The sequence below is a fragment of the Eubalaena glacialis genome, chromosome 14 (assembly GCF_028564815.1).
Source record: "Eubalaena glacialis isolate mEubGla1 chromosome 14, mEubGla1.1.hap2.+ XY, whole genome shotgun sequence".
Classification (NCBI taxonomy): Eukaryota; Metazoa; Chordata; class Mammalia; order Artiodactyla; family Balaenidae; genus Eubalaena; species Eubalaena glacialis.
The window spans coordinates 6,420,568-6,997,283 of NC_083729.1; the positions used below are offsets into that span (position 1 = coordinate 6,420,568).

At 46.0% G+C, this 576,716-nt stretch overlaps 6 protein-coding genes, 1 non-coding gene and 1 pseudogene across 15 annotated transcripts; 3 read left to right on the plus strand and 5 right to left on the minus strand.

The window, feature by feature from the left end:
• The first annotated feature begins 127,148 nt into the window (after positions 1-127,148).
• On the plus strand, positions 127,149-286,207 carry ASAP2 (ArfGAP with SH3 domain, ankyrin repeat and PH domain 2). Of its 6 annotated transcripts, none has more exons than XM_061210425.1 (28): positions 127,149-127,362; positions 181,126-181,198; positions 200,850-200,995; positions 216,113-216,187; positions 217,926-217,975; positions 220,253-220,382; positions 224,174-224,259; positions 230,313-230,388; positions 230,664-230,750; positions 239,111-239,214; positions 239,312-239,381; positions 244,525-244,612; positions 250,395-250,443; positions 250,521-250,687; positions 252,827-252,960; positions 260,596-260,690; positions 265,833-266,022; positions 268,271-268,356; positions 270,256-270,371; positions 271,378-271,445; positions 272,624-272,737; positions 274,953-275,205; positions 277,633-277,767; positions 279,229-279,397; positions 280,965-281,014; positions 281,489-281,580; positions 282,027-282,149; positions 283,834-286,207. In XM_061210425.1, exons 1-28 carry the CDS (start codon positions 127,237-127,239, stop codon positions 283,906-283,908), a joined length of 3,027 nt encoding a protein of 1,008 aa, XP_061066408.1. In that variant the 5' UTR covers positions 127,149-127,236; the 3' UTR covers positions 283,909-286,207. The 6 variants fall into 6 exon arrangements, with proteins under 6 accessions (XP_061066408.1, XP_061066409.1, XP_061066410.1 ...); XM_061210426.1 differs by having other exon boundaries at positions 281,510-281,580; XM_061210427.1 differs by lacking the exon at positions 277,633-277,767.
• A 565-nt stretch (positions 286,208-286,772) lies between these two features.
• ITGB1BP1 (integrin subunit beta 1 binding protein 1) lies at positions 286,773-299,129 on the minus strand. Of its 2 annotated transcripts, XM_061210585.1 has the most exons (7): positions 299,012-299,129; positions 294,254-294,358; positions 291,748-291,826; positions 290,268-290,404; positions 288,268-288,360; positions 287,558-287,707; positions 286,773-287,050 (listed from the first exon to the last, which is right to left on the minus strand). In XM_061210585.1, the coding sequence occupies exons 2-7, from the start codon at positions 294,323-294,325 to the stop codon at positions 286,979-286,981; spliced, it is 603 nt and encodes a 200-aa protein (XP_061066568.1). In that variant the 5' UTR covers positions 294,326-294,358; positions 299,012-299,129; the 3' UTR covers positions 286,773-286,978. The 2 variants fall into 2 exon arrangements, with proteins under 2 accessions (XP_061066568.1, XP_061066569.1); XM_061210586.1 differs by lacking the exon at positions 288,268-288,360.
• Positions 299,130-299,264: 135 nt separating this feature from the next.
• On the plus strand, positions 299,265-342,014 carry CPSF3 (cleavage and polyadenylation specific factor 3). 2 transcript variants are annotated; one of them, XM_061210444.1, is made up of 18 exons: positions 299,265-299,407; positions 304,118-304,181; positions 305,323-305,420; positions 306,038-306,166; positions 307,440-307,617; positions 310,667-310,756; positions 312,791-312,941; positions 317,146-317,321; positions 318,347-318,505; positions 319,454-319,600; positions 322,135-322,287; positions 328,253-328,361; positions 329,526-329,624; positions 330,956-331,050; positions 332,635-332,722; positions 337,829-337,898; positions 339,918-340,014; positions 341,776-342,014. In XM_061210444.1, the coding sequence occupies exons 1-18, from the start codon at positions 299,358-299,360 to the stop codon at positions 341,875-341,877; spliced, it is 2,055 nt and encodes a 684-aa protein (XP_061066427.1). In that variant the 5' UTR covers positions 299,265-299,357; the 3' UTR covers positions 341,878-342,014. The 2 variants fall into 2 exon arrangements, with proteins under 2 accessions (XP_061066427.1, XP_061066428.1); XM_061210445.1 differs by lacking the exons at positions 299,265-299,407; positions 304,118-304,181; positions 305,323-305,420 and having other exon boundaries at positions 306,115-306,166; positions 307,568-307,617.
• A 2,694-nt stretch (positions 342,015-344,708) lies between these two features.
• IAH1 (isoamyl acetate hydrolyzing esterase 1 (putative)) lies at positions 344,709-352,814 on the plus strand. Its single transcript, XM_061210855.1, is given in 11 exon segments — positions 344,709-344,791; positions 346,708-346,760; positions 348,113-348,258; positions 348,729-348,752; positions 348,755-348,841; positions 348,844-348,888; positions 350,829-350,898; positions 350,900-350,948; positions 352,344-352,395; positions 352,398-352,459; positions 352,461-352,814. Coding segments are annotated over 11 exon segments (735 nt in total). The 5' UTR covers positions 344,709-344,710; the 3' UTR covers positions 352,527-352,814.
• On the minus strand, positions 352,720-410,668 carry ADAM17 (ADAM metallopeptidase domain 17). 2 transcript variants are annotated; one of them, XM_061168464.1, is made up of 19 exons: positions 410,381-410,668; positions 399,258-399,390; positions 390,974-391,104; positions 390,089-390,177; positions 387,596-387,764; positions 386,417-386,550; positions 384,476-384,565; positions 382,413-382,526; positions 379,051-379,195; positions 378,854-378,942; positions 376,431-376,583; positions 371,757-371,956; positions 370,635-370,738; positions 360,106-360,240; positions 358,602-358,732; positions 357,764-357,842; positions 356,920-357,008; positions 355,109-355,159; positions 352,720-354,601 (listed from the first exon to the last, which is right to left on the minus strand). In XM_061168464.1, the coding sequence occupies exons 1-19, from the start codon at positions 410,475-410,477 to the stop codon at positions 354,242-354,244; spliced, it is 2,493 nt and encodes an 830-aa protein (XP_061024447.1). In that variant the 5' UTR covers positions 410,478-410,668; the 3' UTR covers positions 352,720-354,241. The 2 variants fall into 2 exon arrangements, with proteins under 2 accessions (XP_061024447.1, XP_061024448.1); XM_061168465.1 differs by lacking the exons at positions 399,258-399,390; positions 410,381-410,668 and adding an exon at positions 394,822-394,910.
• Positions 395,001-395,821, minus strand: LOC133074564 (ubiquitin-conjugating enzyme E2 Q1-like; annotated as a pseudogene).
• A 9,479-nt stretch (positions 410,669-420,147) lies between the features above and the next one.
• On the minus strand, positions 420,148-420,254 carry LOC133074848 (U6 spliceosomal RNA). Its single transcript, XR_009697255.1, has one exon. It is a non-coding gene; the product is annotated as a U6 spliceosomal RNA (small nuclear RNA).
• Positions 420,255-429,317: 9,063 nt separating this feature from the next.
• YWHAQ (tyrosine 3-monooxygenase/tryptophan 5-monooxygenase activation protein theta) lies at positions 429,318-459,633 on the minus strand. The gene is made up of 6 exons (XM_061211017.1): positions 459,529-459,633; positions 458,725-459,082; positions 433,996-434,119; positions 431,839-432,002; positions 431,099-431,194; positions 429,318-429,461 (listed from the first exon to the last, which is right to left on the minus strand). Exons 2-6 carry the CDS (start codon positions 459,016-459,018, stop codon positions 429,402-429,404), a joined length of 738 nt encoding a protein of 245 aa, XP_061067000.1. The 5' UTR covers positions 459,019-459,082; positions 459,529-459,633; the 3' UTR covers positions 429,318-429,401.
• Between the last annotated feature and the right edge of the window lie 117,083 nt (positions 459,634-576,716).

Here is a 576,716-nt window from a genome sequence, read left to right on the forward strand (position 1 = left end):
CTCCACGTCTCATTCCTTGGGATACCTTGACCATTCCCAAAAGGCACGTTTATGACAGAGAAAACTGAATATTTCTGGCTGTTTTCTCTCTTCCTTTTCTGCAACCAGAGACGGTAAGTTTCCCATCAAAGGAAAACATTTTCATCAGAGGAGGTTTTTCCTTTCCTCTCCGCTTTGTATTATCATCAGGCACACAAACTACTTTAATCATGTCTCATTCTGCACAGAGCAGGACAAAGTCAGGTAATGCTATTTCTTTTTAAAAACAGGGGAGGGTGTCCTTGGTGGTGCAGTGGTTAAGAATCAACCTGCCAATGCAGGGGACATGGGTTCGAGCCCTGGTCCGGGAAGATCCCACATTCTGTAGAGCAACTAAGCCCGTGCGCCACAACTACTGAACCTGAGCTCTAGAGCCCGTGAGCCACAACTACTGAGCCCATGTGCCACAACTACTGAAGCCCACACACCTAGAGCCCGTGCTCCGTGACAAGAGAAGCCACCTTAATGAGAGGCCTGTGCACTGCAACGAAGAGTAGCCCCCGCTCGCCTCAACTAAAAAGAAAGCCCGTGTGCAGCAAAGAAAACCCAACACAGCCAAAAATAAATAAATAAATAATAAATAAATTTATAAAACAAAAAAAAAAGAGGGGAAAGAACAATTCATTGTATGTTGGAGAGTCCTTGTTTTTATAGTTCATTTTTCTTCATTATACATCTCAATCTTACTTTATTTTGAGAATTAATTCAGAGGGCAAACTTCACTCAGCCTGTTAATATTAGAATAAGCAGCTGTGAAAGCAAGATTTGTTTTAAAAGCTGAGTATAGGTCAGACAAAATCAATATTACTTCATTTGTTCAAAGAAGATTTTTAAAAAAACAAATTAAAAGGAACATTAAGATCAGAGAGGAAGGCAGTCTGAGAAATGTAAACGAGCAAATATTCCCGTATCTTTTTTTTTCTTTTAAGAAACAATTATGGGGCTTCCCTGGTGGCGCAGTTGTTAAGAATCTGCCTGCCAATGCAGAGGACACGGGTTCGAGCCCTGGTCCAGGAAGATCCCACATGCTGTGGAGCAACTAAGCCCGTGCGCCACAACTACTGAGCCTGTGCTCTAGAGCCCGTGAGCCACAACTACTGAGCCCGTGTGCCTGGAGCCCGTGCTCCGCAACAAGAGAAGCCACCGCAATGAGAAGCCCGCGCACTGCAACAAAGAGTAGCCCTCGCTCGCCACAACTAGAGAAAGCCCGCGCACAGCAACGAAGACCCAATGCAGCCAAAAATAAATAAATAAAATAAATAAATTTATGGGAAAAAAAGTTATTTAAAACGAAAGAAACTGTTATGAACTTGTGTGACTTTATAGGAAGAAAACCTTAATGTAGCATTAAACTGCAATTGCTATTATTCCAACTTTATTTAAATTATTCCAATTTTAGGGCTTCCCTGGTGGCGCAGTGGTTAAGAATCCCCCTTCAATGCAGGGGACACGGGTTCGAGCCCTGGTCCAGGGAGATCCCACATGCCGCAGAGCAACTAAGCCCGTGTGCCACAACTACTGAGCCTGTGCTCTAGAGCCCACAAGCCACAACTACTGAAGCCCTCACGCTTAGGGCCCGTGCTCCGCAACAAGGGAAGCCACCACGAGAAGCCCGCACACCGCAATGAAGGGTAGCCCCCGCTCACCACAACTGGAGAAAGCCCGCGTGCAGCAACGAGGACCCAAAGCAGCCAAAAATAAACAAAATAAAAATAAATAAATTTATAAATAATAAATAAATAATTCCAATTTTATTTCAAATCCTTTTATGTACACTTACAAACTTTACATTGTAATAAGTAAGATACACCTAATATGTTCTGTTTTGGGTTTTTCCATCTTTTTATTTTATATAAACATGTCCATGTACTGACATTAGTTAGCACACTTGTCATTTTAATATCCTTATAGCATCCTATCATGTTGACATAACCCCTAAGTATTTGGGAAACAGCCAAGTGGAGCAGTATAAACGCAGATCAAGGAAAGTCTTTACGTGAAGGATGTTATTATGGTTGTTATTTTCAGGAGTATGGTCTCCTTAGTAACTTCTGTCTGTGAGTTTTTCTTTACCAAAAAACCCAACTGGGGCAAGGTAATAATTCACTTCAGCGTGCTGGAGGAACAGACTGAAGAGACCTGTGCCAGTTACTGAGTTATTGTCTGTGAGCGCGAAAATCACCCTTTCATACTCTGTGATGTTGGAGCTAGGACTCTGAAAACCACATTTCCACTTTGCCAGCAACTCCATGCCTGGCTCTGTCAATAGGAGCACTAGGGGAAGTCTATCTTTCAGTCTCCTATCGTACCTCCTATTGATAACACCTAACATGGAGCCATGTGGCAAAGGAGAGATGTTACATCTCACAGAGCAGTACAAAGAAAAGTCGATTTAGGGCTGAGAGACAATGGCTTACTAACGGGCACAGGCGCTATATTAAGTAGGAGTGGTGATAGGCCATATCTTGGCTTTGTTCCTATATTTTAAAAGAGGAGTGATGTTAGTACCTTCCATCAAGTATAATGCTGAATCCATTTTAAATATGTACTCTTTATCATGTAAAGAAATGAATATTCCATTCCTATTGTTTTTAGATATTTATGTTTTGTCAAGAAGACATTGCTTCTTGACATGTATCAAAATAGCTACGTTTTTTATTATTTTTGTGTTACTATTATGGGTAATATAGTTGACTTGACGAGTGTTATCTTAGTTAAATGTAAGTGGACTGTCGTGGCCATCCGGCAGGAACAGGATGGAACCCCACTCCACGTGAAACTTGGTTTGGATGTTGAGACTGATGACACCACACATACACCAAAAAGTATTTAAAGATTTATTACTCATGTAATGAAACTTTTGGGGAAGAGCAGAGCAGGTTCCCAAGTTGGTACAAAAGTGGCTTGAGACCGCAGAGCACAGGGAGATCAGCTCGGTGCTTTGTGACCACCTAGAGGGGTGGGATAGGGAGGGTGGGAGGGAGGGAGACGCAAGACGGAGGAGATATGGGGATATATGTATATGTATAGCTGATTTACTTTGTGATACAGCAGAAACTAACACACCATTGTAAAGTAATTATACTCCAATAAAGATGTTAATAAATAAATAAATAAATAAACTTAAACTAAAAAAAAACAGTGGCTTGAGAGAGAGGAAATGGAGACTGGTTTGCCTTTTATTATGGTTAAAGGCTGGGCCTGTGGTTTGAACTTGTGTGGTCTGGGACTTGAACTTCCTTCTGGAGCCAAAGGAGGGAGCACCCAGGCTTTCTTATTAGCTTGTCCAAATGTGGGGCTGAATGGGAAGAGAGAGGGGTGGAATTTGAAATCTACCAGCAGTCAAACTTCAAAAATGGAGTCATATCAACGGATGGAACAGAATAGAGAGCCCAGAAACAAACCCACACATTTACAGTCAACTGATCTTTGAAGGGGGGGGGGGCAAGTCTACACAATGGGGAAAGGATAATCTCTTCAGTGAGTGGTGTTGGGAAAATTGGATATCCACATGCAAAAGAATGAAATGGACCTTTATCTCACACCACATACAGAAATCAACTCAAAATAGACTAAAAACTTAAACATAAGACCTGAAACTATAAAACTTCCAGAAGAAAACATAGGGGGAAAACTTCTTAGCATTGACCTTAGCAATTATTTCTTGGATATGACACCAAAAGCATAGGCAACAAAAGCAAAAATAGACAAATGCGACTGCATCAAACTAAAAAGCATCTTCACAGCAAAGGAAACAATAAGCAAAGTGAAAAGACAAACTACAGACTGGAAGAAAATAATTGCAAACCATATATTTGATAAAGGGTTAATATACAAAATATATAAGGAACTCCTACGATTCAATAGCAAAAAAAACCCCACCAACAACAACAAAAACCTAACCCAAAACAAACAAACAAAAAACAACCAAACAACCTGATTAAAAAATAGACAAAAGATTTGAACAGACATTTCCCCAAAGACAAATGGCCAATGGGTATATGAAATGGTACGGGACATCATTAACCATCAGGGAAATGCAAATCAAAACCACAATGAGATAGCATCTTACACCTGTTAGGATGGCTATTAATAAAAAAACAAAATATAACAAGTGTTGACGAGGATGTGATAAAAAGGAAACTCTTGTACATTGTTAGTGGGAAGGTAAATTGGTATAGCCACTATGGAAAACAGTATGGAATTGCCTCAAAAAGTTAAAAATCGATCTACTATATGCTCCAGCAATCCCACTTTTGGGTATGCACCCAAAAGAATTAACATCAGGATCTCAAATATCTGCACTCCCATGTTCATTGCAGCGTTATTTACGATAGCAAAGATATGTCCATTGACAGATGAATGGATAAAGAAAATGTGGTGTATACATACAATGGAAGATTAATCAGCCATTAAAAAAAAATCAGGAAATCATGCCATTTGCTACAAAATGGATGAATTTGGAAGACATTATGCTAAGTGAAATAAGCCAGATACAAAAAAACAAATACTACACAATACCATATATACCAGGAATCTGAAATAGTCAAACTCACAGAAGCAGAGAATAGAATGGTGGTTACCAGAGGCTGGCAGGAGGGAGGTGTTGGTCAAAGGATACATAGTTTCACTCAAAAAAAATTGAGTCAGACTGTTATATAAATCTCACTTTGTGTATAGGCTGAATTGTGTCCCTCCAAAAATATGTCGAAGTCCTAACTCCTAATACCTCAGGATATGACCTTATTTGGAGATATAGTCTTTAAAGAGATAATTAGTTTAAATGTGGTCATTAGGGTGGGTGGGCCCTAATCCAATATGACTAGTGTTCTTATAAAAAGAGGAGATTAGGACACAGACATGAAAGAGGGAAGACCAAGTGAAGACACAGGGAGAAGACGGCCGTCTACAAACTAAGGAGAGAGGCCTCCTAGAAGAAACCAATCCTGCCGACACCTTGATCTTGGACTTCTGGCCTCCAGAACTGTGAGGGAATATGTTTCTGTTGTTTAAGCCACCCAGTCTGTGGTCCTTATTTATGGCACCCCTAGCAAACTAATATAATTGGTTGTAATAACTATATTTTGATACATCATTAAATTTGATGAAGATCCATTAAACTAGATGAAGTTGAACATCCTAAATTATGTTCTGAATATGAGTGTATTCAATTTCTGACTTCTCCTGGGGTACAGCATAGAAGAAAAACAAGATAGCACAATAAAAGAGAAGAGAAGAGAGGAGAATAAAAGAGAAGAGGGTGACCATCTAGAGAAGAGAGGGTGATCACGGAGGAAAGAATCTTTAGCAGCACTGTGCGTTGGCCTTTGGTTTAGGCCTGAAAAATCCCCTGAGGGTCAGTTTGTTGAGCTTCTCTTCCCTGGCAGCGGAGTGGATTTCTTGATCAGGTTTTGACCACTGGGAATATTTGCTTTTTCTGATTTGCTTAAGTAGCACATCTGAGAGGAGCGTTATAAATAGAGAACTACCTCTGGCTGGGAAAGTGAGTGAGTGATTGTGTGTGTGTGTGTGTGTGTGTGTCTGTGTGTGTAAGCACATGCCATATCCCTAACAGACCTCTTCCACTTATTGTCCCATTCTTTGCAGCTGGGTCTGGGAATAGCTCCAGCGGCTGAGATTCTCTGTTAAGACAAGCATGGATCTCTTATCACCAGGACTGGATTGTCTTTTCTGGAAAGAACTTCTTTTCTGGAAAGAACTCCTGGAGAACCAGTGTGAAATGTCTGTCAGTTTCATCTGGGGGAGACTCTGTTATAAGCAATGTCAGTGGTTTAATCTCACTGATCTCAACTCCTCCACGCCTACAAGGCTGTGGGCCGTATCGTGGGATGGATAAGAGTGTAAGCTCTGAAGTCAGATTGACCTGTGTTGGAATCTTGGCTTTTCCCAATGATGTGCTTTTGCACAAGTTTTAACTGAATCTGTTTCCAAGTCTATAAATGGGAATAATGAGAGTGCTCACATCTAGTCATTTGTGATAGGAGCATATAAAACACTTAGGCATGGAAAGTATAAAAGATGGAACAAATATTATTTATGATGGTTATTGTGATGTTCATTAGGCTTCTTAGAAATTGAAGTAAGAGTATTCAGCCATATTTTCATGGCTCCTCTTGTTTAACAATCTTGGCCTGAGATCAGTTAGCAACACCCTCTCCTCTTAACAGTTAGTGTGGGCCTCAACACAGATGGGGAACCGCAGGTTACGACGGCTGAGGACTTTGCCTTTGTGTACAGACTCAGGCTGCATCCCAACTCCAGCTGGAAAAAACTATGGAGGGTTTGGGGGATCCGAGCGCCGTATTTCATCCCACGTGCAGGGAGCGCTCCATCCATCTGCCAGGACGCCCAGTCTTTTCTAATCAGGGCATTAACTTTAGACACAGGAAATGAGCTGACACAATTCTGAAAGGTAAATTAATTTCTCAATCTAGCCCTCCACCCTCTGAGAACAATGTGTCTGCTTCCTCTGTCCCTTGTCGAAAGGCTCCTCTCAAGAGCCACTAATAAACTGGCTTTCATGTCAGGAATACCTTCTTTAATTACTTCTTAATTGCAGTGTCTGGTTTCTTTGGTACCAATATTATTGCTATGTTGGATCTTATTTAATTAGCTAGGGTGGTTCATTTAACTGGCATCCTTATCATCTGTTCATATAATTCAGCTGTAACTTGGGTTCTCCCTGCTGGTGTATTATCAGCCCCACTGTGTCTTTGCTGCCGTAGTTCTGCTCGTGACAACTACCCGGATGTCTTGGGTTTCTCTGAAAACATTAGTATATTAATGTGCATAGGGACAGAGCATGCTTTTGTATGTCTTTCTTTTTTCTCCTTTATAAAAGTGGTTGGTACCAATTCATTCAAGGTTCCTTTGAACAGTTCTGTTGCTTCTGCAATTGTAGGTGTGTTGTACTTTGATCTTTCTGGCAAATATTCTATCATTTATTATAGTTAAAGGAGTATATTTATATAACATATCTGTCTCATTATGCTATGCTATGGCTGTTCAGGATTTTCTCTAGTTAGGTCTGTTTAAACAAGACATATCCGGTTTCCTTATCCAGGCGGCAAAGCACTAATTTTATCATAAGTAGATTTTGTCTAATTTAATCTTGACCTTGGCAACATTTCCTAATAGTTCACTTGCTCAATTTTCTACTGATATTAGAAAAAGAATTTAAAGAATGTTACAACATTGACAACATTAGCTGGAGACAGTAATTGTTACCATAATTTGGAATTCTTTGCCAGAAAGAAATCTGGAAGCAAAGCGTAGGTGACAAAAAGGATGCGGTGTTGAAAAGGGAATCCAGGTTTTAGGTGGGCGCCATGCCTGGATGGTTCTTGGGGTGTCCCCAACACGAAGATTCCGTGTTCTCTAAGGTACCCAGAATTGCTCAACTCCTCTGCAATGTTCGAGTGTATTCCTTTTCGCCCTATTCCTTCTCCATCACCATTACGGTGTTATTTCTAAGCAAATACTTGCAAGGCAGCAGGACCAAATAAGGAAACACCAGTTGTTAATTTATGGTATCTTAGGATCAAAGCTAAACCTACTCTAATATTTTTACTACTTAAAAAAAAAAAAAAAAGGCCTACGTGTGCTGCCACCCTTCTCGCTCCACTCCAGCCACTGCTGCTACACTGGCTTTGCTCCAGCTCTGGCCAGCTTCACGCAGGTGCAGCGGACCGACCTCGCCTGAGACCCACACACGGCACCTCTCCCTGCCCGGCACCTCCCCGAGGGGGAAACCGTGGTCCTCTCTGCACTCAGGCACTCACCATCCACCAGTACGGGGGCTAAACAGGCCCCTAGACCGGACGGGTGTGGGAGCCGATGACTAAATGCTCCTCCTTCTGAACCCTGCGCGGAGTTCTGAGATGCGCCTACTCCAGGCTCCAGTGGTCCTCACGTGCCCTGATCCCCTGTGACGGAGTGGCTGCCTCCAGTGGGAGAATTAGAACCAAGATCTTCTCCCAACCCAGAAATCCTCTCCACCATGGTGGTAGAAAAAGAAAACATTTTTATTACTGAATAAGCATTAAACCAGAATGTGATGTGCATCACACAGGCAATCAATCTGCTAAGAGAAGGCAGAGACACAAGGAATCTTACGGCCTCACACAGCCAAGTAGATACAGCCCATTCCAGGCGTGTTCTCAAGGTAAATAATAACTAGTCCTGCAATGCAGTGACCTGACGGTACCATTGGTCACACAGAGTTCATCTCAACTTTACCTGTAGTTGGGGTTATCCAGTGGAAAAACAAACCTCTATCTTTTTTTCTTTTTTTTTAAATAACTTTATTTTATTTATTTATTTTTGGCTGCATTGGGTCTTCATTGCTGTGCACGGGCTTTCTCTAGTTGCAGCGAGCGGGGGCTGCTCTTCATTGCAGTGTGCAGGCTTCTCATTGCGGTGGCTTCTCTTGTTGCACAGCACGGGCTCTAGGCACGCAGGCTTCAGTAGTTGTGGCACGAGGGCTCAGTAGTTGTGGCGCATGGGCTTAGTTGCTCCGCGGCATGTGGGATCTTCCCGGACCAAGGCTCGAACCCGTGTTCCCTGCATTGGCAGGTGGATTCTTAACCACTGCGCCACCAGGGAAGCCCCCAAACCTCTATCTTATGACAGGAGGTCATTTCGCAAATTGGGGCAAAGCATCCACCAAAGTGAGGCTCCTCCCTTTCCACAGGAATTGGAAAGTAGGGGAACTACCTCTTTTTTCCCCACAGATTCTGCCGTTTATTTGTTTGTTTGATTGATTTTTTTTTAATTTACAAGTGATTTTTACCTACCTCTTTTTAAAAAATTTTATTTCTTGAGGTATAGTTGACTTACAATAGGGAACTACTTCTTTTGATGCTTGAATTTCAAAAAGATGGTTCTCAAAATGTTTGCCTTTTAAGAGATGTCTCCCAGGTTCTTGAGAAAGACATTCCTGGGTCATAAAGCTTAAAAAAACAACAACAACAACAAAAAGCCAGCTGACAAAAGACTTATGTATTCAAAGGAACACATTTTAAAGAGATGAGAAAGTACATACAGGTTTTCTAAAGTAAATGCTCTGAGAAAAGGGAGAGGAGATAAATCTCTTTCCCTGTTTCAGCAGGGAGAATTAAGACTCTTATTTTAGTTTGTATTTGTCCTTACATAGCCAATGCAATAATGCATCCATACTGGCTTTCCTTCTTTCCCTGCCCACTGTTCCCTGGGATCACTTAAAAATCCACCCCCCGGTAAGCCTGCTTAGCGGGGACCCCCAAGTAGGGTACTCGTAACAAAGGCACTCTATAACAAAAAGTGCTCTATAACAAAGCATCATAATTAAAATTAAAAGGCAAAAAAATTGGGGGAAATATTTATTACAAACGAAAGACAAATAATATTCTAATATACTAAAAAATGTGCAAATTAATAAAAATACTAAACCCTCCCCCAAATTGCAAATTTAAATTAGAAACCTTTCCCCCCATCGGTTATTAAACACTTTTAAAAGATAATATTGTGTTTAATCAAATCTAAGATGCATTAATTACATGATGTACCATCATGTTATGAGCCATTGAGAAAGGAAGAACGCTACCTATTCAACCATAACCCATTTTTTTCACTTTGATGTATAATCTTATTTAATGTAAAATAAAATGAAAGCATCAAGCCTTGAACATGGGCTTCTGAAATGTGAATTTCTGATGTTTTTGAGTCAGATTTGGAATTCAAATTTAGAGTCTCTCCTCTAGAACTTTAATTATTGCAAGCTTTGCCCTATCCTGAATGACAATTTACATTATATAATAATTATCACCTAAATGGGCACAGAATCAAGAAAACAGAAAACCAGATATAAACACTGACTACTATTAACACAACCCTTTAATGGGTTGAGTGCCAGCAACAGACAAGTTTTGTTTTTGTTTTTGTTACTTATACTTATTTTAGAAGAGGCTTATATTTATGGGAAAATTGCGAAGATAGTACAGAGTTTTCATATACCTAATACCCAGTTTCCCCCATTATTAACATTGTTCATTAGTAACATCCATTTGTCACAATTGATGAGCCAATATTAATATTCTCTTATTAACCAAAGTCCCAAATTGTATTCAGATTTTCTTATCTTTTACCTAACATCCCATTTCTGTTCAAGGATCTCATCCAGGGCACCACATTATATTTAGTTACAATATCATGTCTTCTCAGGCTCCTTTTTTCTGTGAAAGTTTCTCAGACTTCCCTTGTGTTTGAAGACCTTGACAACTTTAAAGACTGGTCAGGCATTTTTACAATGTCTCTTGAGTGGGATTTGTCTAGTATTTTTCTCATTATAATACTGGGGCTTTAGGTTTGGGGGAGGACGAACATAAAAGTAAAGTGCCATTTTCATCACATCATATCAAGGGTATGGACCATAAATATGACCAATCATGGCTGATGTTGACCTTGATCACCCGGCTGAAGTAACATTTGTCAGGTTTCTCGCTGTAAAGTTATTCTTTTCCCCCTTGTCCATACTGTCTTCTTTGGGAGGAAGTCACTATGCACAGCCCACACTTAAGGAGGGGGAGGTCACTCTCCACTTCTGAAAGGGCAGGGTATCCACGTGGAACATTTGGGATTCTTATGCATGAAAGATTTGTCTTTTCTCCCTCATGAATTTATTTATTCAATCATTTTTATATCAGTATGCGCTCATGGATATTTATTTTATACTTTGGGTTGTAATCCAGAACTATTTTATTTATTTTGTTGCTCAAATTGTTTCAGCTTTGGATTTTGGGTGCTCTTTCAGTTGGCTCCTTTGTCCCTTTGACATACTGCAATCAATGTGGGTTTTTGGTTTTGGTTTGGAGTTTTTTTAACACTTCCTTATTTTCTGCCACTGCAAGATGCTCCAGAATCATCCCATATATTTCCTGCCCAGTCCTAGAATCAGCCATTTCTCTAAGGAGCCCTGGTTACTTTTTTGAAGAACGATTTTTAACACCAAGACCTGGGCATTAGGTATGCTCATTACCACCGGGGTATCATTTCTTCTTGTCCTTTGCAGCTGACAGAGTGAGGAAATACATGTGTGTATACTAAACCATGTATATACAATACATGTATCTATAAATAATTCTAAATTTAACCATCTGTACTGATATTAAGCTAAACATGAGCTCGCACTGATGTCTCCAGCTCTAATCCATTACCGCAGGGATCATTCTGGCCTCCTCCCCTTCCTTTTCTGTAAACTCCTACTTCACTGTAGAAAAACTGGCTCACTATAGAAAAAATTTTTTCTATTTCTTTAATTTTGTATCTGTACGAGATGCTGGATGTTCACTAAATTTATTTCACGATGTATGTAGGTCAAATCATTATGCTGTACACCTTAAACGTATACAGTGCTGCATGTCAATTATATCTCAATAAAACTGGAGGGTAGAAAAACATGATGTGTTCCTTATAAGTTTATCAGCATAACATGTTCTCCATCTGCCAAAAAAGATATTCATACTCTAGTCCAAAAGAAAGTACTATGGCTCATCAAAATGTAATCTACTTAAAGGTTTTCATAGGTCTAAAAATAAAATCAGTTGTAACTGCTTTTTAAGGAGGAAGCAGTTTCAGCGTGCTTGATCAGCATATGTAATTGATTTAAGTTTCTCCACAACATAAAGTTTGTCTTAAGCTCTCACTTGCTAGATCTACGATATGAGTATAGGCCAAGCTGCTGTAACAAAAAGATTCTGAAACACCATGGCTTTAAAAAGTTAAAAGTTAATTTCTTTTTCAAGAAATAGTCTAGAGGTGAGCAGTCCAGGATTAGTGAGATGGCTCTGGCCTGTGGGATCCTTCAGTGATCTGGGTCCCATCCTTCAGTGATCTGGGTCCCATTCCTCTGGGTCCCTTTCGGCATCTGCTGTCTGTGCCCCCTCCCAGGGCTCCGTCCTCATTGTGTGGTTGGAGCTGACTCACCTCCATCCATGGCCCATGGGAAGGAGGGAAGAGAAACTCAAGGTCACACAGCTTTGTTTCCTATTCACACCCAGCTGTAAGGAGGCTGGGAACTACAGTAGCTACTTAGGTGGCTATGTGCCCTGCTAACACTCTTAGAGGAGCCATTAGCCATCCCAGCTACGCTGCTGTGGTCCCGAGATCTAATATCAGTCTCTATAGTTGACTTCCACAGTCACTGCTGTTAGTGTTCACTTCTGTCTGGCATATATGCAACTCTCCCCATCCAAGTTTCCCTTTAACATGTATGTCCCTACTTCTCACCTGCCCTTGCCAGTCTCAGAGTATCTGACTCACTAGCAGAGACCACTCCTTTCTCAAATCTTTAAATCCCTGAACTCTGAGTTCTTGGACAATACAGCTAATTCCCTTTAGGGCACAGACCTTCCAAATACAAAAGTCTGAAATGAATGGTCTCCAGGGTATCCTCCTCAAGCCTGGAATCTTCCATCCCTTCAACCATCAAAAACAAACAAGTGGCTCTTCCTCTGAGGGAAAGGAGAGCTCAGGCTTCCAGAGGACGGGAGAAATATTTTACTTTAATTCCTTCCAGGTGGGTTTACAGCAATGAAAACAAATTGTAGGGCAAATATCAATAGATCTCCATCCTACATTAAATTATAAATAAATCTCTATGCTACACATGTATTAGGGGGCTGAATTATATCCCCCTAAAACTCATATGTTATAGTCGTAACTCCCAGGACCTCAATGATGTGACCTTACTTGGACATAGGGTCTTTAAAGAGATAATTAAGTTAAAATGAGGTCATGAGGATGGGCCCTAATCCAATATGACTGGTGTCTTTATAAGAAGAGGAAATTTAAGACACAGAGACGTACAGAGGACGAGCATGTGAAGACACAGGGAGAAGACAAAAATCTGCAGGCCAAGGAGAGAGGCCTCCTGCCGACACCTTGATCTCGGACTTTCAACCTCCAGAGCTGTGAGAAAATAAATTTCTGTTATTTAAGCCACGCAGTCTGTGGTACATTGTTATGGCAGCCCGAGCGAACTAGCTAACTAATAAACATGATTTCTGAGCAAAATGCAGGTATTGTAGCAGGAGATTTAGAAACATTTGCTGATTTGTAATTATATATTAATAACAGTAGGATTTAGCTTAAGGAGTAGGGACCCAAGTCTGGGCTTCTGAATTTTAACTTTTTTACTTTTAATTTCTTTACTGTCCACCTGGCCTGGTACCTGCCATGTAACTTCTCTAGACCTTGGATTCCTTATTTATTATACAATGAAAGGCTTTGACTAGATCCTCTTTAAGCAATCAGTTTCTGGGTCCACGCTTGATAAAATTGTTAGAAACCCCCAACTGAGTAACTCTATTCCAGCTTTTACAAAGTGTGCTTTGTGCAATGCTAGAACTTAAAGATAACGGACACCTCCACAAAAAGAGGTCAAATAAATCTGGGAAACACTGTATTTTATATCCCACTTTTGGAAAGATGTAAGGCACATTAGCATCTTAAAGGATCTTTAAAAAAGTCCTATAGGAAAGAAAACTGTTGGTTTAACCGAAGCTTATGGGAGCCCAGGACAGTCTTCCCAAGCTTGCAACCTTTATAAACATCCTGACGGGCTGATATTCCACAGCTCTTGCTTGGACAATGCTGAAGTGTCATGTTCCAATATGAAAAGAAAATTATCCTGACACTTGTTAAATGGTAGCGAGACTTTTCAGGAGTATTGCAATAGGGGTTTAATTTATTACAACAGGGGAGAGAGATGGGGCTCAACTCCGAATACAGCAAAGATAAGTTTTATGATAGGCAAGGAACAGAACGAGAGGGTCAGTGGATGCAAAATTACTAACAGGGGACATCAAGAGTTGGGAGAGGGGGCCTTTGATAAACAGACCTAACAGGACTCTTGCTGAAGGCTGGCCAGAGTGATCAGATTATAAGAGTGGGGGTAGGAGGGAGGAATTTGGTCAAATATCAAAGATGGGAGGATACTTGCTAAAATAACTTGGGAGGATACTTGCTAAAATAACTTAGCAGGATTGTTGCTAAAACTGGGCTCGGCAGGCTAAAGACAAGGCCTAAGGACGAGGTCTGGTCAAAAAGAAGGCTCAGTGGAGGCTGATTCAAGTTTGGTTTGTCACCAGGTCCATCTGTGACAATCACAAGAAGAAGCTGCTGTGAAATCTTTATCACTCAATCTTCTTGTTTCTCAGTAAATAATTTCAAGATAGCCTCATTTTCCAAGAGGAAAAAAAGATGGGAATCCAATAATAGGACTTGGACTCTTGATTTCCGTCTAATTACTGTACACCATCTACTGTGAGCACAGTCCGTGCCTGAAGTCAGCTGGCAGAGAGGCTCATCTTGATGGTACTGACCCAGCGGCACTGGTTTTGGATCTGACAGTGCCAGGCACTTGTCCCCGTTCAGAAATTCGTCAGGCAGTTTCCAACGACCCGGAGGAGTTAAACAACACGGGAGCCCCAGGGCCAACGGTGGCCAAGAAAAGTCCGAAGACTATTTCAATCCACGGTGTTACCCCATCCGTTCCCTTCTCTGTCTGTCACCTCCCTTTATTCACAGCAGCTGTAGGACATTTCTATGGTAAGGTGGCAGCATCCTGTTTCACTGGAACAGCGATTTGTGTGAAGTGAGAAGGCTGTGCTCACGACAAATGTGGCGAAAACAGTGATGGTGTTTTTCCCCCATTAAACTTCACTGTTTATCAGGAAGCTGTTTAGGATGAAGGCTTAAAACCCAATCAGAATGGGATGGGGTTATATAAACACTTCCTTTGCACCTACACACATCCTTGGGACTAAAACTAAACCCTAAGACAATTAAATAATGATAAAAGTGGAATGGATGTAAGAACTGCCTGGCTCAGGGATTCCACATCCTACTGGATTAGGGTCAGCTGGGGAGCTTGCCAGGGTCCCGCTCCCTGAGATTCTTGTTCAGTTGATCTATGGAGGGAGAGGGAGGGTTACTCTGAGCTTTTAAAAGAAAACACATGTTAATAATCTGCCCAGGTGACTTTAATGTCTAACCAGGTTTGAGACCATTGATCTATTTCAGCCTCCTTACTTTATGCGTGAGGCCCAGAAAAGGGGAGTAACTTGTGAAAGGTCACACAGCTAATTAGTGACAAAGCCAAAAAAATAAAACTGGCATTAAGCAGCACTGCAGGTTTTAAGAGGTTTACTTAACTTCACCTGGTAACCCCAGTTGGCACAAATGTTCATTTTTGGTCTTAGAAAACAAGGTAGAAAATCTACAGGCTTCTGACTAGTGTTCATCTGCATTCACTCATGATTTGGATAGGCTGATTACAAGAATGTGAAGTTGATCAAGAGTAATTGGAAAAAAGAAATTATATTTCAATCCTTGTGTTTAAATGTTTCTAATTATTTACCATTATAAGTGTCATGTATTATGTGCATCACATCAAATATATATCATTGCAATATCATTATCTGAAGATAATTGATACTGGGAAGAATCACGAAAGAATAAAATAGGGACTAAATTTTTACAGAAAATAGTGAAAAAAGGTTGACTGGGACTTTATCTTGAAAAATGAAAGTGTACCTGATATTTACAATTGCCATGACAAACTACGTCTTAGAATGAACAAAGAAAGAACTAAATGTTGATGGCTTTTATTGGCATTATTTTGCCATAATAACAAACCACATCCTTCACTTCCCATTTGACTTTCAAAAAATGGTCTTAAAGAGAGGCACTTTGGCAAAAACATTTCAGAGCTTCATAGATTTTCCCAGGGGTTTCTCTTAATCCTTTGTTATTCAAATCCTCCTTTCAAGCAGTGTTCTTGTGTTTTTAGTCGTTCCCTGTTCTTTGTTGGGTACCAGCCTTTCTCCAGCCTCACTTCACCAACTTCATCAAAATCCTACATCTTTAGAAAACTTTACAACATCACTTCACAAGCGATTTGCATGTATTTGCATTATATTTCCATATGCAATTACAATTTGTGAGAGAGTGATGAAGATGTAGCTAGCGGGATCGGGGATAGTTATGCTCATATCAAGTAGGAGTGACATATGAATGGAGACTGATTTTACAAGTGGTCAGTTGTTTAGTGATTACTTCCCGATAGCACAAGTCTTCTGTACATGGTCATTTAAAACTATGGAGACTTGGATAATAATTGCTCAGCTAAGTTGCACACCCGGCACTGGTTGGCAATCCCAGTGGATCAACACGGCCTCTGTGGAGATGGAACCTGCCATCTCTGCAGGCAGGAAAAGCAGGCTTTGCAACACATCCATGTGGTAGCTATTCTCTGCCTAGAACACCTCTCTTACCTTTTTGTGGAAACAGATCCCACCCCCTGATTACCGTGGGTGGACATGACCGCGCTGGTCAATTATTGTACCGCATGCTTGGAGGTTGGTAAGGGGATCTTCCTTCCTCCATAAGTGAAATTCCCATTCTAGACCAGGAGTTTCTCAGCTGGCCCCGTGTCCAGCAGTGTGGTCCATACAGACCAGGTGCAGCCTTAGCTGCCTGGAACCTGAGTTTGGTGATCACAGCTCTGAAGACAGGAAGATGATGTTAGCGGTATCTCCTCTGCCTTAAAGACTTGATATCCACGGGTGTTGTCTCATTCAGATTTGTTGACTTGTTGGCATACGCAGCAGCGGCAGCTGTCTGGCGCCCGGATGGCTCTCCTTGTCCTGCACTGTTACTACAGGAGGTCGAGCAGCATCTTCCCCAGGAAAAGGAGATGGGAGGGCATCTTCATGAGGACCGAAAAGAGAGGCTCAGATACTCAAGCTTTCTGGCTGTATGTTAAAGCAGTTGTCCCCAACCTTTTTGGCACCAGGGACCGGTTTCATGGAAGACGATTTTTCCATGGATGAGGGGTGGGGGGGACAGTTTAGGCAGTAATGCCAGCGATGGGGAACGGCAGATGAAGTTTCAGCTGGCCCACCACTCACCTCCTGCTGTGCGGCCCGGTTCCTAACAGGCTGTGGACCAGTACTTGTCAGGGGCCGGGGGTTGGGGACCCTGTGTTAAAGGAACAAAGCAAAGACATTGTGGCCCCTGGCCCCACTTCAGAATGAACCGAGGCTGCAGTTGCTCTGTTGCCCAAAAGGGGTTTTACAGGAAAGTAATTTCTACTGAAGTACAGAAATGGACCTCAGGCAGGCCCACCTCCTGGATCTGCTTAGTGACATGATGCGTAGGAAACTATCTTTTGATTAATCCGCAGTCATAGTAAACATTCTGTGTGCGATGGGCGGGGGCTGGGTAGGCATAGGCACGTAGACAGTCTCCAAAGTGAGGTCCAGTAGTGCAGGGGATGCAAACTTAAGCCACGCCCTCCCCATGAGAATGGCAAAGGCAAGCTCCTTTTCCCTGGTGCGTCCTGGCACCAGGCAGCGATAGTATCAGCGGGTTGGCCCTTGGGGTTCCGGGAGACCCGCATTTGTGTCTGTGGTCTTCTGCCTTACATCACGATATCCATACAATTTTTATCCTTCGCCATTAAATTAACTTTATCACCTCTTCTAACTATGTATCTTTCCAGCTGTCACATTGCCGGCGCTTTGTGACACCCATGCAGTGAGGCTTAGGCCACAGTTAGGAAGACTTCCCTGTTTCAGGGTGTCGGATCTGAGCTCAGGGATCCTTGCAGGAGAAGCCCTTCATCTGGCTCTGTTAGGCCACGGTGCTGTACATGACTGCCTCTAGGCAGCCCATTAGAGACTCAAGGTTAAGACAAGCACACAAGGAACGGACCCTTTCACCTCTTTCCTTTCAGAAAGGCATATACTTACTGAACCAGCCAGCGGGTTCTACCAGCCTGTACTCCATTAACCTCAGTGGCATCACAAAATGAAATTCACAGTTTAAGCTAGTTCATGTGACCAGCAAGTTCAGGAGACAGCTGGAAGTGTCTGAAATTCAATGTTGTAATACAATTACCTCATACCAGCACTGCTTTCAAAAGTTCTCAGCTTGGAGACTTTTCAAAGGCTGTGAGTCCCATTTTCCACTGTGACATGTTAAAAATCATCATGGGTAAATTGTTCCACAGATAGTGTTGGGTCTTATGCCAATGCAATTTCCTGTGAATTGAACAAAATTGCTCATTGCTCTTATAGCATTGAAAGGCCTATATTTTATCTGTGAGGGAAAAAAAGACCTAGAAATTATTCCTTGCAACCTGGGTTGAATGGAGGTTGTACTACTGGCAATGTGACCCCAGTTATCTTGATCCGTAAAAACAGCATCCAATTTGTTTCTACCACCGTATTTCAGAAAACAATTCTGTGGAACAGTTTGCCCCACACATGGAGACTTCAAAGCCCTGAGAGAAATTCAAAAGCTATTCCTTTCCCTTGAAGCCGCATTAGCTAACTCCCTACCAGATGGGCTCAGAAGACTCTAATATTGAAGTTGCACCTATAAACTGTGAAATGTTAACAGCATAAATGGCCACCTTGAGAGGGTATATGCCCTAATAGGCTAGGAATGTTGTGTAAGGGTCCCAGGTAATTCAGTCATTATTAATTAGGACATAAAAAGATTGAAGATGAAATAGCCAGCCTTCTAAAGAGTCACACCCTGAGAGAGACTTCCTTGGGTGCTCCAACTGACCGCTGGCATTTGAGAAGCACGTGGAAATGGGTGGTGCTTAGTTATGACTATGGTCGAATGTTGCTGGAACTTCACCTCCTTCTCCCATCCTCTTAAAAAACAAAAGATTTGCCTTGCTGAGAATTAAGACAGGATATACTCATATATATGGAAAGAGAATTCAAAAGTGAGCTAAAGAAAAGGAAATGATGAAACTCCCACAGGTTCAAAGATGGAAATGTGTGGAGTCAGAAACATTGCTCAGCACTGGATGACCAGTGGGCCCACTCGAAGCAGGCTACTGCCACTGAAAATGAATTCTTGGAAGAGCCAAATAATAACAAAAAAGCACTTAACAGAGATTGGGTTAGATCATAAGATAGACTTTTGAGAATTACAATGAAATATTTTTCAAATTTAGAAATTCAAATCTGAAGAAAATGAAAGCACTAATTTGAAAAGATACATGCACCCCAATGTTCATTGCAGGATTATTTATAATAGCCAAGATATGGAAGCGACCTATGTGCCCACTGATAGATGAATGGATAAAGAAGCTGAGGTATATATATATATATATATATATATATATATATATAGAGAGAGAGAGAGAGAGAGAGAGAGAGTGGAATGTGACTTAGCCATAAAAAAAGAATGAAATCTTGCCATTTTTGACAGCATGGATGGACCTAGAGGGTATTAAGTGAAATAAGTCAGACAGAGAAAGATAAATATTGAATGATTTCACTTATATGTAGAATCTAAAGAACAAAACAAATGAACAAACACAACAAAACAGAAACAGAGTCATAGATACAGAGAACAAACAGGTAGTTGCCAGAGGGGAGGGGGATAGGGGGAAGAGAGAAATAGGTGAGGGAGGCTAAGAAGTACAAACTTCCAGTTACAAAATAAATGAGTCACAGGTATGAAATGTACAGTGTGGGGAATATAGTCAAGAATTGTGTAATATCTTTATATGGTGACAGATGGTAACTAGACTTATCATGATGATCATTTTGAAATGTATAGAAATATTGAATCACTAGGTCTTGTACCAGGAAATAACATGGTGTTGCAGGTCAATTATACTTTGAAAAAACACCAAACATATAGAAAAAGAGATCAAATTTGTGGCTACCAGAGGTAGGGGGTGTTGGGAGGGGAAACTGGACGAAGATAGTCAAAAGGTACAGACCTCCAGTTATCATATCAATAAGTACTAGGGATGTAATGTACAACATGATAAAGATCACTAATACTGCTGTATGTTATAGATGAAAGTTCTTAGAGAGTACATCTTAACAGTTCTCATCACAAGGAAAACAAATTTTTCCTATTTCTTTAATGTTGTACCTATATGAGATGCCGGATGTTCACTAAACCTGTTGTAGTCATCATTTTATGATGTATGTAGGTCAAATCATTAGGCTGTACACCTTAAACGTATACAGTGCTGCATGTCAATTATATCTCAATAAAACTGGGGGGAAAAATTCAATAGTCAAACTGAGAAAGAGCGTCCACTGTGGCCTGGATCATGGTCTTGGTTTGGTTGATAAGGAAGAAGACAGGATTCTCTAAACACTGAGCAAAAATAGAGTTGAAAATCATGATGGAAAAAAGGTGTTTGGAGGAGAGATTTAGGAGACTTAACAGGGAAAAATATGAAGCGTGGAATGTGAAAAATATAAGAGATGAAGAAGAATGATAATAAAATAATAGAAAAAAAAATGTTCTCAATGAGAGATAAAGCTAAAAATTTTTAAAGTCCCCCAAATCAAGCAAGATTGAAGAGAAGAACATCTGAGCATATTCTCATAAAATTTCAATTTCCCAAAGAGCAGGAATTCTTCCAAGAGATGGTTTAAACTAAGGAATGCCTGGAGACTTGGGTTTTATATTCAAACAGTCACATGCTGAACACTCAGAAACATGCTGCTGTTGCTTGCCCCTGTCATTTGCCCTTGGAGCACATGGGCAGATTTCCAGAAGAATCCAGAGGGACCAAGAAGGTGCTTTGAAAATCTAAGAAAGACCGAAGTGGGCTTCTCGTGCCTGGTGGGCTGACACTCCGTGAGGGGACTGACAAGCAATGGGCACGTCCATGGAGATTCAGGGGGTCTGGGATGTTGTGTGTCCACCTGTGACACTGCTGCCCCTGTAGAGCCATCATCTGTTCCTTGAGGAGTCACCTCTGCAGAAAAGATTTCACATCCTTTGCAATTAAAGAAACCTCATATCCCTTAATGGTGTTTGTTGGAATTTTCCAAACATCGATCATTATCATAAAATGACAGACCCACTTAAAGATAAAGCCTTCCAAGCTTCCAACCGGAAAGAACAAGATACTTACAAAGGAAATAGAATCAGACTGGCATCAGATTTTTATCTGTAACTCTGGAAGCTAAACAACGGAGGAGAATCTATAAACCACTGAGGAAAAAATAACATGACTCCAAGAATCCCATAGGCAGCCAAGACGAACAAAAAAGATACTGTGGATATTTGAGAATTAGTATAATCGCAGCATTGGTTAGGATCTTAGCAGCAGAAAGCAGAATCTGCTCCAGCTAGTTTTAGCAGAAAGGGATAGAGATCATTGAAAGAATCACTGGGAGAGCTGAAGAAACAGATTATAGGATTAGCTCCTGAGAATAATTCTCAGATCCATACTGCAAAATAGGCCTGCTAAGGAGGTGGACATTTTGGGAGGCCATTATTCAGCTGATCACAGCAAGCATAGTTATTTTATAGTCCGTGTCCAATAATTTCAAGATCTAAAAGTATTGGAAAGTCTGTTTCTGTGGTCCATTCTTGCAGATGGTTCTCTCACATGTTGCGTGCTTCGTTATATGCTTGGTATGATTGACCATGTGCTGTGCCTTAGACCCGAAATGTATTATTAAGAAAAAATTGATGACTGTAATGAATGTGCTTCATCTAGAGAGGATTTGTGTTTGCCTTTTTCCCAACATCTGTAAGCATGACCAATATGGGACCATTTTAAACCAAGGCTGTGGCTTGGGGGTTTTCTTGATGAACCAGGCAATGTCAATCCAGCTGCCTAAACTTGTTCGGGCTGGTTGACTTTTATCTCAGTCTTACCATGAAGGGGAATCTCAGTGGGGCCCCAGCTCATGCTGGGAAGATCTCTTAGAATCTCCACCTTGTGCAGACCTGGGTCTTGATTTCTATTACTCCATGAAGCCAAGAAAAAAAAAATTCACGTTTCCCAGTCTGTTTCTGGATTTCCATTTTTCCTTAAATTTTGGCCTGACTATTCTTTAATATATTTTCAGATCTCTGATGGCTTTAAAATAATTTATTTAGAATTTTTAGTTGTTTTTAATTTGGGAGTTTTGGGGCCTGAGAAATAGTCCACCGTAACCAAAAATTGGAAGTCAAGTCTCCCCACCACAGTAATAAATAATACATTAATGCATGCTTACAGTATGCCAATCACTGTCCTAATTGTGTTCTATCCATTGCCTATTTGGTGGAACAATGGAAGGGCTGGGCCCTGAAGTATGCAAGTCCTCAATCCCAGGGCAACTCAAGTAGAGATAATGAGAGCTGAAAAGTACTTCATGTTTATGGTGGAAGAGACATTTCAAACTAGAGGTTTTAAAATGACAGTGAGTCAATGAAAATATCCTCGTAATTATTTCTGAAGAAAGAGTGTCATGTCCTTCACACATTACTTTAATCACTTATTATTCAGTTGATACTTTATTGAACACAAATTATCTACCAGTTACTCTGCGGGGGATTAAAAATACAAAGATGAAAACAGATTCTGAAACACAGTATTATTATACCACACAGTGAGTGTCGTGATAAAGATAAGCCCACAGGAGGGGGTGCCTTCCCCAGGCTAAGGGATTAGTAAAGCCTTCTTGAAGAAAGTGGTCCCTGAAGTGAATCTTAAATCATGGTAAGAGTTGTCCAGGTAAAGGTGGGATGAAGGGAAGGGCTACCAGGCAGAGGGAACATCATAAGCAAAGGCCCAGAGTTGAGTAACAGTGTGATGTGTAGGTCAGGAGCCCAGTTAGGTGGCAGCTGCAGCCACTACTGCCCTTAGATCTGGCCAAACAGGGTTCCTAGCTCAGTCCCTTAGCCTCTGGGTGCCTCATATTTTGGAGGGCCTTCCTCCAAGTTTTCTAAGTCCCCCTCCAGTGCCTGGGACTGGCTGGGATCTGCAGAGCCATCTGAGAAGGGTGCACTAAGCTGGACCAAGAACTGTGCGGACCCCGTCCCCATTTCTTCTCTTTGAGGTGCTTGCTCTCCAACTCTCTAGCATGCATGTGGGGTTGACCAGAGGTCCCGTGGAGCCCCAAGATTCATGTCAATGGTGTTGTCTCCCAGGGACCAGGTACTAGGACAATGGCTTGGCCAACACATTGCTCCAGCTGGCCAGCCCAGTATTTCTTTCATGGGATCCTGAGATTGGGCCACCAGAATGGTGTTGACATGCTGATTCAGGATGATTCTCACTCGCATTGTACACAAGACAAGTTCAGGGCTCTGGGCTACTGAGAGTCCATGGTTGATCCTTGGGCTTGATCCACATGTGTCCCCATGGATTGGCTCTTGCCCTTCCAGGTTCCAACTGTGGTGCTGCCTCTGGTCTACAGCATCGAGGATGGCAGGGAGGTGGCGGCATCATTTACCTGTGCACCCTCTGCTGCTGGCCACACAGGGTGGCCACCCCACCTTCTGCAGGATCTGTGCCACATGTAGGGCAGTCCTCTAGGGGTGACAGCACCTCTTTCCTCCAAGGGCTTTGAGACCCTTGCTCCACAATGTCAGCAGCAACACATCCGTGTCCTCTTTTGCCCCCAGTCTCAGTGATGTCCTCTCTTGCCTCCGACCATGTGGTGACATTTTGTGTTCACAGGTCAGTCTTGAACCATGCCAGATGAGGGATAGACATTCTTCGGGTCAATGCCCCTTGTCTATCCTCCCCGCTAGTGGCGGTTTGTGGAAGGCAGGAGTGAAGTCAGCATTGAAAAGATATCACATCCTAGGAATGCAGCAATTATGGACCAAGGAGACGAAGAGAAGACATGGCTAAAGGCATGACTATAGAACAGATGTATTGTTCTACATTTATACTCTAACATTTCAACTGTAAATTTAAGACGACCAGAAAACATTCTCCCGCACACTCTAAGACTTGCATTCATGGGCATCATAAACCACGCACAGTAACAGCTTTTGAGGGAGTCACTAGAAGCCCATATTCACCGGGGCCATAAGGGAGGTTGTAGCATCATGAGTAATGATGCAACCAGCACTAAACAAATGATATCAGGGAATTTCAGGGAAAAGTTTACTTTTAATACCAACAGGACCAGAAAGCCATGGCACTGCAAGCAAGAGCAGTGTGGCCACTTTTTCTTTATGGTGGGAAGTGTGAAACTAGCAGCAAAGGCTCATTTGACAGAAAAGAGCATGAAGACGTGGCTCCTGGGGCTGTGCAGGAAGAGATGGTACCCGGACAGGCACTAACTGGGTCATTAACAAAACCACAAGCACCTCTTTTCTACCAATAATTCTAAATCTTTGTTGATAAACCACTAAAAGTTGTTATGGTCTATAAATTTTGTAATACATATTTAATCAATTTGTGTATATAATAACAGGGCCCTGCCAAAACATATTTGCCCAGGTCCCTGTAAACCCTGGAGCAGCCCCGGCCGCAGCAGGGTGGGCAGAAGAGGGGGGAAGCTGACCTGAGAACTGACAGTGGGGATGGAGAAGAGGGACCTGAGCTGGACTATGAAGGGTGTCAAACCAGGTGGACTTGGTGGCCATCCTGCTGTGTCTCATAGGCAGGCGATGCTGGAGATGGGGAGGGGAAGGTGGATGGACACATGAACACAGAAAAAGAACAAGTTTGATATCTAGATGGGTCTGGTGCCATACGAATGAAGCTTAAAGTGTCCATGGGACTTCTGGGAGATGTCCAGCGAAGAAATCTGGCTGTGCGATGTGAAGCCTGAGTATGGGGGAAGCAGTGGGCCGTCCGTGTACCGGGGGTGGTGGAAAACTAGAGGGAATATGGGAGTCTTCCAGGAGAGAGTGCAGAGCAAAGCCAGCAGTGGCTGAGACAAAATACACTGAAATTTACTGACCGCAGCTCTAACTAGGTTCTCTTCCTCCTCCTGACAAGCACGAGATCCCAGTCTAAAAGTGGGTAATGATTATGAAACAATAGCCATTGCATTATGTAATCTAGGTCCCTGGGATTTGTTTGCTAAGGGACTGAATGTACTTCTCATAAGTAAGAGCTAATAATGGTAACAGGACTTTACATATTTCATTAAATAATGTTAAGGGTGAAAACTCAGAAATAAATCAAACTCAGATATGAGAAGACAAACAAAATTCATCTCAATATTGGGTTATTGTGTTCCAGTGCTTTGTCCCCTAGGATGTCAGGTGGTGTTAAAAGCTCCTTCCTCTGGATAGTGATGCTTTTTTTTAGAAGGAGGTATGCACACCCCCTCCCCACTTCTTATTTTTCTTAACAATTGGGTTGTCTAGCAAGGGAATTTCACTTTAGTTCTATTTTTAGCTATGTTACAGTATAGCCATGTTAAAAGCCTCAAGTACTTGAGGTAAAAATAACAATCCAATGTTAAATAAAACTGACTTCACAACTGTAGACAGACTTACAGTCAGAAGCACACAGTTAGTTAGTTATTACTGAGAGAATTAACTATCCATATTAGTAAGTTCCACAGCCTTTAACTCCTGGTAGGATGGGGGCAGAGTAAAAATAAATGTAAATTAAAATGTGAACAATCTACCCAGAAGATTTTCTTTTCAACTCACTGACCTTAGATTTTAGCCACAAAGTCTATATAAATGTTAGCTACGTTATCTAATCAGCTAATCATACTGGGTGGAAGAAATATTTCTTTAGTGACTTTTACTATTATTATAAGACAGTAACATATACATCAAAGAAAGATGAACAGAAAATCAGAGCTCTCAAGACTGTTCTCTTTTAAAAACAACATAAGTAAATTTTTGAGGTAATACTTATAATCTCACCATCCTAATACAAAAATTATTTTCATTTTTACATGTCTACCATTCTTTGGCTATATATGAACATTTCCATGCTGTTGCAATCACACCATATACATACTTTTGCAGTCTGCTTTAAAATTTTTGTAAGGTAAAATATTGTGATGTTTATACATACTCTTTAAAATGATCATTTTTTCAAAGTCTTCATGTTGATAAACTATAATTTTTCAGATATTCTCTTGTGGTTGGATATTGTAGTTACATATAGCTTTTGATGTACTAGAGAATATGGCAGTAAGCAAACATCAGTATTTTTCTTTCTAATTAGGTTGCACAACAGTACTAGCTAAAACTTCCAGTTTCATTATATCTTTACCAGCAGAGAGCATTATTACTTTTTAGATGATTTGATAATTTAGTGCAAAAGTTCCCTGGAGTTTACTTTAATTGCATTCCTTTGGTTATTAGGGAGAAAACATTTTTGTATGGATTTACTTACCATTATTAGAGTGCTAAAAATAAAACAAAAAGGAATGAAATAAATAACTGAGTAATTCTAGTAAACTAACCAGAGTCCACCTACTGACTGAAGAAGTTTTGATTTTGTCCCCCTATGTCAACTTCATCACTAATTGAACAATTAGAAATCTCTGTGTCACGATGGGTTTTCTCCCCTTCTCTACTCTTATTCCGCTGAAAGAGAGGGCTTATCTTCTGTTGCTATGTTCAGTGCAGTCCATAAGGTAGAAGACAAATGGCCTCCATAAAGTCCAACCCCTTTATGTGTTTTGTAGTGCTATCCCATAGAAAAGGAAATTGAGGCTAAGAAGACAAATTACTTACTCAGGATCATACAGGTCATGATTTGGCTAAGCCAGGCTTTGAATCCAGGTATGTCCCTCCAAAGTTCATGCTTTCTCCAATGTGCTGACTACCCTAGATGATCACAAAATTAACCTACCCCAGATCATTCTAATGAACAGCTCATTAATCAACCCTCTTTGCAAACAGAAAGTTGCATCCAGATTCTTGGTAGCATTAATGTATTTTCTGATAATGAGTTTAGTAGGACACAAGGCCTTCCTCATGTCTGTCTCAGACAGTGTGATTCCATAAAAAGTGAGATTATGTAAGAGAGCCCTGTCTTCACTGCTGCTCAGGAACCATATGTAATTATCTCTTGGTGACTGATTTAATTAAGATTCAAGAACTGATTCACATCCAAAACCACATTCACTGTGATAAAATCTACTGGACAGAAGTCCATTGATGTCCTAGTTAATAAGACATACGATTCTCCTTTTAGTTGCTTCATCTTTGAGTACTTTTCCAAACATTCCCTTTAACAGCTAATGTGGTTTAAATTTTTTTTTCTTTATTCCATTTAGTGAGATCTTGGTTGCTACAGGATTCAAGGGAGCTATGCTAAACAATGCTGTTGTATTTAACACAGGTCCAGTCATTTGATAGCTCTTGGTGGCTGTGTAAACCTGGCCAAATGTACACGTTCAGCAGGATGTCCTTCTATTTTGGGTGCTGGATGGAGCCAACAACTCCGGACAATTTTCTAACTTGGTAATTGGAATACTAGGGGCTTACTTCCATTTTTAGTGAGGGGTAAGTACAGTAAGATACATGAGATTCCAAAGCATACTCATAGGAACTTTGACAGGGTGGGCGGGGGAGTGGAATTAAGATGCTTGATCTCTTGCAAAAAATAAAGTTGAACATGCAGACTATCTATGATAACTCCCAGCAAATGCCATTTAAATCCAATAATCCTTTAAAGTCCAGCTAATAAACAGTCATGTGATACAGGATATGTGATAAGAAAAGTATCTTGTTTGGACTAATCCCAGTTCTGCTACTAACTAAGTGACCTTAGCACCTAATAATTTTGAATATTTAAGAAGCATCCAGTATGGGCCAGTCACTGAACAAAATGCTTATTTATGAAACACGTCTTATTTAATTCTTACATCCTGTAAGATAGAAACAAAAAGGAGTCCTAGAGAGATTATGTAATTTACCCAAGATTATGAAGTTATAAAGTGGCAAAGCCAAAATATTTAAACTTTAGATTGAAATGCAACATGTATACAGAAATGTGTGCATATCTTAAGGGTACAGTTTGATGAATTATTAAAAAGTGAATACACTCATGTAACCGCCAATCAGGACAAGAAATGGAACCTGAAAAGCACCCCAGAAGCTATTCTTCTGGCCCTTCCCAATGACTAACCTGTTCTTCCTTCCAACACCATATGTTAGTGTTCCCTACTTTTGAACTTTCAAATAAATGGACTTATACAATATGTGACCTTTTGTGTCTGGCTTCTTTCACTTACAAAATTGATTTTTATGTCTGGTGTAAGGTAGTGGCCAAATTTCATCACCATTTGCTGAAAAGACATTCCCAGCCCTGCTGCTCTGCAGAGGTACTTTTGTCATAAATCAAGTGTTGCTATATGTGTGATCTTCTGAGCTTTTTGCTTTGTTTCAGTCATCTGTTTGTCTTTTCTTGTGTCAATACCATACTGAAGTATTTCTGAAGTCTTGGTATCCAGTTGAGAAATTCCTCCAATTTTGTTCTTCTTCTTCAAAATTGCTTGGTTATTCTAGTCCTTTCCTATTATCATATAACTTTTAGAATCAGACTATTAACTTTCCCAAAATACCTGTTGGAATTTTATAGGGATTGCATTGAACCTATAGATCAAGTTGAGAAGAACTGACATCTTTAGATTGTTGAATTTTCAACCTGTGAACATCTCTCCATTTATTTAGGTCTTCTTTTACATTTTTTTTTTATTATTAATGTTCTATAGTTTCCAGCACAGAAGTCTTGAATGTGTTTTTGTTAGATTTATTTCTGGTTATTAGATTTTAAAATGCTATCTTTTAAATACAACTTACAATTGTATTTTATACAACTGACTTTTATAAATTGACTGTGCTTCCAACAATTTTGCTAAATTGACTTATTAAATCTAATAGCTTACCTGTAGATTCTTTGGGATTTTTAAAATATAAAATTATGTAACATGCAAGTAATCTAGTTCTATGTCTACCTTTTCAATCCCTATGCCTTTTATTTCTTTTTCTTGCCTTCTTTTTTTTTTTTTTTTTTTTTTTTTCTTGCCTTCTTGCATTGGCTATGATCTTAAGTAAAATGTTGAATAGCAGGGGGCTATTCAAGGGAGTATCCTCAATTTCTTTCTGTTCTTAGAAGGAAAACATAAAAAATTCACCTTTATATGTTTGCTATGGATGTTTAAGATAGATATATTTTTATCAGATTAAGGAAGTTCCCTTCTTTCTTCAGTGTGCTAAGAATTTTTTATGAATGCATGTTGAATTTAATCAAATGTTGTTTCTACACTTATTGAGAGAATTACATGATTTTTCTCCTTTATTCTATTAATATGGTAAAAAATACGGATCAATTTTTCAATGATAAACCAGCTTTGCTTTCCTGGACTCAATCCAATTTACCTGTGATGCATTCTCTTTTTTTACATAATGCTGTATTTGTTTTGCTAATATTTTGTTTAGGATTTTTGCATTTATCTCCTTGAATGAAATGGGCCTATAATTTTCTTTTTTGTAATATTCTTACCAAATTTTGGAATAAAGATTTTTCTGTCCCCATAAAAGTCTTAAGAAATCTTTTCTCTCTTTCTGTTTTCTGGAAGAGATACGTAAAATTGATACTTCTTCCCTAAATGTTTGATAGCATTCACTTGAGAAGCCATCTGGGTATGAGGTATATTTTGCAGAAAGTTTTTAAACACAGTGTTCAATTACTTAAATTTTCTCTTTATTCTTATGTCAGTTTTGGTAAATTGTGTATTACTAGGAAATTATGCATTTCATTGAAACTTCCAAATTTATTGGCATAATGTTGTTATAATGTACTCATTTTTTCAGTCTATTTGTGCCACGTTAGTATAGCTGAATTAGGTTTCTTCTGTTTTATTTTTGTTTTGTTTGCATTGAATTATTTCTTTCAAACTTACTTTTCAGTTTCAATAGCCTTACATTTAAAATTTATCTCCTGTAAGCAGCATATAGTTGGGTTTTTTAAAACCCATTTTATTGATTTTTAAATCTTAATTGTGTACAGTTCATTCACATTTAATGTAATTATTGTTATATTTCCATTTAAATCCACCATCTCATCATCACCTCTTCCTATTTGTCCCACATCTTTTATATTCCCTTTCTCCTTTCTTGCCTTCTTTTGTATTAGTTAACTAACTATTTGTGGTTATATTTTCCATACTCTTTTAGCTTGTTGGTTAGAGGTATATGTAGGTTTTCTGGAGACCTAAAGCTTATACAATTTCAAGTGCCTTTATTAAGAAAAATAATAGGGACTTCCCTGGTGGCGCAGTGGTTAAGTATCCGCCTGCTGGTGCAGGGGACACGGGTTCGATCTCTGTTCCCACATGCTGCGTAGCAACTAAGCCCGTGCACCACAACTACTGAGCCTGCACTCTAGAGCCTGCGAGCCACAACTACTGAAGCCCACGCACCTAGGGCCTGTACTCCGCAACAAAGAGAAGCCACCGCAGTGAGAAGTCCACACACCGCAACGAAGAGTAGCCCCCGCTCGCCGCAACTAGAGAAAGCCCACGCGCAGCAACGAAGACCCAACGCAGCCAAAAATAAATAAATAATTGTTTTAAAAAAAGAAAAGTAATAAAACATTATAGATATAAAATTAGGAATAAGAAGGTTATATATATAGAGAGAGAGAATCACAACAAATTTCAACTTTTAAAAAGCTGACCAATATCACAAACATCACCAAACCCAGAAAAAAAAATAACATAATATTTCTGACTGCCTAACATACTTCTATAGTATTTCCCTACTTTTTTGTGCTGCTTTTCTATATGGCAATAATCTTGTAATATCATTTACTATAGAGAGAACAGAAAAACAATTCAGCCTTCCTTCTAATATGGCTGATTGAAATTTTTTTAATTATTGTTCTTTATTCCTGTTCATTGGAATACATAAAACATATGACTTGACACACAAATGTATTCACAGGAATTCTGATAAGTTCATTAAAAAGAAAAAAAAAAGATTTTGATGTGTCTGTAATTGAATATACTTCATGACCAAGTATGTTCCTTTAGGGACTTCCCAGCAGTCCAGGGGTTAGAACTCGGTGCTTTCACTTCGGGGGGTCTGGGTTCGATCCCTGGTCAGGGAACTAAGATCCCACAAGGACACAGTGTGGCCAAAAGATTAATTAATTAATTAATTAGTTAAATTTTTTTAATTAAAAAAGATTTTTTAAGTACATTCATTTAACAAAATAAGAGAACTTTTATTTTTAAAAAAAAAATTTTTTTTTTTGGCCGTCGTAAGTGGCATGTGGCATCTCAGTTCCCCAACCAGGGTTGAACCTGTGCCCCCTGCAGTGGAAGCTTGGAGTCCTAACCACTGGACCGCCAGGGAATTCCCAATAACTTTTGCTTTGATTAGGCATCAATAGAAAACAAATTTTCTGCTCATGAATACACATCTGATAATTGGAAACATGTTCCAAAGACAAGCTGACCTTGTATATTTCAAACCTTATCTCATCAATGGCTACACATGTACTTCCAATGCTGTTCACAGAGGGACACGTTCTTATTAGAAAACAATCTGGGTCATGATGCCGTGTAGGTGGATGATACAATTATTCCTGGAAGTCATTCTTATACTGAAACAGCTGGAACTACCTTAAATATTCACAAACATGACAGCAAGTCCCCAAACACATTTCGACAAAAGGAACTAAATATAATGTCAGCTCGAATTAGCCAGGTCCCACATGAACATAGCCGGTGTTTTGTTATTTTCAGCATACAGATCCTGCACAAATTTTGTTAGACTTATACCTAAATATTTTATATTTTAGGGTGCTATTTTAAATGGTACTATTTTTTTTCAATTCCAGATTGCTCATTACTAAAATATAGAAATATGATTGATTGGCTATTATATGTTGATACTGTATTCTGTGACCTTGAAAAACTCACTTTTTCTAGTAATTTTAGGTAGATTCTTTGGGAATTTCTACAATCTTGTCATCTGCAAATAGGAACAGCGTTGTCTCTGCTTTTCCAACCTGCCATTTTTTTCCTATCTGTGCCTGTCCTATCTGTCCTACCTATCTCTGGCCAGGACCTCCAGGGTGATACTCGACAGAAGTGGTGATAGCAGACAGCCTTCTTTTTTCTTGATCGTAGGGGGAAAGCACTGAGTCTTTTACCATTAAGTGCATTGTTAGCTGTGCGTTTTTGCACAGGGCTGTTTATCAGGTTGAGAAAGTTCCCTTCAATTTCTCGTTTGCTGAGTTTTTTTGTCATAAACGGATGCTGAATTTTGTCATGTGCTTTTCCCGAACTCACTGAGATGATCGTGGGGTTTCTCTTCTTTCGGATGTGGATATGGTGAATTACACTGATTGATTTTCAAGGTATAAAACATGCTATTCATGGATTCATTTGACAAATATCTGCGGGCAGTTACTTTGCCCAGGCATTGGGCTGGGTGCTGGAGCCACATTTCTGACCCTGGCTGGGGCAGGCCCTGCCCTCAGGGAACTCAAGTATCCCTGTACCCCTAGGGCTCACCAGCTTTGGAGCCTGCACCCCACATCACCTCTGCTTTGAGGAGCGTGTCGCCAGTGTCCCCCTCAGCTAGAATGGCCTGGTTTTCCTGCCCTTCTGGGGCAGTGTGGTAAGGCACAGCCGCCCCGGGACGAGGGGAGTCAGGAGATCTTGGCTGGGGGAATGCAGGGCTGGCCCTGCAGCCACTACTGCTAAGAGTCCATTGGGCACCTGGACCCTGACGCTACCCCCGAGGGACGCAGCCCTGGCATTCCTGGCTTTCCCTCCACCTGAGAGTGAGGGCAGCTATCACCCCCTGAAGGATTTTAAAAATTCAAAATAACAACCCCCACCATAGGAAGAGTCTCATCGGGTTTGAGAAAGAATACGAAACAGTATCAGAGTGACACCCCTGTGTGGCAGCAATCAAGGTCACATCTCAGCAGTCCTGGAGCTGTTGCCCACAGTCCCCATTCGGAAGCCTTTTTCCTTGTAAAAGACAAAAAGCTCTGACCGCGCTGGAGCTCCCATCATCTCTCACCTGGCTGTTGCTCTTACCTGCTTGTTGCTGCAACTGGCTTCAGAGCTGGGCTCCCAACCTCGGTCTGCCTTCCCTCTAATCCACTGTCTCCATGCTGAGCCAGAAGGATCTTCCTGAACTAGAAAGCCAGGCATGAAAATGAGACAGGAGGGAAGGGGGCACAACCTTTCAAAGAAGAACACAGCCCTTGAGGACGCAACAAAAACTGGTTAGAACTGATTAGGCGCAAGATGGCGGAAGACTTGACTTCCCTGGACCTTGGGCCTCATTGTACGCTCATTGTACGCTCATTGTAACACATCAGCATATGCTAAGTGACACGCCCGCAGGCGCCATGACAGTTCTGAGGCCGACCATAAAAGGCCAAAAAGTGGACGGTGGCCCAGATCCTGGAAATCCCTGCCCCTTCCCCGAAATAGTCAGAATAATCCACTCATTAGCCTAGGAAATTACCCAGCCCATAAAAACTAACCACCCCACATTTTGGGGCCACTCTCGCCTTTTGAGACTGACCGCAGTCTGCCTATGGAATGTGTATCTCTGAATAAATCCACTTCTTACCTATTACTTTGTCTCTCACTGAATTCTTTCTGTACTGAGACATAAAGAACCTGAGCTGCATTAAGTCCCGAGTTTTGGCTGGGTTCGAATCCCATCTGAGGTGCGATTGGGTTCGAACCCCAATCTGAGTTGTGCAGTTCCAAAACTTCTCCACTTAAAATGTTCCATTGGCTTCTCAGAACCTTCAGGATGAGAATCAAGCTCCAAGCATGACCAACACGAGGTCCCCCCCACCTGGATCCTGCCCACTGTCTTGTCTCCTCGCCACCACTCCCACCTGGCCTTCTGCCCCCAACCACCTGAGCCAACTCGCCTGTGCCTCGTGCCTCTGCGTCCCCACATGCTGTGTTGTGGCCGCCATCCCCACCTCTGTCTGATTCTCCAGCAGCCACAGCCAGGATGGCAGTTCAAAGAAACCAGCCCTTCCTCACACCTAGCTGCCTAGGAGGATCACTTGACCACTGGATTCAGATTCAGGTTTACGAAACATTTATCAAGCCCTCTAACGTTACCGGAGAACTGGGTTTGCCTCTTGGTGGGTGTTGAGCCAATAGACACAACCAAGCCAAAGATTGGGAGAAGGAAGGATTTGTTATTACTTGCAGCAAGGAAGGGAACACTGGGGATCTTTACAGCAAAATTGCGGAAGTTTTAAGCTAAGGGTACATGCATATTCATGAAGGGGCTTGAGCAGAGGAGAGTTCAGCATAGAATTGGGGCAAAGGTCGACAGAGTCCAGGCTCTAGTGACTGACGTCAGGATGGTCAACCTCATCATTCCATCCTCCACCTGGGTGGGGGACTTAGCTCCTGCAGAACTCAGAGATATATTATTATGTCTATCCCTTGAGGAGGAACTCTGCTTCATCACTGCACTATTGTTCGACTGCCTCCTCTCTGTTCCTGCATTCCTTTGTTCCCTTAAGATCATTAGTTACTGAGACCTGTTCAAGAGCAAACATTGTGGCCAGGCTTAGATCACAAAATGCCTAGGGCCAAAATGACTTCTCTCGTGTCAAGAAAACCATTCCCGGTTCTCTTTCTCCGGGGACCCCCCTAACGTATCTGCTTACACTAAGACCCACACTACGACTCTCCATACACACCATGTTCACTGGAGTTGGGCTGCACCCTGCAGGCCTACAAGGCCTGTACTTGCCCAGCTTTGGGACCAAAGAAAGAGCCCGGAGTTGGCGACAGAGACATCAGTGGTTTAATGGATAGGGGATCTTACACGTCTGAAGCAAGGTCCTGGAGAGACACCCCACCGTGTGTGGTGGACAGCGGGCAGGACACGACAGCAGTGTTCACTCCCGGGGTCAGGGGGAGGTTAGCAGTTATAGGGGGAATTGCCGTCAGGTTAGTTCATGAGTTACCAGGGAAACTAGCAGAAGGGCACGCCCCTCACCGCCCTTTTGATAAGCTGTCATGGTGGAGATGCTCTGATCTAAAGTTAGAGTAGGAACTTGCCTGATGGTCCAGCGGTTAAGAATCCATCTAGCAATGCAGGGGACGCCAGTTGGATCCCTGGCCGGGAAATTAAGATCCCTCACGCTGTGGGGCAGCTAAGCCGGCGCGCCACAAATAGAAGCCCGCGCACCGCAGTGAAGAACCTGCGCTCCGCAGCTAAGACCCGACGCAGCCAAAAACTAAATAAATAAATATTTAAAATAAAGTTAGAGTGATGATTAGCTGGGGTGGGGCAAGTACGAAGGAAGGTCAGTCATGGGAGTAGGTGTAGGCGAAGCAGGCACTGGCCTGGAGGGGGATGCCCAGAGAGCAAGAGAACAGCCATCTTGGTTGGCCTGACCAGACGCGTCCTAAGCTGCAGAGTGGCACAGCAGAGTTCTCAGAAACAGAGCAGCTCAAGCAGCCCGAACCTGGCTGAGTTCTAGTACGTGCGAAGCTCCGGTCTTCTGGTGTGGAGCCACAAGGCCAGCACGTGGTTACCCAGCTGGCCTGGGCTCCAGTCCCCCCAGCCCTTTTGTTAATTGTTCTGAGATTCTAAAATGGAGGAACCTTTGAAGGGCTTCTAGCCAAGCCCCTTAAACCATCTCCTTAAAAATCTCTCGTTCCCGCTCTGGTGCATCTAGAGCCAGTATTTGCTGAAAGCGGACCCCTTTGGGGAGAATTTACCTGCAACACTTGCTGAGCTCTGAACCTTCAACTTTAAATGTGAAAACGAAAAGGAAAGTGTCAGCAGCAGGATGTGGGGAGGGGGAGGCGGAGCTTGAGTCCCAATGTGCAGAACACCTGCGGTGAGTGGGTGGCTTAATGACACCCAGTGAAGTCGGTGGAACGAGGTGATTACTGAGCCTTCTAGAGGAAATAACATGTTCTTTCCTGGCTTCTCAAACTGAGGTCCTTGTGGGGCAGACCAGAGAGTGGTGTGGTGCGTCTTCCTGCTGTGTTAAATTTACTCAAAGATTTTGAGTGAAATCAGTAAATTAAGTGGTCAATCAGTGATTGAAAATATTCCTTGTATGTAAAAGCAAGCAGAGATATATTAAGGAGTAGGATAAAACTAAGATGGGAGACTTCATGGAAATATGATCACTTTGGGAGCTTGGATGCTCTTCTGTAGTCAACACTCACTCTTCTCTGAAGTTAGGGAAGCTCAGGAGAAAGGGTTCAAGTGTCACTGCTCGCAGCATCCTTCCTGGGAGACGGACGGGCATGTAGGTATGACTGCCCACTTCCCCTGAACGAATATTCTGTCACGATTATTCTTGTCATTCATGCCATTTTGAGCTCTAGAGGCTGAAACCATGCAAGTGGACGAAACCCAAATCCATTCCTGTGGCCCTAACTCTACCCTAAGATGGTCTAGGTTTGGGAAGAGCCGATGCACCCGGCCCCCAGCAGAGGTGGCAGCTGAGGGGACAGGAGGCGCTGACCACAGCCCCCCAAGCCTACTTGATATTCCGGGGATGAAAGCAGCAGCGGGCAGAATCCTTAGCTGAACCTGCCTGGCCGTCCGGAGGCAGGAGGGTGCTTGGCGGGAAGGCCAGGAAGTGAAATAACAAACAGCCTCCAAAAAGCCCACCCCGCGAGGAGCCCGGGAAATGCAGTGGCCCTTCGCCGCGTCCACCCTGTGGAGAAGTCCCTAGGCTCGGGGCTCGGCCTGCAGCTGGGCGGGTGTGGACGGCTGTGAAGGATTCAGCAAGCCCCACTCCTGCCCGACAGCGGCCTCCGACCTGTTTGTCTCTCACTCTTTGGCTTAAGCCTTGCCTCCCCTCCGGGTGCAAATGACTGTGCCATGATGGCAGTTGTGGTGGCCCAGTCCCCTCCAGACCCCTGGAGAGTCATCTCAGGGAGCCCTGAGATGAGGGGAGGGCACAGGAAGGGGGAGCAAGGCAGAGAGGCCGGGGCCGCTGTGCCAGACACACCGCTGCCTTCACGCGTGTCCTGGGAGTCTAACTTCTAGGAACACTCTAAATCGTGTGAAAGGCAAAATGCAAAAAGGGATCTGAGTGATGTAGAGTCCACCGCCTCCCGACACCGAGGAATAAACCGGGGTCCGGTGAGATGCAAGTGTCTCCCTGCTGACAGAGGAGGGCCCACACGCAGCCCCTGGCAGTCTCCTCCTCCACGCGTCTCCTCCTCCACGCGTCTCCTCCTTCCCTCCTGGGCTTACTCCTCACAGCCTCCAGCTCAGCGACCTGCCCCGGAGGGGCTGGCACAGCCGGCGGGGCCTTAGGGAGGACAGTCGGGCCCCGTCCCCAGCGGCCGGCTCCTGTCCGTTTCTGCTGGTCCACAGGAGCGCTCGCAGATGTTACTGGAGGGGCCGGGAAACTCCACAGGCCCTGCGGCTGAGCTGGAGACTTGCAAACACCCGTGACTCAGTCCCGGGAGCGGAGATGGCTCTGGCCTGCACAGAAAGTGCCGGAATGGGTAAACAGCAGGGGCAGGGGCCAGGAGGGGCCCCTGCGCTGCCTCCTGAGGGGGTGAGCCCTCCCCTCTGGGTGGGGGAAGGAGGGTGTGGGCAGAACCAAAGAGCTGGGCATCCGAAGGCAGGGAAGCCAGAAGAGAGGACAGTAAACCAGGGGCCAGAGCGGGCCCTGGGGCCAGCGAGGGGACAGGCCTGGGAGCAGGCTGGGTGTGGGAGGTTCAGCAGAGTCTAGGTGCCAGGGTGAGTGCCACATGCACCCTCTTCACTTCGGGCAGGAGGGACAGTGAGAGTAGATTAGATTGATGCGCATCTCATTCTCCATTATCCCAAACAAGAGCGGGTCCTTTTTGAAATTCTACCTATGCAGCTGAGACGCAGACATGGAAAATGACCATGTGGTGGTCGGGCTGTGCCGGGGAGCAGGAGGGGAAAGTGGGCCAGGGTGTGGGTGCTGGGGTCTTGGGAGCGCGGGGTCGGTGGGGGGGCCTGGAAGCCCCCAGGGAGGCTCTGGGAGCTGTAGGGACCCCTCTCCGGCCCTCAGGCTCTTCCTGCAACAAGACTTCAGCTGGCTGGCGCCCCAGGGACAGTTCTGGGACAGCGGTCACCATGGCTGGTGGACACTGAAATGTCAGGAATGTCAAAGTCGATGCTTCCTGCTCCACAGGCATCTCCCCAGGGCCGGGGGTGGGGAGCGGGGAGGGCGGGGGTCTATAAAGGATGTGCCATGACTGTCACTATTTATAGTACATTGTCCTGCACTCAGGCCTGGGACCCTTTCCATCCCCCCCAGTTATCGTGTGCGTGCAGGTGTGCGTGAGTGTGTCCACCCCCAAGACTTTTGAATAAGGGTTAGAGTGACAAGTGCCAGGATCTGGGTTCCATCCGGCTCTGCCCAGACATGCCACGTGGCCTCCAGCAAGTGGACCCATTAACACTCTCTGGGCCTTTCCTCTCTCAAGTTTAAAAAGGGGTCTAATCCTTCAGAGGTTGTTCAAGAATCAAGGAATGTAACAGACGTGAAAGGAAACTGCCTAAATTTACTTTTTAGAATGACGCTATGTGCATATTCATTTATTTGCTTTTGTTCATTCATTCGTTCAGCGAACACGCCTCATGCTAGGTGCTGAGAAAGTTGGCAGGAGGAAAAAGAACCAGCGTGGCCCTTGTTCTCAGGAAGGCGACAATTTAGTTGGGAAGACAAACATGAGTAATAAAAACAAATGCGCAGATCGTGTCCGATGTCGTGAAGGGCAAGAACAGCGAGCTCTGGGCAGGAGTAAAGCACAGACACTGGAGTAGGGGATGCGCCTGAAACTCGAGCCTAGGATGGACCCAGAGGCGGGTGCAGGAGGCTCTGAAGCCCAGAACTCTGTCCATAGGGCACAGGACACAAGGCTTATCAGCCAAGACAAGACCAAAAGCCTGGGAATTTGCCCAAACAGGGAGGGGGCAGACGGCAGCAGACAGGGTCCCAGGCGTGCAGACCAGCGTCAGAACCGGAGGCTTAGAGGCAGGATGTGTAGCCCTTTGGGGGAGGAGGACCATCAGAACCCAGTTCCTGGCGGAGTAGGGTGCCCAGGTCTAGGAGGACCCCCAGTGGGAGTGGGGGCCTCGACCCTCAGCATCTGAGCCAGCCTGGGATGTTCTGTCAGGGGCTCTGCTCGCCACGGCCGCCCTCCTCTCCTCACGCGCCCGGCTCTACATCCTTTGGCTTTGTCCCTCATCTCCGGCCCCAGGAGAGGCCCGAGGATTCTGAGACTGGTTCTGGCTTCTCTACTTTTCTCCTCCATGCTGTTCAAGGCCAGAATTCATATATAGTCGCCTTGTAACTGCCCAGGGCAGTGCTGGCCTCCTGGACCAACGCATCAGCCAAACCTTGTCTGACCCACCTAGAAGACTTTGAGCATCAAGCCACTGCCGGCCTGGGGCCTCCTGACGCACCACTTGTCAGGAACTGGGTGGTTTCAGAGCCTAAAACAGGGACCATCTTCTTCTTCTTCTTCTCCTTTTTTTTTTTTTTTTTTTTTGGCCGTGCTGCACAGCTTGCGGGATCTCATTTCCCTGACCAGGGATTGAACCTGGGCCATGGCAGTGAAAGCCCAAAATCCTGACCACTAGGCTACCAGGGAACTCCCAGGGACTGTTTTCTTGATGGAGGCTCAGTGGTCCCAGGCCAGTCTGCAGATGTGTGCTGAGTGAGTGAATGAATGAATGAGAAAAAAGCCGGAGGGTTAAAAATGTTTGGAACCAAGATGCTCTTTTGTATATAAATGAAACAGTTGAAGAAGGCCAGAATTTCCAGTGCAGATGGAAATGGCTACACCCCTTCCCAAATATCTTTTTCTAGAGGGATTTCTAAAAGATTCACACACACACACACACACCCCTAAACAGGTTTTACTTTTGAGCCCTACAATAATAGAAATCAAATATGGTGTAGCTCTCAATATTCATATTATATCCTTAAATAGTTCTAGACACAAAGTGCTTTCCTCACTCAATCCTTTACAGAATAACACCACAAGGTAAATGTTATTTGTGTCCATTGTGAAGGAGAGGACACTGAGCCCCAAGAAGGCAGGCACACAGCCAGCGACTAGCAGGACACAGACAACTACACGTGCAGCAAGCTGCGCTCATGACCTTGGAGTCCGGCTTAGATAGTTTGGTGTTGGTTAATTCCATTTATGCAACTAAGGCTATTAAATGATTTGACTCCTTCTTGGTGTTTGTTTTCAAACTTTACAGGATTCACTAAAGGCTGATCCAGACCTCTGGTTGCTCCCACATTCTTCTCCTGCCACGTGCTCAGCCCCCCTGAGAGTGACATCAACAAAATCACATGTTAAAGAAGGGGCGGGCGGTGGGAGAAGGTCTGCAGCTGGAAACCTTCCCAGGCGTTGTGGTGGGCAACCAGCAGGCATCCTTCATCATCAGACCTCCATCAGGGAGATGAGCTCAGCAGCAATTCCTGGGAGAGGAAAAGAAAGGATGCTTCTGAAAAGGAAACCAATTTTCCAAGTTGCCTCCATGAATCATGAAAGGCTAGGGAGGTAATATGCACTATCCCGCTGCCCACAGCGCTAGGCTTCAGCAAGTATTACAAATAAATACCCAAATAATGTCGTTACCAAGGTACTTAGATGACAAGCATACTTAATGGAAACACCTCTTTTTAAACTCTGAAAATCCTTGTGTAGCAGTTCAAGCGTCTGCTGTAAGTGAATTAAACCGTGTTCTGCTCTGAGAGCACTTTGGGGACCCTGCAGAGACCCTCCTTGTATATCACAGATCTGAAGCTATAGCTAAGAAAACCTAGTGAAGTGGTATGACTCTCAGAAATCAAATATGCAAAAACCATAACTTTATTTTTCTATTTTACTAGCCCTCCCTCTTCTGGGATAGTAACAACTAACTTCAGTCATGCTGGAGTTCCCTTACCCTCTTCCCTCTGGGGTTCCCGTACGTTCTGGGGGCAGAGTGATGGTGGTGGGAATTCCATAGCACTGAGGGCTTGGGAAGGGGGACGTCTCATCTTCAATGTCATCATCTCACGCTGTCATCAGCTGACACTGTCCCACCTGCCCCTTGGTTGAAGGTCCTCACCATGTGTCCACAGGCCATCTCCTGGTCTTTGCCCCTCAGGTCCTCCTGGTGTTATTCACAGACTTATGGACACGATTCAGCAGCTCCTGTGCTGCGTTAGTCACAGAAAACTCTGGAAAGTGGACAAAGGCCCTGTCCACCGGACACACGGTGCCATTTCCTCTCCCAGAAGCCTTTCTTCTAAGTTCGGGAACTTACACGCTTATTGGGGATTTCAGTGCCAGCCTCAGGCTCACAGCCTGGGAAATGGGTCTCTCAGCCTCTTGTTTCTGACACCTGTCAATCTAAGCACTTACTTGCCTTCTGACCTTCCAACCCAGAGTCTGGGGAGGAGGGAAGGAAACCTTGCCCTCACCGTATTTTCTTTTCCCATATTTTCTGTCAAATATGTTGTCTACACCCAAGTCCATTCTACTCCTCCAAGGACCTAAGTTTGTTTTGCTTCAATGTGAGTTTTTCAGTGTCATTTATATATTGATACAATAAAATGCACAGATTTTAAGTATTCAGTTTGAACAAAAAAATACAACATTTCCATCATCCCAGAAGATTCCCTCATGAAAGGGCCTAAACTTTTGAAGATGAAGCCCAAAAGATTTCCCTTTCTTTTCCTCTCTTCTATTTTGCTGCTTCCCTTTGCCAAGGTAATGAGCCTCACCGTCTACCTGCTGCTGCCTGAAAGGGCCAAGGTATATAAAGAAATCCCAGGGGCGGGGAGGGCAGGGGGACCCCAGAGGTAAAATTTTAGAATATTAACCTCCATATGAATCACCCAATAACAAAGAATTCTCCTCATTACCTTTCCGCAATACATTATAGTTTACCATGTGCTTTCACAATATTCATCTCATTTACCCTTACAATGACCCGTTTTATATATGTACAAATTATCATGCCCATTTTGCAGATGGGAAAACTGAGGTACTGAGAGTGGAGAAATGATTTTCTAATGCCACAGCTCGTGGGTGTCAGAGATGAGAAAGGACCCAGGTTCACAGCACTACATTCTGTGCCCAGCCCTCAGAACAGAGAATAGACAAGGCAGTCATTGCTGTAGAAGAATCTGAAGGTCTCCCAACCCCTTCCCCTTACCTAGACCCCCCTCAAGTCCCCAAGGACAGGTTTCCCTCCTTTTACTCTCCATCAGTTCTTCCTGAAGGTTAAGGCATTAAAGTCTTAGTAGGATTGTCCCTGTGGAGTATGCCATGAAGACGGGGTGGGGCAAATTGACTCCAATGAGGATGTGAGTACTACAAGTGATGACATGTAAGACGCTGGTCCATCACGGCTGGAGCTGAATTCCCTGGGCCAAATCTGGTCTTTCTCACTTACAAGCTGTGATTCTGGACAACTTACAAAAAACTTAAAAATTAAAAAACAACAAAAACTCTATGCCTCAGTTTCCCCATATGTAAAGGGAAGGTAATAGTAAGAATCTCATACAAAAGGGTTATCATGAGAATCAAACGAGATAAAGTAGGTAAAATATGTGACTCGTGCCTGATGCATCAATAGATGCTCGCTGGTATCATTGAAAGCAGGCTGTAAAAACACGCTGATGCTAATATTTCACCATGTCATTCACGCCACAGAAAGACAAACTGACTGTTTTAAGTCCCCTTTGATGCAGTGTTCATCTGGGGAAGCTCCTGGGAATAACCCAACGTGGCTGGTTCCAAATGGGTGCAGAATTCAGCGGGTACAGGTAGAAGCCACCCTCCACTTTCCAGGGAGAGCAGACCAAAGACAAACACTCGTAAAGGAAAGTGAGGTCATCCCTGAGAAGCAGGCTGGAGTAGAGCAGAAAACTGAGAAAACCAGGCGGGTTTGGGCATGTCCGTTCTGGGACTATGTGCCAGCCAGGGAGACGCCAGGCGACGTGTGGCGGAATGAGGGCTCGGCTGTGCGGGGAGTTCACCCAGGGCAGCTCCAAGTAGCCTCTGGGCCAGATGTTGACAGGGATTGTGACACAGAAGGGCTTGAAGGTCAAAGCCAGCGCAGTGCTGGGCATGGGGTTGGGGAGCTGCCCTTTGGAGCAGGGCAGAGAGTGAGCCTTGAGGAGAGTCGGGGAGAGTCAGGGTGAGTCATGCAGGAACCGAGGGGACCACGTTTATGTGGGTGTCGCGAGGGCTCAGGGCACAGGGCTCCACGTCTGCACTGGATCCGGGTTCTGGAAGGAGACGGGCCTCCCCCGTGGCCCTTCGGGGGAGTGAGGAAAACTGTGTTTTGAGGTTTTAGGAATTGTTTTGCCCTTTTTCTCCCTAAGAAATTGGAATCTGAACAAGCCTCTTAGCTTATTGTTGAAAATCATCAGGACTAGAAAGATGAGAAGTTGAGACTGAGATTTCAGCAAATTTAAACTCACTGGAGCGAGGCGGAAGGAATTATTGTAGGCAGATCAGCTCCTTTAGGAAACAGGGAAAGTGAAGACAAGGCTCGTTGGAGAGATCCTTTCCCTGTGGTCACACTCATCCGGGAACCCCTGTCCTCTTCACCCCCAAAAGGTCGGGACAGAGAGGCCTGTGGCCCCTCGGAATGCTGAACCTGTTAAAGGAATGAACCCACGACCCGTCAGGAAAGCTTAAATACATGAATGTCACAGGAACTTTCCCCGGGAACCTGGGCCTTTAGCAGCACAAGAATAGCAATTTTCTAATATGTTTTCATTTCAACACCGGAGTTTCATTTTTTTTCTTCTTTCTCTCACTTTACTGTTTTTTAGTGTCCTAAGGCGTCATGCAATTCCATGGAGATGCAGCCCAAAAATTGAGAAGCAATTCCGCCAATAAGCAGGAGAGTGATAGAACTAAGATCCGTGTGCCACTTTACAGTTTACAAAGCACTGTGGTGGCCATTTCAGGGTTTTCAGCTTTGAAGGAGCTGAGGGACGCGACGTGGAAAAGAAGGTCGTTGTCTCGGAGACACAGAAATGGCCTTGAGAAATGCAGTTAGAAGTGAAACCCTAGTGCTACGTACGAGTCTGTCTTTGACAAACCCTCAGTCTGAGGTTTCCCAGGTCAGCAGATGACTCAAATTCTCCACCATCGGCTGCAGAAGGGAAAAAAACAAACAAACGGAAAAGAGTAGGGAGAAGTTCAGCCCTACATGCTTGTCTCCAGAGGAGGGGCGCTGGGACTAGGATCTCTCCGGAGTGCGGAGGGCTCAGACCAGCGTGGCTGCAGCCGGGCGCCACTCAAAGCCTTGGCGATGTGGTCCAGACGCTGGTCCCCTCTCGGCAGGTAACTCTGGGGGAGGGGGGGCCAGGAAGCCATCACCTGAGCCCCTGGGCCTTCAGCTGATGCATTTGGAAAACACTCTCTCTCTCTTCAAAGGGTGGGGAGGATTCATTCATATTTGCAAAGACCTTTCTGATCCTTGTTGGGAGGGGCTGGGCCAGCTCTGATTATCCAGGGCGTCAGCTGACACTCACTTTTCTCTGGCACAACTCTGCCCTGGAAGGTGTCAAAGGAGACTGATGCTTTGTTACCGTCAGGATGGGCCATTGCCCTTCCTGCTGGTGTGGTTGCTTGTCTGCGTCGCCAATTTACTGCCCAGATTCCCAACCTCAGCAGGGAGATGGAATCTCATTTGGGGAGATTGTGACACTAGCCTTGTGCCCCACCCGGCCCCCTCCCACCCCAGGAGGAGGCAGCGGTGCATGGGGTATAATTTGACAAACTCCTAAAAGGATACACGCAGCCAAAAACAAACCCCATGACTTTCACAGGGGCTGGATATCCCTTCATTAAAAATTCACTCCTGGGACTTCCCTGGCGCTCCAGTGGCTAAGACGCCGAGCTTCCACTGCAGGGGGCACAGGTTCGATCCCTGGTTGGGGAACTAAGATCCTGCATGCTGCATGGTGCGGCCAAAAAATAAATGAAATGAAATGAAATATAAAATTAAATTAAATTAAATTCACTCCTTTGGGTCTTGGATGTTTTTCCTGAGTCCGGGATGTTATAGTAGAAAGAGGACACAGAACACCTGGCCCTCGGTTCCCGCCCCTTGGTTTGGTGCTGGCTCGGCTTTTTCTAGCCTGATGACCTGGGATAAACCCACTCTCTTCCTTCCTTTCTTTTTTTTTTTTTTTTTTTCATCTGAAATGGCACCACTAATGCCCATCTCTCGGGGCTGCTGTGAGGATCAGGCGGGATAATGGATGTGAAAGCCGAGTGTTGCAGAAACGTACGAAGGACAATTACTACTAAAATGCTCACTGGCCGGGCTGGCTAATCCCTAGTGGGGATTAGTGGATGGCTCCCCAGGCCCAGGCAGGCACCCAGGGTGGGCAGAGCAGCAGAGACAGGGGACCACAATGGGGAGGAAGGCTCCGGAAGAGGAAGGGGGAGGGCCCCTCTCCTGCTGGCATGACTGTGAAAGTCTTGGGGTGAGGAGGGGCCCAAGACCTTTCCCTGCTTCCCCAGAGGACTGGGAGCACGGTGGGCGTCCCGGTGCTGCCTGCCCACCCCCGTCCCCAGCCTCTGAGCCCTGCTCTCCTGTGGCCAAGGATGTGAAGACTCAGGGAGACTCGCTCGGAACCATTAGGAAAAACAACCAGCTGTGTCTAGGTCTATATAGACCCATCAAGCAGGTAATTCAGGCGAAAGGCTTGGTTTTGGCACGAGAAGCCCACATGCGTCAGAACAGAGTAATTGCTTTCTTTGTCAGAATTTCCTGGATAATCTCCTCCCCATTGTCTGGCTGAAAGAACCATCCTCGCATCTGGGAGCCTGCTTGCCAAACATGATTGGGTCCTTAGAGATGAAAGGCACAGTGTAAGCGATTTTCCATAAACACGTTGGCACACGTATTAATTATTACAAGGGGGAAATGTGCCCGTGTGTTCCATCTGAGAGGATGATGCCGGGATGAGATGTGTGGAGAGGAGGTGGCTGGTGAGGGGACCACAAGAGCTCCTCCTTATCAGGAGCCTGCTGGCACCCAGGCTCTGTCCCGGGTATTTTGCATTAAAAATCTCATTGAATCCTCACAACAGCCCTGGGAGGCAGCCACCAAGAATGGAAAGAACTTGCGTTTAGAAGCCAAAAATTAGTGGATTTGATTCCTGACTCTGCCATTTGCTGTGGGAACGGAGCGAGAGCTCCAGTCTCCTCACCTGTTAATGGGAGTGACATGGGTGGCCTCAGAGGGTGTTGGGAGAACTGAGTGCAGTTATGGGTGTGAAGCACCTGCCAGGCACACAGCAGGGGTGTGACAGATGTCCCCCTTCACAGGTGAGCATGACGGTCGGCAGCAGATGCAGAGCCATCTCCCTCCAGTGGGCAGGCGTTGGGCTCGGAGGTGATTTGATTCACACCCTTCGTGGCATCCACTGCACCCCTGGATGTCTCACCTCCAGGGTTTGCAAGCAGGTCGAGGGCAGGGTTGTGCATCTCTCTCTGTATCCTCAGCGTTTCTCACACAGCACCTCGCACGCACCCCCAATTCCTCCAAAATGTGTGTTAAGTGAATGGAAGAATGAAGGAGAGCCTGGACTGGACTGACCCCGCTGAGTCAAGGTGATCCTGTGACAGGGATCCCCGTGTGCCTGACAAGTCGGGGTTGGGATGTGAGCTCCCCTCTGACTGCAGGGAAGGTAGCTTGAAGGCTTTCTGATGCCCACCTTCCATATAGGCAGAGGGACGGCCCCACGTGGAGAAGTGTCGGAGGTGGCAGAAATGGCCTCAAAAAGAAATGGCACAGGGGCTTCCCTGGTGGCGCAGTGGTTGAGAATCTGCCTGCCGATGCAGGGGACACGGGTTCAAGCCCTGGTCTGGGAAGATCCCACATGCCGCGGAGCAACTAGACCCGTGAGCCACAATTACTGAGCCTGCGCATCTGGAGCCTGTGCTCCGCAACAAGAGAGGCCACGATGGTGAGAGGCCTGCGCACCGCGATGAAGAGTGGCCCCCGCTCGCCGCAACTGGAGAAAGCCCTCGCACAGAAACGAAGACCCAACACAGCCAAAAATAAATAAATAAATGATAATTTAAAAAAAAAAAAAAAAGAATCCTGGTGGATATAGAACTAACATCATTTGGGAAAGGGTAGAGACTGGGAATAAAACTGTATATAAAAAAAAAAAAAAAAAAAGAAATGGCACAAGCTGGGAAGCCATAAGGGAACTTGTGTTGAGCAAGCATTGGGAAGGTCAAACGGGAGAATGGCTAGAACACACTCTGAAAATGCTACAGCCTAGGAGAACGAGAGGGATGGCCGTTTCTACAAATAGCAGCACCCTGGAACAAGAGTTAGTGGGGGGTCTTCTTCGGGCTTCCCTGGGTTGTAGCGAGAAGACAGCAAAAGCAAAGGCCCGGACGGAACCCCAGTAATGATATACGCATAAGATTCTGGGTTTAGAAGAAGAAAACCGGGAACAGTGCCCCCCCTGCCCCCGGCTGTTGTGCCGAGGCCACAGGGAAGCGGCTCCCTTGGCCCCCAGAGGAAGGAAGCGGCACTTGACCGAAGACCCGCCAGCGCGCTCCAGAGGGGCAGGCGTGATGGGGTTTCTGGCCTCCAGGCCGAGGCCGTGCTCACCGCGAGCCGCCGGCTTTCTTCTGCAGGACGAAGCCCTCAGCAGCAGGCGACCCCCAACCCTGCCCAGCCCTCACCCGCAGTCCACCTCCGCCCAGCCTGTGGTGCCTGGCACATGGGGTGGCACAGACCCTGTGCCTGGAACTACAGATGAAAGCAGATGCTCCGCCCACGCTCTTGGCGCAGTTTCCCAGGGGCACGGGCTCCCCTCCGGAAAGAGGGTGAAGTCAGCGCCTCCGAGCCAAACATCAGCTCCTGCCTCGTGATGTGACGTGCCCAGCCCTCAGGGCCTCGGCCCAGCCGCTGGGAGAAGTCACACGGCTCCCGTCCCTGCTGCCAGGCCTGGGAGGGTGGCTAATTAAGGTCTCCCTTGGCGGACTGCAGCCTGCCATCAGGAGCCCAGGCGGCTTCCTAGTCCCCGTCCCTCCGGACACTGCCACCTCCCTCGTAGATGGCATCTGACTTCCTTGATCTGTATAAGCAAGAATTCTGCTTTATTCAAACAGCAATAACGAATTGGAGGATGTGACCTCTGCAGTGATGGGGGAATTAGAAAGACACATATGTCCCGTGCTGTCAAGGAGTCAAGAACCTGGAGGGGAGGTGGCAGGGGACAGTTAAGTGGCAGCCAGAACCGCTGTCCGGACACACGTGCTGGTGGAGGAGGGCTTCTGGGTGGAGTCATTCATGAGCTGGGCCTGGAAGGGGAGGCGAACAGGAAGTGGAACAGGATGCAGTGAGGTGTGTTTTACCTGCCACGTCAACCTGACAGAGCTGAGGGGTGCCCCAGTAACTGGTAAAGCATTATTTCTGGATGTGTCTGGGAGTCTGTTTCTGGAAAAGATTAGCATTTGAATCAGTAGACTGAGTAAAGAAGATCGCCCTCCCCGAAGGTGGCAGCAGCATCCAGCCTGCTGAGGGCCTAAATAGAACAAAAAGTTGGAGGAAGGGCGAATTCACTCTCTCTGCTTGAGCTGGGACATCCATCTCTCCTGCCCTCGGATGTTGGTGCTCCTGGGCCTTCAGACTTGAGCTGGGACTCCCACGACCAAAGGACCCAGGTTCTTGGGCCTTTGGGCTGAGACTTATGTCTTCAGCTCTCATGGTTCTCAGGCCTTCAGACTTGGACTGAATTACACCACTGGTTTCCTGGTTCTTCATCTTACAGAGAGCAGATGTCAGGACTTAATTCTCAGCCTCCATACTCACGTGAGCCACTTCCTATAAAAAATGTCTTCTTATATCTATCTATCTATTCATCCTGTGGGTTCTGTTTCTTTGGAGACCCCTAATACGCTCCTATTCAGGCACAAATTATGGCACTGCCAAGTGCTGGAGAAGATGTGGATCCACAGATCCTTGGAAAACAGTTGAGCAACCCCCAGTGGAACAGTTACATACACTGTGACCCAGCAATTCCACATCCGGGTTTATTTCCAAGAAAATGCATAAACAAAAATGTTCATAGCAGGACTGCTCAAACGCTCATCAAAGAAGACTGGATAAACGGACTGTGATATACTCACGCCATCCACTGAATAACAGACAGCAGTCAAAATAAATAGACCACAGTGACACATAACAATGGATGACGCTTATCAACTTAATATTAAGTGAGAAAAATAAGTCCTAAAATATTACATACAGCATGACTTTCTTAAAGAAGGTAAAGACAATTAAAATTTTAAAGACACATTTTAGCAATATGTATGGAAGAGATAAATACCTATTGATGACATGAGAGGGTATAAGAAGGAAAATAAGAAAAGAAGGCACCTAGGATTCAGGATGGTGGTTACTTAGGAGAAGGGAAGGAAAGGGGGGGTGTGACGGGATGAATCACACAGCTGGGTGTTCACCATCGTTAGGGCTCTGGGTTTCAGGTTGGGCAGTGGTTTCACAGGTGTTTATTACTTTTAAATGTGATATGTAACATAGGTAGGCAGATAGGTAGGTAGGTAGTAGGGCCATGCATGGACCAATAATAAAAATATTATCATGCACCAAGGATTACAATTTAGGCAATTTTGTGTGCCTGAGATCCATGAGAATTTTTTTTACGTGGCAGAGAATCCAAGGAAGGGGTAGTGGCATGAGCAAAAGGAAGGAGTCTGGTGTACAGTGTGGACAATATAGGAACCCGACTTGCTGATGCAGAGGGTGACCGAAGGGTGATCTGAACGCAGGGGGTTTCCAGCTCTCTCCAGGCCTCAGGTGGGCAGTCAGGTGTCAGGCCTCGCCCAGAGCCTCGAGGCCCCGACCTTGCCCTTGGGTTCCGGAACCAGAGCACTGGACAGCTGTGGCCCCCAGAGGAGAAGGAAGGCTGGTGTGAGCAGGAGAGGCTGGTGGCTTCGTCCAGCACTCGTCACCCGGGGCGTGAAAATGCGGATTCACCTTCTGTCGCAGCAATTTGCTCCTTTCTAATTGGGACCTCTGCCTTGACGGACCTTTCACTAGAACAGCGTGCATATTCTAGGACTGGAGCAGACCACCAGGTCTTAGGCTCCACCCAGGCTCTAGAACGCTGGCCTGGTGGAAGAAGGTGGGGCCTTGGGCTCCCAGTGACTGGCCGTTGTTCTGCCGGAGTCCTCCAGGGCCCGCCCTGCCCTCCCAGCTCAGGCCACACTCCCGGGCGGGGAGGTCTCACTGTAACTCCCCCCAGGGCCCCGCCCCAGACCTCCACCCACCCCCCCAACCCCCAGGCCTCTGGCAAGTTCTGCAGCCTGAGTGGCCTTCCGCAGACGACGCCGCCTTCCAGCGAGCGGCAAGACCCCCCCGACGCTCTGCACCCCTCCGCCCCGACCAGCCCCACCTCCTCGCTGCCCTGCAGTCGGGGTGGGCCCAGCTCAGCTCCAAGGCCAGCCCTCCTCTGCCCTTGACCACGCCCTCTCCCTGGTCCTCCTCCACCGGCCTGGCCTGTCCCTCCACCTTCTACCCTGGACCTTCCTTGTTTCTGATGGAATCCTTCCCCTCCTCAGCCTTCACGCGTACTCAGGTCTCCACCAACCTGAGAAAGAGAATTTCCCTTAACCGTCAGTCACCATCCAATCTCTCCTCCCTTTTTCCTCTTAAAAGAAAAGCCTGCACTCCCGCTCTCCACCTCGGGTCCCTCCCTCATTACCCGAGAACTTGCAATCTGGATTTTACTCCACCACCCTCTCCCAACTCCCTGAAACAGGCCTACGTTCTCCAGGGCCTTTAATTGCCAAACAGAATAGAACATCACTTTCATTCCTTATCCTTCTGGCCATCTCTACCTTGGAGCTCTCTTGTAACTCTCTTCTTGAAACTCACTGGTCCACTGGTTTCCATGGTCTGTCTTGGCTTCCCTCTTACCTCTTGGACTGTTTCTTCTTGGACTCCTTCTTTTATTTGCCCCTAAATGTTGCAGAGTCTGTCTGTGGCCCACTCTTCTTCCCCTCTACTCACTCTCCTTGGATAATTCAACAGTGAGTTGATTCAGGCACCAAACATTTGCTCAGGCCTCTCCGATCTATGTCTATAGGTGAGATGCACCTTGTAACATCAACTTCCTGTTAGTTGTCACCACCTGAGCTACCTGCAGTCACCTCGAGCTCACACTAGGCTTCTCCCCACAAAAGTTGTGCCTCCTATTTCCTCACTCAGTGGGCACTGCCATCATCCCATCCAAACTGGGATTCACTCTTGATTCCTGCCTCCCCCTAACTTCCCCCCGTGACTGAGTCAGTCACTGAGTCCTGCTGATTTTCCTTCCCACCTATTTCTTCTCTCCAGTCCTACCACTAGCCATCTCTAGCTCTTCTGTGGAATTGACCTCCTCATCTCTGTATCCTCCCAAATTCATCCTCCTGTGTAGCCAGAGTGTTGTTTCCAAAGCCCAGGCTCTGGCCACACCACTCTCATGCCCACTCCCCTCAAGGAGAAACTTTGAGCTTCTGCACGACACATAGAGGTCCCCAGGGGCCTTCCCACTCTCCCTGCTCCCTTCTTCCTCCAAAGCGGAGCTCCTCGTCCTAACTGCCCACTCCCTCTCCTTGCCGGTTCTGGGCTGTGCCCCTCCTGGGGCTCTTTCCTACACACCTACTCCTCATCCTCCAGGCCCCAGTTCAGGCTCTGCTGCCTCCGGGGCACACTTCCTGGCTCCCCAGGTGCAGTGGTCACCAGCCCTAAACCCTGGATGAATGTCCATCACCATACTTTTCACATTACATCTTATTTGCTTGTCTATATGTCTATTTCCCACGATAGATTTGGTCAAGGTGGCAGAACTCATCTTTCTCTACTGAAGCCCCAGCACCAGACCTAGTTCAGCACACATTTTTGGATGGAAGAATGAGTCACATTGTGAGGCCCCTTCCAGCTCTGAGGTTTTGGTGTTTCCCTGTTAACTTTAGAAATTGCTAGACTTTGAACTTCAAAGGAAGCAGGAGAGAATTCAAGAAGGTGGAAGAAAGAAGCGTAAACCGAATACATGCTCTGCAGTTTCTCAGCACTGCTCCTGAAGAGCCTCCATTCTAAGGAGCATGTGCTGTATGACGTGCCCCTTCCTTCAGAGATGAAACAGTGCATGAAAACCGAGCTCAGCTACTGGCTCTCCCATACAACATTAGGAAACAAATCTTAATTCTTTTGGCTTCCATTTCTCACGTATACAATGGAATTTCCATTTTGGATTTATTTATTGAGCAGGCATTTCTCATACTCGTATCTCCTGCCACATACAGCAATACGCTCCCACTATGTCAGAAGGTTAAATACAAAAAGCATAAAAAGAAGAAAACAGAACTACACATTTATTCCAACAGTGGAGCAAAGATAAATTTCCAGTTCTCGAAAAATTGAGTCTGTCATCAGACAAGATAGATGGGTTTGAATAAATAAATCTTTGTACAACAAAATTCTACAAAATATATATTAAAAGGAAAGCAACAGAATGGGAAAATCATGTCACCAATATTACTGTGACATTTCAGGGAGTTTCTCAGTTTTCCTGGATATCTACCATGTCTACAGGAGCTGTGTGGCTGACAGGGTCTTGGTGGTCCGGCCAGGTGTCAGGCCTGTGACTCTGAGGTGGGAGAGCCGAGTTCAGGACATTGGTCCACCAGAGACCTCCCAGCTCCACGTAATATCAAACGGCAAAAGCTCTCCTAGAGATCTCCATCTCAATGCTAAGACCCAACTACACTCAACGACCAGCAAGCTACAGTGCTGGACACCCATGCCAAACAACTAGCAAGACAGGAACACAACCCCACCCATTAGCACAGAGGCTGCCTAAAATCATAATAAGGTCACAGACACCCCAAAACACACCACCGGATGTGGTCCTGCCCACCAGAAAGACAATATCCAGCCTCATCCACCAGAACACAAGCACCAGTCCCCTCCACCATGAAGCCTACACAATCAACTGAACCAACCTCACCCACTGGGGGCAGACACCAGAAACAATGGGAACTACGAACCTGCAGCCTGTGAAAAGGAGACCCCAAACACAGTAAGTTAAGCAAAATGAGAAGACAGAGAAACATACAGCAGATGAAGGAGCAAGGTAAAAACCCACCAGACCAAACAAATGAAGAGGAAATAGGCAGTCTACCTGAAAAAGTGTTCAGAGTAATGATAGTAAAGATGATCCAAAATCTTGGAAATAGAATGGAGAAAATACAAGAAACGTTTAACAAGGACCTAGAAGAACAAAAGAGCAAACAAACAATGATGAACAACACAATAAATGTAATTAAAAATTCTCTAGAAAGAATCAGTAGCAGAATAACTGAGGCAGAAGAACGGATAAGTGACCTGGAAGATAAAATGGTAGAAATAACTATTGCAGAGCAGAATAAAGAAAAAAGAATAAAAAGAATTGAGGACAGTCTTAGAGACCTCTGGGTCAACATTAAACTCACCAACATTCGAATTATAGGGGTCCCAGAAGAAGAAGAGGAAAAGAAAGGGACTGAGAAAATATTTGAAGAGACTATAGTTGAAAACTTCCCTAATATGGGAAAGGAAATAGTCAATCAAGTCCAGGAAGTGCAGAGAGTCCCATACAGGATAAATCCAAGAATAAACACGCCCAGACACATAGTAATCAAACTATCAAAAATTAAATACAAAGAAAAAATATTAAAAGCAGCAAGGGAAAAACAACAAATACTATACAAGGGAATCCCCATAAGGTTAACAGCTGATCTTTCAGCAGAAACTCTGCAAGCCAGAAGGGAGTGGCAGGACATATTTAAAGTGATGAAAGGGAAGAACCTGCAACCAAGGTTCTATCCAGCAAGAATCTCATTCAGATTCGATGGAGAAATTAAAACCTTTACAGACAAGCAAAAGCTAAGACAATACAGCACCACCAAACCAGCTTTACAACAAATGCTAAAGGAACCTCTCTAGGCAGGAAACACAAGAGAAGGAAAAGACCTACAATAACAAACCCAAAACAATTAAGAAAATGGTAATAGGAACATACATATCGATAATTACCTTAAATGTAAATGGATTAAATGCTCCAACCAAAAGACATAGACTGGCTGAATGGATACCAAAACAAGACCCGTATATATGCTGTCTACAAGAGACCCACTTCAGACCTAGGGACACATACAGACTGAAAGTGAGGGGATGGAAGAAGGTATTCCATGCAAATGGAAATCAAAAGAAAGCTGGAGTAGCAATTCTCATATCAGACAAAATAGACTTTAAAATAAAGACTATTACAAGAGACAAAGAAGGACACTACATACTGATCAAGGGATCAATCCAAGAAGAAGATATAACAATTGTAAATATTTATGCACACAACACAGGAGCACCTCAATACATAAGGCAAATGCTAACAGCCATAAAAGGGGAAATCGACAGTAACACAATCATAGTAGGGAACTTTAACACCCCACTTTCACCAATGGACAGATCATCCACAATGAAAACAAACAAGGAAACACAAGCTTTAAATGATACATTAAACAAGATGGACTTAATTGATATTTATAGGACATTCCATCCAAAAACAACAGAATACACTTTCTCCTCAAGTGCTCATGGAACATTTTCCAAGATAGATCATATCTTGTGTCACAAATCAAGCCTTGGTAAATTTAAGAAAATTGAAATTTTATCAAGTATCTTTTCTGACCACAATGCTATGAGAATAGATATCAATTATAGGAAAAAATCTGTAAAAAATACAAACACGTGGAGGCTAAACAATACACTACTTAATAACCAAGAGATCACTGAAGAAATCAAAGAGGAAATCAAAAAATACCTAGAAACAAATGACAATGAAAATATGATGACCCAAAACCTATGGGATGAAGCAAAAGCAGTTCTAAGAGGGAAGTTTATAGCAATACAATCCTACCTCAAGAAACATCTCAAATAAACAACCTAATTTTACACCTAAAGCAATTAGAGAAAGAAGAACAAAAAAACCCCAAAGTTAGCCTAAGGAAAGAAATCATAAAGATCAGATCAGAAATAAATGAAAAAGAAACGGAGGAAACAATAGCAAAGATCAATAAAACCAAAAGCTGGTTCTTTGAGAAGATAAACAAAATTGATAAACCATTAGCCAGACTCATCAAGAAAAAAAGGGAGAAGACTCAAATCAATAGAATTAGAAATGAAAAAGGAGAAGTAACAACTGACACTGCAGAAATATAAAGGATCATGAGAGATTACTACAAGTAACTATATGCCAATAAAATGGACCTGGAAGAAATGGACAAATTCTTAGAAAAGCACAACCTTCTGAGACTGAACCAGGAAGAAATAGAAAATATAAACAGACCAATCACAAGCACTGAAATTGAGACTGTCATTACAAACCTTCAAACAAACAAAAGCCCAGGACCAGATGGCTTCACAGGCAAATTCTATCAAACATCTAGAGAAGAGATAACAGCTATCCTTTTCAAACTCTTCCAAAATATAGCAGAGGGAGGAACACTCCCATACTCTTTCTACGAGGCTACCATCACCCTGATACCAAAACCAGACAAAGATGTCACAAAGAAAGAAAACTACAGGCCAATATCACTGATGAACATAGATGCAAAAATCCTCAATGAAATACTAGCAAACAGAATCCAGCAACACATTAAAAGGATCATACGCCATGATCAAGTGGGGTTCATCCCAGAAATGCAAGGATTCTTCAATATATGCAAATCAATCAATGTGATAAGTCATATTAACAAACTGAAGGAGAAAAACCATATGGTCATCTCAATAGATGCAGAAAAAGCTTTCAGCGAAACTCAACACCAATATATGATAAAAATCCTCCAGAAAGTAGGCATAGAGGGAACTTAACTCAACATAATAAAGGCCATGTATGACAAACCCACAGCCAACATCATTCTCAATGGTGAAAACGTGAAACCATTTCCTCTAAGATCAGGAACAAGACAAGGTTGTCCACCCTCGCCACTATTATTCAACATAGTTTTGGAAGTTTTAGCCACAGCAGTCAGAGAAGAAAAAGAAATAAAAGGAATCCAAATCGGAAAAGAAGAAGTAAAGCTGTCACTGTTTGCAGATGACGTGATACTATACATAGAGAATCCTAAAGATGCTACCAGAAAACTACTAGAGCTAATCCATGAATCTGGTAAAGTAGCAGGATACAAAATTAATGCACAGAAATCTCTTGCATTCCTATACACTAATGATGAAAAATCTGAACGAGAAATTAAGGAAACACTCCCATTTACCATTGCAACAAAAAGAATAAAATACCTAGGAATAAACTTACCTAAGGAGACAAAAGACCTGTATGCAGAAAACTATAAGACACTGATGAAAGAAATTAAACATGATACAAACAGATGGAGACATATACCATGTTCTTTGATTGGAAGAATCAACATTGTGAAAATGACTATACTACCCAAAGCAATCTGCAGATTCAGTGCAATCCCTATCAAACTACCAATGGCATTTTTTCACAGAACTAGAACAAAAAATTTCACAATTTGTATGGAAACACAAAAGACCCCAAATAGCCAATGCAATCTTGAGAAAGAAAAATGGTGCTGGAGGAATCAGGTTCCTGGACTTCAGACTATACTACAAAGCTACAGTAATCAAGACAGTATGGTACTGGCACAAAAACAGAAATATAGATCAATGGAACAGGATAGACAGCCCAGAGATAAACCCACACACATTTGGTCAGCTTATTTTTGATAAAGGAGAATATACAATGGAGGAAAGACAGCCTCTTCAATAAGCGGTGCTGGGAAAACTGGATAGCTACATGTAAGAGAATGAAATTAGAACACTCCCTAACACCATACACAAAAATAAACTCAAAATGGATTAAAGACCTAAATATAAGGCCAGACACTATAAAACTCTTAGAGGAAAACATAGGCAGAACATTCTATGACATAAATCACAGCAAGATCCTTTTTGACCCACCTCTTAGAGAAATGGAAATAAAAACAAAAATAAACAAATGGGACCTAATGAAACTTAAAAGCTTTTGCACAGCAAAGGAAACCATAAACAAGACGAAAAGATAACCCTCAGAATGGGAGAAAATATTAGCAAATGAAGCAACTGACAAAGGATTAATCTCCAAAATATAAAAGCAGCTCATGCAGCTCAATATCAAAAAAACAAACAACCCAATCCAAAAATGGGCAGAAGACCTAAATAGACATTTCTCCAAAGAAGATATACAGATTGCCAACCAACACATGAAAGGATGCTCAATATCTCTAATCATTAGAGAAATGCAAATCAAAACTACAATGAGGGCTTCCCTGGTGGCGCAGTGGTTAAGAATCTGCCTGCCAATGCAGGGGACACGGGTTCGAGCCCTGGTCTGGGAAGATCCCACATGCCGCAGAGCAACTAAGCCCGTGAGCCACAACTACTGAGCCTGCGCGTCTGGAGCCTGTGCTCCGCAACAGGAGAGGCCGCGACAGTGAGAGGCCCGCGCACCGCGATGAAGAGTGGCCCCCGCTCGCCGCAACTGGAGAAAGCCCTCGCACAGAAACGAAGACCCAACACAGCCAAAAATCAATGAATAAATAAATAAATAAATTAAAAAAAAAAAAAAAAAAAAACTACAATGAGGTACCACCTCACACCAGTCAGAATGGCCATCATCAAAAAAGCTACAAACAAGAAATGCTGGAGAGGGTGTGGTGAAAAGGGAACCCTCTTGCACTGTTGGTAATGTAAATTGATACAGCCACTATGGAGAACAGTATGGAGGTTCCTTATAAAGCTAAAAATAGAGCTACCATACGACCCAGCAATCCCACTACTGGGCATATACCCTGAGAAAACCATAATTCAAATATAGTCATGTACCACAATGTTCATTGCAGCTCTATTTACAATAGCCAGGACATGGAAGAAACCTAAGTGTCCATCGACAGATGACTGGATAAAGAAGATGTGGTACATATATACAATGGAATATTACTCAGCCATAAAAAGAAATGAAATTGAGTTATTTGTAGTGAGGTGGATGGACCTAGAGTCTGTCATACAGAGTGAAGTAAGTCAGAAAGAGAAAAACAAATACCATATGCTAACACATATATATGGAATCTAAAAAAGAAAAAGTTTCTGAAGAACCTAGGGGCAGGGCAGGAATAAAGACGCAGACATAGAGGATGGACTTGAGGACACGGGGAGGAGGAAAGGTAAGCTGGGAGGAAGTGAGAGAGTGGCATGGACTTATATATACTACCAAATGTAAAATAGATAGCTAGTGGGAAGCAGCCGCATAGCACAGGGAGATCAGCTCGGTGCTTTGTGACCACCTAGAGGCATGGGATAGGGAGGGTGGGAGGGAGACGCAAGAGGGAGGGGATATGGGGATATATGTATACGTATAGCTGATTCACTTTGTTATAAAGCAGAAACTAACACACCATTGTAAAGCAATTATACTCCAATAAAGATGTTAAAAAATAAATTAGTTACAGAAAATAAATAAATAAAAATAAAAATCTGGTCCTGTAAAAAAAAAAAAAAAATTACTGTGAAGAGCTTGTTTTTATTTATTTATTTTTTATTTATTTATTTTTGGCTGTGTTGGGTCTTCGTTGCTGTGCGCAGACTTCTCATGGCGGTGGCTTCTCTTGTTGCGGAGCACGGGCTCTAGGCACGCGAGCTTCAGTAGTTGTGGCACGCAGGCTCAGTAGTTGTGGCTCACAGACTCTAGAGCGCAGGCTCAGTAGTTGTGGCGCACGGGCTTTGTTGCTCCGCAGCATTTGGGATCTTCCCGGACCAGGGCTCGAACCCATGTCCCCTGCATTGGCAGGCGGATTCTTAACCACTGTGCCACCACGGAAGTCCCTGTGAGGAGATTATTAACAAAATTATTAAAACTGGTAGAACTGCATAATGAACAGGTCTAGATGCTCCTCCCAGAAGTGAGCAAAGGCGTGTCCAGCCGGTACTCAGGGCCGCCAGGAGCCATGGTCTGGCCTGGAGAGAGCCTCGGACCCGTAATGAGTCAGCGTCCACACATTCCAACTACCTAATGAGCCCACATCTGTCCCTTCACATGTAAAATGGACATAATTATACCTACTTTGCAGCATACTTACAAGGATAAATTAGAGGGCCTGTCACTATTGTGAGCATTCAAGAAATGGGATTATTATTATCATCAGAGGGTAAAAATGCACACCATTACTGGCAATTAAAGAAATGGAAATTATGACAATTTAAAGGTAACAGGACATATCTATTGAAGTAGCAAAAAGATGTCCAAATTCACAAAAGGACTTGAACAAGAATATTCATAGCAGCTTTATCCCTAATTTCCAAATCCTGGAAAGGGCCCAGGTGTCCATCAGTGGATAAACAAATTGTGATATATTCATGCAATGGAATACTTTCCAGCAATAAAAAGAATGACACACTGATACATGCAAGAATATGGATGAATAGCAAAATCATCATGCAGAGTGAAAGAAGCCTTACACAAATGACTTCCTACTGGATGATTCCATTTTTATGGAATTCTGGAACTCTAGAAAAAACTGATCTGTGTTAGAAAAAATCAAAATAGTGGTTGCTTTTGGAGGAGAGGGTCAGGGACTGACTAGGAGGGGGCATGGGGAAATTTTCTGGACTCTGGGAATGTTCTATATCATGATATGGATTTATATATGCATTTGTCAAAACTCAGCAAAGGTACCTTAAGATCTATGCATTTCATTATATATATATATCATTTATTTACCTCAAAAGGGAAAACTATAAACAAATATTGAATTCTAGTTAGTGATGAGCACGCTGAAATATGTGAGAGGAAGTGAACTGGTGTCTGCAATTTACTTTGAAATATATAAAAAGTGAGATAAATTATTGGATGGCTAGATTAGTGGATATGTGATAAAGCAACTACAGTGAAATATCAAGGGTAGAATTTAGGTGGTGAGTACTCACTGTAAAATTATTTTGGCTTCTCTGCATGTTTGAAACTTTTCATAATAAAATATTAGGACAAAAAAAAAGAATTAGGACATTGGTAGAAGCTGAACTCATTCTACATGGTGGCCCTGAAAATATTGTATTGATCTTTCTGTGGAATGTTCCTGCCATTTGTACGTATTTTGACTGGATAACTCCACATAGGGTAATATATCCCCAAGAAATAACTATAAAGTGGGGGAAAGAAACATGCAAGAAGAGAATAAGAAGGGGGGGAGGGGAGGGGGAGGAGAAGAAAGTTCACTTTAGAACTATGTACAATAGCAAAAAACTGGGAATACCACAAATGCTCAGTAGGAGAGGAATGGAAAGACATATGATGGCACATTTATCTGGAACATAATAAATTATTAAAATGACAATTATCAGTCAAATGCACTATTTCCACATCTGAACTGTATATGTGAAAAATTGACAAGAAAAACTAGTAGAATTCAAATTAATATGTTCACACGGATTAATACTGAACACGGGTACTCATTCATTTTCAACAAACATTTATTAAGCTCTTTTCTGCACCAAACCCTGGGGAACCAGCAATGAAAAAGATTCAGGGCCAGCCCCTGGATCCCACTGTCTTGTGAATGGGACATGGACCTGTAAGCCGACAACGACAAAACAGTGAGAACGTTATTATAATAGAGGCACGAAGAGGGCATTGACCATATTCTTGATGAAATTTTTGGAAAACACTTGAATGGTATGAATTGGTTTCAATTTTCTTTTCCTTTTCTGTGTTGCTCAAGTTCATAGCTTTGCTCTGTTTTAAGAGGGGGTTCACCTTTTACCTCCCTCCTCGAAAGATTGGTGAGGCTTAATAAACAAGAACTTGCTTCTGAATCCCTGCTGGGTGACCAGGACACTTAACACTGGCATCACATAGCAGCCGTGGCCATGTTACTCCTGCCTGGAAAAGGGCAAAAAATTCCATAATTCTTAGAGTTTCCATAATTCTTAGAGACACCTGGGTGGCATTCTTTTCCGGGTTATTGCAGCTTGGCATTTACCCAGAACCCACAACACACACCTTATCACACCATGCCTCTGGAAGGTGTCCACTTTCAAACACCTATGCAATACTAACTCCTCATATTTTTCACATATTTGCTCTGATCAAAGTGCTTTCACATGCGTTTTCTCATTCCATCCCTGCAGTGACGGATGAAGCAGATTAACTAAATTGATTTTATATTTGAAAAAGATAAGGATCACGTTAAAGGACAGCAAGAGCCTGAAATCTAGGAATTCCAATTCCAGATTCAGACTGTACCTGTTACATAAGGGTATGTGTACACACATATATCTATATACACTTTCCATACGTCCCTCTTAAAGCCTGTCTGTAGAACACACCCCATCCTTTTTGGTTATAACTTTGCAGCTCTGTTTTGTGTGACTACATCAAAACCTTAATTTCTTCTTCCACCTTCAACAGGCCTTTTTGGACCTTCATATATCACCTTACCCTAAAGAAGGGAGGGAATATTTCTTTAGATTTTACCAAATCCCAGCCACTGGATCAGGTGCTCAGCGTGTGTCATCGCATTTTACCTTCAAAATAGCCCTGTGAGGGCAGCGTTATTCTTCTCATTTTACAAACGTGGAAACAGAGCCTCAGATTCCTAAGGTAACTTGACCAGTGTGACACAGGTAATAAGAGATGGTTTTTCTTGGAGAATAAACAGCATTCTTTTAGGCTTTATCTTTTAGAATAAAACCACTGGGATCAATCCTATTTCAAATGAAAACTTTTCATTGTAGTAAAAACGGCAAACTCATTTTATAACAGAAGAATCAGTCACCTATTTGTACTAGGTTCTGGGGAAGCAAAATGCTTGCAGTCTGGATAAAGGGTTAATTTTAATTCATTGATTTTTTTTTCCCCCTGTTTTAATCCCACAGCTTATAAATAACATTAGCAGTGGCTTGGATTTATTTTTGCAGCCTCCAGGAGAGCTTGGGCTCAGGGTGACCTCCCAGGGGCCAAACCTGTTCATCAGCGTGGCTGAGTGATGAGACCAGGCTGCTAAGGATGGGTGGGCATCCTGGGATGCTCCCCTTGGCACCTCTGAGCTGGCACAGGTGCAAGCCTGCAGCCAACCTTCCTCAGCCTGTCCTCTTTGCCCCAGGCAGCTGCTGTCCTGCCCTGGAAGAAGATACACCAGGGAAGAAAAGGGGGCAAGAGGGTCAGAGAGTGGGCGGGGTGTCACAGGGGCACCCCAGATAGGGCACTTCCGCTGTAAACCCAGCTTCATGTTCAGGGTTTGTAAATACAGCTCCAAACTAATGACTCAGCGACCTGAGCTCTGCCGTCTCGTCTCCAGGGTGTTGCACCTGCACGGCCATGGAAGGACATGGACAGCCACTCGGGGGTTATGACCTACTGTCCTCTGTTGGCCAGAAGGCAGTCCAATTGCCCTGATCTACTGCAAAAAAGGCCGAGGAACGTGGCCTTCGTGTGTGTGCAAAGGAAGGAAAAGGGAGCTGTAGGCATCCGGCCAGTTTCCTGTTTCCTGTTTTACATGGCAACCCATCCCAAGCCCACACACCTAATCCCCTTTACCTCATTTTCACTGTTTTTCTTTCCCACAGCTCTTCTTTTTAACACATTGCATATATTTATTTATATATTTATTTCTTAGGTTCCTGTCAGTCCTCCCCCACAAATAACATAGGCTCCGCTAGGTTAGAGATTTTTGTCTGTTTAGTTCACGGGCCCAGAAGAGTAGCTGGTACGTATGTTGGTTAAAGAGAGGTTGCCCGGTGCTTCCGAAGTGCCGCATGTTCCCCACACCTTCTCCTTCTGGCTCCATTGTTTCTCCGTCACCTGCCTGCCAGCAGCCTGTTCATCCTTAAAAATTCAGCCATGATTCTCCCCACCCCTCCCTTTTCTTTGGGCCATGCAGCTCAGCTTGTGGGGATCTCAGTTCCCCAACCAAGGATTGAACCCTGGCCACGGCAGTGAAAGCCCAGAATCCTAACCACTAGGCCACCAGGGAACTCCTGACCCTCCCCCCTTATGAAGCCCTCCATGTCCCTCCTGTCCTCCTGCAGATTGTGCCTCTCTTGGGGACACAGTCACACCTTGTGCCAGTTTCTACTATGATTTATCCCACTATTTCACAGTTGTGAAGTTGGATGTCTTCCCGATGAAACAACGAGCTCCATCAAGACCCGGCAGGCTAAAGACCTCATCCTGTCAGCTGAATGAATGGAGGAACACTTGGAGAGTCCAACCCACCCTTCACAATGTGGACAGTCTCTAAAATGCATGAAATTTGAATGTAGACTGGGCAGTAGATGCTATAGTTAAATTTGTTAGGTGCAATAATGGCATTAGAGTTACGTGATGTACAGTTATGTGTGTCAGTTAGAAATACATCCTGAATTACTTACAGGTGAACTAAGAAGATGCCTGAGATTTGCCTTAAAATAAAAATTAAAAAGTGTGTTAGGAAAAAGTGTGTTTGGGCTTCCCTGGTGGCGCAGTGGTTAAGAATCCGCCTGCCAATGCAGGGGACACGGGTTCAAGCCCTGGTCCGGGAAGATCCCACATGCCAGAGAGCAACTAAGCCCACGCGCCACAACTACTTAGCCTGCGCTCTAGAGCCTGTGAGCCACAACTACTGAGCCCACGAGCCACAACTACTGAAGCCTGTGCACCTAGAGCCGGTGCTCCTGTTCGCAATGAGAAGCCCACACGCTGCAACTAGAGAAAAAGCTCACTCGCAGCAACGAACGCCCAACGCAGCCAAAAAAAAAAAAAAGAGTGTTTACCGAATGGGAGAAAATATTTGCAAATGATATATCCGATAAGGGGTTAATATCCAAAATATATAAAGAACTCATACAACTCAGCAACAAAAAAAGTCTGATTTAAAAATGGGTAGAGGAGCTGAATAGACATTTTTCCAAAGACATATAGATGGCCAGCAGGCACATGGAAAGATGTGCAACATCACTAATTACTAAGAAAATGCAAATCAAAACCACAGTGAGATATCACCTCATGCCTGTTAGAATGGCTGTTATCAAAAAGACAAGAAATTACAAGTATTAGTGAAGATGTGGAGAAGAGGGAACCCTTGTGCACTCTTGGTGAAAATGTAAATTGGTGCAGCCACTATGGAGAACAGCATGGAGGTTCCTCAAAAAATTAAGAACAGAACTATCATCTGATCCAGCCATCCCACTTCTGGGTATTTATCCAAAGCAAACAGAAACACTAATTCGAAAAGATACATGCACCCCTATGTTCATAGCAGCATTATTTACAGCAGCCAAGATATGGAAACAACTTAAGTGCCCTTTGATGGATGACTGAATAAAGAATATGTGATACACACATGCGTGTGCACACATACACACACACTCGCATATACGCAATGGAATATTACTCAGCCATAAAAAAGATGAAGTCTTGCCATTTGCAACATGAATGGGCCTTGAGGGTGTTATGCAAAATAAAATTAGAGAAAGACAAATACCGTATGATTTCACTCATATGTGGAATATGGAAAACAAAGAAATAAACACACACACACACACACACACACACACACAAAACAAAATAAATGAACAAAGCAAATGAAAAGAAACATATTGATACAGAGAACAGAGTGGTGGTCACCAGAGGGGAAGCAGGAGGGGGGAAATGGGTGGAGAGAATCAACTGTGTGGTGACGGATGGAAACTACAGTTTCAGTGGTGAAAATTACATCTATAGGGTAAATAGAAGTGGAAATACAGTGTTGTGCACATGAAACTTATATAATGCTGTAAACCAATGTTACCTCAATAAAAAAATTACATTGGAAAAGGAGGATAAATGAAACAAGGTGGGAAAATATTACTATACTACCTGGTGAACTGGGGTGATGAGAGGTCCATTACACTGTTCTCCCTACCTTTGCGTATGTTGGAAATTTCCGTAATAAAAACTAAAAGCAAACGAGGTGGTGAAGCCACCTGTGCCCTGCCCAGTTCCGTGATGCTGCCCCACCCTCAGCCCAGGTCCCGCTGTAACACATCTCACCATTCTGGTTCCAAAAGAAAGTCATCCACACTAGGAAAGTGTAGATGTGTGGTGATTAAGACTGAAACCAGGAAGGCCAGACTACACTACTGTCCCGTTTCCCAGGCCACGTCCCCACCCACTAAGGAATGTGGGCACATGGGAGGATTCTTCTAGAGAGTCAGGCCTGGCGAGGGGTCCTAAAAACCACTTAATTCAACTCCCTTGTGAAAGGAATCCACCAATCAAAGGTTGAGTGACTTTCCTAAGGTCACACAGTGAGGCAGCAGCAACACCAGAAGTAAAACCCACGTCTGGGGTCCCCTGAGCCAGCTTCCCTCCATCCCCGAGTCTGTGATCTATCTGTAAAGAGTATCCATGTCTTGTACATCTTTCAAATACTTTCCCTAATCTACACCCATCAGAGAGGTAAGCCTAGAAGATAGACTGGTATGCACTGGTTAGGTGGGTAAATATTTGTAAAATACTGAATGTAACTCAGACATGGAGTAAAGCTCGCTAAAGTTCACCAAGGAAAAATTCAGAGTCCCTTGGAAATCCGTGAGTTTATGGAGATGTAGTAGAAGGGTCATCTGTGGGGAAAAATGCATCCCACCGAGAAGCAGATGAAAGCTCCCTGCCCTCCGCCTTCTGCCCCCAGGTCACATGAGACCTACCAGTGTCAGGTGTGTTTTTGTTTTGTTTTGTTTTGTTTATTTTTTTAACTTTTTATTTTATATTGGAGTATAGTTGATTAACAATGCTGTGTTAATTTCAGGTGTACAGCAAAGTGATTCAGTTATATGTATACGTATCTATTCTTTTTCAAATTCTTTTCCCATTTAGGTTGTTACACAATAGTGAGCCGAGTTCCCCGTGCTCTACAGCAGGTCCTTGTTGGTTACCCATCTTAAATAGAGCAGTGTTTTAACAGAGCAGCCAGCATTGTTCTACCACAAGCTGTTGGCTTGACTGTTTATTATCTCCAGACACTTAGTGTTCATCATCTGATGCTCTCAGTGACCCTACAGAGTAAGAATCCTCCTCCTCGTCTTCACATAAAGAGAATGAGGCCCAGAGAGGGTGAGAGACCTGCCGAAGGCTGTGCACCTGGTGTGTGACCGACGCAGAGCGGGAATCAAGTTTGTCCAATCACAGCTTATCCTCTTTTCACTCTGCCAAGCTGTGTGTGAAGAATCTGAATGACTTTGGCCAGATTAGGATCACACCTAAAGGAACCAGAGCCGTCTGTCATCCTGAAACAAGACGGTGGGCAGAGAAAGATGAAGCAGTGCATCCTCTCAGCCCCCTGGCAAGAGCTCTGATAGAAGCTCTGCATTTTATAGACTCAGGGGCCCTGCCAAGATCCTGAGGGAAAGGGGCAGTGGGTGACAGGAAGGTACCCCTTGCGGATGACTCACTGAAGGCCTGATTCCACATTCTCTCTCCAAGTCAAACTGTGCCGATCCGATGTCAGAGCTCAAAGTGCCTTAAACCCTTCTCACCTGCAGCTTCTTCCAGCTCAGCAGAGGGGCGCTGAGAGAGGAGAGAGGATGGGATCGTTGAGCGATCCCTCTCTCCTCCACCAAGAATGTCTTCCTGTTCTGAGTGTCTCACCAGCCACCCTCTGGCCTGTTTCCTGATTAGCACCCCTCCTCACCCTCGCTCCAGCCCACACAGAGAAAGACATATACATGTGCGCTCACACACACACACAGATCTGCTGTTCTTCCCAGATCTGTTTTATAGACGAGAAACCTGAGCCCAAGCAGACACAGTTTACTCAGTGTCATCCACGAGGGTCTCCAGAACATTTGGCTCCTAGAAAAGAATCACATGAAAATAAAGGATAAATGAAAACACATGGCCACACAAAAATCTATGCAAGAGTGCTCAGATAGCATTAACCATAATAGTCAAACAGTGGAAACAACCCAACATCCATCGGAGGATGAATGGATAAACAAAATGTGGTCTCTCCATACAATGGAATGTTTTTCTGCCTTAAAGAGGAATGAAGTACTGACATGTGCTACAAACATGGATGGACCTGGAAAACATGATGCTCAGTGAACGAAGCCAGACATAAAGGCCACATATTGTAGGGTTCCATTTATATGAAATGTCCAGAATCGGCAAATCCGTAGGGACAGAATGTAGATTAGTGGTTGCCTAGTGAGGGGACGGGGGAGGAGGGGTTACTACAAAAGCGTGTGGGGTTTCTTTTGGGGGTGATGAAAATGTCCTAAAATTAACTGTGGCAATGGTTGTGCAAATTATTTCAATACAGTGAAAATTATTATATTGTACACTTTAAATGGGTTGACTGTATAGTATTGGAATTATATCACAATAAAGCTGTTACCCAAATTAAAAATAAATGCTAAAGTTTCATAAACTTCTAAGGAGACTGCACAGTTCACTTTCAGAAGCCTCAAGAAACATGTGAAGCTAAAATACATGAAACTGGCTATCTTTAGACAATCTCGCGGAGTGACCCATACTAAAAACCCCAGAGGACCCAGCTCAGGGAACACACTGAATACGGGCGTGCAGCCCGGCTGACAGGACCCAAGACAGGGGTACCAGAGAGACTTGGGCCCCAGGCTGACTCTGTCCCCTCCAAGTCGCAAAACACCGCGGGCAGGCCCCTTAAGTTAGAGTGTCATCTGTAAAATGGAGAGAGATGGAATTGGGGTTGGTGTGAATTAAATTAACCCCATGCGCACCGTGTGCATTCAAAGAGGTGGCTGCTGCTGAGATAATTACTGCACCATCCAAAGGGCAGACCTGGATGGTCAAAACTTGGCTGAGAGGAGGAAGGCATCACGTATTCATTTCAGTGTTCCAAGCATCCTCGGGGTAGATTTTCAAGGGTCTGTCCCCAAAGTGAGCAGCATCTGTCATCCTCTTGAATGGGACCGAGAGCAGCAGAGTCCAATGGGCACATTTGCACAAGACACCAGACAGCGTATTATGACAACACATCACACCCAACCCATCATTCGCGTGGCTTTGCCTAAGACCTTTCCCTGCATTATCTCCTGCTTTTATCAAGTATGTACTGAATCTGTACTAAATGCAAGGTGCTGGGCTGGATTTGCCCAAGGTGCAAAAGGGAGAAGTTGAGTCCCTACACTCAAGGAGCTCATAGCAATTCCAGGGGATAGGCAGGGCTGTTATTTGCATGCTCATCTTACAGATGAAGAAACTGAGGCCAAGAGAGGCTAGATGACCTGCCCGATGTCTCATCGTGATTTCAGGTGCTAGCCATGTTGAGGGTAAAGTGCTAAGCGCCGGCCTCAGGTTTTCTTCCACTGGCTCTGGGTTCTCTCTTTCAGACACCTGAGCGTGGGTTTAAGACTGTCAGTGGGGACTTCCCTGGTGGCGCAGTGGTTAAGAATCTGCCTGCCAGTGCAGGGGACACGGGTTCGAGCCCTGGTTCAGGAAGATCCCACAGGCTGCAGAGCAACTAAGCCCGTGTGCCACAACTACTGAGCCTGCGCTCTAGAGCCCATGAGCCACAACTGCTCAGTCCATGCGCCACAACTACTGAACCCTGTGTGCCTCGAGCCCGTGCTCCACAGCAGGAGAGGCCACGGCAGTGAGAAGCCCGTGCGTCGCAAGGAAGAGTAGCCCCCGCTCACCGCAACTAGAGAAAGCCCGTGAACAGCAACGAAGACCCAACGCAGCCAAAAATTAATTAATTAATTAATTAATTAAAAAAAAAAAAACTGTCAGTGGCACCACTTGCCTCACAAACCACCAGGGACCAAGGACACCCATCAGGACCGCTATGTAATTTGCAGGGACCAGTGCAACATGAAAATGCAGGACCTCTTGTTCAAAAATCATTAAGGATTTCAAATGGCCAGACTAGAGTGTAAACTGAGCTCAGGCTCTTCTAAGTGCAGGTCACACACCCCTGAAGCCACCCTGCCCCTGTCCCTGTCTCACAAATGCCCAGATATATGGAGCAGACAGATCTCTAGGCAGCTCCACTCTCCGGCTCCAACAGGAAGGGAATTCTCCTGGGCTGGGCTGTGAGCGCACTCTGACCCCAACATCCAGCCACCTGCCCTGTGGACGTGTATCTCTTGGGCCAGCTGACACAGCATTCCAGCTTTGCAGTTTTGCAATCTCTTGGCTGACACTGCAGCCACTGTCTTTGCGTGAGAAATCTAGTCTCCCAGCCAAGGTTCAACGGCAGTGGTACACGGATCCATTAACAACCCTCCAACCTCAGGCACGGGGAAGAGGAAATATCTACTCAAAGCTCAAGAGCTCTTTGGCAGGGGTGTCAGAGCTTCATTTGTCTTATGCAACTGTTTTCTCCCCCAGTTTGCAGTGCCTGTAGGTGTCTTGCAGAAAACAAGACAGTGCACCAAAAACTAGCTAATCTTTCTTTCCATCCACCATACAAGTCTTCTTTTTCCTGAATAACAGGTACATAGGAATTGCAGACAAGCCAGAAGCTACTAGCATTTCAAGAATTAGAAAGATAATTCGCTATTAACTGGGCATCAGAGGCAGAACGAAGTGAATTAATCAATGAATTAGCTGTGAGATTTAATCAGCTCATAGCCCCTCTGTTATGGGTGAATTGTGTTCCCTAAAAACGGTGTGTTGAAATCCCAACCCCCAGTACCTCAGTATGTGATCTTATTCAGAAATAGAGTTGTTGCTATCGTAATAAGATGAGGTCATGCTGAAGTAGGGTGGACCTTAGTCCAATATGGCTACATGGATTTTTATTATTTTATTTTTTTATATGTCCCTATGAAAAGAGGAGAGGAGACACAGACACACACACAGGGAGAACGCCCTTGAAGACTTCAAAGGCAGAGATTGGAGTGATGTGTCTAAAAACCAAGGAGTGCCAAGGATCACCAGAAAACCAGCGGAAGCTGGGAGAGAGCCTAGAACAGATGCTCCCTCGCAGCCTCAGGAGGAACCAACCCTGTCGACACCTTGTTTTCAGACTTCCAGCCCCCAGAGCTGTGAGAGGATAAATTTCTGATGTTTTCAGCCACCCAGTTTGTGGTACTTTGTTACAGAAGCCAAGCAAACCAACACACCCTCTTTATCTGAACCATAACATGGGTCTTATCCTTGGTGGTCTCTGAGGTCCCTTCCATCTCGACATTCTTGTTACACCAGACTTGATGACATCCCCGCCATAATCCCAGAAATAAAGTCTCTCACTCTAGTCAAACCCAGCTGTTTCTTCATTCAGGGAGGTTTCTAGACCCTGGAAATCTGGGTCAACATTCTCTGAAAGTTCTCTTTTTTTTTGTCACTAGCCCTCTTAATATCTCTTCAGTTACTCAGCAATGCTTGAGGACATGGAGGTTGAGGGTGACAGCTTGTGAGCTGTGAAGGGGAGGAAGGAGGGAGATGGGGATGGGAGGGGAAGAAGTGACACCAGACGTGGTGGATTGAGGTGCCGGGAGATGTGAGAGGGGGGGGTGTGTGTGTGTGTGTGTGTTCCAAGGCTCGGATCAGCGGGGTGTAGTTGTCTGCAGTCACCTAGTGTCCCTCAACACAAAATCACGCAGAAGCAAATGTGAAATTGAAATCCGTGCCATGCTCAACTTGTTCCCTGATCTATTAGTCATGCTGGGACAAATTCACATTTCACAACGGGCAGTACAGCAGAACTGAATTTTGCACATCCCTTAGGACTCCCAGACATATTTGGGGAAGGGGAACTTTCTAGGAGGCGGTGTCGGCCAGCAGGACTTGGAGCATCAGTGGCTGGTGGTGAACGTCTCCTCGGAACCGGGTGGGGCCGCTGTGGGCCGAGTAGCAGCAGCTCCAGCCAGCGGGCCCAGCACAGGTAGCTAGCGCTCTCCCCGGCTGTGTACTTAGCTCCCTGGGCAGCGTGAATCACATCAGGTGTTCCGTCTGCTGTTTGCCAGGCCCTTCCACATACCTGGCACCTCCCAACAGCCTCACTGGAGCAAAAGGCAGGCATTCCTCATTCCCACTCAACAGGGACGGAAAAGGGGACTCAGGGAAACTGACACAGAGCCCGCGAATGGAAGGGATGCTTCCTTGTCACGAAGCCCTGGGGGAAGCTCCAGGATGCTGGGCGCAGGCCCAGTGTCCAGGGCAAAGGCTGCAGTGGGCCCCCAGCCACAGGAGGACAGGTACAGGACACCCAGGAGCTGGGAAAGGCACCTGCACCAGCTGAGCTCACCTCCAGGTCTGATACCTGCTTATTCTTTCACCAGAAACTGCAAGCGTCCGTCAGCACTGCATCTTTAAACATTGCACCCAACAAAGCTGAGGAATGTTCTAGCACACCCAGGACATTAGCTTTTTTTTTTTTTTTTTTTGCCTCACCTCGTGGCATGAGGGATCTTAGTTCCCCTACCAGAGATCAAACCCACACCCCCTGCAGTGGAAGCCCAGAGTCTTAACCACTGGACCGCCAGGGAAGTCCCGACTTTACCCTCTTTTTAGCAGGATTTCAGGATTTCCTTTTAATCACAAGTCAGAAGCCCCATAAAAAAGACAGCAAGCAGTTTGCAACATGTTTTAGTAACTTGACATTGGTTCTGTGGCCGGTAGTCATTTATATTATTGAAATATGCAGTTCCCCATACCCTCCTGCCCTCAACTCTCAGGCCATAAACTGGTTCCGGGCTGGGTGTGGCAGGGCCTCCATGTGAACGGAGAGGAAGCAGCACTCACAGTGTGGAGTCATGGTGACACTGAAGTGACGTGCGAGAGCTGCTCACCTTTGCCGGATAGCCACCCCAGCCTGACAAACGAGGCCAGCCTGCGGAAAGCTGGCCCGAGATGCGATCCTCCATGGCCGTTTCTCCTTCGGTGCCATAAAGGCTACATGGGACCAATCGGTCAGCAGACCACCCCCCCAGCCTTCAGGGGGCAAGCCTGTTCTTCTAGAATATGCTTCAGAGACCTGAGCGTTTAACCCTCACCTGGGCCAGTGGACATTAACCCTTTGCAGTTTATACCTGCCCCCAATTCTCTCTCTCTCTCTCTCTCACACACACACACACACACACACACACACACACACTTTAGCAAGGAGCCTGGAAGCAAAGCCTGTTCTGTCAGAGAAAGAGGCATGGACACATTTATAACCAGATTCCAGCTTCACCTACTTGGGGTATAAAATGCGGTCACGTGACTCTTGCTTTTCAGATGAGCTCATCTCTCTCAAAGATATCTTGGGGTCCTCCTCCACGAATACCCCCAAGACCCCCCAACCCCAGTGAATGCTTTCTCAGATGGTATCCAGGGGCCTGTTGTTGTGGTCACTGCCACAGGGTGTCACTGTTGAGCAAAAGTGGCCCTGCCAGCCTGGCCTGTCCTAAGTTCAGAACTGCCCCCAACCTCCCAGCCAGCCGGGGCCAGGGACTGCAAGCCTCCCTCTCACCCGCATCCCCAGTTTCCTGTGCAGGGATAGATGATGTTTCAGGGAAAATCCACTGCTATCTTATATTAATTTTTGAGGACATAAAAATGACAGCTGTGTGTTTGAAGGCATATTTTAGGGTCAATCTTTGTAATTGCCGTGAGAATCTTGCACCCCCCCAGCTGGACTTTCGTCTGGTACCTGTTAGGGGGTGTGCTAACTTCTTGTCCATATGCAATCAAAAATCTGAGAGGAGAAAGGAGATCTGGACACAGGCTGCTTGATTTGCAGAGAAGCTGCTGCCTTTCCAGAGCCTCAGAGGTCAGGAGCCAGAGCCACAAACTGGCTGTGCCTACTCGCTGGTATCTCCATAGACATCATGTACACACACGTGCATACCAGTGTGCGTGCATACGTGTACACATGTACATACATATCCATGTGTGCATACACACACACCTACTAGTGTATATTTACACACACACAGGCATACATACCAGTATACACACACACACACGTGCATGCCTGAGTGTGTGTGTTTGTACTGGTATATATGTGTGTCTATATATACATTTTATATATATTTTAGATATATATACTGGTTTTTATCTGTGTGTGTGTTTACACATATGTGTATATGCTTGTATATATGTATGTATACACAATATATATATACACATACTGGTATATGTGTGTATGTGTGTGTATACTGGTATGCATGTGTGTGTGTATATATACCTATTGGTGTATATATTGATATGCACTTATGTGTGTGTGTATATATTTACTAGTATGTATGATGTGCGTGTATGTATTAGCTGGTATGTATTTATGTACGTGTTTACTGGTGTACACACACACACACACACACACACACACACAGAATGCTCTTAGGTGGATTATACATTCTCTACTTCCCAGTCCCCACCCCTCCCGTTTGCCCTACACGTGGTCCTTTCACTGAACTTAATTTGCATGTAAGGGTGCAGCGCTCTGGCCCAGCAGCGCCACCTCCTGGTCACCTTGGTATTTCTGGCAGAACCTGATCGGCCGCAGGCACTCCAGGGGAGGAGGAATCTGAGGGGAGACCCCAGGGGGACAGGCACTCTGAGGGAAGCCCCCAGAATCACAGAGTTCTCAGATGACCCCAAAAGCCCATTTGTAACTGTAGACATGGATTCAAAAGGGCTGGAACCTTCAAGAAGTCAGGGAGTCCAGGCGAGTGGGGAAGGCTGAACCCCAAAGGCGTGTGACCCCGGGAAGCGTGGGAGAATCTACACCCAAGAAGGCAGGACGAGGGCTTGCTGGGCGCCGGCCCTGCACTTCTGCCCCGATCTCAGGCTCAGCCCACGCCGGACCCCGTGGCCCAGGTGAGGGAGAGTTTCGCTTACAGAGCGGAGGGGTGATGGGAGTGTAATCCAGGGCAAGGGGAGGTTCCAGGGGGTCCAGGGAGAGGGTGCTCAGGGCTCAGGGGATGAGCTGGCCCCTGGGGGAACCTGGAGGGAAGAAAGTTTTTAGAAAAATCAAGCCAGGGAACCAGCCCATCAGAATGTGGAAAAGCCCTCCCAAGCCTGCTGACCAGAGCAGGTGGGCGGATCAAGGTGGGGGGGGCAGGGCTGCAGAGGAGCCAGAGTGCCCCAGTTCCACCACCCTCCCGGCTGGAGCCCCTGGCAGCACCCATGGGGGGCCAGTCAGCGAGCTTGCCACCTCCCGGAGTCCTCACTCCCATCGTGGCCGGCTCTGACCGTCCCAAAGTCCTTCCTTACCTCAAGAGGCACCCGCTTCCTTCCCGTGCTCTCATTCTGCCTTTGGGATGGCCCCAGGTGAGTCCTCTCCTCCCCCAGAAGACGAGCCCCTGTCTAGTGGATCACAGCCTGCAGCTCCTTGAAGGCGAGGTCAGCCTGGCGTTCCTCCCGCCTCTTCCCAGCCCCCCATCTATTTTATTTTTATCTAAAATAAAGAGGTTAGACTAGATCGTTTCGAAAAGACTTAACGTTCCATTGTTCTCCGAAAGCTCAAAAGCCATCTAGCTAAGAGACTGGGAACATAAAAAGAGGTTGATAAGTAAGTAAACATGTGATCTAAATAGATAAATGTATAGATAGGTACAGAAAATAGATGTAAATGTGTATGTACACACACACCTATATTCCACTGAGAGGGTCTGGGAGCCGTGACCCCCCAGTAGCAACAAGCACACCTGGCACCCGGATACTGACTGTAAATTCTATTCCCCACTAGGTGTACTGGGGCTCCTTGGAGAACCGGCTGGCCCCAGGGCTGGGGCAGAGAAAGAACGTAACAAGCTTGGATTATCTTATTGCACCAGCAAACAGGGAGTGCTCAGAACGCGGGGACGTGCCAAAAGGACACAGAAGCCAGATTCAAGGGCTCCTCATTAGCCAAATCTGAGACAATTTGCTCATCAGATAAATAACGATATAATGGATTATAACCCACTGAGAAAACAGGACAGAGATGAATACACGGAAAGTCTGATGAGGAACGGGATATTCACAGAGTTTCAACATATTACCCCACAGAGTATTAATTGCAAAGGTAACTTGACAGGGAGAAGCCTGGTGGTCACCGCTGTAACCAAATGATACCATGAGTGTCATCATTAATGGGACTAATTGAAATCATGTGCCACGTAAGTAGCACTTCTAGGATTTACCTGTCAAAGATTTTTAACCTGAATCCAATCACAAGGGAACAGCAGACACACCCAAACGGAGGGACAGTCTACAGACAAACCGGCCCTTAACCGTCCAAGTGTCAAAGTCGTGAAAATCAGGTAAAGACTGAGGAAGTGCTCCAGACTGTAGGAGACCAAGGAGGCCCAAGGTCAGATGCCAATGCAGACCAGAACTGGATCCGTTTATGACAAAGGAATCATGGGGACAGTTGGTGAGACTTGAATGGCAGTGACACATCGTGTTTACTACCCGGTTGGGAGTGATGACTGTTTTATGACCGAATAGGAGAAAATCCTTATTGCAGGAAATACAATGAAGTATTCAGGGGCAATGGAGCATCATGTCAACGTACCCTCAAATGGTTCCAGAAAAAAACATATAATTTGTGCTGAAGCTTTTCTGTAAGTTTGAGACTGTTTTGCATTTAAAAAAAAAAATTCCATGCGCACCCACAAAACTACCTCTGGCAAAATTCCTGAGAAGGAAAAGCAGTGCTCTCTTCCTTCCAATAAGGAATTCCAACCAGAAAAACCTAACTGCGGGCACCCAGCATAACAATCTGGCCCACAGAGTGGGCTTCCCTGGCCCTGAACCTGTCTTCCCTCAAATCCTGACAGCACAGACGTCAGGAAAACAGGACACCAGCACCTCTGTAGCCCAGGCCTTAAGAGCATTGGGACTAGGGTAATGTCTGCTTCTATCGAGCACTCACTGCGTGTATGGGATTTGAAGTCAAAATAACCAGGGATTGAATCTCAGCTCACGTTAACTGCGTGATCTTGGGCAAGTCATTTAACCTCTCTGAGCCTCAGCTCTCTGCTGTGTATAATGTTTACTTTGCCAGGTTACGGATTAGAGAGAATTATGCAGAATGCTTGGTAGAGTGATGGCATTCAGACATTGGACCTTTAGCAGGCTGCCTCAGAATCCCCTGGGCATCTTTTATGAAACAGATTTTCACAACCCACTCCTAGAGATTCTGATGGAGCTCACCTGCCCAGCTTCAGTTCTACCTGCTCCACCTCGCTGCCCCCCTACTTCGGCTTAGGTGAGACCAAACTGTATGCCATTTCCCAAATGCACCGTGGAACTTCTTACCACTGCGCCTTTGTACACGCCGCCGTTCACCCATACAGAATGCCCTTCCCCTTTGTCGGATTGGAAAACGCCTTCTCATCTTTCAAAAGCCAGCTGAAATGTATCCTCACTTGGGAAGCCTTTCCTGACCGCCCCTCCCCAGCACTCCCTTCTTTGTCTGACCAGTTGTTATTACATCACCAAGAATATAATTACCGCCCTTTTAGTGAATCTCTATTAAGTTCTTTACATTTCACGTTGTGTGTCTTTTTAAAGCAACCACACCAGGGACTAATTATTAGCCTCGTTTTCCTGTTTAAATACAAAAAAAGCTGAGCCTCAAGGAGCTTAAGTAGCTTGCTCCAGGTCCCACGGCTGGTAGGGGCGGAGCCAGAACTGCACCCCCAGGCGCTCCAGCTCTTCCCATCATTGTCTTGGCTCTGGGATGTCGGGGACCATGTCCCGTTCATCCCTGGTCCCCATCAGCCAGCGTAACTCCTGACACACAACCAGTAGGGATCCATAAACGGTGATCCCTGTCTCCCAGGTCCACACCTCCTTCCGTCACACCGGTCTTTCCCAGAGCTGGGAGCAGCTGAGGCTGAGTGAACCGGGTTCCTGCGGGAGGTGACGGAGAACAAGCATTAGCCGTCCTCAGGCTGCAGCTCTCAGATGCACCAGCAGATGGCGCTGCTGCACCATTCGGGCCCCGCCGCAGCCCGGGAGGCGCCATCGCGGGGTTCCCATTGGGCGTGTGTGTCCGAAGCTGTGATGGGCAGAGTCTGCAAAACTGAGACTTCGTGGATGAAAGAATTAACGGGCAGATGACAGAATAAAACTATAGAGAGCATGAAATTGATACTAAGTCACCTCCATCCTCTTTGGGGAAAAATATCCTCCTTACTTAAGTAGGAGTTGACTTGCTAAAGGCTTTCAGGAGATGCAGCCTGCTTGTGCTCTCCTAGGAAAAAAGGTGCCAAACGGTAACAATGAACCACAAACAGCTGAGCTGCACACGAGTGTGCCCTCTACGGCAGCCCTGTGCTGGGGTGAATGAGATCCCGGTGTCCAGCCTCAGGGTCCCCTCAGCCTTAGTTATAGTATTAAGTGTTGTTGACATATTATTCAAATACATTTACATTTTCCCAAGCCCAGTTCTGGTACACACGGCCCAACAAAGCACTCCAGATACAGACTGCTTTCTGGGGAGCGTAGCAGAGGGACCACTATGATGGCATTTGGGGCAGATGATTTGGGGACCTATGAGTAGGTCTGGAAAACCCGGGGCCAGGGGCTGGGACAGGGGTGGGGTGGGTGGGCCGCAGGCAACACGGTGCCCTGGAGGGGAGCCCGGACCTCTTCCTTTCACAGAAGCTTTTCTTTCAGGAAGGCTCTCGCAGGACCCAGGGCAGAGCCCTCCACCTCCTCCGTCTGGTATTCCACCCCAAGCCTCCTCCTTCACGCCCTCTGAAAATCTCATCCAGGTCTACAGCCTTAAGTGTCTATCAAAGATGCCCCCAAGACACTATTACTGAACAGAGACATTCAAGAAATAAATAAACACACGAAGAATCGATGTCGCGGTGGTTACCCAAATCTACACGCATCATCAAATTGCACAGAACTGTACACACACACACACACACACACACACACACACACACGGCATGTTAAACTGCTGGAATCTGAATAAGCTCCGTGGATCATACCAATGTCAGCTTCCTGGCTTTGATACTATACTTATGCAAGATATTACCATTGAGCGAAACTGGATGAAGGCCTAATGGTACTTTTTTTTTACTACTTCCTGTGAATCTGTAATTATTTGAAATTTTAAAAGTTTTTTTAAAAAGTGTCCAGCCCACACTTCTGTCCTGGGCTCCAGGCTTAAGCGTTCAACCACCCTCCCCCAATGCAAATTCCTGCAGCTTCCTCAAACTAGCATGGCCAAGGGACCCCATCACACCCACTTGCTCTCCTGGGTTCTAGTCTCCCCGGGAACCCCAGGCCAAAGTCCAGACTCCCTGCCCCAGGCCTGTCTTCAGCCCCAGTGAGTTTTTTTTTAAACACAAAAGCCATCCTATCATTTCGGCTTCCGAGTGCAGTACATGCTCAGGTGTTGCTTTAAAGTCTGATAATATGGTAGACAGGGAGAATTCATTTAGATAGTGACCAGTCTCTCTCCTTGACCTCACTCAATCAGGCTCCCCTAACCGTCTAGGCCTCGACATTGGTTGTCCTTGTTGGGCCTGCACGGTCCAGTTGTAGCAAGAATCCTGTTAAGTCAGTTGAGAAAGAACCCCCAGCCTTTAATCACCCTCAATATCTGATCAAATTCCACACCCCACCACCCTCCAGGGAAGTCTGATCCCCCAGGCCTGCCTCCAGAAAGAATCCTGCTAGGTCAGTTCAACCAGAATCCCCCCTTACCCCTGATGCTTCCTCTTAGTAATTTTCTACCCACTTACCCACACCTCGTTCCTGGGCTGTAAATGCCCACGTGTCCACGCTGCTTTCAGAATTGAGCCCAGTTCTGTCCTGGGGTCCGTTTTCCCCCATTGCAATAGCTTCTGATTAAATCTCTTTTTTTTTATTTTATTTTATTTATTTATTTATTTATTTATTTATGGCTGTGTTGGGTCTTCGTTTCTGTGCAAGGGCTTTCTCTAGTTGCGGCAAGTGGGGGCCACTCTTCATTGCGGTGCACGGGCCTCTCACTATCGTGGCCTCTCCCGTTGCGGAGCACAGGCTCCAGACGCGCAGGCTCAGTCGTTGTGGCTCACGGGCCCAGTTGCTCCGCGGCATGTGGGATCTTCCCAGACCAGGGCTCGAACCCATGTTCCCTGCATTGGCAGGCAGATTCTCAACCACTGCGCCACCAGGGAAGCCCTGATTAAATCTCGTTTTACTGCTTTAGCTACTGTCCAGCTCCGGTTCTCTTCGACAGTAGCTGAAGTAAAATCCACTTCTTTCATTGGAACTTTATAGCAACAAGGCTTCAGGAGCAAAGGGCAGACACAAAGGGCTACTGAGAGTCGAGCCGTTTGATCTGAGGCTGACAGGCAGGCTGGGCTAGGAAGGGTCTAGTCAGTCACACCAAGTAGCAAAACCTGAACGTCTGGTTTCCAGAACCGGATGGAGCTTCAGAAAGAACTTCACCTCCCCTGCTGCACCACCTGCTGGACGTGGGACCTTGAACAAGTTACTTCATGCCTCCGAGCTTGTTTTCTCTTCCATGAAATGGGGACAATAGCGCCTGGAAATCAGGCTTCATGGGTTAAACGAGACAACGTCCACTTCATTTAACACTCGGCGCGTTCTCCGTCCACGGCTAGTCTGGGTCCTGGACCATCACCCGCTGTGTCGGGAGCTTCCAGCCTCCTCTTCCTGCTGGCCGCCCCCAGCAGCAGTTCTCCCCCACTTGGCTCTGTTTTCTGCAATCTGGAACTTTTATTAGCTTGTCTCTTAAGCTGCTCAGAGGTCAGATGGTGGGACACGGGTGTTTGGACTTCGGAGACAGACGGTTTGAATCCCAGCTCCACCACCCCTGGGATCCATGTGCTGCCGCCTGAGAAGTCATTTAAGCTCCCCAAGCCTCCACGTCTTCCTATGTAAAATGGGGCTAACCACACCTGCTCACGAAATTTTTGGTGAGAAAGTGAGGAGCGCCACCTGGACGGAGCAGGTTTAGGGTGTGTACTACAAGAGTCCTGGGCGTGAACCCTGGCTCTGCCACTGTGTGACCTTGGGCAGGTTATATAGCCTCTTGTGCCTCGGTTTTCTAATCCGTAAAGTGGGTGCAATTATAGCACTTAACTCTGCTACGTAACAACTGTGGATCGAGTTCATCTTTGCAAGGCACTTAGCCCACTGCCTAGCATGTAGTGAGCACTAAATATAAACGTTTTGATAATAACACAAGCAGTCGTCATGGTCGTTTCAGGAAGGGTCTGGTAAGCTTCATTCTCACCCTACACCACGACCACGCCTCTCATGTATGCGCAATGACCACGCAAACCAGCTTGAACAGTAAGGAAGCTTCGCCTCACAGCCAGGGGCAGGATGGACTCGAGGATGTGCTTACCCAAGGGTTCTGGCTCCCTTCTCTAGGGGTCCCTCCACGCTCCCCTCTTTCCCCTTTTCAACTCCCCCTGGAGCTCCTGTCTTGGTTGCTGGCACCACCAACCATCTAGTTCCCCAAACCTGGGAATCATCCCCCCCATCTCCCAAGTCTGGTCAATTCTATCCTCCCAACAGCATCCATATCTGGCCCTGTCTCTCCTCTTCCAGCTGTCACGGGCCTGACCCAAATCATAATACTCTGCACTTAGACCCACAAGCCACAGCCTGTGGACCAAATAGTTACTACCTGCCCCTTTACAGAGAAAGTTTGCCAACCCCTGCCCTAGATCGTGGCAACGTTATGCTAACTGGTCTCTCCTATCCAGTCCATCCTCCCCATCTCTGTAGCACATTCATCTAATCACATCATTCAGCTACTCAAGATATTTCAGTGGCCCCTCAAGACCTACATTCCTATGATTATCACCCACAGCCTTCATGATCGAACCCTGCCCGCTTCACCCCTACGCCTTTCCCACACACACTCTGAGCTCTGACACTCAACTCCACCGGAGGTTCCCCAAGCACACCCTGCTTTTACATTTTCTCTTTACACTTCGGGTACAAGAGGTTGAGTTAATCATATTCTTCAATATCATCATTATTCCATGCAAGACTCTTCTTTTTTTTTTTTTAAGACCCTTCCTTTTAATTATCTATTGATTCTCTGTCATTTCCATAGACCACTCCCATTTCCTTCTCCCCAGAGGCAATAATTTTAATATGTGTAATATGTATCTTTCGTTTATATGTGTCTTGCAAAATATATACTGCTGCTTTGGGTGTGTGTTTTAATGCCTATAAATAGTCTTATTATATTCTATTTCCTACCATTTTCTTTGCCTTATATACTTCGCATCTAATTTAATCGCTGCGTAGTTCCCCATGGTATGGATAAAAACCAGATTACCTACCCATTCTCCCTGGTTGCTTTCAAATTGTCACCAGCACAACTAAAGCTGCAGGGAATATCTTTGCATTTGCCCCTTATGGGTCCAGGTGGGAATTTTTTGAGATTTATTCCCAGGAGCAGAACCACAGGGTCACAGGATAAACGCATTCTTGATTTGGCAGCCGCCCTCCGGAAGGGCCATGTATATCCGGGGGTTCCTTTTCCTCCATCCTCCACAACATTTAGCTGTAGGCAGGTTTCTATTTCTTTTCAATCTAATAGTTTTTCAATGATCTCTCATTATTGTTTTAATGTGTATTTCCCTAATCACTAATGGATTCGGTCATCTCTTTATAGTCTTGTTGGATTTGGGGGAGTCATCTTCTGTCAATTGCCTGTCCATATCCTTTGCCCGTTTTTCCCGTCACGGCTGCAGATTTGCAGGAGTTCCTTTGCACCTCTTCCTTGGCTGTCCGGCCTCACCCTCAGTGCGTTAAATGTGGCTGCTTGCCTACAGCCATGCTGGGGAGCACTTGCTTCAGGTAGCGATGTGGGACCGCGGCTGTGTTCCCTTCCCACCTTTGGCTCTTCCATCCCTGGCGCTCCTGTTCTGGCTTCACGCTCCTGTGCAGTTACTCTTCCGTGACCCCCTGACAAACAGCCCCCTCGATTTTGTATCCTTCACTGTTTCGAATGAGAAGTCTTCCTTTCCCAGCTTCCAGCCCGAAGGAGATGCATCAGCTCTACTCTGTTCAGCTCTACTCTGCTCCCTGTGCCCTTCTCTCCCCTTGCCAAGGCCAGGGGTAAGCCTGGGGGCAAAGCTCTTCCTCTGGTGGGGAGTTCCAATCTCCAGGTCCCTCCTGACCTGGTCCACCAGGTGGGCAATTTCATGTTCACCCACCGAGTCTTGGGTCCGCTGTCACCTTGGCCGAGGGCCTTCTGACCTTTCCAAGCAGCTGCTTGCTCTCTCCCCTGAGGTCTCTTACTTTGCTAAAATGAGTGGGCTCCATGTCAGTCTCCACGATCACTCAGGAACAACACGGAAGGCAGGGATCCTATCTCTCTCCTTTCTGTTTCCCCAGCACACAGAGGCAGTCAGCAAGTATTCAATAATAATACAACTTTCTGAAGCACTTAACTGCACACCAGGCATTGTGCTGGGCACCACACAAGCACGATTGCAGTCTCACAGCCCTACATGGTTAGTACTTTAATATCTTCCTTTTGCAGGTGAAGAAACTTGAGATTTAAAGAAATCAGTTGAGGTGTCCAAGACCACACAGCTAGTGAGCAGCGTTCAATGAATAGACCAAAGCATGAAGGAACGCTTCCAACAATGAAGTTCATGACAAACAGAGCTACTGCCCAGAGCACTCTTCCCTGGCACAAAATGAGTGTGAAATTACTAACTATTCTCCATGGACACTAAACCAGCAATCGGTGGGAGTTTCAGGAGGCTGGGAGTTGAGGTGGTATCAAGGACATCCCCGAATTTCTGCCATGGACTCCCCAGACCGGACTGGCTCTTAAGGATCTAAATGTGCAGAGACACTGTGCCCACTGGGAATGGCAGCCCCACTCTGTCCTTACAGCCAAGGAGCTGCCAGGGGTCGGGGCTGACAGGGCTTCAGCACCAGCCGGGAGGGGATCCTGGGGACCCCTGGTCCACCTTGTTTGCCGCTCCTGCAGCTCTGCTGATGGCTCACCTCGGATATGAGAGGGGTTCCTCAGTCATCTGTGCTGTGACTATCTGAGAACCCATCAAGCTAAGCCGCTCCTTGGGAAGAGCAGCCTGGGATGGGTTCTGCCTGTAAAGAACGGGTGTTGTCACTGAGGCACAGCTCTGGGGACCACTTGCCCATCTCTGGGGCAGTCCCCACCCCGGACACTGAGGTCCAGCTCAGCAACTCTGGGTTCTATGAGGGCCTGGACAGGGCCAACCGCCTCTCCCAGTAGTACCACCCCATCGGTGGGCAACCCACGGCAGGAGGAGGAGGAGGATTTGACTTGGATTGACTAGTGATTTGGGGGTGGTGAACTTGACCTCTCTCAAGTCAAATAGATAAAAATCCCAAGGGGCAGTGATAATTCTAATCCTGGTTTCCAACTTACAGGTTGTGGGATTTAGGGCAACGTAATTAAACTCCCCGTGCCTCAATTCTCTCACCTGTGTAATGGGAACAGTAGCGTCTACTTTACAGCAGTTGGCTGTGGGATTAAACGGATAATATTCGTTAAGAGCCTGGACCAACAGGTGGGAAATACGCAGTGAATATAAACTGTGATTATTCTGACAGCAGTTCGGGTGGGAAAGGGCCAAGTCAGCCAAAGGAAGGGAACTAACATTTGTCTCTTCAGCGGATACTTATCAAGCGCCCAGAGGTCAGGCCATGTTCAAAGTCATGCCCAAAATGGAGCTTGTACTCCAGAGAGGGAATTAGGTATGGGCTCTGGGGGCGATGCGCGCTCTGAAGGAGAGGGCTGCGGCCCTAGGATACGACCTGACTCAGGCTCCGTGAAGAGTGGGTTGGGCCGCGCTCACCTCTCATTTCCCAGACACCACGCCAGGCACGTCCACATTCATTACGTCCCGGAATCATCTCAGCAATCCTCTGAGGTGGGTCTCCTTGAAACCTATTTTACAGCTAAAGAAATGGTGGCTCAGGGGGTTCCCTGGTGGCGCAGTGGTTGAGAGTCTGCCTGCCAATGCAGGGGACACGGGTTCGAGCCCTGGTCTGGGAGGATCCCACATGCCGCGGAGCGACTGGGCCCGTGAGCCACAATTACTGAGCCTGCGCCTCTGGAGCCTGTGCCCCGCAACCAGAGGCCGCGATAGTGAGAGGCCCGCGCACCGCGATGAAGAGTGGCCCCCGCTTGCCGCAACTGGAGAAAGCCCTCGCACAGAAACGAAGACCCAGCGCAGCCATAAATAAATAAATAAATAAATAAAATTGAAAAAAAAAGAAGAAATGGTGGCTCAGAGATGTCGAGCGACTTGCTCAGGATCACACAGCCGGCTGGGGACAGGGTTCGGAGGGTCAGTCCCAAGACCGTCAGAATGGAACTCAGTCCACGCCTTCCCATTGCTCCTCCCTGTGCTGACCTTGAGACTGTGGGCCCTGCGAAGGCCACCGTCAGTCTCTTCCTCCAGAGGGGACAGACTCCAGTGGCCACTGGGGCAAACTGCTTTTCTGTGCCCCAGCAGCTGACCCTGGGTGTGGCCCTGGCAGCCCTGGGAGGGGCCATGAGGAGGGCCATGTGGTTCAGGCCCAGAGAAGAGCCAGCGATGGGCTCTGTCATTCAGCCTAGGTCCTCGGGCTGAGAGGGGAGCTGCTACAGGGCCTCGAGAAGGAAGACAAGTCAGTGCTCACAGTGGACCTCCTCTGCCCCAATGCTGTCTGAAAAAAGATGTCAAAACTAAGAGAGGACAGAGATAAAATTTACACTTCACAGCAGGCTTGAGGGCATGATGTTTAGAATGAATTGTTCCTTTTTTTGGTCCCAAATCATGAGAGAAAATTCTACCATAAATGGCTAGCTTTGGAGTGTGTTTCATCCATTATTCAAGCATTGAGTCTCAGAGTGCAGGGACCAGGTACAGCCCTGTTCAAGGAGGCCCTAGAGGACGTCTCTATGGGGTCCCCCCATCCAGAGGCCAGTGCCCCAAGGCTGGCGAGAGGAAGACAGAAGAAGGAAAGTCTCTTCTCAAATCACCTCATTGTCCTGGAGGCCTGACCAGAACAGGGAGGGTTCTAACGACAAATAGCTCAACGGCTTTCACTCACTTTAGTAAACAAGAACAGCCTTTAGCCAAGTTTTACTGACCAGGATAGGGTGTCTTTTCCTGGCATGACTGAACCCCCAAAAAGTCAGTGTGATTCTGGCTTCTCCTTTACAAGGGAGGGTGAGTTAGTGACAGTCTCTCTGGAGGGCCTCTCACAAATGGCCTGGCCCCGACTTTTCTCAAGCCCCAAATGCCGCGATTAAACGCAGAGCTTTAATGAATCCTGCAGCAGCGCTTATACACGTGATGTAACTGGATCCCGTGAGGTGGTTCCTATGTCTGCTTATAGAAAAGGAGCCTCAGAGATGGTGGACACATTCATCTACGTCACCTGGGGGTCAGAGCGAGGGTCTCTCTGACCCTGAAGCCCAGGCTCTTTCCCCTGCACAAGGTCTTCAGCAAGGTGGCCCAGGCCCGGTTCCGCCAGGCACTGTAAGAGCCGCCCAGGGGCAGTGGCTCCATCCCCTCCTGCTGGGGCTTTTGCAGTTTCACGACTCCATCAGTGGTAAAAGTGTGTTTTAATGAAGGGGCTTTCAACAGCAATTCATCAGTTAGTTAAAAATTGCATTTGATCTATTTTCCCATGAGGTTTGGCTCCAAGCACTTCTTGGAATGAGCGGCCAGAGAGCCAGCTGTGTTCTCCAAGCCTCATTCGTCTCTATCTCACTGGCTTTTGTCATGTCTGCGGCTGGAGTGGAATAAATTTAAGGCTAGGAAGAAGAGGTAACTTTTACTTCCTTAAATCATGCTCTTTTGTAGGTCATTTTTTAAATCAACAAATCAAATGTTTTAAAATTTTAAAATAAAACAAGTTCATTTGAATAGCCTCCAACTGTGCAATGCCTTGTTATAAAGAGTTAGGAGTTCTACACATGATCAATCACACGTGGGGCAAGAATGGCAGGATAGAAATAAGTCAGCAGCACATGCAGTGTCAGCTGGAACCCAGGGGCTGGTGAAGAGCCAGGAGCTTCTCCCAGATGCTAGACTAAGTAAAGTGGTCCTGGGGCACACAGGTTTCTGCTGGGAAGTTAACTAAGTTCTGGGCATTGAGTCCTTTCCTCCTCCTGGACTACTGTTAAAAATTGTCTTCTCTTCTGGGCTAGTATCTTGTGACAGGGCTTGAGAAAGGCCCACCCAAGAACCATTCTTCCTTATTTAATTAAACCCACATTCAATTCAAGGAAGCAACACGTCTTGCTAAAAAGCTACATTTCCTAGTCATTCTGAACTGATGTATGGTCCTGTGACACAGTTCTGTCAAAGGAGAGTCAATGGAAGGTGTTGGATGAAGCTTCTATGCCCCTCCTGCCTTCTAACCTTCCCCTCTGTCTTTCTGGAATACAGATATGATGGCTGGAGCTCCAGCAGTCAGCCTGGGACCACAGGGCCACAAACCCCTGCCAAGGATTGCTGTAAGGAAGGATAGAGGGAACCCTGGTCTCTGAGGAACTGCCATAACAGTTTTGGACTGCCCTCCACTGGACTTCTTTTGCATAAGAGAAACATACATTCCCTGTCTTCTGTAAGCTACTGTTATTTGTATAATCTGTTAATTGCAGCCAAATTCAGTCTCAAGAAGTGAGAAGGGAGTAGTCATAGTACTTTAAGGAGGCATCAAGATAATCATAGCATGTAAAATGGTTGTCAAGAAATAACCCATACAGAACCCAGCGTGCAATAAAATCTATGGAACTATTCGTTCCTTGAGGCCCACTGAGGCTGGGCTCCTATTCCACCCTCATCGCTGTGAGGGTGGAGTGATGAGGGGCTGACAGCTCCTCCTTCTTGGGGAGAATTCCCCATAGCAGGAATGAAGCTTTGTCTTGGAGTTTGCAGAACCATCACAAAGGGGACCACCCCAAGCCCCGATGCCGTACCTGCCCACTGGACCACCCTCCGTGATGGGCTGTTGTTCCTTTGACAATGGAACAGGGGACTTGGAAGGTTATCAAAGTTATAAATTCTTAGGAATTGTAGGTATTGCTCAAAAATAACCATGAAATCCGCATGTGAGTAAGGGACACCAGTTAACAGCATTTTTAGGACACTGTTAGCAAATCAGTTTTAATCAGGGAGTTAATATAGTCTTATAGTAAATATGATTTATTTAGGGCTAGCTTATAGAGATTATCTTAAAAATCTGGTATGTCAAGAATTGTTTTTTACATGCTCAAGCAACCCCACATAATATTATGTTGCTATGGCCCATTCAACCAGGGAACAGTTAGCCAACAACATGAGACAGTCCATGATTGAAGGTTGAATGAATGGCATTGCTCCCAACATTATATGGACTGGGCAGGGACAGAAAACAGTGCATATCAGGAACCCAAAACGAGCAGGTACCACCTGCCAAGCTAAGGAGCTGCTAAGGAGCTGCCCCATGTAATGCCATTAATCCTCAAAAACCCACAAGAGAGGTGTTATAACTGTACGTATTTCACAGTGGAAGAAACTGAGGCTCAGGGAGATTGAATAACATGCCCATGGTGATGTAACTGGTAAGTAGGAGTTGTATATTTAAACTCAGGTTTGTGTGACTACAGAACCCAAATTGTTCACTGGTGTATCCTGCCTCACTTGGGAAAGATTGACAGATAAAGTCTATTATTCAAGAGATGGAAAGTTAAAGCCCACTGGACAAAAAGTGAAATCTGTGTCCGTATGGTGGGACTTGAGAGGAAGATTATTAGGATTCGATCAAATAAAAGCTCTGTTTCCTCTGTGCAGTCAGTGTGAGTGGATGCTGGTGCCCTTGCTGGACCCTGGATGCTCTGGCCTTGCCCCAGATCAGGCGGCAGAGAGCTGAGCGCTTGTCTGAGCATCCCTCGGGTACCGCAGGCTTGACCCTCTTCCTTGTCTCGCAGACACTGCTCAGCCCCGGGCAGGACAAAATGCTCCTGGGAATTCACAGGAGGGAACAATGTGGCAGACGTGGTGGGTCTGTACGAAATGTACTGTTCTGTGGGCAGTGAGGGGCCTGGCCTGGCCAAGGTGCAGAGCTTGATCCGAGAACAGGGGAGAATGAGGTCATTTGGGGCTAGACCGGCACAGGGCGGGCAGGGAGGCATATGGACCGGACGGAAAAACAAGAGCACGAACTCAGCCAATGAAAAAATCCAATAATCTGAAAGCTTTCAGGGAATGTGAGATCAGAAGAATAAAGATAAGCAACGACTTCTCACCAGTGAAACACAACCCACCTGTGGGCTTTGGTGCTGGCTCTGTCACTTGGAAGCCAGCTGGCATTACCCCAGGTGGAGGTATGGGCATTTAATCCCAGGGAGTCCTCACTGGCATTTGAAATCTCTGCCTTGTCGTTTTTCTTTCTCTTTCTTTCTTTCTTTCTTTTTCTTTCTTTCTTTCTTTCTTTCTCTCTCTCTCTTTTTTTCTTTAATAAACTTAGTAACTTAGTAAACTTAGTAATTTCACTGCAAGTAGAAAACAGTTTACTTACTTTTAAGTAAAAGAAAAATAAGTCACACTTGTAAAAATTAAAGTAAAAAGTGTTGAAAATTAAGAATTCCCCTTCAATCCTATATCTCAGAAGAAACCACTAACTCTGATTTTCAACCTTTCGAACAGTTAGCTATACTCATGTCAACATATGCTACAGTTAATAGAATTTCTAATTAAAAAATTTACTGAGATACGTGTAGATTTACAAGTAGTTGTAAGAAATGATACGGAGAGATCACTTTTACACTTTACCCAGTTTCCCTCAATGGTAACATTTTGCAAAACTAGAGTAGAATTTCACAAAGCTACTGCCGTTGATACAATCCACTGATCTTATTCAGATGTTTCCCAGTTTTACTTGTACTCTTTTGTGTGTATGTGCGTGTATTGTGTTTGTGTGTATTAAACACTATACAATCTTACCACCTGTGTAGGTCTATGGATCGACCACTACAGTCAAGATACTGGACAGTTCCAACACCACAGGGATCCCCCTGTTTTCCTTTTATAACCACACCCAGCTCTCTCCCCAGCCCCTCCCCCATCCTTTATGGGCCTGGCCTTTTTCCTTAGGGACTCATCCATGTTGTTGGGTGTGTTCCTTTTGATTGCTGTGAGTTCGGTTTATCCACATTTAAAGTAAGTGTGAGTTTCCCTGGTGGCGCAGTGGTTAAGAATCTGCCTGCCAATGCAGGGGACACGGGTTAGAGCCCTGGTCTGGGAAGATCCCACATGCCGCGGAGCAGCTGGGCCCGTGAGCCACAACTACTGAGCCTGCGCGTCTGAAGCTTGTGCTCCGCAACAAGAGAGACCGCGATAGTGAGAGGCCCGCGCACCACGATGAAGAGCGGCCCCCACTTGCCACAACTAGAGAAAGCCCTCGCACAGAAACGAAGACCCAACACAGCCATAAATAAATAAATTAAAAAAAAAAAAAAAAGACTTACTGCCTGTTAAAAAAAAATAATAAAATAAAAATTGTTAAAGTAAGTGTACTTTCTTATGAGGTAGAATTTACATCTGCCTTCTTGCTGTTTGTTATCTATATATCTTACACATTTTGTGTTTCTCTATTTCTCCATCACTGCTTCTTTTCTGTTATATAGACATTTTCTAACATACCATTTTAATTTCCTTGTTGTTTCTTTAATTATGTTTTTGTTATTTTATTAGTATTTGTCCTGGGGATACAATTAACATCTTAACTTAAAACATTGTAGCTCAGATTAGTAGCAATTTAATTTCAATAGTACTCAAAAAGTTTGCTGTAATGTAGCTTTATTTTTCCCTCTTTTGAGCTTATTGTCATACAAATCATATCTTTTTACATTATAAGCTCATCAAGCACAGTTTTATAATTATTTCTTTATGCAATTATCTTTTAAATGGATTGCAGGAGAAAGATTACAAATAAAAAATGTCTTTTATACATACCTATGTAGTTATCTTTACTGGTGTTCATTCTTTCTTCCTGTGGAATTGAGTTCCTATCTTATGTCCTTTCATTTAGGACTCCCTCTTGTATTTTTTGCAGAGGAGTTTTTCTGGGACAAATCCACTCAGTTTTTGTTTATTTGGGGAAATCTTAATTTTTCCTCTGTTTTTTGAAGGATAGTTTTGCTGGATATAGAATTCTTGGTTGACAGTCTTTTTTTCATGCATAATAGGAGTCACAGAAATAAAGGAAAGAGAAAGGGAGCAAAAGAATATTTGAAGAAATAAGGGCTGAAAACGTCCCAAATTTGATGAAAAACATCAATCTGCACATCCAAGAACCTCAATGAACTCCCAGTAGCAGAAACTAAAGAAATAGATACCTAGACACATCATAATTAAACTGTTGAAAGACAAAGACAAGGAAAGAATCTTATAACTATCAAGAGAAAAGAGACACATCAAAGAGAGCCTCAATAAAATGAGAAGCTGACTTTTCATTAGAAACCATGGGACTTCCCTGGTGTTGCAGTGGTTAAGAATCCACCTGCCAATGCAGGGGACACGGTTTCGAGCCCTGGTCTGGGAAGATCCCACATGCTGCAGAGCAACTAAGCCCTTGCACCACAACTACTGAGCCTGCGCTCTAGAGCCCATGCGCCACAACTACTGAGCCTGCGCTCTAGAGCCCATGAGCCACAACTACTGAGCCCGTGAGCCTAGAGCCCGTTCTCCACAACCAGAGAAGCCACTGCAATAAGAAGCCTGTGCACCGCAACGAAGAGTAGCCCCCACTCAACCGCAACTAGAGAAAGCCCGTGAGCAGCAATGAAGACCCAATGCAGCCAAAAATAAATAAATTAATTAAATTAAAAAAAAAAAGAATCCGCCTGCCAGTGTAGGGGACACAGGTTCGATCCCTGGTCCAGGAAGATCCCACATGCCACGGAGCAACTAAGCCCATGAGCCACAACTACTGAGCCTGCACTCTAGATCCTGCGAGCCACAACTACTGAGCTCGCATGCTGCAACTACTGAAGCCTGCGCACCTAGAGCCTGTGCTCTGCAACAACAGAAGCCACCGCAATGAGAAGCCCGCGCACCACAACGAAGAGTAGCCCCCGCTTGCTGCAGCTAGAGAAAGCCCGCGCACAGCAACAAGGACTCAATGCAGCTAAAATAAATAAATAAAATTTTACAAAAAAGAAAAGAAAGAAACCATGGAGGCCAGAAGGCAGAGGCAGGACGTAATCAAAGTGCTAGAAAGAATTCCAGGCTTTCAAGTAGGAGCCTATGTAAAACAGAATGCTTACCTCCTAATGAAAATGGAACCACAGTATAATCAGTGATATATTTGTCTGTGGTGACCAAAGAAAGTTTCCTATAAGTTTGTAGCTTCAAAGGAAATGTCGAAAATGCAAATATTTAAGCTGTGGACTCAGGTACACAAAATGTATCTTTCTTTAGTTAATTAGGACCTAGACTCTGTTTCTATCAGTAGTCCCCATTCCTCTTAGTAGCAGAAAATAATATCTTGCCAGTTCAACAGTTTCTCAGTGGACTCATGAGAAAATTACACAATTTATGTTTCTCTGCTCTCCACTTTCTCCTTAGAGTTGCAGCTAAACTCCCCGGGGAATTCTTAGCATTAGAGGATGAGGGTGGGCATGTGGTCCTTGGTCAGAAAATATCTCTGAGCTGGCGTACACACAGATGTCCACATGCCCATTTATGCATTTATGTCAGGACCGTCTACAGTGCTAACTGGTCGTCTGCTGTACACAGCTATTGGTGCTCACAGATACCAACAAACATAATCCTCACAGCAGCCCTACCAGGTGGGTCACAGTCCCATTTTACAGAGGAGGAGACTGAGGCACAGGGAGGTTACGTAACTTGCCCAAGGTCACAGACTTAAAAGTGGTGGATTTGGGATTCAAGCTCATGCATTTTGGCTCCAGAGTCTGTGCTTTTAAATGCCAAGTCCTGCTGCCCCTCACGTGGCCTTCAGTCCTGAGGTCCATGACACCTTCCTTCTTCCAGGCCATAAGGATCCTCCAGGGCTGCTGATTTTAGCATCCTCACACCAGGAAAAATCTTCAGCTTCTCTCCATGCCCCAGTGGCACGGTGAGGACCATAAGCCTGCTGTCAGTGCCTCTTTCCAGAGGCTCCAAGCAGCCTTATCTGTGGCTCCAGACCCCTCTGCCCTTGGGTCACAAACATATCTGGAACGTTCCCCTAACCTGGGGCCCTGCCTGAGGAGGGCAGTGTGCAGGCCCACACCGGTGCCCCTCCTGCCCCTTCCTCCCTGACTCTCCCCTCTACCAGCTCAGGCCCTCTCTCTCGTCTCCCAAGGGGTTGGGAAGTACCACCTCTGCTGAATCACTTACTTTTCTAAACGCTTCTGCCTGTCTTACACCTCGATCATAGCTTTTCAAACTTTAAAGCAGTGATTCTCAGCCCTGATGCGTGTTAGAATCACCTGGGGAGACTTTGAAAAATACTGGTGCCCCGTCCCCACCTCCGGAGAATGAGTCAATTGGTTTGCAGTGGGCCAGAGGTGTGACCTTTCATAGCCTCACCGGACACAGCTGGCACTCAGGTGCTAATCAATGGTCAGAGCTGAGCCCTGGACCGTGAGTCAGAAGGCCCAGTTCTCACCATGGTTCTGCGGCTCCCTGGACTCTGGACTCGGTGACCTTTAAGGTCCCTTCCGGCTCCAGGATTAATGAAATCTGTCAGCCACTCGCTGTTCTGCCTGTGTCATTTGATCAACAATGTCTGTGTGCATAACAGGAGCCTTTCATCTCAGGACTGTGCATTTGGCTTCATCCACTTGACCCTTCTGTCAATACTCAGTACAGCGATAAGGCAGAGCCTTCCAGTCTGGGTCTCCAAACACATGATTAACTGGGAAGACAATGGAAGCACTGCGTTCTCCAGGCTGTGCTGTCAACTTCGACTTCAAGCATACAAGGACATGTGACACTTAAGAATACTCCCCTGTGAGTTGACCAACATTTGAAAAATCTAAAGAGATTGTTCTGATGACCCTTGCAACACCGGGTGAAGTATGCTTTTCATATTTAATCTAAGGCTATTGATGTTCTGATGGCCCTTGCAACACCGGGTGAAGTATGCTTTTCATATTTAATCTAAGGCTATTGACTTTCCCATGAGACAGGCAGGTAAATAGACATCTGAACATTCTCCTTATTACAATACGGCATTTTTCTTGAGCTGCTTTTGTCTAGGAATGCCAAGGTACTTTATATCCCAAGACCATCATCTAAACGTCTAGATAGAACTCATGGGTTTGGTATTAATTTTACCCCAAAGTTTGCCCTTTAGCTCCATATCCCCATTATAAAGCCAAGAGTCAGCACATAGATCATGAAAAATAAGTGATCTGTCAGTGCACACGAAGTATTTTGAAAATAGAATAACTGCATATGTGCTTTTATCAGCATCCTGGTCAATAGTAGCAAAATGTTAGTCATTCAAACAGCCAAGTTCTGCATTGTGAAGCTTCTATCCAGTCCAAGGCAGAAATCCCCACTCAGCAAACAAGTTATTTGCATCTAGGCCCTAAGGTAGTTGTTGAAATATTTTTTTTGATCTTCTCCTTACCGATGATGTAACCTACTGGTGGTGGGCATTACATGATTAAAAGTGAAAATGTGAAGCGTGCGTTTTCCTGGTCTCTGATAGGGTTTGGCCCTGCCTCTTTAGAACAGAAGGAACAGGACACACCATGGAAATGGGTTTGTATTGCTTCCAGGGGGAAATCCACTTCCTGCTGGTATCAGAAGTTCCTTTCCTACAACTCAACAGGGTTTCCTAGGGGCTAGATAAATAGATGGGACTACAGAGTTAGTGGCTGAGAAAACCTATGATGACAACCGTGATGATACAGCCCAGATGCCCAAGGCAGCAGCTGGGGAGGGGGCCGGCAGGGAGCCAGAGGAAGAGGAGAGCAGGTGCCGAGTGACCCAAGGACAGGTGCGGGACTGAGGAGCTACGGGGACGCCACGAGTGTGAGCCACAGACAGGCAGCAGACCCAGGTCACAGGAGCTGGGCATGGGTTCCTGGGACAGCTCTTGACAATCTTTCTGGGTGGGTGCACACACCCTGGGCAGCCCCTCTCAACTGGGGTTCCAATGAATTAAACCCTAATGCCTTATGTATCCATTGTATGTAAACACTGTATGCACGCATAAATTGTATGTACTATGTACACATGGCATCCATTGTAAATAACACATTCAGAGGTGCATAGAGAGATTCTCGTGGAGCGGGATTACTGCAGGACACCCTGAGGATCAACACCTTATAAGGGAGTGAAGGAAGCTGGATTGGGCAGAGGGAAGAGTACAGCTGAGATGTAGGATGGAGTCACAACAAAGGTTTCAGCCAATCCATGACCCCACGGGGAGCCCTAGCACTGGGATGACCCTCCAGAATTGTCTGGCCTTGAGAAAAGAAGACCAAGCGTGTGTATCCCATTCATTAACTAATCGCTGGATGTGAGCTACCCCTGGGGAGGGCAAACCCTTGGGTGAGAGGGTTTTCTTTGCCCTATGGCTAAGGGCAATGTCTGAAGGATTCAGCTGAGAGTGGTCAGCACCAATGCTCCCAGCAGCAAGGGAATGAACGTCTCAGCCCTGAAGTGGTGTCTTGGGCAACTGGAGCTTCTTTTTTTTTTTTTTTAGAAATATGTGCCGTGCTAGTTTTTTTTTAAACTTTTGGGTTCATTTATTTATTTATTTATTTATTTATGGCTGTGTTGGGTCTTCGTTTCTGTGCGAGGGCTTTCTCTAGTTGCGGCAAGCGGGGGCCACTCTTCATCGTGGTGCGCGGGCCTCTCACTATCGCGGCCTCTCTTGTTGCGGAGCACAGGCTCCAGACGCGCAGGCTCAGTAAATTGTGGCTCATGGGCCTAGTTGCTCCGCGGTATGTGGGATCTTCCCAGACCAGGGCTCGAACACATGTCCCCTGCATTAGCAGGCAGATTCTCAACCACTGCGCCACCAGGGAAGCCCCTGGAGCTTCTTGAGATCCAGAGAGATTGGTCCACAGCCTGAGGACATTCAAAGCCTCCCTAAGACTTTAGTGAAGTCCTGGGAGGGCTTATGTTCTTTTGGCCTCCTTTGCCTCCTATGATCCTGCTTTTTGGAGCCAGAAATAAAATTCAGCCTTATTTTTTAAGTGACACAAAACTCCCATTCATACAATCGTTTTGGGTTCAGTAGACTTTATTGAAGATCTCAGGGAGAGCTTTCAGGGGATCTACATCTCACCAAGTTACAGCCTCTCTCCCTTCTGGATTCCTCCCATGTTAATTCCCTTGTTGCTCTTTCTTCTCAACTTTCTCCCACCTTTCAGAAGCTAAGCAATACTTGTAGAGACTTCCACTCTCAATCAAGATGGAATCAGATTACCCTTCAAACTGAAACAACTTTTTAAAAAAAGCAGAATAATAAAACAATGACCCTCAATACATTGGACATCAGACAATGAAGGACAGTGATCCCTGAGAGACTGGAAACAACTGAGGTGAGCCCTGGAGTTGCTCCAGTTTACTCAGTAGAGAAATCCTCCTGGCTGTGGCAATAGGAGGGGAACCCAGGCAGAGCCCAGCCATCTCTGTGACTTGAGGACACAGAGGTGGAAGTTCAGGGAAGCCAAGGGAGCCAGAGTCGCAGGCAGAGTACCAGAGAGAATAGAGCTGGAGAGAGAGGCGGACAGGCAGAGAGCTCTGGAGATCTGCAGAGGGTGGCCTCCCCGCCCCGACCCGAGTATTCAGCAAGTACTGATCAGCACATGTGTATGAGAAAAATACCCAAGTATTCAGCAAGTACTGATCAGCCCGTGTGTATGAGAAAAATACCCGAGTATTCAGCAAGTACTGATCAGCACATGTGTATGAGAAAAATACCCGAGGTTAAGCAAAGGATCAATCAAAAGGATAGGAGGGGACAGTGCTGGATCTTACACACATCCAGGAATCGTGTCATCCCAACAGCCAGAGTGGAAAACCTCATAATTCAGGAGTCCTCAGAAGCTTGCATTAGTACTGGGAAAATTAACCCTAGATTAAACGCAGCTCTGGTCCCACCTAACAAATCTCAAAAGCAAAACCTGAAAGGATTAAACTATTTCTAAATGTCTTGACCATGTTCCAGAACAATGCTCAAGAATATTTGTAAGAATACAAAAATATCCAGTGTCATACAAGGTGTAATTATAACATCCAGCTTTCTATCAAAAATTACTGGTCAAGTAAAGAAGCATGAAAATATAACCCACAATGAGGAGAAAAACCATTCAATTGAAACTAATGCAGAAATGACACACTTGATAGAATTATAATAGACAAGAACATTTAAAAAGTTATTATGACCATATTCTATATACATGTTCAAGAAGCTATAGGAATATTAAACACAAACATGAGAGATAGTAAAAAAAGATTCAAATTGAAATTCTACAGATGAAGGTCTCAAGTCAGTGACTTCAGTTTTCACCATAAGAAAACAGAAAAAGGAGAGCACATTAAACTGAAGGAAGAAGAAAGGAAATCATTAAGAACTATGTAGAACTCAAATCAATGAAAGGGAGTGAGAGAGAGAGGGGTAAAGGGGAGAGAGAGAGAGAGAAAGGTGATCAATGAAACCAAAAGCTAGTTCTTTGAGAACATCAATAAAATTGATAAACTTCTAACCAGACTGATGTCAACTTAAAAAAAAAAGCACAACGTAAAAGCTGTGAGTCGAGTTTAGTGTCTTACTGAGACACTAACCCGGGAGACAGCCTCTAAGGTAGCTCTGAGAAACTGTTCCAAAGAGGTAGGCAGGGAGGTCAGTATGTATGAGATTTTGTTGAAGGGGGTACATGCAATCCAGCACGCATCTCAGTGGAAAGTCGCTGCTAGTCACAAGGAGATGTCTCCGTTAATGATTTTAGTGCTTTTCTAGGTATGAGAAGATGAAAGAAATTGGGTTCATAAAACTTTCCCCTGAAAATATCTAACTATCTGAAGGCCTGTTCTGCCAGCTTTTCCCAGGGCACAGAGTGCCTCATTCCTTATCTCCATCCTGAATTCCTTTCAGGATGTGTTGGAGGTCAGTTACTCCAGTGGCTAATGACCTAAACTTTGCAGAGCTGGATGGCAAGTGATGTTCTTTATTTGACACTGATCAAGAAAATCAAAGACACAAATTACCAATATCAGGAATGAGAGATCACCACAGATCCTACAGATATTAAAAGGACAATATGGAATTTCAATAAATAACTTTATACCAATAAATTGGACAATTTAGATGAAAAGACAAATTTCTTGAAATACGTAAACTACCAAAGCTATAGAGAATTCAAGAAGAATAGCCCTATACTTATTTTAAAAATTAAATTTGTAGTTAAAACCCTACCCACAGAGAAACCTCCAGATGCATATACCCTCACTGGGAAATTCTACCAAACATTTAAGTTAGAAATAATAGCAATTCTATACAAACTCCTCCAAAAAGTTGAAGAGGAGAAAATACTGCTCATCTCATTTTATGAGACCAGTATTACTCTGATACCAAAGCCAGAAAAAATCATTACAAGCAAACTACAGACCAATATCCTCCATAAACAAAGACATAAAATTTTACAAAATTTTAACAAATCGAATCCAACAACATATAAAAGGGATAATACATCATGATCAACTGAAGTTTATCTCAGGAATGCAAGGTTGGTTTCACATTTAAAAATCTATTAATGTAATTCACCTTATCAACAAACTAAAATAAAAATAATCTAATCACGCCAATAGATTCAAAAAGGCATATGAAAAATCCGTTTTGAAAGAGAAAGGGCAACTATCAACAAACTAGAAATGGGGGGAGGGATAATTTAGGAGGTTGGGATTAAAAGAAACACACAGCTATATATAAAATAGATAATCAACAAGGACCTGCTGGGAATTCCCTGGCAGTCCGATAGTTAGGACTCCACGCTTTCACTGCCGAGGGCCTGGGTTCAATCTCTGGTTGGGGAACTAAGATCCCACAAGCTGCGCAGCATGGCCAAAAAAACCCAAAAAACAAAACAAAACAAAACAAAACATGGACTTACTATATAACACAGGGAACTCTACTCAATACTCTGTAATAACCTATATGGGAAAAGAATCTGAAAAAGAATAGATATATGTATATGTATAACTGATTTACTTTGCTTTACACCTGAAATTAATGCAACATTGTAAATCAACTATACGCCAATAAAAAATAAAAACAAAACTAGAAACAGAAGAGAACTTCTTCACCATGATCAAGGGAATCTACAAAAACAAACCAAAAAAACCCCAAAACCTACAGACGATATCATGTTTAGTGTTTAAGGTCTGCTTTCCCTCTAAGACAAGAACAAGGCAAGAATGCTTACTGTACCACTTCAGTTCTGCATTGTACTGGAGATGCTAACTAATGCAATAGACAAGACACAAAAACAAGGTAAAGAAGTAAAATTGTCTCTGTTCACAGACAACATGATCATCTCCATAGAAAATCTTTTGGAATCTACAAAAACGCTACTAGAACGAATAAGCTGAGGAGCAAAGATTCAGGATATATTAATATAAAAAATCTACTGTACTGCTATGTACTATTGATGAGAAATCAGAAACTGAAAAAATTTTTAAACCTCATTAATAATAATGCCCCCAAATATGAAATATTAAGGATTAATGTGACAAAATGTTTTCGAGACCTGCACTTTTACAACTACAAAATACTGCTGAGAGTGGCCATCATCAAAAAATCTACAAACAGGGGCTTCCCTGGGGGCGCAGTGGTTGAGAATCTGCCTGCCAATGGAGGAGACACGGGTTCGAGCCCTGGTCTGGGAGGATCCCACATGCCGCAGAGCAACTGGGCCCGTGAGCCACAATGACTGAGCCTGCGCGTCTGGAGCCTGTGCTCCGCAACAAGAGAGGCCGCGATGGTGAGAGGCCCGCGCACTGCAATGAAGAGTGGCCCCCGCTTGCCGCAACTAGAAAGAAAGCCCTTGCACAGAAACGAAGACCCAACACAGCCAAAAATAAATAAATAAATAAAAGGAATTCCTTAAAAAAAAAAATCTACAAATAATAAATGCTGGAGAGGGTGTGGAGAAAAGGGAACCCTCTTGCACTGTTGGTGGGAATGTAAATTGATACAGCCACTATGAAGAACAGTATGGAGGTTCCTCAAAAAACTAAAAATAGAACTACCATACGACCCAGCAATCCCACTACTGGGCATATACCCTGAGAAAACCATAATTCAGAAAGAGTCATGTACCACAATGTTCATTGCAGCACTATTTACAATAGCCAGGACATGGAAGCAACCTAAGTGTCCATCAACAGATAAATGGATAAAGAAGATGTGGCACATATATACAATGGAACATTATTCAGCCATAAAAAGAAACGAAATCGAGTTATATGTAGTGAGGTGGATGGACATAGAGACTGTCATAGAGAGTGAAGTAAGTCAGAAAGAGAAAAACAAATACCATATGCTAACACACATATATGGAATCTAAAAAAAAAAAAAAGGTTCTGAAGAACCTAGGGGCAGGAGAGGAATGAAGACGCAGACATAGAGAATGGACTTGAGGACACAGGGAGGGGGAAGGGTAAGCTGGGACGAAGTGAGAGAGTGGCATGGATACATATACACTACCAAATGTAAAATAGATAGCTAGGGGGAAGCAGCCACATAGCACAGGGAGATCAGCTCGGTGCTTTGTAACCAACTAGAGGGGTGGGATAGGGAGGGTGGGAGGGAGATGCAAGAGGGAGGGGATATGGGGATGTATGTATATGTATAGCTGATTCACTTTGTTATACAGCAGAAACTAACACACCATTGTAAAGCAATTATACTCCAATAAAGATGTTAAAAAAAAAACAAACTTTGGCAAGAAGCGGCAAAAAAAAATAAATTAAAAAAAATAAATTGATCAGGGAAGCTGGTAGACTTATGAGTAATTTATAATTGGTTTTACTTGAATGATCTGTTAGAAATGGCATGAAACTCCCATTACTTTCAGAATGTAAAGACTAGTGGTAGAAGTGTAGCGTGGAGAGGATCTGAAGATATTGAAAGTAAAATGGAACTCAGTAATTGTCCTTTTAGATATTAATGGAGTATAAAGTCTTTTGACCAATAAAAAAAAAATACTGCTGAGAGAAATTAACGAAGACCCAAATAAATAGGTCTCTGAATTGGATGATCTCTACCTTCCTGTTCAGTGGATTGAAGCTACTCAAGAAGTACTTAGCAATTGCTTTTAAAAGATACCAGTTTGGGACTTCCCTGGTGGTCCAGTGGTAAAGAATCTGCCTTACAATGCAGGGGAAGCGGGTTCGATCTCTGGTCAGGGAACTAAGATACCACATGCCACGGGGCAACTAAGCCAGCACCACAACTACAGAGCTCGCGCTCCTCAACTAGGGCCCGCGTGCCACAAACTACAGAGCCCACAGGCTCTGGAACCCATGCGCCACAACTAGAGAGAGAAAACCCGCACACCACAACCAGAGAGAGGCCCTCGCACCACAACGAAGAGCCCGCACACTGCAATGAAGATCCCGCATGCCTCAACGAGGGTCCTGCGTGCTGCAACTAAGACCCGACACAGCCAAAAATAAATTAAATAAATAAATAAATAATAAATATATCTTAAAAAAAAAAAAAAAGATACCAGTTTAAGGGACTTCCCTCCATGGTCCAGTGGTTAAGAATCTGCCTTCCAATGCAGGGGACGTGGTTCAATCCCTGGTCAGGGGACTAAGATCCCACATGCCACGGGGCAACTAAGCCCGTGCCACACCGCAACTACTGAGCCCACGGGCCACAACTAGAGAGAAGCCCGCACATTGCAACTAGGAGCCCACGCGCTGCAACGAAGATCCCAGTGAAGATCCCGCATGCCGCAGCTAAGACCTAATGCAGCCAAAAATAAAATAAATATTTTTTTAAAAAGATATCAGTTTAAGCCTTATTATCAAATAATGAACGTCAACTGAACATCCACTGAGTAAACTTTTGCAGGATCACTTTTTCCTGTAGCGAAAGGTGGAGACATTAAGAACAAGGAGAGGGGCTTCCCTGGTGGCGCAGTGGTTGAGAATCTGCCTGCCAATGCAGGGGACACGGGTTCGAGCCCTGGCCTGGGAAGATCCCACATGCCGCGGAGCAACTAGGCCTGTGAGCCACAACTACTGAGCCTGCGCGTCTGGAGCCTGTGCTCCGCAACAAGAGAGGCCGCGACAGTGAGAGACCCGTGCACCGCAATGAAGAGTGGCCCCCGCTTGCCACAACTAGAGAAAGCCCTCGCACAGAAACGAAGACCCAACACAGCTAAAAATAAATAAATAATAAAAATTAAAAAAAAGAACAAGGAGAGGATGCATAGCCCAAGGTTCTCACTGGGACGTCTACACAAAACGGAAGATGCCACATTATGTAAGCTCCATCAGTTCAAATAGTCCAGATCAGGGTATCTCTACCTTGGTGTTACTGACATTATTTGTCATGGGGGTCTGTCCTGCACATTGCAGCATCCTTGGCCTCTCCCCCACTAGATGCCAGCAGCACCCCTCCTAGTGTGACACCCCAAAATATCTCCAGACATTGCCAGAGTGCCCCAGCTGTGAACCACTGATTCAGACCCCACAGGGCAATCCCACTTATCGATGATGTTCTACCTCAATCAAGACTTTCCTCTGACCATTCTATCTTCCTGTAACAAGAAACTGCATTGAAGAATCGTGTCACAGTAATGACCAAAGCTGCTATGGCTATTTTTCAAAAATGGAAACCAGTTAAACACCTGCCAAGGACAAATACCACCAGGAGTCGTCTCAGAGCTCTTAAATGAGAGCTGAAGGGGGCAGACTTCAGAATCTTAAATGTACAGGATTCCTAAGAGACATGGGACGCAGAACAGTGGTTAAGTGCTGCCGTAGCATGCACTCAACGGCAGGAAAATGTTTTCACCCTGTCAGACGTTTCAGCTGATCTGCGTTTGAATCTCAGCTCTGCCACTTACTAGCTGTGTGATCTTTCCTCTCTCGGCCTGTTTCCTCACTGTGACATGGGGATAAAAACAGATGAGAAAGGCGGCTAATTGCTTTCTGTTATCTATTTTCACCTTTCTCTTTATTAACAGAACCCTGAATTTTGGTGGCCATATTGCCACCAGGAAGAAAAGACTACAGTTCCCAGCTTTACAAGGATAGAGGAATGGCCTTCCCTACTACCACCCCTTTCCTTTCTTCTTCCTGTTGCTTGAAACAAGGATATGATAACTGGAGCTAAGGATGTGATAACTGGAGTTCTGGCAGCCATCCTGGACCCAAGAGGAAACCTTGAGAACAGGAGCCATGTGTTGAGGAAGCAAAATAGTAAAAAGATAGGGGCCTGGCTCCTTTATGACATCTCATAGAGAGTTCCCGACTTCTAGAATTCCTCTACATGAAAAAGAAATAAACTGTCTTGGTTAAATTCATTTTATTTTAAGTTTTTTGGTCATACACAGTTCAACTTAAATCTTAGCTTGGGGTGAGGATGACGAGATATACACATAAAGCCTCTAATAAAGTACCTGCATTTCTGATGGGACCAGGACCAGGGGTTAGTCAGTCTAACAAAAGGGTGGGATAAACTAGAGAGTCATAAAAAATATTTACGTATTCTTTAAATTTATTTATTTATTTATTTATTTTTGGCTGTGTTGGGTCTTCGTTTCTGTGCGAGGGCTTTCTTTTAGTTGCGGCAAGTGGGGGCCACTCTTCATCGTGGTGCGCGGGCCTCTCACTGTCGCGGCCTCTCCCGTTGCGGAGCGCAGTCTCCAGACGCGCAGGCTCAGTAGCTGTGGTTGACGGGCCTAGTCGCTCCGCGGCATGTGGGATCTTCCCAGACCAGGGCTCGAACCCGTGTCCCCTGCATTGGCAGGCGGATTCTTAACCACTGCACCACCAGGGAAGCCAAAAATGTTTACGTATTCTTAAACATCTTGTTTTAACTAAAAAGTACACTTACTCACTCATATTTTGAGTAGTTATACCTGATTAGACTTCCACATGTAGTAATGCACCCTTATTAAGTCTTTTCTCTAAAAGAAAGTTGCTGTTTCTATATGACTCTATTTACGCCCGCATATTTTATTGGTTGCATTACATATAATTAAACGACGTAATTAAAATAGCAGGCATTACTGGTATAAACAGGTTTAAGAACAAGCAGCTGCCTCTTGGCAAGCATGTAGCCCTGCTGTCAGGATCAATGACAGTGGTATGAGCAGTCTCGGGGGTAGCCTGCTGACCAAGAGCTTTCAGCCTGCAGTGGATGGGGTCCATATGGTTTTTAGAGTGAGAGAGTGTCAATTAATCTGTCAAGTAAACGAGTTCTACTTACCATAAGAGAAAGAGGAAACGAATATTATTTGATGCCTATTACATGCCAAGCACTGTACATATATTTTCTGATCTAAAATTCACAGCTGCTTGGTTAGATATAACTTATTACCTCTGTTTAACAGAAAAGGAACTGAGGGTCAAGGATCTTAAATACGTTGCCCCAGTGGCAGAGATTTCAACGCTCATTTGTCTGGTTCCAAAACTTCAGCTCTCTTGACACAGGAAAGAAAGAAGTTTCATCCCACAGAGTTGATTCAGCGTCTGGTCAATGATAAAAGATTCTTGGTGCTTTGTCTTATAATAGCTGGCAACCAAAGTTAACAGAGTGTGTGAGAAGATACAGAAAATTCCATACTGAAAGCACAAGATCTTCCTAAAACCGCCAATTCATAGGCACCCACAACTGGGCACCTGGCATCATTCTTCATCAAAAACAGCCTGTTTGTCAGGCGCGGTCGTGCAGGGCAACCCGACTGACCAGTGCCTGGGCCTCACCAGCAGTTAAATATTTTGAATATCACTGCTGGCCACCCCTAACACCAACCCCCAACAAACCACACTCCCCAAGTGGGCTCCAGAGAGATTAATAGAAGTCAAAGAAGCTGAGTCCAAGGCTGAACTCAACTGCCCTTGGAGAGTGTTTTTGGGAGACCCATATCAAGCAAGCATGAGCCACGCAGGCCATTCGCTTCTTCAGCCGGTGCTCACCCAGCACAGAATAAGCCTCTCGCTGGCTGCCCTGGGGCTGTCCGCTGAGGCAGGCCCTGCCGCCAAGGACTTCACAGTCTGGGGAGACAGACAGGTGGGCAGCGAAAATAGAGGGCAGGAAGCAGTCAGGCAGAGGAGAGCCCAAGGGGCTGGCAGAGCACCAAGTAAGGACAGCATCCCACTGTCTGGGTGAAGGGACGAGGGTGCCCAGCTGAGAGCCTGGAGGGACCAGAAGGGGTCAGCTGGAAGGCGAGGGTGAAGGGAATGGGGCTCTGACAGAGAGAGCAGACTGGAGCTGGTGCAGAGGAGCTGGGTGCGAGACGGTGCCTCGGGACGTGGGACAGACAGAGGGTGGAGGGGACGAGGGAGGGTGGGAGAAGGGGGGTCAGGTCTGCACATCTGCCCGATGCTCTCGAGCAGGTCCTGGAGGGTAACACAGCTGGCAGTGCTCCGTGCCCTCCCTGCCCCCCCCCCAGCCCATTAATTCCGGTGCATCCTCAGATTTCAGCTCAGAGGTCACTTCCTCGAGGTCTTTCCTCCTGGCTCCCCTGCTCCACAGGGGCAGAAGCTGGGCTGTGTGTTCACTACCCTGCTGCCTGGGGCTGGCATGGAGGCTGGGAGATACTAGGCTTAGGGGGTGTGTGTGTTGAGTGAGTGAGTGAGAACACAGATCATCGAGGGTGTCGTGAGCCACGCGTGGAGCTGGTGTGTGTACCCTGAAGCCCTGGGAAACCACGAATGGTCTCAAGGAGAGTGAGAGACTTAGGGAGCTGACTCTTACAACTGCGTGGAGGATGGGTCGGAATGGGGTGAGGACGGGAACGAGGATATTCCTTGGAGGTTATATGTGATAACCCAGAAGAGCCGCGGGGACTTGTGGGCTGACTGAACCACCGGGCGACACGGGCGAGCACGTAGCATGATCCAGGCTCTGGGCTGGCACTTTACATGCATGACATCATCTAACCCTCGCTACAGCCCGAGGACGTGGAATTACTATCATCGTCCCCTGTAAAAACGGCTGATGAAACAGGCACAGAGACGCTAAATAACTTGCCAGGTCACTCGATGAGGAGAGGCAAGTGCCTAAATCAGAGACGGCCACGGTCTACCTGCCCACGTGTGCCTGGGTGTGCACAGATGGGCCCAGGTACGCAGGGGGCTGAGGGGGCATCTGCCTCCAGACAGGCCAGGTCTGGGTGCCGTGGGGTGAAGTTTCCAGGCGCCGGATGGTTGCATCTCAGGCTGGGGGGTTTAAGGGACATCAATCCCCCTTCCTCTCACTCCCTTTGCCTTCTGGTGTCTTTGCTGCACATTGAAGACTTGGGATGGAGCTCGAATGTTGGAGAGTTGCCCCTAAGAAGAGAAATGGTGTTGGCCTGACGCTCAAGCTCCTTATGCAACATGGCAATGAAATCTAGGAACACCCTGGGCTCTACCAGGCAGAGCCAGCAGGAAGTATGTTAGAGCTGCTTCCCAGCACGCCTGTCACAGAGCCGTCTACCTCTGTGTGCAAGTGATTCTACACGTTCCGGCAAATATTATTTGCATTTGGAATCCAGCTGTCAAGTGAGAACAGCTGCGAGCAGGTGCTTTAGGGCACCTCTAAGACATGTTTTCAGATTTCAAAAATCCATGTGAGCCACACTGTTTAAACTGTTTCCCCATGGAAGTTCCAGACTGAAGCTTCTTTGTTCCTGCTGAATGACTCATGAATGCCCTTTAAAAGAGGATGAAACAGACGTGTTTTGGTGGGGAAAATACATAAAGAATGCAGTGCATTTTTCCAAACAGCCGTCAGAGCATCTAATTTAGGCCAATAAGGGCAAACTCACTGAAGCTCTCAGGCTGACCTTCCCCGTAAGGGCCTCGTCCTGGCCTGGGCCCACAGATGAAGGACAGACTGGCCTGGGTGGGAAAGGGAAGGCAGTCTTCCCCAGGGATATGAGTGTTCCCGGGGTTCCATTTGAAAGGAGGCTCCCTGTTTTCTAGAATGTTGTTTTTCTGGGTGCAAATCATGTTCGGTAGCAAGGTGATGTAATAACTGTAAGAAACTCAGAGGGCATTTATATGGCACTTCCTGTGTGATGAGCATGGCCTACATGCAGTCATTCCTTTAATTCGCACAGCCTTCCAGATGAAGAACTAAGGCTCAGAGATAGTAAGTCACTTGCCCAAGGTCACAGAGCTAGTAAGTGGCACAGCTGGGCCACAAACAGGTATTCTGACCCCTCCCAACATCTCTGCTGCTTCAGCCTCAGTGCTCACCTCCCAGCTCTTGTCTCAGGCACCCTGGGCTGCAACAGCCCCTCTGAACCCACTGGCTTAATTGATCCCATTCTCGATCTTTAGACTTTCTAGTTGTACAGGCTGATGAATTCTCTTTTTTAGGCTTAAGTTCTTTAGAATTGGATTTTTAATCTCTCAAACAGAAAGAGCCCTAATGCAGATATGTCCTATAAGGTGTGTAGAATGTCAGACTAAGCAGCTTGAACACTGCCTTGTTGGGAGGGAGCCTCCGAAGATTTGCGAGTCTACAAGGGCATCCTCTGGTTTACACTAACACTCAAGAAACATTTGAGCGCTACCAGGTACCCTGTGCTGGCTCCTCCACTGGTAAATACACGTAATCCCCGCCCCGAGGAACACACTCTTAATTTCATCCAGGAAATGATGTTTGACCGGGAATGATACGTGCTCGTTGACCTAACACACTTGGTTCACAATGGTGGCAAACTGGTGCTGATGGAAGGATGAATGGCTGGTACCAGTGGGCAGGTGTCTGGCTGGACTGGACTCGGTGGGGATGCCATCGGGGGCTGCTTCGAGTGCCCAGCTGTGAGGTGGGGGGGTCCTGAGCAGGGACGAGAGGACGGGAAAGCAGGGGCAGCCTTGAAACCATCTGATCGGGAAGGAAGATCGAGGACAAGCTGAGTAACTGGATGTGGAAGCAGAGAAAAGGAAAAGGAGAAGACGGGCGTGAGGAGGACTAAGCGGGATGCCGCGACCAGCAGGGCGTTGAGAGCAGGAGCTGGCTTCAGGGGGTGGCGAGAAGATGTGAGTTCAGTTAGACGGGTGGACTTTGAACATTTGTTCAGCAGCAGTGGGAAAGGCCACTGTGTGTCCACAAGTTGCAGGCTGAGGAGTAGCGAAGTTTGGGGCAGCACCTCAGACCTGGAAGACCCGGATTCGAGCCTCAGCTCTGCTCTCCCTTTGCTCTGTGGCAGGGCACTGAGCCCCTCACTCAACCTGTCTGAATTTCAGAGGGGATAATGGTACCCTCCTTACTTTGCCTGTCGCATAAGAAGACCAAGTGAAATGATGTCAACCGTATCACATCATATACAGCTTGGTTATTAGTGTTATTATAAAAATTGATAAGGGAATTCCCTGGTGGTCCAGTGGTTAGGACTCTGCGTTTCCACTGCCGTGGGCCCAGGTTCAATCCCTGCGCGGGGAACTAAGATCCTGCAAGCCTTGTGGCGTGGGAAAAAAAGAAAAAAGAATGAAAATGGATAAAGTGTGAAAAAGCATTAAAAAACTGTGTACAAATGTAAGTAACATTAACTCTTTGGATTAGAATGTTGGGATCATCAGATATTCCCGGATAACTGTAAAGACAGAAACAGCAGGGATTTGGGGCCTAAATGGTGGAAATAATGACTTCGGGTCTCAGTCTGACCCCCGCACTGGAATGAAAGCTTGAATACAGACTTTCCCTCAGCCACTGAACTGCCCTCCAAGGCAGAGCCTGTCACCAATGAAAGAGACAGGCATGGACTCAGGCGTTTCAAAACATCATCTGTCACAACGAACAGAAGTCAATTATATAGCACCAGAAATTGCTTCCTGGGATGATAGATGGAGCTATTAGCAGGTCCTTGGCAGGCTCTGATGCTGCCTCTGGGCCATGTGGTCCTACAGCAGTGGCCTGACCCTTCCCGGGGGCCCAGGTCTGAGACCAGCCTGCCCCTCTGCATGGAGTTTGCCAAGGTCTCGCGTGCCCAGGATGGCTCTGTCACAAGTCTATGAGCCACCTCTGTGCCCTGTAGGAGGCTATGTTCTCTAGTCTGTGACTTGCTAAGTAATCTGGGCTCAGCACAGAAGAGTTAAAACAAAAACTTTCACAGCAGGGGAAGCAAAACGGGGTCCAATATCTGTCCCTGATACCAGCTAAGAGCAGCTTCTCTGCTGGTCCCGTCTCTGCCCAGCCCCTGGGAACAGATGTGGCATCTAAGGGCCGGAACAGGCATGCCAGGCCCACTGTAGGTCATGCAGCTTTTCAGACAGTTCAGAAAAGCAGACATTTGATATTTATTTATTTTTTGAAATATTTATTTTTTATTTATTGTGACTGCACCGGGTCTTAGCTGTGGCACGCGGGCTTCTTAGTTGCAGCATGCATGCGGGACCTAGTTCCCCGACCAGGGATCGAACCCGGGCCCCCTGCATTGGGAGCGTGGAGTCTCACCCTCTGGACCACCAGGGAGGTCCCAGACACTCAGACTCTGTTTGACTAACCTTCGACCTTCCACAAAGATGCATCGTGGGACCAGACACTGGTGAGGAGAGGGAGGAAGGCGTCTGCCAAGCGCTGCCCTGCCCCCAACCTCGCGGGCTCCTTTCCCGGGAGACGCAGCTCCAGGGGCCAATGCCCGTCCCGGCGGGGGCCTTGGTGGGTGACTCGGAAGGTGGGGAGGACTCAGAAGTGCCTTCCTCCAGGGTAAGCTCCCTGCGCGCATCCTGGCATGTTCCTTCCGTGGATAAATGGAAGACACTGGCTGCTCTCTCTTCTGATTTGCAGGGTTTTGTTTTTTTCCTTTTGTGGCAGGGAAGGTGTGATTTGGAGTTGGCTTAGTTTTAACGATATGCCTCCTATTCCTAGAAACGTAAAGGGACAATTTCTTTAGCAGCAGTCGGCGTGGAAGGTGGAAGGTTGACGGTGGCCCCGGGTGGCCAGAGTCTGACAGAGAAGACTGTTCACAAAAAGGCACCCGCTGTGCTAGGAGAGCACGGGTGTTGGAGCCGGGCAAACCCAAGTTCATTGTCCCCGCTGTGCCCCTCGCTAGTTGGGGACGTTGGAAATAACTTTATTTCACTGAGCCAGTTTCCTCATCTCTCACACAGGAATAAAAACCCTGCCTCACAGATTGTAGACTCACTAAATAAAAAAAGAACACATATCCAACATCCTAATGAGTATGAAGTTATTACTTTTTAGAAGAACTATCAATTGTATGAGGTTATTTACCAGGAAGGGATAATCATCACGATCCATATGACTCACATGTTAAACCCGACTCGCTAGATGGCTATGAAATAAAACTTAAAGGGATCCTGTGTGAGAAGTATTTTTGAAAGCATAATAAATGTGAATTGCAGGGAACTAGACTCAGGCACATAAATACACTGGACAGTAAAATAGCACTCATAACAATATCGTCTCCGCGTTAGAAACATGACCATAATTGGTTTCATGTAAAACAGATACCTAAAGATGAGCGATCGTTTCCCACGAGAGCCCTGGAATATATGCCAGGCGGGCTTTTTAATTGAACACTTCTTGGAAGAGGTAGAACAGCTTGACCGCCAAGCGCTGTGTCACAAACTCTAATGCTCCAGCCGCAGTTCATTTTGCCCACTCCCCTGGCCCCAACGCAAGGTCTCTGCTGCAAGCACTGCTGTGATAACTGACATGCTATAAAACTCCGAAGAATTACGAAAAGCCAGCAATCTGCCTTTCCGGTTGCTGCCAAAGAATGCGCTTCACATTTCATTGCCTCTGAAGATAAAATCAAACATCACTTCGGCTCCTGCGTGTTCCTCTGCTAATCCGATGCCCCCCTACTTGTATGGTCTGTGGCCATTTGTCTGCCTCTTAAATTGCTAGCCACTGGGGCAGGGACCATGACTTTTTAAAAAATATTTATTTTATTTATTTATTTTGGCTGCGCCAGGTCTTAGTTGCAGCACACGGGATCTTCCTTGCGGCACGCAGACTCTTAGTTGCGGCATGCATGTGGGATCTAGTTCCTCGGCCAAGGATCAAACCCAGACCCCCTGCGCTGGGAGCGTGGAGTCTTACCCACTGGACCACCAGGGATGTCCCGGGGCCATGACTTTTTGTGCGCTTCTTCATGGGCCTGTACCAAGAGAGATGCTCGATAATTAAATCTTGGGCTTATCCCTTCATCTTTACCACCTCCTGATGTTTGCATCCTTTTAAGTCTTAAAGCTCCAGAGCAGCTTTTAGGACCGTCATCTCAGGATGGTAGAGAGAAGGGGTCTCATCCCCTTTCTGCGTATCCAAATCCTACCGAGTCTATTTCCAAGGCCACCTCCTCCGGAAAGCCATCTCACATCTTGGTGACCAAAAAGGGTCTCTCCCACCTCTAACCTCCCAGAAACATCGTAGGCACCCCTTTGGAGACCAAGTGTTACATTCTCTCGCAGATCATGGGTATTTCTCTATATGTTCTGTCTCCCCTGGGAGAGTTTAAGTCCCTGGAGGGAGAGGGCCCGGGCTGGAATCCCAGTTCCATAGTGTCCTAAACGTGTGGCTCTATCTAAGTGCATGTCATGACCTTTCCCATTTTTTTTTTCTTTTTTTCTTTTTTTTGGCTGCACTGCGCAGCTTGCGGGATCTTAGTTCGCCGACCAGGGATCAAACCTGGGCCCTTGGCAGTGAAAGTGCAGAGTCCCAACCACTGGACAGCCAGGGAATTCTCATGACCTTTCCCGTTTAGAGTATAAGCTGGGCAAGGGGAATGGCGATACCTGTATGACAAGGGCTTGGTGAGGACATAACACGTGTAATGGCAAAGGGCCAGGCCCCACAAAGATGCTCCATAATTATGTTGAGTGAATGAATAAAGAATTGAATACGTGACTGTATCTCAGTTTTCACCGTGAGGTTTCACTTGTAACCTCAGCAAAGGTGTTTACTGCTTGCAAAACTCCAGAGCCCCAGGCCCCATTGCGAGGCAGGTGATGTGAATCAAACACCTCTGCCCGACTCATGTTAAGACCCTTTCCAAACGAGCAAACTTTCTCCTTACATCAATCAATCCTGACTACAGACTGCTAGAAGCTACTTACAAATAATAAACAAATAATCAACCAAACCAAGTTTCTAGCCTCTTCACCAAAGACCTACTCCTAGTTTATGAAGCCCACACAGAGCCATTGTGTGGTTGGAAAAGGTACCCCTTCTGAAGATACTACTGCCCCCTGCCCCCGCCCCTCAAAAAGCCTAATAAATATGCAGCATGGTGGTGACTGACAGGAAGGGGTCCCCCTGAGTTACGGACTGCACAGCCTGCCCTGGGGCCCTTCAATGAAGCCAGTTTTAAGTTTGACTTCCTGACCAGGCCTTTGCCCAAACTTAGGTACAAAGTCAAGGGTTTCCACATCGCAGAAGACTGTGAGGAGACTGTAGAGCTCTCCTTCCCTTCAGGAGCCTGTTTGCTGAAATGTACACATGGGAAATAGAAAAACATCCAGGGATGGGCAAACCCTGTGAGATTTCTGGATTTGGGACAAATGGGACCTCCAGTGGGGAGAGAAGGAGGTAATATGGAGGGAGTCATGGAAGCCTTGAATCTCAACTTTTCTGTACTTTTTGCCCCTGGTGTAAATTCACCCATTCAAAGAATATTCAAAGAACATGTTTAAAGCAACTACTACGTGCTAGGCCTTAGGGATGTAAAGCTGAAAGGAAAACAGGAAAACAGACTGGATTCCCTTTATAAACACACAGCCTAGTAATGGGGACTGACATATGATGTGAAAAATACTATAATAGAATAATGAACAACACACCTTGGGAGCAAAGATGGAGATATGCCCAACTCCACCTAGGGAGAGGGTGAAGGCTGGTCTGTGAATTTTAAGGATTTTGAGTTGAGTTTTTAAATTTATTATTATTATTATTATTTGGCTGCACTACACGGCATGTGGGATCTTAGTTCCCCAACCAGGGATCAAACCCAGGCCCCCTGCACTGGAAGTGCAGAGTCTTAACCACTGGACTGCCAGGGAAGTCCCTTGAGCTGAGTTTTGAAAGATAGAAGGAACTCACTGAGTAGACAAGAGCCAACGGGCATCCTAGAGAAACGAAAAGACTCACACTAAGATGCAACTGTGCAGAAATGCACAGCACTTTGGGGCGCTATTGATGGTTGGACCCATTCTCCAAACTCAGCCAGAGAGACCTTTCAAAAAATAAAGTCTGCTTAAAATGGTTCTGTGGTTTTCCATTCCCCTAGGTAAAGTCACAAAGTCCTTACCATGGAATCTTCTGAGCTCTTCCATGACCAAGAACCCACTGGCCTCTCCGGCTTTCTCTCTCAGCACTTGTAGGCCACTCTTCCCTTCAGCTGCTTGAAAACACCCAGAGCTCTCACCTGTGACTCTTTGTACACACTGGCTCTCATCACCAACTTCCAACTTACATCCATTGTTTCTTACGCATCCCTTTGGATCAGGGGCCCGCCCTGCATCCGAGGCCAGGAGATGGCCGCCTGCTCTGCTCTAGCAAAGCATCCATCGAACTCGATTAGACGTTCTTGTTCAAAGTCTGTCCTCCGCCTTCGATTGTCTGCTCTAGGGGATCAGGGACTGTGGGTACCTCACCCTCACCACTGGATGATCAGAGCCCAGCACAGGATCTGATACACAACAGGAACTCGAATGAATGAATGAGTCAAGTGTGATTGCATCTCTGGATATATGTGAGGTTTGATGAGAAATTAGGTTGAACAGTTACACAGTCTAGACTGTGACTGACCTTATACAGCACACTAAGGAATTTGGATTTTATTCGCAGACTGTGGGAAGCCATTTCTGGATTTCTTTTTTATTCTTTTTTTTTTTTTTTTGGCCTTGCCACAAGGCTTGCAGGATCTTAGGATCTTAGTTCCCCTCCCAGGGATCGAACCCAGGCCCCCAGCAGTGAAAGCACCGAGTCCTAACCACTGGACCGCCAGGGATTTCCTGGATTTGCTTTTTTTTTAAATTAATTAATTAATTAATTTCTTTTTGGCTGCGTTGGGTCTTCGTTGCTACGTGCGGGCTTTCTCTAGTTGCGATGAATGGGGGCTACTCCTCGTTGCGGTGCGCGGGCTTCTCATTGCGGTGGTTTCTCTTGTTGCGGAGCACGGGCTCTAGACGCGAGGGCTCAGTAGTGTGGCTCATGGGCTTAGTTGCTCTGCAGCATGTGGGATCTTCTGGGACCAGGGCTCGAACCCATGTCCCCTGCATTGGCAGGCAGATTCCTAACCACTGCGCCACCAGGGAAGTCCTGGATTTGCATTTTGTAAAGGTCGTTTTTGGAAAGATAATCCTGGTACCCATGCAAACAGGAGGGGTTGGAGAGGTGTCTGGACTGGAAATGGGAGGATGTGTTATAAAGCCCGTTCTTCATGCACAAAAGGGCTGAGGGCCTGAATGAATGAGGGACGAGGAGTGAACTGAGGGGAAGGGGACAACTATGTGTGTATCAAACAGGTGGAATCATCAGGACCTGGTGACTGACTGGACGTGTGAGATGAGGAAGGGGAAGAATTTAGGATGGTGACACAGTTTCTGTTTCGACAGCTAGATGAAAAAGAAGAGCGAATTAGGTGAATAGAACCATGAAGTGAATTATCCTTTTATTTGGGTTGTCATTCCCTGGGGCCTTGATCAAAGAAAACCATCTTTTCTACGGCTTCGGATTAGCCTTTCTGAGCAAGGAAGTGAGGTGTCTTGTATTCTGTGAGGGACTCTTACACTCAAGAAGTGTAAGGACCACTTGTTCAGTCTGCAAGCCAGGTGGGCTCTGAGGCGCTACTCAACCCATCTGAGTCAGTCCTATCCCGTTCAGCATGCCCACCCTTCTATCCGATTCAAGGTCTATAAGACGTGCTCTTTGCTTCTAAGAGCTCCGGGCTGGATTGTGGTGTCATTTTATGGAGTGGGGCACAAAGGAGGCATTGATCAGCTGCCTTTGCTCCCATCAAATCCCTCAGTCTTTCCTCTGCTGGGTCCTGTCTCCGGTGTAATGACTCCAACTGACCCAGTGTACCTGACCCCGTTTCCAGAGGTCTGGCCCTGTGTGGGCCTTCTGACCACGTTCGGGGCGCTGCTCAGTTCAGGACAGGACTCTGGTGGAGCCTGGAAGCCCAGGCCCAGAGCTGCTGTGCTCAGAGCCTGATGGAAAATCTGAGCAGGGCCTGAGCAAACAGCACAGCCCACTTCTTGGCATCTGCAAGAGGGCCTCACCAAAACACGATGCAGAGTCGGTGAGGTCAGCTTTGGCTGCGAACCTCGAACAGAGGGGGAGCGTCCAGGGGAGGAAGGAAGGGACGCTGGTGAGCACGTTGCCAGGGTGTAGCCCTCGTTTAAAAACAACAACAGAGAAAGGAACTCTTGGAGGAAAGGTCCTTGACTCCAGACCCAGAGGCACTGGCCGTGGCTCATCTGATGTCTGACCAGGGCTGCCGCGAGCAGTTCGTTCAACGCTGTCTCCCGGTCAAGTTAAAAGGCTTTAGAAAACAACTCACAACCCCTTTCCAAAGAGAGTCATACACACAGCCTCGCAGACACTGGGAATTCCACAGAGCTGAGAAAATGAAGTCTCTGTTTAAAGCCATGGCTAGGCCTCTCATATGACTAAGGGTTATTGCTTCTGCTTAGAGGCAGGAAATATCCACAGCTCCAAATCCTACAGGCAAACCAAGCCCTCCCTGAGTGCCAGTTAAACGAGCACTTTCAGAATGTATACTGGGCATTTTCAGATCCCGTGGGAACGGTTTTGCTCTCAGATCAGAATCATGTCAGGGGTTGTCCAGAGGGCTGAAATTAATGGTCTGTGAAGGGGGCTTGCTGACTTAAAACCTCCCCTCTAGGATTTACCCTGACACATGCATGTGTTTGAAAAGAAGTCCAAAAGTCTTGGTTTGGGGTTTCTCCTCTAAAATGCTAGATAAAGCTTCCCAAACTTGCTTTATCTAAAATCTCCTGGAGCGCGTATTAAAAATCCAAATTTCCAGACCTCTCTCCTGAAGACTGATTCAGTGGGTCTAGAGTAGGGCCTTCTGGAATGTGGATTTTTTTTGAGAATGTTCTCCTTTTTATTTTTATTTATTATTATTATTATTATTATTATTTTGGAATCTGGATTTTTTTAAAGGGTCCCTGGAAATTCTTGTGATTAGGCAAATAACAGCAATGCTTTTGAGTCATGGGGCACTGGTAGGGGGGCAGGCCAGCCCATGGTCATTCCCACTGCACGCCTGACAGGTAAGCAGTGACCACAATGAGGAGGAGACCACACTGACCTGGGGGACCACAGGGTAACATGGAGACAACAGGCAGGAATGCTCTGGGGGAAGGAAGCAGCACCAGGATGGGGTGGAGAGGTGGGGGATTTTGTCAGCCATCCTCCATTTCCTCAAAGTTTATGAGAAGATCATCTCTGAATGAGATGTTCTAAATAAGGCTGCATCTGCTGGGATTATGAACCATAACCGTAGGATTGTTTAGATAGGACATGTTTGGAACGTAGTGACAGGATGGAATAGATTGACTGTCTAGAGAGTTGGGAGAAAATGTAATTATCGGGGAGGTTTCACTGGGACTTGACACCCAGATCACATGGCACCAAGTCATAGGTACTCTGGTGTGACCTTGAGCTCCTCTTCCACTGACTGAAGAACGCCTCTATGAAGGGCGTTTGTTTGCTTCTGTGCATGAAACCAGGTGCCTCTGCAGACACCATTTCACCATCATCTCTGTATTCCCAGGGTCCAGCACAGAGAGGGCCTGGGACACGGTACACCATCCATGAGTGCCATTCAATGGCTTTGAGTGGCATCTTTTATATTTTTTGACCTTAGGGCTCCGGGCATTGTGATGGAGACATCTGACTCATGGCCAGAGCAAGATTTGATTCTGATTTTCTCTATAAAGCCTCAGGAAATGCTTAAGACTGGTGGCATTTCAGAGACTTATTCTCAAGTCTTTCTGTATTCATTCCTCTCTTCAGACTCACGCTGACTCAGGTCCGTCCCTTCAAACGGATGCGCTAGGAAACCCTCCTGGACCCACAATTAATAACCCAACAGCCCGGATGCTCAAATCCCCCACTGCCTCGAGGGTGAGCTCCTTCCTGAGGAAGCTTCGCTCTCTTTCTTCAACTCAGCAACGTGTTCTTTAGTCCCAGCTGGAATGTGTCACTGAAACACTGAGCAGTGTAAGCCTTCTCTGACAGCTTCAATTATCAGCTCAAGGAATAAAAACAAAAGTCAGGAAAAGGTGTCAGAGGCAGAAAAGCAGCACAGAATTGGGTCTTCCTGTGGCATGAATAATGTGAAGGAATATGTTTTTCTCCTAAGTTGTAGTTCCATTTTGGGAGTTTGCTTCCTGAGGGGGCATTAAAAAGGCCTTGTCTGACAATTTAGAAAAATAAATGACCCAAAGAAAGATTTATCTGTGATAGAATCACACTATGTGTTCACGGGTGAAATGCATGACTAATAATAGCTTTTAGGGAGCAACTACTGTGTGCCAGGTGTTTTTACCTAGATAATCTCTAATTCTTGAACAGTCCTGCTAGACGAGTAGTAGTGACTCCTTTCACATATCCCCATCTTTCCAGTGGAGAACTTAAGGCTCCCAGAGCAATTTGCTCAAGGTTACAGAAGGTTGGAGGATTTGAATTTTGGACATGAACCTTAGAAGTCACACTTTTTTTTTTTAGTCTTTAACACTTTTTATGACACTAATTTGTGTTTTGTTTTGGTAACAGCTTTACTGACATATAATTCACATACCATACAATTCAATCATTTTAAGTGTACAATTCAATGACGTTTAGCATATTCACAGAGTTGTACAACCATCACCACAAGCAATTTTAGAACTTTTCCATCATCCAAAAAAGAAACATGTACCCTTTAACGATCACCCTCCTGTTCCCCCAGCCCCTCCACTGCCCCCAAGCAACCAGTAATCTATTTTCTGTCTTTACAGCTTTCTATATTCTGGATATTTCATATAAGTGGAATCATACAATATGTGGCCTTTTGTGTCTGGCATGTTTCACGTAGCATAATGTTTTCAAGGCTCACCCATGTAATAGACTGTGTCAGTCTATTTCCATTCCTTTTTATGGCTGAAGACTATTCCACTATTTTAGGGATTTGTGTTCCCCCCAAATTCCTATAGTGAAATTCTAACCCCTAATACCTTAAAATGTGACTTTATTTGGAAATATCAATAGAATCATAGCAGATATAATTAGTTAAGATGAGGTCATATGGAGTAGGTGGGTCCCTACTCCAGTATGATCAATGTCCTTATAAAAAGGGGACATTTGAACACAGAGACATGCACACAGAATGAATACCATGTGAACATGAAGAGAGAGATGAGAGTCCTGTTTCTACACCCCAGGGAACACTGAAGACTGACAGCAATCCACCAGAAGCTATGAGAGAGGGATGGGATAGATTCTCCCTCCCAGACCGCAGAAGGTATCAACTTTGCCACAACTTTGATCTTGGATTTCTAGCCTCCACAAGTATGAGATGATAGGTTTCTGTTTAAGCCACGCAGTTTGTGGTTCTTTGCTACAACAGCCCTAGCCGACTAGTACATGTTATATGAATTTACCACATTTTGTTTATCCATTCATCAGCTGTTGGACATTTGAGTTGTTTCTACTTTCTGGTTATTATGAATAATGCTGCAATAAACATTTGTGAACAAGTTTTTGTGTGAACATGTGCCCTCATTTCTCTCGGGTATATACCTAGACGTGGAATTGCTGGGTCATTTGGTAACTCTATGTCTAAACTTTTGAGGAACTGCCAGACTGTTTTCCTTAGTGGCTGCACCATTTTACATTCCCACCAGCAGTGTATGAGAGTTCTAGTTTCTCCATATCTTCAGATCACTTGTTATTATCTTTTTTTATTATAGCTATCCTAGTGGGTTTGAAGTAGTATCACGATGTGGTTTTGATTTGCATTTCTCTGATAACTATAATGCTGAGCATCTTTTCATGTGCTTCTTGGCCATTTGTAGATCTTTCTTGGAGAAATGTCTATTCAGACCCTTTGCTCATTTTTTTCATTGGGCTGTCTTTTCATTATTGGGTTTTAAGAGTTTTATGTTCTATATTCTAGATACAAGTCCCTTACCAGATATCTTACTTGCAAATACTTTCCCACAACCTGTGGATTTTTTTCACTTTCTTGATGTGCCTTTGAAGCACAGAAGTTTTTAATTTTGATGAAGTCCAATTTATCCATTGCTAAATAGTGTTTTAGCCACCTGCTTTGCCTCTACCCTTGCCTACAATCATTTTTCCAAAAGCAGTCAGTGATCTTTTTCATTTTTAAGTATAAAGCAAACTCTGCCCATCCTTCTTGTGCAGGAAGATCACGAAGATTCTGAGGCTCTATGTGATCTGTCCCCATCCACCTTCATCATCACCTTACTTCATCTCTCTCTCTCTCTCTTTTTTTTTTAATTAATTAATTTATTTATTTATGGCTGTGTTGGGTCTTCGTTTCTGTGCGAGGGCTTTCTCTAGTTGTGGCAAGCGGGGGCCACTCTTCATCGTGGTGCGCGGGCCTCTCACTATCGCGGCCTCTCTTGTTGCGGAGCACAGGCTCCAGGCGCGCAGGCTCAGTAGTTGTGGCTCACGGGCCCAGTTGCTCCGCGGCATGTGGGATCTTCCCAGACCAGGGCTCGAACCCGTGTCCCCTGCACCTGCAGGCAGAGTCTCAACCACTGTGCCACCAGGGAAGCCCTTTTTTTTTTTTTTTTTTTGATGTTGATGTTTCTCTCGCAACATCCCAGCCGCTCTGACCTTTTTTCTCTAAATGTCTACCCAGTTCCTGCTTTGGGACTTTGCACTCACTGTGCTTTTGTAATATGCTCACTTGCTCCTTCTTTTCATTCTGGGCTCAGCTCAAATGTTACTTTCTCCAAGGAGTCTTTCCTGCTTGCCCTCTCTAATGCTGCTACTCCTCACCCACCCCAGATACTCTTTACTACATCACCTGTTCCATGTCTGTCGGTGGGACGCACATGAAATTAATTTATTTATGTACTTACTTACTATCTGCTTTTCCCTGCTAGAATCTAAGTTTGATAACAGCAGTGACCTTTTCTGGCTTGTTCACAGCTACATCCTAGTTTGGGGGACAGTGTTTGACATACAGTAGGTAGTTAGTAAATGATGGTTGAATTACCGAGCAATGGAGTACAGCCGCAACTAGACAGAATGGATGATAGCATGGCACTTCAGAACCGAGAGCAGCCTTCATGAATCTCAGCATTAGAAAGAACCTTAACCCTTTAGGTTTTATCAAGTCCCATTAGTACCGTATAGTTGACATAGTTTGGGCTTCTGACAGGATGGGAAAGCTAAGTTCCTGCTTGTGGTGTATGTATCCTTCACGTACGCTAGAAAACTGCTTCTCAAATTTTAAAGTGCAAACAAACTACCCGGGAGTCTTGTGAAAGTTCAGACTCTGACTCAGTAGGTCTAGGCCTCCGCACTTCTACCAAGCTCCCAGGGGATGCTGATGGTCTAGGGACCACAGTTTGAGTAGCAAGGATTGAGGGGACAGAGTGCCTTATTTCACATGGGGCAAAGTCACTCCACCACCAGGTGGAAACTAGCCATGCAGTAAGGCTTCCAGTACTGATATCAAGGGAGGAAGGCTGAACATTTCAATCTCTGAAGAGGTCAGGTCATCAAGCAACCTGCCCCCTATCCCCAAGGCTTGACTTCCCTCTACAAGCACATCTTTACTCAAGCCGACAGAGAAGGAAAAGCCGAGTGTGCCACCCCTGCATCTCTCAAACCTACGGATTTTCCTTATATTGAATTGATATGTCTTCTCTCATTTTGTGTGTTGGAAGAGAAGCACCTCCAAGCAATTCAATCCACATTTATTGGGCACCTACTGTGTGTGTGCCCTGTGTTTTGGAGCTGGAGGTGCAAAGATAAATAAAACACGGGCCCCTCTCCCCCAGGAGCCTAGTCTATGATATCAGTGAGATGAGAAAACAAATGCTCTCGTCAGGATATAATGTGAAATTTTCTGTAACGGAAGCATCCAGTGCTTTGGGAGAGCTGAAGCATTTTCTTTCCAGAGTGAAGGTAAGGCTTATCAGTTCAGTGAAACGAGAGCTCCCATCTTGTCTGACTCATTGTTTGGCTAACGTGATCGCTCCACACCCCAATGAGAAAAGAGAGGGTGGTGCGGAGCACAGGACGGAGGAAGGGCAGGAGACCTTTTCCAGCATGTTAGGATGTGGAAACGGGCACTTCATTTCCTAGCAAAAGCCCTGGACATATGTCTAAAGCACTGTGGAAGCAGAGAGGAGGAGACGGCTGACTCTGCCTAGAATATTCAAAAGAGACTTCATGGAGGAGAGGTCTGGTTTTGACCCTGAAAGATGGCCAGAAGTCTGTTAGATTGACAAGAGGATGCGTGCTCCAGGCCAAGGGGCTTGCGGAGGAGGAAATACTTAGGGTTAAGAGAAGAGCGAGAGTTAGGCGTGGCCTGGCGTGGTTAGGGTTGCAGGGCGGTGGGTGCCTGGGGATGAGACTGGAGTGGTGGGAAAGCTTGGGAGGCCTTCGGTACTGAGTGAGGACTTGACCACTAGGAAGCAGATTAAAGGCAGAGAACCGTGTTAATGCCCAGCACAAAAGGGCTCTGTGAGCTGGGAAAAATGAGAAGCTTGGTGAGGTTAGAGCACAGTAAGCAAACCTTCTCTGTGAAGGGCCAGACAGTACTTAAACATTTTAGGTATGTGGGTTGCAACTACTCAACACCACCACCACTGCGGATAATATGTAAACGCATGGGTGTGGCTGGGTGCCAATAAAACTTTATGAACACTCAGATTTGAGTTCCATATCATTTTCATGTGTCACAAAGTATTGTTCTTCTCCTGATGTTTTTCAACCATTAAAAAATGTCAAAACCATTCTTTCCTCAGGGGCAGTACAAATGAGGCTGCAGGCCATCTTTGGTCCCTGGGCTATGGTTTGCCAAGCTGGCTGGGAGAAGGTAACAGTTAAGGGAGTTAGGAAGAAGCCTGGGACACATTGTGAGTTTAAACTTAATCCTGTGGCCAATAGGGAACCACTGGAGGTCTTCAGTGCAGGGACCATGCACAAGTGGCCTGCTGGGCCACCTAAGAGGGTGTCCTACAAAACCTAAGAATGGGTCTAAATGGAGGGGAAGAGAGTGATTTGACTCAATAAATTATTGCAAGCACTCTTTAAAAACTTTAGCAAAATTTATTTGCATATAGAGTGCTAATTAAACTTTTTTGCTTTTTCATTAAAACAGTCCACACCCTCTGTTGGCCCTGGTTTGTGTTGTTCTAAGTACTTGAAAACAACAAATGGCATTTTCTTAATTACTCTAAGAATTTTTATTAACACAAGTTGCCTTTGCCTGTACAGTCCAGTTTACTGAGGTTTTGTCCTATGTGGGCTTTATCCCATCAGCATGACTCAGAGTGGGACGGTCTAATGTTCTGCCTCTTGGCAGGGAAGGTGCAATTATACTCAGCAGTGGGCTGGTAAATGTTTAACAACCTGCTCTGCAAAAAATGTCTGTGTACATACCTACGTAAGTTTATTTTCATTTAATCCTATAAAAGATGTATAGCACCCAATTTGTAAGTAATAACAAATTATACAATACTGTTTATTATAAATTCCATAGAGCTCATTGATTTTCACAGAACACTTCTGTTGATTTTTGCCCAACTCTTGTATTCCTAGCCAATCAGTGTTTGCAATTCAACCATGACTTGACAAAATAAGACTACAAATAAATGCTTGATTATTATCCACTTCGGCAGAGAAGTTCCTCATGTCATTGACAAATGAGTGTAGTTCCAACATGAATGCTGGTTAACATTTTTATGTTAATGAGTAAGACAAAAGTGAAGCCATGAAGATGCCTGCTGTAACTTCACTCATCTGTCAATGACATGAGTGCCCTCTTTGCTGAATCATATGACAGTTTGCAAATACTGGAAGAATACTACCTCCAATATTTTCACTACTCACAATGTAAAGGCTACAGACATGACACACTTTTAAGTTTAATCTCCATTTTTTTTTTTTTTCTTTTTTGGGCAAGGTGATGCCACTGAAAGGTGTAAATAAAGGGAGTGACAATTGTGCTCATTCCTCTCTGCAGAACCCCCTATTTCTTTGTTTGTTTGTTTTGTTTTTTCCCCTGTGCTGTACAGTATGTTCTGATTTAGAACCCCCTATTTCTGAGCTTTGAAATCTGCATTTTTAACATTTTCTTGATCCCTTTATTAAGCTTAGACAATCAACAAAACAATAAAAAAAGTCTTGATTTTTTACATTTGCCAGTTGCGCTGGTGTAAATACTCCCACTGTGGACGATTTCAAGCTGCCAGACGTAGAGTTAGGAAAAGATGTGTAGCAGCACACCATTATAGTGGTATTTCTGCCCTACAGACACAATCTACAGTTTGCAAAACTCTGGAAATTTAGCAGTCAGCTCTCTGGAGTGAGCGTGAGCTGCCTCCAGTGCAGTAGATTATACCTCGTTCATCTAGAACTCACTTTTGCAGTTCAGTGATCAGAATATCTCTGATAGAAAGAGCTTTGTTCAAACAAACAAACAAACAAACAAAATGAACAGACCTCAAGTATTGGTATCTTACTATGAAGTTAGCTATGAATAAATCAGTTTGTCATCTAAATCTACCAGCTTAACAAAATGACAACATTCTCGGAAATTAGCCCTTAATGTCACCTAAAACATTCTTATTCTTGGGCTTCCCTGATGGCGCAGTGGTTAAGAATCCGCCTGCCAATGCAGGGGACACGAGTTCGAGCCCTGGTCCGGGAAGAGCCCACATGCCACAGAGCAACTAAGCCTGTGCACCACAACTACTGAGCCTGCACTCTAGAGCCCGCAAGCTACAACTACTGAGCCCATGAGCCACAACTACTGAAGCCCGCATGCCTAGAGCCCGTGCTCCGCAACAAGAGAAGCCACGGCAATGAGAAGCCCGTGCACCGCAACGAAGAGTAGCCCCCGCTCGCCGCAACTAGAGAAAGCCCACGCGCAGCAACGAAGACCCAATGCAGCCAAAAATAAATAAATTAAAAATAAATAAATAAATTCAAAAAAAATAAATAAATAAAAAATAAAACATGCTTACTCTCAAGTGTCTAGGACCAATGATTAGATTTTCCCAGTAGGAATATGGCCCTTGTAGCAATTCCCTCTTGTGACCAAACGAACATAAAACGTGAATCATGGAATGATGAGATGCCTGCACAGGGAAGGAGTCTTCAAAATTAGCTAGTCCAACTGCTTTCATTTTACAAATGAGCTGAGTCCAGGGAGGTTAATTAACTTATTCAAAGTCACAGAGAAGCAAAGGTGACATCAAAACCAAAGTTTTCATTGGTAAAATACTTCCTGCATGCTAATTTTTTTCTCCTAGGGTACTAAGGTGAGAACACTGTGCTAAGTGTATTTAAACTTCTCTCACTTTGGGGATAAATTGGTCCCTTCAGCAACACTGTCTGAGGGTGAATCTTGTTAAGCATGGAAATGAAACTTCTGATTATGCTTACATGTTCACATCACTGGCGTGTTTCTTCTTGTTGTTTTTCTATTTAATTACACTGTTTACCATAGTTCTTTTAAGACACAGATCTCTCCATTCCAAGTGTAATCATTTACAAATTAATAGCAAGTGAACTGGATAAGTCTTGTGTTAAGCCAGCCAGCCCTCAAGCAAATTTCAGAGTTAAGAACATATTTTAAAACTTGATTTGAGAGTGAAAAATCTCAGGTTCTTGAGAACTACTGGGGGCAGAAAATTCCTTTGGAAAATGGGCTTTTGGCCAATCTCAATGGGCTGCTGAATATCCCATTTTTGAGAAGAGGATTTCTTTCCTCTTTCCTAGAAATGACAAGTCTGCAACACGATGTTTCTCTCTTTTTCTTTTTTAAAAATAATACAAGTCTACAACCTCTTATCTGAAACCCCTGAGGCCAGATGTGTATAGAATTCAGAATTTTTCAGATTCTAGAGAGTTAATACAGCACATACACTAGGTATTTTGAGTCACCCCCAGTGGGGTCTGGGGCAATACTCCATAAGCAAGCACATTTATAGTTTGCACTAAAACATAAATATTCATATGAAGTGGGATAAACAAGACTGTAAATAGTCACATGTCAATTCATTTCAGATCATTTTACCACCAAAATAGTTTTTTTTTTAACTTTAGATTTTTCAGAGCTATTTAGATTTTAAAGTCCTAGGTAAGGGGGTATAGACCTATAATGGTTTTCCCATCATGTTCTTCTTTTCTTCATGAATCCAAAAAAAAAATAAAAAGTGTGTGTTTATAATGTTTTCTTGATCCACATTCAACTTTCATTTTATTATTATTTGTTGGAAACTACTCATTCTCATTATATTAATCTCAGAGACCCATTAGCTACGTTTTATTCTGATCTTGCTTTAATTCTAGGCTTTTGTGCTACGCAAGGTTTTTTGAGATTCTCAGTGATGGTTGGAGGAATAAATTGCTTTGGTGTTCTATCACAGACGTTCTTTTTGCAGTGGACTTGGTGATGACTTGCTTTCCACTAACCTTTGCATCTACTTGTATAACGCAATGCAGCTTTGCAATTTTATTTTTGTGGCTACTAAAGGTTTCTGTAAAAATACTATTAAACTACAAACAAAAAAAAAAGACAGTAACTGCACATAAAGAGAATAAAGAAGAACACGAAGCTTAACTTGGTCCTTGTAGAAGAAGAAGTCTGGATCAGTCTGGTTAATGCTGTACTAGATGTCAAGGAAAAACACTACTTTCTCTTCTTAAATCCTTAAATCCATAGCCTGATAGATACTAGTCCTCTAAAAATCAAGACTTGAAAACTTACCCAAGATAAGAAGAACAACAAAACTGTAGCTAGAAAACTACCTAGGAGGGAACAGAATCTGCCTGGTGTAGGAAAGGGTGCATTAATATAAGTATTATCTATAGGACTTGAATTGTAGAAAGTTGCAAATAGAGGAAACCACCAAAGACACCGAAAGGGTGAAAAAACATAAAGGGAAGATAGAAGCAGAGATGCTACAGTTTTAACAATGGTAACTTATTGCCTAGTGCAGTTATAAAAGCGATCCACTAATACAGTTATTTCAGAAAGCGAAATTTCATATGCAATGTTACTAAAATACCAAAGGCCATACATAATGTCTGACCCATGCTGCCACCTCATATAGCAAATTCTTACAAGGGAGCTTAAAAAAGATTGACTGGTCCACTGTCCTTCAGTGTCAGGAGACTGCTTTGTCTCACATGTTGAATTTCCAACGTCTCTCACACTTCCTCCTTTTCAGATGCACAAAAGGTTTTTGTAAAGTTTCTCTTGGTTTTATTGCTGGCAGCTACAGAAACCATGCCACATGCCTGGTGTAGAGTTATGGGGTGTGATTTTATTGGACCAGTGTCTTCAGAACTTCTGGATTTAAAAAAAAAATTTTATTAGAGTATAGTTGATTTACAATGTTGTGTTAGTTTCTGCTGTACAGCAAAGTGAATCAGTTATACATATACATATATCCAGTCTGTTTTAGAATATTTTCCCATAGGCCATAACAGAGTATTGAGAAGAGTTCCCTGTGCTCCACAGCAGGTCCTTGTTAGTTATCTATTTTCTATAGAGTAGTGTGTTTATGTTAACCCCAGTCTCCCAATTTATCCCTTCCCCCCTTCCCCCCTGGCAAGCTGGATTTTTAAAAATAATTATGAGAGTTTCCTTAAGAGCCGTTCAATGAAAATCTGTTTTAACTCAAACTCTTTACTGGACCAGTTATATATGAACTTTGCCCTCTCGTGTTGCACGTTCTCCTGGTTCTCTCACACACTCCCTGGGTCCCCTCCACTTCCTACAGGAGTACCATTTCAGCGTATTCTTATCTGCCCAGAGTGGATCCTGGCCTAGTACCCTGAAACTGTTTCCAACCAACCGAGAGCGACCGAGGATTTTAGGAAAAAAGCATAGGAAACACGGCTGGGACACTGACCAGGGGTCCTGTTAAGCCCTCGGAAGCGCTCCGACTTGGATATGAACCCCACTGGGCCACTCAGTTACTCTCGGGAAAATCGTTTGCCTTCCTTCTATGTAAAATACATCACCGTCTCTTTACTTGCCTCACGAGGTCGTGAGGATTGGATGGCACAAAAGCACTCACTCTATGGTCATTTCTTGTGGCTGTCACCGAATCCCAAGCTGCCGGGCGGGTGCTGCCGGGCGGGGCGCGGGAGGCATCTGCCAGGCGGCGCGCATGGTCCTGCAGGGGGCGAGCTCCTCACACCTTCTCCCGCGCCCGGACGGGCATTCCCGGCGGTTTATGGGGGACACCAAGAAGGGTTCCACGACCGGGGGTGGGGCGGGGACGAGACGGGGGGACGGTGGCTCGGCCCGGGAGGTGTAAGCGCACCCTGCGCGCGCGCTCGCGGACCCGGGGTGGGATGAGTGACGGGAAGCTCGGACGCGGCCCCGTCTGACCCGCCGGCCCGGCGGGGCGCACCCTGGAACCCCGGCGCGCGGCGGGGGCCCGAACGCCGAGACAATGCGGCGCGCGGCGACGGCGGCGGCGGGCGAGCGGTTCGGCGAGCCGGAGCGCGCGCCGCCTTCCTTCCTGCAGGCTCAGCTTCCCGGCGGCTGCGGCGGCGGCGAGCGCGCGGATTGGCGGCCCGGCCCTCCGCGCCGCCCCGCCCCGCGCCCGGCCGGCCACCGCCCCCGGCCCGGACCCGCCCCTCTCCGCGGGAGGCGCTCGGGGCCCGCGGCTGGGTGGCGGGTAGTTCCCGCCGGCTGTGCGCGTCCGCCTCGGGGCTCGCTCGGGAGGACAGGCGGCGGCGGAGCTCTCGGCGCGGCAGGCGGACGGGCCGGGCCCGAGCTGCGCGGGGCTGCGCGCGCGGCCCCTGCTCCCGCCGCCGGGCCCCGCGGGCGTCAGACCCGCGCCCTGCGGCGGCTCGTGCGGCGGCTCGTGCGGCTCCCGCGGCGGCGGCCCGCGCCGCGGCGATTCCCTTTGTCCGCCGGCCGGGCGAGCTGCGGGCGCGGCGAGGGCGGCAGCGTCGGCGTCGGCGTCCGAGCGGCCGGTCGGAGCCCTCGCGGCGGCTGAGGCGGCGGCTCCCCCGCGGCCGGCCGCCCGCGCTCTGAGGCGATGCCGGACCAGATCTCCGTGTCGGAATTCGTGGCCGAGACCCATGAGGACTACAAGGCGCCCACGGCCTCGAGCTTCACCACGCGCACGGCGCAGTGCCGGAACACGGTGGCGGCCATCGAGGAGGTGAGCGGCGCCGGCGGGCCTCGCCGGGCGGGCGGCTCCGGCCGCAGGTAGCGCCGCGCCCCGCTAGCCCGCCCCCGCCCCGGGCCCGGCTCCCGCATCCCGGGAAAAGTTTCTTTTCCTCGGGATCCGGACGCGGCTGGGCGAACCCTGCCCGAAACAAGCCCTTTGTTCCGTGGAGGTGGCTCGGAGGAGACGGCTGCCGGCTGCCTACCTTGGGCCTTTTTAAGACCCCCCCCCCTTCGCTCCTCATCCCCTTGCGGGGCCCCGGGCCGGGCGGTACCCCCCCCCCCGCCGTTCCCCCCCTCCCCGCGCCGCCAACTTTGGCCCGCGGCCCCCCAGCGTCCCCCTCTCAGCGCGTGGAGTGCCCCAGTCCCCAGCCTGCCCGGCGCGGTGCCCGTGTGCCCGGGACCCGCTCTGCACGACTCTTGGGTCGGTCCGGGGGACCCCGGCTGCCCAGGAAAGGGGTGCACACCTTAGCCAGGAAGGCCTGACCCGCGCCACGCCGCGCGGCGCCCGGGGAGGAGTGGGCGAGCCGGGCTTCCGATCCAAAGGCCTTTGCTGACCCCCGGGGACGTGTGTCTTACCTGCTCGCAGCCCTGGACGCCTCCCTTCCCCATCAGCCTGGAAAAGGCCTGCTTTTAGTCAAGGTGCAAAGTCATCGTCTAGTGCTAACTAGTAAGCCCTGCACATCCTGCGGAGAGAGCGCTTAGGACCGGCAAGCTTAGGTGACAGTCAGAGCCGCCTGGGACCGAAGGGCAGAGTTCGTGAGTCCAGGGCCACCGCCGCCTGGGGTTTGGGGCAGCTACTCACCTCTCTGCCCTCATTTTCCTTACCTATCGAACGAGACTAGCAATGCATCCTTTCCAGGTGGTTATGAGGGTCAGAGACACTGACCCTCATACACCATTAATTAATTGTAATACACCATTAATAATGTTTATGGAATGATTGCAGCCCAGGAGGTAGCTGAACTTGACACTGTCAAGTTCTTGGCTCATAATAGGGAACTGGTTTACCAGCCACACGTGTGCCAGTGTCGAATAGATGATTAAATTCCTCTTGGCCAGAAAGTCAATTTACGTTCTTAAAATGGGGTATGGTAGGTATTTTAGAAGGAGATGACTGGGCTAGAGTGAGTGAGGGGAGGTCACCAGAGAGCTTTAAATTAAGCGATGGCATTCAGGTTTTTGCCCACTTGAACAAAGCAGCTGCTGTTAGGAATTGCTCGGGGGGGGAAAAAAAATCCAGAATGTTTTCCCTTAATGGAAATTTTTTTCTTTGTAGACATAAACAGTCAATAATAGGCTAAATCAAAAGTAGCAGATTCAACATTCTGAGTGTTTTAAGTATAGTAGAGGGCTTTCTCCCCTCCTTCCTTCCTCCCACCCCCCCCCTTTTTATGCGTAGAGGAGAGCTGAATGTAAACCTTTTGTAGTGAGCTCTGTGATCCCACATCACTTAATTCTACCTGTATTAGCAAGGCTTCAAGATGATGCCTTCAAATGAGGCAGATGGGGATGAACATAGTAAGTTTTTTCAGAAGTGCTGGTTGAAAAGCAAGAAGAAAATTTTCACGGTGTTTTGAAAATACACCATTAACAATGTTTATGGAATGATTGCAGCCCAGGAGGTAGCTGAATATCTTTTAAGGGAAGGAAGCTTTGTACACAGTGCCTTAAAAAGAGCTTAATTGTGTTTAAAGTTCTGTTTCTTTTCCCTACTGAAGTTTGTCAGTTAAATATTATTAACACTGGCAGATGCTGGAAAGCTAGGCAAATAGGAGTTGCTATTAAAATTGGCATATCCTTTCCTGATTAATTTTAGTTTGCAGTGTGTAACTCCAAAGCTCTTTTTGTATGCTGTGCAGGAGATTACCCTAGAGCTCAGTTACTGAGCAGATTAAAGAGAGACTGGATTTGGCCATGTTACTAAACTGCAGGCTTGCTCCGTGTTGCCATCTAAGAACAAGAATTGGTTAAAGTCTCAAAAATGAAAAAAAATAAATCATTACAGGTCTGTCTCACTTTAAGCAAATTCAGTATACATACTAAGGTAATGGTACGTGTGAGCTTACATTTATGAGAGAACTAAATTTGAAACAGTTACTTAACCAGTGATGCCCTCATGTTTTGATTTTAAACAAGCATCTGCTCTTCATACTGAAATGAGACATGAGAGTGGGTATTGTGACAAATAAATTTAAATATAAATAAATTTAAAATGTGCAAGTCCTGTGTTTAAACAAATGTGTCATGGAATTAGTAAACTAATTTTAAACTGGTTAATGTTTGTGAACCTATTATTTCCATGATAGGTTATGTCTGCTAAAAGTCGTCCTACAACGGAAGTGTAAGTGTTTTTGATATGTACCCCTGTAGCTGGGCTATGGGTAGCTAATGGATCCCTACCCTGTACTATGAACCTCACATCTGTTGTATTTATTCCTCATCCCTGCTTTACACATAGGAAATCGAGGCTTAGAGAGGTTAATTTGCTCAAGGTTATAGAGCTAGTAAGTTGAAGAGCTGGAGTTTGAACTTGGTTTCTTGCTGTTTTCCGAAATGATGCTGCTTTCTGTTACTTTTAAAGATGCTGAATTCTCTAAATTACTCCTTTGTCAGATGGACCTGGGTTCAAGTTCAGACTCCACCACTGGCCATTTGTGTGAACTTGGATGAGATACTTAATGTTTTCTCATTTTCCTTGGCTTTAAAGTCTGGATCACAATACCTGTCTACTTCAGAGGGTTGTGAGGGTTTAATGAGATAATACACAGCACAATACCTGGTAGACAACCGGTTTACTAAATGCTAACTGCTTTAATGGATTACATGATAGTTAATCCATAGAACCTGATCAGGGTGTTTGGCCCCAAGGTGGGACTTACATGGGTGGGTTGGTGTGGCCTGGGGGAGAGTAAGGGAAAGGAATGGTTGAATGAGTAAGTGAATGGAAAACTACTATGTGTCTGTTCACTGTTGCTTATTTTTTAACCAGTTTGTTGTCTTGGCAGCAGGTCAGCATATAGCTGTGTTTTAAAATTTTCACTTGGTGATCACTTTCTCTTGGCGAAGTAATTGTTTTGCACAATTTTAGCAAAGTCTGGTGCTTCAACTGGAATCTGCCCTGTGTTTTTGGAAATAATGGAAAAAAATAAGTAGTTGTGGCTGAATCTGAAAACCCTCCTCTCCCCCCTTTTGGGGGTTTTTATTGCTGTCTCAGTTTCTTTGAGTCTCTGAGCTCTTTGAAATATTCTCAAAATAGGGAAAAATTGTATACATATGTGGGATATTCATAGTTAGACCCTCCTTTAGAGCATCATCCATTCTGTCTTGCTTATTTGGCTTTGTCAGATATGTAGTTTTAAAAATAAATTTGATGTTGACTCGTGAGTATTAAAATTTAATCTACTTCCTTCCGGGCCATAATTCTCCACTCTGTTGTCCTTGGTTGCCTTGGAAATCTCATTGCTGTCACAAGCACAGGGTTCTAACTGCAGGGGTAGAATGAGCATCTGGGCTGCACAGACTCCCAGGGGCCTTGCTGTCCTTGGGGCCAGAAGCCCCTCCCAGCAGTTATTAGTGGGAACCCAGCCTACGGCCTACATACTTTTTAGGCGAGAGTGTGATTCTGAATCTTAGCCCTTTGTGACTTGTTTGAAAAACAGCTCTTCCACATCCCAGACTAACAGATTTTAGATTTATTGTCAGAAGGACATCATCTGCTTGCCCAGTCCCTTCTTATTTTTGGAAATGAGCCTCTGTGGATCAGACAGGGCCACCTTGTTATGCTGTGTTCTGTAATCTGGATATAGGTGTCTGGAAATTTTCGAGTCATTCAAGGAGGGAATGATCTCTTCTTATGTGATCCCCATTCTCCCCCACCCCCCCATTCAATTTCTCTCTTTCTTGTGATTAACAGTAAAAGTACTAATGCTGTTCGTGGTGGGTTCCAGGCCCTGTCATTCATTCAGTATTTATTAAGTGCTGCTGTGTGCTAGGTGATGGGAATAGAATTCCCAAGAGGCATGCATTCTGTCTTTGAAGCAACCTGCAGCTTAGTGGGAGAGACAGATATCCTATAAACAAATCAATGCAATAAAACAGTGGTGAGGCCGTAACCACAAGACTGTCCAGAATCATGGATGCCTAGGGGGTGGGAGTGGTCAGGTGTGCCTGGGGCCATGGTTAGGAGGGCCTTGCATGATGATGTGCAATTGAGCCTTGAAGTCAAGGTATTCATCTGTGGCTTACCACATGCTTTAATTACTAAGGTGTCTCAATATAGTCTCTTGTATCTGCCTCCCAGCCTTAGGTAAATATTGATCCACTCCTGAGGCGGTGGCCATCTAGGCCTCTGGTTGGATTTTCATAGCCAATCCACTGAGGGCTGCTCAGGCCACGAATTTGGAATAATCCTTGATTCTTACCCTCCACATGTCCAGGCCCTGATGCCTTTCTTTGTGGAGCACATACATTCTAGACTTGCACTGTCCAATATGGTAGCCTAAAATTAACCATTCAGTTTCTCAGCTGCCCTAGCCACATTTCAAGTGCTAATAAAGCACATGTGCATTGGACAGTGTAGGTTTAGAACATTTTCCTCATTGCAGAAAGTTCTGTTGGACAATGCTTTTTAGCCGCTTGCAACTCAGAGAAGGGTCCACTGACCAGCTGCATTGGCATCACCTGGAAGCTTGTTAGAAACGCAGACTGTCAAATCCCACCTTAGACCCGTGGAATCAGAATCTACAGTTTAATAACATCTCCAGGTGCATTATATGCACATTAACATTTGAGAAGCACTGTTCTAACCCTGGCGGCACATTAGAATCACTTGCTGGGGGGCTTGTAGAATAGAGATGCCTGGCCCACTCCATGAAATTCGGACTTAATTAGTTGGGGTGGGGCCTGAAACATTGGCATTTTTTAAAGCCACTCCCTAAATGGGGTTGATAATCACTTCGGTAAAGTAATGTAATGTCAGGGAGTGATAAGTGCTCTGAAGAAAAGTTACACAGAATACAGGAATAGAATGTGACTCTGGAGAGCAGGAAACTGAAATCAGGAAAGGCCTCTCGGAAGAGGTGGCATTAGAGCAGAGCCCAGAAGGCAATGAGGAAGTAGCCAGGGGAGAGCAGCACGTGAAAAGGCCCTAAGATGTGCATGGCTCAGGCCCTGTTGGAGGAGAGACGTGGGCGTGGGAGAGGGTGAGGGACAGGCAGGGCCAAATCACAGGAGGCCTTGTGGGTCTTGGGAGGGAATTGGGTTTTGTTCTAACATGGTGGGAAGCCATTGGAGGGCTTGATCTGATTTACATTTTAAACCTTTCTCGGTGGTTGCTCCAGAGAGAATAGATGGGCAGCGCATGAGAGAAAAGAGGGGGACCGGTTGGGGCTGGTGGTCATCCAGGCAAGAACGTCGTGGCCTAGGTGGTAGCAGTGGGGGTGACGAGAGGTCCGATGGAGACCCTCTGTGTTGTCTGTGCTGGGGGGCGAGGGGGACAGAGCAGGGCTCCCATCCCAGCGAAGGCAGAGGCCAGGCTCGGTTCACTCAGGCACTTGAACGGGCCTCCTGGTGTCCCTGCAGCAAAGCTGACACTCTGGAGCTACTTAGTGTTGGTATCAAGGCCGGCTGTGTGCTGCTCAGCGTGACTGGCTGTAGAACTTGTGTTGGGACCAGTGCTGGATATTCATTTTGTTTTCTGCAGACGCTGATAAGGGAAGGGAGAGATTAAGCAGAGTTGTGTAGACAGGGCCGGTGCGGTATGTCTGCTTCTCTCCTCTGCTGTTTGTAGGCAGATGATAGCAGGTGACACTTTCTTAGCTGTGTCGGATGCCTGGGATACTGTCCCCATTCAGCTCCCTAAACACTCCTCTTTCCCACTACAAAGAGGTGGTGAATTCACCTAGTCCTACCATAATAGGAAACTGCCTTCTTTGCCTATACTTTCTGTGTCATGTGGCCTTCAAGTGGTTGCCAGGGCCCTTCCAGGTACTTTTGTACCATTATCGTTTCATCATGTGGATGATGTGGAATAAATGGACTGTCAACCAGAGCTGGAATGCTTGGGCTGTATTTTTTTTTTTTTTTTAAATAAATAAACTTATTTATTTATTTATTTTTGGCTGTGTTGGGTCTTTGTTTCTGAGCGAGGGCTTTCTCTAGTTGTGGCGAGCGGGGGCCACTCTTAATCGCGGTGCGCGGGCCTCTCACTGTCGCGGCCTCTCTTGTTGCGGAGCACAGGCTCCAGACGCGCAGGCTCAGTAGTTGTGGCTCACGGGCCTAGTTGCTCCGTGGCATGTGGGATCTTCCCAGACCAGGGCTCGAACCCGTGTCCCCTGCATTGGCAGGCAGATTCTCAACCACTGCGCCACCAGGGAAGCCCTTGGGGCTGTATTTTTATTTGTATTTGGTTGTGTTGGGTTTCTTGATTCGTAAATGTGTATGGGCATCTACCAGTATTTTGTTACCGCCGGGGGCCAGTGATGGAAAAGTGGGCGGGACTAGCTCCTTCCCCATAAAGCACTTATTTTCTCATCTTTTGTGTGCAGTTAGTGTTTATCCTTTTAGCCCTTTTTTTTTGTGCCATGGACCCCTCTGGTACTCTGGTGAAGATGGTGGACCTCTTTTCAGAAAGATGTTTTAATGCATTGAATAAAATATATAGGATCTCGAAGGGAACCAAGTATATTGAAATACAGTTAGAAAAATATTTGAAAAATCTGTGTCATACTAATATATGTTTCTTTACTAAAGCATTAAATATCAAGATTTGGTTTTGGGTCTAATAAATATTTTAATTTTGAGGTACTGATGAATGTAAGCAATATGGGGAGCTGTTTCCAACAACTCTAAAGCTATATAAGTATACCTTTTGTTGGAGTTGCAGGTACTGCTAATACTACCACGGTGTGTTGCTTACATTCATAATTGAGGGAAACGCTACATTTCATTTGGGGGCTCATGAAATCCAGATGTAATTCTTTTTTCCGATCCAAGTTTATGGACCCCCCTGAATTCAGGCTAAGAATTCCAGGCTTGTTGGTAAGATTACTTTAGTTAATTGTATTTTGGAGTGAGTGAGTGAGTGACTCTGCAACAATGCTCCTTAAACAAGCTTCATAATTATACCGTCATTGTCATGAATTGGTTCTTAGAGTTGAGCAGAGAGGGGTGACACCCCAAGCCAATGTTATAGTTATCCAGTAGTAAAGGTGCTTAGAGGAACTAGGGGTGGAGGGTAAAGCTGTCAGTTGTGGTTTGACAGCCATGGTGCTCTCTGCATTTTTTCAAGGTCAGGGCTTGGCAGTTTCTCATGTGGTCCTGGTTTAGTTCATACCTTTATGCATGCCTTGGCATTCAGCAAAACTGTGAATTGCATCTGCTGAGTCCTGTAGTTAGGACCCTGAGCTGGGTCGCCAATTCTCCTATTTTTACTTTTCTTGTTTTTCTGGTTTGTCATATGCTGTCCTTGACTCTGTAGGGCAAGCTTGCGTGTGAAGTGATAGATTTACAGGTACCTTCCGCCCAGAGTTCTAAGGCAGACTTTGAGTTCTGCCGTGTTTTCGGTGAGGTTACGTGTTTGAAACGATGCTGTTGTTGCATGAGTGTGTTTGGGGTATCTACAGCATGACTGAAGTGTTGCTGTCAGTCCCTGTTGTTGTTTTTCTCTTGCCTTTTAGCACTTATTGGGCGCTTACTGTGTGCCAGGCATGCTTTAAGTTCTTTACACATATTAACTCTTAACTTGCTTGATGATTACAAAAACCCTGTAAGGCCCAGAGAACCTGAGCCACTTTACCAGGATCACAGAGCTAGGAAGTGGCAGAGCCAGGATTCAAACTCAAGCGTTTTGACACGAGAGTCTGCTCCTGTAGCCGCCAACTGCCTCTGTAGAGCCTGGACCGGAAAAGGCCCTCCATATTGACGGCTCTGTGACCAGCACGACCTCTCTCTTGCTGTCTGGCACTATGATGCATCTACTGCATTTCCTGAGTGGATGCTTCTGGAGAACCCTTGCTGCCACTGTTTCCTCTCTGCCTCCTCTGTCCGTGTTGCTGCAGAAATGGTTCCTCGTTACTCTCTTCACTGCTCTGCTGACATGCCCAGCCCTGCAGAGCCGAGTGGCCCCGGGCATTGCTCACACCCTGGCAGGAGGCCTGCCCTACTAACGGGATTATTAATGACATCATCTCTCCACTCGGTGCTGAAGATGGCTTTGTCAGTGTGATTTTATACACAGATGCTCGCAGTAAAGTCGGCCGGCTGGTGAAGACGGTTCCCTCTAATGGTGAATCCCCTTGGCGTCTAGGATTCTAGCCAGGTGATCCGGATTTGGGGGCCTCTTTCCCTAGTTTCCCAGAAGAAATCTTAATAGAGGTTTTGTTTTTGTTTTTAACACCAATGGCTGATATTTCTTTGAGCCCTAGTTCTGGGTTAAGGGCTGTGCTGTGTTCTAAATTGCTTGTTTGGATTGCTGAATCCTTTCCCCTCTCCTATCTGCTGTAGATCCTGTTATCTCTCTTTTATAGTTGAAGAAACCGAGGCTCAGACAAGTTCCATGACTGCAGGTAGCCAGCCCGCCCCACAATTAGCGGTTGATAGAACCAGGAGTCCCAGCCAAGCTGAGATTAGCCTGTGTGCTTAGGGGTGTTCCTCCTGCGGCCCTTTAATGCCTCACCTGACGGTCTCCTGCTGGGATCTCTATTGCCGGTGAAGTTGCCTCTTTAGGTGTTTCTCTGGGCTTCTTTAGTGCAGGTTGATAGTTGTCGACCTAGGTCATCAGACTCTAACCCCTGGGGAGGTACTTAGCATCAGCGGTGTTTATTAAGTGGCCTTAACTGCTTTGGAGTGAGTTAGAAAGGTACATCTGCCTCCCCTCCCTCACCCTCAGAGCTGAGGGACTGAGGACACTGTCACAGCTGCTTGTAAAGGACTCCAGAGCCACGTAGCCAGGGATCAGGTCCATGCACTGTTCCCTCCGTGTCAGCAGATCTGTGTTTGGAGAGGCGACCACTGAAGGGGGAGTCACAGATGTGGCTTGTCTAGGCAGTCTCGGTGAGGTGTTGGCACCCTGCTGCCAGTTAGGGAACTTTGGGGAGATTCTGAGTGGAAGGGACATGTTAAGTCTTTGTACTGTATTTATTCCTCTGATAGCCCTGACCTGTTAGCTAACCAGGTGCTGGGCCTTGGGCAGCTGATTTCACTGGTCCAGGCTCAGTGGCCTCACTTGTAAAGTGGAGGGTAGATGAGACATTTCCTAACATTCTGTGTCTGCAACACAGTTCACCTGCCTCGTGCCACTCTTTACTTTTTCTGACCACCTCCTCCACTTTCTGTTGGCCATTCGTATTCATACTTTTCAAGAGACTAGAGGTGAAAATAACCCTTTCCCTCTCTACTCCCCCTTTAAAGATTCCTTCCCCCAAAATACCACTGGAGTCGATATGGTGGTTGGCCCATGAGCTGGAATTTCATTGGGTGCATCGCTAGTTTAAGTTTGGGACAAATGGGGCTTTGTAGTGTGCTACCCGTCTCACCTTGAACTGTCTTTCCAGGTGCATGCCTTGGTCTCTTTTTTTTTTTTTTTAATTTATGGCTGTGTTGGGTCTTCGTTTCTGTGCGAGGGCTTTCTCTAGTTGCGGCAAGCGGGGGCCACTCTTCATCGCGGTGCGCGGGCCTCTCACTATCGCGGCCTCTCTTGTTGCGGAGCACAGGCTCCAGACGCGCAGGCTCAGTAGTTGTGGCTCACGGGCCCAGCTGCTCCACGGCACGTGGGATCTTCCCAGACCAGGGCTCGAACCCGTGTCCCCTGCGTTGGCAGGCAGATTCTCAACCACTGCGCCACCAGGGAAGCCCGCCTTGGTCTCTTGATTACAGCTCTGTTGTGCTTTGCTTCTCTGGTGAAAAGAAGATTGTGTTAATGATCACAGGGTTTTGCCATCATTAAATAATTAGGACTGTTGAATTTTAAGTAAATACTGATTTTCTGACATCAGGGTTCCAAGAGCTTTTCCCTAGGCTTAGGGGGAGCCAGTATTTCATCACTGGAAGACGTGCTATTGTGAAGCCCTGTGTTGCTTGTGTTAATATGGTGGCATGGGAAGAGCACTAGCCAAGGGGTTAGAAGAGTCGATTCCAGTTCTGATGTGTCTCCACCTTGCTATGTGACCTTGAGCAAGTCCCTGCCCTGGATGTATGGTCTCTTAAATGAGGTGTTTGGACTAGTTGATCTCAGACTACTCTCTCCAGCCTGAAAATCTCATGGTTCTTTGTATCACATATATTCAGTTTGAAAAGACACTAGAATAAATGGTGGGAATAAAAATCAGCAATGAATGGCTAGTTTTTAGTCCTGAAAAAAAGTATAGGTTATGAATTAAGTTGATAAAAAAAAAAAAAACCTCTCTGTGGCTTCCTCAGGCGCTTATTTTTGTTGTTGCTTTTTTTAAAAATTGAGATACAATTCACATACCATAAAATCTACCATTTTAAAGTGTCTAATTTGTGATTTTTTTTTAGTATATTCACAGAATTTTTCAGCCATCACCTGTATCCAATAACAGAACATTTTTAAAAATTAATTAATTTATTTTTTGGCTGCGTTGGGTCTTCGTTGCTGCGCGCGGGCTTTCTCTAGTTGCGGCGAGCGGGGGCTACTCTTCGTTGCGGTGCGCGGGCTTCTCATTGCAGTGGCTTCTCTTGTTGCGGAGCACGGGCTCTAGGCGCGCCGGCTTCAGTAGTTGTGGCACGCGGGCTCAGTAGTGGTGGCTCACCGGCTCTAGAGCGCAGTCTCAGTAGTTGTGACGCACGGGCTTAGTTGCTCCGCGGCGTGTGGGATCTTCCTGGACCAGGGCTCGAACCCGTGTCCCCTGCATTGGCAGGCGGATTCTTAACCACTGCACCACCAGGGAAGTCCCCAATTCCAGAACATTTTCATCACCCTAAAAGAAAATCCCATACCCATTAGCAGTCACTCCCCATTTCCCTCTCCCTCAATCCCTGACAACCACTAATCGACTTTCCTCCTCTATAGATTTGCCTATTCTGGACATTTCGTGTAATGGAATTCATGTAATGGAATCATACAATTTGTGGCCTTGTGTGTCTGGCTTCTTTGACTTAGCATCATGTTTTCAAGGCTCATCCAAGTTGTGGTATGATTCTGTACTTCACTCCCTTTTTTTCTGGCTGAATAATATTCCATTGTATGTATATATGACATTTTGTTTATCCATTCATCAGCTGATAGACATCTGGGTTGTTTCCAGATGTTTTTGTCTATTATGTTTATGTCTGGGTTGTTTTTGTCTATTATGAGTAATGCTGCTGTGATTATTCTTGTACAAGTTTTTGGGTGGACATATGTTTTCAGTTCTCTTGGGTATATATCTAGGCGTGGGATTGCTGGGGCATATGGTAACTCTGTGTTTAACTTTTTGAGGAACTGTCAGAATGTCGTCTAAAGAAGCTGCACCACTTTACATTCCCAGCAGCAGCAGCAGCAGCAGCAGTGTATAGGGTGCCATTTTCTTCACATCCTTTTCAGCACTTGTTACTGTCTGTCTTTTTGATTGTAGCCATCCTAGTGGATGTGCAGTGATCTCTCCTGGATTGACTTGCATTTCCCTGATTGATGACTAGTGCTGTTGAGCATTGTTTCATGTGCCTGTGGCCATTTGTATATCTTCTTTGGAGAAATACCTATTTAAATCCTTTGCCCATTTTAGAATTGGATTATTTGTTTTTTTACTGTTAAATTGTAAGAGCTCTTTATATATTCTAGAAACTAGACTCTTAACAAATACATGATTTGCAGATATTTTCTCCCATTTTCACCCACTTGATGGTGTCCTTTGAAGCACAGAAGTTTTTAATTTGATGAAGTCCGGAATATCTGTTTTTCCTTTGGTTGCTTGTGCTTTTGTTGTCATACCTAAGAAACTGTTACCTGATATAAGGTCACAAAGATACACACCTACATATTCTTCTCAGAGTTTTAAAGTTTTAGCCCTTACATTGAAGTTCTTGATCCATTTTGAGTTTGTTTTGTGAGGTAGGTAGGGATATGATATGAGGTAGCATTCCAACTTTATTCTTTTGCACGTGAATATCTAATTGTCCCAACACCATTTGTTGAAAAGAGTATTCCTTCCCCATTGAATACTTTTGGCCCCCTTTTCGAAAATTAGTTGAAGTTTGTTGTATGGGTTTATTTCTGCACTCTCAATTCTAGTCCACTGATTTTATCCTCATGCTAGGCTTATGGTAAGTTTTGAAATCAGGAAGTGCGAGACCTCCAACTTTGTTTTCTTTTCCAAAATTGTTTTGGCCATTCAGGGTCCCTGTTACCACGTGAATTTCAGGATCAACTTGTCAATTACTGCAAAAAAAAAAAAAAAAAGCCAGCTGGGATTTTGATGGGGATTGCTTTGAATCTGTAGATTAATTTGGGGACTGCAGACATCGTAATATCATCCACTCTATGACGGCAAGATGTTCTTCCGCTTATTAAGTCTTTAGTTTCTTTTAATGATATTTTGTAGTTTTCAGTGTACAAGTTTTGTTAAATTTATTCCTTAGTATTTTCTTCTTTTTTTTCTTTTCCATTATGGTTTATTACAGGATATTGACTATAGTTTTCCCTGTGCTATACAGTAGGACCTTATTGTTTATCCATTCTATATATAATAGCTTGCATCTGCTAATCCCAAGTATTTTATTCTTCTTGATGCTGTTGTAAATGGAACTGTTTTCTTAATTTCATTTCTGGATTATTCATTGCTACGGTATAGAAATACAATTAATTTTTGTATATTGATCTTATATCCCGCAGTCCTGGTGAACTTGTTTATTAGCTCTAATGGAGTGTGTGTGTATGTATGTATTAGGATTTTCTGTATACAAGATCATGTCATCTTCAAATAGAGGTAGTTTTACTTCTTCCTTAACAGTCTGGATACTTCTTATTTCTTTTCATTGCCTCATTGCTGGATCAGTTCTTGATCATCTTTAAATGCCAATGGGTTGCACAGAATTGGGGTGCAATAAATTTAATTTGTTTTGTTTGTTCTCATTTGGGCTCTGAATATACTGAGAAAATTGGAACACCTGGGGGCTTGGTCTCTGGTTGCAAAGTCCGTTAGTGGAAGTGTCACCTGCGTTGGTAACTGGGTTGCAGACGTTTGCCTCATCCGGCCGAGGTGTACGCTAGGTAGCACCTGGGAAGTTTCCAGTCCAGGGCCAGGCCTTGTCTGTCTCTGCAACAGCAAACTCAGAACAACACATTGTTTTTTCCGGTTAGCAGCTTTTTGGTTGCCTCTTTCTGTAAGCATCACCTTGATTTGTTCACTGTGGAGACCGCTGGCTTCTTGACAAAAGGTAATTGTTGAAATTCCTGGTTTTCTTCTCACCTTGTAAATTCTCTTGTTGGTTTTTCTTTTGTGGCAAATAGAAATGAGGTGTGTTTACTACTCGGGCTGTTGGGCTGTCAGAACCTGTAGCTTTTGTTTGCCTTGGTTGTAGCTTGCCAGCCGCAGGCTTCTCATTCGGAAGAGGTACCAGCAGGGGTGGAGCACAGTGGAAATCTGTGAGGTAGGCAGGCGGCTCTGCACCTTTTTCATCTCCCTTCCCTTCCCTCCTCCACGCTTCTGTTTCTTTTCCTTGGGGACGGGGTTGCTGTCTAGGCAGTGTCCAAAGCTTAAAATTCTCGTCTCCCCTTTTTTTTCCCCTGCATTCTCTTACCTTCACTCCCTTGGTGTATTTTCAGACCCTCGGGGCCCTGTACTTTCTTTTCAAAGAGGAGATTCCAGCCAGAGGGGACTCAGGAGGGAAGCTTTACTTTGGGATTTCAGGCTGAGGCCTTCCATCCCGGTAAGCTGCTGCTTTGGTGATGACATTTAAAGTTGGCCTCCTTTCCTACCACACTGCCTCCCCTCAGTTTTCCAGAACTGGGTTTATTGTTCTTTTAAAAATGATTTATTGTCTTCTGTAACAGTGTGGAAGGAGCTTAATTTTTGAAGTGCACAGCTTTCTTCTTTATGGTCAGAGCAAAGTAAAGGAGGTTTGATTGATCTTATGACAAAATTGCTTTAGTCATAGCTAATGTGAAATCTCTTTAGGGCTTTGGTTTTATTTGCTCTTTTAATTTATGAACCTCCTTGGATCCCTAAGCGTCTGTGCACAAAGCCAGTGAGACCTGATGTATCAGATTCAGGGCTTTATTCCTGCCCCTGATAAACCATGAGCTGGTATAGGGTTCTGACAGTTGGTTAGATTTTGGTTTGAATTAGGGAGTAGCAGTGTCAGCTGATGTGTGTTTCAGAAATTTGTTACTGTTTTTCCAAAGAAAAATGTACTGTTAGGTTGGGTGGTTAAAGCCGCTGGTAGGTAGGCATGGTGGTAGGCATGTGTTAGAACTTGGTGGTAAACAGAAAAAAAAACCCTGTGTAAGTAGCTGCTCTAAAGCCCATCTTGTTTCTCCGTAGGTCATGGTCATCCTCGGGGTTCTGGAAAAGACCATGTAGTGAAATAGAAATAGCAGGGACCAGCGCTCAATAGCTGAGGCCAGTGAAAGGGAGGAAAAGAGAAAATTGGACTCAGAAGTGTGGAGCTGCCCCTGCTCTAGGCATCCCCGAGGGTCTTCACGCAGCAGCAGGTTTAAGAAGAGTTCGAATCAGTACTCTGCCGTGTCAAGCAGGGAAGCACGTAATCCGTTGAGGAGAGTTTGCATGAAAATAGGTTTTGAGTTTCGCTGTGTAATTTTGATTCCTTTTAGTTCACTGAGAAAATTAAATTATGTGGAACAACTTTTTCCTTTGGTGTTGACCCAAATGAGGCATTTAGGGCATCTTTCTGGATGGGATTTGGGCTCTGGCAGAATGATGTGGAAATCTCTTTCAGGGACACGTAGACTTAAGTGAGGACAACCCTTGGCTCTTAGATGTCTGCTGTTAAGGAGCGTGAGGCTTACTGGCTGGCTTCAGAGTATCTTGGCATTTCCTTTTTGGGGTGAGGGAGCCTCAAAATCCAAAGTTACGCCTGCTTGCAGTTAGCTTTCCTGTTGGACCCTCACGCCAGACTGAGCGTGCCTCAGATTACGTGTTGCTTCTCTTTGAATCCTCAGAGCCCGACATGGTTCCCAGCACACAGTTCTCAGAAAATGTCTGTTGAATGTTGAAGGCCTAGGTAATCTTTCTGTTTCTGTGATTTTATATCTTAACCTTCAAAACGCTTGCTGTATGTTTAGAAGTAAATTCGTTTTGATTTGAAAAATCAAGATTGTCATATTATCCTTTGAAACAGGAAAATCTCTTTAAGAATTACCAAAATCTCCACTCTGTAAAGCACCCTAATATCTAGTTTCTTCACTGAAAAATACATTACTTTTTTTTTATTCTGTAAAGGCTTCCCTGGCATTCCCCAGTCCAACAGAACCACTTTCTTCTCTGAATTCTTAAAGCAGTTACTCTAAAGCAGTTTTTGGTCCATCTGTCCCTCCATTGATCCGTGGATTGGTTGATCCACGTCGATGCATCCATCTGTCCATCCATCCATCCATCCACCCACCCACCCATCATTGGGACAGACCTGGGCTGTCTGATGCTTGGAATAAAGTGTGCTGCAGCTGTGCAGTGCGGTGGTCTGCAACAGCTCCAGGTCCTCCCTGGTGCCAGGAGTGGCCCTGGCTCCCTCCTCAGCGCCTGCTTGCTTCTGTAGAGCAGGGGTCTCGTCAGGGAGCAGGACAAAGGAGGGTGTAGCTTGACTGAGGTGGGTAAGTTGAAACAGTGCAAGTTGGGTTCAGGGCCCTCCGAGTTGTCCCTGTTCGGTCAGGGCAGAGGTTGGCAAACTACAGTCCACCCTGTTTTTGTATGCCAAAAAACAAAAACAAAAAACAAAGTAAACTAAAATAAAGGTGGTATTTGCGGTTTAAAAAGAGTTATAAAGAAAATAAACCCCAAATCTGAAGAATATACAACAGAGACTGTGTGTATATGGCCTGCAAAGCCTAAATATTTACTATCGGGCCCTTTATAGAAAAAGTGTTCCTACCCCTAGGGGAGAAGATAGGGTGTGACTGTAGAGAGTCTGTCTGGACTGAATGGACAGAATGTTTGGGGGTGTAGAGCCTTCAAGTTGCTTAGAATAGTGGTCCACAGATCACACAAGCCCCTGCCTTAAACATCCCTGCTTGCTGTGAGGACCAGGTACCTTGCTACCTGTAGCCTTTTCTGCCCAAGGTTGTAGGGAAATACCTAAGGCTTTTGAGTAGGGGAGTGAGATGAGCAGAAGCTTGGTTTAAGGCAGACCGACCTGGCATGGCGGGGAGGGGGGACAGAGGTGAGAGGGTCAGAGGGGAGAAGGACCCAGAGCAGGGAGCCCAGTAGCGAAGCATCGGCCGCTGCCCAGGGAAGCAGTCCCTGTGGCCTGGCTTAGGGCTTTGGGAATACAAAGGAAGGTACATCGCAAGGTAGTCAAATGGGGGCTACTCATTTGTCAGCCCTCTTCTGGTTTTGGCCACCTCCTAAGGTTGGTTGGTTTGTGGTCGGTTGGTTCAGGCTTTAATTCCTTCCTTCCTTAAGCATGTAGAGCACTTGGCTCTGTACCAGGCCCTGGACTTCAGAGCTCCTGCCTCAGAGGTGCTCATGAGTGGGAGGGAAGGAGAAACAGGGACTCCGCCAGGGAAGGGGTGGGGGAAAGCACCAGGGCCGAGCAGCACCTTGACGGCAGGGTTGTCTGGTGGGTGCTTGCTTACTTGCGACGGTGCCTCACCCCCAGCGCCTGGCCGGTAGTAGGGCCTCAGAGGGTGAGTGTTTGAGCTTTGGCAGCTGGCCACACATGCAGAGAATGATAATGCTGTGAGCATTATACTGAAGTATTAAAAATACAATCTTGTCTCTACCCTTAAGGAACCTACCATTTAAAAATAAAAGACCAACCACTAATTAATTTATTCAGTATTTATTTTATAGGAAGCGTATTATGTACCTGCATGCGCACATGCATGGTAATCACTCAGATGTGTATGAAGTGGGCAGGGTCATCTCTCTTAGGCCATGCAGGACTCAGCACACGTCTGCCTGCCACCCCGCTTGAGCTTTTTTCCTCTAAATGCCTTTTGCCTTCTTTCTTGATCTGAGAATGTCCATTTATGACTTCGAAGGCACCTTCTAGCCTGCCTGCTGCGTGGCTTCAGCGTAGAGGGCAGGTGGCAGGGTAAGCAGCGCTCACGTTGTCCTGTTCTGAACTCTGGCCTCTGCCAGAAGATCTTCCTTGGCCGCCACAGGAGGATCACTCTTCCCTTCGCCTTTCCCTCTTCAGACTGGCCTCTTGGCCCCAGGGACGAATCTGAGTGGGAGGGAGGACTCAGGGAGCCTGGAGAAAAACAAAGAAACCTGCTGCCCAGCCCACTGCAATGTCAGCCGCCTAGAAACCTGCTCTTCCCTTGTCTGACATCACCGGCCTGGCCTTTCCGGAGGCCGCCTCGCTCAGCTCTCACCCCAGGGGTGAAAATTGCCTGGTGGTCTGGAGACAGATTGCAGACGGGCACTCTTGGTCAGGGAGCCGGCCCCTTCTCCTGCCTGGCCCAGGGGAGGGATCGATACACACCTCGGAGGCCTGCAGGGTGGGCTGGGACAGGGCGACTGTCGGCGGAGCCCAGTGTGGGCGGTAGGGGACGGTGGGGAGAGGAGGTGTGCAAGCCGAGGCAGGGTGCTCTCTTCTGCTCCCTGGTGAGAGAGTCAGGTGCTGGGGACTCCAGATGTCAGAGGCCTTCCTCCCCCTGTGGACCTGTGATCCCACCCATTTAGCTTCTGGGTTCTTCTCCAGCCCTCCTGTGCCTGAGGAGTTTCCACTTACCACTAGTAGCCTCCATTAGCTGCATCTCCTGCAATTTTAGGGCACCTGGCCTGTGCTGCAGCCTTCAGCCCTTCGTTATCGGGGGCACTCAGAAGGGGGCCTGGTGTTCTGCAGCCTGTGTCCAGCGGTACCCGACCCCCAGGCCCTCCCGCAGGAGCGGTCAGGGATGACTGTCCTGGAGCAAGTGCACATTCCCACCGTGGACCTGCTTCCTGTCTTTGTGTTCTTGTTTCCTGAAACCAAACTCCACACTCCTGAGAGCAGGAGCTCTTTTTAAAATAATATGCTTGTATTTTTATTTAAACTTGACTATTTTCAAAACACTGGGCCGGACAGGTTTTATACACTGAGCTGAGGAAACAGCCTCCCAGACGTTTCATGGCTTCGCAAAAGAAGATAGGCAGTGGAATTCCCTAGTGGCGCAGTGATTAAGAATCTGCCTGCCAATGCAGGGGACACGGGTTCGAGCCCTGGTCCGGGAAGATCCCAAATGCCGCGGAGCAACTAAGCCCGTGCGCCACAGCTACTGAGCCTGTGCTCTAGAGCCCGTGAGCCTCAACTACTGAGCCCACGTGCCACAACTACTGAAGCCCGCTCGCCTAGAGCCCGTGCTCCGCAACAAGAGAAGCCACTGCAATGAGAAGCCCACGCACCGCAACGAAGAGTAGCCCCCGCTCGCCGCAACTAGAGAAAGCCTGTGCGCAGCAACTAACTAACTAAATAAATAAAATTGCTGTCTTTCAAACCACTAAAAAAAAAAAAGTTTAAAAAAGAAGAAGATAGGTAGTCAGTGGTAGCCCTGAAGACTTGAACCAGGATCTTACAGCTCTTGTCAGTGAGGGATCTTTCTGTTTCCCAGAGCATCAGAGTACGTGGGAGCTGCTCAATAATCATTTTATCGAGTTAAAAAAAATGTGTGGGTATAGTATTTATAGTATTTATGCACAGATTCTTTATGCTTAGAAGCTTCTTTGTTTAGTCTCTCTACTTTAAAAGAGATTCAAAATATTGTACATGCATTGTTTGCTATGAGTTACTGTCTTTAGAAATGACTAGAGAGGACAGATAATTTAGAAATATTTGCACCTTACGTCAGAAGAGAGTTAATAGTACCTGTTACTATTAATACTAGTGGTATTAGCTGTTCTGGGAAAAGGTACTATTTATTCATAATAACCAGATAATAGCAGCAAGATTGGAGAGGAAAGCCCGGATAACAGTGAGTGTAGGTATAATTATAATTTAAATGCCATGGTGGGGGGGGGGAATCTTTAAATATAAGGTTTTAAGAGCTGGGTTGTAGTGTAAGGCATAAGTCCTGTCTTGTCTGTAATAGGAGGTGCTCTTTGGCCCTGTAACCTTGGAGAAGTCATCAATCTTGAATTATTTATCTTTGGATTGAAGTATCTTTTGAGAGAAGCATATCTTCCTTCAGTGTTAAAAATATGTTTCTATCATGTGTCATAGTGAGTATTCTAGTTACATTGCATATTTCTTTTTTTATATCCTGCCCACTCACTTGGTTATTCTTGAGACGAGAGAGGGATTTTAGGTGGTAGCTAAGTGGTACCCAGTCTTTGGATCTATAATCATATTCCACATTTTTACAATTTTCTCAATCCTTTTGGTTGCTGTTTTGATATTTGATTTCAGATCTCTTTCTTTGGGAAGGTCGATTGGGTGGCTGCAGCAGAATTGAGCCCATTTAGAGGCTGGTAGATGACGTATTTTTGTTATGCTTGACAAAGTATAAACTGTGCCCTTTCCTCCTGAGTAGAGTTGGTCTGTGATCGACAAATGAATGGTCTCTTTCCATCTGGCTGTCACACAGGCGAAAACGATGGTGCCATTTGAACGTTGAATTTCTCAGACTCCCAAGGGACAACAGAATGTGTATATGAGCTGGCACACCCAAATGCAAATTATTTCTGTTGATACCTAATGTATGTAAATTTATGCTGCTTGGTTGACAGAGGCATTATGAATGATACTCTTTCTCAATAGTGTTATATAACTGGAATTTTCATTTTATCGTCACAGTAGTGAAGTACAATCCCTGCTGAATTTCTGTGACATTTCCAGCAGCTCCAAAACCTGTTATGGGGCTACGGCACCAGAGTTGGAAGATTTGGCGTCTTCTGGAGCGAGTGCTTGCCTGACTGTCTGCTAAAGGCCTTGACTGTCTTCTCCCCATGTAGAAATGCCCTGATTGAGGGCAGGGTGGAAAGTGGACAGTCAGGATAGTGCAATGACTCAGCAGAGAAGAGGAGTTTCAGTACAGATTTTGGGGGGGTTGAGACAGGGGAGCACTTTGGAAAGAAAGTTATCTCTTCCTTTTCAAAATTGAGTCCTTCTTTCCCCGCCAGATCATTACATCTTAAATTCAGGGACAGAGAATCCAAGCAGGTTCCAAGATAGAAGGGTTCCATCAGCAGAGTTGGTGGGGAGGGCAGCCTGCCTGTGCTGGAGGGAACCGCTCAGCCTTGGTGGTGCGTGTTCCCACGCTTGCTTTGCTCTTGCTCTTGCTCTGGGGACGTTGTCACTGGGCCGTACTTCACTCAGCGGCCATGACGGAGGGGAGTATTAGCCGCACTCCTGCTGTCTTCACCTCTGCACTCCCTTGAGCCTTGACAACGGTGTCTCCCCATCTGGTGATTAACCAGCCTGAGGACTGTGTGTCCTGCCCTTGCTAAGCTGGGCACTGGGGACACCTCCACAGCTGGTAGATGTGACTGCTCTCCTGGCTGTGCTGCAAGCCTGGTGGAAGGGGCCGGTGGTTGGTGTGTTTCCTGCAGGAGCCTGAGCCTTTGCTGGATCTGGAACGGTAATCAGGCGTTAGGTAGCCTGGAACAAGGCCTGATGCACAAAAGACTCTTCTGGGGTATTTGTTGAGTAAATGACAGAATAAATGATAGCAGAAGGAGATGAGAGCCTTCTAGGATGAGGACAAAGTACCTGAGCCCAAGGGTGGGGAGATGGGTTGCACGGAGAAAGCTAAGAAAATGCAGGGTTCTGGAGGGCTGTGCCCACTGGGTTTCTCTCTGGATTGGGGCGTGGGGCAGTGTTGGGCTCTTTGTTCTGTGGGCTGGGATAGAAGTGACTGTGTGTGGAGTGAAGAGGAGTCCTAGCTTTGCTGTTAGAGGACAGGAAGGCAGTGGTTGAGAGCAGCTTTATGAGTTCTGCAAGGGGAGATTATTGTGTTTGCCTTTTCCACATCATTCATTGAAGGTCTGCCTGTCCTGTTCAGGCACCGGGCGTTTACTAACGTGAGTAAAGAGCATCTGGATTTCTCGGCTTTCACAGTGTAAACAGATGCGTAAACAAACAATTACACTATGGTTTGATAAATGCCATAAGATACAGAGGCAGTTGCTATGGCAATGCCAAGTCACTCATAGCATCCTGCCAGAGCCAACAGGCTTGCTTGCTCAGGGTCTTGAATGGGACCCAGCAGACAAGTGATGGTGACGCGGTAGGAATGAGCCTGCCACTGTGTGCCTGGGTCAGCCCCAGCCCCAGCGAGTGGCTTTACCACGCACCAGTCTTACAGCAGCTGCGGGCCTGTGACGTCTCTGGAACTAGCAAGAAAAATCCAGGCTGGGACTGATTCCCCAGAGGGCGGTTCTACAGCCAGATTGTGAGAAGCTTTCTCTGGGTAGATGCAGCCTCATGAAGGGGAGGGGTGGCAGGGATGGAGAGCAGCTTCTGCACATGGACCTGGGATCTGCCAGGAACCGAGATGCTTATAAATATAGTCCCCACGTCTCCTGAGCTGCTGGGTGAAGAGGATGCTTCTATGTTTTCCATCTGGGCTGGGAGCAAGGGCAGGTCTGGGAAAAGGAGAGTAGGTTTTTTCCTGCTATTTGAGGGAAGATTGTCAGGAAAACATCTGTATTTCATAATCCCCGGAAAAGCCCCTTCAATCAGATGAGACAGGATCTGTGAGGGTTTTGACGAGAACGGTGGAGAAGGCAGCAGCGATATCTGTGCAGAGCCTGGCTGGCTGTGCTGCAGACACGGGGCCACGGGGTTTTGTGGGACCAGCGCGCCGTGCGTGAGGGAGGCCTAGTTCCAAGTGGCAGGTGACAGGTCGGCTTCTTGCCTCCCGACGGTACAAAGACCTGCCCGTTTCCGGAGGGGAGATCACTTCCCAGGCTCGGGTTGGTCTGTGGTTGTGTGTCACTTTCCCTGAGCCACTGACTTCCTTTTTCTTCTCATACCAGTCTGGAGAGAGGAATCCCTCTTCCACCAGCAGGATAGGTGGGCGGCATTTCTGTGTGCTGGAAGGGTTTTCTGGTGTGATTCCGCCCTTCCCATCCCTCCAGCCAGGGCTTGTCACCTCTGAGAGGCAGGTGACAGTCTCCCTTTGACTCCTGACTGGGCTTTCAGGCTCTGCGTCTTGTTCTGCCATCTCCTCTCCCTCACTGACTCTTGCTCCTGGGATATGTGTGATGTCACGTCTAATTTGAGCCCGCGTTTAAGGGGCGTCTGGTGTGGTGGTCACGGCCTGGGCTTTATATAGACGTGGGTTTGAGTCACACAGCAGACCTGCCACCTGCTGCGTGCGTGCCAGTCGCTGGGTGTTACTTGGTGGGGAGTTGATGTTGCTGGCGCTCTGTCAGCATCTCCCTCCTTTTTCTCAGAGTGAAAGTCCCCGCGTGGGACCCTGCGTTGTCTTGGCGTGACCCGACTCTGCCGCCTTGCTCTGCTCCGGCCACATTCCCTCCTGGCTGCTTGGCAGGCGCAGGGGTTTCTACTTTAGAGCCTTTCCCCGCCGTTCATTCTGTCCAGACCGTCTTCTCTGCTTGCTGTTCATCCGCACGGCTCCCTCCCTGGTCCCTTTTGTGTATCACCTTCTTGTGAGTCCTATACGGACCACCACGTAAACCAGCTCCCTGACCTCTCTTTTCCCCACAGCTCTTATCACCTCCTAACCTAGTCCAGAGTTTACTTACTTGTTATAGTTTTATTTTCTAATTCTCTCTTCCCTCCATTAGATCCTAAGCTTCATGGGGCAGGGATTCTTGACTCTCTTATTTAATGAAGCATCCCCAGGGCCCAGAATTGTGCCTGGCACATAATACATGAATAATGCATGTTGGCTGAATGAGTAAAACTGGCCAGCAAATACAGCTTAGATTGCAGGGAGTGAAACACATGATCCGGGAGTGCTGGTGCTGTCGGTTCATAGAAATCTTGTTTCTCTGGCTGTAGAGAAGACTTGATTCTTAGAGGGTAGGGTAGTGTTTGAAAAGTTGAATGAGTGAATGTAGATCCTAAAAAAGTAAGAGCATGTTGGAGTGGCTCAGTCCCGTAGGAACTTGTGTAGCAGGGGTTGAGGCTGCCTCTTGCCTGTGGATGAGGGGGTTCCGGGGTTAGACGTGTGCCCAACCTTGTTCTGTATCCATCTCACCAGGCTCAGAGGATTCCTTGTATGTTTCCAAACGGCCGCTTCATAGGAGTGGAGAATGCTGCTGCTTATTTCTTTTACCTGCAGGGACCAAAGCAGTTTGGAGTTAGGGCAGTTCACAGACATGGCTTTAAGACTGTGTGAGTCAATTAATTATTGTCCAAGACGGCTGGAAGGTTAACCCCCAGGGTTGCCTTGGCTCTAGGGATCCGACGTCTTTGTGACAATTGTGACGAAAGCTGGTATTATGTTGGGACTTTGAAGAGTCTTGTCAGGTGGTGAAGGAATTGAGAAGCAACGGTTACCACCTGCCCTGTTTTCTGGTTTGTACTATTGCCTTGTGGAAATTCATTTATTTGTTAAGGCCTCCAAAATAAACATACTCGGAATGGTTATCCAAATTATAGGGTTACCATGATGAGAGGCTTCTATGCTTTTTGTACTTTTTTCTTTTGCAGGCCTGGTAGTTCTTTAGTATTGATAATCTCTTTTCAGAGACACCTTTTCATGAATTCTTCAGATTTCCCTCCTTTAGTAACACGACACTTCGAAAACTTGCACGGTGACCTGGGACCAGTAGCTTTGCAGGAATACAGAGATGAAATGGTTCATTCCCGTGAGGAGCTTATGCTACTCCTGAGCCCGTGCAGTGATCAGAGCCTCTGCTTTGAAGCCGCTTGGACCTGGACTCAACTACTGATTTCACCAGTTAATGCCTGTGTGACCACAGGCAGATGGGCTCATTGACTTACGTGTATTTAACAAACACAGTAACACTTACTGCGTGCCAGGCACTAAGTGCTTAACAAATGTTAAATGTGTTTAGTCCTTAGGACAACCCTGTGGGTAGGTACTATTGTCATCCCTGCGTTTAAAGAAGAGGAAACTGGGACACAGAGAGATTAAGTAACTTTCCCAGGATCACTGAGCTAGGCAGTCATAAAGCCAGAATTTCAACCCCAGATATTGTGGCTCTTGAGTTCGTGCTTTTCGTCATGACACTATCTATGCTGCCTCCCAGCTTTCAAAGCTTGAGCTTCCTAAATCCATAAAATGGGAGAACTGATCATAATACTGCCTAGGTACAGGATTGGTGTGAGAATTAAGTGGGAAAACCCAGGTAGAACATTTAGCCCAGTGCCTGTCACATGGTGAGGGCTCATGGCCACTGGAGCTGCTACTCCAGCCTGGCGGAGGGAGATAAGATGGTACACAAATTATACTAATACAGAGTAACGTGTGCTAGGTGTCTTACAGAGCACTGATAACAGAAATTGCTTCCTGTGAGGCCTAGGAAGCCTTCGTGAAGGGGGCGGGGAGGACAGGCATGACACAACCGGGCACTGACTCACCATCTGTGAAGCAGTCAACATCCCATTTGATAGATCCAGAGGCTGGGGCTCTAATTGGTTACAAAGCCCAGGGTTTGACTAGATGGGAGACGTGACAAGGTGCAGGAAGGTGGGTTTGTTGGGGGGTCCAGTGGGTTGGACCCTTGAGTTGAGCAGAGAGAGGAATGAGATTAAGGGCTGGCCAGCACGGTGTGGCCAGGTCGCCCGCTGGCCCAGCAGAGCCCACTTCCGGCCTTGTGAATGCTTAATTAGCTTTGCATATTGTCTTTTTGTTCCCTCTCTTTAGAAATTTTCTCCCACACCTTCTTTCCTGTGGATTTCTAGAAATACCCTATTTTTCATGACTCACTGCTGGGACACATCCTGTTTGGGGAAGTGTTGAGGAGGAATTGGAGGATGGTGTGAAGTGTGCTCCTAGTGATGGGTAGTGCAGGCGGGAGGTGACTCTGCTTTTCTGCTTCCCCCACAAAACCCACAGCCCTCACCCTGCCTCGTACCCGTCTCTCCCGATGAGCTGGATTTCTCCAGATGCGGTGTTTCAGTGCCTTGACCTGATGTGTGCAAACTGGAATTTTCCCTCTTGTGTTGTAAGCAGGGATCTGTGTGTGGCTACAGAGTGACTGATGATGGAATTAATCAGATTAGAGATGGGGCCTGGAGTTTTGAACCTGACTGAGTTAGATGACCTTTTGAACCAAACGGATGGCCTGACTTCATATGCACCAGGGTGGCCGTGATGGATTATGCGCCAGGTGCCCTGGACAGAGTTGCTTTCAGAGCGTTGTTATGAGAAGTAGAGGAGCAGCAAAGGCTCTGAGCGCAGACAGAGCACACACAGGGTGGAATCAGCTGGCCCTTTCCTTGGATGGTCTGATTTTACCATGAACTGCTGTTGTTTCAGTTTTTATTATAGGCCTTCCTCGTTCTAACAGAGGCCGGATGTTTTAAATCATCACGAAGTGGCTCTCTTTTGTATGGCCCGAGGCCTTTTGGCAGGCCGATTGGAAAGCTCGATACATCAGGCAGTGAAATAATAGAAAAATAAGAGAAGCTGAACTTGAGCCGTGGAGAGGGCAGGTGAGGCTGCGGTGAGGCTTCCCCGGGGGAGTGGGCGCTGGTGCGGGAGGGGCTGGCCGCTGAGACGTGGGGTTGGGCCCAGTAGCAGAAGGATGGGAACGTTTAAGAAGCAAGTCAGGCCGTTTTGTCAGAGCCTGACCCTGAGGGTGGCCGCGGTGGTGATACCCGGAGAACTTCGTTGGAGCATGAGGCCGATGGTGCCCTCCCTCGAATGGCGAAGGCAGTCGGAGGAGGCTAGAACAGAGCTGCTCGGCCTGGGCAGTTTTGCCTCCTAGGGGACTTCTGGCAAGGTCCAGAGATGTGCTTGATTGTTTCCTCAGTGGGCGGAGGCCAGGGATGCTGCCGAACACCCTCCCGTGCACAGGGAGGCCCCGGGTGTCACGAGTGCGGCGCGGGGAGCCCTTGGGCTGGAAGGTTGTCAAGTACTGGGAGGCTTGGAGGGCAAAGGGGGGACAGTCCTCTGCACCCCAGCTGCTCTTGGCTCTGGTTCCCTCGGGAAAGGAGGGGGAGGGTCTTGGTGGGCCTGAGTTTCTTTTTAAGTTGGACAGGATGAAGATGATTTAGAGATTTTCATAAGCTGACGCTTAATCAAGTGCCGTGAAGTGAAGATCGCGATTTCAGGGCACTCAGGTGTATTAAGTCAGTTGAGATCTTCAAAGAGTGGCATTAAAATACCGATCCTCTTAAACTCCCGACATGTTCTCATCTCTGCCTGTATTATTTTTTCTGCCCTTTAACCTTGTGCTGTGCAGAATGCCAGAGGGTTGGGGTATAGTTTGATAGCTTACTTTTATGATATGAAGATTAATAAAATTAAAACTGCCTTAGTACTGATGTAAAGAGCTTGAATGTAATTTACTTTTATAATTATCTGCACTTAAAAATCTTAATTCAGTATCTATAAAAATAGGAAGACTTTTCACTGGAAAGGTGAAGGAAAATATAAAGATTGATAGAATTAAAAAAAAAAAAAGGCAACCTATTACTCCATTATTATGTATGTGTATGTATTGGTTGGCCAAAATGTTCGTTCGGGTTTTGCTCTAAGATGTTACGGATGTTTCCATCTTACAAAAAACCTGAACGAACTTCTTGGCCAACCCAATATGTATGAGAGATACATGATACATTTTACTTGTTTTTTTTTTTTGAAATGCCCTGCCTTTAAAATTTGGAACTATAATTTATTTCCAGCAGAATTAAAATCCATTTTTCTCTTGCTTTTCTTTCTCCTTTCCTGGGTCGGATAAAAGGTGTTCATTTGCTTCTGCGAATGTGTTGACTTCTGGTTTATCTCTTAATTAAAGTTCTGCCATAAGCTGAAGAGCTTAGACTTTATCCTGTTCTTGGTGGGGAGGTGTGGCAGGCTTTTGAGTGAAAGGGCAGGGACGGGGCAAGGTCTGAGTCAGAAAGATCCCTCTGAGGCTGGAAGCGGGGAGACAGGCAGACAGACCAGGGGAGGCTAGTTCCCATACGAGAGGACGAGGTCTGCGCCTGGGCAGGAGCCAGGGGACAGGGAGGAAATAGGCAGGAGGGACGGACAGGTCTCGGTGACCTCTTGGCCGGGGGCGCTGAGGAAGGGGTGGGAAGTCAGGAAAACACCCAAGTTTCTGGCTTGCGTGGGTAGAAGCCTTAAAAAAAAAAAAGGGAAAAATCCCTGTTTTGTACATGCTTTGTTTGTTAATGTTGCTTTCTGGCTTTTGCTTTTCAAACGTAAGTGAAAATGGAGAAGTTTTAACAATGCCTCAAGTCTTGAGGCTGGATTGAGACCTTTCTCACTTATACTGTGAATTTTTGATAAAAACACACTTGATATCTTTGGGAAGATTAGGATGATTCTCCTTCCTTCTGCAAGCATTTAGGAAGTATCTGTTCGGTCTGTCAACTGTGTGATTGGAAGGCTGGGTTCTGAGCCACCAGGAAGGATGGGAACCAGTCTTGCCCCTCTGGTAAAAAGCACGTAGCACGCAGGAGGCTCTCAGTATTCTGCCTTTGATTTGGGGAGTGGTTGTCCTGAGAAAAACCAGTGGACGGTCAGATAGTAGTCTTACACCTATTCCAAACTAAAAGCGAGCAGTACGGCAGACGAGTTCAAGGTGAGCGGCATTCTGTGTCTACCTTGTGGTCCCATGTGTGCGGTTCTGTGGTCAGGTGTGTAGCTCAGGTGATGTCTTGCATGGGTGTCTTGTGTGTGCTTTCTGTGGTTTTCCCTCTTCCGCAACTGGGAGGTGGTTCAGTGAGGTGGTGAGTGGGTGGCTTTTGCCTCTGATACTGGGTTTGAATCCAGTTTCCAGCACCCCTGGTATTGCTCCCCAGCAGGCTACTTAGTGACCTTTCATGTGTACTGTTTATTAACTGTGCACATAAACTACAGGTTCAGGTTACATAGTGCTGCTTTGTATTTGTCCCAATTTTTAAAAAAATTCATCTCCTGGTCTTCGGTAGAAACTTCTGTGTTCTCTTGGGCTAGTCACTCCTTTTTGGAACCTCAGTTTCCTTATCTGTAACACCAGAGAGCTAGGCTGGGGCCCCTTGAGATGGGACAGTTTGGGTTCTAACATTCCAGGTCTTTGTAAACACACGTACTCCATGCACAGCGTCATTGGCTGCAGCCACGTTCACCTTACAAGGCTGTGTCTCATCAGGCTGTGTGGAATCTTGATCACTTTGACCTCGTGTGGAAGTTGTTTTATCCCTGTATTACTTTAAATGTCTTTCTCAAGAGCCTTTTCTGATTTACAAGTCAGAAATTCCCCCTCAAGGCGGGGAAACCACAACGCTTGAAGCATTTCAGGTCTTCTGAGTACAGTGTTGTGTTCGTGTGGGGAGGAGGGTGCAGGTCTGCAGCCTGCGAGTGAGGAGAGGCCGGGTGTTTCCTGCTGTGGTCTGCTTCATTGTGGTGTAATTTACATGTAATAAAATGTACTGATTTTAAATGTACTGATTCAGTGAACTCTGACAAATAGTCATTTAATCATCAACACTACTGTCAAACACTAAAACACTACTATCACCCCCAAAAGTTTCCTCCTGCTTTAAACTGACTTATTGGTGGTCCTTGTAGCTTTTTTGTAGATTTCTTGGCATCTTCTACACAGATGATCATGTCATCTGTGAATAACAAGTGTTACCTCCTTCCTTTCCTGTTTGCCTTATTTTTCCTGCTTTATTGCACTCCTGGGGGCTCCAATACAATGTCAGGCAGTCACGGGGGGAGCGAACATCCTTGCTTGGTTCCTGATCTTAAGGGGAAGCATTCAGTCTTTCATTATAAAGTATGACATAGCTGTAGGTATTTTCTGTAAGCCCTTTATCAGGTTCTCTTCTGTTTCTAGTTTGCTGAGAATTTTCCGACATGAATAGGTGTTTAATTTTGTCAGATGCTTTTTCTGCATCTATTGAAATGACCATATGGTTTTCCTTTTTTAGCTTGTTAATGTGGTGAGTTACATTTTTAATGCCGTGACTACCCTTTGGTACGGAAGCCTTATCTGTAGGGTAAGCACAGATTTTGTGTCATCATATTGGGATTTGAGGATTAGCTGTACTTCATTTTTTTTTCTTTTCCATTATGGTTTATTACAAGATATTGAATATAGTTCCCTGTGCTATACAGTAGGACCTTGTTGTTTATCTATTTTATGTATATAGTAGTTTGTATCTGCTAATCCCAAACTCCTACTTTACCCCTCCCCACACTCCTTCCCCTTTGGTAAACATGTTTGTTTTCTATGTCTGTGAGTCTGTTTCTGTTTTCTAAGTTCATCTGTATCATATATCAGATTCCACATATAAGTGATATCATATGATATTTGTTTTTCTCAATCTGACGTAAACTTCACTTAGTATGATAATCTCTCGGTCCATCCATGTTGCCGCAAATGGCATTATTTCATTCTTATAGCTGAGTAGTATTCCATTTGTGTGTGTGTGTGTGTGTGTGTGTGTGTGTGTGTGTGTACACCACATCTTCTTTACCCATTCATCTGTCAATGGACATTTAGATGGCTTCCATGTCTTGGCTACTGTAAATAGTGCTGCTATGAACATTGGGGTGCATGTGTCTTTTTGAATTACAGTTTTCTCCAGATGTATGCCCAGGAGTGGGATTGTTGGGTCATATGGCAACTCTGTTTTTATTATTTTCAGGAACCTCCAGACTGTTTGCCATAGTGGCTGCACCAATTTATATTCCCACCAACATTGTAGGAGGGTTCTCTTTTCTCCACACCTCCTCCTAGCCGCACTTCGTAATTGTGTTATAGTACATTCAGAGTTCTTGACAGCAGTGACTCTACATAAATAGTCTCGCCTGTGGGGTCAGGTCTGTTTAAGTATAACTCAGTTAACCTTTTTACTATTTCATTGTATTTTGAGTCACGTGAAGCCGTGTGTGTGGGAAAGAATAACAACAAATCTTTCCATAACCTTTATTCTATGCCAGATACTAGTCTAATATGACCTCTTAATTGCCATGACAATCCAAAGGCGTAGATACCATTTCCTTCATTTTACAAATGAAATTGAGGTCCTGCTTCTTGGAAGGTAAGAGAAGTAATTCCATTTCACCTGACCTTAACTGAGCAACATTTATTTATATGCCAACCATTTGGACCCATATAACTGGTACAAAGCTTTTACATAGGCGGCATCCTCATTTTTTACAGAGGATACTGATGGAGAGGTTGAAGTAACTTTCCCAAGGTCACATAGCTGATGAGAAGCAGGGCTAGATTTGAATCCAGGTCTTTCATTTCCAAGTTGAGTTCTTTTCCCTGTAGTATTACTACTCTGGGGGTGGTTTATGGAAAGGAATTAAGTCAGTGTGAAACTAGACTATTTTCTAGAGCAATGTAGCCAAGATTTTCATAGTTTGTCTTCACAAACCTGTCTGAATATCAGGATGAATATAAGAATACATTCCAAAACTAAATATTATTAGCTCACATATTTATTTAATGAACAACAATCTTCTTTCTTAATTCAGCATATGTCCAGGAAGATATTTTATCAGTATTAAAGAATGATGCTGATATTGTAGAATTTGGGTTGAACTGTTATGCATGTAAAACATTAACTCTTTATTTGCCTAATAGTTTTCAGTGAGATGTTTTCTGGTAAGCCATCGCCTATTGCCACTGTGTATGCTAAGCCACGGTGTGATTATGAGTTCCTTACGCATAGCTGGAGTTGGTTTAAGTAAATGCTCATGCCTCAGCAAAAATGTGTCCCATAATTTTCCTATTGTGGACACGGCCAACATGTATTAAGCACCTACGTCATGCCAGACACTATGCTAGATCAAGGAAAGGGAGAAGAGAGAAAGAAATGACCTAGGCCTTAAAGGATGAATTCAACAGGCAAAAAAAGGACTAAGGGCCAGCGGACAGAGGATTCCCTGGTTGCATGTGTTAGGATCCAAGTAAGTTTAATGTTTAGAGTAGCATATTAGACAGATTAAGAACTTTGTTATTGGACAGGCACGTGTGAATTTCAGACCTGATTCTGCTGTTTGGTAGCTTTGTACTTCTGGGCAAGGTGGTTAATCTTTTTTAGCTCTTGTTTCCTCATATGAAAAAAATGGAGATGAAGGTACAAGGTATATTTCACAGGTGTTCAGTGTGTGTGTGTGTTTCTTGTCTTGGAAGTGAGGCCAGAGGTCTGTGTCCTGTGCTGGAATGAAACTTTATTTTTTTGGCCAGACAGTAGTGATAGGCGTTCTGTTTGCACTGTGATCTCATGGGAGCATGTTTTGGTGGTTTACAGATAAAACCTAATCCGGCCTGGACCACGGGAAGCGCAGGCTCAGTCCCTTGCTGAGACTGTCAGTTGTTCTTCCAGCACATGGGTCGTGCAAGGTAAATGTTTGTTGAATCAGTGCACTAAGGTTTTACAGTAACCTCTGGAGATCTGCTTTTCTAAGTCTTTTCTTCCGGGAGGATCAGCCCTTGGGAGATTGGGTGCTGCAAACGGTGACTAGTCCCAGCACTGTAGCAGCTGTGTTCAGCCTGGTGGCGATGGGTGCTTGATGTGCTTTCAGCCTGGCCTGGAATGAACATCTTGTGTTGGAACAGAGTGTGACTTCTGTTTTCTTTTTAAATTGATTCCTCATTTTATTTATTTATTTATTTATTTAGGCTGTGTTGGGTCTTCGTTTCTGTGCGAGGGCTTTGTCTAGTTGCGGCAAGCGGGGGCCACTCTTCATCGCGGTGCGCGGGCCTCTCACTGTCACGGCCTCTCTTGTTGCGGAGCACAAGCTCCAGACGCGCAGGCTCAGTAGTTGTGGCTCACGGGCCTAGTTGCTCTGCGGCATGTGGGATCCTCCCAGACCAGGGCTCGAACCCGTGTCCTCTGCATTGGCAGGCAGATTCTCAACCACTGTGCCACCAGGGAAGCCCCTGCTTCTGTTTTCTGAGCCTTCTTTCTGAAGCCTTTGGGGAGAATAGCTGGTGGCTAGATCACTATTAGAAGGAGGGGATCCAAAGGCCTGTGCCTCCTTGTAGTTCCAGGATTGATTCAAGGAGAAAATCCACAGTTGGTCACCATTTCATCTTTTTTTTTAATCATTTTTTTCTGTTTCAACTTTTTCTTTTCCTCCCTCCTTTATGGAGGAAAATTGCCCTCTCTGGGGCAGCATGTTATTGGGGAAGCAGCTTTCGATTGTGTAATGATTGTCAGGTGAGACTGTTACATGTGTTCAGACCATTAGGTATGAGACCTTGGTGAGCATTGGCTGCTTGGATATAACCAGGGCACAGTAACATAAAAAATAAATGTTTGCTCATAAAAGATACACAAGCAACCTTGTGTATTTTCTTTATTTTGGCTTACCGTGAATAACGATTTCAGGCATTATGGAGAGAAGGCATATGGATTAACAAAGGTTTGTACTTCGGCTTCCAACAACAGGAATGATTTGCCCCAGTGAGCCTTGAAAAAATTTTATAATGCACATTTTTATTCATAAATTATAATCATAGTTGGTATAGGAAATCAGATGGAAAATGTGACTAAATCAGAGAAGGAACTGTTAAAATGATATTTTTTTAAAAAGCATCTGCTTACTGTGTCATACAGATGAATTTTAATTAAAATACTTTCAAGATCTAGTTAGGTGGAAAATCAAAGATATAGTATATTTTTCAGGGAGATAGGGTCCACTTAGAGGAGTTAAAGCTTGTTTTGTTTGTACCTGGTCTAATTTGAGGCAGAATGAATGGATATCTAGGTCACTCTGGTGTGTATTCATTCATTCACTTGTTCACTTGCTCATCAGGCAGTTTGATTGTATACTGTGCTAGTTGCTGAGAATTGTATAAATATGGACCTTCCAAGGCTCACAGTCTAGTTGTAAGGGACAAATAGATGTAATTAGGAAATAATGTGGTAGAAATAGCCAGCAAAATTTGTTCCCCAAAATAAGTGGTGGTGCATGTGTGTTAGTTTTTATGAAATATGTATATGAAGCTTCCTTTTGGGAATTAGTGGGAAAATTGCTTTTACATAAACTCATCATTAAAGAATTTGAAGCTATTGAGGCTTTAACAAGCCATTAAGATTAAGTCAAAATGCTTGATTTTGGAATATCAAGGGCCTGTTGATCTACAAAGGCAGAGGGGGTTCTGTAAGATGCTGAAATAAAGTTCTAGGGTTTTATGATGGGGCTAGAACAGAGAACCCTTTACAGAATGCATTTCTAGCTCCCAGCAGGGATGATGTGGTTAACACTCATGGGAAGCACTTGACAGCGCGCTGAACTGAGGCACATTTCCTGTTAAGCTGTTTGCCTCAGTGGCTCTGATCTTTGCTTGGTTGGAGGACAGAACCACTAACGGGCTCTCAGGTAGTGCCACAGTGTAGATGATGCTTTATGACCGTGTCCTGAATCTTTACCAGGCACCCATTAGTGTTTATACAAAGAGCAGGGGATGGATTTAACGTGTTCTTATTTACCGTTTAATTGGAATGTGTGACATGAAGGAAAAACATGTTCACTGGGTCCTTTGTGAAACATCACGAACAGCATGGCTTAGACTTGGGTATTTAGGCTTTCTGCAGAAATAAACTGCTGGTTTTGATGGTGCTTGAGTTTGTTTGCGTTTCGCCAGCATTAAGTGAGCATCTAACTGTGATATAGAAGGTCAAGGCATAAGTCATACAGACCGGGGAACGGGTGTCAACTTTTAGCTCTTATTGGTAGTGTGGCCTGGGGCAAGTTCACTTTGTTTCGCACTCTGCAGATTGTTGGGAGTTTCGAATGTAATGATGCAGTTAAAGGCCTCCTACAGTGTGCAGCCAGGGTCAGGGTTCAGTACTAGGTGGTGGTGATAATATTATCGTTATTAATAGAGATTGTGGGCACCATGCTTGATTTTCGTACAGAGCAGGAATCCTCCCAGACAGGAGCTTGGGGTCTGAGAAGGACTAGTACGGCCTTTGCCGGGAGGACGTTTTTTTCGAGACCCTTTGCTGACTGTGGCGTGGACGCGTTGCTGCCGCTGTGGCTCCTCCTCGACACCTGGGGGGCGTGGCGGGCAGCTGAAGCGCAGCCGGCCTGCAGGGCCCGTCACTTTATTCAGTGCCGGCTCGGACACTCACCGTGCTGAGTGTGGAGCGTTCTGTAAAAACAGGCCCCGAGAGATTAGCCGTTCATTTATTTTTGGTCGCGTCTTGAAGTAATGGCCATCACCACCTATAACGCAGTTGTTACCTCTTTTTTTCACATGTTGCTTGAATATCACATCTTCCTGACTTCCCTGTCTGAACTAGCACCACTCTTCACTGTCTCTGTGTTCCTTCAGTCAGAAAATATTTATGGAGCACCTGGGGGAAGCTGGTGGTACAGCAGTGAGCAGAGGATACAGAAGCCCCTGGCTTGGGGAGCGCCATGGTGCTCTTGCTTTGCGGTCGTCACCGTCTGGCATGCTGTGCCCTGCGCGGGCCGCTTTATTTTCTGTCTCCACTGGAACGACACTGGACACTCTGTGGGGTCAGAGACTTTGTTCTGTCTGCCACCAGCTCCCCGGTGCCCTAAGCGGAGCCCGGGACGTGACTGGCTCTTAAGGAATATTTTGTCGCGGTTGTTGAGACCCAGATGCAGGAAGAGCGAGCCCACCTTTGATTACTGAGAGTCGCAACTCAAAGCTAGTGTATAGAGGAGGAAGTTATTTAAGTTCAGTAAGGGACAGGAGGGTCATGTCCCGGGCCGGGAAGGAGCTCTGGTTTGGGCGCCAGGAGACCTGGTTTGGGGGCCTTGGATCTGCTCCTGATAAACTGCTTGACTTTGGGCAACTCTTTACATTTGTGAGTAAAAACTTGGATGAGATTCTCTGTAAGTCTCTTCAGACCCATACTCCCTACCCGTTTAAAATAGGCAGACTCAACCACCTTTTGCTGTGCATGTATCTTTTCAGTAACCCGGATGCTACTGAGCAGGTGAACTGTGTGAAACTTTTAATCCTTCAGCTGTATAGAAGGTTTCATCCTGGGTCCAGAATTTTTTAAAAAACTAAAATGCCTTCAACTCAGTACTTCTTAGCACGATACGCCTTCCTCGCTTCTCCGTCCTCCGCGCTCCCGATCCTTGCCTTCTTTACATCCCATCGTTTAGCCGCGGTGGCCCCTCTGCGTGGGAAAGGCTCGTCCCGGGAGGTTCATGGTTTCCGCACAAGCCTGCGTGCGTGTGCGCAGGACCACCGGCCGGTAGTGTTTTTCATTGAGGAGAAGGCTCTTCTGTTGGACAGTGGTTTGTCTGTTCACGAGCTGCACGGGTCTGGTGCTGAGGCGGCAGCCGCTGGGAGTCTTGATGAGGCTGAACTCTCTGCCCTCAGGGAGACTCCCCTGCCCTTTGCCGGAGAGGCGCCACCTCGGCAGGGTTCCAGATCACCAGATGCCTCAGACCAGGGAGCCTCAGACGGTCCGCTGTCCTCACCCGCGCCAGGTGGTGGTTTAGCAGTTTGCCTGCCTGATGGGATATTGGCCTCATCGACCTTATTACCTCATGTGCTACTTGAGCTTTTTGATTCGAGTGCTTCTATGGATTTGCTGGCTGCTTCTGTCAGAAGGGTTTTTAAGGGAGCATGAGACAGTGGAAGGAACGTGAATGGGCGTTGGTGTTTGTGTTGCAGGGTTCAAATCTCACCTCCGCTGCTTACTGGCTCATGTGTTTTTGGTTCTAAAAGCTCAGTCTGGTCCTCAACTTCCTCATTCTGAAATTTGGGAATGACACTAAGTCACCTGTTAAATGAAACCGTGTTCCTAGAGCGCGTGGGTCAGTGCCAGGCACAGAGTGGGTGTTCGGTGAGTGGGCACCATCACTGTTATTGTGTGCACATGCAAACAGTGCCCCTCCTTACGTAGTCTCTCTGGTCCAGGAAGCTGTCCCTCTCTGGCTCCATTCCCCACTCCCCTCCACACACGCACACTCTGATAACCTTGTTATGGTGCGTCCCCCAGCTCTTAGGCATAATTATGCCCCACTTATCTAGAGGTCAGACACTTAGCATCTGGAACATATCCGGGAACCGGAAGTCAACGGCAGAGGCCTCTCTCAGCTGCCCTAGGGTCCAGGCCAGAGGGTAGGTGCCAAGGACGGCGGCTGACGGGGAGGGGGAGAATACAGCGCCAGGGCGGGGCCGCGAGGTGTGGCGGCCAGCGGGCCTGCTTCCCACGCTGCCCGTCCAGGGCGTTACAGCCTGCGGTGCTCCCAGTGATTCTGAGAATTCAGGCAGAATTGCACTCCCTTCTCTATTTAAGAAAACAGGACAATATAGAATTTGTTTCTCTGGGATTTCCAACCAAGATAGTTTAAAAAGAAAAAAACCTTTGGTATTTTGGTGTCATTTTTTTCCCCCAGAGAATCAATTTATGTAGAACTCTTAATTTTTCAAGTTTGATGAAAATGTTGGACGGTGAGCTATGGGGTCAGTCCAGGGTGTGGACACCTACTTGCTAGGTGACCCAATGAGAGTTAACTATTTGAGCCTCAGTTTCTTCCTCTGTACAATACGGGTAGTACCCCCTGGCTCAGAGGGTCACCAGGAGAATTCGTGAGACACTGACCGGAAGGCTTCAGATGCAGGTGCTCGGTGGGTGTGGGAATTTGCTGCTTCCCTGCTGTTCACTCTTGTTTCTAGCAATAACGTCCCCTTGTGTCCACTAGTCAGTTACTTGGTGAGTTTTCCTAGACCGTTTGATATGTAGGTTGTGTACTTCAGTTAGACTATAAGCTCTTTACGGTCAGGCGCCCTGTTTTCGACCTCGGATTTTATTGATAGTGTCTCCTTACCAGAGTGGCCACGGCTGCTGTGGTCCACTCCACCAGGGGCTCGGCATTGGTGTCGCGTGAGACTGGCTCTTGCGTTCATCTGTCCCTGAGACTTCTTCCTGCCCCTGAATCCAGAGGATGCAGTTTGTGTGAAATAACGCTGTCCTTGGACTTTGGTAATCGCCCCACCCCCATGTGCATAGACGCTTAGACTCCTAGAATTGAGGTCTAGGAGAAATTTCGCTGTAGCATTCCTGTGGACAGTGGCGAGTTCTGTGGTGGGTCAGCCCACCCAGGCAGGGGCTCAGAAGCTGTCACTTGGCCAGGGCCACACAGGCAGTTAGTGGTGGAGCCAGGCTGGCCCTTGGGTGTCTGCCTGACCCAGGTTTCTTCCCTCTTTACAGCCGATGGGGCCTAATGCCTTGTTCTTTTGCTGTGAGGCTTTGGTCCCAAAAGCCTGCCCTGAGAGGACCTTAAATGTGGAGTGAACTTGGTCTGTACACCGGGGTCTGTGGCTTAACCCTGTCCCTGAACCCTCTCTCTGTCGCCCCGTCTGCCCTCATGTCTCCAAAGTGGGTGGCAGAGCTTTCCTCATGTAGCAGTTTTCATTTCTGTGATGATGATGGTGTCTAAAGGGTTTTATACTTATAAACTGGAACCACACATTTAGACTCTCCTTGTACTCAGATGGGGAGTGATTTGAGGGGATGTCATAAGGCCCTGTCTGCCACACACACTCCCCTAGGGCCCTGCCAGGAGTGTCCTCTGGGAGGACCTTGCTGAGATCATGTGGAGAATTCCTGGGAAGGAAATGCCAGGCGTCACGTGGGCTGTACCTCGGGCCTTCGCGGGCTGGAGCAGCACGAGTGGTGCCGTGGAGCCCAGAAGGTGGGCGCTGTGTGAGGCTGGCGCCCGCGTGGGCTGAGTCGAGTTGGCTGTGCTGCTTCTCTGCAGGGGATGCCCGAGGGCCCTGGTCACAGAGGGGTAGCCCTGGAAACCACTCTGCCAACCTTCTGGGTTCTTGTTTGGGCTGGTGCTGCTCGTGGTCTGTGAAGAGAGCGCAGGCACGTCAGGCTGCGCGCCATGGTGGGGGGAAGGTAGGAGTTGGGGGTCACATCCGAGTTTACATCTCTTCCCGTCTGTACTGTTTTTCTTACTTAGAAGTTTTACTTCATCTCTTGAGCCTCAGTTTCACCATCTGTAAAATGAGGGAAATGGCACCTATGCTAACTGCCTTCTAGGGTTGTTACTGAAGTTGAAATGGTACACATGGTCTTCTTGGGGCTGAAACTCCTTCCTCATCATTTTTAGCATTTAGCATGCTGCCTGACACAGTGGGCATTTAAGGTTTGTTGAATAGCATTCTGTAATCTGAAAGGTATGCTACACACATGGTAGTTGTTACTAATAATTCAGCTGGTGGTGTTTGACCACAGACTTTAGGGGCAGGGGGAAGGGACAAGAAATCCAAAGCAGGCTCATTGCGCCGTCGTTTCTAGAACCTCGGAGTTCTGGCAGCGCCCAGAGCCATGTACAACTGTGGGGATGTCAGACCCGGGGCCCCGTGCAGCGATCAAGGCCTCGGTCTTAATCACGTAACAAGCTTTGGAATGCGTGAAGTGGTTTCCCATTCCACAGTTGGTATAAAAGGATGGGGGACACATTGCCTGGCCCCCAAGGAGAATACAGTGTGGTGGGTTTTTGTTTAAACTGAGTCCGCAGATAGCCATCAGACACAGTTGAGAGCAGTCAGCGCCTAAGAGAGGAACAGGGGTGGGCTGTGGTGCTCAGGAGCTATAAATCAGAGCCAGGGTGGAGGGGCCGCCTCTCCGCCTCTGAGATGTTGCACCTCTTCCTGTTAATCTGGCTCATAGGATCAAACAATAACTGCTGGAGGTGAAAGGGGCCGTAGAGATGAAGTCAAATGCAGCCATCTTGGGCCATCCATGAGCAAAGCACCGAGCCCGGCATTGTAGGGGTCAGAAGTAGGTAAGACACATGCCTTACCCTCAAGAAACCTGGCATCTAGTGGGGAAGACAATTTTTCACCAGTGAACAATAAAACAAGGCAGGGTGAAAGTAGGTTTTCTCCAAGAGGTAGGATCAGGGATTTGGGGAGAACAGGGGGGTGGGAAGGCTTCTCCGGGAGGGTGGCATCTTGGTGGATCCTGAGGGCTCTGAAGGATTTTAATAAGAGGACGGGGTGGGAGTGGGGAAGGCAGGAGCACCCACCGCTCTTCAGGGAATGAGTGTCCGATAGGAACAGGGTGTGGAGGGTTGGTAAAGGGGTTGTGGAGATAGAGGCGAAAGAGGAAGGTGGTCAGATTGTGGGGAGCAGCTCTGTCATCATCACGGAGTTTTATTCTGTAAAGGGATGCGAGCCCTGTGGCTTTTCACCAAGTCACTTACTTTGAAGAGAAAGGAGCTGAGGTCCTGAGAACTAGGCTGAGGGTGAGCGGGGACCTGACTCCCACCTTCTGTGCTGGGGCGCTCTGCGGGGGGCAGGCAGGGGACGCTGTCCTCCCTGTGGGTGCTGAAAGCATGGTGCTGCAGGGCCCTGGGCAGAGGCTGGGAAGTTCTCAGAAGGACCACTCATCCTCAGTGTCCGCCGCGTGGGCTTCGTCTGTTTAATGATTAGAGGTAACATGTGCATTTTGTACTTGACACCTCACCTGATTTTCCCTTTTCCTCCGTCCCAGCTGGTGAGTGCTGGGACTCGGTGAGCCGTGGGAGGAGGTGAAGGGACCGGGGTGGGGGGCGCCAACCTTGTTGAATTCGTAGGGACGGACGTCTTTCCTGGGGACCTTCAGCTTTGTGACGGAGAGTAGGGTGGCTGGGAGAGTAGCCGCTGCCTGTCCAGCGAGGGAACTGGCAGGGAGGAAGCCTGCACCTGAGAGGACCGCGGGCAGGCCTGGGCTGAGCTGAGGGACTTTAGGAACGGGAGGTGCGAGAGGCAGCATCTCTCATTTTTTCCTTTCCTTAAAAAAATTTTTTTTCCAAAAATTAACGTGTAGTTCATCGAGTTTCTTTCATCAGTTTTTTGTAACGAGCCAGACCACGTGCTTGGGACATACTGACAGGGAGACGTTTGAGTGTAGCCTGCAGAACACGTCCCTCAGGGAAGGGCTGGAAGCAGAGCCGTCCTCAGTGTCAGAGAGCCAGTAACGCTCCCTGCATAGACGCTGACCAGCGCTGTTGTTGCGAGCGGGCATTGGGGCAGGTGCGGCAGACAGATGCCCGAGGCCATGATGCTGGACCTGCATTCGAGTTTAAGTAATTGAGGAACCGGTGAATCCAGAGACATCTATCTTAGCGGCCTTTGGAAGGTACTTGATGAATTGAGGCATCGTGCAGTCCTGCACCAGCTACCCCGAGCTTCCGTAGTTCACTCCAGCCCTCAAAAGGATCCTGTGCTCCGCTCGGCCTCAGTCTGTCCTCAGGTAAACCGTGGTGTTTAATAGTGTCCTGAGAGTGAAGGAACAGTCACGAGGGAATCCAGAGGCCAGACATCTAGGGACTTGAACATTTTTTTTTCAAGTTAAGGGAATGAGAACAGCCATTTGAAAGAAATAAATCGGATGGAAAGTTAGGAAAGAAACATAGTCAAGTTTTTGTGTTATTGTTTTAGTATTAAAAATCAGCTTAACTGAGGTATAATCCACATACAGTAAAATTCACCAGTTTTAAGCGTGCAGTTCAGTGAGTTTTGTCACACATATCAGTCATATAACCGCCACTACAATCATAATAGGAGTCCCGTCACCTCGTGCCCCTCTGAGGTCAACCCTCCAGTTCCCCCTCTCCTGGCCCTGCACAGTCACCGATGTGCTTTATGTCACTATAGTTTTGTCTTTGGTAGACTTTCGTATAATTTTGAAAACAAAACAGAATCATACGGCATGTAGCCTTTTGTGTCTGGCTTTATATATATATATATATGTGCGTGTGTGTGTGTATATATATATATACATATTTATTTATTTATTTTATTTTTGGCTGCATTGGGTCTTAGTTGTGGGATCTTCGTTGCGGCACGCAGGCTCTCTAGTTGTGGCGCACGGGCTCCAAGGTGCGTGGGCTCTGTAGTTGGCGCCACGTGGGCTCTCTCGTTGAGGCGTGCCAGCTCAGTGATTGTGGTGCGGGCTTAGTTGCCCCACGGCATGTGGGATCTTAGTTCTCTGACCAGGGATCGAACCCGCGTCCCCTGCACTGGAAGGCGGATTCTTTACCACTGGACGACCAGGGAAGTCCCTCTCCCTGAGGTTTTGATTTATATTTCTCTGATAATGATGTTCAGCATCTTCTCATGTCCTTATTGGCCATTGTATAACTTCTTTGATCTATATGTGGGTACTTAACACCATGTAAGTTGGTTATCTTTAATGTTTACAATTGTTAAAAAGCTTTCAAAAGCCAAGATTTACACTATAATGTTTGCATCTCCTAGCAGTGTGGTGATATACCTGGAAAATTTTGAACTGTTGATGAGAATGGACTGAGGGGGTACAAATTCATTCATTTATTTGTGTGCCTGTCGGTGGGGAGCTCGGCAGGTGTTGAGGAAGACTCTCATAAACTGGTGTTGCTCCAATGACGTAGCTCTACAGTGATACTGCTTTTAGTGCCGTTTAGATGAAGGAACTCGTGTGGACCCGGATTCATGGAATGACCATTGCAGGCAGGCTTCCTAATCAACGACACGTTTACACATCAGACAGGTTCGCAGAGAAGGCAGGAGGAGAAGAGCTGTTTTAGGGTCCCTGGAGGAGCGATTGTCCTGGCAGCACAATTCATTTAGTCAATATTTATCGAGTGCTAGCTATGTGCTAAGCATGGCTCTGGGGTGATCAAGATAGAAAAAAATAGCACAGCAGCACAGGCACCAGGATGTTAAAAGTTGGTGTTTTTGGGGGGGGCGTGTGTGTGTGTGTGCGTGCGCGTGCCTGGGCCACCTTTAGTTGAATGTCAGGCAAAGCAGCAGGCAGTCGTGCAAGAAGAAATTAGTGTTCCACCCATGATGCCATGATAATATTGACATGGGTTTAGTGTTACTGTAAGTTTCAGGTGCTTGTTGTCTAACATATTTGCGATAAGGAGGGCAAGAAGATACTAGATGCTGTCAGTGATAGAGGGTTGAAACAAATTTCGTACTATTTCAGAGCTTTTGAATTAGTTTAAATAAAGAATATCTTGGGCTGTTTTTAAAAAATGTTTCTGACCATCTGTTTCTATTTATATGTGCAATTCAGAGTTTTCTCCATCTTGTAACTGAAAGAATACTGAAGTGCAAGTACAGGCCACTGGCATCCACACGGCCGATTTCAAATGAATGAAAACAGCCTCATGGTTTCGTTGATCCCGTTTATAGGGTGTGATGGTATATATTTGAACGATTTGTATTCTAGTAAGATACCTTTTAAATCTACTCTGTTTAAAAAGCCATCGACCGACCGGGTGAGTGGGACACATCGTGACTGTCCCTTGGCGATTGTCCTGCCCTGCCCAGCCCTGCTTGTTTGACTGTGTCATCTGCCTGCCAGGGCTCCTGCACCTTCTCACAACTGCCACTGTCTCCAGGGTGTGACCGTGTTTACCTTCCGCAGGAAACCTTTCCCTGTTAGCCGGGCTCCGCCTCCGTGTTGTTTGGTGTAAACAAAATGAGTGTGGTTTCATTCCATGTTCATGGAGCGTTTACAGGTGTCAGGCACTGTGCTGGCTGTGGAGATTCAGAGATGAGAAGTCAGGGGTCCTGTCCTGGAGGAGCGGCTAGGCCTGGCTTTATTCCCTGGGGCTTCGTTTCTGAGAGATCTCAGTTGCCTCAGGAAATTTTAAGGCTTTGAAAGCAGGGACTGTTTCATACACAGTGGTATGAACCAATCTCACACAACGATGTGAACAGAATAGCTGCTTAATAAGCGTTATGGAATGACTGCAAGTTTTAAAAAAAACTTGCCCCCCAAATGAAAATAGCTTTATTTTCTTGGTTTGTTTCTTGACTTTTTAACAGTTGTTTACCTTGAACAGACTAAGGAAACAGCACATGATGTCAGAAAGAACAACAGGCTAAGATACTGTGAAAGTATTTTTTTTTAAAACACATTTTTTAAAAAAATTTATTTATTATTTATTTATTTATTTTTGGCTGTGTTGGGTCTTCGTTTCTGTGCGAGGGTTTTCTCTAGTTGCGGCAAGCGGGGGCCACTCTTCATCGCGATGCGCGGGCCTCTCACTATCGCGGCCTCTCTTGTTGCGGAGCACAGGCTCCAGACGCGCAGGCTCAGTAGTTGTGGCTCACGGGCCTAGTTGCTCCGCGGCACGTGGGATCTTCCCAGACCAGGGCTCGAACCCGTGTCCCCTGCATTGGCAGGCAGATGCTCAACCACTGCGCCACCAGGGAAGCCCCCGTGAAAGTATTTTTTTTGAATTAAAAAAAAATTACAAAGGTGGCATCTTGGTTTTATCATTACCTCTGTGACCTTGGAAAAATAACTTCACTTAGTCTCTGCTTTGTTATGATAATATTACCTGTGTTTGAGGATCACCAGCCATAGTATATGTAAAAGCACTTTGTGTTGAAAGTGCTGTACGGATGTGAGACATTTATTATCACTCCCACCGGCAACACGACTGCTGGTATCTCCACGTTGGTATTTTGACCTTCTGGTAAGTTGTACTGACACACACTTTACATTTCTTCCTATTGTGAGAAGTCCAAGCCAGGGAAATACGAAATTTTTAGTTAAAAATTACCTTTTGCCATTACCAAATATTTGTTTTTACGTTTGGAATAGGACTGATTATTCACAGTGTTAATAGCTAGTCATTAATTGATTCTGTTGAGAGTCTTGGGCAGGATTCTTAGTTACCCTGGAAAATTAATCCATTACATCACATGTATTTGAATACAATTGTAGTCCCTCCTTGGAAAGATAGCTGAAATGCAAACTGTCTTAAAGACAGTAGTTTCACAGAATTTTACGTCTGGGACCTCGGAGAAGTGACTCATCTAGGGCTACAGTATGAGTAGGTGACAGAGCTTGGATGGTGCCTTTTGCCGGCCACCATGCTCACCCCTTGTTTTGCACAGTCCATCATTCCAGTCACTGTGATAAATGTAGACCTTCCCAGATGCCTGGGCTGCGTGGCTTGGACCAGCAGAACATCTGTGTACTCTTGCAGCTTCCTCAGGTTTCTTAAGAAACAGTAAATTTGTATCTCTGCTTTTTTTGAAAGATAGTTAAATACTTTGCATATTAGCTTTAAAGCAGATAGCATTCTGGTCTGAGAAATGTAGAAACCATGTCTGGTGTGAGACTGCACCACTACATGCAGTGTCTGTTTTTAGGACTCAGCATTCGGGGTTCCCCGGGGATTGCAGCATGCAGCGGCACATGTCCTGTCAGGGGCGGGGTCTGCCATGTGGCCCCCGGTGTGGTGCGGGCCGGAGGGGGCCTCTCCCCTAGGCGGAGGGAACCAGACCCCTGCTCTCCCTCTTGTTCTGTTACTGGGGTTTAGAGTTTTCTTTTCTTTGGGTGGAGAACAAAGAGAATAAAACGAATGGTCAAGAGCCCTTCCTTGGGGAGAAACACTCACACCCCCAGATGCTGAAAATAGACAGCCTTTAATGACCCTCAGAAGCCGCGTCAGCCAGCTGAGAGCTGCTCTCGCCTTTGGCTGCCTGTCCCACCCTCCGCCGCTGCCCCTCAGCGACAGGGGCCTGCCCTGCACGCCCTGTCCCCGCCCCCCATCCAGCCTCCTCCTGCCGCCTTGCCTGGCCCTGTGGCCTGCTCTTCCTGCCGCGCTGCTCGCTCCCCTGGAATGTCACCCTGTCTCGCTTCCCTGACCGGCCAGCCCCTCATCTCTGTCCATGCCGTGGCCTCAGCTCCGCACCTTCTCCCCTGCTTCCTCGATAAGGGGGAGCTGTTTGGGGGTGGGGTCATTCGGAGGGAAGAAGAAAGAGTGAGGCCCTCTGTCCCCCGGCGGCTCCTCCTCTCTGGTCCCCGCTTTGCTCCCAGCTGGGTGCGGTTTGTGGATGCCCGGCCTTCCGACGCCGTGGAAGCAGTCTTCTGTGCGCGTGTTTAGCGGAGGTTTCTTTTCTTTGAATGAACTCTTCTGATCCCCGGCGTGTGAAGTGGCCCTGCCATGTTCCAGGCTGCGGGTGCTGATGCTGAACTTCCCCATACCATCTTCTCGGCTCTCGCACCCCTGAAGCATTCTGCGCGGCCTGGGTTAAATGGAGCAGGAGTGTGGAGCCCGGTTCTGCAGGGCACGGGAGCGGTGGGCACCTGGTGTAGACCACCTCTAGGCTCCCTGATGCCGGGAGCCCCACGTACAATGCCAGGGCCCAGGGCAGGCTTTATGCTTTCACACCTCTGGGCGCCTCCAGCTTCGCTCCCAGCATGTGTGTCTAGTGTACGTCCAGGCTCTTTCCATCTCTCCCCGCAGATGGCCACCCTGGGGAAGAAGCCCACTCAGACCAAGGCTGCGGATGCAGGGTCCTGGGGGGCTGGGTATCCGCAGTGTGGTCTGGGGGTTGGCGTGGGCTCCCAGTAGGTGCACCCCCTTGGCCCCCGTTGTTCTCACCGTGTGTGGACAGGGCGTGGCCGCAGGAGAGCTGGAGCAGGACGCTCCAGGGTAGCCACCAGGTCCAGCGGCAGCCCTGGGTCTGTGCCAGTCAGTGACCAGCCACGCTACTGCCTGCTGTGCTGTGCTGTGCGGGCTGCCGGGGCGGCGGGAGGGGAAGGGTCCTCAGGTCGACGCGGATGCTCTCCAGCTGCTGGGCAGTGCTCACCCGTGTGGTGTAATCTTCACAGTCGCCATATCGAGTAGATGTGATCGCCCCATTCTAGGGATGTGGAAGCTGAGGCCCACGGATGGGAGTCATTCGTGTGTGAAGATGCGGGAATTAAAGCCCAGCTCTGTGTGCTCAGCCGTGGTCTCTACTCCAGCAGCGCTCTCACAATAAGCCGGGGTCACGAGGATGAAGTGGGCTGCAGAGTGCGTGGTCTGGGGCAGGAAGATGCCTGGGTGGTTCCCATGTGCACCTGGCCTCCCCAGTTTATCTTTCTCTCCCCCCATTACTGCAGTACTTGAATTGCAGAAAAATAAAAGGTCAGTTCCTAGACGTGCAGCCTTGGGGATCGGCGGGGCGCGTGGATGGAGGACAGGCACTGAGACTCTGGGGATAAAGCAGGAGGGGCACCGAGGGATCCAGGTAGCATGTTGGCCTTGTTTGCATTTTCACCTCCTTCTTTCAGAAACCTCCCTCTGCTGTGTTTAGAGGGTGGCTTTGTGTGTGGCAGGCAGCTTTGGGGCCTCAACAAGCCTGCTGGTTCCTTCTTTCCTCTGGTCTCCCTTCCTCATTCTGGGTTTCCCTCCTCCCTACTTTCCACTCCATCACAGGGCAGGGCGCCAGGTCTTTGGGATGGGAAGCAGGAACCAAGAAGTGGAAGATCAACACACGGCAGGCTAGCTTCGTCTTATCTAATCTTCCTCTTGAGAAGCCCAGGAGTAGATTGTGTAACCCGGGCGAATGCAGATGGTGGCAAATCCGCCACCTGCCTTCATGAACTACCCACCCCCTCGGCCCTTGGGAAGATTCTGAAACCCCAGACTGGTTACACAGGTAGTCTGGGCAGGTGTGCCCGTGCGCCTGGATGAGCTTAGTGGAAAGGGGCTTAAAGGAAGCACAGGGAGTCGGGTGTAAGGGGAATGATTTTCCCGAACATTAGGGAAGGCGGCTCCAGAAGCCCACTGAGCTCCCCGGCGCCCCTCCGGCCTCTGGAAGCCAGGCTGTTAGCAAACGGGGTGGGGGGCACAGTTCGGGAAGCTTGCCTCTTAGCTTGGGGGAGCTCTCCTAGCCTTTCTTTAGTTCAAAGCCAAATAAATGACCTTGGGCAAGTCACTTAAAGTCTGAGTCAGTTTCTTCTACTTTAAATTAGGGGAACTGATGATTTCACAGGGTGTTGTAAATATTGCCCAAGATAACGGATGTTAAAGTGCTTTGTGGAATTTAAATGGATGTATGATACTTGGGACTGCAGATGCCTTTTTAGACTCCCATCTCCTGCTGTCTTTGGAAGTAAAAGGTGTTTCTCTCAAATGCTGATGACCTTATCTGAGTAACACTGTGGCTGTTCATTCCCTGGATACACCTGTAGAGCTTCAGGCATCGTCCAACCCTACGGTCACCTTCACAGTGCGGCCCTTTGTGAGCAGAGGGTGGGCAGAGCTTGGTGTGGCCCCTGCAGGTGTGAGAGCGGCAAGCCCGCCTAGAGGCCTTGCTTTGTGAGTGGGGTTCCTGATGCCTGGGGGTCTGTGCGGGGCGGGGACAGACTGATACCAGGTGCCCACCACCCCCTTGCACTTCAGACCTGGGATTCCACACTCCTCTCCCTAAATGTTAAAGCTGATGTGGCCCAGGGCACCCTGTGCTACCACTAGCCGTGTGGCCCTGCCTTTGTCGTGATACCCATTTAGAGAGTCAGAAACACACCAGGAAAAGTTTTGGAGAATTTGAAGTGTTGGAAAAAAATGGCTGCATGTGGAAGTGAAAGGCTAGCAAGAGCTACAAAAGTGTTTTTTTCTGAGTTGTTTCTGCTTGTTATCATAACCATTATCAGACCTGAAAATATTTATCCTACTGATTGGGACAGTACTGGGGTGATGGTGTCTCTGAGCAGCTACCTTACTTGGTCATAAGTGTGGTATAGCTTTAGACCCTCTGAGAACCGGAAGACACTGACAACGGCTACTGATTATTGAGTGCCTACAATATGCCAGATCCTGTATATGTTGATGACCTTATCCTAGGAGGCAGATATTATTATTCCCAATTTATAGATGAAGAAACCGAGTCAGGGAGGTGAAGTAATTTTCTGAGACTGTGCTGCTAGTAAGTGGAGCCTGGCTGAGAACCACATCTGTCCAATTCTGAAGCCAGTGATTTCTAACTTCTGCACTATTCTCCAACAGGACAGCACTGAGGGGCCAGAACTAAGATCCCATTCTGTTGGGTTCTTTTCTTTCTGGTGTCTTCCTGTAGGTGACATCGTGGACTTAGAGATGTGGGTGTTAGGAGGGGATTAGGAGATTGAATGGAACGATGGGTTTTCCCATTTTCATTGCATGCGTTGCTTAAAGTCTCTGGTCACAGTTACAAGATGCACTTTCTGAAAGAATATATAAGACACAAATGTGGCAGCCAGTTGACCGCAGAAAGGCCCCCGTCGAGGGCCCAGTGGGAAAGGTGGGGCTCAGTGTGCTAGATGGAGTGAGGGTAGGGACATTGCCCACAGAGTGGATGTGGTTGGCGGAAGTCTCACTTCACTCTCCTCGTCTGCGTGTGGGGCTTGGAAAGAAAACGGCCATCTCCAGTCTTCTCTCCCCGGTTTATGTTACCAAAGTGGAGTTCATGTGGCTTGATCCTCGTTTCCTGGGGAAATCAGCCTGGCTTGTGATTACGTTGTCCTCAGGGACTGGGACAGATGTGGAAGGCTGGCCTCGCTCTCAGCTGAAGGTTGCCTTCCCAGCCTCTTCTGCATCACCAGGCCTGCGGTGCCGGATCTGGTGCAGCGCCTGCACCGCCTCCCTCCCACTTCCTGCCAGGGGTGTGTTAGCACCTTCTGGGATAAGGTCCATTCTGTTTGTGATTAGTCTCCTGAGATCGCCCGTTTCCTGCTTGCATCCGAGCTCTCTTGTCAGCCCCAGGGAGCAGAGCACTATGGGAGGGTCGGGGCACCCAGGCCAGGCCCTCCCCCTGCCCCTCGTCTCCCCGGGAACAGGGCACCAGGGCCGGGGAGACTGGGGGTGCCTTTCTTTGCTTCTGGTGGGTTGTAGCCGTTTTGCCAAAATTTGCCTTTCCCTTTTCAGCTCCCCCAGATCTCCCAGTAGCTTTTCACCCCCAATAAAAATCAGGACATGAAGCATTTTTATAAAGCTGGCATTCACATCATCTGTTTCCGTTTCTCTACATTAGTGATCTAGCGGGGGCTGTGTTGGGGTCTGACCTCTCCAGGGAGAGGGTCCGTGGGGTGCCTGTGGGTACTCGGCTCTTCAACTTTACTGACCTCAGGGCTCTCCTTTGTTAACATGGGCATTTGTACATAGTCTGCGTTCTTTCTGCACTCCACGTTTTCACGTAGTGTGACCCACTGGGCATCAGTGATACTAACAACTGTCTAGACTTGAATCGTAGGAGTGCACTATAGTTTGTGTGGTTATTCTCCTAGGTTAGGCATTTGGGGCTCTTTCCCATTTTTTCTCAGCAACATCTACACCCTTAAACATAAACATAATCTACATCCCTAAACATAATCTAATTTTGTCTATTTTTATTTTAAAAAATTAATTAATTAATTTATTTATGGCTGCGTTGGGTCTCCGTTGCTGCGCGCGGGCTTTCTCTAGTTGCGGCGAGCGGGGGCTACTCTTCGTTGAGGTGCGCGGGCTTCTCATTGCGGTGGCGTCTCCTGTTGCGGAGCACAGGCTCTAGGTGCGTGGGCTTCAGTAGTTGTGACTCGCGGGCTTAGTTGCTCTGCGGTATGTGGGATCTTCCCGGACCAGGGATGGAACCCTTGTCCCCTGCTTTGGCAGGCAGATCCTCAACCACTGCGCCACCAGGGAAGTCCCATAATTTTGTCTATTTTTTTAAAAAAACTTTATGGTATTATAGTGCACATTTACCTTTGCAACTTGCTTCTTTAATATTTTTGTGAAGTTTCATTTGTGTTCTGGGTGGGTAAAGATTGTTCATCTCCATTGCTATGTAGCATTCTGTTATGTGAATACGCAACAGTTCATCTATTTTCCCGTTGACAGGCATTTGGGTTTGTCCAGTTTTCAGCTACTTGGAAGCGTGTCATGAACATCCTTGTATGTATCTTCTGGTGCAAACATTCACATACTATGAGTAACTTCAATATTATTAGGTAATACCAAAGTGTGTCCGTGTTTGTCCTTAGGCACACGTTTCGCACAGCTGTGATCTAGCTTGGCTATTTATTTGATCTTAATTCTTCATGACACCTGCTGTTCTCCGGGCTTCTGCTTTATTCCCAGGAGGAGGTCGATCCATTATTGCTCTCACTTTAAACCGAGCCTGCAGGCCACAGTGCATTTCTGTGCTTCCCAAAAGTGGTCTGGAAATATTTGACACTGTCGTTAACATTCTCTGTTACTTCAAAAGTTAAGTCAAATGTGCGCTGAGGCAAAGCCACCATCTAAATATCTGTATGACTCTTTCTTGGTAAAGCTGTCCTTGGGGCACAGGTCTGGGCATTGTTTTGTTTTGTTATTTGGTTTTCTGTCCTTCAGATATGTCATTTCTTCTCCAGTTGGCCTTTCATGAAAGGAACGAGGGGAGAGGAGATGGGACAGGCATGGGTCATGGCCCAAATGGGGAGGCCTGTGGTCTGCTGTCCTCTTGTCCCCTCCAGGGCAGAATCTCTGGGTTCCAAGAATAAGCCAGGCCCTTCCCACCCTTGCTGGCTCAAATTGTGACCTTAGGGTGCTGGGGACCAAGCTGGCCCTGTGTTGTCGCCTCTAGTTCAGGGCAGGAGCAGCAGGGCCGGCTGATGGTGCAGGAGAAACGTTTGTGTGGATCCTCAGGTCAGGGGTCAGCAGACTTTGTCTGCAAAGGGCCAGATAGTAAATATATTAGGCTTTGTGGGCCTAAAATATTTAGGATTTTCAGGCCTAGAGGCAAAATTGAGGCAAAATTATGTACATCCTTACATAATAAGAGAGAAAAGAAATTTCCACAAAAATTTTTTTTAATGAAAATTAAAATATAATAATAATGATAGTAATGGAGTGTAATTTTTTTGGTAATGCAGGTCTACTAAGAAGAGTGGAATTTTTCTTTTAATATCTTTATTGGAGTATAATTGCTTTACAATATTGTGTTAGTTTCTGCTGTAAAACAAAGTGAATCAGCCATATGCATACGTATATCCCCATATCCCCTCCCTCCCCTCTAGGTGGTCACAAAGCACCGAGCTGATCTTCCTGTGCTATGCAGCTGCTTCCCACTAGCTATCTATTTTACATTTGGTAGTGTATAGATGTCAGTGTTACTCTCTCACTTCGTCCCAGCTTACCCTTCCCTCTCCCCGTGTTCTCACATCCATTCCCTACGTCTGCGTCTTTACTCCTGTCCTGCCCCTAGGTTCTTCAGAACTATTTTTTTCTTTTTTTAGATTCCATATATATGTGTTAGCATACGGTATTTGTTTTTCTCTTTCTGACTTACTTCACTCTATGTGACAGACTCTAGGTCCATAGAAGAGTGGAATTCTTTCTGGGGGGATAACATTTCTCTCTCTCTTTTCATTATTTATGTGTTTATTTGAAGTATAGTTGATGTACGAACCTTTCTCTTAATTGGTTGTTCAGAGTTAGTATTCTCCATCACCCCATCATCACATGGATTGGAAATGTTCATCTGTACAGATCCTTAGTGCATGGCTGCATGAAAACAGGCCGAGGGACGGAAGTGGCGTGTGGACCCTGGATGCTCAAGATTCATCTCAGACAGACTGCAGTTTTGGCCCCGTGGGCCAGCATCAGGACGTAGGTGCCTCCGTGCCAGATGGAGGTCCCTGTAGGGCCCTGGGAGCAAAGACTAAGGCAGCCCTCCAAAGGGAGACAGGCGTGTCACACGGGGGGAAGAGGGAATGGACCCCCTAGGTGCTACCAGTGCTTTACGGGGTAGCCCTGGGGGATGGCACACAGAGGGATGCAGGTACAGAGGAGAAGCATAAAGCGGGGTGTGCTTAGAAACAGTACATGGGATGTGGCCGGAGCTCTTGAGAAAGGTAGCCAGACTGAGGAGCTTTTAAATTTTATTACATTTTCATTTTACTCTAAATATTCCTCTGTGGCCAGTGGCTACCATCCTGGACAGCACGGGTCTGAAAAGGAAAAGTGTGAGCGTCCTCCCAGGCAGGCCGTCCTTTCCCACGCTGCACAGGATCCCAGACCAGCCGTGGACTTGGAGGAGAGCTGCTTGCATGAATAAATAAGAACTGTGGCTATTAATATAACAGTTTAGGGGATCAAAAGAGATGCTTTTAAAGTGGTTGAAGACAGTTGTTTATTTTCCTCTGAAATATCTGTGGCACATCCCTACAGTCTTGTTTATGTGATGAATTTACTCTCTGAAATTTGCTTTGTAAACTAAAGGTCAGCTGTGGTCTAGCTCCTCAGAATTAATGAGGGTTTTGGCCAGACTTAGGCTTTTGCACAGTTCCTACTTAGGGCCGTATTGTCTATTAGATTTTTGCTTGTTTATAGTTGTTACACACAAATTCTGGTTGTAGTTGCAGCTTTTTTTCCCTTCTCCTAAGTTTAGGTAGATTTTGGAGAGGGCAGGGTGTGGGTGAGTGCATGTTGTGGTTGGAAGTCTCAGCCTGATTGGTAGAAACTTTTGGTTCCTTGAGACTCTCAAGTTTTATTATTTTTGTTCTAAAATTCCCATGCTGTTTTTATATATAATTGACAGAGACTTTTTCCAGCGTTCAGTCTTAATCATTTTAACTTCTCCTGACCAAGTTCAACCTTAATTGTCTGTAAATATGCACTGTAATGCACTGTGTGTTTTTGAGTGGCAAGGTAATTGCTTTTCCCTCTTGTAATTTTAATTAAAAATCACCTCTACCACCCACCTCACCTGTACTTCTAAGCTCCTCATAATAGACTAGAAAAGCAACAGTTAGTGTTCATCTCCTCTTTCCTGAGTTCAGAAAACAGTGCGTGCCTTTAATGACAAGGGTACAGTTTCCATCTGGTGGCATTTTTACAAGGCTTCCTGCAGTGAATGATCAGGGAGGGGTGTGCCCCACAGTGTGACATGGGAGGGAATTTGTCAGAGTTCAGCTGTGTGATAAAGGGCATTTCCTCTGCCTCGGCCTTCCACACTGAGGCATCTGACTACCCCCGGTTCCCATTTCTCTCAGCACAACTGAGCCAGACCCCTGTGGACAGAAGATTACTCTGTCATCTGTGGGAAGGCCGGCAGCTGGAGTACTAAAACCTGGTTGAGAGTGGCAGAGTAGATCTCGAAAGCCACTCCCTGACTTTCCCAGCATGTCTGCTGCCCTGCGTCGAGCTTCCGTCTGTGGGTCCCGGCCGGGCCCTCACCTCTGGGTAGCCCTTCCATGAATCCACTTCCTGCCTGCCCCGTTGTTCTCACTGGGGCCTGCATGACCCTCACCTCCCCCCTGCTAAGAGTAAGAAGCTTTCAGTGGCTGCCCCTTGTTTCTGGGCTCAGCAGGGACAACCGTTGTCTGGATTGGGGTCCTGCCGGTCTTGCTAGTCTCATGGTCATTTTCTGAGCTGTGTTTTGAGTCTTGTTCTCTGCCAGGCTCTCTGCTGGGTGCTGAGGATACAGTGGCGAACAGGTGTGTGCCTTTAGAGGAGAACGTTAGGAAGTGTGTCTGTTTGATTATGCGGGGGACGGGCCCCCGGCAGGCTGGCACACCCCCAGGGCTCGCTGGTTCACAGGGAGAACTGAGGGTTGGTGGAAGCAGAGGTGGTCCAGGTTAACTCGCTTCACTGCAGAAGGCTGGTGTCCAGCAGGCAGTGAGGGCAGAGGCGGCTCAGGGGCTTCAGGTGGATGAGGCACGTGACAAGGTGGTAGCTTTTAGGGACCACCTGCTCCATCTTCATTCCCACCACACTGAGCACCGGTCCCACGGAGGCAACCCCAGAGGGGCCTCCACATGGCGCTCCTGTGGCTGCTCTCTGAAGCTGTGGTCTAAGCTCAAGCATGTTTTAATGAATACATTCCCTGTATTTTAGGCTTTGGACGTGGACCGGATGGTTCTTTACAAAATGAAGAAATCCGTGAAAGCAATAAACATCTCTGGGCTGGGTGAGTATGCATCCTTTCCTGGGGGCTTCTTTGTGGAAAATTTTGTGTTTGCAGTCCTGATATCATAATGTTAATCAACCATTAATGAATAATTGACCAAACTCCTTTTCCTGGGCATACAAACTAGAGAGGTGAGTTGGGATGTGTAATTTTTAGGAGCACGGGTGCTTCCGGTTCTCTGAAGTGCAGCTGAGGCTCGCGTGATGGCCTTGCATGGACCAGCTTTGTCAGGCTGGCTAAGAAGGGTGGACTCATTTCTGCCTCTGTTCTTTGGTTTGTGCTGTTAATTATGCCAGATGCCCTTTCCATTTCTCTCTTATCCAATTCTTGCCTTTCTTGTCTGGGAAGAAAATTAGTAAGTATAAAAACATGATCAACTACTCAAAGTAATATTTGATCTAGACTTATATAAATAGGTTAAAAACAAAAAACACTGCGACTTCTGACCCAAAGATGACGGGCTGCACGTGTGTGGCAGGTCTGCTCCCTGCACAAAACATTACTAATGATAGAAAATACTTTTTTTTTTTTTAATTAATTAATTAATTTATTTATTTGGCTGTGTTGGGTCTCCGTTTCTGTGCGAGGGTTTTCTCTAGTTGCGGCGAGCGGGGGCCACTCTTCATCGCGGTGCGCGGGCCTCTCACTATCGCGGCCTCTCTTGTTGCGGAGCACAGGCTCCAGACGCGCAGGCTCAGTAATTGTGGCTCACGGACCCAGTTGCTCCGCGGCATGTGGGATCTTCCCAGACCAGGGCTCGAACCCGTGTCCCCTGCATTGGCAGGCAGATGCTCAACCACTGCGCCACCAGGGAAGCCCGAAAATACTTTTTAAAAGTCATTAAGTGACTCTAAAGTTTCACTCAGAAATGAGGAAGTGGCAGCCTTAGGGGTCTAGCGGTGGTGAGGAGTCTTGGAGAGACTGGAGCAGGGCTTGCAGATAGAAGGCTGCCTGGTGGGAGACACGCCACTGCTGAGGGTGGCAGGTACACCAGGGGCTGCCTGTGGAGGGCAGCCTGGGAGGAGGAGGGGCCCAGGCGCTGGATAGCTCTACGTTGTCCCCTTCACCCTCGTGGTGTCTCCCTTCAGTGAGAGTAGTAATCGGAACGGAAGGACTGGGAACGCCTCAGGTGGCTGTGATGTCAGGAGGGACGTGCGGCCTTCTGGAGGTACATGTCCCACCTGACACCCCCGCCCCCAACTAAAACGCAATTCACCCTTGAACAAGGCTGGTTTGAACTGCACGAGTCCACCTATACGTGGATATTTTTCAAAAGCAAATACTAACAGGGTCCATGGTTGGTTGAACCCGCGGATGTGGAGGAACCGCGGACATAGAAGGCTGACTATGAATTATACCCTGATTAATCCCCGCCTTGTTCAAGAGTCACCTGTAGTGTGGGCACAACTCCAGTAGCTGCTTTGCCTCTCCTCCAGGGAGGGCTGTGCAAAGCAAGATAATGAAGGGTCTAGTAGGAGATTTCAGCTACAAAGATGATATTACAATCAAGAATTGCCAAGTATATTTAGGAACAGATTTGACAAAAGATATGCAAGAACCCGACATTGAAAACATACAAAACTACTGCTGACAGAAACTAAAGAAGACCTAAATAAACGGAGAGGTATATGGTATATGTGGGTTGGAAGACAATATTGGTAAGAGGTCATTTCTCCCCAGATTGATGTCAAGATTCACCACAATCCTAATCAAAATGTCAGCAGGGGCACTGACAAGCTGATTCTAAAATTTAACAAATGCTGCTGGAACAGCTGAATATCTACGTGAGAACAAATGAGCCATGACCCTCTCTCATCCCTTACACAAAAATTAATTTGAAATGGATCACAGATTTAAATGTAAAAGCTAAACCTATGAGACTTCTTGAAGAACAATTAGGATAATATCTTTGCAACCTGGGGTAGGCAAAGGTTTCTTGGGTAGGACAAAGAAAACAATAAACATAGAAGAAAAAAATGGATAGACCTCATCAAAATGAAAATCTCACTCACTCAGAGATAGTTTCAAGAATAGCCTAACATTTGAAGAACCCCCAAATCAAGAAACTGAAGAACTCATACTTGAGGAAACAGATTCAATAAGGCAATCAGAGCAAGACTAAAAACTAAAATTTGCTAAATGGCAGGCTACACACATAGGAAGAAGGAGTTAGTGAGGCCCCATATTGCCTGAACTCAAGGAGTTAAATGGATGGACAGTGTAAAATAAAAATTAAGAGCCAATGAGAATAGATTCAGAGGGGTCAATATTAGCATCCACCTAAAAGGAGTTCCAGAAGAGGGAAAAGAGAGTGGAAAGGGAGGAATTTTTTTTTTTTAATGATAGCTGAAAAAAATCCCTGGAACTAAAGAAAGATTTCAGAGCTCAAATTTAGAGAGTCCACTGAATTCTAAGCAAAACAAATTTTATATATGTGTGTGTGTGCACATGTGTGTGTGTACTATGTCCATGTGTATGTATATTTATGTATGGGTGGGTATGTGTGCATATCTCAAGACATGTCCTACTGTCTTGACATCAGGTATAAAGAGAAAATTAAAGATTTACCCAAGATGGGGAGAAAAGCATATCTGTAGGAAAAAATATTTGGGGAAAATATGCTAAAAAATGATTGTTTCAGAGTTTTGACTTTATATTTTTCCTCCCTTTATTTTGCATATTTTATATATGGCAATTACATTGATGTTAATATGATTAGACAGGTATTAATTTGTTTATGACAAGTACCAAGTGAATGTGAAATAAGTTTGGGAAGGCAAAGAAGAGAAGGGACTTAATTTGTTCGTGACTGGGCTAGTTCCCGACTAAGTGTGAAAGCTTTCTGGACCTGGAGTTTGTGGTGCTGGCTGTCATACCCTGGAAGAAGTTACTTAGCGCTTTTTTTTTTTTTTTAATGGATTAAAAAATGTCATACTTGTGCAATGGAATACTGTATAGAATGAAAATGAGTTAACTATAAGTATATGCAACCACATAGGTGAATGTCACAGATAAAATATTGAGCAAAAGGATACACACTGTGTGTTTGAATAGATACAGATATAGATATAGAAATACATATAGATTTCAAAAATCTCCAAAACTATTCTTTTTTTTTCACACATACACACTGTATTTTATTTTTACGAGAGATAAATAGACTGACACCAAGCATTGTAAATGGATGACCACAACAAAAGCAACAATGATTGCAATTACCAAGCACGAAACACACTCATACTATGTCATAATGTTGACATTCAGTCCAATAATCCTCCACTGTAACAGCTCCTTTACTTTGCAGTGAAAATTGATTTGTATATTTTTTGCCTCTGGGTCCTTGTGGGATTTTTTTTTTTATTATTATTCAAACAGAAAGTCACAAAAATTATAATCATCCTCATCAGTTCACTCCCATGTAATTAATTTTTTTTTTCATCTTGATCTTTTGTTAGCACTTTTATGAATTCATCGGTTTTCCATTAGAGTTCTGAAAATGCTTATTCATTCAGTTCAGCAGTATAGTTAGTTACCAGAAACCTGTACTTGTCAGAGTCTTTTCCATGAATCCTTGAAGATGAAACCCTTTTATAGGAACGTTTTTGCAAAAGCATCAGAGTACACCCAGAACTGTCTGTAAATGACAAAAGACTTAAAAATGACCACGGTTAAAGATTTGATGAAAGTTCATAATAATGCAATTGACAAGGAAATTTAGTTATTTCTGAGATATACATTTTATAGTAATAACTAGAATTATAACTTATAACATTATACCAGAACATATAAGATTTTTAGAAATTTCATGTAATGTCTGAAACATTTATATTAACGTATTTCCTACTTAACGTCTTTTAGCCCTGGTTTCCTTGTCTGAAAAACAGTCATTTAGGTTAGAATGGGGATCAGTGGTTCTCAGCCAGGGTGATTTGTCCCAGTTTGGTTATTAACTGCTGAAGAGAGAGAGTGTGTGTGTGTGTGTGTGTATGTGTGTGTGTATATGTATGTATGTATGTGTGTATATGTATGTGTGTGTGTGCGCGCGCTAGAGGCCAGGGATGCTGCTGAAGGTCTTGTGATGAACAGGACAGCCCCCAACAAAGAATTATCTGGCCCCAAATGTCAGTAATGCCAAGGTTGAGAAACCCCCATGTAGATGTTCTTCAAAGTCCTCTACAGTTTTTTAAAATTTTTATTTTATTGAAGTGTAGTTGATTTACAATGTTATGTTAAATTCTGCTGTACAGCAAAGTGATTCAGTTATACATATATATATATTCTTTTTCATATTCTTTTCCATTATGGTTTATCACAGGATATTGAATACAGTTCCCTGTGCTATACAGTAGGACCTTGTTGTTTATCCTCTACAGTTTTTTAAAAACAAGTGACAAAACAAAAACAAAAACCGCCACCATGCTTAGCTTGCCAGTATATAGATATTAACTGATTACCTGACAACCACTGATTTTATGAAAGAAGGAAATAGAGTCAGTTTTCAGTGACTAACACCTAACTGGAAGTAAATGTGTAGGGAAATTTTTATTAATTTTTTTTCTATTTAAAAGTAAATATCAAAGACAAGAGTATAAAACTCCCTCCGCTTAATACAGCACTGAGATTTGCTGAAACGGGTGTTGCAGTATCCGAAAAGGTGGTCACCCCCGGAAAAGCTCTTTTCCTGGATAAAGTGGGGGGTAGACAAGGAGAAGAATGATTGTTTCATGTTTTTGAACACTTCCTGCGTACCTTGGGCTTTCTGTACCTTATGCTCATCTTTACAGCAAGTCGTTGTAAAGACTTGTTCTCGGTTTACAAAGCGGAACCTGAGGGCAGAGGGTTGCAGGTGTTCTCTGATGCTCCTGGAGCTCAGCTTCCTGCCGGGTAGGGCTGAGGTCAGCGGCCGCCTTGCTGCGAGGCCCCCACGGTGCTGGCACTGACGGGCTGTCCTCAAGACGTCAAGAAACCACCAAGAGATGGATGCTCAGTTTTGTTGACAAACAGCAGATTTCAAAAAGGATCTTAAGAGATTTCTTTTTTATTGTGTTCACTTGGGCTTTTTGAGTTTATAATTTAAGGCTTGTATAAAAGGGATATTTCATATTCTGACCAGGTTCAAAAGTGATCTTAAAACCCTATGTTGAGAAGTTGTTCTGATCAGAAATAAAATGAAGTCACGTGTAAACGCTGGCTATGTGACTGCCGCCAGCCTTGAGGAAGGACTTGAGTGGCTCCCGAGGCTGGCCCGGCACCCGGAAGGGGAAGTTTTCAGCAAACAAACATCAGAAGGGGAAGGTATAAACACTTTGGTGTCAGGAAGCTGGCCTTTACGAATTTAACACCACTCGTGGCTAATCTGCATTTCTGACCTGGATTGCTGAGCGTGTGCCATAAACCTCATTTCTTTACCTGCCCCAGAGTCATTTTCTAAAACACAGCTCAGTGGCGTTGCTTCTCTGCTCACAACTCTGGAGTGTTTCTGGTCCACGTTGATGTTCGTGACGTTCCAGAGCCTGGGAGAGATGGGGAAGGCCTCTGTGGGCTCCGGAATTTTAGGGAAATTGGACTAAAGCACGGGGAACAGGTTTTTCTTCCTTCAGGACTAGCCATAGACTTTAATGTGCTAAAGCGAATTGTGAGGAAATTGGCCTTAACCTTTTCCAGATTACTTTGCCTGTGAAACGACTACCGCATCCCTTAACCGCTCCCACCGCGAGCCTCGGGGTTGTAAACCTGGCAGAAGACCAGATTTGGTCCCAGCTCCTTGCATCACCTGGGCCCAGGCTACCTGTGCGGAGTCCCTCCCAACTCTTCTGCGCCCTTCTTTGATACGACTTGCCTTTTGCCCCAGCGTGCCACGTTTCGTGTCCTCTTCCCTCTGCACATGCTTTTCTGTCTGCTTGAAGTGGCATTTTGCTGCTTGATCGGAGGAAACTGAGGCTTCAGGAAGTTGAGACGTTTGCTCTGGAATTTTAACATGGCATTTTGGACACCAGCCTGTGTCCTTTCTGAGGTACCACACACAGCAGGCTGACCGTCAGCCTGACCTTGCAGGGGGCCTCTTTTACCCATCTTTATATCATGCCAAGTTTGAGTTATTATAAGGCTGTGAATCTGAATTTTTTTTTTTAAAGCCAGAATCCTGATCCTGAAGTCTTTATTTCAGAACAAGTGTTGTCTCCTTCAAAACAGTCACCTGAGGAAACCCTGTACCTTCTCCTGTGAGTTGCTGACATCGTTCACAGCATTTTGGATCTCTTCTCTAGAACTGCTTTTAGTAGCACATTCTTTTGAATATATTTAGTGGGGGAATTTAAGGATAGATTAAACTTTTTTAGAACTAGATGTCGGAAATAAGCCAGGCATATTCAGTAAGGGATTGAGCTGCTGGCGACCACAGTCGGTTAGGAGCGCTGTAACTACCATCCTTCTGGCTCTGAGTGCCGTTAGTTCCAGGAGAAGTCCCCGTAGTGGTTCCATCATCAGAGTGTTCAACATCCTTAGGCGACTGCTTGCATAGGAAGAACACTCGTTTTATGCATTATTAAAAGAACAGTGAAAATAATTTAGTATTTATGCCTCACACTGCTGTGTACTTTTTCGTGTCTCATGTTCCTTAATTTATGTGCCAGCAGGACTTTTCTGCCAAGTGTCCTGATTGGTCATGGGCTGGCCCCAGCTGACCTCTAAGTGATGCCCTGCTCTCCGCGGTCTCTCTCTGCTCCAGGCTGACCGGTGGCTCCCTGGTGCACGAGCGTGTCACAGCCGTATGTGTGTCTTTCACACAGTCTCCCATCTGGCCCTGCTCCTGGTCTGTACGCACGCGCTCCTGTCCCAGGCGCCTGTTGAAGGCCTTCCCAGCTATCTCCATCAAGCTGAGACTTGACGCGGTGTCAGCCTCCTTTAACTCTCGGTATTACTAGTTTTCTGTGACTGCTGTAACAGATTACCACCAACGGGGCGCCTTCAGATGACACCGATTCACCTACAGCTCTGGAGGTCAGAAGTCCAAACTGGCCTCACTGGGCTGAAATCAAGGTGTTGGCTGGCTTCCTTCCTGGAAACAAGGAGGTTTCCCTGCCCCTTCCAGCTTCTAGAGGCCCCTGAGTTCCTCAGATAGGGGCCTCCTTCCATCTTCAAAGCCAGCAATGGCTGGTGGAGTCTTTCTCACGCTCCATCACTCTGACGCTGTCTTAGTCTGCATGGGCTGCCATAACAATACCACAGCCTGGGGGGCTTAAAACCACAGACATTTGTCTCACAGTGCTGGAGGCTGCAAGTCCAAGATCAGGGTGCCGGCTTGCTCTTGTCCTGGTGAAGGCTCTCTCCCTGGCCTGCAGAGAGCCGCCTTCTCACTGTGTCCCCACGTGGTGGAGGAGGAGAGAGAGACAGAGACAGAGAGCGTAGGCATGCTAGAGTGAGCGGGCTCTGGACACTAATCCTATCTTGAGGGCCCTACCCTCTTAAGCACATCTAAACTTTATTATCTCCCAAAGGCCCACCCCCCAAATATCATCATACTGTGGGTTAAGGCTTCAACCTATGAATTTGGTTGGGGGGAGGAGGGGAATGACACACAGTTCAGTCCCTAGCAGACACTGACTCTTCTGCTTCCCTCTTCCACATCCAAGGACCTGTGATTACATTGGGCCCACCCAATGATCCAGGATAATCTTCCCATCTCCAGTTGAGCTGATTAACAACTTGAATTCCATCTGCAACCTCAGATGGCATAATATCCCTGCCTCGAGAGATTAGGAGTGGGCATCTTTGTCGGGGAGGGGACAGTATTCTGCTGAACCCAGTTCCCCTCTGAATTGTGAGTTTTGAGGTTGAGTCAGTTTTGATTTTTCTTTCAGCCAAAACTGAAAGAGTATCTAATATGCAGACTCTGTTCTCTCTTCAAATCTTGCTCTTTATAAATAGTTTTATGTCTGTTGGTCTTTGCCCCCCAGTTCGATGACAAGCCCTGAGGTCCGTGACCCGTTCTGAAAGGTGGTGTGGTTTAGGATAAAGAGCACATGGGTGTTAAGATCCAGGAGCCCTGGGGTCAAAGCTGGTGGTGCCGCTCAGAAAGTCTGTGACACTGGGGAAGTTGTTTATCTTTCTGAGCCTCAGTTTCCTCATATGTAAAAGGAGAATGTTAATATTTCATGGGCTTGTTAGTGACGAGTAACTGAGATAACATGAAAAAGTGACAGATGTGGTTCTGGACACCTGAACAGCGTGACAGCTGCAAATGTACCTCCTGTGTGTCCCTGCAGTGGTCAGCACAGAGGCCGGCAGACACATAGTACGTGTCAGTAATATTCATTTGTATGTTATTACGTTTCTGCTGTAAGTTCTTACACTCTCCTCTTAGTGTAGGAGAGATGGACTTAAAATTTTAGGGGTAAACAGGATTTACACAGATTTATGTATGTAGAAGGGGCGGGGGAGTGGTTGAGATGCCTTGGAGCAGCCAGCTATGTTATTTACAGCCTGTGAGCTAAGAATGGTTTTTAGCATCTTAGCACATATATACCCAATAACCTCAGTATTGCCTCTTGGCGCCTACAAAAGCCTTTAATATCTCTCTCTTGCTTTTAGGAAAAGTTTGCCAATCCCCGTTTTAGAGTTGCGGTTCTGAAACTTGAGAGCGCCCCAGAGTCCCTTGGGGATCTTGTTAAAACACAGATTGCTGGTCTCTACCCTCAGAGTTTCCGGCTCAGTAGGTCCAGGATGGAGCCTGAGTATTTGCTAGTTGAATAAGTTCCCAGGTGATGCTGCAGCTGCTGGTCTTGAAAATACCACCTTAGACAACCCTGCCCCTCCCCGCCCCGACTTTAAACATTGGACTGAGCCAAAAGGTTATCAGTATGTTCCCAATATATGCAAAACAATACTTTTCTTACACAATAGCAAGTATACTATGTTTGCTCCCAGTTTTCAAAAGGATAACAACACAGCTAGATGTATTTTCTAGAATGTCTTGTGTACAGGTTTGCAAAAGCAGTTATGATGATGATTTGTTGAGAAACTGTTTCTACAGTAATTTTTCCCACTTACAATAGACTGCTATCTGACCTCTTTAAAAAAAAAAAACAAAAAAAACCTAGTTCATATTTATTCTAATACTGTTCTTAGTCTAAACTTTCCTAATCTCTGTCTCAGCTCATAGGTGTTTTTTTTTCCCCCCAGGAAGTTGATGCTAACATTTTTCAGCTATTTGACATATCAGTGGGTGGAAAAATTCATCTTTATCAAGAAGGAAGCAACAAAAGACTTTGGTTTTCACTTCTCTAGAATTACTGTATCTTAAAGACTTGGTGGAGCTATTTTTACCGAGAGTGGGATATCCCTTCTTTACCCTTTTTTAGAGAAATTGGCACATCCTAGAAATGAAAAATACAAAGAAAGAAATGCTAATTTTCCCTCAAACCCTTACCATCTTCTACCTACAGAAGAAAATGAGAATTTTTGTGTGTGTTTCTCCCTGTTGTTTGCAATGCTAATTAGAATGTGGCTATTAAATTAACACAAAATTGTTTCCTTTACCATATCATAATTAGGATAGAGCAGTTCAGAAGAAATATATGTAATTGTTTAGGAAGTGAAATTTCATTGTGCGTTAAGAAGGTACTATGTCTGGCATGATTTCCCACCTGTTACATAAGAAAATAACTAAATTATAATCCTCAGTGTTTGTCAAGAATAAAGTGAAACTGGTATTCTGCTACTTTGTTATGGCCTTGAAAGCTGGTGCATGGAGTTTTTAGAAAGCAGTTTGGCCGTGCACATCAAGAAAAATAAAATCTTTATTGGGAATGCTCATTGCATTGTTGCATTGCTTATCAAAGTGAAAAACTGAAAGCCTCCTATAGCTAAATTAGAATATAGCTACTTGATGGAATTATGGTTATGTAGCAACATGAAGAAAAATGCTTATGATGAAGTCTTCAGACAATAAAACTGAGGATACAAAGGATGTGTATACCATATCTGTGATTAAAAAAAAGAATAGATTGTAACAAATGATGATAAAGCAAAGAAAGTACATCTGTATTGATGTACTTTCATAAATTTAAGAGTGGAAACATAATAAAAATCTGACACTCATATAAAGTGTTGATTGTAGGCCAAGCACTGTGCTAATAAATAAATACATAAGTTTAATCCTCACACCAACTCTGTGAGTTAGGTACTATCAGTAACTCCATTTACAGACGAGGTCAGTGAGGCACAGAGGAGTAATTGACCCAGGGCCGTCTAGCTGGCAGTTAGAGGAGCTGAGATTCAAAACCAGATTTGCTTCCCAGTCTCTACTTGTGACCACGGCACCACACTGCCTGGATGTGAGCGGGGGTGCGCAGGGGAGAAGCACCGAGCAGTAACGCCATAGGAGCGTCTTGGATGTCATATGGCTGATGAAACAGCTCCAGGTGGTTTTGCTTGGCCACAAGTTCAGTGAGAGCCAGTACATGCCAAAGGTGAGCACAGGTGACCTTAGGGAAGTATGTCGTGCTGCTAAAAAAGGTAGTTAGTTGTCCCACTATTGTGTTGCAAGAGCAACATTTTAGGAGGAAGCTCATGTTAGAGCTGGAAACCTTGTGGTAGGAGGGGTGTTGGAAGGACCTAGGACGTCTTTGCTTGGGGAGGGTGGGAGAAGGCGAATCTGAAGGCTTTCCTCTGGAACGAGGAAGTGAGACGTGTTATTTGTTCCTCTCTCCTGCGTAGTTTCATGAGAGTAGGTTTTGACTCAGATCTGAGGGAGAAGTTAGCTGGGGGAGCAGCCCCAGCGGTGAGCTGGTCGTCGGAAGGGTTCCGGCAGAGGGCTGGTTGGTGGCCTTCTGTCTCTAGGGAAGTTGCAGGGGGAGGTGGGGACGTGGACTCGGAGACCTTGAGATGTCCTCCAGTGATGAGGCTCTGAGATTCTAGTTGTCTCTTCTCTGATGGCTAAGGATAGTGATTGGAATTTAGAAGGCTAATTTGTGGAATCCCGGCAGCTGTAGTCAGCATATTAATCGTGGAAGGATAGCTCATCCGAAGGAACGCTGAGATTTGTGACTTAATGTCCCAAGTATTAACTTGAATCATACGTGGTTCGTACATAATCAAATATGATCATACTTAATTAAATGTGATTAACACAGTCATCATATTTTTTGGTAGGGGATTTATGCTCATCTAGGCTAGGGCTTTTTACCTGGTGTGTTGGGTCTATGGACAGGCCTAAAGGGTCCTTGTATCCCAAAAATTGTACAAAAAATTATGTAAGGATACCTTTTCCTGAAAAGATAATCCACAGCGTTCTTCTCATTTTTGTTGTTGTCTGTGATAATGAGAAGATTAAAGAACCACTGATGTAGCCAAACCCGCATGGTTTGTGGATGGGGATACCATCACAGAGTTGGCTATCTGCCTTACTTACTGTAAAACACTGACTACGTTATTCAGCAAATATGTTTGAACATGTTTCCTCATCTGTAAAATCCTGCGGAGTTGTGGGGCAGATGAAGGAGACTCTGTAAATGGGTGAAGTCTCCCCTCCCTGAATGGCTGTCGTTACATGGGCTTTGAGACCACTGATTTTCCAGGGGCTCCTTGTCCCTGAGGCCACAGGAGTCACTTCTCTCCTGGTCTGCTGTGCTCTCCGTGGAGGTGGGCTGGGGGCGCCTGCTGTAAGTGATGGGAATTATATCCCTCAGGTACAGTGAGGTGAAAACAGAGGGGAAAAGGCTGAGCACAACTTGCAGTGGCCACACGCACGTCCTGTAACGTAGCTCATCAGATGGCTTTGCCAACAAAGGGCGTCAGTGTGATCGATGTAAAGTTTCCAGTCGCTGGTGGTCCACCTCCAGCAGATGTTGACTCACCTCCCTGTTGTGCCTGCCCAGCCTCTGGGGATTCCCGGCTCACGGGGGGGCCCTGCCAGTTCATTAGCAGGAGCCCCTGTCTCCTCTGACTTGAAGGAGCTCCTAGGATAAGGCGAGTTGGGTGAGGCAAGCAGCTGGCAGCCCAGTTTTAATCTCATGCTCTGTTGGATTCTGAAGGAAAATTCCTGTAAGCTTCTCCTCTGAGAAGCCTTTCCTGTCAGCAGGCCCCAGAAAATGTCCTCTTTTCCACCTCCTGTAATGTATACCACGTGGATTGTTATTGCATGTTTATCTTTGTCTTGCTAATTTGTCTTTGTCTTGCTAAATTGTGCGTTGGCTGGTACCAAGCCTGGTTCATCTCTGTCCCTTCCAGTTTCACTTTTCTTAAATGCAAGTCTTATCCTGTCAGTTTGCAACCTTTTGGGGGCGCCTGGGATGAAGTCCTTCCCCTGGCCCTCTCCTGCCTCTCCAGCCACGTCATCTGTGGACTCTCCCCGTGCTCTGGCCGTACCAGGCACCCCGAATTCCTCCAGGGTCATCCTCGTTACAACCTGTCTTTGCGCCAAATTGATTGGTGTGTGCGTCTCTGTCATTGGAAGCTGTTCCTTGGATGCAGGGGCTCCATGTCCTGAATCTTTGCATTCGTTAGTGCTTGCGGCACAATAGGCTTTCACCACGATTGGATTCTATCCCGACATCCAGGGAAGTTCTCGACTGATGGGGTATTCAGGAAATACAGGATGGATCAATAACGTTGAACGTTGATAGGTTTCTGTCCTCTGAGCCTACAACATAGGTAAAGAGGGACAGAAAGCACCAGTGTAAACAGTACATCATCCAGTAGGTCAGTCTTGATTCCTGACCGCCCCCCGTCCCCCCAGGTGTGCTGCTGCAGGAGTTTTATCGAGAAGTAACTGGGGTTGTGTTCAGTTATTCACACAGACTCCAAGTGTCATTTTGTTGTCCTTCATATAGGGCAGGATCAAAGGATATCAGGTGATCACAGACAACAGTTTACACATTTTAATGGTCAGCCCACACCTTGACCTTCTTAACTCCGTTGCTGGCTGCCTGTGCCAGACATCGCCAGTCCAGGTACATCCCGTGTTAACAACCATGAGGTCTCCGTAAGGTCGGAGGGGACGCCCCAGGAGAGTCTTGATGGAAATGAGTTTTGCATGAAGTTTTGAAAGTCGCGGGGGGACTTCCCTGGTGACGCAGTGGTTAAGAATCCACCTGCCAATGCAGGGGACACGGGTTCGAGCCCTGGTCTGGGAAGATCCCACATGCCACGGAGCAACTAAGCCCATGCACCGCAACTACTGAGCCTGAGCTCTAGAGCCCGCGAGCCACAACTACTGAGCCCACGAGCCACAACTACTGAAGCCCACGCACCTAGAGCCCGTGCTCCGCAACAAGAGAAGCCACCACAATGAGAAGCCCACGCACCGCAACGAAGAGTAGCCCCCGCTCGCCCCAACTAGAGAAAGACCGCGCGCACAGCAACGAAGACCCAGCGCAGCCAAAAATAAATAATTTATTTAAAAAAAATGAAAAGAAAGTAGGGGGAGTGCAGAGTGTTGGAGAGAGTGGTGGAATGGTGATGGTGAAGCCCCAGGGGCAAGGCCATCTTTCCACGTGCCCGGCTTGAGCGGGGCCCTGAGGGCTTGTGAAATAGGACGGGCATTCTCATCAGACCCTTGGTGGTGGGTGCTCGTGTTTTACCAGAGACGATGCAGGTGCTCAGGTTAGGTTGCAAAGGCTGTCTCTATCATGTCAACTTGTGCAGGAGAAACTGGTGGAGAAAGACAGATTCGGATATCCTCAGTAGGCATGGAGAACCAAAGTAACTGAGCCCTTGGGGCTGACATTTCAGGTTTCTCTCTTTTGTTTATTCCTTGTGTTGTTGTTTTCTGATTATAAAGATAATATGAGCATAGTTTAGAACATTTAAAAAATTCAGAAAAGCGTTAGAACGAAGTCACAGCCCGGCCAGATGCCACCCTCTGTGAGATGGGAGGGGCCGAGCTGCATTCTTGGTCTGAGGCCCCCTGGGCTGTGACCCTGGCCATTCGGAGCTTCCGCCTGGCCTAGGTATCTCCGCCACCACAGTCTGTCCCTTCCTCTGCGAAATGCCCCTCAAGGAGGGTACAACGATGCACGGAAAGCACCTGGCGTGCACCAGCCGCCGGGTGCCGAGCGCCTGCTCTTTTATCACCACCTTAGCATTTTGATGTCCTTTCCTTTTGACCTTTCCCTACATTTTACCTTTTACAAAATTGAGATGAAATATATAGTTCTGTGCCCTGCCTTTTTTTCACTTGGCATTCTATCCCGACCATATTCCTACATCATGATTTTAAAAGCTTACATCATATTCCATTTTGTAGAGACACTGTTATTTAACCATTTCCATTTTGTTGGAGCTTAATACATTTTCAGTTTATCAGTTGTTCTGTACATACATCTCTGAGCACTTGATTATTTAGGATAGATTTCTAAAAGTGGGAGGGGATGGCAAAAAATGTTTTTAAAACTTTTTATGCAGATTACCAAATTGTGAATGGAAAGATTTTTATCTGGGATGAGTCTAGAAATAAAGTTCTAAAAATGGTTTTCTCCCATGAGGTGTTCACAGGGTAGAGATCCTGTTAAGAAGTGGGGATTATCTTTGACTCCAGGAAATTGCTTTCCCAGGAGCTGTTTGCCGAGAGTTAGATCTGAAACCAGGTGATGTTCGGGGCTGACAGCTTGAGGGGAAGTGGCCTGGCCTCTTTGGCATTGAGTCGTGCAGATTATCCTGACATTACAGTTGTGGCTCACGTTTGAATATTAATCCTCATCTAGGGAGGGTCTTTGTAAAGCTCTACTGCAGAGAACATATGTCTCTCCTAAACTGCGCCCTTGGCGGAGCTGTCCGTGTGGATGGTTGGCGTGTGCAGTGTCTGCGGATGAGTTTGCCTCAGCCTGACCCCTGCGTGGCCAGGAGTGGGGGGTTGGAGGGTCCTGGTCAAGGCAAGCACCGTCAGGCTGCACCCCCCCACCGACACGTACCCCCATTTGTCTCTGGTTAGGGCACTTGGACTTCGGATTACCAGTGCGTGTGCTTGGCTGGAGGATTGTAGCACGTTTGTGTCAGCCTAGAGCCGAGAATAGTGACTATGTGACGACTAAATGAGGAAACGCTTCCTCGCCTGGTCGGGAGGAGTTGCGCGGACTGGGAGCCTGGAAAGCTGAGTTCTAGTTCTCGAACTGCTGCAAACTAGCTGTGTGAACTTGAGCAAGTCAGCGCCCTCTCTGAGCTTTGGCGTCCTTGTCTGTAAAGAGGGGTCTCTGGACCGGGTTTCTTTTCAGGATCCTTCGGACTGTAAAGACCCACGAGTGGCCCCGGGTGGGTAGGACAGTGAGACTGGTGCTGCCCTGAGATGGCTTTGCGTCGGGAGCTGTGTGCAGGCGGGGGCTTGAAGACTGAGAAAGTGTTCTCAGCCTCTGAACACACAGGACTCCTCGCTGTTCCCCTGGGGTTGATAGCTTCCTGTTCCTGCTCATCTCTGTCTGGAAATTCCCAGCTGACCTTGGAGCCCCAGCTCAAACGTCCCCTTCTTGGCGTCTCTGAATCCTCGGCCCCAGCACGTCACAGGCCATCATGCATGGGTTGGTGCATCTGTCCTGAGACGTTGGTCGCACTCGTCTTGTGTACACCCAGTGCACCGTCACAGCCCGCTGCAGGGCTGGCAGTGAGGAGCAGACATTCAGGTAGACTTGAAGGTGGTTGAGGTGAGTTGGCTGTGGGACCCTTCTTGTCCTTCGGCAGCACTGGGCAGGTGGCTGGCTCCCCCGCCATGCTGTGGCCCATTGAGTAGGAGTAAAAAGGCTGCCTTTTCCCCGTTTGGATCCAACAATTTTGCTTGAACTATATGCACTGGGCCTTCTTCTTGGTATCAGTTTTTAAAAATGACATAATCAAGTAAACTAGAAGGCACACAACAAGGCCCAACCCTTACCTCTAAATGCAATGTGTGCACATGCTCGCTGGCTCCATAGCAGATTTTTCTGTTAGTCTTTCATTTCATCCCTTTGAACGGATTGGTGGAAGGTCTGACCTTTGTGTAGTGAGGTGTGGGAAATGGGAGGGCTGTGGGATTAGAACTGGGAAGAAACGGGGTCTTGTCTGCTGTGGTCTCAGCAACTCAGGTTCTCATTTTCCCAAGTCCCTCCCACATCAAAGACTCTTGGGTCTGGTTCATTAATAAGAACCAGAGTTAAAGATACAGTTAAATAAGGGGGAGGTGGGAGAGGGAGCTCTTTTTAGAAGAACAGCTTTGACAGTTCTGTAAATAAGAGATGATAGAGCCAGTTTGGGTTCTTTCCAGAAAGTTTATTCCCTAGCCATTTATTTTAGGTTCCTATTTTAAATTTAGTTTTGGCTAAAGGAAAATAAAGACACTCAAGGACTTTCTAGTAGGGACATCTCAGACTTTGGGTAACATGGACCAGGAGGCCAGTCGGATAATATGTAGTTACAGGGTGTTTACTGTCCTGACAGTGGGCACCAGGCAAGCTGTTACAGGGAGACACGGAGAGACTCGGGGCTGTGGTCATTATCAAGAAGCTTCAAAGTTGTTTGCAAGAAGAGAAATTTGTCTTAGAAACCCCAACTGGATCAGCGTAAAGAGGTTCCCACTGACCTAAGCTGGGACAGTTTGAGCATCAGAAAATAGTGATCACAGTGGATCAAAATGCTTTAAATATAAATACATGAGATGATGGTGACAATGATGATCCAGAACACTCATTGATCACCACTGGGGTTGCTGGGATCAGCACATTATTTTGAAGATTTAAAAGGGAAAGAATTTTTATAAAAAACGTGACCAATACCAGGTGGTCACTTGAAAGGCCCAGAAGAAGGGATGAAAGGAAGTGCATCTGTCCTTCTTGGTGCCAGAACCGGAAGCCTCGCTGGCTGTTTCTCCTCTGTGCCGGTTTGGTGGACTGCCCGTGGAGAGAAGGCAGGTTCCTCTCTCCAAGGTTGTCACAGGCTGGGGGCAGCCTGCGTGAACACAGGATGGATTTGACCCTTCCCCACCTTCTTCCAGCTGTGTGATCTTGGGCAAATCATTAAACCCCTCTGAACCCCACTTCACTCAACAGGTAGTAAGGATGATGCTTCTGACACCTTATAGTGTTACTAAGTTTAATTGAACGAAAGGCTTGTAGGCCACCTCATAGCCTTTACTGAAGCTGATTCTCTCCCTCTTCCCTCTGGGTGCTCATCTAGAGCAGCTGTGAGGGTCCAGCATCATTTTGAAGGCAGTACATGGCTCCCGAGGTGACTTTAGCCTCCGCATTCCTGTTTCTCTCTCCCAGGGGAGTGACATCAGCACCAGATGTCTGCTTGTGGCTGCCACGCCCTTCCAAAACCACACTGGAATTGCCCACATCTTGACCACCAATTTTGAAATAGTTATAAAATAGCGTGTGGTTTGAAAGGAGCTGCCCTTCACTGTTGACCACATGTTCTAGAATTATAAGTCGAGCAAAATAGGTGTAACTGATCCGCCTCTGAAATGGAATTTTAAAAATCTAAAACTTGGGTACTTTTGGTTTTGGCAAGGTAAGCTATTTTTAGAAGGAAACACACATCAGTGTAGTAGAGTGGGGGACAAATGGGCTTCGGGATCAGACAGATTTGGATTTGCACCACAGCTCTGCCACTTTCTGGCCCTGTTTCCTAGGACAGGTTATTTGATCTTGAGTCCCAGTTTCCTTTCAGCATTGTGAGAAATAATGCATGTCATATATAAGTTGTGAAGTCTAGGAAAAAACATATGGAAACCATTTGTGCTCAGTATAGATGACATCTGTGCTGCTGTTAAGTATTGTCAGTTCTGGTGGGCATGTATGTGTTGGGTGTGGTTGAACTGCATATCCTCACTCACATTCTTTGATTCTTACCTTAACCTTGTGAGCATCTCCCAGCGGGGTCTTTGTCCTTCACGTGGCTGAGACAGCGCCAGAGAGAGTAAATGCTATGTTACCAGGTTGTCCACGTTTACTGGGAGGCATAGGCTTGAAGCCCAGACCTTCTGAGGGCTCTTCCTGCTCTGCCACCCCTTCGTCACGCTGTGTGTGTGTGTGTGTGTGTGTGTGTGTGTGTGTGTTTCTGCCTCAAGTCGTTTGCTGAGTATAGTTTCAGAAATACATTTAATGTATCCAGAACTCTCAGGCTCTTTTCTGGGATGTAAAAGATGATGATAATAATAGAAAGAAGGAGAAGGGCCTAAACAGTGAAATTAACGTTCTCGTGTGTTTGTTAGATCCACACGGGCATCCCCTAAGGCACCCAAATGCCCCCGGAAGTCGAGGGCAAAGTGCTTGCCTGGTAGGATCGGTGGACACACCGTCCATGGATCCTGAAATCCGGCTGAGCCCCAGGGCCGCCTTCCGCAAGCACATGTCCCCTGTGTGCTCCAGTTGTCAGGCCCAGGCACTAGCACTGCCGACAGTGGTTTTGTTGCCCTGAGGAGTTGTTTGGGGCACTGCCAGGGGCTTTTCAGGATCTGTTCTTTGGCGAAGAAGCTGCAGCACTAACGCTTTGTGTGGCCTCCTGGCAGCCCTGTGCCGTCCTCCTTGTGGGAGCAGAATTCTGAAGACGTGGGCAGCCTGAGAGGGGTGTGTGACCCTGCCCAGTGGAGTCCCCATGCAAGGTGACACGCACGCACGCCCTCCCGCCCGCACTATGTGCCTGTACAGTCGCCGTGTTACATTTCTGATTGGAGCGATGAGGGAGCAGAAATCAAGTGTCCATGCCAGGAAGTTGTTTTATTACAGACTGGCTGGATTCATTTAAAAATGCTTGACCCGGAAGTGAGGGAATCATGTCCAGCCACATTGGCTTACCAGAATTACCTGTGTCCCCTTCCCACCCCAGCTTCTGACTCAGAGACGGGACTCCAGCTTCTACAGTTTGACAGAGATCCGTGTATGATTTCAATGTCCAACAGGGCCTGGGAACCACAGAGCTGGAGACCCAGAATCCGGGCTTTTCACTCTTTAAGGTGCTGCTTTGAAGCCTAATGATGGTAAAATACCTTCAGATGGATGACCAGGTTTTGCTTTTTCTGATCAAACGACATGCGTCTTGTCTTATATTTCAAGCACAAAGATGAATAAAACTTAGTCCCTACCCTGGAAGCACTTCCAGTGTGTTGGGAACCACGCTTACCAGTTGGACATTTGGAATGTAACACTCTGAGCGCAAGTCCAGGAAGGTGCCAGGGACGTGGGGCAGAGGCACGGAAGGGCCCCCAGGCAGAGGACGTGTCACGAGCAGAGGCGCCCTGGCCTGTGGCCTGTGCTCCGAGGACCGTGGCTTTTCCGGTGTTGAAAGGAGAAGCTAGGGCACGCGGCTGGGTGAGCGTCACGCCGGCTGCTGGGTTCCAGGAGAGGGCTGGGTCTGTTCTGTGTCTCCCGCCAGCGTGTGGGCTACGGAGGAGTCCTAGGAGATGGGGAAGCATGGGGGTCCCCGGGGGTCTCATCCCATGAGCTGGAGGCTGTGGCACTCGTGCGAGGCTCTCTCCCTCCTGGTCCTTGTGCTTGTTCTTTGGGATCTGTCGCTGGCACCACGGGTGGTTGTCAGGACAGCAGAGTTATTTCTGTTCGCGGTGTGACTTGGCTTTTCTCAGATTTTCAGGCTGTAAATGTGTTCGAGTCTATCCACAAGTAAGAACCTGGTGGGGGGCAGGGCTAGAGCGGTTGAGGCCTTAACAGCACCTCTCCCGTTGCTGTTGCAGCACACGTGGAAAACGAGGAGCAGTACACCCAGGCTCTGGAGAAGTTCGGGGGCAACTGCGTGTGCAGAGATGACCCGGACTTAGGAAGCGCCTTCCTGAAGTTCTCAGTGTTTACAAAGGAGTTGACAGCGCTTTTCAAAAACCTGGTAAGTGTCATGATCGCGCGCAGTGAACGGGCAGCATGGGAGGGGCCCGAAGTTGCTCGAGTTGGGAAGGTAGCTCCCTAGACAGTAATTAAGGTTTGTTTGGTACACGAGCAATACGTTTCATAGCTCCTGTGGTACCTAAAAAAACTGTCTTTCCTATACACGCGAGGTCACTTTGGAATAAATTTTAGAATTGTGATTTTTACTCTCACAAGACTTTCAAATTTCACTCGGCATTTTAAAGCTGCTCAGCTGAGGCTCAAAATGGATAAATGCATTCGTCTTCTTAAGGGCCTCTGACTTCGATTTTCAATAGCTCCCAAACTGTGTCGAATAGTCTGTTTCTGGTAATTATAGTAGGTATTTAAACTTAACAATATTTCATAAGTATGTTTCAGACCTGTCTTACACAGCAAGGTAACCTATAATCAGAGCACAGAAATTACCGTGAATATTTAAAGGCCTTTTATGCTCTCACATGCAGAGCCTAAGAAAAGTCTCACCTTTTAAGTAGTGGAGATACGGACTGAGTACTTCTCGCCTGCGGTAGGTGCTTGGTAACGTGGGTGAATGGACTCTTCCTTGCACTTGGCAGCCCTGTGCCGTCCTCACTGTGGGAGCAGAGTTCTGAAGAATGGAGCAGAGAGGGGGTTTGGGACCCTGCTGAGCGGTTTCTTCCACAAGGGGAATGTACGTCGGGATGGTCCCGGCATCTCTTTCCTGTTTTTCTCCCCAGCTTCTCCCAAAGGTCATGGACAAGCATACCAGGTCAAGAACTCAATAATGCTTTCTGTGTAGGTCGCAAACAACAGTGTCTTTTTCATTTCTCCTGTCAGCAAGCTCATAACAAGTGAAAAAATAGCTCATCATTCTTGAAGCGGTGATGATGGCGGGTCTGTCAGTCTGCTCTTAGAAGGGCAGAAGCAAGGGAACACAATGCATGAGTTAATAAGGAGGAGGGGAGAGAACCGGATCATGAAGGCTCTCGGTCTCTCTCCCTGTCTTCACTTGTAAAGTGTTTCCTTTGGAAGTGGTAAATATAAAAAGCCGTTGCTGTGCTTAAGTTTTTTACTCGGGTTAATTTGGAATCTCTTGGGGCCTTTGTCAAGTTTGTCGCCCATTTATCACTGCCCCAAACAGGCTGACAGCATGCAGAGCACACAGTGGAGCCCAGCCCCTTTCCAGCCCCACTGCCCGGACACTGGCACATGGCTTGTTAGGGCCTCACCACTGAGTCACAGTGGAGCTTTTTTTTTTTAAACTGGGGAAGCTGCATGGTCCTGGGGAAGATCTATAGTTGCTGACGTGTCGGGGGTCGTCTAGTGTAAAATCAGCCTGCGGCCTCATCTCCCAGACCCTCGGGGGGGTAAGCCCCTTCCTCGCCCCCTGAGCTGCCAGCCAGCTGCTTCGTGCCTCCCTCTTAAATATGAATGAATGGCCTCCAGAAAGAAAGAGACCAAAATAAACAGAAGAAAGAACTTGGGGGAAAACAGAGACAATGCAAAGAGCAGAAGAAAACTTTAAAGAAACTATATTTAATTCCTCAGAGAAATCAGAAGAGAGAATGGGATGAAGCTTGTCGTTAAAAAAGGGGAGAGACAATCAGTATAAGAAAATATAAAATTGGAAATCCTATGAGAAGGGTTAGAGTAAAAGAAATCTCTCAGAAAATAGATCAAAAGGACCAAAAAAGACAAAAGAGTGGGAAATAGATGAAAGACATGTCAAGGATTAATTCTCAAGGTCCAGTATCCAACTGACAGGCGTTTTCAGAAAGAGAGAATAGGAAACAGAGGAGGATGCCGTGAATGCAACAGAACAAAAGATGGTTCCTGAGACTGAAGGATTTTCGTCTCCAGATGGGAGGGCCCAGGACAGTAAGGGAAAAAGACCTGCCCCAAGGCACCCCCCTGTGAAATTGCAAAAATCTTAACCGCTTTCAGAAAGCACACAGAGGATTAAGCATCACAATGCCATCCGTGTCTCAGCAGTGACCCTGGAAACTTGAAGGCCCGGAGCAGTGCCACTAAAATCCTGAGGAACATAATTCTAACCTGGAATGAGACCCACCACCTGAGCATGAAATTAGAATTAGAGATGTTTCAGATGCCCAAGGCTCGAGAAGGTTTGCTCCCAAGCGTCATTTCTCTGAAACTCCTAAAGGTTGTGCTTTAGCAGCATGAAGAGGGAAGCCAAGAAAGAGGAAGACGTGTGAGTCAGGGAACAGGATCCAACCAGAAGGAAAGCAGTGAAAGGGGTCCCAAGGGGATGGCAGAGGGAAGCCCTAGCACGGCAACTGAGCAGGCAGCCTGGAGACAGAGGCAAGGGAGGCCAGGGTCGCCCCTCCCCAGCCAGCTAGCTCTGGTATGTTCCTTCATTCGGCTGATCTCCACTCAGGTTTTCTCAGCTGTAAGATGGAGATGATAACGCCATGCCTGGTTTTGTAAGAAGTACAGCCAGTTGCTTTTACACACCTTAGCTTATTTAACCCTTGTAACGATCCCATGAGGTGAATCAGCGTTGTCCCCACTTTGTAGATTAGGTAACTGAGGCCCCGGTTTAAAGGGCTAATCTCTCTCGGGACAGGTCTGAGACCTTGCCAGCTTTTGGACGTGCGCCTCCAGGTGTGCAAGGGCCCCGCCTGCATCGCTCCACGTGGTGGAATCCTACTCGAAGTAGCTTGTCCTCAGTTTTAACATGAGCAGCTGCACAGTTAGACAAGAGCAGCCCCTTCATTTCTTGATTTTCCGCAAAACTAAAAGCAGAGCAGGGCCTGGACGTTGTGATGGGTGCATTGCCACACTGGCCACTACCCCATGGCTCTGCCCCTGTGGGCACATCAGAAATCCCCTCCAGGCCTCGCTGTCCTCCCCCTCCCTGCAGTGAGTGGTTTACCCGCGGCCGTCACTCCCTGGGCGCCCGCGGCACCGTCAGCTCCGCGCACTGGCTCTTCCTCGTTCGCTGAGTCCTCCTGCCCGCTGCACGAGATCCCTCACGTTACCTCCGTCCTAGATGGGGCCCGTAGCCGGCAAGGGACAGGTGAGGGGCCACATCTGGGTCTGAAAACTCCAATCCCATGCTCTTCCCACTGTGGTATTTAAAGGATTTAAGGCCCCTTGTCAACTCCTTGGGGGGAAAAGGGGGCAGAACGGAAGGGAAGGCAATTCAGGGTAAAGTGTAGCATAAAGAGAGATGCCCAGCGGGCCGAACTGCTGCAGCCACGAGCAGACAGACACCTCAGTTTCCTCACCTTAAAACAGTGTGAGAAAACCATTCCCGCCTCACCGGCCAGCATCAGGATGACAGGGATAAGCGGGAGGGTTGTTTGTGAATTAGAAACCACCCCACAGGTGACATTTCAGTGTCGTTATGATCGGGTAACTTATTAAAGCCTGGAAGACAGTAGCTCTAAGTCCATGTGCATGACTGTAGTTTCTGCTTTTACCTTATGGAGTTAGGGTTTTTGATCCTGTTTCCCAGCAAATACCTTATTTGTGCCCAAATTCATGTTCACCGGGCCGGGTTTTCCAGGCCAGAGCTGGTGTTGAAGGTCTGCAGCCATAAGGACGCCAAGTGGCTGCTTCTAAGAAGCTGTCGCTGAGAGTGAGCTGATTATAGGAGAATTCTCCTTTTTTGGTATTTTGTATACCATTCTTACTCCTATTTTTGGTCACATCTGTCCTATCTCTTATTTTTAAAGCCTTGCTTTTGCTTTTCCTTAGGCGTTCAAAACACATTTCAGTTCTGCATGGCCAAGACTCTCAATCCTACCTCTTGTCTAGAAAGAATAATGATTACCACCTACCTGCTCTTCAGCATGAAAGAATGTTTATAAAGCAGTTGGAATGTCTCCAAAGAAAGGCCAGCTTAATATAAAGTGAGATTTTGTTACTAAAGGGTGAGATTCTCACTTTCAGAGAGTCTGTGAATTCCTCTGCAGTAATGCAGGATAAAGGGAAAAACAAGGCAGCTCCAGAAATCTAACAAGTGTGAAATTAGGCTGGTTGTAAAGTCAGGCCAGTCTCCTTGGTTCTTTTCCTCTTACCAGATGGATGTGAGAATCCTGGAAAGATTTTCCAGGGCCACTTCTGTGTTAAGAAGTGGCCTTTTAATGAACGGCTGCATGAAAGCACATTCCTGAAAGGTTATTTACAGGTATGTCATCTTCGTCTCTGGTTTCAGAGAATTGCTTGTGAGATATGTACTCTTGGTCCATAGAACCGGCTCCAGGTGAGGGCAGGGGCCGGCGGAGGCTCAGCCCAGGAGGGAGTTCCAGGGCGAGAGCCAAGAGTGGCCCTGGGGTTGAGGAATTTCACTTCACTCACCCGGAAAGAAGAACCTGAAAGTCCCACTGACCAACGTGCACAAAAGTCATGTTTTTTTCATTTGTTTGTTTTTCCTTTACACAAGTGATTGGAGTTGGAAGACATTATAGCCAAAGAGTGAAGAGCTAGTCAGGTTGTTGAGGAGAGAGTGGCTTTGTCCCTGGGATGTTCGCAGGGCCCGGCGGGGAGGCCTGCCCACCTGCTGGTTGGCAGTATGGCGGCGCTCTCTTCCCAGCACCGTCGGTCGACAGGAGCTGATTCCCCACGTTAATAAAGCTCATCGCGTTGCTTAGCATAGAGCTCTCTCTAGCAGAGGTCCTCACCCTCAGTGCTCCCGTAAACTTTCTTCTCTTTTCACTTCTTCTATTGAAAATTTCTTATATTTTAAAATGTATTACATTCTTTCTTTTAAAGCATTTTTTAATTGAAGTAGAGTTAACTTACAATGCTGTGTTAGCTTCAGTCATAGCAAAGTGATTCGGTTATACATATATCTATTCTTTTTCAGATTCTTTTCCATGAGTAGAGTTCCCTGTGCTGTACAGTAGGTCCTTGTTTATCTTATGTATAGCAGTGTGTATCTGTTAACCCCCAACTCCTAATCTATTCCCCGACCCCTGCCCCCTGTCGCTCTCCCCTCTGTAAGTTTGTTTTCTATGTCTGTGAGTCTGTTTTAAAATGTCTTACCTTCTTTCTTATTCAACATGGGCACTGGTCATATTTTATCTTCTGGGGAGGAAGGCTTACCGTTGTTTGGGGCATAAATTAAGGGGCAGCGCTGACATCTAGAGAAACTCTTGGTGCCTGGTACCTGCGGTGTGGGAGTACCTGCCCCTAGATTGGTGCCAGACCGTCGGCGTTCCCATTTTCAACATTTGCTTTTTAATATTCTGACACCCTTCTCCCTGCTAATTGCTGGCTTCTACCGCTCTTGGTGCCTTGTACCACAGCGCTGTGAGCTGGAGAACACGATAATCAGCTTGTTAGGCTTGTAAGCAGAGCCGGAGTCTGTAAGCTTTGAGTGAGGAGTGCTTGAGGGCTGGGCCTTCTCTAGGGGAACAGAGTTCCTGGATGGACCTACTGACAGTTACTTTGGACACCTAGAAATCTCTGCCACCAGTTGTTTAATCTGGCCTAATGCATGGCTGGAAATGCTCTGAGACTCACAAGGCTTCAACACTGCAAGCTGCTTCCGACACTCAGAGATCCTTGACCAAAATGAAAGCATGTCCTTAGTTTGACCAAAACGACAAAAGCAATAAGGCTACTGTCAGAGCCCTGTGTTTGGTTGTAGCACAGCCACGACTATGTGTAAATTGTACTTTGATACTATTTTTTTTTTGGAAAGGCAGTGCCACCTCATTGTAACCGCTGCGGTACGCTGACTCCTTGAGGTCAGAGAAAGTGGGAAAAGCCATGGGGGAGAGGACAGGGTGGGAACAAGGCCTTGGGCCCAGGAGGAGAGCTCAGCTGAGAAGAGCGACTGATCGCCTGCTGGGGGTGGCCCGGCTCTCTGGGCAGTAGGGCAGTAAGCGCTCGTTGCTCCCGTCTGGGCCACTTTTATTAGGATGCTGTGTGTGCTGGGAAGGCCCCGGGACAAACGCCACGGAGCCCCGAGGGTGCGGCCCTGCAAGGTGGGGCGGCGACTCTCGCGGCCTTGGGTGCTTGGGTCCTGGGTAGGGGTGGGTTGGGGGCCTGCGGGTCACCACAGGGTCCGTCTGCATCTAAGCCCCTGGCAAAGTTTGCGAACACATTCCTTGCACTTGCCTTTAACAGCTTGTCAAGTGCGTGGAGGACGTGCTGTTATAGGATAATCATTTGCAAGCATTAGTGAATTCAAACCAGGGTTTGTGTTTGTTTTCTTCTGTCACCGTGTGTTCGCTCACTTGCTGGCTATTAAAAGAACAACCGCCACGATGTAGGGCACCTCAGACTTTAAAACCTTTTGCCAAAGCCGAGGGGTGCTGTGCAGACAGGCTGCAGTAGGGTGTGAGTGAGGCGGAGGGTCAGCCGCACCCGGACGGCGGAGGGGCGGGAGGAGGGTGACTGATGAGCGCCGTTGGCCTCGGTGCCGGGGGCGCCACAGTCACTCTGCCGCGCAGGCAGGGGACAGTGCAGGGGCAGAAGGAGAGACGGCGGGAGCTCGCTGCTCCAGGCGGAGGCTGCTGATGGGAGGAGACGGTGAGCAAAGGGAGGCTTCTGTGATGGGAGAGACTGGCGCCTACTTCTAGGCCCCGGGGGAGGGGGCTGGGGGCTGGAGGAGGTTGATGGCCCCGAAGAGAGGGGGCTGTGAGCTGGGGGGCTGGGCGTCCTGGGTCTCCTCCTGTTGGTCATTGGCCCAGCCAGGACTCAGGCCCCTGCCTCCCTGGGACCTGGAGATAAATGCCAGGTCCAGCCTCTCTGGGTGCATTTCCCTTTGGGAATTTCCACTGTTTGTTAGTCATTCCTTAAAATCTAAACCTTGACAAACTACATCAATACCTGTATATTCCCGATTCTGGTTTACAGACCACTTGGACGCAGTTTGTTTCATTTGCATCCCTAGGGTCCTAGTCTTGCCTTGCCCTCAGGTGGAGTCATCTGGGGCCTCGTAGAAATGCAGGCTCCCAGGCCCTTGTCCCCTCGGCCTGCTGAACCAGAATCTCCATTTCCCCAGGGCACGAGTCAGCCCATTAAAGTCTGAGAAGCGTTGCCCTAGAGCAGAGGTCCTCACGGTGCCGTCTGTGGACCAGGAGCCCCAGCAGAACCTGCAACTTGTTAAAAGGCCACACCCACACCTACTTAATGGTGGTTCTCCAGCTTCGCTCAGCAGCAGCGCCAGAGGGTTGCTAGAACCCTCCCTGTTGGGAGCCGTTTCCCAGAGTTCCTGATCCATTCGCATTTCTAATCAGTTCCCTGGTGACGCTGACCTCATTGGTCAGGAACCAGCAACCGCTCCCGACTCCTCCCCTGGGGAGACTGAGGCCAGGGCGCCAGGGCCTAGCTGAGGCCGCAAGTATCCAACCTCGAATTCTCGGAGGTAATAGATTCGAAAAGCTGCTTTCGTTTTCGGTGGGTGGCTTAACTAAGCATTTTACCATCGTGTGGGTTTTAGAAGAAGCTGTGGATTGATGAATCCTGGGCCCTTCTGTGCTGGCCCCCGGAAAACACGGGTTTTCCAGACTGTTGCAAGTAGGCTGCGGTGTGTGGTTTCACCATCCGTTCTCCAGTGGAAGAGGGTCACTATTTTCTCTCCACTTAGAACCTGAAAGATCAAAGCTGCATGACTGCCAGAGACGCAGCGTTAAAGGCAGAAACCAGGTCAGCTGTTTCCCCTCTTTCTTGTGGTGTGAAAGTTGCCAGTGTTTTTGGCAGCTGCCCGGTTTTGATCTTTCAGTTTGTGTTAAACACTCAAGGTCTGTGTGGGCTCCCCGTCTCCTTTTTTGATTAAACAAACCATCAGAGTGGCCCTGCTGCCGAAGAACCAGGCCTGGGAGCATGTGTTCACGAGGGCCCCGTGTGTGTGCGCGCCCGCCCGCGCACAGTAGGCCTTGGGCGGCGTTGTCGCCGGCCCCGGGGAGAGCTCACTAAAAATGAAAGTGACCTAGATGGTTTTCCTTTGTAAAGTGTTTCCCTGTACGTCCTGATGTAGCTGGCACCTCCGGTCTCACAGCCTGTCCCGCTCCGGCCGTGGGTCAGGTGTGAGTAGCACTGACCGCTCTGAAGGCCGGTTGCCTATGGCAGTGAAATGATGGGAAGGGCTCTGGCCTCAATCTCAGCTCAGCTGCTGCTTAGTTGTGGGATCTGGGGGCAAAGTGAGTGGCTTAACTCTCCCTCTGTTTCCATTTCTGTAAAATGGGGGTAACGCCGACTTTTCAGAGCACTTGTAAGCCTTACATGCGATTAAGTGGCCCTGTGCCATTTAGTGATTTATTCAGGCCACTTTACCTAGGACCTTCTGCTTCTCCAGAAGATTTTCTGTCTGGATGTTCATTCTTTCAGATGAGCAGCCTTCAGAAAGAACACGGAAAACTGTGCTTTGACCCTGCCCGGCGCCTGCCTCGGGGCCTTTGTGTTAGGAGTTCCCTCTGTCGGGAATGCTCTTCCACCAGCTTTCGCGGGGCTAGCTGCCTTGCTTCCTTCATACTCGTCTCCACGTCACCTTCTGAAGAGGCCTTCCTGGTCACCATCGGAGAGTCCCATCCCACGAGGAATCAGAGCAGCCTTAGATGTAAGATTTGTAGTAGCCCCCAAACTGGAAAGAGCTCAAAAACCTGTCAGCAGTTGTCTGGATAAGCCAGGTGATAGACAACTGTTCAGCAAGAAACAGGAATGAGCCGTTGATGCAACAGCACGGATGGATCTCAAAGCGAGTGTGAAAGAAGCCGACAAAGAGCAGTGCATGCTGTAGGATTCCATGTATAGAAAGTCCCAGAAAATGCAGATTATTCTGTGGTGACGGACGTTGCCTGGGGACCGGAGACTGGGGAGTGAGCAGCTGGGAGGTGGGAATTGCAAAAGGGCGCAAAGGAGCTTCTGGGGGTGATGGGTGCGTTAACTGTCTGGATTTGGGCGATGGTTTTGTGGGTGTATGTATGTGCTGTGACTTATCAAATTGTGCACTTTGAATATGGGCAGGTTACTGTACATCAGTTACACCTCAGAGACGCTTAGAATTTTTTTAGGCTACTCGTCTGAAGCATTGCCGTCCACCAGAACTTTTTGCTTTGATGGAAATGGTCTGCATCTGCTGTATCCAGTATGAGAAGCCGCTCACCACACATGGCTCTTGAGCACTTGAAATATGCTAGCGCAACTGAGGAATTCAGTTTCTAACTTGATTGCATTGTAATCCATTTACATTTGAATGGGCACATGTAGCTAGTGTCTGTCATACTGGACTGCACAGGTGTGAAGCCTTACCTGCTACTGTAACACCCCAGGCAATGCCACACACACACACGCACGCACAATCCTGGGTCTCAGGCTCCAGCTCCTGGAGAAGACTTGAAGCTTCCGCAGGTGCTGGCTGTTTCCCAGGTACATATCCTTGGCTAATGCCGAAGCCTCTGCTAAGAATGCCCCTAATTGAAGCAATGAGGTCTGAGGTCTTTTTGCAACTCTCCACCCTCTGGCACGGAGGTGCTGCCAGGGCCTATGCCCACATGAACAGGTGTTTGCCCTTCTTTGAGGTCTTGATTTTACCTCTTTAACTCTGTGATTGAGCAGCATTTGCCCAAGTTAAAAAGAAAAAAAACCTGCAGATCCCAGCGTTCTGTCTCTGGTGTCTCATAAATTAGGCATATTAAAATAAACTTAAGGACCCAGGTACGTTTCAGGTAAGGCTCTTTGGCCATGTTTTATATATGGTCTTTTAGGAAAAGCTGATTATCCCCAAAGAGGGTTGGACACTATTAAGGGTTTTGGAGGAGAGTCCTGGGAAGACCTGGTCTTTTCTAGACTCATGAGCCTGGAGCTAGGAAGATTCTGCCCAGCAACTTTTCTGTTTTGAGTCTATCTTCTCTTTGCTGCTCCTTAAAAGTAGAGCACTATGATACAAAAATCCTGTCTAGGTTCAGGCTTCTCGACAGATCCCCAGCCAAGGAGAAGGCAGCGCCGGGGTTCCCAGGGTTCAGGCTGGAACCAGGGGCGGAGCTTTGGCTGCATCAGCAGCTGCTGGTAACCGGTGACAGAGCTGAAGGAGCAGCCGAGACACTGACCCTGTGGGCAGGGGAAGTGTTACGGGGAAGCGGGGAAAAGATTTTTAGAGAGTATGGAGGTGGCAAAGCTCGCGAGTCAAGGAATTTTAAGACCCCCTCTCCCCCCAAAATAATATAATAATAATTAGGAAGACCCATGTGGAAAGACGGCTATTGTCTGGCTATATTCCCCCACCCCTGCCCCATCTCCTGGTCTATCTTTGTTTGCTAATCAGCTATGACATTACGCAGGCTGCTCGCCATCTCCGATAGCCCTGTCTGCCTGTCTCCCCACGACTGAATCATTCTACGTCTCCTTCTGAGACTACACACATTTGACTACTGTCAACTCCTCTTGTCAGACGTATCCAGGTGAACCCCGGAAAAGGGAAGACAGAGCAGGGAGGACTGCGACTTTGTAAAGATTGTCTGTGTGCTGTTGGTATTAGATCCATACTTACTGGCAGCAACGGAGAGTAATAACTTGTATTCAGGTCATGCTTGGGGTTTCAGAAAGCCATTTTACTTCATATACTTGTTAAAAGCAAGTCAGAGGATAAGAGAAAGCCCAATGCTTGCTTGGTGCTAAGGGAAATATTCTAGTTGGGTGACCCAGGGGTAATTTAATTCTTCCCAGCCATCGTAACAGTTTTATTGCTCGTAAATCGAGGCTGGAGCTGCTGAGCACAACGCGTGTGCAGTGATCTCCTGGCTGTGGTTTTCATCTCTCATGGCCAGAATGGAGATGGTTCGTTCAGCTGTGGGCCTGAGGCTGCTGGGCGGCCCCAGTACAGGCAGGCAGAAGGAGACCCAGAGCCCATCCTTCTTGCTGCAGGGCGCTCTTGCTGAGACAGGACATCTGGGCACCAGCCCATGGTTCAGGGCCCAGGCAGAGACGAGGGCCAGTCATTTCCTGGACGCTCACCCTGAGTCAGAATGCTTGTGTGCTGCGCGGGTTCCGTACAAGAGCAGGTAAATGCAGAGGGCAGGCAGAGGCTGGTGCCAGGAGTGGAGGAGCTTTGTTAGGAAGCCCACTGATGGGGATTCTGTGTATGTTTGTAATAATTTCTTTAAAAAAAAAAGCTTTATGGGGTATATTTTATATATCATAAAACTCACCCATTTCAATTCTACAAGTCATTGATGTCTCGTAGCTTTACCAAGTGATGCAACCATCACCTTAAATCAGTTTGGGGACATTTTCTTCCCCCCAGTAAGGTCCCTCCTGTCCCCTCACAGTTAATCCCCATTCCCACCCCCAGCCCCAGGCAACCGCCAATCTACTTTCTGTCTCTTTTGCAATAATTTAGCTAATTAGTTTCTGATTAGAGGAGTAGTAGTTTCTTATTTTAGATCATTTGAGTAACCCGGGAAAGAGAAGAGGATGGAATGGAGGCCAGAATCCCCTTGGTGGGATTCTCTTCCAGCTGCTCTTTTTAGCTCTTACCTTCTGCTGCCCCGCCGCTCCCCTGGCTGTGTGCTCACACTTCTCCACTGTTCCTGTGCCTGGACTCCCTCCACCCCATCTTGCAAGACGTACTTCTCCCTGTCGTTGAAGGTCTATCTCACATAACCCCAATCAGCAAAGATTTCCCTGGTGCCCAGACTGGAAGTAATTTTCTCTTCTCAGAAACTCCGTGGTGTTTTATTTCTGGCTCGTAGAGTTTCCACATGGCACTTTACTTACTTAAATATGTGCTTTATCTGCCTTATTAAACGGTGAGTTCGTGAGGACTGAGGTTCTGTCTAATGCATCTTTGTCTCCTAAGCCCTCTTACCCACCCAGTTTCATCTCCTGTCGCTCCCTGAGGGCCCCGTGTGCCTCCTTTGTGGCAGTCATCGCAGTTTTGATGGCTGTTTAATGTCGTGCTCACCCTGTCTCCAGTGTCCAGAATGAAAGCAGGCTGGCCCAGTGTTTGGATGTCCTTAGATTTTCACTCTTCTGGATGCCAAAGCTTAGTTTACCTCCTCTTACCTAATACCTGTTGTCACTACCTGAGTTCTTATTTGAATTAAGTAACAAAAAGTCTTTTTTTTTTTGGCCTTGCCACACGGCTTGTGAGATTTTAGCTCTCCGACCAGGGATTGAACCCAGCCCCTCGGCAGTGAGAACGCAGAGTCTTAACCACTGGACCGCTAGGGAAGTCCCGATAACAAGTAGTCTTAAAATAGATGTGTAAACCAAATTCTGGGTGATGTTCTTCTCCCCTGCTATAGAGGATTTTGTTTTTCTCGCTCATTCATGCATACACTCACACGTAATACACCTCTCATAAGAACATACTAGAGTTCTTCCTAGGAATACAGTTTTTAATCTGCAAGCACCTTATTCTTTTTTCCTCCAACCTACCGTGTATCTGGGTTGCTCTGGTGCCTTTGGCTCAGCCTCCCACCCTGACCAGCTCTGACCACCACCCCTCCCCCCTTGGGCTGTTCCTGCTGTCTTGCACGTGACTTGTCCAGGATGGCGCTGCCTTGCCTCCTCTCTGGGCAGCATTGAGGACTGAACGGACCTGTGCTCTGACTCCAGCCATGGCTCTGCGATCGAGTGGATGAAAGGGCAGAGTCTCGCGGCTCAGGAACTGACCAGTCACCTTCTTCCCAAGCCCGAGTCAGCCCGCGTCAGCCCGCCTGACTGCTTAAAGCTGCAGTCGTTGTTTCTTTCCCCCAGGAGCCACTGGTATCTGTACAGAGTGAAACGTGCTGCATGTGGTGTGTCTTAGACTTTCTGTTTAATTCTTGTTGTGTATATATTTATTCTTCCTCTGAGATGACAAGCATCACGTTTTGTTTACATTTGTAGCCAGCTTACTGCTGTCTATAAAATAGGTACTCAGTAAATACATGATGAATGAATTCATGAATTCACACATGAGTTATATGATGTTTAAAGCTATTAATGTATCTCTAGATTCTGTCTCTTATGTATTAGGTGCTCAGAAAAATACTTAGGTAACTTGATTCACTCAGCCATTGCCATGCTCTGTGTTGAGTACTGTAGAGAATAGAAAAACTTGAAGCCGCCCCTTAGGATTCGTGGCGTGAGCTTGATAAGACAAATGTAGGGTAGAACCTGTCAAGTCCTTTAAGAAATATTTTTAAAAAGAAAATATCGGAGGATTTGGGGAGGGAGGGGTCACTTCCCGCTGAGAGGTTGGGATGTTGTTGGAAAAGGTAGCATCCGAGTAAATCCTGGTGGATGGGAAGGCTTTGAATAGCGGATACCGAGATGAAACGTGGCAGATGAGGTTGGGCTGTGAGGGTCCAGATGCGAGAGTAGGTTTGGTCTTTATCAGGGACACAACGCCAGAGAAATCCAACAACTGCGTAGGAGGGGTTGGGACGGGCAGAGACTGGGATCCCAGACGGTGGCCAGGAGCAGGGGAAGCGGTGCCTCAGTCCAGATGAGGGGCAGTGAGGCCACTGAGGGGCAGGCCGGTGGGAAGGCCAGAGGGAGCTGTGGGCGAGCAGCGGGTCAGAAGGGCTGGAGACCAGGAGGAGGAGGGTGCCGCGAGCAGGGGGTGAGGGGTGGCGGCGGCGGGACAAGGGGCCCGAGGAGGCGGGGGTGGATGCGTTCTCGCAGCGGGTGGGAACGAGGGGCGCGTGTGGGGACGGAGCCCCCCGTGGCTCAGCGGAAGCCCAGGTGTGCTCGCGCCAGGGGTGAGTCACCTGCACGGCCTTGTCTCCATCCCTTCCCGTCACCCACGGGACCTCGCCTTAAACTCAGCTTTTCAGTATTTACAGCTTAACTCTCGAGTCTAATCCTAGCACGTCATAGCTGATGACGCTGCCTCTGCCGGGTGCATGACACATGTTGAGCTGTGTAAGCGCCAGACAGAAGTTACCCCAGAAGGCATTTCTGAAATGATGGTCATTAACTGACCATTTATTTGGCAGGAAAGGTGGTTGGTGCAGGCGTTATTACACACCTTACCAGTGTTTTTCAAGTAAATTTCTTTCTCCGTTTTGAGATTTCATATGCTGAACAGTGCATGGAAATCAGATCCCATATCGCCCTAAAAATTGTGCCTGTGGTGGGTCTTCCCAGTCAAGGTAATTCTACTAAAAATAAAGCTCTCCGTTGCTCGGTTGTAAGAAGGAATGCACAGGGTTCCACAGTCCTGACTCCTGCCTCTGTCCTTCTGTGGTCCCGTAATCTCGGTGCGTGTCACCAAGGTGACACATGCACACAGCCCCAGAAGGCTGCGTGCCACTTGTGCTGACTTAGGGGGAGAGAGCCTGGGGAGGTGAGAAAGTAGAGCCTCAGCTTATTTTCTCACTGGGGGGGGACTCTTGTCGGCTTCAGAGCCTGGGGAGTCTGTGCGTCGAGTTTCTTGCTGACTGAAGCTTTGTGTGTTTAAGTTGGTCACAGCTGAACGGCCAGCGGGGACGGGCTTGCGTGGCGTGAGCATGCCCGAGTGTGTCAGGAAGGTCTGGTTCTCCGCATTTAATCTGTGGTGACAACTTGCTAAGCCACCATCTTTTGCCTTCTTGCTTCAGGGAGAATAGGGGACCTTAAGACCACTTGTCCCTCCTTTTCCCTTTCTCATTTATCTGCTTTCCTCTCTCTCTCTCTCTCTCTCTCTCTCTCTCTCTCTCTCTCAACATCCACTTATACACGTTCTCAGGAGACAGAAGCCCCCTTCGTTCTGTTTTTCCTTTTAGTCTCCCCTGTTGGGGGCTGTGCTAGGGAGACTGGGGGCTCTGGGCCCCCAGAACTGGCCAAAGCCCAGCCCCGGGGCATTGGATGGAGCCATGAGTGAGAATAGGAAGTGTTTGGGCTTCTGTTCCTGTATCTTTAAAGTGATTCTGTCATTGATTTTTTTTTTCTTCGTTGTAATGATTATCTTTCCACAGACTTCATAGCCCAATAATAGAAGGTTATTATTGTTGTAAAATATAGACAGATGTAGACTTTTCATTAGTTATATATTCATTTGTAAGGTAATATCGTTACTTAGAATGTAAGAATGAATAAGGCTGTCATACTTGTGCTGGTCAGGTTTTAAGGGAAGTTTCATTATCACCGCGTGTTCTCTAACCTCCTTGCTGTCCTTACTTTAGATTAAAAAGGAAATGGAATAAGGATATTTTTTTCTGTTTTTGTTTTTTAGATTCAGAATATGAACAACATAATCTCCTTCCCTCTGGACAGTTTGCTGAAGGGGGACCTAAAAGGAGTGAAAGGGGTATGACATGAAGAGTCCTGTCACGGGGGGCGGTTTTCATAGGACGTGGAATCACGTCACGCTGGCCAGTCAGGGCAGCCACGGCCTCGAGCCTTCTTCCTGGGATGGCGGGGTGGCTCCGGGCTGCCTCGGGCTCCCTTGACTGGCCATCATGGCACCACCTTTTGGCCCTAACAGTGGTGACCCATGGCCTTTCTGGCTCTCCTGCTGGTGCTCCTGATGTGGAAGGGAAAGACACAGCTCTTCTGGAAACTGTCAACGTCTTTTGGGTTCTGCCCGTTGATCAGGGAACCCTGTGTGAAGTCTGGTTTTTCCAGCTAGCGTGTCACTGATTGAGCCCTGGGAAAGGATCCTTGCAGGGTGGTTTCCTGGAGGGAGAATGGGCACCAGCAAGGCCTGAGCCACCTTTATTTTTCTGTCCTCCAAAGGGTGCTCGTTGTTGAGGCCTCGCCTTGCCTCGTACAAACACTTGAGCCGTGAACTGTTTTCCCGGGCACGTGCGTGGGGACAGTCAGGGCTCGAGTGCTGTGTGGGCACCAGGCACCGAGCAGAAAGTTGCCCTCGCATGTCATTGGCCCAGACAGGTGTGTGATGTGAAAGGGAGGCAATCGTGCCCCAGTTCTTAGGTGACCAAGTGCTCTGATGGGATCCACACGTGATCCCCGGCGGCCTCTGGCACATCCGGAAGCCCAGCCGATCACGGGGGCCTCTGCAGGGGCAGAAGTGCCAGGAGAGCTGTTGGGGCAAGGAGCCTGGGCCCGGGGAGCTGTCAGGACACTGAGGAGCACTGCTCAGCATCCCCTGGGGGCCCGGAGAACACGTCCGGCAGGAACCAGAAAAGCGGGAGGGAAGGGCACACAAAGCAGAGGGGAAACCATGCCAGTCTGCAGCAGCATGACGCAGCCCTGCACGAGGGGCCCTGGGTCGGCGGGGCTGCAGAGTGGGAGATGAGGCTTACGGGGTGGGCAGACGCCTTCCTGGAGGCTTTAGGTGCCAGGCTGTGGAGCTTAGGCCTCATCAGAAGGCCAAAGAAGAGTCAAAAAAAAGAAAAAAGTCCCCACAACAAAAGGGTTTTCTCTTCTAAAAGACCCCTGTTAAAGGGAGCATAAATAGGTGGGAACCAAATTTGATAGAATTTCTAGTGGCTCAGTATATTTTTGAGTCAGGCTTTATCAGAGAATATGAGGTCCTGAGTTCCAGACAGAATTGGGAGACCTCAGGAGAAGGTGAATGGCTTTTATATTCTTGTTTTGGGGCCCAGATCAGGGGTACATGTGTTGAGGAGATTCCTATATTAATAGAAAAAAATCAGAGTCCCTTTCTTTTAGAGAGATATACTAAAATACTTGCAGATTAAATGTTATGTCTTTCTGGGTTTAATTTCAGAATAATCTCAGGGCAGAGGGCAGGGTATAAGTGAAACAGGGTGGGCTGTGAGTTGATACTTGCTATAGCTAGCTGACCTAGCTAGCTAGGTACGTTATATAATTTTCTCCACTTTTGTCTGTGTGCATTTGGTATATTCTATAATAAAAATTTCTTAAAGAGAAAGAAAAAAACTAAATGCTACCGCTAGTCTGATTAAAAGCCTGTGCTCTAAGCTCTCCATTTTTCCTGGGATCACATACGTCATTTATTGCAGAAATTAATACTCCTTTCAGGGCTAGTCTAGGGATAAGTTTATCTTGCCCAGAAATTAATGATTAGTCCTGTTTAATTTATGCCTCTCTGTTTACAGGATCTGAAAAAGCCTTTTGATAAAGCTTGGAAGGACTACGAAACAAAAATGTGAGTATTTTCATTTAAAAAAGTAAGCATAGGTAATTTGAGATTTTAGTTTTAAATCGAGCCTTTATTGCTTAAAGGTGTTGTCTAAATAAACCTTAATCCAGGAAAGAATTCACCCAAAACTGTGTTGCTGTTGTTTGTTGTGATACCAGATGCTTTCATACCAGGTGTCTACATTCATGATGTAAACCTCTTTAAACTGTTTTTTCCTCATCCCTCCTCTTATGTCCTAATGGCTACAGAATGTTATTTTCAGGAACGTTAATTGACTTCTACTGGTTGACTTCAGGCACTTGTTGTAACATTTCTGATCACAGTTTCTCATTTCCTCGGGTGGAGAGGATTGAGCTAGCTAGAATTGGGCTAGCGATTGTGGGAATGATGATTTCAATTATTTTAAATACTTGAGAAATAGAAAATATTTTTAAATGCCTCAGGCTTGCTTTGTAATTGCTGTGCATTGGGTAATAGAGTTTTCTCAGTGGAAATAGAAACTTTTATATGAAGCCATCTGGTAAAGTGGGACGCGATAAGAAGAAAGCCTTTTCAGATGTAACTACACGTATTTAATTGGGTTTGTTTGCTTTTACCAGCCTTGGGTCTCTATTCAGAGCTGAAGGATCACAGAGCTCACACCAAGGAATCCCAAACCTTTGGTACTCATCCCATCCTGGAAGTCTTAAGCTCCCATACTCCAAATTCCGGAGTCTCACTAATGGCACACGTTCGTATGTAAGCACAGATACAGTATTAAACCAGAATGCTTTGAAGGTCGGCTCAACCCAGAGAGGCTCCAGACTCACTATCCCTGGCTCATTAGCATCCTGCATCTGTGTGTGTGTGTCAGTTCAGTGCAGTGAATAAGGAAAGGGTCCACGTTCCTGCTTTACAGGTGGGAAACCTGGCCTTGGTATTTGCTGCTGGTCAACCACGAGAGGCTAGTTGAGCCAAGGGCAGGACATGGATTTGCCGACTTCATTGAGCTGCCGTCGCTGCTGCCCTCGAGGGCCTTAGAGGAAATGCTTCTGTGCATTTCTGAACCAGGGACAGGAGAGGGTCTCTGAAGAGGGTTACCTGAGAGAGTCTTCTGCTTCTGAAAGGAAAAGGTTTGAAAGAGGAATGAGATCAAATTCTGTAAAATCAAGATACACATAGATAAGGTGAGGACAGAGGTACTCACAAAATCCCAGAATTGGAGAACAAAGGAGCAGCACCCTTTAAAACTCAGAGTAATTCTGGGATAAATTAAAAGATTAGCTCTACCCCTTTACATGCAAGATTGATTTATCCTGAGAGGCCCTGTGATACGCAACAAACAGCTTTAAGACGTCTTTACAATTCCTGGCCTGTCGTTCCATAGCTGATCATTACAAGAGTGACCAACATCTGGACCATGTCTTGATCCCTTTGCGGTGGCGTCAGGGGAGGCTTGGAGTTGTGTGATTGTCCCCGGGGCCCTCCAGTCACATTGCCTCCCTGGTGCATGAGCCCCTTTAACAACATCCTCACCAAACGGTCACCTTTTCTTTACGTTCTTACTCACCCAGTCAAGTCACTGAGGGTCTACTGTGTGTCCAGTGCTGTGCTTCAAGATAAAGAACAAGGATTAGAAACTATTATTTCTCGCCTCTTCCTAAATACCCCCTCCCCAAATGATGGGACCTCTGGACCCAGAGGAACCCATTTCGTGTTGAACAACTTTCTAAGACACGCTGCCTGCGTTGTGTAGCGTCTGCCTTGGGGCTCTGCAGGAAAAGTCTGCGCCCTCCTCTTCATGGCACCCTTTATATTTTTGAGTGCTTTCTGTGGCTTTTGTTTAGCCTCCTTTTCTCCAGGATAAAAATCCAGTTACTAGTCCAAACCCTTCCTAACCAATGTGACGCGTGGCTGCCTCACCCTGGTCACCTGTCTCGGGATGCACTCCGGGGGTCAGCTGGTACCCTGACCCGCACACTGGACTTGAGCACAGGCGAGCATGAGATAGACGTGGAAAGGGGAACGACGCTTAAAAATGGGAAAGGTCACTTGTGTTCTTCTGTGATGATGAGCACTGTCCTAGTCGAGTTGCTTTGGAAGCATTTGTTGGGTCGATACTCAACAGAAAGGGCCAAGGTTGACATGTTTATGACGAAACGCTTTTTCCTTTCCAGTGAGTTTGAGGCCTTCGTGTTCCGGAAAGGCTCGGCGAGCATTTGTGCCCAGGGTGGGTGTCGGGATCGCAGCGGGGCTGTGCAGTCTGGAGGTGTCTTGATCGAGTCTCGCCTTTTTCACACGCAGAACCAAGATAGAGAAGGAGAAGAAGGAGCACGCCAGGCTGCACGGGATGATCCGCACGGAGATCAGCGGGGCTGAGATCGCGGAGGAGATGGAGAAGGAGCGGCGGCTCTTCCAGCTGCAGATGTGCGAGGTACGTGCGCCAGACGCTTCGGGGCAAACGCCAGGTGCGCTGCTGGACCCTGTCGCCCAGTTTCTGTTGCTCAGGGAGCCTGGGGCTAGATTAGCCCAGCTCCAGCCTTTCTGAAGGAGCGACTCACTTGGAAGCGGGTTCTTTCTGCTTCCACACGCGCACACTCACCCCCACTTTGGTGTTCTTAAGGAGGTGCTCGGGGCCGGGCGGTGAGACCCCAGCCGTGGTCCCCTCTGTGAGTGTGAGAGCCTCTGCAAGTGCGTGCCCCCAGGCTCCGCCTGTTCGGGGTGGGGACGGTCCCCAAGGCCAGAGGCCTAGGCACCCTGGGGAGGTCCTCTGTCCTGCTCCACCGGCAGCCCAAGTCCTCGCCTCAGGGAGGGGAGAATGGCAGGACTGACACTCAGAACATTTCTCTGCTGGAGGCTCAGGGGTGGAAAATGTCGAAGACCAATCATGCAGGCCTTTGCTTCCAGCCTTTTTTATACCTTGCTTGGGGGTCTGTTTGTGGAAACAGTTTACCCCTCGGCCTGAGAGTTCGCTCCTCCAGGCGGTGGCAGTGAAGCCCCCTGAGTGTGGTGGCATTTGTGTTCTCTCCTGTAGCCAGGCAGACTTAACGTTTTGAGTGTACACAATGCAGCGGTGATATTTGTGACAGGTGTTGAAACTCAGTTCAGCCTGCTCTTGATTCCCTTTAAGCAGTCAACAGCAGAGCTCATCAAAAGGCACTTTTTGATTTTAGAATGTTTGTTAATTTGTTAATTACAGTAGGAGCCTAGTCATTATAGATGTATGTCTTAGGAGTATATTAAAATGCGTTTCTATTCCCAGAGCAAACTCTTAAGTGGTCAGCAGAGGGGAATCAGTCCCAGGGATTGGGGATATTTGTCTGGTATTAGTACAGCCACTCCAGCTCTCTTTTGGTTTCTATTTGCATGGGATCTCTTTTTCCAGCCTTTTACTTTCAACTTATGTGTATCTTCGGATCTACAGTCTGTTTCCTGTAGATGATCTATATTTGGATCATGTTTTTTTATCCAGTCTGACAGTCTCTGCCTTTTGATGGGATTGTTTAGTCATTCACATTTGATGTTACTATTGATGTGGTTGGGTTTATATCTGCTCTTTTACTTTTTTGTTTTTTATGTCTTATGTCTTTTTTGTTCCTCTGTCCCTCCTTTGCTGCTTTGTTTTTCATTACGTGACTTTTTAGAAAGTTAACTAAGCTCCAAGTGTTACTGTAGGTAGGAGAGTGGTTGCTTTTATACACATGCTGTTTTATAAACAGACATCACATATAATAATACCTGCCTGACCCGTTTCACACAGTGTTGGAGAAATCATTCCGGGTGATAGAGACAGGGACGAAGAAACCGCTGTGTGTTATACAGACACGGTATTGCTCTTATTGACTCTGGGTAAAATTAAGTAGTAGTGTTTCACAGAGAGTGGATTTGGGAAGGGTGTGTGTGTGAGTTCAGGATGAGCTCTCTTTTTGGCTAGTGAGGAGGAAAGCTATTGACGTAAACTCTGCAGGACTGCTTGTTAAAGTACGTTTAGTGACCGAGAGACTCAGCCAGCATGTTAGTGTCATACCCTTGCGGTGAGGGTGCGGGTTCCATCCTCAGCTCTGTCATTGCTTTCTGGGACGTGCACCCAGCACTGGGCTCTTTTCCTCGTCTGGGTGAACGGGTGTGTGGACTGGTCAAATAGGTTGTTTTATTGGAAAAACGCTATCTACCCGACGCCTCTAAGTCACACACGTGAGTCATCTGTCGGGCGGGTCCCCGAGTGGCCGTCAGGCCCCAGTCTGTGCCGAGCATCACGGGGTCCCTGCGCTGCAGAGCTGGCGGTTGGTGGGGTCTGGCGCTCTGGGCAGGCACAGAAGCAGAGGTGGGCTGACCGGGCAGTGAGGTTGGAGTTGACAGAGGAGCACACATCTGATGAAGCCTGTACACACTGACCAGACAGACCTGGGCTGGAAGGAAAGAGCATCTGAAAAGCAGTCCCTGAGAACCCAACCCCTCAGAGTGAACAGATTGATGCAGTTAAAATCATTTGAAAATTGTTCAACCATTTCCTCAAACTGAAGTTCTCAAGTTTTGTAAACGTTTGACGTTGTTTAGGTGTTTAAAGTTTTAGTTGCGTGGGATCTAATGTAGAAAAGTGACTTCCAGGTGTTTATTTTAAAGCTGTGGAACTTTTTCTTCAAAATGAATCTTATAAAGACAGTCAGTATGCCAGATGGGTAATACAGAGCTTCCGTGAATTGAGAACGTATGAGAGATCCGCTCTCGCTTTTTTATGATTATAAAAATACGTGCTTTAAAAAATTGGCCAGTATATATGTGTGTGTGTTTGTATATATGTGTATATATATAAAAGAAATTAAAAATCACCACAGATTTTACTTACCGAAAGATTACCGCTTTGACATTTAGCTAAACATCTTTCAGATATCCCTATTATACATACATAAAGACAATTTGTATAAACAGGATCATTCTCCACTGCTGCTTTGTAACCTGATTGTTTTCACTCACTAGTGTGCTTCGGACATCTTTCCATGTCAGGAAGTCTCTGCTTTATTGGCTTAATGGCTACATAGCCCTTCTTTCTGTGGATGTACCACACTTTAATTCCCCATTCATTACATTTAGGTTGTTGCCATTTTTCACTTTTACACACAAGTCTGCAACAAACCTTCTTTTCTATTCATCTTTGTAAACTTTTATGATTATCTTCTTAGAATAAGTTCCCATAAGTAGAATTTCTGGGTCAAAGGGTACATGCATTTTAACGTTTGACGCATGGCCAAGCATCTTATTAACCATTTAACCATTTTGATACATTGCCAGACATCTTATTTAATTAACAGAGAATAAGTATCAGAAAGGAGGGAGATGAGGATGTAAAGGCAGTTGACGTAGTTACCATTTCAGCTTCCCTCTTCCAGCTGGGCTGCCGGCTGACCTGGGAGGCCACCTGAATGCAAGTTTTCCAGGTTACAGCTGAGATGCCTGTGGTCAGCAGGGGTCAACAGCTCTTTCGGGGGCATTCAGTCTTAGAGGCGACGCATTCTCAGAGTTGTTGACACCCTATTTCAGCAGTGGAAGGGACAGGGAATTTATGGAGTCTTTGTTCTATAAACTTTTAGCAAAGAACAAGTGTAATTCCGGATGCTTGTTTTGTAGATCCCTGGGGCTTCCTGATGTCTTAGTGGTTGTTAATGAAGTCTCCAAGTTAAAAATGGCTTTAATTTATTTGAATTTAAAATTCCTTTTTTTTCTTTTTAAACAATCACGATGTTTCTTTAAAAGTGTCAGGGAAGTGTTTTAGTATTAGAGACATGGAGACAAAGTCTCAACTACAGAAGACTAGCAGTTAGTGTTTAGACGATGACTTGCCTAAAGAAAGGGACCTGGGACAGAGTATGTGGACAGCAGTGTTTAAGATGGGTAGAATCCCTTTCATTCGAACTACCCTCATTCTTCCATGCAACTAGGGCAGAAATTTCTCCTAGCTGGTTAAGACAGAATGTTTTATTACTGGGGAGTTCTTGGCACTTAAAGTTAAGCATTTACTTACCTGTATGTCAGATAATGCATGTGGCACCAAACTGAAAGAAACATTTAGTTATGGCATTCAAAAAATATTAAGCATCTACCATGAGCCCTACCCATCGTGCAAGATGTCAGAGAAGTACAAGAGGTGATCTGTCCTCAGAGGCTCACGTTCAGCTCATATTCTGCTTCTATCTATGACATTTCCTGTTTTGTTTTGTTTTTTAACAGTATCTGCTGAAGGTCAATGAAATTAAGATTAAAAAGGGAGTGGATTTACTTCAGAATCTGATCAAATATTTTCATGCCCAATGCAAGTAAGTTCTTTTTCTTTGTTATGATGGTATTTCAGATGTTTCTTTATTTATGGCAACTTCTGGGAGATCTGTAGTATTGTGTTGAGGAAAGTAAACACTTATTTAAAACTCTGTAGTAAAAGGAATGAAACAGTGACGCAGGCTACAACACAGATGAACCTTGAAAACATGTAAAGTGAAAAAAGCCAGAAATAAAAGACCACATACTGGATGGTTCCATTTACTTGAAAGGTCAGGAATAGACAGATCCGCAGAGACGGAAAGCAGATTGGTGATTGCCAGGGCTTGAAGGAAGGGGGCAGGGAGGAATTACTGCCAGCGGGCACAGGGTCTCTTTTTGGGGTCATAAAAATATTCTGGAATTAGATAGGGCTGATGATTATGCAACTTTGTGAATAAATATACTAAAAACCACTGAATTGTACACTTTAAAAGGGTGGATTTTATGGTTTGAGTTTTATATCTCAAAAACTAAAAATAATGTAAAAATCTACATTATCAAATATACTTATTTTTGCTTTTTTTGTAAAGTGGCAAACTAGTTTGATTCTCGGATGTTCTTTATTTGTTAAAAGAGAAATGAGATGGTGTTAATGCAGTGTCTTAAATTAAAAGAATACTTTCATGTATTACTTATCATATAAAACAAATGACGGTACTGTGCAAAGGAGGCTGTGTGTGGAAGGGAAGGAGGAACTTGCAGGTCTGGGAACCGTTCATGTACTCAACTTCACCGCGTCCATTCATGTACTCAACTTACACCGCGTCCGTCAGCCCTTCACAACCTGGGCCTCACCTCTTGGCCTCATTGTCTTCCCCTCTCCTCATCCTACTTCTCCTCCCTGACCCCCCGTCGCTGCTATAAACAGGCCGCGGGCTCATTCACTGCTTTTGTTGAGCGTGTGCCGTGCCTCGGGCACCGTCCGAGACGCTGGAGACAGAGTAATGTACGTCTCAGGCACAGTTCCTGCTGGATCAGGTAGGGGAGCTGGACTTAGGCAAGCACACTTATAACTGCACGCTTAACAAAGTGTTCTGAAGTACGGGAGTCTAAGAAAGAATAGAATAGAATAGAATAGAAGAATATAATTCAGGTTAAGGTTGAGGGCAGAGATTTTTTGTCTTTTTTCGGTTTCGTTCCTTGCTGTGTGTTCCAGCAGCCGGAACACAGTACCTGGCCCACAGTAGGTGTTCAAATTCTTCTTGAATTCGCTGCAGGCCTCTCTGAGGGACATGTATTCATGTATTCTGAGGTCTGAAGGGTGAGTAGGAGCCAGCAGGTAAGGAACGGGGGAACAACATTCCAGGCAAAGTCAAGGTCTTGAGGCAGTAGGAAGGCCAGTGTGACTGAAGGAAATGAAGCTGCATAGGAACGCCTGGGGTGGGGACGGCTTGGAGGTCTGGTTAACGGCGTCCGATTCTATCCCAGACGTACTGGGAAGCTCTCAAAGTTTCAAGCAGAGGATTCATTCAGCAAGTAGCGATTGAGCTCCTGCGTGCCAGGCGGTGCAGCATGAAGCAAGCCAGGCTCCTACCTGCATGGACCTTCAGGTGGGGTGGGGAGACTGCAAGCGCACGGGCAGGTATGTGACGGAGATTCGGGGCCTGGCTGTGGCTGTGCAGAGGCAGCAGTGTGACGAGAAGAGCGTGTGCTGGCTGGGGACGCCAGGGTAGCTCCTCCCGTTCCGTTTCCGTTCCAGCAGGTTACTGTGTGTGTTGAGAAGGACCCAGATGGGGAGGAGCGGGTGGGCGATCACTTAGGCCTGCAGGTTGCGTCCGAGGGCGCTCGGAGCCGCAGTGCCAGGCGCAGGCTGCGACAGTACAGGGAGGGGTGCGGAGCGACGTGGACATCTTTGACAGTGTTACTGCCACACGCATCCACTTGCTTTTCCCTTAACGGGCTGTGCCCCACGCTGCTGCCCCCTTACACATGATGCGCCCTGTGCCTAGAATGCAGTTCTGCCCCTCCTGTGCCTTCCCCAGCCTCTGTTCCTCCTCGCGGCCCAGCTCAGGTGTACCTGGCTGCTTTGAAGTCGTCTGCTCTCCTGCTTACCTGCACACTTCTCTCCCTTCTGGTTACCACTGTGTTCTCTGCACATTCCCCTGAGGGCCCCTTTCGTGTTGTCTCCCGCTGAACTGTGTGCTCTTCAAGGATGTCCTCCATGACATTTATTTTTTAACCTCTAGCGCGTTTACCTGGAACGATTTGCAGTAGTGAATTGCACTGAATTGGATGGAGCTGTGCTTTGGAATTCTTACTGCATCTCTGACCACACTGCATTTCTAAAGCAGTGGAAGTCCAACAGCAAAGGAAGATGTGCTGTGTGATTCATCCTGGGTTAACAGAAGAGCTCCAAGCGTGGAGCTTAGAAAATAGAAAGACCCCTAATTTGTAGAGTTTTTAAGATGAATTATTTTACAGAGACTCAAAATCCTGTATGATTAACATATAAATTACTTCTTCGGTCTTATCCTTGTAACCTTATGTGAGGCTGTTTAGGAAGTGGGTTGTTTCCTTGCTGATATTTTATTTTTAAAAAAGTTATTCTGGGATTTCCTTTTTTTTCTTTATTTTGCCCAAACTAATCAGTTGGGTAGCAACAGACGACTTGTGGAAAATTGAACCAATTGGCCTTTTATGGGCATGAGCTCAGTAACCTTTAAAAATGATGAATCTTCCATTACTTCCTTTCTGGATGAGTGAGAGTGTGTGTGTGTGTGTGTGTGTGTACGTACGTGTACATACATACTGCACGCTCTTAAAAACATTTGGAAAGCTTTGACTTTTCAAATGCATATTTTGGGGCGTAAAATGTGGAGCCTGAGTGACTCAGCCGTTGGACAAAGGAGCCAGTGGCCACGCGTTTCTCTGTCCTCCGGGCAGTTCTTTCGTGTCCCCATTGAATATTCCCGGTCTCCACTTCTCACCGGGGAGCACAGCTGTGCCCAGCGGGCAGAGGCAGCCTGCTCAGCTGAAGCTGCTCGTCTCTGCAGGTACCAAGAGGCCTCTTGGTGGAAACTAGATTCTGTGGAACCATGTTCAGGCGTTCACCCTTAGAACTGCTTAGACAGACATTATTTTGCTTTTTACTCCTTTTTGCTTTGCTCTGGAAGCATTCTTGCAGAGTATGTTCTTTGTCTTTTATTTCATTTAAGGAAAGACTTGGCATCTCTAGTTCCTAGAAGAGCCTGGAAAACGTGTCTTACTAGCCTTTGCTGCTAAAGATTGAGGATCCTTTTCTCTAGTGTGAACCTAGAAATAGGGCAGTCTTTAAAACAGAAATAAACAAAAACGGTCATGTTCTAAACAGTAGTGATGAGCGTTGAAGTGACTTGTTCTCTGAGCAAATACCTGCTGAGAACCACTGTGACCAGTTGCGGCTTGATGAACTTGGGTTGCAGATGCAATGAGACCCAGTCCGGTGCCCTGGACAAGCGCACTCCAGCCGTTGGGGGGGGGGGGTAGGGCGGAGGCTGCCGGCCGTGAGGCTGCAGTTGCGGAGGCTGGAGAAGGGAGAGTCCGCCCACTTGTGGGCGCCTGAAGGTTGGATCTCAGTGGGTGTATTTTAAAGGCTGGCGAATTTGATCAGGTAGGCTAGAAAACGTTAGATAAAAAAACAAAAGTCGACATTTGGTAATACCGATGGTAAATGTTGTTTTGACTGAAGCTTGGGAAAGTGTTAACGGGCTCAAGCTAAAAAAAATGTCTGGGGGTTTGTACTTAGGAATGTTGCGGTGACAGCAGTCAGCAAAGGGGCCCCTTTTTTTGAACCTTTCCCTAAGGCCAGAGAAAGTATACAAACATGCCTCAGTAAGGACGGTACGGAAAGATAGGAGTTTTGAAAATCAGAGGGAGGAGGTTTCCTAGGTAGACGGTCAGGATTGGCTGTGCTTTTACAGAGATGAACTCTAAATCTGTATCGTTATTCCAAGTGTGACACCGTGCAGTGTCATGATGGAAACAACGTCTGTGATGAGAAACACCTCTCTGAGGCCTTGACTCCACTGCGAGGTGCTCTCACTGTGGGGACAGTTGCCAGGCACAGAGGTTCTGGAGCTGTGCACCCGCTGCCTTTCCCCGAGAGCAGGACCGTTTCTGTGCTGATCTCCTGTGATAATTTTCCTACCCCCTGAACTAGTGTGTGTTCAGCTTCTCTCTCTCTCTCCCCCTCCCTCCCAACCCCGCCTATTTTATAAGAATTTGAATTGATTAATAAAATAGTTATACAAAAAAAAAAAATAGAGCTGAAACAAAACATGAGGACCGAATGAGTTCATGACAAGAGGGAAAAGCTCAGTTTCTCATTCCTGTGTTTGTTCTTCCCAGTTTCCTTTTCAATTTAAAATTGCTGCTCTGTGTCGGCCATTGTGCTCAGAGTGGAAACACAGAGACGTATATGGCATGGCATTTCTGCCCTATCAGTGGAAACAGACATGTGGAAAAGTCATTATAGCACGGACACAGTTGCTACACCAGAAGCATGTTTTACATTTAGAAAGAAATGAATTAGGCAAAATACAGGAATGAGAATGTAAAGTTAAAATTATGCATATATCTGAAGATTTTTAAGGTAAGAAATTCTCATAGCCCAGCCTCTGATTCCTAATAACTAGCTAGTAGTGGTTCGTAACCCACATCCTGTGTGTACGCTTTCCTCTTCCTTCCTCCCTTCCTCCTTGGAGCTATTGTATTAAGTGTCATGCAGCATTGTTTTTACAACCCCTCCTGCTAATTGCATACTTGATATGGGAAATTCCCACAGGACCATTGCTGAGTTTAAAAGAAATAAACACGTGAACCCCAGATCACTTTTTGAAGATAGTCTCCTTGGTACCCAGTAAACTGGCAGAAGTTAGAAATTCTCCTTCCTTTCCTCATTAATTTCTTCATTCAACAAATATTGTGTGCCTGAAATGTGTCAGGTTTTGTGGATACTGTGTCCTCACCCTCCTGGAACTTCAGATCTAATGGGGGAATTTTATTTTAAACAATTACACCAGCAAACACCTAATGGCAGTTCTGGTGAGTGTTTTGAAGCCAGAGACAGAACGCTGTGAGAGAATCTGGCAAGGAGACCTCTTTGAAGGGATGGGGGTTGTGGCACACCTCAAGGGTGAGGCCATATCTAACTTAAAACTTGAAGAGTGAGTGGGAATGAACCAGGCGAAACAGAAGGTAGGCTGCAGGGAGAACTCTTTAGAGGAAAGAAACAGCAAGTGCAAAGGGCCTGAGGCAGGGAGGGCTTGGCTCCATAGAGGAATAGAGAGACGTGAATAAAGGGGCAAATGGTGTGGGTGGAAGCCTGGAGACATAGGCAGGGGCCAAGTCCTCGGGCATTTTAGGCCTCGTTACAGGGTTTGAACTCTCTCCTAAGCTCCCTGGGGAGCCTCTTCCTCTCAGAAGGGTTCAAAGACAGTGCTGCATGTCAGCCTGCTGTCGCTGCAGAAAGATTCGTCCAGCCTCTGTTGTACTTCCTGAACCACTGGTTAAAGATGACTTCACAAGCGCTGGGTTCTGAGCGTTAAAAATATAAAGTTCCTTTTGATATTCGATCTCAAGTTCTCCAACCACATCTCCCTGCTCTGCCCACGGGGCGTGGCCATTCATGTGCTTCAGGCTCACTTGCTTTTTTCCTGCATTCTTTCTCTTTTCCACTTAGCTGTTGCCTGTCAAGGAAAATATTTTAGCGTCTTATTCTGTGTTCACCCCATGCTTTCCTGGCCTCAGACTCTTCCGTTCCTGAACTGAAGCCTTTGCTGCCATTTGTCAGTAGAGTCCTGTTTCCCGTTATAAACTGAAAATTTAGGGCTCATTGTATATGGGTCAAGAAGAATCACAAATACGAGGCTTACTGCAGTGCCTTTTCTCTTAGTTTTGAGTGTCACTTTATTCTTGGTTTGCCTAATATTTCAAGGTTTGGGTCCTAGTCTTTTCCCCGAGGAATTCCATAGTGATCTCAGCCATTTCCTTGAAAGAAGTTTTTTCTCCATCTAACAAAATTGTTTTCTCTTTTATGAAACACAATCTATGTTTCTTGTTTTTTTCCTCCTAGTTTTTTCCAGGATGGACTGAAAGCAGTTGAAAGCCTCAAACCTTCCATTGAAACACTTTCAACGGATCTTCACACAGTAAGTAGTTTCCCTCCCACATGAGTGTTGAAAGGGTTTTTATGCGACAAACACTTTGATTTAAATGTTGCTTCCGTGTAATCTTGTGTTTGCGTGCTGTGCTACCCAGAAAGTGACAGCCCTGAAGCGCCACGTGGAGTGTGGAGAATGGGGTTCCCACTCCATCCTCGGTCTTGGTTGGGAGAAGGTTGCGTTTATGGAGAAATGCCCCGCGAACTCTACCATCTCACTGTATCTCAGCCGTACTTTTCTCTGCTTTGTTTTGTTTTTTAAAGATCAAACAGGCCCAGGATGAAGAAAGAAGGCAGTTGATACAGCTTCGAGATATTTTGAAATCAGCATTACAGGTTGAACAGAAAGAGGTGAGGGGATTTAATTTTGAAAGATTGCTGTTTTATGTTTTCATCCCTCAGTCTTGGGGGCTTCGGGACTGAGGAGGTGAGATCCAGGTCTCTGGGTGCTCAGTTCACTGTGGGGCTGTATCGGGCAACATGGAAACATGTAGTTTGTTCTTTAAGTTGGTTTTATAAAACCATCTTTTTAAAAATATGCTTATTTCATGGGGAAGCATTACCGTAGGCATGGCCTGAATCGCAGTATTTAAACCTCTTCTGCTCCGTCCGTTGCTGGATGAGTAGCTCTTAGGGTCTCCGTTACATAGACACTCATTATTCATGCCGTTGGTTCTCTCCGTGGAGCTCTGTGGTTTCCCTGGCCACAGATATACATGGACTTTGCCCGTGTGGCATCAGTGGGTGACTGGTGACCATCTGAATCTTCCAGCCTGGAGATTATGTTCCATAAAATGGGAGGAGCTTGATTTTCTTGGAGCTGCTTTCTGATGGGCAGAAACCTTAGTTTTCTTGCATCATCTCTTTCATATAATCACTTCTCTGCAGGCCAGCACATTCGCAGTGATGATTTGTATTTGGGGGCGCTTCTTAGAAAACCATTAAAAAGTAAAATTTGAGGTAATTGCATATGTTTGCTACAGTGTGGCTATTATAATGTGAAATTTAACATAAATCCACTTCCTTGTCAATAAAGGAATGTGTTTAAGTGTATAGCTAGTAGATTTTAGATCAATACCTCTATTAAACTACTTACCAGAGCATAAAGTTCCCTGTTGGCAGTTTGGCATGCTCTATTTTGTTTTAAGTTATTGTACTATAACTGAATATTGTTGTTTTTCTCCCAAATGCATTTACCTTTTGTGACCGAAGTCTAGGAGAGTAAGTAGTTCAGTATTTTAATAAATTATAGAACTTTGCATGCTTTCTTCATGAACTTCAAAAAATAGATATTTCCTCCATGTATATACTAATAGCTAGTAGCATTTTTTATTTTTACTTTTCTTCTTTCAGTAGCTGTGGACTTTATTAAAGACTAAAGAATTTGAACGCATAAATGATAGTGAAATGGAAATTTTCCAAGTTTACAGTTTAGCCTTTGGCGTCACTCCTTTGTGAAAGTGAAGCCGCTCACCCCCTGCCCTTCCGCTGCGTTGCTGAATTCTGCCTGTCCTTCTGATGTACCTTAATCCCTCCCTCTGGAGGGCTGCCTCTGCCCCCCCCCACCCCCCCAGTGATCTGTATCGCACATTTTGTTTGAGAGAGTTTTTTCAATGGCAACATATATCTTTGGGGGCTTGATGGCCATGTGCTCAAGTGCACAGATGCTTTTTCTCCAGCTGGACCTCGAGCAGATTGAGGCGGCCCTCCTGCCTTCTGTGCCCATCTGGCCGTCACATCGTAGCACCATATTGCTCATTTCATCGGCTCTTGGTAAACAGGGGTCAGCTAAGTGAGAGACTGGCCCATTGAGGTTCCATGCTGGGAATTGTGTAGTGCTGGGAATTACCCACAGCATGGTGACTTCCTCCCCGTCTAGAGAATCCAGGTCCTGACACTTTGATATTCCTAAACATGGAATATAAACAGAAAAAGAAAGAACTTGGAGTATGGAGAATATAGTGGCCTGATTGTAACCAGAAGAGGGAGCACTAATGCAGGAGCCAGGATGCCATCGAGCACTGGAGAGCTGGTGGGAATGGTTGGAAGCAAGAAGGATCCGAGAAGGAAGATCAAACCTGTGAAGCAAAGCTCAGGTTTAAAATACAGGAGAGCGGGTGCTGGAGTTCAGTAGCCCTCTGGGCACAGAGCAAGGGCCATGTTTGCTTTGGCTGTGCAGGGGGAGGGGGTTTGGGAAAAATGGCTGTTGTCAGAAAGCCGGTTATTTACGGCTTTGCAGAAAAGTATAACAGATTTACCAGCACAGACCAGAAGTCTTTAACGGTTTGTTGTTTTTGTGTTTTTTGTTGACCAGCCGTTCTGCCCAGATGCACAGCGAGGTCAAATGAACCTTCTTTACTGCTCTTCTCTGGCTTTATGCCCAAAGATCAAACCCACCAATCTCCTGGCTGTGAATGTCTTGTCTTTTCTGTGTATCACATACTGCGTTGCTTTTTGATGATGGTATTCCATAAATTGGACAGTCTGTGAACGCAATTGCAAGTAATAAGCAAATATGGATAAGTTAAATTTTATCTATTTTAAAATAATTTTTATAACTGGGGGCCCTCCAATTACAAGAATCGAACATTTGGGCATTATTGTTGTTTAGCTCTCATCCCTTGTTTTTGGATTGTCTTCTGTGAGGCAGAAAAATGAAGGTGTTGATGGATTTTTTTCAGTGTTATAAAAATTCTACATAATTATAGTTCATAAAAATTAGGTAACGTGCCCCAAGGAAACTGCAGTGATGGTTGGTAGGAGTTACTCTCCTAGTTCCTTCCTGTGAACCTTAAACGTCAGTCGTTTGGTCTAAGTGGAGGACATGGCCGTCACATACAGGGGCTTTGGGCTGCTTCTCTGTCACCTGTGGCTGTACTTTGGAGAAAAGACTGTGCCGTCGCGATCCCAGCACCCCCACACCTCCAAACCACCGGCGTTCCTATTCTGTTCCTGGTATTTCCGTTCCCTGTAAATAGGATGCTACAGTTTGACTTTTCCATTATTTTATTATGAAATTTTTCAGACTTACAGAGAAGTTGAAAAACTATGCAGTGAACACCTATATATGTATCATATTTTAACATTTGGAGAAGACCCCCTCTACAGAGTTACAACTCTTCAACACCGCTAATCTTTGCATGAGCTTCCTCACTGTGTGCCTTGCCTTCTCCCGCCTTCCCCATCCCACAAACGTCCATTTCAGCTGCGTTCTGCTGGGACAGGTCCCGCTGCAGTGCCGGAGGATTCTCTGCTATTTGTTGAAAACCTAGACGTGTGCTGTGCAGCGGAGGACTCAGGTTCAGGGGGATGGTCTTGGTAGGTCTAAGTGCTGAAACCACAGTGATTTTTCCACTTTGGCGATCTCTCTTTGTGCCAGTTTTGCCTCCCCTTTTTAAAGTGTCCCTGTCTGGTAGGATGTGGTCGAACAGTATGTGCTATCCAAGGAGCAGAGGTCCATTCCAACTCCGGCCTTTTGGTCTGGGGTTGCATATCTTATCATGCTCAAATCTGGCCTTAATCAGAACCCTCTGGCTAGGTGTCCACTTCCCACCCCTCCTGCCAGGCTGCTGGGTAGCCTAGAACTGGCCTTGAGTGCCGACTCCATGCAAGACTTGGCACATTCGACTGCCATTTCCTCAGCAGTTAGTCTAAGCAGGAGCTTCACAGACACGCACCAGAGTAGGATAGATACGGTTCTTCCCTCTGAAAGGGCTCACGGTCTGGGGTGGGGACAGAAAAGGAGTTGAGCACAGTGTGATGAGAGCTCTACTGGAGGTCACCTCCAAGGAGGGTGTCACCCCAGTGTGGGGTGGGCAGGTGTGTGTCAGGAAGGAGGGTTTGGAGGATGATTCAGAGTTAGGAGAGGCCCAGCAGGTAAGACAAGTGGGCCAGCTTCTGACTAGGCTGTCCAGCAGCACATACCGTTTGAACCCTAGGTCTTCCACTTCCTGCCAGGGTGACCTTGAGCAAGTTACTTGACTTCTCCATGCCTCGGTCGCTTCATCTGTAAAACAGGAGTGACGTTGCCTACCCGAGAGTTGTTATGAGATCTAAGGGACAAGTTCTGTAAAGCACTTAACACATTGTCTTGATAAACGGATACTGGTTCGTTCATTCATTCCACAAATATTGGGCTCCTGATGCCGACAATACAGGAGTGAACAAAAAAGACCCGATCCTTCCCCCGGCCTTGGTAGTTGAGCAGTGGTGGGTGGTGGTGGTGGTATCTCTGAGGGGTCCTTCTGCCCACTTGACCCTCCTCTGTTGGCTGGTCATCTGGCACCTTGTCTTCGTGACTCTGGCCCCGACCTCTGCCCCCCTCCCCACTCTGACTCGTACTCCAGTCTAGGCTGATGCCCTTGCTCCTGACCCCAGCCTGTCAGGTCCCCCCGACTGCCCCACTCCCCCGTTCCTAAGCCTTCGTCAGCACTCCCCCTGTACTCTCCCCTGCTCTCTGTTGCCATGGTGTCTCCTGCTTGCTTTACTTCTCAGGTTTTTCCAGGCACGTGATAAGTGTGACCAATAATCAGCCCTTACAACAGCATGGCTGGGCAGGTAGTATTAGCCCACATTTACAACTTGAGTCTGAGAGGAGAAATGCATTTGCTGGAGTTTTGGGGCCGGGGTTTGAGCCCTGGTCTGTCCCACCACAAGGCTGTTCTCTGTCAGCTGTATTATGTGACTTTAATATCTTGTGTCAGAATCTTTTAAAAAGCTGCCCAGAGGGACTTCCCCGGTGTCCAGTGGTTAGGACTTGGCACTTTCACTGCAGGGGCCCACGGTTGGGGAACTTAGATCCCTCAAGCCATGCAGTGTGGCAAAAAAAAAAAAAAAAAAAAGCTCCCCAGAAATAATGGGGAGTGGGTGGTAAGAGATGTGAGGGCGCTGCTCTTTGACCACAGCTTAGTGCTCGCTCAGCACAGCCCCCAGTCCCGTGCGCCCACACACACACATGCGTCCATGGACACGCCTGGCACGCCTTGGGAAAATGGGGAGCGCTTGGGCGTCACAGCCCTCCCTTGGCAGAGAAACTTTAAGCTTCGTGAGGTGACTCCTCGGCAATCCATTCATCACGAGAATTGACCGAACACAGACTTTCTGAGAGGTGGACAGGTGAATTGAAAAAGTGTGTGTGATGCTCTAGAGTCTTAGGGAGCTCAGGGATACTTCTGATGTTATGAGTAGATGTGTGTGTGTGGGCACGCATATATGTGTATATAAAGTATGCAGTGTCACCCTTCCCCGGCCCCACGCCCCATTCCTGAAGATTTCAGACACTGAGCCTACCCCTCATCTGGGCGGTTTCTGCTTCAGCAGGACCCAGTGGCTAACACTTCATAAGGCCACACAGAACTTAAGATCGTGGACAGTGCCGGGGATCTGAGAACTTGTCTGGATGTCAGAGGACAGAGGATTTGTGGATACTGATAGAGTTTTATGAGAGCTTTCTGAAGGTCCATAAAATGCCTGCTTAACTTATGTGCTTCAGACATATAACAGTCTCCACGTGGAGGCTCACTCAGTCGAGTCTTAGGGTGTCCTTGGCTCTCCTGGAGAAGCACAGAGTACGTGGGAGAGTCTCCAAGAATCCGGGCAATATGGATACCCCGGCCAGTTGCCTGCTGTATTGTTAGATGGTGGTTCTCCTCAGAAAGAGAGGCTCTTTTGCCTTGAACTATATTCCATTCAGTTGAAATCTCAGTATGTGAAAGGGCCGACTTCATTTGTCACCCCTTCCCTTGATCAAGTGTTGTATGAAACACTTGTATAAACAGGTGAAGAAAGGCTATTTTTGTTGGGTCACGTAGAAGTCACCTGGAAGATGCTGAAATAATTAGTTCTAAAGCAGGTTCAATTTTATGTTACACAGATTATATTCCTTACAAATTTTAAATTTCGTAGTTTCAGATTTGCTTGCATTTTAAGACTGATTCAAGAAATGCCTTGTCTAAAGAATAAAACAGTGATTTCATTCCTAACCTCTGGCATAGGGTCTAATTCTGTTGAAAAGAAGAATGTCCTTTATCCTGTTCATAAGACCTGTGAAGAGTTCTGATTAATATGCTTGGCATGAACACTTTTAGCAGTGTTGTCACGTGGTTTCATCACTTATTTTGTGCAGGATTTTCTTTCTCCCCAAATCAATAGATGTATTTCTTGGTTGTGCAGTTTAGTCTTTTGACAGGTTTATTTTTAGTCTTTCGCAGAGATTCAGATAGGTGAACAGTATTTCTCCATTTCCCCTCTGCTGCATTCATTTCCAGTGATGTTTAAAGCTGGGTTTGCTCTAAATGTCTAGTGCTACTATATACTGCCCCTTTGAGAGAATGTAGAAACTGGGACCATCCTTATCCGATGAATGAGCTGTTTGCCCTAGTTGTTTAGAGGCATGAACTCCCTGTGGAAAAGAACATTTCTTCTGTTAGGGGGTCTGCTTGTTCAGGCTCTGTTGTTAGTTCAGTAATGGAATGCTTGAGCACATTATTGATTTCTCAGATGAAGGGTTTTTTTTAAATTTTTTTGCTGAGTTATCCCATATATATTTCAGAGTTTAAAAAGTCAGTGCTAGACAGGCCATGTTCATGGATTGGAAAGCTTAATATTGTTAGGTTGGCAATACTTCCCAAACTGATCTACAGATTCAGTGTGATCCCCATCAAAATAAAATCCTAGCTGCCTATTTGCAGAAATTGACAGGCTGATTCTAAAATTCATACGGAAATGCAAGGGACCCAGAATACCCAAAGCAATCTTGAAAGAGAAGAACAAAGTTGGAGGATTCATCCTTTCTGATTTCAGAACTTTCCACAAAGCTATAATAATCAAGATAGTGTGGTACTGACATAAGGATGAGCATACAGATCAATGAAATAGAATTGAAAACCCTTACATTTATGGTCAGTTGATTTTCAACAAAGGTGTTAAGACAATTCAATGAGGAAAGAACCGTCTTTTCAATAAATGATGCTGGGGCAGTTGGATAGCCAAAGCAAAAGAATGCATTTAGACCCCTACCTCACACCATAATAAAACATTAATTCAAGATGGGTCAAAGACCTAAATGTAAGAGCTAAAACTATAAAACTTAGAAGAAAACATAGATGTAAATCTTCATGATCTTAGATTAGGCAGTGACTTCTTAGATGTGACATCTAAAGTACAGACGACAAAAGAAATAGTAGATAAACTGGACTTCATCCAAATTAAAAACTTGTGTTTCAAGATTTTTTTAAAAAACGGTCAAGAATTTGGGTGGCTGGCTGTGGCTTTCAGATGAAGTCTAGGCTCTCTGACTCCAGCCCGCCTGTCCCTTCGGCCGATGGGCCCCCTTATCTTGGCTGCAGTATTTGTCCTCATGTCCCTTCCTGGAGGATGGCCACAGCCACCACTTTCCTCTGCAGGCCTCCGCCTGTGTCCCTCCCCTTATCCTCTGCCGGTTCTCACCTTCATCTTTAAAACTCACTTCTTCCAGACGCTCCCATGGTTTTCTCCGTTTGACTCTTCACTTCTGGAGCCGGTGTATTCTCAGTTCGGATCATGTTGACTCTCGTGCACTGGTTCTTTCATTGTTTGGGCAGTGCCTAGGATCCCGGGGGATGGTCAGCTGCTCGACAGTGGACCGAGGCTGGCTCTGGATCCTTGGGCGTCCTCTGGTGAGGGCACGAGGCGCAGTGGAAGGAGCCTCAGAGTGCGAGGCGGAGTTCCCTTCCACCCTCCGCTCTGGCTCCAGCGAGCCTTGCATCTTGAGCAAGTCACTTAATTTCATCGTTTCTGTTTCTTCTGTGACGAAGTGAACTGGATCGGGGGCTCTCATAACAGATGGAGGCAGCTCTTAGTCCTGCCTGGTTGACCTGTGAACTCCTTGTTCATGTTTTGCTCCCCTTGTTTCCTTCGCCAGAATTTCCAGGGTTAGTGCTTCTGGTATCATCTGTGAAACACCAGTTGAGCACATGTTGGATCCCAGACACTGGACTTGGGCCCAGGGGATTCATTAATGGTCTTTGCCCTCAAGAAGCTGAAGGCTGGAGTTTCCCAGCGGTGGTGGACTTGGCCATATTCTCAGCTGACCAGGTGGACAGTCTGCCCTCAGGCTGGAGCAGTTGGGTTTAGGGCCATGGCCCCTCTGCTGGGATTGATGGGGTCAGGAAGCAGATGTTGTTCATATGTGTTACGTAGCAGGTATTCACACACATGGTCTCACTCAAGCCTTCCTATATTTACTGTCCTTACTAGAAATTGTTTTCCTGTTTGCCCAGGAGGAAACTGAGACAGGGAGCTTAAGTAACTTGCCCAAAGTAAGAGGCAGAACATTGTTTTTGTGTTTTTTTGCTTGAAAGCCCCGCCTCTTCCAACATGTAGCATTACTGCCTTCCTTCTCGAGGGCTGCTTTTGCCACCCCAGGAGCTTCTTGCCACTGTCAGGGACTTAAGGCTCGTAAATAAGTAAAATCTCGTAATTTCCAAATGGCTCATTCTTTCAGCCAGTTTGGGGATACTGGCATTTGTCATTTCCTTCTCCAGCCTGGTAGGTGGCATTTATGAGTTCCAGGATATGAATTTTATGTCCCTTTTTTGGTGTGTTTAAGAGGAGAAATTCTCTAATTTAAAAAGAAAAAAAATTTGTCAGGGTGTAAGTGTCTCTGTGTACTGCTTTTTAAAAATTGGAATCTGGACAGGATTAAAAACCACTAACATCTTAACTGTTTTCAGGATTCACAGCTTCGCCAGAGCACAGCCTATAGTTTACACCAGCCTCAGGGAAACAAAGAGCATGGCACCGAGCGGAATGGCAACCTCTACAAGAAAAGCGATGGGTACGTAGACGGCGCTGCTAGAGTTTCAGTGTGTGTTTGTAATCTCCTGTGTCCAAAATTTCTGAACTCTTTTATTTTTTCCCCATTTATCTGTAAGGATCCGAAAAGTGTGGCAGAAAAGGAAATGTTCAGTGAAAAATGGTTTTCTGACCATATCCCATGGCACCGTAAGTATCCTCTGTCATCACGGGCTCTGCTGTAGCGGGACGAGGGGATGTGGGCTGGAGGCCTGGTAAGGGGACCGAGCCCGGCGCTGCAGCACTAGGCGTGCATTTTAAACAAGGTCCCTGCTGAGAAGAGCCTGTGTGGGTGCCTCCTCGGTTTGGTGCCCCTGCCCCTTGTTGATGCTCCCCTAGCAGGGGCCCTTGCTGCCTCACAGGGTCAGGAACACCTGAGGAGCCAGGTGGTCTGTATTCAGAGGCCTGTGACTCCCAGAAACAAGCAGCAAACCGCTCCCCAGCTTTCTTTGTCTGTGGAAATTGGAAATCACACTTGGAAAGAGTTCTATTTTTCCATCAGGGGAAAAGAGTTTAGGTGGTCAGGAGTCTGGGAATCAGAAATCCAAGAGAAGAGAGATTTCAGTAATTTTATCGTAGACATACTGCACCCAGCCTTCATCAGGTTCTTTTTCTACGACCCTGTGTCTGTGTATAATTGCCCATGCAGGAAACTGAGCCAGCATATGCTGAGCCAGTTGGAATAAAATGATTTACTTAATCTGGCTTTTGGAGACGAGGGATTGTAACCACAGTTACAAACACGGCCCTTTTCCACGGTGGGCTTTAGGCATATCATCACCGTACCTGGTGCGACGGGATCTGGTGAAAGCCGTGGAGGCTGGTAGATATTTTTTAAATGTCTGAAGGCAGAGTTGGTTGTCGTTTTGCTGAGAACGAGGACGCTGGTGGTGGCCTGCCTTCCTGCACCCCAGGCGGGAGGCCTGGCCCTGACCTCAGTCCCATAGTGGAGACGAGCCTCAGCCTTCGTCTTTCTTCCCCTGTCCCCACCAGCTCCCCTGTGAACGGCAGAGCTGGGCGGGAGCGCAGACAGCCTTTTCAGGGCCCTGGACAGAGGGCATGGCTCAGTGTGGTTCCAGAGAAACCCTGCCCTTGTCAGTATTTAGGAGCGAGGAGACAGAGTAGAACCCCGCCAGAAGGGTGGCACTGCAGCACGGACCGTATGTACTCCACGGTACACCCACTCTGTGTGAGAAGGGAGAGAGACCGCAGAGCTAGCAGATACCAAGTGTCTGGAGGGACCTCTGGCCTGGGGGATTGAATGTGGCTCCTGCCTGGGCTAATAAAGGTCGTTTCTCTTTTCCAAAATCCAGCCTTCACTGGCCTTCTTTACGCTCACCGCGTCCCTCATGGGGCCATGCAGTTTGGATCCTGATGTAATTTTTTTCCATACGGATGTGTGTGTGTGTGTGTGTGACTGGGTGTAAGTGCTGTAGACTAAGGAAGGCAAATTGATTTAGTCACCACTCCTGTTTAAAATGGAGAATGTTAGACTGGATGAAGGCCAGGTTCCCTTCCTGCCCTAACACCTGCGATTCTGGGATTTGCTTTCGAATTGTATTCTACTCTGTTTTGAGTCAGGTTTACTGCCTCAGTGCAGAAAATCTCATAAAACAAGACTGGGTTTCGTTTCATGCTTGTTTACAGCTCTAAAGCCAGTTGGGATATTTGCTTCATTGGCGTGTCCACTAGACCCAGGGCCTCGGCTTAAGCCAAAGAGTGGTTCTCCCCGCCATCACAGAAGTGACAGCAGGTCTGGTAATCCTTTGCTGACAGCATAAACTTTGGGTCTCGTCATTTCTGTTGCTTGAGCTTCCTCTCAAAAGACATGGAGGCTTAGTTTTCTTTAAATGTTGATGGGTTGCCCCAGGTTTTGGCAGATGGTACGGTTATAACTAGCTTTACTAGCATGCAGAGAGCTCAGCTTGTCACGCCGCTCGCATGTTGTATTAGTGCTTCGCCCTTGGGGGGATCCCTCTCGAGGGAGTCCCGCTCTCTGGATGCCGCCTCCTGCCTTTAGCTGCCTTCCAGCCCAGCGGAGTGGCAGGCGGGGGCTCCGTCCCGCTGCCTCGCCTGGGAAATGAGTGGGTCCCTGTGGCAGCCCTCTTTCTGCTGCGGGGTACCCTGCATGCTCTGGGAGGCCAGATCCCGACACCCCAGCGCTGCTGCACCTGCAGAGCGTTCACACACTGTGATGCGAATTAACCTCCACCGAGAAAGAGAGTGGAGAGATGCCTGTTTGGTTTGGTTTGGTTTGGATTTGGCTTCTTGCGTGGCTTACCTGTTCAGCCAGCATCTCCCTGAGTATGTTTGTTAATTTACCGTCAGGAAAAAAGGGACAGTTTAGGACATGAGATGCTTGTATTCTGTATTTTAGCAGAGGGACAGTCATAGCATCTGGGATGAATTCAGTAGAAAGCCCAAGTTGGTATTCCCCGTGAGACAAGGCTAATTGTGTTTTCTGGCCCTGGAAAGAAGTTATCCTTGGGACAAAATGACTCTAATTAGATATCCTCTTTGCCAAATTTGTCGCTTTCCACACCGCCAAAGGCTGGAGACTGCATTCAGCTGGAAGAAATGTCTGTTGTGTCTTACAAAATCTAAAAAAAATTTTTTAATGATCATCAGTCATGCAGAAGGAAGACTATAAACTTCCTTTTAAAAGCTTGACAAATTGGAGGAAAATGGAATGGCCTGACTAAAATGGGAGCGTCACTAATAATCCGTGTCTTCATGGCAAACAGGGCTGTAGGGTCTGTTTCCTGCTCCTTGCTGAGTTTTCTACTAAACCAGGGCTTCTCAAATCAGGCTCTCAAGGAACACTGGTATCTGATGAATTAGATAGACCTGTTCTATAGCTGAATTTCATGATGACAGCATTTTCCCCAAATTGTAGCAGGGAGGGAATTTAATGGATAGAATGTTCTCTATTTAAAATTTTTCTCCTGTGAATTTTTCTTACAGCCTTGCTGTCAGCTAATCGTTAATCTGAATGGGCCAGTAGCAAGCAATTATTAATGTAAAACTTGGAACAGCTTAAGATGGGCAGCTTCTAGGTTTTGTGGACCATTCTCACGGTTGTCCTTTTTGAATAGTAGCCACATTTATACCTTTATCATTATTCCTACTTCACATATAGGCACTGGATATTTTTCCATATTTTGTGGTGCATACACTGTGAAGTAAGAAATCTGTCTTTGAGGGTAGTTGTGTCTCAGTAAGAATGAACAACTTTCCTAGTAGCACAGGGAAAACGGAAGAAGGCAGGTTGGGGGGGCAGGGGGAGTACTCACTCCAGTGTGGTTCTTTGCAGCACTTGAGATACTTAGAGGTAATCCTGGGAAGTGGCTCTGCTTCCCAGGAAGCCATGGCAAGGGCAGGAGAGAGTGGCCGTGAAGAGCTTGGGCTCTGGGGCCGGGCTGCCTTGTTTGAACGTTGGCATCACTGCTCCCAAGCTGTATAAGCTCCATCAAATTATTTAGTCTGTCGGGGACAGTATCTTCATCTATAAATGTGGAGTAGTTCCTGCCTCAGAGCGCAGCTGGGAAAATTAAATGAGTTAATTCATTAGAAATGCTTACAACAGCGCCTGCCTCAGGTAAGCACAGAATAGGATAATAACAATAGCAGCAGCAGCAACTGAGTGAAGGTAGCTATTATTATTCAAAATCATCTTCTTGTCCATGGAAGTTTTCTGTATTTACCAAAGCGCATCACCCCCTTTACTGCTCCTGCTTCTAAGACTCAGTGGACACCAGCATTTGGAAGTAGTCCAGGAACATCACCTAAATGCACCTGTGTAGTTGTGTGACCATATGAGGTAATGGAATAGGCACATACTTTTTTATGGGCTGAACACCTTGGTAGAGTGCTTGGTTGCATTCGTGCCGTGGTCTCCTACTGTAGAAACATATCATCTGGTGTACTGGTTCCTGGATGAGCCAGTTAATTCTATTAATAAAGATCAAAAATAGGATTGATGGTACTTCTACTTGGAATTGTCAAGGTTTGCAAGATCAGGCAGAGCTTGGTGTCTTTGCATACTGATTTCTGATGACCCAAGGGCGTCTGTTAGGCATCGGCAGACTGCAGAACGTGCAGTGATTTCCACGTAAGAGGTGTCAGCACAGCCGTGAACCAGGAGAGTCTGGTCCAACCCTGTCTGTCCAGCTTCTGCTTGTCCCAGATTGCTGTCCTCAAACCCAGCTGCTGTTCACACTGCAAGGGTCAGTCCTGTTGTAACGGAGGCCACGCTGCCTCACCCCTGACTCTGAGCTCAGTGGAGAGGGGTCTGTAAATGCAGGTCTGCCCAGATGTAGACGCATGTGAGTGTGTATCTCGATTAATCCCAAATCCAAGCTTTTACAATTTCTTGACATGGCTGGTGGCCACGGGAAGGGGTAAACAAGAACAATTGAACTCTAAGACATTTTATTTGGTCTTTCCTTCAGCAGCTCGGTGGGTGGGTAAGATAAGCCTTTCATATTTGAATATTTCTCTAAGATTTCTGAGAGGCATTTTGCCATTCAGAATTCTTTTTTTTTCTGAAATTATCTTATCTTCTGCCCTTTGCTTTTTTGGACTAGTTATGATAGTTTCTGAAATGGTAATGAAATAGTCATTTTTGACACATCTCTGACAAAAACGTATTGTAAATCTCTTGTTACCATTGTGTGTGGAGGGCGGAAGGTGGGTGGACACGTATGTGAATGAGGTGGGTTTTGTTGAAATTTAAGTGACAGATGGCTGGCATTAAGGATTATGAATCTGTCATCTGTCATTTTATATATATATATATATATATATATATATATATATATATATATATATATATATATAATTTCTCTGTCACTTTTGTGCTGTGAGGTTACTTTCCCTGCAAGTGAGTGTTTATACTCAGGAAAACACTTTTAAGATCACCAGAAATTGATCTGGATGCCCATGTTCCCAGCTGATCAGGACGGAATGTCTCTGAGCTTTAGCCGGGGAGCATTTTGATCTCGGGGAGCCCACTGCCCTTGACCTCAAAGCTGGGCTGGCATCACTTGTACCCCTGTCTGGGTGGGTGTGTGGGCCCCCAGTGTCCCTTGCAGGGAGGGGCAGCTGCCCCCTGGGAGCTGAGGTCCAGGGACACCCTGTGATGTGCCTCTGTCATGCCTTCCACATAAAAGCCTGCCTTCTGATAGCTATCTTTGCAAACCAGTGAGAACCTGTTCTTGCTATATTTTAATGAGGAATGATACTGTGGTTTCCCATTCCTTTCCACCCATCTCTGTTTTTTGTCTTTCAACAGGCAAACCGGCCTCCTGCAAAGCTTAACCTATTAACCTGCCAAGTGAAAACCAACCCTGAGGAGAAGAAGTGTTTTGACCTAATTTCACGTAAGTTTATTTCTCAGACGCTGTGCTGCAGAGAAATTATTTTACACTCTCGTCTAGGGCATCAACCCCATTTCAGACAGTGCATTAATTTAAAGAATTGGTTTTCAAAGAGAAAGCCCTTTATTTCAGGTGACTGCGTGCTTTTTATTTCCGCTGGTGATGGTCTGCTTGCCGGTCTCTCGGTTCAGGGCTTGAATCTGCGGACGGCCTTGCTCCACTCGCGGGATCTGTAAACCTGGGCACGTCCTCTCAGCTTCCCAAGACTCGGGTTTCCTATTCGTAAACAAGGAGATTATACTAGATCAGCCCTCAAGCCTAAACATCCCTTCACTTCACTATAAAAAAGGGCAGTTCTGTCATCAGAGCTCCCCTAACTTGGACGCTGTTCGAACTGCTGCACCGCTGATGTGATGAGGTCCCCGGCAGAGCTCTTGAAACTTTCAGGTTGAAATCTGCTTGTCTTCCCACCCCAGAATTAGTGTTTCTGCTCCTGTGCTGCTCGTCTTTATGGCAGACCCAGAAGAACCGCCACAGAACCATCCATTGTGGCGAGTGGCCTCTCAGCATCGCCTAAGGAAGAGGGAAAGGGCGAGCGATATCTTAAAGAAATATGATGGCCTTTCGGTCTTGGCAGTTTTCGGTGGCAGGGTTACAGTTTCGGGGAAGGAAAGGGCCAGCTCCCCTTTCAAAAGGCAGTCACTGGGGATTTGGGCACAAGAGTTATATTTATAGAGGAAAACTCCAGACCGTGCCTTTTGGGAAGATGAGTGCTGTCTTATTTGCCTCAGTATCCGGAGCATGAGGTGGCTGCTTTTTAAGATGTGTGTTGGGTTGTATTATCGAGGGTGGGAAGTTACTATGTAATTTAATGCTCACAGCAAACTTAGAGGAAATGATTACCGGCTCCTCTGTGCTTGGGGAGGAGACGGAGGCCCGGGCTCATGTCCTGTTCTCATGCGCCTGGTCCAGAGGCCCGGGCCGGTGTCCTGTTCTCATGCGCCTGCTCCAGCGGCCTGGGCCGGCGTCCTGTTCTCATGCGCCTGGTCCAGCGGCCCGGGCCGGCGTCCTGTTCTCATGCGCCTGGTCCAGCGGCCCGGGCCGGTGTCCTGTTCTCATGCGCCTGGTCCAGCGGCCCGGGCCGGTGTCCTGTTCTCATGCGCCCGGTGCAGAGCTGTAGGAGCACGTTGAGCAGTGCGGTGTGTGGTTTGGGTGCTGTTTGTTCTGATCTGCAGCTTCCAGACCGATTTGCAAAATAAAAATTGACTCTCTCCAGCTTCCAGTCCTGTGTCCCTGCTCAGTTTAGTCAGGCCCGCAGATTCATTTACCCTCCTCACTCTCAGGTCCTTCACTCACTCAGGACGGTGTGGAATGTGGAGAATTGACCGTCGTTTAAAATGTGCCCCTGGAGGGCAATAAAAAGTGACAGTTAAACGGAGACAGCTTGGGGGTCGTACCTGACATCAGCCAGTGTCTAGGGGACACTTGGAGGGCTGCGGCCTTTCATTTTCTGAAGCAGTAACTCATGAGAAGCGGCTCATTCCCCTCCAGTAGCTGATCGGCGGTTAGTCACGGAGTGTGAGTTCTGCGCACGGGGAGGTGGGCCCGCACGCCCTCGCTTGCCCCGGTCGCTCCAGCACCCCTATGGGGCCCCCGTCAGAGACCACGTGTGCAGAAGCATTTCTTTCAGGCGTGTAGATGACTCCATAGCCTCCCAGCATACACATTTGAACAGCTGACCAGGCCCCGAGGAGGATCGGTAGGTGTGAGTGTGCCTTGCTGCTACAGGCGTGAGTTACTGCGGGCATCTGGTTCTGTGCTCGCGCTCTGGCCACCTGACATTTGCAAGATTCCATCAGTGTCTTTGCTCTGGTGCCTGACATGATACATACCTTCGGTCAAGAGCTTCCAGCCTCCGGCACCCGGAAGGGCTTACCGAGTCTAGTCCTAGGCGCTGCGGTGAACTTGCCAGAGTCCACTGTCGTCTTTGAAAAATGCTCTCATCTCTTCTTGCCACTGTCTTCCAGTGGGTAGAATGAATCCCGGTCCTACACACTTGTCATCCTCAGCTAGTTTTCAAGAGGTGATGCTGCCCTGGGGGTGTGTGTAGTGGCAGTGCTTTGTTGCAGCGCTATGTGGGTTTGGGTCGTTACAGAGAAACGTCGAAACTGGTCAGGATCCCCCCCCACCCCCCCAGGAACCATCAAGGGAGACACTGCAGAGCGAGAAAACCGTGACCTGAGAGGTGGGGGCCTGGCTTCGGGTCTGACTGTACCTGCTGACCGGGCTGCTGGGACACACACGTATCCCCGAGACACCTTTGTGCTCGTGAAACATCTGGGTGGCTGGAGAAATAAAAGTCAAGCTGTAGATGGGCAGCGAGGATGCTGTTTTAGGTGTGAGTCTACCAGGCCCCGAGGAGCCGCCCCTTCCTCCTGTCCCTGAACCTGCAAAGCCAGCTTGGAATCACCCAGAGAGCCCGGGAGGAACAGACTGACCGCTGGCTTCAGCTGCTTCCCTGCAGAATCCTCCTTTACCGATCTTTCCCCCAGACAGGGACTCCCCGCCCAGATCAAGCCGTCGGTGGGCCTGGCTTCTCAAGGAGGACGTCCCTGTGGCAAGGCCAGCCCTTCTGGAGCTTGTGCAGTCCTCTTGCCCTCAGATTGACCCCACTGTTTACAAATTCAAGTCCTGAGCCATTATCCTCAGATCATGCAGTCATGCCAGGTTGGGGTGGGAGGTGTAGGAGAAGGTGCACATGATCTAGGTCAGTCCCCTGAGTGGGATGGACCCACAGGGTGCCTCTCCAGGTCCACATGGAGGGTTCGTGGCCGGCTGGAGCCCGAGCCTGGGGCAGAGAAGCAGCCCTTCCCAGGATACCTCACAGCAGGGCTCTGGAAACGTCCTCTTTTCTCCTCCCTCTAGTTGAATCTGCTAGAAACTGTTCTTGGTGTAAAGGCATCTTGAAAGAGTGTCCATACAAGGGAATTTTTTTTTTTTTTTTTTTTAATACAGCAGGTTCTTTTTTTTTTTTTAATTTATTTATTTTTGGCTGTGTTGGGTCTTCGTTTCTGTGCGAGGGCTTTCTCTAGTTGCGGCAAGTGGGGGCCAGTCTTCATCGCGGTGCGCGGGCCTCTCACTGTCACGGCCTCTCTTGTTGGGGAGCACAGGCTCCAGACGCGCAGGCTCAGTAGTTGTGGCTCACGGGCCTAGTTGCTCCACGGCATGTGGGATCTTCCCAGACCAGGGCTCGAACCCGTGGCCCCTGCATTGGCAGGCAGATTCTCAACCACTGCGCCACCAGGGAAGCCCCCAGGTTCTTATTAGTTATCTGTTTTATACACATCAGTGTCTACATGTCAATCCCAATCTCCCAGTTCATCCCACCACCACCACCCCCTGCCACTCTCCCCCCTTGGTGTCCATAGGTTTGTTCTCTACATCTGTGTCTCTGTTTCTGCCTTGCAAACCGGTTCATCTGTACCATTTTTCTAGATTCCACATATATGTGTTAATATACGATACTTGTGTTTCTCTTTCTGACTTACTTCACTCTGTATGACAGTTTCTGCATCCATCCACGTCTCTACAAATGACCCTAATTCGTTTCTTTTTATGGCGAGTAATATTGCACTGTATATATGTACCACACCTTCTTTATCCATTCATCTGTCGACGGGCATTTAGGTTGCTTCTGTGACCTGGCTGTTGTAAATAGTGCTGCAGTGAACATTGGGGTGCATGTGTCTTTTTGAATTATGGTTTTCTCTGGGTATATGCCCAGTAGTGGGATTGCTGGGCCATGTGGTAATTCTATTTTTAGTTTTTTAAGGAACCTCCATACTGTTCTCCATAGTGGCTGTATCAATTTACATTCCCACCAACAGTGCAAGAGGGTTCCATACAAGGGAATTCTTACTTGGAAATTTTCATAGAGAATTTCCTCTGCTTCTCCACCATTCACGTGTTAAAATGAAGAATTGGCCACAGAAATGGGTTGTTCCCCCGTCTCCTTGATTTTCCTGCGGCATCTGTGCCTGGTCTGACCATGAAGTGGCTCAGGGAAAACTTGGAGGGTTTTAGGCCTGATGTCAGACCCGGTCCTCTGGTGTAACCTGTCATGGTCATGGCTTCCCGAGGACTCTGAGATCCACTTAGAGTGGATGTGGACCTGCCCGCTCCGGCCCTCCCGCAGGTAAGGCTCTGCACACCAGGTAGAGCGGGGGCAGGGAAAGCGGCCTCTCTTCCCAGCACCCAACCACTAACATTTGGATCACAGGATTAAGTTTATTTTTCTGAACTAGACACGGGTCTCTTTTTTTTTTTAAGTATTTATTTTATTTTTGGCTGTGCCGGGTCCTAGTTGTGGCATGCGGGATCTTTCGTTGTGGCATGTGGGCTTCTCTAGTTGCGCACAGGCTCCAGAGGGCGTGGGCTCAGTAGTTGCTGCGCGCTGGCCTAGTTGCCCCGAGGCATGTGGGATCTTAGTTCCTGGACCGGGGATGGAACGCGCGTCCCCTGCATTGGAAGGCGGTTTCTTAACCACTGGACCACCAGGGAAGCCCCTTGGCACAGTTCTCTTAAACCCTGTTCCTTTCTCAGTAACAGACTGGGGCTAGAGGGTGCAGGGTGTCCCCTCTGTGTCAGGAAAAAAAGAAGGAAGAGGATCAGAGCTGGGGTCAAAACCTGACCCCTCGGCCACGGGGTGCGCTTGTTCCTGCCTCTTAACCTCTCTGGGCCTCAGCCTCCTCCCAGTCAGCTCACCAAGAATTATCCTAAGAACTAAAGTGCTTTCAGGAGTGTAAAGGCCGCAATGTTCACTCACTTTGAGGGGCACAGATGTTTACTGGGAACCCCAAGGACAGTCCCTGCCTGTCACTGCTCTGCCATCTGCAGAAGTTGGATCTCCTCCCTTTTTTTTTTTCTTTTTTGTTTTTTAAATTTAATTTTCTTTTTTACTTCGTTTTTGGACTGATTGTAGGCAAAGAATTTCTGTATATCCCTTACCCAGCTGCCCCCTAATACTGACAGCATAGTACAGGTTGTCAATTACTATTTAGTATATAATATCAGCCATATCTGCAACTGTCAAAACCAGGAAATTTACATTGGTGTGATGCTGTTAACTAAGAATCTTATTCAGATTTTACCATTTTTTCCACTAGTGTCCTCTTTCTGTTCCAGGAGTCTCTCCAGGATTCCACATTGCTGCTGTTATTTCACCCTAGTCACCTACAGTCTATATCAGTTCTGTATCTTTCCTTGTCTTTCATTACTTTGATACTTTGAAAATTATTGGTCAGTTTTTTGGTCATATGTCCCTCAGTTTGGGTTTCTCTGATGCTTTCCCACAACTGGACTGAGGCTATATACACTTTCGGCTAAGAAAACCAGAAATCTTGTAAGATACTCACTTTAGATAAGGCTTTTACTATTCAAAGGGCCATAACAATTGGGGGCCAACTCTGTAGCAAGTTTAAAAAAAAAAAAAAAGCTTTTGAAAGGATAGTGATGGTTTTCATTGAAGAGCTTCAGTTTTTGGAAGTTGCTTCTCTTTAGACTGGAATGGAGGAACTGAGCTGGCTCGATAATTTGCATTAGAAAGCCACAGTTCCCAGGCGAGGGCTTGTAAAGGGCAGGGAGGAGTGCTGGGTTGTATACAAATCATTGACTTCGTAACAGAGTTTAGACTCTTCCTGAGGTTAATTACAAACCACTTTCTTTTGGAATTGTGTATGGATTACTGTCCGGGCTCACAATTGATGAAACCCCTCTTGCCGTGCAGATGACAGGACATACCACTTTCAAGCAGAGGACGAACAGGAATGTCAAATGTAAGTTGTTTGGGGGTGGGACCTTGGAAGGGCAGTTGTCCTTGGGATTTAACACAGCGTCACTGTTATTTTTCTAGATGGATGTCTGTGCTGCAAAACAGCAAAGAAGAAGCTCTAAACAATGCATTTAAGGGAGATGACAACACGGGAGAAAATAATATAGTCCAAGAACTGACAAAGGAGATCATCTCCGAGGTCCAGAGGATGACAGGCAATGACGTGTGTTGCGACTGCGGGGCGCCAGGTGACCCAGCCACCCCCTCCCAGCTCTAGGACGTTTAAATCCTGTTCCGATTCACAGAAGCCAGTCACTGATTTTCCCTTTCATTTCAAACACCAAGCTCAGCGCAGCCCAGCCTGAGCTCACGCTGTCACACAGATGCTTACTGAACTGTGCGCAGACTAAGTGGGGGAAAGGGTGGGAAGATGCCTGCCTCCGGGCCCTCAGAGCAGGCCTGCGGGGAGAGGACCCCATAGAGCTGAAATGGTTTAAATGCTTTTTGAGAAATGAAAACAGAAGCACACAGCGAGGGTGGAACCAGGGTCATCCGGTCATTGTATTGGCTCCAGGCTGTGGCTTTTTCCGGGATTCAATCCATCCTCCCTTTGTACCGCTTTGTAGAACTTCTGCAGTAACTTTAAGCTGCTGTGTAGTCTGTGACCCTGGAAGAGCCACTTACTTTGTTAGATGTCAGTTTCCCTTTTTGGAAGATGAAGGGACCAGTGGAGATTGTCTGTGAGCCCCGGCCAGCTGCCACATTCCGTGAAATGAGGTGTTTATTTCTGTGTTTTGATAAGGCCTCCTGGGGTTTCATTTTCAATGGACATAAACTATGGTAGATTTTAACAACCAGTATTTTAAGCGTTTAATGAGCTGACTTATTCCTGTAGCTCAGATGGGCCGGTGTTAGGGGAGCTGTGGAGGAGCGTTCCCTGAACGTCGTGGAATGAGAGACGCTGTGGGCTGCTTAGGGTGGCCGTGTGCCTTTTCATTCCCCTTGTTCTGTGACAACTTCCATCTTAAAAAAGGCACATCGAAAATAGAGTGGACAGTTGAGAAGTGCCGTGGGTTCCTGTTACCCTGGAGGCTGTATTTGGGGGTAATTTGAGGAATTACCTCATGGGGTCTCGGACCGTTAAAAACATACCTTTGGCAGGAGACGCTGCAGGGAGTGAAGGTAGCGAATTGTGCTTTTTCTTAGACGAGGACAGTGTAGTACTTGGACTTCTAAAACACTCTTATAAGGAATCAAAGCTATGACATTTTTGTTTTAAAATGCTAAAAGACAGTCTGAGTGATATAAAGCAGTCTAAATGTACACTCATACCCACCAAAAGCGTGACACGGTCGATTTGGTAGAATAGGTCTAGTGAAGTGAAAACACCAGTGCCCAGGAGTATTTCCAAACTCGGATAAAATGTTTATAATGTGAACATTTTTAAAGTAACTTTGCAATCAACTAGTGACCAAGGTTGCAATATTTGCCTCCTATGAGTTTCTGAGGGCAACAAGCAATTCTAAAGAGAATTGTACTTCTGGGCTGTGATCATGTGCTCAAGAATGTTTTATTTTGAATTCCGTGTTTTCAGTAAATTCAGCATTCATCTGTCAAGCATTTCTTGAGTGCCTACTCTGGCACACGGCTAGGAGGCTTCGCTGAGCAAGTAAACATGTGGTGCAGGTGTGGGTTTGAGCCCAGATGAAGGCAGGGCTGCAGTCTGGCTCTGCAGCCTCAAGCAAGGAAGGCCCTTCACCTCTCTGAGCAAGATGGTGAAGACACCTGCCCTGTTTGCCTCCAGGCACTCTTGTATGTGTTAAATGAGAAATTAAGGGAAAGCACCTGTAATTTCTGAAGCTCTCACACTTTGAGCTATTATTGCTACTATAATTGCTTCAACTCTGTGCTGAACGGAACATGGCATCAGCACATAGTGTGTGTTCTCTGCCGGTTATTAGCATTTTGACATATAGACGTGTGTTAAGACAGTCCCCCGTGTGGTGCTAGACTTTGTCCCCTTTGCTGGTACCATCGGCTTGGTGATGGGGGTGGTCTGTATCCAGGGACCCTCGGCCACTAGAGGGCGCCGTGTCCTATTTATTCTTGTACACACAGCCCTGCCCCTTGGGAGTGCTTAACAAATGAATGGAAGGATGGGGAGGTGGAGCCCTAGGAAGAGGAGGGAGAATAGATACGTGCACATGTGTGTATTGTGTGTAAATCGGTGGTAATTAATGATGAACGAGGGTTCCAGCTGCATCTAGGATCCAAAAAAAAAATGCTAATGATGCAACAAAACTCCATGTTCAGTAACTATGCAAGAAAAAAGTTCTGACCCCTGCCCTCTCCTTACAAGCTGCGATTTTCCCCATTCTCTTTGGCAGATCCTACGTGGCTCTCCACCAACCTGGGCATTCTGACCTGCATTGAGTGTTCTGGGATCCACCGAGAGCTGGGGGTTCACTACTCCAGGATGCAGTCCCTGACGCTGGATGTGTTAGGAACATCTGAGCTGCTGGTACGTTTCAAATCCTTGATTTTGGAGTGAAAACAAATGATCTGAAAGCTAGGTTTTCATTTTGGCACTCGAATCCGTTTCTGTTTCTTAAAATTCCACTGGGCTGGTAGCTGTTGATATTGCCAAGTGGATTTGGGCAATTAGAAACTCATTGGTAATTCCTCCTCCTCGGCTACTAGTATTATAGTTGAGGGTTGCAAAGCTTTATTCTTTTTTTATTTTTTTTTTGGCTGCGCCGGGTCTTAGTTGTAGCATGCGGGATCTTTAGTTGCAGCATGCGGACTTCTTAGTTATGGCATGTGGACTCTTAGTTGCGGCATGCATGTGGGATCTAGTTCCCTGACTAGGGATCGGACCCGGGCCCCCTGCATTGGGAGCGCGGAGTCTTACCCACTGGACCACCAGGGAAATCCCACAAGGGTTTATCCTTAAATGAATAAAATGAATTGAACTTATAAAGGAGCGTTGAGACTGGTGTGAGATTCTGGAATAAGATGGTGGCAGAGTTCCGTTCACCCCAGTCATTAAGCAGGTGCAGAACCCAGAGCCCAGAGACAGTAAAGGACTCATTCTTCCTGAGTCGTCTGCCAAGTCTGCGGTGCGGTCACTACCTGGCTCAAGCCTCTGGTGGACTTGTCCTCTGTCCCTTATTGTTGCCTTTTGGGAGAGATACTAGTATTTGCTTCTACTGCCTTTGTTTCTGAAAAAAAAAAAAAAGTTTCATTGTTGGTTGGGTGATAACACATAAGCCATGCAGTGTATTAGGGGGTTGAAGCATTTCCTGTAAAGTGACTTTCAGAGCTTGAGACTCTGGCTCCACCGAGGAACAAGCGTATCACACATGGGCGGTGCTTTGGGGCACCTAAAACATGAGCTCTTCGGACTGTTTCCAAAGTCTATAACTGCTGATGAGAAGGCAGTATTTGAAATTGTTTCTTGAGGTGGCTGAGCATTGGACGGTGACTATTTAGGGGATATTGATTGCTGTTGATTTTAGTGTCGAGAGCAATAGTCTTGGCAGAAAACCAGTTACTGTGGTCAGTAGACCTCTCAGGGGGCCGTGAGTCGTACCCATGACTATTCTGGATCCAATGTGTCTGAACTTGTGATGCTTTTAGAACTATCTTGTCAGATCCTTCCTGTCTTTCCAAGGGGTTCGTTTATGGTCTTGAGAAGCAAAGCTGGGAGAAGCTAGAGTGGATTCTGGTAGCCCAGTTTTAGTAGCATCACGGATTACTTCAAGTTTACAGCTAAGCTAGCCTTGGCGGGACCCAGCAGTGTATTCTTGGCTGCACACTACAGTTAATGTCATAACGCGTACAGCCTCCATCACAGAGCTGTGTGTGTGCAGGCGGTATGCTGGGTAACTGGTGATGGCATAGATTTGAAATTCTCACAGTATATTTTCAGAGAAACATAAATTACTTCTCAGTGAGCACTGGTAAACTACCGCAGTTGCTGTACTGCCCTGGTGGTTTTTTTTTTAAAACAATTGGAAGTGTTCAGTGGTTTATGCTGAAGTAATAATTGTTGATTTTGTACGAGGCACTTCGCAGAGCGCTTTGTGTGTCTTAGCTCATTTTGCCCTTCACTCCAGCCCTGTGGCCCTGGTGTATTATCCCCATTTTACAAAAGAGGAACTGAGGCTTAGAATGTTTTAACAAGCCCAAGGTTACGTAGTTATCAAAGCACCAGATCTGGGGTGGAGGCCTCTTTAATCTGATTCCAGAGCTCACACGCTTAAGCCTTGAGGACTCTCCCTGTGGAGAGCATTTAAACATCACTACCGTCCCTCCTCATTCCCCGTCCTCATCCCTGACAAATGTCTAACCGCCAGCTCTCTGGGAGGGAAAAAAGCCCGGCTTTGTAGTCCCAGTCACGTGATGTAAATGCTCCCACCCTGGCCATTTGCAGGCCACAGTGTGGATAACTGAATGTGCGGTGGGAAAGACCGCACACATTATGTAGGAAGTTTGCAACAGCATAGTAAAATAGTTAGGAAGTGATGAGTTTTGAGTATTACTTTGTTTTTAGTATAGTCTTTTTGTTTGTTTTTTTTTTGAGGCTGCACCACGCAGCTTATGGGATCTCAGTTCCCCGATCAGGGATCGACCCCTGGGCCCCGGCAGTGGAAGCGGGGAGTCCTAACCACTGGACCACCAGGGACTTCCCCAGTATAGTTTATTTGATCATGAGTTTATATAATGTAATTTTTAATAATGGCAGTTTAACAGCTGGCTTGTGTAAGCTGGTAGGAGCCTGATCCTGACACATCTGTTATACCTGCTTAAATGTGTCTCAGAAACTTAACTGACGATATGCCTGAGACTACTGCCTACTGCAGAGAGAAACACCAGAGACGGGTGGAAGGAGAATGTTTCCATTTCGATGAAAAGATGAGCTGGCTTCTGATCCCGGGCTCAGATCTTTGTTTCTTCTCCTGGAGCCTCCGTCTGTATCTCGTCTGTATATTCTCCTAGGCGTTCAAAGTTTGACCAACTCTCAGCCATTATGGAGAAATCAGGAAGAGGCTGCTTAACTAAGATCTGCAGATATTTCTGATGTCTAATCTCTGCCATAGCTTTAAACTCTCCCTTGTCTAAGCCTCTTTTCCTGAGTGGTTATCAGAAAAACAAAGGGCAGAGGCCTGAATCACGTAGGGTTTATTCCCACCCTCTCTGTGCCCCTGAACTCGCCTGTCTGGCCACTCCCAGGCGGCGGACGTCTCCCCCTCTCACCCCAACCCCGTTACTGCGGGCATGACACCACCTCCAGACCCTTATTCCTCAGCCCTTTGTTAAGCAATAGGTGGAGGGTGTGTGTCAGGTGTTAGTACCATTTGTAAAGCATGAGAATTTCAAGCCTTTTTAGAGCACCTGGTTCTTTTATTTTGCTTAGACAGTCAGGTGCCTGAACAAAAGACCTCCAGAAGGCTTGACACACACACTGTGTGCGTGTGTTCAGAATTACATCCAGCACATAGTGAGAACTATAAAGTATTAGCTATCATTATTATCGTTGCTACCTTCTCCTCCAAGATGATTTGCACAAAATCCTTCCAGAAAAATCATCTGCGTGTCCTAATGTGTGAATCCGCAGGCAGACTCCACCCGGGTTGACTGCTCCGTTTGTGAACCTTTCAGGTTCACAGAGCAGTGGTGTCAGGGTCTTGGGCTGGTGTGTTCATCAGAATACGTTTTCTTGGGCAGCACATGTTAATTAGACCCCTTGTACCCTATTAAAGAGATAAGAGGGTGAACTGGAAGATAACTTGCTGGCGTGTCCGAGGCTGCAGCCCGGACAGGGCTGCTTTCCAGAGCAGAGTCACAGAGCCACACACATGGATGTGCTGTGCCAGGAGAGGGGTTTTTGCACGGCCTGATGGAGACAGCAGATAACACGAGCAGGGATTTTCATTTCCTGGCTGGCATTGTGTCCTAAATAGACAGATGCTCACCCCGTAAAGTGCAGCTTCTGTCCCCCCATATGGTCTCACCGTGGTCCTCATGACAGAAGTCTTTTGCTTAATTCCATAAAGTATTTTCTGGCCTGGGGTTTGTAAACAGTTTCCCCTGATGGTATGTCGTGGTGGTTTCACCATTTCCTTCATAATTTGTTTTTGTTTCAAGCCATGCTTGATTCCCATGTCAACCGAGTGGGTTTCAGCAGCATCTGTGAAGGTGGCTGGTCAGCAGTCATCTTTCCTTCCCTTTGCCTCCTGCTTCTAGAATCACTTCTTACTCAGTGGAAAGAAACTGGGGTAATTGAAGTATTAATTTGATTAGAGTTCAGGCAAGCTGTGCCATTTTAACTACTCTAGCATGCACCAGCCTAAGATCCTTAGATTTTAAAGCAAATCTGCTTTCAGAAAACCTCCTGATAAGCATAAATTTTAAAAAGATAAAGTTCCTCCTTAACATAGAAGATTACGATTTTAGTTCTGATTTTCAGGTCCTACATAAAACAGTATTGTTGGTACGAGGGTCCTAGTATCATATGATCAGTTTCATATTGTAAGTGAAATTAGTAAAGGAAATTTCAGGAAATTTCAGTATCATGGAATTGAATTTGAGTCAGTAATTTAAAAACCTTCTTCCATCAAAGAACAGGGTCAGAAACCCCCAGGAGCACATATTACTGACTCGGGCCTATTTTATGACTTTCTCCTGCCTCTTCATGAAGTTGTTAACAAGCTGTTAAATATAAAGCAAACCAGCCGACAGCTGGATCTGAGACAGGGAGTGGAGAGGAAAGCCCCCAGAAACCAAGAGCTTTCTCACAGATCATACTGCGGTTTCACCTGGGTCCGAAATGAAGCCACTCAGGCTGCAAAGAGCAGCCAGAAATGTAGAACCAGCTACCATTTATTGAGTGACTGTTATGCTTCAGGCATTGTCCCAGGTCCTTTGTCTTATCTAACCTAAACAAGAACCCCATTTTAAAAAGGAGGCCAGAGCCTGTGTTCTATTCTTTTTTCTTAAATCACAACTCTGAACTTTTTTTAACCACAAACCCTATCAGAAAAAATTGAGCACCAAAACATATACATGTATGTAATGTATAGTTATACTTGTACTACTTACTAAGCAGTGTATTATATACTTTGTCAAATATACCGAAAGCAGAATTTCTAGAGGCGCAGGTGAAGCGCGATACACAACTCTTTTCGCGCACCACAGGGTATTTCGTGCACCACAGAGTATTTTCGTGCTCCGTTCTTTGGAGGCGGCAGTTTAGAGCTCACTGCTGTCTCTTAGCTCGCCTGCCAGGGTCAGGTTCCTTCACTGCCCCGGGCCTTTTTATCCACCTGTATATTAAAGATGTGCCGTGCGCTCCAAGCCTTCCAGCCTCCTGGGACCTGAGGGGGCCCAGTAGCTAACACCCCATTTCCCTACATGAATTTGGGACCGCTTGAGAGAGCAAAGGTCTGATTCATGGTTGAAAACAGCAGAATCGGCTGACCTGGTTCACACGTGTGGTGGCAGCCGAGCCCCAGACGCGGTCTCGGGGCCCAGGCACGGGCAGAGTGGCACACCCACCGATGCTGCCTCCTGTGGGTGCCCGTTCTTCTGAGCCCCTCGGACAGGGAAGTCGTTTCTCTCACTGTCCGCTTCTTTCCTCCGGGTGCCTAAAAACAGAGGAAGACAGAATGTCACAGGAACTGGTGACCCTCCACCTGGAAACATGAAAACAGGGCGCAGGAGGTTTCCCCATCCTCACCCCAAACTCTGGAAACAATTTCTAGAGAAAACCTATGGCCTCTTTCTGGCTCAGGGGGCCCCTCAAGGGTTGGTGCTGCAGGTCTCCAGGAACGTGTGACTCCTGGTCCCCATCCTCAGGGCACCTTGTGCAGTGAGGGAGGCGCACACAGGGTTTCGTGCAGATTCGGGATGTGAGAGAGCGGTGTCTAGACCAGGTCCCTGCTCTGCTGCCGGCCCCTTGCTGTCTCCATAGCACTCAGTCCAGCCCGCATCACGGGGCCCTTCTTTTTCTTTTTCGTTCACCTCTGTCTCGTTAGACCAAGCCCCTTGGAGCAGGCCCGTGTGCCATGCCCGGAGCCCAGCCTGCCCGAGGGCTCCGTGTGTGTCCTGGGGCTCGCTTCCCTGAGGACGCGGCACCTGAACACCCCAGGGCCCCCCGTCAGCCTCGGTGCGGCCCCACGAGCCGGGGATGGGGCTCTGGGAGTGGAGGGCGTGTGTGTCCGGGCTGTTTAACCAGCCTTCCTGCTGCCTAGGCTCCTGCCCACGCGGCCTGCTGGACCGCACATTTTCTTGACATGACCCTGCAGCCTCCATCTGCAAGTGCTTTGCTTTGTTGATGGTTCCAGAGGGTTCTCTGCAGGCTGAACCTATTTGCTGGAGCCTGGTAAAGCTGTGAGGTGGCATATTTCTCCACGTTGGACGAGTGTGACGCACGGCCGTGGTGGCTCCCTGGACCAGCTGTCCCCTAGTAAGCCAGCCAAGCCCAAGCAGAAGGGGAGCAGGTTTCGGATTCCGGGGAATCCTCCTCCTCGCGCCCCCTGCCATCTGCTTGCAGACCGGGAGGCTCCCAGGGGCGGGTGCTGTGGCTTGTCCTGTCACTGCCCTGCAGATAACTCGGTTTGGGTGTGGGATGGTGTCCACGTTGCACTGAACGGTGAGGCCTTAGCGTGGGCCTGGCTCTAAACTGGGGCCCCGACGCCGAGGTTCAGCCTGGATCTGGCACCAGGCGCCGCCGAAATCGTCGGGGCATTGGCTCCATGGTACGCTGGGCCCCCTGCTCTGCACCACCCTGACGGGCAGCCCCGTGTCCAGGAAAGTGCAGTGAGGCAGCCTGGGGCTTTGCCACCTGACGTCTCCTTGAGGCCCCGGGGCCAGGGCTGAGGACCGAGGACCCAAGGCAGGGCTGCTGAGAGCCTGGGGCTCGGGGCATCCAGAAGCTCTGTTCACTTGTCAAGGACAGGGAAGAATTAGGAAGGCTCCCCACCCGATTATCAGGCTGACTGCGTGTTTCCATTGTCCTTTGGCCTCCCTCAAGATCCCCTCTTACTTGCCACCAGGAAGTTTGGCCCTACCTGAGCCAGGTCCCTTTGGCTGTTGCTCCAGCCGGCCCCCCTGGAGCGAGAAGAGGCCACTGGGGCTCACCCTTTCCTCGCAGAGAGTCCCCCTCGACCTGTGTCCACATGACTCACCGAGGGCGAAGCACCAGAAGTGTCGCTGCTCCCACGGCATCGTTTTCAACGTGGAAATGAAAATGTCTGTTCTCTCCAAAGCACTGGGCCTGGTGCTTCCTTTCGGTTTCTTTGTTTCGTTAGATATTGAAGAGTCCGATCTCAGTCAGGAGCTGAGCTGGGTGCTGGGGGTGGGATGAAATCTGTGCTCTTAAGGATCCTGGTCACTCCAGATCCGCACATCCGTTCAGGAGCGTGCCAGGGCGGCCTGGCGTTTATCTCGTACCTGCTGCATCCAGCACAGTGCCTGTATCAGTGAGCACTGGTGAAAACCTGCTCATTTCTGACAAGTCAGAAGGTTGATCGGCAAGTAAGGACCTTACACTGGAACAGATACGCTTTTAGTGCTCTAGTTTATTGAATGCTGTTACAGAAATTATCCCATTTTATCATTATTACAACCGGGCAAGGTAGGTAAGTAGGTATCTCCATTTTATTATTAAAAACTTGAAGCTCGGGTAAACTGCCTTGCCTGTGGTCACAAAGCCAGGAAATAGGACCACAATTTGAACCCGAATCTTGGCTTCCTGGCCCAGCGCCCTCCCTGCTGTATCAGCCACCCCCTTGCTGGTGTAAGTAAAGGCTGTCAGATCTGTTTCAGCTGGAGCACAGGTTCTTTTTTGGGGGGTGGGGGGAAAGGATAGAAACTGGAGCTGGGCCGAGTTACTGCTTCTCCCTGTCCGTGGAGGCATTCTATCTAGGGGACGTTTTATGAGAACACTCCTCTGTAAGAGGCATGCTGTTTCTTATCTCTAGTTTTATGGGTACCTTTGGGGTTTGGGTTTTGTCCAGCTTCATTAAAGGCAAACCACTTTATTGCTCTGTTTCTTAGTGACCATTAAATAAATCATCAGCTGTGTGAGTCGTGAGTAGCAGTGGAAGGTATTAATAATTGAGTACCCTGAAATAGACTTTTGTTTTTGCAGCTTGCCAAGAATATTGGGAATGCAGGCTTCAATGAGGTTATGGAGTGTTGCCTTCCAGCTGAGGACTCAATCAAACCCAACCCGAGCAGTGACATGTAAGTATGGGGCTGGCTGCTCTCGCTTTCTGAGCAAAGGTTGGCCTTGTCCCCGGGCACCCCCCGCCCGAGGCAGGGGAATAAACAAGCTTGGGTGCATCGATTGTTGCTTCTTTAGGGACGAAATCAGCCTATGTTGTTTATAAAGTCACTTTAACCTTTATGGATGGCCAAGTAGAAATTTGGTCTGGCAGCTTTTCTTAGGAGCCAGAGGATTTGCCAGGGGGCAGGGGCGGGGTCCTGAGTGGCGCCCTCTGCTGGTGGTGTGTGGGCACCACCTCGCTTCTGCCTCAGGGCAGGGGAGTCAGTCGCTCTCCCACCTGCCTTCTCTCAGTGTGAATTCTGAGCCGCGGGGAGGGTCGGTTGTCCTGGATACATGATTATGTCTCGTTCTCTTTCCCAGTGCAAATGTCAAGGGTGCTGTTTCTTTCAAAAAGCTTTTCTTTGTTTCTGTTTTACTGTGGGCAAAAAACCTGATCAAGAAGCTTTCGTGCCTCATCACGCGTCCAGCTGGCCCGCTGAGGCAGAACTGACCACGAGGGTACTTCTGCCAGTCTAATCAAATAAATCATGAATCACCCAGATCACGCTGGTCCTTGAGAGGGAGGCGGACGGGAGACCAGCGAGCTGGTCAGGGCAGTGCCCGGCCTGCCCCCTTAGACTGCAGCCCTGCTCGGGGCCTGTCTGCTGCAGGAGGGCAGAATGGTTTGCCCGCTGTAGTGCCATGCAGGTGAGGCAGACGGGGCGGGAGGGGGCAGGCCAGTCCAGAGGAACAGCATTTGAGTGGCGAGCCCGGGTCAGAGGGTTTGGGCAGGAGAGGCAAAGTGAGAAACGGGTGATGAGGGAGAGGAGAAAATTCATTCACCGGGACAGCCTTTCCCTGGGAACAGCCTGAGATAGAAGTGCCGGCAGGGCTCCCCCTGGGCTCGGGCGAGGACGGGGAGGAGCAGTGGCTGGGAGAGTGTGGCAGACACGTGTGGTTCCCGGCCCTTTGCAGAAACATTTTGTGGGGGGCCGGTCTCTGGAAGCTGAGGTCATGGGATCTGTGTTCCTCTGCGCTGGGGTGAGGCGACTTAATACGGTGAGGGAGCTTCGACAAACTAAAGGGAGCAGCAGGTACCGTGTGCGTTCCACAGCCTCCCAGGTGTCGGCGTCTGAGGTGAGCGTGCGTTGGTGCTGGGTGAGAGTCAGTTCACGTTCGGGCCCTGGAGCACATGTCAGTGATGAAGCGTTTCCTTGAGATTGGACGAGGTGCGATGTTAGATTCCAGGCACAGGGCTCATAAAGTGATCGTCCTCCCTTGATGAGGATCCGAGTTCCAAATCTGTATCCTTACCCAGACCTGGAGAGGCAGCACGGGACACAGAAAGCTGCATCCTTCCCGATCGCGGGACCTGGGCAGGTTCGTCAACCTCTCTGAGCCCTTTTCCTCTAAGAGAAACAGAGGTACAGCCGTCCCCACCTCGCAGAGTCCCTGGGACGTGCGAAGGGGGTGAGGCGGTCACGCCTCTTGTACTGCGTTGGTGTCGGCAGCCCTGCTTACTCACCGTGGGCATGGGCAATGGGGCAGCACACGTGCCGGGCGCTGATTCCACGTGCCCTGAAAAGTTAGGGTCCTCTCGGGGCAGGTGGCAGTTGGAGAGTCACCCCAAGGAGAGCTGACTCTTCCTGGGATATGAGAAGATCTGTTCAGGACAGGAAACATCATGGCCCACTGCAGCACTTTACTTACTGTCTAACGGACACCTGCTCTCGCGGTGAAGGGACTGGTCTCCCGAAATGCTGTAATACTGATCAACTTTGGACGAAGTATATGGTAACTAATTTCTTCCGAGTACCAGGGGCACTTTATAAAAGCAGATGATTTGTTTACTGTGGGGCAAGATGATTCTAAAAAAATGAATACTGTCTGCTTGGGACTCTTGGATATAAACTTTCTGTCTGCATTGAGGCCCCGCCCCGCCCCCCAGCCTTGGCACAAATGAAAAGGACGTTTACTCCTCCCCCTCTTGTTTTTCCAAAATGAGAGCAGTTGACCAATGTGATGGCAAAATGCGACCTACTTTGATATCTCCTCAGCTGAAATCAGTCACTGGGCTCCTGTGCTCCTGTAGCATTTAGTTCTGTTTTAAAGCAGTTCATCCCACTTTACATTGTACTGAGGTATTTACACATATTTTTCTAATAAATTACATCTTACTCGTTTTTGTATTTCCCACCACAATATGTTGCTTGTGGTGGGAAATACATATATAATGAATCAACGAGTCAGAGGTGAAGTCCTAGCTCTGTGGCTACTTAAATAAGCTAATATTTTACTTCCAGATTAAAGTAAATCTGGCTTTATCTCAGAGCAACACACCATCTGCAGATAAATTTGTTGAAAGGGAAGCCAAAGACCGTCTCGTGGCCTGTGAATCCTCAGATGGATTTGGGGGGTGTTGAGAGATATACATAGGCAGGAAGGGGGGAGCAGCCAGGTTTGCGTCTGCTTCCAGAGGCCAGAACTGTTTCTCTCCTGTGATTTAGGGCCCTCATGCACGCCCTGTCCTTCGGGAGTATAAGAAGCCCCTCTCTCTGAACACGAATGCCAAATGCATTCTTACATTAAGTTCATTGCCTTTTCTCCAAAAGCCTTAGCCTTTCCCAAAAAAAGAGGGGGTGGGGGAATCGCTCCAGCAGAGTGAACTCCCTCCACGAAACCATGGGGCGTGGTGTTGCCCAGAACAGACCTGTACCTGAGCTTGTGGAGGGACGACCTTCAGGGGACGGGACCCAGAGCCCTGGACAGGTGGATAATACATTTAAAAAGTAAAGCGTCCAGTTTATCTCTAGCCCCTTTCTGACTGTCCCACAGTGATTACTGGAGCCGCCTAAACCATGACACACGTCCAGCCCCGCTGCCCATCAGAAGGGACCCATAGAGTTTCATCAGACAGGTTGTCAGTTGTCAGCCCCAGACGGGAACCAAGCAGCAGCCTGAGCGTCACACCAGCTGGGAGCCCCTGGAAGGAGAGCGCAGCCCAGCAAAGCAGGGCAGCCCCCAGAGCTGTCCGGCTGCTGGAGGGGACAGGCTCACATTCACAGCACTGTTGTGAGGGTCAGATGGACAGCACATCTCGGTGCAACCTGTAAGCCCGCAGCAGCTGTCCATGTGTGGGGTGATGTGTGAAGTCCACCAGCACGGCTCACGCGAGGCTGCGTTTATAAACACCCAGGCGGTGGGTTTACCGGCTGAGGCAGTCGGAGTGGTGTTTGCCACCCTGGGAGCCTGGAGTTGACCTGCCCGCTCCCGAAGCCTGGTGGGTTGACGTGGGGGGCTGGGCCCCTGATGGTAGTAGAAGCAGGTGTGGTGGGTGCAGCCCTGGTGGCAGGGTGGGAGTGAGCGGTGCCCCAGACGAGAAGAGCTGGTGGGTCCCACCCACCCGGGCCACCACCAGCCCCTCTTCATTCTGTGCTGCCACAGTAATTGCATCTGAAACCCTGGGCTAAAGGCCTCAGTGCGCCATCTCATCTAATCCTGCAAAGCCCTGCAAGCAGCTGTGCTCATGATACGGAGGTTGAGTAGCCAGCCCAGTCACCGGGCGGGGCGGGGTGGCAGGGGAGCCGGGCTGAGATCCAGCCCTGTGACCGAGAGCCAGGCCCGAGTGACTGTGCGCACTCAGAGCTGACCACCAGCCTCGGGGGTTGGGGGGGACCCAGGCCCTTTCTTCTAGTTCAGCCTCCCCTGCCTGGCCTTGTGAAATTCCAGTGTACCTCGCACTTTCCAGAAAGGGGACAAAAGAAGCAGGAGGCTCAGTCCTCTCATGTCATTCTTCCTATATCCCTGGTAGCTCTATTGGCTAAAGTTAGGTTTTTGTATTTGGAATTTGGTTTTCCCTGACATTCTTTTTTTTTTAAGAGCTTTGTTGAAATGTAACTCACATACCATACAATTCACCCATTTAATGTACAATTTACTGGCTTTCAGTATATTCACAGCTGTGCATCCATCACCACAAGCAATTTTCGAACATTTTTATCACCCCAGAACGAACCCCCATACCTGTTAGCCATCCCCGACTCTGTCCTCTCACTCCTCCCAGCCCTGGGCAACTGCTTACCTGTCTACAGATTTGCCTGTTCTGGGCATTTCAGTAAATGGGATCACACAACGTGTAGCCTTTAGTGTTTGGCTTCTTTCATGTAACTTAACGTTTTCAGGGTTCATCCACATCATGGGCTGTGTCAGTGCTTCCTTCCTTTTGTGGCTGAATCGTATTCCATTGTATGGACACCACATTGTGTTTACCTGTTCATCAGCTGATGGACACTGGGTCGTTTCTTGGCACTTCTGACTTGATCGTCACTTGAAGTAATTAGTGTTTACTGTCCCTCAAAAATCGTGTCTACGTTTTTTATTGTTGCTGCTGCTGTTTGTTAAAGTCCTTGGAGCAAAATGCTGAGTCCTCTGGACCAGGAGCTGCTGTTTTCCTTGCTCTCTGTCTTTCAAGTTCATCGGTACTTTCCGAGGCCCTAAGGACCTGCCGTGAGTGCAGCAAACGTGTCAGCTCATGCACTTCTCACAGGCCGTGTGCATTTGACAGATAAGAAGACTTGAGGCCACATACTTGCCCAGGGTCGCACATCAGTCTGTGGTGGGGCAGGATTTGAGCCCGGGCTTCTTTGGCTTCCCTGGAGTTGCTGCCACTCCGAGCTCCTTTGAGAGGCGGGGTCTGCACACACAAGGCCGCGTGAAGGCCAGGAAATAGACCACGAAGATGGACAGTTCGTTTGGTTCGTCAGGTGTGGGGTGAGCCTGTCTGCCAGGCACGGTGCCCGCAAACAGGAAGACAGGCTTCCCATGAGGGCTGCCAGGCCCGCGACCCGACCGCTTAGCCCTTAGACCCGGGCCTTGATGCCACTTGTCTTGGCAGCTGGAGGGTTTCCGGCCTCTTGAAAGTGCCTGGAGGCTGAGTGAACGCAGGTGCCGAGGGGGAGCCACACGGCGCCTGCTTCCTGCTTCGTGTCTTTCTGCCGGTGCTGCTTATTACGGGGAGGGTGGGACGGGATTTTTTTTTAAGTAGTTATAGATGAATGGATGTTGGATCTGTTTGAATAGAGGCCCTTAATCATTTACGAGGCAATTATGTTTGATTTCAGGAATGCAAGAAAGGACTACATTACTGCCAAGTACATTGAGAGGAAGTACGCAAGGAAAAGACACGCGGATAATGTGGCAAAACTTCACAGCCTTTGTGAGGCCGTCAAAACAAGAGATATTTTTGGATTACTCCAAGCATACGCTGATGGTGTGGATCTTACAGAAAAAATCCCACTGGCCAATGGACATGTAAGAAAAGACCTGTAAAAACAGAAAAGAAAGGGTGAGAGGGCGGGGAGTGGCACGGCAGTGTCATCAGAAATGCTGACAAAGTCGTGTGACTCTGAAAGAAGAGGCAGTGGGTCCTGGGGGAGGAAATTAGTAGTTGATTCTTAAACCAAAACTGTAATGGCAGTTCTGTAAAGAAGGTCCATCCCTGGGGGAAGGAGCATCTTCTCAGAGGCCTAAGCGCCTCCTTCTGTCTTCCGAGAGCCGCATTAGCACCTCAGCCAAGCCTCGGCTGCAGCTCCCGAGGCCACACCGGGAAGGAGAGCTTGGCCCAGGCCTGGTGCGCCGCTGTCCAGCCTGCTCCCCTTGCCCTCCTCCCTGGGGGAACCGGGCCAAGAGTGTGGGGTCTCACCGTCGGGATCCGTCTGCAGGAAACCACCAGTGTTACGGCCCGTGTGTCCTAATTCTCTTCCACGGGTGTGCTCTTGGACGCACACTCACAGCCCCCTGGGCCCTCCTTACCCTCGTGGACGCACACTCACAGCCCCCTGGGCCCTCCTTACCCTCGTGGATGCACACTCACAGCCCCCGGACCCTCCTTACCCTCGTGGACACACACTCACAGCCCCCTGGGCCCTCCTTACCCTCGTGGACGCACACTCACAGCCCCCTGGGCCCGCCTTACCCTCGTGGACGCACACTCACAGCCCCCGGACCCTCCTTACCCTCGTGGACGCACACTCACAGCCCCCTGGGCCCGCCTTACCCTCGTGGACGCACACTCACAGCCCCCGGACCCTCCTTACCCTCGTGGACACACACTCACAGCCCCCTGGGCCCTCCTTACCCTCTTGGACGCACACTCACAGCCCCCTGGGCCCGCCTTACCCTCGTGGACGCACACTCACAGCCCCCTGGGCCCACCTTACCCTCGTGGACGCACACTCACAGCCCCCGGACCCTCCTTACCCTCGTGGACGCACACTCACAGCCCCCTGGACCCTCCTTACCCTCGTGGACGCACACTCACAGCCCCCTGGGCCCTCCTTACCCTCGTGGACGCACGCTCACAGCCCCCTGGGCCCTCCTTACCCTCGTGGACGCACGCTCACAGCCCCCTGGGCCCGCCTTACCCTCGTGGACGCACACTCACAGCCCCCGGACCCTCCTTACCCTCGTGGACACACACTCACAGCCCCCTGGGCCCTCCTTACCCTCGTGGACGCACGCTCACAGCCCCCTGGGCCCGCCTTACCCTCGTGGACGCACGCTCACAGCCCCCTGGGCCCTCCTTACCCTCGTGGACGCACGCTCACAGCCCCCTGGGCCCTCCTTACCCTCGTGGACGCACGCTCACAGCCCCCTGGGCCCGCCTTACCCTCGTGGATGCACACTCACAGCCCCCGGGCCCGCCTTACCCTCGTGGACGCACGCTCACAGCCCCCTGGGCCCGCCTTACCCTCAGAATAAAGGCGCACGGGACTGTGCCACCCTAGCAGCTGAGCGCGTCGTACGGAGCCGTGCTGTCCCGTGTTCGAGAGTAAGGCGGGGAACTGCAGCCTGGGCGCCCAGGGCTGCGTGTGCTGCAGCTGAGGAGGAGGGGGTGGCCGGGCCGGCTGAGCTGGCGGTGCCGGGGCTGTGTTGTCTCCCTCTGCCCCACCTTCCCCGCTACCTGGCTCTTCCCTTGGCCTCCAGCTCCCTCCCACCCACCTACCTGAAACAGCCTTCATTCACGATTCTTCTCTCCCACTGGCCAGAACTTACTTCAGAAGAGGCAGGGGTAGTCATGTGCCATGTAGTAGGAACTGAAGGCAGTCCGGGTATTAGCATTGATGGCGTTACCTGTAAGTATAGAATGAAAAAATTTAACCCGGCATTTAAGATATACATTCATATTTACCCAGGGAGCAGGTATAAGAGCCCGGGGAACCCTCCTGGAGTCTGAACGGAGACCCCCCTCTTACAGGCAACACCTCATGTTGAGATGCAGGGATGAGGGCAGAAAGATCGAGAGGACTTTGCCGTGAAACCCCTGAATTCCTCATTATTTCCTGTGGAGTAAGGAGGAATAGGACCAGTCTCTAAATTTCAGGTTCCCAGGGGCAGAGTTTGCCATGGAGATTAAAGGGGCCCTTGGTATCTTAGAGGTAACATTTTTCAAAGGAAAGATTTAGAGGCTTTTGGAAGAGAAATACACAGTTTTTCTCGTGTGGGACACAGAATTGAATGCTCCCCTTGGAATTCTGGAATGTTTCTGCTTGGTCTTCAGGAGCCGGATGAAACTGCCCTCCACCTTGCCGTCAGATCCGTGGACCGGACTTCTCTTCACATTGTAGACTTCTTAGTTCAGAACAGGTAGGTGTTCTAAAATCAGGGAAGGTGTTTGATTTCGTTCCTTGGTGTTTCTGAGAATGGAGCCAGGGGTTGCCCCATTGCTTCAGTTGTGTGGCCAAGATGCTGGAATTTCCCCGGGTCTGAATAGGAACCATGGGACAGGGGCAGTGCTGCCAGGTGTGGGGTGTTCCGATGCAATCCTAATAAAGCCCCCTCCTGGGGTCTGCGAGGTCCCGCCTCTAGTGTCTGGGACTCAGGAAGACGCCCCGTCGATAGGCCTGCTGAATTCCGAGCCCCGGGAAAGCAGCCTCTGTCTGTGGCCCCCACGACCACTCCTTTGCTTGTCCCATGAGGTGCGGGTCCCACGAGGTCCAGGCGGGGCACCCTGAGCAGGGGGAGAGGGAAGCAGGAAGCAGAGATCCTCCTCCAGCCGCTGGCCGAGCTGAGGTTGTAAACCGCAACACAGGGTTGTGGGTGTTTTGCGTGGCTGGAAAAGCTGTTATTTTTAATTAGAAGTTGACTTTAGAGAGGACATGCACGGACGGTTTCCCTGGCCCCAGTAGTCCCATTTGGTACGTTCTGCCTCGCTTGGTGCGGGGCCTGCCTGGCAGCTGAAGGCCAGTGGTGAAGCCCCGTCAAGGAGCATCCTGACTGCCTGATCCTGGCTTGGGTGGGTGGGTGCTGGAGGGGGCGGTGCTGGTTAAAAGCCACAGGAATTGGCTTCAGATGGAACAGAAAATTCCAAAGTGCAGAAGCAAGGAGAGATTTTGCATTTTGTATCTTCTGCCATTCCCGGCTGTCTTCAGAAGAAGAAATGGCCAGAGGTAGAGGAGCTTGGGAGGCAGCTCCTTCCCCAGGAGCCGGGAGTTCTCTGGATGCCTGGGGGAAGCTGCTCGGACCGTCCTGTCCTCTGATGGAGCCTGAATGCTGTCCCAGTGTGCCAGCAGCATGGCAGGGGCCAGCTCTGTGAGCAGCTGAGTGGTGCCATCCCCCTCAGTGCAAATTCTCAGGGGCAGGAGAAGGGGAATCCTGGCTTCTTTTCTTCCAGAATGGGAGGAGGACAGCAGGAGTAGAGGGGAGATCAGAAGCGCGGCTCCTTTTTTACACTGAAAACGTAGCTGCTTTAAAAAAGAAAGGGAGGGCGGGAGGAAGGAGTAAGTGTAGCTGGTTTCCCCCTGATGGGAGCTGCGGGCATCACCTCCTGGTGGTCACGCTCCTGTTCCCACATGTCTGTCCGGGGCAGAGCCCGCTGTCCAGCTCCGAACAGGCCCAGGGCCACCTCCACCAGTGGGCTGAGTGGCTTGTCCTGGGATCTCCTGGTTTTGTTTTGTGTTGGAAGAATCTTTGTGGTCTCCTCACGGTTCCCCCGTAGCCTGTTTCCAGGGCAGCTCAGAGGAGCCTGGGGACTCCGAACTTTGGAAGAGCGGCATTTCCACTTCCTGGCAAGAGTGTTGTTAGTAAGATGAGAAAAGCTCACCCTGTCCTTCTGTGTGGGACAGACTGGGCAAGTCACGCAGGCTTCCTAAGGCCCAGACGGGCACTGCCAGTGAAGCGGGAGGGATGCCAGGTTCACCTGCCCGTGCCCCCGCTCAGGTGCACACAGGTGCCTTGCTCCCTTTCTGGCGGCTCTGCCATTGTTGTTTATTCCCCGATGGCCTAAAGCCAAGGCCTCCTCCTGCCCACAGGCAGGGCTGGTGCTGTGGGCCCCCCATCCTGGAGGAGGATTGAGAGAAAGCCTGCCCTCCGTGAACCTGAGTTCTGGCTGCCTCTCTCGGGGAAGGAAAGCAGCCATGCCCATCATTCGCATGTTGTCTATGGCTGCTTTCAAGCCCCCCTGGCAGAGCTGAAGTCCCTGCCGGGCAGCCCCAGTCCTCTGGCCTGTGACTCACTGTTCCCTTTCTCTGTTCCCGTCCCTGCCAGTGGGAACCTGGACAAACAGACGGGCAAGGGCAGCACGGCCCTGCATTACTGCTGCCTGACAGACAGCGCCGAGTGCCTCAAGCTGCTGCTGCGGGGCAAGGCCTCCATCGGCATCGGTGAGCCTCCCCCCACCGCCCCATGCAGTTCCTGGTGCGGGGCTCTGGGCAGAGCTGGGGAGTCAGTCCCGCCCTGCAAGGCTGCTGCGGTCGCGTGCTCATCAGCAGTTTCCCTCTGCTGTCTTGTAGGCTTGCCGCCAAGTGCAGGCATTTTCTGAGAGGCAGAGGATGGCCCTGCAGCTGTCGCTGGTACCCAGGTGACCTGACCAGGTTTGGGCGTCTCGCCCTCCTGTTCATGACCCCCACCTGGGATCATGCCGAGCCCCTCACTGGCTCTGGGTGGGCATGTTTACTGGTGAGCGTCACTGTTCACTGCCCCTCCGTTCACTGGCACCAGGCCTCCTCCACGGGGGACCCGTGTCTGCTTGGCCTTCACCCCTCCCTCCCCTGTGGGACCCTGACCTGTAGCCGGCCAGGCACAGTCTAGGCCGAGGGTGTCCGGCTGTGACGGTGTCCTGAGGTGGAGCTTTTGAAGAACTGTTAAACAGAGAGCCAAGAACAGGAAGAAGGCACGTGCCTGCTTGCGAGCCAAGTTGGCTTTTTTTCTTTTTTAATTAATCATCAAATCTCATTGACTGAGGCTCATTTAGAAGAAAATACACAATTCCAAATCTTCAGACTGCTTAAAAGGAGGTGTAAAGTCTTCTACAGTCAGATGCCTGGAACTAGATTAGCAGTGCTTTTGGTTGGAGAATTACCATGAACTGCTTCATTCAACGACTTATACCTTGGATATTTATTTACATTAGTTGGCTACTTCAGTGGTTTTATCTTCATTAGATTAGCTCAAACCTCGTCTTATAAAACCTTCCCGACTGCACACTGCTGCAGTTCTGTACGATTTCAGGACAGTTCAGCCCCGACTGTGGCAAACTAGCTGGATTTCATTAGTCGTGCTCGGTTCCGTTTGGTGCTGCTTCACTGGGTCTCTTTTTAATTGCCTCTCAGTGTCAGACCTCTGCTTGCTTTTGCCGTAACACGTCTGTTCGTTCCCCCCGCCTCTTAGCTAACGAGTCAGGAGAGACGCCGCTGGACATCGCCAAGCGCCTCAGGCACGAGCGCTGTGAGGAGCTGGTGAGTGTCCCGCCCCCTGGCATGGACAAGGTGGGGTTGGGGGCGCTGCTCCTTGGGGAGGGCTCTCGTGGAGCCTGCGGGAGGGTCCTGAGCAGATCCCAGTGGCCTAGAGGGGACGGCTCGGAGAGAGTGTCCTGGGGCCCCTTAGAGAGGAGGTGACCATCCCCCTCATGGTGACACTCGGAACACGAGCCAGTCTGTGCTGGTGGGACATGTTGACGGCGGCCCTGGCTTTGTCTGGGGTGAGTGGCGCCAAGGCCCCTCTGAGTCAGACAGGCCGGGTTTACAGGGGGCTCCACCCCTGCGACTTGGGAAGGTCGTGCCAGCTCTCTCTGCTGTTGCCTTGTGTGTGAAGGGGGGGTCAGGCATACCAGTTCGCAGGTTTTTTGGGGGAATCATTGTTGAACTCTGCAGAGCAGTGGGCACAGAGTAAGGGCTCAGTCCATGGCGCCAGTAACAGTTGGTGCTGCAGAGCTGTAGGACTGCTAACAGGTATTATCCTCAGCACTTCATGTCCAGTAACTCATTTAATCTTGATAATCACCGTAAAGCATTAACTAATAGGTACCTACTGTTACCCCATTTTACAGATGAGGAGACAGGTACGGAAGGGTTAAGTAACTCGCCCAAGACCACATGGCTACTGTCTGGCTTTGGAGAAAAGTCAGACCGTAATGTGCTAAGGCACCCATTTATCTAATGGATTAACCTCTCTCCTGTGCACCTAGAATGGAACCAGCTATCTACCTTCCTGGAGAGAATTGAGAAGCTGGTCATTCACGTCATTTTCCGCAGGGCTTCATTCTCTCGTGCTGGTCAGGAAAAGCGGGGTTAACAGTTAGTGGACACGTTTCTTCTCCTCAGATTGAGATGCTCCCATGTGCAGTTGTGGGTACCTGCAGGCTGACGGTCACCCTTTAGATCTCAAACACCCCTTGGCTGCGTGCTGCAACTTTGCAGCTTACAAAGCACTAAATGGGAGTTGTCGGGTTTGAGCTTCAAGGTTATCTGTGGATTAGGGAGTGGGGGCTTGACCTGAGACGCAGCGAATTGGATAAGCCAGCTTCATACTGGGGCGCAGGCTCCCTGCCCGCTACCTCTTGGCCATCTTGGTGGACACCCGCTTTACAAGGCCGAGTATACGAGCAGCGTCACCGACGGTGCTTTGTTGTTCTCAGCTGACCCAGGCCTTATCTGGAAGGTTTAATTCTCACGTTCATGTCGAGTATGAATGGCGACTGCTCCACGAAGACCTGGATGAGAGCGATGACGACGTGGATGAGAAGCTGCAGGTCTGTGCCAGCTTGTGAAACGCTAAGAGTGTTATGAACAGCGTCCTTCAGAGCGGTGTGGGTCCTGGCCTATAATTAGGGTAGAGAGCTGTTTGTAGAAAAGGAAATACAGTTTACTTTTTGCTTCCAGTGATCTCAGTAGGTTTGTGGTTTTACCCTTCCCATAACTGTCTCCTGTCTCCCAGCTCCTACAGACGTGACTGTAAACGAACGATAATTATGTAATCAGAGGCAGCTTCTCACCTTCTGATATGAAGGAAAGATACGGAGAGCCTTGGATTCTAGGGGATTTTAGAGGGAGCTCTCTCACTGTGGATAATGTGATAAAGAGCCAGGTTCCCCCAGGAGCAGTGATCATGTTCACCTAGTTGATCTTTAAAACCTTCACTGAAATCACTGACCCTTAGAGATCATTGGGTCCAACTCATTCCTTTATTAGATGGGGTCATTCAGGCCTCAAGAGAGGGGATGTCTTGGCCACAGTGAAGCCAGTATTTGGAGACCAACCTGGGGCTCTTGCCTCCTGGTCCAGCCTCTCCTCATGATGCTCTGTCTTGAGCACTTGAGGGCACCCCTGGAAGGTTGCCACCTTCACACGAGGCTCAGAGTCAGACCCAGGAAGACTGACTCCAAAGCCCATACGCCTAGCTGCTGTGAAATTAGTGGGAAAGCCGGGTGTAACGTTTTAATTTTTACTGTAGGATTTTAATGTCCTGATGTGTATTGATGTCTGATTATTTATATATGGCATTTCCGAAACCTATTGGACTATCCCGGTTTATGGAGCAGTTAATATCCTTACTTATGGTTTCTTGGAATAAGAAATTTCTGAGTTAGCTGTAAAACGGTATCAAAGTGAGGGGAGCTGGCTATTTCACACTTAGATTTGCCTTTAAAAGGGGAGAAGGTTTGAAACACCTGCCCTGGAGCGAGTGCCTCTTGGTCAGGCACACGTCACATTCCCGGGGTCGTGCAGGCAGTGACTCGGCAGGTGCCGTGGACCCAGTGAAAGCCCGGCAGCGGCGCTGACACTCGTCCCCACCCCTTCAGCAGAGAGCGGCGGGCGTGGAGGTTCACACAGCCATGGGCTTTGTTGGAATTTAAACTGTGCGTGAAGAGCCACTGGCCATTGAGCTCCTCGCACTGGAGCTGGGCGTGAGCCGTTGGTTGGCCAGAGCCTTGACCGGGCGGGTGGCCCCGTGAGGGGAGGAGGGGGTGACAGCCGATACTGATACCTGCTAAGCTCCGGGCACTGTGCTGGCAGTTAAAGTTAGACCCACTAGGGAATTCCCTGGCGGTCCAGTGGTTAGGGCTCCGCACTCACTGCCAAGGGCCCAGGTTCAATCCGTGGTCGGGGAACTGAGATCCCGCATGCCACGTGGTGAGACCAAAAAATAAAAATAAAAAAATAAAGTTAGACCCACTTATCAGATGAGAAGTAGGGTCAGGAAGGTTAATTTGCTCAAGATCACAGCTACTGTAACGAAGCTGACTTTGAAATATGAGTTCCATCGAATTTACTCAAGTCCGTGGTTCCATGCCCATGACTTTCAGGTGGAGCAGGGGTCAGCAGACTCGTAAAGGGCCAGATAATAAATGTTTTAGGCTTTGTTGCAACTCCTCAGCTCTGCCAGGGTGGCTTGACAGCAGCCATAGACAATATGCAAATGATGGGCATGACTGCTTTCTAATAAAACTTTATAAAAACAGGTGGTGGCCCCATGGGCCGTGATTTGCTGACCCCTGAGTTAGAGGACTCTTAAGAGTTCCAGTTCCTACGGGAAGAAGACGTTGATCTCCCCCGAGTTAGCCGTATAGCTGTTGGGGATCAGCTGTGGCTCTGCGTGCCTAGGGCAGCTGCACTGTTCTGCCGTCAGAGAATGATGTTTATGGAGGGGACATGCAGTGAAATACAGAGCTAGGCTGAGATAACTCTGGATGGTAAAGATGAAATAGCTTATATTTTAAATTCTTCCCAGAATGAAGAATTAATTGTAAGTTTTTGTAAATCATGGCTTTTTTTTGTGGGTGTGTTTCCGTTAAGGGACCTGATGAGAGTGAGTTTTAGGTTTTGCGGCTGTCATGTAACAGTAAAAGTGCACCGTGCCCAGGTATTAGACTGGTGTACCTGAGGCTGTACCCAGTACGTCAGTCGCTGCGACCAAGAGGTCAGCGCGTCTGTATTTCACACACCTCTGCCCACTACCCCCCGCAGCCCAGTCCCAGTCGGCGAGAAGACCGGCCCGTCAGCTTCTACCAGCTGGGCTCCAGCCAGCTGCAGTCCAACACCGCGTCTCTGGCCAGAGACGCTGCCAGCCTGGCCAAGGACAAGCAGAGGGGCTTCGTGCCCAGCATCTTGCAGAACGAGACGTACGGGGCCATCCTGAGCGGCAGCCCACCGCCCACCCAGCCTGCGGCCCCCAGCACCGCCAGTGCTCCCCCACTGCCCCCGCGGAACGTTGCCAAAGGTACTGAGCTGTTGGTAGCCCCTGGACGCATGAGCGGTGTCGTGGGATTTTGCTTTGGGGAAGCTGTAGTTGCTTTGCCCCCCGGCTAGCTAACGTGTGGGCCAGCTTCAGGACATGTTTTTTCATTTGGGGTCCTTTGTTTTGTACTTATGTTGTTTGCTTCCTAAAAGAACTCCGTCATTCTTGGGATGGTGGTAGAGTGTCTTGACTTCATTCTCGTTCTGGGCAGGGGTGTGGCACGTGTGACTCGAGGGATGCAGGGGCGCCACCAGGGTAGGCCTGAGGTGGAGGGGTCAGCACCTGCTGCTGGTCCCTGGATGTTTCCCTGCAGACCTTCTTCCCGGTCCTTTTCTCTTTGCGGTCCGCCCCTCACTACCCCTCCCTTTGCCTTCATTCTTTCCCTTTTTATCTTTCTCCTGCCTGTACTCGGCCAGCTTGTGGCATCCGATTATTTCCTATCTCTGTGATCCCCATGAAATGAAGGATAAGGAGATGCTAATTTGGGAAACGGTGCTCAGCCTAACTGTAAAAATACGAAACAGTCCCCGAGGGTCCTACCAGCGCCTTAAGTGCCAAAGCTTCCTGTGCTAACCTCAGTCGCTCTGTCACAGCACAGTGAGTTTGACTCAACAGATGCTGTTTTTTTGTTTTTATAAAAATGGAAACATGAGCCCCCCCAGGTTTAGTAATTTTCCCAGCACTGAAGGCCCACTGGCCATGATGCTCCCTAAAGGCAGGTCCCGCAAGTAGCCAGGCCAGCTGTGGGCTGGGGCCTCCAGAGGGCTTCCCAGGGGACGGGGGGCAGGAGCCTCCATGGGGCGTGATGTCTGGGCCCACGGCTGCTGTAGGCCAATGGTGGTCCCAAGAGTAAGTCCCAAATTGCATTTGTGCGGGAGCTGCTCTCCGGCAGGGGCTTGTAGGCGCGTGACGGTGGTGCTGCAAGCCCTGGGAGGGAGGAGTGCCCATGTCTGCCGTCCTGTGGGGTCTGTGCTCACGGTGTGGGGCGGCTGTGCCCACCGCCGCCCCCCCCGCTGCCCTGAGTGTATTGCAGACCCTCCCCCACGGCTCTGCCCCCAGCGCTCAGGCAGGCAGAGAAGGCTGATGAGCCTCTCGTCTGGGTCACCGAGCCACACGCCTTAGGAGCAGACCCACGCTGCACGGGCAGACCCCTGAAACCTGCCCGCTCACCTCCCGCAGAGCCCGTTCCTCCAGGGCACCCAGGCCTGACCGAGAGGTCCCTCAGCAAGGAAGGAGGTCACGTCCCCCAGCTGCGAGGGACCCGGGCGGGCGGGGGCCGCTGCGGTGGCTGGGGCCTTGTGGGTGCGTCTCGTTGCCTCCCCCCCAGATCCCGGTGCCTGTGTTCATCTCCACCCCATTAGTGACTTTTACTGACTGTGTGTGTCATGTTAGGAAAGATTTTATTTTGCTCTGTTGGGTCATATAAGAAGAATAGAAAGCTGTTCACCTCTATTTCTTGCTTTCTTAAAATCTTAGGATGAGAAAGTTTGGGGTTTTTTTCCCCCATTTCTTTCTGCCACTCCCACCGTTAGCTCCGTCTCTTCCTTTGGTGACGGAGATCGCCCTTCATCCCTGCCAGCCCCCCAAAGGGTATCTTTGTTCTCCGTCTGTTCCACCCTCGATCCACGAGGAGTCACCACCCAACAAGTAGGACGGGGCTGATGTCTCGGGCCCGGCATCGAGGAGGACGTTGTCCACGGCAGACGTGCGAAGGCGCCCGCTGGCCTCGGGTGGGCCATGTGCGGTGCGGCCTGCTTTCATCTCCAGGCCCAGCCTCAGGCACGGCCGTGCCTGTGCCCCAAGCAGGTGCAGCTCTGTGAGGAGGAGCTCTGTGGGCGGAGGAAGGGTGTGACCAGGGTGGTGCCATCTCCCTGGTGTGTCACCTGAGCCAACTTTCAGCCAGAAATAAGTTTGCCCTTCACCAGATGTCTTTGATTTGCACCCTCCTCTCCACGTGCTCTGTCTGAGGACGGGTGCCCCCCTGTGCGAGGTGGTGACCCCACAGGGAGGACTGAGATGGGTAGAGACAAGCAGACGTCCTGTCCCCGAGTGCAGTGCTCAGGAAGGTCACTGTGGTCATCATTTTCTTCTTCAAACAGTGTTTCAATTTGAGAAATAAAATAGGTAAGATTGAGAAGACCAACTGGGAATTCTCCCCGGAGCATCGTTGGTTCGGTGTGTGTTGGTATCTGTCTTCCAGATACCAGAAACAAGAATTTTTTTAAAATTAACGTCCTGTTTGTGGCCTTAGTGCTCTTCTAGAAGGGTCACGTGTACCATTTTACAGGGGAGAGGATCAATAATGCAGTGTTCTGTTTCTGTTTTTGTTCTGTGCTCGTGCGTGTGCGTGCGTGCGTGTGCATGCCTGCGTGTGCACGTGCGTGTGTGTGCATGTGCGTGTGTGTGCAGTTCAGCCAGCCTCCTCCGCTAACGCCCTGTGGAAGACAAACTCTGTAAGTGTGGACAGTGTAAGCCGGCAGCGATCTTCGTCAGATCCGCCAGCTGTCCATCCACCGCTGCCCCCTCTCCGCGTGACATCTACCAGTACGTTTTTTTCCTTTTTCCTTTCTCGCTGTTGGGCTTTGTGCAGCTGGATGGCTGGGGGGTCTCTCGGCAGCCCGGCACTGCCTGGGGACCTGTGGCTCTTCTGTGGCCCCAGCCCTGCGGCCGCTGCCCCCCAGCAGCAGACTCCTGTCTGTCTCACACCGCACGGGGGCCCTTCACTCCTGCTCTGTCTCCCGAGCACTTCAGCAGCATTTCTGTCTCTCACACATTGGCCTCGGGGCTGCCTTTGGCCGTTGGGTGGTTCTCGATGCTGGGGTGTGTTCCTGTGGATTATAATCTGGTCTGTGCTCTGCCCTTCAGTGTCACATGTCCGTGGGAGTCTCAGCACCCGGGGGGCGGGGGGCGAGGCCTGGACGCTGTAGGAGAGTGGGGCTCCGGCATCGCAGGGTCGGGGGGTGCTTTGAGGGCGCTGAGGGTTTCCCTGGTCCCCCGGTTTCCTTACCCGGAGTTAAGGGGGGAGAAGCCCAGCCCTGGCTGCAGTCGGTGTCGTACGCGCACTGGAGGCGGAGCGGGCACGGGGTCTTCCGGACGCTGGGGCGGGGGGCACCCAGCTCCGGCACACCCAAGTCAGATGGCACGGGGCCGGGTCCTGGGGGGCACCCAGCGGGTCTCAGAAGCCCACTTTCACACTCGCAGTCTGGCGTCCCCGGGGCTGTAGATGTGCATGCTAGAGTCTGCCTTTTGACTTTCCCTTTAAAGCAGAAAAAGGAGAGAAGAATGACAAAAGGAAAGAAGGATTAAACTGATCCCTCCCTGGTCAGCCGGCTCACCGCGCCCGCTGTCCTGGGAGAGAGGAGCTGCCGGCTCCTTGGGTGTCAGCGTCCAGGCCCGGGGCAGGTCGCCGGCTCCGCAGCGACCGCGGGACGCGAACGCTGGACGTTGTGGGGGGGCTGCTGTTGGTCGGGGAAATGGGGGGAGGCGTGGGCTCAAGGCCCGGCTCCCTGCCTCACTGGCCGTGCGCTTGGGGAAAGCAGCGGCCTCCTCGCCTGTGAAACGTAGAGAGTGATACAACTCGTCCCGCTGCCTCTCGCGGACCGGGAGCCTTTCCAGCTAGTTCTTCGCAGCCTTCCCTCAGACTGACCGGCCGCGGCCAGCGGCATGGGTGGGGCCCCGGGGCAGGACCGGCGCCAGACCCAGGCCGGGCCTCCTGCTGCCGCTTCTCCAGGTCCCCGTGGAGGGCGGAAACCCACAGGGGGCTGGCTTCCCACGGGGGCTTCTAGCTGAGAAAATACTCCCAGGCTCTTAGAGGCATTTTAGTCCCAACTTGAGGCTCGGAAAGACTCCCCGCCAGCACTGTTTTCTGAAAATCGTCGATGAAAGTAGGTTTTTTCCTTATGCGGTAGGGGAAGGAAAAAGGAAGCCCGTATCGGAAGAGCCTCGGCTGGGAGGGGGCGCCTGAAGTGTGACCCTCCGCGTTTCTCTCCTTTGCTCTCTCCGCAGACCCGCTGGCTCCCACGCCGCCCCCTCCGGTAGCAAAAACGCCCAGTGTGCTGGAGGCCTTGAGCCAGCAGAGCAAGCCGGCACAGCCCGGGCTCCCGCCCGGCAAAGCCCCGCCGCCGCTGCCGCCGCAGCTGCCCAGCCGCCTGCCCCAGAAGAGGCCTGCTCCCGGGTAACCGCCGCTCTTCTGCATCCCCCTCGGGCCGGGCCAGGTCGGCCATCCCTGCTTCCCAGGGGCACCAGCCCCGTAACTTCACCTGCTGAGATTTCTCTGAACGTTTGAAACCTTCCACGTTTCTACTACTGTGACCCCTAAGGTCAAGTGTTACATAACTAAGTGGTTATGCTTCAGGTGTCTAAAAAATAAGAATGTTTAAACTGCAAAAATTTCATACCAATGTACATTTTATATCCACATGATGAATTTAGATTTCTGTTCAGTACAGACACCAGGATTTGGGGAGTTAAAGTCCTCAAGACACGAGGCCTCTAGGTCTTATTTGTTGATCACTCACAGGGTTATCTCGACTACATGGACCCTCTGTAGTGCGGGGCATGTATTTCCTACAAACAAGGACATTCTCCTACATAAACACAATACAACCAGCAAAATCAGGAAATTAACGTGGATGCTACCTTCCAAAACTCAGACTCCAAGTTTTGCCACGTGTCTAAATACCGTCCTTTACTACAGAGGGATCCAGTTCGTGGCCCTCAGTCTGGATCTTTATGGTGGAAAAATGGTTCCTTTTTAGTGGGAATGATATTTAGAAGCCAAGATCTGAATGCTTAGTGTCTTCATTGCTGTTGCAGTGTCACTGCACCCAGGCAGGCCCTCTGAGTGGTCAGAACTAGGGACACACACACACACGTGTGTGTGGAGAGCCGTTCGTCCCTTGCTTGTCCCCGTCTGCCTCTTCTGCCCTCCATCCCCTCCCATCACATGTCAAGCCCCAGTTGTGGGCCTGGCTCTGCGCAGAGAACTGGAATAGGGCTCCTCTCTCGGCTCATCAGACATTCTTGTCACTTGTCCTTACTTGGAGAGTTGACAGAACTGGTGTCACACCTTTTGCAGGTGGAAATGCTGACTCACAGAAACGCATTTATCCAGGCCCACCCGGCAAGCCTGAGTGAACAGACCGCTGTCTGCCAGCCCTGGGAGCCGGCTCCCTTACCTGCGTGTCCCTTCCTGTGGTGCTGGGACGTGCCGGGCCCGGGGTTCATGGGGCAGGGGTTGCTGAGCCATGTCAGTCACGGCGGTTATAGGCAGCAGGGATCACAGAGTACAGAGGCATGGATAACGCGGGCTAGTGGTGCTTGGGCAGGTCCTAGCAGAGCCATCAGGGCCCTGGGGTTGATACTGCCCCACCCTGACATAGGAAGAGACCCAGGCCGCGCGGGGAGGGGATGGGGCACATCACGGCTAGAGCTGGTTGGTGGTGCCCAGTTTCCAGCCCAGACCCGGGGCATCGGCAACGGGCTCACACGGGACAGGAGAGCTTCAGGAGGAGCCTGGTTTGGGAATCGGGAACCTTCGATCTAGCACTGCCCTCTGGACCTCTCATTCTTACTTTTTCCAAAAAAAAAAAAAAAAAAGAGGTAGTTGGATGGCAGTTGATAAAATGAGCTCAACCATTTTCAACTTGAACACAGGTCCTTTAGAAAAGGGAATGAGGCGGAGCGGTAGCATGCCTTGCAGGCCTCGGGCACCAGTGAATCTATTTTCCCCTTCTTTGTAGGCCTGACAAGTCAAGCCCACTGATCAACAAAGGCCAGCCAAGAGGACCTGGTAATTATTCCATGTGAAACTGGGTTACTTTCTGCTGGGTCTGGGGGGCAAAGTGGAGGGTGTTTCCAGCTGTGGTGAACCTCTGGGTCAGGCCCGCTGTCCTGCCCTGGCAGCCACCCTGCCCTCGCAGAGCCTCCGGCGCGCCTGCTCCTGGGGCTGCTCTGTCCCACGCCCCGCATTCCTGTCCCCCTCTGCCGATGGGGACGGGGGTGGGGGGAGCCCTGGCCGGGTCTGGGAGTCAGTGGAGGAGGTTGTGGCGTCTGCCTCGCTCTGTGACACCTGCAGGCCGGCACACGCTAGGCAGGTTGCATGGAAGTCACAGGGTTCTTTGGCCTTTAAGGGACTTTCCCTCAACAGTTAGGAAATCTCAGGCAAGTTGCCTTGTGGCTATGACAGACGGCATTTATGTCGTTTCTATCTTGTGGTGTTGACTGAGGGGGCATATTGTGAAGTCCATTCATTTTGGCCCTAAAGCAGTGGATCTCTCTGGGACAGAAGCTGTGGGTTCTCTGTCCAACGCCGTGGTCACGCAGCCCCCGGCGCCCATGCCCAGGAAGTCACAGGCGGTAAGCGGACGAGCCCCTTCCTTTCTGCCTCTTTGCCCTGGCCAGGAGCGGGTGGGTTATTGTCCAAGGGCTCAGAGGAAACTCTCCCTCTTCCGCTGGTTGGGGTGGGGGAGGCTTCTTCCTGGGTACCTGGTCCTTCGGATCGGAGCAGGATGCAACCCAGAGCCCACAGCCAGTGGGCTGGGCCCTTCGCGGCTCCAGGACAGGCCCCCATGTGCCCACCAGGCACCGGGCCGCCTCGCTCCCTGCTCTCTTCCCTTGGCTGGCCTCCTCCTGGAAGCCCCCCTGCCCCGAGCCACACTGAGCCGCCCCATCTTGACACCCATGGGCTCCCAGGCCTGCGGGCAGCCCTCGGGACCAGTTGGAAGCAAAGTGGCCCAGTTCTCTGCCCTGGAGCAGACGCTTCCCCGCACACTGAGCTCCGAGCCCTCTTCTCCTCGACGCAGACCAAGCTGAAGCCCAAGCGGGTCAAAGCCCTGTACAACTGCGTGGCCGACAATCCCGACGAGCTGACATTCTCCGAGGGGGACGTGATCATCGTGGACGGGGAGGAGGACCAGGAGTGGTGGGTGAGTCGGGGCCTGGCAGGTCTGTTCCCGGGGGAGGCCCGCTGTGCCCCTGACGAGCCTCAGCTGCCCTTTCCGTGGACCCACTTCTGAGTGGGGTCCTCCCTCGTCAGGGCGGACAGGCCACGTGGGCTGCAGTTCGCAGAGCGCACCTGAGGGTTTGAGGTGAGGCCTTGGCTTTCTCGGTGGTGCCTCCTCCCTGGCGTTGCAGGTTTGGTGGAGTGGGGCGCCGAGGGAGAGCTGACCCGGAGGGCAGAGTCGCTGGGTGTCGGGCTGGTCCTGAAACCAGCTGTGGCATCCGGGTGGGAGCTGGAATGGGATGAGCGTGGCGCTTCCCCTGATGACCCTGAGTGTCCAGCCCCGGCCAAGGTCAGGCTGGGTGACCTTGGGCAAGGTGGTGGTGTTGCTAAGCCGCAGCCGCCTCGTCTGAGAAGGGGCAGTGACACGGCACTGCTGCAGCGACGGCACGGCGGCTCCCGGGGAGAGGTGGCTGTCGTAAACTGGACAGTCGCGTAAACAGCTCCCGCACGCCTGGCAGCGTCTGCCGCCTGGGGGCTGCTAACGGCCCAGCTCTGGGGCTTGAGCTCGGATATCAGATGGGTCGCGGTTGCCATCAGGGCGTAGCCAGGACTCACGGAGACAGCTCCGCTCTGTCAAGGGCGAGGGGTGTCGGTCAGAGTCCCTGGCCAGGCGCCCTCCTGGGCGAGCTGTGTGCTCTCTCTCCAGGGCCTGTGAGAACCAGCTCAGGGCCTGGCACCGCCTCTGGCATGGCTGACTCGGGGGTCTTCTTGTGGCCTCTCCCCTCGAGGGGTTCAAGTGCCTGTGGGTCCAGGGCTCCCTCCTCCATCAGCCTTGCTCCATGCAGCGCAGTCAATGCCACGGGTGGCAGAGGGGGCGGCAGCTCCCGGTGCCCGTCCAGGGCTCTGCCCGCCCGCTGCCCGCCTGGCCCTGAGACATGAGGCAGGTCTGGCCTTCACACTTGTGTACAACCCACCACAAGGATGGGGCTCCAGCCTGACACCAGGCTTAGGCATCTGGAAAACACCTGTTCATTTCAAAAACTGTGGCAAAATCAGAAAACTATAAAGAAAGTAAATGCTGCCTGTAATCTCAGGGTATCCCCCCTCACACACACAAATAATTTAAATTTTGGTGATTTTGTTTTACATGTTTATTTAACTACTTAATTTACATCGTTGAGATCAGACTTGAGGTATAATTTATGCAATTTTCCCAGAGCAAAAGTAAATGGACTTACTGATGTCTTAAATGCTTTGACTGCATTTAAATAGGGCCGACTCAGATTTGCCACTTTCTGTGACTTGGCAGTGCACAGACTTCTGATGTTCAGTTTCTTCATCCGTTTAAAAAAAAAAAACAAACAAAAAGGGAGGTCGGGGTGGTGGTCTGATCCTGTGCTGCCTGCCCCCCGAGACCACCAGGACCGCGGTGGGGCGTGTGTGCAGACACCGATTCCCCGCGGGTAGGAGTCCCTGCGGGTAGTAGGCCGGCACTATTTGAGATGGGAGCGAAAGGAAAAACAGTTTAGATGTTGTACCCAAGTAATTCTTTCCCAGAAGAGAGTCTTCCAAACAAATCTTTTTTTTTTCTTCCAAATGCTATAATGCCCTTCAAAGTTTCCAACATTTGGAATTTGTGTAACAACATAACCTCTTATTCATTTCAGATCGGCCACATCGATGGAGATCCCAGTCGCAAAGGAGCATTTCCCGTGTCATTTGTGCACTTTATTGCTGACTAAATTGCTACTGAAAAAAAAAACACGTCTTTTTCTAAAAGTTATCTCGTCTCATTATTGGTACCAAAACTCTTGCCAGATAACCTGTTTTATGAATTGTATTGTACGGTAGCCCACTTTCTCTAAGGCCACTGTTCTGCTTTAAAAACTCAAAGGCAATTTATGTATATCAATGAATTGTTTTTATAATTTGTGTTTTTCATGAAACATTGCTATACTTTTAATAGGAAAAACTGAATTTCCTAAAAGGTGAACTGAAAAGTTATTTTAACTAAATAATGAAGATTCTGAATCTACAGCTTTAGTTGAACCTAAAAATGTTTTGAGTGTGGGAAAGAAATTCATCCTGCTTTTCTTGGCCCACTTCTGGGGTTCGTGACCTTTAGCACAATTATTCTTTTTAGGAAGCCAGGAAATTGTTGCTTTCAAAGTCCATAGCCAGCCCGCACTTTCTACATAAAATGCTTCAGTTCACCTTTAAAGACTTTTTTTTCTTTAAAGATTTCCTTTGAAATCCACCCAGTGTTTATTGGAAATGTATACATAAGCATTGTACTTTCCAGCCCTGGCGTGTGAGGTTGCAACTATCAGTGTATCCTGCATGTGTGTGTAACCTGTTGTGAACAAGCCTACTTGACCCGACTACAGATGGTTTATTACGGCATATGTCACAGCAGTTAATTCAGTTCCAGATTACATTAACTGCATTTCCTGAATCTGGTTAAAAACTAAGGATGATGGACTGCGAAACAGTTCTTTAGTTTCTATGCTTTAGGTGTTTGGGATTTGCCTTCCTGAGCCTCCCTCGTCACACAGCTAGAGTACCGTGGCGCAGACCGACCCCCCCCCCCCGCCATATTACCACAGACTTGCTGTTTCCTATCAAGTGTACCACTGCCTTCCCTTTCTAGCCCAAGAGAATGTTCACTCAGTTTAGTGTCTTGTATTTATATAATATACCAACAGGAATGGTAGCTACACTGTCTTGAAATTTAATCTGTCCATTTGTTTGTAATCAAGAGCATATCAGAAATCTGTAGGTCCCAGGTAATAAAATACTCTCAAACATCCCGGTTTTACTATTGAAGTCCATCATATCATTCTTAAGCTACTGGGGGTGGGGGGGATTAGGTTGTATATGATAAAATCAAAATTCATTAGTTTAATGAACTTGACTATCATACCTCTATTTAGTAATTGTGTAAGATTCATGGTAGGTATATTGGAAATTTTGGCACTCTTTGAGAATAAGTAGGCATATGATGACCACTTAGATTTTTACCAAAAGCGAAGGAGTAAATTTAAGAAGAGGCTTGGAAAGCAAGGAGACGATGCTGTCAGTGCATTTGTTATGATGGTACATTTGATTGAAGCAGCCTGTCTTTATTATGCAAGACTTTTGTAAGTATAGAGCTTTTTTTTCTTTTTTAATTGCATTGTATTTTTTCATTGTTATTATAAAGGGAGACAGAATAAACTGGAATGTTTTATGATGTTGTACGGCAATTTGCCTTTCAAAGTTCTGGGTAAAAATGTGTTAGATCTGTAATTAAAGTCTTTTTTAAAAGCACTACATCTGTTTTCACTAATTGTTAATTTCTGTTTTTGAACCCTTCATTTAGTTAATTCGCTCATAGATTTAAGAAAGTAAACAGATGTTTTGCACAGTGCACTTCATATGTGTATTTTAATACAACGCTCCCACATCTGTATCTTATAATCAGCCTTTTGACTACTTGGTGCCAGCTGTATAAGGAATTAAAGTTGATTCGTATCAACATTTGAACACCAGTCCCAAACTAATATATCAGGTTCACTGGTACATAAACATCTAGGAAATATTTTTCCAATCTACAATTTGGTGGTGCTATTGTGCAGTAATTCATATTACTCTTGCCAGAGGAGAAATTATATTAACTTCCCTACTAATATCCTTTCCTAGTTATTTGCTCTTTGCAAATTAAAAAAAAAAAAAAAGCAACTGAGAGAAAGGAAAACATTGTAGATATCTATTTATATTTAAAGTTTACATGTCATGAACTTAGCTGCAGGATTCTGGCATTTGGCATGCCATTCTCCATCAGATCTGACTTCTAGGGATGGCGACTCAGAAATCTGTCCACAGACTAATGGTTACTGTGTGATCTGTGAAGGGGTGGGTGGGTACCACTGTCTACAGCGTGGATACTATCTGAGATGTATGATATTCAGTTCATTCACTTGATTACTTCGGTCTAGTTGCAGCGCAACTGTATATATTGTATAACCTAAATCAGTTCTTATTTTCATTGTCCTAATTAGAGCATGTTTAATAAGTTTACTCTTCTTGTTAACTAGTCCTTTGACTGGAAAAAAATAAAATACTTTTAAATGGACATGGTGTTTTTCATGTTTTTAATCTTTAGTAAAGCACTGTATATAAAAACAGTCCTTTAGAAAATACACTAGCCTACTGAACATGAGATTCTTTACAGTGTATGACTTTTAACGTGAGCAGTAATCTTTGAAGGTTTTACTATTTCTAATTATCCTGAAGATGATTATTGTGGTTTACCAGCATGTTATCCTGACAATACACTTTTAAAGTTTTACTCTTTGTGACTTGAGTTGGCAGTGTCACCATTTGAAACCAGCACATCCCGGGTCCCCGGGCCAACCTCTGCCTGACCAGAGCTCTGAGCCCGTGAGACCACGTCACTGCCCAGTGCTGCAGGACAGACGGCCTTGGTCTTCCTCAGAAAGTTCTCCATGTTCATTCATCACCGAGGGCACTTCTGTGACACATAAAGGTTATTAAGCTTATTTGTGTTTAAAAGCGACAAATGACGTTGCTTTTTTAGTCCCAGTAGGTAGGTAACTTCATTGAGAGTTAACTCACTGTTAAATAAGACACATTTTAATAGAAAAACAAACGACTGATATTTTATATATTGCGTTTCTTCAGAAAATCTAGAGCAAAGGATCGCTCATATTTCCAAAATAGTTCAACAACACCGCAGATTGAAAACAGAACTATTGAGAAAACAAACAGCTGAACTTGCACATGAAGTCTACTTCCCCTTGATTGCAGAATTCATGGTTTCTCAGATGTCAATACAGAGTCAAATGCAGTGGATAAAACTTTGCAGATTGCTTGTGCTTGTTCCTACGTTAAGTGAAAAGATACAGTAAGAAAGAGTTCATAAATCTCTTCCCGAAGTAAACGTGACCCTCCTAACGCCTCTCCTAAACCTACACATCACCAGTTTTGGAAAGCCCCGGACACGGCCTGCCTGGGTCATCATGTTCCTGTGCCCCTTCAGGAACTGCACGCAGTAACACAGGACCCCGTGGCCTTTGGGAGGGACCCTCACGAGTCAGAACAACAAGGTATGGAAAGGCGGGGCTCTGCCCGTGGAGGACACACTGCTTTCCCTCACCAGCTTTGCATCTGCTCCTGGCCTAACAAACAGCTCACAGCCTGCAGAAGGTCTGGCCCAGCTGACCTGGGGCCTGACTGATGATACACTCATTTCTCCTGTTATGCCAGGTGTTTGCTAGGCACATGGCAGGGAGCATCTCTTCAGCCTCTGAAAAGACTAAACAGTCTCTGGTTTTGCCACTTTGTTTGATGAATTATTAGACTAATAACCAAGGAGACTGAAAACCTCACCAGGCTGTGGCACTGGTAAACCCACAGGTTGTATTCTTCGTTGCTCGCATCTGTGGTCTTCAGAGCCAATAAGCTTTTTCCTGCCCCCAGACCATCATCATAACACACCATCCGGATGATTAAATATAGAGCATGCCGATGCAAAACATCCTGCAGAAATCAGGGAAAAGAAAGACCATGCTATTTTACATGTTTCTCCATTCTTATAACGCATTTTCCAGTGCAGAATTTATCATGAGGTTTTAAACTGAAAATATCCATCCATGGATCGGGCAGAAAGTAGTTTTACAGGTTTTTCACCCAAAGGGACATTCTAGGATGCTCAGTTATGGGCCAATTTGCCATTAGGATCATACCTTCCTACTTAAGTTCTAGGAAGATGGAGTGAGATGATCTAAGTTCACGATCCCGTCCTCTATGCCCAGCTTCCAAGCTGACGCCTGCTGTGAATTGGCATGGGGTCCTAAGCTGAAAATGCATTAGGGACCAACCGGGGGAGGGGAGGGGATTGGCTTGGGCCCTACACACACACAAGCAAAAGCCCCTATTCATTTACCCTAGGAAATTGGTCACTTTTAAGACCAGCTGCCAGAAATGTTTACAAGCCAACCACTCTGCAAACAGAAGCAGACCTAACTACAAGAGGGCCCTTCCTGGCCTGAACTCCCCAGCACCTAAAACACATTTTCCCCCTTAGTTAAATTACTTACATACTGATCTGATGTGGATACTTTTATACCATACTTGGAAACTCCCATAATAAATTCTTCCTCCAGAGGAACGAAAGGCAACTTTCCATCTTGCTTTAAAGTAAAAATAAATTACATAATATACATTTTAAAAAATTATGTTTCATTCCTAATTCTGATTAGTCAATTTTAGCATCTGGCCATCACAAACCCAAACCCTTTAAAGAATGTGGGGCATACAACAGCTCAGCAGGAATTTCTCTCCAAAGAGGCAGAAGAAATATCCCCCCACCTGTTTTACAGTCTGCAAATTTGACCAAAACTCAGATCCATGCTTACAGTTAACCCCAGTTACAAACTGATACTCCTCACAGATCCCAGCGAGGCTTAAATATCTACATTAGAAAAATTAAGGCCCTTTACTCAAAGTTTATACTCATGTCGGCACATTAAATGATAGGTAACATGCCGCAAGAGCCATTTTTCTCAGCCGTTTTACATCTTACCCGGGTGTTGGATATGTCTGGTATTCCCAGCGCCCCAGGGCTTTGGACAAGTAAATGCTGCTTGAAGAATGGTTACTCGGCTCTCAAAAATATCAATCAGTATTTTGAGCTATTCAGAAACAAGTAAAACAGCAGATAATGCCTGATGGTTTCCCTAGCAGATGGTCCAGTTTTATCTGCTAAGTATGCCTAACTTGCCTTCTCTAAAATAAATAAGATATTGCTGGCAATCAGTAGATATTCCATACGGTCAATGTTTCTGTGGAACCATTTGCCTGCACTAAAGAGATTATGGTAAAGGAGCCGTGTCCACCTACCTTAATTCTTGGGTCCTCACATGCAAGAGTAAACTCTTGCCATTCATGTCTCACAGCAGGTTAAATCAATTCCAAGAATCAACAGATGGGATAATAGCAATGCTATCGTCAATAATGGAATTCTGATAAGCCCCATTTCTACAGTGATGTGAGAAATTGAGCAGTCCTTGTCAGAATGAAAATCCTAGTGTACTTTTGGGAGAAAACATTATTAGCCATCTTTCAGTAGAATACTTTACTTAGATTTGTTGTTGCTTCCACGTTGGAATGACTTTGTATTTCAAACTAAAGGCTGGGATCATTGTGTTTGCCCAGACTACCAACAGTTGTCTGTTAAATGGCAGATTAGGTCAGCTGATTTCCCCTGAGACACCGGAGACTTCCTTCACTTTCATGAAGACATGAAACAGTATATTTAAGGATCCCATCTCCATGAGTTGAGAGACTATATACTTTTAATAGTAACCAGCACTCTATAAACTGATAAGGGACTCTTTCCATTGCAGTAATATCCCTTTGTTAATGAACACAAAGACAAGCAATTCCATCTTCTAGAAACTTGGGAAGCAAGTTAACTAACTGTTGATAGTATTAAGTCTTCTGGCTCATCCACTCCCATCACTGGCAAGGGTACGGACCTTACAATACTTTAGGCACAAACCTCACACCTTGATTTGTCTTAATTTTCACACTAAATTTTCCTTCGTGGTGATTTATTTTTTACCTTCTTGACCAGGATATATTTTTGAAACTTACCTCAGTTCTTGTTGGAAACAGGGTATGAATAAATAGATATGGTAGGTCAACACCACTATGAATTAGATTATTCAAAGAGCTGAACCTAGTTCCACGGAGATACAGTAAGACTTGCCAGACTGTTTCAGAGATAAGCTTGTGGTGTGTACCCAGCCACTGTACTCGGCTCCCCATTTAAACAAGGGGACTTTTACAGTCGGCCCCAGAAAAAGTGAAAAGCACCGTCTGAAGGAAGGGACTGTGTCCCTGGGTTCCTCTTCGACTCGGTATCCAAGGCGCCCTGTACCTCCTCTGACCCCAGCGCTCAGTAACAACGTAACAGTGATAAAAGCACGGCTTCAGGAGAAGCAGTGAGGAGACCTGAAGAGTGCTGACTTTCTCCAAAGCCATGAGTTCACTCTGAAATCTGAGAAAATTGAACTTTTTTGTTTTTTTTTTTTACCTGGGCGACATCTATATAATTTATCAGGTCTAGTGGCCCTTCGAGACTTTTTCCCTCGGAGAGTTTCAGTTTCTCAATGGCACCAACATATTTTATTCGAAATTCTGCACAGGTGTCTGAATTACTGTTGCTTTGTCCTAAAGGTGAAAAGAAAAATTGTAAGAGTAAGACTTCAAAAGAAATAGCTGCATTACAGGGTATCCTCAACCTCTCCCCAGCCAGGAAACAGAGGGTGTCATCAGAAGTTAACCTTTAATAAAAATTTAAAAATTTTAAATGCAAACTTTTTGATGTCATGGGAAAGAACTAAAAATTTCACTAACCTTTTCCTCAGTGACTCACAATGTACTAAATATATAAAAATCTCAAAAGGAATAAATTATCACTATGCTTCATTTCTTCTTCAAAAAGAAGAAAACTAAATTGTCAACTTGACAATGATTGAGTACCTTTGTAATGCATTTGACATTTAATTATTTTTTGGTTTCTTCTCCCTTTTTACCTTTCACTTTTAGCTTTCTTTCCTGATTCAGGAAACCTGATCTACCTCTCCCATTCAGTCAGAAAAGACCAGAAATTTTTTTTTTCAATGTAGATGGAATAACGCCAGACAGGAAGTCCCTTACAAAACAGATGGTAATAGGTGAAGAACTGTGTGTGCCGTAAAATCCAGCCAGTACAAAAGTACCACAAAGGATTTTACAACGTCTGCCATAGTAAGGGAATACTCTGTGGTCACTTTTAGATTATGTTTATGTAATAAAAAGATGCCCACATTTTTAATGTTTTAAAGCATCTGGAAGTAAAGACAATAGACCTTATGCTACTATATTCCCTTTTACATCTTCTCTCCCACTCCTACCACCTTTTATGGATCGAGTCGCCTATGATCCCGAAAGGAAAAGAGGAAGGATTTTATACAAGAAAATGAATGTAGTAGGTTTCCAATTAGACACCGGCTAGCAGGTGGGTCAAAAACCACCTTTTGATTTCTGAAGAGCTGCTCCTTTCGGGAAGCTGCATAAATGTTTTCAAGGGCCTGTGACAGATGCTCCCCTCATTACCACATGCTCCTGATGTTAACGAGCTGGTACGTCTCCGGGTAAGCAGCTCTTTAATCTTTTTAATCAGCAGGACGTTGTCTTACCCCCCATGAAGAATGTAATTCCAAAATAATTCACAATCCGCCAGCCCATTTCTTACAAAGCTATTTTGACACTTCTAAACTGTCACCACGAAGTTTTCCGCAAGTTTCTGCTGCACGACCATTAAGAGCAGTTTGCTCCAAGGCAGCGGCTTTCACCACCCACCCCCCACCCCAACCACGTTCCACCAGATCTTGGACCATTTCTAAACTCTTGTCAAAAATGGCAGAGCAGAGGAAGAAAACCCCAAATACTCAAGGACTCCTTGTGCTACTCTGGCAAAACTCCACAAGCATCAGTTAGAAGCCTTCGCCAAAATGATCCGCCCTCCGTACCTGAGCTCTTGGTGGAATCGGTATCGAGGCTCGCCACGGTGCTGGATCGAGAAAGCCCCCCAAGGCTGGAGTCTACAGACTGAGAAATAACAAACCAACAGAAAAATTGTAAACGCAATTAGAAGCACTATCTTCTCTCAAGTTCTCTACCCAACGTTCAAATGACTTATTTATTATAGTTGAATTAACACATATAAAATCAGGTCAATTATTCAGGTAGATGGACTGTGACAGATTTTTCTAAAGGCAAGTTCCTTAGCAAACTTCCAAAAAAAAAGACAGTCCCAACTGCTCCTCGCATCACACGATATTGGATAAACGTGAGGTCAACACTCCCAGTTTAAATCAGAGCCACTACCTGTATCTCCTTATAAGATGCCTGATATTTGTCATATGTGAAAACCTACACCTTGCTTTTGTAATATTTCCAAAGAACCCCAAAAGAACCCTGTGCAGAAAGCAGGCAGGGAGTATTATCCTGTTTAGTAAGTGAGCGGAGAGACACAGAGAGGTGAAGTGATTTACCCAAGGTTACATCTAATAAATACCCCAGATCTCTAATCTACGTCTCCTAATTCTCACCCCAGCATCTGCAATGACTCCAACTACTACCTGGCCTACAACAGGTAAACACAGGCCGACTGGCGGACCAGAGCATAACTGCAATGTGAATTACAAAGAAAAACCAACAAATCTGTTAAGCAAAATTCAAAGAATCATACACGTTAATATAGTTTGTTCTACAGCATCATACTCTCGATGTGCTTAATTTTTTTAGAAATAACAGTAAAATCTTTTGATTAAACAAATCACTTATTGGGAATTCCCTGGCGGTCCAGTGCTTAGAACTTGGCACTTTCACTGACGGGGCCCAGATTCGATCCCTGGTCGCGGTACTAAGATCCCGCAAGCTGTCCAGCTCGGCCAAAAAAGAAAAAAAAAAAAAATCACTTTTTTACACTTCAAATCAAAATTAAATTTTAAAAGTACACTCAAATTTTTAGATGTTTAAGAAGTGAATCAAGGTGAATGCAAAAATGTATCAAGCCTTATTTCTTCCCTTTCTTAATAATGGCACTTCTTGGAATATAAAATAAGAGCAGAGCTGTATGCACACAGACGTTCAACATCAATTTGTATGGTACTGACAAATTGGAAAAAATCCTAAATATTCAAAGGGTGAGGGAAGGGGAGTTGGAATTAAGATGCCGTTACAAAGTCAGGCTGGCTTCTGGGAAGTGTGTAACAGAGTGAGGTTCTGTGCTTCAAATTACCCCTCCGCACAGGAAAACCTAACAGGTTGTCAGAACCTAACAACCCTCAGAACAGAAGAACAGGAAGGGAGAAACTGGCCTATTTTTCTGAGGTTCCGAATTATAACAGCAGACGCTTACATCATCCTAGAACACAAATCTGAGTCACAGCACCCTGCTTAGGAACCGCACGAGGCTCGCCATCACTTCGGGGTAAGACCTCCCTCCGGGCCCGCGGCCCTCCTGCACCTCTCTGGCCCTGCCTCCGCCACCTGCCCGGGGCAGCAGGTCCTTCAGGAATCAGAAACCGAGCTCTGGTCCTACTCTGCGAGCCGCAGGTCAGTGCGTCTCCCTTTATCCACTTTCTGATCTAGAAAACAGGAAGCTGGGCCTGATTCCCAGGCTGAGGTCCTCACACTTAGGTAACAGCGGGGTGGGTCTCAACTAGCTTCAGGAGTTCCGAAACCTGACAGGAGAACGGTGGATTTTCCCATTTAAGACTGCACAGGACTCCTAAAATGTCAGGTTTTGGTGCTTTTGGCTACGTGCTGACAGCTCAGGGACAACACCGCTCCCCTTGCCTGCTGGAAACTCCCGAAGGGCAGTGGTGCGTGTGTCCGGCCCCGAGCGTGGCCGTCGTCACCCAGGGCGCTGCCCACAGGCTGGTGAGAGGCGCCCCGGAGGGGGGCACCCGTGCGTGTGAGCCGAGGGCTCCTCTCCCGCCTCACCCAGTCCTGGCACTGGGCACCGAGAGCTCACGAGGGTGGAGAATGACTTAAAAGGCTCTCTAGTCCGAGCCCAGTGGACCCAGGGGACCAGGACCTGGGACTCGAAGGGCCCCGCGCACTCAAATCAGGGCATTTGCCTCACTAGCCAACTAACTCACCGTGACGAAACAGAATTATAATTTGCACACACACCTCAAACCCTAGAATTCAAGACATCCAGCTCCCTGATTGCCTGCAGTTCCTGTCATATAAACAATTTAAAAATCAGCGTTTCAGTGAGACCGTTCGTAAGTCCTGACCCCTCTAGGTTAGCAGAGTTAAGAACTCCAGAAGATCTACCAAAACAAAATAAAATTAAATCAAGCGCACAATGTGTCTCGAGTGCAAAAAAAATGAATGTGAAAAACCTCTAGTTTGAAGAACATCAGCAGGTCTGCCGTGGTTAGTACCCTTCACGCAGCACCGGTTAGAAGAAACAAGATTCTCACCACTCAACGACTGCGGCGTCCGCGCCAGCACCCCTACCTTGCTCTTAGTACTGATCTCACTACTCTGGGAGCTGCTGCTGCTGTGTCGCTTTTTCCCTTTCCGAAACATCTTCCACCATAGCGCGATCCAGAGGCACGCCCCCTGGAAGAACAAGCGCTGGTTAGATACATTGAGAAAAGCAACTTTAAATCCCTTTACACATAATAGGAATACAAATAAATAAAAACCATCAGTTCCTCCCAGTTCCATGGCGTATTCCTTTTACTTAAAACATAAATATTTTCCATTGACCACAAAATGTGGGTATTATTCTTTTTCATTCTTACTCTCTTTTTGAATCACAAAATTCTAACCCAGTAAACCAAAAAGGTAGGAACCTTCTTGTCATCTCTGGAGGTGTGGAAAGCACTGTTCAGACGGAACATCTAGTTCTCAATATATTCAAGTGCCTTCCTTCTCTTTAATCAAGTCAAGACGTTAGTAAAATATGTGACATGTTAGTTTATCAACCGAGTCACTGTCTCCGGTTCCTGTTCTGTAAATGGCAGGGCTAAGAACTGAAGGCGCTGATACATCTCGGAAATGTGCATTTTTCTTAAAGTCTCCAACTATCTTTAAGTAAAGGCTGACATGAAAACGTTGCCAGGTGCTACCTCTCATCTCGTTCCAGTAAGGCCAGGGAAGGAGGTGACCTTCAGTTTCCCAGAGTCAGGCTTATGTACATCTTTTTTAAAATTTTCGATTTCTCTTTGCACATTTCATAGAAGCACATATATTATACTTGGGAAATTACGTGCATAATGTTTCATAGTTCAAGTACTTCCAAACACACTGTCTCACTTTATCCTCACAGCAACCTGGTGACACAGATGTTCTCTGAGGGTCTCTGCTGGAGCTCTAGGCCCCCCATCAGGGGGCTTACAGAAGATAGGTTAGGATCTGCATTTTGTAGGCAAGGGAACTGTGACCCATCTTTCAGGAGGATTTATGAATACAAGAACCTAACAAATGTTTACTAAAGGTTGGTTCTACAGAGGGAACAAGGGAACCTGCTCACTACAGAATCGAACACTATCTTATCGTCTTCAAACGTTCAACAGACAGCAGTCTGCACAGATAGCTTCCTTTCATTCCGACATGGTCAATTCTTGTCAGAAAAACAAGGGACCTGATGAAGGAAAAGAATGAGTAAATCACGGGGTGGCCAATGAATGCCCCTCTCCAACACACAGTTTCTCCCATTGAATTTGGAGGGCCCCCCCGCCAAGTCCACTCACTAGCATCTGACCTTGGGCCACTGACCCAAAACTTGACTCCTGAGCCCAAACTTTTTAATCAGCCCCATCAGCCAACTTATTTCTATATTTCTGCTTCATTTGTGGAGTAACGAGAACATGGGATTCATTCATTCGTTCCTGAGTAGCCAGTGAGCACCTACCAGGTGCTGGGGATGCACCAGTGAATAAGACAGAAAAAGCCCCTGACCTCAGGGAGCTCATTTTTAGAGGGAGTAGACAGACCAACAGGAAAACCTAGTATCAAACACATTATTTGGAAACAATAATTGCTATGAGGGGAACTAAAGCAATTTAAGGAGATAGTGATCAAAGGAAGGGGGGATGATTTTAGACAGAAAAAGATGTTCTGAGGAAGCGGGAGTTAAGCCCTGAGAGAAGGGGGGGGGGGTAGCCGTGAACGTGGAGGAGAAGCACCGTGAGTGGAGGGCACAGCAAGCGCCAAGGTCCTGAGGGATGTCCTCTGATGCACAGACCGGTGAGAGGCCAATATGACTAAGAATAGGAGGAGGAGGGAAAGATCCACAGGAGACCTCCAACGAAAGCTGGGGTTTTGTTTTGGGTTTCACAGGAAGACTCAGGGGGTTTTAAAAAAGCAGTCAGGTGATATGATCAGATTTCTGTTTTAGAAAGACGACTGGCTGCTGGGTAGGGAACTAGTTGCACAGGATAAGAGTAAAAAGAGGGGGCCTACTTAGAAGGCTTCCGTGGATAATTCGTTGCAAACGATAGCCCTGCCATCACAGGATACTTCTCAGTTAGAAAGAGAAGGCAAGAGGGCCTTATTCCAAGGTCTGCACAAAACTGGGTTAACCTGGCAGCATAAAATCATAATCTGATGGGTTAGAATGTCGGTGTATAGCATATTTAAGCACATTATATTTTAAGTATATATAAGTACTATTTATATATATATATATATATAACAATTTTAGATATGATTTTTTAAAATTTGATAGTATTGTTATGAAATCCTGAAGCATCTCTTCAAATCCCTGGAATACTAGAACAATTCGAAAATCGCTACATAATAAGGCCTTTGCAACTCCTTAAGACTTTCTTTCCATCATCAATCTAGGAGCTGAAGGGGAAATCCATTTATGAAAACCTTTGATATCTGCCACTCTTTTGATGCATGTTCTTAATTAAGCAAATCATTCTTGTCTCTAAATTATTCGTGCATAAAAATGAGACCAAAGATACTGTCACTTGGATGTTCCACAGACTCATCAAAGGCAAAAAGGCCTAAAGCAGAACCCATCCTCTTCCCCTCCACACCTGCTCCTCTCCTCTCCCTTTCAGTAAATTCCATTATTTCTGGTAGAAACCAGGAAATCACCGACTCCTCACTGACCTCCAGCCCTCACATCCAGTCAAGTCCAAGATGCACTGATTATACCACCTGAAGAGTTCCCTCATCCATGTCTCTAAACAGGGCCTGCATCGTCCTAGACTATGGCTACATATAAATACTTTTTCATTATGTGATGAAAGCAATGGACCCTTAACCCATAAAAAATGCACAAAGTTTGGAATGCAAGTTAAGTAATTCACAAGCCATCAGGAGATATTTCAAGGGTGAGGGACCTTGTCCTGAGACAGGCTGGGACCTGGGACCCTTTGCTGCAGTGATTGCACATGGACAAACGTCTCCTCGAGTAACAGATACAAAGAAACTATAAAGGAACTAAAAATAACTGCGTGCATGAACGTGCAGTTGGGGCAAATTCTGGACAACAAGACACAAAAAGACCAAAAAAACCCCAACTACCACTTCTGAAGAGCAAAAACAGGGTGTCAGGGGCAAAAGCAGGGTCCTGTGCGTGCCCCCTGCGCTCAACACTGCCAAGGGGTGGGCGAACCACCTCAGCCGCCCCTCCGCCCGACCCCTGGACACACCCCTACCCTCACCCCGTGTCAGGGACGAGCTTGCCCCCCTGGGGTGGGGGGAGCGAGCAAGGGAACCTGTTACTTGTTTTTGCTCCCCTCCTGCAGCTGCAGGAGCCCCAGTCAAGCCCTGCCTGAATTTCTGGACTGGCCTCTTATCCATTTCTACTGATTGGGAAGGCCAAGAACCCTGGTCGGTATCAGTCCCAGCTGGACTCCTTGCCGCTTCAAATCTGTCACCAAGCTCCAGCTGAAATGATTTCTTTAAAACTCAAGTCAGATGCCATTTAACCTGCTTAAAATCTTTTGTTGGCTCCTCAAAGTTAGAGACCGAAGTCAGGCTCTTTGCCAGGACACGCAAGGTCCTCCATGACCGGGCTCGCGTGGACCTCTAGTCTCATCGTCCACAACCAGTTTCACACTCAATTAATCTGTAAGGAATGCAAACTGGCTTGCGGTTCTCAGCATGCACTCTGCTCCCTGTTTCCACGCTTTGCTCCTGCCATTCCCTCTGCCTGGAATGCCCTTCCACCTTCTATTTATTTGGCTAACCGGTCACCTTCCAAGACTCAGTTCAGGCTTCTCTTCCAGAAAGCCCCCAGGTTGGGCTAAGGGATGGGTCCTCCACAGCTTGAGTTTATACCCTGATCTTAGCATTAGTCGGCTATTGTCTACTTGTACCTATCTCACTCAGAACTGTGAGCTCATCAAAGATCAGGGCTAGGTCAGCTCTGTATATCCGATGCCTGCTACAGCCTGGCAGAGGCCATGCTTAATGAACTGGAGAACCTTCTTGTGAGATAACATCCAGATGACAACTCCCACGTCCTGAGCACCTACCATCTGCCACCCAGTGCTAGGTGATATGTTTTATACACACACACACACACACACACACACACACTATGCCATCTGTGTATACCTCTGACCCTCTCCACTGACCGGCAAGGTTGCAGTATTACAGCCCCTTTCCAATGAGGCAGCCAAAGCGCAAAGTAGACGAAGCAGCTTGCACAAGGCCACCAGGCTGGTAATGCATGGGGCCAAGTTTGGAACCTTGGTAGAGTTGGCTCCAAAGCTCTTTCCAGACCTCGCCCAGCTCCTGTCGGGAGCGCCTGCCACGTGCCGGTGCTCAGGATGACAGTAAACAAAACAGACGCAACCCCGGCCCCGCGCTGCGTGGAAACAGCCACGACGCGTGGAGGAACCAACAGGATCCCGCACAAAAAGTGAACGCTCTCCATCGCCCCTCAAATCAGAGCCTGACGTGGGGAGCAGCCCCGCGGATGCTCTCACTCCATCACCCTTCCGACCGGACCCAGCCACACGCCACACCCGTCGTCACCGGAGCTGCAGTCCCACCCCAGACAGGAATCGGCACCGGGGCACTGCCTCCTCCCGCAGGCCCGGGCCCGCTCCTCGGCTCCCGCCGCCCGCCCCGCGCCACCTCGGGGCCTGGGTCCCCCACCCAGGGAAGGCGGGTCCCGGTGAAGACCGCGGCCCCCGCGGCCCCACCCATCCGCCCCGCCGCGGGCCTCCCCGCCGGCGCCGCCCTCGGGACCTGCGTTCCCGGCCAGGCTCAGCCCGAGCGCGGCGAGGGCCGGGCTCTCACCTCAACGCCGACTGCGGTCGGGGGTCAGACACCCACAGCCTGCGCAGACCGAGCCGCGGGAGCCACTCCGGGTCTAAGCCCAGCGCCCGCTCTTCCAGCCCCGTGGCCCCGCCCACCGGGCCCCGCCTCCGAAGCCTCGCGCAGGCGCAGTCCTGACCCCGCCCCCGGTGCCCGGACCGACCCCTTGTTCTACGACCGGAAGTCAGGGGGAGGAGCCTAGGGTGGCGGACGCCAGGGCGCCGGAAGTTGTGCTCTTGGTGGATGGTGGCCTTCCGTCTGGGTTCCCTGTGGCTGCTCTTCCAATTTAGAAAGCCTCCCGCAACCTGTTCCTCGTCCCCGTTTGCAGATGTCTGCGATTCCCGCAGAGGAGAGTGACCAGCTGCTGATCCGACCCCTGTAAGGGACCAGCGAGAGGGAATGAAGCCACGGGTTGTGAGGCGAGGAGGGTACCCGGGTGGTTGGGCTCCTCAGTCGGCCGCAGCCGGCGCGCCTCTGCAGTCTGCCCTTGGTCCCTTGGTCCGCAGTTGCGGGCCAGGCCTCCGGATGCAGGGCTTTGGAGAACTGTGGATCGGAAGGGGCCTGCTCGGTTTCATGGGATTTTGCTTTTTTCTCGGTCTCAAGGGAGGAGAGTATGTGGAGTTGGGGGGCGGGGAAAGAAGGTCTGTGGGGCCGCTTGGCGCTTTCTTGTTCGCCAAAGAGTGGCAGGCTCTGAGGGAACCGGTGACGCCGGGGATGGCAGGATGAGAGGAGGACGTGGATAAGGCTGTGGCAGTGCGAGGAAGAACTAACCTGTTACCTCCAGAACTTGGTATTTGCCAAGATGGGAAAGGAAGTAAATTAGGGACTCGCTGTGAGGTCCATTCAGAGCTCCAACTCCGGGAGAATAAGGAGGGTAGAAAGTGGGAGGGAAGAAAAAGCCGAGGTGTTAAGGACAAAATCTCAGCCCCTGACTCACCAGGAGAGGGCTGGCCTTTCACTGGAAATGGCCTTCTGTCAGAGAAGCACCTTACAGATCTGGAATGCTGCTTAGAAAGGGAAATACAAATGTGGAGGAACTTATTCTGTAAATGAGCGGCTAGAATCCACCAACATGCTCACTGTTAGAAATGAGTCAGCACCACATGAACACGTGCCTTTTTCAAAAGGCAGAAAGTATTTCCTTTACATGTTCATTTAGTAAGGACTCCTTGAGCACCTACTGGGCACGTAACCCAAGTTTGCCACTGCTCAGTTCACACCTGTCCTCTCTTCCTGTGCTCAGCAAACACTGAGCAAGTGTCAAGGCCACACTGGGCACTAGGGATACAAATAAGACAGAGGGCTGAGTGAACTGGGTTCACCCTTTTGGAGGGAGCTGCAGCGCCGCATGAAAAGTACTGGAGAGATAGTTTGGAGGAATAGCAGACCATCACTTTGGAGCCAGGCCTGAAGTCCTATCTGTACGCTATCGATTGCTAGGACAGCAGCCTCACTGAACCCATTTCCTCACGTGGAAATAGTATAGCAGTACTTAGCTGTGCAGAGTAAAGCTCGTGGTAGGTGCTCAGTCAATGGTGACTACTGTAAGAGTACAGATAGGCATTGCACTAAGGCTGTGAGAGTGCAAAAGGGCTTTCCAGCAGAGAGGAGAATGCCACCTCACGCATCCTGGAAATTATGATATGAGCTGAAGCCTAAAGAATGAGCTGGAATTAAAGACAGCTGACGTGTGGGCAAGGGTGCTCCAGGCCGAGGAAGTGGCACGTGTGAAAATGAGAGGGCTCTGTTTGTGGCCAGTCTCCCCATGGCTGTGGCTAGAAGATTAGCAGATGAGACGGTAGAGGCTGTCAGGGTCCAGCTTATGAAAGACATTGTGTAAGGATTTGGGGTCTTTATCGCCAGTTATAGAGAGCCAGGGAAGGATCTTAAGCAAGGATGGAATGTGGTGGAAATTATGTTTTAGGAAGATCGAAGATGCTCCTGGCAGCAGTGTAGCAAATGAATAAAAGGGTGGATCAAGGGACTTCCCTGGCGGTCCAGCGGTTAAGACTCCGAGCTTCCACGGCAGGGGGCACAGGCTCCAACCCTGGTTGGAGGAGCTAAGATCTCGCGTGCCGCGTGGTACGGCCAAAAAAAAAAAAAAAAAGGGGTGGATTAAGTGGAGAGAATCCAGTGGGATGATATTGAAATAAACCAAGTGATGAAGCAGTGAGAGCTTGGAATGAGTGAAATGAGCAGCAATGGATTGGGCAGAGAGAGGTTTGAGAGAGTAAAGAAGTGAAATCTTTAGAACCTTGTAACCGATCAGATGTATTGTAAGGGGCCGTTGTTGGGGGAAAGGCAGTGTAGAGAGGAGTGTTAGGATGACACGGACTCCTAGGTAGGAGTACAGGAGATGGGGCAGGTCTGGAGTAAATTTGGGAGTTTTATTGTTTTATAACAGCCTTATTGAGATTGAATTCACGTCAGCACACTCATTTAAAGTGTACAGTTTTAATATGTACAGAGTTTTACAACTATCACCACTGTCTAATTCCAGAACATTTTCATCATTCCGAAAAGAAGCCCTTATATATCCATTTCCCTCCAACTTCCCCAGCCCTAGGCCACCACTAATCTACTTTCCATTTCTACAGATTATCTTGTTTTGGACATTTCATATAAATGGGTTACAATATGTAACCTTTTGTTACCGGCTTCTTTTACTTAGCATAATGTTTCCAAGGTTCATAATTTGAGAGGTTTTACTCATTCAATAGGTATTTCTTTAATTCTTTTTTTTTTTTTCCTGGCCGCGCTGCGGCTTGTGGGATCTTAGTTCCCCGACCAGAGATTGCATCCGTGCCCTCAGTAGTGAAAGCACAGAGTCCTAACCACTGGACCGCCAGGGAATTCCCACAATAGGTATTTCTTGAGGTTTACTGCGTATCAGGCAGTGTAGCTAGCTATACATCGGTGAATGAAATAGACAACATCTCTGCTGTTATGGAGCTCTCATTCTAATAGTTAGAAAAGCCATAAAGAAGTAGATACAATAACTTCATGTAGTTTTAAGTGTTATTATAGAATGTTGTGAAGGGCAGATGAGGGGGTGACATTTGAACTGAGACCCAAATGATACACAGGAGCCAATTATGTCAATATCTGAGGGCAGAGCATTCCAGAAAGAAAGAAGAGCAAGGGCGAGGGACCTGAGGTGCAAACTTGTTTGGCATATTTGAATATAAGGTGCCTGTGACATGTCCCAGGAGAGATACCAACGCCAGGTGACTGACTGTTAGAGGTCTGGAATTCAGGAAGACAATCTGGGCTACAAATACAAATTTGGAAGTCCTCAGTGTGTTAAAAATGTGAGAATGAAGATCTGGAAGACTGAGAAGACGACCAAGGAGAGAACCCTTGGAATAACAGCATTTGACGGCTGGGCAGAGGCAGCTGAGCAAAGGAAACTAAGGCAGAAAACCAGTAGGACAGGATGAGAGCGTGAAGTCAGTGAAACCAAGCGTGGAGAGGGACGCAGCAGGAGGGATGGCGTGCTGCCGGGAGAAGAGTGAGATAAGAACTGAGAGGGGCTGTTTGCACTTAGCGACAAAGAGCTGTTCTGCAGGGAGAGTTTCAGAAGAACGGTTGGTATAAAGCCAGATTGCAGTGAATTGAGTGAGTGGAGGCGAGGAAATAGAGGCAGAGAGTGTACGCAGCTTTTAGGAAGCGGGCAGGGAGACTAAAGGAGATTAGAATTAAGGGATTTTCATTTGGGGATGAGCATGACTGTGGCATGTTTGAATGCGGTTGGTGAGGGAAAAGCCAATGATGTAGCAGGCAGGGGTCAGTTCCTCAGAAGGAGGGAGTGTGCAGAGTGTAGAACCATGGTGAAAGGATTAGCCGTAGAGAGAGAGGTCTGTTCTCTGTTGCAGGAGAAATGGAAGCAGAGAAAGATGTGGGTGGGTTGGTAAGTTGAGGAAATTGACAGCTGAACTGTACAGTTTTTTGATGCAGAGAAAGCCATGCCTCGAGTGAAGAGTTAGGATAGAGGGTTGGAAAATTTAGGAACGGGGAGAAAGGTTGAAATAGTTACCACACTAATTGTAAGAGAAAACTGAGCTAGGGACACTTTAGAGGGAGCGTGGAAGGCCAGGAATTCACAGTAGCACCGTGGGGGTCTGATTTTCTTTGTCCTGCTCTGAAGTAGGATCTCAGTTTGAGGATGCATCCATTTCATGTCTGTCTCCTAGTAGCCTATGCGTTTCTTGAGCTCAGGGTCTTGGTATTAGGCCTTTCCATATTCTAGGCACTTAATACAGTGCTTGGCAAATAGAAGCTGCCGGTGGTTAGGACTCTGTGCTTCCACTGCCGTGGCCCCGGGTTCAATCCCTGGTCAGGGAACTAAGATCCCGAAAGCGTCACAGTGCAGCCACAAAAAAAAAAAAAGCTGCTTGATCTTGAATGAGTGGGTGAATCATGAGCTAGAATGGTTGGAGAGAGGCAGTCAGAGAAGGGGAGGGATTGGAAAAGCAGGCAAAGTTTAACTTAAAGTCTTACGGGAATTGGAAAGTAAGGCTGTTTCATTAATTTAAGAAGAAAGGAAATTAGTTTGAAGTACTTGGTATCAAATATACTGAAACAACGGAAAGTAGAAGGAAAAGGGAATGAGATTCACAGGTATGAATAAGATAAGTCTATTTAAATTTAAGCTATTTGGTAAATGCATATTATCATCTTAAAGAAAATGAAAGAATTTTTAAGTGCTTATGGGTTTTTACATAAGTGCTAATTCAAAAGTCTTATTAAATAATCTGAATCACTGCTAGTTTACATGTTGAATACATCACAATTTAACCGTAACATTCAGAGGGTGGGATTTAACCTTTGGGCTTCTCAGATCTATACCAGCTTCTCTCACAATTTTAACAACTGAAAGATCCGTGAACTCCCAAAGGTCAGTTTTCATCTTTTCCCACATTGACGCTGTTCTTTGCTATCTTTATAATTTTGTGGAACTTTTATCTGCCTCAAGTGAGTGCTGGCGTCAGATGGAACAGAGTTAAAGTAGTAAAAAAGTTTGAATTTATTGGGCTTTATTTTGATTGTTTTTCAGTCATTTTTATTTCTTTCCTTGAATGTTTACAGTGGAGCTGGGCAAGAAGTAGGAAGATCATGTATTATTCTGGAGTTCAAAGGAAGAAAAATAATGGTAATTATTATTTTGTAGTGCGGTTAACAGTATGTTCCTGTCTGCCTCGGGTGTTAGGTCTTTTCTAGTTCGATAGATTTTTCTAGTTCAGTAGTTATCTGTTTAGCTCCCAGAATAAAGTCATAGTTGGTATAGGTCATCTGTGTAAAATGTTAATGCGGAAAACTAGTACACCTTCCACTTAGTAATTTGACAAAACATTAAGTAAACTGAGAAAATATATTCTAAGACTGTAAAATTGTCAACTGGATCTCCTGATCTATTGTATCTTCAAAGTCCCTCTTCCATTCCTGAAGGTCTGGCCAACCTAACTGCCCCACCCCCAGTGGGAGACCCCAAGAAACTGGCCACCTGAACACATGCAGAGCTCCAGCCACCCCCGTGCAGTGTGACAGTAGGGCCCTGGTCTGGCAGCTGAGGTACCTAAGTTAGCAGTAGGACACCTGGCCTTGGGCAAGTCAGTCTCTCCTCTCAGCCCATTTCCTTGACTGAGAGGTGGAGGGGCTAGAAGAGATGGTCTCTGTGGTCCTCGTTAGGAAGGCGGTGCAGTGGCTCATCATGGTCTTTTGGTCCCATTCCTCTGTTTCTCCCACTCTTAAAAGAACGGGCATATGGCAGACATGGTCGTCTTTTTAGTCATTTATTGTATTAATTGATAGGATATGACCAAAATGAGGATATAACCCGTTAATGACTGACTCTTAAGAATTTGCCTTCTAATACTTAAATTGCCCTGATCAGGGAAGTTTCCAGTTTCTAATCATTGTCTTCTCACAATAGTCGCATCTGGTAGTAGCGAATCTATAAACTTTAAAAATGTTCACCATTTCTGTTATTAAAGTTCTTGAAAAAGAGTTCATTCGTTGTTATAGTGCCTACAAAAAGTAGCTGGAAAGAAGATGTCTTGTATTTTGTGTCCTGTGACTCTAAATGTGAGCTACAATTAAATTTGCTTGGAAAGTTAGAGTTAATGGCGTATTTGCCCATTTAGTAAGAATTGCATTCCAAATGCTTCCCACATGTATAGAGTCCATCCTGATTATGTATGGTGTGATGGATCAGTTATAATTATTGTCTATTTGTTGAATAAATTTTAATATAATGTGGAGGAGATTATGATCTTTTTTTCTATTTCTTTCAGTTGGACTGTGGGATCCACCCAGGCCTAGAAGGAATGGATGCTCTTCCTTACATCGATTTAATTGACCCAGCTGAGATTGATCTCCTACTAATTAGTCAGTAAGGTTTTTTTTCTTTATTAAGGACACTGTTTTTCAAGGACCTTTACTGTAAAGATCATTCTTTGCCAGATTTTAAGATTCTGGTGTTTTAAGAGTATTTTCTACTAGGAATTATATTGCAGACATCTAAGTCTAAGACAACACACCATATCATCCTCACAGGTGAGAGAAGGTTACTATGAAAAACTTACTTTCCCATCTCTAGAGTGAGAAGAAGGTAACATATGCCTTGGATCCTTGTGAAACTTAAGACCAAGAAAGCTCTTTTGCAGAATGTCTCCTGAGGCCACTGTGTTGTCACATTGTTCTGTGGGAACTTCACATATAAACAGTGACGTGTTTCAACTTTATATGACTAAAGCGCTTGTTATAATTTTAGCTGTTGAGAATAGGTTTGGCTACATTTTGATGCCTAAAAAATACTTTTAATATCCTTTTCTTGCACTAGAACTAGAGGCATTACTCCTTCCTTCTGCACATACCTATCCTTGGTGTTCTGAAAGTATCAGTATGTAATCGTTACATAGAACTTTTCTGTACAGTGAGTTTTATTATATAAGATACATGATGGATAATATTTTAAGAACTGACAGAAGCCCTTTGTTTCTTTTTAAGTTTCCATTTGGATCACTGTGGAGCTTTGCCCTGGTTTCTACAGAAGACAAGTTTCAAAGGAAGAACATTTATGACTCATGCCACAAAAGCTATTTATAGATGGCTTCTTTCAGATTATGTCAAAGTTAGGTAAATTACTTTTTTAGATTTATACATGCCCTTGGTTCTACACAATACATACGGTTCAAGATACAGACCATTTTGTGTTTTGAAATGAGATGTTTTCTTTCTGTTCGCAAGGATGTCATTAATTTAGTCACTCATCATAACAACTCATCAAATACCTGTCATGTCCCCAGCACCTCCTTGGCCTTAAAGTCTTTATGTAGTTTCTGCATCCTTTTAAATCTTTGTAATGTAGGTGAGTTATAAGGTATGATAGCAATATTCTATAAATAGAATTTCATAATTTTATTAAAATTTAAAACAAAATACATTTTACGGTGCTGTATACTGAAATCTTTTTTTGGATGATTTGATCTAACCAAATTGACTATCGTAAGTGAAAAAGTTCTCTGGGGAAGTTTTTTCCAGTTGCAAGGGGAAAATCTACTCCTTTACCAGAAAGTTTGAAGCATTTTTATGATACCTATAGCACAAATGATTAGCCTTCAGAAGTTTACTGTTTAATATGTATATTCCAAGGGTAGCTAAGAGGCAATTTGTTATTCTTCTATATAAATACAGAAGAATGGAACAGTTATCCTTAGTAATCATTATACTGGTTAACACTTAAAGAATGCTTACCACGTGCCAGGCACAGCCCTCAGTTCTTAACATATGTTAACTCATTTAATCTTCATATCAACCTCATGATGTAGGTTCTGTCGTGAATCCCATTTTACAGATGATGAGACTGAGGCACAGAGAGGTTAGGTAATTTGCCTGTGATGGTCACAGTAAGAGACAAAGCTGGGATTTGGACCCAGGCAATCTGGGTGTGCCACACTCTGGCTCCAGAGTGTGTGTCCTTAACCCCTACTCTCTCTTGCTTTTTTGGAAGTACGTTAGCATAATTTTCAGGAGAACACTTATGTTAAACTTTCTAGAGAAATCTTTTCACATCCCAGTGTGAAAAACTCTGCATGGTTCAATGTTTGTGGGTGAGTTTATCTCGCAAAAGTGTTGGGGCAGGAAGAAAGGTTGAGAAGTACTAGCCTAAAGAGTACTTTGCCTTAATTTACTGTTTGTGCTTTGCTTAAAATCATGCTTTATAGCTACACACACTGAACATTTTTATTATAATAGCAGAGTAAAAAAAGAGATTCTAAATAGCATAATATGTACAATATAATTTTAAGAAATAACGTGGTTATGTCATCCACAGATAATTTCTCTGAGTTCAAAGACTTGTAAAATCTTACTGTTAATTTTTGTTGTGTTGGCATCTTTAAAAATTTAGTAATATATCAGCAGACGACATGCTGTATACTGAGACAGATTTGGAAGAGAGCATGGACAAAATTGAAACCATCAACTTTCATGAAGTGAAGGAAGTTGCAGGAATCAAGTTTTGGTGTTACCACGCAGGCCATGTCCTGGGAGCTGCCATGTTCATGATTGAGATCGCGGGCGTGAAGGTACGCTCTAGCTCGGGAATTTCCTGCTCACAAGAAATCAGTGCAGGGCTTTAAAGAATATTCCCTAAGACTAGCAAAGTGTCAAAACACTGAAACATAAGATAAAATTAAGTTGATACTTTTTCCTTGTAAATATCGTAGTTCATACTCCCATGATAATACTTCTCTAATCATGATTAAGAAAAGAGAATAATAAGCATCTCAATAAAGTCCTCTCATGTTACCGTAGGATTAATGCCTTTTCAGTGTCCCTTAGAAAACTGAAAGCTCTTTAGGGAAGAGCCTTCTTTGTGGCTGCATCCATTTAACATTGAAATACGTTTTGGCATTCATGTCCTCTTGATGTTCTGGGATTCACATATAAACCCCTAAAGAGGGTAGACTGCGTGAGTGAAAGAGGTTAATCAGAAAGGATCTTTCCAGCCATCTTTGATGAAAAAGATTGATGGAAGTCTTGAAAAACTTGAGAAAAATGTAGGTGGACTAATGGATTTCAGGACTGACTTGTGCACCAGTTCTCAACTCTGGCTACACATTAGAATCACTTAGGGAGCTTTCTAAAATACCGGTGAAGGTCTTCCCTGGTGGCGCAGTGGTTAAGAATCCGCCTGCCAATGCAGGGGACACGGGTTCCATCCCTGGTCCGTGAAGATCCCACGTGCCGTGGAGCAGCTAAGCCCACGTGCCACAACTACTGAGCCTGCGCTCTAGAGCCCGTGAGCCACAACTACTGAGCCCACGTGCCACAACTACTGAAGCCCGCGCGCCTAGAGCCCGTGCTCCGCAACAAGAGAAGCCACCACAATGAAAAGCCCACGCACCGCAACGAAGAGTAGCCCCCGCTCGCCGCAACTAGAGAAAGCCTGCGTGCAGCAACGAAGATCCAGTGCAGCCAAAAATAAAAATTTTACAGAAATAAAATTAAAAAATAAAATGAAATACCAGTGCATGTGAGAGAATGACCTTGGCCTTTTATTTTTAAGTTCTCTGGGTGATTTTTTTTTTTGGCCGCATGGCAAGGCTTGTGGGATCTTAGTTCCCCAACCAGGGATTGAACCCAGGCCCTTGGCAGTGAAAGCGTGCAGTTCTAACCACTGGACCACCAGGGAATTCCCTCTAGGTGATTCTTATGTGCATCCAGAGTTGGGAACCAGTGCTATAGTGTAATAGTGTTCTGAATTTTTTGTAGCTGCTCATTGTTTGAAATTTTTACACAATGACTTGTACTGTGTACTGCTAAACCATTTATTCTTGCCGCTTGCTCAAAGGCACATAAAATAAGCAGAAAATAGCACGAATGCAAATCTAGAGTCGCATTTCAAATTTGATGAAATTTGTTGGAGATAGGATTTTATCTTCTATCTAGATAGGTTTTCCATATACCTTAGTAGATTTCTTTCCTCATCATCATGACCTTTTTCTCTAAGATATTGAGAATATGTCTCAAGTTCATTAATATAGAGGTTATCTTTGTGGGCTGATTCTTGGAATATATTATTCCCATTAGTTAGATTTAATAATTGAAACACTGGATGGTTTATGACTGAATTAATTTACACATTTTGAATTAGACACAAGCACTGCATCTAAATTCATCAGTTACAGGCCATTTTTTTCTATTGCACCTCACTTTCAAGAATTTATGAGCTGAACTATTTACAATAGCCAGGACATGGAAGCAACCTAAGTGTCCCGTTGACAGATGAATGGATAAAGAAGATGTGGCACATATATACAATGGAATATTACTCAGCCATAAAAAGCGAAATTGAGTTATCTGTAGTGAGGTGGATGGATCTAGAGTCTGTCATACAGAGTGAAGTAAGAGAAAAACAAAAACCGTATGCTAACACATATATATGGAATCTAAAAAAAAAAAAATGGTTCCGATGAACCTAGGGACAGGACAGGAATAAAGACACAGACATAGAGAATGGACTTGAGGACATGAGGAGGGGGAACGGTAAGCTGGGACGAAGTGAGAGAGTAGCATGGACATATATACACCACCAAATGTAAAATAGATAGCTAGTGGGAAGCAGCCACATAGCACAGGGAGATCAGCTCAGTGCCTTGTGTCCACCTAGAGGGGTAGGATAAGGAGGGTGGGAGGGAGATGCAAGAGGGAGGAGATATGGGGATATATGTATATGTATAGCTGATTCACTTTGTTATACAGCAGAAACTAAGACACCATTGTAAAGCAATTATACTCCAATAAAGATGTTAAAAAAATAAACTTTGGCAAGAAGCAGCAAAAAAATAAATTAAAAAAAAAATAAAGTGATCAGGGAAGCTGGTAGACTTATGAGTAATTTTATAATTGGTTTTACTTGAATGATCTGTTAGAAATGGCATGAAACTCCCATTACTTTCAGAATGTAAAGACTAATGGCAGAAGTGTCGCACGGAGAGGATCTGAAGATATTGAAAGTAAAGTGGAACTCAGTAATTGTCCTTTTAGATATTAATGGAGTGTAAAGTCTTTTGACCAATAAAAAAAATAAAATACTGCTGAGAGAAATTAAAGAAGACCTAAATAAATAGGTCTCTGAATTGAATGATCTCTACTTTCCTGTTCAGTGGATTGAAGCTACCCAAGAAGTACTTAGCAATTGCTTTTAAAAGATATCAGTTTGGGACTTCCCTGGTGGTCCAGTGGTAAAGAATCTGCCTTATAATGCAGGGGACACGGGTTTGAGCCCTGGCCCGGGAAGATCCTGCATGCCGCGGAGCAACTAAGCCCGTGTGCCACAACTGCTGAGCCTGTGCTCTGGAGCCCATGAGCCACAACTACTGAGCCCACATGCTGCAACTACTGAAGCCTGCACGCCTAGAGCCCGTGCTGCGCAACAAGAGATGCCACCGCAGTGAGAAGCCTGCGCACCGCAAAGAAGAGTAGCCCCCGCTCGCTGCAACTAGAGAAAGGCCACACACAGCAACGAAGACCCAACGCAGCCAAAAATAAATAAAAGAATTTATGAGCTAAAGATAATAGTAAAACGAAGCCTTCCAAAATCCTAACTTTCTGGCTTTATCTTTTTCACAGCTTTTGTACACAGGTGATTTCTCAAGACAAGAAGATAGACACTTAATGGCAGCTGAAATTCCTAATATTAAACCTGATATTCTTATCATTGTAAGTATTAGTGCCCTGATTGTAGTTAGTGTAATATAAGCAGAATTTTTCTAATGGGAAAAAATATCATGATCTCATTTTCGTAATATGTGATCAGATATAAATGTGTCTGGTTTTTTAGTATAAAAATTAACCTTGTAGTGCAGCTGCACTTTCTTGCTGTTAAATATATTAACTCTAGTCTAATATCAGAGATGATATGCTGTCTCCTGAATATTCTTGTCTAGGTTGATTACCTCAAATTTCTTGAGTATCTTAAAGGTTGTGTAGAATGGCATGGCCCCACTGTCTTTGCCATAGTGACTGTGTTTTGGCCTGTAGCACCTGCTAACTTTATGTGTATGCGCTACCTGCCTACTAGGTTACGAGTCTCAGAAAAATTTAAAAAATATTAACTGTACACAGAAGCTTTGGTGGGGAGGGGGTGATTGGTGAGGAGCAAATTAATAAATGTGCATTGGACCTATGTATATAAGAATATCAAGGATAGTTAGTTCAAGGTAGAAGAGCTGTCTGTTTCTCCCTCACCACCTGCGGCATCCCCCAGCTGCCCAAGGGTGAGGGACTGGTGCGTATTGCTGTCCATGTGCGGTGTGTCGTGAGCGAATTCAGTTTGGCTCAGCTCACAGTATACTTGGCATATAAACTGACCTTAAAGGAAGTTTTTTTTAAACCCTCAGGAAAAAAAGTTATTTTCATTGTATCTGGTACTGTAGAGCAGTGCTTCTCAAATTTTAATGTGCTTATGAATCATCTGGTGATGCTGTTAAAGTACAGATTCTGATTATGGCTGGGCTGGGGCCTGAGATTCAGCACTTCGAATAAGCCCTTGGGGATGCCAGCGCTGCTGGTCAGTGCACCACACAGAGTAAGGTCTAGGGGATATTCTTTTTTTTTTTTTTTTTTTTGAAATTCATGTGACTTTAATAATCATGTGTTTATAAGAATAGGATATGATGAATTTAGCATGATTTTGTTGAAGGATTCAAAGATTTATGTTCAGGGATCTGCAAAATACACTTACTAATAATGAAATATTTTAAATAGCTTAAATGCCCAACTTTGGGGATTGATTAAATTACAGTAACTCTATATGATGAAATACTGTTTAGTTATTTAAAAGCTCATTGTAACTAGGAGAATATGTAGCAAACTCTTAGGAGGAAGTATATTTATAGGAGAATTTTATTTTCTAAGTAACACGAAGAACAAAATATAATTTTTGTAATATAAGAAGTTTTTAAAAGTATATGTTAATAAAAACATGGATATATTTATTTGTTAATTAGCCAACTATCTCTTATGCATAATAATTTTCTTAGAGATTGATTTTTAAGCAACCATGACTTGCTTAAAAATTAATCTCCCCCAAATCATTCCTTTCATATTTTAGAAGACTATTTGATGATGGGGGAAAAGGTAGATATATAATGACAAAAACAAGTACCAAAACAGCATATAAGACAATTATATGTGTAACCGAGAAAGACCCCATGGGGCCTTCCCAGGACAGGCCTTCCCCCATATCCTCTGCTTTAGCTCCTCTATGAAGTACCTAGATAATAGTATTTGATGCAAATTTCCTGAGTTGTTTTGCAGATGTGAACATCCCCCACCCCCCTCACCAAAAAAATCTAGGGGATATTCTTAAACAAAACTATAAGAAACAGTATCTATTTCTGATTTATAAGCTTTGACTTATCAGAGGTGGGAGAAATATCCTTTTCCCCAGCCATGGAAAGCAAAATGCTTTAAAAGAAAAAAAAGGCATCGCAAAATTATCTTGAGCAGGGAACATACATTTTTGGACTATTTCCTGATTCCATTTTCTAAAAAGTTCTTATTACTTAGATGTGAATTCTAACTTTTGTATCTGTTCTTCTTTCCAACTAGTGTTCTAACAATGTATGTTCAAGTAAATGGCATATTAATAGAGAAATAGGTCACTTTGCTTCTGCATTTCATTGATGTTTAACTTTTGTATTCTTTGAGAATTATCAACCTTGGTCTCAACACTTCTGATATGTTCTTTAGGAATCTACTTACGGAACCCATATCCATGAGAAGCGAGAAGAGCGAGAGGCAAGGTTCTGTAACACTGTTCACGATATTGTGAACCGAGGGGGCAGAGGTCTCATTCCTGTCTTTGCTCTTGGAAGGGCTCAGGAGCTTCTCTTGATTTTAGGTATGCCTTTTCCTTTTTATTTGGGAGATTCTCAAAATCTTACAGTGCAGTTATATCAAGATAGTTGCATGTCCTTGGATAGGTCATTCTACCCTTTGGGGCTGCAGTTTCTGTATTTAAGAATAGGGACTTGGTGCCAGAAAGAGCCCAGAGCAATAGTGAGTCTCATACCGTGCTGCTGGAATATGAATGGTGTACCATCAGCATCAGAAGTCTTAAAAAGATGCTACCCTTTGACCCAGCAGTTCAACTTCTGGGAAATAAATACATAGAAAATTTTGTAAGTAAGACAATTCATAATTCTAAATATTTTTAAGTAAATATTATGTTAGTAAATATAATATTGTAGGAAAAAATCATGTTTCAGATGAGTCATTATGTATTTTTACATAATATGTTAAGTGGACCAAAAAAATAGGGTTCAAAACTGTGAACGCTGATCCTAGTAGGTAAAAAACACACAAATGACTGGAAGGACATTTAAAGATACCCAGATGTTAAATCTGGATAGTGAGAAAGTGGATGATTTCTTTTTCATTTTCTGCTTTTCTCCGTTTTCCAAATACTTCAATGAGCATGTGTAACTTTTTGTAATAAGAGGAACAGTGAGTGTCACTTTTTGCATATATTTGTATTTAATGACCCTTTTTAACATTCTGTGATTATTTTCTGGGGAATACACTCTTCTTAAAGAATAACTGATAAGTGCCTCGTACGTATATAGCTTCAACGTGAAGAGCTAGAAATGATCTTGAGCTCTTACTCTCAGTTCTTCTATCTGTACGATAAATAGTATCCCTGTTACGCTGAAAAGGGAAACAAGGGAAAAAGAATAAATGACCTCAGATCAAAAGCAAATCTGAGAGAGACAGGACTTAGTAGAAGCTAAATTTTCTAAAGCCTAAGCCAGTCCGTTTTCTCTTGGTTCTTCTTTCAAACTGCAAGTCACATTTGTCCTTATAGAAGTCTTGAAATGAAAAGTCTCCATGACAAAGTAATCTGAGGAGCAGAAGAAATTAAGAGAGTGAAACCGTGTTGTCACCATCAAATTGGGTTGCCAGGTCTAGCAAATAAACATACAGGACACCAGGTGAATTTTAATTTCAGATAAATAATAATATTTTAGCCTAGGTATGTCCAATATTTAATATATATTATTATAGTAAAAATCTTTTATTTGTCTGAAATTCAAGTTTAATTGGGCGTTTGCTGTTTTTGTCTGGCAACCCTACTATCAAGTATATTATGATTCCTTGTATGAACCAGGACTGCTCTATGCACTTGGTTGCTCCTTGTCCCTTAAATCCTTCTTGTAATGTGCTATAATAGGAAGAGGGTGACTGTGCGAGCCACTGGTTTCAGACCTCACCTGAGCTCTAACCATATGACCCTGGGCAAGTTATTCAGCTTTTTTTAACATTTAAAATTTTTTCTTAAAAATACACCAGGGGCTTTCCTGGTGGCGCAGTGGTTGAGAATCTGCCTGCCAATGCAGGGCACACGGGTTCGAGCCCTGGTCTGGGAAGATCCCACATGCCGCGGAGCAACTAAGCCCGTGAGGCACAACTACTGAGCCTGCGCGTCTAGAGCCTGTGCTCCGCAACAAGAGAGGCCACGACAATGAGAAGCCTGCGCACCGCGATGAAGAATAGCCCCCGCTCGCCACAACTAGAGAAAGCCCGCGCACAGCAACGAAGACCCAATGCAGCCAAAAATAAATAAATAAATAAATAAATTTATAAAAATAAAAATAAGCTTATCCAGCATGATCATACCTTGGTGAAGTGAGTCACACTAGTAAGCTAGCCTGAACCTGCATTATATTTAAAAAAAAAAAAAAAAAACCAAAAAAATAGGAGACTGTGATGTGATCTTGGGATGTAGCATACTTTGCAAGGTATTTGAGAAATCATAAGAGTATATATGAAAACATTGACACCATTAAAAATTTTAATTACATCTAAAAGAACATGAACAATTAAACCAGAGGGCAAAGCAGGAAATGTATTTGTAATATGCATGACAGGAAAAGTCCCTGTCCTTATATAGAGTTTTCACTTATAAATCAAGTGGAAAAAGAACATTCCCACACTTTTCAACCTTTCTTAGCCTCAGCTTCCTAATCTATAAAATGGAAATAAATCTTCATAAATTTGTTTTGAAAATAGGAATAATATATGTAAATTGCATACTAGACATTTAATAAATTTCTTAAATGCAGGTGTACCTAGTAGCATGAATGATGTCTTTTGGCCATACTACCTTCATAATATTTTGGGATTTAATGAGGATTTTCAATAAAAACAAGCCTTCTTTTGAAGGTATGTTGCCCACTGTTTTCAATAATTATCAGAAACTGGTTAGCAGTTTTCTAAAAATATAGTCACACAGTAATGTGACGTTTTTGTGTTCAAAATCGGTTTTAACTCCTTTGGTGGTCCTGTCTTGTAATTAGTAAAGTCTAATTACAAAGTGTCTAATATCAGTTAAGTCTATATGAAATATTAATGAAACATTTTTATTTAAAACCATCACAGAATTTAGTGTCTCTCTGGAGTCATAAGTTATGGTCTCTTATTCAGCGTAAACGTCTACCGAATTATTTTTTAAAGCCTCCACGTTTGAGACTATGATCACAACATTCTTTTCAGGTCACGCGTTAACACTTAGAGGTCGGTTTTGTGAGAGGGCTACCTACGGACTGGAATGATGCGACCGACAAGGCTTAACTTCCAAAGTATACAAACAGCTCATGCCGGGCTTCCCTGGTGGCGCAGTGGTTGAGAATCCGCCTGCCAACGCAGGGAACACGGGTTCCAGCCCTGGTCCGGGAGGATCCCACATGCCGCGGAGCAGCTCGGCCCGTGAGCCACAACTACTGAGCCTGCGCGTCCGGAGCCTGTGCTCCGCAACAAGAGAGGCCGCGATAGTGAGAGGCCCGCGCACCGCGGTGAAGAGTGGCCCCCGCTCGCCGCAACTAGAGAAAGCCCTCGCGCAGAAACGGGGACCCAACACAGCCATAAATAAATAAATAAATAAATAAAAATTAAAAAAAAAAATAAAACAGCTCATACAAATCAATATCAAAAAAACCAACAACCCAACCCGATCAAAAAATGGGCAGAAGCCCTAAATAGACATTTCTCCAAAGAAGACATACAGATGGCCAATAGGCATATGAAAAGATGCTCAACATTGCTAAATTATTAGAGAAACGCTGATCAAAACTACAATGAGGTATCACCTCACACAGGTCAGAATGGCCATCATCAAAAAGTCTACACATAAATGCTGGAGAGGGTGTGGAGAAAAGGGAACCCTCCTGCACTGTTGGTGGGAATGTAAATGGATGCAGCCACTATGGAGAACAGTATGGAAGTTCCTTAAAAAACTAAAAATAGAGTTACCATATGATCCAGCAATCCCACTTCTGGACATATGTCCGGAGAAAACTCTAATTCAAAAAGATACATGCGCTCCAGTGTTCATAGCAGCACTATTTATAATAGGCAAGACATGAAAGCAACCTAAATGTCCATTGACAGATGAATGGATAAAGAAGATGTGGTGTATACACACAGCCATAAAAAAAGAATGAAATATTGCCATTTGCAGCAACATGGATGAACCTAGAGATTATCATACTAAGTGAAGTCAGTCAGACAAAGACAAATATCATATGATATCACTTATATGTGGAATCTGAAATATACAAATGAACTTATTTCCAAAACAGAAACAGAAACAGAAAACAGACTTATGGTTACTAAAGGGGAAGAGTGGGGCGGGGGGATAATTTGGGAGTTTGGGACTAGCAGATACAAACTACTATATGTAAAATAGATAAACAACAAGGTTCTACTGTATAGCATAGGGAACTGTAATCAATATTTTGTGATAAACTAGAATGGAAAAGGATATGTATATATATGTATAACTGAAGCACTTTGCTGTACACCGGAAACTAACACAACATTCTGAATTAACTATACTCCAATTAAAAAAAACAGAAGGAAAGAAAGAAAGAAGTTCTTGTTTTATAAGTTTGAGTTAAGACCAGGCTAATTTTTCTTAACCTCTTTAAAATATAGTTATGTACTTTATTTCTTGTCTGAATTTTAAAAAACTAATTGTACGTGTCATTTATTATTTGAACTATTTACTCCACATAACAAAATATTTGTTTCTTGTAAAATCTCTCTAGATGAGTACTGGCAGAATCACCCAGAACTCCATGATATTCCAATATACTATGCATCGTCTTTGGCCAAGAAGTGTATGGCAGTGTACCAGACATATGTAAACGCCATGAATGACAAAATCCGCAAACAGATCAACATCAACAATCCCTTTGTTTTCAAACATATTAGTAACCTTAAGGTGAGTGCTTGTAGAAGAAAGAAGGACAGATAATACTCAAGTAAGTCGTTAGTAGTAGGAGATGCCTGACGTTGATTCTGTGGCTGAATCCTTGCTGAAGTCTTACCTTTTCTGAAGCAGGCATCACTTTTCTGAGGGAAATCAAAAATTTAGCAACTGGCATTCTTTTTTGCTTAAACAAATATTGCCACTTGTTCCAAGTCTCTGCATGTTCTCAATATTTACTATTGCTAAAAAGCTTGGATTTCTCTGCCATAGAAATAAGAAGCCCTGATGAGAAAAATATCTGTTACATATTTTTTCTGTTCCTACTCAAACCTAATCATCTTTTTGATTAGCACTGCAGATTCCATATATGAAAATTTTCATGTTTATTTTTCTAGAGCATTCAGTAAAATCTGATTTCCTTTAATTTAAAAAACGTTTCATTCCAACTAATGCTCTAATCATAATAAACATAATACCCCAAATAATTCAAGTAGTAAGTGGTCTTCCAGTTATCAGTAGGCTCTGTTCATAAAGTATTATTTTTTAAGTTAATTGCTTAGGAATTAGAGCCAAGTTTTCCCTCGAAACAATGTTAAACTTTTTAGTTAGATTTTCTGGCCAGCTCAAAATATTGATGAAGTGTGCAAAGCCATTGTGAGTCTTTGGGGAAATTCTTTCAGAGTTCTCTCTTGGGTGGATAGAAACCCATTTGACCCTTCCTTTTACTTTCTGCCTGCCTGCCTGCCTGCCTGCTAGGCACTGAAAATGGTCCTAATTGTCTTTTAGCCACTGTAGAAGGTTTTGAAGTCAATGTGAACTAATTGCTTTTTATCATTTTGTTTTCATTTCATTCCCAGCCTAAATAAACTGTTTAGGGACTTGGAAATTAGACTTAAAATGTTTACTAGTCTTGTCAAGGCCCTTCCAGTCGTGTGATTAACCTTTTTACCTCACTTTTCGGTATTCTTTACAAATAAGGAATGCTTTGTCAAACCTTGGTATTTAACATGCTTTTACCATTCCCTTTTCTTTCTCAGAGCATGGATCATTTTGATGACATTGGTCCCAGCGTTGTAATGGCCTCCCCAGGCATGATGCAGAGTGGCTTATCCAGAGAGCTCTTTGAAAGCTGGTGTACTGATAAGAGGAATGGCGTCATTATAGCGGGATACTGTGTAGAAGGGACACTTGCCAAGGTCAGTCAGAGCCTGAGACCATCGTGTTCTTCCTAATCAAGGCTGCAGAGGTGGCAGTATCCTCCCAGGTTTTTCCATTGAAGTAGTTCTTTAAATAGTGCAGGTTTTGATTTTTAAAAATGAGAATGGCAGTAGGCAGCTGGAGATGTTCTTAAGGTTGAAGAATGAGGTCCGCAGGTGAGTGGTTGGCACATGAAAGTTTGAGACGCACTCATCTGGTTGCAGTAAGAAAGAAAAATGGAAGGGAATCTATTTGAGACAAACACATGGATACCCTCATCTGATGAGAAAGAGGTTTGCTAATAAGTGTTCTCTTGAAAAGCTGGAGAATGTGTTTGGGTTGATTGCCCATCTTACTCTTGATATAAGATGGTTGATATTAACTCTGAGGGATATAGACATTGATGTGCAAAACTTTAGAGAAAGTTTATGAATATTCCTGCATCACCTTCTCTTATCTCTTATCGATAACTTCAATTTTATTTTTTTAAATACATTATGATTCCCTGCTTTGATCACTTTTATTACATTACCTTATTCTGTAAGTCACTTAGACAGTGTTAGCTGTGTATCTAAAATAGATTTCCAGAATAGAAATACATCTGTCCTTTATACAAATCCTCTTACCTGGAAAGTGACTTTTTAGAGCAGATAGTTCAGGATACAAGTGTACCTTTCTAATCATAAGTTATAATTTTCACTTTGAGGACCCCAGGTATATCGAAGTTTTGTTAATCTGCTTACTTTCCTGATTAAATGTTTGCTTGATCGAGAAAAGAAGTATTTGATATTTGCTAAGTCAATAGTGTTAGAATGCTTTTTGTGTTAAAGGTCCTAAATTAGTGTAAGACTTTATGGCTGGGTGAAAAAGTAGAAAATGTACCTTTTCTTTTCTAATTAGAGAGTTTATGTGTTTTGTTTTGTTTACTTTTCTTTGTTTTTTAACAGCATATCATGTCTGAACCTGAAGAAATCACTACCATGTCCGGACAGAAGCTACCACTGAAAATGTCTGTTGATTACATTTCTTTCTCTGCTCACACAGATTACCAGCAAACCAGTGAATTTATTCGTGCTTTGAAACCGCCTCATGTGGTTAGTCTGTGAATTTGATTTTCAACATTAAAGGCTGAAAGAGGCATGCCCAGCAGCAGCTGGTTCTCAGAGCAGACACTGCCTTCCTTACGGTAGCCGGTAGCGCTCTCAGCAGTGCCTTCACGTGCACTTGCATCTGACCTTTACCACTCCCCTTTGAGTTAGGCAAGCTGTGCACTTCAGTCTTCTTCATTTTACATGGCATCTCTTACTCAGATCTACCAGCTCCAGCGTTCTTTCTGTTCTTCTCTGCTGCATTCTTTCTGTTTTTTTCTGCTGCCTCCCCAATAACTTAAGAGCCCTGGCTTTGCAATGTGACTGTTTTGAGTCCCAGCTCCATCCCTTACTTTCTCTGTAGCCTTGGGCAAGTTACTTAACCTCTCCTTAGCTCATGTGTAAATAGGGATGATAATACCTCATAAAGTTATTGTGAGGACCAAATGAGAGCACATATATCTAAAGCACTTAATAGGGTGCCTGGCAAATGGGAAATACTTATTAATGTGGAGAGAGGAGAAAGGCAAGTCATAATAGTAAAAGCTAAAGATGCAGTTAGATATGAAATACATTACACAGCTCCTTACTAATGTGATTTGTTTATATTTTTAAGTTTTATATAATTATTACAGTAGCAGTTATATTTTGGGGGACTGGAGAGAGTTAAGCTAAAGAAAAAGTATCTTAAATTAGAGGAACACTTATGGAACGTGAGTCTAGAAAACAGATGAAGCAATGAAGTACCCTTTCTGATTGTAGCATGTATCAAAACTTCATTCCTTTTTACGGCTGAATAATATTCCATTGTCTGTATAGACCACATTTTGTTTATTCATCTGTTGATGGACACTTGGGTAGTTTCCACCTTTTGGCCATTGTAAATAATGCTGCCGTGCACATTGGCATGTGACTATCTGTTTGAGTCCATTTTCAGTTCTTTTGGGTATATACCTAGGAGTGGAATTGCTGGATCATGGGCTAATTCTGTGTTTAACTCTTTGAGGAATCACCAAACTGTTTTCCATAACAGTTACACCATTTTACATTCCCACCAACAATGCACAAGGGTTCCAGTTCTCCATATTCTTGTCAGCTTGTTATTTTCCCTTTTTAAAATTGTCACCATACCAGTAAGGGTGAAGTAGTACCTCTTTGTAGTTTTGATTTTCATTTCCCTGGTGACTAACGACGCTGAGCATTTTGTGTACCCTTTTGTTCGCTTTTTAGTTCTTTATAGCATATAGTCCTCATAGGTAGTTACCATTGGCCCTTAATGAGCAGATTCTTCGGTGGAGAAAATCCCTCACCTACTTGGCTTTATAGCACGTCAAGTTTAGTTACAGTGTAGGCAGTTCGTGGGTGCCTTCTGGTGTGTGTTGTTTATGGATATCCTCCCAGATTTTAAAGCTGTGGAGGAAAAGCTGTACTGCTTTTTCTCTCTGGAATCACCACCTCATCCTCGGTCCCATTTTGTTGCTCTCCAGACTCTGTCTCTGCTGTCAGTTTAAATTCCTGGATTGAATTTGATGCTTACCTTCCTCCAATAACCAAGTCAGCAAGTCTGTCCACACAATAAAATAATAGTAGTGGTGGTGGTAGTGGTAAATAATAGCTAGCATTTATCGAGTATTTACTGTGCGCCAGGCACTGTACTGGTGTTTTACATGTATCAAGTCGCTTACTCCTCACAACCAACAACTGTTTTGTAGATGAGAAAACAGATGTTAAATAACTTGCCTAGAGTTACCCAGCTAGCAACTGGCAATGCCAGGATTTGTGTTACAGCAGCCAGGCCCCAGAGCTGGGGCTCATCATCTCTAGGCCATATGCCTCTGCCTGGTGGTGACACTGGACAAGCTTCTGTTACTCCAGGCAGGAAATCATCTACCAGTAGACTGTAGGTTAAGAATGATCTGTCTTGTAAAAAATAAGTTATGAAAGTGAATTAGAAAGACTGGTAGCTAATGCAATCGTTGTAAACACGTCTCTAAAACATGGTTTCATTTGGTTCTGGAATATTTTATACGATATTACTTTAAGAAATAAAGTATCAGAAGTCATTTTTTTTCACATAAAAAGCTTATTTTGTTACTCTTATATTAAGAAACCTAAAGAAAACTGTGGGCGTTTTCTGAGATAGTAGGAGTAGCAATAGTCGTGTACAAGAAGAACCATATGCATTTAAAGCTGGTAGAGACTGCAGAAGTCACCTGGTCCAGCCCTTTTCCAGTGTGAGCGCAGAAGCCTAGAAAAAGTACAGCTTTCACAAAGTTGTGTATCTCGATAGTGGCAAAAACTGGAACAGAAAAGAAGTTTCTTTACTCTTATCTTGAAATAGTTCCACTTAAGGATCTTTTAAAGCCAAATAGAATGAAAACATCACACAAGTTTGATTGACTGGAGATCCTTAAAAGTGGTAAAGTTTAATAACTTCAAGTATATCTCCATTTCATATAATTAACTAATTCAGATAACAGCCATCATTAATCTGAACTAAGGATGCTTCCCTATGCTCTTTTACAATTTACACTTTGTAGATTTTAGTCCATGGAGAACAAAACGAAATGGCCAGATTGAAAGCAGCCCTGATTCGAGAATATGAAGATAATGATGAAGTTCACATAGAGGTTCATAATCCTCGGAATACAGAAGCAGTGACCTTGAACTTCAGGGGAGAAAAACTAGCCAAGGTAAAATGTTATGGTTTTTAATCCTGTCCATTCCAAATAGTTCCTAATCCCTTTAGGGAAATGTATACTTAAGAATATCCAGCTTTTAATTAATCAAATAATGTGCTCAATGATGATTTCTGTCTACTCAATATGCTATAAGACCTTGATCCTTGTGCTTTTAGGCTTTTTCTGGTTCCACTAATTTGTTTTTTACATGGAAAATTTTCAGATAAATTAGATCTTCAGTCTGATGGCTTTTAATCCACATTCCCACTTACTTTTCATACCCATGTTAGAGAGTAAACTAATGTCCATTACTGTTTTGTTTTTTTCCATTACTGTTTTTCACTACATCCAATACAGTATTCTGTCCACCTCTTGGCATTCTCCCTAAGAATCTAAAAATAGGCCCATATCTAAACATAATGTCTGTGGATATGATGGAATTTATAAAGATTTGTCTTTTCAAGAGTTAATCATTTTTGATGATGAAATATAAGGTTTTCAGAATTTAAAAAAGAAATAGTTATGAAAAAAAAACCTTACCTATCAAAAATCTTTTTAAGATACCTCTAAAGGAAACTTTTTAACTATCTGTCTGAAGTTTTATCTATTTATTATTTTTTTAATATTTATTTATTTGGCTGCGTTGGGTCTTAGTTGCAGCACGCGGGCTCTTTGTTGTGGCGCACGGGCTTCTCTCTAGTTGTGGTGCACAGGCTCAGTAGTTGCGGCGCACGGGATTAGTTGTCCTGCAGCATGTGGGATCTTAGTTCCCCTACCAGGGATCAAACCCACGTCCCCTGCATCGAAAGGCAGATTCTTAACCACTGGACCACCAGAGGAGTCCTGTCTGAAGTTTTAAATATCAAACGTGTTAATGAGCAACTTTACAGAATTCTTTTAGTACATAATGAGCCAAATATGAGGAAGCTAATTGATGAATATCATTTCTTGCAGTTGAATTTGAGGAAAATTTGCAAAAATTAGGATGTGAGGCTCTTCTTGCCAAAGAAGAGCAAATGGTTGTATTTACTCCTGAATCTTACTGTTCACAAAACTTTCCAGGGGCCAGTTTAATGGAAGAGATCTTATACCTGTAGAAAAATGTATTCTATAGGTATAAGAATATTTACAATTGGGAATCTAGAACGGTATTTCCCAAACTCTACTGGTTGCAGTGTGGGGAGTAAAAGAAAGTTTTTCGGTCAATTGAGGAGAAGCCGAGTTGAACAAAATTAAGCTGAATTTATAGCGAGACTTTCCAGAGTTTTTATTAGGCCATTGTGCATTATAATTCCTCAAGAAATACAGTATACAGCATTTTTTTTAATTTTTTTTTTCCACATCTTTATTGGAGTATAAATGCTTTACAATGTTGTGTTAGTTTCTGCTGTATAACAAAGTGAATCAACTATACGTATACATATATCCCCATATCCCCTCCCTCCTGCATCTCCCTCCGACCCTTCCTATCCCACCCCTCTAGGTGGTCACAAAGCACCTAGCTGATCTCCCTGTGCTATGTGGCTGCTTCCAACTAGCTATGTATTTTACATTTGGTAGTGTATCTATGTCAATGCCACTCTCTCACTTCATCCCAGCTTCCCCTTCCCCCGCCCCATTCGCTCAAGTCCATTCTCTACATCTTTGTCTTTACTCCTGCCCTGCCACTAGGTTCATCAGTGCCCCTTTTTTAAATTCCATATATATGCATTAGCATATGGTATTTGTTTTTCTCTTTCTGACTTACTTCACTCTGTATGACAGATTCTAGGTCCATCCACCTCACTACAAATAATTCAATTTCTTTCCCTTTTATGGCTGAATAATATTTCGTTGTATATATATGCCACATCTTCCTTATCCATTCATCTGTCCATGGACACTTAGGTTGCTTCCATGTCCTGGCTATTGTAAATAGTGCTGCAGTGAACATTGTGGTACATATTTCTTTTTGAATTATGGTTTTCTCAGGGTATATGCCCAGTAGTGGGATTGCTGGGTCGTATGGTAGTTCTATTTTTAGTTTTTTAAGGAACCTCCATACTGTTCTCCATAGTGGCCGTATCAATTTACATTCCCACCAACAGTGCAGGAGGGTTCCCTTTTCTCCACACCTTCTCCAGCATTTATTGTTTGTAGATTTTTTGATGATGGCCATTCTGACTGGTGTGAGTTGATACCTCATTGTGGTTTTGATTTGCATTTCTCTAATGATTAGGATGTTGAGCATCTTTTCATGTATTTATTGGCTGTCTGTATGTCTTCTTTGGAGAAATGTCTATTTAGGTCTTCTGCCCATTTTTGGATTGGGTTGTTTGTTTTTGTGATATTGAGCTGCATGAAGTGCTTGTATATTTTGGAGATTAATCCTTTGTCAGTTGCTTCATTTGCAGATATTTTTCCCATTCTGAGTGTTGTCTTTTCATCTTGTTTATGGTTTCCTTTGCTGTGCAAAAGCTTTTAAGTTTCATTAGGTCCCATTTGTTTGTTTTTGTTTTTATTTCCATTTCTCTAGGAGGTGGGTCAAAAAGGATCTTGCTGTGATTTATGTCATAGAGTGTTCTGCCTATGTTTTCCTCTAAGAGTTTGATAGTGTCTGGCCTTACATTTAGGTCTTTAATCCATTTTGAGTTTATTTTTGTGTATGGTGTTAGGGAGTGTTCTAATTTCATTCTTTTACATGTAGCTGTCCAGTTTTCCCAGCACCACTTATTGAAGAGGCTGTCTTTTCTCCATTGTATATTCTTCCCTCCTCTATCAAAGATAAGGTGACCATATGTGCGTGAGCTTATCTCTGGGCTTTCTATCCTGTTCCATTGATCTATATTTCTGTTTTTGTGCCAGTAACATACTGTCTAGATTACTGTAGCTTTGTAGTATAGTCTGAAGTCGGGGAGCCTGATTCCTCCAGCTCCATTTTTCTTTCTCAAGATTGCTTTGGCTATTCGGGGTCTTTTGTGTTTCCATACAAATTGTGAAATTTCTTGTTCTAGTTCTGTGAAAAATGCCACTGGTAGTTTGATAGGGATTGCACTGAATCTGTAGATTGCTTTGGGTAGTAGAGTCATTTTCACAATGTTGATTCTTCCAATCCAAGAACATGGTATATCTCTCCATCTGTTTGTATCATCTTTAATTTCTTTCATCAGTGTCTTATAGTTTTCTGCATACAGGTCTTTTGTCTCCTTAGGTAGGTTTATTCCTCGGTATTTTATTCTTTTTGTTGCAATGGTAAATGGGAGTGTTTGCTTAATTTCTCTTTCAGATTTTTCACCATTAGTGTATAGGAATGCAAGAGATTTCTGTGCATTAATTTTGTATCCTGCCACCTTACCAAATTCCTTGATTAGTTCTAGTAGTTTTCTGGTGGTATCTTTAGGATTTTCTATGTATAATATCGTGTCTTTGGCAAACAGTGACAGTTTTACTTCTTCTTTTCCAATTTGGATTCCTTTTATTTCTTTTTCTTCTCTGATTGCTGTGGCTAGGACTTCCAATACTATGTTGAATAATAATGGCGAGAGTGGACATCCTTGTCTTGTTCCTGATCTAGAGGAGATGTTTTCAGTTTTTCACCGTTGTGAACGATGTTTGCTGTGGGTTTGTCATATATGGCTTTTATTATGTTGAGGTAGGTTCCCTCTATGCCCACTTTCTGGAGAGTTTTTATCATAAATGGGTGTTGAATTTTGTCAAAAGCTTTTTCTGCATCTGTTGAGATGATCACATGGTTTTTATTCTTTAATTTGTTAATATGGTGTATCATATTGATTGTTTTCTGTATATTGAAGAATCCTTGCATCCCTGGGATAAATCCCACTTGATCATGGTGTATGATCCTTTTAATGTGTTGTTGGATTCTGTTTGCTGGTATTTTCTTGAGGATTTTTGTGTCTATGTTCATCAGTGATATTGGTCTGTAATTTCCTTTTTTTGTGATATCTTTGTCTGGTTTTGGTATCAGGGTGATAGTGGCCTCTCAGAATGAGTTTGGGGGTGTTCCTCCCTCTGCAATTTTTTGGAAGAGTTTGAGAAGGATAGGTGTTAACTCTTCTCTAAATGTTTGATAGAATTCGCCTGTGAAGCCATCTGGTCCTGCACTTTTTTTTGTTGGAAGATTTTAAATTACAGTTTCAATTTCATTACCTGTGACTGGTCTATTTATATTTTCTAATTCTTCCTGGTTCAATCCTGGAAGGTTGTACTTTTCCAAGAATTTGTCCATTTCTTCCAGGTTGTCCATTTTATTGGCCTGTAGTTGCTTGTAGTAGTCTCTTATGATCTTTTATATTTCTGCAGTGTCAGTTGTAATCTCTCCTTTTTCATTTCTAATTTTATTGATTTGAGTCCTCTCCCTTTTTTTCTTGATGAGTCTGGCTAAAGGTTTATCAATTTTGTTTATGAAAGAACCAACTTTTAGTTTTATTGATCTTTGCTATTGTTTTCTTTGTTTCTATTTCATTTATTTTTGCTCTGATCTTTATGATTTCTTTCCTTCTACTAACTTTGGGTTTTCTGTGTCTAGTTTCTTTAGGTGTAAGGTTAGATTGTTTATTTGAGATTTTTCTTGTTTCTTGAGGTGAGCTTGAATTGCTATGAACTTCCCTCTTAGAACTGCTTTTGCTGTAAAAAAAAATTTTTGACTCTAGAACTGAAAACACACTTTAGGTATATGTGTCATTTTTATATTTAACTTCATACAGGCATAGAGAAACTGTTGTCAATATCTGTTTCCCCAAATGTAGTTTTGTATTAAGAGTGTTGTTCTGTTATTTTAGCCATAATTTTATTTAAGATCATTAGCTTTAGTTATTTTTTTTCCTCAAGTGTAATAACCTTACTTCGGGAGAAGTCAGATTTATGGCAGCCATCCTCAGGCATGTAAAACAGAAACTAAGAAGGAGGTAAAGAAATCAGATCCACAAAAACTATCAAAAAACCCATGCAGTTTACTGTCGAGAATTGTCAGGCCAAGCAATTGTGTGCGTGGTAAGAAATCAGCATGTTGGGAGCTAGCACACAGTTGAATAGAGAAAGAAACCGAGGCTGGCAGCAGAGGGTGAAGCCAGAAGAACCACTCAGTCTTGTTCTCCAAGGTACTTGGTTCTCCCGGCAGACACCTCATCAGCATCCGGGATGTCACTGCACTGAAATCAGCCTCCTTAAGTCACCAGCATTTAAGGAGAAAATGACGCCGACAAACCATGTGAAACAGAGCTAGGTCGCATTATAGTTACAAGAGCAAATGTTACCACTGCCTCACTGCCATCTGCCCTTAACTGATGAAAGGTAAACAAATATGAAATATAGGGTCTTTGTCCCCTTTGAGTTCATTTATTTGTAGCTGAGAAAAGTTATATTTAAGAATGTTGGATTTCATGTTTGTAAGAGTTTTGTTTGTTTGTTTGTTTGTTTGTTTGGTGTTATTGTTAGTTTTTGAACAGTCAGTACTCTCTTCTCTTAAAAAATGTTCCCCCTCAGTTGTATGAGCTCATCCATACCTGTCTTTACAGACCTTTTTATTCAGAGATGCTGCTGCTTTTTGGGTCTGGCATGGCCTTGCATCTTTGTATTATGGGGTTCCCTCCATGTACAGGGTTGAGAGCCAGCCTGAGGGAGCCACGCACGTCTGGCCCTCGGTTGCTGTCCTTCCCACCATGCTGTCTCTGTTGAGAGCTTTTTTAAGCCGCAGCACCCAGTAGGTTTACTTGGTTGCTGAACTGATTGGAACTGACAGAACCTAACCATTCTTGCCAGATCTGCCCCCGTTGAGTCTTGCCTTTGGTCTCTTGGTAACCTTGTTACTGCCCTGGTCATAGAGGTATATAACATTTTATACTTTTCATGTTTAGATTCATGGGTTGTTTTCATGGTTCAAATGGTTCATAATTATGATTGAGTCCCTGAATAATTAATTTCATTTTATAAGATTCTGTTCTCTTCAAATTGTTTTGGCTTTTTTTTTCCTTTTTAATAGGTCATGGGCTTTTTAGCAGACAAAAAACCAGAACAAGGCCAGCGGGTCTCAGGAATACTTGTTAAAAGAAACTTTAATTATCACATACTTTCTCCTTGTGACCTCTCTAGTAAGTATACTATTAAATGTCAAATGTAATTTGATTTTAGCATTTAAAGAAAATCTTCAAAAACTTCTCTTACCCAGTGGCCAAATCTTAAGTAACAGCCAAATAACAAAGTATAAATAGTTGAAACTTAATAATCTAGTTAGCTTTATTTGAAAAAAAAACCTTCCTTGAACTATTACAATATTTAAATAACTTTTTTCTTAATTGGAAACATAAGTTCCCCTGTAAGACAGATTGACTACTGCCTTCTGAAGCCTGTCTTCTACCTTTCACCATGGAATACTGCTACTTTTATTTCCTGAAGTAATTTTGGACTCCCCACACAAGCTTGTTGATTTTTATGACCTGTAGTGTTAAGTTGCTTGCTGGGCTTTGTGTTTTATGCACGTGTAAATGCTAAGCTGTCATTACTTTTGCATTAATTACGATATTATCTTTAAGTAAATAACTGTGCTCAATATTATTTATATGGCACTAATAAATTAAAAGTGCTTTATCAAGGAATAAGAAATAGCAGCAGTGTTTAGGTGTTCAACTGTGAGATAAGCCACCTGTCAGCCTTCAGACTATCACACAGTAGAATATAACTTGTTCCATGAACAGTTGTTGAGGTCTTACTGTATGCCAGGCATTGTGCTAGGTGCTGGAGGACTAGAGATGTACTAAGAATAAGAAGCACAGTCCCAGCCCTTGAAAAACTGTCTGTTGAGAGAAACCATCCTGTGAAGAGCTAATCACAGTATTGACCCAGGACATACAGAAGTGCAGGATAACATGTAAGGAGAGAACGGGCCTAGGAGGGTTGGGAAAAGCATTGCATACCAGGTAGCTCTCATTGCCAGGTGGTGAAGGATAGCTAACCAGAAGAGATGGCAGAGGACAGCTGGCTTACTGGCTTGGAGATGTTAGGGACCAGATGTGTTTTGGAGAATGAGAGTGCCTTCTTACGGCTGGAGCACAAGTGAACTATTGGCCGGGGGTGGGGGGAGGGGGAGGAGTGTAGGATGGGAACCAACTGTGGAGCACTTTGTTAGCTTGACAAGCATGTTCTCACTTACTTTGCTTTTACTTCTCTTTTCTTTACTCCTCGTATGTGTTTGCAAATTGTATTTTGTGAGACTAGTGTTGTTTCCTAAAGTATATTTATTCTAATTTCCTCTCCAGATTATACTGACTTGGCCATGAGCACTGTAAAGCAGACCCAAGCCATTCCATATACTGGTCCTTTTAATTTGCTTTATTACCAGCTACAGAAATTGACAGGTGTGTATATTTATTGACATTCACTTAACTGTTTTCTGTTTTTGAGTAAGATAATTATATATCTAGGAAAGGATGTTAATTTTGGTAATTGTGTCAGAATTGCACAAATTTTCTCTGTACTTTACTTGGTCATGTTACTACCACCTTTAGGTGAAAATTTTGAAAATACACGGATAAACAATTTTTAAATCTCATTATACCTCTTATTATGATCCACTTAAAATTCTAAAATTGTCAGTAGTCTTTGCTTCTTGTGTTTAAAATCTACTTTAGCTTACTATACCTAGATTTTATCATAATTTCTTTTCTTTGTTCAGTGAAAATAATTTTTCTGGTTCCATCAGTACAAACCTTTACAGCAGGTTATATAACAGTACATGACCACTGGCCAAAGTCCAGTAAAGAGTAAACCTATTCTGTTTTCATATTAGACCATTTTGAATTAGAGATTTTTGTGTATTAACATCATGAGAGGTGAAGAGTTAAGTTAAAAGGTGTGGGCTCTCTCTGATAAGCAAGAACACTTCAGATCACAAAGTTACGCTTTCTATGAATATGCTCTTTGTAATTCATACAGTGAAGTACTGCCATAAAATAAACCAGTAGAATATATCTTTTTTTTTACTTCAGAATCTCACGTTAGAATTATAGGTTATAACACAGGACGTTAATAAAATACGTCTGAATTAATCCTTAATTAAGAGGTTACTACTGGGAAGACCAGAAAAGCCTTGTCTTAGACAACGGAATTTCCCTGTAGAACCTTTAAACTTATGAAGACAGACGGTAGAAGTGACGTAGTTGTTGAGGTTCGTGTTAAATTTTAAGATGCTGGTCACTGAATCCCTTGTACAAACATAGGTGTTTGACAGTCACCAGAGTTTGCAACTGATAAGATGTTTAATGTCCAAGGTAAATCCTGTCTAGTTATATGAATATTTATAATACATGTTGAGATCTTTTAGTTGCTATAAGCAATTAATATAAAACTTCACTACTTAAAATCTGCCTATACACAAGTTATTAAATTTTTTTCATTGTGTATCACCTTATTTCAGCTGTCTCTATAAACAAATGAATAATTATACTCCAGAAGATTATTTTTAAATTTTTTTTATGGTGGCTTTCTCAAAAAATTTTTTTATTTATATACAATTTTGAAAGGTTACTTTCCATTTACAGTTATCACAAAATATTGGCTGTATTCCCTGTGTTGTACGGTACATCCTTGAGCCTGTCTTACACCCAGTAGTTTGTACCTCCCACTCCCCACCCTTATATTGCCACCCCCCCAAAAAAATTATATACATCTTACAATTTCTTTTTTTCAGGTGATGTAGAAGAATTAGAAATTCAAGAAAAACCGGCTTTGAAAGTGTTCAAAAATATTTCTGTAATACAGGAACCAGGAATGGTGGTATTAGAAGTAAGATAAGATCATTTACCTAAACAAGGAGGGGGAAAAAGTTTTGAGTTCACATGTAATTGTAGAGAAAATTGGGTTCTTCCCAATCAGGAAAAAAATTGTTGGAAAATATATATGTGTATATTTTTCTTTCCAAGATCAACATTAAATATAACATAACTAAGCATTTTCTATATAGTTACAGTAGCATAGAAACCAATAATAAATTAAGACAATATTTAGTATGTGAAATGAGCAGAGGTCTCTCATCTGAGTGAGTCTTAACAGATTTTGTGGTACTGCAGGTGTCTTCAGTTATTATCAAAAGGTCTTAAAATTACAAGATAAAAATATAATTCTGTTACTTTAAAGCAAACAAACTTGTCATGCAACACTTCTTAAGAGAGTGGAATTCTGAAGATTCAAATAAGCAACATTAAAATGACCCAAATCCGCAAAGGCTAGAAATCATTAATTTAGGTAAATGTGGTTGCCACTGTTAGAATTTTAAATCCATACTGGTAGAATTTAGAACACAGACACCAAATGACTTTGATGGTTGATTTTAATAGATTAGCATCTGTTAAGTTTAAAGAAGGACTTTCAAAGTGAATCCTGGAACTGAATGATACAGGGAGATACTTTGTCTCTTTCTCTGCCTCAAGGTTGAATGTAAATTTCCCAGCTATATGGTCAACTATTCTGTCATACATATTATTTTTTAAAACAAAAAAAGATCTGTCAGCTCTGGTTCCACTGCAGTTCGCTGATTTAAGTCTGAATTTGATTTATAAGGCTAAAGGTAACTGGAGAAATTATCAAGAGGAATAGTTATCTATAACATGAAGTTACATACAATAATATATAAAGTGTTATCTGAGAAAGGGGAAAAGTTGTTAGAGACGTTAGTTCTTGCTACCAAATACTATAAGAGAATGCATTTTTTATTCCCTAGAATTAACACATCAAAGAAGATCTTAGAGGAAGTTTTTCAAGTGACTTGCTCGTAAGAGTACTCTTTGGAGAGAGAATTAAAAGAAGGGGGTTACTCATTCCTGAAGTAATTCAGCTGGTCTCACCCTAACCTGGTAGACATGGAAAACTTTCTTAGAGCAGCGGGCACATGGCAGTGTCAGGGGATCTTAGGCTTCATGTGAGAAACAAAAGTAAATCTTTAAAAATATTACTGTCTATGCTACTAAAATATAGTGACTAGGAATTTGAGTGTGAGTCACAGAACCAGCAATTAATTACTGCTTATGTTATCTTGCACAAGTTACTTTTGAGTCAGTTTACTCCTTTATGATGAAGATGTGAGAGTTAAATGAGATAATGCATATAAGACACTTGCCACAAAGGACATGCTCTGTACATTTTAGTGTTGTTTAAAAAAAAAAATTAGAGAATTCCAGCATTACTAATTAATTTCAGTAAACAATGGGTTTACTGAAATTAGTAATGCTAATCAATTTCAGAAAACAGTTGATTTCAGTGAAATGCTAGAAGCAATAATCCCACACGTACAGTCCGTGGATGGGTGGTAGTGATTGCAGCTTTGGGGGTTGGCTGGGTTGTACCTCCCTAATTCTGCCTCTTGTTTTTCAGTGGCTGGCAAACCCTTCCAATGATATGTATGCAGATACAGTAACAACCGTGATATTAGAAGTCCAGTCAAACCCGAAAATAAGGAAAGGTACAGAATTACTTCATTTTTATCACTTCTTTCATTTCTCCCATGGTTCTTTGAAATAAAAAGCAGAAAACAAAGAGTCCTAAAGAACTTAAAATATCCTGATTTTTTTCATTCCTGTAACTTTCAAGATATGATATATGCATAACAATGTGTATTACTGATATTTTACTTTTTGTTCTGAGTCTTCATTCATGCTGTAAAAACGTGGCTGCAATTAACACAAAGATAAAAATCTCTTAGTAACAGTCCTCTTAAAAACAATTTAATCAAAAATTCCAAAATATTGCTGAATTGAGCCAGCATGTCTAATAGGAAAATATGCTGCTATATTTGTGTTTAATAAAACTTGTTGAATAGAATGGAATTTCCACATGGGACAATTTTGCAGTAACTTTCTTTCCTTTTTCTAAGAAGCAATTTTCAATCAAAGAAAACACCAATGAAAATATTTTTGTGTCATTTCTTTATAGTTTGATTCTGTTTTATACATAATTCAGTATAACACGTTAAGGTGCACATGTACGGTAGCCCTTTGTGTTCCTGGGGGAAGAAGCCACCCTTGAAATATTCCGGGAAGCCTCACATGGCAACAGATCTCTGATAGAATATTTCTGTTTCTTAAAATTTTTTTTAAAAGTAAGCAAATAGTTAGTTCTTTGATTTCAGGAGAAAAAAAGCTTGGATAACCACTTCATAATCCATCTGCTTGTAATTGGTCACATCTATAACATGAAACTAATAAATGCCTAGACAAATCTAAATTATTCATCTAAGTTACTGGTAAGTTTTTGAATTTGGGTAATAGTCATTGTAAAATTACAATTTGGACACCATTTGATAATTTGTTTTAGCTGAATTAACTAGTGGGTAATGGATACCCCTGTGTGCCTGTAACATAAGAGATGGAGCTGTGCATTCATACAAGCCACAGAAGAACATCACACCTTGGATTCTCACATGATGTTCAGTATCACAGTCTTTGCCCGGGGGTACAAATACATTCATGCCAGAACAGTTTTAAAGGCAGTTGTCGGTTTTCTCTTATTATTTTACATTTTTCATATCTTAGGTGGTAGAAATATAAAAATGGGTGGGTATGTGGGAAAGAGGACCTTTTACCAAGGTCATAACTAATTCGTGGTGCAAAGTTAGGAGCAGCGAAGTGAGGGACAGGATTAAGTGCAGAGACCAGGAGTGAGAGATCAAGGCTGGAGTGCATGAGCCGGCCCACCTCCCTGTTCTGACACCCAGCTCTCCAGGAGCACGGCCCCTTCGCTTCGTAGCATGGCCTTGGTCACTTGGAATCAAACACTTCTGAACTGGATTGTGTTTTAACCTCCAAGGTTGCTTTCTGTTCATTAAATTCTGATAACTCTTTTGTAAAATGAAGTCAGATATTTGTATACTTCCCTGAAAAATGAAATTTCTATGCAAAAATGACACTTTTCCAAGGCCAGTTAGGATGTTGTGTGGTCTTCGGGGATGTTAAGTACCTGAGCTCCTCTAAGCCCATTTCCGCGATGGGTGGCAGAAGAGGGGACCCAGCGCTTGTTGGTGTGAGATTGTCAGCTATGTTGTCAGGATGTCATCTGCTGTTCCGATGAAGACTCTACCTGATGACTGTGCTGAAAAACCGAAAAGATGCGGTGGTTTAACAGATAATCACCAAATATTTAATGTCTGTTGTACAGGAAGGAATATATGAGCTATCGTAGCTTGGTTTGACTTTATCTTGGGTATTTCTCTTAGCGCTCTGGTCCAAAGTGAAAATACACCTTTACTCTGATCTGCACTAGTGGAACTAAAAATAATCATCCTACTATTAGTGATCCATCTTAAACTAATTATAAAAACATTTGTTCACTAAGTTAAGCCTCTGGGCATTTTTGGAAGAGGTTCATTGCTGAGAAGTCAGAACAGGCATTTTCCATGAGTGATTGTAAAAGCTAACTGGCTGCTTCATATTTCCTGGTTTCTCCCCACTTTGTGGTGTATCGAGAGTGGGATTTTATACTCTTCTGGGTAATGAGGTGCTTCCTTATTTTCTTTTAACAGTCATTTGACAGATACTTACTGAGCACCTGCTATTTAGTGGGTATTATTCTAGGTGCTTAGGGTACATCCACGAACAAAGCAAAGAGATGCTGGCCCTGTAGGAGCTGATGCTCTAATGAGGGCTGGGCAGCTTGATCGGGTTTGGAGAGGGCACAGATGCGTAGGGCTTTGTCGGCCATTTTAAGGCTGGACTTGTAGTCGGAGTGAAATGGGTTACGTTGTAGGGTTTTTTAATTACTCTGGTGTTTGTTGAGAGGAGACTGTTAGGAGGGCAAGTATGAAAGCTGACAGGTTCCAGTGAGGAGCTTTTGTGGTCATGCAGGTGGGAGATAGAGGCTCAGGCCAGGGTGGAAGTGGTGGAGGTAGCAGAAAGTGGTTGGATTCGAGAGAAAGTAAAGCCAGCAGTATTTCCTGACGGATTAAATATGGAGCGTGAGAAAGGAAACAGACAAGATGAGTTTTAAAGAGATAAGACAGTGACCCCGAGGTGTGTATGTGATACATCAGTATGGAAAGTTGTCCCCCGTGGGGCTAAGTGACAGGGGTTTAATAAGTAGTACTTGCTCCTTCAGAAGATGAAAAAGTATCACAAGGACTAGCACATACCCTCTCTTCAAAGTTGAGGGCGTTCATTCTATATATTTATCATTTAAACTAATTGGCTTTATTCTATCCAAATTTGATATTTTAACATTTTAGAGCAGAGTCAGCAGCTGTGGCCCCTGAGCCAAATCCAGTCCTCCACCTGATTTTTGTAAATAAAGTTTTATTGAAGCACAGCTATGGGACTTCCCTGGCCGTCCAGTGGTTAAGACTCCATGCTTCCACCCGCAGGGGGCACGGGTTCGATCCCTGGTCAGGAAACTAAGATCCCACATGCCGCACGGCATAGCCAAAATGTTTTTAAAAAAAAGAAAGAAAGAAAGAAACAGCCAGGCCCATTTGTTTATATGCTATCTAATAATGCTGCTGTCTGAGCTACCACCGCAGGGTTGAGTAGTTGCAGCAGAGACCATGTGGTCCACAAAGCTTAAGATACGATCTGGCCATGTACGGAGAAAGTTGGCCAGCTCTATTCTAGAAACACTCACTTCTGTGAAACACTCTGATTCTATCAAAATAGCATTTGCTCCCTTTTCATTTCTTAGCCTGCTAACACTTTGGTCCAGATTCTGGAAATACAATTATATCTGTATCTGTGTGTATGTTTAGCCCCAACTTCCATTTATATATAGTCCCCCTGTTCTCACTGAGGACACATGAGAAATCTTATACATTTTCAAAATGTATTCTTTAATGTCCTTATATTCCTTTACATTCTTCTGTTTTACACTGTACCTGTTTTCAGCATGTCTGTGCCCTGTTTTGACACATAGACCTAAGGGCAGATAGATGTATGTGTATGAGTGTATGACTTCACATTTAGTATAATCTCATGTATCTGAGGAGTTTGTCATAAACATTAGTAATAAATATATACACACACTTTGGAAAATTTATTTTAATAGACAATTTCATAGCTTAGATGTTTGCTTTTTACTAATGTGTTTTATGAGATTGTTTTTACATGTCAGCTAAGTGCTTAATACTTAACAGAATTGATTATAATTAAAGTATAAAAGTTTTATTATATAGTTTTCTTGGCTGGCATTTAGTTACTTGTATATTCAGTTAAAACCGATGAATTTAAAATTAGAGTGACTGTGGTCTGAACTATAGAACAATTTAGGAGAAATGACAACTTGGCTCTTTTCCACATAGAGTAGATTCACCACAGTCAACTTTAGAACATACACATTACTCCAAAAAGAAACATTGTGTATCTTTTAGCTATAATTCCCCATACTCCCCACTCTCCCCAGCTCAAGGCAACCACTAATCTACTTTCTGTCTCTCTGGATTTACCTATTCTGGACATTTCATATAAATGGAATCCTACAAAAGGTAGTCTTTTGCGTCTGGCTTCTTTAACTTAGCATAATGTTTTCAAGGTTCATCTGTGCCTTTCGTAAACAACCTCTCCTGGCCATGTGTTGTGTTTTTATTGACAGTCTAAGGTTAAAACCTGAAACTATGACATTTGAATTTACTAATGAACAGCCGGTGAGCTTTTCATGCCCGGGGGATTGTAAAAATGTAGAACTGTGTGGCTGAATTCAACTACATAAACAACAAGCATAAAGACTTAAAAAAAAAAAAAAAAAGTTCATCCATGTCGTAGCATGAATCAGTACTTCATTCCTTTTTATGGCCAAATAATCTTCCATTGTGTAGATATAGCACATTTGGTTTATCCATTCATTTGATGATGAACATTTGGATTGTTTCTACTGTTTGGCTACTGTGAATAATCCTGCTATAAACCTTCATGTACAAGTTTTTGTATAGACATGTTTTCACTTCTCTTGGGTCTATGGAGTAAAATTATTGGGTCATATGTTAACTCTCTATTTAACTTTTTTGAGAAACTACCAGTTAATTCACTGTTTTATTGCTGGTGATGAACTGGGAGGTACTTAGTGATATTCCCCGGGCAATATTGAAACTTCAGATCAAGTATGGCTCATCTTCCTGAACTGTCAGATTACTTTGTTTTAGGGGAAAAGCTAAGTAATCTAACTGGCAAGTGATTTTAAATATTTTATTAAAACTACGGTAAGTGCATTATATGTAGTAGAATTGCTAAATTTACTTAATATTTTAGATAAAACAAAAACTTCAGAGCTCTCTGAGGATGGATGTGCTCCTAGACCTCTTGGAGTTCTAATTTCACTCACTTCTGCTCATAAATGTGGAAAAGACGGAGAAACATTGGAAATAAATTTTTAAATAATCTTAAATGTCACTTGTGGTTCCTTAACAAGAACATGAAATAAAGTGATGAAAATATCAGTTTGCCTCAGCAGGTAGATGCTCTGTATACATTTGTCACTTGAAGGATTCTACAATTAACCACTTTGGTTTCTCAGTAACTACATTCTAATTATTGATTTGGAAATTATTCTAAACAGGAATTTGGAAATTGAACCCTCTGTTGCTTTTTTTCCCCAGGTGCAGTACAGAAGGTTTCTAAAAAATTAGAAATGCACGTTTATAGCAAGAGGTTGGAGATCATGCTCCAGTAAGTGTTACGTATGTTACCGCTCGGCAGGGTGCTGGGGTGGGGTCAGACGAGGTCACTTAACTGGTCTGGGTGCCTCTCTTTCTATCAATGAAGCAATTTGAACCACTTCCTTCTAGCTACACACTTTAGCCAGTTCTGAGAGCATGTGACCTGCTTGGTCAGCCACTTCCCTGTGAAATACGTTTCACTTAATATAGAGCCTCAGGATGCTTTTCCGTGGCTGGCGTAGCTGAATAAAGCATTGTTATCAAGGACATGTGCTAAAATCTTAACCTAGTGTTACTATACCTTTAAGAATTATTATACGTACTTACTTCCCCTTAAATGTGAATTCCACGTTAAGAATGTTTTTTTAGACTCTTCTCAGTAAATCTGTAAACTATGAATTACCTTTAAACTCATATTTTTCTTACATGCCAGATATTAGGTCTTTCCCCTTTCCTCCAGTACTTGTTAAGCCTGATTTCAGAATGGTTTTTTCCAAATAAAATAATCATGTAAAACTGTTCTTGGGACTTCCCCGGTGGCACAGTGGTTAAGAATACACCTGCCAATGCAGGGGACATGGGTTCGAGCCCTGGTCCAGAAAGATCCCACATGCCGCGGAGCAACTAAGCCCGTGCGCCAGAACTACTGAGGCCCAGGCTCCTAGAGCCCGTGCTCTGAAACAAGAGAAGCCACCGCAGTGAGAAGCCCGCACACTGCAACGAAGAGTAGCCCCCGCTCGCTACAACTAGACAAAGCCTGCGCACAGCAACGAAGACCCAACGCAGCCAAAAATAATAAATAAATAAATTTATTTTTTTAAAAAAACTTGTTTCTTAGTGGACAACTACAACTTAAGCTTATGTATTGTACCTCAAAAAGGAAAAATAAAAAGATTGAATTTAGTTTTATAATTTCAGCATCTAGCACAGTGCCTTGAACATATAGCAGATCTCTCAAATACTTGTTGAATAAATGCTTCCATTTTTAAATTTTTTATTTTTTATTTATTTTTGGCTGCGTTGGGTCTTTGTTGCTGCGCACGGGCTTTTCTCTGGTTGCAGCGAGCGGGGGCTACTCTTCGTTGCAGCATGCAGGCTTCTCATTGCTGTGGCTTCTCTTGTTGTGGAGCGCGGGCTCTAGGCGCATGTGCTTCAGTAGTTGTGGCACGCGGGCTCTAGAGCGCAGGCTCAGTAGTTGTGGCTCGTGGGCTCTAGAGCACAAGCTAAGTAGTTGTGGTGCACGGGCTTAGCTGCTCCGCAGCATGTGGGATCTTCCCGGCCCAGGGCTCGAACCCGTGTCCCCCGCATTGGCAGGAGGATTCTCAACCACTGCACCACCAGGGAAGTCCCAATGCTTCTATTTTTAAATTGAAAGTTACTTAACTAGATGTTTTGAGGTGCTCTGCATGTTAGGAGATTTTTATGTTAACACTTCTGTTCCTTCCTTTCCTCAAAATTCCACACTGATAATCTTTTAAAGCAGCCATTTAGTGGCTTTTAATAAATGGATGCTAGGCTTTAAATGGTGACTTTGCCTACAGAAGCCGTCACACATCTTCAGAAGTGTTCTTGGTATTGTCATTTTGATTTTAAAAAGCATCCCTGTCATACAAACTAAAAAGCAGGCAACGGTGCAGGAGCGCTGATTTCCATTGCCGGTAAAAAGGCAGCGGGTTCTGTGTTTGTTGGTTTCCAACCCTGTGGCTACAGCAGTCCCAGGTCTGGGTAAAAAGGGCTCCTTACCAAAATTAATATAGGTTAAGATAATGTATATAAAGTGCCTAGTGCAATGCCTGCTGAATGGAGCATTCTTAATGAATGATAGCTGTGTATTTCACCTGTATTATAAAATGAACAAAATATGTGAAAGTAAATAATTAAGAAGTACATCTCAGGGGTAGATACAATCAGTATTCTACTTCAGAACTAGGGCCTATCTTCAATATTATTTCTCCCCAAATATATAAAACTGTACTTTATATATTTGTAAAGCATTTTCCACTAATACTGCATCTTTGTTTATCTTAAGGGACATATTTGGAGAAGACTGTGTTAGTGTAAAAGATGGTTCTATTCTTAGTGTCACAGTGGACGGAAAAACTGCTAACATAAACTTGGAGACACGGGTATGTAGCCGTTCGTTCCTACATTTTAAGACACTTGGGAGATAAAGTGAAAGCAAAAATAATCTATTTTGCAGTTTACTTTTACATTTTGGTGTTTTCTTCCAGTTTTTTCCTACATTTTTTTAATAGATTGTGTTTACGCTATTATATGTCAGGTTTTACATCCTTTTTATTTCTCTGTCATAAGTGTTTTTACATTTGCTGCATAGTACACATTTCCCTTGTCTTTATTACTCCGTTTTCCATTTTCATAATATACCTTAATCCACCTCAGCATTTCTCTACTTTGGCATCCACTTGATTCCAGACTTTCAGAGAAGCTGCTCTTCTGTTTGCAGCAAGATGCAAGTGGCTTTTCCAAACAATAGAACTTGAGAGCGTGAGGCCCACGCCCACCGCACCCAGCAGACCTTTCATAATTATTTCACAAGCATAAATGAATAAGTATCATCTTCCTTGTGGGGTTGTTTTTGAAGATTACAACAGTTCTACTAAACAAATAACATGTTTGGGATTTCTTCTGTATATTCTTTTGAGAAAACACTAGATTTATTTTACCTCGATAGAAAAATAAGCTAAGAACATAAACAAGTAATTCACTAGAGAAGAAATATAGAGAGCCAGTAAACTTATGAAACAAATGTTCAGATCAGATCCACTAATAATTAAAGGAAATACAAATTGAAAGTATGAAATATCACTGTTTCTGAGCTTATACTGGCACAGATTAAAAACAGTGATATGACCCAGTGATGGTGAAAGAAGAGGGAAACAGTTATTTTCAAGTGCCACCTAGGACAGGGAGGTTGTAAGTTAGGTGGTGTGTTCTTTCTGCAGGGCGGTTTGGTGATCTGCATCAAAAGCCTTAAAAAAGTAAATACCTTTATCCACAATTCCACTTGCTGGATTTAACGAAGAAAATAATTAGGCAAGTGAGCAAAGATATATGTACAAGGATGTCTATTTTAGTATTGATTAGCAAAACTGCAAGAGACCTAAATTTCCAAGAGTAGGATCTAATAAAATAACTGAATAAATAATGTGTATGGTGAACCCTTATACATGGAATACTATGTATACAGCCACTAGGAATGATGTATTCATGTGCAGAGTGGTCCGCCTACATTATTGAGTGGGGGGAGTTACAAGATAGTCAGTATGGTGAATTATCCCATTTTTGTTTTAAAGAAATACACACGTATAGCCAGAAGTCTAGAAGGTTATGCACTGAAATGTTAACAGTGATTTATCATTAGGTCATAGAATTAAGGGTATTTTTTTTTCTTTCCTAAATTTTTACATGAGGGATATTTATTGTGTGATAAAAATTGTTTTAAACAGCATAGTGTTTTGTAGTTAAGGAGTAACTGGGAGATGATTAGTGAATCTAAACCAAATTTAATACCAAATGTTGAGTAGATGACCACATCCATTGCTTGCTAAGTAATTTGTGTTGCACAGACTAGATTCCTTGGAGTATTATTTACTAGATCCAAACGTGGGCTTTGAAGTAAACATAGTTCACTTGACTTTCCCTTTATTCTTTTTTTTTCCAAAGTTAATCTCTAACAAAGTCATCGTGCTCTCAGGAAGGTCTCTGCATCCAGGTGCAGACCCACAGGTGTGCAGTGATTCTGGCTCTTAATAATCAAGACCCTTACCCCTATGGGAAACGATTGTTCTTAAAGAGCATTAGTTTATCTTCCATATAATAATTCTAGACACTTCCGTTGAAAGGCATGTTTGTGCTCTCACTTTCAGACTGTAGAATGTGAAGAAGGAAGTGAAGATGACGAATCCCTACGAGAAATGGTGGAACTGGCAGCCCAGAGACTATATGAGGCCCTCACGCCAGTTCACTAGTAACCTTATGTCTCTGTAGATGTTAAAACTTTTTTGTAATGCTTGACTCTACTTCTGTTACTTAAAATAAAATACATTAAATACATTAAAATAATACATTAAAAAATACGTTAAAATAAAATACAATGTATAAAATACATTAATTTCTCTGGGGTAGCCTATTTACTTTTGATGGCAAATGGCCTTTATTCCAGCACCTGTTTGAATACTGCTAAATTACCAACTTATTTGTCCATTACTCTAGCACTGCTAAATAAAGTGCCGTTACTGATTCTGCTTCTCGGGTTGTATGCAGCTCCCACTGAAACCTTTAAGATCTGCTCATAGCAGCTGAAACAGAATGTCTTATTGTCTGTTTTCAGGAAGGAAATGAGTGATGGTTTGAATTTTCATATCCATTTTCTGAATTTGAATTAATAATTACATATTATCACTTAAAGTTTTAAGCCCTTTTTCTATTTCTTCCCTCCCAATATTCTTGACAAATTCCTTAATTTATATGTCTGTAAAATTGGGACTTTCGAGATTCAATAATATTTTCTTTGTATAATGTCTACATTCAATTCAGAGATATTCAAAATATAATTTTTATGACTCAAGTTCAAGGGTTCGTCATGTGTGTTGAATCGTTTTATGTATAACTTAATTATTAATCCATTTTCTTCCAAGTACGAGCAGTTCAGACTTGCAGGTAACTGGACACAGGAGTGTCGGGTGCTGGGTGCTGAGGGAGCAGGTCGACTCTGCCTGGGGCGGCTTTGGCCTCTACTTCAGTGAAGGGCCTGACTGCTCCCTCAGCAGAGGGGGTGGGAACAAGCACGGGCAGGGGCAGCTAAAGAGCTGTTACACTCACTGTCAAGCTAAAGCCATCGGTCAGCCACAGTCACTAATTTGCACTGACATTGCTTAGTCCTTCCCTGTGCTTTGGTGACACACTTCGGTGCCTGAATCTGAATTTTTACTTGAAACCAAATACATTTATTTCTCTAAGATACCCTACTTTGTCTTTGGCCCAAACCAAAGGCCTAAGGGTCACCTTTTATAAGTGTCATATAAGAGTGTGTTATGATAGATGTGAAAACATTTTTAAGTTACAAAAACTACACACTTGTGATATCTTTACCACGCAGGTTATACACAGCAAAAATGGCAAGCCCTTTCTCCTAGTCCCTCTCCCTGAGGTAACCGGTTTCAGGTAAGGATTCTAAGTTGCTCTTGAATCTGTCCTCGTCTTATCTCCACTGTGGCTCGGAGTCCAAGTCATCTCTTGCCCTCTGGTTCCTGCCCCAGCCTCCCTTCCTCCTCTCCCTATAGCTGATTCCTAAAATAACACATATGCTGAAAGCCTCCCTGCTGAAAATCCTTCAGGGCTTCTTTACTGTGATTAATTAGGATGAAATCCAAACACCTTAACTTGGCCTAACTGGTTCTCTACCCTGGCTGCATATTAGAATCACCTGGGGAGCATTGAAAATGTACTGATGCCCACGATCTACCATCAGAAGTGTTGTTAGTTGGTCTGGAGTTGTGGTCCCTTATCAGCCCATTCTTAAAGCTCCCAGTTGATTCTGGTTGAAGCCAGGGAAATCCAGCCTGAAGACGGGGTGCCGCTCTGTATCACCCTACCTGCCTCTCCAGCTCCAGCCACTCTCCCCCCAACACCCTACGTCTAAGCCACAGAAACGGCAGCTATTCTAACACGCACTGCTCCCCTTCTGGTTTTCACCTTAAGCTCAGTTGTTTCAAGACATCCTTCTGGCTCGATTTTATCACAGCTGTCACACTTCATTGCGTGCTTGAGCAAACCTGAGCCAGGCTCTTCTGTCTTTTCTCTGACTAAGCACCCCGCCTTGGGTCCTGTCCTTGGCCCCTTCAGCCCAGTTTTAGCAAGAATCCCGCTGAGTCGGTTTAGCAAAAATCCCTCCCTCTTGGTCTGATCCCCCTGGGGAGCTGCTCAAATTCCTCATCCTGATGTCACCCTGCCCTGCCTTCAGCAAGAACCCTGTCAGGGCAGTTTAGCAAAGATTTACCCTGCCTCTTAGTAGTTTCACGTTCACCTGACCCCCTCACCCTGCTCCTTGGCTATAAATCCCTTCTCTTTCTTGTATTTAGGGTTTAGCCTAATCTCTCTCCCCTACTGCGAAAGCCCACCGTCCTTGTCCTTGCTGGATAGTCGGCCTTACTGTCTTTAGCAAGTGTCGTCAGCTTCTCTTTAGCCGAGGTCAAAACGCTGGACAAATGCTTGCCTAATTTTACTTAAGAGAGGGCTGCGTGATGAACGAGCCCCTTGGAAGTGCTTGCGACTCGCTCAAACAACTGAACCCACCTTCGCGGGGTGGGTGATGCTGGATCTGGTGGCAGCGCCAAATCGCTCTCCTTTCGGGGTTGGTTTCCGCCTGGGGAACTGACAGGCGACAATGGCCAGAGGGCGGGTGGGCTCCCCGAGGGCAGGGTAGCCACGCGCGCCCCGCATCTAACGACTCGGATAAATGAACAAAAAGCGAATGCATGCAGGAGGCCAAGCTTCTGTAAACGGACAAAAATGAGCTTTCCAAGAAGCAACAGCTATCGCACGTCTTAAAAGTGACCGGTTGGTCGCCGAAGGAGCCCTGCTAGTGGAGCCCCTACGGGGCGAGCCGGGAAGGAGAGCCAGCTGGCTAAGACAGGCTACGAGCGAAGGCGTCGGACTGCGCAGGCGCCTCCACCTCCCCGCCCCCGGGGAGCCCCGCCTACCGGCCGCTCGCCCCGCCCGGATATCCGGCCTGGCCCCGCCCCCCCACTATTCGCCCCGCCCGGATATCCGGCCTGGCCCCGCCTCCCGGCTGACGGGACGATGGCGCTGTGCGAGGCGGCGGTGTGCGGAAGCTCTCTGCTCTGGCCTCGGGTGTTGCTCTTCGGCGACTCCATCACCCAGGTACCGCCGCTCGGCGCCGTCCATTCCGCGGAACCCGGCTCGGCCCCCACGTGGCCCGGTCTCTTGGGCGTCCTCGCCGCGCCCTCGGGGGGGCGTCGCCCTCGCCGCGAGCCGCGGGCCAGACTTCTTCGGTGATTCCTGCCTCTCCTCTCCGCGCGGGAGGGGCCCATTCCTCCCGACTGTTACGAGGTTGTCGGGGCCGCCTCCCTGCACCCCGCTTCCCCCAGCAGATGCTGCCCCAAGGCCTGGACGCTCACAGAGCGTCGTGTCCCCGCCGCCTCCAGGGCCCCTTCGTGACACCTGGCAGCGGTTCATTTCTCGGTGTTGGTAGCTTCCAGGAGGGTGACATCTTCTGGAGGGCAGCGCGGCTTCGCAGTACTGGACACACGTTCCGTTTAGTCTTAGGGGGCCTGTTTGACGGATGAGACGAAGTGCAGGGAAGTTTAGGGACTTGTCCACGCCACGCGCTGGGAGTGACAGGGCCTGGGCTGGCCGCTCTTTCCTTTCTGTGTCATTTTTCATAGGGATTTTGGGAAGACCTGGCACGTTGTTTTCATCGTAGTGTCTTCCTGGTCAGTGTCTGTTGTCCTTTTCCCTGAAAGGTACTTTGAATGTGCTCACAGCGGGAACAGTGCTTTGTGTCCCACGCGGAGCTTCCTGGGGCGTCACCTTGCACAGATCACGGCGGCGCTGAAGCACTTCCTGCAGTTCCGTACCTCCCATTCCATGCGGAAAACACTCAACCCCCGTGCTTCCTCTGATGGAACATCTCGCCGCTCTCTTGAATGAGATGCCGCCAAGTGATACCGACCAGGGTTCTTGGCCTTCCCGATCAGTAGAAATGGATAAGAGGCCAGTCCAGAAATTCAGGCAGGGCTTGACTGGGGCTCCTGCAGCTGCAGGAGGGGAGCGAAAACAAGTAACAGGTTCCCTTGCTCGCTCCCCCCACCCCAGGGGGGCAAGCTCGTCCCTGACACGGGGTGAGGGTAGGGGTGTGTCCAGGGCTCGGGCGGAGGGGCGGCTGAGGTGGTTCGCCCACCCCCTTGGCGGTGTTGAGCGCAGGGGGCACGCGCAGGACCCTGCTTTTGCTCTCTGCTCTTCAGAAGTGGCATTTGGGTTTTTGGCCTTTTTTGTGTCTTGCCCATAATTTGCCCCAGCTGCGCAGGGACGCAGTTATTTTTAGTTCCTTAGCGTTTCTTTGTATTCTGTTGCTGAAGGAGGAGACGTAGGTCCAGGGGCAAGCTCTGCAGCCGAGGGCCCCAGGTTCCAGATCACCTTTTCACCCAAGATTATTTCAACTCTCATTCAAAGAAAAATAGGTGTTCTTACTTCAGGGAGGGAGTACATTTTAAAAATTACCTTCCCATGGTGTTTTTCATTTTGTTTTGTTTTATCTTATTCTCACATTCAGACATGACTTCCTAAACCAGTTTTCTGTATGTATGCCAATAATTGGTAACATTATTTTTAGGCATCTAGGGCAGTAAGGACTCTCCAAGTTCCATGGGAATATATATCAAAAAATATTCACCCTGAGTTCTGTAATTAATTTCTTTATTAATTCTTTCAACTATGAAGAGGTAGTGTAGTGTGGATTTCACTTCCTAACTGAACATACAGTTGATTTCATCTCTTGTACCTAGATTTAAGTAGCTTTTCTAGATGACAGTGAGTCTAATATAGGTCTCAATAAAATGCAGGTGATTGGCTCAAGTCCAATTGACAGGGAAGAAAACTACCTCTTGCTTCCAGAGTGCTGCTGAGGTGTAGCTATAGTAATCCCTAAGACGACCTCGGAGCAAAGCAAATGGTGAAGGCCAAGAAGTCAGGGAGTACAAAGAGAAAACAAGAGGGGAGTTGCTGAGCAGCGTGTCCTAATTACACTGATAAATAGTAACGGGCTTTTCTTTCTTCAGTTTTCTTTGCAGCAGGGTGGGTGGGGAGCATCGCTGGCTGACAGGCTGGTCGGGTGAGAACAGTTTCTAGATTCCTACTTGAGTGTTTATTGATGGAGAAGAGAGTGAACGATACAGTTTGAAACAGTAAGTTCCTCCTTTTTGTGTCTTTGCAGGCCGTTCCTAGTTAGTGTATATAAGGGGTTGGGGGAGAGAAGGGCAGCACTCAGGTTCAGTTAAAACTTTGCCACCTCATGAAGCCAAACCCTAAAAGTTGTAAAATATATTAGGGGCTTGGATCCAAAAATACAGCTATTCACTATCTAAACAAGACAAGTTCTTTTTCAGTTACGGTGGGTACGATTTAAATAATTAGCAAGGAGTTCAATTGAAAGAATACAAAATATATTCTAAAACCAAAGTTGGATTCATTTTTGGATAGAGATTTTCCCCCCAGATTCTCTTTATAAAAGATATCAGATATATAAAAAATAAAATAGATATATAAAAAATATTTTAAAATATATCAGATTAATAAAAATAGTGATGATTTTGGTATTCCATTTGCCAAATGGAAATCATTAAAAGGGAAACAATGTTCCAGTTCAGGTGCCAGAGACTTTAAAATACTTCATGTTTGTTGTCTCATTTAATCTCTACAACTGCCCAGTAATACAGTGATTTATCATCCTCCTATCCATCTTATAGCTGAGAAAAATAAGGTGGAGAGAGGTAGATAACAAAGTCACACAAATAAGAAGTGTCAGGTGGCCTGGCCCCGGAGCCCCGGATCCTCCGGCTCCGGGGATGACAAGGGCCCCGCTCTCCTGTCGGAGGGCGAGTCAGCTGCTGTGCGCTGCTTAGTCAAGCGCCTGGCCCGTGAGAAGTGCTCCATAAGTACTGGCTCTTTTTTTTTTTAAATAATTCAGTACCTGTTTAATTAGTCCATTAACCTTTTCTGATCAACTAGAAGATACGGAAAAGCTAAATAATTATTCAAATGGCCTGAAAAACTGCAGGCATTGCAGATGTTTCTCCAGTACATAATAATGTTAGTACTAAAATCTTGTCAGAATTGATTGTTTACAGGTGTGATTGCTAGAAGACCATTTAATTAGCAAGTAGTTATTTTTCAGAATTGAGAGTAATTACAGGAAAAGATGAAGTTGTAGACAGTGTGTGGTCTGTTAGGCTTTATCTATGTCACTCTTAAAAGCACCTTGTGACAGCAGGCACAAAGCCGAGCAGCCACCGGGAGGCCTCAGCTGGCTGAGTCCCGCCTCCCCTCTCCTGGGCTCACCGCCCTTGGCCAAGCCCGCGAGAGCCCGTTGAGAACCAGAGTGCCACCGCGGCCGGGGAGCAAGAACCCAGGCAGAGCGGGATCCTCCCGTGGGCGGGCGCGCTGAGACCACCTTCCACCGGGCAGGCCCACGGGAGAAAGCAGGAGGCCGTGTCGGGAGGGGCGCGTGGCAGAGGGACCGCAGCTCCAGCCCAGCCTCCCTTTCTGTGCCGGCAGCACCGCCCTTTCTGTCCCACACCGACAGCTGCCCTTCGGAGGAACGCGGTCTCAAAGTGTGTGCCTTACACACTTTGCTGATGTAATTTTCACAGCTACCCTATGAGGTAGACCTTATTGTCATCCTCATTTTACCAGCAAGGAAACGGAGGTACAGAAAGGCTGATCATTTGTCCAAGGGCACGTGGCTAGCCAGTGACAAAGCTGGGCTAGAACCTGGGCAGGCTCACTGCCCAGCGCAGGTCTTACTTCTTTACAAATTCAGCCTAATCGACTAATAACCACATGACCAGTAAAGGAGGAAAGACGCGAGTGCTTACAGGGCCCCGAGCCAGAGCCTTTGGGGTCTGTTTTACGTAGGACTCTGTACTTGAACTCTTCCCCCTTCTCCTTCTGTGCTTGGCGCTAAACGGTCCCCCAGCGACGTCACGAGTTATGCCCATTTGTGAATGTGCATCAACCTTAACTGTCATCACTTACAACAAGTCTGCATTTGGGCTGAAGTGTCCGCGTTCCTCCCAAACAGATGAGAGCCCCAAGCAGCACACGCCCTGGGGGAGCACGCCGCGAACCTGACTGGCATGACGTGGCACCTGCAGTCCGTGGGCGTGCCCAAGGGCAGGCTTATCCTCATTGCGCCTCGCCGCTCTGTGAGGCCGCGTGGGGACAGCAGTGCCTCTGGCAAGGTGAGCGCGGCCCGGACGCCGGGCCCAGCGAGGGGCAGGTGGGACCTGTCTCCAGCCGGGGGCCTTGGCTTCTTGGGGGCCTATGAGTTCCCGTCTGTCTGCTTTAGTCGACAGAAGTTGAAGCAGAGCTCCCAGCCTGTCGTAGCGTGATGCAGAAAAGGATCCTGGCCGCGCGTGAGTCGGGCCCCGGGCCGGGCACGTGCCCGACTCCAGGGGGCACAGGAGGCCGCCGAGGAGCGTTCTGCGCAGCCAGGGGCTGCGGCTCCCGCGTGGTGCAGAGGCTCGGGCTGTGTGCGCTCTGACACAGATCCGCACTCGGGGTGTTTTCCTGACTTCTGAACGTCAGGGGGAGGTCGCTTTGCCCATTTCCGCCTGCACGTGGCCTTTTCTCCACTGCCTCGCCTCACCTGGGAGCCTGTCTTCGGCAGTGGGACCTTTCACCCAGATCCAAGGCTCCTCTGCAGGCTCGCCGGCACAGACGCGCTCAAGCGCAAGGGCGCTGCCAGCGTCACTGGTGGTTGAGTGATCGGAGGCTGTTCCGGCAGGCTGCTCTGGCTCCCGTTCTGTCCCCACCAACTATGCATCTTGGCACCTTTATGTGCTATACCAGGACCTGGCCAGGTGCGCAGGATACAGAGATGACTAGAACCCGGTTCCTGCTGTTGGGCCAGCAGGGGAGCTAGGCCAGCTGTCGTCAGATATTTGAAGGGCGCCGTCACGTAAAGAGGACAGAACGCCCTGCTGTTGGCTCCGGAGGGCAAAGGGAAGACCCCCGTGGGCGTCATCAAGGGCGATTTTAGGTCATAATGATCGCTTGTGAGGTAGAAAGTCGCTACAGGAAACGTTCACGCTGAGCCTGGACGAGCAGAGGAGTGCAGCCAGAGCTCAGTGCTTCTCACATTGCAGGTCACAACCCATGCGTGGATCGTGAAACCAAGTGAGTTGTGACTTTTTTTAATGGACTATAATAGAAAAATCCGTATCTAGAATGCGGTGGGCACGTCTCATGAGACTGTTGCACTCTTGTAGGCGTGCGTGTAACGAGTCCTGCTGTATCACTCTAGTTTCAGCCAGCTTTATGACTTTGGACCACGCGTGGTTCTCCCGTGGTCCCAGATTAGCAGATCAACGTCATCTGGGAACTTGGTAGAAGTGCAGATTCTTGGACTCATCCCAGACCTGTGGAAGCAAAGTCTAGGGGAGCAGCCCAGTGCAATGCTCCCGGTGAGCCTGCTGTACCTGGGTTTGAGAATCCCCGCACTGCAGTGGCTGGTGCTGGGTAAACCACGCCCCGTCGCCTACAACAAATACAGTTTCACTGGACGACAGCCAGGCCCATGGTTTACATGTTGTCTGCGGCTACTTTGGAGCTGTGACGGCAGAGCTGAATAGTTGCCCGTGAAGCCTGTCTCCTGTCCAGCCCATGGCAGAGAAAGGTTGCTGAGCCCCAGGCTGGCCTGAGTGACCTCTGTGCTCCCTTCCAGCTCTCGCCTTCTCTGGTCCAAAGTCTACAAGTGACTTTTCCACTACGTGGTTATGGCTTCTCATTACACATAACAATTCAGGGGCCTGAGCCCAGCGGTCCTCCCCCCCCGTCCCCCATAGTGGTCACCTGCCCAACTCCGTTCGCCTCTGGCCTGCGCTCTAGCCAAGCCGCTCAGCTCCCCCGGCCTGTTCTGCCTCTGTGTCTATTCGGTGTCCTCTGAATGCCCTCCGTGGCCCCTCATCCCCATCATCCTTGGTCCTGTGCTGGGGAGAGCAGCACACTAGTGACCCGTGAGGCCCGTCCTTGTGTCCCCCAAGCCCCGTGGCTGGCCCACTTCGGGTCTGTAAGCACACGCCCGTTCACTTGAACTGAGAAACCCTCCAGGTAGTAGAACTTGCACAAACACCAGCACTTGGGTTTATCAGTTGCACAGTGGATTCTCTCTTCTCAATAGGGTGCAAATTAAATCGCCTCAACTCGGTCGTTGGTGAATATGCCAGGGCCTGTTTACAAGTAGCCCAAGACTGGGATTGATGCACTTGACCTGTGGACCCTGATGCAGAAGGACAGTCAGGTATAGTGGCATGCTCGGTCCTGTCGGGTGAGTAGGATCACACAGCAGTGACCAAGCTGTGTACCATCTGCCTGGAGCAGCTCTGAGTGGGTGAGACAGTTGTCCTTTTCACCAACTGGAATGAAACAGGTGGATGGAGTGGAGGAGCTGGAGAGGCTCCGGACGGCCTGCAGACCCCGCACCTTGCTTGGCCTGGTTCCTTACCGGCATCCAGCAGTGGGCACCGTGCTCTGGGAACCCCTTTAATAGGAGTTGGCATATAGGGAAATGAATGAGCAATAAATTGTTCATATTTAAGAACATCCAGGCCAAGTTTTATAATATGGAGAGGGGGAAAGTTAAAAGAGGCAAAACAATGAATTTAAGTAGAATATGGTATTAACTAAAATTCATATTTTGAGGTACGGAGTTCTAATTGGTTTAAAGCCGCTTACAAATATAAAAGGTAAAAAGCCAGTCCCTGTGCAGAATGACACAGCCACCCCGGAAGACAGCATGACAGCTTCCCGTACAGTTAAATAAACGTGCGCTTATGTGGGACCCAGCAATCCCACCGCAGACGAGAAGGCCGTGTCTGTGTTCCTCTGCACCCTGACTGGACTGGACCCACCTCGTGCGTTCCCAGGTCGGGAGCAGGCTTGGCCACGTGACCGCTGAGACAGCAGCCAGAGCTGTGGTTTTGTCTGGGTTACGCTTCCACCTGAGATGGTTTGGAAAAGTAATGCTGCTAGAGAAAAGGAAATTGCAGACTGCTGGGCTAGTGGCTCTTTGAAAGTCCTGTTAGACTTACTTAACATATTAAGAGTCCAGAGCTGGGAAGGTCTTCCTCAGCGATCATCTGACCTGACACAGCAGAGATGAGAAAACTAAGGCCCGGGAGGAGTGCGGCTAGAATCGGAATGGCTGGTCTGCAAGTCATGAACCAGCTCCAGGTTCTAACGGGGATGGGCAGAGCTCTAGCGTAGGGAAAAGATTCTTCCCCAAAGGAGAAAGGGCTCCAGGGGTGGGGCGTCTGGACTCTGGACGGTACAAAGTCTTTTTGTCTGATACTGTGCCTGTCAATTTAATTCCTAGACTGAGAAGAGTCAAAAACAATTTGACACACTGGGCCCTGAGCTCCTGTAACAAATTTTTCCTTTTGTTGACTACATTAATGTGCTGTATTCACTCACTGATCCTCTTCTTCCATCTGCTGACCTGGAAGGACACTTCAGCGCAGGCGCTCATTAATGGTGTGAGGTTCTGTGACGCTCCGTGTGTCATATGCAGACACTGTCCCTCCACAAAGGGCGTGGGAGCATTTGATGAGCTAACTGTTCAGGCCGGGGACTCGCCGCCTGGGGCCACAGCTGGGAGACCAGCCACCCCTTTAACTGCGTTCTCGTCCCCTTACAGGACTCTTCTTCCTATTTGTCAGATGGACTACATTTATCACCAAAAGGAAATGAGATTTGTTCTCCCATCTTTGGCCTTTGATAGAGAAGAAAGTCTCTTCCCTGCCTTTGCTGCTTCCCTTACTGGCGAGACATAGCAGAAGCAAAAGCAGAACTAAGTCTTCTGGGAGATGGGGACCACTAGTCACAGAAAACCAAGTCCAGCTGTTAATCTACACAAAGACCCCAAGATAAGTGGTCCCAGAAGATTCTTTTCTCAGGTTTAAACCTTTGCTCATGACCCTGCAATAAAAATCACTAACAAACAAACATCTGCCACCAAGATTAATAAAAGCATTGGAATTTTTCAGGACAGCTTTGTACCTAGGTACATCGTGGTTTAATAATAAATATTTATTGATTGATGCAGGTGTCATCAGTGCCACAGCTACAAAATATACCCTGAGCAGCCTGTTAATTTTATAAATGGAAAAAAGGTAAAGACAGTGTTGTTTTTTTAAAAAGTCACAATTTTATAAAAAATGGTTTCTTACATTCAGCTGGGAACCATTTCACTCTCATACATACACCCACACACCCCACTCACATAACAGATTGCAAAAGTGTTAACTACAATATAAGACTATTATGACTAGTTAAAAGACAGCAAATACCACAAGGTACAAGTTCAAGTATTAGTGTAACAGATATCTGCGTAACAAACATCCTTAGAAAAAAAGATACGATTTGTCACAGGTTTGGTTGATTGCTCTCAAAGCTTACAAGTTATCTCAGTTAAAATGTGTTTGCTGGTGAGCACATTTCAGTACTTAGCAGGGGAAAGAAGCTTTTAAAAGGAAATCAATCAGAATTCAACCTGATGGTTTTTATCCTTCACACAGTAGATGCAGACCATACTGAAGCACTAGATAAGAAGTAACGTGGGTCAATACCAAGGGTTTTTAGGAATCAATTGTGTGGGGAGAAAGCCCCAGGCCAGCACATCACACCCTGTTCTTTTGGCAGAAACCATCTCATGTACCCTCTTGGCCACTAGTGTTTGAGAAGAGGCGACCATAACTCTCTTATTCTGAAGTAGTTCAGGCTTTCTGAATGGCGAATGTTTTAAGAGGATGGTGACAGTATTGATACATGAAGATACTTCAAAAACACACAAAAACTGCCCAGCTATCTAGGGTCCTAAAACAGTTGGCAGAATTCTGTAGATTCATTGGGCTATAATTTGTAACCCTCACTATAAGCTAGATTGTTTTAATTCTAGAAATTAGAAATTCTTAACAATTTAGAATTAAGAAACATTAACCCAACTTATCCCTAAATTTAGCAGTGTAATTCCCTTCTTCTGCTACAAATTCTAGGTAATACCTAGAAACAGAACCCACATTTTGGAGACAATGTATACATGGGTTTTATCTCCCTTTGTGTTGAAGGCAAAAGAATAAATAAATCTATTCTGTGTTCCAGTTATCCTCACAAGAAACTGCTAAATGCCTCATTATGTTCGCTGGATCATTACAGTGTTTAAAAAAAACTGATCATCTCCCTAATCAGTGTTCTCAACATAAAAAGTTAATTTACAAAAATGTAAATACTCATAACCTAATCCAGCTGTAGTTCCTGCTTTTGCGTCAGAGGTTGAAGGATATCTGAAAGATCAAAAAAACTAAAACCTGAAAGCCTCAAAATAAGCTAGATTCACCTTACCTCTTCAGAAGGAAAAGGGCCTGACCACACAAGTATTACGTATGCGAAGGAAGTCCAAACACATGACCGGCATCTGCTATGAAGTCACTTCCTTTTTTCTCCCAAATCTTCACAAAAAATATGCAGTGATTTGAGGTCAAATCTACGAAAACATTCTGCACACGGAAGTCAGAGAGCTCGGGACGCAGTCCTGAACTAGCACTGGGTTTCCTTGCTGTCAATGCGGTTCTGACGCTGCAGCTTAAAGGACGAGGCCTTTTCGCTTCTGGCGGCCAGACGGTCCGTGAGATCCTCGAACGACTTGGCAGCCGTGCTGCTACTCGGGAAGGGGTCCTTCTCGAAGCCGTCCTCGTCGGCGTGCGAGTCCGTGCTGGGGTCCTCCTGGATGGTGTCCATCCGCTGGTGGTCCAGCTTTGGGGCCACGGGCACCGAGGGCGCGGGGGGCACCGCAGGCGCGGGCTGCGGGGGCTGCAGGCGGCCCGGGGTCGGGGGCGCGGGAAAGGGCTTGATGACGCGGACCGACGCGGAATCCATGCTGCTCAGCATCTCGACGTTCTGCAAAGACACGGAGTAGATAGAGGCACCCCAGGTCCCACAGTCCCGGCCTCACCCGGCAGACGGCCGCGCCCGTCGGCGCCCTGACCCCCACGCTGGGGAAGGCGCCCTGAGGAGCGACTCGAGCGGTTAGCGTTCAGGTGTCCTGACACGCCGCCGTTTGGAGGCCCAAAGGAGACCCATGAGAAGCAGCCCTGTCAGGATCCCAGGACAGGAAGAGTTCTCTCAGTGTTAAACTAGGCCCGGGAGGAACAGCTAACCACTCGGCTGCGGGGAGGGCAGCGGTGCTCCTTTCACTCTCCATCCAAGCGACTAGCAGACGTTCACTGTCACTGTCACGAGAACTGACCTTAGCATCCAGCCTAGATCCCTCCTGCTACAACAGGACCTTCCAGCCAGAGAAGGCGCAGCTAGAAGGGCTGGTGGCTCTTGCCGGGGAGGCCAGTGAAGGTCTCTGCTTAGCAGGCCTCAAAATACAACCGAGAACGACTGGTGAGAGATACTTACACTGGGGTGGAACAGAGACAGAGATTCAAACTGCTTATCCAGTTTCTTATCCTAGAAAGAAGAGAAGAGCGGCGTCACTCCTGCGAACAGCTCCGTCAAGCGCCCCTTCCTCATGAGCCCCCCCTAATATCAGGGGAAGAACCAACTCAGAGCCTGCGGTGTGCAAAGTGGGAGCAGGCCGCGCAGAGGAGGGGGAACTTCGCACCCAAGCTCTAAGGGTTCTGCCCAAGTGTTTCCTCTGCACTTCAAGGAAATGTGTTTTTTGGCGTTAAGTAAGGAAACAGGCAAGGTTTAAGCGCTGGTTTCTGAGGCCCGGCCCCCCGGGCAGGAACACCTAGGGCGGCTCCGTGCGGCCCGCTCCGGGAGGCTGAGGGGCCTCGCCCGGTGCGGACCTCCCAGTGCCCCAGCCCGCCGGGGCCTCGTTACTCCTCCCGGCCGTGTCCAGGGTCGCTGGGGCCCAAGCTCTTGGCGGCGCCGGGCCTCGAGTGCCGACAGCACACCCTGCAGAAGGCTGGACACGTGGTCCGCCTCCGCCCTCGGTCCCTGCCCGGGGCTGACGCGTAACACGACGGCGCGCACGGCGCGGGCCGAGCGCGGGCCTGGCTTCCAGCCCGGCCGCCCTGAACAGCCGCTGAGGTCAGAGACAAGCCACCGCCCGCCCTCCCGTCGGCAGCTCTGCGCAGAGATCAAGCGTCAGGACTCTCGGTCCACAGTCGTAACTCTCGCTGTAAACCATGCCGGTCTGACTCTCAGGTAAAAGCAGCCGTAATGGACGGCACCGTCGCCCATCTGTCAAAGCCTCCACCGCGTCCCCTTTAACACCGCTCCGCTTTAGCAGGGCTTCTCCTCGCGTCCGCAGGCTCGCCGCCCGAGAGAAGAGCCGTTCAGTGAGCGCGCAGCCGAGGGAAGGCACGGGGCCGTGAAGACCCGAGCGCTCGCCGTGCCGGAGCATCCCACATGCTCGCGGGAGGGCCCCGCGCAGGGGTTTCAGGGCCCAGGCCTGGAGGCCGGGCTCTGACGTCCTCGTCTCTACACAGCAGACAAATCCGCCTTTTCCCACAGAAGCAAGGAGAACGGATCTATAAGAAAATTTCTGGAGAAAGAAATTTTCGGGAAGAACAGGACCAGACCGCCCAGAGAAGCCTCTCGAGCCCCTTAAGCCCTCCCTGTGACAGCGCAGGAATAAAATCGTGTTTCTGTGGACGGCAGAAGGGTCTGACTTAGGCAAGTCGAGCTGCCCACAGGTCTTTCCTGGCCACTCGGCGCCCGTTTCAAACTCAAGCTTTATAAAGTGCCTGGAGTTTCTCAAAGCCCTATTCAACCGCTAACTGTTACTCATATTGAGCAACAAAGACGACGGCTCCCTCTCCGCACGTGGAAGCATCTGAGCGAGTGCCCCAGGCAACGCTGCCAAGACTGCAGACCAGATGGGGCAGCACGTCTGGAATGCTGCTGTTTGGCATCTGCTCTGCCACAGCAAAGTCAGCCTGGACACGCTCGTTTAGAAGCTTCACTCACCAGAGGTCCTGGACAAGCCCAGTTAACCAGGCTCCTGTGCTTAGAAGTATAAAACTCCTCAGAAATTATACATGAGAGCAAAACATCCGCACACAATAAGTGTAATTCTTTAAGAGACCATTAGTTAATCTTTTTACAAAAAATGCTCTCCCAGGGATAGCACCAAAAATGTCATTGGAAACAGCAGGTCAGATTTTTCTAAGAACAAATTTTTATCTTTTCCGAAGGTTACATGGTTAGAGTTGCTCAAAATTTTAATAAAATGTTTCATTAGTTAAAAACTGGTGACTTACCACACAATGGACCAGAATGCTGAAAGGAATCCAAAATATCAAGGAGAAAACCAGGACGGAACCTACGATGTTGTCTGCTAAAAACTTCCCTGTGAACAATTCCAAACAGTGAATGTCTTGACCAAGTACTTTAGAAACTGAAAATGCAACGTTCTTAGAGTATTGTCACGTGTCAAACGGCACAGACTGCTGGCGGGATATTACAACTGAGCCAGCACTGAGAAGCGTTTCTGTGCCACTTGCTCTACACCCAGCCGTCCCCCCCCACACAGGTGCTCTCCCCAGAATGGCCCCATGTGCTTGTGGAGAACAGATCACATCACAGGAGGGCCCACACAGTCCCCGGAGGGACCGTGCAGGGGACTCACCCTGGAGGAGGCTCCTGCTAGGAACGATGCTTGCGAAGACAACGCTGATGCTGTCTGGGTACCGTTGTTTTTGTGACTAAGCCCTAAATTATGAGCCCTAGAGGACACAGTGCATCCTTGCTTCTGCAAAGTCTGAGGCCCACTTTTAAATAAATGACTCATATCTAGCAGGATTCAGCTTTACAATCTATAGGACTGAAGGACACTTATGCTGTCACATGTTCATTTTTAGTAAAGAAGCCAGTATTTTTACTTCCCTTGTCTGAAAATTTGTGCATCCACACTACACAGGGGCAGACCTATAACGTGTCCTTTTTTTTTTTTTAGCCAACAAAGTCGTTTCAAAACAAAAGCGGTGACTATTTCCATCTTCTATTGCACGATTAGGGCCTATCAGTCTGAAACCACACTTTTCTAATGTCATCAGTGAAATCGGCTCAGTTCCAAGCAACCACCCACCCGGGGAAACCACGTACCGAAAGTATTGATGCTCAGCTTGTCAATGAACTCCCAGAACCGCTCAATGACATCCTGCACTCGCTTCTCACATTTGCCCTGTGAACAGAAAGCACCCGGCATTACCCCAGCGGCCACGCATTTAGAAGGAACATGGCTTCCTTCAAGTCAAACACATAATTAACATGAAAAGGGCTCCACTGAAACCAAACGGCCAGGAGAGCCATCTCTGACACACTGGAATGGGTACCTAAGAAGGTAGCATTCTCTGTCACTGACACTCCACAGTCAGTCCATTTTTATAAGTGAATTTAGAGCTACCGGAAGACAAAACTCAAGAAAACCGGTTTGTTAAAGATGGGCCAATTCCAGTAAGGACTGCACTGATCTCACACACACACTGCCAGAGAAGCCTCTCGAGCCCCTTAAGCCCTCTTCCGTGACAGCGCAGGAATAAAATCGTGTTTTGTGGACAGCAGAAGGGTCTGACTTAGGCGAGTCAAGCTGCCCGTAGGTCTTTCCTACCCACTCAGCACCCATTTCAAAATCAGAGCTTGCAATCCTGCAGAATTAGTGACTTTTATAATTAGCCCAGACCACCAAGTAAGTAGGACTCCCTGCCTCAAGCTCAACTTTACCACAAAGTCCCCCAGGCCCTGCCTAGTCTCCTGAGAGCACTTGGTCGTCTCCTCCGAGGTCACACGCACAGTACGTAACTAGACTCTCACCCAAGGACAACGGATAGACATGCCAGCATCGGTGCTCTGATTCCCTTCCATTTGCAAAACCCAGCATTTACAAAATAAAAACTTCACATCTGGCTGTTAGAGAAAAAGCTGTAGATAAATAAATACTCACATTCATGTCACAAAATCCTACTGTACAGGGCTTTCCCTTCCTCAAAAATAAGTTCTTCTGTTCGGCGTCGACATAGGGCAGGCAGCGGCCCGAGGGGTCCCTGCAGCACACCTTGCACGAGTTGTCGGTTTCTGAAACAGAGCAGAGCCTCTTAGACACGCGCTCTCCTCCTGCCTGTCCCCCTCCTACCCCGCTCCCGCAGGGAAGGAATCGCACTCATTTTTTATTCCAACAGCGAATATGATCCAGGTTTCACACCCCTCCCCTCCCCTCCCCCCGCCAAAGAGTAACTCCTGAGTTCAGGCTCCTCAGCCCTCAGAGAGGTAAAGCAAGGTAAAAACGATTTACACGGAAACGTTTCCTTTAAGAGATTAAAAGGCAGATTATTCTCTCTACTTCAAACCCTTCATAATGCTAAATGATTCCCTTCGTCCCAACGTTATTACACCGCGGGTTTCAATCCTTGGCTTCTCAGTTTCCAGCTCACTCTGGAAAGCCAAGGCTCCAGCGAGAGCCAAGCCACTGTGACAGAATTGCCGGCCTCGGGTGCAGATCTGAGTGACCCACCAGCGACAGGAGCACCGCAGCCTAAGCACAACCTCTCCCCTCCATGGACACCAACCTCCGGCAGCACATGGGGTATTTGGCACACGTACAAACGGCAGGAATGTCCAAAAGGTCAACGGGCCGTATAACTCGGGACAATCTTTACTTGACCTCTTAGGAAAAATTGAAATCAACCAGAACACAAAAACAGGCAAAACCACTTTAAAGGGAAAACAAAAACCTTTTCCTCATTCATTCACATATCAGGCATTTCCTGGGCATTTACTATGTGTGCTTCCAGGGCGCCCCAAGCCTCCTGCCGCTCACTGAATAAATCATCTGACGTTTACTGTGCGTTACCTTTCTTTATGTGTTATTCCACCTGGAAGAGCCACTTGCTCCACTGTGTGGATGGTAAGGGCCCAACCCAGGGGTTCTGACTTCCGGGATTTGTTTTGAAAGCAGCACAACTCTCTCTGGGGGGCGGGCGGGGAGCTCAGAGCCCAGCCCGTCCCTCAGGCCCTTCCTCAGACCCAAGGGTTCCAAAAACAGTGTGGGAATCTGAGGACGAGGGTCCCAGAGGCCATGGCTGAGCGGCCCCCGCCCCAGGCGTCTGGCAGGGAGCGGCGGCAGCTGGCCCAGCAGACATCCCGCCAGCGGGCGAGAGCCGGGACTGGCCCGCCCTGGGCGGCTCCTGAGCAGCCTCCGAGCTCGAGGCCGGCGGAACGCGGGAGGAGTGAGGACGGACCTCCAGCCACCCGCCCTCCCGCAGTCCCCTCTGGCCTCACCGCCGAGTGGCCTCACGGTCTGAAAACGCAGCCACGAGGGAGACGGACAGGACGGCTTCCACAGACAACCGTGGAAGGAGCGGGATCCGGATGCAGCGGTCTGTCTGCACACCGCCCACCGCTCCCCGCCCCTTCGCCCGCTGCAAGGATGGGCAGGGACATGTGCTCACCGTTACACGCGCAGGACTCCAGCCTCTGCTCCCGCTCGCAGAAGGGCACACACTTGCCGTCTTTACACTTGCCGAGATCCAAGCACACCGTGTCGTCAGCAGCATCGCCGGGAGGGGGGCACTCACTGCTGTTACCTGCAGCACGCACAGGGCACACGGGCCGCCGTGAGTCACGTGGCCCAGTTCCACGGGGCGGCCCGTGTCCCGGCAGCCAGGGAGCACCGAGGCCTGGCCACGCCGGGCACCGAGCTGCCCGCTCCACCCAGCGTCCACTCGGCCCCCGCGGCCTCGCCTCCGTCACTACTTACACGTGCCGGGCATTCTGCTTTTACCTTCGTATCGTGAAACGTAACATACGTGCAAAAGAATGTATATGTAGAAGAGATCTCTACTACTATCACCAGTAAAAGACACCTGTGTGCCCTCCCTTGACTAAGACGCAAACTCCCTAGGAAGGCACACAACCGTCCCCAAGCCACACGCCCGCTCCAACGGCCTCCCTTCAATTTACTGCATTTCTCTCTCCCCTCAGAACCTGACTGTATGCCACTCAGTACCCGCAATGTTCTTGTCTCCACTCTTTCAGGAGGACTGGCTGGGTCCTTCTCACCCTTCAGATTTTCTCTCCAAGACCTCCTTTCTCGGCCTTTCTCAGCCATCCCCGAGGACCCTGCCTCAGCTGGCTACCCCTCACCCCCGCCACGCTCTATCACTACACGCGCTCCTCTCCTTCACAGCACATGTTTTACAATTTACATCTATTCGATTATCTGTGGTTAGTTTCTGTTTCTTACCACCAGACTGGTAAGCTCCATGAGAGCAGAGACCAAAACTATTAATCAGTTATGTCCAATCCCTGTCACACTGTAGGTAAGCCACAAATATTTCTTAAATGAATCAATGATTCTTAAGGACAAAGAAAAGCCAACCAAGGATGTTAAATTCGAGAGAAAGGGTGGAACGAGTGACTCATTCTGGAAGATGAGAAGCACAAGCAGTTGAAAGGCAACGCCAACAGGGAAGAGACAACCTGCCGCATGAAAGCACCACAGGCCTGGCCTTTCCACTGAGGAATGGAGCCAATCAAAAGATTCGGACTGAAAGGTCTGTGAACTTAAAGGAATCTGCCCTGTTTCCTACAAAAGTAGCCTTTCATTAACTACCAAACATGTGAGACACTTGCTTAGGCTGCTACCTTTGCCTCTGGTTTTATAAAACCCGTTATGGGTGCTGGGCATTCAGAGTGTCAACAAGACTGTCTTATAGCAAACTCACTGCCACTGAAAGCAAGCTCTGGAAAAAGTACAGCAAGTTCAGTGAAGGTTTATACTCTGTATTGTCACCATATTTTTAGTATGTTATGCTGCCCTCAGCAGAGACATAAAAAATGCTTTAGAATATTTGTTGAACATCTGTTCTTAAAAGATTAAAATCAGAGTATAAAGCGCACAGGAAAATAATTAAAAACATAGCATCACCTATTTAACATGGTACTCAAAGTGGAGCACGCATCAAGATCCGCCAGTGGATGCTGCAGCAGAGTGCTGGGCCCTGCCCCCAGAGCCGCCAGCTGCAGGAGGCCCAGGGAGGGACTGAGCATTTCCCTTTCTAACAAGAGCCCAGGTGATGCTGCTGCTACTTTGTATAAAATACCAAGGGAACAAAAGGCTGTTTGAAAAGGAATATCTTTTTTTCAAATTGTTTTACTTACACTTATTTAAAGAAAACATCTTTCTATTATTACAATAAAGACAAACACTGAGCACAGCTAGAAAGTGTTTTTTAAAGACTGATTGAGATATTCAGCCTCCTGACATTTGCCAAACTAATGTGATGCTGACAGATCTCAGAATGTAAGAATCATAAGTAACATCTTATAAAATGCACATGTGAAAGCCGAAGGAAAAACCAAAATGAGATAAAACTTTGCATCCACTAAGATGGCTACAATCAAAAAGACAGGGGAATTCCCTAGCGGTCCAGTGGTTAGGACTCCACACTTCCACTGCAGAGGGCACGGGTTCGATCCCTGGTCGGGGAACTAAGATCCCGCATGCCACATGGTGCAGCCAAAAAAAAAAAAGACAGACAATAGCAAGTGTTGGTGAGGATGTGGAGAAACTGGAACCTTCACACATGCTGGTGGGAACGTAAAATGGTGCAGCCACTTGGAAAACAGCCTGGCAGTTCTTCAAAGGATTAAACAGAGTTACCGCCTGACCCACAATTCAACAACAGGATATATATATATACATAGGAGAAATAAAAACATAAGTCCACACAAAAACTTGCACACAGGAACTTCCCTGGTGGCACAGTGGTCAAGTATCCGCCTGCCAGTGCAGGGGACACGGGTTCGAGCCCTGGTCCGGGAAGATCCCACATGCCGCGGAGCAACAAAGCCCGTGCGTCACAACTACTGAGCCCACGTGCCACAACTACTGAAGCCCACGCACCTAGAGCCTGTGCTCTGCAACAAGAGAAGCCACCACAATGAGAAGCCCGCACACCACAACAAAGAGTAGCCGCCGCTTGCCAAAACTAGAGAAAGCCCTCGCGCAGCAACGAAGACCCAACGCAGCCAAAACTTTAATTAATTAATTAATTAAAAATTGGGTGCGTTCGTTTAAAAAAAGAAAACTTGCACACAAATCTGCATAGTATCATTATTCATAGCAGCCAAAAAGCAGCAACACTCCAAAATTCCTCAATTGATGAATGAATAAAAGAATGTGATATATCCATACAATGGAATGTTATTCAGCAATAAAAATAAATGAAGGACTGATTCATGCTACAACATGGATAAACCTTGAAAACATTATTGTGAGGGAAAGAAGCCCACATATTGTATGATTCCATTTATATGAAACATCCAGATTAGGCAAATCCACAGAGACAGAAAGTAGATTAGTGGTTATCTGGAACTGGGATGATGAGAAGACTCGAAATGATGGCTAAAGGGCACGGATTTCTTTCTGAGGTGATGGAAATTGACTGGTAGGTGGATGCACACATGTGAGTATACTAGAAACCACTGAACTTACACTTTAAATGGGCAGGTGGTATAATGTGTTAATTATATCTCAATAAAGCTGCTACAAAAATCAAACCAAGCAACCAAAGGGCACAGAAATTAGAAAAATACAAGATGGGATAGATACACCAGACAACAGGAACAAGAACAACAACAAACAGGTAGCAGACTGAATATTAAACAATTTAAGTTAAAACAGTGTATGTGTAACGGATTCACTTTGCTGTACACCTGTAACACAACATTGTAAATCAACTATACTCCAATAAAAATTTTTAAAAAAAAGTTAAAAGAAATCACAAGGGTCAAAAAAGAGCACTACATACTGATGAAGGAATAGCAGATCAAGAAGATGTAGAGAGGAGGATTAACCAAGATGGCGGAGTAGAAGGACGTGCTCTCACTCCCTCTTGCGAGAACATCAGAATCACAACTGGCTGCTGGACAATCATCGACAGGAAGACACTGGACTTCACCAAGGAGGATACCCCATGTCCAAGGACAGAGGAGAAGCCACAGTGAGACGGTAGGAGGGGTGCAATCAGAGTAAAATCAAATCCCATAACTGCTGGGTGGGTGACTCACAGACTGGCGAACACTTATACCACAGAAGTCCACCCACTGGAGTGAAGGTTCTGAGCCCCACGTCAGGCTTCCCAACCTGGGGGTCCGGCAACGGGAGGAGGAATTCATAGAGAATCAGACTTTGAAGCCTAGGGGGAAGTGATTGCAGGACTTCAACAGGACTGGGGGAAACAGAGACCCCACTCTTGGAGGGCGCACACAGAATGGTGTGTGCATCGGGACCCAGGGGAAGGAGCAGTGACCCTGGGGGAGACTGAACCAGACCTACCTGCTAGTGTTGAAGGGTCTCCTGCAGAGGCGGGGGCTGGCTCTGTTTCACCGTGGGGACAAGGACACTGGCAGCGGAGGTTCTGGGAAGTACTCCTTGGCGTGAGCCCTCCCAGAGTCTGCCATTAGCCCCACCAAAGAGCCCGGGTAGGCTCCAGTGTTGGGTTGCCTCAGGCAAAACAACCAACAGGGAGGGAACCCAGCCCCACCCATCAACAGTCAAGTGGATTAAAGTTTTACGGAGCTCTGACCTGACCGCCACAGCAACAGTCAGCTCTACCCACCTCCAGAGCCTCCCATCAAGCCTCTTAGATAGCCTCAACCACCAGAGGGCAGACAGCAGAAGCAAGAAAAACTACAATCCTGCAGCCTGTGGAACAAAAACCACATTTACAGAAGGATAGACAAGATGAAAAGGCAGAGGGCTATATACCAGATGAAGGAACAAGAAAAAACCCCAGAAAAACAACTAAATGAAGTGGAGATAGGCAACCTTCCAGAAAAAGAATTCAGAATAATGACAGTGAAGATGATCCAGGAACTCGGAATAAGAATGGAGGCAAAGATTGAGAAGATGCAAGAAATGATTAACAAAGACCTAGAAGAATTAAAGAACAAACAAACAGAGATGACCAATACAATAACTGAAATGAAAACTACACTAGAAGGAATCAATAGCAGAATAACTGAGGCAGAAGAACGGATAAGCGACCTGGAAGACAGAATGGTGGAATTCACTGCTGCGGAACAGACTAAAGAAAAAAGAATGAAAAGAAATGAAGACAGCCTAAGAGACCTCTGGGACAACATTAAACGCAACAACATTCGCATTATAGGGGTCCCAGAAGGAGAAGAGAGAGAGAAAGGACCAGAGAAAATATTTGAAGAGATTATAGTCGAAAACTTCCCTAACATGGGAAAGGAAATAGCCACCCAAGTCCAGGAAGCGCAGAGAGTCCCATACAGGATAAACCCAAGGAGAAACACGCCGAGACACACAGTAATCAAATTGGCAAAAATTAAAGACAAAGAAAAATTATTGAAAGCAGCAAGGGAAAAATGACAAATAACATACAAGGGAACTCCCATAAGGTTAACAGCTGATTTCTCAGCAGAAACTCTACAAGCCAGTAGGGAGTGGCATGATATACTTAAAGTGATGAAAGGGAAGAACCTACAACCAAGATTACTCTACCCAGCAAGGATCTCATTTAGATTTGATGGAGAAATCAAAAGCTTTACAGACAAGCAAAAGCTAAGAGAGTTCAGCACCACCAAACCAGCTCTACAACAAATGCTAAAGGCACTTCTCTAAGTGGGAAACACAGGAGAAGAAAAGGACCTACAAAAACAAACCCAAAACAATTAAGAAAATGGTCATAGGAACATACATATCGATAATCACCTTAAACGTGAATGGATTAAATGCTCCAACCAAAAGACACAGGCTTGCTGAATGGATACAAAAACAAGAACCATCTATATGCTGTCTACAAGAGACCCACTTTAGACCTAGGGACACATACAGACTGAAAGTGAGGGGATGGAAAAAGATATTCCATGCAAATGGAAATCAAAAGAAAGCTGGAGTAGCTATACTCATATCAGATAAAATAGACTTTAAAATAAAGAATGTTACAAGAGACAAGGAAGGACACTACATAATGATCAAGGGATCAATCCAAGAAGAAGATGTAACAATTATAAATATATATGCACCCAACATAGGAGCACCTCAATACATAAGGCAACTGCTAACAGCTATAAAAGAGGAAATTGACAGTAACACAATAATAGTGGGGGACTTTAACACCTCACTTACACCAATAGACAGATCATCCAAAATGAAAATAAATAAGGAAACAGAAGCTTTAAATGACACAATAGACCAGATAGATTTAACTTACATTTATAGGACATTCCATCCAAAAACAGCAGATTACACTTTCTTCTCAAGTGCGCACGGAACATTCTCCAGGATAGATCACATCTTGGGTCACAAATCAAGCCTCAGTAAATTTAAGAAAATTGAAATCATATCAAGCATCTTTTCTGACCACAATGCTATGAGATTAGAAATGAATTACAGGGAAAAAAACGTAAAAAACACAAACACATGGAGGCTCAACAATACATTACTAAATAACCAAGAGATGACTAAAGAAATCAAAGAGGAAATCAAAAAATACCTAGAGACAAATGACAATGAAAACACGACGACCCAAAACCTATGGGATGCAGCAAAAGCAGTTCTAAGAGGGAAGTTTATAGCTATACAAGCCTACCTAAAGAAACAAGAAAAATCTCAAGTAAACAATCTAACCGTACACCTAAAGAAACTAGAGAAAGAAGAACAAACAAAACCCAAAGTTAGCAGAAGGAAAGAAATCATAAAGCTCAGAGCGGAAATAAATGAAATAGAAACAAAGACAACAATAGCAAAGATCAATACAACTAAAAGCTGGTTCTTTGAGAAGATAAACAAAATTGATAAGCCATTAGCCAGACGCATCAAGAAAAAGAGGGAGAGGACTCAAATCAATAAAATCAGAAATGAAAAAGGAGAAGTTACAACAGACACCGCAGAAATACAAAGCATCCTAAGAGACTACTACGAGCAACTCTATGCCAATAAAATGGACACCCTGGAAGAAATGGACAAATTCTTAGAAAGGTATAACCTTCCAACACTAAACCAGGAAGAAACAGAAAATATGAACAGACCAATCACAAGAAATGAAATAGAAACTGTGATTAAAAATCTTCCAACAAACAAAAGTCCAGGACCAGATGGCTTCACAGGTGAATTCTATCAAACATTTAGAGAAGAGCTAACACCTTTCCTTCTCAAACTCTTCCAAAAAATTGCAGAGGAAGGAACACTCCCAAACTCATTCTATGAGGCCACCATCACCCTGATACCAAAACCAGACAAAGACACTACAAAAAAAGAAAATTACAGACCAATATCACTGATGAATATAGATGCAAAAATCCTCAACAAAATACTAGCAAACAGAATCCAACAACACATTAAAAGGCTCATACACCACGATCAAGTGGGATTTATCCCAGGGATGCAAGGATTCTTCAATATACGCAAATCAATCAATGTGATACACCATATTAACACATTGAAGAATAAAAACCATATGATCATCTCAATAGATGCAGAAAAAGCTTTTGACAAAATTCAACACCCATTTATGATAAAAACTATCCAGAAAGTGGGCATAGAGGGAACCTACCTCAACATAATAAAGGCCATATATGACAAACCCACAGCAAACGTCATTCTCAACGGTGAAAAACTGAAAGCATTTCCTCTAAGATCAGGAACAAGACAAGGATGTCCACTATCACCACTATTATTCAACATAGTTCTGGAAGTCCTAGCCATGGCAATCAGCGAAGAAAAAGAAATAAAAGGAATACAAATTGGAAAAGAAGAAGTAAAACTGTCACTGTTTGCAGATGACATGATACTATACATAGAGAATCCTAAAACTGCCACCAGAAAACTGCTAGAGCTAATTAATGAATTTGGTAAAGTTGCAGGATACAAAGTTAATGCACAGAAATCTCTTGCATTCCTATACACTAATGATGAAAAATACGAAAGAGAAATTATGGAAACACTCCCATTTACCATTGCAACAAAAAGAATAAAATATCTAGGAATAAACCTACCTAGGGAGACAAAAGACCTGTATGCAGAAAACTATAAGACACTGATGAAAGAAATTAAAGATGATACAAACAGATGGAGAGATATACCATGTTCTTGGATTGGAAGAATCAACATTGTGAAAATGACTCTACTACCCAAAGCAATCTACAGATTCAATGCAATCCCTATCAAATTACCAATGGCATTTTTTACGGAACTAGAACAAATCATCTTAAAATTTGTATGGAGACACAAAAGACCCCGAATAGCCAAAGCAGTCTTGAGGGAAAAAAACGAAGCTGGAGGAATCAGGCTCCCTGACTTCAGACTATACTACAAAGCTACAGTAATCAAGACAATATGGTACTGGCACAAAAACAGAAACATCAATCAATGGAACAAGATAGAAAGCCCAGAGATAAACCCACGCACCTATGGTCAACTAATCTATGACAAAGGAGGCAAAGATATACAATGGAGAAAAGACAGTCTCTTCAATAAATGGTGCTGGGAAAACTGGACAGCTACATGTAAAAGAATGAAATTAGAATACTCCCTAACACCATACACAAAAATAAACTCAAAATGGATTAGAGACCTAAATGTAAGACCAGACACTATAAAACTCTTAGAGGAAAACATAGGAAGAACACTCTTTGACATAAATCACAGCAAGATCTTTTTTGATCCACCTCCTAGAGTAATGGAAATAAAAACAAAAATAAACAAATGGGACCTAATGAAACTTCAAAGCTTTTGCACAGCAAAGGAAACCATAAACAAGACGAAAAGACAACCCTCAGAATGGGAGAAAATATTTGCAAACGAATCAACGGACAAAGGATTAATCTCCAAAATATATAAACAGCTCATTCAGCTCAATATTAAAGAAACAAACACCCCAATCCAAAAATGGGCAGAAGACCTAAATAGACATTTCTCCAAAGAAGACATACAGACGGCCACGAAGCACATGAAAAGATGCTCAACATCACTAATTATTAGAGAAATGCAAATCAAAACTACAATGAGGTATCACCTCACACCAGTTAGAATGGGCATCATCAGAAAATCTACAAACAACAGATGCTGGAGAGGGTGTGGAGAAAAGGGAACCCTCTTGCACTGTTGGTGGGAATGTAAATTGATACAGCCACTATGGAGAACAATATGGAGGTTCCTTAAAAAACTAAAAATAGAATTACCATATGACCCAGCAATCCCACTACTGGGCATATACCCAGAGAAAACCGTAATTCAAAAAGACACGTGCACCCAAATGTTCATAGCAGCACTATTTACAATAGCCAGGTCATGGAAGCAACCTAAATACCCATCAACAGACGAATGGATAAAGAAGTTGTGGTACATATATACAATGGAATATTACTCAGCCATAAAAAGGAACGAAATTGAGTCATTTGTTGAGACGTGGATGGATCTAGAGACTGTCATACAGAGTGAAGTAAGTCAGAAAGAGAAAAACAAATATCGTATATTAACGCATGTATGTGGAACCTAGAAAAATGGTACAGATGAACCGGGTTGCAGGGCAGAAGTTGAGACACAGATGTAGAGAACAAACGTATGGACACCAAGGGGGGAAAACTGCGGTGGGGTGGGGATGGTGGTGTGCTGAATTGGGCGACTGGGATTGACATGTATAAAGTGATGTGTATAAAATTGATGACTGATTAAAAAAAAAAAAAGAAGATGTAGAGAATATGTCCTATCATGTACCTAATAATATAGCTTGGAGATTTTTTAAAGGAACAACTAACAGAACTACAGGTAATATTGATAATCAATACAATCTCAAAATTAGCTCCAGATAAAGTCCTAAATGTAAAAGGTAAAATTATGAAGCTACAGAAGCAGTTGTGGAAAATATCTTTATAACTATCCACAACTCAAAAAAATAAATACACAAACAAAATGACAGATTTGATTCAAGTGAAAGATTTCAGTTCCAAAAAGGACAACAGATAGGAGGAAGGTATATGCAATGTTTAAACCAAATGGATTATCATAAAAGAACTCCTCCAAATCAATAATAGCAAAAATGAAATGCAATTTTTATAAATGGACCAAATAAATGAACTAGTTATTCACAAAAGGAGAAATCTAAATAGCTAACAAATATAAAGAATGTTCAAGAAAAATGTAAATAAGAAGAAATCACTTTATATTCATCAGACCAGCAAAAAAAATAAGACAGCTAGATAATACAGTGTGTCAGCAAGGACATCAGAATACAGGAACCTGGACCACTGACGGTGGCACTGACGAACCCGTTACTGCTGCTCTAGAGAACGCTGGAGTGCCTCCCTCCACGACTAAGCAATTCCACTCCTCCGTATGCACCCAGCAAGCTCTCAGAGCTCCCAAAGTAGATGTGTAAGGGTGTTCGGTGTAGTCCTATCTGAATTATGAGGAGATAAAGGCAATCCAAGCAGCTACTGCTTGGCGAACAGATTAAGTAAAATACAGTAAATCACAAGACTAAACACTCAGCAAGTGCCCAAAACAATGAACTAGATACAAAGATATAGATACACAGATAGAAATACAGGGCAATAGAAAACAGTTGTAAAAACATGGTATTGAGTTTTAAAAAAAATGATCTGAGGTATAGTATCATTTTGGCACGTTAAAAACACACATATACAGAAAATAAACACACTATCTTTCAAGGATATACACCTATCTAGGCAAATGTTAAACACGTTAAAGCAGATGCCTATGAGGGGAAGGAGAATGGAAGTGAATAAAAGGGAATAAACAACGAAGAGAAATAATCACGGGCCTTGCACAGACCAATGACAAGTGTGCTGAGATCAACTCAACTCTGCACATGAGGTAAAAAAAAAAAAAGGGCTATATTCATCTGAATGAAACACAATCTTGCTTTCCAACACACACATACCCGTTTGAGCAAATTATTCCAAGAGAACCAACGGGAGGACATACCTGTGCAGTAAGACACGCCTTTGCAAGTAGCATTAATAGCCTCTTGGCACTTCTTCTGGGCCGTCTCGAACTGACAGTTTTTACAGCAAGGACTGTTCCTATCACTAGAGAGGAAGAGCAGACAGTCCAAGTCAAAGGACAGCCCCACAGCACAGACTATGGTCATGCCACAGGGCCCTGAAATGGCAGGGCAGGGTCTCCTGGCTGGGTCACCCACTCCTGCACAGACCCCCAGGTGCTAGCACCACCTGCACATGGTCCATCTACCCTTCCTGATGCAGACTCAGGCAGCACAGTGGTCCAAAGTGACCCAGCTTTAAAACATCTTGGTGCCCTTGGTTTTCATTAACTTAATACAGTAATTAAAAAAAAAAAAAAAAGAACTTCCCTGGTGGTCCAGTGGTTAAGACTCCACACTCCCAACGCAGGGGGCATGGATTTGATCCCTGGTCAGGGAACTAAGATCCTGCATGTCGCATGGCGCAGCCAAAAAATTAAAAAAACAAAAAACAAAACAAAACAAAACAAAATACACAAGCCCACAAGGCAACAGTGGTCAAGAAACTAGTCAGCCCTATCAGTATTTACAATGTTAATATGCACTGTATACCGTTAAATCTGTTACCATAAATTAAAGTTTTCCCCTCTACTTCTAAGCCAGGCACTGGACGTTAAAAATGGAAACATAAGTACCTTCTAACTTGTAACCTGCTTCCTCCACAGTTTCTGGGATTAAACAGTATTCTTCAACACTATTTACAGTATAGATACACAATAATTAATTTATGTCCCAGGACTGTCATTTTGATTGTTTCCCATATTTTGTTATTATAAAAGAATGTAGCCACGAACATCCCTGCTAAATCATCTTTGTACATCTCTGTTTCCTTAGAAAAGATTCTTTGTACTATGGCATTGCTACAGCAGAGAGGATGCAAGATGGGGGATTTGTGATACAATGTCACGTTGCTTTCCAGAAAACATTTTTCTCGCTGTAAAGGGCAGAAGGGGTAAACACACACTTGCCAGACCCTCTGATAATTCTAGAGCCCCGCGCTTTCAGCCCGCTGTTGTGAAGACCCTTGTCAGACGCCCAACTCCACCCCGCGCCACGCTCCTCACCTGCACTGGACGCCGGGCCTCAGCGTGCAGTCACTGTTGCAGCAGGTGTCGTTGTTCAGGTACATGATGCCGGGGTCACACTCCTCCCCCTCGTCCACCCTGGAGTTCCCGCACACTTTGTTGCTGCGTTCTTGAAAACACTCCTGGGCCTTACTTTCAATGGTCTTATAGATGGACTGTTTACTGCAGTTTGAAAACATCTTAAGAGAAAAGAGGCCACATAGGACCCAAAATAACATAAAAATTCATTCCCAGGTGGTGTTTGTGCTTCTTTTCCAGGGACAAACTTTAACACAAAAGCCACAATCAGAACCACCTTGAAGGTATGTCAGGTTCACTGTCGCCTCTAAATGTCATTTGTATGGAATTGAGTCATGGCCCTCTGCAAGATGCTAAAAAGGTGACGTGAATGTGGTTAAGAGCCTAAAATTCTTCACAGGAAAGTAAGCTACACAAATGCTGAGACCAAACACCCCAGCCAGTCCGGCACGAGCAGAGAGTCACCAGACTCTAAGCCACCCCAGGCTCAGGCACAGGCCCCACTGCAGGGACACTGAGAACGGGGCACAGGCGGCCGTCTTCCTAGATGTAACGATCCAGGCCTGCAAAACAGGGTCTGCTCTGGTTTACCTCTTCATCTTTCCCTGAATATTTACATCAATGATCCATGTTTAAAGTGTTTAAATAGTTGAGCTTAGTAAGAGGCATATTATTACATATAGTCTATTAAAAGATTAAATTCCAAATTATTACCTAAACGTTTTCATGAGTCCCCAAGATCTTAAGTTTCTTTGAGTTTCTACAGTTGACCAGCATCTCAAAGGAAGCCTGAACCCTAGCTTGCCCACTTGGTGTACAGAAACATGAAAATGACCTTCTAAATTTGGGCATTTTTACCTGAAGCTCTAAAATGGAGTCCATTTCCCAAACCATCTGAAATTATCAAGAAAAGCAGAACAAGACTTGGGTAAAACTCAGCGTGGGTACTTCTAGAGGTAGGGCCGCCACAGTTTGCAAATGGCTAAAATGGCTTCACTTTCAGCCCAGACAAAGGCCATGAGACCCCTGAGGAGCAGAGAGCACAGGACCCTCATGAAATAGTATAAAATATACACTGGTCTCTGGCCCCAGTTCCTGGCACAGAGCTCCTGAAGCCCCTGTAATCTCCTGGGTCAAAATGGGAGTGTCTTTTGTTGTAATGAGCCGACCTGGAGTGGGCTCCTTGGTGGCTCCTGGATGGGGGCTGGTCACCAAAATGACCAAGCCACCATGAGAAGCTTTGAATTTTCAGCCCCGCCTTCCATTCTCTTTCGGAGGGACAAGGGCTTAAAACGGAGCTAAGGGCCGATCGTGCCTATGTGATGAAGCCTCCATAAAATCCCAAAAGTATAGGGTTCAGAGAGCTTAGGGGTTGGTGGACACATGGGGGTGCTGGGAGACGGGTGCACTCAGAGGCAGGGAAGCTCCATGCCCCTTCCCACATACCTCGCCTTATGCATCTCTTCCATCTGGATGCTCATCTGTATCCTTGATCACAGCCTTTTATCATAAACTGGCAAACGTGTTTCCCTGAGTTCTACGAGCCGCTCTGGGAAATTAACTGAACCCAAGGAGGGGGTCATTGGAACCCCCAATCTATAGCCAGTTGGTTAGAAGCACAGGCGATGACCTGGGCTTGTGAGTGGCATCTGGGGGTGTGAGGGGGGGAGTGCAGAATCAGGGCACTCTTATGGGACTGAGCCCTTAACCTTTGGGGTCTGATGCTATCTCCAGGAAGAGAGTGTCAGAACTGAGTTAACCCCAGCTGGCGTTGCAGGAAACAGCTTGGTGTAAAGAAAAACCTCCACGTCTGGTGACCAGAAGGGTCAGAAGTGAAGTGGGCTCTATGAATAGTAAAGTAGACACACAGGAAGAAACACACAATAGGGAAGAACTGGGTATTCCCTACACAGGAAGAAAAAACTGAATTGATTTTCCTTTTCAACCCTCCAAAGGTGACTGTGACCACTGAATCAGATACAAAAGGATTACTCTCCAAAAGACACTGAAGACCCCATCTCCCTAAACAGAAACACTAACTGGATTTTTTTTAAAGGATCTTCCAATGTATTTTTATAGTAAAGACATTTAAGGGGCCTGGTTAGTTCAGTCTAGGCCTGAGGCAGTTAGTATTTTGCTGCGTTTATTCACCAGCACTGCAGACTCATGAGCTCAGTTCTCCCAGTTCACTATGCGAGGCCAGGTCCTTATGAGTTCAAATTCACACTGAACCAATAAGAAGATCTCTTTGCTAATTTATCAGAGTCACACCCCCAAGCAGCTGGACCCCCAGACAGAGCTGAGGGAAAACTGACCACTTCACTCTCGCTTTTGTTGCCTCCACACTCCCCGAAGACCTCTGAGCCCTCTCTCTGTATCCTTACCACACCCCCCTTCTCCTCCCACCAATAAACTCTAATGCCGTCTGGCTTGTCTGGTGTAAGGTGCCAGGTCCTGTCTTTCTAGGTCGAGGAACCACCTTATTTTTGTCCTGGAGCCTTTTTTACCTAGTTAAAAACATTTTAAGGAATTAATTTTAATGACGGAATTAAAATGTGGACCAGAAGATGCCCAGTATCTCTTTACAAGGAGACTGCTACTTGGGTAAACCAAACTATTAAAGAAAATACACTTGGGACAAAATAAATAAATGGATAAAGTGTTCTTCGCTGATAGACTAGCAGCTCCAGAAATAAATGGCTCTGCCCAGCCTCCACTCTCATTAGCGAGTTCTTACAGGGATGTTCCAAGAGCCCACTGGGGAAGTCTCACTTAGGAAGAACTTGTAACAGGAAGAGTTAGCACCACGCATGCTCACTTGAACAGTCTGCAAAGTAAAACATTTTACCCCAAAGTACTGATGCCATCCTCATGACCAAGAAGCAGTGACTAACAACTAGAGCTGCACGGTCTAATACGGCAGCCACTAGCCATATGTGATTATTTAAATTTCTTTTTCCTTACCACATATTTCACACTTTTTATTACAGAAACGTTCAAGCATCTATAAAGTGGACAGAATGGATTCATGAATGCTCACATGGCCCCTCACCAGCTTCAGCAATTATCAACTCATGGCTTCGTGACTCACCTATATCCTCACCACTTTCCCTCTGTTCCCACACTGTTTTTTGTTGTTGTTGTTTGGGTTTTTTGCTGCTTTATTAAGGCATATTTTACATATCACAAAATTTACCAGTTTCAATTGTACAATTCAGTGATTTCTAGTAATTTTACCAAGTGATGAAACCATCACCATAAATCAGTTTTAGAACATTTTATCACCTCAGTAAGGTCCCTCAGATCCTTTTACAGGTAATGCCCATTCCCACCTCCAGCCCCAGGCAACCACTACTGAATTTAAATAAAACAGAATTTAAAATTCAGTTCCTTGGTCTCTCCAGCCACATTTCAAGGGCTTACTGGCCACACGGGGCTAGTGACTACTGTACTGGGTACAGCAGATAGTGTTTCCCCCATCACAGAACCTTCCAGTGAACAGTGCTGAACTATAATGTACATCATTAGAAAAAGAGAGACAACCTCTGAAAAAAGGAGAAAAATTCAATAGAGTATGTGATACAATGGAAGAACAGGCAAAACAGGTAGTTCCTCAGGCACAAGTTGTTCAGTGGAGGAAAAATAAAGCATAACAAGCAAAGAAAGAGAGGAACGGACTTCACACCTAACAGCCAAAGAAAACAAGATGCGACAAACAAAAAACATGACAAAAAAAACATGAGACCAGAATTTTAAAAGGCAGGGTCAGGGCCAGGGAAACACAACAGTAATCCTTTCCTCTAGCTCCTGGGTCAGGCTTTAAAAGGGGAGTCAGGACAAATAACTTGACCTTCCTTCCTGATTAGATGCAGATGGTTAGCCCATCCCCCAGCCCACTTTAATTCAGCACAAAACCACAATATTTTCCTCATGATGCCTCGTGCTGCTCAACTTCAAGTAAAAGGAAGAAGGACCAGACAGACATCTATGAACACTTTCAGTTCAGGCTCTACGAGTTAGTCATAGCCATTCTTAGGAAAGTCTCTGAAGCTGTTTACCATGTCCCAAGTCAATGAGTATTGTGTACTCCACCAGACACCCTCAAAAATCGTTCCTCTATTTACCTGACAAGTATTTATTATGTACCAGCTACCCTGAACAGGCACTGGAGACAGAGCTGGTAACCAGAAAGGCAAGGGTCCTACCCACAGGATGCTTACATCTGGCAAATTACATATTTTGTTGCAAAGGTTTATTAAAACGTGCATATTGTGAAGCAGTGTAGGGTTAACATGAATGACAAACTTGTAAATGAAATGAAAGGAAATTTTTAATTGAAAACCTGAGCCCACCAGATCCTGCAAACTAGGACTCCTCCAGTGCAAGCCATTATATTAAGTAAGTAATTTTCCACACAGCCCAAACCAACACATGATCTTCTTTGACAACAAACAGTCCAGATGAGCAGATTTAGATGGACCATGTTTCACTCTTAACACACACAACCAAGTTTCAAGGTACTTTGTAATCTGTAGTTCCATCCCTAGAATGGAAAGCTTTCCTGAGCTCTCATTATAATTAAACATAGCCTCTTTCTTTCCTAACCACATAAAAAAAGCTCCAAAAGATACATACCTTATTGTTGTCATGATCACCACTCACAGCTATGGGATACATAACATACTTTCCTCCCTGGTCCTCATTTGGGGCACATTCTGCTAGACCATCTGGATCGTGTTCTGCTCCAAAATTGTGCCCCAATTCATGAGTTGTAACGAGGTCAGCTTCCTGAAGGATCATGCAGAGAAAACATTATTTCCTAATACCTAAACATCACCTGCTTCGGCCAGTTGGGCCCTTCTGTCTTAAATGTTGGACTATGATTTCTTCTATCAATTATAGAAATTAAACAGAATTCATGGGATTTTATTTAATATTGTAAGTAGTATTATAAGGATGAATTTAAATCAATGTAAGAAAATATAACTTAAAAGATATACTGGAACACTCTTACTGAGGCACCCAACATTGGCCATTCCAAAAACTGCCTGGCACCAGTAAACCAAATAGCTAACAGTCAATCATCCAAGCCTCCCGCCCCTCACCCCAATCATACTCCTGTTAAGATCTAACTATTGCGGGTGGGGGGGGGGGTGGTGTAAAAACAAGACAACTGAAGAACAACAAAACAATGTTCCTTATCCCAGTGACTGCATTCATGTCCAATGACAATCTTAATGACCTAGAGGATTTTATTTATCAGAATCCAGTTAAAGGGCTGCACTGAACCGATGAGATCACCAGAGGATTTCTATCTGAACATAACAATGAATTTAGCCAGTAAAGCTATAAATGTTCCCGTATTCAACTGCAAAAAATAACAAATTTATTTACTGATTTTTTTCCTAAGAGGGGGAAAAAAATCACTCCATAGAATCTGAAAACAATTGTATGCATTTTGCAAGACATGGGAATTTTTTTTAAGACAGAGTCCCAATTCTGAAACCAATGTGTTGAAGATTACCAAGTGTTTATGTTAAAATGGTAGTAAAGAAAACTTTGCATTTTTAGCAAAAAAGTACTCAAATCCCAAAGGTGCAATATGGAGAAGTGATTCCAAACTGTGCTTTGGAAAAATTCATTAGTGGATTCTCTAACAGACTGACACTTTAAAAACATCGAAGCGATTTATTTTTTGTTCTGTGTGTCTTATAATAGAAAAATTCTGGAAGACCAAGGAAGACATGTCATGAAATCAAACCATTGATGATGCTGCAATACCAAAAAGGTAAAGGAGTACCATAAGAAACAATTTTGGAAATTAAAAAGTTTCCAAAAACTGCTTAGTATATTTTTCTTCTCTCATCCCATTTCACTTTTTTTAAATCAACCAAAGTCCATAATTTATATTAGGGTTCACTCTTTGTGTTGCACTTTCTATGGGTTTTGACAAACACATAATGTCTTATATCCATCATTAAAGGATACAGAATAGTTTCAACACCTGAAAAAATCCTCTGTGCTCCACCTATTCATCCCTTCCCCCTGGGGAAGCAACCACTGGCAACCACTCATCCTTTTCCTGCCTCCAAGGTTTTGCCTTTTGCAGAATCTCATACAGATGGAATCAAACAGATTGGCTTCTTTTACTCAGTAATATACATTTACGGTTCCTCCATGTCTTTTTACGGCTTGATAGCTCTTTTTCTTTTTCTTGTTTTTAAAGTGCTGAATAGTACTGCATTGTCTGGATATACCAGTTTGTTTATCCATTCACCTACGGAAAGACATCTTGGCTGCTTCCAAGTCTTGGCAATTACTAATAAAGCTGTTATAAACATCCGTGTGCAGGTCTTTGTGAGGGCTCCTTTGAGTAAACACTAAGGAATACGGTTGCTGGATCCTATGGTAATACCAGAGTAAGTTCAGTTTTATGAGAAACTGCCAAACCACCTTCCTAAGTGGCTGCACCATTTTGCATCTCCACCAGCAACAGATGAGAATTCATGCTGCTCCACATCCTCGCTAGCGTTTGGTGTTACCAGTATTTTGGATTTTAGCCATTCTAATAGTTGTGTAAGGGTATCTCCTTGTTGTTTTGATTTGCAATTCCCTAATAACATATAATGTTGAGCATCTTTTCACATGCTTATTTGCCATCTGTATATCTTCTTTGGTGAGGTGAGGTGTATATTAAGATCTCTGGCCAATTTTTAAATTGGGTTGTTCAGTCCTTTATTGTTGAGTTTTTAGTATATTCCTTATATATTTTGGATAGCAGTGCTTTAACAGGAGCTGTAGATGAAGGGCTCCAGAAGGGATGTCTTTAGGAAAAACAATAATCCCGACTTGTCTCAAAAGAAATTTGACAGCTAACAATTATTTTCTTCTTTATACTTTTTATTTTCATATTTCCCACTAAAAGCATACATCTTTTTAGGCAGAAACAAAAAACAGTATGTATAGCTTTTAAAAAAGATACCTAAATAAATATGTAGTAGCTCAGGTACTACTACAATAAACTCAAGATCTACACTTTTAAAAATTAAAGAACATACCTTTGTAAGGATGGTTTTACCATAATTTTTTGTGCTGGTCAAACCACTATTCAAATAGATATTTTTCTTTCCAATTGGACTATAATAAGCTACAGGAAAAAGGAAACAGAAACAAACTGCTTGTTCAATACAGAATTATAATATAATCCAATCACCTTGCTATCCCCACATATTCATACAACAAATGGAAAACTTACCCTTTGGGCAAACACCTCCATGACTGTTTGCTCTGGGAGACCCAACATAAGCTAATCCAAGAGTTCCCATATCAAAATCTTGGTAGGTGAAAAGATGTGCTAGGCAGACTTTAGATGCTTCTTCAGCTATATCAAAGCTGAATTGCTTTAAAAAAAAAAACAAAGTACTCTTAATTAGATTAACAGTTACATCAGACTAAAAGATATATCAACTTAATATTCCAGAATACTACCATACTTTACGATTGCAATTTTTTTTACATTTTTTTAACTGAAGTGTAGTTGATAGACAATATAAGTTACAGATATAGTAATTCACAATTTTTAAAGGTTATACTCCATTTATAGTTATTATAAAATATTGACTATATTCCCCATGTTGTACAATATATCCTTGTAGCTTATTTTACACATAACAGTTTGCACCTCTTATCCCCTACCCCTACTTGCCCCTCCCACCCCCCCCAATTGGTAACCACTAATTTGTTCTCTCTATCTGTGAGTCTGTTTCTTTTCTGCCACATTCACTAGTTTGTTACATTTTTTACTTATTTGTTTGTTTGTTTTTTGGCCGCACCGGGCGGCATGCAGGATGTTAGTTCCCCGATCAGGGATGGAACCCGTGCCCCCTGCAGTGGGAGCGCCGAGTCCTAACCACTGGATCGCCAGGGAAGTCCCTTGTTGTACTTTTTAGATTCCATATATAAGTGATATCATATATTATTTGTCTTTCTCTGACTTACTTCACTTAGCATAACACCCTCCAAGTCCATCCATGTTGTTGCAGATGGCAAAGTTTCATTCTTTTTTATGGCTGAGTAGTATTCCATTGTGTGTGTTTGTGTGTGTGTGTGTGTGTGTGTGTCTATATATATATATATATATAGACACACACGTCACATCTTCTTTATCCATTCATCTACTGATGGACACTTAGGCTGCTTCCATATCTTGGTAACTGTAAAAAATGCTATGAACATTGAGATGCCTGTATCTTTTCAAATTAGTATTTGTTTCTTTGATCGATTGCAGTTTTTCACCAGCAATCACAAAACTGTGCGGTATAGTGCTCCTTACCTATGGTTCTCACTCATCTACACAGATGAGAAGCAGACTGTCATGGGGAGGGTGCAAAAAGGAAAGAGCTTGGAGCTTTTTATAGCGTTTCGGAACTAGGCGGGTTGACGTAAACACATGCAGTTCAGCACTGGGGACACTCCAATTCTGCAAGGCTCAGGGCTTTGATGCTTCTTCCAGGGGATCTCAGCACCTCATACCAAAACAAATCCCTCTAAAGGACTTCAAGGATTCTACTGGTTTTGTAGGGGTTTTAAAGTTTGCTTTGGTTTTACAATGTGTAGGAGTTATAAACTTATAGGAAAACATATATACCTAGTTTTATGTTACTACAATTAAGATAAAAATTCATTCAAGTCAGCACTGGTGCTTTGGGAGGGTTTTTTTTTTCTTAAAAGGGGTCCACGTATTACTTTATTTTTTTCATTTTTTAATTTTTTGGCCACACCACACAGCCTGCAGGACGCCAGTTACAGACCAGGGACTGAACCCGGGTCCCCGCAGTGAAAGCGCCAAGTCCGAACCACTGGACCGCCAGGGAATTCCCCAGAAGGGGTCCACATGTTACTTTAAAAACCTCTACCATAACAGTCAGAGACTCCAACTTAAAAAGACTGATTTTTTTTCATGCTTAAAATGAGTGGTCGGAAAGCCCCATATAAGGAATGAGGTGTTCCCGGGAGCTGTCTCCCTAGCCACATAGGGATTTTGATAGTTCCATGATAATAGGCTTAGGCTCTGGGACACTCTTAGGAGCCTTAGGGAAGAGAACTGGAGAGGAGCATCTGCAGAGGCAAGTCATTCCCTTTTGTTCCTCCCCTGGTGTGAGTGGTCTGGAGGCCCACAGAAAAGCAGAAGTGGGACCGTTCAGCTGTCCTAGGCGTCAGGAGATCTGGCCACCTGCTTTTGGCTTTGTCATCACTAGTCGTATAACTAAATGTAGACAAGTCATTTAACCTTGCTGTTAACGGGCTGAATTGTGTCCCCCCCCAAAATTCATAGGTCGAAGTCCTAAGTCCTAGCAGCTCACAATGTGACTGTATCTGGAGACAGAGCCTTCCTTTAAAGAGGTGATGGAGGTAAAATGAGGTCATACAGGTAGGCCGAATCCAAAATGTCTGGTGCCCTTACACACACAAAGGGAAGACCATGTGAGGACACAGGGAGAAGACGGCCACCTACAAGCCAAGCAGACAGAACTCAGAAGAAGCTAACCTTGCCAACACCTTGATCTCAGACTTTCAGCCTCCAGAACTGTGAGAAGATAAATTTCTATTGTTTAAGCTGCCCACTCTGTGGTGCTTTATTATTGGCAGCCCTAATAGACGAATACACTTGGCTGAGTCTCTTTAGAAGAGTAACGGTGCTATCTCAGACAACCTCTCCGGTGGCTACTGGCCCACGTTAGATAAGGTATGTCAGAGTATTATACAGATACAGCACTCTATGGATCTCAGCCTGATAATATCCTTTAACTCCATTCAAGCTTTGAAAACTTGATTTCGCTTTGGCCTTGTTGAGACTCTAACCAGAGAACCCAGATAAGCCACACTGTGCCTGGACCAACCTAAGAAACTATCAGATAAATAAAGATGTTGTTTTAAGCTGCCAAATTTGCAGTGATTTGTTACAGCAGCCATAGGAAACTAACACATTAACAACACAGTAAAAGATAAACACTATCACTTCACAGGCGGTCATTTTACAACAAAGCAATAGGACACACAGACAGAAACTGACATCATGTGACAAAAAGGATAAATCATATCTTGTCAAGGCAAGAATCCATATGACATAGAATGTTTATGTTATCTTTAGATTTGTTACCAGAATAAAAACACAAAAATTTAAAATTTCCATAGAGAACTTTCAGATCTCCAAGTTATACTTCTACCATCTAATACATTTTCATACCATTTGGTAATTACTGACCTAAAAGATCTACTGATAAGCCTCAAAGAGACCTGAACTAACAAAATGGTGTGTAAAAAATCTGTAAGTTGGGTATCCATCTATATTCTAAAGGCCGATTACTTCACTAGATTCACAGAGATATTACGGTTAAGAAGCATTGCTCTGTAGCATTTTTCGCTTTCAGTTCTGCCCACCTTGCTGTCTGCCCTGCTACAGGGGATGAGGGCACTGTTGGATCAGCTGGGGTGGGCTGCCCCTGGTTTTCAGTCACCTTTCCTGAGATGCCCCTTCACTAATACAGACATGACCCACGTTTTTAGGAATCAGAAAATGGTGTTAAACAGTATCACTTTCAGGGTTCCACGACCTACCTCTAGCAGCATCTTCACGTCCCAAGCATCCTTTTCTTCACTTGGGTAACTTTTTGCCATATTGAAGTGCCTTTGACCAGGTCTTACCTCTTGTGGAGACTTGAGAATGCGAATCTATACTTAAAGAGATAAAATACTTAGAACACTTCAGAAAAAAGTCACAAGACTGAAATAATACTGCATTGTTTCAGCTATTCAAAAAAAGACCATCTACCATTCTTTAAAAAAAAAAAAAAGTTTTAGAGTCAAAATTCCATAAAATTCTCCAGCTCTAATATCTAATGTTTAATTTAAAAACAAACTGAGAAGCAAATGGTATGCAAAACACATATGTCAAAGAATGACTTATACATATATCAATGTACTCCTAAAATTTTATTTCCTCTATATTTAGTTGGAAAAAATGAAAACCTAGGTTCCATGAGCCTAAAATAATGTATTCCAACTCTAGTCATTGATTCAGAGATACAGAACAATAAGATGTGCAGCACCGCACACCACAGGAATAAGAGTACAAAAAATAGGGGCTTTTCCCTACACATACAGTACAAATTCATATTAATCCTAATTTTTTAAAAAAGGAACAAAGGTTTGTCTCCAAAGGAGATGAAACATATAGGTTGGCAGATCTGGCAAAGGAACAGAGCCATGCTCAGCTCATTGTTTCCGGTATCTCTTCCAGATCTGCCTGCCTACAGAGGGGATACTGGGGTCTGCTCTGCCACCACGGGGTAAGCTCACTGGGGCGGCTCTGCAGCTTTGGCGGTGGGTGATCAAGATCAATTCTGGGATCAGCTAGGTGGGAGCCCCTGTGACAGCACATCTAAACCACATCCTCCAACCCACCTGTCATCTTTAAAGAAACTGGTTTTCTAATCTCCTATCACACCTAGTTTTTTCAATTGTTTCCAAATTTTAAAGCAAAAAGGAGCTTTATTTATTGGTCTCCTAAAACTCAGACATGATGCAGCTATTTTAAACAAGTGAGACACCTTTGTTGTACCATAATGGAATAATCACCAACATATTCATGAAATGAAAAAGCAAGGTGCAAAAGAGTACAACATACCACGAATATGTCAAATACACACATATACAAACACATGCTATACATGCATAAAATATCTCTGGAAAGATATGGATGAAACTAGTGACACGGATGTTTCTGGGGAAAGGAACTGGTTTGACAATGGGTAGAGGTTGAGGAGACTTACTTTTCACTGGCTTTTGTACCGTGTATATATTACCTATTCAAATAATAACTTAAAAAAGAAAACGCAAAACAGTAAAAGAGAATGGAAAAGGGGAAAATAATTCTCTTACTTTTCTACAAGTACTATAAAAGTTCAGCATTTATAAGTATGATTTCAAAAGCTTTTTTCTTTTTATTCTCTAAATTCTAAACTACAGAACCTATAAGAATATGTCTAGTTTAGTACAAAGAGCCTGGAAAAAATAGAGACAATAATTTCCTTAATTCACATGTCAAAATGTCTGTCCAAAGCAATACCCAATTTCAGAAGTCTTGTTAATCAGTCTTATCAATTTGGAACAATTTTTACTATGTGATATAATTAGGATGACATTAATACATCACTGCTGGACATACTCTATTGACAGATAAGAACTCAGGAGATTTTTGGGAAAAGAGATCTAATGGTTCTGTATGTATAAATGCCTTGCAAATGTACATAGTATTTTTAAGTAAATTTTCTAAGCATTCAACAATATGTGCTAGAATTCTAACTAAAGACATTAAGCATAATCATAGAAAACTAAAGCAAGGCAGGGGATAAAAAGGCCATGAATTCAGAAAAAAGAGAGATCATAGCAGCATAGGGCGGCTTTCTGACTAAAATAAGCCTAAGAAAAGAATATTTCATAATCTATAAATAATTAATATCAAAACACTGTTAAGTTTATCAGATAAAAATCACTGGCATTTCAGAATATTTATTTATGAGTAAAGTAGAAGGTAAATTTTTGGGTTGTGAAAACAAGTGACAAATATTTACAACACATAACTTAGCTGAGTATTATAACCCACATCCATTGATAAATACCTGCTCTATCTGTATTCCATAACCTTTAAAACCTGCATTGTCCCATGAAGTGTTCCGATAGATGTCATCAACTCTGTCAATTAGCTCTATCTGTGTGTATAAAAGAGAGCGAGAGAAAGACATGTATATCTTTACCACTCTTTGCAATGTAATATAAGTTCTGCAGGGATTAAAAAAAAAAATCAGTTCAGACAAAATACCATTGTAAAAGTTTCACCAATTACAAAAACTAGCATTAAGATGTTACGCTTTACGTTGACAGTGCTAATAAAGAAATTATTCCTAGCCTCAAACTTAAAATGTTGGTACCAGAATAGAGCAGTGGTACAGTTCATCCCAAATTTCAGGTAATCAACTGCACAGGGAACCAAAATATCAAGTAACAAGTTTTTTAAAAACTGCCATTCCAGTCAACTACGGAAATGAAAGTTAAAAGTCAATCAATTTACCTAAAATATTCCTAAAAATAAGTACTCTGTTCATTCTATCTCTTGCCACATACCTCAGAAAAACATCTTCTTCAGAAAGAGGTAAGGAACAGTGACAGATACTGCTAACCCTACACCAGACCCTCCCTGGGCAAAGTGCAGCACCGAGGACCAGGTAGAAACAGAGAGAGAGAGGAATGAGGTCTCACCACACCTCCTTTCTCCTGTCCTCTGATTTGGGAAGGGGGAAGGTGGGTAGAGATTACTGAGAGAGGAGCCACAGTACAATAGCCAAGGACAATTCAAACTATTGAATATATAGGAACAGAATACTCATTACCAATCTGCTCCTCAAAGAGATTTTATTGTTCAAAAACTGGGTAAATGAGGTTTGTTCTGTCAGCTGTGAAGCACATTATACATCTAAGAAATTGTTCTTTGCTTATAGTAACTGTAAACCAAGAAATGCAATTTTTAACACCAGACCTCTCATTATATTCATATTCTTGGTGTAATGAACAAAGAAGCAAACTAAGAGCCCCTAATACAAAACCCATACTAAGAAAGAAGCTTTTCAAGAAGGACTCTCCTATTTAGGAACAAGAGCTATAGTGACTTCACACACTCCTCCTACCACCCTCGTAATAAATTCACTTGGCATGGAAGGGAAGGGAAGGGAAGGGAAAGAAGGGTGAGGAAGGGCACAAAAAAACACAGAATGGGAATAGCAAGGCAAGGAGAAAGACGCCTTGGCTGCACTGGGCTCCGCACTACGAATGAATAGCTGCATTCTCTTTTATTCCCTCAACATCATTTCTGTCAGTGCCAAGTTATCACGAGGAATGAGGTCATACTGACAAAAAAATGTCAATGAAATATGATTCCCTTGACTTTTAAAATTACAATAGTAAATGCTTAAAAATCCAGCATCAATACTTCTGTAATCCTGCCTTCAAATCTTTGCCCTATAGTTAGTTATGACCACAAAAGTCCCATCTATTTCATCCAGTTATAGCCCAACAATTAGTTATTTTATACCAGTACAACATAAACCAAATTGACCAACTCCTCTGATATATACATATAAGCAAAAATAATACACACAAGTTCATACAAATATCAATACTTTTTTCCCCCACTCTGGAGCATACATCCATACGTGTCACCAACAGGATCACTGCCATTATAGCAGAGATGTTTTCACAGAGTTCACTTCTATAAAGAAGGAAGGCCTACGTTATGAACTTTCCCTAAACATAATATGCATAAAAATTCTGATGTGCACAAAATCTTAGTTGAAAGGCAAAATGGGGTTTCAAAAATTTGAAACTAGAATATCTATACAATAATGTAAGAACCTCAGGTGACAGCCCTCAAGTATTCTAGGAAATCACAGAGCATCTGAAACAGATCTCATTTCACTACGTTCAAATTATAGCAGTCTTCTCTTAAATGGAATTTGCCTACCTATGAGCTTTTTTGTCCATTACCTCATCCAATATCAAACACTTACCAAGTAGTTTGTAGTTGTACTCTCTTCCCCTCTGCCCATGTATCTGTAAAAGCGATGATCCGCTACCACCAATAATTTACACGTGTTCTTCAGGGGATTAGGGTCAGCTCTTCTCTTCACCCGATGAACAAGCTCTAATATGAATTTGGATGCACTATTAAATCAAAATTCATCAAAACAAGGAGTTTTTTATAGTAACATTTTAAATCTACCGTATTTTTGAAACAAATATTATTTGAGCTCAGTATCCTTAACGGTATCTTGAACAGGAAAACAATTTGGAGAAAGACAAAAAGTGAAAAGTAATATGAGGTTTTCAAATTGTAGAATTCAAAACCAAGGAAAAGTGCAAAAGTACTTAACAGAATAAGACAATCACCTATCTATTGCTGGGCTATGAAGGTGTCATTTTCTTCTAGAAGAAGTCTACAAATTAACAAAAGTAACAGTAAAAATATCCAGATAATCAAACATTAAAAAATTAGTGGGGATTCCCTGGCGGTCCAGTGGTTAGGACTCCGCACTTTCACTGCTGAGGGTGCAGGTTCAATCCCTGGTCGGGGAACTGAGATCCCACAAGCCATGCAGGGCAGCCAAAAAAAAAAAAAAAATTGAAAAATTATTTTGTGTCAACAGGTCATTTTTTCTTATCAAATAATCACACTGTTTAAGAATTTAGTTATATACTAAAATGCTAGTAATATTTTTCTAAAGTTTTCAAAAATGAGGACAGAATATTTCTCTAAGATGGGTAGATGGTCTTCAAATGACTCTAAATTCATCTGTCCCAAGACTGATAATTCTCTTCTTTCTAAACAGGACAGACCTCTCTTGCTACCAGCTAATTTCTTATAAACTTATCTGAAGATTGTTTTTTCACAGTACTATTCTGTCATTTCTAAATACCTACAAATGAAAATATTTTCCCTCAGATTATTCAATTTCCCCTTTCCCCAATCTTTTTTAAAGTCCAATCTTTATTGCCACCATTATTTTCTAGTGTTTTCAATTCTTACAGACAAAAAAATCAAGAAATTTCTGAACAAAACTATTTTCAAGCCAAATACTATAGTTACTTGATAATCATGTTCTTTTTTTTTTTATCAATTAACAACCACTCCTACTGAAGACAACTGTTATGCTTGCTTCTTATTTGAAATATATTTTTTTTAGTCTTACCGTCAGGTGGCTCTCTGCCTACCAGCCCTTTTGGAAGCAACTCTTCATTATCCGCCTTTATATAACCACACACTTTTGGAGACTGCAAACGTGAAACATTCTTGATATCTTCAGATTTATAAACTAACACTCTTTTGTCTTTAGTATCATTAATTAGTCTCCAAAGTGGCTAAAATAGAAAACAAATATAACTGAGATGGAAATATAAAAATTCCTAAATATTCAAGTCTTACAACATCCTTTCCCTATTTTTAGATAACATTCATTTCCAGGTTAAGTAAACTGACTAGTCAAAACAAAGTTCTTCTCTGTAAGGACAATGGTCTCATCAGAACCAGATAGCTCATACAGAAAAGATTCTGTGTATGTATATGTGTGTGTGTATGTATCTCCATATCTGTCACAGAAATGAAAATCAAAACCTCAAGGAGACCACTTCATACCCACTAGGATGGCTGTAATCAAAAAGACATATAACAACAAGTATTGGCAAGGATGTGGAGAAACCCTCATCTACTGCTGTTGAGAATGGAATACGGAATATAAAATGCAATAAATGTAAAATGGTGAGAATGTAAAGGGCAGCCACTATGGAAAACAGTCTGGCAGTTCCTCAAAAGGTTAAAAACAGAGTTACCATACGACCCAACAATTCCATTCCTAGTAATATTATATACCCAAGATCAATGAAAATATATGCTCACATAAAAACCTGTTCAAAAATGTTCATAGCAGCATTATTCATAAGTAGAAATAACGCTAATGTCCAACTGATGAATGAATAAGCAAAATGTGGTATATCCAAACAATGGAATATTATTTGGCAATAAAAAGAAATGGGGGCTTCCCTGGTGGCGCAGTGGTTGAGAATCTGCCTGCCAATGCAGGGGACACGGGTTCGAGCCCTGGTCTGGGAAGATCCCACATGCCGCGGAGCAACTAGGCCCGTGAGCCACAATTACTGAGCCTGCGCGTCTGGAGCCTGTGCTCCGCAACAAGAGAGGCCGCTACAGTGAGAGGCCCGCGCACCGCGATGAAGAGTGGCCCCCACTTGCCGCAACTAGAGAAAGCCCTCGCACAGAAACGAAGACCCAACACAGCCATAAATAAATAAATAAATTTTAAAAACAAACAAACAAAACAAACCCTCTTTAAAAAAAAAAAAAAAAAAGAAATGGTGTACTTGACACATGCTATAACATGGATGAACACTGAAAACATTCGAAATGAAAGTAGCCAGACACAAAAGACCACATGTTGTGTGGTTGCATTTTTATGGAAATGACCAAGCAAATCTAAAGAAACAAAAAAGACAAATCTAAAGAGACAGAGAGTAGATTAGTGGTTTCCTAGAGCTGGGAGGGTTGGGGTGGGGGGGAACTGGGCTTCTAAGCAATAAACCACTTTTTCAATTTAAAAATTATTAATCTCATGCAAAAGTACTTCAATAAACCTGATGAGTTTACTTTTAAGTGAACATCTCAGAGGGAAATGTTAATTATGGTCATTTTTGTACTTAGTGAAACCGAGAGATATGGATGGAAACAGAATTCCTAATTGTCCCAAAGGGAAATATTTGGAAAAGTGAGGAATCCGAGCAAATTTAACTTGGATCCTAAATGCACCCATTTTGGATTAAGAATTAATAGATGATCCTAAGGAAATAAGCAAACCTGTGCACTGTGGCAGAAACAACGCTGTGCATTCCCCACACAGTTTTATCTTTCTGAGCACAAGAGATTATCTTTCCCAGCCTCCTTTGTAGGCAGGTCAGAGACAAGAGTTTCTGGAACGTGGGTGGAAGTGATGTAGGCCACTTCCAAGCCTGGCCATAAAAATCCCCTGCGGGATCCTCCAGCTGTTTCCCTTCTGTGGCAACCTCAGAGAATATGTGTCCATGTTCCAGAGTATTCTCATTTTCCTAGAGACACAGAAACACTTCAACCCACAGATCTGTAGCAAACGTTTTGTTTTCTGGACTAGTATCTGACATACAGCCATGTGTCTCGCACAAATGTGGCCAGTTTGCTCTTGGTTTCTACTGCTAGGATTTCAATGGAAGAATGGCCAGAGCCTGAGTTTCCTACAGTTTCCTCTTTTAACTTCTCAAGACTATGAACTATCACCTTTTATTGATCTTGCATTTCCAGAGCATCTAGGAAAGAAGATTTCACCTTCATCTTTGAGAAGGATTATTAGAGAAAGAATAAAGAAAAAATGAGGGAGTTTCCTCTTCCCATTATCCATCTCACATGTGACTTTCAATTATTGTACTTAAAATTACAGAGTGCATCCTATGACAGCATCTTAGATATATAAAATATATATATTTTTTTTTACTCATCTATTTTTCTGGTTTAAAAAAAGAATTTAAATACAAGGAGAAGAGAAGTTCAGTATAAAGACCCTTTTCTTCTTAAAACAACTGCATAATGGCTTTCTAAACATCAGAGATATATGCTCCTGAAAAAAAAAATTCACATGTAGACTTACCTCTATATTATATTCCGCCCCATCTGTGTTGATTCTTATTGTAATATCATCATCTCCTATGTGGGCTAGAACCCTAGAGTCAGGCTCACCTTAAAAGAAAAAAAAAGTCATTATTAAAAAATATTTAAATCAAAAAATAAACTATGCACTATCAATAAAAATCAAGCAAGCCCTTCTACAGAGTGGAATGTGCCCAGGCACTGTGGAGATGTAAAAAACACAGGCCCAGAAAGCAGCTGGGTATTCTCACTCTTAAGGAGGAGCCACAACTCTAGTCATTTGAAATCGGCCTCTTTCCCTGAAGCCTCTTATGAGAATTATCTAGTGTGTTATAGAACAAAACGAAGTGTAGATTTTCTTCTGGAATAACTTTACCTACTTTGGGGTAAGAAAGAGGAGGCAGAAAGCATGATTCAGAATATACAGGTCTTGAACTGTACTACTTGGGTATTTTTAGTGCCATTTTTTTCATATTGCAGAAAATTTTCCAGAAGTAAACTGCAATTGCTTGTTTAACATATTTTCTTAAATAAATACATGATAGGATCACAGAGTCAATTATTTTATCTCCTATCTTCCTTGTTTACAATCTCATAAGGAAGTTGACAATCCCTCCCTGAAGACAAAAGGTTAAATTCGTATGACTTAAGAGGAAATCTGTTGTAATCATGAAAACAGCCAGTTAGTATGACATGCTGGATAATACCCATTTCCTCCTGTTTGAATGTTTCTGCTTCCAGATTTACAAAGCTCAAATAAAGCAGACAAGCAATAGCACTTCTTTGACACCCCTTTTTCCTCCCCTCAAAAAAGAATATACAATCTAGTTCAATCTGGACACCTAACCTCCCAAGCACAAAGGCAAAAAAATGAGCACCTACTAACCAACCACATGTCCACTGAAGAAGTCCTGCCATTTGACGAGGTACTCGCTTTCATCTTTCCCATCTACCACCACGACTTTGAAATTTTGGGAAAAGCGTTCAGTACTTGATGTCAGGTATAATTTAAAATGCCTAAAGAAAGAATGCATCTGAACTTTAAGCACATAAAACAGAGGCCTAATTTTCATTTAATTAAACTTACTTAAGAAAGAAGTTGACACTTGAGTTTACATTAACAAAGTACTATGCAAGTTATAACTACTGTTTTACTTAGTTATAAGGTACTTAGAGTGTTGTTATCTCCAGTAAAGACAAAACAGACTAGTTTCTTTAGTTGTAAGAACTTGGCAGACCAAAAGAAACTAAAAGTGGGGGGAAAAAAGATTCAAAGAGCTTATATATTCATCTTTTCTGGAGACTCGGAAAAATAAAGAAACACAACTGGATAGTTGAAGCTGGAGTTCTGCTTATCTTAAAAATTTAGGGAAGACTGATATTACTGGATACCTTTTATTGAACACCTACTCAGTGCTAGCTGCTCTGCACGCTGTCTCCACCTCACACAGTAAAAACTGAGACTTGGAGATTAATCAACATGCTCAAGGTTCCACAGCTGGTAAACAGAGGAACTGAACACTGAACCTGGCTTTTACTTCAAACGCCTGCACTCTGCTGCTTCCAGCTATCAGCTGCTCTTACTGCTGCACAAAATAAATATGCTACTTTCCATGTTTAAAAGCAGCCATGCTTCTTTTCTCCTTCAAAAGAGAACTTACCTTGAAAAAAGTAATCCACAATTACCATGAGGAAAGTAAGTATCAGGTATCCAACAAAGATATCAAAATACACACTCCAGTTCTTTAGTTGGCTTAATACTCTCTTGTACAAGTTTCATTCCTGACATAAAAACTGGATGTGGTGAGCAAGAATTTTCAATGATCATTTACAGCATTCTTTCAATGTACCCAAGAACACCAAAGATAAAGGTATGGTTTTTATCTCAGCCACAGGAACTAATTTTATCAGCTATGGTGTTGAAAATATAAAATGTTACAGGTTTGGTAAATCGAAACTGGCAGGAAGAATCCAGAGTGGGACTATCTCCATGGTAACACTTTTTTTTTTTAACTTTTTGAGCATAACAAGGTAATTTTAGTTTGTTTGTGGTTTTTTTAATGGTCATTGGGAAGGAGACACAATAGAACATAATCTCAGAAAACCTTGGAACATTTTCTCCTGCTACCTTAAAACGTACCTTCCCACACACAGTTATGATTTTTTTCCCGTTAGTTATGCTGAGAACTTTGAAAAGAAAAGCATCCCTCCTGGGAATTCCCTGGGGTCCAGTGGTTAGGACTCTGTGCTTTCACTGCCGAGGGCGCGGGTTCGATCCCTGGTTGGGGAACTAAGATCCTGCGAGCCGGGTGGCACGGCCAAAAACAAACACAAAAAAAAAAACAGAACAACCAAAAAGAGCATCCCTCTTATAAATGCCTTATTAGTTAGTTTTAGACTCTCTAGGAGTCTCAATACTATTTTTACTTAATGTTCTTTCCAGGAAAATCACTAGAATTGCACTCTTCATTTTCTATATTAATCTTCTATGAAGTAAAGAAAAGGACCAAGTGTTGGTAAAATTCCTGTTTTTTGAGTTTCCAATCTTCACCTTCGAGCTATAAAACCTCCAACAGGATATGTCAGTCAGAACTTATATTTTACTTTATCCTTCCCAAATTATGTGAAAGCATGTACTACTTACAGACCTCCTTTAGCAATTTATCTTTCTGACTTTTAAGGACTTACAGTGACTACAAACTGGTGTTAATCAGTCTGAATTAACATTATTTTCGGTTTTTTTGGGGGGGTATATACTGTAAAATGATCACCACAGTAAGTCTAGTTAACATCCATCACTGCACATAGTTACAACTTTTTTTCTTGTGATGAGAACTTTTAAGATCTACTCTTTTAAGGTCTAACTTTCAAATATGTAGTACAGTATTATTATCTATAGTCACCATGCTATATATCATTACATCCTCATAACATGTATTTTATAACTGGAAGTCTGTACCTCGTATCTATTTTTTTAATAGTGTTTTATTTATTTATTTATTTTTGGCTGCATTGGGTCTCTTAGTTACAGCACGCGGGCTCAGTAGTTGCAGCGCGCAGGCTCAGTTGCCCCACAGCATGTGGGATCTTAGTTCCCCGACCAGGGATCAAACCTGTGTCCCCTGCATTGGAAGGCAGATTCTGAAGCACTGGACCACCAGGGAAGTCCCCATCATGTCTATTTTTAATGGTCCATTTAGCTGGGTATATATCTCTCTCCTTCCTTCCTCCCTCTTTCTTTGTGGCTGCATTGGGCCTTCGTTGCTGCATGCAGGCTTTCTCTAGTTGTGGCGAGCTGGGGCTACTCTTCGTTGCAGGGCACAGGCTTCTCACTGCAGTGGCTTCTCTTGTTGCAGAGCATGGGCTCTAGGCGCACGCAGGCTTCAGTAGTTGTGGCTCGCAGGCTCTAGAGCGCAGGCTCAGTAGTTGTGGTGCTCGGGCTTAATTGCTCTGCGGCATGTGGGATCTTCCCAGACCAGGGCTCGAACCCATGTCCCCTGCACTGGCAGATGGATTCTTAACCACTGTGCCACCAGGGAAGTCCCCACTTTCATTTCTTTATCAGTTCTAGCCCTCTTCAAATATTTTGAGATATTTCACTTTTTGTTTGCTTGTTTGTTTTATAACAACAGAATTTCATTTCTCGTGGTTCTGGACGCTGGGAAGGCCAGGATCAGGGTGCTGGCAGATTCAGTGTCTGGTGAGAACGCACTTCCTGGTTCAGAGACAGCTACCTTCTCACTGTGTCCTCACATGGCAGAAGGGATGAAGGAGTTCTCTGGGGCCTCTTTTATTTTATTTTATTTTTTGGCCGCACAGCATACAGGATCTTAGCTCCCTCACTGGGGACTGAACCCACGCCCCCTGCAGTAGAAGTGTGGAATCTTAACCACTGGACCACGAGGCGAGTCCCTGGGGCCTCTTTTAAAAAGGCACTAATCTCATTCATGAGGGTTCCACCCTCATGACCTAATCACCTCCCAGAGGCCCCGCCTCCTAACACCATTGCATTGGGGGTTAAGATTTCAACAGATGCATTTGTGGGGACACACACAGTCTACAGCAGTCATTTTCACAGTGGACCACCAGGGCAAAGGGGCATAAACACCCTCCAATTTCTGTTTCTCCTGAGGCCTGGGAATTCATCTCTTCCTAGGTTCCTGTGTATATTTCTTTTCTTTTTTTATTGCAGTATAGTTTATTTACAATATTGTGTTAGTTTCAGGTACATAGCAAAGTGATTCAGTTATATATCAATATATATATGTATACATCTATATTTTTTTTCCCGATTCTTTTCCATTATAGTTTATTATAAGATACTGAATATAGTTCCCTGGGATACACATAGATCTTTTATTTTATATACAGTAGTGTGCATTCTGTAAATCCCATAATCCCAATTTATCCACCCCCTTCCCTTTTGGTAACCATAAGTTTGTTTTCTACGTCTGTGAGTCTGTTTCTGTTTTGCAAGTGAGTTCATTTGTACTAATTTTTAGATTCCACATATAAGTGATATCATATAATATGTATAACTTTTTCCAAAAAAATTATAACTTTATCAAAAAGTATTAAAACAATATTTGTATTCATTACTTCATTTTTTTTCAAATTAACATACTGTAATTGTTTTCCCAAAGATACATTTTTTTTTCATACACACCCATCATACACTGTAACCAAAAAAAGCAGTGTACATGAAATAAGAGAAAATAAATTAAAAATCCTTACCATAGCATAGGTAAGGAGGCTCTAGTCTGGAGCACAGCTGAGTTTCCAGCAATATAAGGAGGCTCAAAAGTTTCTTTTAAGAATGCCTGCTAGCAAGGGCTCCAGCCAGGTGGTTGGTTCGTCTGTAAGTCAGTCTTGAGTACTTGAAACAGTTCTGTGTTTTTTTTTTTCTTAGCGTTTAGAATAGCCATCATTGTCCTGCAATAGGCAGAGCTATCACATCCAGGAAAAATGAGGGAGGGAACCACAGAGGCAGCGTGAGATCCAAATACAGCATTCAAAGGTAATTGGTCCAGTGGTGCCTAGGGAAGGAGGAAGGGGATGGCACTCCCGGGTTAGCCATCTTCCTTCGGGGGTGTGTACTAGCCGTTTTCTTCGTGGATCTGCACCAAGGACTTGTAGGACTGCTGTGCTCTTGTCAGGCTGCATTGAGATTTGCTGGCTCCAAACTGCACTCGTGCTTTTCCCTTCACCAGTGTGGCACTGACCTGCATGATCACTGACTCTATTGAGTAGGCACTGCTCCAGCCCTGCTTGGTGAGAAGTTCCATGCAGATGGCACCTCCGCCCAGAACATACCCCCAGGAGAGGACTGGAGACACAACCCTGACAAACGGCGCGTCAAAGGGAAAGTTATCTTTAAAAGAAAAGTTAAGTAGGATGAAGTCAGCTCCTTTTTTCTCTTTGAGGATCTGGAGATCGTTGTGCAAAGCGCTGTCCTGGTCAACTTTGAGGAGTCTGACATTCCAATCATACAGACTGTCATTCACGAGTTAGACTGCATAGTTTCCACCTCTGAAACTCTGTGATGGGTATATACCCCTGAGCTCCTTCATCAGCCGGTCAGTAGCCTGCACCGAGCCAGACACCGCACCATTTAATCTTGCCTCTGGTTCTTTTTAATTTTCTCTAGTATGGCCAAGTTTTCTTTTCCCATGCCGTCATCTCCAGATTTCTTGCCCTCAGCTGGCTCTTCTTCTTTCATTTCATAGTGATCAGCAGCCAGGTTAGGGTCATCGGACTCCACTGACCAGATGGGGGACAGCAGGGTATGACTCCGTGATGTTGCAGTGGATGCGGACGGGATCCCCAGGCACCGATCGGCCCCAGCCAGCAGGAACTCGCAGCTCAGCTCGTCCAGGCAGGCGCTGGCAAGGCGGAAGCGCTCGCGGCCGCAGTGAAAGATGGAGTCGGGCAGGACCCCCGCCCCGGACCCACCCTCCCGGGCCGCCCCCGGTCCCCGGTGCCACTCCCTGGCCCCCCTGCGGCTGCCCCTGCGGGGCCGCTGCATCCTCCGCTCCGCTGCGGGGCCGGCGAGCCGGAAGCCTCCGGCCTCCGCCGCCACCGCCCTCATTACTTTAATAGTAATACTATTTCTTGATTTATAAAAAAGAGGGAATGTAACTTCTGGGTAAATTTCAAACTTTTTTTTTTCCATAAGATTACTTTTTAACTCATATACAATCTCTCAGTGTTTCCATGCTTTTTCAACCACTAACAATCACATCAAAATTTAATGTTATGATCTTAAATTATTTTGCTTTCCTCTACCATCTAAAAACAGAACATCTCATTTACCATCACCATCAAATAATGAGTGGCTTCATATAGGCAGTTTAGCCCTCTACAATTTGATCATTTCAAGTATCCCAACTTTTTTTTTCTTTTAAGCTTCAATAACACAGTATAACAGAAAAGAAAGGGTATGGGCTTTGGATTCTGACATACCTGACTCAAATCCCGCCTCCACCACCGACTTGCTGTTTGATCTTGGCCTTAACTTCTGAACCTAATTTATCTTCATCTATAAGTGGAAGTAATACCAACTACTAACTGAATGGTTTTGAGGGTTAAATGAAATAAACTATTTTAAAGTACCCGGTACAAAGTTCTCATATATTTTTAGATACATTTCCTGTTAAACATTTAAGATGAAAATTTAAATTATAAATTTCTCTGCTTCCTTACACAGAGGGAAGATAAGGAGATGTTGTTTAACATTTCCTTAATGAATCAATGGCATCTATGAAACACGAAAGAGAAGTATGTTAGGCTATGGCAGTGTTCGACCCTAGAGTAAGGATTCTACAGGCTACCTCAAGTCTAACTTCAAAAGAAACCCAGAAAACTAAACTTTGAGTTCTTATCATTTTAAAGTCTTCTCCCGTCCTCCTTTGCTCCTACTCATTTCTTGCTACTATGTCTCCACTCCTTCGTCAAACTCTTCATCAGCATAGCAGAAATAACACAAGTTTTGGAAGTCAGACTTGTGTTCAAATCCTTTATCTTCCACTTTCTAGCTGAGTGACTTTGGGCAACTTACCTAACCTCTCTGAGCCTCAGGGGTTTTTTTGCCTTCAAAAAGGGAGTAACAAAGACTTCTATGCAAAGTATGGTGAGAATTAGAGATAATATATGTAAAGTGCCTACTGCAGTAAATACCTGATAAACTATAGCTATTATTAATATCACCACTCTGCTCAAATTCGCTATAGGTGAAGCTAGATAACCTATACTGCAATATTTTGACATAAAATCCAACAAAAAGAAATCATTCAAAAATAATCTATGGATGATGGCCATAACTAGGAAAAATAAAAGGATACAGTAAAAATATTTGCATGAAATATCAGTAACACATGTGATGATGGAGTCATTTCCTTAATACCAAGCACTACTACAATTCAGTAACCCAAAGGATAAACCCTATAGAAAAACGGTAAATGGATACGAAAAGGCAGACAGAAAAATAACTTATAAACACATGAAAAGATGATGAATTTTACACAAAATTAAAATCAAAACATTTGTGAGGTACCATCCCCTTTCAGAGCAAGAAAAGTCGAAGGCTGATAAAACCTAGTATTGGCAAGGATAACAAGAAAGAGGTAAACTCATACACTGTTGCTAGAAGAATAAATCGGTCTAATGTCTTTAGGAAGAAACATGTCAACATCAATAAACATTTATAATATGTATACCCTTGATCCAGTACAGTAATTCACCTTTTAGGAATGTATCCTATAAAAATACCTAGATAGGGGCTTCCCTGGTGGCGCAGTGGTTGAGAATCCGCCTGCCAATGCAGGGGACACGGGTTCGAGCCCTGGTCTGGGAAGATCCCACATGCCGTGGACCAACTAGGCCCGTGAGCCACAACTACTGAGCCTGCGCGTCTGGAGCCTGTGCTCCTCAACAAGAGAAGCCGCGATACTGAGAGGCCCGCACACCGCGATGAAGAGTGGCCCCCACTTGCCCCAACTAGAGAAAGCCCTCGCACAGAAACAAAGACCCAACACAGCCAAAAATAAATAAATTAATTAATTAATAATTAAAAAAAAAAAACCTAGATAGGGTATATTTATAAAGATATTCACTGGAGCACTGTTCGTTACAGGAAAAAAAAATCACTTTGATTAAACAGTATCCATCTGTATGGTACTAGTCAACAAACTGTCATAATTTTACACAATAGGAATATTTATGCAGCTGTTAAAAATGAGGTAAATCTATGTTATCTATATCACCTACATATATGTAGATCTATATGCAAAAAATATGCATTAAAATCTTTTGGAAGTTTATACAGGAAACTTGCTGGGTCTGGGAAGTAAAAACTTCTCATACCCTCTATAGTTTTGGTTTTTTTTGCCATGCCGCACAGCATGCGGGATCTTAGTTCCCTGACCAGGGATCAAACCTGTGCCTCCTGCAGTGGAAGTCTTAACCACTGGACCACCAGGGAAGTCCCTCTGTAGTTTGTTTTTTAAATCAGGTGCATATATTACTTTTAAATATGTGTTGGAGAAGGCCTACCCTATGTACAAAGAAAAAGTCAGCCCATTTATATGCGCCCAGTGTTTGTTATTTGATATTAGTAAAGCTCCCTAAAAAGACTTTAGAAAGAGGCCTGTTACTATCTAACACATTTACATCTGCAAAACATAAGAGATATTAAAATTAATGCCCAAATAGACCACATCTATCAATTTGTGCTATGACATAAGAGCAATTCAATGTGGAAAGAGACCCAGCTCACCACTAGGTTGTGGAGTCCTAAACAAACCCTTTATCTCTAAACCTCAGTGTCTTCATATATAAAATTAAGACAGTACTCAGTATAAGGTGGACAATTCTAAAGTAGCACAAAAGTATTATAATCATTCAATTAATTAAAATTCTTTGTTAGAATTCCAAAAAATAAATAAATATACCATCATTAATTCCTTTGGAATACACATTTACTTTTTAAAAAATAGTCATATGAATTTTAGAATAAGCAATACACTATTTTAAGAATCATGACAGACTATAATTATATTACAAATCTTTAAAATGTAACTTTCTAAGATTTAATTAGACACTCCAATTTTTCTGCTTTTACCAAACCAAGTCCCTCATTGCCCCAACATTATTCTATGAATAATTCAAATTACCTTTTCAAGGCTGAAAAAGTTAGTAGTGTTTCTAAGTGTGTTGAAGCCTGTAGATCCCTTTTTCTTACAGAGTGCTGTTGGATATTGGATAAAGAGAGGATATCGTAGTCTGAGAGCAAAGAATCAAGCTTTTCTGAAATAAAGGTAAAAAAGGTTATTAACACCTAAACCTACTAATCAATTGTAATATCATTAAAATGAGAGTCAGACAACAAACTCTTCCTGATGTAATGCCCCAGCACGACCTACGAAAGTCTTACCAAACACACATACACACACACACACACACCAGTTTTTAAGACAAAAAGGATTAGAGGTTGCCAAATTAAATAACAACTTTAGGAAGTAATCAGCCACACCCAAAATGGTCCATTCCTGCAAAACAAATGACCCAATTTCTCCAGGAAACAAATGGCATGAGAAAGAAGGGAGGGGTGGAGACAGAAGGGACTTAAGAATACAGCAAGCAAGCCAGTGTGTGAGCCGTTTTGGATCCTAGGTCAAGCAAATCAATTATGGAATGATATCTGTGACAATCAGGGAAATGTGAACATGAGTCCATGTTCATATTAGATATTAATAATTTTGATATCTCAGAAAGTATCACAGTATGCAATGAACTAACTTCTAAATTCAAGGCATTTCTGGCTTGTACGTTTAGAATTTTTAAGATCAAGCCTGCCAACTTGACCTGCCCACTGCCCACTTGGGCTACATCAATTCCTTATCAGTTGATGTACAGTAACAAAGAGCAACAAATGTATTAATGGCCTGAGGAAACCAAACTGGGAAAGTAAATCTTTTACAGAAAATCTTTTATAGAAAAACCACATACTCCAAATTAGAGAGCAAAGAAGTGGTAATATCCCTATCATTGTTGACCTCAACAGACACAGCAGAATATCAATCCACCGGACAGCAGGAAGTATAAGTGGTAAGACCAAACCAATCCCTAGGGAAAAAAAAAACATTAATTATTTTACAAGGCTGACTTGGAACCCAGGAAAAGCAAAGATGGACTGCCCCAAAGATAGAACAAGCACAAATAAGTTTCTATTTGGTATAGAGCAAGAGTAAACACTATAGAGTATATGCTACCCCCATAAGTCACTTTTTATCAACAGCAACTCAGCTGTCTCTCCCACAATCAGGAGGATTTTTGGAAGACAATTTTGGTGACTTAAGTCTCTGTAAAAACTGTCTAAAAATACTTGAACTGATGCTTTCCTTTTCTCTCAACGAATATCACTGGAGAAGCAATGGTATTCAAAATCATTCCACTGGACTTAGAATGTCCTCAAAATATAGCAGCAGGAGCTTAAAATACAAGTGTGTTGCTACTGCAGTTAAATATGCTCACAAAACCATTTTTAAAAGAAAGAATCCACCCAATACTTTTCTCCATCCTCTTCCCCTGAATATCCTCAACTGGCTCTCTCATCCGTTCATTCACTGCTGTGTGCCAGGCCCTGGTCTAAGTACTGAGATACAGCACTCAACACAGCCAAGTCCTTGCCTAAAGCAGCACTCACTTTAGTGGGAGAGACGGACAATGCACAAGAAAATCCACGTCAGTGCCGTGGTATGAAAGCAGGACAGCAGAGAGGCAGTGGGAAGGGCCAATTTATACAGAGTGGTCAAAGAAGGAAAAATGCCCCACTGTCACGTAATACTCAAGCAAATGTGAAGAGGCACACTACTATATGGTTAAAGCAATTTAATCAAAGTCCATTCAAGGCTCTAACTCAAGATAAGATTAAAATGGTAGCAAATTTCACACTTGCTGGGTACCACCCATTTTCTGTTAACAAAAATTTCCTTTTAATTTTAATCCAGAGGAAAGCTGTTTCAGAAGGCATCAATCTCTTTTATGCCCATGGATGTTTATTGGTGATTTGGCCTTGCTAATTACAATGCTTCGAGGCACCAATGAAAAACCTTCAAGAAGCTTATCATTTATTCAACAATTTTTGAGTGTTTTGTTTCCCACAAGACACCATACTAGGTGTTCTATGTTATCTACACAAACATCTTGGGGTATTTTTCCCATTTTACAGATGAAGAAACAGACTCGGAGAGAATAATATCACAAAGCTAGTGTAGCACAGTACTAGGATTTGAACTGGGGCCTGTCTGGCTGAAAACCCCAAGCTTTATTGATTTCAACTTTTGAAACTGCTTAAAAATAGCCTAGCTCTACCTGGACCTTCCACTTCTTGGCCTCTTACTTTTTGACATGTCAATCAAACATGACCATGCCTCCCTCTGAATTCTGAAGCTTTTTGTTTACACCTTTCTTCTGGCATTTTTAAGTTATATTTGTCTTATCTCACAAATAGATTGTAAAATGGCCAAAAATGAGCTCTGTTTTAAAATCACGGTATTCTTACCTCACAACACCTGGCACAGAACCTTGCACAAAAGAGCACTCCTTTGCTCAAATTCTCAATGCTGATACAATCCTTTAGCTCTTCGACTTCCCTGATACATGTTGGTACATAGACTCAGTTTCATTCAAGATCATTATCACTCCCACTAACTGAGAAACTTAACCTCAGTCCTATAGTTTCACTGCCAATAATAGAGGCCAGTTGTTCTCAAAGAGTGGTCCCCACAACCAGCCACCGCCTGGGAACTTGTTTCCCATCCCAGCCCTCCTCAATCGGAAATTCCAGGCACAGGGCCCAGCCACCTGTGTTAACATGCCTTCCAGGTGATGTTGATGCACACTACTCCAGTTTGAGAACCACTGAACTAGGCTAAACTAAGGAAATAACCTTTAACCTTTTTTGAAGAAAAAAACCTTTAAGCACAAAGATGTTCACTGTTCAGCCTTGTATTAGTTTTAAGAACAAAAATTGGAAACGAAGTAAATTAATACCTGGCAAATAGAGAAGTTATAGCATTTCCAAATGACCAAAAAAAAAAAAAAAAAAAAAAAAATCTGCAATCAGTTAAAATGCTGTTAACAGGTTTTAAGAACATGAGGAAATACTTATACTATAATATTAAATAAACAAAGGTAGATTTTAAAAACTGTTCATACTGTATGACCTTAACTATGTATACAAATAGGGCTAGGAAAAAAAAATAAGAGCAAGATAGTAACATCATTGGTTATCTTTAGGTATTTTTCTATAATAAATGCAGCTTGCTAAAGCACTTTAAAATACTTAACTAACATGTTTCAATTGTAATTTACCCATTTTAATAACGAGAGGTCTCCAGTTGGACGTCCGGGAGCCTTTACAAACAGCGCAGTAAATGTGCTCTCTGTCCAACACCCTGAGCTCCTGCTCTTGCAGGTAACCTCTCACATGCTCCGTATTTCACTGCACTTTACTTCCAAAATTCCAGCCATTGGTAATCCAATTTTCTATAGCTTTTTCAACAGAATTTATATTTCCCCCATCCATATCCAAAAATCTAAAGTATAAACCACTTAACTTCTTACAGTAGAGTTTATGACAGTTTATACTAGACAATGCTACAAAAACTACCTTCCTTATCAACTCAGCGTACGGTCATATTCTCCTGTTTAGAAACTCCACAATGGCTGCCCAGCATGCTCTACAATGAGAACACTTTCCTTGCTTCCTACAAGTTGCTCCAGCGATCACCCTAAACAACTGAGCTTTTCTCATTTCGGCTGCTTCAAACACATATTAGAAAACAGACACTATTCAACAGGTCAGACTGGAGTACTATATTACTTAGGATCCCCTCCCCAAAGCTCCCTGCTCTGCTCCGCCACGTGTTACAGTTTCCCTCACTTGGCCTCCTCTGTCTGGTCCTCCTTAGGGACCCTACCCTTACTCACTGCTTTTTTAATCTCTTCCACCCCCACTCCCATCCCTCCTTTCTTGCAAACACATTCTGCACATACTTTTCCCCTTTCCACCAGACCCCACCTATTCATTTATTCAACAAAAAGTTACTGAAAACCTGTTACCTTCCAAGAACTAGGGATATTAATGGAGAGAAGGAGAGATACATTTCCAATGTTGCGAATTTGGGGGAAAGAGCATCACACAAAAAATCATTATAAAATATGTCACAAACCAAGGGAGAGGAAATGGAAAGAATTTATAGGACACAGCAGGAGGATGACCCCTGTCTGGCAAGCCAAGGATGCTTTCCCAGGGAAACAGCACTGAAGTTAAGACCGAAAGGATGAGGAAGCAGCCAAGAGAACGAAAAGAAAGGACAGGGTTCTAAGTAGAGGGCATACCTATGCTGAGGTCCACAAGAAATACAGAACACAATACACTCAAAGAATTGAAAGCAAGTCAGTGAGGCTGGAGTGCAGAACGGCACCGCAGATATGAAGAGGTATGAGGCTACAGAGGCAGGCGGAGGTCTGGTCATGGAGGGTCATGGAACTAAATTAAGGATTTTTGACTTTGGATAAGGGCAACAGCTATAAATTAGAAATTTCAGCATGACTGTGAAACCAAATGCCCCTAAAACCAAGTTCCCCTGCCAAGTTTATGATTAGCCTCTCTATCTGAAACTTTATTCTCTTTCTTGACCTGCCTCTGTTGCCCTCAGGATTGAAAAGTATCAAAGAAAAGGCGGGACTGAAACCAAGCAGGACCCTTCAGGGCCCTCCCAGATAAAAAAAACCTTTCATTTTTTTTTTAAAAATAAATTTATATATTTTGGCTGCATTGGGTCTTCGTCGCTGCACGCGGGCTTTCTCTAGTTGCGGCGAGCGGGGGCTACTCTTCGTTGCGGTGCGTGGGCTTCTCATTGCTGTGGCTTCTCTTGTTGCGGAGCACGGGCTCTAGGCACGTGGGCTTCAGTTGTTGTGGTTCACAGGCTCAGTAGTTGTGGCTCGCGGCTCTAGAGCACAGGCTGAGTAGTTGTGGCGCACGGGCTTAGTTGCTCTGCAGCATGTGGGATCCTCCCGGACCAGGGCTCGAACCCGTGTCCCCGGCATTGGAAGGCAGATTCTTAACCACTGGTCCACCAGGGAAGTCCCTACAAAAGCCCTTCTGTCCCGTTTCTGGTTTGTAGAAAAGGCTTTAGTCTCTTAGACCTTCCCTGAGTTCCAAAGAGCAGATTCAAGCAATTACTAATTAGAGAAGTGATGGAAGGCTGAAACAAGGGGAAAACGGTCAAGAAACAACAGAGAGCCCTAGTTCCTCCTCCAGGGATATACAGAACAATCTGACACAAATCTTTGAGCTGTTCTGCAGGAACTAAGACACCCCCCCTCCTCCCACGTGGCGGATAGTGACTACAAGCTGACCACAAGCACACAGAACCCAGACTGGCTGGAACCAGAAGGCTGATGATTAAGACTCACGAAAAAGCACCCTGTTACTTCACCACCAACCAATCAGAAGAAAGTCATGCTCCCTGCAACCCTCACCCCAAACGTTGCCTTTAAAAACCATGGCCAGCCAGGAAGATGGATCTGAGACAAGCCTGCATCTCCCATCTTCTCCATCGGTGCCCTCGCAACCAATAAACCTTTTTCTGCTCCAAACTCGGACATTTCCATCTGTTGGGCCTCACTGTGCGTCAGGCACATGAGCTTGGGTTCAACAACAATTGCAGTGTGCAGAACGGGCTAGAGGAGGACAAAACTGGAGTCTGGGAAATCAGGTAGTAAGCTGCTGAGCAATCCAGGTGGAGATCACTAAAAGACCCCCAGGTTTCTGGCTTGGATACCTGGGTAGACAGTGGCACCACATTCACTGAGATTTAAAAAAATACACAACTAAGAGGAGGTTTGGGGGAGGGATTTGTTGAAGAGAAAAACCATAAGCCCACTTCTGCTAAAGCCCACGATGCCAAACCTAGGTTTAATACCTAACTGTAGTTTCGACCTTCACCAGAAAAGTAATCTTAACCAACAATTTTGGAATTGTCTACTAATGAGGTAATCTGTCGTAGGGGCCCCCTCCATCCCCCAGAGGAAGAAGAGGTTATCCATATGATAAAACCGTTGCCAGTTCCCTTCCCCCAAAAAAGATGATGTCCTGGCCTAAAAACAATCCTTTTCTTTTCTTTCGCTAACAGCTCCCTTGCCCCACCCTTATTCCTATAAAAACCTTCCATTTGGTACAAACCCTCAGAGGGCCCTTCTAGTTGCTAGAAGGGATGCTGCCCAATTCATAAATCGCCTAATAAAGCCAATTAGATCTTCAGGTTTACTCGGTTGAATTTTGTATTTTTAGCAGGTTGATATAAGGGGACAAGTGGATGCTGAAAGATTCTGAAGTTCTACACTGTATCTTGTTCCTTTATATACAGTTTGCAATTATTCATTTACACAGAACTTTTTTGCATTAAGTCATCATATATTTGCAGTTATGTCACTGATAAATCACGTAATGATTTTAAGCAGGGAAACAGTAAATCTGTTATTCTATGATTTTCAAAATCAAGATCAGTGGTTAAAAAGCAGCTGATACTTTGTTCCTTTTTTTATGTTCTCAAAGAATAAAGAGAGGGCTTCCCTGGGGGCGCAGTGGTTAGAATCCCCCTGCCAATGCAGGGGACGCGGGTTCGCGCCCTAGTCCGGCAAGATCCCTCATGCCGCAGAGCAACTAAGCCCGTGCGCCACACTACTGAGCCTGTGAGCCACAACTGCTGAAGCCCGCGCGCCTGGAGCCCGTGCTCCGCAACAAGAGAAGCCACCGCAATGAGAAGCCCGCACACCACAACGAAGAGTAGCCCCCGCTCGCTGCAGCGAGAGAAAGCCCATGCAGCAACGAAGACCCAACACAGCCAAAAATAAATAAATAAATAAAATAAAGTTCCCTTTAAAAAAAAAAAAAAAGAATAAAGAGGAAGCTGGACCTTCAGGCCTGCCACAAACCGGCTTTCTGGATACAGATATGGAGTGGCCTATAGATTTGATAAACCTTCTTACTCTACCCTTCTCTCATACCTGAATTGTTCTGTCTCCAGGATATGCTTGTATGGCCACTGACTTTTGGTACAACGATATAAAATATACCCTTACTTCATTCATCAAGCCGAGGCAAGTTTTTAAGATAAAACTGATTTTTAAATAATGAGGTGTTACAAGAGTCTGGGAACACTTGTGAACTTTTTACTTAATTTCTCTTTTCTTTTCCCAATAAATTGCATCTTCCTGGAATTCAACTTGCAATTGTCATGCAGAACCCCCATAGCACTCTGCTCCCTCTCCACGGCTCTGCTGCACAGAGTATGAAGAGTTCCCCCAAAATGACACAGTGTCAGGCGCCCACTTCTGGTGTCAGAAGTGGAAAAGATAAAGCCAGGGCTGCTGTCAAGTGTTTATTGTGCTTGTGCAGAAAACACATGAGACTTCACTGCTCTTCAATACTCCCCAAAATACGCAGGACAAGGGAGAGGCCTGGTCGGGTCACTCTGCAACAAGCCCTAGGCATGGGTGAATCCCTCCTTGGGACTAAGGGATAAGAAAAGAACAGTGCTGTTTGCTAGGCAGTGGACCCCAGAACCTGGGAACTAAAAACCTAATTTTATGGGTTTATACCAGTTAGGGAAGCTGGAGGGTGGGCTGCCTCAAATAATTCCTTATCAAGAGCCTGGGCTGGGGCTAAACCTGGGCCAAGACTCTCCAGCAAGACCAGTCACATGGAAACTCTGAGCCAAAAATGAAAGTGAGCACAGCCCAAGGGAACCTCCAAAGAACCCTGGATTGATCCATAAGGCTCTGTAGCTGAAATGGATGCAAATTCGGGTTAAGCAATGAGATTACTTCCACAATTTCCAGCACTGCTGCCTTTTCCTAGATTAAACCTTGTCTCCTATACACATTCTTCTAATCAAACAAAGAGGTAAGTAATTTTGGACATATGTTTGAGGTACCTGTGAACACTGAGGTGGATACATGAGAGTGGAGCTTCAGAGAACAAGTCTAGGTCAGAGACACATATTTGGTAGTTATCCAAACAGTCAAATGGTAAGTGAAACCAGGGCAACAGATGAGACTTGTCAAAGCCTACAACTCTTATTAAAAGAGAGAAAAAAAGAAAAGGAGGTGTGTGCGGAGGGAGATACCCATCTCCTTGGTTCATTTTAGGACTAAGTTAAGGGATACGTGAAAAAGCACTTCATTTCACCTCCCAACCTCTGTGAAGCCTCTTCCTGTCCCTCCCTCCCTACCCATCTTTTTCTGACTTTCCTCAAAGTATACTTCCAACTGAAAACACTCACCATCTCTCACAAATACAAAATGGTGAAGGATCTAAAATTCAACCACACTTGGCCTTGAAGGACACCTACACTTAATGTTCTGGAAAACCCCATGAAGGCCAAAAGGAATTCTCCAGTTTCCCCACCATGGTTTTCTGCTTAACTCTTCTCTTTGTTCTATTCTAGAAATACAGTTTCTCTCTCTGACTAGTACAAAGCAGAGCTGCATTAAATTTCTCTTGAAGCAGGTGGGGTGGGTAAGTGTTTTAGTTTCAAAAGAATCCAGCCTGTAAGCAAAATTAACATCAAAAGACGAAGTCAGACGTCAAAATATTGAGCAAAATGATGCCGTCAATAATGAGAAATGAGCACTGCAATGTGGAGAATCCCCATGGCAATTACCTAAAGGTACATTTCAAATATATGTTTCCGATACAAATTTTCAGCCCTCATCTGTGACCTATATTTTTTTTCCTTCCACCCACTATATTCTCTTTTATTAAAAGTAACACAGAGAAAACTCTTTTGAAATCACAGTGACACTTACATACCCCAGCTGTAACTTCAACAAGATATCATTATGACTAAGCTCAAATGACTCGTAAATTTCCTAAATTATGCAATTCATGACAGTTCAATTGAAATCATGTTGGGTGACCTGTGGAGTACTCCAAAAGCCAGGATTCTATTATACATTTTTATTCTTCAGAAAATGTTGTCAAATCCCTAATCAATATTTAGAACTGCAGTTATGGGGTTATGGTAACATTTATAGGATAAGAAGGCTATTAAACAATAAACCATGCTCTTTAACTATGAAATTATTCATTGGCCTTGACCAATTCAATCTAAATGGTAGGGTAGAGTTAAGCAACAAGCTACATCCAAAGCTATCAAACAAACACACAAAAAAGTCATTCTTCAAAAGAAAAAATACCCTCAAGCCATATATTTATCACTAACTGAATGAACCTGACAAGTCACTACACCTTTCAGAGACATCTTATCTGCCGCTTTATTTAAAAAACTAGACACGATCTCCAAGGTTCATTTAAATTCTAACAATCTCTAAGTGCCTCCATCACGACTGTCCTTATTTTCTCTCTTCAGCTACTTAACCTTACAGCCTGGGCTCAATATCATCACCTCCTTCAGGGAGCCTTCACTAACCTTCCCTGGATAGGTTCAGTGTCCCCTGATGAAAATAATACCCACCATAATGTCTTCTCTCACTCTCCTTCCTATTGTTCTAGAATTGTCTGTTTAGATCTCTCTATTCTACTACACCAAAAGCTTTTTGAAGATGAATATAGTCTGATCTTTATATTTCCAATGCCACACATAAAACTTGCATACAGTATGTGTTCTTCAAACATGCAGTGAATAAATGGTAAGTCTATGCATTTTTCTGGCACCAGTGGTCTGCATTTTGCAAATGAAAACACAGTCAAAGAAAAAAAAAACCCTTACGATTTGTGAATGCTGCTGAGAATTGACCTAGAAAGTAAGGTTTTCTTCTATACTATGTGCATTCCTAGGATTCGTGCTACTTATCTTTCCACTTGTGAACAAGAGAATGATAACAAAAGTGAAACAGTTGCGTTAGAGTGGTAAAAATATAACTTTAATATTTCAAAATACATGTTTATTCTTTTCATTAACGTTTATCCTTACGAAGTGGATCCTTACCCTACTCCTCCATCCTCACCACCCCTAACTCACCATTTTCCTTCAATTTGTATTAACTTATCACATCTCAGCACTTCCTACCAGGTTCTCCCTGGCCTTTCATTAAACTAATCACCTGCAATCCATTGCAATTTGAGATAACCACAAAGCAGTTGTGCAGGTGAGAACACAACACCTTTAATACCCTCCGCCAACTACAATTTTTGCCCATTAAATAAGGAAAAAGAATTGCCAGGTAAACTAATGCAAATTTTTTATTGGCGATAAAGAAAATCTACACAGTGTCTCAATCTGCACGATACTATACTATATGGCATCATGGTGAGATCTGGGGGCCAAAACAACCATGAAAAATCACTGAGGCTACAACTTCTCACACTGGGAAAATATACTGTTTCATACTTTGTTACTAATTAATCAAGCTCTCTTACATGCTAACTTTTAACAGATAAAGGACCCTAACAGGGGTCACTATACGTTTACACAAACTAACTCCCACCAAATTTCACATCTCTCAATGTTAGTCCATCCTTCAAATCCAAGCTGTTTAGAAAATCCACATGACCCTCTACTTTCTGGCCTCAAAACTGACCAAATTGGTCGTCCCTGATAATTTTTGCTTCAAATGGCAAGGAAGGCATTCACAGTAGCGGCATTACGAGTTGGCCCGGCAAGTTTAAGTACCTCCCATAAGCTACAATTTAAATAACACGCTTAAGATGTTCGCAAAAAGCAACTCCAAGACGAGTTCTCCAGGCACCGCCTTCCAACCAGATTACCGCCTAAGTACCTGCTACAGAAGAAAACCTAGTTCGCTTCCTCGGAGAGCCAGGAAGAGCCGTGCAGCCTTGGGCCTTCCTATCCCCCTCCAGAACCCTGCCTTTGGTAAGGACACAATACAGATTTGCTCCCGAGAAGGGCAGGGACCTGGACCACATCTCCCTCTCCGAACACGAGCCACCACCACCCCGCCTCACCTCTGTCCGGAACACACGCCCAAACACGAACTCTGCGGGCAGACCCCTCCCAGGCCCTCAGTCACTCCCGGAGGCTCCCTCCAGGATCGCTGCCCATCCCGAGACAAGCTCATCTCCATTCTTTCCTGAACTCTGAGAGCCACACCCCCCTGCTACGCTGCAAACTTAGGGACGCGCCACCGTCGTCCAATAGCCCGCCCCCAAACACCTGACGGATCCTGCTCCCCTGCTCTTTCCCGAAAGCTGCGCGCTCCAGGCACCCGGTGCCGGCCGAAGCCAGATCCGCAGGGTCTTTACCGAGTCGCTGGGGGGAGCCGAAGCCCGGCTCGTCCGGCGGTCGCGGCGCCAGCACGAAAGGAACCAAGCTGCTCAGGAAGAGGATACACTGCCTCATGTTCCCGGCCCGGCCAGCGGCTCCACCTCTCTGGGCAGCCTTCGCCTGACGGGGGCTCAGGACGCTGCTCACATTGGGAGAGGAGGGGATCCGCCCGGCCCGGCGCCTGCAGCCTCTTACTCTTACCGCGCCGCCTACCGGAAAACTCTAGAGCCCGGCTCCAGGTTCCCGGAAGCGCAGGCAGCGCTCGGAGAGGCTGGCTCAGCCTGCTTCCGGCCGCCGCCGACCCCCGCACCGCCCACAGCCGGGCGCCGCGCGGCATGCCGGGAGGCCCTCGCTACCGCCGGCCCCGCGCCGGCGCGCCGCCATCTTGCCGCCCCTCCGTCACCCCCTTGCGTCCCGCCGGGGCTCGGCCGGCGCCGCCTCTGACGCGGCCCGCGGCGTCCTGACTCGACCCACTCGGGCCACGTCTCTGTCCCTGGGTGACCGCCGCGAGGGAGGCGGGAGCTCGCGAGTAGGCCTTCAAAGGCGCGCCCGGCCACCTCCCTCGCCTCGGTCCGACCCACGTCTGGATAGGATCCCTGTTACCCTTTTTACTAGCTAGCTGTGGAAACCACCGTGGGGTCCAGAGTGGACGAGGAGGAGCGCCGGGCCGGGTGGGCTCGGGGTGATGACCCAGCAGCGAAGTGCCTGGGACGAAGGACGGGCTCCCGGGAGCAGGAGGCCCCGCGTCCATGCGCCGGCTTCTGCGAGACCAGCCTCCTAGTCGCAGATGGGGTGCAGCTTGGCTTTCGGGGCCCAGCGTCGTACCACCCGGGCGTCTCAGGCCTCCGTCCGTTGTAACGGAAGAGGCTTTGTGGAGGGAAATAAATAAGCCCTTCCTTGATGCCCATTTTCTCGTTGGCCCCGCTGTATGTAGAGGGTCTGCAAGCATTTCCAGAAACTAAATCCTAAACCTACCTCCCCGTCTGCCCGTACAGGTTCTAGAGAGGTCCAGCCAACTTCTTGAAACTCAACTCTGTGCTTGGTCACTTTAGCTTAGACTGGAAATTTGCCAAGACAGTTTGTGTTTTGTTTTGCAATCCTTTGCATAATTTTAGCTCTAGTGAGTGTTTATGGTACTGAATAAAACATTCTAATAACGTTGGACGTGAATTGCTATTTTGGTTCGACTAAAGTTTATGCAAGTACGACAGAACACATTTTCCACTTAAGAGTGAGTGAGTGGGACAGCCTTGTCTCCATTACGAAATCGTAAATTGTTAGGAATAGAATATTAGTCCTGTCTGGTCAAGTTTTACGGCTACTAATAAAATACTCAAACTATGGTTTGAATTTAGGTTCACTGTGGCATGCCTCAGTAAAAATCTCAGCATCTTTTCCCAACAGTTATTATCCAGAGTTACTGGTTTTGTGCATTTTGGGCTTAACTGAACCTGTTGTGTTCATCTGAGGTATAAAATGCCTTCATTAAACATATACATTGATGGCATACCTAATCAAAAAGTAAGCAGAGGTTCACCTCTGCAAATTGTACATAATTTTTAAAAGATGTATCCCATAAAACATGTGACAGTTGTGGACAGTTTTTTTTTGTACAGTGAGAATATCATCTTATTTTCTGAGCACCCAGACACCATGCTCTCCAGCTTATACCTTTAGTAGATCCTAGATTATACTCTTTCTGTGTTCCACCCACAGCTCTTCTACAGTACCTTGCTCATAGATGGCCCTTAACTATCTGTTTAATAAATGCCATTTAAAAAAAGTGAAGTTCCTGATTCATTTGCTTATTCATATCGAGAAGTCCTAGATTTTTCAGAGACAGTCAAGGTTTCAAGTAATTTTTCCCATTCACAAATCAGAACCCAAATTATGATTTCCAGTTTGAGGTTTATCTTCCATTTATAAATTGTCCATGCCTTTAAGATATAAGAGCACCACGCGGGGGAGATAAAGAGCCAGAGGAACATAATAAGAAGGACACATTGGATAGAACTGGTAGTCTGAGCCAGCTGTCTTCAAACTTTTATACTCTTATCCCCAAAAGAATTTTTAAAAAATATGTACTCCCTACATACATTTAACATTTTTCATCATAAATGTAAGTAGTTGCAAAGGATGAAATTTCCAGCATAATGTAAACACTGACATTTATTTATTTGTTTATTTATTTTTGCCTGCGTTGGGTCTTCATTGCTGAGCGCGGACTGTCTCTAGTTGCAGCGAGCAGGGGCTACTCTTCCTGTGGTGCGTGGGCTTCTCATTGCGGTGGCTTCTCTTGTCGTGGAGCACGGGCTCTAGGCACACGGGCTTCAGTAGCTGTGGCTCGTGGGCTCTAGAGTGCAGGCTCGGTATTTGTGGCGCACAGGCTTAGTTGCTCCGCGGCATGTGGGATCTTCCCGGACCAGGGCTCGAACCCATGTCCCCTACATTGGCAGGGGGATTCTTAACCACTGCAACAGCAGGGAAGTCCCAACACTGACATTCAAAATTAAAACTCTTAGGTTTAAATTTACCCAATGGAATATAAATACCTGACAGATTTGATAGCCACTGTGGTAGCCAGCCTCCCAGATGGCCCCCTGTAATCCCTGCTTCCTGATATTCACTCCCTTGTAGAGTCCATCCCCTTCCGCACTGGTCCAAGGTTGCTCTCTGTGGCCAATAGCGCATAGAGGAAGTGATGGTATTTCACTTCCAAGGTTAGGTTGTAAGAGACTGTGTCTTCCATCTCAGGTGTTCTCTTACTTGCTTGCTCTCTCTTGGATCACTCACTAGGCAAAGCCAGCTTCTGTGTCATGAGAACATTCAGGAAGACTATGGAGTGGTTCATAGGAAGACAGGTCACCAGCCCAAAGCCAGCAAGTAACTGAGACCTGCCAAAGACTATATGCCTGAGCTTGGAAGTGAATCCTCCAGCCCTAGGCAACCTTTAAGACAAATGCAGTCCCCCAATCCAACAGCTTGACTGCAGCCTCAGGAGAGACCCTGAGCCAGAACTGCCCACCCAAGCCATTCCCTGATTTTTGACCATCAGAAACTGGGAGATAATAAATACTGGTTATTTCAAGCTCCTAAATTAAGGGTAATTTGTTACACAGCCACTATTGTCTGTTTGAAAAACACATGAACAAGTTAACTGCATCCTGGGTTCCTCTCCTTAACAACAGAAGTGGTTCTTTTAATTTAGGATTTAATAAAGATAAGTAAAAGATTACTTGAGATTTGCTGATCCCAGGCTATAGAATGAATTACTTACAGTTTACTTACTGCAGGTGAATGTAAGAGTAAAATATTTACAATCATTAAACACCTGTTGCCACATATGGTTCTGGAGTTAACTAGCAGATCCACATACGCATTGGTAAGACCTTTCATCTAAATGATCAGAGACATGGCTGTCTAGTTCTGGCTGAGTTTGGGGGCTTTTTCTTCTGTCATCCCAGCTCTGTTTCTCTTATTAGCCACTATTTGTCCTATACCAATCACACCAGTCCTTATAGATGTATAGATTCTTCATCACTCTATTTCTAAAATGCTAATTAGTCCTACATCTGTATCCTTTTTTGCCAGTAAACAAATCTATGTGAAGTTAGCACTTCAAAAATTATGAGTCGGAACTTCCCTGGTGGTCCAGTGGATAAGACTTCCAATGCAGGGGGTGTGGGTTCCATCTCTGGTTGGGGAGCGAAGATCCCACATGCCTTGCAGCCAAAAAACCAAAACATAAAACAGAAGAAGCAATATTGTAACAAATTCAATAAAAAACTTAAAAAGTATGAGTCAATCCACAAATCTCCATTAGACGATAGACTGCTCTTACTGGAATATGACTATATACAAAGTCATGTACCAAGAGCTATAGTTTCCAGGATTTTAGTTCAGAAATTTTAATGTATTTCAGATCGTTTTAGAAAGAAAAATGAAAAATACATCACGCACGGAGCAAAGCAGAATATTTGAGGATCCTCACTGGTAAACAGATGATTCTTTGGGAATTTTTTACTAGGCAAAAAAATAACCAGCCCTCTTGAAACTGGAATAGTATTTCCCCTCAAGTTCAAAAAGAGAAGGAAACCAGCCATTTCATTCAAAATGTTATTTCAAGAAGGTTCATTTCTAAAATTTTAGTAACAATTTCTTTCTCTCTCTCTCTCTCACACACACACACACACACACACACACTTTTTTATGTCTCTTTCTTATCAGGCATCCTTTCTTTATCACAGAATTATCAATATTTGCAGCGGCTAATCTGTCTGTTGTGAGCAGAGGTAGCGTATCTCCTATATAATGTATGCCATACAAAACATGGAGCTGTGTTCTTTTCCTTCTTAAATCCCTTTCTCTCTCCCTAGAGATCTCAGAGTAATTGAACCACAGGAATAACTGAACACAGAGAATAGATTGGATAAAGAGAAAAAAATGGAAACTTGTGCCGGTTTGAAATTACCTCAGGTCTGAAATGGCCAAAAGTCATTACTCTTGGGTTGACAGGCCCCAGAAAGGAAGCAATCGCCAATTACTCTCCAGTTCTGCAGTGGCCAGAGGCCTTAATTGAAAACCTGTTCTATTTCGTCCTGTTTAGAAAAAGAGAACTCAGTTGTTGAATGTTTAAAATCTGGTAATTCTACTAGCATTTTAAGAATAATACCTCCAAAGTGAATGAAATGAGAATCTCAAAGAGATAACTGCACTCCCATGTTCACCGCAGTGTTATTCACAACAGCCAAGATGTGGAAACAACCGAAGTGTCCAATGGCAGATAAATGGATAGAGAAGATGTGGTGTGTACATACAATGGGAGATTACTCAGCCGTAAAAAGGAAGGGCATCTTGCCATTTGCAACAACATGGATGAACCTGAAGGACATTATGCTAAATAAGTCAGACACAAAAAGGTAAATACAGTATGATCTCACTTACACGTAGAATCTTATAAAGGTTAAACTCAAAGAAGCAGAGTAGAACAGTGGTTGACAGAATCTGTGGGTGGGAGGGGTGGGAATGGGGAGATATTGGTCAAAGGTACAGACTTCCAGTTATAAAATGTGCAGATTTAATGCACACTATGGTGACTATAGTTAAGAACACTGTTTTGTATACTTGAACTTTGCTCAGACAGTATTTCTTTTTTTTAAATTATTTATTTATTTATTTTTGGTTGTGTTGGGTCTTCATTGCTGTGCGTGGGCTTCTCATTGCGCTGGCTTCTCTTGCTGTGGAGCACAGGCTCTAGGCGTGCGGGCTTCATTAGTTGTGGCTCGTGGGCTCTAGAGTGCAGGCTCAGTAGTTGTGGCGCACAGGCTTAGCTGCTCCGTGGCATGTGGGATCTTCCTGGACCAGAGCTCGAACCCGTGTCCCCTGCACTGGCAGGCGGATTCCTAACCACTGTGCCACCAGGGAAGTCCCAGACAGTATTTCTTAAGTGTTCTCACCACACACACAAAAATGGTAACTATGGATGTGTTAACTAGCTTGATTGTGATAATCATCTCACAGTGAATAGGTATATAACATCAACACATTGTATACATTAAATATACACAATTAAATATATATATATATACACACACACATTTTTTTGTCAATTATACCTCAATAAGGCTGGAAATAAAGTAATACCAAAGAGACCCACATCATACCTTTGATCTCAAAGGACTTATATCCTAAAAGATGAAAGGTACATAGAAACACAAAAACACATACAATGTGTATTGGCCTAAAAAAAACTGGTGTCATGCATTTTTTCCTATTAATATTTTAAAATAAAATTTTCATTTTGGAATAATTTTAGATGTACAGGGAAGTTGCAAGATAGTACAGAGCTCCCATATACTCCCAGCTTCCCCTAATGTTAATATCTTACATAATCAAGGTATGTTTGTCAAAACTAAAAAAATAACATCAGATTTCACAGTTTTTAAAAGTATGTGCCTTTTTGTAGTCTTTAAAAAATTGTGACAAAATACACGTAACATAAAATTTATCATTAGTGACATTCAGTACATTCACAGTGTTGTACAATCATCACCACTATCTAGTTCCAGAAGGTTTGAATCACCCCAAAAGGAAACCCCATACACGTTAAGCAGTCATTCTCCATTACCCTCTTTTCCTGGCCCTTGATAACCACTAATAGGACTGCACAGTCTCTGTTCTAGGAGTCAACCCAGGATACCATACTGCATTTAGTCACGTTGACTTTTTACGCTTTAGGACATATAAAACTATTCCTAAATATTTTACTCTGTAGAGAAGCACCAGTTAATATGCTTAATTGGTGTTGAAGGAAACTATCCAGCTCAGTCCCTCACTTATCTCTCCTCTGTACTAGTCTAACAGCCTCTGAAGTGACTTTCTTGCTTCTGGTTTTTTCTCCACCAACATCTCGTCTTGTCTTGGATAACACTGGCTAAATGTCTCTTCCTCATGGCATGTTTCTTGCTTCTTTTATAGTCTATCCTCTGTTTTGTCCTGCATTGTTGTCTACTGATGCTATCTTGTTTTTCTCCACAAGAACATAAGTTCCTGAGGCAAGGACTATGCTACCTTCCACAGCAAGTAACAGTCCTGTGCAGAAGGCTATTCTCATTAGCCAAACAAATTAGACAATTTAATGCTTGTAATGGGTGGAATTGTGTCCCATAAAAAAGATATGTTCAAGTCCTAACCCCCTGTATTTATGAATGTGATCATATTAGGAAATAAAGTCTTTGTAGATATAATCAAGCTAAGGTGAGGTCCTACTGGATTAGGGTGGGCCCTAAATCCAATGACCAGTGTCCTTATGAGGAGAAGTGACACAGATACACACGTAGGGAGAACACCATGTGATGACATGGGCAGAAGTTGGAGTGATGCAGCCACAAGCCAAGGAAAACCAACGGTTGCTCATGACCACCAGAAGCCAAGAAGAAGCAAAGAAGGATTATTCCTGAGAGCCTTCAGAGGGAAAAAGGCTCTGCTGACACCTTGATTTTGGATTTCTAGCCTACAGATCTGTGAGAGAATAAATTTCTCTTGTTTGGGGAATTCCCTGGTGGTCCAGTGGTTAGGACTAGTACTTCCACTGCAGGGGGCCCGGGTTTGATTCCTGGTTGGGGAACTAACCTCGAAAGCCCCATGGTGCAGCAAAAAATAAATAAATTAATTAAAATTCTCTTGTTTTAAGCCACCTAGTTTGTGATCATTTGTTATAGCAGCCCTAAGAAACTAATACATGCTCATGGAACACACCCTGAGATTTCCTCCCTTTCTACCTTTTCTTCTGAAATTCCTCTTGCCCAGAACATATTACTAGCTATCAAAAAACCTACCTATCCTTCAGTGGCCATCTTAAGAGACTTTGTGGGTTCCAGGTCTCCTTCACAATTTTTTAGTAGTTGTCGCCTTTTGAAGATCCCATGGTAACTGATAAAGAGTAGGCAGAGACCTGTTAACCAATAGACTTTTAGGAGACTTTTTTTTTTTTATTGGACACAAAGCATGTCCTAAGCCCTGAGAATCAGGCAACCCCCTAATGCAAGCCCAACTCAGAGAAGCTTCCGTGTAGATTTGATAAGTTTCAACATCATAGTCAGTATTACCCCAGGTTCTTCCAAGTACTGTGTCATTTCCAACCATGATAGCCCTCCCCAGAGAGGGGACAGGACTAATGTTATCTGGTTCAGGACCCAGGTCTCATCCTTTGTTATTCCATAATTTATACTTTTCACCACTCAATTCTGCTTTGTTCTTTGAGGATTTCATTATGGCTTAGAAGCTAAGGGCATGGACTTTGGAGCCAAACAGCCTGGATGTGAACAATCTACCATCTGTCTGACACATCACTGAAACTCTCCTAGCCTTATGTTTAAAATAGGGAATTAAAATAGGTACCTACCTCATAGGGTTAAATGAGAGAGGCTGGTCTTTATCTGGTAGAGATGTAGGGAAATAACTGTAGCATTTTAAAGCAATTTGTTGGGGCAACTGAATGATGAAAGAAAAAAACAGAAAAGCTATACATTATGCATACATTTGGTCTTTCAAAGCCAGTCTGCCCAGAGGGTCGCCAGCAGGGAAGAGAATAAATTTACATTTTATTTTACTCCTCTCTGCCTAATTCTAATTTTTAATATGAAAGCTCTCATGACTTGATCATTATTCTTCGGCTGTTCCCATTTTCTCCAAGAATTCTTGAGGCCAGGTCATGGTAGGTATGGACTCAAGCTCCTCCCTCCCCAAGCTCTTTGTTTCTGTTCTTAGTTGGGGGAAAGCTCTTCTCATCCTGAGCTGATGCACTGTTTGGAGAAAACTTGTTATAGGGCATGGGGACTGACTCCATTCAAGGAATCTTATTTCATGAATCTGTCCCCAGAAAATAAAATAACTGGTTAATAGTCTTGAAGATTCACTCTCTGCTTTTTGGCAAATTCCAGTTTATTCTTGCTTGAGGGTGAACAATAAAATCCACAAGTTAACTCCCACATTTTTGACCTAACCCAGCAATTTAACCTCCTTGCTTACTTGCCAAAGCTACTATCAAGTAGCTGTGTGCCTGGCTTCCTTTCCCTCTCTCCTCTCCCCCTGTCCTGCCCACTGGCAGAGAGCCTCTTGTGAATTATAAGATGATCAAGAGATCAGACAGCAGAAGATTGAAAGAGAAGAAGCAAAGCCATGGGTAGACAGGCCCTGAAAGAAAAGTGTTAGGTTCTTAGTGGAGTGCTTTTTATGCCTTTGAAATAGCCAGTTAATTTTCCAGAGGGATGTTGGCTTGGGGCCAGAGGGGGCTGGTGCTCAATAAAAATTTATTACACAAATAAGCAAATTTAGGCTTAGAGAGTCCTAGATGATTAGGAATGAGCTTGTCCTTCTTCTATAAAAGCGTATTGTTTACCCACATTGTGGCTTAGGAAAAGGAGGTACAATCAGGTGTGGGGTGTCTGCAGACTCCTTAAGGGGACAGCACTCACTTACATTGTAGTTGATGCGAATGGTGTCCTCAGAGTTGGGCAGTAGGTGGTCTCCAAGCTGACCATGACATCCCTGCAGGGAGCTAAGAGGTCAGGGTCTAGGATCCCAATCAATGAGATCTACTTATAAAAACATCTTAAAATCTAGACAACAGAAAGAAGCACTCTTGCTTCCACACTGTTCAGATTATGCATGAAAATCAGGGAGAACTCCCTGTCCAGTGGTGCCTCTCTCCAGAGCGGAGGTTCCCTAATTCTGATCTGCGTGGCCACTGTGCAGTCCTGTGCTCTGCTTCTGAGGAGCCAGTCACATTGAAGAGCCTGAACGTAAGAGTTGCCTGGGGGGACATTACCATTTATTTACTGGCTTACTCTGAAGCAGTACAGATCAGACAAATAAGTCGATGCAGAATTACAACGCTGGCTTATTTTTAGTATCGTGTACAGCCCTCGATATTTCATCACTACAACTATCTGGTTATGTAATGATTTTTCTTTAACATCTTTATTGGAGTATAATTGCTTTACAATGATGTGTTAGTTTCTGCTGTATAACAAAGCGAATCAGCTATACATATATCCCCATATCTCCTCCCTCTTGCGGCTCCCTCCCACCCTCCCTATCCCACCCGTCTAGGTGGTCACAAAGCACCGAGCTGATCTCCCTGTGCTATGCGGCTGCTTCCCACTAGCTATCTATTTTACATTTGGTAGTGTATATATGTCCATGCCACCCTCTCACTTCGTCCCAGCTTACCCTTCCCCCTCTCAAAAATATGGAACGCTTCATGAATTTGCGTGTCATCCTTGCACAGGGGCCATGCTAATCTTCTCTGCATCATTCCAATTTTAGTAGATGTGCTGCTGAAGTGAGCACTGTAGATTTATTGACATTCTGCCTTGTTCTGGAAATAATTTCAAAGTAGACATCCATTAAAAACTCCAGTTAGTGTCAAAGATGTGAATTTTAAATAAACAAGGGAATGTGTGTGTCATCCAGTTTGGTGATGTCTTCAAGTCTTTTTTTGGTTGTTATTGTTTTTAGCTGTAGCACTCTAGCTCCAAAATAAATCTTTTGCAGAAACTTCATGTATAAAATAGATCAAAGGAGAGCATTGGGTTTGAAGTACTTCTGAACCATCTTCATAGAATCCCTAGGCCTTCCTGAAGTTTACAGAAAGAAGTTCATTGATTTTCCCAAAGTCCCACAGCCAAGTTAATAGCAGGAATGATAGGCCAGGACTCAGATCTCCAGTCCATGGCTTTGTTGCCTAAACGGTGGTAACTCTTTAGACAACTCCTGAAAATGGGCCCTGGCTGAGACCGGCTAGTTTCTGACTGTCATCTGACGAATGAGTGTGCAATCCAACAGTTGGTAGTAACAGGACCATCCACCCAGCAGAATATACACCAAGAGAAGAGCTGGAAGGCCCGTCATTCACCAGTTGTCACCTCCAATGCCTCCACAACAGGGTACACAAGTTGAGCACAGAATGCAAAATTCAAGAGTAAGACATCTATTTTGAGAGAATGAGAGGGTACAGTGCTCTTTTTACAGTTAAGAGCTCTTAGCTCCTGGAGAGGTACAGGGATATTTGCCCTTGAGAGTCTTCTTAAGAAGAGAAAGACAGGGAGGGCAGCCTAATTTGGGTTTGCAACCTCTTATTCTATTGGGTTGGCCAAAAATTTATCTGGGTTTTTCTGTAACAACATACAGAAAAACTCGAATGAACTTTTTGGCCAACCCAATAGTTTAGCCTGTAAAGAACTAAGGAGAAAGAGACTAGTATACTCGTTTCTATCTAAGAAGTACTATCTGACCAGAGCAATCAGGAATTTTCATCACTTATTTATTTTTTTGGCTGCGTTGGGTCTTTGTTGCTGAACGTGGGCTTTCTCTAGTTGCTGAGAGCAGGGCCCACTCTTTGTTGTGGTGCGCGGGCTTCTCACTGCAGTGGCTTCTCTTGTTGCAGAGCACCGGCTGTAGGGCACACAGGCTCAGTAGTTGTGGCGCACGGGCTTAGTTGCTCCGCGGCATGTGGGATCTTCCCAGACCAGGGCTCGAACCCGTGTCCCCTGCATTGGCAGGTGGATTCTTAACCACTGCGCCACCAGGGAAGGCCCTCTAGCTTATCTTTAAGAGAGAAAGCTCATTTGCATTTTATTTTGCCCTCAATCAACAATTTAGGATTGATGAATAAGAACAGAAGGAACTCAAGTGCTCTACCTTGTAACAGGAATATTGGGCCTCTAGTTTGACCCTGGTGACCCATAGAGCCATTAGTCAGCTCACATGGTGCCCTAACAAGTTTCTGGGCCTCCCACCCACTGTTGAGATACATCCCTGGCTTCCTGCCTCAAGCTTTAGGCCAATCTCCCAACACTGATCTCCCATTAATACTGAATGCAGACCTCTAACCTCACATCCACCAGCCAGATGGATCCTCCTTACCTAAGACCTTAAGGATCTGTTCTAACTCACCTCCACGGCATCTTGTCAAATCACGAAATCTGTTTGTTCAGTATTAGAGTATAACTGTATTTTATTTTTACTTTTTTTTTTGGCCACACTGCATGGCTTGTGGGATTTAAATTCCCTGAACAGGGATCAAACCTGGGCCCTTGGCACTGAGAGCACAGAGTCCTAACCACTGGACCACCAGGGAATCCCCTATTTTTACTTTAAATACAAAACCATTAACATGGGCATGACTGAGAGTCGAGGCAGAGTGAACCAGAGCCTCCTGTACTCTTCTGCATAATCAACCCAATCAATTTCAGTTGCTGACAGGTAGGCCCTCTCATTCATTAGCCTCAGGTGGGCACAAATCTGCTAGATTTGTGCTGCTAGTGTGCTGCTAGATTCAGAATCATTTAACTGACTTATTTTTACTCCCCTGCTGTGAAAATCACCTGATCTTTACTTTGGCCTTGTTCATGCTTCCTTAAAGCAGTGGTTCCCTAAGTACTGTACCAAGTCCTGATCATTAGCATCAGCATCGCCTGGGAAGTTGTTAGAAATGCACATTATCTATGGGCCCTACCTCAAGCCTACTGAATCAAAATGTTTTAGCAAACCCTCCAGGTGATCACGATGCATACTAAAGTTTGATAATTATGGCCTTGTGGCACCATCAATCACTTACTGAAGTTACCTCTTGAGAAACAAAGGCATTTCCTCTTGGTACTTGTTCTCTGGGTCTTGATTTTTTTCTTATGTCAACAGAATGACCCTTCCCCATCTGCTCCATCAGCGAATGCTAATTAGAAGCAAAACCACTGCTTAAGTTTTTTTTTTTTAACTTTGCATTCCCAACCAAGTTACACTTTTTTTTTTTTTTTTGGTCATTTTCTTTTTGTGTCTACTATGCCCTTGAAAATCTAGGACAATAGGTCTGCTCCAAGTGTGGTCGGTTTTCTCTTCCACAAGACTGGTTTCACTTTATTAGAACATTCCAATTCTGAAATTAGGCTGTCCTGCTACTCACTGAGTATTCCACATATGTGTATCTCACAACCCATTTACACCTAGAAATACGTTCACATATTGGCTCACAGGCCGGGCAGGTGTCTCTTTCACAGGTAAGAGAACTGAAGCTGAGAGAGATTAGGCCTACAACTAAAAAAGTGGCAAAGCTGCAAGTTCTAGTACCCAGTATAGTCCTTGGCTCTTAACAGGCACTCAATATATTTAACAAGTGAGTAAGTGAATGAACGAATGATCGTGTAAGCTAGATCTTTTTCCGCTAGGTCACATGTCTCTCACATCACGCAGCTGTAGGAATAGACAAGTAACCTTGTCCCATTTATGCTCCTAGCTTCAAAGTAGTGGTGTTGCCCCAGTCTCAGGACACAATAGTCTTCAGAAATCTTTCCACTGAACGCTCCAAGGTTCTAAGTTCCAGAATAGCTGAAAGAACACCACCTGTTAAGGAGAATGGCTGAAATGCAGGGCCGTGTCTGAAGACCCACGGCTCTAGGATGGAGAGAGTGCTCAGCACTTATTCCAAATGGGCAAAAAACATGGTGACGCCAGCAGAAAATAAAAAACAAGTAGTCTGGTTTCCTTCAGGGTCCAGAGTTATTCCAGTCAGATGCTGTGGAGTGGCGCTCCTAAGATGAGTGAGTGGCAGGAATTTTTTCAATAAATGCCAACTTCTAGTATACACACACACATATGTCCTCAGAAATGAGGTTAACCTGAGCCTCATTAAGTGGGTTTAGCTCCCCTACATTTCCGTAGTGGAAAGAAAACCAGGCTGCACTCTAAGTTAAATTTTAATTGACTTTAAGCAGACCTTTTCTAGTTTTCAACAATGTCATCTGCTGTCACAGGAAGAAAAATGGTGATTTTTGTATATAGGCAAATAAATCTCATCTCAAACAAATAAGTCTACAGTATATAATTTCATTTGTCTAAATTAGCAACGAAATTCCTAAATCTTTAGTTCAAATTACAGTAATACAACTCTTTTGATAGGCATTTGGGTAAGAACCTCAGATACTCCACTCCTCAAAGAGCTGTATTCCAGCTCAAATAAGAGAATTTAGGAGCCTAGAGTAGTAAGGCCTATTGTACTGATTTTTACTTGGGACTCAACCCAGTTTCAAACCCACTTAGTAATTCATATCCCATGAAAGCCCTTAATAATCCTCTTTGCTAGCTGAGTAAATCCTAACTCTGCCATGCTTCTAGGGTTTAAGTACTTCCTTGATGGTCTTAGGCCAAGGCTGTGATATGCTGCAGAAAACAGTGTCTGAGGACAACGAAGATACAAGAATTAATCTTCACATAATCCTTCAAGCAATGTGGAATAAAAGTATTGCCCTCAAAAGAGGGAGTCTCCTTTTTTTCTGAAGGGCATTAAGGGACTCACTGCTCAGCACATTCTAAAGTAGAAAGTGTTGCCATTAACACAATGCTGTAAGTGGAAGGGACCCAACAATGTCACCATGAAAAACTCTGATACTATTCACAACAGTGAAATTATGAACTTAACAGTCCTAGGACATGAACTGCAAAGAAACCTCTAAGACCATCTAGAACAAATGGCTCTTAAACTCATTTGAAATCAATTTTACATCACAACCCACTGTTCACATAAAGTGAAAATGATTTCACAAACTATTACCCCTATTAACATGCCATATTTTTTTTTTTTTTGGCCACGCCGTGCGGCTTGCGGGATCTTAGTTCCCCGACCAGGGACTGAACCTGGGCCCCAGCAGTGAAAGCACCGAGTCCTAGCCACTGGACCGCCAGGGAATTCCCATGCCATATACTTCTATTATAAAAGAGCTGGCTGTGACCCATTAGGTTTCCACTATCCACTAATCGGTCATAATGAAATTTTAAAAAAGCACTGATCCGTCACTGCTTTAATCTCCAAAAAAAGGCAACATAGCACAGCAGCAAGAGTACCAACTTCCAAGTAGATTACCCAGGTTTGAATCCTGATACCGCCACTCACTTAGCTATGAGGACCCAAGTCCTAGGACACGTCATTAGCTTCTGTGCCTCAGTTTTCTCATTCATAGATCAGGAGAAAAATCTACCTCAAAAATTTTATGAAGCTGAGTTTTATTTGTGAAGATGCTTAAAAACAGAACCTGTGAAGATGGGTAAGTCAGGCCCCCGATATGGTGGCCCAAGATCACATGCAGCTACCAGTGGGACGCTTGGGCTAGAACCCTGGCCGATGGCCTTATCACTATACTGAAGCATGAGTATACGATTAACACTGACAATACAAGGGCCTTCAGTGTGAAACATACAACATGAAGAACATATCTGAACCATAAATTTGACAAATGCTTGGTACTGAACATTATTTCCTTACTTTCTGAAAATCATTAGAGGGCTAACACCTTTTAAAAAAACCTACTAGAGAAATGTAAATTAAAGCCTTCATTTTCTAAGTCTGAGTGGCAGAAACAAATAATTTTCATTGAAAATTCTTTTCAACTTAGGCAGTAGAGAATTACTGATAATCTGGAGCTATTTTCATCTGTTTTTTTGGTCTAATTTTGTCTAGTTTCAGGTCAAACATTAGCTGGGACCTTGGGAAAGTCAGTTGACTGTTTTTGGATTTGCTTCCGTAACCATGGGTTAGGTCCAGCATGTCCTAATATTCCATGAGCTGCTTTTAAGGTTTTCCTCAAGGACAAAACGGACAGATTAAGGGTAAGTGGAGAAAGAGTTAAAAAAACAAACCCTCCAAATATGATAGAAAATAAAAGATAAATAATTCTATTTACTAGCCATAGTAAACAAGCTGAAGCACCCACAGCTGGCAACAGTGACAGAAATGAATTTGGTTTTGGCATCTGATTTCAAACTATAGGTCTGCCGCTTAATACACATAATTTTGGACACATAACTTCATTTTTTTCCTGATCAGATGTCCTATCAGTCAAGGGGAAATTAACTTGGCAGGGCAGTTGAGGGGATTAAATATGACTAAATATGAATGTGTGTGCCTAATACATGACCAGGCACCAAAATGAATTCAATCAATGCTGGTTCCCTGTAACTAAAACAGAAGGGCCAGACCATTTATGGCCATGCTCAAGGTGTTCTAATTTTAAACTGAAGATGGTTCAGTCTCCAGCTTCTCCCCCTGGGTATTTATTATTACTTACTATTTATTATTTCTCCTTTTAAAGCATCAAGTCTAAAGGCTTTTTGTAAGTGAAATGTGGCTAAGCAGTAAATGGCAAGTCTGCTGTGAACCGAATTTCATGATGGTCTGGGACTCATCTTCCGGTATTAATACCACAGGTTTCTTAAGCACCTGCTGAATGGATCAAAAACGTTATTGTGGGGGACTTCCCTGGTGGCACAGTGGTTGAGAATCCGCCTGCCAATGCAGGGGTCATGGGTTCGATCCCTGGTCTGGGAAGATGCCACATGCCCTGGAGCAACTAAGCCCGTGCGCCGCAACTACTGAGCCTGTGCTCTAAAGCCGTGAGCCACAACTACTGACGCTCACGCACCTAGAGCCCGTGCTCCGCAACAAGAGAAGCCACCGCAATGAGAAGCCTGCACACTGCAACGAAGAGTAGCCCCCGCTCGTCACAACTAGAGAAAGCCCGCGCGCAGCAACAAAGATCCAACGCAGCCAAAAATAAATAAATAAATATTTTAAAAAATTAGTGGTTTCTGTTAAAAAAACATTATTGTGGCAGGTGGTTTATACTGGTACTTAATTGTGATGGCCTCAAAATTCAATAGTAATATATATGATATACAATGGTAACTCTCCTCTTGCAAAGCTGATGAAATACAAATTACACGAGGGAAGATGATATACGGCAGAATAAAACATACAACATAACTGTCTTAATCAGTTTAAAGTGAGTCTTCCTAAACATATCAGATGACACCTATCTATAACCAGTCCAAATAAACTCAGGCTCATAATTTAACAAAAATTGTCACATGTTTGTGCCTAAAATAGGCCCTCAAATATTTTCGAATGTTTGGCTCAACTCCACAAAAACAAAACAAAAAAATCAGTCCACTTAAAGATAAGTGACTAGAATTCTGATCTCAAAATATTTTACTCTATTAGAATTTTTACATACTTTAAATGGGCTTCCTAGTGTTTTTCATGATTTTTAAAAAATAGTCTCTACTGATAAATATTTAAAGTTATAGACATGACTGTAGTCTACCAATCCCGTCCAAAAAAATGTACTGTTCTTTCCCAATCTCGGATCAAATAATCATGGCTGAATGTACTGTATGTTGGAAGAGAAATCTAATGTTTCTATTTTGGATAATCAGTGTTAGGATGCAATCCACCCTCCTGTTATTTTCAGTTATTAAAACCTAAATGACATTTTAAAGGGAAAACTGCCAATTAAAAAGTTCTAACTACAAAATAGGTGTAACATTTAAAATTTCTAAACTATCTCAGAAAGTAATTATAAAAGTTAGAAAGCTCAAACCTGGGTTTAAACCCTCCCTCTACCCCAACTGAGTTCTTAGCAGTATTCTATAAATATCCTCTACATCTAGTACAAGGAGGCCCCAAAATGAGAGTCAAAAAGAGATAATACCACAGGCTGGGCCCCCTTTTAAAGATGCTCACCTCTCCTAAAGCAAGGAGATAACCTGGGACGAATCTGCTCTTTAAGAAAGAAGGCTACTTTCAGAACTCACCAAAGTAGTGTAGTCATTACTCTATTCAGTACTTACAACTTTGTTAGGACTGATAATTTTTTCTCCTAATTCACAATGTTCTTTCAATGTTTACTGAAATTTTTATTTAAAAAGCACTGTCTTACTGATTTACATTTTGGCGGGCCAAAGTTCTATCAATCTTATTTAAATGGATAATTTCTGCAAGTCCCATTCAATTCTGTCTTTTCATTTCCCCTCAGAAAACAAATCAAGTACAAACAAAACCTTGTTTCATAGTCACACTTTTAGGAGAAAAAGGATAATCCTACACAGCTTAATTTTTCAGATTATTTTCTGACTTTAAAATAAATTCTCAGGCCAATACTAAGACAGGCTAGTATAATAGCCATGGCAATATTATAAAACCCAAATTATTCTGAACTCACCAATGGTACAACTGAGTGTTTACAAAGAGAATTATCTGAAAACAAGGTACTCAAACTCTGACATTCTGTTTGAATATCCACTGAAACGTAATTCTAACAACAGCCAAAGCACTCACAATCACATAATTTTAACTTTTCTAGTTTTAAAATGTCCACTTTATTTCATTTAACAGTTAACTAATATCATTTACATCTAAGGAAGAGAGGGTCCACAAAACTGATCTAAGGTAAAACACTAACTCTTAAGAAATGTAGTCCAATTTTACACAAGTCCAGGCATCCCTAGACAAGTGTATCACAATGCAGAAAAATGGGTACCACTACTCCATTTTACATGAGATAAAAGGGAAGTATCAATAAACTTCAGAAAGTAGTAAATTCACCTGTCCCTTAAAATATGAGTATGTAATTGTTACAAAGCCATAGTAAATGGTTTATAAAATGTAATTTTATTTTATGTTACTCTGCTGTTACATAGGGCATAACATTTTCACAAGGCTTTTTTGGGACTACAGTCGATGATTATTAGCAACATACAATAGTGGTCCAACTCTCTAACAATCACTAGACAAACTGGACACCCTCTCACATGTGCACAAATCTGCATGGAAAAGTACTAAAGTTTTAGACTTGGACTTGTGTACTTTATTTCCCCTTTCTAGTGTATTAAGAAATGACATGCACTTTCATTTGCCAAAAGCAATGCTTGTATTCTGGCAGCAACATGCTACTTCTATTACATAGTAAAGTGAATACCAGAACTACAAAGGCAGGAGGTGTAAGTGAATTTTTATTGGGAAGGGAAGTTGTCAACTTAAACAGCAGCAAATGAAGAGTGAATGAGGAAACTCCCTGTTGTCACAGATACACAAGACCTCCATTATATATGACACAGGAGGCATTTTAATTTGTGACCCCCAGCCTCAAAATGTCAAATGCTTTTCCATTCAATCTAATACTTCTGGATTCCTACCAAAAAGGAATATATTAAGAGGATGGAAAAGTTGCTTACTGAAAGAAAATCCCCGAAGAAGAGTAAGGGAGGGAATGTAGAAATTAAGAATTATGTAGAACACTCTTTAAATTGTAATTAACTACATTTTCATATCTTCACAGTAATACAAAACACAGTCACTTGCAGAACTGGTTCAGATTACTTAAATACCAGATACATTTTTAGTCCTCTACATAAGTGTTTGGAAGTTACTTACGTTTATATGAAATGAAGCTATTAATACTTTTCTACAGCAGTAACTGCATACCAGGAAGGCCAAAACAAACACAAATCAAGGAATGGAGTTTTCCCAAAGCTGCAGTGTGAAAAGACTATAAACAGTTGATTCCATACACATGAATGGGTTTCTTTGCTATAGGAAATCCAAATGGAATAAGGAATGGAGATGAGTAGAAAGGTTTCTTGAGGGGAAGAAGGATGACACCCTGTATGCACTTAGTTCTCTGCCCCTTCTGCCGCATCACATTCTTCTCCTGCACTGTCTGATGTCCATAACTAGAAAAAAAAATCATATTAAGTTACTATTTCTAGATCAATTATTTCAAGTCTTATTATAATATCAAAATGTAATTCTTAGAGCAGTAAATTAAACAATAGAGATTATGACTAAGACTGGAAGTTATATTTCATCAACTCCTCCCAAAGTGTACCCCTGTATTCCTTTCACTGTGCATTTACAAAATGACAAACACATATACAATATTTGAGTACGTTTTCAAAGCTTACTATAATCTCAGATAAAAACAAGGTAACTAACATCCTTAGAATTTAATGCTCTCTCAATTTCTGGCAGCCCAATGCTCTTTTTAAAAGCACTACTAAAATATAATTTATGAGATTAATAAGGCCAAAAAAATTTTTCTTTGGGGGGTGGGCAGGGACCATGGTCAAAGTCACCATTGCCAAGTACTTGAAGGGCTATCATATAGAAAAAGAAGCAGGCTTACTTTGTATGCTGCAAAGAGTTAAACAGGAGTGAACGATGTTAAGTTACAGGGAAGCAGCATGTATGCATGAAGATATGTAGATACGGTTCTTGAATTAGGTAGGATGTTAGTCTCTCTAATTTTAGGATGGAACAATGAAGTGAAAAAGGGAATAGTCAATATTTGTTGACTATGCATAACAATAGTTCACAAAATGGATTTCTATTAGACCAGCACCAAGACACTAGTGGCAATTTTAGCAGAGCTGAAGTCTTAACCTTTAAGTCATTATTAAGATACTAAAATAAAAACAAACAAACAAAACAAATATCCCCAAAGAACTGTCTCTGGGAGAGAGAAAACAAAACAGAACTAGTTACAAGATAGCTCCACGGTGCATCTGGAAAGAGGTTAATTGCTCAGCTTGTTTTTCTTCTATAGAAGATATTTATGATGATCATTTTTCTATTGTTATCTCGCAACCAGGGCGATTTCTAATGGCTGGGAATGAACTATCTTCATAATTTCTCTGTTCAGCAAAGTTGAACAGATAGGGTGCTAATGTTAAAAATTTTTTTATCTAGCAGAAGATAAAGCATCAAAACTGGGGGGGGGGGGAGGGGGCGGGAGAACTACATTTATATTAAAAGGTGTATTTCTTCCACATTTTGTCTAAGATTTTGACATATCCAATTTACTTGAACCTACAAAAGAAGCTAAGTAAAGCTCAACCTGTATTTTTTTCTCCATTACTTTTTCCTCCATCCCCTGTCTATACAAGAGGTAGGGAGAAAATCAAAAGAAAAAACAAATTAAAAAAGACAAACTCTCTAGATTAATATAATTTATCAACATCTTCATACCAGTGAAATAAAGAGTCAATAATGTTAATATTATGAGTTCCTAAAATCTTAGTACTTTCTAAGGTCTGATAAAATGCCTATTGAACTTGAAAATCTGCCTACAAAGAACAGTTGTCCTGTTAATATTAAATATTTAATTTAATTTAAATTAAATTAATATTAAATATTAATATTAAATATTTAATTTAAATTTATTTAATATTTTAATGTAATTTTTATATATTCATTTTCTAAGAGCAAGTGTAGCTCTAATATAGCTGCCCCAAAACACAGGGAGCCTGAATAAAATATTAATACTTTTGTTCCTGAAAAGGAAATAAAATTAAAAGAATGAAAAACTCACTGTTAGGTTGTCTCTAAGCAACTGCATGATGAGGGTGCTGTCTTTGTATGAGTCTTCATTCAGTGTATCAAGTTCTGCAATGGCCTCATCAAAAGCCTGACAAATATTTATATCCATGGTAAACAATATTTACATCGACACAAACTGATACTCTATAGTCGCAAACCATTTTTATAAAATAGATGAACATCCACTTTATGTTCTATTATCACTTAAAACAAAACTCAATGAAATCACTTCCTCGGATTCTCAGCTTAAGAATTTTTGAGGATGACTAAATCTTATAAAGTTATACGTACTTAATCAGTAAACAAGCATTTCTTAGTTTTTTCACAGGACAGACAGCACGGTAGCTATGCCCAATATATTTTTTACAAATAAGAACTAGTATTTATTTGCAAAAACCCCTTTGAACCCCTCCATTTTGAAACACTTTGAGGAATGCAGAGATTCTACTGATCAAACCTGGCAGGCATTACTTTCCAATCCTTTACATTTCTTTCATACTTTTTTGATTACTCTGACCAATATGCTCTTTAGACAGATCCTACTGCTTACAACCATAGCTGAGAGAGTAAGATCTTGAGAAGGACAGTGGTAGGTGGTCATGATGGTAAGAAAAAGGAGATACCCAAATAAATGTAGAAATCATCCCTGGATATCCAAGTAAAATACCTAGACATTAACATGCTTGCTATCTCAAATAACCTAAAGAGGGTATTTCTGGACACACATCTTACCGTTTTAGCCAGTGTGCAGGCAAGTTCTGGGTTATTAAGGATCTCATAGTAAAATACAGAAAAGTTAAGAGCCAGCCCCAGGCGGATTGGGTGTGTGGGTTGCATCTCTTTCTTGCTTATATCAAAAGCCTCTTGGTAAGCTCCTTGGGAATTATCTATCGTTTCTGTGAAGGGAAAAAACGAAATAAAAAAGCATGATACTGAAAATATCCATCCAGTATACAGTAATACCTTTAACATATGCTACTAAGCCGGTAGAACCAGACTTCTCTCTGTAGCCTTCATTTAAAACCACAGTAGCAAACCAAAAACATTATCCTGTACTGGGCTATTAAAAAACTAGTTTATAATGGTGCTTGTTTATAATCAGCTTACTAAAAAAACCATGAGACAGTATATCAGGTTTTTCCATCTCTGGGGCTAAAACACTTTTCTTCTTTCATGTCTTTTAATTTTATTACCTGAAAATGCAGCAATTAAAAACAATTTGATATATGTCAATAATACCGCAATAAAACTTGAAAAAAATCAGCTGCAATATCCCTTCCCACAATAATGGAAACATTTTACAAAGATCATCACCACCAAAATCTCTATTTTTGTGACTTATCTGTAGAAATAATACTGACCCTCGGTATCAAGATGTATTATGTGAAACGCAATATAAAAGCACCAATATATAGATCAAAATCTGCTCTGACCAGAGTTTGATTACTGGCTTAATAAAAATGTCACCTTCCTGAACAAAATGTTCAGGAAGAACTACCAACACTAATCTGATTATATCATGTTTTGAAAAGGTTAGGTTTTCCGAATGAGGCCATTGGACCCATTACAGCTCTAGAAGGACTGACCTAACAGAAATCAAGTTATCCCTTTAAAGCCCAAATATGTGCCTTTCCTTCTTCTTCTTCAATGGTACATTCACTGATCTAAACATAGCTGGTATGGCCCTCACATTTAACTAAGGAGCTCTTGGCGTCCAGCACATAAGGAGGCATTACAATGAGAGTTCTAAAGCGTCTCAGCATCTAGACTGTAAATACAGACTATTTACAAATGGCAGACTACTGGAGTGTTCTACGTATAGGATGAGAAAATCCCAATGTGCCAGAAAGGGTCAGATCAGATGAATGCTGGGGCTATGGCCCAACCTCCCAAAGATATCCCCTTGACTAGCTGACGTTTAAATGTTCAGTTCTGTGCAAATATCTGTCACATTCAATTTTGCTTATCATTATGGCAACAGAAATTATATATTGATAACACAACAGTTTAGTATACAGATTCTATTACAGCAAGGTACAAAAGTTTTCTCTTTATATCTTAAATTACACTAATTTTGGGGATGCTAAAACTGTCTCACTTTTAGTAACTCTCTGAGAGAGAGGAAGAGGAGGCTGTAATAACCGTTTGTGGGGCATGCCCTTTTTGGATAGGGTAAAATGAGGAACAAAATAATAAACTTACTGGAAAAAAAATAAGGACTTCAGTGATACTTCTGCCCAGAACTTGCTTCATAAACTGAGTAGCAGGCACATACACAACATACTACCGTACACTCAGCCACCAAATACTCCAGGAGACCGAGTTCACTGCTAATAAATTTACTTTGACTGTGTTACAATCAAGTTAGGAAATTAGGTTACTCTTTTCCCCATAGCTGTGTTTTCTGTGATACATTATATACCAGCAATAATACTCTCATCTCACCTCTCCTCTTCAGAAATCTGGTTATGTGTAATTAGTAGTCAATGTTATGATCCCTCAAAATAGGTAGTAATTAATAAATTAATACATCAAGTAGAAAAAGTACAATGTCCTGTTTCTAGTCTATATGTAATTTCCAGTTATCTTAAGTTTCAAGATACAAGATGCTGAAGACCACGTGACACAACAGAATCACCCAAAGCATATGCAAAGAACTCTGGGGCTAAAAATATGGTGAACCAAATTCTAAAGCCTAAAAGATTAAGCCTGTTTTTAATAATATCTTATCAGGTTATAATCATAGTTTATGAGTTTAATTTTTCATAAAGAGCGCATAATGTAAAGTCATAACTATGTTTTCATTTTTTGGGAACGTAAGGTAACATTATAAATTTATCCTCCCTCTCGTTTATATTTTAGCTTTACCCATAAACCAAATACACTTACGTTTCCGATCATCACCACAAGCAACTTCAGCAAGGTACCGGAAGTAATCCCCCTTCATCTTCAGATAGAAGACCTTACTCTCTGGATTAGTTGCATTGGCTATTAAATACTTATCCAACAATTCCTGAAAGAAATAAGTTAAAACATTAGGTACTAGCAAACATAGCTGCCACAGGAGCTCCACACCATACCACCCTGGACTGGAGGCATGGCTAGAGAGCAGGGGTCAGGTGGCCGCCATCAGCTGAACGCTCTGGGGTCACAGCAAGTCATACTTTCTAATGGCAAAGCTATATTACATCAAACACTAATTAGAAAGAGCCTATCTGCCCACTCATCCATTCATTGAAGCAAGCATTTCCTGATACCAGCTAGGTGCTAGGCACTGTATTTGACCAGAGGGGAAATAAAGTCCTTGCCCTCAAAGAGTTCACAGTCTAATAAGAGGTAAGTATACCGTTAACAGTACAGATATGTGAATAAGGGGCTATGGAAGCACAGAGAGGGAATGTCTGGCTTTGTTGGTGATGATCACTGTAAAGACAGGCTTCCCTGGGGAAGGGATATTTGCCTTGTCAAGAAGTAACAGAAGGAATGCAGCAGTTAGAAAACGAGGATGTGCAATCATGTTAGGGAGGGGAAATAAAATGTTTAAGACATCAAATATGAAGAAGAGTATAATCACAGAATAAGTAAGCCATTATGGCCCAGAGTAGGGCTACTCAGTGTCCTCTGCAACCAGCGCTCATCCAAAAAAAGGGTGAGTCTAGGGATTGAGAGTAAGTGGTCTAAAAAGTTACCTAGCAATGTGACAGTCATGTCTATCAAATACAACTATTTTTAAAAATTGGGTTAGTATTTAAGTATGTCTTTTATCCCTCATTTTATACCAAGAAATGTCCGCTTGATCCAATGAGCTAGTGCCTCTCAAACTGAGGTATTTGTACAAGGTGTGCCCAGGAGTATTAAAAAGTCACAAAAAATGAATATGGTAGACACCTTCTTGGATTATCAATTTTACCTGATGCTAAGTAATTTAAAAATCTTTTTGTAATAAAAAATATTATGGTGAATAAAATTTGGGGGGAGTAAAATCAACAAATAGATACTAAAGAAGTAAAAGATGGTTTAGAAAATGTAGTTTTAACTCAAGAGCTTTCTTGCTGTTTATCTGAATAAAAAGAGCCTAAACAAAATGCAATGATTATATGCATATTATTTTAAAGAAAATAAACAGAGAAACATTTTAAATCCTTAAATTTAATGAAAAATACGTTTAGGTTAAAAAAATATATTTTAAAAGGGTCTGAAGCTCAGGGGAAGTTAAACTTAGTATTACAATAAAATTACCTAATGAAGCCCCAGAAATTTATACGTTATAAAAGTGGCAGGATCATATTGTAAGAATTTCTCCTGCTCAACATCACCAATACAATTTTAATAGTTATTTATTAAAATAAACTTGAGAAAAACTCTTTCCCAGAATCTTACAAAATCACACTACTTAAAATTTTTCCTCTAATACCATTTTTACATATCATGGATGACTTCCAATTTTAAAACTATTTCTATGGAACACCTGAATTTAGGGGGTTTTTGGGGAGGAAGGGGGGGGCAATGGTGAGACAGCCAAAAAATGTTCACTAAGCTTCTAAACATCAAACTGACTCAGTCATCTCTATCTTAAAAAAAAAAAATTTTAAACAAGAGTAGATTCTGAGAAGCAGTATCAAATAATGCAAACACAGTATTTATACTGTGGGAACCAACACCTCTGCTTATATCCAAACTAAGGAACTACAATGTAAAATGAAGTGCCTCTCACTTTTCTTTTTCTCGCAAGTAAGTCAGGCAGTTAAGATGAGATCTCACAGAGGATCTCCAAAACAGTGCCAGCTCTGGTAAAGACGGTATTTACAATTAAAAAAAAAAAAAAAAGCCACTTGGAACATTTAAGGCCTAGTACTTTGTGATTAAATGTGGCAGAAATGTGGTAGCAGGGGCTGAGAAAAGTCTGACTGACTAGAATGAGGACCTGGGGAGAGGAGAGGAATGTGATTCTAGCTCTCATCCCCCCTAAGTCACTTGAGCCAGATGTGGGAATGCTCATGAGGACTCTCTTATTGGCACACTGGACTTCCAAGGATTTGGAAAGCTGCTAAACAGCGACTGCATCAGTTTACACAGCCACTTATAAGCTAACTGTAAACTTTTCCCTTCTAAAATTATTAACTTTGATCACTAGTTTGCATATAGCCATTACGTACGATTTACAGTGTTGGCTTTTATAAAGTGACTTGTGCATTACTTCCATCCTGGAGTTTCAGCCAGGTATCATGGTTCTTTGTCAGATGCCACTAGCTCTCTGTGAAGGAAACAACAGGTACAGAATAATTCTGTCTTTCCATGTGCTATCAGTAGTAGCGATGTAGATTTTAGCCCAATTAAAAGACAATGGATTCTGCTTCATGTCTTACCAAAACGATTTACGGCTATATCAGGTATTATCAATACCAGTTATTAACTATTAATACCACATAGAATAAAGGCTATAAGTACTTCAGGTATATAGAGCCTAGGTGCACAATTTTTTGTTAAAAAAATTAAATTATAAAAAAGACTCAATACAGGTCAGAGAGTAAAAACCAAAATGACAAGTGGCTCCCTGGAATAAGAAAATCTTCCCAGATAAGGTCATTGGTAAGAAGAAGTCAGGAGAGGAAGGGAATCAATTTTTAACATTAATGTAGTTAAAAGTTCCTCCACTAATTCCCCCTTTACATCATTCTTGTCAATTAAGCAGGAGATCCCCTTTGTAACGCTTCAACCAGCAAATTTTATGATCCTGGGAGGCTTGGAGAACTAAGATTGGGGCTACCTTCAGTGTTGAGTGTTACCTGATTGAGAGGCAGAATGCAAGAAGTACATTCCTTTTTGAGAATCTGAGAGATCTGTGAAGTCAGTGCACTTATTACCCAAAATTACAAGATGCACTAGTAACAAAACATTCTAGACCAAAGAAACTCAAATACAAGCAAAGTCAGAGGAAAAAAATATAAGTTATTATGGTACAGGTCGTTTTAGGAGATGCTAAAGGACCTCAGAATAAGCTTAATCTCAGAAAAATAGGATGGGAATAACAATAAAGAGGATTACATCATAAAAGCAGTAAAGAACTATGCAAGATATGAAATTGTGAGAAATAACAGTGATGCAAATTTAGTATAGTAATTATTCCTCTTCAACCCCAAACCTTAGAGAAAAGGTTAGGAAGAATAACAAAACTCCAGTACTAACTCTATCTCTAGGAGTGAATTATGTTTACACACAATAATCCTACCATCACTTCAATAGCTTTTCCAAAACAATTAATTTGGCTTCAGTGGTAATAGTCCGTGTGTGGCATTCAACAAACTAATACTTTTATCTTAAATTCATTTATAAGTGATTTGTTTTATAGACAAAATAAGCTGCTCTTCTTCCTCATTATATAGCTTATTCTTTACATACCAAATTGATTTTTTTTTTCCAAACTGATTTTTTTTAAGAGAGCAGGTAACTGATGAAGATCCTTGAGATACAAACAAAATAATCAACAGGAAACAAAAAATGTTCTAAGGATTTTCAATTTCCTCTCTATCAGCTTATTGAAATTCATTAAATAAAACACTATTAACATGCTCAATCTCTAACTTTATGGCACATATACTGGTCACTATCTGTATATTTTTATCTGTTTAATCAGCACACGTTCCCATAAAAGATTACATTACTCATTCAACAAATATTTAAGTGTTCAATATGTGCCACGCCCTATTCTAACCACTCTTGCATGTATTATTTGCATATAAGAACCATTATGATAATTTTACAAGTGAATAAAATCACCTAGGAATCAAGAAACTTACACAAAGTCATATAATTAATTAAATGGGGCTAGAATCTGAAAATAAAGCTAGCATTCTTAGTACTACCCTATAAAATAATGGAGCATATCTATGAGAGATAAGGCTTTGGCCTTAAGTTATTTAATTAGTAAAGCAAACAAAAGAATATAGGGACTTCCCTGGTGGCGCAGTGGTTGACAATCCGCCTGTCAATGCAGGGGACACGGATTCAAGCCCTGGTCCCGGAAGTTCCCACATGCCACGGAGCAACTAAGCCCGCGCGCCACAACTATTCAGCCTGTGCTCTACAGCCTGCGAGCCACAACTACTGAAGCCCAGGTGCCTAGAGCCTGTGCTCCGCAACAGGAGAAGCCACTGCAATGAGAAGCCTGCGCACCTCAACGAAGAACAGCCCCCGCTCACCACAACTAGAGAAAGCCTGCGCGCAGCAATGAGGACCCAACGCAGACGTACATACATACATACATAAATAAATTTATATTAAAAAATGAATTAATATAGTATATAGGGTAACATAACTATTCAACAAATGGAACATTTATCTAATGGTGAGAGCTAAATTTTTCTAACATCCCAACTTCAAGTATTATATATAGTACAAAGAACCACTGACATGTAGGAAGATTAAAGTCTCTAGACAATAACTGTCTCTTAATTAGGTTTTAACTCCAAGAGACCAAAATCAAAGAAAAATTCAATACTCAAGAAGGAAGTCATATTTCATCCAGAAAATTCTATTGCATTTTACAAACAGGCAGAAAGCATGGAGGAAGAAAACATTCCAAGGCACAGAGCGCCCATGGCATAGGAAAAGGCACGATTGCAAAACAGGTAGAAAGTCACTGAAGACAGTAAAATCTTTTTAAAACGAAAAGAAGTAAGTAGAAAAAAACTTTCCAAACCAGCAAAAGTACATTTTAAAAAGGAACCAAATTTCACAATTGAACCTCAGTGGAATGAATGCTGGACCAAACATCTGGTTCTAGAGTCTCCATCTACAGCAAGTTCCTTAGTTTAATTTCTCCTATAAAATAATCAAAATATTTTCTAGTTTTAATAATCTATGCTAATTCTAAGGTATTAAATCAAAGGAGCAACCTGCTAAGCAGAGCAACTTCTAGATAAAAATGTTTCCTTAATATTTTTCACTCACAAAATTCTGTATATGGCATGTTAAGTATTCAGCACAGTGCCTACCATAGAGTAAGACTCATTATTTGTCAAATGAACATTAACCATGACATCGTAACATACTGAAATGGATGCAACAGCAAGAGAATTTCACACGTATTATAGAGCTTAAGATGGCACAGGGCTTTTCTTGAATTATTTGTTTCTGTAATTCTTTATTTTTATCAAAGTAATAATGTACAAGTTAATTAACTACCACTCTAAAATTTCTAAATAAGGAAAAAAGAAGTCTCCCCCATTCTGTTCTGTTTCACTCCTTCAGCAAATTTTTTTTTTTTTGAAAAATCATCATCTCGTACTGATATATCCAGAATTCAAATTCAACCTCACAGGATTCTTCTTCCCTTACTTGTATCTTCACACACAATGAGACTCTGGTTTCCATTAAAATAATACGCAATACTGTCCATCACCTAAAACTCAAAAGTGAAAAATAAAGTTTCTCTCCCTTCCTTGGATCCTGAGCTGGCCAGTTCTTCCCCTCCCAAGGTAACCATCATCACCAGTTTCTTGTAAGTTCTTCCAGATGTTTTAAACATTTAAAATCCACGTACGTTCCCACTCCCTCATGTTGGCGTACTACATACATTGTTCTACACCTTGCCTTTTCTGTGTAATAATCCCTCTGAGATCATTCCATATTCATGTTTATAACTGCCTCATGCTATAGAACACTGAACAGTATTATGTATGTCCACTGTATGGGCATACCATAATTATTTAGTTTCCTCTGATGAACATTTAAGTTGCTTCAAATCTGTTGCTCTTTCCAACAATGTGCCAAATGTACCTTTGATCCTTGGAAGACAGATGTGTAACTGTCCTTCCTCAGGGCAATTTCAATTTACATCCCCACTAGCAATGTGTAAGTGTTCCAATTTCTCAACATCCTTCTGAGCCCAAGGTATTAACATTTTTTATCTTTTCCAATTCAATAAGGAAAAACATCTTACTATAGTTTTATTTGCAGTTTTCTTTAAACAGTATGGTTATATCCTTTGCCATTTTCCCAGTGAGTTTTTTCCCTTACTGATATGTAGGGATATATATTAATGATATCAGTCCATTTTCCAGATGTATCTCATATAACTTCATGTACTTAAAGATTCTGTCTGGGACTTTCCTGGTGGCACAGTGGTTACGACTCCGAGCTCCCAATGCAGGGGGCCCAGGTTCGATCCCTGGTCAGGGAACTAGATCCCACGTGCATGCCGCAACTAAAGATCCCGCGTGCCGCAACTAAGACCCGGCGCAGCCAAGTAAATAAGTAAATTAAATAAATAAATATTAAACAGTAAAGACTCTGTCTGGCAGTAAAACTGCATTTATTAATATTTTTCTGTTATATTAAATCAGATCTAATATTACCAACGTTTCTGACAAACGTGAGAAGCACAAGTTAATGTAACTATTCGATTTTAGCACAAATACACGAACAGAAGACTTTTAATTGAAATACAAGTCTGAATGTGTCTTTAGGTATTGTCCACCTCACCAGATGAAATGCTAACACATATTAAATGCTACCTGAATAGCAGTGTATCAGATTAAAACACACACACACACACCCCCCTCTAACTCACTCTTGTATGGAGTATTTAAGAAATGTATGAATCTTCACCTTAAAATAGATGGGTAGAAACATGATTTCTGGTTGTGGCAATACGGTAAGAACAAGCAGACTTTCCCTTCTAAAAATAATCAAAATGCTAAACAGAAACAGATAAAACAGAAGAAAAAATTACAGCAAAGCGCCAAAGGAAGGAAGGGAGATATTCAAGTGCTAGATAGGAAGAGGAAATGAAGTTAGAGTAAAAAAGTAAAAATTTACAACACAATGACAGTGATGTGTAGGGGGTAAGGACCCTAGAAAAACGGTGTCTATCACTGCTGAGAAGTAGCAAGAAAGCTATTTCCTGGGCTTTTGGGGGTGTGGGTGGATGTGGGTGTCGTCCCCCATGAAAAACTGAAACCGAAACGCATGTTCTGTGCAGGTGCTCTTCAAATTTTTATTTCATACATGATGTGTGAGTCCGCGAGCTGAAAATCTGTGTAAAAGTGGGCCGAGGCTTAGTGTGCCCAGCAGAAACAAATCATCAAAACCACTTCCATAATCCAAGGCACACACACACAAGTTCCACAGGAAAAACTACATCTGAATTCTTAAAAATAACAAAACTAATCAAGGGACAGATCCACCATAATGAGGGATCAGCAGACAAACAGATGGTTAGTACCCAAGAGCTTAAAAAATGAAACAGCGTGTAATAAAACATAAGTATATTAAAAATGTCTAAAGACTCTTTTAAAGAATCCTTTAAAGATATATATTTTAATATTTACGGATTAAGTGGATGACGCCCAGGACTGGCTTCAAAATAATGGGTGTGTGTGTGTTGGGGATATAAACAAAACAAAATTCATAACTGCTAGAGCAGGGTAATGGGTATATGGGGGGTTATTACAGTATTCTTTATTTTTGTTAAGTTTGAAAATTTTCTTGATTAAAACAACCCAAAACAGAAGTCAAGACAAAGAATAGGATACAATGAATTAAGAAAAAGTAGCTTGGAGGTGGGGGAGAGAGCTTTTAGAATTAAAAGAAAAAAAAAAGTAAAACAGAAGGCATATTTGAGGAAACGCCACAGAACACAGAACTAACAAGATGAAACAAGTGTGGATAAGTCAAAAGATGCAAATAGACAGAGATGTCTAAGATATTATGTCTAAGGTAATATGCAACAGGAATTCCAGGAGAAAACAGAAAGAATGAGGAAGAGATGTTATGTAGAGATAATAGCTGAGATTCTCCCAGTTACAAATATAAATAATCTTCAAAGTGGAAAAGCACACTAAATCCCAAGCAAAATAAAATAAAAATAAATTCATACCTAGACCATCATGGCAAAATTGCAGAATGTCAAAGACAAGAAAATTCTTAAAAGCAACCAGAGAAATGACACGTTACCTATAAAGGAAGAAACAACAGTATGACTGACAGTTGATTTTTCATCAGAAAACAATCAAGTATCTTCAAAGTGAGGAGAAAAACAACTGTCAGCTAGAATTCCAAAACCAATTAAAGTACCACATAAAAGCAGGCGCAAAACAAAGACATTTCCAAAGACAGAAGTTCCCACTCAGATCTTTACTGGAAGAACCTTTTTAGAGTTGGGAAGGAAGAAGTAATGGAATAAAAGAGAAGTCACCAAGTAGAATAATTACAGCAATTCAATACTGAGTAAGTGGAAAATTCCTGGTCATAATAATGAAAACAACTTTTCCAAAACTGTAACAACACAGAATTATTACAAGATGCTGAATAACAATACATGTGTGATACTTCATGTTTGCAGAGCATAGTATTTCAGATTATTTAAAAGGACAAAAGTTCTTTCGTATTAAGTATGTGCAAAGGATTGAGTTGGCTAGTAAAGGACACGTGTTTTCCTACCCTCTTTTAGAGGATTATCTAAATTTTTAAGGATAGTTAATGTGCTCCCTGCCCCCCTTCTTTAATCCAACAAGTGTCTGCCTTTAAGAGACTACACTTCCTAAAATCTGACAATTAACTATGATAATACAATCTGCTACTAGGAGGAAATGTTTCATTAGAATAATCATGGATCTCAACTACTTCAACAGCTCACTATCCATTTTAAGGTAACTGACAAGATGTGGGTTCATTTTAGATATTTATTGTCAGGACTTTAGCCAATTATCTACATGCTGATTACTCACAAATCTGCCTTTTACCTGGCTGGGCAAGTTACTTTTGCAGCTCATACCTCAGTTTACTGTTAAATAGAGTTAATGACAATCTGTACTTCTCAGCAGCCTGATGTGAAGACTGAAAGACTCAATACAAATTACTCAGAACACTGCTTGGTACACAAACCTCCATCACCACGCACCACAACACAAGTCTTTCTCTTAAGCACGAGGCAAGGTGCTCCTATTTATATTTATTGACACCTGGATGGGCCACTGGCCCTTTAAACCTTACTCATCTAAAACATATTAAATTTGCCTTCCTAATACAATCTGCTGTTGATTCTCCTCCCCTACTCAATTTTCTGTCTTAGGAAAGAAAAGCCCTCAGTTGCCCTAGTTAGAAACCTGGGTGTTATCCTAATGCTTCTTTGGCCTCAGTCCCCTGGTCCCCCATATTTATAGTCACCCAAGCCTGTGGATGTAATTTTTTCCAAGTCAAGATTTTGGAAACCTTCTCGAAGAAGCAGAGTATACTTTGGGAACACACATCTCCCCGCTCTTAACTATAAACCACTGAAGGAAAAGACTTTATTTTGCCTAGAATACATATATATATATATATATATATATATATATTTGTATAGCAAATTAATAGGAATGCAAGACTTGACTGTAATCTGACAGTATGTAAAGTAAATCTACTTTACAAATAAGGATGAGTCAATCAGAAAGAACAGCGCTCAGAGGCATGGAAACAGAAAAGGGTTACAGACATTGAAGAAAAAGGATCCAATATATAGTCATAATCAGGAAGTTGCTTATACGGAGGGCCAACCCTATTCACTGTACTACATCATTTTATGGAAGGGACTTGAGCATCTGCAGATTTTGGTATTCGTGGGGGCTCCTGGAATCATTCCCCCTTGGATACTAAGGGATAACTGTATAGTCTAGGGGAGTGTGAATCACAGTCAATCAATCCACTGATCCATCCATGCCCTACCCTGGAGATGACGGCCATTAAACATCTGAAAAGCCATCCACTTCTCTTGTTATAATGCCACATTTACTACGCAACTCCCTCATTATGAGTTGATTCCTATGTGAGTCTACACGCCTCCTGAATGAGAACTTACTGGTCACGCCAACACAAGTACTTCAATCTCTGTGCTAGTTATTCCTCACTGTAAATGAATAAACTAATATTCTTGGTTTTATATATCAGTCACACGAGCTTGATTATTGTGGATCTATCCCTGAAAAATAGCTCAATTCTGGTGTGTTTGAGTTAAAAAGGCTAAAGGTCATACTATAAATTGCAATAAACTCACGGAGGTAATGTAACCCCTGACACTACCCCACCCACAATCCCAACTTCTCCGTAGTGTGACACGGCTAAGTATTCGTATACATTTTGAAATATGAATAGCCACTAGACCTCAATATGCCTTAAACAGGAAAAAATTTATTTCCAAACCTGTTTCTATATTTATATTGCTTATTTCTACTAATTATCTCACCATCTTCCTACCTCCTAGCCACCCAGCCTCATCACCACAACCTTTGACTTTTCACTCTCCATTTCCCATCCTACCACCAGTTGTTAAGCCCTACTGATTGTACCTCTGTACTAGTATTCTAATCTATCCTTTCAGTCTCATTCCTATTTCTATTACCCAGAATTAACCATATCATTTCACTTCAACTAATCCAATAACCTAACTCATCTACCAGGTTTTAGGCTTTCTTCCTTCTCTAATCCATTTTATATCTTGCTACAAGATTAACCATAAATTCTGGACATGTTAATCCCCTGCTCAAAAAATCCCAATGGCTGTTAAAGAATAAACTTAAAGCCTAGCACTCATGGTCCTTCAGGATTAGACTCTAAACCTAGAGCTTTCAACTAATATAAGTGATAAAGAAGTACTGATCCCCTCAGCCATCAGAGCAGCAGTGTGAATGAAGCTGGAAAAGAAATCCATTTTCCCAAGTGTGTCACACAAATATGGTTATTCTGTGTGTGTCACAAGACAAAAGGAGCTGGGAAGCACTGTCTCAACTGAGGGACATCCACACTTATTTCTACTGTTACCATTCCTGCACCAGCAGCAAGAGCATGGAGCAACAACGAGGTGCCTCCCAAACATCAATACTTAAAGTGGTGCGCTAAGAAGTAAAACACTCATTGTTAGGTGATGGGAATACAGCAGGTATGGGGGTGTTAATGAAAAAGCAAACACTGCTAGTATCTACAGCACTATTCAGAGAAGACGGTACTTGGGTCTATGAACAGTCTTTCAATAGTGAGGCTGGATACAGCAGTGTTGATAGTACTAGTCATTAAGATCATCCAACTACTGCCTCTAGTTGGTTTCTATGCTCATCAAACAACCTTCTAATGCTAATTTGGTTCCTCCAGTAAATCTGCCTTCAAGCAATAAACACAGCTAGACAATGACTGCCTGATTTGTAACTCTTCTAGTTCCCCCTCTCAGTGTGCCAGCGAAGTGGACTTGGAGGCTCTAAATCCAAGGAGACACACCCTGGACCATAAGTGTACACTACTGTGTTACTCATCTGGCACCCTGACAGACAGACAGACAATTCTGCCTTCCCCTGATTTGAGGGACAGAAATCTGTGAAAAAGTGTTACCAAGTTCTTCATATCTCCAATTTCTATTTACTAAAATTTAAACAGCTCTGGAACATTCATGAATGTGAACATGCCTTCCTGGGAGAAAGGGTGTAGACTAAAAACCACCTTGTATAAAAAGTGTTCAAACTTTTGAGATATGATTCTAATAGTAACAAAAGACCTAAAATCCAACATTGCCTGAAATACGTGTCAAATTAATAAAATTAATAGGAACTAATGTGACACGATGAACTGTCACCGTGGTCAGAGAAATTAATATGGATTCCTCAGATCCAAAGGGATATGATATGTGCTACTGTAGTTACAGTGAAAGTAAAATAAGCCAGAGTAGTCCATGCAATCAAGCGGTTAATTACTTTTGTGGGCAAAAGTAAATACGGAGCTAAAACCCAGAAGATAAAAGGCAAAGGGGAAGGGGACGAAACAGATAAAAAGAATTCAAAGTTCTCAACAAAAAGAGAAAAAGCTTTGATCTATGTCCCTGTCCCCAATTATTTCCAAACTCTTTCTCCTGGTCTATAAGATGTCTAGCCACCACCACCCCATGACCCAGGCGAAATGATCACCAATGACAGTACTACTGCTATCAACATCTATTGTGGCACTGTGGTGCCTTTTAAGGGCCCTTTTGTGAGCATAGTACACCCATCTCTCCTCTCCTAAACAATTAGCACTTAAAAACAATAAAAATGCTCTCTTGTATAAGAATGTTCCTCCCATCTTCCAACGCAGCTACAGAGCTGTTATGACTGCAGTGGTGAAGACACATAACAGAAAGAGTTTAGCCTCTGACAAATAATAAGGTTTGTGTAAATTGCAATCTGTCAATATTAAAGAAAATCATGGTCTTTGTCCCCTTACTTCACCCAAGGCAGCCGAGCCAATTCCAGATATTCTTAGAAACAAATGTAATGTCCAGTCCTTTGTCTCTGACCTGCTGTTATCTCCACATCTTAGCAGCTGGATACTGAGTCGCCACAACAGCAAGATACGAATGTTATCCCTTCTGCTCAAAGTTCCCAACCCTCTGGCCAAGATATAAAGGTTTGGAAGGACAGTTTAATACATACACTGGCAACACTAATACTGCTTTCCAAATTTGCCAATCTGCATCAAAACCAATTACACATACACAACCACAATCTACCAACATTTACAGATCAGTGCTACCAAAAGAACCAAGGCAAGCATCAATGTCCATACTTCCTTCCCCTTAGAGAACTTGCAATTTACTAGTATCCAGAAACTATGTTAGCCACTGGAATTTGCAAAGTAAAACATGACAAATGATAGTGAGAAAACAAGAGTGTTCCTTAAAAGGGAAAGAAAACAAAACAAACAGAACAGGAAGTCAAATCTTAGTTTGGTCATAAGTAATCCAACTGGACAGACATCCTGATACCTAAAAGAAAATATGTTCAAGTAATTAAAAATAGGTCAAAATTGCCTTGCTAGCTTAGTATATGGGTCAAGTTTTGCTATATCCTAGGAAAACTATCAAAAATAGATAATAGCAAAGATACCTGTACTTTCACATGAGCTTTGGCTTTTGTAAGTCTATGACAAATTGAATTAAGCCATTTCTACATTATAGAAATTACACAATTATTTGCAGACTAATGTTTCCATCTGTGGCTAACCCATGCCACATACATTTATCTCTGCAGCTGAATTATATACAACCCTGTAGTTGAGCCTTTCGTCTACCAGATCTATTACAGGGCATAAAGAGAAGAAAATTTAAAAAGAAAGAAGAAAAAAAAAATTAATCTGCATTTGCACCTAAACTTACACAGGTTACTGATTATATTCAACTGAACTACTGGGTACAGCACAAAAAATAACCTTGAAAAATATAGCAGTGCTTAATAGTATACAGAAGAAAAAATATAGACGAAGTCTTTATTCTTACATACCCTTACAGCTTACCAATATCGATCTAACTTAGATGCAGCCACAAGAGGAACTGAGGACACTGGTAAACTCCAGACAATACAGAATTGGGTCTCATTACTAGACGGTGGAAAGTAAAACACTGTATTAACATAACAACCCATGCTTACACAGGGGAAAGAATAAGAGCAAAGCTAAGAAAGTACACAATATAGGAGAGAACCATGTAATTCCATGTGGCTGGAACACAGAGGGAAGGAATGAGTAGTGAGAAAGGAAGCTAAAGGGAAAGGCTTGAAGGTCTCCTAAGTCCTGTTAAGGAACTTGGACTCCATCTAACAGGGCAATGGTTTCAAAATTTTTTGAAATGTTTATTTTCTCTCCCCCCTGCCCTAAGTCTTTTTTAAGCAATACCAGTAAACAGTAAAAGAGACAAAAGGGAGCTGCTCTAGTTGAAGAGCATAGACTTATAAAGCCCTGACTCTCCCTGACTTCCACACAAGAGAGAACCCAGAGAAAGATGAGATGATCTCAGAAGAATAGGGTCTATAAAGGAAGGCTTTACTATGAAAGGCAGAGGGAACAGAAAGAACACTATTCCAGAAGAGTTGAATTTGAGGTCACAGCTAACTGGCTATGTAACTAAGTAAATCAATATGGCTCAGTTTCCTTGCAGGTAAACACATGTCTCATCCACCCATAATTGCACATAGGAGAGTAGAAGGAAACAGATCTGAAAGTATTAATAGGCTGTAATTTGTAACTGACTATAATAACAAGTGTAGTGGCACCGAAGTAGTGTAGGATAGGTGTGATTTCAACATATAGAAATGGGAGAAGGAAGGCCTTCCAACCAAGAAAGGCAGTGAGTAGAGGGACAGAAACAAAATATGGAGGGCTTTGGGTGAACAATTTGGCTAGAGCATGAAGAATGGAGCAATCACAAGTTTTCCTTAAGTGAGCTTTTCTGCCAAACCACTTGTTATTTTCCCCATAAGGTGAGAATTTCAGATCAAGGATACATGAATATTTCAACAAATGGTGCTGGGACAACTTGAGTAGCCACATGAAAAGAATGACGGTTGGGCCCCACTTCACACCACATGCAAAAATTAACTCCAAATGGACCAAAAGTCTTAATGTAAGAACTAAAATGGTAAAACGCTTAGATAAGAGCACAGGTATAAATCTTTACGACCTTGGATTGGTAATGGTTTCCTAAATATTACAACAAAAGCACAAGCAACCTAAGGAAAAAAAAAAGTCATATTTCATCAAAATTAACAACTTCTGTCATTGAGCCTGGCCAATGCACTCTCCCCTACCTCCTTCCCTAATCTTTTGAAGTTGCTACTCTTGATCCTTTCTCTAATTAGATGGTTCTCAAGTTTTTTTCTACTCCAAGTATCTTGGCAGATGTGGGAAAGGTCAGGAGGATAAAAATTTCCAGCGGAGCATCGGTAGTTTGATAAAGACTCCCATCTCAATTTGTTCAGGAACATAAAGTCACCTCAATAAATACCGTTCCCCATTTCAAATGTCAGTCCCTTAATGTTTAAATATTACATAATTTTTTTCAAATATACTAAAAGCTAAATTACATAAAAATTAACTTACATATAGCTTAACTATATTAACAGGATAGTCAATCCTTCCAAACTCTTTTTTAAGTTTTTGACATCCTTAAAAATCAAATACCTGGTCTCTGCAATCAGTCCCCAAATAATCTAGAGTATTTTCTGATTAAAGGATGCGTAAACCCTTACTGTAACCTTTCTAACCTCTTTACTAGTCCCTCAGAATCCTGAGGGAGCAACACAAGCACTGAAGGTCTAAAAGTGTGTTGCCAAATACTTGGAAAGAGTACCAGGCTGAACGATTAGAACACCTAATATGTATTGATACATGTTTAGTTGCAGGCATCTAATACTATAGTTCTTAAAAGAGCAAAACCTCTCTGAGCTGTGTTCAAGTCATGTCTGGTGGAATGAGCAAAATAAGAAGGAAAATGGGAGTACTAAATATTCTAGACGAGTAACAGTAGAAAGTCTGATTTAAAAATCAGTATCATTATGGCTTTAAAGCAGTTTCACATACTTTCCCACTTATTTCCCACAGTCACCTTGGCACTTACAAAGACCAATCTAAGACTGTGCTTTAAGAATAAAGCATTTAGATGAAATTTACAGAAGTCCTTATAGTCATGGTCTCACCACCTGCACCACTGTTTCTCCATTTCTCTAAGTAAAGCCTGCAGCAAACATACAGGAGAATGGTCAAAGGCAGTCAGTAAACTAACTGAGAATATTTTACAACACGTATTCAGCACCACACCACGCCAAATCCATCCGAAGCAAAAGGCCCAGCTGACAAAGAAATCACGGAATACTGTTCAGCTGGACAGAAAAAATGTAAATGGATAGTCAAGATCTTCGTGAAAGACAAGTTTCACTGAAATGCTTCAACCAATGTTGGCTAACAACTAACCTGACTTCCTGTCTTCAAGAGCTAACTTTCAAACCTAAGTGCAACCAGATCCAAAAGCCCATTATCTACATATTTCATTCATGCCACATCTGCTTTTGGGTTGGGTCTTGGGGAGTGAGACATCATATTAACCTTACTTTACCATTCTCAACATAAGGAAGCAGAAGCCATTCCAACATACTAGTTCTCAAGTTAGTTTTTCAGGAATGAACAGGAACTCTTTCTTACCCAATATCTAAAATAAACTTTTCTTTATTATCAAGTCTGTGATTTTTCTGGTCTCCAAAACTATATTCCTAGAATAATTTGGGGGGTAAAGGAACTGGGCAATGGGAAGGGAGGGGAAGGTTTTACAAATTTCATTATCACCACATGATGACCACTACTCAGAAGCTGCTCAATCCCACAGAATGTCCCTAGAGCAGCAATTTTCGAAGTGTGTTCAGAGAACTTCTACCCCTCCCCCCAACTTTTTGGATGGGGAAGGGCACAAACTCAAACCGTTTTCATAATACGTATTACGGTACTATTTTCTTTTTCACTGCCATTCTCTCATGAGTGGAGTTTTCCAAAAGCTAAAAGAGACGTGATACTACAACAGATTATAAAGTGATGCCACTTTTCTCATTCAATTTCATTTTTTATTAAAAAAATGTTATTATACTTACACGAAGTATCCAGAGTTGTCAATTTCAGAGACAGAAAGCAAAACGGTGGTTGCTGGGATGGGAGAATGGGGAGTCAGTGTTTGATGGGTACAGAGTTTCAGCTGGGGAAGATGAAAAATATCTGGAATGGTGGTGACGACTGCACAACAGTGTGAATGTACTAAATGCCATAGGACTGCATGCTTAAAATGGTAAATTTTACATCATGTATATTTTACTACAATTGAAAAAAAACACAAGTAATGTTAATTTCTAATGGACTTATTATTCTAAAATGGATTATAAAATCCTCAGTTTAAATTTCTAATAATGTAAATATCTATAGATATAATCTACACAACCAAAACCTTTTAGGTTCCACAGTATTTTCAAGTGTGCACAAAGGGATCCTAAGACCGAGAAGCTTGAGAACCACTGCCCCAGAGTATGGTCAGTTCTGTAAGTCTTCCACTGCATTCTTTACCCCCATTAATCTAGTTAGCATCCGCCACCAAATACAAACAAAAGCTATGGTGCCAAGTCCATCAAGGCCATCTCCTAGGTGGACAGGAGACGTGTTCTCATATCTTGAGGTCAACAAGACATGGGTTTAACTATTTTTTTTTTTTTTTTGCTATAGGTATTAAAGGCATTCAACCATAGCGTGTAGAATATTATACCCCTAATATACAGCAACCAACAATTACAGTGAGCACCCATATACCCACCACCCAGATCCTACCATTAACCTTTTACCAAACTGCTTTATCAAATATCCATCCATTTCTACTAGTTTTTGTGTAAACTGAGACATCAGTACACGAGTATCACTAACTACAGTTTATTTTCTTTTGAAGCAAAAATTTACATACAATGAAATGAACAAATGTTAAGCGCGTATTTGCTGAGTTTCCACAAATGCATACACATGTGTAACGCAAATCCATATCAACACAAAGAACATTACAATCACCATAGAAAGTTCTCTCCTGCCCCTTTCAGTCAGTCCCTGCCTCCATCCCCCGAGGTCACCACTCTTCTGATTTTTCACCCACAGACTACTTCTGCTTGTTCTAGAATTTCACATAAATAGAATGACATTATGTACTATTTTGTGCAAAGCTTCTTTGACCTAGCGTGTTTTTTTTTTGTTTTTTTTTTAAATTATTTATTTATTTATTTATTTATGGCTGTGTTGGGTCTTCGTTTATGTGCAAGGGCTTTCTCTAGTTGTGGCAAGTGGGGGCCACTCTTCATCGCGGTGCGCGGGCCTCTCATTATCGCGGCCTCTCTTGTTGCGGAGCACAGGCTCCAGACGCGCAGGCTCAGCAGTTGTGGCTCACGGGCCTAGTTGCTCCGCGGCATGTGGGATCTTCCCAGACCAGGGCTCGAACCCGTGTCCCCTGCATTGGCAAGCAGATTCTCAACCACTGCGCCACCAGGGAAGCCCACCTAGCGTGTTTTTGAAATTCATCTACATTATAGTATGCGTCAGTAGTCCATTCCTTTTTACGGCTGAATAGTATCCCACTGTATGACTATACCTCAGTTTATCCTTTTTCCTACTAATGGATTGTTTTCAGTTTTCTGCTCTTAGAACAAAGCTGCTATGGTCATTCTTGTACAGGTCTTTCCTCTTGTGCAAATACGTAAGAGTGGAAAATTTCTAGGGGTGAAAACCTTTTAATTACAGAAAACTGCAAACATATACAAGAGAAGAGAGAACAGTATAATGAATTCCCATTAAAGCCAGTTGCAACTATATTAATTCACAGACACACTTGTTTCATCTATAACCCTCACCCATTATTTTGAAGTTCTAGGTATCATCATCACTTTGTCTTTAAACACTTCAATATGCAAACAATGTTTTCGAATCTGGTCAAATTATTTATCATGAAATATTTCAGGAACCTTCATTGTTGATTTACCCATGGATTAAGAGTTTAATTAAAGTAGAAATGGATGAACTATAGTTTTTTTTCTTTTCTCATCTTTTTAAATGATGCCTCTCTACCATCCCTCGATACCTAGAAAGTCAATGGTACAAAGATATTTTCCGTTGTTACTCTGAAAGAACTAGTGCTAAATACAAAAATTGGTATTGATAAATATCGTAAAGGAATAAATAAACATCAATATGATCAAGCAGATTTCCCAACTGTCAAGCACCTTGAATTAACTAATCCCATGCTATGGTATCATTTTATAAGTGAAACTGTATATGAGACTCAAAAAAAAAAAAGTCTGGTAACTGGCCCTTTGTGAGAACAAAGATAGTCCTCATTACATCCAAAACTGAACAAGGAGGTAAAATTTCAACCCTTCCAGTCACTAGATTTTGTTAACCGCAAACAACTGTCTGTGCTGGAGAGGGTAAGGGGAAATGGTCTTTCTCAACAACAGCTGATGACAGTATAAACACATACAATCTTTTCAGAGAGCTATCTGGGGGAAAAAAAAATGCGTATCTTCTGATTGGAAATTTCATTTCCAAAAACTTAACCTCAGTAAATTCTAGTATAAAGCACGCAACAAGGATGTCCTTCCCAGTGTTGTTTATAAAAGAGAAAATTTGTTTACAACCTAAATGTTCAGTGGTGCATTAGTATAATTATGCAACATCCAAATAAACACACAGTACAGGCTCGAAAGTCTGGAACCACATATGCCAAACTATTAATGGCAGTTATGAAGGAGAGAGGAATATTTGCTGTTCATCAATTTTAACTGCCTCTTCCTAAATAGATTTCACTATAATTTCAGTTGGATCCTTTTTCTCTGTGCCAAGTTTTTTTTAAAAGAAAAAAGCTCAGGGCCTTGGAGGTAAACCCTGAGGTGGAACTTTGAAAATGCAGGACCCACTGAGTAAGTGCCAGAAAGGTGAACTGCAGAGTTAAATAGCATACACATAAGAGTGATAAAGAAAAAAGAAATAGCTGAAGTCTAGACAAAGGGTTCTGACAAGATACCAATATATTAATAAGAATCTAAAGGACAGGTGTGATACAATTCAATACAACTTAATACTGCTTGTTTAATTTATAACCTAACCAGAGTTTCTCAACCTCAGTCATTACTGACATTTGGGCTGGGTAATTCTTTGTGGTGGGGGATTTTCCTATGCATTATGTGATGCTTAGCAGCATTTAGGTTTCTACTCACAGTATATCAGTAGCATCTCCCCACTCCCACCCCAGTCTTGACAACCAAAAACTATCTCCAGAACTTGCCAAATGTCCCCTGGCGGGTAAATTCACCCTGGCTGAAACCACTGATCAAACCTTATACTTCTATGCCTGTATGTACAATATTCCATTCCATTTCACTCTTCAGAAACAACTCTTAGCTTCAAGGAGCTTACACTCTAAATGCAAAAAATCCAAAAGTCAAGTTTTAAAATTTTACTGCAATATCCTGCATATAAGGAGGGCTTCAAAATTATAGACTAAGTGAGTTATGTCCACCACAGATCTATTCTCCCTCCCTCCTAACTTACAAACATTTATTAAAGTGTATAAATTCCTCAAAACACTGTGATCTTTAGTCAGCTACTATGTTATTTAGGGCCAAATGTGTTTCATATACTTTCATCTGGAGTCACACCACCTGGGTTCAAATCCTTGCTCTACCACTCACTAGGTTCTGTGATACTGACCAAGTTACTTAACTTCCTTATGCCCCCGTTTTCTCAACTTTAAAACATAAATAATACTATCAACCTAACTAATGGGAACACAGTGAGTATATCAAGTGCTTAAAACAGTACTTAGTATATAATAGTAAATGCCCAATAAATGTCAGTTATTACCTATTATTTTAACTACAAGCCTATAAAGGCAAGAACCATCATCACCAGTTTATAGATAAAGAAACAGAGGCTGAGAGAAACTTGCCTGCAGTCAGAAAATTATAAGGTTAGGGAGCAATGGCCCAAAAACAGTCAGTCTTGATTCCAGAGCCCATAATTTTTCCATCATGTCAAAAAGATTACATTAAGACTCATTAACTATCAGGAACAAAATATTGGTCTTTCTTCAAAATAACAACTAGCACTAGACATATTTTCATTAAGAGATTAATTTAGAACACAACTAAATTCAAGCACATTATGGAATTAAGATTACAGGGCTTTTACACACCAGAGACAAATTTCAGTTTCTATATATTTTAAATGATTCTTACTTAAAAAAAAAAAACTCACGACATAGACCTTAACTCCTGAAACCTTTTATACATTATATATACTGAAGCAACCTACTGAAAATAGTCTAATAAAAATACCATTAAGGGCTTCCCTGGTGGCGCAGTGGTTGAGAATCTGCCTGCCAATGCAGGGGACACGGGTTCGAGCCCTGGTCTGGGAAGATCCCACATGCCGCGGAGCAACTAGGCCCGTGAGTCACAAATTACTGAGACTGCGCGTCTGGAGCCTGTGCTCCTCAACAAGAGGGGCTGCGATAGTGAGAGGCCTGCGCACCGCGATGAAGAGTGGCCCCCACTTGCCGCAACTAGAGAAAGCCCTCGCACAGAAACGAAGACCCAACACAGCCAAAAATAAATAAATAAATAAAAAAAAAAAAAAAAAAAAAGACCATTAACACAGAAGGATAACATGGGGTTGCCTGAGACAGAGGTTATCCTGTAACTACATTCCCTAAGTGTCCTGTTCTTACTCCAAAGTCATGAACTTTGTACATGATATTTGTTCTCAGGTCCCAGAAGGGCTTTGTGGACCCCTCTGATTTCTTCAATTACCCTTACCTCACACCCCAGTTCCTAATGACTCTTAAACACCTTGTTCAAGTTTTTAACCACTGCCCGGTTGTCATACAACTTACAGTATTAACCTTTTTCACTTAAACTTTGCTATTTCCAACACTGCTTACTAGGATCACCAATGACTTATGCATCCCCTCTTCCTAAAGACATTTCACTGAAGTCGTTAGTTTTTCAACATTTCTTAAATGATTGATGACGTGTTCTTCTTCAACCTGGACTATAAAAACTACTCATTTTAGAGTTGGAAGTCAGAGCACAGGTGGAATGACCGGGACCATATAACTCTATAGTCCCGAAGTATCAGAACTGCAACAGACTAGAAATTTTAGCCCAACCTCTGGTTTCACAAATGACACTGAGAGACAGAGATAACTTGGTAATATCTTCCTCTTTAACTTCTCACTTCTAACTTCTTTAGATTCTACGAAGAGTTTGGTCTTGGCCGTTTGGGTCTTGTTAATTCCTTTTGCTCTTTAGATTACATATTTGGATTTTAACATTTTTTACTGCCTCCGCAATTCAATAACCTCTCTCAGTACAGTGATTATCAAAAGGGTTGAGAGCTGTCTGCCATGTTCATTTCGAGTAATCAGTCCAAATAATTCCACCCTGAACCTACTCTGTGAAATAGAAAGATGAGGCTGAGAATCTCTGCTATTTAAAACCAAAATTTTGCCTATCCCTCCACGTTACTCCTTTATTAGCCTTCTATAACAAGTCAGTGTCATCCACTTCCTCCACACTAAATTCTCCTTCCCGTTCACCAAAGGGGGGAAAAAGAGAGAAAACCTAAGTTTGGCACTCATGTTCAGCAACTTCAGATTTCATTCTTCTTTCCCCATTATTTGATAGACTCCTGATTAAATCACTAATTTACCAATTCTCAAATTCTTGTTCACTAGTCTATCACTTCCTTATCTATCAGTTCAGATTACTAACCGGAAATTAGCACCCAAACCATGAATTCTAGATACTGCCACCTGCACCTCATTTGAAAATCTTCAGAGTCTTCCCACTGTCAATCAAATGAGAAAAATTCCCTCTGACATTCTCTTATATAGTTCCTATCTTCTTTTACAGGCTTTTCTTCTACACCAGCTCTGCACATATTCTGCTCTTCATACAAAAACCTTCCTCCATGAATAAGGCCCATCCTGTATACTTCTTCTGCTTGGAATATTGACACTGCCCCCGCCTTGATCCCCCTCCCTCAATGCTCATTCCAAAAGCCACTCCTTGTAAAGCTTTTCCTGAGGTTTCTGTTTCCTTTAAACCACATAGCATTTTATTCATAACCATCTTACGGGAATTATATATTATTTACATTTGGGTATTTCTCATATACACTCCTTATTATAAATTACTGGAAGATAAAATCCACCATTTTCAGCATTGCTCTCCCCCACGCTGCTTAGCACAGTGCCTTGCACAGGCTGAGCTCTCAAATACAGCGGCCAACTTGACGATGGGCTTTCCTCAGGACTTTTTTCGGAGGCTGGCCATTAAGTCACAATTAGTCTTTTAAGCCATTTCACTAATAAAAATATTTTATTTATTCCTTGGTGTCTGATGAATCAACTCTTCTATTTCACTTAGTATATATGAAGAAAACAGAACAAACAAACAAACAAAATCTGTCCTAATTTCAGGGGTTCTCTCCTACTGAAATGATCTACTTGGTCTCTATTTCAAGCCACTTATCAACTAAGCAAAGTCTCCTCTACTTATGCCATTAGAAAAACTAAAATTTATAGGAGCCACAAAATAAAACAAATATTCCCAGCTAACTTGCTAGAGAACAGGAAAAATTTTGTGGTAATTCTGAATTGCTGCAGGGTAAGTAACAAACTGCAAAACAATAACAGAACAAAGAGATTGAAATATGCCGTGAGAGCGTCCCAAAGTAAAACATGTATAGAAAAGCTTCTCGTTAACATATGGAGCTCTTACAGTCTTCGTTGATGACAGAGTGGATGTTGTCAATAACCATTACCATATGCCACTTAAGTCTACCATCACTTTCAAGTTGGCAAATTTTTTGAATACAAGCAATTCAGTTCAAAAAGCCTAAGTATCTCCTCTATGCTAGGCAGGGAGTGGAACCTAAAACATGGGTGAACATAAAATCTCGCCTACATAAAGCAAATCATCTCAAAGTTTTCTCCACCTCGTACACATGCTCTGCACTGCTTCCTTCGCCCCTTTACCAGTTATCTCCATCAGCCATGATTTCGTTCAGATCACCTGTTATTTGTACTGGAAAAATAGGTGAAACAAAAAAATATTCCTGCCCCACGAATCTCAGGGGCAAGGAAGAAAAGGTTGGGAGAGCAAGAGGCATTTCCCCCTCTATTCCCCCTTGAAAAATCACCAATCTGGCATGTTTGTCTTTCAAAGCCCACCTAAAACACAAATGGAACCAACACACGTGGAACCAACACATCAAAAATCAGTGGGCCCCCTGGAAAAGTGGCACTTAAAAGAGGCAACCGCATCGGCTATTTCATATTTTATTAGTAGAAATGACTCTTTGCAGTATTAAAACACTTTAAAACACCTCAGGATATAATGCTGGTGTTGACATTTTAAAAACTTATCTTACTGATCAAAAGATCCATACGATGACAAAGCTAAAAATGCTCGCTCTCACCAATAAGCGTGAATACAGCAGTCACCCTACTCCACCCAAAGCCACCCTAGCTAAGACTGGACAGTTCAAATCCTGGAAAGCCTTCCTCGCTTACTCCACACCAGATATGAATTCATTTCAACACCTCGGGGTTCACGTGTAGCTACGTAACAGCGAAGAAATGGTATCAAGCACCGAAATTTCCCAGGACGTTTTATTCCTTTGATTTAGCTGTGCCTTTTTCACATTTACCAAACTCTCCCCCTTCCCCGCTTTTAACAAGGAAAAAACTCAACAGATACTCTTACTTGAAAAACGAGGTACCTATTCAGAGTTTCGAAGTAAATTTCCATTGCTGGATTTGGGAGGAAAACCGACTGACATACGTGATCTTTACGGAAAAGGCGCCCGCCCCTTCTTTCAATGGAAGCCTGAAGCCTACGAACTGATTCAATACGTTTAAAGGGTTCCCAGATCGCCTGAGGACGCTGGAAAACGCTTTTCAGCCTTCTACAAACTTACTCTCATGTTTAAACTTATCTGGTGGAGGAGCAACGCAGCACCTAGAAAAGATATACTTACCACCGGAAAAAAAAAAAAAAAGAAAGAAAGAAAAAAAAGAAAAAGCAGCTTCTTCATCTCGAGAACTGAAATAACGCGTTAAGGAGGCCAAGGCTAACCTCCTCCAGCCCTCTACGCGTCGGCAGAGCGTCAGGCAAGCCCCGGCCCCCGCTGCGTTCCCGTCCCCGGGAAATTCCCCACGGAGAGCCGCACACAAAGGCGCCTCGGCGCCCGCCGCCCGGACGGTCGCGGACTCACCAGGACCGTGGTGCAGATGGAGCGCAGTTCGGACTCCACTTTCTCCCGATAGTCCTTAATCAGCTGCAGCTTCTTGTCGGAGGTGTCGGTCTTCTGCTCGATGCTCGAGATGACCCTCCAGGCGGACCTGCGGCCCCCGACCACGTTCTTGTAGGCCACCGAGAGCAGGTTGCGCTCCTCGTTGGACAGCTCGGCGCCCTGCTCCGTCACGGCCTTCATGCAGGTGGCCATGTCGTCGTAGCGCTCGGCCTGCTCGGCCAGCTTGGCCTTCTGGATCAGCTCTGTCTTCTCCATGGGGCCGGGGACAGGACAGCGAGGGCGAGCACCGACCCGGATGCCGAAGAGGAGTGCGGAGGGCCTGCGAGCGGGCGGGCGGGGCGGGGTCGCGGGCAGAAGGCGGGGGCGGCGCCGTCAGACAATGCGCCCGCCGCCCCGACAGCCCGCCCGCCGCCCACCGCCCACCGCCCCCTTTGTCTGTGTCCGCAAGCGCGGCCCCGTTGAATTTCCCTCCCCCGCCCACGCTCCCCGCGGGGTGCCCGGGAGGCCGGGGGGCGCCAGCCGTGGAGGCCCGCGGCGGGGGGAGGAGGAGGAGGAGGAGGAGGAGGAAGGGGAGGAGGAGGAAGGGCAGCTCCCGCGCCCGCCCGGCCCAAGATGGAAGCGGTCGTTGGCCCGCACCTTCCTTCCCGCCGGGGCCGTCCCTGAGGAGAGCGGCGTCGAGGCCAGCCGCTCTCCGGGGCTGGCCTCCCGCAGGACTCTCGGGCCCGGCCCGACCCGAGGAGGGCCGGGGGCGACCCTGGCGCTCACCTTCACGTCTCCGCGGCCGCGGCGCGAGTCCCACCACTTTGATCCGCCTTTGGCTTTAGCCGAGGACCCTCCCGTCTCAGCCTACCTCCGAGACGAGAGGCGGGCCGCAGCGCGGCGGCCCTCGCTCCCCCCGCCCAATGGCGCGCTGAGCTGTCCCCGAGAGTCCCGCCTTCCGCCCCACCTCTGGCCAATGAGGACTGAGCGCGCGGAAGGGGGCGAAGGGGGCGGGGCGGGAGAGGAAGCGGAGGCTAGGAGGGTGGGTCGGCTTGGGCAAGTTCGGTTGGCCGGCAGGCTGCGGCTTCGGCCACGGGGTTTCCTCCAATTAGATCCAGGGTACAAGGACGTCACTGTTGCCATGGCGATGCTGTTACCAACTCCCCTCATCCTCCCCGCCACCCCCGGCACTCGTGGGCGCGGCACGGGAGCAGGAGGCTCGCATGACCTCCCCTGCAGTGGCCGGGTCTCCTGCTGCAGCACCGTTGCAGATGGTGCATTGCATCTTGTGGGCTAATGCAGCTGCGGCTCTCGTCGGCCCTGGTGAGGTCCGGCCTGGGAGGGTGACACCATCGGCTGTTTTGTTGCACAAGCGCCTGCCTTTCCTCCACCTTCCTATTCGTGACAAAGGTTTGGAGCTCAATACACTGAACTCAGCCTTTAATGACGTTGCGATGGGGACCGCGAATTAGAAATAATCCCATCCCCATTAAAGAGGAATTAGTTCCTGGAGAAAGTGGCATAAGCATGCGTTTTACAAGATAAATTCGGTTTCAGACGGGCACCTAACACCTGAAATTCCCTTGGAAAATACCCAAAAAAGTCCAGGCAGGTGTCTCTGGCAATGCCAGATATTATGATTTTCTTTAAAATGGGAAATAACCTTAAGGATAATTTGGAGAAAAACACCCATTTAATCCTCCCCCCGCCCCCCGAAAAAGCAACTGTTTTTATATTTCTTTCCAGCCTTTCTAGGTCATGCATCTAAATACGTATTTTTCACATCATTGTCATCTTATGCGTACACGCTTTTTTTTTATCTTCTGGTATTATTATTATTATTTAAATAAATTTATTTATTTATTTATTTATTTTTGGCTGCATTGGGTCTTCGTTGCTGCACGCGGGCTTTCTCTAGTTGCGGCGAGCGGGGGCTACTCTTCGTTGTGGTGCGCGGGCTTCTCATTGCCGTGGCTTCTCTTGTGGCAGAGCACAGGCTCTAGGCTCGTGGGCTTCAGTAGTTGTGGCACACGGACTCAGTAGTTGTGGCTCACAGACTGTAGAGCGCAGGCTCAGTAGTTGTGGCGCACGGACCTAGTTGCTCCGTGGCATGTGGGATCTTCCCGGACCAGGGCTCCAACCCGTGTCCCCTGCATTGACAGGCGGATTCTTAACCACTGAGCCACCAAGGAAGTCCCTTCTGGTATTATTTTTGAGAGGACACTTGAAAAGCTAAACTTCTCTCCCTAGATGTTGACTTCTGACTTTCTACTCGTGAACATCCTTCTGAAACGAGAATGACCGCCCTAGATGCCTTTTATTGAGGGTCATTGCTAGCCCTTTCCTTTCTCCTTAAACTGGGCACTCCCCTCCAGCCACTCCCTTCTTTCCTGGCACTTCCCCAGTGCCTGACTCCAAATCAGGTGGCTGTCTTGGGTGTCTGGAAAGTGGCCTTTGTGCCATATGGGCTCACACTGCCATGATTCCAGTTCCAGCAAGTCCAAGGGAGAATAGATCGTTGAAGGCAAAGAATGCCACAGCCGAGAAAGAATTTCAGATTCTAAGTGGAGCCTGGAGCAGATCTGGAGACTCTAGAATGGAAGATTTGAGAGCAGAGAGACGGCAGGAGAAGGTGTGGACTTTCCAGAAATCTACACTCCCTCCCAGCTGCCCCTCCCTGTCCTGACTTGTAAAGGTTGCTTTGTGCTTTGACGGACAGGAGAGGCCTGGGCTGGAAAGGGCTTGTGTCTTAATGCAGAAATGCCTTACTATGTTCCAGCGTTCTAATGGAGGGCCCTGCTGTTATTTCTGGAATCCCTGGGGCTGGGCTGTAGACACATGAGTGTTTATGGCCGTGTGGGCTGGGGTGGAGCCGGACACCAAGAAATCCCAATGGAAAGAATTTGCATGTGCAAGGGCAGATAAAATGCTTTCTGTATGACCAGTGAATTTCAAGCTTACTGAAATTAGAGACAGCTCAGGCAAGAGGAGAAACCAGCGCAGGTGGGTGGGGGATGGAGACCCCTGAGCAGAACGGTCAGGGGACAGAACCTTTGTGGTAGGGAGGGAGGGTAGGGGCAAGAACACTAATTCTTTGTCAGAGTCTGGGCTGTACTGCCATCTCCCCAGGTGACCTTGGGCAAGTTTTTGCTGCTGCCTGTAACTCAGTCTCTATAACTTCTGCTTTCATCCAATCATCAGATATTTATTGAGCACCAACTCATATAGTTACATCTGGAATCATGGGTAAAAACTGCTCGGAAGCGATGGCACACTATGAAATTATATTTTATGAGGGACCAGAGGGATTAGTTAAATCTAAAGTCCTCGGCACCTGAAAGAACTCAGCTGGAGAAAATTAAAGCTCTGGGGACTGGGACTTCCCTGGTGGCGCAGTGGTTAAGAATCCGCCTGCCAATGCAGGGGACACGGGTTTGAGCCCGGGTCTGGGAAGATCCCACATGCCGCGGAGCAACTAAGCCCGTGCGCCACAACTACTGGGCCTGAGCTCTAGAGCCCTCGAGCCACAACTACTGAGCCCGAGTGCCACAACTACTGAGCCCGCGTGCAACAACTACTGAAGCCCGAGCGCCTAGAGCCCGTGCTCTGCAGCAAGAGAAGCCACAGCAATGAGAAGCTGCACACTGCAACGAAGGGTAGCCCCCACTCGCCACAACTAGAGAAAGCCGGCGTGCAGCAACGAAGACCCAACACAGCCAAAAATAAATAATAAATAAATAAATTTATTTAAAAAAATTTTTTAAAAAGCTCTGGGGACTTGAAGCCCCTGGACATACAAAGAGCTAACACTTACTAAGTGATTACGTGTGTCAAACACCATTTTAAGTCTCTTGCAAGTATTAACTCATGTATTCTGCTTACTGCCACTATGAAGTAGGTACTATTCTGATCACCTTCTCCATTTCACAGATAAGGAAACTGAGGCACAATCCTTGGATTGTGCACAGAGTCAAACAGCTAGTGAGTGGCAGAGCCTTGATGTACACCGATGCACGCAGTCTGGGTGCCAAAGCCCATCGACGTAACGGCTCTGCCAGACCTTTGCTTGATGCTGTAGGGACTCCAGGAAAGATCACACTAGTCTCTGTTCTCTAGGAGTTTCATCCCAGTAAATATGAAATGTGTTAAACATCCACATTCAACGTGCTGGGAAGAACTCTAGGGAACAGACAGCTAAGAAAGAAAGCACTGAGTTCTTACTTTATTTATTTGATGTTCTTGTTATTTTTTCTAAATTACTTGGTGAGAAGAAGCTTCTGGAGAAGAGCAGGAGAGAGCACGCTGAGCTTGAAGCCAGAAGATCCTCAGTCCCAGCTCTGCTATTTACTTGCAGTTCGACCTTGAACATCATGATCTTCTCTGAACCTCAGTTCCTAACCTGTAAAAATAATCCCTACCCCAAAGGGATCGTGGAGCTATCCCATAGGAAAATGCTGGGCATATAGCAAGTGTTCAGTAAGTATTAGGGGTTTTTTTTTCCCCCTTTTTCCCTCCGCTTGGTGGTAGAGGGCAGGGGGAGGGAGGGAGATGCCTGTCAGGCTGCAAGGAGCCTCAGAGCCTCATAAAAAGTTAGTGAAGGTTTATCTCTTGAATCACTGTTGTAATTAGCAGAGTTAATGGTCTGCAGAATGGCTACATTCAGTGTACATTTCAGAATGAATGAGTCCTTCTGGTTGAGTTTACTCTGATAAATTGTTTCAGTGGTTTATTTGCCCAGAGCAGTGGGTCATCAGAGAGGAACTTCTTCCTCTCTTGCCATATGGCAGATATTTCATTGACAAACAAACATTTGAGTGGGACTTTTCACTGCAAATTTCCATATAATCATTATCAATACTTCTGTCGAAGGGGTAGTTGAAGAGTTGCCCCCATTCTCCACTCCACCTGGAGGGGCTAAATGAGACTCAGGTAGAGCCAGGACAGGAGGGGAAGTCAAAGGAGTCTGCTCAGGCAAGGTCTTCCTACACATTTCCTGGCTTAGGGCCGGGGTCAGGCCTATAGAACTCAGTCTCCCAACAGACCTGCAGCTGGCGAGGTTCATTCTTGCCATCTGGAGGCATCCCTCTGTGCTCGTGGGTGTCCCATTTCTGGCACCTCCTGGACACCCGTCGGCTACACAATGTTTTCCAACTCTCACTGTGTGTTCTCAGGAAAAAAATCTAATCAAATCATTCCATCATTAAAAAACAGATAAGTCTTCCAGCAAGATTTCTTCTGCCACGATTTGCATTTTAAGAGAAAGAAAGCTCTTACATTGGAAGAATAAAAGTTCACTGGTAGGGGAATTCCCTGGCAGTCCAGTGGTTAGGACTCAGAGCTTTCACTGCTGTGGGCCCAGATTCAATCCCTGGTGGGGGAACTAAGATCCCACAAGCCATGAGGCCTGGCGAAAAACAACAACAAAAAAAAGTTCACTGGTAGAATTTCAGGCATTGTGAACCAGCTTTTGGTCCACCAGGCTTCTGGGGAAAGGCTTAAGCATTCTGACATTTCTCCAGCATTTCCTCTATGCTATTAGGGTATTTTTTTAATATATATAAATTGATTTATTTTATTTATTTATTTTGCTGCATTGGGTCTTCGTTGTGGTGCATGGGCTTCTCATTGCGGTGGCTTCTCTTGTTGCGGAGCATGGGCTCTAGGAGCGCGGGCTTCAGTAGTTGCAGCACGAGGGCTCAGTAGTTGTGGTGCATGGGCTTAGTTGCTCTGTGGCATGTGGGATCTTCCCGGATCAGGGATCGAACTGGATTCTCAACCACTGTGCCACCAGGGAAGCCCAGTAGGGTATTTTTTTAAAAGCTTGATTGCTTTTGTAATGATAATAGTGATGATGATAATGTTGAGGAAAAATGTAATAGCACACATTATATTAAAAAAATGAAACAATACATAAATGTACAAAAGGAGAGTAAAAAAGAACCTGAGAGGCTGCCTCTGCAAGGGGACCACTGCTGGCATTTTGGTGACCTCCTTCTAGATATAGCTCTTTTCATTTGGACATATGCATGTGGTTTTACATGCATGAGATTACATTCTTCACTTTGTTCAATGCAATGGTTAATTTTATGTGTCAACTTGGTGATCAAACATTATTCCAGATGTTTCTGTGAGGGTGTTCTGGGGAGAGATTAACATTTAAATTGGTGGACTTTGAGTAAGCAGATTGCCCTCTATAAAGTGGGTGGGCCACCTCCAATCAGTTGAAGGCCTGAATAGAACAAGAAGAATTGTCTCCCTGGAGCAAGAGACAATTCTCCAGCAGACGGCCTTGGACTTCATCTGCAACATCAACGCTCCCTGGGTCTATAACAGCCAGCCTTCAGACTCAAATGGAAATATAGTTTCTCCTAGATCCCCACCCTGCAAGCCCACCCTGCAAATTTTGGACTTGCTAATTCCTTATAATAAATCTCTCTCTATATCTATCTTATTATTATCTTATAATATATACCTATATGTACATATCTTATTCTGTTTCTCTGGAGAATCTTGACTAATACTGTCATTCAACAAAAAATCTGGTATCTTTTACTAGCTCTAAGTGTATGTCCGTGACATATGTTTCACCTCTCTCCTTTGCCAGACTGTGAGCTTCCTGAGGGTTCGGGCTTTCTTCTTTGACCTGTATCCTTAGTGTCCTCTCAACAAAGGTGTACGGGTGAATAAACTGATGCCCAGGGAGGTTAAATTACCAGTCTAAATTGGTAAGCTACAGAGTTAAGATTCAAAAACAAGTCTGTCTAATTTCAATCTTCTTCTACAACAATAAACAAGACTCTACACTACCTGCATTGGAAGATGAAAACTCCAGTGTTTGCTGGTCTGGGAACAATGTTTAGTTATCTGAGGCTCGTGGGTGGCTAAGTATATATAGAGCTGCTGGTGAATCAGCTGCTGATTTTATTTTCATATGGAAGTCTCTGTTTTACTCTCAGCGTCTCTGTAGGGAGAGGATCTTTCATCTGTTCCCTTTTATTAATTACATGTCTATCTCTCCTCTCCCAGCTCCCCCATTAGACTGTGACCTTCCAGGGGGCAGAGTTTCATCTGCTTTCCATGTCCCTAGTGACTCTGACTCATAGAAGACATTCAGTGAGGGTTCGTCTTGAGAGTGAATCCGGGCCATCAAGGGGGACATTTCTAATACCAGCAATTATTTGCACTGGGTGCTTACTTTGTATCCAACCATATATAAAATCAGTAGAATCGTAGTAAATTCACAGAGGAAAGCATACAAAGCAGAGCTGTACATTTCGCAGGTATTCCCTTAACGCGGAATTGCATCTGCTGTGACGAGCACACTAAGAACCTTGAAGTTGGCCCTGAAGGTCTCTGAGCGTCAGGAAAATGTCCTAAAGTCCGGCACCGAAGCTCACACGTGGAGGAGTGTGTGAGGCACTCTGAGGAGCTCCCAACCCCTGACTCAGCTCAGTTTCCTATCAGTTCATTCAACAAAATATTGATGGGTCTGCCATGTGCCAGACACTGCCCTAGGGGATTCCAAAAATGATTAAGACACAGTGCCTACGAGGAGCCTGCTGGAGAGCATGGAGGTGGGGCACCTAACCTGCAGCTCAAAGGAGAGGCGGGAAGGTCTCCCTGGCTTTTCAGTTCTCAGATGCTCAGCAACCTGACTTCCCAGCCACAGCGGTTTAGAAGTAACTATCCAGAAAATAGGAGTAGAATTATTCCCGAGAGTCCCTCTGAAATCCACTCCAGCTTCTCACCAGATGATTCAGAGGAGAGGAAGTGCAGGGGGCTCTGGGGCCAGCCCGGGCCTGTCCCCATGGCCTGACCTGGGATCTAGTCTACGTGGAAGGTCTGTGCAAGGCAATCAGTTGACAGGTGGAGACAAGAAACCTACAAGAAGTGAATGAGAAAGCCCAAGAGGCTGGCCCCTTTTAGTGGAAGGGCACACGACCCGTACGTCTCAGGCAGGGCTAGGTACGTAGAAAGGTGCCTCAATTATCACAGAAAATGTTCATTATGTTCTCATTTTTTTGTTGCTGTCGCTGAAGTCTGTTATATACTACATGTATATGTGTATATATATATATATATATGCACATATATCCAGAGTGTTGGGATTTTTTAAAAAAGTTTTGGTACAGAAAGCAACAAATCTTCAGCCATCTCTCAAATTATGACTCATCTGCAGACAATTCAGGACAGTTGAATGGATGAATGAACACAGAACAGTCGGAGAACAATGCACACAGGACTGATTGTGTGGCTCTCACAATAAGTGCTATGGGAGTGGAGAGCAGGGAGATGTGAGTGTTGGCCAGGGCCGCTGCAGAAGATGTCAGGCATCAGAAGGCTACAGGGAGAAAGGGATCATGGTAGAAGGGGAGAGCCACCGAGATGACGATGGTCTGCACACCCACCTTTCTGCCGCCCCAGTGGAGGCCTCTGGAAGCGCAGGAAGGCCATAGCAGCTCCCCTTTGTGCGGAAGTCAGGTTTGGACGGGGCTGAGCCCCGAGAAGGGGGCTCTGGACAGAATGCCGGAAGGCAGACCACCCAAGGGGGGCTGGGCATCTGTAGTTCGGAGGTGGACCCTTGTGTGCCTCTTTACCCCACCCTGTCAGAACCAGCTCAGCCACACGGGCAGCTTAACAAGTGCACTGGGGAGACTGGTTATATTAACCACCTGGCCCCTTCGGCAGGGCTGATCCTGTAAAAAACGCAAGTCTCACCTTTGCTTTACTTTCCTGCTTAAAACCCTTCAGCTTCATTTAACTGCAGCTCAACGTAGCGGTTGGACTCGGAAGCCAGATGGCCTGGCCCCAGTACTCACTAGGTAGGTGATCCTGGCAGGTTAGCGAAGTGCGCGGTGCCTCACTTTCTCCACTTGTAAAATGGGGATGATGACAATAATAATACCTACCTCATAGGTTGTTATGAGGATTCAGTGAGTTAATATTGGGAAGGTGCTTTGAACAGTGCTATATATGTGTTTGTTAGATAAATAGAATCAACTCAGAATCCTTCAGGTGACCCATAAGCCCCCCAGTGATCTCACCCCAGCTCCTCTCCTGTCTGATCTGTTGGCTCTCTGCTCCTTCTCCTGTGCTCCGGTCTCTTCTGAGCTTTGCCCCCGCCATCCCCTCTTTCCTCACATCTTCACCTGGTTAACTTCTCATGTCCTGAGCCTGCAGAAATGACAGCTTCTCGGGGCTGTCCTTGGGCTCCTCTCCCCTCCCAGCTAGGTGAGCTCCCCCTGCCCTGCACTCCGCAGGCAGGAAGCATGGCACCTCACTTTCCCACTGGGCTGAAGCACCAGGAAGGCGGGGCTATGTCTCTGTGACTTGCCCAGGTAGCCCCAGTGCCTAGCAGAGTGCTTGGTGCATACGCTGGGTACCAAGAAGTGGACAACTGAATGGACAAATTAACAAGGGAGGGAGGGAAGGAGTCACGGGCAAGTGCACATTGGCCACTGGACAGGGTGAACGGAGGCTGCGACACAGGATGGCTTCAGGCTCTGGCTGGAGTCCAGCCCCCAGCTGGAGGCACCCATCACTCTAGCTGGGAGGGGCTGGAAGCCCCAGGCAGCCCCTGATGGCCCTCCTTCCCTTCAGTCCTGTCCAGCTCTGTAAACAAACTCCCAATGGCACCAGCAGGCCTGCTGATTAAGAGAAACCAGTGAAGGAAACGTTGCAGAGGAAAGACCCTTTTGAATATGAATAACCCCCTGATTCATTTGGACCATTTCTCTTCCGGATTTCCTTAAACCAGGATAAGCCCAGGTAAGAAATCTGGGGGCATCATACGTCTAAACAAAATACATAAAACCTTGTTCCATCAAAAGCCGCCCCTGGATGGAAGGAATGGAGGCTGCCCTGCTCGGCTTTTAATACACCATGAGGTGCCTGGACGGTTTGCCAGGGCTCTCATCAGTGTTAATGCGCAAGTGATCCCCAGCCACTCTCCCTGCTTCCGGTTCTGAAACTCAGAGACGTGCCAGTCAGACTGATGAGCCCAGGACCCCTTTGAAGGATCGTACAGCAGCCGAGTTGCCAAAATGTGTTCAAACAGAATGCAGTAGCAGCAGCTGCTACAGCTGTCGGGCAAGCTTCTTGAAATAAAGGGGAAAAGGCAGCAGCCTGTCTCTCTTGAGCCAATGGATTTAGAACAAGAGAGATGAAAAAACATACAGGAAGTCGGTGAAATAAGAACTTAGCTCTCCGGACCAAAGTCGGCAGTCTGGAGTCTTCGAAAGAAAGTTTTAGCCGCACAGGCAGCCCCTGAAGGGTTAGGGATTAGGGGGCTGATGCTGAAGCTCAGCCTGGACGTGATGATGAGGGGGCGGGGACTTGGCAGCCCCATGCCCTCTCAGAGGTCCTCAGGGTCCTCAGGGTCCTCAGAGGATCCACACATAAAAGCATGTTTAGCCACGTTAGCTAGTAGGTGCTAGTAGGTGCTCAGAAAATGTGTGTTTCCTTTCCCCTTCCTGAAGACCGGGGACTCAGCTTGGTCAAGGTTAGTTTCTATATGAGACTTTATTTGTAAGTAAAAGATACTGACTCTAATTGACTTAAATATAAGACCATTACTTCTTACCAATTGTGAGGAAGGCTGGCGAACCAAGCCTCCAAGATGGGTGGGCACTGGAGAGAGCGTGCAGTCCGAAACATGGCCTAAATCCCACTGCAGACCTCGACCAGAGGGATTCCTGTTGCTTCCTCCACTGAACCCCAGACGCGAGTCCCTACTGCTCTGGCTCCATGGGCACTGGACCCCGGACCCTGGACCCTGCATTGGCTCCACCCTCATGAAAATCCAAAGAAGCTTTGCCGCTGCCCCCAGAAAGAATTCTCCACAACCCCTGCTTTTTTGGGTCACTTGCTCTAGATTCAAAATCTGAGTCGGGGGTGTCTGGCCAGGCCTGAGTTAAGTGCCATATCTTGCTACAAGACAAGCTAAGAGGTAGGTATCTGGAATATACACCTTCCAAAACGGTGTATAATCCTCCACCCCCCCCACAAATAAGATTCGTAAAGTGAGGAATTCCTCAAAGGGAGGGGCTTCAGATGCTGGGCGGCCCCAAAATAGCCCGTCCCTTGCAATTATACTTGAACTTCGGGTCTGCATGGTGGAAAAAAGCAAAAGCCATTGTGGTGGGGGAAAGGGGCATGTGAAAGTTGGAGCCTGAGGAAAGCCTTAACCTGGGTCTCATCTTACTCTCTCTGGAAAAAAGAGGGAGGGTGCTTTGCTGTCATTGACACCCCTACCTGGAAGGCTTGTCTCCATTCAAACTGGACCTCCTCCCAGATCCACAAAGATCTCTCTCTGGTCCAAGATGTTATTTCACCTCTAGATTGCATCATACTTTTTAGAAATGAATTGCTTCATTTATATATGTCTTGTAAATCTCCCCCAGGATGGAGACAAAAATCTCATTCATCTAATAGTTAACAAACATTTATTGAGTGTCTGTGAGGCCTTGGGGAGACCGAGGGGACAAAGACAGGGCCTGTGCCTTAGAGAAGAAGGTCATTGCTGGTGCAGGTGCGGGGGTGTGAAGGCTTCTGACCTGGTTTAAATGGGTCTTAAAGATTAAGATGTTCTCAGCCGTTGGGGGGTGGGAGGAAGTAGTGCCCTCCAGAGAGAGGGAACAGCATAGACAGGGGCAAGGAATCGTGAAAAGCTGTGATGTGTTTGGGAAACAGAATGGGTGGGATGTGGTGTGTGTGTGGCCCAGGCATGGAAAGCGGGGGGATATGGTTTCTAATGAAGAGTGGAACCACATTCTGAGGATCCTTGAATATCTTTCTGAGGAAGGGGTATTGTATCCTGAGACACCAGGAATCATCTTTATTTTTATTTATTTATTTTTCTGGTAATTTATATATGTAACATAAAATTGACCATTTTAACCATTTTGCAATGTAAGTTTCAATGGCATTAAGCACATTCACATCATTGTGCACCAGTTGCCACTATCCATCTCCAGAACTTTTGGCCTTTTTTTAAAAAATAAATTTATTTTATTTATTTATTTTTGGCTGCATTGGGTCTTCGTTGCTGCGCGCCGGCTTTCTCTAGTTGCGGCGAGCGGGGGCTACTCTTTGTTGTGGTGCACGGGCTTCTCATTGTGGTGGCTTCTCTTGTTGAGGAGTACGGGCTCTAGGCGCACGGGCTTCAGTAGTTGCAGCACGCAGGCTCAGTAGTTGTGGCTCGCAGGCTCTAGAGCGCAGGCTCAGTAGTTGTGGCGCACGGGCTTAGTTGCTCTGAGGCATGTGGATCTTCCCGGACCAGGGATCAAACTCGTGTCCCCTGCATTGGCAGGCGGATTCTCAACCACTGCACCACCAGGGAAGCCCTCCAGAACTTTCTGATCTTCCCAGACCGAAACTCTGTGCCTGTTAAACTACAACTACACATTCCCCCCTCCCCCTCCCCCTGCTCTGGCAACCATTATCTGCTTTCTGTCTGTATCATTAGATACTTTTAAGCAAGAGAATGACCTAATGGAATTAGAAGGGTCCCTCTGCCTACAGTATGAAGGATGGCTTAGAAGACTTAAGGTAGGAAGTGGTGGCAGAAAACTCCAGAAGAACTGAGAAGGCTGAATCGGGGCAATGGCGATAGTGGCGGACGGACAGGGAAGACATTTCAGAGATATTGATTAGATGTAGGAGTCGATTACTCCTAGGCATTTTTTTCTATTTTACTTTCTCTATATTGACCTCCATGCCCCTTCCTGTATGAGGAAGAGAGAGAGGATTTACAATCCTATAAAACTGATTTTTAAATAACCCTCTGATCCTATTGGCTCACAAATATTTCAAAATTACAGCCTATGTAGATGGCAAAGTACAGCCCCACATCATTACTGTAGGATGTGTGAGGTGACTTTGGGATGGATTTGATCATTGCACGCTATGATCGATTTTATTAAAGAGAAATAATTTACAAGAGCAGTTTATGATCATTAAATGTGCAGCGGCAATTCAGAACAGTTGCTCTGCTAGGAAAAATGATCTGAAGCTTGCCTTCAAAGGACAGCTGACTACACATAGGGTCTGGAGTGGATCTCAGAAAACCTGGATTCCAGCCCAGTTCTGCCATTCACCAGCAGTGTGGCCCTGGGCAATTTACTTAACCTCTTTGCATCTCTGTGTCCTCTTTAGTAAAGTGGTTGTTGATTAAATGAGCTGATTTGTACGAAGCACAGCAGTGTCTGCCCTACAGTAAGTGCTCGGGTTGTGCGGCTGTTGTGGTCTTGATGGTGATGATGGTGATCAGCATCATCACCTCGGAGGCCTCCTTCAGGGCTGAAAGCCTGCGCTTTGCAGGAGTTCTTGGAGGGAGATGGACTTGTCCATTCCTTGTGGTTCTGAAAGGAAGCACTTGCCTGCTCCCTGCATGGTCCCTCTCCCTCCCTGAAGACTCGGCCTCAGCTTTTCTGCAGGAAGAACATTGCACGTGATGTTTCTGCCAGCCTCATCCTCCCTGCTTCTCATTTCTTCTCCCAGCTTGCTCGGGTTCCAGTCACCCTGCCCAAGTCTTCCTCAGCAGCTGAGACGTTGCATCTCCTGCCGGGTGTGGGAGCGCAGGAGGTGCAGGAGTCAAGCCCTCTTCGCTCTACCCTCTCTTGGACCACAGCCGTCTATCTCCCATTCTTTCTCAGAGCCTGCACACCAGCCTCTCTCTGCCTTCCTTGGCTCTTGGAGCTCCCCTTCTGGTGCCCTTTTGAAAGGTGTGTTCTGGGCACAGAATTTTATCTAGAGCCTTGGATGATGAGGCCTTCCCCTGGGTGGCCAGGCCACAGGGACCAGCGGGACACCCTGAGCTCTGTGCCGGCTGCATAGCCGGTGCATGAGTAGGTGCAGGGCTGCATCCAGGACAAAGCAGGGGCCAGTGTGAACTCTGCTGATTAAGAAGAGACTGGCAGGTGAGACAATGGATAAGACATGAGTCGGAGGCAGCTTTGAAACTCACACCAGTAGGAAATGGCTTTAGCCTTGTCTGTTCCCACCAGGCTAGGCTCTCTCTGCCTGAGGGAGACCCGTGCTTTCCTTTTCATGGTGTGTAGTTTTAGATCACTTGCTTTGTTGGCAAGATCCACAGGGCTGGGCATGTACCTAATTGACCAATTGATTACAGAATCAAATATTTGTTGATGGAAAAACCTTTAAGGTGCTTTAAAAAAAATTGCTCGTTGAGGTTAAACATCACAGATCTGAAGGTACTTTGGCTGAGGGTTAAGGCTCTATATCACCCTATATAGTTTACTTTTCAGGTCCTTACATCTTTTAGTGTCTTGAAAAAGAGGTCTGCTGTTCACTACATGCTTTGGTATTTCCCTAACTTAAGGGCAGGGACAGTGTTTGTCTCTCTCCCAGCACATAGTAGGTATTCAATAAATATTAATGTCAGGAATCTTTTATAGCAAAAAGTATTCATTGCAGACAGTTAAACCCAGAAATTCTTTCTTTTTTCCTATAATGTTATTTTATTTATTTATTTTTTGCTGCGTTGGGTCTTCGTTGCTGCACGCAGGCTTTCTCTAGTTGAGGTGAGCAGGGGCTACTCTTCGTTGCGGTGCGTGGGCTTCTCATTGCAGTGGCTTCTCTTGTTGCAGAGCACGGGCTCTAGGCTCGCACACTTCTGTAGTTGTGGCACGTGGGCTCAGTAGTTGTGGCTCGTGGGCTCTAGAGTGCAGGCTCAGTAGTTGTGGCGCACAGGCTTAGTTGCTCAGCGGCATGTGGGACCTTCCCAGACCAGGGCTCGAATCCGTGTCCCCTGCACTGGCAGGTGGATTCTTAACCACTGCACCACCAGGGAAGTCCAGGAGCCATCTTTTTAACTAGAAGTCAGTGGGCACCTCTGCCCAGCCTATGTGGGATGCTTGGCACTGGTCTCAGATGTTGACTTTTAGGCATCCTAGTTGTGCGGGGCAGCGGGCAATGCTCAGGTTTGGTGTCAGACAGACAAAATGCAAATCTCAACTCTATCAGTTACTAGCTGTGTGACTTTGAGAAAGCTACCTGCTTTTCTGAGCCTTACTTTTGAAATGGGTATGGAGGGGCAATGTCCAATATGGTAGCTGCTAACCACATGAACACTTGAGATGTGGCTAGCTCGAATTGAGATGTGTTGAGAGTGTAAAATACACACTGGCTTTCCTCCCCTGCCAGGTCCAACAGTGACTGGAGATGCTGTTTGGAGGGCTATTTTCCTCGCCCCAAGGAGGCCTGGGCTGGAGGCCTGCATAGCTCTGGAGAGGGCTTTATGGAAGGCCCTCCTCCCTACCCGTCACACTTATGGGGACACCAGACGTCTGGGAGGCCAAGTACACGCTGTGGATGGCAGCCTCTTGGTGCTGGGCCTCACTTGTACCCGTCATGCCAGTGGCATGCATGGGAGAGAACATTCTATCTTCCCATACTCAGCCTGGGCCCAGGGTGCCACACTGGGGAACAATGGGGTGTAGATTGTGTCAACAGGAGTTTCTGGCTCTGGCTCTGCCACCTACTGCCTGGGGGAGCTTGCATAGGTACTCCTTACAAACCTAAACTTCCTCATCTCTAAAATAGACTAGGCCTGCTGCTGAGTAATTCTCCAGGCCTTTTTTTCTTTCCTTCTTTCCTTCTTCCTTTCCTTCTTTCTTTCTTTCTTTCTTTCTTTTCTTTCTTTCTTTCTTTCTTTTTCTTTCTCTCTCTCTTTCTCTCTTTCTTTCTTTCTTTCCTTCTTTCTTTCTTTCCTTCCTTCTTTCTTTCTTTTCTTTCTTTCTTTCTTTTTCTTTCTCTCTCTCTCGCTCTCTCCCTTTCTCTCTTTCTCTCTTTCTTTCTTTCTTTCCTTCCTTCCTTCTTTCTTTCTTTCTTTCCGCTAGATGTTCCTTGGCTTGTAGATGCATCATTCCAATCTCTGCCTCTGTTGTCACATGGCCATCTTCTCCCTGTGTGTCTTTGTCTTCACATGGCATTCTCCTCTCTTATAAAGACACCAGTCATACTGGATTAAGGGCTCATCCTAATCCAGTATGACATCATCTTCATTAATTAGATCTGCAATGACCTTATTTCCAAATAAGTTCACATTCTGAGGTGCTGGGGGATAGGATTTCAACACATCTTTTAGGGGGACGTAATTCAACCCAGAACATATCAGGAGGAGCTGAGATCAAGGTCTCTTGCCTGCTCCCTTGTTTGGCTACTTCCCTCTACTGGAAACCACATCTTCCTCTCCTGTCAGCTACTCTCTCTAGGTTCTGGTAATCATTTTTTCCCTTTGCCCTGGAACTGCATCCATCTTTTGTTGATTGCCCTAAACCCTTACCCACCACTTTGTAAATAGTTCTTAATTAAACTCTCCTTTGATTTCCCAATTTGTGCATCTGTTTCCTGACACGGTGCCTTACTAGCCATCCACCATCCATCCATCCATCCACCCATCCACCCATCCATCCATCCTTCCGCCCATCCACCCATCCATCCATTCATCCATCCATCCATCCATCCATACATCCATACATCCAACCATCCATCCACCCAAATATCCATCCATTCACCCACCCACCCATCCTCCCATCCTCCTGTCCATCCAGCCACTCTTCCTTTCTGCACAGTACACAGTTCATTGTGGGCGCTCAATGTATTCAGCAAACACTGAGCATTAGTGCTATGGCCAGTGCCAGGTCCTGTGCCAGGAATGTTGTAAGTAAAACACAGTGCCTGTTCTCCAGAAGCTGATGATACAGTCCAGGGATAAGAATAAAATATACAAGCCTTATTTCCTAATAGTTCTCTGCATTTAGTGGGGGGAAAAATGCCTGGAGAATTACTCAGCAAGATTTGGAGACAACTTAGGAGGTACATTCTGGGCTCTGTGGTTTTTAAATTTTGGAGTAGCCTAGGTCTGAAATTTTCTGTTTGTCTTCTAAGAGACAGAGAGACAGAGAGACTAGAGTTGATCATCAATATCTCTCTCTGAAAGAGGCTTCCTGATGGCCAGCTGCCCTCTGGCCATGTCCTGGGAAGACAGCTCTCCCTCGGGCCCCTGAGACAGCCCTCTTTTCATTCTCTGGTCCACCCAGGAGGGAGGCACGTTCTGAGAACAAACACAGGAACAAGGGAAGGGAGGCAGCCAGAGCAGTTTGGATTCATGGCGAAGCTCCTGCAGTGGCTTCTTTGAACAGTCCCCGTGTAACCTGTAAGGGGCTGAGTAGGTGAGACAGTGTCACAGAAGCCCACCAAGGAGCTGAGCCTCCTCCAAGGATGAGTCAAGGTGAGTCAATTCAGCAGGCCTCAGCTGAGTCCCTGGAACAGCAATTCATCCTTCCAGGCTTGGCAATACAAGGATAAGACCCCAGATCCCACAACCTCATCATCGAGCTGTAATGAGAGTGATGCACGGCGGGGTCCAGGAGACTTCCCCAAGGTCATGCAGCCAGTCAGCGGGTGTTAGCTTTGAGGCAGGGGTGAAATTTGTTCGATAAATATTGGGTTGGCCGAAAAGCTTGTTTGGGTTTGTTCGGGAAAGTAAGATCTTATGGGAAAACCCAAACGAACTTTTCGGCCAACCCAATATATAATGAGTGCCTACCATGTGCCTGGCATTGCCTGGTTGCTAGGTGCAATGGACAAGATGCAGAGAGACGGCCTCTAATTCTGGAAGTCTTCCCTTTAGGGGGGCAAAAGGGGAAGGCTGTGGGAGGAGAGGGGTGTACGAAGACCATGTGACTTTGCGCTCCACAGCCTCCAAAAACTGCCAAGGATTGAACTGGGTGTGAGGTCTCACAGGGCAGAGACCCTGTCCTACTATTCTTTGTGCCTCTGGGGCCCAGCACTTAGTAGGTGCTCAGTGAACTCTGTAGAACTTAATTGATTCTGCCCTGAAGAGGAGTCCCTGCAAAAATGGAGACGTAGGGAACAGTCTGCATTCAAAATGTTACAATAACAAGCAATCGGCAAAAATGCCCAGTGAAGAGGCTTCTCCCTCCCCTCTCTCTTCCTGTCTATCTCTATGGTGACCATTACTAGGACTGGTCAAGGTCAACCAAGCAGCAATACTCCCAGGGACTCCAGCTGCTGCATCTTGGGTTATACTATTGTGTGAAGAGCTTTTGTATTTCACATTATGAACTTCTTTACACGATAGCAAAGTCTTTTGTTATTGCACATATGATAAAAATATTAAATACATTTTTAAGAAAGAAAAATAAACCACCCCTTGGCCACAGGACTGATTTAATTTTCACATTTGCCTTCCAGCCTTTGTCTATAGGCAGCATATTTTATACTCACTGGTAATCACAGTGAACATACAATTTTGTATTCTGCGTATAAAACCTTTTTTTTTTTTTTTTTTTTTTAAGCATTTGTTCTTTCATATAGATTCAGCACTTGGGGCCAATCTTTGTTGGATATCAGTTTTCCTCGTAGGAGCACATCACTGAAAAGACAATGGGAGATGTTTTCCTTGCTTGTACTGGGTGTCTGTGAAACGCTTTGTTTTTCAGAGTTCTATAGACTAAGGAGTTCACCCAAGAACAGAACAGAACAGACTTTTCATACAGATTATTTGTACTGTTATCTAAATGGGGTATTCTATCTGTATGGGAGGAAATTTCCCGCATAAATTGAGTAGGCACAGCACTGGTGGTGTAGCCCGAGCCGCCAGGCTTGGAATCCTGGGCCTGTCACTCGCTAGCTGTGTGACCTTGGGCCACTTACCTAATTCTCTGGTCCTCGGCGTCTATCTCTGTACAGTAAGGACAGTAGCATCTATCACATCGTGCCGGGGAGAGGATTATGTGAGATACAGACTGGGCTTTGACCCTTAGAGCATATAGTCTATGTAGGTGACTGTGTAACTGTAGTATGATGTTCCCCATGTGATACTGGGATTGACCTTGGGCAAGCCTCTCTGGGCCAAGATTTGTACGTAACTGAAAGGGGAAAACAAAAGTCCCAATGAGACTAGACAAAATAACGAAAACAAAAGTGCTTTGTTATTTAAGATGTGTCTGTCCATCTATCTGGCCTTCATTCTACCATCTTCCTGTGTCTGTTTTTCCTGGTCCTAGTATGAGGGGTGGAAGTTCAGGGAGCAGTTCTTTTTTTTTCTTCCTAGGATTTTTTATCTACATTAAAAAACCATGTACTATTACAACTGAAAGGATTGACTATTAAATAAATAAAATTCAAAAAAATTTTTAAAAATAAAAATATATAGTGTGTATCACGGAGCAAATTGTATCTTCTTGTAGCTAATTTTATTTGTCTATAAAATGGATGGCCCTTAAGAGTCAGGGGGGAATTCTGAAGTGTGCCCCACAACCAGAAGCAGAGTAGCCACCAACTGCACCGGGCCAGAAGCTTCCAGGGACTCCCTCTCCGGGCCCAGCTCCAAGCCCTGGGGCTCACGCCACGCGCACAGGCTCTCTGCTCCATCACCCTGCGCTGCTCTGTCTCCAGGGCCCAGTTCCCTGGGAGCTTGAGCGGAGATGCTGAGGACTCCATCAAAAGCCAGCCTTCCGAACAGCAGCAAGTGGGCACAGAGTCGGGGCCCGGGGGGGCGGGGGGGCGGTCGGCGAGGACGGCCCAGCCTCCTGCAGGGCGGGCGGGGGATGCTCAGCGGCAGCCGGAAAGGTAGGAATACCCTGCAGGTGTTGGTGGAAAGTCATCGGCCCTCCCTGCTTCCTTATCTGCCCTTTTCACTTTCCTTTCTCCTCTCCCCTGCCCCACTTTCCTCCTTGATTTCGCGCTACTGATTGCCACCAGAGCCCACTGAGACAGCTGGCAGCCTCCTCCACGGTCTGCAGCCCTGGGGTGGGGCTGGTCCCCTCCACAGTTCTAAACTTTTTTTTAGAAACTTAAACTTAAACTTGAAAACAAAGCAAAATCAATTATCAAGTTTTGAACCACCTCTCTTGCAAAGATAAACTTTTTAAATGAACTGCTTCTGCTGGGAAAAGAAACCAGGGGGAAAAACCATTTACAGATGATCTCAGACTTTGACGTGAGAACCACCGATCTGATCTCAGTTCCCGGATGGGGCTGACTCGGCATGAGTGCGTGTGAAGCACGGCGGGCACCCCTCACACACACCCCAGCCCCTTCCCCTGAACTCGCCCTTCTTCCTCACTTCTCCTTCTCCTTCTGTTCCTAGACAGAACCCAGAGAGGCTAACAAGGCCGTCAGATCCATAGTGGGTGCTCAGTGACTTCCCTTTTTAAAAGCTTTTTTACTGAGGTGCCACTAAGCATGCTTCTGACAGCCCCTCCTTGGTGAAGCTTTTCCAAAACACCACCTGTCCTTTCTCTGTTCAACCTCTAAGCACCCAGTTCTGCTTTTCCTAGGAGTTCTCAAAACACTAAATAATACTGTTTGAGTATATTAGCTAATAGAATGTACAGATACCTTAAAAATCAGAAATCAGATAGGATTTTTTTCAAACAGGGCTTTAGAGGGAAAGTTTTAATGGAGGCAGTTATGGGATCCCAGTTGGGGGAAGGGGTGGTGTCCCATAACTTGTCTGTCTTTTCCCGGTGGCGGGAAAAGCAACTCAATCCAGAGTTGCTCAAGGACTTCCTGTTAATATTACTAAAAGAAGAAACCCTTCTTCCCTCTACCCACATTCACATCAACACTTCTGACCCCAGATGTGTCACCAACAAATTCTCCACCTTTCTGGACACCAAGTCGGGGTCCTGCAGTTCAATTCTGACACTAACTTCCTGCAGGTAGCGTTGACCCCAGAAGTTAAGGGCTCAATATCACAAGACTGCTCCCACTTCAGAGGGCAACGGCAAGGTAGCCCCACTTCCGTGTGACTTTGCTACAAGCTGGGGGTCCCCGTAAGCCCCCTTCAGGTTCAATAATGTGTTCTAACAGCTCACAGAACTCAGAGAGACACTTACTTACGTGATTTATTATATAATAAAGGATACAGATGAACAGATAGAAGAAGCGGTACATAGGGCAAGGTCTGGAAGGGTCCCAAGTGCAGGAGCTTCTGTCCCTGTGGAGCTGGGGTGCATCACCCCCTCAACACATAGATGCGTTCACTAACCTGGAAGCTCTCTGAATCCCATAGTTTAGGGATTTTTATGGACGCTCCCCATGTAGGAATGATCATTTATTAGCTCAGTCCTGGTCCCTTTCTCCTCCCTGGAGGATAGGGGGTAGGGCTGAAAGTTTCTAATCACGGCTGGGTCTTTCTGGTGACCAACCCCCTTCCTGAAGCTATCCCGGAGCCACCAAGAGCCACCTCATTAGAACAAAAGATGCTCCAGGAATTTCTAAGGGACTTAGGAGCTCTATGCCAGGAACTGGGAACAGACACTAATATATATATTTATTATTATTTCACAATTACTTATGTAGAAGTGAATTAATCACTGCTGTGAAGTGATCACCTATAGTTGTCCAGTGTTGTCACTGAACTACTGAATGTGCATGCATTGTTTGAGTACTTTGCTTTCTTAAACTCATACAGGGTAGAGATTGTTCCAGTCACTTTGGACATGCAGAAAAGCTACTCCGTAAATGAGCAGTGGATAGATCAATGCTTCCCTGAGCTTATTACTGCTTTCTTTCTTTCTTTCCAAATTTAACACTAGTTTATAGACATTTTCTTTACACAAAACTCGAGACAATTGCATATTAACCACTATATACCGATCACCCAGCTTCAACAATTATCATGTTGCTATTCTTGTTTCATCCACACTCCCACCAACATTTTTTGCTAGAGTATTTTACAGCAAACCTCAGTCATCATGTAATTTCAACCATAAAGACTTCAGTATAGATTTTGAATAGGAAAGGACTTTTTAAGAAAAAAAAAAACTCAACTACATGCCATTTTTGCAACTAACAAAACTAACAATAATCTCTTAATATCATCTTAACACTGAGGCCAGATTCAATTTTCCTTGTATCAAAAGAGGTTTTTTGCAGTTGCTTTGTTCAAATGAGGATTCTATTTTTTTTTTTTTTTTTTTCTTTTGACTGTGCCGCATGGCTGGCGAGATTTTAGTTCCCCGACCAGGGATTGAACCCACATTGTCGGCAGTGAAAGCGCCGAGGCCTAACCTCTGGACCGCCAGGGAATTCGAGGATTCTTAAAAGAGTATGTGTGGCATTGGATTGGTACGTCCCTATGTCTGTTTTAATCTCTAAGTTGCTCTCTTTTTATTTATTTATTTTTAAAAGACTGTTTATTTGTAGAAGCCAGGTCATGGGTCCTGCAGACATCTCCCACGTTTTGGGTGTGGCTGATTGCACGCACCTCGTGACACTTGGCACTTTCCCCTATCCCGGGGTAGCAGGTGCTTGTGATGCACTGGGCCACGTGGCTTGGACCCGCCTGGTTTCAGTGAAGCTTAAATGATGATAATTGTGGTCCCACACGAAACACTGCAGCCGTTACTCTGCTTATCTGCCTCATGGGTTTCTCCCAAACATCGTGTGGAGGACGGGAGGTCAAGGGGGAGAATTAACATTTCTGGGAACCCTTAACCAGTGACAGATAAATTCCCCACCCTCTGGTGGGATTATTTTGAGGCATGTTCTAGATGATTCCTCAGAGGGTCCCCAGTTATCCATCTTTCATTGGTTCTTTGTTATTAATTTATTAATAGAAGGTAACCACCCTTTATTATTAACACACAGACTTCATTGTCTTTTCTCCCAGGTTTTACGTTCTTCATTCCTTCACTTCTTCCTGAGACCAGCTCCCAAACAAGCCACCTCCACCCAAAGCCTTGTCTCAGGCCCTTTTCCTGGTGGGTCCCAAACTAAGACACCTCCTTATGTCCTGTAAGGGATGGTTACATCTAGAGGCTTGGCTAGATTCAGGTTCCTTATCTTTTTCCTTTTGGCGAGTCGGCTTCTTAGGAGGTGCTGTGTGCTTTGTTGTACCACATCTGTCACTGGCATTGTGTAGGCGGGGGACCTGCTAGTACTCTGTGCCTCAAAACATTAGGACTCTACCTCAAAGACTCAGGAGCCTTACCCTCCTGCTTCCCGTAACCCGTTCTGGAGCTCCCCTCCCTGCACTTGTATCTACGCCCTTCCAAAGCTGCCGGGTATCTCCGCCTGCAGGCAGCACACTCTTCATTTAATGGGAAGAGACGTGTCTGGCTCCCCCTCACACAGAGCTCTCAAAGCAGCAGTTTGGCTCGCTTCACCTCACTAGAGCCTCCACGTGTGACTCAATTCTGCTGCGCGTGTACCTTTTAAAGTCCTCACGGATGGAGCACTTGGTATCACAAAAATAGAAGCCCATCAAAGGTGTGCGTTGCTCGGCTGGGTGGCTGCTAACCAATTCCTGTGAGGCTTAGCACCTTGTAATGGAGAGCAGGGGCGAGCCATCGGCTGGGCAGGTGCGTGTGTGCGCCTGCGGGAGAGTGTGGACACACAGGACCGCTTTCCCTTCGGTGGCACAAATCGCTACCTGCTTGGTAGGATTTCTGCTTCTGAGAAGCTTTTCCCCTTCTGTATTGCCTCTCCTGGTCCCCAGTTATCCCCTCCTGTCTGAGATACCTGAAGCGGAGGATGTTCAGGTGGGAAGTGGCTTGATGAGTGAAGCGACGTGGAGTTTTGAGTTGGAAGACCTGATGTTTCACTGTGTGACACTGGGCCAGTCACTGAGCCACCTGTTTTTCTTATCTTTAAGTTGGATATAATAAAAACACACGTTAGAATGCTTTGACTTAAATCAAGTGAGAGAGTGCATAACGAAAGAAGAATATCGTAAGCAGTAAAGCCTTGGATGAACAAGAGACAGTATTTCTATGCCTCAGTAGGAATAGATTTTTAATTCTTTCTTGGACAGGTTTCGATAGGAATAGAAAATGAGGATTGAACCAGACAGGGTGCTTAGTTGCAAACAACAGAAACAGACTCGGGCTAATGATGTAGAAAAGAGACTTATTGACAGTATATTGAGTAGCTTTTAGATTTACCAGGAGGTCACAGAACCAGGTGCGGAAAATGCTCAGGAGTGAAGAGCTCTGGGAAATGACCACAGTCATGGCTGAGACCACACCATGGAACTGGGTCACTGGTACAGCTGCCTTTAAACATAGGACAGCACGGCCCAGAACATTCCACAGCCCTGCAGCAGCTGGTGCCTCCAGCTTCAGGTGGTTCTCCGTGGTCCCTGCTCCTGGGCTTGCTTTTGGCCAGCATCTGGGTGGGCGTTTGAGGCAAGCCCAGTCACCGCCTGTGCCCCTCTGAGCCCCCCTCAGTGGTGAGAAGCGGGCTGAGGGAGGAGACCCAGTGTCAGTAAGCAGGAGCAACCACGGGATGATGCTGGAGGCTGACAAAGGCCCAGATAAACACTGATGTTGTCACACTATTGATTACTGATCAGATACAAGACTTTCTGACAGACATTTGTTGAGGATCTACTGTGGCTGAGTGTCATGGTAGCTACAGGGTAGGTGAGACACAGCTTCTGCTTTGAATCCAAAACATAAATTGTGTAAATTATGGTATGCCACGTGATGAAATTGTTTGTAGCCAGTATTAACGATCATTATGAAAATGTGGGAAAATGCTTTTGATGCACTCTTAATGAAACAAAAGAGGAGAATACCAAATTGTATGCACATTTGATTACAAGGGTATGTAAGTGTGTGTGTGTGTGTGTGTGTGTGTGTAAGGTCATGTGCAAAATGGAAAAGGGCTGTTTTGGGCTAGGGTAGCAGAATTGTGAGTGATTTTTATTTTATTTTATTTTTATTTTATTTTTGTCCATGCCATGTGGCTTGCAGGATCTCAGTTCCCCGACCAGGGATTGAACCTGGGCCACAGCAGTGAAAGCCCAGAATCTTTTTTTTTTTTTTTTGGCTGCGTTGGGTCTTTGTTGAGGTGTGCGGGCTTTTCATTGCAGCAGCTTCTCTTGTTGCGGAGCACGGGCTCTAGGTGCGTGGGCTTCAGTAGTTGTGGCTCGCGGGCTCTAGAGCGCAGGCTCAGTAGTTGTAGCACAAGGGCTTAGTTGCTCTGCAGCATGTGGGATCTTCCCGGACCAGGGCTCAAACCTGTGTCCCCTGCATTGGCAGGCAGATTCTTAACCACTGCGCCACCAGGGAAGTCCCGAAAGCCCGGAATCTTAACCACTAGGCCACCAGGGAACTCCTGGGTGATATTTATTTAAAAAAAATTTTTTTTCCTTTAAGGAAATTGAAAAGAAATGGGGCAATCATTCTAATATATATATTTAAAAGCAAAATAAGAACTTTTGGAGGATGAGGTTAACAATACTCAAAACTTTAGCAGTATCCCTGTGCTTTCTCTGAATAAGTTACCAGGGTGCAATGTGGGAGGAGAAGATGCAGGACAGACAGAAGGTGCTGGTAATAAGGTCACCTGCCTCTCTCTTTCCTTCTGGAACAGCTGATTCCCAAGACGCCAGCAAGTGGCCTGTCTCTAAACCCACTGCAATGTTTCTTTGCAGCCAAGATGACTCCTTTACCCTTTGCCATCCCAGTTTTCAAAGCATGCGTTTCCTGGTTCAGTGCTTATCCCTGAACGCATTCGCCTGAATTGTCCGCAGTAGCAGAGGAGAAGGTAGTGTTGGATGGTGGCACGCTTGTCTCCAATCTGCCTGCTCCTGTTTCTACCAGGACATTTATTCTCAACTCTTCCTGTCTCTTCTCCTACCAGTCAACAGATTTGAGTTCAACTAAAGAGAAACAAATGCTGCCCTTTAAAAAACATTTTATTTGTTTTATTTAATTTATTTTTGGCTGCGTTGGGTCTTCGTTGCTGCACGCGGGCTTTCACTAGTTGCGGTGAGCAGGGGCTACGCTTTGTTGTGGTGCAAGGGCTTCTTATTGCGGTGGCTTCTCTTGTTGCGGAGCACGGGCTCTAGGCGTGCGAGCTCCAGTAGTTGTGGCATGTGGGCTCAGTAGTTGTGGCTCACGGGCTCTAGAGTGCAGGCTCAGTAGTTGTGGCGCACGGGCTTAGTTGCTCCGCGGCATGTGGGATCTTCCCGGACCAGGGCTCGCACCCGTGTCCCCTGCATTGGCAGGCAGGTTCTTAACCACTGCACCACCAGGGAAGCCTCAAATGCTGCCTTTTTGACACAAGTACTTCAAGGTGCTAAATGATACAGGTTGTGAAGTACTGGCCTGTCCTCAGCTTACTGGCTGGTCTCTGACAGTGGAGGCACACAATCGGTACTGTTGGCTCTAGTGATGGCGAGCTGATTACTGCAAAGTGCCAGTCACTGTTGGAAATGTGCACAGGTAACCCTGCTTCGTATAAGATGGAAAGGCAGATGTTTCAATTAACTGTGGCTTTAGCAGTAACAGGATGTATGCACAGGATACCAAATTCTGCAGGATTATCGGGTTTGCTTGATACAATTCAAGGGCATTTTCAAGATGCTGTCCTCAGTCTTCTACTGATCTGTGCAAACTCTCTATGTCCACTTCCAAGATTTCATTCGGTCCCATAGCTTCCTGTCTCTTCTGTTTGACTGATAACTAGTCCACAACTTGAGAAGGACAGAACGTAACTCACTACCACTTGAATGTGCAAAGTGAGTGCAATTTTTATGTTTTCCATAATGAATATGGTCTTTCTCCCGAAGTCCCTCCACCCTCCACTCCCCACGCACTGATGAGTGAAAAAAACTAATTTATTCTCCAATCCTATTTAAACATGGTCTGATCTGTTCATTTAACTGGCCCCTTTAGGAAATTGTTTTTCATTTGGATAAGATGCTCATCTGAGTGAAAAAGAAAAGACTCCAAATATGTCATTGTGGGGTTTGGAGGTCTGGAGGAGACTTCCATGGAAGATTTGAATCAGGGTCTTGAGTTTCTTGCTGGGACCACATGGGCCACTGCAGAGAGGATACCCCAGGTGATCCGGGTGTGAAACCGCCATGCTGCAAAACCCTAGGGAGGAAGAAGTAGAATGGGGACAGTGCTTAACTCTGACTGTTCCAACTAAGAGATCATTTGGTAACAGAACACAAGAAGAATGCAAGGATGAGAGAGGGCTTCCATTCAGCTCTGGAATGAATCTTTTCCCTGCTTAGTGACAAAGAAGTCGATGAAACATCTCCCAAGCCCTGCAGCTGTGACAGCCATTTTTAGAGGAAGATTTTCAGAATTGTTCCCATTAGGAGAGAGTGCCTGGAGACAGACCCCACCAGCACTTCAGCCTCACATGGATCCCACAGTAATGAACAGAAATGGAAATATCCAGGATCAGGGGATGGTGGGTAAAACTTGGTAGACAGAGAGAATGAGACCTCTCCGCAGTTAACACTGTCGACACCAGTGAATACTGTAACCGCATGGACTTTGTGGGGCTGGAATTGATCCAGCACAAAGAGAGTGACAAGAAAAGCTATCTGGGCCAAAACCAGGGAAGACTACAGATGCTCCCAGGTGGGGATTTAAATGCTATCTAGTGGGGCGAAATTGGCCGGTAACTCCAGACTCCCTCTGGAGTGATGTTTTTATTTTACACTTGTGTGTAGATGTAAGTTTATATCTGGAGTGATGTTTTAATTTTTATGTATGTTTCTGAGTCCTGAGACACGTGTAAGGGGGTGAACCTGAACAGTTCATTCCATAGCGTGGACACAATTTTCTGCAGCTGAACTCTCAGATCCCAGCGCCAAGTCTAAAGTGCAAGAAACCTCTGTATAAATTGTTCTGGCAAAGGTATATTGTGGCTGCTATTTCCTTTCCTGGAGGGGAACCTGGGAAGGTGAAGTCTGTTGGGACGGGCCACACCCTGCCCTTGCTCAAGACTGACATGCATCTGCTCTCCTTGGGCTGGTGCCAGCCCGCGGCAGAGCATTTGGTTTGCTGACTGGCAGTTCCTTCTTGGGGGGCCGTTGGCAGAACCTGAGGCCTGGGTGCAGGTGCTGATTTAGAATGTGTAGATTCGACACTACAATCAGCAAATTTGCACGCTATGCCCTGCTGGCTTCAACGCTCTAAGGTTTTGTTTACTCATGAATACAAAAGGAGATATTAACTCTACCTAAGAAGTAAAGAGTTTCATGCAGCCGAGAAAACACCAACAGAATATTTCACAGACTCTTTGGATGGTCCCGAAGACTCTCAAGTTGAACGCTCTTATTTCAACTGCGAGGCTCATGAATGGATGAATGAATGAATGGAGTGTACTTTGAGCCCCTACTTAGGCTTCTGAGCCTCCTCTCAGCTTCTGCGGCACCCCGCGTTGTATAACACCCTCTCCTACAGGCAGCCCCCCAGCCACACTTTGGCTCCCACTTCACCTTCCACTCCCCGACGTCAGATTTCTGACTCTTTCTGAGAATGTCTCTCAAAGCCTCCCTGTCAGCACATGGAGATACAAGCTTTCACTTTCTTCTCATGACAGCTGTAAGGTGCTATGAGTCTTGAGTTAGAATCACTCCCCTGATACTCTTTAATCCTTCGTAATACCCTTCTGGGCAGCCATCGCCCTGGGACAAGGCCGTTAGTTATTCTCTGGCCGTGACACAAAGGAGCTGATGGATTTCTCACCGGCCCTGTCATTTTTTTCCCTTAAGGGACTAAAAGTCATTGCAGCAGTCCAGCGAACAGTAAACGTCACTACAGATTTTTACTTTGCAGAAGTTCAATCAATTTAAGTGCAACTTTCCTAAAATGTGCTGGTTTTATAAAGGGAGTGACACCAGCGTCTTGCATGCTGGCCTGCTGAGTACAAGAGGGCCTTCGTTCAGGGTGGCTGAGACAGGTCTGGGGCCGGCCTGCAAGTGCCCTGATGCATAACCAGGTCAGGACCGCTCAGCAAGGTCACGAAACGTATCCACCCGCCTGTGACCTATGTGTTTCCCTTGGTTGGGATTTTTTTCCCCATATTTATGTATCAGGCCATCTCAGTGTCACTGGTACTAGTTATCACTTAATACTTTAAAAGGAAACTTTCTATCAATACTCTACATGCTAACTGTATTCTGATAAACATAAAAATGTCAGAATAAAAAAAGTTCATCTGTGTACCACCTAAAATCATTTCACATACTGCTAATGCTATGCACACCTCAGCTGGATAAACAGTGTGACCATTGCCATAAGAGAAGTTTGACAAGGTGCATATCTAGCAAAGAAGGAGAAAAATGATCCTACCCAGAGAGTTACTCCTGGACTTCACTTTTGCTTTAAGAATATTGTAGCTCCACGCCATATCATATCTCACACATTATTTTTTAGAGCAGTTTTAAGCTCACAGCAAAATTGGGAGGAAAGTATAGAGATTTCCCATGTACCCCAGCCTCACCACCACCCCATGCTCACCCCCCCCCCATTATCAACATCCTGCCCCAGAGGGTACAGTTATTACCATTGATGAGCTTAATCACCCAAGTTCATGGTTTATATAGCATTCACTCTTAGTGTTGTACATTTTATGGGTTTTGACAAATACATCATTATATACCACGCATCCACCATTATGTATCATACAGAATATTTTCACTGCCCTAAAAATCCTCTGTGCACTGTTTATTCATCTCTCCCTTCCCCCGACCCCTGGCAACCACTGATTTTTTTTTACAGTCTCCACAGTTTTGCCTTTCCCAGTATGTTATATAGTTAGAAAATTACGCAGTATGTAGCCTTTTCAGATTGGCTTTTTTCACTTAGGAATATGCATTTTGTCTTCCTCCGTGTCTCTTCATGACTTGACAGCTCATTTCTTTTTAGTGCTGAATAATATTCCATTGTCTGGATGTACCACAGTGTATTTATCCACTTACCTACTGAAAGACATCTTGGTTGCTTCCAAGTTTTGGCAATTATGAATAAAGCTGCTATAAACATCTGTGTGCATGTTTTTGTGTGAACATAAGTTTTCAGCTCAATTGAGTAAATACCAAGGAGCACGAGAGCATGATTGCTGGATCATATGGTAGAAGGATATTTAGTTTTGTAAGAAACCACCAAACTGTCTTCCAAAGTGACTATACCGTTTTTCCATTCCTACCAGCAATGAATGAGAGTTCTTGTGGCTTCATATCCTTGCCAACATTTGGTGTTGTCAGTGTTTTGGATTTTAGCCATCCTATTTAGTGTGTTGTGATAGCTCACCATTGTTTTATTTATTTATTTGGTTGCACTGGGTCTTAATTGCAGCAAGCGGGCTCCTTAATTGTGGCATGCAAACTCTTAGTCACGGCATGCATATGGTTCCCTGACCAGGGATCGAACCCGGGCCCCCTGCATTGGGACCCCCCCTGTGCCACCAAGGAAGTCCCTCACCATTGTTTTTATTTGCAATTCCCTAATGATGCATGACATTGAGCATCTTTTCATATGCTAATATTTGCTATTTGGACATCTTCTTTGGTGCGATGTCTGTTCAGATCTTTTGCTAATTTTTTAATTGGATTGTTCATTTTTTTACTGTTGAGTTTTAAGAGTTCATTGTAAATTTTGGATAATAGCTCTTTATCAGATATGTCATTTGCAAATAATTTCTCCTAGTCTGACTTGTGTTCTCATTCTCTTGATGGTGCCTTTCACAGAACCACATTAAATATTTAATTTTGAGTTTTGTTAAGGATATTTAATTCTTGTAATTTAAGCTTAATAAAATTATATAACTCTGTAACTCGAGTGGTGGATTACCAGTTGGTATAATACTTTAATGAAATGTTTAACGTTTTTGATTTTGTCATCTTCATGAGTCAGTATCATTTTTCTGGTTGCACACATTTTTATCAAACCTTGGAGCACATGTTGACCCTTTGCATATGGGCCCTAACAGGTAAAATGGTTCTGTCTTTGACAGCAATTGTGACGTTGGCTTAATGCTCGGTTGATGTTGTAAGGCACTCATCAGAGCCTTTTAGGATTGGCATTGGTGGTGATAGACTATTTGAACTGGAAGTGCTCTTAAAGCTCATCAAATTCAATCCCCCAATTTCCTGGTAAAGAAGCCTGAGGCCCAGGGAGAGGCAGCGACTTGCTGTGTCATTGTTGCCATCTTCATCACCACCACCACCGTCTACCATTTATCTAACAATTTCCAAGTGTACACATCTGAGGCCACAGAGAAGAATAAGATGAGGTCTCTCAAGGAGTTTGCAGTCTGTCGAGATGATTGGTCTTGCAGGGAGTTAGCAGCCGAGCTCCAAATAAAGCCCAGGTCTCTCTCTGGATTCCCAGGGCAGTGCTTATCCCATTCTACTGGGGCCTCTTCTATCACCATGGTCACATGGAGGTGGGTGATCTTACACGGTAGGGCAATTAGTGTAGATCCTTATAGGTGAATTGATTAGATCCTTGACAGCCATGGTGATCTTGGCTCAATGCTGAGTACAGGTGTTGAGGTGTGACCTGGGCTGGGAGCCAGAAAAGATGAGGCATAAAAATGCCTAGGGAAGGATTTCATAGGCCCGGCTCAGATCAGGTGTCCACTTTTGGGCTAATCATCTATGGCCATCAAGTCAATAAGAGCATGGAAATTCCTGCTGGAATCAAGGGGTTGGAGTTGGAGGAGCAGTTCTCAAAAGGAAGGGTGCTTTTCCCAGAAGAAGGAGGAGGAGCCAGACAAACAAAGCAAGAAGCCATTCTCCTCAACAGTAGAAGCCCGTTCAAAAAGACACCGAAGATGTTTAAAGAGGAGAGAGGTTCTGCCCCATCAGGGATCAGTGATGGCATACTAGACATGGCATTTCAGATGGAGAGTGAAAGGGGATACGTTTGCAGAGGCCCAGGAGCAAGAAAGCAAAAGGCAAAGCCACACATAGAAGGTAGTTAAGTTTGTCTGGAAACTAAACTGGATGCAAGAAAGGGAACGGTGAGTAGGAGGCGATGTTGCAAAGTTAGAAAGGGGCTAAATCCTTGAGAACTGGATGCCAGAATTTGGGCTGTAAGTTGTAGCCATTGAGAGATAGGGTTTGCCAGATAAAATACAAGATGCCCAGTTAAATTTGAATTTCAGATAAACAGCAAATAATATTTGCATGGATATACTTATACTAAAAAATATTAATTGGGTATCTGAAATTCAAATTTAACTGGGCATGCTGCATTTTTATTTGCTAAATCTGGCGATCATAACTCGGGAGTCAATGAAGGGTTTCGAACCAAGACATGCATGAAGCTGTTGATTCAGCCCAAACTCCAGCACCTCTTATGTCTGGGGCCCAGAATCCGGGGCAATGAAAACCGATGCTCATTACGATGAGTGAGGCTTTGCCAGCTATCAGGTTTCCTTGGGTTCTCTGATTCCCCATTGTGGAGCAGGAGTGTTAAGTGCACTCTTTTAATGTCTTAATGCTCTCAGCCCTGGAACATCCATCCTTTGTTACTGTGGTAACTCAAATGCAGCCATAGAATTCAATTAACCAGATGCCCCATTCCCTTGAGGATGACTCAGGAGTAAGAAACCCTGGGCTTGCTGACATCACCCATGATTTATTCCCCCAGTGAGCCTGGATAGAAACACAGGCAGAGATTAACAAAAAGGAATCACGCATTTGCAAACGTGTCACCTGCTCTTCTGCCCCCGATCCTTCCTCTGTGTCCGAGCGGTCACAGGGCTAGTCCACATGGCCCTGGGCTTCCTGGACAGCGGTGAAGAAGGAGCTCATCAGCCTTCACAGCTAGGCCCCTGGGGGAGCTGTTATGAGTACACCCAGGAGCCAACTCTCTCAGCAATTTTCACTTACAGCAGCACCAAGTCAGCTGGGAAAACACATCCTCTTCAAGGAGTAATTCAGATGACCCGATCCCAACTTCTGGCTTCTCTCTTCTCAGCCCTTCACACCCTCCCCACCACAGTAAGATTTAAAAAACCCAACCAAGAAAGAGACGGAGTTTGGGATCTTGCTCCAACAATCCTAGAAGGTGCCAGAAGCAGCCAGAGACTTCTTCCTCCAAGAGGCCTCCACTTTGACTGCAGCCTCAATGACTCCTTCCTCAGAACTCCTGGTGAAGCAGGTGGGCAGCTACCCACCCTGGGCTGAGGTCCCCCAGCCCCACGTGCTCTGGTCCCTTGTACAACCATGCCTCTCACCACACGCCACAGCCATAGCACCCTGCCCACGGGGCTCCATGCTCCCGTGTACGCTCTTCTTTCAGCCTGGGTCCACCTGCCCTCACTGACTTTCAGATCTCAGCTCACACACCAGCTCCTCCAAAACGGGGCTACCCCTTCTCCTCCCCACAGAAGGCTGTGCCCACTCTGTCACTCTCAAAACGTTGTACCCAACCTGTCTGTTTACATTCCTGTCCTAACTGTGGGGCTGCTCAAGGTCAGCATGTGTGACCTTCATCTCTGTTCTTTCAGGGTCTAACATGGTGCTAGGTCCAGAACTGGTGCTCAGCACCAATTTCAAACTGGTTTTTAAAATAATTCCAACATTGCAGAAGGGTCTAAAGCAAAAAATAAATAATGCTCCCTGCCACTTCTCAGTCCTACTCCTCAGAGGCCTTTCCGGGTATTTACCGTGTGAAGGAGCACAGTCTGTGAGCGGATGCGTACACCCCCGGTCACGTGATGCACTCTGTCCCTGGCTTTGCTTCTCACGCTTTACTGATGTATCTTAGACAACTTTCCACGTCAGTGTGTATAGATCCACCTCAGTCTTTCTATCGGCAGCATAACATACCATAATGTAAGTGTAGAAAAATGTATTTACACAATCCTGTGTTCATGAATATTTAAGTTGATTTTTTCCCTTGATATTTAAAAGAATGCAGCATGAATAGTCTTCCTTTTAACATGCACTTTTCTGCTCTTGTGCAGGGATAGTTATAAGATAAATTTTTAGAAATGAAACTGCTAGGACATAGAAAAAGTATTTGGAATGTGTCAAATGCTCTCCAAAAAGATGGCAACATATTAAATTCCTATGTACAGTGTGTAAGTGTCTTTTTCTAGAAACTCTTACCATCATGACATAGAATATAATCAACCTCTGTGATTTTTATCAGCCTGGAAAATATAATTTCACTGTTCTGACTGGCACTAATTTAATTATGAGTAAAGTTGTATTTTTTTGTAGTTTGATTATTTTAATTTCTTTTGTAATGAACTGCTTAGTTACAATATCCTTTGCCCATTTTCATATTTGTTTATTTTTCACTTTCACCTTGATTTGTAGAAGTCTTTTATATTTTAAGGAAATTAGTCTGTTTTCATATATACTATAAAATTTCCTCAGTTTGTTGTTTAATTTTATTTATTTCTTCTTTCTTCCTTCCTTTTTTTGAGATCTCTTATTATTGTATTTTATTCCTTTCTTCCTTTATTGTTTATCTTTGCCACACAAATTTTTAAATACAGTAGTCAAATCTATTCATCTTTTCCAGCTTCTGAGAATATATACTTCTTAAAAAGAAGTGAATAAGGGACTTCCCTGGAGGTCCAGTGGTTGAGACTCTGGGCTTCCATGCAGGGGGCGTGGGTTCGAGCCCCGGTTGGGGAGCTAAGATCCCACATGCCGTGCGGCACGGCCGAAAAAAACAAAAAAGTGAATAAATGAAAGAATAAACAAACACCCGTGGCACTCATTATTTGTACCCTCCGCATACAGCGAGGGTCCTGAGCAGGAAGGAGAAGCCAGCCCAGGCCTTAGGGCCAGTCTGGGTCAGAGGCTGGGAGAGTCTGGGGAGCTGTGGCCCGACACCCAGGCCTCCGCACGTGGGGACTGGGACAGCACAGGGCGGACACATGGTGGACCTTCACTGACACCTCCTTCTGGCCTTCCTTGCAGCCCCCGGGCTCAGGGCTGGGAACGGGGAAGGACGCTGCGTTGCTGCCTTCATGGCCGCACTGGAGATGCTGAGGCCAGGGCAGCACTCGGAGAGTCTGGCCAGCCCTGCCTGCCCACCTCCAGGACAGGCTGCCCGCCGAGCTCTCTGGTTTCCTGGGTCGGGTTCTTTCCTGGTGACTTTCCTCTTGTTCTGGTCCCCTCTAGCCACTCGTCTTTCCATCTCTATGGGGGCTCTTCAGTGTCCCAACCCCAGACTTGCGCCGGGAGCCCCAGTGCCTGCCAGCATCGCCCTGCTCCTGCCTGCCAGCCTCCGGCCTCTTCCCCCCAAAGTGGCACGTCCACGACAAGACCCCAGTGAGACCCTCCCCACGTTATGTTAGTGCATATTCTTCATATGTTAATGGCGGTCTGCCATGTGCCAGACTCTGCCTGATGCTGTACACGCAGTGCCTCCTTTATATTCACCAACAGAGTTTGAGAGTATTGTATCCTCATTTGCCAATCAGGAAGCTTAGAGTCAGGGAGATGAAGTCAGTTGTCTGGGATCTCGCCATCTTGGAGGGGTGGGGTCAGGACCTCGACCCAGTCTCTCTCTGCACCTGGGGTCTCTGAGGCCCCTTCAGGCATCAGGCTCCACCTGTAGAGCAATTCCTTCCAGGGCCTCCCATGGCTCCACCCCCAGGGAGATAGTTCAGTCCAGCCTTTCCCCGCCAACCCCTGAGCCACCTGCTGCCATCCAGAGGTCGGAGGTCGAGGTCGGAGAGTCACTTTGCCTCTGTCCCTACAGATTCTGCAAATGTTTTAAACAACAAGAGGGAAAAAGCATCCAGTTCTCTCCCTACGGCTCCCTTCCTCTCCAAAGTGAGAAAAGCCAGGCTGTTTGTAAACCTTGAAAGAGAAAGTGCTGCATCCCTCTGGCCTCTTAGAAGCCCTCCTGGCAGGACCACACTACCGGGAGACCAGCTCTGCGCCCGCCACCCAAACCCCAGGCCACCTCATCCTCCTGAAGGAACAAATGTGGGGAGATTTCCTGGGAAAGAGCTGCTGTAGCAGAGAATTGGGCTGGTTTGCCTCCTGAGGCTGCCAGACTCAAGGCTTGAAGGGAGGAGATGTTAAGCTGAGATAATGAGCTCTTTTCCCCCCTTTCATCTTAAAAAAATTGTTTAGTCATGGAAAGAAGCAACATGTGAATACATTACTATAATAGATTCAAACACAGGCATATCAATGAAAGCTTGAAGCTTCCCAGAAGATATGACTAACAGTATGGTATGTATCATACATCTGTAACTAATTACTATTTATCATTTACTAATTTCAAATTATAATTACAAACAGTATGGTATATGTGTCATATAGACCACGTATATACTTTTTAACATAATGCAATAATGCTGTAGTATATAAAATACTATTATCCCATGGCTTTTTAAATTTTAATTTTTACATATTAAATTTGACTTGGAAAAAATTCCATGTGAGAATATACAGTTCTATTTCATTGTTTCTATGTTTTTAATGGCATATTTTACAGTAGGATTAACCATCATTTAAAAAAATCTTAGATCAGTGGTTCTCAAATTGTGGTCCTTGAATCTCTAGGGAAATCTGAAACCCTTCAGGGAGTCCTTGAAATCAAAAGTCTTGTCATACCAATACTAAGATGTTCTGCCTTTTTCTCTGTGCTGACAGTTGCCCTGAGGATGCAAAAGCAATGCTGGGTGATCTGCTGGTGCCTTAGCACGAATCAAAGCCGACAGAGACCCCAAACTGTTCTAGTGGCCATTGTTTACCACCTTGCACTCACAGTGGAAAAAAGAAGCCAGTTGCACTTAAGAATGTCCCTGAAGCGGCAGTAGAAATTACTCATTTTGTTAAATCTCAATCTTTAAAGACACGACCTTTCAGCATTCTGTGGGAGGAACTGGGAAATAATCGTAAGGCAGTTTTATGCATACTGAAATGCGGTGGTCGTCCGGAGAAAAGCGCTTGTGTGATGGAGCTACGAGCTGAATGGGCTGCCTTTTCCACGGAACATCATTTTTACTTGAAAAGAACAACTGACAGGCAAGGGATGATTGATTATTCTGACTTGGATGTTTGGCAAACATTTCCACAAAAATGAACAAAGTGGCCTGTCACTTCAAGGAAAGCAACTGACAGTATTTGTTGCCAATGAGAAGATTCAAGTTTTCCAGTGAAATTAGAATTTGGAAAATTTGTATCTGCCACCTTAAGCTGATAGCCTCCCAGCACTTAAAGACTTATGAGATATGGTTAAAGATTAATGTGGGTTGTTTTTTTTTAATATTATATGATGAAATGTGCCAAGATTTGGAAGCTCTGTATAACTCAACGAACCAATATTTTCCAAACAACAAATGCATTGTTACAAAATCATGCATAGATAAAAGATCTGTTCAAAGTACAAAACAGAATAATGGATTTTAATGTAACAGAGTATAAAAAGTGTATTGACATGGATTCAGATTCCACGTTGCAACTATCTTTAAGAAACTACCACTTGTTGAGAATTTATGTGATGTTGAAGAAGAATATACACAATTATCTGGAAAAGACCATTAAAATCTTCCTCCTTTTAAACTACGTATCTGTGAGGCCAACTATTCTTTAAATACTTCAACCAAAGCAGTATATCACAAGTGATTGAACGCAAAATGGTGTAAAACTCCAGCTATAAATATAAAACAGTGTCACTCTTCTCACTAAATTTTTTTTGTTTGAAATACACAATTATTTTTCATTAGAAACATATTTACCTTCACAGTAATGGGTAACTATTATTTAAAATTTATTAAGAGATATTTTAAAACTTTATCAGTTTTAATTTCCAATTGAATTAATATTGATAACTATAACCTCCATAATTTAAAGCTCTATGGGTTCTTTGATGATTTTTAAGAGAGTAAGATGTCTTGAGACCAAAAAATTTGAAGACTGTTGCTGTAGATAATGAGCTTTTAAACCTGGAGGCTACTTGTTATACTTGACCCTGCTTTGGCCAGAAGAGACAGCTCAAGGTCATTCAAGGACCAAAGATCCAAATTATCTCCATGTCTGACAGACCCTCCTCAATATCCAACACACACACATACTCCTGATTTTCTCTCTCCTGAGAAACGAGATAAAGGTTTGTTAAAATTAAGTATACATTTAAGTCCATAGGTTCCAAATAAGGAGGAAGGAGAGTAGAGACACTTGATTTTATAACACCCATTTAGGAAACTCAGAAGCCCTGTTTTAGGAACTTACAGATTCCCAGTGTTTTCTGGGAAAGCGTTGTCTACAGCCTTGCTACTCAGAGTAGCTGTCCATGGACCAGCGCATCAGCATTTTCTGTAGCTTGTTAAAAATGCCAGTCCAAGACCCCGACCCCAGACTACTAGGTCAAAGTATACATTTTAAGAAGATCTCCAGGTAATTTGTATGCCCATTAATGTTTGTGAAGCACTGCTCTAGGATAAACATTTAGAATCTAGAGTCTAAAATTCAAAAGGACTTCTAATTTCCAGAACGGTTGGCAGCTTATCTGGGTTAATTCTGCTACTGAAAGGAACCAAAAAAATATGGATAAGATGCATCTTCATAAAAGCATTAAAGAGATTTCAAGACAGCTAGGAGCAACCATATCCAAAATGAAAGGAACATTCATTTGGAGAGCTAAGCCTGAATTGAAGATGCTTTTGCACCAAGGTCATTTGCTAAACTCAGAAATTTAAAACCCAGGTTTGACAGATTCTTGAGGTGAGAGACACGGAATTAAAATCTGGAAGTGGAAAAGCCCCTGGGTCATAAACTCTCAAGCCTTGAACTTGGTAATGTTTCCAGGTGTGGGAAAAACAAATGGAAATCCTCTCTGGGGGAAGGTATCTTTATCATGGTTGGCAAATTATTCCCACAAGTAATTTTTAAAATACGATGAGTAGAAGAGTCCTAGAGAACCAGGCTTTCAAGGAAACTAGGCTCCATGTGCAAGAACCAGACTACAAGGCAACTATGCTGACTATGTTTAACAAAATAAAGGCAGGCCTGAAAATATCTTCAGGGAATAGGAAACTATCAAAAGTCATGGAGCCAATTTGAAAAAGAACCGAACAAAGCTTGTTGAAATAAATATATTCAATAATTGAAATAAAAACTATAAGAATGGGGACTTCCCTAGTGGCGCAGTGGTTAAGAATCTGCCTGCCAACGCAGGGGACACCGTTTGAGCCCTGGTCTGGGAAGATCCCACATGCCGCGGAGCAACTAAGCCCGTGCGCCACAACTACTGAGCCTGCGCTCTAGAGCCCGCGAGCCACAACTACTGAAGCCCACGTGCCTAGAGCCCGTGCAAAAGAAACCACCGCAATGAGAAGCCCGCGCACCACAACGAAGAGCAGCCCCTGCTCGCCGCAACTACAGAAAGCCTGCACACAGCAACAAAGACCCAACGCAGGTTATAAAAAAAAACCAAAACTATAAGAATGGGCTCCATAGCAGAATGTACATGGCTGAAGAGAATATTCATGAATTGTAAGATAGGCTAGAAGAAGCTTTCCAGAGAGCAACATGGAAGAACAGAAAGATGGAAAATTCAGGGTGAAAAGGCAAGAGAAAGAGTGGAAAAGTCTAATACATATAAAATTGGAATCCTAGAAAAAGAATGTGGCAGAGGTGATATTTGAAGACCTAATGGTTGAGAATTTGCCACGACTAATAAAAGAAAGACATTAATCCACAAACTTTAGAATCACAATGAATCTCATGTTGGAAAAATAAAATGAAATCTACACTTAGCTATATCGTTGTGAAACTTCAGAAAAACCACCAGAAGCGATCATCTGAAAGGCAGCTGGAGGGAAAACTCACATGAGCAACCCTAGGACTAAGGGCTGACTTCTCAAAGCAACAATAGAAGCCAGAAGACAATAGAATTCAATATGCTGAAAATAATTGCCAACTTCAAATCCTACACTCAACAAAATATCTTTCAAGAATAAAGACTAAGCTGGTTTCATGCAAGGACAGTTAAGAGTCTGTCACACAAAGCCCCACACGATAGGAAATTCCAAAGAATCTACTTCAGGTAGAAGAAAGATAACCCCAGTTGGAAAGACTGAAGTGCAAGAAGATACTAGGGGGCTTCCCTGGTGGCGCAGTGGTTGAGAATCTGCCTGCTAATGCAGGGGACACGGGTTCGAGCCCTGGTCTGGGAAGATCCCACATGCCGCGGAGCAACTAGGCCCGTGAGCCACAACTACTGAGCCTGTGCGTCTGGAGCCTGTGCTCCACAACAAGAGAGGCCACGATAGTGAGAGGCCGGCGCACCGCGATGAAGAGTGGCCCCCGCTTGCCGCAACTAGAGGAAGTCCTCGCACAGAAACAAAGACCCAACACAGCCAAATAAATAAATAAATAATTAATTAATTAAAAAAAAAAAAAGAAGATACTAGGAACAAAGAAACTAGTAAATATGTGGATACATTTAAATGAACACGGACTGTATCTGGCAATGAAAACAATGTCCTGTAGGGTTTTAAATCCATGACAACAATTGCATGTAAATTGACGGAGAAGTAAATGGAGTTAAAAGGAGGGAGCAGAGTAAAAATACGGCTAAGCTAGGAATGCAGGTTGTAATTTTAAAGGTAAACGCTAAATGAATTCAAACAGAATATGTAATTTCCAAATGAGTAAGGGGAAAGAAGTAGAATGCTAAAAAATAATCAATCTAAAGGAAGGCATGATATGAGAGAAAAGGAAACAGAATAGGCAGGACAATTAGAAACTATAAAATAAGATGGCAGATTAAATAAAATATTTTATTATAAAAATTTAAATAATGTACAAAAATAGACATAACAGTATAATGGACCTCATGTACCCATCATCCTAGACACTTAATAATCTAGTTTCATTTCTCTCCCTCATTTTTCTTCTTAGAGTATTTTAAAACGGATCCCAGACATCACATCATTTTATTCATAAATATTTTAGGATGTATCTTTACCAGAAAAGGACTTAAAAATATAGCACTACAATACCATTATGACAAAAATGTTATATTTAACCAGAAATAAATCAGAAGCTATGTTAAAGGGGATTGAATAATCTTGTTAAAGATTGTGAGACTGGATAAAAGACAAAATTCCACTCTATCCTATTTACATCTACAACATAAGAGTTCAGAAATGTTGAAAGTAAACACTGAAAAAGGATATATTACCTTTAAACAGAAGAAACTTGTACAGATAACAAAAAGAAAAAGGTATTTTACATACACGATAGACAAAAAGTTGGGCAAAGTTCTTTCACCAAGAGTTTACACTGCACAGAACTCAGTTGTTTGTCTCAGCTGAGGTGGACGTGAACCTAACCTCTGCTTCAGGGGAGGAGAGGGGCTCGGGGAGCCCACTGGCCAGAGACCCCCAGCCAGTGAGTGCGGAGGCAGGTCTGGAGGTGAAGGCAAGTACTCCTTCCACAGGACAGACGCTTCCCCAGGCCTGAGGGGCTTCCTAGGGAGAAAGGGGCTTGAAATCTACCGAGAAGGTGGGCCTCTGGGCCCCTGTCACAGGTACAACTTGAGGGTCATTAGAAATGAGGGCAAGAGCAGGAAAGGCACTGGCTCCAGGGTCCCTTAGTTAGTGACACCTGGGAGAGAGACAGAGGGGATGTCATGTCTGCCCCTTGGGATCCGTGCCCACTGAGCACTGGGGTCTTTCCCGGCTGGGGTCACAGTGGGGAGGAGCTAAGGAGGGGGCGTGGACCTCCATCCCTGCCAGGAAGAGTGTTGTTGACTTCCCAAGACCCTGATGTCCCAGGAGCACGGGGCTCTAAGGCGGCCTCGGGGCACTGTGTTTTAGAGGGGAGCCCCCTGAATGAGGCCTCAGTCTGATCTCACTCTCCTCATTCCAGCAGACAGAGCGGAACCTTATGGAAGAAACGTGGCCCACAGGAGATTCAGAATTTATGTTCAACCAGACCTGTCCGGACCCATCTGGGAGGAGAGCAGTGGGGATTCACAGCTAATCCTGGAGGATTCCTATGAGGAGCCTGGTAGGCTCGAAGGAGCTGCTGCGCCAGCGACAGGGGTCTGAGCTGAAATTCAGCCGTACTGCCACACAGAAGGACAGAAAGACAGAAACATGCACACAAATTTAGGTTTCTCTCTCTCTCGCTCGCTCGCTCTCACACACACACACAGAGTTGGGACTTAGCCACATAAATACACATACACATTTTAATTTCACCCCCTCCCCATCAGGTTTAACTACACACAGACAGACAGACACACGCACCCAGAGTTACAGTCACAAGCTCAACACACACACGCTGCTGTTCCAACCACCCGCCTTTCCCGGCTTGATCATGGGGGACCAGCCAGGAATGACAGGAGCAAACAGGGCTGGGGCCACTCCTCGCCGAGAACAGTGGGAAGAAACACACTGTCCAGGAAAGCGGGAGGCTGTAAGCTGCGGCCTCGCTGTTCCTGGTGGGCAGACATATGGAATAGACCACACTGTTTTGCCCCCCTGAAGAGCCAAGTGCAGTAAGGTCTGTCTTCACAGGAGCTGTAGTTAACCGTACCGCGTGTCCGCGATGGGATGTGGAAGGGCAGTTCGTACTGTGGAAAGCACAGGCTTTGGAGCTAAATGGACCAGACCTCTGGCCTGGATTTGATGTTTTCCACCTGCTGACCCCAATCTCCTCATCTGTAAAATGGGGATATCACACTCATTGGTTGTTGTGAGGATTAAATGAAGTAACATACATGAAGGACAGGGCCTGGGACACAGGAGGTGCTCCGTAACTGTTGATTTTTTTTTCCCTTCCCAGTTTCTTGCCTTCAAACTACACCTACTCACCTGGGCCTTTAGGGAAAAGAGTGCACTCAAGGCCATTGACAGGTGGGCCCCTGCTTTGACAATACAGGTGCTGACAGCATTGTCACCGCTCTTCCCCTCCTACCACTGCTGCACCACCTCCACCCCATGTTCACAGGCACCCACTCCAGCCGTCTCCCAGATTAAACTCCGTGGTTCAGTTTGAGGGACAAGCTCAGGGCTGGCTGCCTCTGGGAGGGACAGACAAACTGCAGGGCTTCACAGGGGCCAAAACTGACTCACGAGGGAGGGGGCGGGGTGGGAGGCAGACTCTGGCAACGTCCCCAGAGGTCGCAGGTTGTGGCGGGGAGGGAATGAGATGCTGCCCGTGAAGCTCGGAGCCCAGGGCTTCGCACTCAAGGGACACTGAGTAAACAGTCACTCCAATTACACTTCGATTCATCCCTCGACTCAACAGTCCTTCTGCATGGGAGTCGCTCTGCACACGAAGGATTGCTAATTGGTAGCCCACACGCTGGATTTCCTTCATTTGGCTTGAGCCCAAATATTTCCCATAGAAGTTCAGATTTCTGGTTTCTCTCGAAAAATCAGAAACTCTGGGAGCCCTGATTATGAACTCCCTCAAGGCAACAACTAAAATACAGCTGGTCCGTTTAGCTGTCCGTGCTCATACGTTTGCCTCAGTCCTCACCGTTCCCTATTGCCTGCACTGGGCCCTCTTCACTTGTTCACATCCCCTGCCCTGCCTTGTGGATACTTGTGGTGCACCCTTTGCGTTAGATTGTTCCCACGTGGGGTAGAAAATGACATTAGATCTGGAAGGACCCTTAAAGGTAATCTCATCCAGTGAATTTAAATCTTTTGGGGCAGATATAAGATCAAACCCAGAGGCATAAACAGAGCTGTCCTGGTTGAAGCAGGACTTGCTATAACCCAACCCCGTCATGGTTTAGGTGAGGAAACTGAGGCTCGGACTGGAGACATGGCTCCTCCCCAGAGAATTTGTGGCAGAGTCAGAATTGAGCCTTCTGAGGCCCTGCACGGAATTCGATCCTGCCCACCATCTGAGGGCAGGTACCAGGTGAGGATTGGCGAGAGAACACGAGGAAGATGCTGGAACCATGAGGTGGGGAGAGGAGATCACACAGGATGGACCAGAAGACAGATTTCCCCAGTCTGGTGCCCAGCACTGCCAAGGATTAGCAGCAATGCTGGGTTATGCAAAATGCACTCACCATATCTTCTGGCATCGTCATGACGCCTGACCTCATGATCTAAGAGTGATACACCTTGAACACGACACATAGGCCCTGGGAGCAGGTGAGAGGCTAAAAGGCTGCATCAGGAAGTTCAAATAAAAGAGGGAAGCTGCTGGATTAATGAGGTTGCACCATCATTTAAAAGGGTCACAAGGAGATCCAAACCCTGAGTCAGCCTTGGCATTAAAAATAAAATTACCGTGTACTTCTATTCAGACTCATCGGTAGCATCTGGTATGATCTGCGCTTCAAATATTAAAAGCCCCCAAGGTAAACGCATCTGTGATCTCACATGGCAAGCAGTCAGAGGCAAGATCCGCCACAAGGACCCAAGTTCATTTCCTCTCTCTGCTCTGCTGTCTTTTGCCCTCAAGTTGAGCCCCTCATGGTAAAGCTATAATGGACCCAGTTGTCACATTTTCATGACAATGTCCAGGGACTGTTTCTTCCCATGTGCCTTTTTATCCCTTTTAATCATGGAGGAGCCTTCCCCGGAAGCCCCCCGCAGACTTCCTTTCATCTTTTATTGGCCAGAACTGTGTCACAAGCCCACGCTGAACAGTGACCAGCCAGGAGAATGAGGTCACTACCACTGTCCTGAGGCCCTGGTGCTGGGGGCTGACCACTCGTGAGAGCGGGTACCTGACACCATCTGGCTCTGCTAGGACGGAGGAAGGAGGGACTGGGAGCTTCCAGCAGGGATGCCTACGCCACCTCGTACACCACCTTCCTTCCAGAAACACCCCCAGGTCGGTGGAGCAGGAAGTCGTGTTTACATGCTGTATCCTTGGAATCTCATGAAAAACCACAACATCCTGATCTGAGAAATGGGCATCACAAAAAAAGGAAAGCGGTGGGTCCACAGTCCCCAAGCCCAGGGCCTTCTAACTCCCTGTGTGGCAGCTGTAGGCTCCACACTCTGCCTCATCCCGCCCCTGAGATGGGGTGGCAGCCAAGGCAGGAGGCTGGTGTGGAGGCAGCGGGGCACGGGGGAGAGGATGCAGCCCAGGGGCCTGGATGGGTCCCCACTTAGATGAAACTTCCCTGCTCTCCAGCCTCAGTGACCCCAATCACACAGAGAGGGATCAGACTCTGCAATCTCTAAGGTTCCTTCCAGCTCAAACATCCTTTGATTTAATACCTTCTAAAAGAGGTCTGGGGCCCTCCACAAAAAACAAAAACAGAAATAAAAAAAGAACCCAGTGTGTTTGTGGCTTGTCAGTGCAGAGGCTCCACGACAGGCGTCGGAGGGCTTCGGCTCCACCTATTTTGGGCTCATGATTTCATCCCGAGGCCTGTGCCAGCCCCTGTGGTTTCCCATCTTTCCATCCTGGTCTGTATGACAAAATGACTAAAAATACCGAGCTCCCACAGGCCCGCCACCAGCTAACGCCCTCTCTTGAGTCAATCCCTCTGCAGTTTGAGGTGTGCCTCGCGACACCCAGGACAGGCCCCACGTGGCAGTTTTGACTCCCAGCAACCTCACTCTGGTCTGTCAGTGTGGGCAGGTGGGAAGGGCCCTGCTGTGCCACCTCCCACTTCCCAGCTGGGTGAGCTTGGCCTGTCGGGAGCCTCTGGGCCTCAGTTTCCTCATCTGGAAGATGGGGGTAATGTTGCCTATGTATAACATTGTTGTGACAATTAAACGAGAGCCTGGGTGGAGAGCTTAACCCAGACCCAGGGCTTGATCCACATCGGCTCCCGCTTCCCCTGACCCTCCTCTCTGCTCGGTCCCTCTTGGAGGGTTCAGACCCCGGGATGGGATCCCCTTGGTCTCCCTCCAGATCTGATGCGGGCTGGCTGTGTAAAGGAAGCCCCTCCCTCAGCTGCTTCCTGAGCCCGTCTCAGATGAATTGCGTGAGGAGAGAAGGTGCAGCTGGGCAGGCCAGCTGATCGGTCCACTGGGGTCTGTACGCACCGTCTCCAGTGCCTGGACGCCTCAGCCTCCCTCCTCCCTGTTGTGGGTTCTGGGAGGCCTGATGGAAACAGAAATTAAACGTGAAATAAAAGGCAAAAAATAAATAAAATGCCCCGTGCACAGCTGGGGGAGTTTGAGAATATCTTCTCAGGCTCCACAAGGAGCCCCGCGGCCTTGGGCTCATGCTTTAACCTCCCAGACTCTGAGTTTTGCCTTCTGGGCAAAGAGAAAAATTAAAACGCCTCCCTTATACATCCTTAGAGGATGTGAGGATCAGAAGGGGTAAGTCCGGGGCCAGAGCACACATGTGTATTTATTTTGTTATTTACAGCCTGAAGATGGCCTTAAAAAGACTTACACCATCCCCCTACCCTCCCCCCGACACACCAGGTTTGAGATCAAATTTAGCTCAACATTTTGTCCATGACATGAATTCAAACAAACATTCAGAGCACCCAAGGGGCGCCAGGCCGGGGCGGGTTGGGCCCTGGGGCTGCATCAGGTGTGGGTGACCGCCGTCCACGGTGAGGCCAGGCTGGAAAGTCGCCACTGCTTGCTGCTGCGTTCCCATCATTGTCCTTGAGGGTGGGACTTGAAAAGCTTCGGGATTCTCACTGGTTCCGGGCCTCTGCGCTGTAGGCTGCCTCAGGAAGCCTGTAATTCGGCAACTCAGGCTCCAAAAGTAGATTCCAATCCACCGGCACGTGCCCCTCCGCGCTGTCCAGGGCTCTCCATGAGGTCATCGCTCACGGCACCCGAGCGAAGGGCCTCAGCCACCCCGCGCTCCCCTGTGCTTTCAGTTTTACGCGCTGCATCTACTAAGGGGGCAGAGTGCTCTAGATGGTGGGTTGTGAAAACACAACAGAAGTCCGGGACCCTCCGGCCCATGTTTCCCGCCCCGAAGCGGTCACTCCCAATCTTGTTCCCCGAGGATTTGGTGTGGGCTCTGTGTCTCAGATACACGCGTGCACACTCACTGTTTAATTTTTCACCGTGGACACTGTCTCCTGACTTCCCCCCCGCTGCTCCTCCCGGACGTGTGAACCCTTCCCATACCCCTTGGTCCCCGTTGAACTGTGATACAATTTTGCTTAGATCAAGCCACTCTTTATATTATTAAGCCATGGAAACACTTTCTATAGTTAAAAAGTGTGGTGAACTATGACGCCTTTTCCTTCCCTACAGAGTGTTGTTATCCCTGAAATTAATCACCGTGTTGTTTCACAGCCTGATTTTCCGTGTATTTATCACCAATTCCACTCCAGGCTTTTCGCCAGTTGTCAAAGGGTCTTCCCGAGACATTCAGTTGTGTCTGGGGCTCTCTCGGTTTCATCTTCCTGGAGAAGCCCATCTCTCCAGCGCTTCCTCACCGCCCGGATCAGGACCTGCCACCCCGTGTCCCAAGCTCAGCTGGTGCCTGGCCTCTGTCTTGGCTTCTGCAGAGGAGCTTCCTCTGCTGCTCTTCTGTGTCGGGACACCTGTTTCCTGGGTCTGGTGGCCTCTTCTTTCTTGGGTTACTCCTTTTGAGGGACCACATTCTCTAGAGGTTTCCGAGAAGAGAGTTATTGAAGGCAAGTATTTTGAGTTCTTGCGTGTCTGGAAACGTCCTTGTTCTAACTTCTCACCTGACAAAGTGTTTCACTGTTTATAGGATTCTAGATCATAAATCACTATCCCTTGAATTTTGAAAGGTCTTCTAGCTTCCAGGGTCTCTGTAAGAACACAAACTCGTGCCTCGATTTTTGAATGTGACTTGTTTCCTCTCTCTGGAAGCTGGTAGGATCTTCTCTTGGGCCACAGTAATCTGAAATGTCATGGTGATGGGTCGTGGTCTGGTCTGAATGCACGAGTGAGAACGGACGCTCACCAGGGCTTCTTTCTCCAGAGAGGACATTTCCAGCGGCCCCCTTCCACCCCCAGGGTGAAGACTTAGCCCCCAGGCTTCAGGCAGGGGGCCTGGGGGTATGGCCTTGGCATTCAGAAGTCCCACATTAACTTAATCCCCAGTGAGACCCCATATCCTCCAATCCAAAGGGTCATTTTTTACCCTTTTCCAGGGTGTAAATCTCCAGTCTTCCCCTGGAGTGGGAATGGGCAGTTGCCCATTAGTGAGGAGTGGAGGGGACCTCAGGACCCACCTCCTTCTTTGGCTACTTTAGATTAATCCTCCTCATTTCAGCCACTCCTTTACTCCGAGTTCTAAAGTTTCTTGATACTTCTAGCTCCTTGAGAATTCTGAGACGCACAACTCTAGTTCTTAGTTTTCTTCCCTGTGGGTTTGAGATTTCACTTTCTGGGATCCGCTAAGTCAGTTCCATTCTTCCACCCGCTTCCCAGCTTCTCAAACGTTGCCGTGGTCTGCTCTCCTGGCGTGCGCACGCGTGTGTGTGCGTGTGTACGTGCGTGTGCATACGTGGACCTCTTTACCATAGCCCTAGTGAGGTTTCGGGAGACAGTAAGACTTTATGACTATGACATATGACTTTATGACAGTAAAACTGATGTTCTTTCTGCTGTCTTTTCCCGGAAGCCTGGTTTCAATAAGATGAGCAAAGTCCAGAGGCCTCAGAGCGTGGAGTTCACGCCATTAACCACACGGTGGTTTTCCCACCACGGAAGTAGTAAAATCCTTTTGAGGCCGGGGAAACAGTTTGGAGAGAATCTGAGAAAAAAAGGAAGTGAGTAGCTGTTGTAGATCCTTGAGAAAATCCTGGCAAGAGTGAGGGTGGAAGTGGCAGAGACCCCAGGTAGACTGGGGAGACTTGTGGGACTCTCTGGGGAGAGCGGCCGGTGGAGCCCACACTAGAAAACCTAGTAAAGACAGCCCCGCCTCAGGCTGAGGCCAGCGGGACAGAGGCCAGTCTGGGAGACGGACAGGTAGGATGTAAGCTCCCCAGGAAGATAGGTAACCCTCAGAGAGAGAGGAAAGGGCGCCCCAGAATCACAGAGTCATGAAGTTGTCAGGGCTGGGAGGGCCTTTAAGAATTACCTTCTCTGATGTCCCCATTTTAGGAAAGGGGATTCTGGGGCTTGGAGAGGGAAAGGGGCTTGTCCCAGGCCACCCAGTCAGGGCAAGACAGTGTTCCTTCTGCGATGCCTCTAAAGACAGTTGACGGAGAGTCTTAACGGTTTATTCACCCCGAAGTCCTGTCCTTGACCTGACCTGTTCCCTCAGTCCTGATCTGCTCGCCTAGACCTTCCTTGAGGCCTTTTGAATAAAGCTTATCTTTTCCGCTGACTGTCCTGACTTTAACCTCGGGGTGGTCATGTGACCATACGAGGGGCTATTTGAAGTGGACGTTGAGGTTGGAGGAGGAGTTCACCAGTCAAAGGAGAAAGGACACTCCCAGCAGAGACTGTACCAAGATGCGCAGATGTGTATGCAGAGATGTAAGGGATTTGCTGAATGACAAAATAAATACACGCAGAACCAACCACAGAGGACGGCCGCTGAGGAGGGGGCCAGGGCCCCCCTGCACCTGGTGGCAGCCAGGCAGACTCGGATCTCAGATCTCAGTCCTCCCGGCCGCCCAGTGGCGGCAGCCACTGGCTGGTATTTGTGGAACAGCCTCCACTAGGTTGCCAGGGAAACGAGGCATCCTGTCACCACCACTCACCACCACTGGGCCGCCAACACCCACCACACCCAGCTCAGAGGCTTTGGTTGGCCTCTTTCTGCCAGAGTCACATGTATACAAGCTCTTATACCATGGGTTTGCTCACTGGGGTGAGGGAGCTGCCTGGGGTGAGGCCATTACCTCTGGTTCCTGAGTGCCACCCACCCATGGCTCTTGGCACTGAGTTCTGAGCAGCTAGTTCCAGGAAGGATTTGGGTGGTTGACTGTCAACACCCATGTGTTAGGGTCCCTGAGCCCCCCTCACCGTCCCCTGTTTTGACTGACACCCTCTCCCTCCAGGGACACAGACACAGACGGCCTGCCCGGAGTGGAAAGACCAGTGGGAAATGTAACTAGCAGTTGATGCTCAGAGCTGGGAAGCCAAGTGTCCCCCAGTCTCCCCATCCCATGTCTCAGCTAACCGGTCTCTCTGGGGCAACCTGAGCTGCCCAGCAGTCGAGGCCAGGGCAGCAGGATGGGCCAGACCTTGGAGTCTGGAGACCTGGGTCGAGTCCTGGCCTGCTGCTGAGAGCCTGCATGGCCTCGGACAAGTGGAAGGGCTCCTCTGAATGCCATCCACCACCTGCCACCTCTGGGCTCCAGGAGCAGGTGAGGATCGGAGAAGAGTGGGCAGGAAACCTCCTCCAGGGATGCCCTGGGCTCCTGGAGCAGGACAGGGAGGGTGATTCTAGGGGGAGTTTGGTGACATTTCTAGGAGAAAGTCTCAAGTTTGGACAGAATCAGGTTGGGAATGTGGGCCTGCCCTGCTGCCAGGGAAGATGTGCCTGCAAAGTGAGAAGGAGAGACACAAACCCTGCTTCTCTAGCTGTCATCCAGCGAGGGTCCTGCTGCACACCCAGCCTCCTGTCTGTTCAGGAGAGGGGATCGTGGGTGACCTGTGTGAGGCTTGATTATGAGCGGGTGTATTCCTAAACCAAATTCAACCCACCTGCCGCGCTGGGAGAAATGCGCTGTCAGTTACTCCTGGGCCCTCACTCCTACCCTGCAATGTGCGAAATCCCCACTGCTCCTGCTGAGATGTCCACTGGTCCAGCTGCGCAGCACAGCCCGAGGCCCCACTGCCTCTGAGCCTGCAGCCTGGCGTCCTGGGCTCTGAGCCCAGCCTCCCTGTGTGCCCCCTTCTGAGGGCGAGGGTCTTCAACCAGGTTCAGGACCCTACAGTCCTATGACCCCCGCTGGCTCCCACCTCTCCCTGGCCCCTGGGGCCCCCTTTTCTCCACCCTCCTCCAGCAGACTAGGAAACAAAGGACAGGGAGGAGAGGACTTTGGGGCCTGTAGCAAAGGCCTCCAAAGCTTAGGACCTAGGCTGCTGCCTCTTCTGCTGGGGAGGGGGGAGGGGGATAATGCAGGGAGAAAAACCCTTATTTCCATCCCCAGAAACCCAGAGCCTCTTTCTGTGATGCCACCCCTAAGGCCATGGGATTTAGAGACCTCCACTTGCCTCCTCCACTCTCCAGCTCTCTTCTAAAAGTTTTTAATGTACCTTTCATCCCACAGAACACATCAAATACCGCGACTACCACAGAGCAAGATGCTCGTCCCTCGCGCTCATTAATTTATTCATCAAACATGTACTGGTGCCTGTCGGATGCCAGGCATGGGGAAAACAGAAAATGAGACATGGTGCCTACCCTCAGGGAGCTCCTGGTCTAGATGGGAGACAGGAAAGTCACGGGGGGGGGCTCGGTGAGTTGAGAAGCAGCAGGCACGTGTGTGTACGTGTGTGCGCGTGTGTGTACGTGTGTATGTGTGTGCACGTGTGCGCATGCGTGTGTACGTGTGCACGTGTGCGCGTGTGTACTTGTGCACATGTGTGTTCGTGTGCGCATGCGTGTTCGTGTGTGCATGTGTGCGCACGTGTGCACATGCGTGTACATGTGTGCACGTGTGTGCACGGAGAGGAGGTGGATACGTGTTGGGTGCTTAGCGGCCCAGGAGGGTGCTGCGGTGTGCTCTGCCCTGGCCCTCACCGCCTCTTCTCTGAAACGGTGGCCTCTGGGGCTTGGCCTGCGGGGAAGCAGGCTGCCCTTGTTCCTCTTCAGCTGCAGGGAGAGGTGGGCTGGGGGTGGAGCGGTGAGGAGGGAGGAGATGGGGAGAAACTCACCGTTACTGAGCATGTGTCTGCACCAGCACATGAAGTGGCTTGTCCTGTTGGTAAGTGGTGGCCAGGATGTAAACTTTGTCCTCATGCTTTCCTCCACAGCCTCGTTTAGAGGCTAGAAGTGCCCAGAGGGCGGAGGAGGGAAGGGTGAGAAGATGTACAGCAGAAGAAGGCACAGCCCCTGGGAGAAGGCTGGTCTGCCGGGGAGCCTTAATGCTGTATCCCCAGGGGCCGAGCTTGTGTGTGAAGGAGGCTCCTTATCTCCAGGATGAACCCCCTCTGCTCCCCCTTCCTGGGCTAATGAATCCTGGATCCTTTAACTTTTCCCCCCAGGCTCTGTCTCTGCAGCCTGTCAATCACTTTAACATCTATTTCTGCTCCTGGGTTTGCCTGGTCCATCCGATAACTCAAACCTTGAAGAGTTGGCTTTGGCAGATGGCAGCTGGAGTGGAAAGGATGTGCACAAAATTTTCAAATATCTGAGCAACACGTATCATAGCATTTCCCACTGGGAAGGGGCCCCTTCTTACTCTCCTTCTCGCCCCCTCCCAGCCATGCAGGCATTCCCATCATGACATTATTCGCCCAGTTATTCAATAGCCGCTCACTGAACCCATACTCTGTGACCACGAGGATGAATGAAGCTGTGAAGGGGAGACAGAAGAAGCAAATAGCTACTACATAGTAGGATGGGGGCTGGAACAGAGGGGCACGGAGGCACCAATAGATGATAGGACAGAAAAGGTGGCAGAGAAGGGGACTTTTGAGCTGGGCCTTGAGTGATGAGTAGGAGTTCACCAGACAGACGCAAAGCAAAGCAGAGAACAGAGTGAGCAAAGCCAGAAAAGCGTGACTGTGTTTGGAAGACAGGAGAGTAACCTCGTGTGGCTCCTGCTCACGTGTGACTAGGAGAGGCGGTAAAGCTGAGTTTGCAGAGGCCTCGAGTGCCGTGCTAAGTAAGGGCCGTCACTGAGCCCACAGGAAATCATCGAAGGGGTTTCGGCAGGAGGACCGTGATGGGACTTGCTGCCTGTGACTCCAGCTTGGGTGATGTGATAACAGGAAGCCCAGGCCCATGCTCCCCGCCTCCCCTTCTCCCCCAGCGTCCACCTCTTTCCACGCTTCTGGGAATTCTGAAAGACCAAGCGCCTTCCTCATCAGCTCTCTTCCCACACTCTTCACCAAACGACAAGAACAAGAAAAATGATAACCACCAGTTACTTATTCAATAAATACTTATTGAGCACCTACTACGTGCCAGGAATGTTTCTAGAAAATTGAGACACAGCAGAGAGCAAAAGAGATAAAAGACTGTGGCCCTCCACGGAGTGTGCGTATATTGCAGGTGAACTCGGCACAGGATTGCACGGACCTAGCCCTCTAACTCGACTCCCAGAAGCCAGGGCCTGGGGCCCAGCTAAGCCTGTTGGAGTCCTGGCTCTGCCACTTTCTTCTTGCACGACCTTGGGCGAGTGACCAGGTCCTGCTGCGTCTCAGCTCCCCCCTGTGTAGCATGAGGGGGCCAAAGCCACTTCAGGGCCGTGGGGAGGATTCTCAGGAGCCAGAGCCCGCTCTGGGCCAGGTGCCGGGTGACAGCTTACCTCAGTTTCCCCACTTGGGGCCCTGACAATGTCACCACAGGGTGCTCTCTGGAAAGTCTCTGAGAACCCGGGGCAGATGGCGTGCAAGGCTACAAGTCTGTCCTCAAGCTCGCAGGAGCTTTGTGTCCCTAAGAGGCAAAAGCTTGTTCCCGTCACAGAGGCCACTCCGGCCACCACCCTGTCACCGCAGTGCCTCCACCTTCCTGCCGTGACAGCCCTGCAGAGTGGCCCAGAGGGGCCCGAGCGACCCCTTCCAGTTGGACTTTGCTGTGATTTGTCATCCCCCGGTGATGACGCGTTCTGCTTGGAAAGGAGATTAGTTGGAAACACGCATGTTTAGAGGGCAAATCACTTTATTTAAAAACATTCCAGCTGAAAAGCAGTTGCAGACAACCACTGGGACATCGATGCTCCCCTCAGCCGAGCAGCCCCTGCTCCTAGCAAACCAAGCCGGCCCGGGTCCTCTGGATGCGCGTTTGGCTTTATCTCTGACGACACCTCAGGCGGGGGCTTCCCGTGAATCCCTCAGGGCTGAACCACCTCCATTTACACAACGGTTCAGCGGAAGCTCTCAGAGGATGGCTGGTGAACACACACATTCCCGCCCACACAATGGAGATGCAGAATACACGTGTTTACATGCAGGTGTGCGCTCTGTGCTAGAAAGAACAGTGGACCTGATACAAAAATACCTGGTTTCAAATTTTGTCTCCGCCATGACATTTAAGGTCTCTGACAAAATAGTAAACTCTCTGAGCCTCGGTTTTTGCATTTGTCAAGTGGGGATGGGAGGGTTGTTGTGTGAAACTGGACAAGATCCCGTATGTGAGGACCCGGCCCAGACTAGCAGTAAGTAAATAACTAGCATGTTTGTCCCTCCTTGAGAAATTAATCTTCTGGTTTGGGAATTTATTTTAGAAAATATTGGTCTAAATGTGTACTTGATGCATTCACTCATGTCACTCATGTGTCTACTCAGTAAATATTTATCCATCACCTGCTCCGTGATTGGGTATGACCTGGTATCGAGGAAACAGGAAAGGCCTTGTCCTACCTTTGGGGGGACTCCAGGTCTATGGAGAGGGCAAGATGAGTGAGCATCTCCTGCCCAGCCCCCTAGGTCCAGCCCACACTGCCCCTTGGTGCCATAGTCCTGAAATGCAAATCTGACCCTGCTTTACATTCAAGTGGTTCCCTGGTGCCTAAGTCCTTGCTGACCTCGGGCCCTGGACCTCTGGTCCCATCAGCCCTGTCAGACCCACATCCTGCCCCCTGTTGCCGCCTTGCCCTGTAGCTTCCAGCAGGACTGCACCTCTGGGGTACACCCCGCGTCCTCGCATCCTATTCCCTTTGTCTACTGCCTGCTAGCCCTCTGACTGCCCAGCTCCGGATTCTCCTCCCCACGTGTCCCTTCCTCTTAGACCCATCACAGGCACTGATGTCCGGTATTTGTTATTGACACTCGTCTTGCCTGGGGGCCTCTCAAGGGCAGGGGCTCTATTTTGCTCACTCTGATTCCCCAGGGGAAGTCCAGGGCCGGGTGCAGGGGCTCAATAAATTCAGCTGTAGCTTTGTTTTAAGAAGCAGGCTTCTTATTTTAAATGCTCCTTATTAGTCAGCAGTTTTGGAAAGAGAACTGCTTCCCCAGAAACGCGTGACCCTCCTACCCAGCCCGAAGTGGGAGGTGGCACTGGGGAGGCCAGGACACTGCTCAGGACCACAGAGCCACAGGGACATGGGGACATGGGAACACGGCCAGGAGCCTGGCTGCCCAGAGCGCGTGCCTCCGCGCCTGCTCTTTCCAGTTCTGCTTTCTGCATCTTGCTGCCTGGGCCCTTCTTGGCGAGTCATCTTGGTCATTTCAGAACGAGGAGGGGGATTTATTTTTGAAAGTGCTTAATGATATTCCCAGAGGCCTGTGGGGAGCGTCTGCAGGAACAGTGAGTGTCGTCTGAACCTGCCTCACGCACGGCTCCGCTCCTGTCTTTCCTGCCTGGAAGCCTTTAGTAAACAACAACAGCAATAATAAAAGCCGGCTGCCATCGAGAGCCTCCTGTGTTGCTTAAATCACCGTTACTTTGAGTGCCTGTTACACTTACACGGCCAAACCCAATACCCCAACCAGTTCAGATTTGAATCTAACCTTAGTTGACAAAGCTCTGGATTTTAAAGGGTCTCAGAAGCCACAGCCCTGTGGAAGGCAGCCCACCATGGAGGGAGGTCACAGATGAGAGGCAGAGGGCACGATGGCCGAGATGAGCAGGAACAGGGAACACCATCTGCCACGGTCTGAGAACAAGGCAAGAGCCTGAACCAGGGCACTGGAATACCTGGCATGAGTTAAAACAATACTTTGACAAGAGAGCGGGAAAAAATTCGACCCTGAATCAGCAGAGGGGTTTTTCCAGCCCCACAGGGGAAGCCCTGCAGCCATGCTGTAAACATCATCTGCCCATGGCCTTGAAGGCCCAGGGAACCAGAAATCAGCCGCCACGGTTGGTGGTCTGGGTGGGCATGACCACCCCTGCGCCCTGTGTGCTGCAGGAGCAGGAGGATTTCTTGTGGATGCCAGTCCCACGAGAGGATTCTGGAAGGCAACCTTTCCCCTCCTTGTCCTGGGCGCACCTAGAGTTAGGGGCTCAGCACCTCTGACCTCCAACCCTGCTGGAGAGACCAGGAGGACAGGATGAAACCAGCTCCCCAGCCTGGCACTCAGGGCTCTTTACAACTGATGGATTTCTCACTGCCACCCCAAACCCTGGCCCTGTAACTGTGCTGTCTCCTCTGCCTTTTCCTCCTCCTCCCCCGGCCAGTGGCTGCTCACCCTGCAACGCCCAGGTCCAACGTCACCCTTGGGAAGCTGAGCCTCCCCGCCTGCTGCCCCCTCTGTGCTCTCCTCGCCCTCCCGGGGTCCTGCTCACAGGCGTCCTTCGCTGGACAGAGGGCTTTGGAAGAGGAGGGATCTCGCCAATCTTCCCGCAAAATGCTAGGCACGGGGAAGGGTTTGATGACGTTTTGATGGATGAACAAAGACTCGGAGCCACTTGTCAACAAGCCCAAAGTGACTGAAAGAAAGTGGAGCAGTTTACCCACAGCCTCATGCAGAAAATTATGGGAAATCATCCAGGACACGAGTGACAGAGGTGAGAACTGTCCCTGTGATAGGTGACTTCTGGGAAGCTGAGGTGGCCACATCAGCTCAAGAGCAGGCAATTCTTTTTTTTAATAAATTTATTTATTATTTTATTATTTATTTTTGGCTGTGCTGGGTCTTCGTTGCTGCATGCAGCCTTTCTCTAGTTGCCGCGAGCGGGGGCTACTCTTTGTTGCGGTGCACAGGCTCTAGGCACGTGGGCTTCAGTAGTTGTGGCACACGGGCTTTGTTGCTCCGTGGCATGTGGAATCTTCCCGGACCAGGGATCGAACCTGTGTCCCCTGCATTGGCAGGCAGATTCTCAATCACTGTGCCACCAGAGAAGCCCAAGAGCAGGCAATTCTGCACCCTGCTGACAGCATCTGCTGTGACACAGGGTCCTCCACCCCTTACGCCCCTGTGCGGCTTTAGCTAATGCCTCAGTGATAACACAGACGGCGAAACTGAGGCCCCAGAGCTGAAGAACCAAATCACCTGGGTTCTAAAGTCAGAGTTTCTGACTGCCTGCTCTGCACATGGGCCACAAGCCACTGTGGGCTGGTGGAGAATATTCCAGACTTGGAGTCAGAGTATGTGGGTTTGAGTGTGGTTTCCATCCCTTATAGCCTCACACTGATACTCCTCTTCTGGAGCCTCAATTACTCACTTATGGAATGGGCATAAATAGCTTCCTTCCTGAGATGTCGCATCAAGGAAGAATACACGTGAAAAGTTTCATAAGTTTTAAGGACTTCCTTCAAACACAGATTTATTTTATGTTTTTATCTAAGGGTTGCAAATTAGATGAAAGACCAGGAAACCTAAAGTGTGTGATCAGTAAAGTTATGACTTAAAAAGAAAAAGCTTATAGGAAAGACAAACACCACTATGTGATTAAATCTGCTAACCAGTGTGCAGTGACTTTTGCTTTATCTTGTGTTTGCTTTTTAAAATCTATTTAATCTGACCTGATGACCTGAGGTGGACACACACACACACACACACACACACACACACACACACACGCACCACACTCAGCTTGGTCAGAACTTCCACAAACACGGTAGATAAAATCTTAGTTTCAGGCATAGCTTCTTGGTCAGGTGGTATTACTACTATTACCTACTACTAAAAACAGAAGTGGGAAGATATTTGATAACTATTGTGTTTGTACGCTTAATATAAAAGAACACTTAAAAAAGAAATAAATCAGGAAAAATATTCCAATAGAAAAATGGACAAAATGTCCAGGGTAAGAAATATAAATGCCCCATAAGCACTCAAAAAAAACCTTAACCACATTAGAGATAAAAGAAATGCAAATTAAAAATAACAAGAAAATAGTTTTGCATATAAAACCAAAAGTAAGAAATATGGAAATATACATTAAAGTCATAAAAGGACATTTCGCCTCAGAAACTTTACTTCTAAGAGCATATGCTAAATAATTAAGAATATGCTCAAAGGTTTAGTTACAAGAATGCTCACCCCTAATAGCACTGGCTATTGTAGTAAATGATTGGATGTAACCCACAGAACTAATGGTAGGGGATTCATGTTCTTTTGATGGGTTACTTAAGTGCCAGCCAAAGTGATGTTCCAGAGTGTACACACTCACACACACACACACAATTCTAGCCGGTATACACAAACACGTTACATGGTTAATCTCTAGGTGTGAGATTATGTGTGACTTTTCCGTGGTTTTTTTGGGTTATCCTCATTTTTATAGTTTATCTGCAGCGAACATGTAAAATCTCTGTAATAAGGAAGCGTTCGTGAGTCCTCTGGTCGGCGGAGCGGTTTCCCTCCACGTTGTCTTAGATCCTAACGAGAAGCATGGAGCAGTCAGGTGGCCGCAAAGGTGGAACAGCTGGACACAGCAACAGAGGAGCTGGGGAAGGACTCGGGTTCACCTGCTTCCAAAGCTGGTGTCCCCTGAGCTCAACGTGCGCCCTCAGTGTGCACTTGGTAAGGGGGCCATCTCTCTGATTCGCCAGCAATGGGAGCTTCCAGATGCTTCCCTGCCAGGTGTGGGCGGTGACTGTGGCACCCCTCTGGCGCTCTATTTCAACCAGCCTTGGGGCTTCCCTGGCTCTCCAGTGGTTAGGACTCCACGCGTCCACTGCGAGGGGCACAGGTTCGATTCCTGGCTGGGGAGCTAGGACCCCACAAGCCTCGTGGCCAAAATAAACTTAAAAAATAATAAACAAGCCTCATTAGAACCCATCAGACATGGTCCTGCCGCCAGGAGCTCTGCGGCTCCCGGAGGCCCGAAGCAGCCCACCCTGGTCCCCCGGGAACCAGTTTGGTACATGTGAATTTTCCGGGCCCTAGATCCTCTGGGAGGCTGAGCTCTCGGTGGGGACCTTGGCCTGCCCGCCTGTGCCCATCACAAGCGGGAGACGTTGGGCAAGTCCGTTTGCCTCGCGGAGCATCAGTTTCTTCAGCTTCAAAATGCGGATAACATTTTCTATCCCATGGAGGCCTCGAAGGCCACACTAAGGGACTCAGGTTTATTCCAATGGAAGAAAACTCCACAGGTGATTCTGCCAGGCAGAATCCCAAGGGACTCGTTCCCGCTAGCTACCGCTACCGGGGTTCCCTGCGCTCAGCTGCAGCGGGCAAGGCCAAGATTGAGAGATTTCCACCCTAGAGAGCGCATTCCCCCCTCAGAGGGAGGGGCGCAGGGGGAGGCTTGGCATCTGACTCCTCTCTGGCCCTGGGTCAGTGCTGGGACAACCTTGAGGTCAAGGGTCACTTCAACCTCCCCCGCACAAGGGGTACCTCGACTTAGGAATCCGACAGCGATCAGGGAAGAATGAGGTCCACACCTGCGTGGTTAGCAGATGCCTTGCTGAGCCCTGCAGATTTGGAAGACAGAGAATGCTCTGGGGAACGTTTCTGGGGAAAAATTTTCCATATGTTTTTGGAGAATCGGAGCTATTTCTGAAAGACAAGAGACTTCCCCTCTGTGGGCCTCCAGATGTTTTCTCTCTTACACTGTCATCCTTCAGAAGACTAGAGAAATTTACTATTATTCTTAACCAGGGAGATACAGAAGATGGGTTTATTATCCCATTTTATGAGTATGACACATTGAGGCTTGGAGAGTTAAATGGCTCTCCCCTAGTCAGAGCTTGTTTGTGGTGGGCCCAGGAGTTCTGGTTCTGCCTTCTAAGCCAGTGACTTTTTCACAGTCTGCCCATACCCATGATGATATTTTTTAAAGCTTTAAGCCCTGGGTGAAATAATGGCTTTTCCACTTACTGGTTGTGTAATCTTGAGCGTGTTATCAATAGCCAGCTAAAATACGGGACGTCCAGTTAAATTTGAATTTCAGGTAAACAATGAATAGGTGTTTTTAGAATAAGTATGTTCCATGCAATATTTGCTAACTCTGGTGCTGTAGATTATATGTTTGTGTCTCTCCCAATATTGATATGTTGAAATCCTAACCCTCAGGATGACGATATTAGGTGAGGCCTTTGGGGTGATTAGATCATGAGGGTGAAGCCCTGTGAAGGGCATTAGTGCCCTTATGAAAGAGACTCCCTTGCCCTTTCTGCCAAGTGAGGACACGGCAAAAGGGAACAATCTGTGCACCAAGAAGTGAGTCCTCATCGGACATCAAATCTGCTGACACCTTGATCTTGGACTTCCAGCTTCCAGAACTATGAGAAATAAATTTCTGTTGTTTATAAGCCACTCAGTCTTTGGTATTTTATTACAGTAGCCAGAACAAACTAAGACACCTGACAACTCTAATTATTCCTCTAATTTTAAAAGGTAAAAGGGAACGGTTGTGAAGATTAACTTTGATAATGTATTAAAGAATCCACCGCGAAATGGCATTCAGTGAACGTTAAAAAGGAAAACACAAGCACCTGTAGAAGGCCATATAAACTATCTCTGGTTCTCTCCTCCCCCGACCTTCAAAAACTTCATACCCAGAAGTTGGTAAACTTTTCCTGTAAATGGCCAGTTAGTAAATATTTTAGGCTTTGTGGGCCACTAAGTCTCTGTTGCAAATACTCAGCTCTTCCATGTCGCATAAAAACAGCAAAGAGACCATATGTAATAAATGGTTATGGCTGAGTTCCAATAACACTTTATTTACAAAAACAGGCAGGGGTATGAAAAGATAATGCACCCCAATGTTCACAGCAGCATTATTTATAATTGCTAAGGTATGGAAGCAACCTAAGTGTCCATCAGAGATGAATGGATAAAGAAGATGTGGTACATATATAGGATGGAATACTACTCAGCCATAAATAAAATGAAATTTTGCCATTTGCAGCAATATGGATGGATGTGGAAGACATTGTGCTGAGTGAAATAAGTCAGAGAGAGAAAGACAAATACTGTATGATATCACATATATGTGGAACCTAAAAAATACAACAAACTAGTGAATAAAAGAGGAAAGAAGTAGAGGACTTCCCTAATAGCACAGTGGTTAAGAATCTACCTGCCAATGCAGGGGACACGGGTTCGAGCCCTGGTCTGGGAAGATCCCACATGCCGTGGAGCAGCTAAGCCCGTGCGCCACAACTACTGAGCCTGTGCTCTGGAGCCCGCGAGCCACAACTACTGAAGCCCACGTGCCGAGAGCCCGTGCTCCGAAACAAAGAGAAGCCACTGCAATGAGATGCCCGCACACCGCAACGAAGTGTAGCCCCCGCTCGCTGCAACTAGAGAAAGCCTGCATGCAGCAACAAAGACCCAACACAGCCAAAAATAAATTAAAAAAAAAAAAGGAAGCAGAGTCACAGATATAGAGAACAAACTAATGGTTACCGAGGCAGGAGGGGCAATATAGAGGTAGTGGGGAAAAGGGTTATTATGGGATTATGTGAAATCATGTGTGTGAAGCTTTTGAAAATTGTAAAGCACTACAGAATTGAAAGAATCTTTAATTGAATTTAAAAAAACAGGTAGGGATAGATTTGGCTGAGGGAGCTGGCTGACTCCTGCCCTCCCGGTAACTATTTGCCTGTCAAGTGATTTGATTCTAGGTCTCTAGCTTCCTTCTGTATTTTCTCATCAGTCACTAATTGCTAAAGCACAGGTATTCTGTTCCCATTTCTCAAAAAACCACACACCCAGCTGTGGAGACCACAGGCTTGGGGCCAGGCTCCCCTGAGGAGATTGCACCACCCTTGCCCCCTTACCCCAAAGTCCATGGACAAGGCCCTTGTCACCCAAAGCTGCCCCTTCCACCAGCACAGACATGAGGCTGAAGCTACCAGACTCTCTGTCAAGCCATTGCCATGGTAACCTCTGGCAGCTGCGTCTCCAGCTCAGCCCTGAGAGGTGTGCATGCGAGAAAATGAAGTCCCTGGAAAAAACCGACCAATTTCACCGATCTTTAGAGCAGTCACCAGGCCCAGGGAACCGTGGAAGGAGTGGAAAGAAATAATACAAGGCCAATAATAATTATGCTAAAAGCAATATCAAAATTATATTGTGTTCGTACAGCACTCCACATCCACAATCTCAATTTATGTCTACCATCCTTAGCGTTTCCTCTAGTCATTTATTCATTTAGCACCTACCCTGTGTCAGGAACTGTTCTAGGCCCTGGAGTTTCAATGATGAAGCAGACTCTGCCCTCAAGCACCTTATGGTTTAGTGTAGGGTTGTGGGGAGCCATGGAAATAAAGACACAAAATAATTACAAATAGTGACAAGCACAGTGAAGGGAGAACACAGGATGCAGAGTAGAGATTAATGTGTCTGTGGGGTAAATCTACCTAGATAGTAGGATAAGGGCGGGTCGTTCCAAGGAGGTGACGTTTCAGCTAAAGGGCTGAATGGTTAGAATGAGTCACTTGGGAAAGAACAGGGGAAAGGGCACCTTAGGCAGTATGGCTTGCATGTGCAAAGTAGATGAAGTCGGGGGAAATCACAAAGCACGTTTTGTTCTCAGTTAAGTGTATCAGTCAACGCTATGGACCGAACGTTTTTGCCTCCATCCCCAAATTCGTATGTTGAACCCCAAATTCGTATGTTGAACCCCAAATTCGTATGTTGAACCCCTAATCCCCAAGTGATAATATTTGGAGGTGGGGTAATTAGGTAAAGACGGGGTCATGGAGGTGGAGCCCTCGGATGGCATTAGTGCTCCGATAGGAAGAGAAAGCCTGGAGCTCGCTGGCTCGCCACCGTTTAGGACACAGTGAGAAGGTGATTGTCTGCAAGCCGGGAAGAGGGCTCTCACCAGAACCTGCCTGCGCTGGCACCCTGAACTCAGACTTCCCAGGCTCCAGAACTGTGAGAAATAATTTTCTGTTGTTTAAGTCACTTGGCCTCTGAGATGTTTTGTTACAGCAGCTCTAGCTGACAAAGACAGTCGGCGTCCGGTCCAGTGCCACGGAAGCAGAAACCATTCTAGGCACTTCAGAGGGAGTTTAATATGGGGAACTGGCTTCCAGCTGTTGGGAGGGTTAGAAGAACAAAAAAACAAAGGGGGTGGGGGTTAGAGGAGCAAAAGAAAGAAAAGGATTGTTTCCCAGAGGCTGGTGAGGTGCTTGTGCCCCTGGACTGGGGCCCGTGAGCCCACGTGGGTAACGAGTCACGCTCCCATCCTCATCATGCAAATGAGCAAATCAAGGCAGAACCTTTCAGTAAAATTGACACTGCTTTTATTATTTATAGCAAAAAAAAAAAAGCCACCCAAAACAACAAATAAGTAAGCAAGTGTGCACCTGAAACCACCACAATATTGTAAATCAACTATACTTCAGTTAAAAAAATAGCTAAATAAGTGGCATAATGAATAAATGCTAAAATAAATCAACGAAGAACGTCTACAGATCATTCAGAAAATGACTAACAAACTATAGGAAATTAGGTAAGGGCTATTAACAACCAGTTGCACAAAAGGGAAACACAAATGGACCTTAAAAATATGAAAAGATGTCCCTTCATTGTGATAAGAGAAATGTAAAATGAACTACAAGGGATACCATTTCTCATCTCTCAGGTTGGTAAAGATCAAAGAGTTTGAGAATGCCAGGACACAGAGGGAGCGGCCAAGTTTTCGAGCTCCTGTATTTCTGAGACTGTGACTTGTTCCCACGTCTAAGGAGGTCAACTGGCCACCCCTGTCACACTTGGGGTGTGACCTGCCGCTGTCACTGCGTGTTTATCCTCCAGCTGAACTCGCACCTGGGGAGGTGATGTGTGCGCGAGGATGCTCACCACAGCACTGTTTGCTAGCAAATGACTGGAAACGACTTCAGTGTCCATTGGTAGGGGGCTGGTTAAATAAGTTAGAGAATAAGATGGGGCAGAGAAAACAATGAGAAATCTCTATATATACTAAAAAGGAAATTTCTCTAAAAATATTTTTAAGGGAGAAATATAGTTCAGCAATGCGATAGTTCTGGTCCCACTAGAAGCCAATTCCAAGATGGGATTAGAGTACAAAACACTTACTGGGGGAGGGATCAGGGGAAGGTAGGGGTGGCGGCAGCCATCAGACTGGGTGCAGGTCTCACACCTGTGAGAGAAGAGCAGGAAGGAAGGCGGGTGAGAAGTTGGGAAGCATCTTGATGGCAGCTCAGGGCAAGAAAGTCTCCACCAGGCTAATGGGGCGTTCCCACATCGAAGTGGCCTGTCCAGAGGAGTTTCCTGTCTCATGGAAGGAGCAGGCCTGCCTAGGTGCCCCTGCTGGCAGTCACCAGCTGGAAATATCCTGAAGGAAGCCAGGCCTCAGGGAAGAAAGGCAGTGGATCCAGAGGGCAGCAGCTGGGCTGTCAGCCAACTATACTCCCTGCAGCAGGAGACTGGTGGGCACGTTTTCCTGGCCACCACACGCAGGACCTTTGTGTAACATGGACTATTTATGGGGAGAAATATATTCACTTGTGTGTAATGTATAGGACATCTCTGGAAGGAGGCACAGGAAATTAGGAGCAGTGGCTGCCTCTGGGAAGTGGCCAACAGGAAAGGGAGAGACACATTCTTTCCATTGTAAGCCTTGTGTACTTTAAAGATGTTGTACTGTGTGTATCACCTAGTCCAAAAAATAAATTAAAACTAAAAATGGAAATTGAGACATGAGAATTGATGAGATTACCTAGGGTGAGAGTTGAAAAGGAATAAAAGAAGTGAGCTTGGGACCAGATCTGAAGAACCCCAATATCTAGAGGAAGAGGAGAGGGAAGGATCAGGCCAATAAACGGGGCCTGGACCAGAGGAGCAGGAGGGGAACTCCAAGTGGGCGGCACCCCAGAAGTCAGTCAACTGTGACGAGTGGGGCTGAGTGTTCAAGTGGGAGAGGACAGAGGCTTGTCCACTGGGTGGGGCAATGTGAAGGGCATTGGCGACCTCAACAAGAGCAGGCTTGGTGTGGAAGCAAGGTCTCCAAAGAGTGAATTAGAGGATTAGGAAGTGGAAACACAGGCCTAGACAACACTTTCTGGACGTTTGCCTTGAAGGGGACTAAAGAGTGAGAAGGAAGCTACAGAGAGATTTTTTTAAAATTAAAGTATAGTTGATTTACAATCTTGTGTTAGTTTCAGGTATGCAGCAAAGTGATTCGGTTTATATATATACTTTTTCAGATTCTTTTCCATTATATGTTATTACAAGATATTGAATATATTTCCCTGTGCTATACAGTCAGTCTTTGTCGTTTATAGGATTTAAAATTATAATATGGGAGGTGACAGCACATGCTGTGTGCTGATGGGGATGATCTAACCGGAAGCGTAGGAAGAGTTATGCAGAGGAGAAGGGCAAAGAGGGCGGGCCAAGTCCAGGAAAACGTGACAGAAAATCGATTCAGAGATGGTAGGGAGGTTGTCCAAAGTCACCCAGCTCACTAGTGTCCCCTATTTTTTCCTCTTCAGTAGAGAGGAAGAATAGAAAGTTGGGTTTCTTTTTCAGGTTCAAATATAGGACATTTCCCAAAGTTTATGAGGTGAAACAGAAATAAGACATTGCAGTGAAAAACTCCTAGAGGGAAAATAATTTGCAAGCGGGGAGACCAGCTTGGGTCAGCATCATGAAGGGCCTGGAGCTTCCAGGATGAGAACTCGTTGCAGCGAAAGGTCCTTCCACTCCAGGGCCACCTGTAGAAAGTGGGTCGTTTCTCCACCAACTTTTTAATCCAACCCCACTTCTATTTCAAAAAACAGGCAAACTAGAAACAGCTTTAAGTAGTCCAGGTCAAATGCCCAAGTCGTAACATTTTGGAAGCGAAAACTCTTTGGGGTAAAAATTAAATTAGATAAAGTATGGACATTTTCTTAGCTTAGATCCTGGCATGAGGTAATCATTCAGTAAATGGTAGTTGTTAGTACAATGTCAGCCTGTGATTAATGGAAACTCAGGTAACAGAAAATTCTGGACTTGGAAATAGATGTGTCTATTTTAGTCATCACTCAGTATCGAGGGGCTACACAGGTGCTTAATCTGCACAGGTCTACACAGGGTCTACACCTGTAGAAGGTGCTTAATCCATGTTTGCTGAATGAATGAACCCTACCTTAGCCCCCTGTTTCCATGGTCAAAATCTAGCCTTGTCACCACCAGTGATGATGACCTCTCGGTCATCACAGCTGTAATCTACAACCGCCAAACTTGAATCACACACGACCCTCATTCACAACCACTAAACCCTTGAGTTACCTGGCAACCCAATGTGTCCCCCACCCAGTCACTCCTCCACTCTCTTGGTGATGAATCCAGCCCTCTCCTCCCTCCAAATCTCCATCAGTTCCTCCACCAGCCTTATTCTATGACCTGCCCACGCTCCTTCTCAGGCACAGACGTGCACCAGATCCCAGCCTCTCCTCTGTCACCTGCATCAACGTTTCCTCTCTAGTGCTTTATTCCCATTAGCACGTACGTGTGCTGTCATTGTTTGGTCCAGCCCCTTCCACAAACTCCAGACTCATTTCCGCAGTGTATGCAGACGCCGCACTGGACTGTCTAATGGGCATCTCAGAACATCCTGCCCAGAGCAGCACTGCTGAGCTCACTCTCACCATCTCCTCCCCAGGCTAACCTCAGCCGGCAGCCTGGAGTCACCCGGGCCCCTCCTCCATCTCCACTCTCTGCCTTCACTTCCCTCCAGGCGCTGGCGATCTTGTGGTTCCTGGGCACATGGCCAGGCTCCCAGGACCCAGGTCTTGCCCTGGCTGTTCCTCCCTGAACCATCCTCCACGTACAGCACAGGGCAGCTCCCTCTCCTCCTTGACTCAAACGCTGCCTTCTCAGGAGGCTTTTCCCTCTGAAGCTGCATCCACGCATATCCTGCGTCCTAGGTGTTCCACTCCTGGATAGAAATGTGTTCCTATGTTCATGAAAAGACACGCACAAGAATGTTTACAGCAGCACTATTCATAATTTCCCTTCGAGTCTCTCCCAGGCTCAGGGAAAGATCAACGGGAGTTCATAGAGCACAGGTCTTCGGAACCTCTGGGCCTGGGTTTCCAGGGAAACTGAGCTGGGGCCCGACGGTCTCTATTGTGGTGGAGGGTCTGGGTCTCAGGATCACGGAGCTGCCAGACGCATAGCCTCACATCATTTGAAACTGGCCCTGAATTTTTCCCTCTCCCCACTTGGCAGGTGGGACAAGCTGATGCCCAGTGAGGGAGGGTGATTTTCCCAAGGCCACATAGCAAGACAATGGAATTGAAGTCTACTGACTCCCAGGTGGGCCTGTTCCACTGTGCTCTGCATCTTATCTTTCCTGGGCATCAGAGAAGGTGAGGCCTCGAAGGCATGGAGGTCTTGGGGTTCTCCATCCCGGCTGCCCATTAGAATCACCTGGGAATGCCCATGCCTGCGCCCCACACTGGACCAGATAAATCAGAGCCTCTGGGGATGAGGCCTGGGCACTGATATTCTTTTAAAGCCCCCCAAGTGGTTCTAACGTGCAGCCAGGATAGAGAACCACTGTTCTAGCCCCAGAGGTAGGCGTGAACCCCAGAGATGGGAAACGTCTAGGCCATAGTTATTAAGACCAGAGTGGATGTCACACCTGCTTTTTGGACCCACGGTTCAGTGCTCTTCCTAATTCAGGACACTGCTACCCTCCTGCCTCCACAGACCCTCTAAAAAGAGTCTAACTTCTGGTCCTCATCACGGTGCTGCTAACCCCAGTGAGGAATACATCACACTCACATACGTTTGGAACAGGATTCAGGTCAAATAATGAGCAGGTTGGGAATTCTGGTGTCCCCACAGCAGAATTCACTAATTTCCAGTCTTTGAGAGTTTTCGCCACCCCACTTTCCCCCGAATCATGCTGTCCACTCCCCGCAACGGCCAAGTCTCTGTGATCTCTGTTATTACATGCCCACGGCGTATATTGTTAGTGCCACTGAAGAGAGGTGCTAAATGAGGCCTCAGGGAAGACGAGTGACTTGTCCAGGGTCACAGATCAGTAAGGTGGCCTTAGCCAGTAATTTGAACTTAGGTTCGCAAAAATCCAAGAATGCGCTCTTTCTCCTGTCTTTTGCCACCTCTGTTCATTCCTGGACAGGCTCAAATCGTGAGCTACTTTGTCAGCGGCCACCGTGTCCCCCACTTCACCCCAGGCAGCCCCCCAGGTGAGTCCTCGGGCTCTTCCTTGCCCAGAAACCACTGGCTGGGTTGTGCTCCAGGGGCCCACAAGGCCCGTCGGGGTCGAAGACTGAATCTGAGACTTGCGTCTGGTCAAGAACTAGCTTTGGCTCCAAAAATCTGCCTCCTTATCTCTGCCAGGGTCTGGTATAGCCGGAAGGCTCTTCCAAACCCGTCTTCTGGAAAGAGACACATTTAAATTAGAGCTGAGGTTCAGTGAACCTTGCATTACAGCAGAGGCTGTCATCTGAAGCCTGGGCTTTCCTTTGCAATTTTCATTTTAAAAGAGAGTGTTTATGCAAATTTGTCATGAAGGTTTAAAAATCTCGACTTGTCCTGGAGCCAAACTCTGCTTCTCTAATTGGGTAGGGGAGTCATTGCTAAAGCTCCAAACAATGTTCTTCGGGAAATTGCATGTTTTGCAAGAGTTGCTCTTGAAAACATATAATTCTGATGTTGTGAAACCATTGCATCAATGCAGACTTTTGAAAAAATGGAAACGTTCACTCGGGGAACTGAGGGGGTTGTTATTCGAGGTTGTAACCGTCTGGAATACTGTCTGCATAGGATGGGGAAGGAGACAGGCATCTGTGGGTTGATTTCTCAATAATACAGGAAGGTGGGGAATTGGGGAGGGGGAATGTAAAGAAGAAAGGGCCTCAGACTCAGAGACCTGGTCACCCTCTGCCCCAGGCTGCTGAGCTGCTTGAGGCCAATCTTTGAAGCTTGCCGGGCTTCAGTTACCTCAGCTAGAAAATGAGCCGGTTGGGCTAGATGCCCCCGGGGTGACTTGGGCTCCTGGGGCACTTACTTCTCTGGGGCTCCTCTTCCCACATGGCAGCCAAAGGTGCTGAACTGGATGACTCAGGAACAGTCTGGTCCTAAATTCCACACTCTCTGAAATTTTCTGATTGTCATTGGATGAGTCCCGGTCCACAGGAGGCCTTGCTGGGCCGCCACCTTCTTTATGTCCTTCCCAGAGAGGTTAGTAGAGTGTTTCCTTAACTAACCACACTTGGGTTGAGTCTTTCCAATGCCAGAAATAAAGAAGGATTTAAGGAAATTTCATTTTTCTCTTTCAGAGACGGTCACTGTTTACCGTATTTGTGCATTATAAAGCGATTGATCTGTGGGGGAAGGTAGGGTGCAGAGCAGGGACGGGGTCACATTTTTCCTCCTTCTCCTTGAAAAGATATGAACCTCTGGGACTCCTTGAACAGCCAAGAGTCTGCCAGAAACCTCTCTGCGACTTTGGACCTGGTTGAGTCTTGAGTCCAGGGCTGGCCTGAATCACACGATGGGCTGGGGACTGGCCCGGGCTGCCGCTGCACAGGTCTTTGGCATTGCACTGTCTTCTCCTGTGGTCCTACGAAGCCTCCTCCAAGTCCACGACAAGATAACGGCCCCCCTGCTGGCTTTCTGGCCACTGGGGACTCAACCGCAGTGGCTCCTGTCACTGGGAGAGTTTTTCAGTATTCAGTTCCTTCTGATTCAGGCGGGGTGTCCCCCGTAATCAGAAGCTTTTCTCTTTGCTCCCAGCTTCCCTTCTAGTGCACCTTACATCCCTTCTCGTACTTCAGTGCCAGAGTATTTCTCTCACTGGAAACCAAGGCTTTTTTGTTTGGACCCTCACTCCCTATTCTGGCTCCAGCTCAGCACTGGCTATCCCTCCCCGCAGCCCAGTTCCACAGAGGCCTGGATCTGTTTATGGGATGGTCTCTGCTCCTGTCTGATCTTGTCTGGCCTTCACGCACAGGGAACAAGTCCTGGCCAGCAGTACCTGCCCTTGGTGCACGCACAGGACTGTCCTCTGCTACTCCTCACATGTCACTCCTGAGCTGCCCCTTACTTGACCCCCTGCCTCTCCAGTGCCAGCCTTTGTGCCTTGAGAAGCTCATTTGATCATTTTTGCCATTTTTACACACACACAAACACACAAGCACACATTCCTTCAGTCTAGTAAGTAGTGGACACAGCTTCCACTGATTGGATACCTACTCAGTGCTTGGCGCTTACTATATCAGGACGCTTTCAGCTATAAAAAGCAAAAAAGACTCCAAATGGCTTGTAATAATAATGGCCAACATATTAACCCTTTTAATCCTGCAACAATCTCATAAAGTAGATATAGTTATTATCTCCATGCCCATTTTACAGATGAGAAGACTGAGAGAGATAAGCATGCTAAAAGTCATAAGTGGTAGAGCCTGGATTTGGCAGTCTAGCTCCGAGCCTACACTCTGGACCACCACTATACTGTGCATTGAACCGTAGGATAGGATTCTTTCACTTAACAAGATGTCCCAAGGTGGGAACATTCCAAGGGCAATTAATTCAACAGCTCAAATTTGCCACCAAGGACCGGGGTTCTTTTCATCTTTGTGCTCTGCCATCTTTAACCTCTTGGCTTTTTTGTTCAGTATTATCCCTTTACGTTACAACATGGCTGCAGCAGCTCCAAGTATCACATCCATACCTAACAACACCCAAAGGCCATCAAAAGAGCAAGTCCCTTCCTTATGGTTCTTTTTAAGATGAAGGAAACATCCGCAAATTCCCCCAGATGCTTCCCCTCCTGGCCCCTTAGCCAGAATAAAATTACATGCCTATTCATAAACTACCCATTGAGATGAAATGGGCTTGCCATAACTGGCTTAGACCAATCAGGACCCACGCTTGTTGAGCTGGGAAGGAGCACTGCCTCTCCTGAAGCACAGGGATACCTGAATGAAGCTGGCTTCTGGTTTGTTGGCAGGGAAGGAGAGCCAGAGGCGTGCGGGCCTGACACACCCACCTTATTTCTTGTTCTCATCATAACCTTATGAGAGAGGGGTTATTATCATTTTACAAGTAAGGAAACTAAGACTCAGAGGGAACCAGTTGGTTGGCCGAGGTGACCAATAGGTCTGCATCCTCAGCGCATCCTCAGGCAGCCTGGCAGGCCTGGGAGTGAAAGCCTCCTTTCCTATCGTAGACGGACTGCACTGAAAGATTCATGGTCCTGTCAGACGGCTCTCGCTGTCCCTTTGCAGTGACTGCATCAGTTTAACAACCAGAGGAATCATCACATGATGTTTGCTCTGCTCGTAGGCACGTGGAGGCCCCAGGGGACCAGCAGGGGCAAGAGAGGCTCTCCCAGCTCTCTCCTGTGGGTGCGCAGCCAGGGAGGGCGGCATCTCTTGGTGTGAGGTTTTCCTTATCTGCAAGCTTGGTTCTGCAGATTAGAAATAAGCCTGCGCTGGCTCTTGGGTCCCATTCCAGAAAGCCCCTGTGGAGAGGTGGCCCCAGGCCCTGCTTTTACAGACCGACTCCTCTGCTTTCTGATTCTCTTAGGAATGCCGGCACCTTCGATTTTCTGAGCCCCAGGAAGGGATCAGCCCTCTCACTGACCCATATGCCCCTTCTTCCCAAGGAGGGGGGGCCTGATCTCACCCCAGGGCTCCCTCTCCCTGTCCCGCATGGCTCTGCTATTTGTGGACGCCCTCTGGGACCACTCCCCAGGAGAGGTGCGTGCACGGGAAGCGGAGGCAGCCTGACCTCTATTCAGGCCTGTGGGCCCAGGTAGCTGTTTCTCTGCACAGATGGCCGACACCATTGAGAAGGTCCTGGGACCCACTGTCCAGGCACAAACGTGGTGGGAGGTCCGGAGCAGCATGCTTCTTTCCCGGAAACAAACAAGGACACAGACTTCTTTGATTTTCCTCTCCCCTCTATTTGTGTATTTTTCACTCCTTGTTCATCCATCCATCCATCCATCCATCCATCCATCCATCCATCCATCATCCATCCATCCATCCATCATCCATCCATCCATCATCCATCCATCCATCCATCCAACAGGTCCGGAGCCCTTGCTGTGGGGCAGGTATGGAAATACAATGACAACTCACACATGGTTCCTGCCCCACCAGGAACCTTGTATTCCAGGGGGATACGCTCCACAACCCGTGAGTACTTAAGGTTTTAATTCCCCTGTGGGCATTTGTGTTTGAATTTGGGTCTCCGCAAAATGAATACACAAATATGGACAATTTAATGGTGGTCTCTCCAGGATCGAGCCAAAGTGAAGCCAGGGCATTCTTTTTAAGAAGGGGCTCTGGGATTTCACTGGTGGCGTAGTGGTTAAGAAGCCGCCTGCCCATGCAGGGGACAGGGGTTCGAGCCCTGGTCCGGGAAGATCCCACATGCCGCGGAGCAACTAAGCCCGTGCGCCACAACTACTGAGCCTGCGCTCTAGAGTCCGTGAGCCACAACTACAGAGCCCGCGTGCCACAACTACTGAAGCCCGCGTGCCTAGAGCCTGTGCTCCGCAACAAGAGAAGCCACCGCAATGAGAAGCCCGCGCACCGCAATGAAGAGTAGCCCCCGCTCGCCGCACCTAGAGAAAGCCCGCACGCAGCAACGAAGACCCAGTGCAGCCAAAAATAAATAAATAAAATAAATAATAAAGAAAGAAAGAAAGAAAGAAGGGGCTCTGCCTTTCCAGTATTTTTAAAATCTCTCCAGTCAGTCAGCTCACCCCTCTTCCTGGGGGCCTTGAACACGTGCTTCTGAGCTGCGGACCTCAGGAGAGGTTAGTGATGCCAGCCTTGAAAGGGTCCTCAGGGAAGTCACTAGTGAGCACTGAAAGAGGGGGTCAGGGCGATGGCAGCGGGTGGCCAGTCCAGCTGGCTCTGGGCTTCCTCCCCCGCTGGGCAGGCTGAGCAGGGTATCCACAGGGGCCTGAGTTAGTCGAGGGCTGCCTGGGAACCTTAAATGTACTGCAGGAATAGCTGCTCTCCTGGGGCAACCTCCCTCGTGGAGGGAGCCTCCGGCACTGCAGAGTAACTGAGGCGGGTTTGGACCACCCAGGGAAGGGGCAGCACTTCAGCACCGAGATGCTTGGCTTCTGGTCTGGTGGTACCCAGTGGTGGGTGATGTGTTTGCCACCAGGTTCTCTTCCCAAGGGAAGAGAATGACATATTTGAGGGATTGGCATATTTCCAAGCCTGGCTCTGTACTTATTATTTTAAACACATCTGTAGAAGCTGTCGTGTTTAATAAAAGATAGCTTTTTAAAGGCATTACTAAATTTATAATGGCTTTTCATCCTTGCACATTTTCTCAGATGATGGATACTAAAAGCACAATCATCATCACGAGGGGCTTTGATGTAAAACAGTGTTATAAAATGTCTCAAAAGGGTCTCCATGCTCAAAATGTGGGGAGCCTGTCCCACTGGAGGGTGATGTCCTCTGCGACCCTCACCTCCCTTTCCCCACCCCGGCAGAAGGCCCTGCGGGCTGGGAGCCCCTCCTCCAAGGCAGCCCCTGTGCTATCAGCTCTGGCTCTTGGAAAGCCTGAAGTCACATTGCATCTGACTGTATCCCCGTCACTACACCAGCGTCCCACGCTCCCTCCTGGATCCCACCCTTCCCCCTGCTGTGATTCTTTTTTTTCACAAAGCAATAGTTACTTTTATTATATGCTATGCATCCTATTTCCTTAAAAATAAATGATGGTCATGAAGCAGGGCAATTAATAGGTTGCACATTTTCAGTAGGCTAAAATTAGGTATATACCACATTTGAACGTGCAACACTGCTTTTTAAGTTTTAAATTAAAATGCATGACACCTCGATTTTAGCCAATAAGACCTGTGTCAGACTTCCAACCTATAGAACTAAAAGGTAATAAATTTGTGTTATTTTGAGCCACTAAATGTGTGGCAATTTGTTACAGCAGCAAGAGGACACTAATAAAAGTACCCAAGAAACCTTGGGTTTCTTAGTTGCCTCTGGGAAAGGGGAATAGTTACTTGAAGGACAGGAGTGGAAAAGGTATAACAGTATGAATTTTTGAACTATGTGAATGTATTATTTTAACATAAATAAAAATGTTTTGAACGTTTGGGGATCCCCTGCTGTGATCTCCAGGGCCACTCCCTCAGCCCACCGTGGACGGGCCTCCACGCACCTGGGAGTTTCCTGTCTTCTTTCCTGCAGCAGAAGAGAGGATTCGAGAGGGAACCAGTAGAGATCCTGATGAATCCAGAGCTGCGTCCTCCCCCCCGCACCTTGGGGAGGGCTGTGCTACGTCCCCACCCTCTCTCTGACCCCTCCTGCCCCGCGGGAAGCAGCGTGGTATGGTGGAAAGGCCACTTAGCACCCAAAGACTTTGGGTTTGAATTCCTTTTCTGTCACTCACTAGCTTTGAAACTGGGCAAATTCCTTTACCTCTGACCCTCAGTTTCTTCATCCAAAAGTGAGATGAATAGCCACCCCTCACAGGGCTTTTGTAAGGATTAGGTGCGTGGTACTTAGTCAGTGCTCCATAAATATTAGGTAAACCTGGATCTTATTAAAAGTTCATAATATTTACCTCTGGGAGAATTTACACTGAGAAGTGCACTTAGCAGATGTGAGATTCGTATTCTCCCTGGCCAGACAGCACCTGCCGAAAATGATCACAAGCACCATTCTGTAGCAAATCGTATTCTCTGGTCTGCCTTCACCTGGAGGCCCCGAGCATCCCTCAAAGACGCCCGTCCTCAGTTACTTCCAGAGGTCCTTAGCGATGTCTGCCTGTGCCTGGATATGCTGGGTGCGCACAGGGATGGTGGCCCGGCACTCCTGAGTGCTCGGGGCTGCTGGGGGCAGGGTAGTGAGAAATCAGAGGCTGATGTATTATCTACTGATCCACAGTTTATTCTCTCCCACCGTTTCTGAGGGTCAGGAATCCAGCAGTGGCTGAGCTGGGTAGTTCTGGCTCAGGGTCTCTCACGAGGCTGCAGTCAAGCTATTGGCCAGACCGGCATCATCGAAAGCCTTGAAAGGGTTCAAGGACCCACCTCCAAGAGGGTCACTCAAGTGGCTATTGGCTGGAGTCCTCAGTTCCTTCCTGAGCACCTCCAGACTCCACGTAGAGTCTCTCAGGGCAACTGGCTCCCCCAGAGTGAGATACCTGTGTGTGCATATGTGCATGAGATGGGGAGAGAGAGCAGAGCAGAGGCCACAGTATTTTCTATAACCTAACTCAGAAAAAATGCAGCTATATTTTCCCTAATCTCAAACTGAAATTTGGCATTTCTTTCAATCGTACACGTGGGCAACAAACCAAAGCACTTAATAGTGCATTATTAGTGTCTTTATCACCAGTGCAGTCACAGGTATGTTCAGATAGCGTGACAGTTGTCATGGACGGCTCCATATCTAGGGTACGTGCTTATTTAAGAAATCAAGGTTAATCAAGACATATTTAAGAAATCAAGGTTTCTTGGGTACTTGTATTAGTGTCCTCTTGCTGCTTCATCACACAGTCAAACCAAGGCTGACGTCTGCTGCTATCTTGTTATCTAACGATTCCCTAACGACGCTGCTATGCTACCATACTGCGCATTCTCTGTCAACTGTCTTTCAATATAATTGGTTTCCTTTTAAATCCTATGTATTTTATTTCATTCATTCAAAAATACTATTGGCAGCCACCAGACTACTAAAGGGTCCCGTGGCACGAAAAGGGCAGGACTGCTGAGGCCAGGTGATCTGCACTGGCTCCTCCACGATTCGTGTCTTCCTGGGCAAATCAGACCTTCCACCTCTACCGCCAACGTGGGAAAGGCCCAGGCTTGTGCTCCCCGCCCCCATTAATTCTGTAAATGGCCTCCTCATGGATTTGATGCTGTTTGCTTTTCCTGATGGTGCCGGTTGTGTCTGGGCCGGGCTGGTGACTCCGCGCCTGGGGCCTTGACGGACTGGAGGTGGGTCCCCCCCATACTCTCTGTTCTTGGAGAAACACCTGCTGGGAGTTCCCTGAATATGTGTCAGGATCTAATTTCACTGCGGAAAAAATCTGTGAAATTCTTTATGTAAATATGAAAGCACAGAGGGGAACTCATCTCCCCTGGCCAAATCCACCTGCCTTGTCCTCACCCTGCTTCAGAGGCAGCTCAGCCAGTGGACACCTCTCTACAGAGGGAAGGAGGGGACATGTGTTGAGCACTTACATGCATCTCCCCATTTACTCCTCCTAGCAAGTCTGGGAGGTTGTTTCTTATCCCCCCTTAACAGATGAGGAAAGTGAGGCTCCAGGACTTTATGGGACTTACTCCAGGTAACGCTGTTTGCAAGTGCTAGAGCTAGGACTTGACCCCTAAGCCAGCAGCGCACTGTTCTCGCTTCCTCTGTGCCGGTGAAGGCTGGTGGCTTGGGATGGACGCGTGCCAGCTTGACTGCCAAGTTGAGCAGTTAATGCTTATTTCGGTAGGTTACTGGGGAGCCACCAAAGGCTCTTGAGGTGGGGAAGCAATATAATGAGTTTCACTTTAAGAAGTGAATTGGGAGCTGGAAGATGATTTATGGCGTCGCAGGCCTGGAGACAGGAAAACTGGTTAGGAAGTTACTGCAACTGTCCAGGTGAGACATGCTGAGGGCCTCAGGTGATGGAGTGGGAGCAGGAAGGTTAGCGTGCAGGGGGCGCGGCAGAAGCCGGACGACTGATTGCGTGTGTGGGGTTCGGGCTGGGAGGACCCCGTGGAGCATTGGGGCCAGGGAGAGGTCACGGGAGGCTGAGATGACCAGCTACACTCATGTTAGGGTGGCCGTGGGGAGTCTCGGTTCATTCATCCTTTGGGTCCTGCAGGTCCCTCAGGGGAAGTCAAGCTGGCCTGTGATAGAGGTCTTTCTGGAGCCCAAGCTCCCCAGGCGGCTGCCGGTGCCTAGGGAGAGACCAGCCCTTCCTTGCCCCACGCCTGCTGTATGGTTTTTCCCTCTTCTGACAATTTAGCCCCGTAAGTGGTGGGAGCAGATGCTGTGACCACAAGCTGGAGCCATGATGCTAACTGTGGCTGCACAGAATGAGCTGCCTCAGACATGGGGAAGTATTGCGTCAGTTTATGGGAGACCATCCCAACAGTGGCGGCACATTTTCTCCTCCTTTCCAAATGGCCAGTCACCCTGAGTTTTTCTATTAAAGCAAGGGCAATAGAAGGTGATGGTCCAGCTTTTAGACTCAGGAGCCCAACTACTTGGGCCCAAACCCCAGCTCTGGCCAGTTACTCACCAGGAGCCTTGGGCAATTAATCTCTCTGTCCCTGAGCTTCCTCATCTGTAAAATGGGAATAATACTGGAACCCACTTCAAAGGACTGTCGAGGTTAAGTGGGTTAAACCATGAAATGCTACTAGTGCCTGGTATGTAGCTGGGGCGCAATAAATAGGTGTTGAACGGATGAATGTTTTAGAAGAAAGCTTCCCAAGGAGGAAACTTAGAGGTGATTTGTGGGTTTTTTCATGTGAAATGGCAAAATCTAGATAAGGAAAGGCCTGGTTTTGTTCGAGCTCCTTCCCAATACAGTCCATTAAAGGGGGATGAGGGGAGAGTTACTGGAAGAGGTAAATTAAAAACCCATGAAAGGACTTCCCTGGTGGTGCAGTAGTTAAGAATCCGCCTGCCAACACAGGGGACACGGGTTCGATCCCTGGTCCGGGAAGATCCCACATGCCGCGTAGCAACTAAGCCCGTGCGCCACAACTACTCAGCCTGTGCTCTAGAGCCCGCAAGCCACAACTACTGAGCCCGCATGCTGCAACTACTGAAGCCCGCGCACCTAGAGCTCGTGCTCCACAACAAGAGAAGCCACAGCAATAAGAAGCCCACACACCGCAACGAAGAGTAGCCCCCGCTCGCTGCAACTAGAGGAAGCCCGTGCACAGCAACAAAGACCCAACGCAGCCAAAAATCAATCAATCAATAAAAATTTTTTTAAAAACCAATGAAAAATTATTACCTTTCTCTGCTTATTGACGTTCTCCCTTCCAGGCCCAGTGTAAACGCCACCTCCTCAGGGGAGCCTTCCCTGGTTTCTACTCTTCACCACCACTCTCAGACATGGCTTCCTCTTCTATTCTCGGGCAGCTTCCAGCTTGTGGGTTTCATGGTAGCACTTACTTAATCCTGCTTTATTTTAGTTGCATTCATGGCCTTCTCCTCTTACTGCACAGGAAGCTTCCCTCTGAGGCAGACACACGTGGGAGCTTTGAGTTGGACAGGTCTGGGTCACATCCTTCCACCACTTACCAGCCAGGCTAGTCGCACAGGTAAGAGACCAAGGCACAGCTGTCAGGAGCTCTTTGATTGGCCTCGTTCCTTCAGACCAAAGCTGCCCAACACGCCGAATGAGCTGGGCTCGTGGGACAAAATCACCGGGCAGCGTCTGCTCCCTCTGTCCCCTTCTCCCTGGTCCCCTCTGAACACACCAGTCCTGTGGCCTTTCTGGTGGCTCTCAGTTGATAAAATGGGCTCAGTCCAGGAATTTTAAAGGTCCAGGCCTAAATCTGATTGAAAATGGGCACCTCTCGCCTTCCGTCTTGAGCCCTTGCCGCAGGTAGGAGGCCTTTGGCTGGGGAGAGGCGCCTGGGCCTTCTCCTCCCACCTCCCCGACCCACTGTCTGCATCTCCCTCAGACCTTCGGGGGCCTTCGGCCTCCGACACCAGCCGGCTCTGCGGTGGCCCAGCGGCTGAGGAGGCCTGTCTGCACCCCGAGGACGCCGGGGCCGCGCGGGCCTGCGGACCCGCAGCCTCCGGAGATGGTCCCAGCGGCCTGAGCTCCAGGAGGCCCGGCTCGCGAGCGCGGAGGCTGAGTGTGAGGAAACGCAGCGGCGAGGGAGCCCTTCTCCGCGGAGGGGCGGCAGAGCCCGGTGGAGGCGGCTCTCTCGGGGAGCCGGGGAGCCGGACTGATCCGAGGAGGGAGGCAGCCGGCCGCGCTCTGTGCTAAGCGCCGACGTGTGTGCTGCTCCTGAAGACGCCGGAGCCGCGGGGAGCCTGGCTGACTCGGCCCCGCAGACGGATCCCTTCCGGAAGCTCGCGCGCCCCGGCCCTGACTGGAGGCCCGGCGGCGGCTCAGAGTTCATGGGGTCACGGAGGACGTGCCGGCTCCGGACACAGGAGCCGAGCGAGAGGGACGAAGGTGGCTCGGCCGCGCAGCCGCTGGCGCAGCACGGGCTCTGACCCGGAGCTGCTTCCGTGCCTGACGGGGTCAACCCGCCCAGCCACGGGGCAGCCGTGGGGTCAAACCAGACAGTGACGGCGGGCATCTTCTCCGACCCCCGGGTCCCCGGGGAAACGCGGGCGGCGCACCGTGAGGGACCCCCCTCATGCCCATGGCGGGGGCGCCGAGGTGGACGAGCCTGAGCACCTCGCGGGCTGACGGGGGACGTGGCGCACCCGGAAGCCTCACACACCGCGGGCGGGAAAGGAAAATGGTGCCGCCACTTTGGAAAACGGCTTGGCGGTTCCTTAAAAAGTTAGACATCACCTGGCCAGCGCCAGAGAAGAGCACGTGCTGCACGATTCCATTTGTTTGAAATTCTGGAAAATGCAAACTAATGTATAGTGACAGAAAGAAGACCAGTGGCCGCCTGGAAATGGAGGGGTGGGGAGGGACGAGAGGGACCGGTGATGGAGAGGCACAGGGACATTTTGGTGCTCATGGATTCATGGGTGTTTATATGTCAAACTCGTCAAATTGTGCACCCTGAATGTGTGCAGTTCAGTGAATGTCAGTTATACCTCCACAAGGACGTATCGGGAAAAAAACGTCTTAGAGACAACCAAGCGCATATTTCACAGTAAAAAAAGCAGACAGACAAAAAAGGGAAGCATCTGGGATACACGGTTGTTTAGTAAATGCCGATTAGTTGGCACGAGCCTGGATTCTCACTGAGTCTGTTCATTCACTCGTCGTGGTTCTCACAGGTCCAACCCCAGACAGAGCGATGGCAGCATGGAATCTGCACACCATGGTGGGCTCCCCTTCAGGACGGAGGGGACTGGCTTCTAAGGCTGGCCCAGCTTACACTCCAGACCCTGAGAGGTGACCTCTCTCCTCTCTGGGTGCTGCCTCTCTGACTGTCTGCCTGCTCATCAGCCTTGCCTAGGACGGTTTATTCAAGAATTTCTTCTTCCTGTTTTGTAAATAAGTTCATTTGTACCATTTTTTTAGGTTCCACGTATAAGCGATATCGTATGATATTTGTCTTTCTCTGTCTGACTTACTTCACTCAGTATGACAATCTCTAGGTCCATCCTTATTGCTGCAGATGGCATTATTTTGTTCCTTTTTTATGGCTGAGTAGTATTCCACCGTATATACGTATCACATCTTCTTTATCCATTCCTCTGTCGATGGACATTTAGGTGGCTTCCATGTCCTGGCTATTGTAAATAGTGCTGCAGTGAACATTGGGATGCATGTATCTTTTTGAATTATGTTTTTTTCCCGATATATGCCCAGGAGTGGGATTGCTGGAGTCACTGATGTAGAAAACAAACTTATGGTTACGAGGGGGTAAAGCGGGGGGAAGGGATAAACTGGGAGATTGGGACTGACATATACACACTACTCTATAGAAAATAGATAACTAATAAGGACCTACTGTATAGCACAGGGAACTCAATACTCTGTAATGACCTATATGGGAAAAGAATCTAAAAAAAGAGTGGATATATGTATGTGTATAACTGAAGCACTTTGCCTTGCAGCAGAAACTAATACAACAATGTAAATCAACTATACACCAATAAAAAAAAAAAAAAAAGAATTTCCTCTTTCTCTTTAAGCCGCCAAATGGTTCAAATCCCAGCTTGCCCACCTGTCAGACCAGTGACCTTGTACAGGTGACCGAGCCTCTCCCAGCCTTAGTGGAAGGGAAGATGCCCATGTCCTGGGTCCGCTGTGGAAATGAGCCAGCTGGCAGTTGGGCCAGGCCCCGCGTGCTAAACCACAGCTGCCTGACACTTGTAAGAGCCCCCGCACCCTACACCTTTCAAGACCCTTTGAGGAGATCTGTCAGCGCCCACTCGGGCTGCCCGCAGTGATGTTTGGTGACCAGTCTTCCTCTGTCTCCCAGCCCCTGTCTCTGAGGCTCACATTCGGACCCTTTCCTCCCCTCCCCCTCCCCCAGAGGCTCCTCCCCCTCTGGACACCATCTGGGGCTGCTGGTGGGAGGTCCCAGTGCCGAGGCAGACGGCACCTCATCCTCTGGGGTGGTCGGCACACTGTGGCCAGTGTCCCTGCCCTCTGTGGCATTCTACTGGGGACCAAAGCAATATTGGCTCTGGCCCTGAAGAACTGTTAGTGACCATGGCACATTTGGGTCTTCCTCAAGGTCACTACCTCCATGGGGTTCACACCTAAGCCCCCAAAGCCTGGGCTGGAGGCCACGCTGAGCAGCTGTACTGCACCTCGGCTTGGAGTCAGTCCTTCCCAAAGACCGGGTTCTGTTCCGGGCCAAGCCTGCCCGCCTAGTTGGGGTTCCCTCAGGATCCAGGGGTTCCTCAATCCCTCCTGCCAAACCGGTGCATCTTGGAGCTGCCTCTCTAGTCTCTGAAGTGTGCTCTGAGTAGCAAGGGCACTCTTTTGGCTCAGGCTAGAACCTGCCCCCATGTACACACATGCATGGAGGAAAGGGCTTAGCACGGCACCTGGTACACAGTAGGCGCTCAGTGAACATCAATACTCTTTACCCCTCACATGTGCACGCACACACAGAGCACGGCACTCTTTGAGCCCATGAATCTAACAGGACTGCAGTGAGCCTCACCTGAGATGTATGAACTCTAGAGCACATGCCTACGTGAGGTGTAATTACCACAAATACTAACCCCTTTCCTTTGCTAGATCCAGTTATACGCTGGAGGATAGGGGAGGACGGGCTGGGGAGTGACGAAGATACGTGGGCGCAGGATGGAAGAACGGATCCCAGGAAAGACGGGAGCATGTCCAGCTAGAGGGACCGGGAGCCAGGGCGGGAGGTACTCTGTCATGCCGGGCATCCCCTACTCAGAGAAAGATGGTGTGGGCATGGAGACCAGAGCAGACTCCTGCAGGAAGAGAAGCAGGCTTCTGAGCCAGAAGAGACACTTTAGCCAGGAGAACCTGTCGGAGATGCCATCCAGGCTGACGGGGTCACAGCAGCCGCAGCTCTGGGCCATGCTGCTCTGCCAGGAGGACTGCGGGAGCTCAGGGCAGGCGGGAGGGGCTCCTGCAGGAGTGCCGGGCGGGGAAGAAGGAAAGCTGAGGATGGATGGTCGCACAGGAGCCTGAAAAGGCCCCAGAGAAAGGCCTTTGACCCACAATTTAGGAACAACAGTGAGGAAGCAGCTGTGGGTCAGAGTGGTAGCTGAGGCCAGCCCAAGGCCATGAGCACACAAAGTGGCACTGTCTCGGGAGAGAGGCACTCCCGCTCCCCTCCTGATCCCCTGCCCTTACCCCTGCGCGGGGACCAAGCCTTCACAGGCTCTTTTTGTGAAGCACTGGTCTTAAATGAAACCGGGTGGAGAATAAGGCTGTGTAGGTAGCACAGCGTAGAGGGCCGCCTGTAGGGTCCCATCCGTGTGGTTTCATATTTCGGCTCTGCCCCCTCCTAGCACGGTGACTTTGGGCACAGGACTTAATCTTCCTGGCCTCTGGGAGACTGGCTGCTGTTTTCATTTGTTCTGAATTATCTATAATGTCTAGCATGGTCTGTGAGCCTAATGGATTCATCTCTTTATTCATCTCTTCATTCACTCATTCACACAAACACTCTGATCACCTGTCAAATCAGATCAGCTCACTCCCAGGCCTACGGTCACCCATTAAACCCCAACAGCTGGACCTGCTTGGACTCCTCTCCCCGCGCTCCCCCCCTGTGCTTTATCATGTCACCACCTGCAGTTTCCGGAATGCACCAGGCTCCCTGGTGCTTCAGAGCATCTGCAGGCACAGCCCTGACTCCCAGCCAGCCCTTCCCTGACCCAGGTAGAGCTAGCCTGGCCCTCTGGGCTCTCATAGCCCCTTACACTTGGGCCTCTAGTTTGGGGTTATCACCTGTGCCACAATCATGACCGGTCTGCCTCCCCCTGCAAACTGGGGGCTCCTGAAGGACAGCACTTTGGTTCTTGGCTTCTCTCTGTGTATCCCCAGCATCTAGCACAGGACCTGGCACAGAATGGGAGCTGAGAAAATGTTTGAAGCTCGAAGGAAAAAAGAGACCGTGCTACATGATACATGTCATGGGTTGAACTGTGTCCCTCCCAAAAGATACGTTAAAGCCTGATATGAGCTGAATTGTGCCCCAAAATTCATGTTGAAGCTCTAACCCTGGTACCCCAGAATGTGACTGTATTTGGAGACAGGGCCTTTAAAGACGTGATTCAGTTAAAATGAGGCTGTTTCTGTGGGTCCTTATCCAATCCGGTGTCCTTGTAAGAAGAGGAGATTAGCACACACAGAGGCACCAGGAATGCAAAGACAGAAGAAAGTCCACTTGAGGACACAGAGAGAAGACAGCTGTCTGCAAGCCAAGGAGAGAGGCCTCTGGAGAAACCGGACCTGCCGACACCCTGATCTTAGATTTCCAGCCTCAGGTACTGTGAGAAAATAAATGTCTGTTGTTTTAGTTGTGGTATTTTGTTATGGCAGCTCTGGAGAACTAATACAAAGCCCTAACCCCTAGCGCCTCAGAATGTGACCTTATTTGGAGACAGGGTCATGACAGTTGTAATTAGTTAAGATGAGGTCAGTAGGCTGGGCCCTATTCCAATATGACTGGTGTCCTTATGAGAAGGGGAAATTTGGACACAGGCAGACATGCACACAGGGAGAAGCCGTGTGAAGATGAAGGGGGACGCTTCTTGGACTTTTGGCCTCCAGCCTATGAGATGATAAATTTCTGTTGTTTTAAGCCATCCAGTTTGTGGTACTTTGTTACGGCAGCGTCAGAAAACTAATACAGGATGGGAGACAAAAAAAATATTACCTTATGACAAGTTCATCAAAGTGAGAGGTTTTCTGCCCACGGCAGCACAAGGCTATGGTGTGGACGCCAGATGACTGGAGATGAGCTTCCGGGGCCAGATGACTGGAGATGAGCTTCCGGGGCCTCTCCTCTTCCATTCCCGGTTCTTGTACGCTACCGCCCCTCAAGCACAGACAGCTGAGTTACATTTCTCAGGGCTGCCCCTGAGCCCCATCCACCCCCAGAACTGGCCGCCACGTTATCAGTCCAGGATCACACCTGCTCCCCGAAATTCCATCTTCAAGAAATCTGGACCCAGGCCGCGCCCAGCCCTCAGCAGGTCCCCGTGCAGACCCCGGACACCACATTTTCTAACCTTCCTCGTTTTTCCCAACTTGCCCACGCACAGCTGGCTTTTATTTTTTACCTTTGCTGTTACCTGTGCCACTACACACCTGTCCACACCCCAGCTCCCAACAAGGAGAGCGTGAGGGAAGAAAGGCAGAGGAGGGGAACTGAGCCCCACGCAGGCACTCAGACCTCTCTGAACCCGGCCTGCCTGGCCCTGAATGCTCCGAGGAACCGGCCCTTGTTTAGGGCGAGTCTGGGCACAGAACCCTCCCCACAGACAGTGGCAGCGCTGAAGGGCAGGTGGAGGCCAGGGCAACCCTCCGGTGGAAATTCGGGAGCTGCCACCGTTCACAGACATGAGAGATCTCAGGCAGCAGTGGGAGCGAAGCCCAGATGCGGAACCGACATTGGATCTGCCGTGTCTGCATCGCTCAAGCCCTTCCCACGCTGGCCCACCGCTTCCCTGCTCGGTTCCCCTGTGACTCCCGGTACTGGGCTTATTCACTGCCCCGCACAGGACTTTCTAGTGCATTTGTCCGCTTCTCCCTGTACCTCATTTATCTCTGACCACACAGCCTTCAAGGCCTGTCCCACATGCCTCTTTCTCTAGCAAGCTTTCCCTGATAACCTGAACCAGAAGAGGTTTCCACTCCTGTCTGCCAGGTGCGGCATCCGGACATGGGGAGTCAGGAGGTGTGTTGTCCCCAGGCTCTGGGGGCAGTGCTGTGCTAAGGGTATAAGAGGACAAATCTCAGCTCTGCTCCTTACTGGGTAGGTGACCTTGAGCAGGTTCCTCTTCTGTCTGGGCTTCAGTCCCCCATCACACTCCCCTGTGAAATGGAGATTTTATTTTTTATTTTATTGATTTTACTTTTTAAAATTAATTTTTATTGGAGTATAGTTGATTTACAATGTTGTATTCATTTCTGCTGTACAGCAAAGTGCTCCAGTTATACGTACACAGATATCCACTCTTTTTTTAGATTCTTTTCCCACATAGGTCATTACAGAGTATTGAGTAGAGTTCCCTGCGTTATACAGTAGGTCCTTATTAGTTATCTCTTTTCTATAGAGTAGTATTTGTCAGTCCCAATCTCCCAATTTATCCCTTCCCCCCACTTCCCCCTTGGTATGGAGATTTCAACAGGGTCTCAGGTTTAGTGAGATAATACATGTTAAGTCCTCAGCAGTCAGGGAGGAAAGGGCAGCCCTTCCCAGGGACTTGGCCTCATCAAAGACAGTAGTTCCTGCCTCTGTCCCCACTCCCTCGGGCCTTCACTCAGCTGTCGCTTCCTCACTCAGCCTTCCCTCACAGCTCTACTGAAGATTTCACCCCCGCCCATACTGCCTGACCAGCCTGCCCTATTTATTTTCTTGGTACAATAGCATTAAGTCAGTATCTGGTCCCGAATGAATGCAGGAAAATGGAGACTGGGAGGCCTGGGGAGGGGTGTTCAGGAAATGGGTCCTCACCGGGCTGGCTGGAGGGGCTGCAGCAGTGTCCCCGGGTTTGGCAGTGGATTCGGATAGTTCTTGCAGCCGTCCTCCTGAAGACACGAGGCTGCCTCTGGGGTCGGCCAGCTCCTCCTAGTTCCAAGCATTGGCTCCTCCTCATACTTCTTCTCTCCCTGGGACATGATTGAAAGAACTATTCCTAAGCCGGGTTAATTTGTTCTCTGTCAAGAGAAAATAAAGAAACCATAGCGACCGATTAGCAGCACCTCCTAAATCAGTCGAATGAGAAACAGATTTGGAACATCCACCCGGGAGGGCAGCTGAAATCTCCAAGGCTGTAACCACAGATTCTGTTTCAACGGGCTGTGAGAAGCAGAGCTGTGATTAAAGTGCCCACCTCAGCCGTGGCTGCCCTTCCAGTGCCCTCCCCCCTCCTCATCTCTTAGGGACCAGACAGAAAGACTGGACCTTTGACGTGGTCCCGCACAGAGGCCAGCCTCCACACCATTCTGTTTCCTGTCGAGGTAGCCCCAGGAAGCAGGCGGTATTAGTCTCTCCTATCACAGGTGAGGAAAGGGAGGCCCAGTCCCAGCGGCTTGCTCATAGAGCTGGTTCGTGACGGAGGGATGCAGCTGGGGCTCACGCTCAGGTTGGCCTGGTCCGCACAGCTGTGCCTTGTCCATCGTGACCACATTTGAGGTTCTCCAGCCAGACACAGAAGGAGACCTGAAGCACTTCCCTCGGTGGCCCGCCTTTCACGTCCTGTGTCCCTTCAGCAGCCTCTGTGACACCAGCTGGGCCACTGGGCTCCTATCCCTCTTGACCTCTAGATACTAGTTTGGTTAAATAATCCTCAATTTACCTCTCACGGACATTGTGTCACTGCGACCTGATCAGAAATCTTTGAGGTCAGGCCCACCGGCTGCAGAGATGGGGTGTAGCTGCAAGTGGCAGAGCCTGGGGTTGGGTGACTTAGCCAGCGGGTTAGGGCAACAGGTGTTCCTGGCCGTGAGCAACTCCTAAGGTTAAACATGGGTAATTACGCAAAAGAGGTGTGCTTACTTATTTGCTTTAGGATTGCATTTCATGAATGACATTTGTTTAGTGCCCATGGTTTACAAACTGCTCCCACATACGTGGTAACCTCGTGTCAGGGATTGTGAGTATAAAGGGACTGTCTGGTTCCTATTCTAGGGGTTTCTTTACATCAACAGGGCTTTGAAACCAGGGAGCAAGGCTTCTGAAGTATTTTGATTGGATTTGATTTTTAATAAGTCTATTTACTTATCATAAATATGACTTGTAGTAATATGAGATCCAAGACACAAATATTACTAGAGTATTACTGGGTCGGCCAAAAAGTTCATTCAGTGTTTTCCAGCCCAATACTTCTACTCCCTTCTGTTATGTTAAGTTCACATCCTGGTTAAGAGCTTGTCAGGGTTCAACTGTAGCATTCCTGTTAGAGGCAGAGGGGGCCAGGAGACTCACTCTCCCAGTCTCCAGAACTTCAGTAAAGTCTCAAAGATAGATAGATAAATACATAAATAAATAAATAAACAAAATTTCCCCCTTTCCTTAGAATTTTCTCAGTGTTCCCGCTAATCAGATACTGTTAGCTTTATTTTGCCTTCATTCATTCACTGAATGTGTTTCAGGCCCTGTGCTAGGAGCACGGTTAAAAGACTGTCCTGTTCTGGGGCACTCCCAGTCCAATGGTGGTTCAGGGGCCCTGGCAGATACATAACACATAACAGACCTCTACAATGTGATAGGGAAAGTGTAAGGACAATGGAAGGCAGAAGGAGGTCTGGAAGCACAGAGTAAGGACAACTAATCCATGCTGGGCATATCAGGGAAGTCTTCCTGGAGGAGGTGACATCTGAGTTGGACGAGAGAAGTGGAGGAAAGAAATCCAGGCAGCAGAGAGAGGCTCAGGCACGAGAGCGTTGTGTACTCAGAGAAGGGGCTGTTCGGTGACACGGCCCTTAGGTAGCACAGTGAGAATGGGAACAGCTGAGCTTTAACCCTCAGCCAGGAGTCTAGTATGTGAGCTGCTGGGAGATTTTAAGCAGGGAAAACATTCTCATATTACCCCTTACTTCTTCCAGGTATGAACCACAGTTTTTTTTGTTTTTTGTTTTTAACATCTTTATTGGAGTATAATTGCTTTACAATGGTGTGTTAGTTTCTGCTTTATAACAACATAGTTGTTATTAAACAACTACTGGGAATTCCCTGGCCGTCCAGTTGTTAGGACACGGCGCTTTCACTGCCATGACCCAGGTTCAATCCCTGGTCCAGGAACTAAGATCCTGCAAGCTGCGCAGTGCAGTGCAGCAAAAATAAACAAAAACAAAAACAAAAAACCTACTGATATAGTTTATATTTAGCATTTCCTCCAAGCAAATATTAATATAATCTCTAAGAAAGCAGAGACTAAGATGTCTTTTTGTTCCACCCTATAATTCTCTAGACCTAGAAGAGGTCCTGGTCATAGTGGATAGTTAGAAAATGGGGGGAAGGTAGGGAGGGAGAGAAAGGCAGTGACAAGATCTGTTGTGCACTGGAGAAAAATCATTCTGGCAGCAAATAGAGGAGAGATGGCAGAGAGGTGTGACTTGGGGTTGGGAGGGACTGATTAGAATGCTATTGTCATAATCCAGGTGAAAAGTGCAAACTGTCTACAGGAACGGCAGAGGCGGGAGGGAGGGGACGTAGAGAGGAGAAAAGCCCAGGAGGTAAGGTCTACGTGACCTGATGCCCGGGTGGGCAAGTAAAGAGAAGTAGAGAGTCACCTGGAGGGGTTTTGACGCCTGGGCCCGGCAATCAGTCTCAGTGAATTGGCCTGGGTGGTGTAGGAGACACTGGTAACTCCTAAAAGGACCCAGGTGACCCTCCCGTGCAGGCAGGATGGATAAGCACTGACCGAGTGAGGGGTTTATGAGGGCTTCGCGGGTTCCGGCTTTGGAAGAGAGAACACAGGAGGGAGAGCGAGTTTGGGAGAGTGGGGAGAGAGAAGCAGTTCAGAAGGTACTGAGTTGACCGAGTTTGAGGCATATGAATTAAGAAAGAAAGATGTCAGGTGGTTCTTGTTTGTTGCTTAAAGAGTGAAGGTGAGAATAAACAATTGGACATTTTGGTTGGGAGTTGCTTCTTAATTAGGGTGGTTTAGTGCAATGGGGGTCAGAGGGGGCTCTTTGGAAACTGTCTGAGGAATTCTGTTCTGGCTGAGCACCAGGTGGTGGGAAAAGGTGAGAGACGTGAACATGAGCTTGCAGAAAATCACAGAGCGAGCCGTGTAACTGGGTTTCCACCCTTGTTTTTACCTTCTCTGCTTCCAAGTTTCTTCTCTGCACAGCTGAACAATGCACCAACTTTGTTTCATAGCAAATTTCTTATGGTCTCTGGCAGCACCGATGCAGCCTTCATATTCCATTTGTTCCTTGGATAATGAGCTTAGCCTCAGAGCCAAAGGAAAAAGCCCCAGTGCTTGTTAAATCTACTGGCTTGGGCTGTCTGCTCCCCAGAACCTCCATCAGACGTTGCGCTAAAATCATCCAGCTCGGTAAGGCCATTTGCATCTAGGCAAATGGCCCTTGGTGACTAATAGAAATCCAACTTTATATTGATGAGGAAGGGCTTTGATAAGCAGCATTAATTTTGTCTGCACAGTGGAATGGAGCTCATCTCTACTTCCTTTTGGGGAGCCTGGTTTATGCTTCCCCCAGATAGCGCTTCCCCAGGGCTCCCAGACATTGGATTCACCAGGTGTAATTAATCTCAGAGGCTCCCTGGTCCAGCTTTTGCACACGGCACCCAATCTGCCTTATTTTTTCCCAGCCTCCCAGCTCAGAGAGAATTGTGATGATGGGGCAACCTGAATTCTAATAACGCTTCAAGTAGTCATTTGGGCTTGATGCATTTGGCCTGGTGCAGACAGAACCTTAACAGCTGGGAGGATTCTGTCTGGCTTTTCCTCCCCCCAGGAGCCTGGAAATTAAGGCTGTTATTTTCCATTTGGAGTCCTGGGAATTGGGTTGTTATTGCCAAAGACAAAGGAATGGGTTTCTAGAATTATCACTTAGAAGAAGAGTGCACCAGAGAGAAACTCTAGATGCTTCCAGAAAGGTGGGCAGTGGGTATCTCGGCAGGGTAATCTAAATGTGAAACGTCTCTGCCAACTACTTGGGAACATCTTGCGGGGGGTGGAAGACTCCTGGACACATCTCTACCTTGCATTCGGTCCATCTGGAAAGGCAGAAGGACCACTTCGCCTTCAGGATTTTACTGCACCCTTTGGGAAAAAATCCCATAACCTTCCAGGGCTTCCAAGACACCCATTCAGTGAGGGTGTGTGGTCTCAAGCTTCCAGAATAAATTCAGTCCAATTCAAACAAAATTGTTGAGGACCTACTGGTGCCAGGAGGGAAGTGGGGGGTGAAGACGAGAAAGGATGCCCTTGGTCATGCAGCCACCAACTCGCCGACAGTCCTTGATCAAGCATTGGCTTCGTACCAGGCTTTTTGTTGCCATGAGGGATGCAAAAATGAAGGAGGGGGTCCCTGCCTGCCAGGAGCGCTTCTATTTGGGCAGATTGACACGGGCTACCATTAGAGCCACAGAGTGACGGACACTGTCCTGGGAGCTTCAATAGACACTAGAAAAAATGTAAAACAAACCCAGAAGACACCGGAATTGATTCCGAGTGCGGAAATCAGAGAAGGCTGGAGAGAGGCGGAATCAGGATTTCAACAAGGCATTTGACCATTTTCTCCTCTTGGTCTGGTCACCAGAGCAAGAGCTAACACGCCCACAGCATTGACCATGTTCCTGGAGTGGTTTCAAGAGCTTTACGTATATTCACTTTGTCCCCACAACAAGCCTTTGAAGTAGGTACTATTATTATCCCCATTTTATGGATGAGGAAACTGAGGCACCGAGAGGTTAAATGACTTCTCCAAGATGACCTCTAATAAGTGGCAGAGTAGGATTTGGTCCCAGGCAGTCTGGCTCTAGACAACTCTGGTGCAGTTAGGTAGATCTCTTCTGGTTAAACAACCCTACCCCAAAAGGGTATTTCTTTATGTTTTGTTTGGTTTAGTCAAAACAATTCATGTTGTAAAAGCTATATGGTATTATAGAAAGTTTGGAGAGAAGAATAAAGGTTTCCCTTTGTGGCTGGCATGATGTTGGCATGAGGTGCAGAGTAACCCTTCTAAATGGTGGGGATGTTTACTGGTGTTACAACAGGCAGTCACAGCCTTGCACAACAGAATAATGCCATTTCGGTGTAGACCCTCCATAAGGATCATTGGTCCAGCCCGAAGCAATTTTTTTTTTTTTTAATTTATTTATATATTTATTTATTGGCTGTGTTGGGTCTTCGTTTCTGTGCGAGGGCTTTCTCTAGTTGTGGCAAGCGGGGGCCACTCGTCATCGCGGTGCGCGGGCCTCTCACCGTCGCGGCCTCTCCTGCTGCGGAGCACAGGCTCCAGACGCGCAGGCTCAGCAGCTGTGGCTCACGGGCCCAGCCGCTCCGCGGCATGTGGGATCCTCCCAGACCAGGGCTCGAACCCGTGTCCCCTGCATTGGCAGGCAGATTCTCAACCACTGCACCACCAAGGAAGCCCCCGAAGCAATTTTAAGCACCCGTCTTGGGGAGATAATACCGTCAACAAAGAAAATGTGGACACGGGGCCCTCACCCCAAAGAGCAGCCCAGGGAGCTGCAGCAATAGGCAGCCTTTCCCTGAGTTAAAGTCTAAAGCCAGCAGATGCAGGGTGCAGAGAATAACAAGGGGAGACCTAGGCCCAGAAGAAATCACCCGAAGAAAGAACCTGGGCTAAAGGGCTGAGCTTGATGCCCAGATAAAGCATTTTCTACAGTTAAAGAATTTTCTACAGTGTCCGTTTCCTGAACAGCTTGTGTGGTCCGTGTGCAGGGACGGCACATACAGCTGTGCAGGTTGTCCACTGCACAAGGGCGCCCACCTGAGGGACAAGTGGGGACTAGAATCCAGTCTGCCTTCCACTCACCACACTATGTGCCCATGGGGCTGTATCTGTCCAGAGGGGACACCCTTCCCTAATTCACACAAAAGGCCCCTGTGGGCTAGCTGGGGCCCAAGACTTACGGAGAATGAAACACCCCCAGGACAGGACCAACAAAATGTGGGACATCAGAACAGGGCTGCATGTAGAAGAGAAAACACCTGTTTCACCACACTGGCTACAGTTGCCTTCAATTCTTTTGAAGGGAAAAAGCAGGAATTGCTAACAAAATTCACTCTGTTGTACTCTTTTTTTAAAAATTTATTTAATTAATTAATTTATTTATGCTGTGTTGGGTCTTTGTTGCTGCATGCAGACTTTCTCTAGTTGCGGCAAGTGGGGGCTACTCTTGGTTGCGGTGCGCAGGCTTCTCATTGCGGTGGCTTCTCTTGTTGTGGAGCACGGGCTCTAGGTGCGCAGGCTTCAGTAGTTATGGCACGTGAGCTCAGTAGTTGTGGCTCATGGGCTCTAGAGCTCAGGCTCAGTAGTTGTGGCGCACGGGCTCAGTTGCTGCGTGGCATGTGGGATCTTCCCAGACCAGGGCTCGAACCCATGTCCCCTGCATTGGCAGGTGGATTCTTAACCACTGCGCCACCAGGGAAGGCCCACTCTGTTATACTCTTGATGTGTGTACATATTCATACCCACATGCACAAACTCTTATGTTTCCTTCTGGAGTTTGGTTCGGTCACTCCCTACGAATCCCCCGAACGTGTTGTTACAGATTGCTCTCTGCGCAGCGGGGTTCTTCCCGATAGCTGGAGTCAAGGTTACGGTGTCCAGACTGGCTGAAACCAACAGGCAGGCCTCTTTCAGAATTCTGCCTGCTGTGCTCCCAAATATAGTCAATATAGTCAAATAGAGTCAGCTGGGCCGGGCTGAGGAGTGGAAGTGGTGAGCAGCCACAGCAGAACCCAAGGACCGCAACGCCAGCTACCAGGCCCTCCCAGACCACCTCCGGTTAGATCTGCCTCAGAAATGTCCGTCCTTCCGTCCCTCCCATCCACCATTTCCAGACTCCGTTTCCTCTCTCACCCACACCCCTCCTGCAACAGCCCCACGCGGCTCCCCCAGGCCTGGCCGCCACCTCCAGCTCAACTCCCAGCAGCGCCCAGAGAAAGTCTTTCCAGTGAGACTTCGGTCATGTCACTCCCCACTTAACACTTAGCAGCGACCCACTCTCCACAGCAGAAAAGCACATCTTCTCCAGCCCGGCATTGTAGAATAATAACACACTTACGAAGCACCATCGACGGGCTTTGACACAGATTAACATAGATTAACTTCTGAACCCTCACCGCCGCCTCCCTGAAGCAGGTACTATTATGATCCCCACTTTATAGGTGAGGAAACGGAGGCCTGCTGAGTTGGGAACTCACATGCCCACTCATACAACTAATTAGGGCCAGATCCAAGTTCAAACCCGGCTCGTGTGACCTCTCAGCCTACACTCAGGCACTCAAAAGGCGGTCCCAGACCATGCGTAGCAGCAGCATTACCTGGGACCTCGTTAGAAATGCAGAAACCCAGACCCCACCCCAGACCTGCTGGACCAGGACGCACATTTAAACAAGTGTCCAGTGACCGGTCTGTGTGGGGAAGTCCGAGAAGCTTTGCCCTACTGCCTTGCACGGAGCCCGGGGCCTTCCTCCACCACCTGACCCAGCGCCCGCCAGCCCTTCCCGCCTGCTGGCTCCAGCTCTGAGGCTCATCCCCACACGGGCCTGGAGCCGAGCCCTGCCTGTTGATCTCGGAACTCAATGCGTCATTACTCACCAGCACAGGGCAACCTGACGGCTTTGTCTTTTTCCTTTGCCTTCCCACACTCTCCTCTTTGATATCTGGCCCTGTCCACAGCGAGGGTGAGGTGGGGTCTCCCAGCAGGGCTGGCGGGTGCCCTTTGTCAGTGGCAGCTCCCTGCCCTGGTGCCCGTGAGGGGCTAGCTGCGCTGTGGCAGGTGGCACAGAGGGCCCATCCTGGCCCTGGAATCTGTGGGCAGAGCACGGGGGGCAGTGGGTGAGAGAAAGAGCAAGGGCTCTGGTCAGGGTGATGCGGCTGGGCCCCCATCCCACCAGCATCCTCTGCGCTTAGTTTCCTCCTTATCGTCCAGGGATAATAACAGGCGACCCACAAGGGCTGTCATGAAGATGAGAGGAAGATGTATTGGGACAGTTGCCATTTGATGGAATTCTGGATGGTCCGGATAGAAAGTCCACAAGAAATCATTAACAGACAGGGAAACTGAGGCCCAGAGGCATGGTGTCCTGTGCAAGGTCACAGGGCCAGCTGTCAACAGACCCAAGACTACGTGCCCCTTCTCCCAATGTCCTGCCCAGGCCCCTCTCTACAGCTTCTGCGTTTTGCATAGGAAAATGGAATCAGGTGGTGCCTCAAGAGAAGATTATGAGGATTGCAAGGGCCAAAGTCCAGTGTAACTGTTGGCCCCAGGGGAGAGCCCAGCAAAGATGGTAAGTGGGTCGCCCCCATCAGCCACTCCTGGGTCCTGAACGTCCTAGGAACGGGCCAGAGGAGAGGGTGTCTTTCTCCAGCGGTTGGAGAAATGCAGTGAAAGGAGCTGTCGTCCAGAATCTCTGACACATTCCCCTCCCCTCCCTGGCCTCTGCCGAGACACACAGACAAACAGACGGACACGCACACCTGATGAGGTGCAGGCACACAGAGACTACCCACCCAGAGGACCCACAACACACAATTAGGCGTTGCCGCCGGCGGCCCCCGAGCCCCACAGACCGGAGTCGGAGGAGCCGTCGGTGCTTCCCATACCTGCGCCTACACGTGTGCACACGTGCGCCTGTGCACACCCCCGCCGGGTCGGACGTGCACAGCCACGCACACTGTCACTCTGGCCTGTGGGCGAGGCAGGAACATGAGCGAGCTCCGAGTCTTGGCCCGAGCGGGTGTGTGGGTGTCTCCCGACCCAAATGGGTGGCCAGTGGCAGGGGACAGGCCGCGGGTTAGCTGAGCACAGTGGTCCCGCGCGGGGGTGGTGAGCATTGCCATGGCGATGAGAGCTGGACATGCCAGGCTGGGAGGCCGGCTGCGTGTGGGTGGCGGAACACCATGGGCCCCAGCACAGATCCACAGACTACAGGAGGGAGGGCGGGCGGGCGTCTGAGGGTCCGGGCTGCGAGGCAGACCCCTGGGGTCCGGAGGGGGGCTGAGGTGATCCGGGATGGCAGGACCAGCTGCCCGCGTGGCAGGCCTGGGCACGAAACGCTGAGCTTGTTAGCTGGTCTCCAGCTGGCTGCACAAAGCCAGACCATGGGGCCTCTGTCCCTGCCTCAGGGCCACGCACCCCTGGCCCTCTTCCCTCACCAGCAGCTGTGCTGAGTCCAGAGCTGAGGCAAAGCCCACCGGGACAGCAGAGCAGGGACTTGGCAGTGAAAGGTAATAACTGGCTTTGGGAAAACAGCCGTGCGGGGGCGGGGGACGTGGACAGACGGAAGTGGTCAGAGTCTGACAGGTCCCATATTCGTCCCCTGGGCCACCACTTGTGAGCTTGGGCGAAGTCACTTCACCTCTCTGATGGTCTGATGGTCTCAAGGGCCAAGCGAGTTCTCAGTCCTCGGGCTGGACCCTCCACTGACCAGCCGGTGCCCCACATGCACGCCAGGCGCTCTGCCCATGCTTCCAGAAGGGGCCGTCTACCCCGTTTCTAGGTGGGGAAAGGGGGCTCCCGCCTGGCCGGAGAGTGGGTAGAGGCTGGCCTTGTGACCAGAGAGACCAGAGCTCGGATCCTGCCTCTGCCACTCTGCCACGTGTCCTCCGGAAAGCCACGGACCTCTCTGAGCTTCTACCACCAAGTACCTTTGCCCCATTCTTCCTCCCCACCCCCAGAGGCTCAACCGGGATCGCAGGGCAGTGGGTCTGGTGCTCGGCAGGGTCTGAGGCCGGACACCTTGTAATTCTCAGGCCTCTCAGCTTCTGCCAGGTGAGCCCTGTGAGGCCCCCTGACCCCAGGGCCCTGGGGGAGGGGGAGGTGCAGGCGCCCATGTCTGAGGGGAGGAGGGGCTTGCAGATGGCAGCGCAAAGCCAGGGCAGGGGGTGGGAGCCCTCTGCTTCCCCACCCTGGGCCAAGGTTTCCCGTCTGAGGATGGTGGGGCTGGACTCCCTAATGCTGACAGCCTGGGGCCAGGGCTCCCCTTCCTCACCCAGAGAGGGTGTGGGGCGAAGCTGACACGGTGGCAAGCAGCTTCAAATAGGGCAGTTGTGAGAAACCCAGTGGAAACCCACAGAAGGAGAAGGGCTGGCTCTGGGCTCAGAGCCCTGCGGAGGCAGGAGGGGTGCAGGATGTGGGAGGAGGGGCAGTGCCCACTGCACCCACTGGCATCTATTGGGATTTCTGTGGAAATGTTTGCTCAGGCAGAAAAAACTCCGTTGCCATGGAAACCCAATGTCTTCTCCGCCAAGCTGAGTCTCTTGGTGGGAGAACAATCTCAGGGATGCCAGGGATGGCAAACTTAGGGGTCTTCCCAGGGCCAGGCCATAAGGCAACCCGCAAACCTCCCCCACGGGCAAGGGAGTCACATCCCTTCAAACACTCACTCGCTCATTCATTCAACAAACACTGGTTTGACCAACAAAACTGGTCGACATCGGGCACCATGCTGGGGTTGTGGAAATTCATCCAACACGGTCCCTGAACTCAAGAAGGCCACAGTCTGGTGGGGAGACAGGTGTGTAAATGAGCACGATTCGGCGGGTAAGGGCTTTCACAGGGAAGTGGGAGAATGCTGTGGAAGCACAGAGGGAGGATGGGAGGGCTTCCTGGAGGAGGTGACATTTTTGCTGGCCTGGGGCAGGGAGGGCACCCCAGGCAAAGGGAACAGCAAGTGCAAAGGCAGAGAGAACAGGCACGGCACCTGCAAGAAGTCATCTCGGGAGGTTCCCAAGGGCCTCACTCACACCCAAGGCGAGGCCGTGTGCTGCAGCAGTCAGTGCGGGAACCAGGCTGCCTGCCCTCGAACTCCAGCTGTGCCACTTCCAAGCTGGGTGATATCGGGCAAGGCACTTCACTACTCGGTGCCCAATTTCCTCATCTGTAACCTGGAGATGGTAATATTATCCACCTTAGAGGGTTGTTGTAGGATAAATAAGTTGGACGTGTAAACCATTGTGTAGGGCTGGCACGTAGTACTGTTATTATTAATAATAGCTCTTCCCCTTCCCACCCACCTGAGCTGCTCAGGGAAGGTCTGATCGTGAAGGCCAAGGGTACAGGATGAAAAGAGATGAAGGGAACAGACAGGCCTGCTCTGGCCGGTCTTTGGGCTCCTCCCGGAAGGCTCCTCCAGCACCTGGGAAACCCAGCTCCCTGCCGGCCCCCGACCCATCCTACAGAAGAGAACACCGAGGTCCTCGGAGGGTAAAGGACACTCAGCAAATCCGTGACAGTGTGCTGGTGGGGTTAATGTGCGTGAAATGAAAGGCTGACCTGAATAAATAATTTATTTCTGGATTTTAATAATTTAAAAGCCTTCATTTCGTTGGTGTCTCATCAAAAATAGAAACTTTCTTCTTTTTCATTCTAGATTTTTTTTTTTAAAGTAGCACACGGGAGCAGGGGCCAGAGCAGGGCCTTTGAAGGGTTTTGTGGGAGCGGCCCCCTGGACAGGCCACAAACCCTGAGCATCCCCACCTGTCCTCGGAGCTGCTGCATGAGGGGACAGGACCTGCTGGGAGAGCTGGGCCAGAGCCCCAGGGCCCTGGGCGACATGGAGAGCGGGCGACGTCCAGATCCCCATCCCCCAAGTCCTCCCCTTCCTCGTGGGCACATGGGGGTCATGACACCTCCTCTCGGAGCTGTTGAGAGAATTCAGCGAGTCTGCGTCCTCGGTGGTCCTGTGTCCAGACCTGACACACAGTGGGCCCACAACCTACAGAAATGTTTGTCCCTCTGGGACAGGCCTTAGAGAAAAGGCAGGGAACCAGGTGGCCGAGACGCACAGAGGGAGGGAGCGCCGGGTGAGGGGAGGCCTACTCTCCTCCTGGGGGATCTCGGGGCTTCTCGAGTCTCCACCTGCGCCCTAAAGCTCGAGCATTCGGGGGCTCTCCCCCCCCACGACAGCCCCCACCTTGTTCCTCTGTTACCTCACAAAGCACAGCTCCCCCAGGACCAGCGTCTTGCAGGGAAGCCAGCCAAGGCGATGTCTCAGAATACAGCCCTCCGCACAGGCCCAGGCAGCCTTGCAGAGGCTCTCAGCTACCGTCACTGTGCATTTTCCCTGCTCATCCAACGACCGTTCACGTCTGGTCCCCTCCCTGGAGCTTACCCAGAAGGGTACCCACAGCTCAAGGTCTCCTCCCAAACCAGAACCCACCCCCATCTGGCCCTGGCTCCTTCTGCCACCCTACAACCCAGACCCTGTCCTTAGCGTCTGCATCTCTGAAGGGCTTCGTGCCCTGAGCCTTTGTCCGGCCCTGAACCATCACGCTGTTCAGAGCCTTAATCCCTCTGCTTGTTCGGCTGCTGGGACCTTGTCACAATAACCCTAACACAGCAGCCCCCTGGGGAGCTCAGCAGTCTTCAAAGTGCTTTCTATCAAATTAACCCCCCTGACCCCAAACAATAGTAGCAGGTGAATAGAATTTATTATTAAGTAACCTGCACGAGGCCACTAGGCTAGTAAGTGGCAAAACCAGGGTGGAAATCTAGGTCTGCGTCGCCACCTAGAACCCCACACCCTTCCCCTCTCTCCCTGCCTCGTCTGTCCTGTTGGATCCGGACGGCCTGGGGAAGGGTTATTACCCGGCTTTGTAGGCAGGGATGCCTAGAAAAGGGAAGTAATGAGCCCAGAGTTCTGGAACAAAGGCTTCGGCCTCCACGAGGACTTGGTGTTTGTCCACCAGGGGCCAAAGTTGTGGTCCCCCTGCATCTACCCCGAGAATCCGCTGCTGATGCAGTCAGCCTGGCCCCAAGAAGCTGCTTTCCCAACCTGAGAACGCCCCCATGCCCAGCGCCACCTAGGCTTAGCTTCTCTGGGTTAAAGAAATCTCTCCCGGAAATGAGGTCAGGTTGTAAGTTTGCCCGAGCTTTCCTCCCTGGGATGTGCAGTGTGGGAACCGCAGGATGGCCCCAACGATGGGGCAGTTTAGAAGCCTCCAGTGTGGTGGCCCAAACATGGATGTGGGGTTTAGATCAGAGGAGGGGAGTCACTTCTGGCGTATTTAGGGGGGCCCTTTGCCTCTTCCCTGGGGGTGGGCAGAGGGTGGCGTGACAGGAGAACTCAGAAAGGGACACCCTGGCCAGGGACCCTGAGTGGAACCAGAACATGACACCATTCTGATTGCAGTCTCCGGCCTCGTGGCCGCAGAGGGATGAGCTGGGATTCCAGACCAGGACACGCCACTCACTGACTCAGCGACTTTGGGCCGACGACTTTCTCTCTCTCAAACCTCAGTTCCTTCATCTGAGAAAATGGAGATAATTGATCCTGCCCTGCCTCTTTCACGGGGTTATTGATGATCAAAGGAGGGGTCCAATGTGAAAAGATACCTCGCCTGCAGCGAGATGCACAGGAGAGTCAGCTTTGGGTGAGGTCACCGGCATCACAGGTGACAAAGGGCTGCAGTAACCATTTCGATTACAGATGGGGATCCTGAGGTCCAGGGCGGGGAAGGTGTTGTCCAGCAGGTAGGGAGAGTGTAAGCAGGGCTCCCACGCCGGCCAGCTGTCTGCCCAGTCCTGGTTAAGGTGACCCTTTTCCTGGGCCCAGGGGGAGCCCACTTTGCACGGCAGAGGTGCCCCTGAGCCCACAACCTGGGAGAAAGGCCCTTTCAGCGAGAGGTGTTTGGGGACATGTCTTGCTGTCAGTTGATTGACAAAGACAGACCAGACTCAGCACCGACGTCCTAATGAGAGCCACCAGCAGGGAAGGAGGATTGCTTCTAGCTCCCGAGAAGTCTGGCAGGCTTTTGGCTGGATCTTACAAGGCCTCCCTCCTCATGCCAGAGGCCAGTTCCACACTCCTATCCCCCAGGCCTTGGCCAAAGAAGTCTCCTCAGCTGGTTGTCCTTACCTACTCTCCTGCCTGGGGACGTCCCACCCACCCTCCATTGCCCATGGCCCCCTGCTCCAGGAAGCCTTCCTCGATTGCCCAGCGAGAACTAACTGTGCCCTTCTCTCCGTCCTCACGAGGCGTGGAGCAGTATGAAGGGTTAGACCCAGCTCTGGAAACCTGGTTTCATCTCCCAGGTCACAACTTACTAATATTGAAACCGTGGGCTAGTCACTTGGCCTCTCTGGGCCTGTTTCCTTATCTATAAATGAAGGATAATAACACCTATTCCCAGGGTTGCTGCAGGAGGGGGGTTAAATTCATACATTGAAGAAATGCTTTCAAGCACCTATTAAGTGCTAGGCTTGATTTTAGATGTGTGGATGCAGTGGTGAATAAGACAAAGTCTTCATGGAATTAAAATTCTAGTGGGGGAGAAAGACAGTGAACAGATGAACAAAGGCATAAATAATAACAGAGCAGGATAGGGGCATAGAAAGTCATCCATGGGGGTGGGGTGCACTCTTTCAGACACGGTAGGCACTTAATAAACTGTGGATGGATGGATGGATGGATGGATCAATGGATCAATGAATGGATAGATGGACGGATGGATGCATGGAAGGATAGATGGATGAATGGATAGTTGAATGGAAGGATGGATGAATGGATGGATAGATGAATGGATGGATGCATGCGTGCATGCATGCTGGATCATGTCTCCCCCACTTTTCATAACCAACAGTGACCATGGTTGTGGCCCATTTCATCTCCAACTCAGAGCAGCCCCCAAAACCCCAAGGCTGGCCAAGGAGGGACCAGGAGGGGCATGTGGATTAGAGGTGGGCCTGGCTTCCCTCCTACACCGCCGCCTTCTCTTGATACCATCTCAGAGCAGCCTCCACTTGCAGGGAGACTCGTGCACACAGAGGGCCAGGGAGGCCTGGCCGGCAGAGAGGGCCACGCACGGCCCTAAAAGAGCCACTAGAAACTGATAGCAAGAGTCCCAGATGCAGTGCCAACAGCTTTCCCTGTTTCCCTGACTGGGCCTCACAACAACCTGGCACAGGGGCCTCATCTCCAGGATCTGATTCCGAGAGCCTGGCTGAGGGGGAGAAGAATGAAGACCAACTCATGGGACTGTGGGCCCTGAGGGCCAGCAGGCCTATCAAAGTCCCCTGATCCAGGCTTCTTGTTTCTGTGGTCCTGCCACTAGCATCCCTCACCTGTCCCCCATAATCCCTGTCACCCAAATCCACAGGCCACTCTGCTTGTCTCCCATGTCCTCAGGCCTGCTGTCAGCTCCAGTGATTAGGGATGCCAATGGGTGACTCCAGCATGTGGCTTAAGAAAAGGTGCGACCCCAGCCCAGGTGCTTTTCTCTGGAGGGCTCTGCAGGGGACCACAGTCCTGGGGTTGCTGCTCCAGCAGGTGGGCATGAGCAGGGTGGGTGATGGGCCCTGGGTCAGGAGCACCTCTCAGTGCCCCCCGAAGGTGGGGCTCTGCTCCCGCCTCAGCACTTGGGCACCCGGGGGTCACACACTCCGCATTATTCCAACTGACTCCGGGATCTTCCCCACCTGCACGATCCCCATCTCAGCCACCTCAGAGGAAGGTAGAGGCCCCCCAGTGACACCTGTCTGAATAGAAAAGACAGAAACAAACAGCCTTTCCTCAATTCCCAGGAGAAGCCATGGGCCAGGGGTTGGCAGGAACTGCAAGGGCTGATTCAGCAGAGCATACGAATCAGAGAATTTTAGAGTTGCCGGGTGAGAGGTTCTGTGAATCACCAGATCACACAACTGGAGACACACAGGCATTTCATGTCGTGGGATCGAGGAATCATGAATTCTCAGAATCACTGAATCGGGGACTTCAGGAATCACTAGGATGAAGGATTTCAGGCTAGGAGAATGGCTGAGCCCGTCACAGCTCGGGGAAGAGATGCCTCCTTCCCGGTCTCTTCCACAGAGGTGTCCCCAAATCTCCAGTAGCCCCAACTGGCTTCCTGGCCACCAGCCTCACCTGCCTTCTGGCCCCTGCTGCCCCGTCCCCGTGACCTTCCCACTCAGAGCCACGGGGATCACTCCCAACCCGCCGCTCAGAAACTGCTCAGGTTCATTCTTGTCAATAGGTTAAGTCCCCAAGCCTGAGCCTGGCTGCTGAGACCCTTTGTGACACCTGACACACCCCATCCTATCTCCCCCTGCTCCCCCGGAGGGGCCAACACACTTAGTGCGACGTAAACAAAAACAGAGGACGCAGCCCTGAGCCATATCTACTGTTTATTTTGACCACATCCACGCTGACCCAAGACGATTGGTCTTCTCATGGGGCGGTCAGGGCTCCCGGAGAGAGGGCACCACCACGAGGGCCATATGGAAGCCACTGGTTTCTCCAGGCTCGGCCCAGACACCTGGGCAGCTTTCCTCCTGCTGCGATCCATGGCCAAGCAGTCCCAGCGCATGCCCAGATTCAAGGAAGGGGATGCAGACTTCACTCCTCGATGGAAGACATGTCAAAGGATGCCTGGCCATTGCTTCGGCGCCACAGATGCAGGCTGCCCTGGGGACAGGACCTGACCTCCCGGCCACTGGGGACTGAGCACTCCCGCCCTGGGACTCAGACGGGGGGATCTAGGCACCCAGGCAGTGCGTCACTACACACTGTCGTGTTGGGAAATCCTCCAGTAATTCTGGTCCATTTCCACTTGCTCCGTCAGAGCCCACGGACATCACTCTAGATCTTAGGCCCCCGAGAACTGATGCGAGAACTCTTGTCAAGGTCCCAGTTCACAGAAAGGGCTTGAGGAATCAGCCATTATTATTGTTGAAGCATTGCATGTATGAACCACCTCAGAGAAGCACATGGGATCCCAGAGTTCCAGGCAGGATTCTCCATCCATCAGGGCTCTTGACTGCAGAAACAGAAATCAATTCCGACTGCCTTCAGCAAACGAGGGCTTTTGTTTTGTTTTTGCTTTTGCTTTTGCTTTTTGTTTTGTCGTTGTTGCTTTTTTAAGGATGTAGCAGGCTCACAGAATAGATAGGAAGCTAAAAGTCAGAGGCAGAAATCAAATGAGCCCCAGTGAGATCAGCCAAAGGCAGTGGTGACCACCTAGCCAGACCCTGCTGCTGTCACAGCCTGGGTCTCCGGCTCTGGGCCCCAGCATGGTTACCTCCACCACTGATGACAGAGTCACGGTCTGGACCACAACGCGAGCCCTGCAGACAGGGGCAGAAGAGGGGGAACTCTGTCTCCCTGCTCCCATAGTGGGAGGCAGGCAGGAACTGGGGACCGCTCTACATGAAAGGGGGACTCATGATGGAAAGCCAAAATAGGACCTCTGTCTAGTACTGGAACCTAACTCAACTTCATGGAAAGCTTTTAGTGAGAAATGGCTCCTCAGCTACTGGTTCTGGAAGAAAAAACAGAATTTTTCCAGGACAAGCAGGGGGAAGGTGTTCTGAGTAGGACAGCCCTTGGAAAGTGGTGAGAGTGAGCCCCTCCAAACAGTCCAAATGAAGGGTTTGATGGGATCTGAAGTGTGACTTTGGAGTAACCTCAGCCCGACTCTCTGCACCCACCCCTCCCCTGTAGCACATCTCGTCTTAGCTCAGAGCAAGGCTGCCTGCAGGGGGGATGCTGCCTGAGTTGCATCCTGAAAGTCATGGAAAAGTCAACCACGCACATAAGGTCACTCTGCTGGGGGTGCGGGGAGGCAGTACAGCGAACAGGTGAGCGTTTTAGTAAAACGAGGAACCCAGCTGGTAGCCTGGGTGACCAGGAGCAAGCGCCCATCCTTGGTCCACAGCGGGGTCCACAGCTCTCCCCTGGGGGTGCAGACCATGATGGCTGTTGGGAAATCTACTTTCCTGCCTATTTTAATATGTGTCCCCCAGGAAGGGGTCTTTGTGGGTCGTCACATGTCCCCAACCGCAGAAGGCATCCCTGCTGCCGGCAGATCAAAATGGGGTGGTGCCGGGGTCGGGTGTTCCCATCACACCTCCCTGTTTGAGGAGGAAGAAACACTCATCATCAGAGACAGGGAGTCAAGCCAGGGAGGATGCCGTACAGACGGACCTTGTTGAACTAACTCTCCTCCTGTAGCCTCCCCAGATGTTTTCGTTCCTTTTCCAGTTTCCTTTCTTCGTCCAACCTAGTATATAAGCACTTAGGTTCTGCCACGTCTTTGGGCCTTCGTTTTCCTGTAGGGCCCCCATGTACAGGTAAAAATCTGCATGCTTTTCTCCTGTTAGTCTGTCTTAGGTCAGTTGAACCCTCAGGCCCAGCTGGAGACCTAAGAGGGGAGAGGTCAAGCCTTCCCCCTCCCACCTGGGGGTGCAGCCAGATGCCAGGGGCGCATATGGAGCCTGTGGAAGTCCAGGAGGGGCCTTGGGAGCAGAATGGACCTTGGATCCTGACTGAGGGGAGAAGGAACAGACACAAACCTCCAGCCCCAGATGCCATGCAGGCCGTGTGGGGACAGATGACCAGTTCACCAGCCCCACCCTGCCCACCTCACTCAGTCCGTCCCCTGCCCAAACCCTAGAGATTCCAGGTCTCCAGCCCGTGGTGGACAGTTGGGAGACAAGCGAAGGGAGTGTTGGGAGCAAGAGAATGGGGTTCCCAGAAGATGACTCAGGATCTACCCCCCAGAATGTACCTCCATCTCTAATAAAGGCCACGAACAAGCCTGTGCCCATCCCCTGGGATGACGGCACCTACACAGCGTTGCTGTCAGCAAGCCAGACCTGCAGTAATGCCAAACCCCGAAAAGGCAACCAGGACTCCAGCCAAGTTCAAGTCCTGCATTGCCAATAAATTACACAGACTTTGGGCAATCAGCTCTCCTGGAGGGGGTTTTCCTTTTCTCCTCTGGACAATGAGGTCCGGTGTGTTTTCCTACTGATCTGTAACATCCCATTTTTAGGATGTCAGGCTAATACTGCTGTTAAAAATAACCTCTTCAAATGGCAAGGTTCTCCCCATTAAGTCCTTATGGAGTATAAAAAGAAAATTAGCCAGGCGAGCACAGAAATCCTGTTTTTAGGACAAATTTCCTTTGGGTTATAAATAAGCAGATCTTAGCAGAAAGGAGCCCCAAAACCGGGTCTACGAGGCCCAACTGCTTTGCCCTTCACCTGGGCACACACATGTCTGGTATAAAGAACGTGACAGGCCCGGGGGAGGCAATATTTCTGTTGACAGCTGTTGCCAAGGTAACATCAGGCCAGGCTGCAAACAGGTAGAAAGAGCTGGCTCTTTTTGGAAAGCACCAGGAAGCTGATTAAATTTTCTTAGAATTACAGGTCGGGGCCGAGAAGCCTATTCTTCTTGAGCAACTCGCGGCTCAAAGCTAGACTGGAAACAGAGACATGGCGCTCGTACCTGTGCTGCCGTGAATTTCGCTGGGTTACCCAGGGAAACCGCTTCTCTGTTTCCCCCCCTGCAACGTGAAGGGTTAAATCCGTGGAAAAGCTCCGGGGTTTCAGGGCGCCCCTCAGGAGACACCCTGGGCAGGAGCCCACTCTCATCACTTTTTTCCCCAGAACATAGAAATGGATTGATTTTTCACGCGTCTCCATCTCAGCGTGTCCAAGTTCAATTACAGGTTAAGTAATAGCGGACCTTTTGTTTCAATCAAAATGCAATACTTATCCCATCTAACTCTAGAGGGTCCAATGAAGTGGAAATAATGCATTCGTAATGATTATATCAAAATCATCCATCTTTGAAGAACACTGTCTTAGGAAACACAATTTTATTAAACTTCAATAAGAGCAGGTGCGGTATCAATTAAATAACAGCAACTAAACTAAAAAACTATTGATCAAAATTGCTTTTAGGAGAGAAAACGGGTAAAGGTCTCTGGGCCTGCGGGGCTGCTGCTGTGAACGTGCCATCACCCCCGCAAGTGAGCCAGGTCCCTCAGTCCTGGAGGCTCAGCGGCCTCCTGCCCTGGGGACCTGCTGACCCACGGCCCCAGGCCCCTGCCTCCACGGCTGGTGTCCGCGTCCCCCCCGCTTCTCACTAGCTGGGCTTCCCCTCAGTGGGAAGAGCTGGCGCCCACTTTTCTCCAGCTTCCTTCTCAGAAGAGATAAGACGTTTCTGTTGGAGGGAAGGCGGTGGTCCTTTCCTGTCCCCGCTCCCGTCTCCTCCTGCAGGAGGTCACTCCGGTGACTGTGAGGCTGATGTTTCCACGCACGCTGGGGAGCTTCTTCTCTACCTCCGAGCGGTAAATTCCCCCCTCCGCGACCTTTCTGCGAAGTTCCAGCACTTGCTCTTGGTGAGGTGCAGGCAGGATGTGAGGTCTCAGTGGCAGCTCCTGCACCTCGCCGTCCAGCTGTGGGATTTCAGGCTGCAGATGTGCTCACTCACGTTGGAGGCTTCTCATCTGAACTGTAAGTGCTTTGTTCACCTGCTTTTCTTCACAGAACGTCTCCTGTGTTCCTTGTTTTCCTCCTTCAAGCCTTTGGAAGGAGGGGAGCGTGGTGGGCCCTCTTTGTAGAGGACAAAATCATCACATCTCCTGACTTAGAGCCTCCTTCTGCAGCTGGATGCCCTCCTGCCCACCAGGGACACAGGGTCCTCCTCTCTCCTCCCTTCCTCCCTCCGTCCCCGAAGGGCCCTCCTTGTTCACGCTGCGCCTCCAGCCACTGGGCAGGGGCAGAGGACCGAAAGGCCTCATCCAAGGGGTTCACTCGTGACCCGCTTTTCACTCAGAAGAAATGCATCCAAATGGGCAGTGTCCCAACATCTCACGGACGTTCAGTGGGGCCAACTTGTCCCATCCAGTCCAAGCGTGCCTGACGGGGCTCCTGGGGGGTGACCCGTGGCCAGGCTCCTTCCCCCATGGGCCTGTGTCTTGAGCTCACAGCCCCACGGTTGCCCAGTCATCTCGGAACTGTGCCTCTGTGGGCGGCTCTGCCAGGCAGCGGGTCCTTCCTGGCACTGAATGGGTCACCCTTAGTGCTTTAGACAGCATCTCGCTGTCCTGGCCCCTATCTGGCAGGCTCAGGCCCGGCATCCCCTCCTCCATCACCCGGACCTGCCATAAGCCACTGTCCACAGTGCCTTGACCTGGGGCTGGAGGTCCCGGTGGGCACTGGGGAGCAGGCCACGAGTCCCCGAGTGGATGGGGTGTTCACGGGTCAGACCAGGCCTGGACAGCGAGGATGAGGGGGCCAAATGCCTGATGGAGAGCAGGGGCAGTGGCGGGGACGACGGCCAGGGCCGCCTCTGTCCTCCGTGCCCTGCACTTTGCTCCCTCCCTGCTCCTGCAGGGGCTGTGGAGGCCCAGCCCTTCACGGGCCGCAACATGTGGACAGTTTTGTATCAGGCTTCTGCTGAGAATTTCGTTTGAATGCATGTTTCCTCAGCTATAAAAATCAGTCACCACTGAACGGTACGCTTACACATGGTTAAAATGGTAAATCACGTTTATATTTGACTACAATAAAAATAATTTTCTGATCAAGGGCTGGATCAGATCATCTCTGAGGCCCTTTTTGGCACCAGATTCTGTCCACTGTCGTCTGAGATGTGACCGATGCACTACAGTTAGAGGAAGGACTCCACGCAGGGGTCGTCTGTGTTGCCCAGGGAGACGTGCTGCCCAGGGAGACGTGCTCCCAGGGAGAAGCACAGAGAAGGTCTGAGGTTTATGCATGAGGAACAGGAGCCCCGAGGCTCTTGGGAACCGGGCACACCTGGGCAGGACCATGCACCTCCAGAGGCCTCAGAACTGGGAAAGCCCAGAGGAGGTGACCCGTGCATCCAGGGACCAGGAGGCCCACCTGGCATCTGGCTCACCCCTAGAAAAAGGTGGGGTCACGTGCCCTTGGCTTCAGGAGGAGGGCAAAACTTATGCTGCCTCCCCAGCCCCGCCCGACACTTGAACCTTGGCTCTGATACGCAAGCCGAGGAAGTGAGGGTCTGTCCCAAGAGGGGAAATCCTGCCCCACCCTGACACCCCCTGGATGGCTCTGTTGTTTCCAGAGGGGAGAAGAGGGGACCAGTGGGAAATAGGGGGTTTTCCCAGGCGCTTCCGTGCTGGGTCCTGCTTCTTCCTCAAAAATAAGCCACCAGATCAGCACAGCTGTGGCCAGGTCCCTAATGACCTCCAGGCCGGGGCTGGCAGAGCCTCCCTGCTAACAGTAGCTGTTAGCCGCTGCGTCAAGACACGGTACTCTCAGTTCACCCCTGCAACAGCCCTGAGGTGCAACCATTTATCATCATTTTACAAAAGAAGTGGCATAGGCACAGAGAGGGTTATCAAGCAGCCCAAGGTTACACAGCTGGGGAGTGGCACAGCCAGGACTCAAACTCCGAAAGTCTGGTCAAATCTGCTGCCCCACATGTTGCCTTTTCCTCCCTCAGAGCCAGGAAAGCAGTGAGCGCTTGATAGTTTTACTTGGGCAAGTCACCTCTCAGCCTCATTCTCCTCACCTGAAAAGTCAGGTAAGAGGCCCAAGAGATGGAGGGGGGAGCTGCCAATCCTTGTGAGTCTAGACCCCGAGCTGGTGCAGCGTCCCTTCTGCTGTACCCTGCTGGTCAGAGCAGTCACAGGCCAGTCCAGGCTCAAGATGAGGAGAAACAGATCCCATCTCTCAAGGTAGGTATAACTGTCTCCGTTTTACAGATTAATTGATTGAGGGTCAGAGAGGTCAAGCATCCAGGGTCACAGAACTTGTGACATGGAACCAAGATCCACACCCGGGACTGTAGCCTGGTCTGTCTGATCTAAAGTCTGGACTCTCCTGCTGGCCTCAGTGTGTGCTGGGGCAGAGCTGATGGGTCAGGACTGACGGCCAACTTCACCACCTGACCCGGCGGTTCCCTGCCCGAGCTGCAGCCTCACCTGGGTAACTTTAAGATCACGGATTCCCTGGCCCTGCTCCCAGGGTTCGGCTTTAATTGGTCTGAGGTGGAGCCTGGACGCTGGGAACTTTTTAAGCGCCCAGGTGGTTTTCATGGAAGCCAAGGGCTGGGGACACTGTTTCAGCCAAACAGGTTCCCTCCCTGCCTGTAGCCTGTGTGTGGCACCTTCCCCTGGACCCTCCTTCCCTGACCCTGAGCATCTCATGCCAGTCCTGCCCCTGTCCCTCCCTCCAACCCTCCCTCCAAGTCAGAGGGACTGTCACCAGGTCAGCAGCTTTCCCGGATAGAGGAGAGATGTCCGGTCCCCATGCAGTTAGGGGCTAGAATGAGCGGCCCTCAGCAGAGCAAGCCTAGGCCCAGTTCTGCTGGCGGGCTGGGGATTCAAATCCCAGCTCTGTCACTTACTAGCTGAGGCATCTTTGATCTACAGAATGTGATCTCTACTTCACAGAGGGTTTTCAAGGCTCTGAAGAGGGAATAACTATAAAAAGGCTTTGTAAAGAAGTGCAAGGCTTTTACACAGAAAACTACAAAACACCATTTGAAGAAATTAAAGGCCTAAATAAATGGAAAGATTAGAAGATTTAACATCATTAAGGTTTAAAGTTGTCAATATTGCTAATACTATGTAAATTGACCTATAGATTCAGTGCAACATTAGGCTTAAAAACACTCTCACAGCCAGGGAATCAGAAGGCTGCTGGACATCCAATATAAGATGCACATTTTTTTTGTTGGTGGTGGTGGGAATGTAAGTTGGTGCAGCCATTATGGAAAACAGTATGGAGGTTCCTCAAGAAAACTAAAAATAGAGTTGCCATATGGTCCAGCAATCCCACTCTTGGGCATGTATCCGGAGAAAACTATAATTCAAAAAGATACGTGAGGGGCTTCCCTGGTGGCGCAGTGGTTAAGAATCCGCCTGCCAATGCAGGGGACATGGGTTCGAGCCCTGGTCCGGGAAGATCCCACATGCCATGGAGCAACTAAGCCTGTGCACCACAACTACTGAGCCTGCGCTCTAGAGCCCAAGAGCCACAACTACTGAAGCCCGCGTGCCACAAATACTGAAGTCTGCACATCTACAGCCTGTGCTCTGCAACAAGAGAAGCCACCGCAATGAGAAGCCCTCGCACCGCAACAAAGAGTAGCCCCCGCTCGCCGCAACTAGAGAAAGCCCACGCACAGCAACGAAGACCCAACACAGCCAATAAATAAATAAATAAATAAATAAGTAAAATCTATTTAAAAAAAAAGATACATGCACCCAATATTCATAGCAGCACTATTTGCAATAGCCAAGACATGGAAGCAACATAAATGTCCATCAACAGATGAATGGGTAAAGAAGATGTGGCACATACATACAATGGAATATTACTCAGCCATAAAAAAGAATGAAATAATGCCATTTGCAGCAATATGGATGGATTTAGAGATTATCATACTAAGTGAAGTATGTCAGAAAAAGACAAATACCATACGATATCACTTATATGTGAAATTTAAAATATGACACAAATGAATGTATTTACGAACGAAACAGAAACAGACTTCCATAGAAAACAAACTTACGGTTACCAAAGAGGAAAGGGAGTGGGGGAGGGATAAATTAGGAGTTTGGGATTAGCAAATACACACTACTATATATAAAATAGATAAACAACATGGTCCTACTGTATAGCACAGGGAACTATATTCAGTATCCTGTAATAAACCATAATGGAAAAGAATATGAAAAAAATATATATCAGTTATATACATATAACTGGATCACTTTGCTGTACACCAGAAACTAACACAACATTGTAAATCAATTATTCTTCAATAAAAAATTAAATTAAAAAAATGCACATTTTGTTGACATTTTAACATCCCTGAAATTAGAGTGTATCTTATAGAGGGTATCGTAGTTTCGTTGTCATAGAGCCTCTCCAGCTGGGGGCCCCCCGATGGGGTCAAGGAGACGCCCTCCCAGAGTCACCCTCCTCCAATTCCAGGAACTCCGTGGGCTTGTTCCTGGGGTCTGTCCTCCTGGAGGCCACCCGAGGCAGCTGTTTGTGGGGCAAGGGGTGTGAGGATGGGCAGGCTGGGCCGATCGCACGCGTGTGCCTGCATGCGTGTGTCCTCGGGGTGCAGTGTGGGTGGGAGCAGAAGGGGGCGGGCAAAGCTGGCTCCCCCGCACCATCACGTTTTGGTGTCTAACTCCAAGGAGGTCCAAAATTCTAAATTTGAACCTGGCCTTGCAGGCCCTCGTGAAGGCATATTTGTCAAGGTAAGAGGCTGGAACATACTTTATTTAATAGTTTATGAGCTTGATTTATAGCTTTAAAATATTTAGCCATAGAGAATGTGGGCCTCCGATTGCCCCGGGGCCTGACGGTGTTAGGATGAGGTCTGTGAAGTCCTCTCCTCTGAAAACGCCCGCCCTGGAATCGGTACGGGTTGTCCCCTTTCCTGGAACGCCCTCTGCCACTCGTCTGCCTGGCCAACTCCAATTTTCCCCTCAAGTCTCAGCTCGGATTCCTGACTCTCCCTGGGCAGACTTGGGCTCACAGGGGCCTGTGCGCCTCTGTCCCTCTCAGCACTCACTGGTCAGCGCTGCCCGGGCTGTGGGGAGGCCAGGAGGCTCTGACCTTGGCCAACATCCCTGGCATTTCTAGGCCCTGGCAGGGGCGCTGCCCAGGGAAGGCTCAGTGGGCACGCGCATCACCCTGCAATTCGTTTGCCCCCTTAGCCCCGTTGCTTAAGACACTCTTGCTCCTCAAAGTGTAATGTGCACGTGAATCACCTGGGCTCTGGTTAAAATGCAGGTTCTGATTCTGTAGGTCAGGAGCGGGGCCTGAGAGTCTGCACTTCCAACTGGCTCCCACGTGACGTCGATGCTGCTGGTTAGCATCAAACCACACTTTGAGTGGTGAAGCTTGAGAGCTCGCCCCCAGAAAGACAAGTTCAATAGACGTGTGGCTTGTAGCCAATGCTTTCGTGCAAACTGGACGATGCAGCTCAGAAATAAGCCTGCAGCTGCCCACAGGGCCCATGGGAGAATCCAGAGCAGCCCTCCCAGAGGAGAGCAGTTCCGGGCCTCGGGGAATCACACGAGGGCGCTTGGAATCAGGGCACAGTCTCTGCAGCACCCAGGCCTGTGCCCGGCTCTTGGTTCCAGGCTCAGCAGAGCCAGTGTCCTCGGGCGGGACACCTCTTTTGGGGTCTCTGCCCCATGGGCACTGTCTGGCATCAGAGTGAGAGAGGGGACACTTTTATTAGTGAGTTATTTATTTTTAAAACTTCTGGCCACACCGCGCAGCATGTGGGATCTTAGTTCCCTGACCAGGGATCGAACCCGTGCCCCCTGCATTGGAAGGTGGGGTCTTAACCACTGGACTGCCAGGGAAGCCCCGAGAGGGGACACTTTTAAAAGAAAGAAGGACCGGTGTAAACAGCACTTACCACGTGCCACATATTGTTCCATGTGCTTTTCCTGTGCCAGTGTCTTTAACCCCCATGGCCACCCTCAGAGGTGGGCACTTGCCTTCTTATTACCATCTTACGGATGGGGAAACTGAAGTCCCGAGAGAGGGATTGCCCAAGGTCACATGGTGCCGTGAGGCCCCAGACAGTCTGGCTCCGAAGCCCAGGTACTGAACTAACTGGCCCCGAGGCCTCTCTAGTGTGAGGCTGGGCTCAGACAGGGAGGACTGGGATCCTCTCCACCCCTCACGCCACAGCCCCAAGGCTCCTCTGCAGACACGGTCGCAAATCTCTTCCAGGCGTCCCTTCTGGCTCTGGGGCTCTGGCCGCAGACAGACCAGTACTGGAGAGTACCCCGGGGCCCCTCCCACCCCTCCTGGGCAGCCTCGGGCCTCCGGAGTGGAGGCTGGCAAAATCTTCCCGGACCTGGTGGTGCCTTCTGCTGGGAAAGGCTCCTACTCCCAGATTGGAGGCTGTCCTGTTTTAAACCAGCCCTATTTTGTAACACCCCAAACTTCCCCAGTGTAAGTCCCTTCCTCGTTGTATTATCATGGCCTGTTTTCTCCTCTGTCTTCCGCCCTAATCCATGCGCTCTCAGAACTGGGGCCATTTTCCTTTTTCTCTGACTTCCAGCTCTGCGCCTGGTGCACAGTAGGTGCTGAACGGACTTGCATCCTACAGTGGTGATGCACTTCCAGATCTTGCCACCAGAGGGCAGGCGCACACAGCAGCGGGAACGCAGGCCAAGCCACTGGGAGAAGGTGGGGCTGCGTGGGTCCCTGAGCGCCCAGCGACTGGACCTCTGGACAGGAGAAGGCCAGGCAAGCCGGCTTGCGGCTTAGGACATCTCTGCACTTCCCCTGCTAATTCCAGCCTCAGCTCCAGAGGCCCCCTTTTCTCTTCCTTCCCTTCCTCTTTCCCCTCCTTCTTTCCTCTCCTCTCTCCCCTTCCAGGTTCCTGGGTCAACCTTGACTTTGAGTGACTTTGGGCCAGACACCTTTTCCCTCTAAGTCTTAGTTTCCTCATCTCAGCTTTTGCGCATTTCTCCTACCTAGGGACTTGGGGTCCTCGGTGTAAGGCTATACTTCCCTTAGCCTGGCCCTTCCCTGCTCTCAGGGCGGAGGTCCAGGCTGTGCTGAGGCAGAATCGTGTCCCCCTTGCTGTAAGTTGTGTCCTCATCAGGCCTCCTGCTCCATCCCTGGTGGACGATATCGCAAGGTCTGAGTCTGTGGTGCTGCCTGGGGCTGGCTGAAGTGGCTGTACTGGCAGGACCAGTCCTTTTCCAGCCTAGGAGCTGCCGCAGCCGTCTGTGCTAGGATGCTCGCCGGACATCAGCTGGGCCAGACAAGCAGGCGGAGATGGATGGATGGATGGATGGATGGATGGATGGATGGATGGAGAGAAATTCATGACTTGCTTCAGAGCATTTGTAGCAAAGGGATTTTCATACCCACTGCCAGCAGAACCCTAAAGCCTTCTTAAGCCTCTTGGAGCCTGGCTCCAAATGAAGTCAGTTGAGAGCCTGTACCCCTTTTGAAGCTCCCTGTCCTTTTGGGATTTCCCACTGGTGGTGGCCCTAGGGGACCAATGGCCCTGGTCTAGGCTGTCCTGGGGACGGGGCGGGGGGGGGTAAGGATTCTACTAACTGTGAGGGTTTACTCCTTCATCCTGGGCTGGCTGCAGCACCAGTCAGCCAGCTTCAAAGGAAGTCACTGGCCAGAGGGTCAGACAGGGGGGACCCCGAGATGCTCCAGTCCAAATCCCAGGGAACTGAGGGCTCTGTGACAACCCACAGCCAGACTTCCAAGCTCCGGCCCTTCCCTTACACCATGCTGCCTCCAGAGAAAGGGTTTCTGGGCGGGCCCGGAAACGAGATGTGTCATGACAGTGGGTTCTCGGTCCCCAGCTGAGCTCACACTTTCTTACACCTCTCCTGGCACTGGGGCCACTTGTCGGGACTTGCCCATTGCTGACCCAGATTTCCAGGCCACTCTGTCAACACCTCCAGGGCAGGGCAAAGCGCGGCTTCTCAGAGGCCCAAAAAGAATCCATGACCAACATCGCAGAAACTTGACCGGCCGTGGGAGGACACCTGCCTATCCACCCGTGGGCTTCCTGGTGTCAGCCTGGCTCTGCCCCTCCCCGCAAGGCTGTCCTCAGGGCAGTGAGTGAAGAACCTTGTTAGGTAGGGGGTAAGGGGTAGGAGGCGGGCAGCACCCAACAGAGGCACGCTATTTAAGTGCCTGGAAGGAGGGGCTCTGCGTGTGTCTGGGGCCGGTTTCTTCTTTATGACTCTTGCACAGCCCCTGCTGCCCCGGGGATCACTCAGAGCCTCCCAACTTCTGCTGCAAGCCCCGCCCCCAACCTTGGCACACCCAGTTCTCTCAGGATGGCTGATCTTGTTGCCACACAGCCTAGAAAATTCTGCCCCTGGCTTGGCTCCAGTTACTGAGCCAAGATGAGGCATGAATCACGGGGCTGTGTCAGAGGAGCTGCATGCCTAGGAGCTGCCGGAGGCTGGCGGGAACCGCAGACCTCAGACCTGCAGAGCCGCAGGCCTGGCTCCTCTTTGGGGCTGCCCGCCTTTCCCTCCCTGCTGCCCGCCCTCCCCAGCCGGGGGCCATGACATCATCCGGCTTCTCTGGGTCCTTCTCTCAACAGCCTGCAGTAGTTCAAAGAGCCCCACGTGATTTGGGCCCCAGACAGAGCATGGCTGTCCCCACTTATTAGAGGTTTGTCAGGATGAGCCAGAATATGCCAATTGTATTCCTTTTAGATTTTTCTTAGGTTACAAACACCCAATTAAAAGTCTTCTTTGTAAAGAATTCCTAAACTCCCAAGCAGACCCAGGGGACCCCAGTTTGAGGAACTCTCAGAGAGCAGAAGTTTGAAGGTCAGGAACTAGCTCAGTGTCTGGTTTGTCCAGTTGTCCAAGTACTGCCTTTCTCGGAGCCTAATTTCCTAGCTGAAGGCTCCTGTAGCTTGGACATCCTTCTCTCCGTGATTCCTCAAAGACATCCCAGTTCCTGTGGCCATTCAGATACCGGGCTTCAGGCTTGTGGCTGCACCCAGAGGTGGCAAGCTGGCCGCCAGCCGAGGCCCCTCCGGGCAGAGGCAGGAACGCACCCAGGGCTGGGGGGCGGGGGTCTCTGCCCCACCTCCGCTGCAAGGTCATCTCTCACTCCCCAACGCCATCTGTATGTTGGTAGCTCGCCGTTCAGAAGAGTTTGGCCCAGGCCTCCCATCAGTGACTGCATGGGGTTCCGGGCCGCACGGGATGCTGATCTTGCCGGGAGGCCTGGCCTGGGCCAGCGGGTGGAAGGTCCTTGTACTCAGGTGGGATGCCCACTGGTTCCTCTCGGGCCCTGCGGGGGAGTCCCAACAGATAATGATACCGAGCAGGGCCCTGTGGGGCTCCTGGGCACGAAGTCTGTGTCCCCCATTTCTTTGATTACAGGAAACAGGCTTCATTCAGCCTCCATGACCTTCCCTGAGTTCCAACGGGCAGATTCAAGCAGTTGTTAATTAGGGAAGGGAGGGAATGCCAGACAAGGGAGAAACAAAGGAGACAAGGGAGAAACAAAGTCAAGAGAAACAACAGTTCAGCCTTGGGGCAAAGTGCTGGTGCCCCATCAATGGATACACACAACAATATCTCTGAGCTGTTTTGCAGGTGCTGAAACCCCCTCCAGGTGGGAGAAGTTAACGATTAATGACTGTATGCTGCCCACAAGCACGCAGACCCCAAACCAGTTGGAACCAGAAGGTTGATGATGCCGACTCCCACTTACCTCCCCACCAACCAATCAGAAAAATGTCCATGAGCTGATCACGCCCTCTTTGAGCTATTGCTATAAAACTTCTCACTACCTTCTGGAAGGGTGGGGGGCACAGTTTTTGGAGGCGCTAGGCTGCAGTGTTCCCTCTTTGCCTGGCAAAGAGTAAAGTTACACTTTCTCTTTCCTCCTAAATTCTGTCTTCGTATTTCTATTCGGCACCAGTGTACAGAAGCCGAGATTTCGGCAAAAATAGCTTGGCACGTTCCCCTGGCCAGCCCTCCTGGAAATGTGGCCCCAGCTCCCTCCCCGATGCTGGGAGGCTGCTGCCTCAGTTTCTTAGGAGGAGATGAGGACATGGGGACACAGGGGCTGTAGAAACTGCTCCACACACACTACACGTGCAGACGTTTGGGCTGTAAGGTGTTTAGAGCTCACCTGGCCCAAATGCTCCCCATGAAAGAGGGCTGGCCCAGGGCTCCCCGGTGGAGTCAGGGGCACCTGGGCCTCCAGGCTCCTGGCCAGACCTCTGAGCTTCAGAGTCCACACCTGTGAACCTTCTCTGAGAATTAGGCCGTGACATCAGTGCATACAGATCACAGCAGAGGTGTGAAAGCCGCTTAAAAGAGGCAGGGCTGGGCAGGCCTGCTCTCTGCCCCCTTCCCTCTTCCCTCCCGCTCCCCCAGTGTGCACTGGAGTGACCTCCTCCATGTGGGACACGGTGTGCAGGGCCCACCTCGGAGGGCCCTGTCCTCGGCTCCCCTCTGTCTCCTGCCGCCCCCTTGCAGGCTAAGGGCTCAGGCTCTTGGCTCAACTAGACCAGCCAGCTGCTCCCTGCTGGGATTCGAATTCTGAAGAGACACAGCACCTGGGCACGGTGAGCCAGTCCTCTCGAGAGGCTAAGGGGCAGCTGCTTGGCCCAGCTGTGTGGGCTCTAAATCAGATCTTTTAATTCCTGCTCTGAAGCCTCTAGAACTGCCATGGCTGTTAGCCATGCCCAGACCTGGTTTTCCACCCTCCTTTGAATTCAGTCTCTGTTATGGTTTGAATTGTGTCTCCTTAAAATTCGTATGTTGACCTCCTAATCTCCAGGACCTCGGAAAACAACCTTAGTTAGAAATGGGGTCCTGGCAGATGTAATTAGTTAAGATAAGGTCATATTGGAGCAGGGTGAGCTCCTAATCCAATACGGTTGGTGTTCTTATAAAAAGGGTAAATTTGGATACAGGCCTGCATATAGTGAGAACACCATGTGAGCACGAAGGTGGCATCTACCAGCCAAGGAGAAAGGCCTGGAACATGTCCTTCCTCACACCTCTCACAGGGAACCAACCCTGCTGACACCTTGATCTCAGACTTCTGGCCTCCGGAACTTAAAATGCAAGAAGAAGGAATTCTCCTCAAGACTTCAACACAGGGACTTCCCTGGTGGTGCAGTGGTTAAGAATCTGCCTGCCAATGCAGGGGACACAGGTTCAAGCTCTGGTCCGGGAAGATCCCACATGCCACGGAGCAACTAAGCCTGTGCGCCACAACTACTGAGCCTGCGCTCTAGAGCCCAAGAGCCACAACTACTGAGCCCATGCGCCTCAACTACTGAAGCCCACGCGCCTAGAGCCCGTGCTCCACAACAAGAGAAGCCACTGCAATGAGAAGCCCGCGCACCGCAACTGAGACTAACCCCCTTTCGCCGCAACTAGAGAAAAGCCCGCGTGCAGCAACGAAGACCCAACACAGCCAAAAAAAAAAAAAAAAAAGTTGGTCCATATGACATTCATTAGTGATATATCGACATTTTAACCATCAGTCACGTGAGCTTGGTCAATGTGAGCCCTTCCCCCAGAGATGGCAAATCCGGTTCCGAACCTGCAAGGCTGACATCCAGAGCCCTGGTGGGTAAATAAATCCTTTAGGGTTTGGAGGCCCGGGCCCTGCAGCAACCTTTCTGGGAGGGAGGGGCCTGCCCGTTCCCAGCTGGGCACTGTCCCGCCCTGACCCACCTGCGATGGCATTGGCTGAACGCTCCTTCACCACAGGCTGCCTCCCCCCACGTGGCGCCCTCAGAGATGAGGATTAATGGCACTCTGGCTCAGTCAGCCTTCCTCTGAGAGCCTCCCCCGAGTCCCCTTGTCTCTGGGCTCCTCCAGGAATGTGTTTTTTATCCACTTGCCACTGGGCGGCTTCCTCCAGAGTGACACTCTCGCCAGCCCTGGGAGAGTCTGTCTCGTTTTCTCTCCATTCTGTGACTCTGGGCCCACTGGCCTCTCCAACCTAACCCAGGGCCCTTACCTAGCCTCCCCCCCAGGCCACGGTGCTGCGGCCCATCCTGACTGGGGGCCACGGACAGACAGCTTCTGGTCCAAAGCGGGGCCCACCCTCAGCCCGGACCACAGGGGGAGGCGCCACTTCCCCTGCCCTGGTGCCT

Excerpts from the sequence above, each read along its gene's own strand:
- ASAP2 (XM_061210425.1), top strand. The coding sequence starts at position 127,237 with ATGCCGGACCAGATCTCCGTGTCGGAATTCGTGGCCGAGACCCATGAG. Across the intron at positions 217,976-220,252 it reads AAGGACTACGAAACAAAAAT|AACCAAGATAGAGAAGGAGA; the intron begins GTGAGTATTTTC and ends TTTCACACGCAG. Across the intron at positions 250,688-252,826 it reads TTGCGACTGCGGGGCGCCAG|ATCCTACGTGGCTCTCCACC; the intron begins GTGACCCAGCCA and ends TCTCTTTGGCAG.
- ITGB1BP1 (XM_061210585.1), bottom strand. The coding sequence starts at position 294,325 with ATGTTTCGGAAAGGGAAAAAGCGACACAGCAGCAGCAGCTCCCAGAGT. Across the intron at positions 290,405-291,747 it reads CGATTCCACCAAGAGCTCAG|GACAAAGCAACAGTAATTCA; the intron begins GTACGGAGGGCG and ends TTTCACCTTTAG. Across the intron at positions 287,708-288,267 it reads TATCCACATCAGATCAGTAT|GATGTTTTGCATCGGCATGC; the intron begins GTAAGTAATTTA and ends TGATTTCTGCAG.
- CPSF3 (XM_061210444.1), top strand. The coding sequence starts at position 299,358 with ATGTCTGCGATTCCCGCAGAGGAGAGTGACCAGCTGCTGATCCGACCC. Across the intron at positions 331,051-332,634 it reads CAGGAATGGTGGTATTAGAA|TGGCTGGCAAACCCTTCCAA; the intron begins GTAAGATAAGAT and ends CTTGTTTTTCAG. Across the intron at positions 340,015-341,775 it reads ACATAAACTTGGAGACACGG|ACTGTAGAATGTGAAGAAGG; the intron begins GTATGTAGCCGT and ends TCTCACTTTCAG.
- ADAM17 (XM_061168464.1), bottom strand. The coding sequence starts at position 410,477 with ATGAGGCAGTGTATCCTCTTCCTGAGCAGCTTGGTTCCTTTCGTGCTG. Across the intron at positions 391,105-399,257 it reads ACTTTTTCAGCCTTGAAAAG|GCATTTTAAATTATACCTGA; the intron begins GTAATTTGAATT and ends TTCTTTCTTTAG. Across the intron at positions 357,843-358,601 it reads TAGGATTTTGTGACATGAAT|GGCAAATGTGAGAAGCGAGT; the intron begins GTGAGTATTTAT and ends TTCTGTTCACAG.
- YWHAQ (XM_061211017.1), bottom strand. The coding sequence starts at position 459,018 with ATGGAGAAGACAGAGCTGATCCAGAAGGCCAAGCTGGCCGAGCAGGCC. Across the intron at positions 434,120-458,724 it reads CCATCTGCACCACGGTCCTG|GAATTGTTGGATAAGTATTT; the intron begins GTGAGTCCGCGA and ends TATTTCTTTCAG. Across the intron at positions 432,003-433,995 it reads TTGTGGTGATGATCGGAAAC|AAACGATAGATAATTCCCAA; the intron begins GTAAGTGTATTT and ends TTCCCTTCACAG.